The 576,716-nt window shown below is 32.3% G+C and overlaps 9 protein-coding genes across 13 annotated transcripts in view; 5 read left to right on the top strand and 4 right to left on the bottom strand.

Moving 5' to 3' along the window:
• Window positions 1-625, top strand: part of LOC124369081 (facilitated trehalose transporter Tret1-like) — a 14,727-nt gene extending 14,102 nt beyond the window's left edge. Inside the window, exon 3 of the mRNA XM_046826800.1 lies at window positions 1-625. This exon is cut by the window's left edge and continues 4,437 nt beyond it. The gene's annotated coding sequence lies outside the window, so the exon portion shown is untranslated.
• A 40,707-nt stretch (window positions 626-41,332) lies between these two features.
• Window positions 41,333-42,046, bottom strand: LOC124369466. Its single transcript, XM_046827476.1, has one exon. It carries the CDS (start codon window positions 42,044-42,046, stop codon window positions 41,333-41,335), a length of 714 nt encoding a protein of 237 aa, XP_046683432.1.
• A 571-nt stretch (window positions 42,047-42,617) lies between these two features.
• On the top strand, window positions 42,618-102,369 carry LOC124369080. The gene is made up of 10 exons (XM_046826799.1): window positions 42,618-42,899; window positions 47,452-47,517; window positions 59,863-60,036; window positions 61,733-61,882; window positions 81,145-81,297; window positions 84,197-84,385; window positions 87,548-87,618; window positions 97,993-98,165; window positions 100,639-100,822; window positions 101,918-102,369. Exons 1-10 carry the CDS (start codon window positions 42,780-42,782, stop codon window positions 102,066-102,068), a joined length of 1,431 nt encoding a protein of 476 aa, XP_046682755.1. The 5' UTR covers window positions 42,618-42,779; the 3' UTR covers window positions 102,069-102,369.
• Window positions 102,370-152,388: 50,019 nt separating this feature from the next.
• LOC124369079 (RYamide neuropeptides-like) lies at window positions 152,389-294,986 on the top strand. 3 transcript variants are annotated; one of them, XM_046826796.1, is made up of 7 exons: window positions 152,392-152,424; window positions 228,134-228,216; window positions 251,893-251,917; window positions 280,822-280,957; window positions 282,975-283,124; window positions 290,296-290,380; window positions 294,748-294,986. In XM_046826796.1, the coding sequence occupies exons 4-7, from the start codon at window positions 280,822-280,824 to the stop codon at window positions 294,788-294,790; spliced, it is 414 nt and encodes a 137-aa protein (XP_046682752.1). In that variant the 5' UTR covers window positions 152,392-152,424; window positions 228,134-228,216; window positions 251,893-251,917; the 3' UTR covers window positions 294,791-294,986. The 3 variants fall into 3 exon arrangements, with proteins under 3 accessions (XP_046682754.1, XP_046682752.1, XP_046682753.1); XM_046826798.1 differs by lacking the exon at window positions 290,296-290,380 and having other exon boundaries at window positions 152,389-152,424; XM_046826797.1 differs by lacking the exon at window positions 251,893-251,917 and having other exon boundaries at window positions 152,400-152,424.
• Window positions 294,987-298,566: 3,580 nt separating this feature from the next.
• LOC124369078 (protein lap1-like) lies at window positions 298,567-350,460 on the bottom strand. Of its 2 annotated transcripts, XM_046826794.1 has the most exons (14): window positions 350,365-350,460; window positions 347,776-347,932; window positions 345,466-345,601; window positions 343,617-343,906; window positions 341,497-341,571; window positions 336,772-336,897; window positions 335,599-335,818; window positions 331,598-331,882; window positions 325,592-325,803; window positions 324,090-324,182; window positions 319,899-320,040; window positions 318,640-319,340; window positions 312,350-312,412; window positions 298,567-305,353 (listed from the first exon to the last, which is right to left on the bottom strand). In XM_046826794.1, exons 2-14 carry the CDS (start codon window positions 347,923-347,925, stop codon window positions 305,189-305,191), a joined length of 2,658 nt encoding a protein of 885 aa, XP_046682750.1. In that variant the 5' UTR covers window positions 347,926-347,932; window positions 350,365-350,460; the 3' UTR covers window positions 298,567-305,188. The 2 variants fall into 2 exon arrangements, with proteins under 2 accessions (XP_046682750.1, XP_046682751.1); XM_046826795.1 differs by lacking the exons at window positions 347,776-347,932; window positions 350,365-350,460 and adding an exon at window positions 346,619-346,835.
• A 1,962-nt stretch (window positions 350,461-352,422) lies between these two features.
• Window positions 352,423-386,046, top strand: LOC124369077. The gene is made up of 6 exons (XM_046826792.1): window positions 352,423-352,540; window positions 355,078-355,310; window positions 369,148-369,366; window positions 370,618-370,806; window positions 373,964-374,168; window positions 378,948-386,046. The coding sequence occupies exons 1-6, from the start codon at window positions 352,512-352,514 to the stop codon at window positions 379,039-379,041; spliced, it is 969 nt and encodes a 322-aa protein (XP_046682748.1). The 5' UTR covers window positions 352,423-352,511; the 3' UTR covers window positions 379,042-386,046.
• Window positions 386,047-397,499: 11,453 nt separating this feature from the next.
• LOC124369076 (rho GTPase-activating protein 190-like) lies at window positions 397,500-414,539 on the bottom strand. The gene is made up of 6 exons (XM_046826791.1): window positions 414,223-414,539; window positions 412,929-413,093; window positions 407,333-407,696; window positions 401,880-402,011; window positions 399,834-399,939; window positions 397,500-398,667 (listed from the first exon to the last, which is right to left on the bottom strand). Exons 1-6 carry the CDS (start codon window positions 414,412-414,414, stop codon window positions 398,469-398,471), a joined length of 1,158 nt encoding a protein of 385 aa, XP_046682747.1. The 5' UTR covers window positions 414,415-414,539; the 3' UTR covers window positions 397,500-398,468.
• An 879-nt stretch (window positions 414,540-415,418) lies between these two features.
• On the top strand, window positions 415,419-423,536 carry LOC124369464. Its single transcript, XM_046827472.1, has 3 exons — window positions 415,419-415,638; window positions 419,878-420,802; window positions 423,299-423,536. The coding sequence occupies exons 1-3, from the start codon at window positions 415,419-415,421 to the stop codon at window positions 423,534-423,536; spliced, it is 1,383 nt and encodes a 460-aa protein (XP_046683428.1).
• Window positions 423,537-461,802: 38,266 nt separating this feature from the next.
• LOC124369075 (rho GTPase-activating protein 190) lies at window positions 461,803-576,511 on the bottom strand. Of its 2 annotated transcripts, none has more exons than XM_046826789.1 (31): window positions 576,337-576,511; window positions 560,215-560,463; window positions 558,665-558,812; window positions 557,540-557,629; window positions 553,534-553,706; window positions 549,133-549,402; window positions 547,430-547,659; window positions 544,581-544,802; window positions 539,392-539,590; window positions 529,853-529,968; window positions 528,728-528,880; window positions 526,719-526,833; window positions 525,430-525,553; window positions 522,440-522,641; window positions 520,584-520,754; window positions 517,056-517,307; window positions 515,862-516,040; window positions 513,530-513,692; window positions 511,557-511,705; window positions 502,102-502,215; window positions 494,032-494,076; window positions 490,877-491,019; window positions 489,544-489,708; window positions 487,726-487,852; window positions 486,813-487,079; window positions 479,439-479,594; window positions 474,779-474,870; window positions 471,622-471,985; window positions 467,195-467,326; window positions 464,417-464,522; window positions 461,803-463,665 (listed from the first exon to the last, which is right to left on the bottom strand). In XM_046826789.1, the coding sequence occupies exons 2-31, from the start codon at window positions 560,383-560,385 to the stop codon at window positions 463,467-463,469; spliced, it is 5,037 nt and encodes a 1,678-aa protein (XP_046682745.1). In that variant the 5' UTR covers window positions 560,386-560,463; window positions 576,337-576,511; the 3' UTR covers window positions 461,803-463,466. The 2 variants fall into 2 exon arrangements, with proteins under 2 accessions (XP_046682745.1, XP_046682746.1); XM_046826790.1 differs by having other exon boundaries at window positions 539,392-539,578.
• Window positions 576,512-576,716: the final 205 nt, after the last annotated feature.

The following is a 576,716-nucleotide window of genomic DNA, read 5'->3' as shown; positions in this document are numbered from 1 at the left end:
CATGTGGTACCTACGTGATTATTTAAAGACATATATTTATTTATATCTTTATGCACCCTTTTCGGCCCCCTCCATTTAAATACGAGTAGTCTAAAAATGCCATAAATGACGACGATGATGAAACCTGAATCTTTAGTCAAACTCCATAGGACGGAAACACATTCTGTAGCTATCTTACGGAAATATGCGGACTCGGATTTATATACATTCAGTCTAACCTTAAATCTGAATCTTCCTACAGAATAAGGTCTGTTATTTTGAGCAATCAGCCCATCCATTTCAAAAGGTTTGGATCAAATAGTTTATAGTCAGCTGCATATTCGTTTTCAGTAATACCAGTCATTACAAGATATTAGTGTATATTGGTGTGCCTGGGATTGTATAGAATCACCATATAAATATGTATTTATATTAAATGTCTATTTGTTATTTGTAAAACTACAAATGTTCTTAGTTGTTAAGTTATTGCTGAGTAATACTAGTTTGTTACTAGTCCTATATTACATAGATCATTCAAGAGTACTTAATTTATTTATATAGTATGATCGATATTTGTTTTGAACTTAATTAAATATGTGCTATGTAAACTATTTATTGAATAAATGTTTTTTCGTTATATGTTAATGTTTATGCCTTATTATTGCTAGTATCATACCTTCACCAAATAGTTTTAATTAATACTCTATGTTTACAGCAGAATGTTAATAATTTGAGTGAATCTATAAAATTATCAATGTTAGGAGGAAGTAAAGGTTTCAAGTTTATAGATTGTACAGTCTGTAAATCATTTCCATAGTATTTCCTTTACGAAAAAATCGTACACATTTTAAAATTTTACTAGTTTGCAGTTTTACTCAATCAAAAAAATCAATCACAAAACGTTAAAAAAGGGTATTTTTACAGTTATCTATTCTACTAGCTGGATTTATTCAGCAAAGTGGTTCACAGGAATATACTGTACTTACTGGTACTTGATTTTGAAAGCACAATATTAGTAATTATTAGTTCCGCATTTAGTAGTGGCAACGCTTACATACAAACATAGACTGACTTTTGAGAATGTTCATAATTATTATATTGTATTGTTATTATTGTATTGTATACTTATTTATATTATTCTTAAAAAGATTAGCTCCATTTGCTTAAATTTATTAAAAACTAGTTATTTTTTTGGTGTTACAAAGTAATTGTGTAGGAAACGTTATTTTAGATTACTATAGTCACAAATTAAAACAAACATTTTTAGAAAGTGTTGTTAACTATCGTAGTTCATGTCCTAAACTTTTTGGGTATAGGCCTATTATATTAATAGAGCGTAATAATTTATAGTAAGTAAATCTTATGATTTATCTTAAGTACTTTTCCAGAGACAATTGCTGATGGACAAATTCTTTGGAGTAGTTTGATTGTTTAATATTTATTTATTGAACCACTGAGCGTTGGCAGAATTTTTACTAGATAATCGCTCCAGTTTATATTAGACATCTTTAATACAACCTAATTATCATAAATATTACAACCATCGTTCTTTAAAATAGATGCAACTTTTAGTCATTGAGTTTTATCAAAAATGTGCAGTCTCTTTCTACGCCTATGTAAATGTTTTTAGATATAAAGCACAACTTATTCTACAACAACAGGATTGATTTATTGCTGCACCTAACAAGAATTATTGAAATGTAGCGACATTTTACATCCTTGGGCATTCTTAGGTGTAAAATATCTTTTGCTTTCAAAGGAACATCTATGACTATACTTTTTTGGAGTGGATGGAAGGTTAGATTTTAACACACTCAGTTTTTCGCTCTCCATGGCAATTTCCGTGCTCACCTGCTCAAGATGAGCAAATTTCTAAACTTGGAATACCATAAGGGACTTAAAATATGATAGCTCTCACATTATCATACAAAATGTAAGATTAACAAAGAAGAGAGCTTGAGGTAGATCTACAATCTACATTCTCCCTAAAATGGTCTCTCGTCGGAAAGTTAATGCATGCTCAGCATTATCAAGCGTGGAGTACAGAACCTTTATGACAACTTACAAAGAAAAACTTACTAGTCTTCTGAAGTAATGCAATGTTTAAAGCTATCTTGAGAGAGAACGATGCCTGGGCCGGTAGGTTTTTAATTGAGTGAGAGTCCCACCAAAGTACAACAAGTATGTTTGCTAACGGAGCATTAGCGTTATGATGTGTTTTATTTACATTACATAAAATGGATTTATCTAGCTAGCACGAGCTCTCTCCCCCCCTCGTCAATACGAGTGAACTGTTTGAGTGCGGCTAAATCATAACTTTAAAGTATTTCCCGGCATTTGCTGTGCCCTTTACTTTAAAACATGTTTTCCTTAATTTACTCTTTATGTAAAAGCTTTATGTAAAAAACCAAAGGATCATTTTATACCAAGAAAGGTTATTACTATACCTGGAAAGGTTAAATTCAAGCCGTGGAAAGGTAGTATAATATTTTTGTATAGTAGGCAAAATAATCTTTATAATCTTGTGGACAGGTACATGTTAATATCTTTAATAGCAGCAAAGAAAACATTAGATTATGTTTGTTTATTACATTAAAACCAACGTCATGCAAAAATCCGTTCTGTTAAAAATATACCCTGCAGAACAATATATTCTAAACCTGCGAGTTTTAAATGCCATATATTAGAAATATTCCCGGAGGAGGTCTTCGTTCGAACTGCTATGTGTATATTACTCTAAGTTACTTCAGTTAAGCGATATTTGGGAGGTGTTGGTGATTATACTTGGCCAGTGATTTGTTAATAGTTTGCTGCAAGAGTTTTATCTTCAGTTCTGATAAATTTGTGGTAAGGGCCGTATAAAACTGATTTTGTGAAATGGAATCTACAATAAAATACCATTTTTCATAGGTTTGCTTTTTTTATAAATATATTTGAATATAAATAGTGCTTCCTTTTATAACTGATTACTAATAATTTGATAAACATCAGAAATGGAGTTTCAAAAAATGAACGTCATACGTACGTCGTCGTACTACTGTACTTGCTCAATATTCTAGAAATACTGGTACGTTATCGTGAAAACCTGAAATAATAAGCTACACATTTGTACTACCGGTTGGATCTAATTTTGGGTATAAGATGAAATCATTTAATTTTATCGGCAAAGCTGGTGTGTTACTGAAGGTATTATGGAGCTACTAAAATCTGGTAGATATGGTTAATAAAGAAGCCGGTATATTGCCAGTTTGAGGATACCAGTGATGTAAATGTTTTGCAAATACATTTTGAGACTGGCAAATAAGGGTTGCCGGCAAAGCCTGGTTTTGTTTAACAAGGTTTACCAACGTTTTTGTGGCAAAGTTGTGTATTCTCATGAATGTTTTGAAACTGGCAGGGGAAGAAGAGACTTCGGCTAAAAATACATTATAATTTAGTTTGACGTTTGCTGAATTCAAGTGGAACGATTATTAGAGATTAGCCAATTGGACTCGCTATTTTAATCCATGGCTCCTTTCAAGCACTTCCACGATGACAAGAGTAAACTGTGGTTAGACTGAGGGCACCGTGTGTGGTAGCAAAGGACTGCGAGGTCCAAGTAATCCTATTTTAACAAAAAATATCAGAAGAAATGTGGAAGAGTATTATTTATTATAATTCCTAGTTTTAAATTCTGTCAGTTGGCTACTATTGGTAACTTTCTTGTATATATGTATTTACTCCTACACCGGTTATCATCAGGGAGATCAGCAAAAGAGATTTCCGTGGCAGTTTTTTTTTTTAATTAGGAAGGTATGTTCAGTTCTATATAATACAATTTATGTTAATATGATATTTTCTTCATTCACATTAATAAATTAAACTATACAGATCATAATCATATAATGTATTTAGGAGTTGTTGGTGAGCTTAGTATTTTTTTACCCTTTTCCTAAATACACTTTTAACAAATCGCTTATACTAGTTTTAGGAAAATTCTATTATGAAATTATCTTGTTTTTATTTAACAATGCTGTTGGCATTGCCAAAATAAGTGCACTCATCTTTCCATTACCCATGAATGAAAAAACATAGAATTATCTCATTGTTGTTCATTACTTTTACTGGAATAACTGTCACAAGTAGTGATGCCAGTCTTTGATCATTGTATTTTTATCAGCTGACTGGGTGTAAACAAAAAGTTGTATATACTGATACAACATTTTTGAGTTAAGATCCATTCACCACCGCTTAGAGCATCATCTGAAGTCTATGACAGCGTCAGATTACACTTGATTTTGTAACCTAGGTGCATCTAATGTCGAAACGATGCAAGGAGTTTGTTTTGAGCTTCGTCGTTGCTGACTTTTTTCAGGTCAGTCTCAAAACGTCAAGTTTTTTAATGTAATGTATTATTAAAAATAAATGGCAGTTCAAAACGTAAATGTTCATAATGTCAATTTAGTTTGGTTCAAATTAAGAAAAAGAGTTTTCTAAAACTCCAGTTTTCAAATCGTACAGTTGATATTTGAAGCAAATTAAAAATGTAGCTGATTCAAAACTCAAAGTTTCAAAACGTCAGGAATCAATTTCTGATGATTATTTCAGTCATATCCAAACGAGAATTTACCATCACAATAATCGTATTAGCAAAGTGACTGAGATTACTTGCTGGCATGTTTCAAAACGTAAAGTACAGTCAACCTTAAAACAGGCGTGACTGTGTGGTGCATTGTACATATTTGCAGGCACTATTAAACTGTATAATGCTGCACATCAGGGCGATGCACTCTTATTCCTTGTGTTTGAGGTACTTTAGAAAATTAATAAGTAATATAAACATAACTAATTGAAGTATTTAAATGATTTTTTAGTTCAAATCTTTCTAAATAGTTTTCTGGAAGTAATACTCAAATGTTAATTGCAATAAAAGTTTCCATACAAAATTCCGAGATATATTATTGGATAGATCCAATGATGTCAACAACTAATACTTAAACTAGTATTTTAGGCCAGTGAGGAATCCTAAAATCGGTGTAGTTGCTAACTTAGTGAAAGCACTTATGGTGTAATATTATGGAGCACTATTATAATTTTCAACGGATCTATACATATTTAAAGTAAGTATTATTTCACTGGCCATGCAAAATTTTAACACAATTCTAAATAACTTCTAGTTAGTTTTAAGATATTTTATTTCATATCAAACATTGCATGTTCTGCACGCTTTTAGTTTGTTACATGTATAAACTTCCAAGTATAACAAGTATTACATGTATAAACTTCTAAGTATAACAAGTATTACATGTATTAGAGTATTCCAATCGATACGGCTCTTTCGCACCACAAGGCCTGCAAGAAGTCAATGGACAATCTATTGGCGAAGTCAGGAATGAATGTAATCTATGTCATTATCCATGTTTTAGATATAATGTATCCACCATAAAAAACAAATATAATTGGACAATGCCGAACAAAATTATTGGAAATTATATAACCAAAATTATATAGGTAGCTATATCTAATTTAGACTTGCCTAATAATAATCGCTCACTTCTATTAAAGTATGATTTATAGTCGGCAATTGGAAATAAAACTAATCTGACCAGTATCTCATGTTTATATACTACAATGCTATAAATACAAACAAACTTAACTATTACACCAGCCTTAGCGTATTTTTAGAAAGGTCTGAAAAGAAGTTAATCCCATTTAAATGTTTGTGTTCACAAAATCTTAGTACCACTCTAATAAAAATAAAAACAAATAGTTTTAGTATAGGTACTATATGTCATATTTTATTTAAATATATGGATTACTTGATCTATTTAAGGTTTGAAAATGCTCAACTTTTATGGGAAGAAAGAGTCTTAGTAAGTTAAATTATCAATCCTCGATAAAGCCACTCAAATATTATGACATTTTTTTGGTAAATTGTTATTACCAAAATACACATTTGTAGATCAGGTATAGATTTGAAGTACGATGTGTACAATAAGTACTTCTGATATATATATATATATATATATATATATATATATATATATATATATATATGACTTGCTTTAAGCGTTTCTCAGTGCATTATAACTGGTTTGCAGAACAACTCACGTCAAACTTCACACACAAAAATAATCAAATAAAATTACTAATTCCAAACCAAAATACGAGTACTTAAAATTATAAATTAAGTTAGTAATTAATTTGCAAAAATTCTACTATAATTTACTGAATAGCTAGATTCAATAGGCCTTTTCAGCTTGTTCATAAAGTCTGAACAGAGACATCCATGAGGAATTCGGTAAGATTATTATACATGTTTGGTGCATAGTATCAGCAACTTCTCCTGCCCACACCGGCCTTACTCTGCGGAATTGAGCGATTGTAAGGCGGATGCTACATTAAAAGACCTCATCCCGGTACAACAGCCTGTCACATAGTTCTCTACAAGAAGACACACGGCCAAGAAAACAAAGCGTATTGCAGAGTTCTGAATCTTTTTTAGTATTTATGGGCATCCATCCTTGAGATACTATTCCCGTAAATCACTTAACAGTAAAAAAAATGCTTTACAGAAGACAGCATATTTCTAAATCAAAACAGATACCCTCAGTCTAACATTTAACCAGACTACTATCCCAAACAAACTGCGATTTATGCTAAAAATTATAATTACACCATAATTAGCCTTTTAATTAGAAGATATATAGAAAAGCACGCGTATTTCATATTTGTAATTAATTTACACTCATGAACGTAATATTCTCCTACAACCCGGTAAAGTGACATTTTATGAATCTCTCTGTATTGTATCCAAGCCGGTGAGTAGTCACATAGCTGGAACGCTGTAGAATATGGCAACAAGGCTCGACACTATAGTACCTATATTGTTATTTTAAAATGCCACTCAGGCCACCTCAAAGAGCCCTATGCCACCTCATTTGTAACTTGGTTTATTCCCTTTACGTGTAATCTTTAGGAAAATTGCTATTGTTTCTTAGATAAAATATAATGCAGTAATTATCCTGTATTATATTGTTTTTCATCACTCTGTATGGTAATGGGCTACTTTCCAATACAGCTGAGATCTGCGAAAGTCATCGCTCCCTTGTAGCTGAGCCATCTCATTTCCCTCTCCCAAACTTCACTTTCACTATGCAAAGTATTCTTCCTTCCCCTGTGAAAACACAGTGTGATTACGGTACTTATTTTGAAAGTCCTGTGCTCAATCAGCTGATTTTAACATCAAAATGAATTTTATTATAAAACAATGCTACGTTTTCTTATGGAAGAATAATTACTGGACTATAAAATGTAAAATGTCAGATAATCTTTAAAAAACTGTCGTGTGCTTGTTTGCATCCTAATGAAAAGTATAGTTCAATACTCATTTTGGAAGTTATATTGCGGGATCAACCTCTTTTCACAATAGGTCACTCGAATAGGATACTAGTAATGAAATTTAGTTTAATCTATATCGTATCATTTTTCTCCTAAGAGTTATTGTTTATGTGTATTTTAAATACTTATCCATCAAAATATATGCTGTTTATGCATAAAACATGTAAATAAACTGTAGAAACTTTTAATTTGTTTTAGTTCGTCATTTACTTGTGATTGTGGCATTTGAATTATTCCCTTATCGTGACAACATGGGTCAAAGTGCCCATTTGTGACCTCCTCTGCGAAATGAAATGTGACACAGTGCATGCAAGTGTTGTTACAAAAGACCTATATTATAAAAAAACACTTAAAACAAAAACTACACTTTACCAATGATCGTGGGTATTCTGTTTAAACCAATATCTTTGGGAACTTTAATTATGGTCTGTAATTAGTCTGTCAAACGAATTTCGAACACTCTCCCACGTTATTTACATTATTTCACATTTAGTCTATAATGAACCAAATTTAAAATTATTTCATACTATCTACAAAAATTAATACAAAGCGAACTCCTGTATTTTTTTAGTAGATCACACACATTCTTTCAGAAACAATTGCACTGACTTCAGATCTACCTCTCATAAACCCCTCAGCGGCTCATCATGAAATCATAAACATAGTGAAATTTATTATAAACCATAAGAAGAGATAACAGTGCAACCGTTGCATTAAGGATTTCCCTCATTTAGTATTACTTATATAGTATAAAAATGGTCAAGACACAACCATGGCTTATCTTACCAACTCATCTACAACAGTCGAACAAGGCGTGCAGTGTAGGTCTCATAATAATAGCTTGTTAAGACAAATATTAGAATCAAGTATTAAGAATGGAGTTAAGTGTTTTGATTAACAAAAATTAAATTTGTATCTAACGCTATGGGTAGTATCGTTGATTGTAATTGAAAGGATAATAAGAATTCGAACATTTGCCATCGTTATAATAAAGTAGACGTTTTATAACATAGATAACTATGACAAATGTTCAAAATTCTATTATCCTTCTAAGTCTTCCCTCGTCAATAACAAGCTTTAAACAAAGAATTGATCTTATTAGTGTTATTAAAATCAAAGGTAGTAGTAATTCACAAATTAGCTATCAAGCACAATGCAACGGAACTCGCCACGGAAGCCCCCGCTAGGTATACTGTCGAATTACATCTCCTTCCAATTGATCAGGTCCCGATTGGCATGGTTGGGTTATTTACGATTAGAATCTATCAATTAACTAGCAAAAGAGTTACCTATTTATTACTATTATTGAGTTGTACTTTTTCAAATTTTTAAGTTGACTTTTACAACTATTAAAACTTTTTACCAAAATTTCGGAGGGGGGAGGTGATACATCTCGATATTCCTCTCTGTACCCTTGAACCCAAATGGTTGATTAATGAACCAGAATTTAGATTTTGAAGAAATCTGAAATCTGAGGGAAATGGGATATTTTTCGTTATATGTCGAGTGCAAGACTGCAATACATGCAGTCAACTACAGAAACAATCAGATAAACAGACAAATTGTGTCATCACTTTTCAATTTTTCCGCCTCATTATTTTGAGCACCTCGTTATATTAACCAGTTTCAACTAATCACAAATTACATTAATTCTATTTTGAGAACATTTAATGCCATTCAAAACTGTCAACTTGACAATGTTAGAACTTACAATACCGCTTATACCGCAATACCGCAATGTGTAATAAGAAAAGTCCTCGTAGTTTATTTATTGATATAAAAAGGTAATGCACCATTTTACAAAAACAATATATATAGTTAGGGTAATGTTTTAGCCTAAATAACAAATGCTTTAGCCTTAAATGTTATTTACAGATAAATCCTAAGAGATACAATAGTAATGCAAGCCCACATTGAATACACTGTCTAACTATAAATCCCATATATACAGAGTGATTCACGAATATTCAGAAACTATAGGAGCTCGTTCTACAAGTGAGCATAATGAAAAAAGTTAATATTGACATGGATGGGTCCGAGAATACTTCGTTAGCGAGTTACGGCTAGCGAAAGATTTCGCCCGGATTTCAGCTAACCACGTAAAACGAGATCTTACTAAAATTCTGGTAAGTTAGATTAAGGGGCGAATTCAATAGTTTCTTATGGTTTTAAACTGATAAAGTGAATAAAACAGGTCCCAGAACTGTGTTAAACAACTTGTTTTATAAAACCAGTGCTAAACGAAAAATGGAGTGAAAAACACATTTGTTCATCTGTGGGCAACAATAAATTTGTTATTTCACCAAGAAAAAGATCGAAATTTTTAATAAACCTTGTTGCATTTTTTCTGAACAAAACTGTATTAATAATGTAAGTTTTTGAGTATCTTCGGAATTTGAATTGCTAGAAATGAACATAGGCATATTTTTATTCTCTATTTTAATTCCGATTCCACTTATAAATACATTTAAAATAATTTAAAGAAGATTTATTTACCGTAAATATAGGCAATATTTCGACAGTTGATAATGTCACAGCACGCAATTTCACATTACTTTGTATTTGCATGAATATCAGCTGCAGTTATGCGATGCATATAGTAATGCCAAATATTATTATATAACTTGTGTTTCGCTGAGGACAGCGACGGCGAATTCCAACCAATTAGTTTATTCTGAATTATACTTCATGAACAAAATTGTGAATTTGTGCATGAAAAGTACTTGGATTTGGTTTTCTTGGACATTATGGAACAGTATATTCACAGTAATGCAAGAAACAAACATGGAGGGTCTGGGAATAACAATGATTTAACAAACCATTCGCTCCGTAACTAAAATTTGAGGAAACAAACGGCCGTAATGTGTACGAGACTATAGCAAGTGGAATATCCGAGAAATATACCAGGCACTAAATGCAATTTTTCATGAAAAAAATATTGTCGACGGGACATCGCGTCCATTTGTCACTGATGTGGGATATGATCCTGATTAGGTATATAAATATTTATATAATTACTAAACTGAAGTAAGGAAATAGACTAATATAGCGAACATGGACTGGGAAAGAAGAACATATCTATATATGTACTTACTGTACTTTATCAGGTCACACAATTTCATTCTTACAAAATACAAATACCGAATGTACAAACAAGAGCGGCGGGTGGATTGCTAATTTCCTCTTTCTGAATTAAACTAGTCGTAATTATTATTAGTATACCGCGACAGTTTAAAATTTGTATGTCCACGTAGGTTTGTTCACACACATTATCTCAAAAATCGTTTGACGTTCAGTGAAGAGATTTTAGCACCAATATATGTCTATTGAAGAGTAAGGGACAGACGTAAATAATTAAGGGTTTTCAATCTACCCGTTATAGCCGAAGTACAATGCAAGCGCAGAAGTACACACTTTTTAACTGATTGGAAAAAACAATAACTATTTTAAGAGTAAGAATAACTAATCATTGGTTTAATATTGCTCACCGAAATGCTGGGAGACCCTTTTATGCACATGCAATTCAATATAACCAAAATAATTTCTAAATTGCTTGTAACTAAAAGGACGTTTTCATCTATAGCCTAATTGAAATAAATGTAAGAAGTGTTAAAATCATACAACAGCTCATTTTAAAATCTAAGGAATCAGACAGTCTAAATAAAAGATCACTTTGTATCCTTCCTTTATAAATTTGGTTGTATTTAAATATTTGCCGGGTATTTATTTATTACCAGTATTATTTTATTTCATTGGTCCATTTATTGAACAGTAACAATATTTGCTCAAGATCTCATACAATACAAATATCATATTATTTTTTTTTTATTTAAAACATTCTTCTTTAAGCTGTGCTAAAATGATTGTTGAATAAAACGCCTGCAGTTTGCTAGAGGTGAGATCCATGCCAATTCTGGAACGGACTGTACTTATACGTTTTAAACCTTACGTTTTGAAACTGATAGTTGTTGAATATAAACTCTTAGGCAAACTTTAAGTTTGGAACCTTTACATTATGAAACTCGCTCTTTTTAAAACATTATAAGTTAAAACCTGAGCGTTTTGAATCTGTACGATTTGAAATCACAAATTTACCTAATTGAAATAAAATAGAAAGAAACGTTACGTGTTGAACCTGGATGTTTTGTAAACGTCCTCCTGTTTTCGAACTCTACGGATGAACGGATTACTCCAGGGGCATAATCTGTGAACGCGTCAGATTTCAGACGCTGCACTAAGAGGAAAGTGAAATGGAGCTTAATTCAACAGACCTCTTGTCGAATATAGTGTATAGTTTTTAATATACCAGTGTATTTTGTGTTATCTGCTTACTTATCAGGACGATGTATGAATAATTTATTGAGCTGAACTTAAAATCTAGGTGTGTTTTACCCTAAAAGCAGTGAGGATCCATAGACACATGAGGGGTTAGTAACCGCCCACCTTCAGAATACACATCGTATCAGAAAATTAAATAATAATAGTAGTAAAAAGACAAACGAATAAAAACAAATATTAAACAAGTGCACTCAACGAGTCCCTCCATATCAAGAATAGTTTATCCGTTTATATAAGAAGATAATCTAACCGAATATTTATTGAGAAACAGCAGAAGTAATATCGGTTTCATACCAACAGATCCGTTTTCAATAAATCTCGCACCGAAACATAGGATCTCGCCCCGGCCTCGTCATCAAGAAGAACCTGTACCATATTGTAAGAATCTGTACCAATAAATTAATTAAAATTAATTACGTTTAATGGATCAAAATCTAGTAAAATTCCATATAAGAAAATCTGTATAACGTTGGTTAGAAACCAACATCGTATAAGCCCAGTTTTGTGAGTCTCAATTACTGTCCGACAGGATACGATACTTTGATATTTCCGATAGGATACGATGTAATAAACCGGGTGATTTATATTTGCCAATAATAGTTTCCAATATATAAAAACTACACTGATAAAACAACTATAGTTAAGTATAACGACTTGGATTATAGGTATTACTATTCCAGAATATTATGAAGAAAATTATCAATCAGACATCCAAGACAATATAAACTATTTTGTGATTAGTAAGCTCTGAGTGAATATTCAGTAAAATTTATTACTAAATTTTTAACTATTAAATATTATCTGGTTTGTCTAAAATAAAAATCACAGTTCTAAATAAAAATAATGGACTTATTAAAAATGGCAAATTAAATAGTTCAGTGCTTCAGAATTTCATCACTCTCTATTTTCACAAAAGAATTGACAAACGTTTAATAATATTAAAAAGGTCCTTTGGCAAGAAATATAAATTTCAGTCAGATATATCAAACTAAAAATCAGAGCTCTCTTCTGAAATAAAATAATTAAGTTTTCAAGTAAAACTCAAATACCACTTGGAAATAACTTAAATAAAAATGTTCACTTTTAACTAAGTTCAATCAAAATTCAAAAATAAAAAATCAAACTTCTCTTTGCACTAGTTGTACCTTAACTTTCAAGTGTTTGCAATTCAGATACAACTCTATCAAACAATTATCAATGTTCAATTAATTTTCAATAAAAAGTTCACAATAAAACAGTACAAATTGCATATTAATAAATTACTAAATTTCCAAAATTCAATCAAAATTATTACCAAAGTTCAATTTTAATTCACTTTTCTTGCAAGTTTAAACCAAATGTAACTTGTTTGATTCTATAATTGTGCTTTATTGTTCATCAAGAATCAGTTATGCAGATTGCTCTGAAGTTTCTATAAATTTAATTTTGCCTATAAAAAAGACAACAAAATTAATTTAATATCAGATCTAGAAGACTATTTCAATATAACGTACAATAAATTTGGTGCTTACTTCAAAATCCCTCGCGGAAAAAAAATTAGAAATACGGCGCGCACCGTCATCAACTTAATCACGATCAATTACCAAAAAGGGCCGAAAATTATAAGCTGGCAATTTTATAGTTCCCCTTCCTCCCCCTTCTGATGGACATTCGCGGCTTTCTCTCATTGGCCCAGCCGTGTCCAACTTGAGAAACAATAGCCCTCTCAGATCTTACGTAACTGCAGTACACAAGACAAGTTCTCATCAATTCAAGTCAGTGAATCGCCTTCCTAATAATTTAAAGCTACCAGCACTAACTTGCCAAAGGATTACATATTCGTATTTATCTTAACTTTTCACAACCTAATTAAAATTAAATCCCCATATTTCTTTCCCAAAAGATTTCATTTAATTTGTTTTAATAAAAGTCATCCAATGAAGCTTTTAAAACGCTACATTAAGTTTTGTAATAATTTTACAATGAAGATATTTACTACGTATTAAGTTTCTAAAAGATATCCTTGGATAAGCTGTGACGGTTAGGTGTTAAAAACGACTGTTTTGGGAGTGTAAATATATAAGGTGGTGGAAAAATGTTTTGTTAAGAATTTTTTTTATTAATTAGGATAACTTCTCTGAAGACAGAAATAGAAAAGCGGATTTCTCACTCTACAAGGAATTACAGGCATTTACTGAGGGGCATGAAGAAAACTTGGAATGAGGCCCGAATTGAAAGATGTTAAAATGTGGAACTTTTGTAGTATGTATATGAGTTATGTGTTCTTTGGAGTACCTTGAATTTTTTGTTAATTTATGACTAAAGAATTTATAGTTGTTAATTAGATATAATTCTAGAAAATTACGTGCTTTTAATAATTGTATCCTTAGGTTAATAATGTTTTTATAAATAATAACATCTTACTACCCCCTCTTATATGTTTTGTTAACATATAATGTAAACATTGTATGTTCTTATCTTCAATAGTGTCTATTTTGGTTTTATTATAAGATATCCCAAAATTCTACTTCATACTCTTACCAATCGTGGCGTAATATGTTTTCCTGCTTTTATAAATGGTATCTTAAAAGGCTGCGGTAAAAAGTTATAGCAACAGAAAACCGATTTTACCACCTTAAAAATATGAAAGGAAGAAACCTAACTACCCGAGCATGTTGCTGTGGCTATGTGACATTTCAACTATCTGTGGTATATATATACTAAACATATATATATATATATATATATATATAATAATATATATATATAAAATATATATAATATATATATATATATATATATATATATATATATATATATATATATATATATATATGGGATTTAAAATTAATATGAAATATTATTACATGGTATTTATTAAAACAAAAGTGAGATTGCGGTTAAGCGAAATAATAAATAATTTTATTTGGCACTATTTATTAAAACACAGTCTCTATTTATTTGGTGTGGTTTAGAACACTCTCCACAATTGTAACTCCGTAGACAGTACTTAAAACAAAAGCTAAATGCTTTAATTCATGTTTAAAACTTCGATTTGCAGCTACACACAGATAAATAGGGCATTAAGCGAATGAGCAATAGAGGTCCTGTAATAGCTTCAGAGTTAAAGTAAATATTTATAAATTAATATAAGTGTATTTCTCTTACAATATTTTAAAAATACAAACGGTTATTATTGATAATATTTATTTCAGGTTAATGTATATTGATGTTAATTTTAAAATGACAAAACATTATTATAAACATTTAAATATTTTATTAGAATCCCCAAAATAATTATCAGCATCATTACTATAATAAAGTCCCTATTAACCTCGGTGGTTTTTCTTATCGCTCGACCCAAATTCCCAAGCACATTGTAAGCATTATTCTCGTGATTAACAGGAAAGAAACATAACAATTAAAGCTTGTTATTATTTATTTTGCTTTCGTGTATGCATGGTGTGTTCCAAAATAGTCTTAAGTCATTTGTGGAATATGCCCCGCTGAATTGTAGTGGTGCTTGCCTCTATAAATTGTAAAACCACTAATTATACAGGATGATTCGGGTAGTGTTACCAGCACTTTCTGAGCTTATTGTACTGTAAAAAATAATGAAAAAGTTCATATAAACATAGGTCCGTAAATGCTTTGTTACTGAGTAATGGCCAACAAAATATTTCACATTTGCTGGGAATATGAGAAGAGGGATTTAGAGACGAATGCAGTTTTTTCTAATGGTTTTTGACATGATAAATTGGATAAAGTTTGTTCTATAACTGGTATCTATCTTTTTGTTTAAGATGTACTATGTAAAACACAAAAAAGAGCATTCGAAAAACGATGTTTTATGTTTAACGTATAACTAATTTGTTAAATAGGTAATACAAACATAAATATTTAAAGAGAAACTTGTAGAAAACTTAATACTGAAGAAAATTATGTAGAATAAGGCAATTACAATGAAATAATAATTTTTAAAATTAAATATTATTACCAACACTTTACTGTGCAAGAAATACATATTTTGCAGTGGAATAAACGTTCAGTTCATTCCTCAATAACACAATCTAGTGGTAAATTAAATGAGGTTTGGAAATGAACTACATTTTAACACTTTAAACACAATAGCACTGCTGCTGTTTAAGATTATCCAAACACTTACATCATGTACCTACACATCTCTGTCACTTAATCTTTAAACAATACAACAACAAACATTATGATTTGGTAATTTGGTATCATAAATCAGTTAAAATAGTCCCTCCAGTTCTTGGGTCGAATGAAACTAGTTATTTGATGGAGGTAATCATCATACTGGCAAATTCATATACATTGTTAAAGTTTGCAAAAATCACACTTTTTAAGCATTTAACTATAAAATCGAGGCCAAATAAACAGATTAAATGAGATATAACTGCTTTAGGGCATAACAACATATCGTATACATATAGGATTATAAAGGTTTAGGTAATTTAACATACATTTGTAACTTAGATTAATGAATAGATTTAATTAGATTGGCTACTATTTAAGTGCCTAGTTTCAGTAATGCTCCCACAAAACTAACCTTAAACTCGCCTTTGCTTCCCGATTAACCAAGAATTATGGTTCCCTTATTCAGTGTTCGGACAGCCCATATTGCAGAACTGTAAAAAGCTTTTACTCTATATTCAGCTGGTTGGATGAAGACCCCAATGGAGTCACTGTCCGACCTCCTACATTTTAACTAATGTCTGACGAGTAGAATCGTTACAACCCATCCTTAAATAGTTAACCAAAAGGTGTGAAAAGATATGAAAAAGGCTCATATAGGTTCTTTCCTATAACCAATGAAATTATTCGCTGAGCATTAGGGAAGCCTATCACTCGTGGAGCTGGAAAACTTTCATTCCTGCATGTCTATCTGATTTTCTGTCTGTCTATCTGTCTGTTTGTCTATCTGTATGTCTGACCGCACGGTACGGTTTTCTTATATATAGAAAACTATCTGACCCATAGCCTTGATGTTTTGCATGCAGTTTCATTTCTGTTTGATCAAAACTGAGAGTTCGTTTATGGGATTTGGCTGAGCGTTAGCTAATATTTTTACATTGGTCTATTGATAACCATGTTGACAACGAGAAAAAAAAATCTTTAAATAAATTTGTAAACAGGCTGAGTTGTGGCACATTAACACACGTAGCTTATGTGCATAGTAACAAGGGGGAAAATATTAGAATGAAATTATTTAATGTTAAAAGTTGGTGACAAAATCTGATTGCGCTTTTGCGTTGTAGTATCCTTTCTTCCTCACTGTGACTGTTATTATTCAAATACAGCTATGAAACCTAACTTAATGAACAAAAGTGTGAATGGATAATGTGGTAAGATATCTCGATAAAATCATCTGCAGACTTTAAATGTTGTTTGAAACTTCATTTATACATAAAAAAGAACGAATTCTATGATGATGCATGTCCAACCATGTAATTTAACTGAGCATCATTTGAGCCAATCACTTCGTAGGCTGACACATTTTTTGTTTGACGCGGGGATGTAAACATTTCTTTTCTATATTATGTCTGTCTATCTTACCACAGGACGTCTCGAGAAATAAATTACATACACAGGCTTGGAATTGTGCATACAACCCTAACGAACGCTGGTATGCGATATGTGGCGTAACTTGTTTATGACTAGTGCATTAAGATCGAAGAAAATGGAGTTGGAGGTGAAGGTTGTCCAAATTTTAAATGGAAAGGTTTCATTACGGGCATTCAAAAACCAGTTAAGTGGTAATTCCAATCCAATCCCAGCATAACAATCAAGCTTAAATTTAACAGAAATAAAAATGTGATTTATATCTCTGAGGAGAGAAATTACACAACAGACCCCATAATTTTTCACCAAGTTTTGAAATGTAGCAAATCTTACCTAAGCACTAGGTCCTACAGTTATTGAAACTGGAAATGTTGGAAACCGAGATAAATTAGCAGATTTAAAAAAATTGACTGCACATTTTGGAGATGGTTGGAAGCAAAGTCGGCATTGGCCTTTCCACATAGACCTAGTCGAAGCAAGAGAATGTATTGACGATGATAGAAAAAAATATTTTTGCTGATACTCATGTAGATGTCAAAAATATTTTGCACAAATATACGCACGTAGAAGACCAATTGCAACTGACATGTATTTAAAAATGTATAAAAGTAACAACTGTTTGTAACTACTATACTATTAATGTGATGTATTTTATTCAATTTAATAATATATTTTGTAGTTTTAATAAAGTAATTTAAAAAATACTTCTTCCAAGCATGTTTTATCCTGCATCGTCACAAAAGTAGACTTATCCATAATATCATTTCAAAACGTGTTTAAAATAGCTGTTAAATGCTTTTTGTTAGTTTCTAAGATTTAACGAGACGACTCCTGGTCTCCTTGCATCCCGGCAAATTGAAGGCTCTAACGACATCTCTACAGACTTTAACTGTAATTGTTATTATAAGGATAAAGATAACACAAAACATTTGTTCTGGTTTTGCATGCATATATTACTAAAGTAGTAAAAATGCATTCAAAGTAAGAATAGATTTAAATTTTTATCTGTGTGATTCTTCTTGCTGTCGTTCATGTGCTCAATGCCACGTCATTTGTGTTAAGAGCGTAAATAATTAAGATAGATTATGTGGTTTCGTAATTTGAATTGATAATTTAAACTAGGCAACACAACGATTAAATTGGATTTTTTTCTTCGTTGTCGGCGTCAAGTTTTGATGCTTGGCTAATCTCGTAGTTTTCAAGTGTGGGCATTAAATTGTAATTATTTTCATTTTCATGAGACTTCCTCAACACTTTAGAATTTGTTCATACCATGTATACAGGTATGGATTACCCATTTCGCTAATTTTATGTGACCACAACCACAGTGACTTTTTTTTTTTTTTTTTTTTTTTTTTTTTTTTTGAGTGAGCAAAAGGACACCCAAGTTAATTAACGGGCATTACAGCTACATAGGTTTAGTTAAATTAACCAATCTTTTATGACAAACGCAAAGGACAAATCTCGAGATTGGGGCAGCTCATTTCTAGGCGGTACTTTGTTAACAGGTATTTGTAATCCTACATTACATTTACGTTTTTAATTAATAACGTCTATCTTTATATGGTGTTGGATGAATTATTCAATTTTGATTACTGATATTTACTTCAGTAAATTTAATACTTCCTATATTAATAGTTTTTGTTACGATGGGAAAAGTGCTAATGCGCCGTCAGCGTATTTTGCTGGTCAATGGGATTAGCATTCACAAAAAACTCCACCAGTTCAGGCATCACTCCCTCTCGGGAATGCTTAACTCCATTACAAACTAAAAACACGATGTAGATAGCAGATATTAATTCTTGTAAACGTTACAAAATATTGTAATGTTTTGTCCAGTGTGTTTGAACCATGCTATTTAAATTGGTCTGTCCCTAAAAATCATTAATCCTTAGCCTTTGGAAAATTACACTTTCACAGTACAAAGTTTTCCCGAGTTTGATTGGTCTTCGCAAAATTCAAAACAAATAGATAATGGTTTTTAAAAAGGTTAAGAGGTTGATAGAATCTCTGACCATGTATATTTATTACACATACCGAATGTAAGCAATATCAAGCCCTCTGCGTGGTTTGTAAATTCAAATTAAATTTACTATAAAATAAAGTTGTATTTGTATGTCTAGATCCTAATTTTTTTACGTAAGCATATTGGATGCATAGTATTTTTTACAATAGGTAATTAATTATTTGTTTTTGTAATATTAAGGTCAAATCATAACAATTAACAAATCGCAATATGATTAGTGTTTTATTGTTTTATTCAGTAGGGGATGCTTATTCTTCACATCAACGAGGTATAAGCGCTGATTCAAGGGGGGTGCTAAATAAGCACATGGACACGGTCAAGGCGCTGAATTAAGACCCCCCTACTCGAAAGGGATGCTTATTTAGGGCATGGACACGGCCACTGCGCTGATTTAGCACCCCCTTCCGTGACGTCAAAATGACGTCACTAGCAAGGGGGTGCTATGTCCAGGGGGTGCTAATTCAGGCGCACCCTTTCCGCATCACTTCAAGAGGGTGCCTACTTAAGCCGGGGACGCTGCTTTAGCACCCCCTGGAATAAGCACCCCCTCGGGCTCTGACGTCACGGCAGGGGGGTGCTAATTCAGCGCACGGACACGGGACCAGGCACGGAATTAGCACCCCCCGGCTACCAAGGGGGTGCTAAATCAGCGCATGAACATGGTCGAGGCCCTGAATTAACACCCCCCTGTTCCAAGGGGGTGCTTATTCAGCGCATGGACATGGCTCAGTCACTGAATTAGCACCCCCTAGCATTCAACCAGCAAAAAGGGTATTTATCTTTTACATATTCAATTCAATCATTAAATATAATAGTTGTTATGTGGATTTTTGTGACGCTGCCTCTTATAAGCTACTATCTACGATTGTTTTTTGCAATTTCCGATGAACGATTAAATAATATAATTAATCAAATATGGCTACTTTCTCTTAAAAATTACCATAGACTTAATATTACATAATAATGCTCCGACTAACAAGGCTAATAGACCTTAGAACTCCTCCCTCTCATACGCATTGTCATATTTGTGTAATAATTTTCACTCATGACTTTGCTTTCTTAATTTGTTCTATATATCACCTATTAAAATAATAAATTAAATCATATCCTTCATTTATTCTATTTCAGTTTATTCTTTCAGTTAATATGTTTGTAAATTTAATTAACGCACTGCTAAATATATATTTAAAAAAACATAAAATTCTCGTCGATTCTGAGTCGATTTTTGGAATATTACGGAAGGTAAAATGTAATTATGGTTTTTATACACAATTAGTCTAGTATCTTTGCTGTGTCATTTTTTATTGTACAGGTATTGAGTACTGGGCGTCCAACCAATGAAAGATCTAGTCTACTCATAGTCTAGTTAAGGGTATTCACTGAGCATTAACAGTTCAAACTTAACCCAATCGTGAAAACTCAATGAAACATGTTTCTACATATATTTAAAACTATGTTATTTTGTATATGAATCCATAATTAAAGTATTATTTCATTTAATAGCTTCACGGAAGTGGAATCTTCTGTTTTTAGTTTAATTAACTCAAATGTAAAAAACAATTACAACAAATAATTTTGTAAACAATTTAGGCTCGTATTTTAGGCAAAATAGTTCACTGTCACACAGTATAGAATTTTTCTCTGCGGCATTTTTGTTTCATATTTAATTTTAATTAAATTTCAAAATTAGGTTTATAGAATGGAAACAGATGAAGTATGAAAATTACAGTTTTTGACTTGTTATTTATTACAGAAATAATTCTTCAGTACCTGCCCTTAAATAATTACTCGTAACCATCTGCAGTAAGAAACTAGATTATAATTTTTTATCTTATGCACTATTAGGCGTATAGTGAATCATCTGCACAATGGAACAGCTACATAGACTTAACACTACACAAAAAATCCGTAGAATGGTACTCACAAAAAATATCTCAAGGTTACGCCCATAAGTATTAACTATTGCTTACGTGTAAAATATCCTCTATAGAATCATGCCTAACTATTTTTCATGATTAAAGGAATATATTATAGAAACATCAAATACATTTCACATGAGGCTACAACTGGAAGATACATTATTAGTTTATGAACTTAACACTGTGATAAAAAACTTATGTGATGAGGCATTGGTAGCTAAGGATGAAGTATATTAATCCGCAAAGGTTTCTTCCTAACTAGTTAATGTAAAAAAATGTTTGGTCGACTTCTGTCCATCTTACTTCTAGCAGATATATCCCTCTGGTAAAGGATTATACCCTCGATTATATTACTTTTTCTAGGCGGTATCGATGATAATTAGTGTAATATTACGAGAATGAATAATAGAATTCATATTGGGACTTTCATATTAAGTGATATCAACTATTACATGTAAAGTATTCCACATATATGTTTTGTTGCTCCTTTTATGAGTAACCCTATTTTCAAATGTGGATCATAAATCTTTTATTACCTACAGTACTTTAGGAAAGGAGGGATCGTGATTTTTAATTACTTTAGAACATCAGTTTCAAAAAATCATAGAATGTCGCATTGACATTAAAATTGGAATATTTTCCAATGACCATAATTTATTTCATCAGTAGTATGCCATTTTTTTTAAAGACATGAAGGAGATGTCTATGACGTACCAGTTATTCTAGAAAAATTCCGTACGAAGGGGCGGGTATCAGCTAGTAAAGATTTAAAAACTTGAAACTCGTTATTTTTGCCTTAACATCGTTGCTCGTTATATATTGGCCGTCTACCAAATATGAAATATACAGAGTGAAATCAACCTGCAAATATCGATTGTAGGACTGTAGGTCCACACATAATTTTGACGAAGCTGACGAAACCCGTGCGTGCACTACCGACCCTACTTTTCAAACTGATGTGGCCGTATCGAGTGGTTCAGTAATAATATCGATGTTATTCTCAGTTGTTATTCCTATATTAATACATAACTTATTATGTATAGTGAATTTGTTTGATGAAATTTTCCTAAAAAATATAAGAAGAAATCAAACAATGTTTGAGTGTACAGGCCCAAAGGTGTAGCATATTATACGCTCTAGGTAACGGATACTTTTACACGAGTAAAGAGAAAAGATAAACTAGAACACGGTAATGATGTATGGACAAAAACTGAAAATCATCGCCCTTTTGTATGCAGTTAAAGAATATTTAAACTATTGTGTGTTACATTAGTCAGACGTGCACTTCTAACCCCATGTATCTGGAAGTGTCAAACTTAAGAATGAACAATCTTACAATATTGTAAAAAGAAAGAGTGAAATCTCAGTGAAGTCTTTAATAAAGCGTCTATAAAAAGGTAAAATTTAAAATTACACTTCAGCTTAGCTGTACTTTTATTTTAAGGCTATTTATATCGGAAAGTGTAGAGAATTTTGTTACACTCTAATTTTCAATTCGTTGTAATTTTTATAACTGATTTGTAAACTAGGTAGTAAACAGATGTATAGAAGCATAAATATTACTTCATTAATAATAAAAAAATACTACACAAATATACATAATATTTCATTTTGTATACAGTAAACTTTTATATTTTTTAATGTTTTATTTTCCGGGTAGAACAAAATCTTCAAACCTCGGTTAGAACAAACGTAACAACTGCAACAAATAGCAATCTTTACTGGTACATTTAAGCATCTACGTTTAACACCGTAATCAATAGCATATCTACAAACTCCGTATAAATTTACAAGCCAAAAGTAGGTCTGAGGTCTTCCATTTAAAAACAAAATATTAAATAGACATATAATAACTACAAAAGAACATTTTTTAATTTTTGGTCTAGGTAATCAACATGTATTAGAGTGTTTTTTTCTGACGTCTCAATCAAAAGAAACTTTGTTTAGAAATAATTAAGAATATTATGACCACAGTTCAGCAATGTAATGTTAAAATCACTTGATTAGAGCAGCTAAAATCAAAACAGCTGATTGTTGCAGCCCACATTCAGTCATATAATAAAGGCGGATATTGTTTGGTAATTGGTTTTAAAAAACAGTAATTGGTTTTAAAAAACAAACTATCTCCCTTATTTCACAACCAATTTTTAAAACTTGGTATCGTTAGATTTTTTTATTAAATTGTGTAATAATTTAGATATTTTTTACCATATATCGCTTTTAAGATATTTACGCTTAAAGATCTTTTAGAAATCACTATTTGAAAATAAAGCTTGTAAGAAATTTAAATTTTTGATTTTCCTTAAGGTTATAAAGGTATATACAAAATATTAACCTAAACAATCCATCAAATATAAATAGTAAAGTAAAAAAGACAAAAACAAAACAAAATTGTGGCTATTAGAGTAATTATTGAGTTTTAGAAAGGTGAATATGATTGTTTTTGCATTTGGTCCATGAATAATGTCTGAAAATATTTGGTAGAGATTGTGGAACACTCTATATAATAATTTTATGTACAGAGTGTCCTGTAATTCTTAGGACAAGTCTATATACCGCAACTGATCAGGTCATGGCAAACGCATTCCAGAATATGGAAAATAGATCTTTGGTGCTTAGTTTCCTATCCGTTAGTCTGTATGTGTTTTTTATATACAAATTCGCTTTTAATATCTTAAAACGAATAAACAAAATCCTACCTAATTTGGGATCAAATATTTGTGGTAATAAGGCCAGTTATAAACAATATTCATTAATACTTTCGAAATGGCGGCCATTAAATCTGATTAACTTTGAATGTCTTAAAATCCAGCAGGTATACAAGAATAAATCTGATCGTGGATTGTATCACAAATCTAATTACTCAAATACTATTTCAAACTAATAATAAATAACTCATTAAGAGCATCTTTACTGTAAAAAAAACATGGTTCGTGAAAATAAATTAATATCAACTTTAGAGTATCTTATCCCTATTTCTTTTATTTTTGTGATATATTATGCAAAACATTTGAAATACATGTTTCAGGCCTATCTAAGGATAGAATACAAATCATAATATTTCATGTTTAATGAATTTATTTTAATATCTGTTGTTTTAGGACATATTTATTTACGAAAATTTAGTCAAGCGACAATCAGATGTATTTCCAATAAAACCGCTTATCTTGATTTTGTCATCTATAAAAGCATTATTGTCTGAATATTACTGTACGAATTTTCTTGTTCTTTATTATTCTTAATATATAACAGATAACCTAGTCACTTTATTTAGTTTTTTCACATATATTGTGAATAAATTGAAGCTTTATGATTAAATACAACAGTTTATTATTGTTAATTAAGACATTTGTTTTTGTCCTTCATTGTTCATAAAGGCGTTCATTGTTGATTACATTTGCAATATCTCTAGTAGTTTTTAATTTATTAGAAAAAAAGTTGCTTGGCAACAGATATTAATGTATTTCCTGTACTTTAAATGAAGGGACTAAGATTTTTTCCGGACATTTGCCATCGTTCAGTGAAACAAGAAAACAAGAAAACAAGAAAATGAACGATGGCAAATGTCCGGAAAAATCCTGTTTCCTTCACAATCCTTCCATCGTCAAAAATAACCTTTAAACAAAGAAGGGACTAAGATGTGAGCACGATTTGGCATAAGATATTCTGGAGCTGCCGTTTTACTCGATTTTTGTATTGTGACCTACTCGTTGAGAGATTTTCCAAGATATTCCATTTTTAACAACAAAAAAAACGCACACTAACCGACAGAGGGGAAATTAAACAATGTATTATCCATAATACTCAGTATATAAATGTATGTTTTGACAGCAATAACGCTTTTGAAAATACGGTAGTATATTTATTGCTACGTGTTTTAACATTGTTTTCAACTTTTTTCTAAAATTATAGTTGAACTAACTGATATGGATATAACTGAATGATATTTATTCTTATAGATATAAAATAATATTTAAATTGTTTGTCAAGTGTGTTTGAATTATACTATTCAGTTTTAAATAGTATAATTCAATTTATGATGCGTCCTTAAAAAATAATTGGCTCTTAGCCGTCGCAAAATTACAATTTCACGGTTTTCTAATTTTTCCCGCTTTTGATTGGTATTCGAAAAATTAAAATAAATAAATAATTGTTTTTTAAAGTGGTTAATAGGTTGATATAATCTCTGACCATGTATATTTTATTACACATGCCGGATTTACGCAATATCAGTTCCTCTGCGTTGTTCGTACCACGATTTCAAATTAATTTTACTTTAAAAATAAACCTGTATTTTGAATGCCTAGAACCTAGTTTTTTTACTTAAGTATATTTGATGCATAGAATTTTTTTATAATTAGTAATGAACTGTTTTGTTTTTGAAATTTTAAGTAAACCACAGCAATGCAGTAAATATACTCATTGCAATATATATAATATAAATAATTATATATATATATATATATATATATATATATATATATATTATTTTATTTTATTGAAAAATTAATCGCAATATGGTTAAAACGTTTTATTACTATATTCCGTTGGAGTAATTATTCATCTCATCAATACGCTGATTTAGCACCCCCCAGATTCAAGGGGGTGCTAAATCAGCACATGAGCACGGTCAAGGCGCTGAATTAGGACCCCGTATTCCAAGGGGGTGTTTACTCAGGGCCTGGACACGGCCACTGTGCTGATTTAGCACCCCCTTTCGTGACGTCAAAATGACGTCAGTAGCGAGGGGGTGCTATGTCCAGGGGGTGCTAATTCAGGCGCACCCTTAAGCCAACAGAGGGCTCCTATAGTAAGAGGCCATCGGCTGAGCAACACCAGGGCTGTATTACCTTTCTTATAATTCCTTCGTTTTAAGCACTCTCTCTACATAGGCAGATACACTATTGTAGAGTCTGTCAAAGGCCATATTCCGAACTATGGTGTCCGGTAATAGTTGGCCCATGGCAATCTCGAGCCCTTTTCTTTTCCCACCGTCTGGAGAAGAATATCGTAGGGTTGATGTTGTCGTGCTCAGTATCCCCATAAGGAAATTCCGAGCTTACAAACTTACCCATCTTAAACAGGTACGCTCAAAAGTTGCCATGGTCGGTGAAGATGTGGGTCAGATAGAAATTTACCTGTCCGTGCTTTCCTTCCAGCCATTTATCAGATCTAATCAGCCTGGCCATCTAACGTCCTCTGCTCTCTAGCAGTCATCGTTCTTATCAGTTCCTCACTGGTGTGTACTCGAGTCTCGGAGTTACCACAGCGTTCCCCTCGTATACCCGCTTCCTTTCGAAAGCGATCAGGCCGATTGGGATGGCTCCGGGCCACCACGACGACAGTAGATTCTGAGTGCCCGTTTTGTCTGTTCTGCCGCCATCTTTTGTCTGCAGCACCCCAACGTTGAGCTTATATCTCGCACTCGTACAGGGGCACTGAGTGCGTGACCCACATGAACAGCCGCCGCTTACTCGCCACAGGTCCGCCGATATTGTTCATAAGTCGGCTCAAAGAAACGGGTAAAACCAACGCCTTGTTTGCCACACCAGAGACCTGGTCCCAGAATGTAAGCTTGGTACATATTACGTGTCACACACCAAAACGTCTCTCCCGGTAATCTCCCGATCCATCCGGCCCTGGACGGCTGACTCAATTCTCCATCTTCAAAATCAGGCCATGCTCACCTATCCAGGCAGAAACTCGTAGCATGACTCGGTCGAGCAATCATTGTGGCAATTTCGCTCGCGTATCCCACGTTTCCTCGTTCCTCTCAGGCATTTCCGTTTGAAGGATCCCGCCCTAGCAGTGTCAATAAGATTTTACCACCGCTTCTTACCACAAGGGGAAGGCCGGAGTAACCAACAATGGGTATACCCTCGGAAAAATATCTTATCCAAGTCCGGATCTCTGCGTCCATGTCGCCATTCTGGAGATTAACCCCCCTCCCCTCATTCATACAAATATTTAAGGGATATTTTAACTTGCGTTAAACTGGAAAGATGATCGCAGTAGAACCATGTCTCATACTTCGGAATCGTTTTTGTATGCTTTAATGTGTTAACTAAAACAGCTGACAAAAATCAGAACACAAGTTACACGCTTAGTAATTTTCCGTAATGACGAGTCCATCTGCAGCCTGCATGGGGTGACGATCACAAATATAGCCAGCCCGCGCTTCAAGCGAAATAGACAGCGAGTAGTGGCAATGCACGCCTACTGATCATCTCTTAGACGGCTAATTTGTCTTAAGATCGCTTTCGTTGTTGATGATAGTCGTATATTCATGACTTTTGTTAATAATGTGTGTCAATAGTTGTAGCAGTAACGAGAACATAACATGTATAACACAATTAGTTTTATGATTGTATTTCTTGCGACTATCTGTATTGTTTCTATCAAAAATTGTATTACACGTAAAAGATTTTAGTTTCATAAAAGCGGGTTTTTATAGTTGACCAGCCTATGAAAATAAAATAATTACTTATATATACCTTCTGACATTCGAAAGTTATGCAGTAACCAGTATAGTTGAATTTATAAAATCAAATGTTCACAAAAAATGTATATACACAATCAAAGTAAAGATATGTTGTATTTGATTTGAAGTTCGTATTCTTTTAAACAATTTTCCAACACTTTTTTGTGTGGATCCTCGCAAAGGCTAGTGGCCCACGTGGACGAGCAGAATAAGGCCTAAAAGGGATTTGGCCTCTCCTTAAAAACATATTTTACACAATAGAGCATTGCATTTCTTAATTACAGGAATAAAATTTAAATAAGTAATAAAAATATCAAAATAATTATTAGCAAGTAAATGTTAAGTTCATAATCAAATAACCTCAAAAACTCCATGCAAACTGTAAAATGCCTATCTTGTTTAAATTATATCACATTTGAAGTGGTTTTTATTTGAAGAGGCAAATAATTAAATAATTTAAAACCGTTTAACTTACATTTCTGTGCTATCAACTGATTATTATAGTTAACTGTTTTTTCTATCATTGTAAATGCGAATTGGAAGTTTAAAAAATCTGTGGTTATAACATTTTGACACTCTCTCACTGTCCGAGGCCCCAGATGATCCGGAATGCCATTTAAAATAAAGGTTCTATTAAAATTCTGAAGAGAACAAAATTCCCAGAAAACTGTGACATATTTTAGCCTTGACTCAAATATGCCATCAAAGCAACCCTTAGAGTCTAGCGGTTTACTACATAAAAAGCCTTAATTAAATCGAGACAAATAGTTAGTGCTCATTTGTCTCAACGGACTCCACTAGTATTATAAAAAATAAAGAAACAACAGAAATTATGAAGATATTATGATGAAACCCAAATTATTAACATACATTATTGGTTTCAGAAAGTAATATAGTACAGTAATGGGATTAAGTAATGTGCTGTATTAAAATACAGTAGGCCTAATGCACAGTAGATTGTACGTAATACAGGAATGTGCAATATCTAAAAGTGTTTTTGTAATAACTGAGAAATCGATATTAGGTTGAAGCTATTACGGTTAAAGTTTATATTATTTAGAACAAGGATAGCCTTACTAATCTTCAAATCAGGTGTCTTCCAAACTAAGTAATAACAATAAAGGAGTTGAACAAGAAAGTCAAGATATGGGAAAAAAATATTTGTTGACGATTTAAAAAAAACATGTAGTAAAACTCTTTTGAGAGATCTGAATGCATCCGGAGATTCATTTAAATGACTTTTGTGGAAATAAATAGAATTTAATATATTAATATTGAGAAAGATTGCAGATTTAGATTGCACATTGGTAAGATGGCCTGTTTGCTGGAAGAAGACAATTTAGATTTTAATGTAACAATGTTTCTGATATAGTTTAAATTTTTAAACTTTAAACTTTCTGGAAATCGTGTATGACGTTCCTGTTTGACAGAGATGATAATTTAAAATCTATAATTTTCTAGGTTGCCCGGAAGAAGTTCCTACCGGCAACAATCGAGTCCCTGGTATTGTCGGATTTACTCTAGCAAAAAGTACTTATGTTCAAACTTATTTAGTTTGTAATCAGTCTTTAATTTGGGCCATAAATCTGTAAAATATAAGAATCATGAAGTTATTGTCTGCTATTTCTGTTTTTATGGATTAAAACATTTGGCTTATTATACACTAATACTGTTTTGTGTATTAAAGGGAACGATTATAAGATGAAATAATATGCCCTCGGAGGCTGTAAAACTTGCAATGTTCAATGTCATCAGCATTTAAACATATTCCGTAGGAATGCTCCCGGACCCCAGCTTGACTGGAAGGTACGGAAAACTTCCTTGGTATTGGTCATCCTAGATACGCCTATGCATGTCGCACTACCTGAGCAAGGACCGAAGTGGCTGGCTCCTGACCTCCGCTGACGCGACCCATCGGCAGAACGAAGTCACACAACCCTCCGCCAAGAAATGTCCGGTGTTTCCCCGGACGATGAGCAAAGTCATTCCTGACGGTGTTGATCAATCTTCAGACAACCTCAATTGAGTAGAAGAAGATAGGTAGAGATTGGGTAAAGAGGAGACGATAATTGGAGAGAAATGGAAAAAAGGAAGTGCAAAGACCACTGGAATTTTTAGTATCGGAAATAAAAAAAGGTAGGCAAAGGAAAAAAAATAAGATACTATGGCAGGAGCATGTCACAATGACTCCTGTTCAGGTAACCCCGAGATCGCTGTCCATGTACTCATAAGTTTTATGAGCCCCTGGGGTACACTAATTATCACAAGCTATATCGTTTGTAGTACTACATTTTATGTAATTCCCTGATTAATGACCTAACCTAACCTAAGATGCTACAACAACGAACATTACCTCGAGCATTAAGAGTAACGAATTAGTGCCAATTTGTAAAAAAGAAGATAGGATTTGCTACCAACCATTTTATTACGAGTAGTTCCAATTCTTAGTAAAATAGAATCATGATCATTAAAAAAATGTATTTGTAGTTTAAATATTTAAAAAAAACTTATATTTATTTAACTAAAAATGAGCGAAAATTCCTATTATCTAGCACATGTAATGGTATGTTTTCCTTAATAATGTCATACTTGTTGTATATGTTTTGGTGTTGTCTTACTTTCTATATCTAAAGTTTTGTGGAAGACAGATAGTTCCCAATTAATTTTAGGTGTTTACATATTTGTTCATTTCCTGACTTACACTGTATACTGTACATTTTTCATCTTGAGATATTAGTAAAGAAATATCAGTGATAAATTTAATAGTGATGAAGTATCTCAAATGTATCTGAGAAATCATTTGAACGGGGCGGATTTAGGGATGGTTTAGACCTTTCAACCACTCAACCTCAAACTGGAGTCGGCTTACCCCAGTTTAAGAGATCTTTACTGCTTAGATTTTTAATAATTTGTGGTCGAATAATCTTGTATACTTTCTTAAATGAGACTGAGAACATAAATCGTTAATGAAGACAATCCTAAAATATATGAAAGTCTTAGTCTTCTTCAAAATTACGTTGAAACTAAAAGTAAAAGAGAAAGTATTCTGTAAGATTAAATACGTTATTTGTGTAACTGAGAACAGTTGTAGCATTAGTTAATTGGGTGCACAGTAAGCCAGGTGTGTTATCAACGTGGCCGCGTTGATACCTACATTGTTTCCGAGAAAACTCATAAGAATATAATGGCTTGTGAGTTCTTATCAGCACCGGATGCGTTAAGTAAACTGTGTTCTCGGTATTCGTGATGTATAGAAACTGCTGAGTTTATAGTCTTTCTCCAGTACAAGAGATAGAGTTTCCTGTCTAATCTGTCCTGACATGGGACAACAAACGCTCTTCTCTTCCGTCCAGACAGGTTATACTGGACATTACATGTACGAGTATATTACATTAACAAGACAAAAACATATTAAAATTATATTTACTACAAAAACATATATCCTATATGCTGTATCATATTAAGAAAAATCATGGTATACGGTTTGTTAAAGGAACATATAAAATAGTATATGTTATTAATTCAAATCAAGTTATTAATTTAATTTGTTTCACAAATTCTAATCCTTCAATAACCTACATGATTTACTCGATTTTATAATAATCCAACAATGTCATAAGTTTACAGGAAAAAGTACAATTAATAGTAATATTACGAATGCTTTACAGCCATATTAAAAGTCAAATCAGGCGATACATTTTGAATAAATTACATAAAGTATTCACTAAAGGAAACGAACAGATCTAACATGGTACTAATTAGCAGTTACTTATAGATGTTCTATCGAATGGAAAGCATCCAACTGCGTTTATAAATGGCTATCTTTAAATTTTAACACTGCATTTAAACTTATAAATTGAATTTTCTACTACAATATTTTAATCAAAAAGATAAAAAAGACTATTGTAGCCTTGCTCTAATTTTAACCGACCTAGTACCTTATAATAAATGATTATACGATCATCAAACAACAGAATAAAAATATCCCTAAATTCTGTGTAACTTGTAAAGCAAATTGTTTTTAAATCACAATATGTTGATTGAGTATACTCAAAAAAGGGAAATACAAGAGTTTTAAAAACAGTTTATTGAACTGGTTGATACATTGATTACTTTTCTTGATATATACTCAACTTGATCCGTCAAAAAAACGTATTAATTATTCTTGGGCTTGAATTTTTAAACATCTATATGATTTAATACCGTTATATTAATTGATATTGGTAAATTGTTTTCCACAGTATAACTTTCACAACATTCAGGAAGTTCCTAATATCGCAGATTTGTATTTGGACGTAGACCTACCTACTGAGGTTTAAACAATGACTTTTACTCTGTTTGAAAACACAAGATAAATTGTCATTGGTTAAAGCAATTATCTCATTAATATGATTTACAATAAAATCTTAAATATGACTGCATGTTAACTGCATAAAACATTATATTACTAAAAATAATTGTTTTAAATCTATTTTATTTATATAAAGACATATGGATCTCTAAGTTAGAACAACTAGGCTACCCAGCTAGCCAATCAGTGAGAAAAAAATCCATTGCTATTTTTATTGTACTAAGCTTTTACTTCCTAATTTTATTAACCAGACATAACCACGACCATTGAATAACACTATCACTAAAGCACCAATACTGCAATACAAAAACTAAGAGTTCATTATGTACGCAATCAAATGCACCGTGACATTAAATACACGAATAAAATTTTAAATCTCAAAATGACTAGGTCTAGTTACTTATATTTTATTTATTAAAGATTTCACCAGTGAGCTTTATCATTGCTGTTTGAGTACTGTAACAATATTTATATCTATACTCAGATAATTAAAAAGGCATTATAATCATTTACATGATAGTTGATAAAATTACTTATCCATTATTGTTTCCTAGAAATCACGTTATGTATGCAATCCTGTAATTTTTAGTCTTAAGAAGTCTTCCTTTTTGACAATGGTAGAAGAGTGCATTTTCATAACGACTAGGATAAAAGTTCAACTAATTTGGACGTAATAAAACATTCTTTGGCCTGAAATAAATAAAATAAAACTAATAATAACAATAGTCTAACAATTTTATATGAATTCCATCAAAAAAAACTAGTTTTATTCTACAATATGCCAGTCATTGTTTTATAAATAATACTGCCCCAAAGAAGGAAAAATAATTCTTTCTCTGAGATAATAACAATACTGACTTATTTAAATTTGAAATATTTTAATCTTAAGGATCACGTAATTCTGCAAGCAATACTCAGTTAAAATTTGGTCTATAGTATAATATTCTTTGAAAGCAATAAATAAAGACTAATTAATTTGAACACCGTATGAAACAATTGCTTGATTATTTTTTAGCTCCCTAATATTAATTACTGTATCCTTACAAAATTTATACTAATTTAAAGTACCGTGCGTTCAAAAAATTTCCCTAGCATTTCAGGGATATTTTTATTTAGGTTATCTACTTACAATATATTATATCCCTTATAACGTTTTATTTTTATTTAAATACAAATGAGTTTCCAAATTTAACTCGTCATATGAAATTAATTATAATAGGACAAGTCAGTTATGTGTCAATATTATTATAATATTATAATGTCAATAATTATTTCATCTGCTTAAATACTTTGTTACATTAATGCCCATTCAACATCCAGAACCTGGTCGATGGTTGGCCTCAACGGCTAAATTGAGAGATTATTATTCTTAACGGTATTTAACAGATATAGTTTTTTCTTAAAAACTACAGAATAAAAACTGAAAAGATTGAAGTCTTCCACAAAATATTAAATACGACAAAAATTCAGCTATTATTTTAAAATCATGCAAAATATATTACAATTTTAATTAAAGTGAATAATCCAATTTAACAGTATGACATTTACCTTACAGACATTAAATATAATCATAACTATGTTTCCAGCATACATATGTCGTTATATACTTGTGTGTTACTTCCTATTAGTTTATTTGAATAAAGACACTAAACCACTAGCATCCATTCACCAAAGAATTATCAAAACTAGTGAAATAATTTCTGTACGATTGTTTATCTATTTTTGGCAAAACAATCCAACAAACTATTATATATGTAATTAAAATATATCAGTTTAGTAATTCATCTACAGTCAAAATCAGTGCAAGGTAATGGTAAACAGATTCGTAAGTGGTGGTGGAAGATTATTTATATCTATCTATTTTCCAGAAAGAGAATAGTTGGTACATTTTAGGCGGTAGTAGCTACCCCGCATAAAGAACAGTATCATTATTGTTTGTGTAAATGATAAGTTCAAGTAGAGATCAGCCATTTCATTTGTGTGAATTATTACGAATCCTAATTAGTATTCACATCCAGTACGTATAGTATTATGCAGTATTTTCACAAACCCAAAATAATTGCTAATAACTAATTTCGTCGGAGGTTACAAACATTAAATACGCCTTTAATTACTCACTTAATATTCTAAATTTTTAGTATGTCGTTCTTCAAGAGACATACCACAATTGCTGAAAAATAATGTGTTTGCTGTCATTATTGTTTGCATAATGATGAATTAAAGTGGAGATAGTTTAAAGTTTAAACAGAAATTTTTTCTCCATTTTTTTATTATTATTATTCACAAAAATCGTTAAATAATTTTCTTTTACTCGAATACATTGCTGAATACTATCCAAACAGTAAAAAAATATTTCTGTGGTAATATAGGTGTACATTTTAGTATGTTTTAATCTGATAAACGTTCGATGAGATGTTTAGCGTGTGAGGTCGCTGCGATCTTCTTTATACAAAGTAAGCTTGTGGACAACTAAGTCTTCATGACTTTTACCTGCGAATGCTGAACTGTAGAATTGTAGGTCCACGAAGGTGGCTGACGTCACGTTTCTAGCAGGTGAGGCAGTGAGTCCTCGCCAACAACGGTGGTCTACCAGGGGCGTAGCGAAGGGGGGGGTCCAGGGGGTCCGGACCCCCCCCCGAAATTTTAAGACATATTAAAAAATAAAGCATGGAGCAGGAGAAAAAAGGAGAGTTATCATTATTCTTGTCTACAAACATTAAATTGATTGATGTAATTGATTAAAGTGACTGTTGTTAAAAATATAATTGTCCTTTCGTTTAAATCATAAAGTAGCAAACGATACTTTTGGGCTCGGCCTTTCGGATAGTGTAGTGTAATCATGGTATTTCTATAGGGCGCGGTCACGTGACGTCGCAAAGTAACCTGAACCGTAACACGGCGAACAGTTTAAATTAGCGACCACTTCGTTCAAATTCGTCTTGGGGACGTAAAATGGCTGCTTAGAATTAAGTTACGACGTTGATTTTAGGTGTCATTAAACTGTAGACGTGTATATAATTATCGAAAAAAATATATAAAATCACTTTCGGTCGGAAAATACACTTGAAAAACACTATTGATTAGAACTTAACTAATTTGGACTTCAGTGATAGAGGTAAACGTGGTGTTTTCCATTGAGTTAGGACGACGATTTTTACTATCATTAAACTGCACACTGTACCTATATAATTATCGAGAGAAAAAAATCACTTCCGGTCGGTAAATACCAAAGAAAAGCTCTCTACAGATTCATGTTTTGACGATTTTGGATTGCACTGGTTGAGTGGTTGAGGTAAAAGTGGTACTTAGAATTATGTTAGGAGGTTGATTTTAGGTATTAATTCAACGCCGACTAATACATATATAATTGTCGAAAACAAAACAATAAAATCACTTCCGGTCGGAAATACCGAGGAAAGTTCAACTGATTCCAGTTTTGACGATTTCGGATTTCACTGGTTGAGTCGTTGAGATAAAAAAGGTAGCCTACTTAAATTTATGTTAGAACAGCGAGTTTAGGTATCAATTGAACGCCGACCAATTCCTATATAATTATCGAAGAAAAATTGAAAAAAATCACTTCCGGTCGGATAATACACCGGGAAAAACTCTACTGAAGAAGTTCCGACTACTTTGGATTTCACTGGCTGAGGTATTATTTCATTTTCCTTAGTATATTCCGATCGGAAATGATTATTTTTGTTTTTTTTTCTCGATAATTATATATTTATTAGTCGGCATTGAATTGAAACCTAATACCAATGTCCTAACATAATTATAAGTACCACTTTTACCTCAACCACTCAACGAGTAAAATCTAAAATCGTCAAAACTGGAATCTGTAGAGCTTTTCTTCAGTATTTACCGACCGGAAGTGATTTTTTTCTCGATAATTATATAGGTAGTAGTGTTCAGTTTAATGATAACAAAAAAATCGTCGTCCTAACTCAACCAAAAATACCACGTTTATCTCAATAACTGAAGTCCGAAGTAGTTGAAGTTCTAATCATTAGAGTTTTTCAGGTGTATTTTATTTCCGACCGAAAGTGATTTTTTTCCCAATAATTATATACTCGTCTACAGTGTAATGATACAAAAAATCGTCATTATAACTCATTCATAAATGCCTCAATCAGTGAAATCCAAAGTAGCCGAACTTCTAATCTGTAGAGTTTTTCGGTGCATTTTCCGACCGTTAGTTTGATCTGTACCCGAGCAACGCTCGAAAATTGCCCTCCTTTTCTAAAGGGTATTCGGCCGCCAGTGGCCCAATGTCCCCGAAGGGGTATTTCATTTTCTCCACAGAATATAGTTGTGTCAATTATAAGCTTGAGTGAAGCTCTGTTTTGTTCTTTTTCTTTCTTATCCGTTGAATCCAACATCACTTTGGTGCCTTCTACTCGGCCAGAATCGAACTTCGTAAGGTTTCTGTAGCTATACAAGAAAATTTGTAATACTAGAGATGGTGTGAGAGTTGAATTTGCCTATTACATCTTTCCACTTTCTATAAGGCGTAGTTACTAAAGCTCCATATTTTTGGTATTTACCTTTTACCAGTGAACTCATTGGCAAATAACACAGAAAACGTCCCCCGGATCCCCCGATTTCGGACCCCCCCCCCGAACGAAATTTCTGGCTACGCCACTGGGTCTACCGATCCTACTTTCCACCTGGCAGTACATTAATGTTTATACTTTAACACTCTTCACTCTAGTGATGCTTCCACTTTATTCGTATAGCGCATTGCTAAGTTGGTAAACATTAACAACAGTTTACTCAAACAAACATTTGAGCAATATATGAAATGGAATTCTAATCAATTGTGATTACTTTAAAAAAGAAACTTAACAATAATATGTTACTACCTGAGTAATAAAGCATAATATTAATTAATTATTAAGTAAACAATATACAATATTTTTGCGCTATAATGATATGTCTTAATGCAGTAATTTAGAATAAATTATCCGTTTTTCTATTTGTCGAGTTTATATAGTTGTCCTAATAACAAAGAAGGTAGGAGTGCGCCACACCAAGTATCGCGTTACAGGCATCGCTGACGTTTTATGCATATTTTTCCATTCTTGAGAATTACGAGTATTATGGACGGACATACGTGTAGACAGGTGGTCATATAGGGTAGGCGGTGATGAGTATTTTACATCTACCCATCAGACAAAAGGGGAAATTGTGCCAGGCTACTAAGTGATAGACTTCAATGACGCTCAACCAAAGCTCATGGATGGACATGCACCATCATAGAATTTATTCTTGTCTGTATAGCAATGAAGTTTCATACAAATGATCCCACATTAGTAATTCCTTTGTTTGACTGACGCCATTAGACATTTGTTATTATATTTAATAATATATAACATGTAATGTAATATACTGAAAGACAGGCGATTGATTATTTTAACTCACAGCTGTAGTTTAGGTATCAAAACACCCATTCCAGTATTACAGTGTGAGCACAATCCCTTGTCAACAAAAGAAACCCGTGAGTTGGACAAAACAACCCAGGCAGTGACCATGGACCCAGTGTCCGACTCTTGAAGAAGGAAGCAATGGGGCGATAGTTTTACGGCATGAACCTACAATTCGTTTACCGACTTCTAGTGAAAACAGTTATCATTATCGTTAAACTTTAGACCTGCAAGAGCTGAATATTTGCAAATTATATTCAAGAAGTCTTATTTTTTATCGGATAGAATGCTTAATATGCCACATAAGCCATGGATACTTATTCATTCAGAACACATTTATAGACTACATTTTAACTTATTATTCATTTCAAGATGGAAACGTGTCATTTCATTCATTAAACCTATTACCGATGTCTCTCGGTTTTATCTTATCGAGAACTAAAGCACGGCGCCCACTGCGACCGGCTCGGCCCAGCCCAGCTCGGCCCGGCCTTTTTGTGAAGTCGAAATACACGCAATCAAATGGACACCCGCCCCCTGCGACCGGCCCGGTCTTTTTGTAAAGTCGAAATAAACGCAATCACATGGACACCCGCCAACTGCGACCGGCCCGGCCCGGTCCGGGCGGACTCGGCCCACACGGCACCGGCACAGTCGCCCCAAGAGCCGAGCAAGGCCGGGCCGGCCTAGCCCGGGCCGGTCGCAGTGGGCGGGTGTCCATATGATTGCATGCATTTCGATAAGGCCGGAAGGGAGGTGATGGTATGGTGGGTTGGGGATACCCCTTCTACATGGTCTCCTTTATCTGTCGAGAGTTTTTCCATTCTCCGAACGTACCCTCAGCAGTGCAGGTCGTTTTATTGATCCCTTTTATAAAAAATGGCTAATTTTGTCTATTCAGAAGAAATCTTGTAAGAAATCTGGGAATAAATGAGCAAATTCACTACATCCTCCCCTTTATATATATATATATATATATATATATATATATATATATATATATATATATATATATATATATCGTGAATCCAGTACGGTTCTCTTTGGATTAGCTCATAGCAAACTACACCTATCATAATGTCTTCTTCGTCAGAACTTGTATCTTCGCAACTTAACATGTTTAGTACACCACGAGTAGAAGTAGTTACAGTGATTTCGCAACGGTATATCAACGTAGTGTGAAGTTGGAGAGAGACTACTGACTGCGCTGGTGCAGATGGAGTAGATATCACCGCGTTGACGTAGGTGACCGGGCCAGGCCGGTCGCAGTGGGCGCCGTGCTTAATCCGAGCTCCGTTTCGCCTGACCCCTTTGCACCTGTCATATCAGATAAGACACAACCATGACTATAACTTTGCATATTCTTCTTAGAAGTTGAAGAACAATATAACTGCTTCATTGGTCTATAACATACATGTATAGGTCTTCTTGTGGAGCTAGGACTAAGAAGACGGCTTATATCTGACTCAGTTTCTCATTAATTTGTTTTCAAGATCACTGTAGATTTATCATATATTTAATTCACTGGACTATTATCCTTTCAAAACACCTTTTTACTTTTGACACATACACATAGCACTTCTGGTTGAAGCAATAGACAACATTTACTGACAACTCATCACCCTCAATATTATTCCTACTAATAAAATCCCCCACATATAACTCGAATAAACCGTTTACTATAAAATAAACAAAATGGTACATTTAAAACACCCCATTGTGATGTATGAGAAAGAGGGATAGGGAGACGTATGGTTTATTCACACCTTCATCCCCAGCACAAGTTGGACACTTATTTGCCAAACTTATTTTTATAAAAATTTGTGTCCCTTCCAATATATTTATTTGCGCACTCTTGTACATAAACACCTCACATATCTCTGCATAAACTCACCAATAAATTTCACTATAAGAATTTCATTTTCTGCCTTTATGCTACCCGGTTCATATGAGCTTTCAGCAGAATGCTCCGATGCCTTTCTCAGGCATTGACCCAATCGACACCGGTATACATACCTTGATACTATAACCCACCTGTGAACGTAGAGGTTTAAAAATTTTAAACTTAAAATTGGTTGAGATTTAAAAGAAATACCTATGGTTACAGATTTACCCAGAGAAGAGAAGGGGTTGTCTTTGTTTAATGCTGCCTCTTACACCGCGCAAAGAATCCGTCGTGTCGGAAATATCATGAAGGCGCTCACGCCTCCCCCCCATTCAGGAGGGCGTTTTGTAAAATCTGCTCACTATAACGCCAAAGCATTACACTGCTAAGGAAGAAGTATAGGTATGTCATATCTGATGCCTTTGGTTTCTAATTCACTGGCCAAATTCTTCGTCAAAGTAGTCTCGTGCTGAGATGTTACAAAGAAGTGGAGTCGTACTACACAAACAAATAAAAACAGCCAAGAGTTTGGATCGTGGCCATAACAGCAAAGATGGCATGCTTGTCTAAGCTTCTTGGTCGCGAATGGCTGCGCAATTGGTTTGCAATCTACCGGCATTATTTATTAGTAAAAACGGTTTCTATCTCAGAAACTATGTCCTGAGCAGATTTACTTAAACGTGTAAATTCAACTGTCTGTCGATTATGAACTTTTCAGTCGATGAAACTAACTGATGAATGAATTACGCCATGAATCAATCGGACACAGTAAACTCGATTGATTAATTCGGTGCAACGCTGTCAGTTCCACTGTCGATGCAATCTACATAATTCGGTTCTACACCATCGATATTTGTTATTCGTTGTCAGCGATTAGTGATGCGCGATTTCGAGATGTTGAAATTTCAAATTGTCAGTTTTCGAGATACTCCAATTACAATTTTCAAATGAATCCATTTGAATGAATTCATCGTTTTGCTGGACGAGCTGCTGCTGCTGCAAAAGTCGTAATTAAATATCCGTTGTTTGATATCAGATTAAGACTTGCCACTTTAATTTTGTAAAGAAAATTACTGTACCGTCAAAGATGTATACACATGATATTGTAAAAAAACCTTTCATTTCAACCTACTGTGCCTGCGTTCCAGCAAATTAAATATTTTTATTGATTAGTTTAATTACAAAAGACAAACGAAATACGCTAAGATAAAAAATAGATCAAATACTTTCTTTGAATCGAATGGAAGTCTTTAAAAAATTGAGAGTTTAGTTTTAAAACTATAGGTTTTTTTTGTTTTAGTAAAACATTATTTGTTTTATAAGTATCGTGGCTTAATCCAGGTTAAATAAGCCATACAATGTCACATTAATTAATCATTATATTAGTAGTGGTTTTATAATTATATTAGGTATGTTTTTACTTTAGAAATATTCCACTTTAATACGGAGGCTACTAGTATACATAATGCCACTTACTTTATGATACACTATCAAGAGTTCTTGAATTGAGAACAAGTATTTATGGAACTGTTTAGTATTATATTTCTTACTTTTATATTCAAAATACTGTGTTTCATTTGTATCTAAATATATTTATTTATTTATTATCAACGGTCAGTGCCATTTACAGAAATGTACAAACAAGCAACTAGTACATACTACAAAAGTACAAAGTACAACATAAAGTTAACAGCAATATTTACTAGATAGCTTCAAGATGGATATAAATAATTTCCAACAAATAATTATTTCAAATACATAAATAGTAACAACAAAGAATATAAACTAAGCAACAATCAATAAATTAACTCTAACAACAATTGACTTCAACCAACCCAACAACAATACTGATATGTAGGTATATAAATGCTATTAACTACAATGGGACCAACTAGCATTTGATCTAAATACATTTTAAATGCTATGCCTAAGAACAAAAAGAAGAGAAGAGTAGAAAAAGAACAAGTAGAAAATTTCTTGAATAATCACGAGTGTAATATGTTTTCCTTGAAGGTAGTGGGTGAAGAGCCAAAGAAGTCGGCCTGTGCTGAAACAGAGTTCCCATGTCTCAGTAAACGAGGGATGATACTGTGGTAGCCGTAGCTGGTTAGCTGATGTGTCTCTCCAAAGAGGTCTCTTGACCTGGTGCCTCCGACTGGAACACGCAGATCCACCATGCCGAGGAGATCGGGGCAGTCGATACTACCATTTAGAAGTCTGTGCAGAAACATCAGGTCCAGATACCTTCTTCTTGACTCCAGCAGGGGCAGTCCAAGAGCATCCCTTAGCGTTGTCACCGGAACCTCCCTATAGTTAAATCCCAGCCGGACTCCAACTGCCTTCAAAAATCTGATCTGAATTCTTTCCAGTAGGTCACAATGGTTTTTCTGGAAAGGAGCCCACACCACGGACGTATACTCCAGATGTGATCTGACCAGCGAGATGAAGATATGTCTCAATGAGGGAACAGAAAGACCATCACGTGAGGCTCTTATGACAAATCCAAGGGAAGCGTTGGCTTTTTTAGAAATATGTTGCAAGTGCTCCCGAGGGTCAAGATTAGGTACCATTATTATTCCAAGGTCCTTTGCACTCTCCACTCGCTTCAGATGGGCACCTCCAACAGCATAACCATACTCAAGAGCTGACCGAGAACGTGCAAATGTCATCACAAAACATTTGTCGGGATTCAAGTCCATGTCATTCAACACACACCATTCTACAAGACCATCCAAGTTATTTTGCAATCTACGGCAATCATCAGGACCAGTTATCTCAACAAAGACTTTAGCATCATCTGCAAACAACAAGAAATTAGTTGAAAGCCTATCGCCCACATCATTAATAAACAGGCTGAACAAAAAAGGTCCCAGGAGTGAGCCCTGAGGTACGCCTGACAGAACGGGTATCGGTTCAGAAACTGCTCCCCCAAACCGCACTTGTAGATGTCTATTTCTAAGGTAGGACTCAAACCAGTCAAGCAAAACACCATGGATCCCAAAGGCCTCAAGTTTTCTGATCAGGTGGACGTGGCTAATACGATCAAAAGCCTTAGAGAAATCCAGGCTATATTAATTAATTGACTGCATGAAACAATTTAAATGATACTAGATCTCGTGCGTTCGTTTCAATATTTCGAATGCAAACTGATCATTCGAGCTGCGTTAAATGCTCTGACAATCGAAATGTTTCGATTGCAATCTCTCGCAATCGTGCATCAGTACCAGGGACAGACGGAGCTTTATATACCAGGTAGTTAGGGTGGGGGAAGTCGGTAAAAGTCAGTCTGGAGCGTTTAGTGTGAAGAAAATGGTTAGTCGTCGTCAGAGGAGTTGGGTCGAAAGTCTGAGTTGTTGACGTCTGTTGATTATGTGATATATTTTCTAGTTAAGTAGTTTTACTATTAATAGAAATTTTAATACAGATTTTAAAATGGGAAATAATCATAGTCGAGAAGGATCTCCGAAACACGGAATTTCAAGAAACAATTCGGGATCTGACCTACAAGAAAAGATACCTTCCCAGCTTTTGCCTATAGACAAATTAGCGAAGGTAAGGATAATTCATTACTAAAAATTTTGTACTTCACATTCATCATTGGTAGATTAAGAGTTATCTCATTGGAACAAAAGAATAAATTAACTAATTGCACTTAACCCGAGCTCTGGCAGTCAGGAAGCCTATGTTAGCAGGACCATTATTGCCGCTTTGCAAACTAAATTTTAAAAAATCAATACAAAATACAGTTTTTATACTACCCTACCATGGTGTATACTTTTATCTTCAAAAGGAGTTGATCTCTGGTAATTTAGCCCACCAATCATTCAAAGTTTTTGCCAGACTTGATCAAGGAAAGAAATAAAAATTGAATCAATGAAATTAACATTTTTTACACTTTGTAAAATATACAACAATTTTTTCCCACAAAGTTCACTACATGCCAGTATTTCAGGAAATCATGTTTTTAAAGAATCTTCAAACAAAATTCATGCATTTATGAAATACATTTATTTATGTAAATGTTTTTTAACAGTAAATTACAACAAATTCTTTAACAACCCACTTTGAACATTTCTAGTAATATCAGCATTTAATATAGTTAGTTATTATAGATATATTACGTATGAAGAGAATCTATTAGTGCATGATATAAAGTAATATTTAGGCCTATTGAAGTTATTCATATGACATATTTTTGTATTGTCTTTGTTAATGCCAGTAAGTCGCATCATGTTTTAATTAACTTGAATATATCTTGTTCACTTTTATTTTTTGCACGTATAAAATAAGTATATAGGTCTAGTCATATATATATTTTCTTTATTGACTAGACATTGCTGTTTGTTAAAATAAATAAATATAGTTCACTCCAACAATTTCACATCTTTTTGTGTTTTAATTTTATACTAGAATTTGTATGAATAAAACATATAAAAATTAATGTTTTTTGGGCAGTCATATATAATTTTATTGTTACTTTTAAATAATTCCATAACAGGATACTTGGAGTGCATTGTAAATATGAAAATATATATCATTTACGGAAAATGTGTCAGTTTCATTCTATTTGAGTATAAACTTTCACAAATGAATTTTTTACTATGAAGTAATAACTTAACATTAAGTGAGAAACTTTAATTGCACATATATAACTAAGTTCAGCTGGCACAGTATTACCAACAAAATGGAGATACTCTTTTAAACAAATTGTCTTAAAATTGAATAAAATTTACCAATATAGTTATAACTTTGTAAAACTGTTCATTATTAGTATTTTAATAAGTATTAGGTGTATTTAAATTGTTAAAAAATATATATATATATTTTGTGAGTGTCCTAAAAATATAGAATGTTGGGATCATATTAAACTCTTACTTTTCTGAGGATTACATTTTATTATTAGGACTTTCTACATCAATTGTTTCCTGATGCTTTCTTATTCACTTTCTAAGCATTTCCTGTTTGAAGAATCAACAAATAATGTAAAAGAAAAAATTTAAGCAAACCTACTTTTTATGGATTTGCGACATTTTGCTGTAGCTTATACGTTGTTCTCTCTCTAAAATCTTTCTTTGCAACATATTGAGGGGTACTGATGTTGTTGTAGTAGTCTAATTGTAAAGAATGACTGAATATTCCACAAGTTCTGATCACTAATGTCTCTGGCCAATAGTGAAGGCTGCAGCAGTTGGTTGCAGTCCTTCATATGTTAGCTGGTAAGATTTCGAGGGATGTTTTTCATCTGCAGTAGTAGAGGCAGTAAGTATTATAGTACGAAAATGAATAACATTCCTCGAGATCTATCAGCTAACATGAATATTCCAGAAGGTTCGATTATGAATGCCTCATGCAGATAGGCAGTGTGGACCATTAATAATGATTGACTCACAACTAAAAGCAGACTCACATTATGTACGTATGACCTTGACATTGCAGATAAGTGTAAAATGCACCTGTACCTGCTTGAATGGTTCTGTAAATTGACTTACCAATATTCCACATGTCAGTATGAAAATATTTAAAGTGACAGCGGAATAGTATAAGCGTATTAACATTTTTTATACATGATTCTTTATTTTTAAAAATAGGCTACACACAAGAATTTCAAATGAAGAAATTAGCCTAATTTAAAAACTATTTTTAATACCGTGCAACTTAAATAATTCTAACCTCAAGAGTAAAGTAAAAATTGTGATTATCTACAAGTATGAATTACATAATACACAAGTGTTTAAAAAGATGTTGAAAAAATAATTTATTTCCATGTAAGCTGATATTTGTAGACTACAAAAAAAAATTAGTAATATAATGTCAAATCTTAAAATCCAAACTTTTGAAGGGCTGAATAGCTGTGTACAATATTTTAACATGTACAATCTGAATAGTAACAACTATTTTAAAACCAATTATATATTTTTTTGGAACCGAACACCTGTTAAAACTTTGTTCAAGACAGATCTTGATGACGGCTTACTACAGGGTTTTATTTTCTCATCTGTCCTATGGTATTACATTATGGGGCAGTTGTGGAAATGCAGTTTTTCTGAAACTTTTCAGAGTACAGAAAAGAGCGGTCAGAGCGATCCTGAAATTGAAAATTGGGGAATCGTGCAGGAATAAATTTAGGGAACTTGAGTTTTTGTCACTGCCCTGCTATACATATTTCAGGCAATAATATATTGCCGTTCAAAGTGTGTGCTAATGCAGGGTAGACACCTTCATAACTACAATACTCGAGGCCGGGAAAATTTCAGAGTTGCCCAACACGGACTAAAATCTTATGAGCGCTATTTAATATTAAATGAGTTTATGAACATGAAATATGATCGGGCATCTCTCACTGAGTGTTGACATGTCTATTTCTGGTGTTGAAATTATTTATGGTGAAATTTTAGATAAACATTATTTAGTTTTCTTTTATAACTTTCTAGGTATAACAGTTGTTTAAATAAAACAATTTAAATATTAATATAATTAACTGGTAAGTCTATAGAGTTACTTATTTATGACGATTGCTATACAGATTTAGTATTTGTTCTCTGAAAATAAAAAATTGTAAATTGTTAATAATGTTAATGTAAAAGTAGGTAGTTAAACATTTATATTGAATAAAACTGGGATGATCATTTTATTCATTTAAGCTACAATATTTATCAGTAAAAATTCACTAAAGAGTCTTTAGTTACTACCAGGTAAATGATAACCAAAGTATTTTCCCATTAAAAAGCGATTTAGTTAATTATTAGCTGTTATAACGAGATCTGTAAACTAAATAACTCTTATCGTCTTTAGAGTTCATTCTTTTCTACAATTGCACAGTATGATATCACTGAAAGAGGTTAGACAAGGATAATACTATGTAGGCCACCAATTACATTGTCCTTTTAATTTTTTTTATTTATGTTAGAAAAGCATTAATATCTCCTTCTATAAAATTGAACTTTAAAAATTGTTCGAGCTGGGTACAAAAGATTTAAATTATTGTTATTACAACAAATTGCCCCACTAAATGCCTCATTTAAGATTGATGCATAAGTAATCACATCATAAAATTAAACAAGTAATAAGGCCTTGAGGGCTAGTAAATCCTACAGTCTTGTCACAAGGTTGTTTAACTGAATTAAAAGTCCTCAAAGTTTACAAATGTTCAAAAGTTAGTTGGGTTTATGGAAAGTTTTAATCACCTTATTTATCATTATATACCATAGCGTGTTTTGTTTTAAATAATTTTTAATCCTGCATGGATCAAGCTGGGGTTGAAACATCACAGAAACAATGGAAAAAATACTTTACATGTAAAACTTTAATGACACAGTGCCTTAACCGTTTCCTACTGACATGTAAAAAATAAGAATCCTTTACCACAGTCCAGCATGAAATATAGTTGACATGCCCAACTCTCCATAGAGCGACGACAACTATTTAAGTGACACTCAGGCTGAATGAACTGGGCCAATGTAAACTATTGTTGATACAAACACAATTTTGTCTTATGGTCTCTTACAATAATTAGGTCTATGTTATCGGACCTTTTTGACGATCTAGAAAACATTTCTAGAAAACAGGATTTAAAAGAGCATCCAAATAGTGTGTAGTTATCTGTTCCGTGTTGTATAAATTCCGAATGAAATTGGTAGTCAAAAACACGACTATAAAAATTTGTTTACTTTGTCAACTATAGTTGACATCGGTTTATGAGAAAAGTAACATACTTATAAACATTGCAAGGTATAAACATAGCGTAGACCAACGTCACCTATAATTGTTGTAAATTAAATTATAATTGAATAATTATACAAACAAAGCAAACATTCTTTTAAATTAAATCAGTTAAAAAAGAAATAATTAGGAAATATAAACATAGTATGCTTTAGAAAAACCTTATAGAACACAATTATAACTAGTCTATTGACTGCATGATTAATTAAAACATTATTTTAACCTATTTTTCTAACAATCGGTTAGATAAAAGGATTGTACAGACATGTAACTCTTAAAAATGTTATGTCATATTTTTACAGTTATGGAATCAAGACCAAGAGTAACAGATTAGCAACCATATAATTTTTTCAGGTTTTTAATGATTTTTTCATTTTTGTTTCAGTTACTTACACAAAAGACATTAGAAGAAGACTCCATTGAAAATGGGATCTCTGTTTCAACTTTTACGGTAAGTTTCTGTATTATTATGATCTTAAAAGCATGTTGAAATATAAAAATAATGGAAAATGATTTATGGTTTTTTTGTGTGTGAATAGACAGCCAATTAACCCTTCTACTGTTACTGGATAACCTTTATTGAGAGGCCGTTTTCCTGGTTATGCAAGTGCATTTTATAAAAATAATACAAAGAATACTTTACAGTTTTCTATCAATTATAAATTATTGTTATAATGATGTAGTTTTTATGGGAAAAATATGTAGGCTAAGGTTATTTAGTAAAGTGTATTTCATAAAAAAAAATTTGTTTCAAATTTGTATTTTGTGAACAATATTAGGTTTAACCCTTCCCACGCGGAATTTATCTTTCAATTTTGACTCATAACGCGTAATTAACTTTAAATGTTTTTTTTTTACATTTTACCAACTCTAATTTTTTTCATTAGTGGTGGCTTTTAGGAATAAAAAAATAATACAGTATCACAAAATAATCAGACCCCTATATTTCTTAATAAATTTTCAAATTTTACAAAAAGTCGTCAGGATTCGCCATTGCATAGAACAATATGGGCCTATAACGACACAACAAATAAAGTAATAACAAAATAAAAAGATAATATAATGCTAAATACAACAGCAACACGAACAGTAAATAAGGAAATATGGCAAAACAGCGTTAAACACTAAAATATGCCGTGCCGGGATATATCCGTTTACCGCGTAATGGTTCGCCGCAGACTGAGGCTAAATCATGCCACGAGGACAAAGCCACGCCCCCCCACCACTGCGACGCGCCAATGAGGTTCAAACTGTAACATCTGCTTTTCGGAACAAGTATTCAACACTCCCTTGAACTCTAGCGGATTCCACGGCAACTACAATTTATTAAATAACACAAAATAGACTTTGAAGGATATATCCGTTTACCGTGTTTCGGTCAAAATCAGTCCTAACGGATATATCCGTTTGCCGCGTGGGAAGGGTTAAATTTTTTTTGTTAAAAATATTTCAATGTATACAAATTGATCAGTATGTTTTATAGTTTAAAAATATATAATATGTTGGGTTTGCATAATCAAACCCAGAAATTTTGGAGGTTGGTTTATATAAAATTTAATTTTTGCTCTGCATATGATGTAAGCATTTTTTCAATGTAATAAGTCTTTTATTACTGAGTCCCTAGTGCCTGCAGGTGGGATACAGATTCTACTACAGTAGGATCCAGAACATCTTTATAAATACATGTTTATTTCACAACTTTACTCTACCAGTTTGGTGAAAGCGATTTATAAAAAATAAATATTAATAATTATAATTCAAAAAATAATATATAAAATAACAGAAATTGTTTGAATATTCTAGGTAAGATTTAAATCTACTATATTTGGTAAACATTTGAACTACTATATAAGATAACGGGTCATTAACCTATGTGAAATTACATTGTGGGTATAGGGACTTTATAATAGTAATAAATCTTTATTGTCACGAACGTTTCATAATAATATAGGACAGCTATAAAACAGATGAAATTGTCAGATATAACCTATACTACTCTTGTTTAACTAAATCCAAACAACCAAACACACAATACAATAAAACACGCAAAAAAGTAATAAAATACACAATAAAACACAGAAAATTAAACAGAGTATTAATTAACTTATCATAGGAAAGCAATATGCCAACTTGTAGACCTACTTAAAAATATAAAAATCAACATTTACAAACAGTAATAGAGTGCTTAAAATTTAAAAAATGTCTTTGAAAAACTCACTTACATTATAATATGTTTTTCAAGTAAAAACTCCATAATGTTATCTTGGAATGCACCTGAATATATTAATTCCTTAAACCTTAAAGGTAATTTATTGAACCATTTTTTCCCCATGTAGGATGGTGTCTTTTCCACCACTTTCAGATGATGTTTGGGATATTGAAAATTAGTTTTATACCTAGTATTATGACTGTGTTTATGGTTATCATTAAAAAGGTTGTCGTAATTAGACTGCACTGAATAACGTTTTGAAAATTATTAGGCTTGGCACAGTTAAAATTTTATGTTCATTAAAGATAGGCTTTACAAGAAGCCTTCCAAGGTGAAAATGTCATTATTCTTAAAAATTTCTTCTGAATTAAAAAAATGTTATCTATATCTGTTGAAAACTCCCAGAACTCGATTCCGTACTGAAGGATTGAATAAAAATAAGCATAATCTATGATTAAACATGTTTTTAAATCTATGGTATGTCTCAAAATAAGCATTTGAAAGCATGCTGAGTTTAACTTTCTTAAAATAGTTTCAATGCACTTAGTCCAATTTAAATACAAATCCAGTTCTAGCCTCAAAAATTTGGTGTTTTTACAAATAGAAGATCCCTGATATTCAAATTCTAAATCACTAAAATGATGATTTCTTGATTGAGGAGTATACAATTTTACCAATTTAGTTTTTTCTTGGTTTAGTTTGAGTCCATTTGCTTCAAACCATTCCTTTAATCGCCTTAAGATTTTGAAATGGTAATTGCATTTTAACTTGTATTTACAAAATTTATGATGTCACCAAATGAATTTTAAAAATTAAATCAAATAGAATGTTGTGTTATTTTTACCTACATTATTTTTCTATCACATGATCCAGACTAGAAAGGAACTATAATATTTCTCAATAATATTTTTAATTCACAAAATTTACAAGTAACTACCCTTTTTATGTCGGCTTTGATAGTTATTTGAGATCATTTATTTATAAATATCCAATTTAGTGTATTTTATTATGTAGATAAAAATAACCCAGAACTGGTAACAGTTGAGATATATGGTCAGACTTTCATTGTTTGTATTTTTGAGTACCCTGGGGCTGGCTCACTGGATCTTTATTTGTGTAAATGCTATACAAAGATGCCAATTATTCACTTTTATTGTTATATGCTGTAACGAAAATACATAATCTTTAGTAAGTTAACCTCAACAGCAATACAATCTGATTTTGATCCGGAGCCAACCTGTTGGTAATGAAACAGCTGCATGAAAGTACTGTTACAGTAATAGTTCATATTGGTCTTCTGGCTCTAGTCTTGAGTGAAGTTGATAAACTATAAGTCTATTTATTACTTATCAGTAAATAATCATTAAGTAAAGTTCACTGTAAGTTTAATCATTTGTTGGTGAATAATCTTTTGCTCATAAGGAATTACTGTTGGATGTGAGTAAATGCATGCAGTTAACTATTGAAAAAAGTATTTAATTCACTTAAAATTAAATAAACACTGATAAGGTACACAATTTTTTTGTTTGTTTTATGCTAGGACACAAGTCTCAATAACATGTTTTATGCTAGGACACAAGTCTCAATAACAGTTATAGCTCTCAAGATTTGATCTGTAGTTATGCAGATTCACTTGATTCCATATATAAGCCTGTACCACGTATTAATGTGAAAAATATTTAAATCATGCCTTTTTTAAAGCTGAATCATTCATTTAAATCATAAATACTATGTCTCAAAATGTGCTTATATCATTTGGTATGTAATTGCAAAAATAATTGCAATCTTTAATGAGTATTTCTTTTTAGTAGATTTTTAGATGAAAAGGAATGAATTTAAAATGAAAAGATAGCCACTTTGCTAAAGTATAAGGTGTTCTTGAAAGCTTTAAGTTTAAGCACTGTTAACACCAAATACTGCGTATGTGCTTCCCGCATCCAGTGAGGATTTTCGCTACTCTAGTACGTAACGGCAATTGTGCCTGTTTACACTTCCATTCAGCATAAATGAACAATACGCAGTATTCACTAAAGGTGAATGTCTGGCTTGGTGTGATAGGTACCCAGTTGGTAGGTCCTTTCTTTATTGAAGGAAATTTAAGTGCAATATCATATTAACGTTTGCTAGAAAATGAAATTACACCAGCACTTCGAAACATGTTTGGAGAACATTACCAGAATATCTGGTTTCAACAGGACGGAGCACCCCCACACTACGGCATTGACGTAAGAGCCTATTTAAACACTGTTACCAATATATTAGGACCAAATTTGTAACCCTTGAGGATAACCTACGTCATAATTCACTTCTGTACAACTGACAATCATAATGTAGTATTTATCTGCAGTATTCGTTTGGTTGCAGTTTTGCTTTACCGGGGTTATGGCTACTAATGAAATGTAACCAAGTAAAACCTTTGAACAGCCGCCATTTTGTACTGGATCAATCTTTTTGAGTGCGGTTTGCGGCATTAAACTCTGCTAGATAAGCCCTTTAAAATGATGTGCATATTGACCTATGCTCCTATTTAAGATTTCCTTCCGACTCCTTGCGGGACGTCCCCATGATATTACAGAAAACTGATAGTTCCTTCAAAAAGTAGATTTTTAGGTGTAGTATTGATGTACCAAATCTTGTTCATTTATCTGTTATCGTTTAGAAAATATTATACCAGTGCAGGACTTTATGTACACCCTGTATAATTCTCATTGTAGCTGTTTATTATATTTTGGCAATAACAAACACCAAGAAGACAATCCATTTTTAAAAACTAGAGTGAGGTACAGCAGTAGCTTTTTAGAACAATCTACTTCAGTCAGCGTTTCCAGTATTTCTTTCATTATCGTCAACTGAACACACTATAGACTACAAAACTCAGGCATTTTCTTGCGTATTTAGTCTGGGCAGACTTCATTCATCTGGAGTGATCATGTTGTCGTCGTTGTTGCTATAGGGAAGGAACATGTTTATAGAGTGATCCATAAAATTCATGTTTGCCTTAAAAATCAAAGGAAGTTGTATTAATTCGCTAATATTAGTAAGAAAGCCCATTTGGTCTATAATTAACAAACGCTAAATTTGTTTAAAACACACAATGTTCAAAAAAAGAAACAAATAATTATAAATGGTTATTCAAACTCATTGTGTACATGGCTTTTAGAAGTACATGCATAGCATACACACTGGATATACTAATAATATAATATGAGTTCTAAGATTTATGAGATAATTACTTTTGGTGAGAAATATTACAGATTTAAAAGAAGAAATACAATTTCTAAAAAAAAAAAAAAACAGTAACGAAAGTAATTAGGCTCTTAATTTATAAATGAGTATAATTAATTATGCAGACTATATGATAATTTTAATTTGTATTATATTTTTGTTTGCATGCGTCAGTTCCAATATCGGTTGATGGAAACTTATTCCATTTACTTGCTTTCCCATTAATTTGATCTAATACAAATTCAAAAGTATTTCAGAACTTCTGTTCACTTTCAGATGAATATTATAACACAGTTTAAAGCTTTTTCACAATGATAAGGCATTGATCTTATTCTATTCATTAAGTCTTTTAGATGTAAAAGTTAGAAACACAATTTAATTAATTGGATCTCACTAAAATTTAAATAATTACTTTCATCATGCTGATAATTTACCTCTGTTCCTAATGTTTAGCTTCAAAACTCTAAGCATGTCAAAATATGATATAAAGTCTTTCACAAAGTACCTAAAAAATGAATCAGTATTTCCTCTTAGGAATACAAATATACATGGTGATAGCTTCACAAAAGACCACTTTTAGGCACATATTAATAAGTATACAATTATGTATGCTTTTAAGTAGTTTCTTCTAAGGAAATTATAAGATTTAAGCTCATTAAATATTTAAATTTTATTAAACTAATTCTAAGTTTGCATAAGGATAATATAATTAGAATCTATTCACATCATTGATTAAGCTGCAGGTTGGTGTAGTTTGATTGGGTTAAAGCAATTGACATTTTGATTATATTTTGACTTTGATTATTTTCTTTGTCTTTAGCTATAGAAAAATGAGGGATTTATTTATTTAAAGTAGGCAGCCTATCTGTATTTTTAGTATTTTTTAAACAAATAAAATACAACTAGAACACAAAAGGAGGAGGTGAATTACTGGTTCAGGTTTTGGTAAAAAGATGACATCTTTCTTATTTGTAAGTCATAGTCATAATCATAAATCTTTATTCACCAATTCATTGAGAACAGAGATGAGTCAGCTTAAAATAAGTGTTTTTTACCTAGTCATGATGTAATAAAATGTTGAAAATATCTCATATCTATACAATTAATTCAAAGTATCAAAGTTTAAAACTCATAGTAGCCATGTATAAACTCCTCCAGACTATGTTTCCAGGCTGTGGCCAGTTCAACAACCATAGGTGGATGCTCTTCCTTAATTGTTGGTAGGAGCGATGAGCTTTGATTTCATCAGGAAGGATGTTCCAGTATTTGGCACCATTGTATGATGGTTGTTTCTCAAATATAGTTAGGCGGTGGGTGGGAAGTCCGTAATTGTTGGCTCTCCTTGTCTGATAATTGTGGATGTCTGCTCCTCTTCTCAGATTTTCCTTGTTTGCAAAAGTAACTATCACCAGGATTAAGAGTCCAATAACAGTTAAGATGTTTAAATTAATCCCTACAAGAGTCCATTGGGCCTAGATCAGAGAGAATGGATATTTCCTTTTTCTGGAGTATCAAGACTATGGAGGTTTACTTTAGATGAGCTTAATGATTTTGAAAAAATGGTTAGATCAAAATGTTCTCTCACTGAATATATCAAAGACAAAATTTCTACCCATTTCTTTGAAGAATAGTTTAGGTTACAATTTTTTTTATTGGTTTGAGAATTCATCAATTGTGGCAATTCCACAAATTTAACACGTAGATGTAAAAGTATAGAATGTGTTACAAGTTACAGATATCTGGGTGTAATTTTTGATTATCGCCTTAAATGGTCTGATCACATAGCCTATATTCAAGCAAAAGTAAGACAATATATTTTCACTTTCAGAAGATTAAGTAATGTTTTAGATGAAAAGGAAATTAAAATAACGTATTGCGCTTATGTCCAATCTCTTCTTACATTTTGAAACATTGCTTGGAGAGGCGCACTAAAATCATTTTTGGAAACCCTTTACATAACGAAAAAATGCATCTTAAAAACAGGATTAAGGAAAAATAAGTGTTATCCTACTGACACTCTTTTTCATGAATCTTCACTCCTTTACTTGCGACAATTGTACATAAAGCATCTTTTAGTTCATGTTTATAAATTTACAACAAAATTTTCCCAGAAACTTCACATTCTTATAATACCAGGCACGCAAGTAATGTTCGAATACCTGTTACAAGGTTAGTTAAATCATTTTGAATAACAAATTCCTTTTATATTTCGCATGTATTATTCAGAAACATTTACAAAAATTTCAGTCACTTCAAAATATTCAAATCAACTTCAATTTAAATTGTTAAGAAAAACTTTAACTTCTTCCTTCTGCAAATTGGCCTTGAGGAAGCCAAGGCCCTAATCTTACCTAATCTTATCTGAATAAGGCGGGCTTGACCTTAGTCCTTTCTCTCACCCCTCCCCCCATCCAACACCACTTGTCTTTCATCTTCATTTTCAAGTTAATAATTAGTTCAAGTAAATTAAATATATTTTTCGTGCCGGATAGTTTAATTTTAATTGTTAATTTAATTGTTATTTTTTCTTTTGTCTGTGTATCTTACCTGGCAAAACAAACTCAAATTAATTTCTGTAAAGGATAGCGTCTCTAGCCTACGCACAGGCTGCTTGCCCATATAGGCTAATTTCCAATAAAATATATATTCAAAAATTACAATGTTTTAATATCTCTGCTAACTATTGCATTCTTTGCAGACATGTTTGTAATATCTGTATCAATATGAATATTGTGGAAATAAACTTATATTTTATTTCATTTCCCCAAATAGTGAAACCATATCTTAAATGGGTTTTGAAAAAAGCATGATACACTATTTTAACTGTGTTGGAACTGCTCACCTGCTTAAGCCTTCTCAAGATATGTAGAGAGGAGCTTAATTTTTTACAAAGCTGATCTACATGAGGGTTCTAGGATGTTGGTTATCTCAGTGCTCCAAGATATTTTGTCTGGTACATCGTCAGTTCAGCTATTTCAGCTGCCTCGTTCTTTCTTCTTCTAAAGAAAATCTGTTGAATTTTGCTTTAACCCTAGAACTGGCAATGGTGTCATTCTGTACTGGCGGCTCTATTTTAACAGCCTCGCAGACGTTTCTTATAATGTATCACATTTCATAACTGTTAGACCAAATATAAACTATTATATGTCAATGTATTCAAAACTATATTGAGAGCATTATAATAACAATATCTTATTGTTTCCATGGAAACATATTTTTGTTCTTTTTTACAAAATGTAAGAAAACCTTTTTTTGGACATTATTTTTGTAAATATTCTGTTGTGTAACTGCTTAGCAATAAGCTTTACATCAAAACTGTAAATGTATAACTTATTCAGAATTTTGTCCTGATTCCAAAAATATATAATCATTGTAACTTTTACCTCAAAACGTATGTGTTACAGGGCTTTGTGTGAAAAATCACGCGTATTTACTTATTTTCAAAAATGCGTAGGTTTCTAAATAAATATTATTTTCGGGGGTAAACATAATCCCATGACTGCGTTTTTACTTATTTAAGTATGACAGATAAAACAAAAATAAAACAAAATAATAAATTTTAATCTTACCTTATTTACATATGTACAATATATACAAAGTTTCATTTTTCACTCAGATTTATCGGTCTTTAAATTTTTTACCCATACTAAAACTATAACCTAAGAAAGCTAAAAAAACAATAATAACAACACTAAAACACTATAAAATACAATTTCCACAATACAATTGGATTCGTAACCTCAAACACAAAACCCGGCACTTGTTTACAGTTTCACAACAATGTGGTTGACCCGTACTACGTTCACGTCAGCTGTCATAGAGAACAATGTTTTACGGTAAACAAAGAAGACAATAATCGAAGTAAGAACAGTAAATCGGTACTATAGTTATTGCTGTTTCAGAATATATCAAATACAAATCATTTATATGACCTTAATTGCCTAAAATTTCAATAACTGTACATGTCTACTTTGGCGACGAATATTTGTCGTTGCCAAATCGGACGGGCCTTTGGCAATGAAAATTTGTTTCATACCAGCTGGAGGGTTAAATAAGAACTAGATCATTTGCACTACAATACTGTTGAGTCATACTAACTGCAATGTATTCCAGGTAGTAGTTCGTAGTTAGTTTAGTTTTATTAATAGAAACATGCTCTGTGGAAGAATCTGAATTCGCAGTTATGGCTGTACGTGCTTAATGGCTCGTTATTTTCATAATCAATCATTTATAGTCTATTCTAGTTCTTAGAAACACTGAAAATGTTTCTTTTGTTCAATTGAAATTTCTGACACAATTGGTTAATTATAATTGTTATCAGTAAGCTTTCATCGTAATAATAGCACACAAAAGGTAGTTGGGTTAGTAACGGTTTGATATGGTAAATTGACATGCATATCTTGTTATTACATGGACTTCATTATCACAGTGCCTTTGTTACTATGAAATCACGTACAGTCGATAGTAATTGATTTACAATCAGTGGTGACAAATTTCACAGGAATGTTTTTCCACTTAGTGAGTCATGCGGACATGATGAAGAATGCAATTTTCTGTAGCTAATGATAAAATAGTTTTTTTTTCAATGACAGTGAAGTTGATTTTCTCTTGTTTAATATTTTTTATGCTAAGGTGAAACATAATGCAGTCGGTCTCACCTCTGTTACTATTAACAAATATAGTTTAGTTATATAATGCTTATAAACAAGTGGCTCCTACGTAGATTGTATCAATTAATGATAATCCAAATAACAATCACTACTTATGATAATCTCAGTCAAAAATGTGGATTATGTAGCATTTAACTTATATCCGTTGGTAAATAATTTTATATAATAATTGATAAACTATATCTTCATTTTATGATTCCCAACAGACATATTCTAATGAATGAGCACAACAAGAACAATATCAGCAAATTACATTGTAAAATGTAATTGATACAGTTGGGACAATGGTTTGGTGGAATCTGTTTTGTAATTGTAACAGTGTCAAATGTTTAGATAATAACATATACAAAAAAACCCTAGATTAGACAGTATTGGAGATATATTCACATGATGGCTAGGATAATTTCTCATCCATCAAGTAATTTAAGACAGATTTGCGAGTCAGAGTCTCTAACCTACATTACCTCATAATCGAAGCCTCTGATTGGTATCCGACCACCCATTCATAAGGCTGAAGAAATTAATTGTCAACTGTTATACCCTATTGTAATTAGTTCTTGTATTTGACTTCCATACCGACTTCCAACTGCTGTCTTTCTGTACCATGAACTACCTTCACGCATCCTTTCTCGAGAAAATACATTTTTTTTTTACCTATGCATTAATAATCCTACTTATAATCTAAAGTATTTTTAAACAACCTTACTCTAATAATTATTTATTTATTACATTTATAAAATAAAATGTAGCATATGCTACATATACAACACTAAATACTCTAAAAACATAGGAAATGCCTCTATTTTACTAACTGAATCATTCTTAATAACTAATGCATTTTATATTCCTTATGCCCTGTACACTAATCTCTGTTCTCGTTGTGTTAATTCTTTATTTGATTCTCCATCGATTTAAATACTTAAAACTCGGATCACTGATTTGCTGCCCCACACTAATATTGACCCCGAGACTTTGACCTACCCTGGTCGGAGGTGGACCAAAATATTGATTTTTTGAAATCCTGACAAATAAACATGTCAAGAATCACTGCCAAAAAAACTGAAACATTAAAAAAATCTTGGAACAATACATAATTCTCAAAACCCTAATCGATCCTTCGTGTTTTCATGTTGACCGCCTCCTCTAGACTTTTGAAACTTAGATATTTTATCCATTTATTCAATAAATATTGGTAGTATAACTAGAAAAGACAACAATTTATTCAAAATGATTATATGAAGCTTATGCAAAATGTTTTTATGTTAAACACTGATAAAGACATTTAAAAGTTTTTTTTTTCAGAACAGGATGTATTTTGTCCTTGTGGTAATTTGGTATTTGGGGATGTTTTGAAATACACATCTTGTTTGTTACAGAGTTACACAGGTTTGATGTAAAAAACATTAAAAAGACAAAAATAGGATTAAAACTTTTCTCCCTTTACGTAAAATCTGAAGTAACATCTGGTGGTATCTCATACAAATTCCTTACACCTAGCTTTAAGTCCTTTGTTTGAAGGTTATTTCTAGCTTTAAGTTTTGATCTAAACAAAACCAAATTCGGATAATTTGTTGGTTTATTCTGCTCATAAATGTATTATTTTCAATGGGGTTTCAATATTTTACATCACATATAACAGTATATACTGTATTGAAAATTTCTGTGTAGGCTAAAAATATAAATTGACAACAGTTCGAAGAATCCGTTCTTCCACAAATTTGTAGTACCACAATTTTCCTTACTCCACACTATCTTCAGTCAACATGTGAACAAATGTTAAAACATATGATGTAATATTTGGCTCAAGATGGCTCTAGACAGCAAGGTCGAGGTTTCTCAATCTCTTTAATTGTGTTAGCACTTTTTTGACACACTTAAATAGTAGTACTACGTATGATTTGGTGTGTACTGATCGGTATTACACTTTCATTTAAATTGTAAAAATACTTCAAAATAAAAGTTATGTAATAGTTGGTGTATGATACATTTTGTATAATATGTTTTGTAAATAAAAGCAATAATAACAAGGGAAAATAATCATTTGTTAAGTTGTCAATCACATAGGTAATGGCAACATCTAGTGAGACAGTTAAAGTGTTACATTAACTAATGTAAGTCTAGGGAAAAACAAACTAGACTACTGTGATTAAAAGCATGGCAATACTAAGTTTTACATAAAATTATAGTATCTCTCTTGAACTAAATCTAATTTTTCTAAAATAATTGTAGCATAAAACTTACCATAAATAGTTATATTGCAGTTAAATCATTACATAAAAATATAGACAAATTACAAAACGTAATCAGATATAAATAAAGTATTTAATAGTTTCCATGGTAAAAGATAAATGTAATTTAAAAATTGGTCAATCTTCTCGGGTAACTAACTGAAATCCAATGAACTTTTATCATAATTGTAGTATTAAGCACTGCAGCACCATAACAAGGACCATTACTCATTTTCCCAGTTGTTACTATGAACATTTAAAATGTTTTTTTTATATACTGTGCTTCTCTTTCAATTTTCTAATTTTCTAATGTAAAATGAAATGCAATAACCATTAATGTTTATGACTTTAATATTTGTTAATGCAGAGTGCAGTTACTTCAACTATGGATTAATTAGACTTTCAGTGTAACGTTTAATGGAGTTTAAATGCCAAAATTGATTGTATTTTATGTTTGGTTACAGCGTTACCTGTTCCCCAAATACCCAGAGTTGGGTCAACGGCTGTTCCACCACTGGCAGATTGGAGCTGGAGTGGTGAATGACACTGGTATGATGTCTCCTGCCAACTTCAGAGCCCAAGCGGACAAACTCATGGGTGTCATGGTCGACGACCAACAAATCCAGATGTACGTCACGGTGAGCAGTTCCCTGAGCACATTAGTAAATAGTGACTGTTGCCCTTCCTAGATAAAACTATAATCCAAAAATTATCAATTGTGAGTTTATCTTGTTCTTTACAATAGATGTAATTTTTTAAGTAATGAAGTTTTACTGTTTTTATAAAAATTAAAAAAATTTAACTTTATCAGATTTATCTAGGTTGTAGGTTTTTAGACAGGCTTGAACCAATTACTTCTAAAAATATGAGGTTCCATCCATATCATCAGAGAATATAGTCAACATATTGCTATAGAAAAATTCAAGTTGAAATAAATACAACTGTGTTTATCTAAACAATATTTTTTACTAAATATTTTTCTCATAGTACTTGTATTCCTCTAGATAATTATTAAAATATAAATACTCTTTTGTTCTTGTGAATATCAGAAAAATAAGCCGTACAATTATTGAGTTTCCATTAAAAACTGATTTTGAAGACATCTGAAGTTTAATTAATAAAAAATGTCTATAAGATTTATTTGAAAGAAGTATTATTAATATGTGCTTTAGTTAGATGTGTCCCAAGTAACGATTAAACGTAGGTCATCCGAAGTTAAAAGATTTCTTAGATAAATGTAGGAACTAGAAAAATAAATATGAGTTTTGAATTAAATACGGAGTACTTACATATTTAATAATTTTGCGTATTTAAAAAGTAGATTATGACTTATTCTTAATCTAACCTGAATATTATAATTTAATGAAGGTCACAAATAATATTTTTAGCCATACTTTTACTTTTTAAACACCAGCTGCTTCATGCCGCTTTCTGCTTTAAAGTGCTAAGGTAAAATTAAGTGGTTTGGTAGCTTTTTTCAACTTCAATATATATATATATATATATATATATATATTTTGATTTATTTTGTTGCGAACTAAATATTCTAAAAGGATATTCAATAAAAAGTATAATAAAATATTTATTACATTTTGTCTTTATAAAAAATGTAAGCAATTTGGAAATTTAATTTTGATTTATTTAGTTTTTAGAGTTAATTGTTAAATTAGGTACGGTAAATAAAAACAATTTCATATGTGTGAAGGTAATTGTGGGTGCACAAAAACATTGCTATGGCAACAGCTCAGTCTAGCTTCTAGCAGCAGTCACTTGTGACTTGTTAACTGCTGTAGCAATAACAAATTACAGTTTTGTAGAAAGTATAATTTTAATGCTCTAGTAATGTATAAAACAATTAATAAAAAGTTTTAGTTGAATGTCTTTCAGTTTTAAAAAGGATTTATACAAATAACTACTGGATAAGCTTAATTCTTATAATATACTTTAGATATCCTGGAACTTCGGATAACCACATTCCGGATAATTGTGTTTCTTGTGTATTTTTACAAGTGAAAACTATATGTCAAATGTTATTGAAATCATACCATCTATTTGACCTCATTTAAGGTTATAACGTTGTTGGTTAAAGATTATAATAGCATTTCTACCTTAAATAAAATTCAGTGTATTATATATTTTCAGGAAAAATCATTATGGAGATGTTGTTTGCCATTTTGTTAAGCATCTGTTGGGATTCAGATAGAGAAAATTTGATTAGAACTCTATGATCCGTAACGAAGGAAATTTTGGTGTAGGCGTCCACACTCCAATTCAAGTCTAAACTGTAATGTAACCCTAAACTGAGAGTGTTTAGTGATGCAGTTCTGTTGTCAGATGTATGCTGAACACTCAGATACTATGCAGACTGAACAGTTTCATAACTTGCTGTTGACCGTGTACAAGATCGCCATGGAACACTATCCTGATGGACCCCAGAGTTGTCGACAACTGTTCAAGACTGTACAGGCTGTTGTTGACTCTGCAGTAAGTTCTTTTATATACTCTCCCTTTAACGGTTTGAAACATGAAATTATATACACTTTCAACAATTTAGATTTTTTCTTTGGCAATTCTTATGGAGTGTGAATAAGGCTTTACCTTTTGACTATTACAAGTTTTCAGGCTTTTCCGTTTGAAGTGAAAAATCTCCCAACTCAAAACCTCAAATCGTATCTTCCCACCCCTATTATGATAACATCTTTTGAAAATTAATATATGAAGAGGGAAAAATATCAAAACTACACGATTAAATCAATTCAGATGATTTTTTTTCATCATAATTTTGACACATTTTTAAAATTAACTATGAACGTTTTAGATTTGAAGGAACAATTTTAAGATTAAATAAAAAGATTTTGCTGCTGTTTTTTTGTGAGAAATTTAACTTGTTACAAGGGAATATACAGAGTCTTAATTTTTGACATATATTAACAAAAATCTCCCTCTTGGGGGTGTTGTGAGTTTATTCTACATTTTCCATGGAAAGTGTTTACAAAGATGAGTCTTTTGTAGTAATATGCATTATGGGTTAATGAATTTTTGTAAACGATTCAATTTCAACTTTAAAGATTTAAAATTTCTTTGGAAAAGAAGATAAAAACTTTTGTTTTGTATAACATTTTAAAAATTATTTTTTCAAAAAATGTAACAAAAGGTGATCTACAATTTGAAATTGTTAAGTTGGTAGTTGTACCTCTATTGAGAGACAACACCTGAAAAGCTTTAACATGTCAAGAATTATTATTTTTAATATGGTAGGCACTATATTTTTCTCTCTGCAACTGTTCAAACACAAGGAGGCATGGAAACTTAATGATCACTCAGTATATCATCTTAGTAAGTAAAATTCTGACTATAAAAAATAATATTTTGTTATAAAAGTATAAATACTAAGGTTAGTTTACAATAAAAATGTGTACATTGAGTAAATTTTTTTTATACTCCTATCTTAAAAAAACACAAATAAAAACATATTAAAACTATTTTCATCTCATGCACAAAATATAGGGTTTACAGTACATGTAAATTGTTACAGCGTGTTTAAAGGTATTTGGAAAAAAAATATATATATAAAATAATGTAATAATATATATATATATATATATATATATATATATATATAATTATAATATTATATAATATATATTCTTAATAATAAAAAAAATAATAAAAATACATTTTACCTAAATTCTCAAATTATTCCTTCCTTAATTGTACTTATAAAAAAATAGGTCCAGCTTAGAGGAGATGAACCACAGCAGTGTAGTTTGTTAGTCTCAGTGTTTTCTTTAAGCTGTGTTTTCTTCTAATTTAGACTGAAAATCCACCTAATGGTGACAAATTAAATTTTAGAAGTCTTGTAGGAAATAAAAATAGTAGAATCAGAAGCTTCAAAGTTGATCCTGTTTTAAATATTGTTGAGAATAATCATTTAAATACTTTAATACTGGATAATTTTAAGTTAATTTGAATATTTGTATATGTGTGCATGCTATAAAATGTTTCATTATAATTGAGTGCAGAGTTCATAATAAGTGTAAACAGAATTTAATATTCTCTTTACACTTCTAAAGAAACAAGGAACAGTCAGATAATACCATCCTTGCTGAGATTTTAAGTATCATTGTAATTTTATATAAATGCTTCATTTTGAAAAATGTAATTTGTTTGTTTTTTTTTTTCAAATATAAACATAAGTTTGTCTTTTAAAGCCATGCCCTAACTGCACTCACACTCTTTGTCTAATGACCATAGTTGTTTACTATATTTATTAGGAAAAATAGGTTGGATTATGTTCTCAAACTTGTTTTTTCTTGCAAGGTTGGAGGCTCACACTTTAAAATGGGGAAAAAAAACATTTGGCAGTATTTTTAATTAGACAACTAAGTCTTGTTATTTGTATTAGGTTGTTCTATGTGAGGGATCTGGGATTTTTACATAGCGTGTACAGGAAATCTTATAGATATAAACAATAAATTAATAACCAAAAAGAAACACATGGCATTTGATTATCCAATAATTTTGAAGCAAACAATGCATATGTTTGCCGTAGATTTTCTTGTACTCAATCCCAGAAGTTCGTTTGGTGTGACTATGTAAGCTAATTAACATAAACTTGGTAAGAACTTAGCAAACTGTAACAATACACATTGAAATGGTGTTTTCCTTTGGCAATTCTCTTATTGAGTTATTGTTTTAACTTATCTGACAGTAATGTATTCTGAGACTTCTATTTCAACCATGATTTACGGGTATTTTACAAATAAAAACTCAAACATCACTGAGTAAACATATTGGTGTTAATTATTCAACTTGCATCTTGTCTTATCAAGAATGCATCTTTACTCTTTGATAGTATTAGTTTGAGAAATAAAACATACAACTTAAATTCAACTACAAACCATAAAAAAATAACAGGTAAAAATGTAAAACCAAATCATGTTGATCCAGTTTTTGATAACATAAAACATTAAAGTTAAATTTGCTCAGCTGTAGTGGATAAAATTAATAGTTTAAAACTTGATATTAAAATACCTTTAATACCATTAAGTTCATATTCATTGTGTACCGTGTACACTTCAATCTCAAAGACACTATCATCAGGTAGAATTGGTTATGGTAAATATACAGAAAAATAAATGACTGAAATAAATTAACTCAAAATCTACATTTGTGGCTAATTTTACATTTAATTTGTGTTTGGTAAATTTGTGCCAGTTAAAAGTCTATTGAGTAAAGTATGTTTTATTTTTATAAAAAGATTTGTATTAAAGTGGCAAAATTAATCCCAACATATTAAATAACAAAGTTTATTTGACTGGAAAACTTTATTTGATTGACTTAAAACAATACAAATGAATACAGAAATTAAATGTGTAATTTGACCATAAAAAGGGTTTAAGCTGCAATCGTATTTGTCCCATTTTGTGAAACCAGCAGAGAAAATGCAACACTGTTGAGAAAAGCTCTTGCAAAATTGTGACGAAAGCGAGAAAGAGCAACTAACCGTGAAAAGTATATAGAATTTTGAAAATCAGTTTACAGCGATACAAATATCGTTTTTCAATGATACTAAGATTATATACTTTCTCATCACATTTAATTATATATATATATATATAATTAATATATATAAAATATATATTAATACATTAGATAGACACTGTGCCGTGTAGTCGGATGACAAATTATCTGGTTGGAAGACGCCTGACTACTCTTGGATCAAAAAGAATAGATACCCGAGTGTGAACGTTAACCACAAACTAACTTAATAGAGTTAAAATTATGGGAGTTACATTAAACTTAAGCCTGTTTATTTCAGCGTCTAGACGTATAAAGCAAATTATTTACAAACAATAACCAAGTTTATGTCTATAACAATAAATAAAGGTACCGGTTTTGGCGCTTTACCACTAAACTGTAATTTTGAAAGTTAAATTATTTATTGTTAAACCTGCCATTCGAGGCCCAAAGCTCATATGAAAAAGATGATGGTAAATGGTCCAATATATTTAAACAATATTTGGTGGACCTACGGCTTCCTCTTGCACTTAAGGGCACGAGTGGACCGCGCACGATCGTTGCAACATCGCACTCGAAAGTCTGACGGATTGCACGTTCTGAGCAGGCACCAGCCGCTGCAAATGAACAAAATCTGTTAAATTAAGTTAAAGTGGTGTTAAAAACTATAGTTTTGAATTGTGTATACAAAAATAAATTGCCTTTAACACATTGGAGTCTGGCTCGCTATTTGCTGTTTTTATAGCCTGGTCTGCATAAATTAATGGGTTTTCAGATTTTTTTTTTAGAAAACTGTTAAATATTATGTATATGATATTATATTTTCTTGAAAGTTCTATCTTTCCTCTTTAAATTGATATGTAAAAACTTTATTCCTATAAAATCTAATTAATTTTTAAAAAAATTTTAAAACTCACATTTTTTGAAGAAAAATAAAAACTCCTGCATGTCTTGTGTTACTTGAAAACTAACTTTTGAATAAATAAAACAAGTAATTAAAATTTTTTTAATGCATTTAATATATACATATTTACAAATAATTTTAATTGCCAAAAAATTTCAAATGCTAAAAAAATCACACAAAATCCTGTTTAGTGTTATACTCTTCAAAACAGTCAGGTACGCAGAGTGCCACATTACAGTCCTTGCAGTAAGTAGAACCTGCTGAAATCCGGATAATCATCGGTGTCATTAACAATATTAGAGTCCGTATCTAACTATAATTCAGCTAATATACTGCAATCTTCCATTGTTTTTTGAAATGCGCGCCTCTCCATGACTGTTGTCGTAGACAGACTGACGACGCACAAGGCCACGTCAGTCGATAAACAAAAGCCTCAAGCGGGTATGACGTAGTAGCGCCTAGCGGAATTTTTCTGAACTAACCAACAAAGCTGGCTTTTTAATGCAGCAGACGGCACTCGAATATCACTCCTCGGGCAACTCCGTATATCAATCGGCAAAGCAAAGCTGTGCTCGAGTCACGCTCGAGCGCCGGCCCAGTGATTAAACAACGGCGCTCGAGTCTGGCTTGAGCGTAGACTCGAATGTGTTAATATAAAAAATCATGACTATGAGCTCAATAAGGTGACCAATGCCGACTTTTTTAACTGAACCTGGTTGAAATTAAAAGTTAAAATGATCTACAAACAACTGGTTCGACAACAACTTTTATCCATATAATTCAAAAATTAAAAATAATCTTTAAGTTAGTACTATTGTACATATCTTGTATAAAACTTTGGTCTTAATAGGATTACAAGTTTTCCTGGTTATGAATGTTCAAAATTGTAGTTTGGTTGAACAGCACTAAATCAGGTACCATTTTTCATTCTTACCAACATAAAACTTAAATTTAATGATTGTAAACAATTTGATTTATTTCTAGACGCAGAAATAAACAAGCTACATTTTAATTTAACTCCCGTGATTTTTGCTCAACTAGTTAGTTTGTTGTTAACGTTCAAAATAGGTTATCTTTACTTTTTGGTGCGAGAGTAGTATCCAATGAACGCCCATGCTCATTGCTATAACCGTGGTTCAGATACTGATACTACAGCACCGGCTGATACAAACAAAAACAGACATTGTACACTTCTAAAAGTCTTGTCATGGCGTCTGTAACTAGTACTGAAGATACTGGTTGTGGTTGTGATATAGTCAGATTATTTTGAAATGTCAAAAATTTGTGAAAGATAAAGCATAACCAATCTAATCAATTTGTTGATGTCTGTTGAAGATACGAGTAGAAAGGTCCATTTCAATGAGGATTAAACATTGGTGTTTACAAAACAAAGAGGGCTACAGATTGAATGATGTTGGCAAGGCTTAATTAGTTTTTTTAAAGATAAACTGATGTTACAAGTAACTTGTTTTATAAAAAAATAATCATACTATTTAAATTAATTTTGCTATTTTAAACTGAGAGAAGACTACGTTTTTTGTATATTTTTACAATAAATTAAACATTTTATTTTCAAACTAAACTGCTTTTAAAACATCTTTACAAAAATCATTTAACTATTGAGGTTTTAAATATTTTAACAACAGTATATTTATTAATGTAAATATTGGTTCTGCTGGCTATAGTATTATAGAACTGCGGACTGTTTTTGGTAAATATTATTGTAATCTTCGCAGAATACCAATGCTATTAATAAGTGCTACAAGATAAACATTTTTGCTAAAAAGTCTTAAGGGTTTGTAGCATTTTTTAGAAGAAAATTTTCACCTCAGCTGAAACCCTGGCCATAAAGGTTTTAACATGTATGTTATATTGTTTAAATTATTTGCTTTTGTTTATGTTTACCATAATCTATGAAATTTACTGTATCTGATGATGGTGTCTTTGAGATTGAAATTTATATAGTACACAATATCAGTTTGAGTTATTGCATTACTATAAAAAATAGAAGAAATCCTTAAATGCATTTGCGTGAAAAAATAAAATACATAATATATATTTTTGTTTGCTTCTGTCCTGCATTATTAAACACCGGTATAATACAAGATCATATCACGTGTTTTATTACAAGTGAGAGACGCTAGTATTTCTTTCATCATGTGTACAATTTGAAATGTATAGTGAAATTTTGCATAAATGCGCCAAAGTTTATTATCAAATTAACCTAAATTGTTAAAAGTGTTTACATTGCCAGAACTTTTAATTACCAGATTATATAGTGCAATATAGGGACAGAGGTCTCTCATAGAGTAGAACTCTTAGACATATATTTTGCTGATGTAATGTGACCATAGTATGACCAGCTGAATTAGCTTAAAGTCAGAGTTTTTTCTCACATTTACTCCGATTAGTTCTGTGAACTTCCTGACCATCTACTAAAGGAAGTTTGTCAGCACAGCCTTCATTACCACATTCGGGGTTGTGTAACCCCTGTTCCAATTCCAGATGCCAGTGGTATAAACAGGGTGGCTTTGGATCATGGATCTGTAAAATATTTTCTGTAAACTATATAGGAAACTGTACTGTTTCATAATGCCAATATTTTATAACCATAAAATTAAAATTGTCTGATCAGCCTATTTCAAAATAAAAAAAATCATTTATAAGTTCTTTATTGGGTTTGTACACTATGGTCTGTAAATAAACAAAGAATTGTGTAGTTTTAAAGTTGATGCTTCTAGACTATTAAATCATATCTTGATACTTATGTTTTTCAGGCATTAGTTTTGAAAAACCAGTTTTTATTACTGGTAAATATTACACTAGAGATAAATGTATACACTTTTGTATGTTTATCTTTGGTTGTATACATGTTGTATTATGCATTTAGTTGAGTAAACATTTTGGGACAGTAAATATATGCTATTATATCAATCCTGCTGCAATTAACATGTTTTTATCTTAGAACTGTCTTTTTATTTTGTTACTTTTTTCTTTAAAAAAAAAAGGAAAGGCCGATGCCCTTTTCAAGCCTATTTTGTTTTTTCTTTACTCACAGCCTAGTAAGAAAAACTTGCTATGTGCATCATACTTGTTTTCCCAAAATAATAACCTGTACTTTAGCACACCATAAAAGTAAGTTATTTCTTTTTTCAGAATTAACGTTCATTGAGTAAGATATAATTCTATTGGTTTTAGGCATGATTAATATTTTTCTTTAAAAAGCTAATTTTAGTCTTGAGAATACAACTCAACAGTCTTTTAATATATTTGTATGTGAGTTGCTTTTTGTATTAACAACTCGTGTGTTTATATATATATATATATATATATATATATATATATATATATAAATATTTTTCTTATTTTTCTTGCTTCACTTTTTCCCAAATATGAAATTATTTTCATCTAAGATTATTCTTCTGACTTGACAGATTTTTTACCTTACCAGTTTTATTTTGAAAACTTACAAGTAATGTTTGTTCTAAATTGTCAAATGTAGTCCCAATCACCTCATCATGTAGACAATATTTTCTGTATTAGTTATGGAATGATCAATGCAGGTCTGAGTCAAACTAACTCTGGATGGAACATTCTCAAGTAAGTTACACTTGTGACATGTTAATAACCTGACCTTTTTTAAAATATTAAAACAAGTTAATATCTGTACTACGTCTTGTTACAATTATTATAGCTTCTTTCAAGTTTGTAAAAAAATAATACCTACTAGTTTAGTCAATAACAATATTTTCATATTAAGTTATTAAACACAGTCAAATTAAATAGGCCATAGTTGTATGAAAATTTTAGAATATGAAATAGAATTTTAGTTTGATGAAGTATGTTATTTCAAATGGCTTGGTCTCCTAAGCTTTAAATACAGGTTTGGTTTTCACTGTATTTAAAGTATTTTTATAAAGTACAATATGTCTGTATTTAAAGTCCCAAAATTGAAGTCCATTTTGTTTGTTTTTTGTCTTAATTTATAATATTATCAACTAAAGAAAACTAGGACCAGTAAATTGTATATTAAAAAAAACTGTGGTTAATTTTTTTTTATCTCACTTATTGCTGATTCCTCAAAAGATCTGTATTTATTTACTTTATCTGAGAAATTTGCTTAGAGTCAAACTTTAAAATTGTTGAATTTTAGTTTCTGTATCAACCTTGTTAGTATTCACTTGTAAATAATAAGAGTTATATTTTATTTTCCTGTAAGGAACATTTAATTTAATATTTTAAATTAAATTTTACTTTTGATTTTTTTTAGAACAAAAATGTAAAGATAGTTCTGTAATGTTAGACCTTTTGTGTTGCATTGAACGACTCAGGTTATTGCATATAAATGCTCAGATAACTAAATTAGCACTCAACAAAAGTGTGATTACTTGGATTTAAGACGCTTCATTGCCATTGCGACAGATCACGTCATTCAACCAATATACCTTGTTTTATTTTTGGTCACAGCATAATATCAAGTGTCTTAAACTAGACATATATTTATCATAATCCGACACAAAACTAAAATTCATTTATTAATAACTTTTGCAGAAAAATTTTCAAGGAGAAGCATTTTGCAGTGTTTTGTTAAACATATAATGACTATAAACAATTAAAAAAAGGATAAATACAATTTTTCAACCATTTTGGGATAGTTTTAATTTGTTACAAAGAGTAGATTTAAAAAAGTTTAATATATACCTAAGTATTTTAAAAATAAAATAGGTAGCCTATAACAGTAATTGCGGACTTTAGAAAACCCTTGTGCAGTGGTGAAACTAGTAGGACTACATCATATAAATGTATGTATGTATATTGTACATACTTATGTATAATATACATACATTCACATTTACACACAAACATCAAATGTATTTTAACACTACTTGTGTATGGTATCTGGGACCCTAAAAAAATATGTCTTATAGGCTATAAAACAATTTCATTGTATATATATATTTATATATATATATATATATATATATATATATATATATATATATAGGTATAGTTGTATATTATATACAAAAAATATATAATTTTGACACCAAAAGTAAAAACATAATTTAACACATATAAAAACTTGTTAAAAATTAAGTATTACAACATAAATTTAAATCATAGACTAAAGGTACTTAATTCTCACTATCAAAATGTATTAGGCATAGAGGTGTGTTTGCTACTGAAATACCATTGTATGGGTTTGATATAACGTATGCTTGTATACACACACACACACACACACACACACACACACACACACACACACGCACGCACGCACGCACACACGCACACACGCACGCACACGCATATATATTTTCATGGCCAATAATGATCTATTAGTTAAAATTAATTAATATTTTATGTTTACTTAAAATTTACCTGATTTGTTTAACTAAACAGTCTATGCTTCTTGATGAAGTGTACCAAATAATTTTGCCCTCATATAATATGTTTATATTTTATTTCTTCATCTTAACCAACACTGGCATATTGAATAATCATCCATTGTATCAAGAATACATGCAATTTGTTAAAATGTTCCTTAACATGTACAAATAGTTTAACATATACAAACTGGAAAATATAATATTAAACTATTTACAGTAGGTATGTCTGAAATTAATGAAAGTTATTGTAATTGTGAAAATGTCCTTTTGGGCCGATTGGCTCAGTTGTAATATTTAAACACTATTTAGAAAGCTGCTGCTATCCCAAAGTTCAATTTCATACTAACAGATTAGAATTAATAAAAATGTATGAGCTGTGATCACATGTACAGATAAACTGAACTCATTAATTTTGTAAACGCTACATAACATTAGGTAGCTTATTGCAATCACTATTCAATATATTTATGAGTCCCAACTTAATCCACATTCTTTAATTTAAAATGACAAGTTTATCTCACTGTATTGTGGAAATTACATGTCAAGAAGCAAGATTGCATATGATTATTCTATCTTGCTATGCAATGAGTAATATATTAATTCCATTTTGACATCTAAAAACATTAACCACGAGGAGTCTGTCAAACCTCGTTATAAAAAAAAACAGTTTTCCATTTTGACATTTAAAAACATTAACCACGAGGAATCTGTCAAACCTCGTTATAAAAAAACAGTTTTCCATTTTGACATTAATGTAATTTTTCTTTTAATCCTACGGTTTTGTGAAGTTAATAGCATAATTATTATTATTACTTGACAGACATGTTTAGTAGTTTATTGATAGGGTTTAACTTGGTATCATGGTGATGAATTGAGTAGTTGCTAATGATTTCAAGTTTAAAAATTAACAATAGGAAGCAGACAAAACCTGGCCTAAAAAAACTGTATTTCAATCTATATAAATTAAGGCTAAAAAAAAGGCTTAATAAACTGTATTTAAACTCTACAAATTGAAATAGGAAATCAAACAATTACTGGCATAAAAAACTGTATTTTAAACTGGAATCAAGCAGTGCCTTGAAGTTGTGGACGCACGCAACAACAGCACATGTGCTCACTGCTAGTAGCACACCAATTACTGAAGGACCTTAATACCTTTATTTATTGGAATTTAATCAATCTGCCCCCACCTCTAATCAAGATGGGCAACAAACAATAATTCTATATATCATGTTGGCACTTTAGTCTTTGCCAAAATTAAAGGTTACCCCTACTGGCCAGCACAAATAAAAGAAATTACAGAAAACAACAAAACTATGAAATACACAGTTACATTTTTTGGGGAAGACCACCACCGCCATTATCAGACAAAATGACATTATGCCTATACACAGAATACAAGCACATACATGGGAAAACAAAAAAACCAACAAATTTTAAAAACAAAAAATTATAATGAAGCCCTAGTAATGGCGGGAATCTGTCTCACAGGACCTCCCTCAAACTAAAACCCCATATAAACAACAACTCTGAACTTAACCCCTTAAGCAACTCACTCCAAGAACTCGAAAAAAGTCTGACAGAATGTGTGACACACAGAGTAGCGAGGAAAGCTTGATAGTAGCCGCCAAAATCGGATCCGCTTTACTCCAGGAAAACAAACTACTTAAAAAATGAAAAATCGTAGACTCCAAGACAAACTGAATAGTCTAGAAGCCAAAGTAGAGGAGTTAGAAAAACTGCGAAAGAAAGTATGTCGCACATATGGAATAAGGCTCCAAGAAAAGATATCCGAGCTCGAGCACAGTTGACCAAGGAAAAACTGTATGTGGTTGAAGCACAAACTATTTTTGAGGACCATGACGGAAAACAGATCGAACTTATTAAAGACTATGAAAATAAGATTGAAGAATTAGAGAGTAAAATTATGACACTGCAGCAACATACACCTGAAAAACAACTGACAGGAGGCTCAGGACTACAGGAACTCAAACATTGGCCCCTGACTATCAAACAAATAATACCTTCCCCTCAGTTCTCTTGGAAATCGGACTCTTAAAAAACAGCCATAATGCCATGGAAGAAAAGTTTAAAAGTCTGGAAGCAATAATAAAGAACCTAACACTTACGAAAAATGCAGAGGAATGCACGTATCGTTCAAAAAACCCCCTCACACAAACATAAAAGATACCACAATAATGCAAAGAAAACCAGTTGTCAATAAGAAAGAAGAGAAACAAAATTCAGTGTCTCCCTTCAAGTGCAAAAGATGAAAGCCGCCACTTCCCATGCAGAAAACCTTACTGAAGGCCAAACCCCCAAGACAATCACAACTCCCCCCCCAATAAAAATAAAAGAACCATAGTGTCAACATGTCCTTCAAGAACCGGGAAAGAACCCCCAATAACTGCACGAATACGGACCCGTTGACGAAGACCTGGAGGATTTTTTCAGGAAACACATTGAGATTTCTACACAAAAATAAACCACTCCTTTTAATAAACCAACTAGCCTGCATTCCAATACCAATAAAGACTTCATGTCTACTGGACACAATGTCAACTATCCCAGCACATCCACCTATTTTTTAGAGACAAGCCAGCCTCAAAAACAAACCAGATTAAGTATCCTTCACCAAAATATCCAGGGTGTCTCTAATAAAATAGACAGACTCCTCCATCTAATAGAAGATACCAATCCTGAAATTATAATCTTGACAGAACATGGCCTAAAGCAAGAACAAATCGAAGGATGTTGCCACATTCCCAACTACAGTTTTAAAGGCTCATTTCAGCAGGGAAAACACACAAACAAGGCGGTGTTGTAGCTATCTATGTTAATCAAACCTTACAAGAATATTCAGAATCCATTGACATACACCAGTACTGTGAAGAAATCGCATGTGAACTTGCGCTGATAAAGATCAAGGTAGACAGAAGAATTATTCATGTAATGGGAGTGTACAGATCACCAGCGGGGGGGGAACTTGGATGATGGGTTAAACATACTCTCACAAGTAATTGAGGAAACAAAAACTGAGAAACTTACCATTAGTCCTTATGGGTGACATCAACATTGACAGCATCAACCCTGACATAAAGACAATTAAACTGAATGAAGTTTTAGCTCTCCATAATTTGACAAGGGTGGACTTACCTCCTACTAGAATAACAGCTCACTCTGAAACATCCATAGACTGTATTTGTACTAACCTTGACTCGACAGATGTTGATGCAAGTGTAATAAATGCTGGCCTCTCAGGACCACACAGCCCAAAATGTGCAATATAACTTACCCGGAGAAACCACAAAGACCACAAATACTTTACCGATGCCTAAAACGACGAAATCTTGACACGTTGAAAGCTTTACTTCAAGAAGAGGACTGGCAACCTGTCATCTATGCCCCGACAGCAGAAGAAGCATATAATATTTTTAGCGCTAAACTGTCCCTATCCTTCAACACGGCTGCCCTAAAATAAAAGAAAAGGCAAAAACACAGACTTTAAACCCAAACACTTCGCAGATGCAGATGCTTTTTAAAACTAAAAAAACAGTTACCTAAAAGCTCTAAATCATTATGAAGTAACAGGAGACCCTAACGACAAGAGACAAGCCGCTGAAGTGAAAAATACATATTACTTGAGGCTTAAGTCATTAAGAAAGGAGGCATCTAAAAATTACATTAATGATTCTGACAACAAGTCCAAGGCTGTTTGGGATGTTATAAACAATGTAAGAGTCAAGAAAAAAACAGTCACATGAAATAAATCTCCAAATAGAAGGTGAAATAGTCCGAGATGCAGGAAAAATTGCAGACCAACCTAAACAAATTCTTCACCAGCATCGCGGAGGAAACCTTAAAAAGTAATAAAAAGAGATCAAATGCAATAGCCCATTCACAAAAAAACATTAAATCACACATTCTCAACCCTGCCTCACACTACTGACCAAGAAAATTAAAGAAATAGTAAAACATCTCAAACCAAAAAGTTCTTCCGGCAATGATGAAATATCACCAAAACTTTTTAAAGCACTGTATCAATGAACTTAGCACACCACTGGTAGTTATATTCAATAAATCGTTTGATCAAGGACTTTTTCCATCAGGAATGAAAATCTCCAAGGTGTATCCAAAACACAAAAAGGGTTGCCCAGCCACTGCTAGCAACTATCGACCGATCTCCCTAATATCAACATTTTCAAAGCTATGTGAAAGAATAGTCCTTAAAAGACTCCTGACATACTGCAACGAAAACTGTTCCTCATCCCAAACGCACAGCATGGCTTTATTAAGGGCAAGTCAACAACAACAGCCATGATTAAACTCATAGAATCTGTTATTGACGACCCTCGAACAGCGAAAACTTTCTACTGCACTTTTTTTAGATTTTTCAAAGGCATTCGACTGCTTGAGCCATGACCTCATTATAACAAAACTGGAAGCCTTAGGCATATCAGGGAAAGCCAAAGACTGGTTCAAAAGCTTACCTAACTGGACGACACCAACTGGTGGAGCTCAAGCACACAGAAAAATGGCATTACCAAACATGTGCAATCAAATGCATTGCCAGTAACCTGTGGCGTACCTCAAGGCTCTGTGCTGGGCCCAGTCCTCTTCGTTTTATTCACTAATGACATGCCCCAACTTCTTCAGGACCACTGTTTTACCATCATGTATGCGGATGATACAGACACTGCTACTAAATGACAAAAACAACTGATAAATTAGCCGTTACCGCATACTTAGCTTTTAACATGGCTTATCAGTACTGCCATAACAATGACCTGGTCGTCAACCCTACAAAAACTAACCAAGTTGGATTTGGGCACCGAAACGAAGATGTACCACAGATTACCAGGCGTCACCTTGGAAAGCCAAGTGAAATTTCTAGGCATAACTCTAGACAACATGTTATGCTGGACCCCACACATAGAAAATCTTTGTAAAAAATTAAACACTAGTGTCTATGCAATTAAACAAATTAAGGCCATTAGTGACCTAGCAACAGCAAGAACTGCATATTTTGCACTCTTCGAAACACACTTAAGGTATGGCCTTGCCGTCTGGGGTGCAGCTTCTGCAGAAAAACATCGAGAAAATCCTGGTCATTCAAAAAAAAAGGCAGTCAGAACTTTAGCAGGACTGCAACGACTTGACAGCTGCAGGGAAGCATTTAAATCATTAAATATCTTATACGATTGTTGGGACTCTACATCAAAGAAGTTGTGATGTACGTGGATGGAGAAGATCTCTTGAGAGGATCGGATCTACACACCTACTGACACACGTAATGCCAAACCTCTACAACCTCCCAGCACATCGCCTCACTCAATATGAGAAAAAAACCACATATAAAGGTGCTAAATTCTTCAACCGTCTACCAAGGGACATAAGAACAGGAAGTGGAAGCAAGCTGAATATCAAGACTTCACAGCTGGTTGGCCGAACGTCCATTTTACTCCATCAACGAGTTCCTTCAACATGACTAAAACGATTCCAAAGAACGCTTTATCTGTTAAAACATTTCACTGACTCATTTACAAATGTATAATTTGTATCTCTATGTGATTTGAATTATGACTATGTATAATTGACACCATTCTGTTCTCAATGAACATGTTATTAAAGGATGTTTTGATTTGATTTGATTTGAATTCCCTATGATAATAGTTTTAAAAGTAATTTTGAAGTTAATAACAATTTTATTTGGACATGCAGGGTTCTTTAAGTTTTTGTTTGAAAATAAAGTAAAATAAATAAGCATAGTGAATTAAAAAATATATCTTAAATAAATAATTCTTTGATATCTTAAATTATTTTATACACAATTCACCAATGTGTTTATAAAATAAACACTAGCAGTGTCCTTATACAGATATAAAATTTCTTGCATTAAAGTTGTGTGTTTAGCACAGGTACAAGTGTACTAAATTAAGGAAAAGTCATAGCTATTGTTCAAAAATACAATCAACTATCTTAAATCTTAGGGTTTTGATAATTAAAGAGGGCAAAGTCCAGGTTTTAAGATATTAATTTTTAATAAGGTATGAAGAGTAGAATACCTTTACCATATTGGAAGGTTATATGTACCCTCTGTTAATATGTACGTTTAAAAATTAATACAGTGTGCTATGTTAGTTGCCACTACCGGTTATTAGACATTGCTAATTGTTTCATGTACTTGTTTTTGGAGGTGTATAAATTGTTATAACAATTTCACTGAAATTTTCATTTTAGACAATTCCTAGATGGAATCCATTAAAAACCCAATATTGTTTATGTATATGGGTTAAAACATTTGATCACAGTTTTAGATTTCTTTCACACAGATTGTCTTATAGTTTCAAAATTTTGGGATTAAAATTTGGGTCCCAGTAGACCCCTTTTGGCACTATTTAGGATTATTTACTACATATTTATGCTTATGTAATTAAAAGTCAAATTTGTGACAATATATGCTAATTCTTTGTTTCACTGAAAATATTATTGAAGTGAAAACTTCTTTAGGCGCGTTGAGCGTTTTGGTAGAGGGTAAAATCCTCGGTTCGCGTCACCGACATGCTAATGATACTAACCTGCATGAAAAAGTCAGTCTCGCTGTGTTTTTTAACCGTAGACTTGGCCGCGGACTACTAACCTGAATGAAAAAGTCAGTCTCGCTGTGTTAAAACTGTCCCGGCGGAGTATGAAAACAGACTGCGAAAATCAGTGACCTTTACGGCTTCCTCTCGCGATTTAAAAGTGAAGCCAATGTCGTACAATTCTGTAAGATGCGTCAAATTAAAGCTTTTAATATTGGCAATCTATTGGTTACATTTTTAAATATTAACAAAATTTCGAAATAATTTTGATTATTGTTTACATTTTACATAGCGTTTACAATGACAAGAAAAAAGTAGTAAGCGAGGATTTTTTTTATTTTTTGGTCAGACAAAATTTGTCAGCGAGAAAGTTGTGTGAAAATAGATGAATATTTTTTTTGTAATTTATCATTTTTTTATTGGAAGTTTAGTTTAGCCTGTAGTAGCGTATGAAGTGATGAGTGAACGTTTCTGCCGGAACTGTAGTTGGCGCATTGGCTCACTGATACCGTTTTTAACTCAATAAATTAGTTTATTGTGCAATAAAAATACCTTTACGAAAGAACCAAGTTAATTTAACTAATTTATTAGTTTTAAAAATATTGTGGGTTTAATTGTTATTGCAATTATATACTTTATCCGTAGCAATAACTGTATTATTTACAACGGTGTTCAACTCACTGTTTTTCACTCGGTGTTTACTCACTTGTATTCTATGTTTAACTAACTATTAATATTGAGCAATTACAACATATTTTTATACAGATAAATGAATAATGAAAAACAACGAATATATTTTTAAACATTTTTAATATTTGTACGAATATTTGTATTTAAAATTTAGCATTATTCATTTTAATTATGTTTTTAATATTTAACCTCTTCATCATGAAATGAGTATTATTACGGTATAAGATTTATCTTACTAGCGTGGTAAAATAGATTTCTAGTTATTTGATAATATTTTTTCGTGGATTTTAAAATTGGAAAATTAAAAACGCGTCACATTTACAATTACAGATGTACTGCTACTATTACGTATTGTTAATTACTCTCAACTTAATAGTTCCGTTTTCACTTCTATCGGCAGTCCCCACGACTGCTATTGTTTTTTTTTATCCTACATTGGTCTGTAGATATTTCTCAGAATTTGACATTGATGTTTTTGGCTTATTTTTATAAGAATTTGTCCGTCTAAAAAAAGAAAATTTATGATACTATATGCCGCCTTGATCTTCAAACACCTCATGTCCCATAATTCAAAATATTTATCCTTGGATTTGTTTTACTTTTGTTTGACATTTTTTTACTACAAAGATGTGCTTAGAGCGACTAGACAAGCCACTGTGAACTTTGATTTTGTTACTGAAAAGATCCTTTGTCCAAAGTCCCCATATGCCACAGGTTGAAGTAAGAACAATGGATACACATAGAATATTCCTTTTATAGATGGTCTGCATGATTCCTGATGATATCAGGAATGGATGGTTGTGTGAAATGAGATTTGAAAATTGATTTCTAATTTATTTCGTTGAATTGGGTCACTTGATTTACTGTAGAGTTCTGTGTGGTCACGGTGTGTAATTAGGGCCTCCACGGCAATCCTGGGGCTGTGCAGAATGCACTAGAGACCTGTTTTTTTAACCCTTTTTGGAATACGTGGCCTGAATAATAACATGAACTGGCATTGCAAACTCTTTTGTCAATGTAGATTTATTTGTAATAATAAGTTTGGCAAGTTTTTACAAAATGTAAAAATTATGTTTGAGTGATTGATTATGTGATTTTAATATTGATTTGCTCATAGCTTGTTTGAATTAAGACATAGTTTTTTTCATGCTCGGGCCCTGGGGCTGTTTTGGACACCTGTTATTTTAAGAGTTTTACTAGTTAGTGTTATTGGCCAGTGGGAGGAATAGTGAGGTATGGGGTTAAGTAGCCCCACTAAGGGAATGGATTATTATCAGGTACTTGACAAGGGTAGTAGCCCCATAAAGGATGTCAATGTCTGTAATATTGTACATTAGACACTAAATTATATACTGAGTTTCGGGGGTATCTCAACTATCTTTTGTCACCTTGGCTACCTATTATTCAGTTGACTCATGTCTTTGCTGTTAAGTGCATACTTTGATTCATATTTAGGTGTTTTTATGTTTGTTAATCTCCATGAGTCTAATGATGTGCTGTTATTCATTTAGTTGTTTGAGTATTCAATTTAAATTTCTACATCATTGTCTGTAGAGATTCTTCAAATCAGATCCGTATGGAAGCACATAGAGAATAAAATAAGCAGTCTGACAGAAACAAATGTGCTAATTTATTAGTTATATTCATTTCGGTGTGAGATCCTATAATTCAGGATGAGAACGTCCCTCCCCATAGTTTATCATTGCAAAATTGTGTAAAAACGTTTGCAACTGCTGTCACATTCAGCTTTAAAAGTACATACTGTCTGTAAATACTGGTTATTTCTCTCCTAATTTTTCTATTTTTTCTAGTTCTTCAACAAACATTATAAAACCCTTTTCTTGGTTATTATATATTTTTTTAACTACAACAGCTCTTGAAATATTAGTTATTTTACAGATCATTGCGTAATCCATCTATGATAGTGTAAACAAACAACTTAAAAAACAATATTCTATCAATATTATTATCATGTTAAATTGCTGTTTCATTTGTTTAGTTTATTATAATTTATTTCAAATATTTGCTTCACAATCCAGATTCCATATTCTTGTTAAATGTTCAATAGCTATGTATGTTTTCCTTTTATTTTTTGGAAATTCACAGATAGATGATGATGCCACCAGCCATCTCGTTTCACAGATTAATGTTGATGCCACCAGCCACCTCATTTCACAGATGGATGTTGATGCCACCAGCTATTTTGTTTCATAGATGGCTATTGATGCCACCAGTCATCTCGTTTCACAGATAGATGTTGATGCCACCAACTATCTCGTTTCACAGATGGGTGTTGATTCCACCATCCATCTCAGTAAACAGATGACCATTGATGCCACCAGTCATTTCATTTCCTTGGTAGCCTAACAATTCCTAGTGGAATTTCTTCAAAATGTGGCATTTTAACTCCTTGAGCTCATCATTGGGTTTTGTTTGGATATGTTTAGATTAAGTATTTCTCCTTATGATATAATTTGTGTATTATCAAGTGTTTTTCATTTCAATACTATTATTATTTGCTATAAGCATGACAGTCTGATGAGCTATTTTTAATGTCCCTCTACCTTTTAAGGGATGGATGGTAAGTGTAAAAATACACTTGATAAATATAACATTAATATTGTTTATTACAAATAAATATGAAAATATTTGTTACAGTTTCATAAAAAAGAATCGTTACCTGCTGTATACCTGGCACATTGGATTGAGGAACATTGTAAACGTCTGATCACGGTGCTACATCGCTATATTGTACATATACTTACCACAGGCTTTCATAGTGTTACTGAGCGAATCAACGATAAGAACCAGGTCAGTTGTATATACCTGTTACTAATAAGTTCAATGACAATTGTACCCATTTAATAATATACTGTTTAATTTTTATGCATTTTTATCTAAACAAAAAATGTTTGCATAAGAAAAACTCACTAGGGATTCAAAAACACTACTTCTAATTAAATATAAAGAAGAAGTTCCTTTTCTCATTATAAATATGTTCAAAATTTAAATATTTGTTGTTTGATTACATTTACTGATATTTTAAAATCCTTTGAAAGCCACATTAAAACTGATGTGACTTCTCTACAGGGCTGCATCTTTTAATAATAAAAAAGTATTCCAGGTCTGTAAAGCTAAATTTCTATCAAGTTTCTAACTAATTAAAAACATGTACAGCCATAGGTGTTCAATGTTCTCATTAACTCGCTGAGTTAAAAGCGAAAAAATAACATTAAAAAACACACCTTTAAATAAATTATGAAATGCTTGAGCAGTAAACCTGTTTGTTGAGAGATATTTTATTTTTTATTATTCCATAACCTTATTGTAAATAGAATAAAATATTCTATAAAATAATGTAAAACCAGTACAAATACAGTATGCCTACTGTATATAAATGTAGAAAGTGTTAATACTTGAATGGAAAAAGCATCATTTATAAGGCTTTATACATTATGCATTAAAAGTTACTATTATCAAAATCACGTATAACTGTATATATATATAATTGTTTTGTTTATTCTAAAGGAATTGAAATATTATAGGTTTTCTGAATTTGCACTTAATTGGGCCATCAATTACATACTATTGTTGTAATTTCTTCAGTGTACAGCTTTGAAATAAAATTGATTGGTAACCATGTTTAGTTACAGTTAAAATAATTCTGGATTCTTGGTTGAAAAGCAAGTGTACAAATTTGAATTTTCACAGAGTAATTTAAATGATTTGTATTTGTTTTGTGTTATTATTTACATTTGTATTTTTGCATTTCTGACCAAATGTGGTTTAATCTTTTACAGTAGAATAGGAAATATAATTGTTCATGTAGTATTACAGTAAATTAAGTATTATCAACATTATAAAACGGATTTTTCAAAACCCATTTATGCATGACCTTTTTAAATTTACTTTTATTCTCAATATGGACGTAGAAAGAAAGTCTATCAAAATATTTTAAATAAAAATGGATCACTGTGTTGCTAAGCGCTAATATAGAAAATGGCTGTACCAATTAGGCTAATTCTTTTTTTAATTATTTGTTAAAGTATAAAGAAGGTTTTTATGAAGAGTAAAATTGGAATGGTTTCCCAAAATATTTTAGAATTGAGAAAAATAATAATAATTACAAAACATAATCCAAATGCTAATGTAAAAAGTTGTCGACGACTTTATGCTGAAGTCGTCAGAGGAGCAAAAACGTTTATTTGCACTAAAATTTTTGGGAAATGTATACATACAGATTGCAAAGTTGAAATTACTATCTAAATTTTATTATAGATTGCAAAAGTGACGAATTTAAACCATCTAACGCATTAGAAATACTATTTAAACTCTGCTATAAAACCCACTTTAATGAACCTTATATAAATGTTTGCACATAAGGTACCCAAAACTGGTTGGCTGCCTTGATATTGTGTATGACATTTTTAATTTACTTTAAGGAAAAACAGAGGGATGGACACAAACATGTCTCAATGACCCATTCATTCCCAGACTACAGATATAAAAACAACAAGACCTTTCTTACGCAAAACTTATTATAAAAGATTATTTTGAAATATTGAATGAAATTAGTTTCAGCATTTTCCACTCTTCCCTTATACGAGAAAAAGAACACAAGTGATGGAAGCAGATGCTTTTTGACCAAAGTAGTCTTTTTAAATTTACATATACATATATTTTTTTTGAAAGGAGTAAACGATCAAAATAAATTATGGCACCAGAAATATTGTAGACCAGATGTAAACGCTTTTTAATGCAAGTTGGTTTCTGATACCTACATATGTATATGTTTTCTTGGTTGGAACAGCAACACAATCTTGACTCTGAAACTGCAAATAAATTATATAAGAAAAGAATTTAAACAGTCGGAATAAACACTTTTTGATCGCTGTAACTTTTTAGTTGGACGTTGGTATTTATATTTTTTCATCGTTGTAAAAAAGGCACACTCAACTATTGCACTTATCTTAGACCGGAAGTAGATTGATTACAAGGGCTGCAGGTAGACACTTTTTGATCGGAGTAGGTTTCCCTGACTTTTATATGTATATATTTTCTTGATCGAGACATTGGGGCAGACAGACGCAACTGTGACATTGGAAATGTAATTGGTTAGAACCATAAATGTATGCTCCTACACTTACAAAACAAATATGAACTAGTAAAAATTGTATTTAACTCATTAATCTCTTGACCATGGACATTGGCCTTGGAAATATTTGAGTTAAGCACTTAATATAGAATATATTTTAAATATTCATCTTAAAAATTTATTCAATAAGATGTTTGCAGAAAGACCAAATGTCATGTTCTCATTTTGAAATATCATAAATTAACAGAATAAAGTTAAGAAAGAAAATGAAAGTAAATATTAACGGCTATTGCAAGATATTTGTCATGCAACAAAAGTTAAGCTGTTTCTGGGATGAGTTATTCCTGAGTGATGTTCTCTTGTTCATTCGTGATTCAGGTATATATAACCTTTAAGCCATTTGTTGACTGAACTTGCAAAACAAAAATGGATTCAGCTCTGAAGAAAAATGTACTATCCTTTAAGATGCACTGGAGACCTTTAACTTTAAAATCAATATAATATATTTTTGTCATGCTAAAACTAGAAAAAATTAGAATATCTCTTACATTTAACATCAAGATTAACCAAATCCACCTTTTTCTTACTTATTCAACATTTGATTGTATTGACTAGGGGCTAGAACTGACAACTCCAGTGCTGGAGAAAGCCCCTACACCATGGGATAAGACTCAACCCTTGCTACCAGTGTCTCAGGTGTGGATATTGGCCGCTACACTCCCACCGCTTTACACCAAACCCAGTCATCTTTCTCCCACTTCTTCTACCAATGGCTTCTCAATGCAAAACTACCTAGCAAAAATTGTAAGTTAAATACTTTTCTGATTTATTTTTTACTATGCTTAACTTAAAATATGTTCAATTATCTTCCTGTTAGTGTGGGACGATTCAGCTTTCCTTTTGCTCCAACTTTGTGTCCATTTATTCTTTTCAATTTTTTATTACAATATTGGATTAGTAATAAATAGTGCATAATCTGCTATTTGAGTACTATCTATACATGATTTATTTATTCAGGGTTTTTACAATGCAGACACATTTAAATAACATGTTTCTTTATTAAATAATTTTAACTGTTAGAGTGACTTTTTATTTTCAATTAAAAAAAAATACAAATTATCATTACAAAAAAAAAATTTATTTAGTATTAATTTTTAATCTTTATTATTTATTTATTATATTTTAAAATAAAAAAAAATATTTTTATAAGTATTATCCACATATTGAGTAGTAGGTACCGGATTTTAACACAAAAATGATGTTCTATTTTTAATGCTAACTTTCTTCACCAATGAACAAAGTAATGATTCCCTAGTAATTATCTATACGTTTCATTTATAACTTGCTTGCAGTTCAACAAATAGAATAAACAGGTTTGTTTGTTTAGATGAATTTGAATATCAACACTTAAAAAGTGAAATATTGATCTAAAGTGATCAATCTATTCATATACAGTTGTTGAGCCTTAAGTAGTTAAAATTGTAATAATTTACCGGTGTATTATAACTATAGGTCTAAAAACGAACTGAATGGCCATGGCTTCACATTTTCCTTGTATGTATGAAGTATGAATAAAAGAAATTTGAATTCCAGGTTTGGAGAACTGCATTGAATTGAAACAGCTGTTTTTCAAGTTTTGCAAGTATCTACTCTGTTTTGGATAACCATTGTTGCTATTTAGTAATGAGACGAAGCCTTTTTTGTCTGTCCAATCAATGTGATTTGTGGCTAACGAACTCTTTAATTTTCCTCTATGTTAATTTTACTGTTTCCATCAAGTTCCTCCTCAAAAGTATATTTATTTCTATTTCTTTATTTATGAAACTGTAATAACTCACTCATTAAAAATATAGTTTACTAAATGTGTAAGCTCCTCCTCTATTTTCTTCTCCTTTTCACTGGAGATTAGACATAAAATGAGTTCCAACAGTAAAACTTAGCAGCTGTCTGTAGTCATTCTTATTCCTTTGAATACATTAAGTTTGTTTCCCTTTTATTCACAAGAACCTAGAAATGAGGTGAAAGAGAAGAGTGCTAAACAAAGTATTACTAGTCAGAAGAATTAACAACTACTGTATATTCACAAGTTTATGTTATATGTAGTCTGTTCAGAGAATTTAACCCTTTGACTAGTGGGATGTTTTCTTTGTAAAAGTACCCTAAAAAGTGATTTTATCCATCTATTTTCATCAATGTCAGAGTTATTTTTCTTGTTCATAAAAGTCTCTGCTAACAATTTGTCTGAAATTCTTTCTCTTGTCATTTTACTTACCATCATTAACTGCACAAACAATTGAACTAACTACATTCATATATTTACAGTATCAGTAATTACACAAATACCCATGTTTATTTACTCATTGTAAACACAACAAAATGTTTACAATCTATCAGGTCAACCACAACATAAAAACTAGGTTACAACATAATTATAGCAGATATAACAACATAATTGTACACAAACAGAAATAGAATCAGCTGATTACTAGGAACAACTGATTGAACACCATCATATGGCACTTAATTAGAAACTGGAAAGAAATAAACAAGAGAGTAACTGTGATCTAGTGGTAACCACGGATACTACTAGAAAGTATTTCTGATCCATTCCGCTAGATTGCATACGTAATTCAGGCGAGAGATTATTATTCACAAAATGTTACTGTAAAAATTGTTTAGTGCTTCCTGCATGGCTATCGGGATTACCGCAGGTGGCACTTAGTGCGCTGCCGAATTAATTGTGGAAGTACTAGTCAAAGGGTTAAACTTCAACTGGAGGGATAGTTGTTATTATAGTTGTTAACACAAGTTAATACAGAAGTTTTTAAATATTTTACAAATCAACGACAAATGCTTTACGTTTTGTGTTCACTTCATCTAATATTTATATGTGGAGATGTGAAATTGTCATGTTTGTAAATAACTTAAGGGGTTCTCCAAAGATAAAGTATACAGTCCAACTGAACAGAACAGCTAATTTATAGTAGATGGAGCTGAATTCAGGAATAGAAAACAAACTAAAGACTAATTTATAAAAATCTTAGAAATCTAAATAAGAATGTTCAGTCATAACTGATACATATTGTTAAATAGTAAGAAATAGTGCTGCATAAATAATACTTATACCTGACACATGGATGGTGGCTGTGTATCATGTGCCTGAAGGTATTAATTACTGACCATGTAAGTGTCTGGTATGCTATAAAAACAGTTATTTTTGGATACATTGCACTGCAATAATAATTCTCCAACCAAGCTCAGCCAAAATAACTTAACTTGCCTACTTTTTAAGTTGCACCTCAGATGTTCAGATGTGGCCTAGTCTTATCACGAAGTAACGTAGAACAAGTTCTTGTGTGAAAAATTGAATAGTTAATAAGTTTTGGTCATCAAGACAGGTACCAAGCTAACGTTTACAAACACATGATATTGTTGCAGTTGTTGTGTTTTGTTGTCTATATAACAAACATAAGAAGTAGATCTCAATCCACCAATACAGGTACAAAGACATAAATCAACATAACAAAAGAACCTATATCTAATTTTACTTCGAATGCCATACATTTTTCATGTCTTCACTTAGACAAATACCAGAATATTCAAAGAATTGATCATTTTTAATGTTAAAACTTGAAATAGCTAAAAGAGATATCTTTTTACTTACAGAGATTGAAAATGTAAGAATACTTACTTGTAAAGCAATTTACATAAAAATCGTAAATTTTAGCAGTTTATTGGTGCTAATATTTTTATGATCTTGAAAATACAATTATATTGTCAACCATAATAGATAGCCGTTTGTCATTCTTCTTAACGTAAAGTTGTAAATTATTGAAGCACAGACGTGATATTGAAGACAGATCACTGAGGACATAGTTATTGGGTACTTGACTGAGATATGGGTCGCAGGTATACAAGTGGGATGGTGTTACTGAATAGCTGTAATAGGAAATGTTGATGTTACAGCTGGATCTGTCATGTCCCTCACACTGGACTCTTCTCTACAACAGCCTTCAGCATGGCCTGGGGGCCAACAGGTCAGTCAATCTAACAGGGCCAATCACTGGGATATTCAGCACAATGCTTTTGCTTACATTCATTTAACACCTTTCTCCATTTAGGTCAGATTAAAAAACAGTGCTCAAGACAAGCCTTTTGTGTCAGGATGACAATGGTTATTTTTATGAATCACTGACACAGTGACTAATGTGTCCTGTCCATGCCAGTGACTACTGCAGAACATTTATAAATAATCATGTGCAGACCATTTTTGAGATACTGTAATTACATTTTACTGTGTAAATGTTAGTTTTGTCATATTTTCTCAGACCCAGTTGTACTTGGGTAAAATACGAGGGCTATTAAAGTAAGGAACGTTTTGAAATAAAAAACAAACACAAGTACAAAAAAACATTTTATTATATACATGTGAAAGAGGGACTAAAATACTACTTTTCTTCATAATCACCATACAAATACAGGCACTTATCATAGCGGTCGACAAACTTTGAAATTCCTGTATTATAGAATTCTGCCGCTTGTGATCTCAGCTACTCAGTGAGTGGCGCATACCTGAAGCTCTCCATCGTTGTAAAAATGCTGTGCTAGGCAGGTCTTTATTTTCAGGAAGTGACATCACTTGTGGACCAAGATCAGGACTGTAGGGGAGATGAGGAAAAACTTCCCAGTTGAGCGAGTTCAGAGTTCTTGCGTACAGTTTGCCATGTGAGGTCAGGCATTGTCATGCAAAAGCAAAATTTTGGATAGCAATTTTCCTAGATGCTTGTTTAGATAGGTCTCATTAAATTTTGCAATGTTTGGGAGTACTGTTCAGAGTTTATTCTTGCACTACGCTCGAGAAAATCAATAAGAAAAACGCCTTGCCTGTCCCAGAATACTGTTGCGATGGTCTTCCTTGCTGGCAAAGTTTGCAGACAATTCCTTGGTTTTTAGGGGAACTGGTGTGCCCGTATCTCCATGGACTGTAATTTTGTCTCATAATTCACATGATTCACCCATGTTTTGTCTCCTGTTTCGATTCGATCCAGTAGTGCTTCACCATGACTGTGGTAGGCCAGGCCTCCTAAAACGTCAAAGCTGCTTCCATCTGTTGTTCTTTATGGTGATCTGTAAGCATTTTTGGCATCCATCTTGCACAACATTTTTGGTAGCCTAGCTTCCAAATAATTTAAAACAATAAAGTCTGTGTGAAAAACATAGAAAAAGCTCATATATTGCAAAACGGCTGATTACATTGTTCCTGTACACTTTACACAGTTCTGGATGAATTTCTATTAGTTTTAAGTTTTTTGCAAACAAAAAACAAATCACAGACCGCACTTCACAACTGGCAGGATTTATGAATGCAGTACACATTTCAGATTTGAATATAAAAAAAGGGGGCAGCGCAGAGATGATCCAGTTGTCACGGCTGGTCGCTGACTGAGTTGCTGAGCACGAGCACACCAATACATACATGATTGGTGTGTACATGGTGGCGTCAGGTGAAAACTTTCTTACTAACTGAATGAATAACCCTTCTATTCCAGAAGTTTGGAGATGGGAGTTGCGATGGGTAAGCAGCTTAAGAGCAGACTCTACCTAAGTTGAGTCAATACATACGCTCAGTTAATCATCACAGTGCAGACAAAAAGTAGAAGTATGCTGGATTTCTCTAGTGGTAGGGGAGAGGGAAACAAAAGTGGTTGGATTATTCTAGCAAAAAGGACAAAGATTTCGATTGGATTTCTCCAGCGGTGGGAATGAAAGAGGTGCCTGGATATCTCTAGCTGAGGAAGTTAAAGAGCTCTTCGATTACTTTAGCGTAAGACAAAAGGTTATGCTTTAATTTCTCTAGTGGAGAAGGTAGAATATATGCTAGGATTTCTCTTGCGGGAGGGATAGGAAGTTTTTACTCGGATTACTCTAGTGTCAGGCGAATGGTTCCATTTGAATTTTTTTAGTGGAGTAAGTGGAGTATATGCTTGGATTCTTCAAGGCTTAGGACACGAGTTCCGCTTAGATTTTTATCTAGCTGGGGAATAAAAAAAAGTGCTTGGGTACTCTTGCGCAAGGCAAAAAGTTTCGCTTGGATTTCTTTAGCGAAGATATCAAAAGAGGTGCTTGTATTGCTCTAGGGAAGGATGAAAGGTTCCTCTTAGATTTCTCTAACTGAGGAAGTGAATGAGGTGCTCGTGTTCCTCTAGCGCAGAATGAAAGGTTCCTCTTGGATTTCCTAGCGGGAGAACAGAAGAGGCGTATGAAAACTGATTGAATTGCTCTTGCAGTAGATTTTCTTACCTGTAGTCTGTAAGCTTGGTGTCTTTGGGATCTCAGGAACATATAAGAGGCACTACCTGTGGTTGTCTCCCTTATAAAACCACTAGATTGGCACATGCACAGAACCCTCAATATTGCCAGTTGGCCGGAACCCATGCCGGAATCGTCTCTCCCTAGGAACGTATGGAGATGTTCTTGGGGGGATGTCTACATTTTTCTACATCTGCCTGCTCATATCTGTTAGAAAGTCTTACGCTGCAGCTCCGGGAGACCAGTCGATAAACGTAAATGCTTGGACAGGTTCGTTAGGGTCCGTAGACATAATGAAAATGTGTCTATGTTTCAAAGGTGGTGCTGCAGTTAGGTGAACACGAAGGGTTATATAGGAGAGACTTAAAGAAATGCAATGTGTTAGAGTAATAGGAAATTATAAAGATCTCATTGGGTTGGGTAGAGGAATATGTCAGGTGAAACGGACTGTGGGAGGGGGTGCTAGAATAAGATAGGCTACGAACATAGAAATGTTGGTAATAGTGTAAAGTGGAAAATATCTAGGTCATAGGGAAAAGGGAAATCCAAGCTTAGGAAAACTATAACTATGGGTTTAAATAGGGGAAGGAAGGAATTAAGGATTGATATAATTAAGAGTTGTTATATATGCCTTTTCATATTGAGTTTTTCACTAAAATGGTGCTTGCCAATCAATTTCACATCATACAGATACTCTTCCTCCCCATTTATCAGTGGCCTCCTATCAGTAGCACTTTTAAAAGTCAAGTGTCCAGAATAACTTTGAGGCTTCTCAATGTTCCAAGCAATTGTGGCATATATTTAAGAAGATTACAGATCAAAAATCTGTAAACAACTAGACACTAACCACTGTTAGTTAAAAAACTGCCAATTCAATAATAATACCTAGGGTTCTTTTAATTCTAAATACAGCAGTGCTTGCATGTTTATAGAACATTTTTTGGAGTCTATAAGCAAATCAAATTTATGGATGATACACTTTCTCCCTATGTCAAAGATTCAAATAAAACAAAACAAAGCTGAATAAGTTATAAGAGCATAAATAATTTTAATTTTTTTATGTTCTTATAAGGCCATCTTGTTGCAGAATCAATGGCTGATAAAGAGTTAGATGGAGTGATACTCGAGAAATCAGCAGAGAGACTTGAGATAAATAATGTATCAACCTAGATTTGGACATTAAATTTCAAGTAGACCAACTTATTGAAACAATAGTAAAATTGGAATTCTTTAACAGTATTCCTAATTAAAGCCTGAATTGGTGGCATAACTCTTAGTATACATTTAAGCATGAAACCAAGCTTTTTTGTGAATGTGTGGGACATTCAAGAACTATTTACACTTTTGTTACCATATTAGTCAGTACAAATTCCAAATTCCCTATAATTACTCTATTCGACTGAACTATGAATTATAGAAAATATTCTTATCCTTCCTGGTTCTTGGACTGGGAAGTTAGTAGTTTGTACTGACTCCCTCAACAGCTTGTAAACCATCAGTGGTATTCAAAAGAGATCATGGTTCACAGTTTATGGAACTTCTCTCACTTCCCTAAGTGTGAAAGTGTTGTTATTTTTGTCTGGGTATAGTTTATACCTGGTTCAGGAAACAAACTGAAAATAAAGTAACAAAAGAAACATCAGAACTCTTATCCTTTCACTAGAAGGATGGTGGCATCAAAAACTGTCTCTCTGGTGAAAGCTTAATTAAAAGTAAAATAAAACTGTGATTAGCAAAACTAAGAAGCCAATAACATTTAAAGATAATTTTAGACTCTGGGACATGGCCTTATGCTCAAGATGTTGTGGGAAGATGTGTTGCCTGCTTTATACCATACACTACTGGCTCATAACTTCCTTATGAGTTGAGACAACCTGTAGAGCTCGTCTGCACTACACATAATATTATCACAGTAAAACACATGCTTGTCAACTATCCTTGTGCGGTGGTACAGTTGCGCACTGAATCTGTAAGCTATACAGAAGGTTATTCTGTGTGATGACGAATTAGTAAGTATGACACTTACTTCCCTAAAAGAAACGTTTTGGTTAGTTACAATCTAGTTACTGTTATAGTTAGTTTATGACATATTGCTGCTAGTTGTTTAATTTTATGACATTTTGCTGCTAGTTGTTATCACTTAATTGATTAATTTACATTCATCTTGATACAAAAGTAAAGTGGACCAAACATCGTGCATAATATAATGTTAAGAGTCAACAACATGCATAGACATAAAATTACAAAAAATATATTTTTGAACACCTTGTACGTGCTATAAGTTAATCAATTTAAAAATTATATCTTACAACAACCTCAATATTAAGTGTGAATTGTATTAAATTAAAGTACTCATGTTATTCTGACGCTATAAATACTTTAAATTAATTCATACATGGTATAGTGGTGAATCAGGTTTTGCAGTCTATAGTCGGAATATGATGTCTTTTACTAAGATGTATCTTAATAGACAATGAGTGTCAGAAAAATAGATGTCTCTTCCTCTAGGGATATTTGTCTTGTGAGTATACAGTAAGATCTCTTCTATAGATGACCACTACAATCATTGTTTCTAGAGTCTCAAATGCTTTTTGACAGAACTCTTTAGTTCAATACCTACTAGAGCTCTAATTGCCTGTTTTTGAAAGACAAGGATTCAGTTGTTGCCTATGTGGTGGTTTCAGGAACTCTTTGTTTAGTGCCAGCCCAAGTAATTTTCTTTCATTCTCTGTAATGTGACTGTAGATACTGGAATTCTTCTTTATTTCTGGTGAAATTAACTAAGATGTCTTGGAAGGTTGTTTATTTTGCAGTACTCTATCTTTTGTTCAGAGCAATTGTGTTTATGTAAGTGGGTGGTGTTTTTGATCAGTATTTTGTCATCCACATAGAATAGTTACAGTATACTGTGTTTGTTTTAAATAATTTGTTATTAGTATGAATAACACTTGTCGTAATACAGATCTCTGAGGTACACCAAATGTTATTGGTACTGGAGTGGAATGTGTGTGCTTAATGTGCAGTTAAAGATTTTTGGCAATCGTGCAACATGCCTGTGTCTGCCGTATAGAGAGATACCTCATGAACTAGTCTTTTGACAAGTGTCTCACTTCTAGGACCTCAAGTTTTTTGAAAATATTAATTCCTTTAGCTGTCAAAAGCCTTGCTAGATGAAATACAGCTGTGACAAAATTGTATTTGTTAATTTAGTTTGTGATTCGACTAGGCTTATAGTCATAGTCATAGTCATAGATCTTTATTGAAAGCTGTAATATTATAAATACAGTCAGAATAGTGTCACAAATACAGATAGACTAATATCATCACAGTTACAGGTTAACCTATCTAAAATCTTATGTTAACTTAACATAAATATTGTTAATTTTAGCAACTAAAATCAACTCAATTTTTATTTTTGTTTAATGGCCCAAGCCCTCAAAAAATTCTTCAAAAGAATAAAATGATTGTGATATGAGATAATTTTTTAATTTATTTCTAAACGGATTGATTCCTTCAATTTTTTTTATGTCAATAGGAATGTATTGAATAAATCGTGTACCAGCGTATTCAGTTTTCTTTTTAAACAGCTCTAATTTATGATTTTCAAAAATTATACCACTCCTAGTATTATATCTATGAGTGGTATAGTTAGGTATATTTTTAAATTTTGTTTAAGTTATTGTATCGTATATGTATTGACTGTAAACAGTTAAAATTCTTAATTGTGCAAATAAATGTTTAACGGTTGCTTGCCATGGTAAATTTAGAATTAACCGTATTGATTTTTTTTGTAGTATAAGAATTTTTTCAAGGTTTTTATTTGAAGTAGCTCCATATACACTGATCCTGTAGCTTATATGGGAATGTATTAAAGAAAAATAAATTTGTTTTAAAGTATCCTGGTTACAAAGGTTTGCCACTTGCCTAAGGGCGTACAGGCCAGATGATGCTTTTTTTATTATGGTTTGTACATGTTGATTCCAGCTTAAATTTTGATCTATTATTAGACCTAGGAAACAAGTTTCCTCTACCTCCATTATATTTTGGTTATTTATCTTAATGTCATATTGAAAATTAAACTTCGATTGGTGTGTTTTAAAAGGTATAAAATGTGTTTTGCCGGGGTTAAGTAACAAATTTTTTTTAGTTAAAGAAGAGTTAATTTTATTCAAACAATTAAGAGATGATGTTTCAATTACCTTAGACAATTACGCTTGCATCATCAGCGTATAAACACATTTTGTTTTCCTCTGCTACTGTAGAAAGTCCTGTTATATAGCAAATAAATAGTAAGGGACCCAAAATTGAACCTTGTGGTACGCCATACTTTATGAGCTTTTTTTCGGATACAAAATTGATTTTGTCTTTATTTATTAAGTATGATAATTCAACGTATTGATTACAGTTACTGATGAAAGAGTGAAACCAATTTATTTCTTTATTTTTTAAGCCTAAATCTTCCATCCAGAACATTTATAAGTTCGTCATGAATTACGCTGTCAAACGCTCTAGTCAAATCCATAAAAATTCCTAAAGGTCTATTACCTTTATCTAATTCCTCTATTAAATTTTGCACAAATTCTACTGATGCAGTATAATGTTAGGGGTTGTTAAATTGTCTTTTAACATCAGTGTTGGGTATTTCTTATAAAGTGTTGTAAGTTGAGGCAAGTTTTATTAGTGGTTTATTTTCTTTAATTTTGGTGAAAGTGTTGTCTCAAACATGTGAACTGTGTTTCAACATTTTTTATAAAACTTTTTCAACACCACATGAGGATTTTGGTATTAGAGAATTAATTATCTATTCTGCTTCTTTAGTTTCTGTCAACAGAGGCTCTTAATAATTGTATCATATTGTTTGAGGATTGATAATTTCGTTGTCATTTTCTGCAATATGTCAGTTTTACAAAAGGATGGTTTTATGCTCTTAGAGCATAAAATTTGTTTTTATATTAAGTGGCTTTTATAGGATCACTGGTTATTTAATTCTTAATATGTAGCTCTAACTGAATCTTTCTTTCTTTTTCTCCTTCCTTTCAGAAATTAAGATCTGCCATAGATTTCCGGATTTGATATGTATTTGTTCAATACAATTACATACCTAAATCTGCCTTAGGTTTCTTTGTTTCACATTGTTCTATTCTATTTGGTGATTATGTCAGCACTATCCCGTGTTGCCTGCTGTTTCATATGTTCATATGCTGTTTAATGCATCAATGAGTTCTCTTTTAAGGGCTTTCTTGATCATAACACGATGTTTGTTTAATTTTTGTTTATGTTATTTGATTTTTTCATGGGCATGTGTGATTAAGAGTTACTTGTAAGATTCCCATAAAGATGTATGCTGCCACAACTCCAGTATTGAATGTACTATGATTTGACTGTTAAAATTAAATAAACGAGACTATTCAAAACCTAAGAATGAGTTATGCAATTAATAAGTGGTCAGAATTAGGTTAGATAACCATTAGCTATGATTTATAACAATTATATTATCCAAAGAAAATTAGTCTAAAAAGTTTAGCTTTAATTAGCTTAATAAAATTATTTGTATGTTGGTATTATAGCCTAATTACATGTTTTAACAATCAATTAATATAGGTTTGTTTAAAGTATTTTATTATTTGCTAGCTTTTATACAATACAAATTGATTACACAATAATTGAATTTAGCCATATACTTTGTTATTATTGTTAATTTGTTTCAATTATTTGTTTTTTACGTTTACTGTTATCATTCTGTTGTGCCTAAAGATGGTCTTGAAATTGAAATGTACATAGTACACAATAAAAATTAACTCAAAGTTTTAGTGGTATTTTATTGCTATTGTGATTGTTATTATTAGTTGTATTCTGAGTTTTTTGGAGAATCAAGCAGACTATATTCTTTACTTCTTTGCCTCCGTTATGGTATGTGTGCCAATACACATACTTTAACGTCATTAGTTTATAATCCAATATTTTAAATTTTTGTGCTAATTTAATAATTTATACAACTTTACAATGGGACTTATCATTTTGTTTTAGTGTGTCTGCAGAGGAACAACAGAATTACAAAATCAGTTAAAATATATGTGTGTAACATTTCTTTGTGCACACAATTAATTTTATATCATAAATGTAACATTAAATGAATGAAAAAACATGAATTTAAAAGAGAGGTGAGCATTTGGAAAAATGATATTATTTAACATTTGAAAATGCATTGAGAAATACTAATTTCATTTAATTGTTAGTACTAAAAGCAATGTCACATCATTCATGTTTTGTCTGAATTAAACTGTCATTGCAAATTTAATCTCAATTACAAATTAATTGGTACTTTAATTTTTGTCATAGTTTTATGTAATATATATATATATATATATATATATATATATATATATATATATATATATTGAATCACAAAAAGTACTTGCTCCGCCGGGACTCGAACCCGGATCTCTCACTTGCCGGGTGAATGTGCTACCATTACACCACAGAGCCCTTACTTTTTACGATTAAATTATTTTGTATTTGGCCGTATTTGTCATATATGCGTTTAAATAACCAAACTAACAAATGATCGGAAGACCAAATACCTGTCAAATGACTTTTATTTACATTAAATTTGTATAAATGGAATAGTCTTATTTAATTACAATAAACATTGAATCATATGTTAGTTTGGTTATTTAAACGCATATATGACAGATATGGCCAAATACAAAATAATTGAATCGTAAAAAGTAAGGGCTCTGTGGTGTAATGGTAGCACATTCACCCGGCAAATGAGAGAGATCCGGGTTCGAGTCCCGGCGGACCAAGTACTTTTTGTAATTTAATATTTATTGAAATTAAATAAGGCTATTGCCATTTATACAAATTTAATGTATATATATATATATATATATATATATATATATATATTTATTTGTATATGTAAAGTATGTTAAAAAGTTATTAAAATTAACATAGAAATTGAAAACCTTCATTGTTTTGTTCAGAAATCCACATCAGCTAATTATTCAACATAGGTAATAGACAATAGATAAATTCTTTATTTACAAATTGTTTGAGAATTGTGACTCCTTGAATTGAAAAAAACTAAAATTGAAATAAATTTTCAGAAAACAATTACAACTGTAATAATTGTAATTCACAAAAGGTGTGAGTCCAGTTAATTGTCAGTTTTCTCTCTTCCAAACTACTCTTCAATTGTATAAAAAGGATTCTGCAGTAACCACAGGTTCACTTTAGTCTTGACTGTCCTCACATATAGTCCTCTTTGAAGCCTTTAGGCAGGTAGTTCCATAGTTTAACTAATTTATATTACATAGCATTGTGTATTGTTTTGTAACAAAAGGAATCTGGGTTAATAGCTTTTGATATGATTCTGGGAGACTGGATGTTTGAGAAGTCAAAAAGCTGTTAATAGAATTTTGAATACAATCAACATAGTTACAGTTATAAGAATTTATGAGAAGTTTGATGTGCGTGGAACTATGCCATATATGAAGCATCAATGTGGATGAAGAAATATATCTCTTCAGAATGTACTTGTGGAGATACAGACTTTAATATGATTCCTATAGAAATCTGTCAAACAATAAGTTCATGAAACTAGTTAAACAGAGATAGTGCTCATAGAATTTTATAAGGTAAATCCATATATCCCAAGATTTCTACATGCTTTGAGTGAAGATAATTGAGTCAAGCTTCTTTAACATGTAAAATAAAGTATTTTTAACATTTAAAAATAACATTATTACACATGAAATACTTACTAATATTTCATAATGTACTAATTTAAATTATCTGAAATATAACTATGTCAATAGAAAAGAATTAGAGTTGGGTTACATTACACTGCTGTATCTTATTTATAAAATATCATATACACTTAAACTTCAAAACAACATAAGTATTACATATCTCAATACACACATTGTTTTCTATAAAATACAGTTGTTCAAAATGTGCATATGGATGGACACTGTATTTCTGGATGGCCTTTATTGTGACAATTGTTATCAAAGGTTGAAATAATAAGTGGTACGTTTTAATGCACTGCAGTAATATTGTATAGTATATTCGTAATTGATCACAATTCTTTGTTCCAGATTTTTGCACCATGTACTGAGTTACCGTGGGCCCACACTGACATTTCTTCGAGGTGAACAGGACACTGAGTTCTGTATAGGTGCTACTCAAGAATGGCAGGAGTCCCACCTTTATTGGGGAGGGGAGGAGAGTATCATCGTTCAGATACTCCCCTTGTATCATGTTGTGCAGCGTAAGTTCACATTATATTCATACAACACGCAATTTCACTGAAGATATTGCACTTAATTAATGTTTATTGTAATTTTTAATTAGCATTGCTAATGGTAAATATTCACAGGTTTTTTATGAATGATGACGTAAACAAATTCTGTGAGATCTATTTGGAAAATTACTTCCATTTTAGTCTTTTGCAGTAGCATATTTTTTCTGTGACATACACAGTACTTCAATTCAAAACATACTGTGCCAGATATAAAGGATGAAATTTAACATGTTCACTGGTAATAATGCTATTTGACACCATGATTATATATGAGATGCTCATCGGTGTAGAAGACAGTGTTTGACACCCTGTTTTTTTTTCTGGTATCTTGCTGTACATCTGTTTGGATATTGAGGAAGGTTAAAGTTTTGCTTGTACCACTTCATTTGTTAATTTTATGTACTGTAAAAATTTGTAATGAAATAGAACTTTCGAAATCGTGATAAATTGGCAATAAAATAGATCTGAACATTACTTCTGATCTGCAATGAGAGAAATGCTTTAGTAGTGACAACTGATAATTAGTAATAGGGAATCTTATAATGTATTTGATTATTTATATATATATATAAATAAATATGTATATATAGGTTAGGTATATATATGTATATCACATAACTATTTAATAAAATATGTACCATACCATATATGTAAATATAAGACAATTATTTCACTTACAAGTTTATAACAGTCATGATTTCTTCAACAAATAAACAATTAATTTATAATACAACATTGTTTTTCACTTTATGTCCAATCTCTTGCGGAGATTTTATCATGCACTTATGTTAAAGTGGTTGCAAAATTGAGTATTTATCACCAATATTTTATTAATCAGTCATAGCAAAAACTGTTTTAAAAGCTATTCATTGTTGCAGTATTCTTTGGTTTTCTTGTATCTATTTAGCAGATTGTATCTAAATAGCAACAATTTTAAGTGATGGAATACTTTGCTTTGCTCTTGTATCTATTTAGCGGATTGTATCTAAATAGCAACATTTTAAGTGATGGAATACTTTGCTTTGCTCATTAATTTTCTCAAATACTAATCATAATTATGATCCAATTTTATTAACCAATCAGTTCTCAATAGTGATTTTTTCTAGTCTGTATTGGTATCAATGACATTAGTTTAAAGATTGACACTTTCACTTATAGTTATAGCATTAACACACCCTTAGTTTGCTTAACACCTTCACTGCAGCTCTGTACTGAGTATCTTAACCATCCAGTATGTACTGGTGCGTCTGCCTCAGTCAACATGTTATTAAGCGATTCAATTTTTTTGTTTTGTTATTTACTCACATTTTTTTCCAATTATCATGGCCTCAGGATCAAACTGCGTTGTTTTTTTTTTAATCATTTGTTAGTTGACATTGCTTTCTTTGCAACAGTAAAATGAACAAGATTGAAGAACATTTTTAAATATTTATTTTTATAAAAGGATTAAATTTTATGTTTCAGGAGAATTTGAAGAATATTGATGTTAATAGTCATAAGTCATAAACTATACACTCTTTGATGTTATTTTGGAGTAAACTGTCCAATACTAACATATTTTGGTCTATTTAATCTGTTATGGTGAAAATTAAAGGAGTAAAAGAGTTCCCATATTTGCCTTAACTCAAAACTGGCCATAAATTTCCAATAAGCTTGTCAAAAATCATTTTAAATCCAAATTACACAAAAATAATAAAACTTGTATATTTTTCCTTTTTTAGGTAGAATAGCATAGGAAGTTTTTTAAGGTGGAGCAGTGTAAAATATCTATCTAGTGTTTTAGCCAGTGATTGCCAAGTAGCAATCCCTTTGAAATAAAAAAAGGGAAATTAGTTTATTTTGTTTCATAAATTAGAAGTATTTTTTTATCTGTTTGTATGTAAAAATAATATTTTTTATATTTTGTGACAGTAATATCATTATTGGAAAAAGTTAAAAAGAATATCTTGTTAATTTAATGTTCAATGGGGTAGTAATATCTTAAATCAAAAGTTTTGTGTATATTGAGTGTTATGTCAGTTGAATCACATAATTATTTTGGTTTTTAAATAACTATTAGTATATTACACCTAGGGTAAAAATCCTTTTGTTTTAAATGTAATAATGATAAAAATTACATAAATTAGGTATCTTTTTTATGAAAAGACTTAACTGAGATTTGTTTTATGCAAGTTTTATATATATATATACTATACTAGTTGTATTTTATAAGTACAATTAATTTCTACATAACTGTCTTACTCCACTTTTTTTCATTCAAAATTCAGTTTTACAAAAGATGTGAATAGTTAACATTCTTAATTTAGTTTATTCTTGTTTCTAACAAAGTAAAAGGAAGGAAGCATTGATGTAAACTCACACTGTTAAAAACTTGGTGTTAAAATGTGTCTAACCTCAATTATTTGTTAGTTTAAAATTATTTGTTTTGGACCAATTTCAGGTGGCCCAAAGCTATTGTACTTAAATATGAAAATTCGTGGCTACCCTAAAGGCATTCGTGCAGGACTGGATCCTAGGAAACCTAGTTTGGACATCAATGAATCATTCACAGTGATGACTTATAAAGGCATTCCATACCAGCTTCAAACTGTGGAAGTGTGGGGTTGCGGAACTCCTCAGTCCAGGTAACCTGATTATTCATCCAATTAGAATAATAATCATACTTTTCTTTACTAAAATGGACAGTTATAGTAATTTGTTTTCTTAGTTTGCTTTATTTATCTCTGCAACTGAATCAAAACTAAGCAGAGGATACACCCAGAGTGAGTCTACAAAGTACAAAAGAGGTTGCACTTGCTGTGGCAGCATGTATTATTTTGGCTAAACATAGAAGATTGAATAAGTACTGACTGGGTTAGACCTACATTGTAGGCTAGAGCAAGGTGACCAATCTCTTAAATCAATTATATCTCTTAAATCCATTCATTGTTCTTAGCTACCCACAATTGATCTTTAACTGGATGTTTTAGCAACTGGGTGTCAAATAAAAAAAAAAAAAACAACCTTATTCCTCACGATTAGTTCAACCACGTTAGTATATTACTTAATCATTCTTTTCTGGCTATATTCTTTGCATGCTTTTTTGAGTGAACCTTTATTGCGTGTGATGTTTAGCTTTTGTATTTCATACTACAGAAATGAGAAATTTTACAAGACAACCAGTGAATAATAATTTTTTCAAAACATTCTGGTTAAAGCAATAGAGTGGTGGCTCTGTATCGACTATGAGCTCAAACGTAATACTCCCTAGCTTATTTGACTAATAGAGAAAATCTTCTTGCATTTGTTTACTCAGTATAAATTTGTCCTCCATATGATTAGCTGTATGAACATATTTGGGCTTCGAAGAACCTTAATGTGTTTATTTCACCAGTCGAAGTTTCGGCTAAAAGCCCCATACTTGTGTTTTTTGTCTCATTTAAGTTATGTCAGTTTAATGTGTTAAACACAACTGAATTTTTCTTTTTTGTGAATTTTATCAACCAACTTTCTTACTTAAATTAATAAAAAGGAATGAAACCTGGAATAGAATAGTAAAAACCGAAGTATAATTCATACTCTTAGCAACAATGTCTTACAAATGGCAATAAAATGCTAAAAATGGCATATTTTAAGTTTCACTTTAACTCTAGAGTACATTTAATGTTGTATTTAAATAATTTATGATGATTGAAATAAATATAAGATTTTTTATCTTGGGTATGATTGCGTACTTGTAGAGAGATGCAGTTGGATATAAAGAAGTGGGAAGTAAAACAAGCAGAGCGACAGCGTGTGGTGAAGTTGTCAGCCAATGAGTGGACCGACCACCCAGACCGATACCTGCTGGAGTTGGCCGGCCGTCCTAACTATTCTCAGTCCAACAACTAGATTAAGTCACAAATTGTACTGTACTTAAATGCTAACTAGTACTGTACTTAAACGGCATAGTATATTCAAATTTCTATAATATTTTACTACAATAATTTTTTATTGTTATTTCATTTTTTTATTATGAATTTTTTTATTGTATTCAGCATAACTTACCATAATATACAAACCAATTATCTTAATTTTTTATTTAAAATCCAATTTGGTCAAAATAAACATCTGAAATTGGTACAAATGTTATATAGCAAATTGTACATAATGAACTGTAAACATAATAGTAAATACACGTTTTTTTAACTGATATGTTGATCTCTGAATTTACCTTTTTTCTAAGGTTATTTCTGTTTGTGCACTTTATAAACATATTATTTTTATTTTTGATTAGGGCTGAGTGTAATATTGTAAGATAGAGTTGGGTATTTAATAGGAATTTTAAATTTAATCTGAATTTTATGGGTATCCAAAAATAGGGTAAAATAAATAAATATTTGTCAAAATTTCATATATAGTTTCTTTAGAGGGACACAATCAACTGTTGACTAACTCTAATGTGGCAAGTAATGTAGAAATTAATACGTAACACTCATAGAGTGAGTAAAATTTTGCTTCAATAAGTGCTGTCAAAATCATCAACCAAAACCAAATAATCGTCTTTAATCCTTTGTCTGTCAGATCATTGTTGATCAGGTGTTACCAAATTAACTTGGCAGCCTACCAAAATGAATCAGCTTTTGAATATTTTATTTTTTCCAGTCAAGCTGGGTGTTAAATCATTTCACAACTGTTGTGTATACCACAACACTCACCATACGTTAAGAATATTAAAATAACTCCCAAGATTTAATATAATCTTTTCTGAAAATCATGTTCAACGCCACCATAGATTTTCTGTGAGTGGTTGCATGGAGTGTAAGGCCGTTCTAACATGGACTAATTTTAAAGCAGAGAAGTTTTTTTGAAAAACCATATTTTGTTGCAATTACAAATTTCTTAACTTTCTGTTAACTACAATTTTGTTTTTACTTTTTATCTTTACAATTATAAGTGTTTAAAAGTCTTTTAGATTTTAATAAGTAATGGAATAAAATTTGAAGGTTTTATGACAAAATAAGTAAATTTGTGTGAATTACAAGCTTTGTTTGTAGTTAATTACAAACGCTTTTTTACTGCATACACTTGTTAGATGATTTTTACAGTCATGTAGTGTTTCTTGTGCTAATATATTTTCATAGATAATTTCAGTTTATCTCATGCAATATCAAAATTTCATGTCTTTTTCATTTATTTCAGATCTAATAAGAAAACTGGATTAAAAAAGTAATAACTCAACATTGAAGTTATTTCATAAAGTTTTATTTTTTGACAAACAACATACATATGGAACAATTAAATTTGGAATGGAATTGAATCAAAGGGTTAAAAAAAATTGAGTCCCAAGAATTATTATGCAAGATTAGTGGGTAAACCATAACCCCTCACTGGAGTCATTGGCCATGTCTCTCCATGCACTGCTCTGTGTATATGACTTAGAAATATGAATATAGGCCTAAAGAAACGTAGAGTGGTATGATGTTCCCAGGTTTAACATAGGGGCCGTTCAAGTATTACGTAAGCACTATGGGGGGGCGGGGGGTTCTTTGCTTTGCTTATTTTGGATGACATGGGGGGTAGGGGAGTCTAGATGATGATTACGTCATCGGTAGTTATTTTCTTTTTTACACGAATGGCAACCCACACATTGTCTTTGCTTGAAAACGAAACGCATTTTCGGGGATTCCCGCAAGTAATACATACGTTTAGTGAACAGTGCGCGGTAATTCCCCTACTCGCGTTAGAACCGAGTAAGGGAATTACCGCACGCTGTTCACTTGTCTAAATTTCCTCTATCAGTGTATTGTTTCGTTTGGATGCTATAGCGAGTAGACGTATTGTAAGCATAGTAAAGCAAGTTAACATTTGTGTTACCATTCATTCCATTAGCCAAAGTTTAATGTTTAAATAAGATGTCGTTTCAAATAGACAAATCCAAGTTATACCAAAAATTGTTTGAAAGTTTTAAAAAATCTCATACAAGTACGAAAGTACAAAATGTACAAAAGTTAGTTAACGAAGTGTGGCGAAATTACAAATTACAAGCAAAATCCGACAAGGAACTAGATATTGTATCTAAGAGAATCGAAGAAGAATTGCAAGCGGCGACTAAGAATAAATCCAATCTACTGCATTTTTTTTTCTAAGGTGAGTGACGAAATCATTTTAGGTACCTATGAATACCTACTAGAAATATTAGAAATCGCCAAAAAGTTTCTCTTTGCTAATTAGAAAATATTATGGCCTATCTTAAAGTATAGAGGTAATATTCATTATATAGATTTATTTCTTATAATTGATTCCGTCAATTGGTCACAAAATACAGGATGTTAGTTTTATATATATATATATATATATATATATATATATATATATATATATATATATATATATATATATATACCTACAGAAAACTATACTCTATTCAAATAGGTATTTAACAGAATGTAAACAATCTTTATATGTCTTTTTATTGAAATATGTGGTTTAAAATTGTAAACTGTGTAAAATCTGTTGTAATTAATTTAAAAACTCAACAAATATTAAAATTGCTTTTCTGTAAGTACATAAAGGTGCGTACAGACATCGCGAGGCGTGCGCCGCGAATGGTTCGCACGTATACATGTGCCGTAGCATGCCTCAGGTTGATGTATGCGAGACGAACCATTCGCGGCGCAAGCCTCACGATGTCTGTACGCACCTTTACAAATATCTGATTTTATAATTGCATATTTAAAAAAAAAGACATATCAAGATTGTTTACATTCTTTTAAATACCTACTTGAATAGAGTATAACACCCTGTATTTTGTGACCGGAACGAATTGCTCGTTTAAAGATATTAGATTTAAAGCCATAGGGTTTTGTATTTACCATATATATTGCCATATGTTGTATTTATGTAGCTTAATAAGAGAATCTTTAGCAGAACCCATAGAAAGTTTTTATTTTTAGGCAACCTGTAAACCTGCAGAAAAAACACAAATTACACAGCCAGCTTCAAATATTAAAAAACAGGAAGAAGATAAAATAAAAACCGGTAATGAATCACAACAGCAATGCGAAATTAATAAAAATACAGATAAACAGAGACCAATACCTTCTCAGGAAGCTATGAAAAATAAGATTGCTCTACTCGAAAAAAATCTGAATGCTTTGTATTCTGCCAGAGATACTATGCCAAGCCGTGCTGAAGTTGATAAACAGATCATTAAGTTGCGCGAGGAAATAAAAACAGCAAAACAGTCTTTAAACAGGAAGGTTCAAAACGCAGTTGCCCAGAAGAAACACAGGGATGGTATGAAAAGAAAGTTAGAAGATATTTGTCATGAAAATCCAGAAATGAAAAAAAGATTATCTCTGAGGGATTCAGTGGGACGTCCTAATCTTGAAAGCAATCAACCTTTACTATTGAAAACAATCGCGGATATAGCTTTATTTGGGAGTGCAGCAGATGATAGAAGACGAACGGAATCAATTCGCAGCGTAAAAACTCTTGATGAACTCACACAAGAATGACGTAAAATGGGATTTGACATTAGTCGCAGTGGGACATATCTTCGTTTGATTCCCAGAAAATCTAATTCTGCAGAGGGACGAAGACATGTATCGACAGTCCCTGTTAAGCTCATTCGGGCTCAAACTGATCACCACAAGAGCCACTTAGATAGCAAGTTCGCTGAAACATCAATCCATTATTTAGAGAACATAGCATCCATACTAGGACCAGATCAAGTATTTTTCATATCTCAAGATGATAAAGCTCGAGTCCCTATTGGCGTAACTGCGGCAAATAAGCAAGCACCTCTTCTAATGCACATGGAATATAGAATCAAATTGCCTGATCACGATTGGGTAATCGCTGAGCGTCATAAATTAATACCATCTGTTTATGCTGGTATCAAAATCACTTCCAATATGCTAGGACAACCGCAAGCCGTTGGATATTTTGGACCAACATACATCGCTATTCGAAGTGGAAAGCATAGTTCATCTACTGCTAATACTCATGCTCAGGATTTCGAGACGCTTCTCGAACTTGAAGAGTTTCGACCATTAGCTAAAACTGACCATGGACTAGTAAAACCAGTGGTAATCATGACGGTTGATGGAGGGCCAGATGAAAATCCGCGTTATCAAAAAGTCCTATAGGGTTTGCTATACAACACTTTAAGCGACATGATCTCGATGCATTTGTACCGTTATTACAGCACATATTTTGTAATTTTATATGGAGCTAATACTTATAAATTAAACAACTTTTCGGAAATACTTGGTTTATTCCGAAATTCAAGTTCACCCAAAAGTTTACAAAGTTTACAAACTTTTGATTCAATTTTATTCAAAAATCACTCAATCGAACAAATCTAATTAAGAGTCTGATTAAAAAACATTTAAAATTAAAATTAAACTAAAAATGTATACTTCTCCAAAAATGGTTTAAATTAACAAAACAAAATAAAAAGTTCTCTTCTCAAAATACTCAAAATTAATATAACACAAAACTTGATATTTTACTTTATGACCAAAATTTAATTCACAATACTTCAAAAAATTGAATTAAATTTTCAGACTCTGAAAGATGGGAAACTTTAGAAATTTTAATTACAGTATTATAAAATAAAAGATATTAAACTATACCCTGGTACGGGAACTTACTACTTTGAAGATTACGGAGGCAAGATTCGGATCTTAAAACGCACTAAAAATTTTAAATACTTCAAATTGACTTTACCCACGAAAAATAAATTACTCTAAATCCCAACTATTGGGTTAGAGAAAGAACTTCAGCTACTAACTCGACCGCTACACGTACTCCTCAATCGCCAAGGACTCGACTGAACACTTCTCTCCCTCTTCAGGCTTGCCGGGTCGGAAACGTATCACCCGATACGTCACTGACCGATCAGCTGATTGCCGGTCCAACTGAACAAACAATGTCCCCGCACCGCGTCTAGTTAATAAGAGCCTACTTCCTACCGCGATTCAGCATAAATGAATTTGAACTATGGTACATTATTTCCCTAGCCCGAAGCTGCAATCACGGTAGGAACCTAAACCTTTAAACACTCATCCCGGACTAAGTACAATAATATCCCCTCCACATGCACACTTTTAAATAACAATTCTTTTGTACTTATCACTACGTGGAGGCTGTGATGTGTAGTCCGAGGGGTGATGTGGTAGAAAGGTGTCCGACGTCCAGTGTGGGTCCCCAGGTAGCCATCGCAGAGGGATGTGGTAGGTGAGGAGTAGAGGCAGGTAGCTTCTCCAATGATTGTGCGGCCGGTGCAGTGCGGCGGCCTCGTTGATCTCGTGGTTGGCTGGCTCTGGTTCGCTAATAGCACTGCTACCTGCTCCTCCAATCTAATAACAATTTCAGCCAGCGAGGCATTGAGCTCTTGGAGGACATTCCTTTTTACAAAATATTCCCTCCGTATAATTGTATGGCTGTCAGTCTTTCACGGTGTTCTTATTGTACGCCTGCGCCAGTGTCACGAATGTAAACCATTACCAGATGTTGTTAATTACAATACAATCAATTTACAGGGATTACAATGGCACAATAATCAATTGTTTACACACAATAAACCTCATATAGTGATAAAAAAAACAATATTACCCTGTCCTTCTACATTTGAAGGAACAGGGAAGAAATATCACTATCAATACAACTCATTGTATACCAAAAAAAAAAAAATATATATATTATTATTACCCTGTCCTACTCTATTGGAAGGAACAGGGAACAACAACACCACAACATTACCAAAATCACCCTGTCCTTCTGCATTTGAAGGAACAGGGAAGAAATATATCTCATGATATATCACAATACATCAGAATACATCTGTGTAATTTACTTTATCCACCATTAATGCCATTCATTGTCCCTGAAAATTACATGGTTTACAACCACACTCCTATCACACACTTACACTGGCATTTTTTATTATGACTTCTCATCTTAGCCATACAATTGCTGAAATAAAAACGTCGTCACATCACCCTTTTATATTCAATATTTATTTGTATTATTATAATAAACTACTGACTCTCATACTTAACTTGTTTTGTGTTTTGGGCCAAAATTAATACATAATTATATAATCAATTCTTGAAGTTAATTTAGAAATAAATTATATTGCCAATTTTATTGTTTTAGACCCATCTTCAATTCCTTTTCGACAATATAATTGTCCTGAAAATAAAACATACTGACCTTTGCGCGGGGGGTTAATGTTTATTGAGTTCTAAAAGTTCACATTTCGTATTTAAATTTTAATTTAGAAATATGCATCTTAAAAAAAAAAGAAAAACAAACTATCGTTATTTTAAAACAAAAAAACACATTTTACCAGGATCAATAATTCATTGTTACCTGCCGACAAAACATTTAACATGAAAATATTCAATTATATTGCCCAGTCCTATCTTTACCATCATGTCATAAATGCTATCACTTATCGGGCTCACTTACTTTTCACTTATCAGGTTCACTTCGCTTTCACTTATCAGGTCACTTGTAATAAAAACTTTACGATACGGACTCTTCAAACAAATCCTTTTTACAAGGGGCTGGGCTATTGTGGCTTGGGCACATCCGGACCTTTTTTTTAAAATGTACACAGGAAACTCTCAACAATATTCCTATCTCCTGCTCTCATTGTTATTGACCTTTCATAACCATAATTATTTTTTATAACCCCCTTTCAGATTACAAGCCCTGTCCCTATATTAAATTTCAAAGTGGACCCTTCACATTTTTCCTAAGATTCTAACAGCGTCGTATTTAAAAAGCATTTCCGTCCCTAAATTTATTTTCAAATATAATTCCTTTTGAGCAACAGATCCACATGCGCTAGCTCCATTTTTATTTTAAAATAATTTTCTTAAAAATAAATCAAATATTCCAAACTCACTATATTATTCTAAGTCCTAAGTCTTACTCACTACACAAAAATTATGCAGGTTTATACACACTTTTCAAGTTTATACAAGTCTTACACAAGTCTTATACAAGTTACACACACTTTCATGAATTATACAAGTTTATACCAGTTTACAAGTTCTTTCCTGTAAATAACCTGTTGTACAAGTTTATGCTCAAAAAGAAATAGCAGATTAGCGCAATTTATGTACCGTTATTACAGCACATATTTTGTAATTTATATGGAGCTAATACTTTATAAATTAAACAACTTTTCGGAAATACTTGGTTTATTCCGAAATTCAAGTTCACCCAAAAGTTTACAAAGTTTACAAACTTTTGATTCAATTTTATTCAAAAATCACTCAATCGAACAAATCTAATTAAGAGTCTGATTAAAAAACATTTAAAATTAAAATTAAAACTAAAAATGTATACTTCTCCAAAAATGGTTTAAATTAACAAAACAAAATAAAAAGTTCTCTTCTCAAAATACTCAAAATTAATATAACACAAAACTTGATATTTACTTTATGACCAAAATTTAATTCACAATACTTCAAAAAATTGAATTAAATTTTCAGACTCTGAAAGATGGGAAAACTTTAGAAATTTTAATTACAGTATTATAAAATAAAAGATATTAACTATACGCTGGTACGGGACTTACTACTTTGAAGATTACGGAGGCAGATCGGATCTTTAAAACGCACTAAAAATTTTAAATACTTCAAATTGACTTTACCCACGAAAAAATAAATTACTCTAAATCCCAACTATTGGGTTAGAGAAAGAACTTCAGCTACTAACTCGACCGCTTACACGTACTCCTCAATCGCCAAGACTCGACTGAAACACTTCTCTCCCTCTTCAGGCTTGCCGGGTCGGAACGTATCACCCGATACGTCACTGACCGATCAGCTGATTGCCGGTCCAACTGAGAACAAACACAATGTCCCCGCACCGCGTCTAGTTAATAAGAGCCTACTTCCTTACCGCGATTCAGCATAAATGAATTTGAACTATGGTACACATTGTTTTTAGCTACCAATGCTCCCGGAAGAAGTGCGTATAACAGAGTAGAGCGCAGAATGGCTCCTCTTAGTCGGGAACTGGCTGGTTTAATATTGCCTCATGACCATTTTGGGTCTCATTTGGATGAACGTGGCGTTACAATTTATGAACATTTAGAAAGATCTAATTTCGAATTTGCAGGAAATGTATTAGCTGAAGTATGGAGTTCAATGGAGATTGATGGCTATAATGTTAATGCAAAATATGTTGGGGCAGGTGAACAAGATCTTCCTGATTTTCCAGACATTAAATGGTATTCAGAACATGTGCGTGAAAGCCAATACTTGCTCCAAATTGTAAAATGTAGAAATACAGAATGCTGTCGTCCAAGAAGTGGCCTATTTAGATTACTAGACAACAGGTTTCTTCCACCACCTGTAAAAGTAAAACAAACAGTTGATGACTTGGTTTTAGATGAAGGAGGGCAATTTCTTAATCTTCCAGTCAATTTAGCTCTACGCTTAAGTGCTTCACTCAAAGATTTCCTGCAAATGCCATATGATTATTTTTGTCTGACGGTACAATTGAGGCTATCAAGTCGAACATGCAAAACGTGTGGTCTTTATCATGCTTCCGTCAAGTCACTAAATCGTCACATCGATAAGATCCATAAGAAAGTAAACACGCACACTGATAGGAAAGTTAGACCTGTAAGAGTCGCTGCTCGTCGTGCTAATGAACTGATGTGCATTATTCAAAATTTAGAGCATCATGATGTTGAATGGCTCGATGAGAATGACGTAGACATTCCAAAATCGGATGAAAGCGAGCAGACTCACAACACTGAGCAGCAATCGAAGCAATCCAATGTCATCGAAAACTTAGAATCATGGATTCGGGTTTCATGGACTGAAGACTGTTAATTTGAATTTAATATATGTACCAAAAATTTAAAATAAAGTTTGTTATGTTAGTAAGATATAATATTTTTGTCCTTTACTCTATGTTGAATACCGTTTCAGTAAAATATAATCTCTATCCTAAATCTGTTTTCTTATTTTTCAAATTATAATTATAACGTTATAAAATTAAAAAAACAATACATTAATTGACAAATGTTTACATAAGCATGGGGGGAGGGGGTAAGAGCTTTGCTTACTTTTGCTGACAAGGGGGATGGGGGGGTAAATAATTGCAATAAATCTGCTTACGTAATACTTGAACGGCCCTATATATTCCCCTCTTTGTTTTTCAGCCATGATCTCCCTTGCACACTCACTGTGTCTAATCTTCATCATCTTGGTATCAAGCTTGCAACAAACCAGTTCAGATTGAACAAACGTGATAATAACTATACCAAACTAATGGTTATTAGTTTTTTAATGTTTAAATTCAGGCTAATACTATGAAACTATTCAGTGTATAACATTTTTACTAATTGTATAAAGGAGTACTGAATTGAATAATTAACAGTTTTAAACGCCTTGTGTGTAATATTTAATCTTAATGAAGGTCTCAATTTTATTCATATTCTTAAAAATATAAATAATTCTTAGCCTGTGAATACTATTCAAAAAAGATAATCCTGACAACATTTTAAACAATGGTAAAGTAACTGAGTCTAATTGACAAATTATAAATAACATTATATTTTGTTGAAAAGTGATACTTGCCTTTATTATTGTAAATTTACTTTCGATCTGTATCTGTATTGTCCGTTCAGTTTCAATTAAAATAGTTGCCTGTAAGGCTAATGTAGGCATTAGCACAACTAGAATTCAAACTATGAACTGCCAACTCGATGATGAATTTTGGTCCATTTAAAGAAGGCCATTGACCCACCACTGTGATGTGTCTGTTTATACTTTGATTCTTATAACTGACACATATTTTAAAATAAGAACAGGTGTCATATTAGCGTTTTGTAAATATTTGTTTTGTTGCAACATAGTAAAGTACAGGATTAAAAGTAATACACTATTAAGGTAGTTTAAAAACAAAATTTAAAGTGCCAAAAATAACACAGATAAAAGGAAAAATCTTAAGAACCCCTCATTTCTTAGGATTATATTTATTGAACTGTTTCTTTTACACAACTTTCAAGTGAATTCACTGAAATACCACCATCAACTTGAACAGTAAGTATATAATGCTCAGTTATTTTTCATCATAACAAAACAAATTAATGTATAACAAAACCAGAATTTAAGTGTATGAATCATATATTATATAAATCTTATATTGAAAATTGATTTATAAGAAGAATGTTTTGATGCAAAAAGCGCTTCCTAATTTGTTGCTGTTTTTTGAGGCCAACCCTCAAACTACACTTGAGTGAATGACCCTTACAGTCACCTCATGGACACCTGTCCTACCACCTCCTACTTAAATTTCTTGGCAAGATTGTAATGGAATTACTAAGTTCTATCCATTCTAAGGCTAGACTTAGTACAAGAAGCAGGGGAGAAACAATAGTTTATTCCAAAATCAATTTATCTGTATCTTTTATCCAGGATTAGTAACAAACATGATATATAAAGTTTATGGTCAACTTGTAGTACATTACATTTTAGTTTTAAATTGAAGTTTCATTATTTTATACATTATTTAGTACAATGGTGTATACTAATAATGTTAAGGATTCTTCATGTTGCCAAAAAAATTTTTATTTCAACAGTTTCAAACTATAGTTTGATGATTTGTGAGTATTTTACCTTATTAAACAAACCGAAGGTAAGAAAGTGAATAATTAATTCCAAGTACAAAATATATTTTAAAATTCAATAAAGCTATAAAAGATTTGGTTCATAAACTTTGCTGTCATAAATTGTTTAATAGTTTTTATTATGATAGGTATGACATACCTATCAGTACAGAAGTTTTGGTGTTCAGCAAGATTTTATATATTTAGAATAGAATGATTAAAAATATTGTTGATAAATTATCAAAAATTATATTTCTAAAGTTTTTCAACCATAGAGCCTTCGTCTGGCATTAATACAATCCTGTATCGAAAATGAGCACTTTCAGTAATTGTTATAAAGTACAATAATTTAAAGTTACACTTGAAACACTTTGTTCAGTATATTGAAGTGAGCTGCATTTCTTGTGTTTCACAATGAAAAAATGACCTGTATTGGTAGATGTGAAAGTGAATAGTAAAAGGTAAATTAATTTTTAATAACACAAATGAAAATTATTAAATTTTAGTATTGTTTTGTTATATATTTATTCACATTATTTATATATTTTTTGTCACAATTAATTGTTTGTGGTGTATAATTGCGTTAACAATTGTATTATACTGTTAACTGTAAAGTGTACTGTAATAATAGTGATATTTGGTTAGTAATAACATACAAATAACAGTTATTTCAGAAGTAAATTTAAAACATTAAATATTGTGCTCTTTTCTTGCCAATGATGTTAAAAACAGAGAAACATAGTTACATTAGTATAATATCGTTACTATAAATTAAAATTGAATACAATAGATTTTTTCACAACAAAATACATTTCCTTTATAGAAGTTATGAATTTCCTGAGGTTAAATTATATACCTAATCTTAAAAAAGATGTCCTTAAAAACCATTCAAGTATTAGGAAAAGTGATCTTGTTATTTACGAGAATTTACATTGTTGGATCTGGTGTTAAAAGTATCCTTACAGTAACCTATAACCATACAGAAAGAATCCTAATTATAACTAATCATGCTGTGAAATTTCACAGTCCAAGCTAATTAGGTACACTCTTTATGAACATTTGTTGGGGTATTCACCAATACATTAAAGCAGACCAATGTAATTAAACAGTTATATTTAATTCTGATTTTATAACCTCTTCTGAAGAAATGACTATTTTATTACAAAGTTTAAAAATCCTTGAAATGAATAATTAACATTATACTAATTCTGCCACTGCAAGAAGCTATGACTCTACCCGCCAGGTTCAATTAAGCCAGTGTTTGTTTTCACTTAAAATTTTTCACTCTTTGATATTTAATATTAAGAAGTTGCATTCATTTCAGAAATCACAGGATCCACATGTCAGGATTGTTTTTATAATTCACGAAAACTCATAAATGTTCACTACGAAACTTATTTGGCCTCTGACTTTACTGCTTTGCCCCACTGGCTTTAAAATTTAAAGTGTTAACTTAAGTATTTCTGACTGTAATCCAAGCTATCAGGGGTTTTGATTATGTCCCACTAGAAGCACATTGTTTTGGCCCTACTACAGTTGGAAGGACTAGGGTGCGAGGTTTTTCTTCCATTAACAACAGGCACCGTGAAGACATCTCGCTATATATTGTAAATGTCCAATTAACTGGACCTAAAGGAGACCGGGATATTTTGTTGACCAATATCCTCTTCTGTCATCTGGTAATTTAAATACTAAGCCATTCTTCGATTGAATGTGACCTACTGCCCAGCTACGTCCAATAGGTTTGTTCTGACTAATCCCCTTTTGTGACGGTGGGGAAAATGCTAATGCACCATCAAATTCCACTTTTGAGTTGGTCTCGCACCCACTAAAATTCCCACTAGCCCAGTCATAACTTGCTCTCGTGACTGTTTTCTACATTACTTCAAGGGGGTGGCTGCTTAGGCCGACAGAGGTTCCTACAGTATCAGGCCATAAATTAGTCAATGTTGAGGCTGTATTACATGTCATCATCATGTCTTAGGTTTCATCAACCCCTCTACATATGAAGAAATAATGTCTCAAGTATGTCTGATTGAGACCAGCGTCTGAACAAATAACAATGGTATTCAGTGAAATTTGGCCTGTGGTAATCTTGAGCCTCTTTCTTTTATTTTCCCAATCACCCAATGTCTTCAATAGAATATGTGGTTGGCTTTGTCGTACTTGGCATTTCCATGGGGACACTCCAAGCTTTCAAACTTACCCACCTTGAAGAGATACCCTCAAAAGCTGTAATGGTCGATGAGGAACTGAGTTAGGTAGACATTCACTTTCCTGTGTGTTTTCGCTGCACCCCTTCTCTTAGGTTACCGATCAGCCTAGCAGCCACCAGAATACTCAGGCTTCGGTGCGTGTTACCACCCCTTTTTCCCCTCGTAAACCCGATTCCTTATGAAGCGAACAAGTCGATTTGGAATGGTCCCCGCTATCATAAGGACGGCCGGTAGAAACACTCGCAACCCGTAGTGCCCTCTTTATCTGTACTGCCGCCATATTTTTCCTGTAGCGCTCTTGACGTTGAGCGTTTATATGGATTTGTCTCGCACAAAAGCCACTTACTCGCCAAAGGTCCGCCGATATTGTTCATGTGTCGTCTTAAAGAGGCGGTAACAACCAAAGCCTTGGTTGCCACACCAGAGACCTGGTCCCAGGTTGGTATCGAGCGTCAAGCTAATACACAACTCTCTTGATGATCTCCCGGTTCACTCAGATCTTGACATCTGTGTCGATCGTCCGTGTGTTTAGAATTACGTCCTCGGTATTTTCCGTCACCAGTTCAGGCCATCTCGGCATTCTCAAAATGACTCGGTCGTGCAGTTACTGTGCCTCGTCGAAGTTCCTCGCATTAATGACCGCGATAATTCCATCGGTTTATAACACGAGGGAGATCCCTCCAGGAATTTCCATTAGGAGATCGTCCGGAGATGGTGTTTCACAGATCAAGTCCAAGGATCGATCCGTACGCAACTCTTGCCGTAATCTCCCTCTAGCGCGGCCCGTCGCCTATCTCTGAGATAGATGTTAAGTATCCTGAGGATGTAGGTACGAACGTGGAAGTCATCCACAAGGTGGTCAGCGAATTCTCCCACTTAACTGAGTTGAATGCGTTTCGCATGTTCAGCGTGGCCACAAGCCCCGCCGGCGTGCGCTGTGGATCGAACCCACGTTTCGAAGGCGTCAAAAACCTGCGCCACCGGAACGGCTTGCTACAGATCGGTCTGGCCAAAAACCCGTGTTGACGGTCGGAGAGGCCACTGCCTTCCTCAATCACGTTAATGAGCCTCGGCTACAACAGCCACTCGAAAAGCTTTTCTGCCATGTCGAGCATACCTAGAGGTCTGTAAGCTGACAGGGTTTCGGGGTCTCCTTTGCCTTTACTCATGAAGGCCAGGCGTTAGATCTTCCATCGAGGATCGAAGGAGCATTGTTGCAATGAAGGTGTTACATATTTTTTGATTCCATATAGATGTTGACATCAGTTGGCGTACTCATATAAAGCAGGTGTGCCAGTCTGTCTCTTCATCTGTATTACTGATGTACCAACTTGCTAAGTACCGCACCAAGTTTCTTCTTAAACTTGTTTACTGCTCTTTTTGTTGAGTCGCGCCTAAGATACGGTTTATTGATCTGGGGCGCGGCTACCCTAAAACAAATTAATAGAGTTTTTGTATTACAAAAAGAGAGCCGTTCGTGTTCTTCCGAGCGTAAGTAAACGAGACTGTTGTAAAATTGCATTCAAAGAATTATATATGTCAACACTTCCATCACTATAGATTTTGAAATATCACTATAGTTCTGTTTGCAAAATATAATAGTGTATCAGTCGTCGATGGATCCGCGGTACACGGACACAACACCCGATCACGTGAGAACCTCGGACAGACACCCAACCAGTCGGTTTTAGCTGCAGGTCTGCCACTTAGTGTCGACGCCAGGTGTTTTGGAAATTTCTGATTGCCTAAAGTGCAACCACAACAAATTGGGTTTCAAACCGAAATTGAGGGGGCACTTGGTAGCGGGGTGCCTTTTCTCAGTGGGAACGTTTTTAGCATGAATGTATTATACTTACGCTTTAAACTGTTTGTTGTAATTGGATTCTTCTTAAACAGAAGAAATCAAACGGCTGATTTCTTTATCTTTAAATCAATGAAATTATTTGAATTTTAACCATCGGAGCCAGACGCCTTACGGCACCGCATTTGTCTGACCCCGACGGTCCAGGACAACTCCGCTTCAATGAAGAAGGGAATCTGCCTGTGGCCGACAGGAAAGTCCCCGTATTCCCTGACCGGGTAGGTCGAAAACAGGGCCTCCATTGTCCATAAGAGAGGAACTCATAATCGGGTCGGCTGACTGAGTACAGAGTCTGCGTCGACCGACCCCAAGAGTCGTTGTTCATGTTCTCCCTAACTTTGTTACACTTATCGCACTTGCTCCTAGTGATCGTTCGCTTCAAAGCCTCTCTCACTGTACATGGCTCCTCGCTGCGACCTCAGAAACTAAAAACTCCTTACATTGTGGCCAATGTAGTACACAAAAGGAATATTACACGGGTTTCAAATCTGTGTGGTGGTTATTTTACTTGTTTTATTTCAAATTTCACTATAAACAAGGCACATTGTTCCTAATAATTTCTTTATTAGCTATTTCTTAAAAACCAAGCAAACATGTTATAAATGACATAAAATATTTGTTGGGAAACATTAATATCGAAGAATATTCCATAACTGTAATTTAAAAATCCTCATTTACTGTAAGATTTCACTGAGTGAAATTTCAACTACTATTTACTTTTACTGTATTTAAACATTATTGTAGTATAAGTATGACCATTAAAATTTGGTTAAAGTGACAAAATCCTGTAGTTTGATAAAATAACACATCTGAAAAAGTAACAGTTTTCAGTTGAACTATTATAAAGTTCAAGTATGTCAGTTTTTAATTTAAACTTAATTTAAAACGTTTTGTTAACAATATCAGTTTTTTAAATTTTTGTTTTGCAATCAATTTATTAAGAGCAGTTGCAAGTCCTAATTTTAGTAAATTTTTAAGCCTTAACATAAGTTTCTATTATTACAAGGAAATAATTGTTTCTTAAAAGGAATACATATGAGTATTATCAGTTTTAAAACCATATGATGGTTTCGGTGTAGGTTCTGTATATAAAATGTATTATAAAACTATTTGTACGGTATAAAACCAAAACACCTGCCAAAACCTTAAAATCTCTTACTTGGGGATGTAATCATATACTATATGCGCATGACAGATATGATGGCATGGCAGTGGATTTTGTATGTGTTGAAGACATTTAATTCCCCAAAACAAATTTAAAGTAAATTACTGCAGTTTGTTATTAAAGGGAAGCCAGCCTATTAAGTATAACCGTGAGTATTCTGATAATAATTTTTATTGAAATAGATTTAAATTATTTAATTATAAATTATGTATGTAGGAAAAATTAAAATAAATCAGAAACGTCAGTATCGACCATATTTTTGTGGATTTATTTAATTTTTTTAAATTTTCTACGGCAGATGCGTGATAGCAAAGAAACGAAGTATCACTTGTAAATGTTGTCTGTTTACATTTGGAAAAAATACAGCACAGTATATTTTCCTTTGTTTATGGCTGAATTTTGGAACTAGAAAAAGAAAGGTGGAAAACCACGATTTCTATCAAATTGTACTGTAATAAATGTAAACAATATGTTGATAACAATTAATTACTCTGCCAAAACATAAAACATTCGTAAATAATGTTGCTTCTACCTTCCATATCGAGTAGGCAATTATAAAAAAGTAAATGCATACGGTTTGTTTCCACTCCAGTTTTTATCATTTGCAGAATCTCTAATTATGGCTACTTGCTCTGGTTTGGGAAGCATATTATGCAATACAGTTTTCGCATTTAAGTAATGTAGCAACAGACGGATGACACTCGCATATTTCAAGAATGGGCAAAGGACTTTTCACATTTAATTTGTATGCCGTTTATTTCAATGCGGTTGCAAAAAAACGAAAGTTAGCAAACTAATTATAAAAATTACAATAACTTCTTGATCAAAGTATGTTGACAATTACTATAAAAAGGTCATTTCCTCTTTCCTTTCGGGTTTTATTGATTAATCAATGTATCATAGGAATAGGACATGCGCAAATTAATTGCATACACATAGCAGCAATTTCGACAGAGAAATGAGATTGCTTCCACCTCTGTTTCACTTCCGTGCCTCCAGGGTACACAACCAGTGTTTTACAACGTTGTTTATTTAATTATTGTTTCTACGAGTGTATGGTATTAATAATAAAACTTATTGTATTTTTAACAGTACAAACGTTGTATCGCAACTGTCGCAATTGTTAAACACCCACCTACGCATTCACATACAGCCTGACTTGTATATGTACTCATTCACTTTGAACAAATTAAATTAAAAAAGTATGTAAGTATTCACCATTGTTTGACATTCATCACGAACCTAATGGCAAAGTAGAACGCATTGGAAATAAAGCGGTGTTTAAACGAGCTACTTAATACTTTCAGCAGACTGAATGATTTGTTTTATATCACCTTGTTTATGTTGAGATGGGTTTCGTCTGTGATGCCCAGTTCAAACTTTGTCTCTTACTCTCGTTTCATATTAGGAAACGTTCCTTATTTGAATCAAGGTAATACTTAAAATGCAGTACCGTACCTGATCATCTCAAAAATATAGAGACTAGGCAGTAATCCTAATTCCTTTAAAGAATCATTACTTACTTGAATACTAGATCGATGACTGGCTTTCATCAGACAGATTGCGTCATTTGATCTCAACTAATTTTACAACACAAACATAATGAAAACAAGATGGCGATTAAAAACTTAATAGGTGGCTCCTCCTCCAGTTCTTTTATAGAATACAAAGACCTAATTTTCGGATAACTTTTGAGTGCTAGTTTGAAATGTTCCTGATTCAGCATTTTTATTCTACCTGGTAGGCTGTTGTACAGCTTTATGGATCGGGCTAGGAAACATTGCTGAGATATTGACATTCTGTAGCGTGGTAGATCCAGATGATATGCTCGGTGGGTGTTATGGATGTGATCCCCGTCTTACGTATCCATCCAGATTTCTCTTCAAAAGGAGCAGAGAATTTGGTGTATATTACCCAGAGATCGTAAGTATCATGGGGTTGGTACAGATAGGTGTTCATTAACGGCCAACACTGGCAATAACTCGAAGAGTCTTCTTTTGTAAAAGGAGAACCTTGCTACAGGCTGACGCGTGGCACCATAATATAAGCCCATAAGCAATGTGTAAATGCAGCAAACCTGTGTTTGGCATATTCAAGCAGGTAATTAACTTCATTGAGTGTTTAATGGCAGTCCTTCCCTTGATTTATAAGCGTGGTGTCATCTGGAAAAAGTAGAGTTCTGCTTCTTGGAACAAGGTCGTCGATGAGCACCAAGAAAAGCAACAATGGACTCAGCACCGAGCCCCGTGGAACACCATGCGGTATAAGCCTTTCCTTAGACTTGGCTCCTCCCAGCGAAACCACCTGTTTCCTGTTACTTAAGTAGCTGGTTAGAGTCCTGAGGTCCACCCCTCCAATACCATAACATACCATCTTTTTGATGAGGTTGTCGTGGAGCACGCAGTCATAGACCTTACTCAGGTCGCAAAGTGTGACTGCCAATGAACATCAGCCTCATAAGCCCTGATGATTCCATGAAACAGCGAGAGTAGGGCAATGTAGTTGAAGAAAGGCCTCGTCTAAATTCGTGCTGGGAATTATTGAACATAGCATTTTTTCCAAGAATTCAGCAGGCTATGTTTTCATGACAGTCTCAACCATCCTCGAGAACACAGGCAGAATTGAAATAGGCGTAAAATTGGTGAGAAGATTAGTGACTCCTTTCTTATAAACCTGTATTTTTTACGAGTTTCAAAATATCTGGGAATATATTCACTTTGAGACAGTGATTTATTGCCTCATAGAGGTAAGACAATTTTTTCTAAAATATATTTCAAGACTGAGGAAGAAAGACCATTTATGTCAAGATTTTTTGAGCTTTTGAAACCCTTAGCTATGGAGATCATTTGATTAGAGCTTACCTCTCTCCAGATCTCTAGTCTAGGAACTACCTGCATTTGAGCTTTCAGTTCCTCCAAGTCCAAGTTGGACCGCTTAGTGACAATTACTTAAACTGAATCAATAAAGAAATGATTTAAATCATCAGGATTAGCTGAGGCTGAGTTTTTTGGTCTATGCTGGTTTATTAGTCCAAAGCTGCTTTGCAAATGATTGGGGAGGATTGTGTGATCCATATGAGCCCATTTAGTCTCTATGACTTGTTACATTTTCAACAACGAATCACGAAGAAACTCCTGGCCTTTAGTGTTAAGAATGGCTTGAATGGTCATTGAACAGCACCCCGAAAGACTTAATTCATACAGCTCTGGTGTATACCATGATTTATCCGAGCTCTTAGATCAAGTTATATCTGAAACTTCTAAGTTGGAGGGCTTGGCCACCTTTTCAGGAAAAAACATGTTAAATTTGTGGAGAAAGACAGAAAGTAGTGAGTCTAAATTAACTTCCGGTCCATCTAGAACACTACATTCTGCACTCCAATCCAAGCTTTCAATCTCTCGATTAAAAGAGGCAGGTGGTCATCATTTACATATCTTTTTAGAAAATTATGATCGTCACGCCAAGACATAGGAGAAGGGTCACTAACCGAGCGGGTCTTCAGCTCCATGACAACGCTGTGGTCTGCTATCATCGGGTTCACAACTAGCGTCCTGTAGTCCCAGGAGCCGATGTTAGTCAATCAATCAATCATACTTTTATTGCTTTCAAACAATTTTACATTGTATTTTCAAACGTCAATAAATAAAGCTAAAAATCCTGCAGTTTGCTATTCTAAGATTCATTCACCGCTCACATACATACATTAAATTACATTCTCCCTCTCATTCATACATGGCTTCAGTATCGGTACTAAGTTACGAAAAATTAGTGGTCCCAGCGGCGTAACATGAACTCATCTACAAAGTAAAACACTTCAGACACTAAAAGGTCCTTTAATCGAGCTTTAAACAGGGTTTGGTTGTTGACATTTTTTATATTCTCAGGGAGATTATTAATTTATTAATCTGACACCAGCTTGTGAAGGAAGTTGTTCAGATGCCAGTGTTCTATGATGTTGCATCCTGTAGCTGTCCCCACCTCTAGTATCATACCTGTTGACGTCCCTGCCACGCACTAACTCACATCGGAATCGGCAATACAGAGCTACATCCAAGATATAGAGGCAGGGTAAAGTCAGAAAACAATGCTCCCTGAAAGCATCGCGGCACGACTCTCTAGGATTCAATTTGCACATTATTCTGATGACTTGTTTCTGAAGCCTGAACACTCTGTTGAATCTGATCCTGGCACATCCACCCCAAAGGCGTATGCCGTAGGTCAAATGGGGATATAAAAGGCCAAAATAGGCTATCCTTAGAACGTCAAAAGAGCAAACCTGTGCCAAATTCCTCAGGGCAAAAACGCCTGAAGCAACCCTTGCACATACATGCTCAACATGATCGGTCTAAGTTAATCCTCTATCGAGATATATTCCTAGAAATCGAGTAGATTCCACTTCCTCTAAAAGGGTGTCCTCTACCATGACAATAGGTCGAATTTCGTTAACTTTTTGTCGGAGACAAAAACTTATATAATTCGTTTTTGTATTATTTGTTTTAAGATTTAAGTCCGAGAAATACTGAATACAAGAATTCAGTTCAACAAAAGTTTCTATTACCAGAGCGGTATTTGATTTTGCTCTGACGCAGAGAGTCGTGTCATCCGCATATTGGACTATCTTTCCATTCTGAATTGATAGTCCAAGATCGTTCACATAAACTAAGAACAGTACAGGTCCAAGGATAGATCCCTGGGGGACCCCTTGTTTCAAAGGAACTCTCTGTGACTGAACATTGGAAATTTCTACAAACTGATATCTGTCACTGAGATACGATTTCAACCACTTCAGTGGCAGACCACGTACCCCATACGATTCCAGTGTTAGCAAAAGATTAGCATGGTGAACACAATCAAAGGCCTTCGAAAGATCGAGAAATACACCAATTGTGTGCTCTCGACCCTCAAAACCCTCCACGATCGCGTCCACAAGGCTTGTTATAGCATCAATTGTTTACATGTTTTTTCGAAATCCAAATTGGCTTGAAGACAAAATCTCAAACCTATTGAGGAAATCCATGAGTCTTGCAAGAAAAAGTTTTTCAAATACTTTACTTAAAACTGGCAGAATTGAAATGGGACGATAATTGCTTGCGAGGCAAGGATCGTCCTTCTTGAAAACTGGAATCACTTTGGCTGTTATTAGCTGGGCTGGAAACACTCCTATTTCAAAGGGCATGTTAACCAGTCTTGTCAGTGGTTTCAAAATGTGCTTTAGGCAACGTCTGAGTAGCCACACTGAAACGTTAGTGGTGGCTGTATCGACACTGGCAGATTTCTTGGCCGGAAGACATTCTGCTATAAGCATTTCATGATATGTGAGTAGGTTTGAGAAAGTTTCTTCTATCTCTACGACGGACTTCCGAAGTGAATATTAAAAACCCCAAATATAACGTGTTTTTGATCCCTTTTGAGGATAGAGCGCAGTAAATCTTCAAAATAGTTCAAGTAAAATGTCAATGTCAACACTTGGAGGTCGGTACACAGATACCAGCTCAATAGAAGAGTGTTTAAGTTCAACCGCAGCGAGCTCTAGCGCAATTTTAAAACAAAGTTTAGACACATCAATTTTACAGTAGTTTATATTGTGTTTTGGATAAATGGCCACTCCACCACAAAACCACTAACCAAGTGAATCTATAGAAACCACTAACCAAGTTTAAGTCTTCTATACTAGAATAATAATCACATTCATCTTCGCACAGCCAGTGTTGAGACCCACAAAGTAGGTTAGACTGGATATCATCCATAAAAAAGGAAAGCACATATATTTTATTTCTTAGGCATTGCACATTAACGGTTGCTATTTTCAGTCTAGGATAGGCCGAGACTTGAGATGTTGAATAGGCCTAGACGATAGTGGCTGATAGGTTGAGCTATCCCGTATTGGTTTTCGCTGACTTGAGTAAAACAACGCCTAAGCGTAACATTCTGAGGCTATAGAGCAAGATCCATGACTTGATCTTTGTATTGATAGTCCACAACTAGTTTAAAACTACTTACTGGACAGTACTACTATACAGTCCTTTACTGTCCAACTTGGTTACAGTAAGCCACAGAGGCTTTCAGACTCGGAGTTTAATTTAGCCGTACCGATCAGACACTCTTCATTTGTTTTGTTTTTTGTTTTTTTTTTTACTCTGTTCTCAATGTATTACTGCATACGCTAAATGAGGATTGATTATGATGTAGTATTTTTTGTACTTTAGGTAACTAAAACTTTGCAGGTAGCATAAAGTGATTGTGTCATATTTTTTTCAATTTCATTATCCGTGCAAACGCTACCTCCTACCTCACAAGAGCCTTCCATGAATTCACCTTGTTCCCTAAAACTTGTTCATAGTGATGCTTTATTTAAAGTTAATTTCAGCTACAGAGAAATAGTATTTATTCTTCCGAATTTAATCTGAAACCTGTAATTGTGATATAACGATATAATTTCTAGTTATTCGAATTCTTTGCAAACATATTTTGGAAGGGATTGTTTGTAGTTTTTTCAAGTAGTTTTGGAACCACATTGACCACTACGCAATCAAGCTTTAGGAACCCTTGTGATTTTCCTACAAATCATTCGGTACACTCTAAAAAGATTCTTCGTAGTCACGGTTCTGGGAAGACCTCTTTCGTTAATAAACTTGTAAAAGTGTTTTGTCGTAAGCACACATGCACTTGCGCATATGTTTGGTGTCTAGCATTGAATTAAATGAAACATTCTACCTAGTAGTTTGTACCGTTTGTAAAGTTAAAGTAATTGTGAGGCTTAGTTTTGTTTTGTGTTTTACTGCAATTACCCTCGGAAATTAGGCTCTCAGAGGTAATATGCAAATTAAATAAGTTTTAGTTGTTCACTGGCCGTCTCGTGACCGCGGCGTGTGGAGGGCAAGTGGAGGAGCGGTCAACTGTTTATACATCTGATTGTTGGTTTTTGTAGCTTGGTTCCCTATTAAAGGTTGCTCGGTATGTAAAGGCGCGTCGAGACAGTCAGCCTGAGTCTCAGTGTATCTGTTGCTTAATCATGTTTCTTATATGACTGGCATCTTGATCGTGCTAAACAGCACCGAGTAAGTAATTTGCTGAATAGTATTATTGATTTTTATATTGCGTCTCTCTTATTTATTTATTTATTTCAACGGCAAACGCTAATTTTATACAAAAGTAACAAAAAAATAATTATGGACAAGATGTACTAAAGTTTTATTAGGAGCTAATAAGACAGAGAGTAAATAGTAACATACAACAAGGAGGCATGACCAGCAAACAACACAGGTAACAACTGTACAAGACTGGAAATTGTAAGGCTAGTAATCACTGCATAGCAATAGGACATAGAACATAGAGCCTAATGAGAGCTACTTATGAATATTGGTAGATACCTCAGTCTTTAATGTAAATTTATAAAATCTGCTCTATTTCACGAAGCTTGGTAGTAAGTTGTTGTTTTGGCCTTAGTTACTTTTACGAAATAATTCACTCAAAACAATTCAGGAGTAGGATTTAGTAAAATAATCACTATACATTGTAAACAAAACGTATTGAAGTACCGATCTGTTAAGTTGAGGAGAGCAGAACTTACTAGAAGCCATAAGAACTGTGTGAAAGAGATTTTTTTAAATTAATTTATATTAAATGTAATAAATGTTAGAATAAACTTTTTATTTTCGTTAATTTAATTCAATAAAGTCCAAATTGACAAGTGTTAAATTTTAGTTTCATTTTGTTTAATAAACTCCTTTGTTATCAAGAAGTATATTTTTTATTTAAATTAACTAGCAAGTAATAAGTTCCACGATTCCTGAAATATCATTTTGTACCCGAGCTTTGGGTATAGGTTAATTTCTAGAATTAAGTTCATAAGGAATTAGATCGAGGAAGATGTTCCTGGTAAGAGTATATTCCTCACGCGTTGGGAGGAAATAAGTGTTGGCCACGTAACTCAGGGAGATTCAGTAACTATTTGTCCAATAAGTCTAACCGTTCGCACAGGACAATACATCTCAATGAAGCTGTCAATCTGCCCTTTACTTCTTGCCAATGATTTTATCAATGGTAATGAAATTGAAGTACCTACGGTTTTCCGTGTTACTACTACTATAGGGCAAGATTTTCACCATTACAAGAGTAGTGGCAGCGTCTGTCACACTAGAACTAATTATTGAATTGACACTGTCGCTGGTCTTCAGGTGTGATGAAATGGACATTATACTCTATTTTAATTCAAATTTGAAATCCAATTTTCCATTCCTATTTACCAATAATGCACGTCACGTGTTCTCTACCAACACCTTTTCTAAATCTTACAGCAAATTAAACTTCAGGACGAACACTTTACCCAGATAACGGTGTTTTTGTACGCAAACTCTAAAAACAAGGTCTTAGTACTAATAAAGTCATTAGTACCAAGTAATTTCTCGAAGACAAAATTTTCTAGAACTGTATTAGTTACCATATACGTTCTTTTTTAAAAAGCCTCTCCAAGCGCTCAATCCTTTTATAACTCATAAATAATAAACTTACATCGAAACTTAACTAACCTTAGTTTTTATGATCTTTTTCTGAATACTAATTAAACCACCAATTTACTTTTGTCCTTGTCTTGCAATTGGAAACTATTAAATTCATTTTTATAATTACCCTCTATTTTTAAATATCTTAAGAGCATTTGCATCCGCAATTAAAACTAAGCCGTTCTTTAATTTATTAAAGACATATTCTATTTTATTAGTTGTTAGCAAAGAATAAGTTAGTAACCGGCTGAACCCATTATAACAATATTAAACCTCAAAATATAATGAGCCCTTATTTTGATTAACCGTAGTATTATGAGATACGTCTCATGTTAAAGATATGAGTAAGACGTATTCAAACGCTTTTTTGTCATTCTTATAAAGTGTATACTTTTTGTGCATTTAAGCAATCAAGTTGAAAATATTGAATTTTTCTATAGCTAATAAAAATATAAACAATCTTAAAAGCGTTTAGATACGTATATCTACATCTTATGCGTTTATGGGTTTACATCTTTAAACGGCCATAATTAAGGGCGTAAAAAGTTTGAGATTTAACGTTTGTTCTTATGGGGCTAAAATCAAGATGGCCTTTAGTACAGCCGGTTCTTAAGGAGATTGATTAGAGACGCCATTAATCAAAATAATGTGATTGAAATAGTCTGGAAGCAAAGAGCCAATTTGCATAGTGTAAGAAAAAACCTACTTTTCGTTAAATCGATGCATGGTCCCCTAAGAAATCAAACGATCTTTTGTGGCACTAGTTTTGGTATGGTCTAAGCGAGAGGTTAACAAAAGGGTTGATAATATGAAATAATATGTTTTACATGAAGGGTGAATAAAACGTATGGATACCCCATAATAACCTTTTTCAAACTCAGTATACATATGTATGGTAGAAAACTGCATTTTTTGGTTAGTTATAAGATTGTACCTGCTCCTATAATAGGGAATTTTGGGCACAACTTGTAGGAAAATTTGTAACTAAGGCACGTCAACTTACAGATAACACGTTTATTTAATCATGCAGGGTGTTCACAAACTCTTCATGACTTTGAAATATGATTTCTTATACTAAAACTAAGTAAAAAGTGCCTGTGAAGTCTTCATGTCTTACAGCGCGTAGTTGTCCGTTTATGTAAACTGTATGTGTTTTTATTTTTATTTAAAAACCATATCTAAAAAAGTTAATGCATACAACTTTAAAACCTGGCAGTGGTTTTAAGTTAATCAAGCGAACTTTAACAAAACGTCATGTTGTGTTGAAAAAAATCTAACGATATACTATTTGTTTGAATTGGTTTAAAAAGAAAAGAGTCGTGGCTATTTTAATGGGTGTTTATTCTTTCTTACTGATAGAAAGGGTATTCTTAAGTAATTAGCAAGAGAATACGAGACAGTCCCACTGAAACTAACATATATTACTTATATGTTATAATAGTAAGTCCACTAACATATATACATCATTTAACTTTTAATCGATGCAACTTACAATTATTGAACCATACAAAAGACGGAATTCTCAGCTTTTATTAGATATGACTAAATGCTTGGCTCTTCTTTGATTTGTAGATCTCGTGATGATCGCGTTAACAGTCACAATATGGTAAGTGACGTAATGGTTCTAATTAACTGACCCATATCCCGTGCAGGCACCCCTCCCCCAATAAATAATAAAATGTTTATACTTACTGATCAAAGGTACTACATTTAAATAGTACCAAAACAGAGTTTAAACGCCAATTACGGTTACAATGTGGATTTGAATAATCTTCTCGCCCTTCATGCCCTTTTCCTTTTCGTCGTAAAGGATCGAGAAGGGATGATGGTATGTTCGCAGATGTCATGTACATCACAAACCCTTGTTTCAATTTGGGCTAATCCTCATTTGCACCCGAAAATGCGTTAAAAATATGTTGTTTTCACGCAGAACTTATATATGAATAATTAAGGTTATATGATTTTCTTTTTAAGGTTTAAAGTTTCTTTCTGACGATGGAAGGATTGTGAAGGAAACAGGGTTTGGCAGGGTTGGCAGGATGATGGTAAATGACAGGACAAATTTCTGTTTGTATGACTTTAATGTGTTGTTAGTTTTGTTTTCATTGTGTTAGTTCTTGAGTTTTTAATATCTTAATATGTTGTTGTTATAACAGTTCCTGGATAATGAGAGTATTTAGTTACATTATTTGTATTACATCCCTTGCCTACTGTATAGAATAATCCTAATTACCTGACAGCTCTTAATGTGAAAATCTAGAGTTCTTTATTGTAAGATAAATTTATTACACATCAAATAATTTAATCAATGAAATATAAATATTTCAGGCTGCTGGTGCAAATTTATTAATTCCATTTATTCTGTCTCCACTATTTCCTGTAATATAATCAAACATCCATTTTATAGCTTCACCGAATCCAACCGCACTTTGCCTAAGCCTCGTCCACACTCGTAGACTGTCTGCCAACACAATTTCCGATACTTGTATGGTACTTGCTTTGCGTCCACGCTAGCCAGTCCGTATTTATCGAAACGGTGACTGAAGAGGACTTAGCTCGTGGTTGCTTTATACCGGACCACGTAGCTATTATAAAGAGGAAGAGACTATGGTGGACCCACAAAAGTCTTGAAAAAAGTGTTTACTATTATCGAAACTTATAATAGGGCCTCAGATTAGAAATAGTGCAGGTTTCAGAAATTTTACTAGAATGACTCCTTCAGATTTAGAGATAATAAGCTTTGTTGGGCCAAATATAATAAAGAACTGTACATGCTACAGAGATTCCATTTCAGTCAGTGTTCGACTTGCTGTCACTTTGATGTACTTGGTAAGTGGTGATTCTTGTACCAGATTGCAAGTTTTGTAATACACCATCAAAATATCCAAACAGATAATTTCATACTTCATTCCAGAAGTTGTGAAGCTAATACTGATACATTTCGAAATTTGATGAGTTGTAAAACGAATATTTGTAAAGCATCAGGGCCAGCCTTAGGCAGCGATCGACGCGACGCGGCCTCACTCTCGGGAATAACAGTATTTAAGTTTGCCAGATGAATTATATAAAAGATTAATAAAGGGTTTAATAAACACAACTAATACTATAACAGCATGTTGTCTTGTGTGATAGTGTTGTTAGTTTGCATATCAGCGTAGCCTTTTAGCGTATAATTTTGTTTTATATTAAGTCAGTAATAATCCGTCTTAATATAAGACAAAATTTTGTATAAAGTAATTTTAACCTAGATAGAAACATGTGTTGTTGTTAATTTGTATGTCAAGAAGATTTGTAAATAGTGCATACCTATGCAGGGCGGGTTGAATTCCCTCTCTTGTTAAAAGAGACGTTCACATATGTATACTTGAGACAAAACCAGTCATATCCGTCATATATTGTCTCCGTGTATCCCACTTGGTTGGAAAACAGAAAATATTGTATCTTATCTCCAGAAACACGTAGACTTGTTGTATAATAGCAGTCGGCAGACGAGCTGGACACATGCAAGAGAATACATCTTGGAGACAGTCAGTAGACAATGTTTCCAGAGAAAATGTGCAAGTGTGACGAGGATTAATGTCCATAGTGTACACACTGTAAACGCGAATATCGTGATTAGTTTAAAGCAGAATATAAATATATGTGCGTGTAATATATATATTACAGGGTGTTCTGAAAAAAGGTGCCCATAAGTCAGGGCGTGATTCCTCACATCAAAATAAGAAAAAAAGGTCTAAATTAACATAGGTCCGAAAAATGCTTAGTTACCAAGTTATACAGGGTGAAAGATTTCGTCTGAATTTCAGTTCCCCTGCTGCAACGAAGCCCTACGGCTATTTGTTGGCTGTTAATTAAGATGTACAATTTAGCGTACTTTATGTAAAATGAACTGAAAAATTGAATAAAACCGTTTCCAGACCTGTAGCTACAGTAATTTTTAAGATATGTGACGAAATACGCGAAACTTGGTCCCGAAAAACAAGTTACATTTAGGTTTGAAGCAGATTTACTATGTTAAATGTACAATAAACACAAAATATTTTTTTTCACGGTACTTGTAGAAAATTTAATTTCGAAGAGAAAGATGTAAAATAAGTCTATAATAGACAAACGCAAACTTTAAAAAATAATCCTTAAATTACATACAAAACGCATGAAAAATAGACAAAATCTGTTAAGCTCTCTACAAATGTAATATTGAAATTAAAAACAGCTGTTTTATTAAAATATTTTATTTGAGAAACAATATAATTTCTATTTAAAACATATTTTTTTAACAATGTAACATTGTTTATAATAATTTAAATAAACATTACAAGCAGCTATTTTTCCATTGCTCATTAAGTGCGTGTGTTGATCTGTACTTTAATACAAGTTAGTGCGAGTGCCGTTGAAGTTAATTTTTGATAGCTAATATTATCTTATTCATCATGGCAGGTAATATGAATATTATGTACACTAATGGTGAAATGGCAGACATGCATTTAATGTACGGTCCTTGCACATTGCAACAGTCGTCAGGCTAGACGACTCTATCAGGAACATTCTCCTCATAGACAGTTACCGACTCATAAAATGATTTCTTCCATTCATAGAAGGCTAAGCGAGACGGGAACCTTTAAATCTGGAAAAGTTGGTAGATTCAGGACGGCCACGTACAACGTGTACAGCTGAATTGGAGGAGGGCGTGTTGGACGAAATAGAGAATCATCCTGGAAGAAGTACTAGAGAACTAGCCTTGGATTTCGGTGTTAGTAATTCAATTGTCTGGAAAGATTTTACACGAGCAGCAGTTGCATTCTTATCACTATCAAAGGGTCCAGGCTCTTTTGCCTCGAGATTACTTTCCTCGTGTTCAGCTATGCCAATGGCTTATCCAAAGGTGCAGAAATCCACATTTTTTTAAATTACATTATCTTTACTGATGAAGCAAAATTTTCAAGAATGGCTTATTCTTAACACCCACAATACTCACATGTGGGCAATTGAAAATCCACGTGCTATTTCAGAGAACCGTCACCAATATCAGTTTTCTATAAACGTATGGGCTGCTATTCTGGTGTGATAAAATTTTTATTAGTTTTTTACCTGATACGCTCTCAATGGTGAAAATTATTTACATTTCTTGACGACTAATCTGAATGAGTTACTCGAGGATGTGCCACTATACACACGCAACAACATGTGGTTCATGCAGGATGGAGCTCCAGCTCATTACACATTATAAGTAAGAGAATTTTTAAATGAAGCATATCCCAAACAGATGGATTGGTCGAGGAGCCCCAGTAGCATGGCCTGCAAGGTCACCTGACCTCAATCCTCTAGACTTTTTCTTATGGGGACATTTAAAGACGCTTGTCTACGGGACTCGCCTGTGGATACCATAGAAGAGTTGCGAATAAGGATTGTTAACGGGATTCAAAGGATACGTGAGACAACTGGGATCTTCGAAAGAGTTCGGCAGTCTATGAGAAGACGGCTGGATGCTTGTATTTTGAATGAGGGGAAACAATTTTGAACATCTACTGTGACGTGGTTAGTTTTTTAGGACAAGTGTAACTTTTTTGTTGAATGATAATTCAGATAACTTTTTTATGTATGATAATGTATGATTGTTAAAAATATTTACTTGATAAAAAATAATAGTAACTCATTAATTTGTTTTTAATAAAACAGCTGTTTTAATTTCAATATTACATTTGTAGAGAGCTTAACAGATTTTGTCTATTTTTCATGCGTTTTGAATGTAATTAAGGATTATTTTTTAAAGTTTGCGTTGTGTCTATTATAGACTTATTTTACATCTTTCTCTTCGAAATTAAATTTTCTACAAGTACCCGTGAAAAAATATTTTGTGTTTATTGTACATTTAACATAGTAAAATCTGCTTCAAACCTAAATGTAACTTGTTTTTCGGGACCAAGTTTCGCGTATTTCGTCACATGTCTTAAAAATTACTGTAGTAAGCTACAGGTCTGGAAACGGTTTTATATTCAATTTTTCAGTTCATTTTACATAAAGTACGCTAAATTGTACATCTTAATTAACAGCCAACAAATAGCCGTAGGGCTTCGTTGCAGCAGGGGAACTGAAATTCAGACGAAATCTTTCACCCTGTACAACTTGGTAACTAAGCATTTTCGGACCTATGTTAATTAGACCTTTTTTTTCTTATTTTTGATGTGAGGAATCACGCCCTGACTTATGGGCACCTTTTTTTTTAGAACACCCTGTATATATACACACATATAATTACCGGGGTCTACTTTAAAATTGCAGCTAAATAATTATAGATATAATAAAGCAAAGTTGATCTGGCTAAACGAACTGATGTGGGTTAAAGGTCACGTTAAAGAGAAAATTAGTACATCTAATACAGTTCAACACGAATTGACTTGCTTGAAACCAAACCGTAAAGCAAGTAGGTGACGTCATCTGCCTGCAAGTTTCTTTCTACTTGAACTGTAAGATCCCAGCGACAAGTATGTGGTAATATATGTCTGAGCGATAAAAACGTACAGCCAAAATATGCTTTGCGTGCAATCCTCTGGGCCAAATCGTTAATAATTGTTATCATCAGAGTTTTATAATATTTTTTTTAATTTATGGAAAGGGTTGAAGGCCTAGAATATGGGTGACTGAGATAGAAGGTTACAAGTATACCTTGTAAAAAGAAACTTAAAAGATGACCTGGTATTACGATTAGTTTAACTTTGTAAATTATTCAATAACAAAACAATATTTATTCCTAATAATAAATTCATATTTTCATTACATTATTTCACTTGTGCTTTTAAAAGTTTCAGAACATCTAAAGCCAGTTTGAATTGAGTATAAATATTCTAATACTTTATTGAGCTCCATCATGTTCAAATGTATGATTGGTTTGTTTTTAAATCATTGAATAAGAATCAAGATTCAAGAAACTAGAGCTTAATTGACAACTGGTTTATATTTGATGAAGAATTTAAAATTAAATACCGTATCTCTAGAATCACAAACTTAAAGAAACTTGAACTTTTCACAAATTCCATAACCCCGCAATCTTGTGCGTGATGCCACAATCAACAAATTTAATATAATTTGTACCAATTTTACTTATAAAAAAAATAACACGTTCAAAAATATGTAGGCCTAATCATACTAAACATATTCCTTTCTAGTTTCAAATACAAATGCTCTAAAACCAATCTTAAATCTCTCACATTTTACACAAAAGTGGGTACTTACTATAACACTCATAATAATAACGAATGGTCTATGATTGTGGGAAAATGTCTCGATCTCTCAATTTATGTGCACTTACACATTAAAATTACGATTATATTTGTAGTGTCAGCTGGTCAGCTGATTTAAAAATATAATTTATTTTAGTATTGTAAAAGATATAGACCACCTGTTTTGTTTTGGTCATTATTATAAAGTTAGTTATCATCTTCTCTCTGTAAATACAATACTATTATTTTGACTAATTACATATCTTTAATTTCTTAATTAGGGAATTATTTAGTAACATATCATTCCCTATATTGGTCATTATTATAAAGTTAGTTATCATCTTCTCTCTGTAAATACAATACTATTATTTTGACTAATTACATATCTTTAATTTCTTAATTAGGGAATTATTTAGTAACATATCATTCCCTATATTGGTGACCCCGAAAAAGAGGACAAATTATTCAAGACCCGCTTTTATTCACATTCAATGGAAGATTTGCAAAGGCAAAAACGGACATTTTGCGGACTCAAGTTGAAGATCTGCAACGTCATCTTTCAAGGTCAGCAAGAAAACAATGCTGAAGAGATTCACCATCCCTGCTAACCAGGACAATGAACATGCGGAAACTGATATACAAACTGCAGACTCTCCCCAACGTGTCGTCAACCGGGTAAGTGTCAAACTTCCACCCTTTTGGCCCGAAGATGTGGAACTATGGTTTGCACAAGTCGAAGCTCAGTTTACCATCGCCCATGTTACACAGGAGAATACAAGATTTGCATACGCTGTTAAGTCAGCTAGAAGGTCGCTACGCTCATGAGGTAAGGGATATAATTAAAGCTCCCTCCTGTAGCCAACCCTTACACGCGTCTCAAAACCGAACTTATCCAAAGGCTCTCTCTGAGTACCAATCAACGACTAAAACAAATTCTGACGGAGGAAGAAATGGGATCTCGTAAACCATCTCAATTCCTTCGTCATCTACTATCACTTTCCGGTAACACTCCAGTACATGAGGATCTTATTCGTCAACTATGGATCACTCGCCTACCATGCCAAGTCCAAGCAATACTGCAGGCACAACCTCAAGAACAGTCACTAGAGCAACTAGCTCATGTTGCTGACAAGATATTTGAGGTAAGCCCATCAATCCCTTTGAGTACAGTTCAAAGCACCGCAAATCCGAATGTAAGTGTATTTACTTTGCCATCTACAGTGTGTTCTCTCAACCGTAAAACTGTAAATATTGACTCAGAACTCACCTTGGTCATAAAGGAATTGACGGATAGGATTTCTCAGATCGAGACAGCACTCTCAGCTCATCATCCTGGAATCTCGCTCAGACTTTACACGGCCAGGATGGTTCTAAATCATTATCTAGCTCCTCTGATATATGTTGGTATCATTTTAAATATGGTAAAAAAGCTAATAAATGTATCAAGCCATGTAAGTTTTCTTTAAAACTCCAACAGCAGTCAATAATGGCGTCTACTGGCTGCTCAACTGGAGGACGACGCCTTCTCATCAGTGACCGGGTTACTGGTACTAAATTTCTCATAGACACTGGTTCTGATCTCTGCTGATACCCACGTCACCTACTACAAAACAGACCACAACGCGTGGGACTACGACTTGGTTGCAGCGAACTCATCACAAATTCACACCTACGGTTTTAGAAATTTTGGTCTAAATCTAGGTTTGCGACGCATCTTTGCATGGATAATTCATCATCGCTGATGTCACCATGCCCATCATTGGATCTGATTTTCTTGCTCACTACGGACTTCTTCCTGACTGTCGCAATCAACGCTTGATTGACTCAACAACTAATTTAACAGTAAGATGTCAAACTTCTGATGCCTCTGTTCCTAGTGTGAAGACCCTCACCGAGTCCTCTCTATTCCACGCTGTGCTTGCTGAGTTTCCTACGCTCACTCGTTCCGGCTGGAACACCTCGTGAGGTGAAGCATAATACGTTACACTTCATCAAGACGACGCCCTGGCCCTCCAATCTCTTGCCGACCTCGGCCGTCTTGCACCTGATCGCCTTAAAATCGCCAAAGCCGAATTCGATAGTATGGTCCAAGAAGGGACTGCCCGACGCTCTGATGGACCTTGGTCGTCTCCTCTGCACTTAGTTCCTAAGAAGACTGATGGTTGGCGACCGTGTGGTGACTACCGTGCTCTAAACGCTAGAACCATTCCTGACAGCTATCCGGTACGTCACATTCATGACTTCAATCATCAAATTCGTGGGTGCACAACATTTTCGGTCCATTGATCTAGTAAAAGCTTACACCCAAATACCAGTAAACCCTGACGACATCCCTAAGACGGCCATAACCACACTTCGGTTTGTTTGAATTGAATTTCCCTTCATGGGGTTTTGGGACTCAGAAATGCTGGACAGACATTTCAGAGATTTATCGACGAAGTGGTTTCAGGACTTGATTTTTGTTTCCCATACATTGATGACATACTTATTTTCTCACAAAACATCCGAACAACATCAAGATCACCTCCGTATCCTTTTTCAAAGACTCACAGACTATGGGAATCCTTGTCAACGCTAACAAATGTGTCCTTGGATTTCCAATAGTTACCTTTCTAGGCTACGAAGTATCTGCCAGTGGTACTAGACCTCTTCCCGATCGTAATCACCGCTCTTCAGAACTTCGCTCGCCCGGAAACTGCCAAAGGACTACGTCGTTTTCTGGGCATGATTAATTTTTATAGAAGATTCATTCCTTCTGCATCTCAACACCAAGCACCACTTCACTCTGCTCTTGCAGGCCTCAAAGGAAATCAGAAGATAACCTGGACCACCGAGTTAGAAACAGGCCTTCATCAATTGCAAGGAGAATCTCTCTCAAGCAACTCTGCTCGAATCACCCTGGACCCAAATGCTCCACTCGGACTTTTCACTGACGCCAGCACCTCATCTGTTGGGGCATGCCTTCAACAACTCGTCAAGAATGAATGGCAAACCACTTGCTTTCTTTTCTCAAAAGCTTACTGCAAGACAAATAGAGTGGCCCGCCTACTACCGTGAACTCTATGCCGTCTACTCATCAGTACATCATTTTAGACACATTTTAGAAGCTCAACGTTGTACTATATTCACTGATCCATAAAACCATTGACATTTGCTTTCCAACAGAGAAAGGATAAACTTCCTCCTGTTCAAGTCAATCAAACTATCATTTATTGCCCAATTCACTACTGACATTCAGCACATATCTGGATCTGCAAACATCGTTGCCGATACTTTCTCACGTGTCGATGCCATTTCAGGAATCACAACTGTCGACCACTGTACTCTTTCACAGGCTCAACGAGAGGACACTGAACTTCAAGATCTTTTGAACCGTGACACAGCATTGAAGCTCAAGAGAATCACAGTCCCTGGTTCAAAACGTTGACCTCTTCTGTGACACTTCTAATCCTTCACTCCGACCATTTGTACCTGCTCCTCTCAGATGACTGGTTTTTGACTCTCTACACAACTTAAGTCATCCCGGCATCAAAGCTTCAGCTCGCCTCATATCTCAACGTTTTGTTTGGCCTAATATTCAGCGAGATTGCCGCACTTGGGCCCAAACTTGTCAGCTCTGCCAACGTGCCAAAGTTTCACGCCACGTTCACAGTCCACTTGGAACAGTCAATCCTCCAACCATCTGCTCGTTTTTCGTCACATTCATGTAGACATAATTGGATCACTCCCACCAGCTGGCCCGTACCGATACTGTTTGGACGTTATTGACAGGTTTACCAGATGGCCAGAAGTTCACCCACTTCAGCAAATCACTGCTGAGGAAGTCGCCGAAGCTTTGGTGAACTGTTGGATATCCCGTTTTGGATGCCCAGAACGTATCACAACGGATCAAGGTCGTCAATTCGAATCTGGACTTTTCAAACGTCTCACCTCTACATTTGGGATTGAACGTCTACGGACCACCAGTTATCACCCACAAGCCAATGGTATGGTCGAACGTTTTCACCGTCATCTAAAAGCGGCCATCATCTGCCACCCGGAATCAAGCTGGCTCCAAGCCCTCCCTCTAGTTCTGCTTGGTATCCGAAACGTATACAGAGAAGATTTAAACAACGTCCTCTGCTGAACTAGTATACGGAGAAAACCCTTACGTCTACCTGGATCACTCCTTGCCAGCCCCTCCGGGGTTGGGACGCAGTGAAGACATCTCTGACCTTGTTGTCAGGCTGCAACGTCAAACATCTCGCCTTCAACCTGTCTCTCTGGCTCAGCTCACAGCAAACCTCAGACATTTGTCTTCCAGGAATTATCAACATGCACTCATGTTTTCTTACGTGACGATACTGTGCGTCGAGCCTGCAACCTCCCTACAGCGGACCTCACAAAGTGCTCAGCCGTGACGACCAAAACTATGACCATCCAGATCGCAGATAGAAGCTCTAAAGTAAGCATTGACAGAGTGAAGCCTGCTTACATTCTACCTGACCCTTCCCCACAGCCTCAACCAAGAAGCGCCCACACACCGGCACCCAGCATCGGTACACCTGCTGCAGACCCGGACAAACGCAACACCAGAGTGCGCTACCAGATTTGGTCGCAATGTGCGTTTACGGTTTGCTCCCTGACTTCCAGTCTCCCTAGGGGGCTCATGTAGTGTCAGCTGGTCAGCTGATTTAAAAAATATAATTTATTTTAGTATTGTAAAAGATATAGACCACCTGTTTTGTTTTGGTCATTATTATAAAGTTAGTTATCATCTTCTCTCTGTAAATACAATACTATTATTTTGACTAATTACATATCTTTAATTTCTTAATTAGGGAATTATTTAGTAAACATATCATTCCCTATATATTATTCAAAACGTTTATTAATTTTAGAAAAAAATAATATCGTTATTGGACATTGGCCTGAAAGAACCTTCAAAAATATGTTTCATTTGGCTTTGTTGAAATGATACGCTGCAAAACAACACTAAAGCATTATTTGTTTAAAGTTTATTATTGACGATAGATGATTTGACAGGATACCAGGTGTTTGGCCATTCGCTATCGCTAATGTTACAAAAATAGAAAACTATATTTCGAGGATTGGATTCTATCCTGTTCATCAGGTGCCAAAAAACGTAAATGTATAAATTTAACAATATACAAAAATTGATTAAATATATTAAATATGTGGTGATGAACTCACTGAAGTTACCGTAACGGTTGCAGACGTGTGTTACGGTTACGGATGTGTTATTCAGAGCATTTGTTCTGTGTAATGACATGGTTGTTACATACTCCAATCACCATGGACCCTCATGTACATGCATGAGTTTTTTTACATATGCAACTTTTTTAGTTGTTATCCATGCCTTCGATGAGTTCATCGCCACATATTTACTAACACATGTTAAGTAAATGTAACATAAAAACATAAATAACTGTTTTCATGTAGGCCTCAACACAACAATAATAATAGTGAACATTTCAAAATTTGTGAAAATGAACATATGTTCATATTTTGATAGCATAAATTAGTAAAATCTGTACAGTCTCCTCAAGATTGTGGCGTTAATGTACAATGCAGAGTTTTATACAGTTTTTTTAATCCTATAAACGTGAAACGTAATTTTTACGTACCTAAAAACAGCACTTAAATGCGTCACTTCAGATAACCGATTTTAAACATCCAGCAGAAAATATACATTTTAAAAAGGTGGCTCAAAGCACATTTCGAAGTTAAATGGCTTGCAAATAGACATGGGCGTCAGTATTGGGTCGCTCACACTACTGAGTAGTAGATCTGCCTCGGTCTGTCATCTCATAATGATACTTAATAGGTTTTCTGGCACTAAAGAACACGTATACTCAGATCACAAGTCATAAAATCCCAGCCAAGGACAGCCATTTTGTGTTATTGCTAATATAAGATACATAACGACACCTAGACTGGCAGACTGGAGCCGGCCTCACTTTTATACTTTGTATCACACAGACAAGACATATATAAATGCGTCATAATGGGCAGTAAAATACGTTTCTGGATAGACCGGCGTTCAGTTCTTTAGTCATGAGGAATTTATGAGTGAACTGTTATTCAGCAAAATCACGTTTAGTGAGAGGATGGAAATTTATAATAGTTTCAATAGTAGCTAAGTATAATTTGTTTTCTAGATTTCACAAATATTTATAGTTTCGCAGATGTTTATGGTTTTGATGGCTTGACCGGGAGACAATTCTCACAAACCGAGTTTTTCGTGAAATTAATAGAGACATTTCCACTGTAAAAGAAATTGATCATCATCCACCATATCAAACGTTAATGATAAATGTATTCGTAGGACATATATCTATTAGCTTTAAACACTTAATGAATTATTAAACATCTGAAAATAGTTATATCATTGGCAGGTATATAAGATACTGAAAGTTTAACCACGTCTTTTGTATCTATCTCGTTTACTGACGCTAATTTAACGTTTATTTAAGTTTTTAAAGGTTGGTTATATGAGTGTCAAGCTAAATGATGAAATGAAAAATGTATAACGATACAAACGTGACACTTGTAACTCTTTCGATACCCTCCTACCCTTCCAAAATTAACGTGACTGACGATCGATTTTGTTTCTTAAGGGAAATCTTTCGACCGATTTCACGAAATACTAGGTTGAGTACGTATAAAATGCAAATTAGCCTTCAGCTCTCGGGCCAATTACTCTGATACTCCATATAGAACCACCATGCATGAATTAATTGCTTATATGTATTGTAAACGTACTTATGAGTTGAATTTATATACACAGTTACTAACTCAGGGCTGTATCGATCCTTGGAAAAGATGATACAGTAAAAATATTAACATCTGACAAAGGACACGCTACATTCGTACTAGACACAGTAAAGTACAAAGAAACAATTGCTGAAACTGGCTAAATAAAGATCCAACAGATGCATTTGAGCGCAAAATAGCCAAAACCCTTCATAAACATAAAGAATATTTTTCAGATAAATTCATCTAAACTAACTCTTCATCATTCCGAAGTCCCACACATGTATGGCCTTCCTAATATCCGCAGATCTGGCATCCCTCATCGACCAATAATTAGTTCCAAGAATTCAACGTGTAGGGAAATTTTAAAAGTCCTCTTGGGCATTCTGACACCACTTGTAGGAAAAACTTACTCTTTTATTAAAAATTCCAAAGACTTCGTTGAGAAGTCAAAAACTTTGAAACTTGCTGAAACCGATAGCTTTGACGTTGGCAGCCTGTTCACTAATGTACCAGTTCCAGAAACACTCAAAATCATTGAATTTCGGCTAAAAGAAGACCAAATATTAAAGGAGAGAACAAAACTTACCATCAACGTAATTATGAAACTGGTAGAGCTATGCACTCTGTACCGTTATTATAGTACATATATTAAATTTATATGGAGCTAATACTTCGTAAATCAAAACAACTTTTCGGAAATACTTGATTTATTCCGAGATTAAAGTTCACTCAAAATTTGACAAAGTTTACAAACTTTAGATTCGATTTTCTTCAAAACTTCACACAATCGAACAAATCTAATTAAGAGTCTGATCAAAAATGAATTAAAATTAAAATGAAACTAAAAATGTATACTTCTTCAAAAATGGTTTAAATTAACAAAATAAAATAAAAAGTTCTCATCTCAAAATATTCAAAAAATCAATATAACACAAAACTTGATACTAACTTTACGACCAAAATTTAATTCACAATACTTTAAAAAATTGAATTAATTCTCAGACTCTGTAAGATGGGAAACTTTAGAAATTTTAATTACAACAGTATAAAAATAAAAGATATTAACTAAACGCTGGTACGGGACTTACTACTTTGAAGATTACGGAGGCTGATAGGGATTTAATACGCACTGAAGAAAAATTAAATACTTGAATTAAATTTACACGCGATAAAAGAATTACTCTAAATCCCAAACTATAGGGTTAGAGGAAGAGCTGCCGCTTCTCAACAGGACGTGTGCACCTTCTCGTGGAAACTCCAAGACTGCGCTCCCTCTCTCCACCCAACAGGTTCGGAACGTATCACCTTAGATAACACGATCAGCTGATTGACCGGTCTCGAACCAACAAACAATGTCCACGCACCGCGTCTAGTTAACAAAGAGCCTACTTCCTACCGCGATTCAGCATAAATAATTACGACTACGGTACAACTCAATGCAACTATATGAGTTAGAGGGTAAAATTTACCGCCAAGATAAGGGAATGGCGATGGGATCTCCTCTATCGCCCATTTTCGCCAATATCTTTATGGAAGAATTTAAGCAAAAAAACTATGTGAAGCTTCAACTCAGTTCAAACCGAGGATCTGGTGGAGATACGTGGATGGCACTTTTGTGAAATTAATGGAGACACTGAACTTAACCAGTTTTTTTCACATTTACAGCACTCCTCCCTCTATTCACCTTACCATGGCGATAGAAGTCAGAAACAAACTACTCTTTCTGAATGTGTGTGTAGTAAGAGATAGGGACGTCCTTAAGACAACAGTGACTTGTGCTCGGGACTTTGGACGCCTGGACTGGATTCCAAGCAGCTTTTGGGTATGCTTGAACATTTTTTTCTTCTTTCTATTCTTTATTTTTTTATGTACTAATACCTCCCCCACCTGACGAAGAGGATAGATTCCAATTCTCGAACCGTTGTGTTATACCTTTTGTAACCATAACGATGGCAAATGTCCGAAATCCTGTTATCCTGTCAACTCAGAACGATTTGGATTTCATATGCTCAGGGGAAATTTTGGAAGAATATTTATAAGTCCTATAATAAACGATGGGATCTTTAAAGCACGCTCGTTTGACTCGGAGACTCGCGTGATTTTGACTGAGCACGCGAGCGAATTCTCACATACCGAGAGTCCATAGTGTCCTCTCCCCACAACTGAATTAGTGCAGATATAAACTTTTATGTAAGTGAAAGTTTATAGGGCCTAAATAAACATTTTGATGGATGTAGCAATTTCCCCCCACAATAAACGAGAATAGGAGACAACAAGGATTAAATAATAAACCCTCAACGTGTGATTTTGTAAAAGAAAAATCATTGTAAAAACTAGACGTGTCTATGTCGACCCTACCCAAAATGACTATCGATACATTTTTACTTTAATCAAAATAATTGTAATTAAGTTATTGGTTTAATATATTTTGAGTGTGTTATATCTTATTTTATTCATTTACTAATTAAAATAGTAGAAATGCGTATATGTATTTGAATAATATTGGCTATACGAATTGCTTTCAATCAATTACTTTAGTGCCAGTCTGATATGAAAATTTGTTTTCGTCTTATAATAAAGACTTATATTAAAGATATTATATTAAAGACAGCTTGATAGCTGTCTTTTGGGTTTAAATTAAAAACTTGCTTTATGGTCTGTTTTGGGTATGAATTATAATTTTTTTCACTAACAACTATTTATGATAATGCAATTTTTTATTTTAACGAAAGAGATTTTTTCTTTTGTTTCAAAAATAGGCGTTGTTTGCTTAAAAACCTTACAAGTCTTCCGATAAATCCATTCAAATAAACTTCTAATATGTTTTCAAATCATAACACGTGTTCAGTATAAATTATATTGGTATTATTAATCATTGAGTGTAGATCTGTTGGTTTAAAACAGTTGAGTAATAACCTAAGAGGAAACGTAGTCCTTCGTGCAGAAGAAGATATAGGCTGTGTTACAAAAGGCCGAATAATTGTCCAATAAACATCCTAATGAGAACGACACTGAGAAAAAATATCCTTCAAACATAGTGATTTTGATTTCCTCTTCCGCAAGATCTAATACAAATGCACTCCCTTTGAAAGACTTTCGACTAAAAATTCAATTACACATATGCATTATTACGTATTTGTATTCGATAATCTTTTATCTTTCTTACTTCAGTCAGGGATACGTCAGTGATCTTGAATAAGAACCAAAATGTTTTCGCAACCAAGTGAATATTGTGTTAAAATGTAAAAAAATCCAACAAATATGAATGAGCATCTGAGGCAGTTAAACGACATAACATCGCTTTAAAGCTCAAGCTGAAAATAACATCATTCTGATCAGAAATATTCGAGGATTATTCGAAAAGTTCATTCCAATTTCTTATAAAAAAATCAATTCTCACAGATTTAAATTTGATGAAAACACTAATATTCGTACCTAATATTAAAGTGTTCATAGTATTAGTAAAATAATTTTACCTAAAAATGAGAGTATATGCCGTACTATATAAAGTAACTAATTGATGTACAATTTGGATATAATGGCTTCTACTGTACATAATTATCAAAGGATCTATAAATATGGCTACTAATATTATACGAGATCATTCAACATTTAACCAAGATCCCTAATGTGCTCAAAAATGTTCTGAAAATAAAGAAAAGGATTGAATTGAGATGGATTGTTTTCAAATTTTCAAGTTATTGTAATTGCAAAATTCCATTATTCAATGTCCAACAGGCAAGATAGTAGATATTTCACACAAGCAATAAAGCTATTCACAGGATTAAATGTTATATTAAGACTGACGTGATTTCTCCTTCTCATGACCAAAACCAATTATTGTTGGATCATTGTGGAACTTGTTTTCTACGAATGGGTTACTTCAACTTCCCTCAGATAATGACATAAAAATTAGAATTAGAAATTTCATATTCTACAGCACATCAAATGTAAATGTGTTTATGTGGAGCGATATTTTTGTTCGTTAGGTGAAATGATTAAATCATATTTAGTTGTAAGATTAAAAAAATAATACACATTATTAAATGTATAACATTAAAAATTAACCATCCGGTAAACACAATATATCTACTGAGTTTTGAAATGAAAAATGTATGTATATTATATCCAATTTTATGAGAGAAATTAACATTTTTGTATAGATCAAATTTATGTACTAACCATATTTGTTTTTATTTTATCAAATGAGTTTATATGCGGAATTAATTTTGTATTTGTAATACTATTATTTAACTTTCCACTTTGAGTAACGCGTTGTTATGACATGTAAGTTGTAAGCAAAAAGAAGGTGCAAGCAAATGGCCATTGAAAGTAAAGTTTCAATAAACACTGGGTTTCAATATACAATTTCAATATACAGGATTGATAAAAAAGTCTGTAGGCTACTTCGTTCACAAACCGAAAATGGGGGATTTTGGGGCAACTCAGAAATTTCAAATGACAAGCCTCATCGAGTGACCCCTCATTTTAAAGGTCCCGATAAAAGAAAACTAGAAGTCTCTATATTAACCCAGTACAAAATGGTAGGCAATTGAAAGTTATATAAGTCATAATTAACTACTTACAACCTAAGCATAAGTAACATTTTAGAGCAGCTAGATTTGTTATATATTTTAAGAACCACTCAGTGACTTCGTATTTGTATGGTATTAAAAGGAAAAAGATCATAACAAAGTATGAGTTAAAATATCAATCATAACAAAAAGTATGTTTACAGGACTACATTCCACAAGATAGGAACTGTTTCCAGTGTAATCAGTTGTTTTTACTAGCCTTATTAGATGCTTGTTATATTTAATACTATTTTATGAACATGAAGAAACTGTAAACATGACTCGTTTATTTACTAATCGTAACGACAGTATAATACTAAATCACATTACCGTTTAAAAATCAAATCAGCTGTTTAAAATTCAACAGCTGTGTATAATGGAACACCTGTTTTAATGACAATACATATCAAATATTATCATTGTCTTGAGTCTACAGACTCAAGTCACATTGTTCTTTACCTTCATAAGGGTTACAACAGGTTACAAAAATATCTCTATTTTCCCAAGTTTGTAACCTTTTATGAATACCTTAAAAATGAATAGTCACTGAGTGGTGCTTAAAATTTAAAAATTTTAGTTTCTCTAAAATTTTACTTAAGCTTAGGTTGTACGTAGGCCTAATTAATTCTGACTTCTCAAACCTTAAATTGGCCGCCATTTTTTCCGGGTTAAGATGGAGACCTCTAGTTAGCTTTGTTAGTTTTCTTTTATCGGGACCATTAAAATGAAGGTCCATCGATGGAGCTTATCGTTTGAAATTTTTCAGTTGCCCCCAAAATCCTACATTTTGAGTTTGTGTGACGAACTAGTAATTATGCCCAAAAAGTACTTCATAAAATGACATAAAGGTGTGCAGAGTTTAGTTTTTCTTGTGTGAGCCGTTACAATATTAACAGGGGGTCTCCAAAATTTGTACTAACCCTGTATTTAATTAAGCCATATTTGTAATTAATTTGCCAATTTAATATATTTTATATAGCATCCCTACTGTTACTATGCATTTTTTACTTAGTATGGTTCATAATATTCGTACTAATTCGTATTTTACAACCAGATTCATTTGATTTTAGATATAACATGGATAATTCAGCTGTATCTCTGCCTCAGCTAATCGATTTATTTAATTATACTAATCCTTAAGTGTTTTTACAAATTAATGTGATATATATATATATATATATATCATTAAGTAAATATATATATATATATAAAGAGAAGTCATTACGCAATACACCATCCAAATGTATTAGTGACGTTACTTTTTCACGTTGGTTCTCTAAGGAGAACTAATGCTTCTAAAAATGCGTCTAGATGTTATAAAGTAACACTGTATCATATTTATTATACAGTAATTGTTTTTCCCAGTCAAGGATTCAGTCTACCAGTTTTGCAGCACAATGTCATAAAATATATTCTGTGATACAAAAATTTGTAAAGTTGAAGGTACTGTTCCTATTGTTGCGTTTCTCCCTAAAAGGAACACATCATCCGCCTGAAATGATCGAGATGTTTGAAGACTACTTCACATATACTTTTAGTGATTACCTCCTATTTTGCCTTTGAAGTTAATCTCTCCTAATCTAAAATGTTGTTGTTTTTTCTATAGATAACGTTAAAATGAAGACAAAGCTTGATAAACTGGATGTAAATAAGTCCTATGGGTCTGAATTAATCCGAGCACTTGTTCTAAAGAATGTAAAATTTGTTTGCTGTAGCCATTGTCAATTTTGTTCAATAAACTACTAGAAGGCGTTATAATTCCGTAGTCTTCCAAATTTAGTTTACCTGCGTAAATACCAAATTCTGGCACACGTTTGAGATCGATAACTGTAGATCAAGTTTGATTCAGCAAGATTCGTTTAAGGACGTTGTATGGTTGGTCTTAATCAAGAGTTATTTCAGTTGGGTGATTGTTCTGACAGGGAATCGAATTTGATCTTGTGCATGGTTGTCTCATATTCCCTCAGTTGATTTCAGTAACAAATTAATCACCCACTTGGTTACTAAACTTGTTGTACTTTGGATAAGTAGATCAGAGTCGTAGCTAGAGGGGCTGCAGGAGGGGTCGTTTGCCCCGGCGGCAAAAATATAGGAGTTTCCTCAGTCCCAGCGCGAATCGCTTCTTTCACGTTTGACGTTTGAACGTTAACTGTAGACATATAAAGACCTCTGCGTTTAGACATACAAAGAAAATTATAAATTACACCAAACTGCAATTTGAAAATTCATAACTCGGAAACTTGAGATCCAATTAAGATAAAATTATTGTACAAGATTAGTATAGGTTTTACATGTAGGGCCGTACTCAGCTATGGAGAGCCCCGGATACGATATTCGGACGGGTCCTGTCATGTCCCGTCACATGTTAGTAGCCTTTCTATCTGTCGACACGGTCTCTTCAAATAGACGTGTGGTGGGACCCCGGTGAAATTGTTGATTGAAAAAACCGGTTTGATTACGCGCCTGGTTACAAGCTATAGACATTCAATTGTTATATGCCCGTCTTCAAATTCATAACGGCACAATCTTACTAGTAATTTTAATTGTTAACATATACATGTTGATGTTTCAACAAATTTATAATATTTTATACACATTTACAATAAAAGGGTAGAGTTATTAAAATAGTTTAGATTTAAAATTCTTTATGTTTCTTGAAATGTTTAACCTTAACTATAAACATTTCTAAAATATTTTTAAATTTGACAAAACATTAACATATTTTTGTTCTCTTAGGGCAAAAAGTAGAGAAACCTCTTATTGCACTTGGTTCAAAACGTACCTTTACGCTTGCTTCCGAAGTGATAGGATATTCAGGATGGGTACGTTTGGGAATAGGGGCCGCCTCCGTTTGAGAACCATGAGGATAGACAGCGGGGACACTATATCTCAGTCATGTCACCTTGAAATAAGGGGAGACAAGCTCTGCAGCAGCCCCTTGACTCAAAGCGGGGGTGTAGTTATGTTGAAGTTAGGCTGACTTTAACAATAGAGGTGGGCACATATCGGAGGAGCAAACTGTCAAAATTATTTCGATAAAATGACTCGCGATACTTGCTTCAGACGGTTTGCCCCTTTAGTGTGCGTCCAGTATAAGAGAGTGCCACCTTCTTTTTGGCCGTGATCGCGCCCCGCTCGGTGTTTTGTTGGGATATGTCACTCAAATAAACGAAATAGGTTTAAAGGGCTTAAAATCAGAGCAAAGAATTTGGATGACAGTTATCTAGAAGATTTTCAAAAAGGGACTTTGTCGCTTTGGTGGAGAGCAAGCTGAAATAAATTAAACATTATTAAAAAGTACTATGTAACAGATTAACACATTTTTAAAAGTAATGTATGAGTTTAACATTAAAGAGCGTAAAAATCTCATTTGACATAATCAATATAAGCATAGCTTAAATCTAGAAAAGTTAACAAATTTAAGTACTATATCAATTAAAGAGCATAACATTTTATTTGACATAACGAATATTTGCAGCCAAACTCTTAAAAAGTAAATCGTATTAAGTTAAAATATATTCATTCTTTTTTATCACGTGGAAATTTACTATAAAGTTTCCATGCTGAGTCTATTGTGCCTTTTATAAAAACATTGTGACCGTTTCGTTTATAAAAACATCTTTTGGAATGTATTGAATTTAAAGAATGTCAAATATTAGTTATGTTGGTTGTTGTATTGTGAAAATTTGAAAATAGTAAGTAGTAAATAATATTAATGTCCTAATATTTAATAATGGCAACATTAACATTTTGTGATTTTTTTAATGATGTAATTTAACTGCATATATAAAAAGTTACATATAAATAGTTTGGTGTGTCCTCATCCTTCTAATAAACAACTTATAAACTTCAGTTGTATCGTTGGTAAAGAACACCGCGACTATAATAATTATTATTTAATACTTCTGGATTATTCACAAGATAATTTAGAAGACGGATAAAAATAATTTTTAAATTGGCGGAATTGATCGGTGGGAAAGGCGGCAATTTTAGGACGGCCCCTGTGGATAAGGATGTAGCTGCGGCTCTGAAATATATATCATTAAAAGTGGTTTAATTACATCGACAACAGAACTATTCATTAAAAGCTGAACAATCATATGTCTAGAGGTTTCGCTTCTACAACAGGTGTTCCTCAAGGCCCCAATATGGATACTTCGTTAATTAACAATTTTCATTTATCATATAACCAAACTATTCTGTTCATACAGCTTAACCTACTTTTCGTTAATACCTGAAGTTGTGCTATCCAAGCAGAGGAAGATTGTTTTGTATCACCAAGCTGTAAAAAGGCAGCTTAAATATAGCTTATAACAGCAAACTGAGTTGAGAAAGGTCAAGCAGTATTATGGTGAAACCCTAATCAACGTTAAATACTGTTACATTCTTGGTTATCACGTTCATTCGATATAAAGGTTTACACCAAGAAGTAAGAAAACAGTTTGAATACAGCTTGCATCAGAAAACTAACCTGAGAGTGTCGAGAAAGTAGTGTGGTGAAAAATCAAATAAAATGAAATTCTTCTAAATGCTTTGTTATTATGTTCACTTGATCTTAATTCAGCATACACATCAAAATACCGTGTCCACCAAAGCAAGATATCTGTCAAGGATCATTTATCTCAGTGGTTACTCTCACCATTAATCTCCCACCTGAGATGTATCTCAAGACGTAATAACTTGCTCTAAAACTAATCAGATGCTCGGATTTTTATGTAGGTTGACCAAAACCGATTCTGAGATAGATATTTTATTTTTTCTGTACAAAAGGATTTGGAGAATTACTCAGTAGTTTGGAGCCCTAACTATGCCTCCCTCTGTCACATGGTACGGAGAGTGCAGAATATATTCTGTAAGAATGTTAGTTTGCAAAGAGAATTTTAATACAGCCAGCTATCTGCCAATGAGACGCAGCTAAGTTTTACATCTGTGGCTGAAAGAAGAAAACACACAATCTTATATTTCTCTTCATGATAATTGCTGAAAAAAATACGATACTCTTAATTCGAGAAATACTGTTAATTTAACAGTAAAATTACCTAATGGTATTAGTGATTGTCTGGGGCTGTTGAGCTTTATCATCTTCCAAGTATTTGTTGGAACCAGACTCAAGAACCTTTTCTAATTCAGGCATCATTCTGCCAACTAATGCATATCTGGGCACAGTGGCTCAATCTAAACGGAGAAAAATTAAGTTTCGACTGTGATCGTATTCTTTACTGATTATTTTGTTTCATCAGGAACCTGGAAACGCTTTAATATCACTGTATTTGTTGTTGTTATCATCGGTGCTCGGTGTGTGTTGATTGTGGGTCTGAAAGTAGAGTGTGGGGGATGCAGCGTAAATGAATACTGGTGTTTATGTACTGGGTGAGTTTGACATAGATCCACCTAATATAGTGTATTATCAATAATCTTGTTTAGCCTAAATAAAAGATAATTGTGTTAAGTTAAATTTAAATTCAAATTTACTGTTGTTATTTTATAATTCAAATGGTGAGATACTTTTACTGTTTTTTACGCTTCAAAACGTGTTCTGTGTTTGAGAGTCCTTCGTTATTAATACACTTGCTCTGAGTTTTATATACATACATACATACATATATATATATATATATATATATATATTTGTTAATATTTCATTGTATTATTTCTCCATACGGTTATTACATTGTATTGGGGGCTTCTTATTATAATGATATTGAGCTTGTTTAAGTTGGTAGAATTGAAGGACTTAAGTTATTTAAAATAACAGTACATAGTTTCTGGCTTATCCCTATGAAACTGTGTACTGTTATGGATGTAATACCTAAGATGTCATGTTCTCTTGTGATATTTTTATAATGTAGTTGTTAAACCATCACGTTGTTATTATTGTTTCAGGCTTAAGCGTTCATCATTGTTATTATTTACCACAAGTAACTAGTTAGTTTATGTATTCTTGTTAGTTTATTGACAAGATAATTTTACTGGTAATGGCAGAAGAAAATAATCTATTTATTACTATCATATGTGAAAAATGTTCAGTTGTAATTCAAACTGTAAATAGTTTTGTCATCATAAAAGAACATTTGCTGTATATAAACATTATTTGATATATATATATTTTGATAATTTCCGTCTTCAGGTTCATACATTGTATGAAATATATAATATAATGGAACACAAATAAAAGGAATTAAAGTAAACAAATAGTGAGTGTATATACTTTTTACAAATTACTTCTTAATCATGTACTTACATGAAAATGTCGACTTTTTTGCTAATTTATTTGTTGTTTAGTGAATGTGATATTTTCCTGTTTGGTGAGCTTGTTTAAGTTGGTAGAATTGAAGGACTTAAGTTATTTAAAATAAGTAATTTAAAATGAATCATTGTGACTTAGGCTATAAGTACCTGTACTTTTTTTAGGTACTTGCACTTAGAGTATATATTTCCTATTATTTTCCCCCTCAAAGTATTCGTACTTGAGGTCATATAATCTTATGAGAAATTTTTACATTTAATTATGCAAATAACATTTTTAGATTCATAAGGCGTGTTGGCCATGATAGGACACGTCTTATTTCAATTTGCTTTGCGAATTCAGTTAAATTTAATACCTTTAATAAAAATACATCGGGTTGTTTCTTTTTTTAAGTGATGTGATTTATAATTTAGTTTTACTAATATATGTGTATAAATAAAAATGTATTATTCTTTCAGGAAAATATTTTTTTCATTTGCTAAGTTTCAAAAATATTAATTAAGAAGACCGTTGTTTTTTATTAGTATCAGTACTTACACTTTATATTAATCATATATGATTGAACACTTGAACACTTAATACGTATAATAATAACTAAACTGAGAACCATAGTATCTCATCCAGCGTACAGTACTGTTCTGGTATTATTATGTAGTGTTATTATGAGACATTGTGCATGAAACAGGTTCTGTAGGTCAGATTAGCGCTAGGCCCTGGCAAGCTGAGCTTGGCTATTTTAAATCCTTATCAGCAATGTTAGAATCCATACTACATGCATATGGATAGTTTTATACGTTTGAATTCTGGGTGCTGTTTTCCGCTTTGAAATTGAAACTTAGGAGTAAAATAATAAGTGGTTTCGCAACAAGTGCAGATGTGAGTGCTCAGACACTCAACAGCGTCACATTTCTCGTACGACAACAGCGCATAATATGTAAGTCAGTGAAATAATATGATAGAGTATGTAGGTGTGCTGTGCGGGGCAGGCGGTAGGCCGGAGTACGCATGTGGGGTGGTATAAGAGGGAATGCGGGTGGAGGGCACACAGTCTACGCTGCGACCCCGCTCAGCACGTACCGTGAGTATTTTGCACCTTTCTAACACGTCGTGACAGCGGGGTACTCACAAGCGCTGCCCACCACTGTCAAAGTTCCTACATAACTTTTTTGGAAGTCGAATTTCTTTATTAAATAGTCTCTTTGAACAAACTGATTTTTTAAAACTTGGATCTCACGAGAGTTGTACGCGTGGCCATATCACGCAATAATATTCAAAAGAGTTCACAAGAAGATTTTAGTTTTTTAAACTGGGTTATATTTTACAACTTTTTACGTATGTAAAGTATTCCTTTACTTAGATAAAAGTGGTGATAGTTTGTTTCTAGTTTGTGTGAAACATACTATAAATTATCTATACCGTAGTAAAAATATGTCTAGCACAAAAATAAGTAACTAATCATTTAGTCAAATGTTGTAATGCACTTTTACAAAAGTCTATATAGATTACAGAGGATTGGTTTCTTGAAGAATGCTACAAAACCACAAATTGTGGATCGCAAAAGTGTCCAAACTTATTGTACGCTTGTAGCCTTACAGTTTAGTGTTACACTTTGCGTGCGAATTTCTTTAATTCACTATAAGTAAGGGATTATTGCAGCGAGTAATTTTTTTACTCTGTCAAACATATGGATCTTCAAGGAGCAATAGTTTCTAAGAACAAATCTCCCGTTCTAGTAATGCGTGTGAGGAAACAATGCAATGTAGCATGTGTGTGTCAAAATATAATTCACAAATCTATTATTTGACCAGTTTAGTGCGAAAATTAAACAAAACTAATGACATGGTCATTTGAGCCAGCTGTCATTTGAGAACGCGATCAAGCTTAATAAAAGCTAATCCTTTCATAATATAAAAACATAGCTTTTTTCTCAGTTTTAAATCCAAGGAAAAAAAATAAGTTGTGATTCTTTTTATAATTATTTGATACTTAATATCACTAAAATAGCATTTAAAACTAAATTTGATGTTTTCTAAGTTTAATTGAAATGTGTTTAATTACATAAGCTTTTTAAGGAAAGGCGATTTCTTTTCAAAATATACTACGTCAGGTGAAGGAGCTGGAGCTAAACTCAACATTCACATTAGTGAATTGCCCCAACCATAACCATACGGTGTCATGCCTGAAATAATGTGTAAATGATTGCACCGTTGAAAGATAGCCTTACCATATTGAAGCCATACACTAAAGACTTGCTGTTTTCCCCATATCAGAAGCAGGGCGTTTCATCTTTGGCTAATGTGTTTCGAATCAGTTGAGCTTTGACTTTGGTTACGGAAACAGGGACCATATTCCATCACTTTGTATGACTTTGTGCACCACTAATTGGGTTGGTTTCTTGCTTTTGGGTTTATGTTCACGACAAGTTTAAAGAAGTATAGCCATTCGTGTGAGAAATATGATAAAATAAAACACATATTCGTATTCTCAAATGATGAAGCTGTATAGTTTAGAGTCGGTATCATACCATAGACTTAGTCGAGTATCATAATGACTAAGCATTTAACCATTTTAAAAATATCAATAATATCTAACATGCTTAGTACTCGTAAATCTTAATTTATTTTTTGACTCCTGGCACCTCACCTGAAAACTAATACTCATGATGTGGTTCCACAAGATGGTTTAAGCCAATATAATTGTTTAAGAATACTGTGTCTGGACAAATGTCCAGGTGAAAACTGTAGCCTTTATTGTTTTTAATTATTTTAAATATTAAAATTAATAGTTTAGTAATAATACTATATTATGTCGATAATTTTATTAATTTAGTTTAGTATGGATAACCTGATTTACCTAAAAAAATAATTATATATTGTTTTTTAATTAACAATTGAATATTAAAAAGTCTTGAATCTATTATATTGTGTGTATTCTAGATTTTTTTAGTGTTTTGTGTGATCCCTTTTATATTATCAGATTTAATATAGTATGACATTTGAAGTGTTTTTAAGTATATAACATTTAAAATTTAGTGACACCAAATAACGTTTAATATTATTTTAAAACTATTTATGTCAATAGACATATTTGACAATTGTATATTGAACTAACCGAATATTAATTTTATACTTTATGTGAAATTCATTGTTTCTCTTGAGATGGTGTTATATTTTATAGTTTAATCTGTACTGCCAATTATTTTATGTTAAACAGATATGAATTTATGGCTGAGCTCATATCTATCACAATGTTTTCTTTTGTTTCTAGTTATTTTTGATAAAACAATTACCTGCAATAAGAGAACTTAAGATGTATAAAAACTCATGTAAATGTAGGCATTTATATTACAACTTATTTTCTTTCCAAGAAATGAAAATAGGTTACACAATGAAATCGGTTAAAAATTAAAGAATTCTATAAGTGTTCTTTAATTTACGAGATAATCTGTGAACTAATAGACTTTATTTCCTATAGTAATGTAAAAGGAGGTGTTTCGTGAAATTCCATAACTCAGTGTAGAAATTTGATTTCTATGTCGAAGTCAGAGTCTATTAATCTATTAAAATTAATATATTATTTTAAAATTTTTGAAATTTGAGAATATTTTGATAGTATTAAAAAAGCCACTGGTTTCTGTTATGACATCTCAGGAAAATAATGTGGAATTGCGCAATTATTTTGGAAATATTTTTATTATTTTACTGCCATGAATTACATTTATACAAATTTTGCTTATCGAGTAACACAAACATTAAATATAAATGTATGGCTATGATAGACTTACTAGTCATATGATTGTAAGTTTTATAATATAACGATGAGCTATATGATAAATAATTTTGTTAAAATAAAATTACAAATATAATTATTTTTATATTACATGTCAACATTCATTTACAGATATAGCAACAAGTCTATATTTTAAGGGTTGAACCTTATAGCTAAATATGTATAGGAGAAAATGTGAAAGCGTAATTTTAATACTCTTTATGACAGTATTACGAATTATGAACTAATTATATAATTTCGTATGATTTTATCAGTCTTTTTCTAATTAATTTAAATTTCCTCCTTTATTACTCTAATAAAATGTACATTTAAATCATAGTAAATGATCAAAAATATGATTGTTAGTAGGACCTAACACAATAATCCATTTCAGTTTTTCAGTGCACCAGGGATTTTTCATTATTAACCAATAAAATGTAAGTAACTGAAAGTAAACTATAAACCATAAGTAAAATATTTTTAACATGCCAGGTGTGTTAACGTGCTTTTTAGACTAAATAATTTCGTGAAAATTTACTAACGCTTAAACATTGTTGAATTAACTAACTGTTTCCCAGCGCAATGCAAAACATTACATATATTAAATTATATTAAAGTATCCACTGATAAATAAAGACCGAGTATAAATTTCTTTCCGCTCAGTTGTCATTTAATAAAGTGTTTAAGCTGAATTGATGGAGATAGTTCTGGTCGAAATATTAATAGGTTTGTAGGAAATTATGTGTTGATTTTATTTACAACATAGACAGATTTAAATCTTTATAAAGTTCATAAACATTTTAGTAGTTCATTAACTAACAGTAGTTTAAGTGATAAACGATTATTATATGGAATTAAGGTAATGAAAATAATGTGTAGAAGGTGAAAGAATTAAAAGAAGGTAAAGAAAAATAGGTCATTAAAGATATGGTAAAAAGACAATTATAATACAAATAAAAAACGATGTATTTTCAAAAGAGTAAGTATGGATGAAAAGTGACTTTCAAATGTATTACGTTGCTCTATCCTGCCTTCACAATTTCCTGTAAATATGCAATTCACAAATGATCGATATACATATACGGTACTCCTGAAACATGTACATATGTGCCAATTCAAAGAAAAAGAGAAAATAAGCAGTTTTAATTTGGAGTTTAATGGAACTTTTAAACTAAAGCGAAAATGGTGGTGTAGCGGCTATGAAATCCAATCAGCTAATTTGCATCAGATTTTCATACCACAGTATTTTACCCAGGAAATATTGGGTTGAAATGGTCATACAATGGGAACATCTATCTCAAAAGTAACTTTTTACGATACACCATCTATATGTTGAGCTAACTACACGATGTGGCTTTTAGATTGTTTATATTTACTTAATTTATTATTTTTTTCTTTCTTCTTGAATAACTAACAGAAAACATAAAATAGTTATAATATACAATCATTTTAAATTTAACGCTGCTCTGAAAATACTCCCTATGAAGTTTGCTAAATAATGCATAATTTACTATATTTATACCTTAATACATATATATTTATGTCCCAAACATAACATGGAAAACACAGATCATGCTCAAAACCAGATAACCTGCAGTTTTGATTTATACTAGATGGTATTTAGTGATCACTATAATCGGAGCTTCTCCTTCTTCTTGGAGCATATGTTAAACATTGCAACTTTTTATATTTAATGGTTGATTAGGAAAATACTATAATGCAAGATTTAGAAATAAACTGATATCGAACAAACTAAGCGTTTTACTAGGATATTCAAATATACGAATTATTACGTTATTTGAAGATTTTTAATGATTAAGTGAAATTTGGAGGCCTATTTTTGTAATCATCATGTCTATACAGGGTGTATTAGACTATCTAAACCACTACCTATAATATCGGCCTAACGAATTGAAACAATATTTTGTTTCCAACTGTAATCTCGCATTTCCGACCCCAAAGAACTCCGTGAAATTATTTTCAACTATCTTACATATCTTTAAACTTTTGACAAAATGACAAGGTATAAAAAACATTTTATTAAAGTGATGTATTAAGTCGGACAAGAAGATAGTTTAATAGCAGTTCTGGACCTAAAGATACATTAGCATTACCAATATCTCTTACAATATTTGTCATCTTAAATTTATTATTGGTAGATGTCATTTAAATCAAATTGAAGTCTAAATATGAGATTTATAATCTAAAGGAACGATAAGGTAATATTTTCCGAGTGAACAAATTTCAAACCGCTCATTCTTTCTATTGCCACTAGTGCTAATGGTACGTGACAACCGCAGAAAAGAAGTAAATACTGTAGTTTGTACTATGTGACATTGTAAAACTGCATGTGTAAGTCAATGACAATAACCTGCCGGCTAGCCTGTCTACAGCGATGTGCGCGTCTGTTCTCATCTGTCTCACAAGCTATCCTAACTCTACACTAACTTTGCTGATTGCCAACAGATGTCATTGTTCTCCTAATTGTTATTACTTCCACATTTACGTCAAAGTCAATACATTCCAGTTTAAATTTTGTCAGTAATCCCATCTTCAACCATAATGATAAAATTTTGTCAAGTGAATGATTACAAAATAAATAAAATAATCTTTATAGACAATTAACCTTAATTAAGTTTTGTAGAACTAAATATTTTTTATTCCATTCTTCGGAAGATTTCATTTTTTAAATAATCCAAACATAAAATAAATCGTGACACATTACGTTTTTGTTGAATAAGATTTACTTTGGGCATAACTGTTTTTGTATGTAAATCTGTTTTTGAGCCACTGATCACAGTACCAAACTGAGTAGCTTTTAAAAAATAACTAATTATTTGGGATATTTTAAGAAGTTGATATTGACCGTTAATATGCCCCAATCATTTTCGACACAACTAGAAAAACTAAATGTCTCCTAGTTGTAAAAAGGGACCACTTCTAATTTCTTACAAGTTGTCCCTTTAGATGTTAAAGGGAAAACGTAGGAGATCCTAAAGAACCTGACAAGAGTCCAAATGTGTCTTTTAATGTGTCCTAAACCTACAATACCACATATCGGCAGTGTGATAAACAAGACGAAAAGAGAAGAAAACCTCGATAGTCACAAGATGGAGAACATTACCATTTTTAAATTGATCAGCACTACACTTGTTGATTATCAGACCTTACAGTCTAGTGATAATATTTTCAATTTTTATAGGACCGATCAGTTATGGTGATAACTTCGTTATAAGAGTGGGAGAGAAAAATAAAACCACTTGGCAGTAATATGACATCTCTTGTCAAACTGCGTCTGATAATTACAATTTCCTCTGGTGACGAAACTTGGATTCGCCATGTTATTCCTTGGCGGGGGTAAGCGCTTCACATGCGATGATGACGAACACAACGAAGTTAAAATTCGGTTGACTTCACTGAGGGATGATTCCTTGCGGAAGATTATTGGATTATATAAGCAGGTCATCCGCTACGACAAGAGCCTGAACGACGGAAATTGTGTAAAAGAATACAAATATATAATGTAAAAAAGCCACCTTTAATTTATGTATTTACTTTAACTGTATTTGTTGATAAACAATAAATACTATTACATATGAAATAATACACAATCAAAATAAATGATCAATCAACTCACTCACTTTAGTGTGATGAACTGATACAATCGGTAAATTTAAGACCAAGGCAAAATATAAAAGATTAATTTTGTAAATCAATGTACTATACGACTTTATGCACTATAAATCAACTGAAATATGTAAAAAAAACAAGTACTTTTTATTGTAATAACATGTTTTACATTTTTAACCGGTTTAACCCGTTTCATCACACAGGGGTGAATTTATATGAAGTTATATTAGAAGTGGCTATTACAACAAAGCGGCAAGAGTATTTTCGTGTTGTAAGTTTATTAACTTTTTCAAAAACGTGGTCTTAGACGATAATAAATTATTTCGTACAATGATAAAAGCACCTAAAAACTAACACCTGTTTGTTGTTAAGTACTGAATTATACTTTAAATGATGGTATAAATGTAATACTAATTTATTTTTATAAGGAGTTCGGAATAACACTAGAAAAGTTTGAATATTTTCACTCACATTAAAAAGATGTCTAAAAATTCACTCAAATCGAAAATAGTGGCTGTCTGTGCTGAAAACTAACTTTGAAGGTGTTCGTAGACGAGGTGAAGAGGATTTTAGACAACTGCTGCAAACATTGGAGAAGCATATTCTTGAAATTGGATGTTCAGCTGACATAAGTCCTTGATACAGTACAAACAGTGTGTGGCACTCCTCTCTGTAGTTGATATTGTGACTATTTTTTATAAAATAATAAAAATGTGTTACCTTTATCAATAAAAGGGGTTTCTACATGTGTTGGAATAGAATCCATTAGTAAAAGTTTCACAACAGCAAGGGATTTGAAAAAAAAAATAAAAAAACCTCTTAAAGGAATTTTGAACGACGAAAGAAAAGGTACAGGATTTGTATACTCAAACCCGATTTACGAAACTTGCAAACTAATTGATTTTATGCAAGTCTAGTTTTCACTTGCAGACAAATCCTTATGATATGCTTCTAAAAAATCGCTTGTTCAGACATTGAAAGGATAAATACTTTTTGGCCGTTAACAGCATAGTGGCCGATTCCTTTAATAAGTGCAATCCCTTCTGTACATTAATTATACTTATATTATAACAGGAAATCCTTACTAATCATCCTCACTACTTCTTACTCATATTATTATATATGGACATTATTATTCCTAAAATACATAATGCAATATTTATTAAAAATTAACATTATTGATTTCATAATAATATTAATCTAAACATATGTTCTTCACAATTCATAAATTTGCATCAGGGTAATTTCCATCACATAGTGTGAATATTTAATAAATAAATTGTATGTACTTTATTTTTTATTAATTTGTGAATTTATAGTGCTCCTTTCTTTTATAGTTAACTCTGTATTTTTATAAATAAGCACGGTACCTAATAAATCATCTTTGTAAACATTAAAATAATTATCAAATTATATGTTATATTTATATATTATTCTAATTGTCTCAAAATTTGAATTAGTAAGTAGTATGTTTAACTTCATTATGTTAAACATAACCTGTATTGATATGATTGTCTTTGGAAACATATATTCTATTTTTCTGTTCTAGAAAAACTAAAAATTACTCAATAAAACAAAGAAGACAAAATCAAGGAGAGACCGATACACAGTGCAAGACGAAATTAATGATTATGATTCATAGTTTTTCCACCGGTGGCATGACTATTCTTCAAGTTATCCGGTCGCACAGAATCAAACCATTGCTACCGGTTACTATTGCTATCACAATTAAAGTCCGATATATCGACCACACTGTGGAGAGGCCCCATATTGGACAGTTAAACTGTATTTCCAACAAAATTTTAAATGTAAAATGTTTAAAAACTTTATGATGATTTTTTAATAAAATGCACAGTATTAAATCTTGAAAGAAGTGTCATCCCGTCCAAATGCGTCAATAATGTTCGAGATTAGAATAAGACATTAATAGAAACCTCCTCCATTCCCATATCCTATTTATCCCTCCCACGCATAGGTATGTTACAATATCGTACAATCGACTTTCTATCTTCTTCCTCGTTCGCGGTGACAGGATGAACCCTCGGTCTTCCGTCCCGCGCCTCAGAGACAATGTTTAGCCCTCAACATCTAGCAGTTTAGTTGTACTGTTGTGGTTAGCTGTCCTGTACGACCTGCTGTCCAGCATCGCGGAAGCATGCAACATTCCCTTTATATCTCAGCATTGATCGCAAATTCAAGCTGAGCTCTTGACCTTATGTCCCGTAACTTAGCTAAATAGTCTTTAACTATTGCAACAATTTTTTATATCTGCATTGATTTGATAAAATCTACATTAATCCTGACAATTAAATATTTATTTACAAGCATTATTTCCTTGAAATACCATTTAAATTTGTACTATACTAAATTCAATTTCCACAATTGGATTTAGATTTTTTCACAATTAGCCCAATTTTGATGGTGAATTCTTCTTTTATATTTGTCTTAAGTTAGTTTTTGACGGTGGGAGAGAGAATTTCGAGAACTTTCCATCGTTCAGTGATAAAAAAATCAATAACACTACGTCTTGAGATCTGCAGTCTGATTTCTTCAGTAAGTAGACAACTGTCCTAACACATAACTGCAATGTAATGTAAAAAAAATTCTACTACGACGTTGTGATACGCATATATTGTGTTTCAACTCCATGCCCACTATATCTTCTGAATCTTGAATTTAACAAAACTAACACTAATTATTAAGTACTGCAGTTATGTTAGTTTTCGGCCTGAGGGAGAGCTCTGTTTGCAGAACTAAAAATGTTGTGTTATTGATGACTTGGTAGCATTGAACCATGGCAAATGTCCTAAAATTCATTTTACCTCCACATTTATGTCTTATTTGAAACATATTCCTTATTTTTGAATTCCTTAAATGATACACTCAAGATATCGCATAGTATAATGCAGTAGTACAGTACTGATAAACCAAATTCAAGGCTTATTTAATTGACTTCCTTTCTTAGTAATTTTTCAGTACAATTCTAAAAGCTAATTTGACATAAACAACATTTTCGGACGCAGGTTGTCTCCGTAAATGATTAAAACGTTACGCTCAACCTAACACATAATCTAGGAATGTTTAAGTTAGTTGAGTAGTTTATAAAATTTATATTTATCGTAATATATTATTATCATATTTTTTTTCTCTTTGGTTATTGCATAAGTATTGCTATGTTATCTATGGCCAAGTACTTTGGTACTATATTGTTCTTTTTTATTGTTCTTGTAGCACAGTCACCTTACTTACTGACTGTAAATATAGCGTAAACCGTGTATAATAAATAAATAAAAATCAAATAATTGTTTTGTTTTTTAATTTATTATTTACACTTAACTTAGTTTTATTTTTTAATTTTCTTATAATAACTGCATAAATTTGCATTCATAATGTACTGTATCAGACATCAATTTTATTTCAGTACATAAATGAGAACCCAACCTTATGCTCAGGCTGTGAGCCCAAGCAGGCTTATATCAACAGAACGCTGTCGAAGAACTTTTTTACTTTAACGGCATTCTCAGAATTAACGGATTTCCCATGCGTGTTTATGGGTAATCCATATTTTAAATACCAAAATATAACTTGTTAAAAAAATGTCTTTCCATAATTGTAATTGTGTTTGCATAGTTTATCTTTCAAATGTTAGGTGATGATCTTTCATAGATTAGTCTAAAGGTTTAGTTGAATTGTAAAATGGACATCTGACAGCCAAATTTTTTATTCTTTTTTACATATCAACGGACATATCTCCATTTTTACAAACATTAGACAAAGAATTAGATAATTCTACTCAAGATGCTAAACTAAAATAATGAAAAAGTTAGACCATGTAAACCATTGCCATCTGTATTCTAGTTATAAACAAGAAATTTGCAAGTACACCCTGACTAATGGTAGCCAAAGATTGATTTAAGTGAAACACACCATTATGTGGCAATTGAGAAGTAATAGTGCAAAATGAATAATGATTTATATAAATGTAACATGCAAGTATAAGAATAAAAATTTAAAGATACATCTAGCAATAACATGTATAACAATATAAATATAAAAATGAGATAGGCATACAAAAAGATACAATATATATTAATACAACTGCAACCGTTAAAAAGCAGCAGACATATGGAGTCCATTCAACCAAAAGAAAAAGATAAGTCATTCATCCTAATGAATTAAATGGTCGAAAACTAGACTAAACTAAGTATGAAAAAGCCAAAACAGAAACTGATGAAAATAACTTAAGACATGCAGGTACCTACCCTAATCTTTGATAGCAAGGGAAAGATTTATGAAATACCGTACCTTAGACTACTTATTAGCAATTAGAGGTAGTGAAAAAGATATAAATAAATTTCAAATAAAAGTAACATTCAAATATAAAAAGATAAATATAAATAACTATACACATATAACTATATATATATATATATATATATATATATATATATATATATATATATATATGCAACATACAATAACAATATAATGTAACAAAGTAAGTGTAGAAAAAATTCACCACTTGTTGTACCACTTTCATCTGTCACTGTTAATGAAAATAAAAAACATGTGTTTCATTCATTCTTTTTTTCATTCAATATAATGTGATTACTTTCTTCTTAAATTCTATATTCATGACCATCTAGTTTATTATTTTTAGGGGAAAAAACATGCCAATGATGTAACAAATTTGATTTTCAAACATTTTCTTAAAGAGAGTGGTTCAGGATATGGCCAACTACAACTTCATCCTGTACAATATGATCTCCAATCTCCAATCGCAAATACGCAACGGATAATATAAACACTCTGTTTGCGAAATTGGTTTCCCAGACATTTCTCATATGAATACATGAATATTGAACGTAAAATCACTTTCGTTAGTTTCTTCGTTAGATACAAATAATGTAATATAAATGTCCCTATGGTAATGATTTGGTGATCACGGCAACATCTTATGATGGAATGTATGCTATAGTAGTGGAAATGAGAAAAGAAATCGTATGTTAGACCGAGTAAACGTTCATTTACCACGTTTATGCAGAAAATAAAGAGGTTTTACTTCCTCTAAATCGCGTAGTGACCGCGACACCTACAGTGATGTCTCTTTAAACGATAGAATGGCAACGCGACTTGTAACATTCATCATGTTACATATAAGTCTGTTGTCGGCATGTGCAGACATCTTTATCCAACATAATGGAATCTTTACTGGGCAATAATAATCATAATATCCAGTGCCAATTATAATAGAAATATTAGTTGTAAAAGCATAAAATATAAAAAGAAATTGAACCAGTAATGTATTTAATACTGACAATGCTACTTAATTATTACAATGTAATTAATTAACATTATAAATAATGTTATTATTTATAACATTATAATAATAATTTGTATTGGTAACTTTAAAAATAACCTTTTTTGTACCAACGGGAAAAGCTTTTCCTTTGTAACGTAATTCATTTTATCAAATATCTTACTATATTAATCTTATGAAGACACAATAAAAGAGGAAATCCCAAATATATTTTAAATAAAGATTATAGAAACACAAAAATAATTAAAATACCAACTAATCATTAAAGAGCTCAACAACTGTTTGATAAGTTCGGGTAATATGTATGGTCTCAAATCAACGACTGGAGTGTATACAATATTAAGTCGAAAGCAGATTACCGTGCGTCTCTTCCTGACGGCCGCGTCTACATTATTGGAGCTTAGTTGTTCCTAGCAGTCTTCCGTATAAACTACATTAGTTTGAATAGTAAACTACTAAAGATTCACGTACATATCACGACAAAATCATGTAAAAAGACGAAAACTCCTGTAATTAATAGCCCTACTTTTTGTTACGTGTTTAAAATTACATTTTCAGGAAAAAGAGCAGCATCCTTATAATAAACCTAAAAATATCTCAAATAAAGATTATAAAGGCTTTTCAGCTGATTTAAAAAAACACTAGGAATAATCAGTTGCTGTTGTTTTGCTAAATAAAATAACAACTGCTTTGTTGTGCATTTGTTAAAGGATGGAAAACTAAAGAATAATGGATTACTTTTATATCTTTATTAATGCTTTGTTATTTTGAAATGTTTTCACTCTATATGTTGCGGTAAGAATGAAACTGTAAATATAGTACAATTTTATAACTAACATTATTAAAGTAGACCAATCAGATTTATTAAAAGTATAAACCATGAGTGGGAATACAAATTTTAGGTGCCTTTGATGAAACTTGCTAGAAAAAATTTGTTTTCATTTTATTATAAACATACTCAAGAAATTTTTATTTTGATTTCAAAAAGAGGTACTATACGAAATAATGTTTAAGAAGTAGATGGAAGATATATACGGGCTTTAGGTATTTACTTAAATGATTCTTCGACATTTACGTAGAAACTGATAGGGGAGTTTAATTTTTAACTTCTAATTCTGGATCTTCCAACCCTTGGATGTTTGGATGTACTTTGTGCCTGTTGTCTTTCTTGGTTATATAAGACCAATTGTTCTAGAAATAGTTAGTAGTAGCCAATTATACATGTTTATCTAAGCACGAGAATAAGTGGCGCTGCAGTGATAATTTATTTTTAATTAATTTAGTTTTATGTGCTTACTGTTCGAGTGAAAGTATTTTTAAAGCATAAAAATATCATTTCTTTAAATTTTAAAATTATAGAATCTGACATGTAGTAATTATTTTGCATGATATATATGTAATAAATATTGTTATGACTTTCCTTTTATCGTTAAATAAATGTGTTGTATTATTTAACATATAAGTTTTTTAAGGCGTTAAATGTAGTTGTGTACTATGGTATGAAAATGTTTTTATTTTTATTATAGTTTGTTAAATTTCAGTACTTTAAGGGAATACTTGTTATTCCGGCCGTCTTTTTGGACGTTGCTGCAGTGTGAATTTGTCACGGTTTATTGCATGGAACCATTTTATTTACATACGTGGGGCTTTGTTAATAAACCCACTATTTTATTCATTCATTCACGTGAAAGTATATCAATTAATACTTAATACTATCGAAGGTCTCATTCAGTGATTCATAATGATAACAATTCGTTTAACCTTGTACATGATAACATATTTTTATTAATAAATCCATACATTCAAAGTCTGGATTCAGTGCTCAGTTAACATGCATAAACAAATAGAATTCTAAGGATTACTTTTAATTATTAATTTGCCGACATCAAGAATGTACAGCATTTTAGCATACAAATAAAATGGAAAGGAAAATATACCTGTTCACTAATAATTTCGTTTTAGTATATTCATTGATTAAAGACCTACACAAGTATATTGTAATTTGGGTGTTCTTACATCCACCGGGGTCCTATATTATTTAAATTAAAAAAGAACTATTATATTATACATTAAAATTCTCATATTTAGGTGTATCTTAAGGCCTTATAATACCTTAATAGAATAATTGTTATTTTAATAAATTGTTTTCATATTTACAAACCATTTCCGGCTTGCGGACTTGTTGTTTACAATACGTATTTACCAAATGTAGTTTAAGTGGTTTTTTAAAAAAAAGGAACTATATCCCGTTATCAGTTTTTGAATATATCGAATGTATTTATGGTTTACTCAACCTAAATACCCATCATCACAATAAATATTTGGCTTTTTGTTTTTAAACTGCATTTGTATATCGGATGCGGGCGTTTCTTTATATTGATATTGAACTCTACAGATAGAGCGAACCAATTGTGATAATTTAAACATTTTTAGTGTACTCAAATGTTTGCCCGGAAATGTGTATATTTCAAACATTGTTCAAACTACAAAATAAATTATTAACTTTCGTTATGAATATCAATTGTTCATTACAAACTAATTTACTGTCCATAATATTATTTCTCCATAATAATTTTAAAATAAAACAAGTTATCGGCTATTTAAACTTAAACCACATATCAGCAATTTTTCCCATCTGTTCTTATAAACAAACAAGGAGCTTAGCGTCAATAACGAGCAAACGCTATTTGTCACGAGGCAAACGTGACAAGGAATCTCAGACGGAATTATCGTTGTAAGCACTGAACAAATTATCAAGAAAATTACGTCCCTGATCAATTACTTGGTATGCTTAAACGTTAGCAGATGAAGCAGCAGATACAACTGCAAGACTCTAAAATATCCAACAAAATAAAACTAACTGTATCTTGCATTTCAATTTCATAATGTGTGAATTTCGGAATTTTAGTCTGCAAAGATGATGGCTTTGGAATACTGTAGTTATTTCAATATAAGATTTGCTCTTTTATCACTTTTTGTACACGATGTGATTTGAGGATATATGCGCTACCATCTCGTGACCTCAACTTGATACGAAAAAAATAAAAGAACTGAATATCGTTGTGGGGCCATGAATAGTTCTATACAAATTTAACAAACGATTTCGGTATGTAGAACAAAGTACCACATACACAATTGCCGACTTTTTGTTTATTTTTACGTATGTTTTGACGCGTATATTATAGATTTGTATATGTTTACAAACTGAGAATTCTTCCATTACTAGTACTCGCCGTTATATTATTATTCTTATATTTAAACATTTTAAATTTTACTTTAAGTAAATATATAACGACATATTTTAGATCAGTTTATGTAGGATAAAGTTTGCGTATGTATGCATTTTTGCATTATAACGTTTTAACTTTCGTAAGGACAAATGTTTGAAAAAAACAACACAAAATGTGTTTTATTGGTTTTAACGTAGTTGTTAAACCTCATGAAAACTGCCTATGTAAAAAATGTTTATCATTTAATATTACATTTATTGTATGTATTTTATTTTGGTTAATATCAGACCAAAATATTTGTATTTTAAATTTAAGTGTCTTATTTGTATATGTATTTTAAAGGCATTTTAAAATAGCTAATCAAAATATCTTCTTAGTTAAAAAAAACTCATTGTGAATTTATTTAACTGTTCTCAGAACAAAATGCATACTTGAACTGATTGTATGTGGTCATATAAAATGAATAATCAAAATTATTGTTCTTCTTTTGGAAATAGTTATGATTTAAAACATTGGCAGACGATCTGTTTGCGTACCAGATGTAATATTGTGTTATTTATATCCGATTACGTAATTAACATTTATATCTGATTTATGTTGAAATAAAAAGATATATGTGCAAATTATGCATATGTTGGTATTGAAAATAAATATATTTTTAATTTGTGAGATGAAGATATTTTTAACCAAGATATGTTATAAAATGTAGCCAAACTCTATAGTGAAATATCATTAAAAGTAGTCACTTAAAATCTTTTTAAAGTCGAACATAGAATCTTATATGTAAAAATTCATGTATTCCAAGCATTATTGACATTTCTTTATAAGAAAGAAACAAACTTATCTTATGTGATTTGGTTTAAAGTACACAACCACATGGAAGCTATAAATCAATCTGGAAGCGCTATCATAAATTAATGTTTAAATACATTTAAATACTCAATTGAAAAATTGTTGATTTCTTAGCAAACATTCATATAACAAGCTTAAGTCAAAAGTGACTTTAAAATAAGTGGATGAGAAGAATAATGTGCGCAATGAGCAGGAACAAGAGTGGGGGCGGTATCCCTAGGGTTGTGCTTACTACTTAACCGTCTTTACCTTTCATTGCTTTTCTGTCGCGTCATTCCAGTCTCTTGTTAAGACTAAACTTTACCCCAGTTATTTTATGCTCTCCAGCAGATTATCTTACGACAACCTCCCAAGTGTATTTCAATTTACAAACAATTATGTTCAGCACCTAAAACTGAAACTTTATAACAGCGCATTTTTATAAAGTATAAGTACGAAATATTCCATTATGATAGTCGACATTATTTAAGGGGATTCAGCACCCTTGCAACATTTTTTTTAATATTTAATTTTGCATGGAATTTTTTTATTGTTGTTTGGTCATAGAGCCCTAACATACATAAAAAAGTTTAAAAAAAATTTTTTATTTAACGTTACCAAAAATAACGTTTTTTCAGAAAAATGTTAATTTAATAGAAATGTTATTCTGAAAAAACTACTTGGTCAAAATTAGATGATTTTGGTGTTAAATGAAAGGTATTTTTATGCTCAAAAAATTTATGTATTTTCATTATTGTATCTACAGAAACACTATTTTTTTTTTTTTAATTATTTTTTGAACTCTTAAAAAAACTGTTACAACATTTTAAAAAACATTTTTTTTACAAAACACCAATGGTCCAATATTGATCAAAATACATAAAAAGGTAGCTTGTAGTACTATATTGTTTCACACCAAAAAATCATGGATCTATCTTTAACGTTTTTTTCAAGTAATATCCAATTTTCCTCCTGAAAACAAAGAAAAATATAAACTTTCGGAATAATCGCAATTAAAGTTAGACAATATAATTGATATCTAAATACTGTGTATTTTGGTACAGTTAAATATTTTTATGCAATTATATATTGATTTATAGATAGTAAAGACCATTTATACATCAATATAATGAATATTCATGGGTTATAAAATTTCTCATAGGCTAATTTACTGGTAAGCTACAAAATTTTATTTAGCCCTAGGCCTATTTAAAAAATATGACTTACTCTTTAAAACTGTCCTGCACCATATGATGTCCCTTCTCCTTCCAATCTCTTTCTTCTTCCCCTCATTACTGCTAATCTTTTCTTCCTTTTGTAGTCTTGGTATTTAGCATATTTCCTTTTTGTTGCTATGCTAAGCCTCGAGGCGTCCAAAAGATTTGGCGATTTTCGCAGTGTTTCGTACCAGGACTGGTTCCAAAGGCCAGATGTTTGTTGGATATCAGTTACTGTTTTCAGATACCCTGTGTTGTAAGTACAGATGCCTTCAATGAGTCTCATAAGTAGGGTACTTTTAAAAAACAAATATAGTTTTTGGCATTTTAGACCATAAAACACCGTGAAGAGCTTCATTTGCGTTTTGAGTTTTCCCATCAACACATCTAGATAGTAATGTTGTAGAACCTAGTCTTTGATAAATTGGCATAATCTTTGCCATCACATCTTGCCTTAGTGGAGTCTTTATTTTATTTTTATGGGATGGCGGGTTTTCTCCTTTCGCAAGGGCTCTCTGGTAGAAACACCATGATTCATCTCCAACTGACAATTCATGTGCTGTGGTTTATCGTCGGTGGGACATGCAGTGATGTAAAGTAGCAAATACTGCTTTTTTCATATTTTCAACACTGCCAATGTTGTTTTGAATGGCATATTACGGTAGTATGCGGTGAGCTTTGTAATTGTTGTGTCTTTTAGGCTACCAAGAGATTTACCGCCTAATGTGCATCCGGTCTTTTTTATTGTCTTGGACAACATTCCTCAGAGCCGTACCTAGTCTTTTGGAAACATGATTGACACATTCAATCTTTTAAATTTCCAGGTCACCATAAGGTTTCAGTGAATTCAAGTGGACAAGTTTCTTTGAATCACCATCAGATATTAGAGTTTTATACCGAAACCCATGAGCAATGAACAGGGACCAAAATCCTCTCAGCTGCAACGACCTCCATCATAGAGATGATCCATCGTAGTTTTTTTCACCAATTCGGCTTGTGAGAAGCCATCCAAGTTTCTAGTTCTGCAGGCTTTTCTTTTAGTTTGTTTGAACATTATGTCACAGCTTCGACAGTATTTTGATAAAACTTCAAAATCAATGACAAGACCTGTGTTCATTTCAATGCAACAGCCAACCCATATTTACTGGTAAAAACCTCTCTTGTGCCAACTGCCATCATAACTCACTGTCAATTCCAAAGGTTGATCAGTATCAATACCTCCCAATAAAGTATTAGCTTTACGAACCTCGCAGCGCGCAAGTTCAAGATTTTTTTCAATATTTTTGAGTTGCTGATAGAAGTAAGGCTTTCTTGTGGGCATTATAAAGATTTATTCTGAATGGATTTCATGTTTCATGTACATCGAAAGTTTGAATGCCCCTTAGTCCTTTGCCCATAGAAGAGAAAGCTTGAACCATGCGTCTGTTTACATCAAACGATGGGTGTTTTGGCTTTTTGCTGTATTCTAGCCGAAGTATCAAACCGAGAGCTATAGGCACATTCACTGCAATTATATTTTAAAAGTAATGGCAAACCCATTTACATTTAGTGTCTCCAAAACTACACTACCAACAGATAAACAATCAGGACAGGGAAATGTGCATATAAATGCTGTTAGCTGATCTTTATCAACTAATAAAGTATGTAGTTGCATTTTCATCAACATCAATATTATCATTATAGCTATGATATAGAGCAAATCCAGTTTTTTTTCCTGCTTGTTCCTCATCAACACTAGTTTTACCTTGATTTGATGTAATGTTTCAGAAACAGTTTCTGTGGTTGTTTGGCCTAAAGCTGGGTTTAGGTTAGGTTTCCTGTTCATTTGTAGATTTCCACCGTTCCATAATACTCTTCCTATTTTTCTGGCTCATCAAAAGCCTTTTCTTACTTTTCCTACCCATTGTAACACAAGTAGATAATGATTTTCACTAATAAAAACTATTATAAAAAACCTCTCAAACACATCTGATTACATTGACATCTACTGAAGAACTACTGACATCATTTGTTTACACTTTAGTTATTATAGGCTATTTTTGAAACAGGTGACTCATAGACCTCAAGTAAACAAAGCCAAGTATATATAATATAATAAAAATGGAATACTATAAACAAGATGCAACTGCATAGGAGGAATGAAGTAAACACTGCACTAGCCTACCTTTTTGCATCCGCGCGGTGGAGGCTTGTAATTGCTTTAGAATAACGCGCCAATTACACATGAAATAAACAAGTATTTCGACTTTTTTATTATATTTTTCTTGTTTATAACTAAATAAAGTAACATTTTATAAAAAAAAATTTGTAAAAAAATATTTTTTTACCATTTCAAGGGTGCTGAATCCCCTTAATATCTTCCAACGGAAAATATTTTCTTGGCAGACATCATATTATTTTTGGACGGTACATTCGTTAACCCCTTTTATCTGTAATAATTACAATTTTGAAATTACAATATGAGTTTTACTTCTAAAAACTAAAACAACAGATTGGGTTAATTCATTTCGACAAAAACAAGGTAATATAAGGTTTCTGTAATTTTAATTCTCAGCGTGTTTTAAATTTGATATACAGATGAGTCTTTGGACAACCCAAAATGACAAACCCGCTTTGCGTTGTGTAGCGGATTGAGCGGAAATGTTCTTCCTGTACGTGAGTGGCCTGATGCTTCACTTCAATTGTCTCTCAGAGGAAACAGCGAAAATATTGTACTTTTAATTGGGTGTGTAAACAAACCTACTCAATTGTTTACCGCACGTATACCCATACAAATTGATACGTATGATATTGAAAATCTATGTGAAAATCAGAAAGATTACTTTATATTCTGTTCGACTCCACTTGATGGTAAACTGAAATTAAAAAGTAATAGCACTTCTGAGAGAGCATATTTCTCATCCCCTGATAATTAGCACTAGTTTTTACGATTAGCATATATGTTAAGAATTTATACTAAAATAAGTTGAGGAAAATTTATAGTCCCATTTCCTACATTTCTATATTTCCTTATGTATGCGTGGTGCAAAGGTCAAGCTGGGTTTCAATCTTATTTTACAGAAGTGGACAATCTTGTTTTTGTGAACATTCCTTCTCGTGTGTAGATTCAGGATTGTGATTACCACTGATTATTTTATGAGTTTTGAGTGTAAAGTGTTTCTGTTAATGATGCTGAAGAGTCCCATGCAAGGTCTTTAGTGCAACAAGGTAGGTCATAGGGATGTTGCAGAAATGTTATATGTGAATCATACCACGATTCTTAGAACTGTAAGGCGGATCCAGGAAACTGGATCCGATGAGAGAAGGCCAAAACAAGGCTGGCCTATGGTGACAAACCAACGAGATGACCGTAGACAGATTAACGACCAGCAAATATCTACAGGTACTGTTTACACGGTTTTTGAAGTGTAAGATATGTCCACACATTTCGATCAGTGCTGTGAGGAGACCTCTTGACTCAGCTAGGTTAGTCAGCAGAAGGCCAGCTACAGGTCCTCATTTGACCTGGTAGCACCGTGTTGCTCGTCCTGCATTTGCTTGTGGTCACGTTAATTGGACTCTTGAGCAACGGAAACAAGTTTTATACTCCGATGAAACCAGAGTGAGCTTGTGAGGTCAAGATGGACGTATTTAAGTGTGGAGAAGAAGTAGTGAGAGATATTCTCAAGTATTCTTTGCTCAAAGGGGGCCTTTTGGAGATGCCTCTGTAACGTTTTGAGGAGGCATAAGTTTTGAAGTCCACACAGCAATAGTAACTGTTCGTCGCCCTGCACTTAATGCAGAAATGAACATACAGGACATTTTAAAAAAACCATGTTACATAATTGTTACATAATTACTGCAAACTTTTCTTCTAATGCAAGATAACGTCCGCCTACACAATGCGAGAGAAGTTAAACGATACCTAAGAGAAACTGGTGTGAACAAATTGGATTGGCCTCCAAGAAGTCTTGACATGAAACCTTTAGACCTTCTGTGGGATACTATTAAAAGACTGATCCTGGTTCGGGATCACGCACCACAAATTTTACGTGAGATCGATTCCAGGAGGAGTGGGAACACATCCCCAAGAATCTATACACAATCTCATTCGAGGGTTGCATAGAAGGCTTCAGGTTGTGATTTGTGTAGCTTGTAACACTCTTATATTTAATCATTGTTTACATCATTTGTATTAATAAAACTTGTTTAGTTACAAACTAAATTCATTTTTCATATGTTTTTCCACACCAAAAAATCTATACAAGCTAAATTTAAATAAATATAAACCCTTTTCCTCTGAAGTAAATATAACATTTGAGTTAATGACAATAATAAAGTGGTGCAACAATGTTGTACAGCAGTGTAGACAGGTCAACAAACAACTGATATCTCTCAACTGTGACATGGCGCTCCCGGCTTGTGCAAGCGTATCTTTAAAGTGGTCGTGCTCGCTTATGTGTTGACGGATTTCGTTGCAAAAAGTACCGTTGGAATTGTCAAAACATTTCAAATAGTTGGTATTTTGTAAAGTTTTTATGTCCTTCGTAAAACAGTTGATACCTATAAAAACACAAAATGTTTGATACTCCAGGCTTGTGCAAGCGTATCTTTAAAGTGATCGTGCTCGCTTATGCGTTGACGGATTTCGTTAAAGCAAGTACGATTTGAAATTTAATAAGACTATTCATATAGTTGCTATCTAGTATTAAATTTTCAAACTATACTGGGTTTTGTGTTATTTTACTTTTAAAATTTCCAAAAATCGCCAATTTGTTAATATTAAGGAAATTAACACATTTATTTTTATAGTTTTGGAGATCATAATTTTTTATAAAAATACTAAATGGCGGCTAGCGGCTTAACGTGACATTTCTTGACCTATAATAACACGACATCTTTGTTTGAAATGATGAATACTATCGCCCACAGAAGTTTGTGACTCCCTTGTGAACACGCTTGTATACACAATATTGTATCAACTAGTATAGTAAACTTCCCTTGATACTCTATAACCATAATAAAAAGACTGATAATCAAGGACTTAACTCGTATTCTATATTTTCAAGTGGCCGTTTCGAAAATATTTTGATTAAGGCCAATATCGACATTGGAACAGTAGTGTTTACCTTTACTACAGGTTTTAAAACTATTCTAACTGAAAATATTTAAAATAAATAACTTTCTTTTGCAATCTCAAATTCAACGTTTGAGCTTATCAAGAATTCAAACAACAGAAAAATATAACAAGTTGCATTTACCGGATTTATTTTTATGTTTACAAAAGTATGTTGATTCGTGTTAGAACACCTTTTACATTACCTAAACATCTCTGGTCTATACATCAAACTTTCCGGTCAATACGTAAATTATCGATAGTTTATATAGTGAATTTATATAACTTACAATATAGGAAATATAAACGTTTAAACACTGTCTGTACCCTGTTTCATTGATTGTATGTAATTTATTTAAATAATTATACTTTTCCTTTTTCTTAACTAAACGTGTAACTTATCTTGACCACTCTTTAATAATATCAGAAATAAAGTGTATAGTCAATACATTAAAAACATTACGTGTTATCTATTTGTAGGAGTTCATAATTTTCTATCCACTCTGTCTCATATTAGAGTTTTTTCGGCTTTACTTGTGAATTAACTTTTGTTTCCTTTTGAAATAACTCTTGTAGAGGTTTAAGCTCTTTTACAGCTGACCGGAAGTGATCTTCTTCTGTGTTGACGCTCAGTGTGACTTACCTAATTAAAAATTAGTAAACACTGCGTAAGATACGAGATATTAGATATTAATCTATCATGTACATACTACCTTGAGCCCAGACATCACTGCAATTGTAACAGGCCGAGGCGACCCCAACCCCGACATCACCCGCTGAACTTTATTGTCTTGTCTTCTTTGTAGGGTTCAAGTGGACTCCACTAGACCGCTTTGTTCACGGAGCCACGCACGTCTCTATTCATTAATTCAGCCCGTAAACGGTGCAGTAATTAGAGAAAGGAGTTGAAAGTATTTTTCAAAAATACAACATCAGTCCAAGTTCAAGCAGATATAAATCTGGGATTGTTGCTGTTTCTTTGGTACAGCAGGAATGTGACTCACTCAAGTTATTTTATTTCGGCTTATTATAGTACCCTCCATTGGAAGATAAATTGTAATTCCCCTAATTCTATTTCCTCTTACATACTCAGCACTTTAACAAAGCAATATGGTTCTAAAGAGGTTTAGCCAACTCCCATAATTAACTAAATATAAATAGCATTGTTAATATTTAACAAAACATTGTCAGTGTAAACTATTATGAAGTAAAACTGTTTTTATAAATTGAATAAGTGTTATATGCCTTTCAAAAGTACTAAAAGAGTGGTATTCAGAAAGTTATTTGTATGCGTTTATATGTACTGAGAGGTGGATTCTATTTATTTACGAGAGAGTGTGACAACTCATTAACGAAGTTTTACATAATTATGTATGTGACGAACATGTCTGATGCAACTTTAAAATATTAACAAGTGAATATTATACATCGATTCCATACATTTCGAGCCAGTATTAACACATCGTGTACAATTGGAGTGAGTGAAGTGCCTAGAATTTCTTTCACGGCTTTCGCGCAGGCTGCTATTGTTTGCTCTTGGGGACAAATCGACCAGTCTATTAGTCAGATTTTTCAGACTAATATTTTTCAGATTTTTCATGGTTTTTCAGGAGCGTAAAGCCCCATATATTTATATAATTTATTTGGTACTGATGACAGAAAACCTAAGTAGGTAGAAAATAACCTTCAATAGGACATTAGCGTATTGTTCTCTTATCTATTTTTTTTCTTTTGTGAAAAATGCACCGATTTAAAGACTATTCCGATTCCCTATGTAAAATGAAACTATCATACATAGATCTTTTTTTTAATTTATCCCTCTATTGTTTATTACTCATTAGTCAATAACTAATATGTTAATAGGACGTTAGTAACTATACATAAAGTTTTGGTCATTCAAATGTCAGAAAATAATTAAAACACAAACGAGTAATGAAGACAGTATATTTGCATTTTATTTTTTTCCCATGTAAAATAATCGAAAGAAAAAACTTACATGGTTTTTTAGCACATGAAGTGTTCTTGTATTAGTTTGGAAAATGTCACATAAGAATATTTCATGTTAGTTATATCATCCACTGATATGCGGTAACATTTTTTAAATTTAATTGCAATGAAATATTAATAAAACATTGAAAAACAGCAGCCTTTCCAATATACCCTTTTAGTAATTACTAAAACACACATTCAACCATTGAGTCTTCTTCCATTTTTGTAATTATCATAAATTAAAATTTATTGTGATGATGATTTCTGTTCAAAATTTTAATCTGAAACAGCGTACATACTTATACGCTCAGCAATAATCAAGGATTCTGTGATCATTTCCTACGAGTTCAGACATAATCGATTAAATAATAATAATTTTTTGGACTATTCAGAACATTCGATATTTTTGCTGGCAAATTCTTATCACTCTCGCGATTTCCTCTTTTGTAACTGAAACCAATGATAAAGATGTTATGTATTCCCTAGCTTTCGCATCGGTAATTGCCCATTACGCCATTAATATAAGAACGGGATTATAAGAAGGAGCAGGTTGCTTTCTAAAGTAACACAATTTTAATTTCAATTCTGAGCACTCCTTTTGAGAACAAATCAATAAACTAATATGGATAAACTATTACGTTTATAAATGCACGTTTTTAGTGTATTCATAAAGGTTATGCAGTGATATATTAATGTAAATTATACCATAAAAGGAAATAGGAATGTGTTAATAAAGCAACTTACAAATTATTTCAATAAAGTGAGATTTGAATACATTTTAGGCTCGTATTAATAACAAATATATTTTTAGTTTTTGAATTGTGTATAGTGAGTTTCCCTTAACAAAAATGCGTAGATTACAGCTTTGGAAAGAACTTGGTTTTACAAGTTTTGCAGAATCTCTTGAAGATATAAATAAATACCAAACTTTTTTACCTTCTGCGATGAAAATAACTCTGAACTTCGTTTCAAAATAAATTTAGAAGAGGCATGAAGCTGCAAATAACCGCTGCTGTTTGCAATGTTTTATCCCTTCATCCTTTAGATCATCCTTAAGACTATAAAAGGTATATTTCTAAGATAAAATATTTTTGTTTACTATTCAATTTAAAACAAAGACCACTATATATAGATAACTGTGTTTAATAGAGAAAATGGTGTTTTAAAAACCAGATTTTGTAGAATTACTCAAAACTGTAATTGTATAACTCAACTTATTTTTTAAATAATTGGCTTCTTTTGGAACAAAGGACAGTTATATCAAGCATGTGTTGCATATTTGTTTACAACAGTCGATTCCGTAAAGAAAAACTAGTATGTTAAAAGATTTGAGCGGCAGTGGATGTTTGCTGATAACATCTGCACTGTTATTTTTAATAAATTAAGCATACTGCTTTGACATAAAATTTGCTTTAACGATAACATTTATACACATTCGTAACATTATCTTGGTTATGAAGACGTTGGCATGGCCTCATTTCTGTTATCATAATATTTATGACATTGGACAAATTTGCAGCTTTAAATGGCGTATAATGTGATACAGGATGGTCGTGAATATATATAAAAATCAGATCGAAAAGTAAGCTTTGTTTTATTTTATCTTTCACTTCTTGAAAGTAAAACAGACTCAATTTAATTACGTGAGTGGGTGACTGAGCTAATTGTGGGAGCCTGCTTTGTTTCCATGTGATACACAACAATCGATTGTCTCGGCAGATAAAGTGATACAAAAATAATCATAATGTTCTAATGTAAAGCAATAGTAATATATTTATTTACTAGATCACAATACACTCCTAATATCGCTATATAAACGACAACAATCGATTTTCTTACTAGATAACCTCATCAAGATCGATTTAGTGCATACAAACATATTCAAAATCCTATTGCATATGCATATGCTTTGCTGACCCTTAAACAAATAGCTCTAAAAACATTTAAGGCATAATACTTGATTAAATCTAATTATTTATTAAGATGGTCAATTGCTTCTTCAGAGTACAATTTTTATCCACGTCGCCTTTTCTTGTCTGAGAATTAATTGAAAAGTTATCTCGAGAAGTAAAAGAATAAGTATTATAAATATAATTCAACATTTCAAAACTTCTGTTCAGTATGGACAGTACATCAAATCATCAAATGTGATTATTTTAACAACTGTAAAACATGAGAACAGAATTTCTTGTCAAAAAATACAAAGTTTATTACCTCTTACGAGCACACAGGTGGTTGAATAGGAATTGTCCTCTTATACAAACTCATACATAATTAATGAAATGAGCTTTGTATATTTGAATAAATGTTGTCGCTAAGACAATTCTTTGATTCCTGGCATGTTACTGTTGATATTTAAACAATTAGAAGGCTCACGTTAATGCAATCTCACAAGACAGTTCTCTAATTTAAGAACATAATGTAAATATGTAGAGTTCTCTAAACACTTAGTCCTATGCAGGGTGAACCAGACCACCTGGACCACTGACTGTAGCGGTGTAACAAGTGAAGATAGAAACTCTGTTTCGACTGTAGCCCCTCCCCCATATTTTATGTCCAAAAAATTCGATACAATTATTTAAACCCCTCCCCCCTCATATTACTCCTTACAGACTATCCCTGAAAGGACTTATTTAACTGTGCTATTACAAAACATAATCTTTTGATTTTTACTCCCTTTAATTTGGTTTGATGTAAACCATACGGTTGTATTTATACTGTTTAGTTATTCATTTTTTAGTTTTCTAAATGTAAGTCATTTTAAACGTCGAAATGTTTTTGAACTGAACTTTCTTAGTCATATTTTGGAAGGATAAGTCCTCAACTATTTTGGGTAACATTTAGAGTGTCATAAATGATTCAATAAAGTAACAATAAAAACCTGTTAAAAGGTGTTTCTGTAGAGTTTTTAACACCCTGCTAAGTTGCAGCAAGATAAATTAAATTCTTTATTGTCTGCGTCAAGAGACCTTTAAAATGAGTTACCACAAGCCCCACATTTATATAAAAAATGTCTAGAAAACAACCTGCAAAGAATCTGTATGTATTTTATGGGGGTTCAAAATAGTTTTATCGAATTCTTTATCACTAGAGGGTTGTACAGTTGAAACTCACTTTTTACACCGCTAATATAAGTGGCCTATGTGGTTTGGTCATCCTATATAATGTTAACCTAAATGTCATGCTATATCAATGAAAAATACTATACTTTTTAAATAATTTAATAGTTTTTACTATGAAATAACTAGGAAACATATTTGATAAATTGTTGTATGAGCTATATTGAAGCTTTTAATCGTATGTATATATTTTACAAACTTGTTCAGTACATATTCAAAATAATACTTGGGGTTTCATTACAGCCAGTGTATTACGATTTTTATACGTTATAGAATGGAGAGATTTCACTAGTACTGCTGCTATGTTACCGTATACTTCTCACTATTTTATAAAATCGTAATCTTGAAACGTCATGTAATATCTAAAATATTTGTTTATTGGCGTATTAAAAACATGTACCTAAACATATTTTTCAAGCCGCTTACTCCTAAATGAAACTACATTAAAATGCCATATGTGTTTTTCGATCAAATGTAACATTGTCTGTAGCATGTTTCGGAACCCGTTAATTTAAAAATATTTTAAGTTTTTACCTAAAAATGCGGAACCAAAACGTTTACACTAGTAAACCACTAATAAAAGTGTCAAAATCTACAAATTAAAAGAAATTATTTGATAAAAAATATACATTTCTTTTTACTGTTCTTTGGAAAAATTATTTAACATTTTTTCAGTTTTTATTTAATCAAAAATTAAGGATGGCCCTTACACTCCAATCAAAAAAGTGAAAAATAATTCATTTGCATTTTCTAAACACCACATGAGTTACTACATAAATTTTGGCCGTTGCTTTAAAAGATGTCAAATATTTTTATACTAACTAGTAGGAAATTTGATTCCCATTTCAGGCACATAATATTCCTACAAGGAAAATTTTGCAAAATTTGAACCCTTGTTTACACACAGTATCTACTTGCTTTTTATATTACTTTAAAATCTCTTTCTCTTTTAATGTAAGTTACACCTGTATAATTGAATTTCTCCCGTTATTTAATAATTGGATTTTAACACCTTTATAATATTGTTTGAAGTTATAAGTGTCAAACAATAAATGTTTTACATGTCTTTCTAAATGGGTATTGAACATGTACATTATCTTTTTGCTAAACATACTATTCTTATCTATGTAGTTCCTTACATGTATAAATATTGTAATTAATTATACTCGTCCACTGTCATTTCACAAGTTATTCCCGCCTATAAACTGAAACTAAACCACACATGTACTGAAATATAATCAGGATATTTTGGACAATACTGTTATCGTTATATGACACATAAACTTTAATGTATTACCTTTACCATTTCATCAAGTAGAATATTATATATGACACTAAGTTAAACTTATTTTTAAGTAAGCGTGGATTGTCAATTTTGTTTTTATTTATTTTTCTGTTTATTTAGTTAAATCAATACATTTTAATGTCAAAAAAGCCAAAATATAATACGAGTAAATTATAAATAAAAATGAATATATCTAATAATTATTAATAAAAGTAGTACATTAAAACACACTTATTGTCCATAGTACTGGTTATTCGAGGGTTGTCCATAAATAGCTATTAGGCTGGTTACCTTGAAAAGCGAATAACCGCACAGCGTTCAAATTACACGAAGAATAGGGTTATGGTTTACTGTTTATAAAACTATAACTCTGAGCTTGAAAATTGTTCTGGAAAGTCAAGAAAGTGGTTTAAAAATTTGTGAGAAATTTAGCTAATAGTTTTAGACAATTTTTTCGAATCTCAATACAAAAATGTGTAGAGTTTCATGGTTAAAAATTAAATAAATAAACACCATACGTTTTTGCCGAAGTACAATACTTCACAAAAGTTACAGTCAGTATAATATTAAGCTTTTAGGATGTGTGATGATTGGTCATCATATCACAAATGATTGATAGACGGAGTTCTCATTTACAATCCACATAAATCTGAGCAGCTACTTCTTGCAACTTTACTCAATATATTTATAAAAATATTATCCAATATAGTTTTTTATACAACTTTCATTTATAGGAACACATATAATATAATTTTATATGTAATATAGAACAATATATATTCAAATTATGTATAAGCAAACTATATCACATACCATATATTCGTAACAATGTCAGGCCTCTGTTTATTTGTCTCCCGTAAAACTGTTTAATTTTATCTGTACACATATGGTAGTTCGATTTTTTTGTTTGATATGGCGCTTTTCTGCTTCCGATCCGTTAATTAACAGAAGCATACACAGCAGCAAATATAGTAGGTAAAACTCTACTTGATCAGATGCATTGACTTAAAAACCAGATTTAAGCTCAGAGGATACGAATAATTACGTAAACCACTAATTATAAGATTTGTCATAGTCTATATCACGTAAGTGTAAAGAAGACGTTTCAGATGTCTAATGACTTTTACCTAGGACATATTTTACTAATATATTATTTAATCCGAAATACATTTTCTCGAAACAGTTTTCATTGATGGGAAGTTCTTCGCGTAAAACTGGTCTTCGTGACCACGGTATTGTGCTTCGCAACGGTAACTGGCAGCGGCGTGTCGCTGATAAAGATGATGACGTCATGCGCAAGTCGTTCTAGTTTTCGTCTGTTGGATGAACACACCCACGTTCCTTTACCACGATGCTTTATGGTGTGCACCTTAGTTAAGAAGCAGATGACCTGCCCCCACCGGAACTCGTGATTCCATCACCGATCCGCGCCTATAAGAGTTTATTATTGTATCAGGTCCATTTATTACTAATTTGTTAAAAAATATTACTACTTACGTTTACTACATTACATGGATGACGTATCTTCTTCTTATCACTGAGCTTGCAATTTTGTGTTACTATCATAATGACATGTTCTATTGTATTCAACGTCAAGTCTTACATTAACTTATATTTTTATTTTTATTTTGTTATTGTTGGCCTTGGTTGATATTGTGATGTAAATGTGGTATAAACCAGAGTAGAATATACGACATCAGTTAGGGACTTTTAAGTCCTTACCTAAGTGTATCTAAAAACTTTTTCTTACATGTCCTTGTCAAAAAACAACAACAAGGAACTTATTGAACTCTTTAACATGTTTGTAGATAGTAGCTGGGAACCTATTGACAGTTTGTTGTATTTTCTGCATTATTATTTTGAATATTCTCCATAGTAAAATTAAAGTTATAGCTAAAAGTTCTAGTTGAAACATACTTTTCTTTAACAATGCTGATTATAAAGTCACTATTTTCATCTCAGAAGAATAGTACATGAAGAGAAGAACAGACCTTCATGCATCTGGGAATAGTAGAACAATGCACGCGTTTACGAGTGATGACAACAACATTAACTACAACCCAGGGAAAAGATATAACCATTAAAAGTACAAATTTTGTTCATTCATTGTATTTTTATCGTTGAAATCGATATAAAAAAATATGCAGTAAGAAATAATGGCAAAAATATGATTTTCATCGCAATAGAATTTTCGTATAATCTAGACAAAGTACAGTAATTGAAATTGCATTATTACATAAATTCGATAAAATACCATAAATTATTTTGATTTTTCGCAAAATCGAACTTGGCTTTAGAAACTAATCATGATAGCCTATCACATGAAGGCAATTCGCAGGATTGATCCACGAAACTAAAACAAGCGTCACGCCTAACTTTACATTTTAAGGTGGGACAACTGACTGAAAACAGTCACATGTACTTCGCGATGTTGTCTGATTTTAATTTTAGAATACAGGATTTTGGACTTTACACCGTTCGAAAAATCCAACATTGCAAATTATTTAATCTTAAGGTTTATTTTGTAGGTTCGAAGTCCTCCTGAAAAAGAAAAACCGGGTAGGTTAGGTTTGTTGTGCTGTACACAACGTAGTAAAGCAGTCATTGAAGGTTTCCCTCAGCGATTTACCAGTTACTAAAGCGTATCCTCCAGATCCCCACAGGTGTTATGGCAGGGTTATATTATCTCTGGCTCCCAGAGGGTAGTACCTATGCATACTTATAAATATGTATATTGTATATTGATTTCTCAACTGATACAATATTATAGAATCAAACATAATAGATGTGCTATATTTTATCTAAAAGTTTAACAGAATCATGTTTACTTCCGGTACGTACGGTGTTTTTTATGCTTTTGTAGATACATTTGAGTGTAGAAAGGCTCAGAAACAAAAGTAGTATGACAATTGCCTTTTTATTATAAACGTTTATAGTGTATGAAGAAAAATCTACACCAATATCAGCATTACGCCCAGTCTTTTTTGCGTTAAAAAATCAAACAAAACACAGATTGTGTACTAATAAATGATTCATCCGTAATTTTATAAATAGGTAGTGGTTTATTTATTATAGACTCATTCAATAACCTTGCCTTTATCTTTATTTCAAAATCCACCATTTTTTTTATTTATTTATCATATTATTTTACTTTATGAAACTCAAATGCTAAAATACGTAGTTTTTTGGTCATCAATTTACTTATCTTGAGACATTGAGCCAAACTTACGTATAAATATTCATACGTCATAATGGTCCTAAGTCAAAGTTGGGCTTATGATTTTAATCTCTAGCTTACCGTACAAGAAAACCGGTAATGAGTACAAAGTTGTTGTTTTATACTATTATATAAATCCGGAAAAAAGTGTAATGTAAAGGTTATTCAGTTTACGCTATCAAAGTCAAGGGTTTTCAACTAACACAAAGTTTAACCTTTAGCCTTCCTTCTCGTATTGTGTTCATGATAATCCTGCCGAACATTGAAAAGTTAAAGATAAGATTTTGAGTGTAATATGTATAAATTGGCAACTGTTCATATTTTAAGGAAAATAAACCGCGGTTGGTAGTGATCCAAGGGTCAGCCCCGGCCATGATTCTAACAATATTAAAAAAAATAATTTCATATAGTGGGATGAATGTCCTCATAAAATTAATCTATATGGAGTATGAGATTGGAACAGGTCAAAATATGACATTATTAGATAATTATCATGTACTAATAATTTTAACTTCCAAATGTTATTCTCTTTATTTTTACTGCCATTAATAATATGATCTTTCAAATTAACTTTTGAATAAATGTGATTTCCTAATAACTTCAGGATAAATTTTCATTATCCTGATTTAGACTTAGTCAAATTTTGAGTTTTAATAGGATTACGATAGTTACATTGCACTTAATTAATTGCTAGAAAACCTCTTCAATATTAGTTCATTTGCCTCTTTCAATGTATTTTTGGCATCATTAAGATTGGTTCAAAAATAGCAGTGTCATCAGCGTATATATATATATATATATATATACCGGGTGAGTTTTTTAAAGTGATCCAATAGCTAACTTTTTAATTACACGACTTAGCACCACACTTTAAATTTGGAACTTGCTCAATTTTAAGTTTCACTCACGGATACACTTTCACATTTTTTGAAGATGGCCGCCATTTTCCAATATGGCGGTCAACTTTAAAATCTCTTATGGAACACCCTGTATTTTATGTTTTTTTTAGATTCTACTCTACAAAATAATACATTTTTGCTTTTGAGAGTTTTTCAATATCTCTAATGGTTCAGGAGGTACGTGGACTGGAAGTTTTCATAATTTTTTCCAATATGGCGGCCAACTTTAAAATATTTTATGGAACACCCTGTATTTTATGTTGTTTTTATATTCTACACTACAAAATAAGACATTTTTGCTTTTTAGAGTTTTTCTATATCTCTAATGGTTCAGGAGCTACGTGAACTGGAAGTTTTTATCATCAGTCCGAAAAAATCCGAAAGTAGTTATAGCTATTTGAATTTTAAAACAATTGAACAATGTAAATTATTAAGTATTACAAGTAAACACCAATTTTTAAGTACCTGTGATCAAAGTAAGTGTTCAAAATGTTCCCCTCCCATCATCTGACAATGTAGTAATCGAAGCCAGGAATCAATAATTATTACCAATAACACAACTACTGTTAGAATGTGAAAGTGGCAGATAGAGTCATACACACAGCATCCACAGAAACTTAACGTTTGGGCAGGTATTACAGGAAATCAAATTATGGGCCCATTATTTATCAATGGTAATTTAAATGGTGACTTGTATCTAGCAATGCTCCAAAATGAGATAATTCCTGCACTACAAGCTGCTCTTGGTCGACAATTTCAAAGAATTTATTTCCAACAAGATGGCGCGCCACCACACTTTGCTCTCCTTGTTAGAGAATACTTGGATACAATATTCCTTCGCAGATGGATTGGAAGACATGGTGCAGTAGAGTGGCCTGCTCGTTCCCCTGATTTATCTCCGCTGGATTTTTTTTCTTTGGGGATACCTCAAAGATAAAGTTTATCGTACTAAGCCTCGAGATTTGGCGCACCTAAGAAATCTCATAGTCCAAGAAGCTCAAGATATTCCTCGTGAATACCTTCAAAATGCAGTGGATGGCTTTTACAACCGCCTAGGACATTGCCAGACGATGGGAGGGGAACATTTTGAACACTTACTTTGATCACAGGTACTTAAAAATTGGTGTTTACTTGTAATACTTAATAATTTACATTGTTCAATTGTTTTAAAATTCAAATAGCTATAACTACTGAATAAATCCACCTTTTGAAGTCCGGTTTGTGACATTGTACTCTGCTAAGTAAGACCTTTAATTTGATACCAAACTTGACCTATGCTGCTATTTAAGAATTTTGTCTGACTCCTTGTGGACCGTCCCCCAAAGGGATTATCCGGTCGGTAATTGGGCAGATGTATGCGTTACTATATATATATATATATATATATATATATATATATATATATATATATATATATATATATGTGTGTGTGTCTTTTTATTGCGTTATTTATTGAAGGGATGTAATTAATTGTTAGTATAAACAAAACAAACAAAAAACCCAATAACTGAGCCCTGATGCACGCCGACTCCGACTAACCTCATTACATAAGTTCTACGTTTTACTGCTGCATACATATTGAAGTCAATTGTTAGGATACGAGTATGATTGATATGTTTGATGACTTTCGGCTAGTTCCATAATGTTAAATTTTTTTCTCTAAAATATCATATGCTATACAATCAAAAGCTTTTGTTTAATCATAAGACAATTGAAACACGTCTTATTTTCAGATGCTTTTACACTGAATCTGCTATTATATGGCAGTATTGATAAATCTTCCATTCCGAAACACGAAGTTTGTTTTTCACTCTGCCAACGAATTAGAATGGAAAGCCCCTTAGAAATATTTTCAGTTATAATCTTCTTTGTTTGAGACATGCACCTAAAACAATGGATGGATTATGGTCAGCGAAATCAATCGGTAAATGTATTACTATGTTCTCAATGAATGCTTTATTCCTAGTTGGAGATTGCTTGGTGCAGACTAAGTTTACTGCTCTAAGTAAACTGTAATTATGAAAAGTCAATGAAACCCAAATATTAAAATCACTACAAATAATAACCGATCAGTCAATCAACTCAACCCTAACATTAACATCTTTTTAATTAATAGATGAAAATTCTCTAAAAATTGTAATATTTCCATTAGGAGACCTATAAACACTAACGATATTCACATTAAAGTAAAGTATTTTTATACCGTTGTGCACTGTGGGCATGTCTACACAGTAAGGTTGAAAATTAAATGCCGTGCAACTAAACGTTTTCCTTACAAAGATACCCTAGCCTCAATTTTAAAATTCATTTCTTGCATATTATGTCAGCAACTATAAAATTATTTGGTACGTACAGATCGGCTAGGTTCTGGGATAACCAATGTTCAGAGTTGAAAAACACACCAATTTGCTCTACACAAAATAAGTGATATTCTAATCTCATATTTATAGGCACTGATTATAACGTTGTATACTTAATGCTCTACCGTTTCCTTCAATTGACTCTTCAGAACTACTGAATTCATCATATGTGACATTATTTTTACTCCGCTCTTTGTTGCACACACCAAATGCTCCAAAATATGTAATCTATCTTCATATGGAACTACCGAATCAGAATGATACTTATGTAATATCGTTATTTATTACACTAAGAAACGAAGAAATCTCAGAGCATACAATTAAATCGTGGATCGATTGCAGCACATTATAAAAGGATTAGACAAAGTGTTATTGTATATTATACAAATTAGACTACACAAAATAATATTAGCTATCTTTATTTACGTTTCAGTTTTACAAAGAATGCATTACAAAAAAACAATCATTTTAAGAGATGGTTCCGAATATATATAAAATAAAGTTTAAAGAGATAGTTGAAGCGCTTGCCTCACTTCCTTCATCTTACGTCATTCATGTCATCTAATCAAATACCAACCAGGGATGTGCAGAGAGGGATGGGGAGTAAAATTGAATCGAAGGCTTTTAAGAACCTATGCATGTTTAGCGTTAAAAGCGGAGCGAGGATGTATTAGTGGCGGCGCGGCGTCACACAATATCAACCGTTGTGTGGTGTGATCAATTTAATGTGACTATCAGAGGTGATGTCAAATATTTAAGATATCTGATAATTGTAAAGATTGTAATAAAGACTTTGTAGCTTTGGGAAAGTATAAATTAAGGTTTTTTTACTACAGATAATGGAATTACATTATAATCAATCTGGAATATATTAAAACTGTATTGCTACTCTTCAGTATTAATTGTACTTCCAAAAACCAAGAACCAACCTATGTTTTTCTCAGTGTTTATTATCTGATAGTTAATTGACTAGCAGGTTATGTCTAGCCTGCTAGTTAAATAACTATCTCAATCACCAAGTCTCACTAACCTTTACCTTCTATGAAATCTTGCTCGACAACCTCCTAGATGTATCTACACCACCAGAAAACAAAAATTCAATTGCATCTACAATTGACTTCACAAAACAAACCTTTTTAAAGGAAAAGCCAATCCTCTTTTACGACTTATTCTGGCCGTCCTTGTAGGCCATTGGCCAATGCAAGGATCTTATCAAACAGAGTAAGTCGGTACAGTTCAAAGTCGCTAGTCCGACGCCTTTGACTGCTTGGCCATTGATTCTCCCTGACCCCCAATTAATGATTTTAATTAATGATTAATGATAGGTAGTCCCAACAGAGTTAACTAGTTACATGGGCATATTATAAAGTAAAGTAAAGTAGTCTTATTTTACCAGGCGAACTTAGGGCTAAGAAGCCTCTCTAACACTAAACCTGGGGATCAACGGCTTAAAGGTGACTTCCAAACCACCACCAATGGCCGGGCAAGCGGGCTGCTTGCAAGGACAGGATGGCTCGGCGGTCACCCATCCAAGCAGCAGCCACGCTCGGCGTTGCTTGATCCGGTTATATTATACTACGACAGTAGCTCAGTGTATCTTCATAGAATACAAAATTTATGTAATCCGCTAACCACTCGTCAACTAATCCAACAGGCAACCTGTTGTAAAATACCGTCGGTATAAACAGGACAAGTTATTCGTTATTGTAAATTGAAAGATTATTTTTAAATATGAAAATAAAAACTTTTCGCTTAATTCTAGTACGCCCACCAATATTTATGCACCCGCGCTTGTTTTCTGGCCCTCCATATGAACTAAAACGCGATCGAACATATTCATATAGTTTCACACTAACATAGTTATAACAACTAAGCATCGGTGATAAAGTTCCCCTACAACAGTATGTTTTTAAAGTCTCAAATTTTCTATTAGTGACTTGGTTTCTACTATCTTCCATCAGATAAATTGTAAATTTTATTATTTTTTATCATAAACAACTGTTAAAAATAAGTAATCAGTAACACTTAGTGGGTATTAAACTTGGGTTAGCCATTTACAATTCATTTAGAAGACAATAAAGATATATTATAGGTAAATTTTATAATATTAATTTAAAATTAGATCGAGTACTAATCCCGTTCGAAATTGTAGCAAATAGACACATTTAATACTTAAAAGCAAATACATAAATTTATAACGAACAACCGCACAAACGCTGATCTATCTCAATCTGTTAAGGAACAGAGAACAACATTTCAATAAACGTAATACTGTGCGGTACATACAATTAGTGTATTAAGTGCACTATAACTCCTTGCTAGAACATACACATATCCGAAACGTTTTATCTCGTTTACTACAGCAATCTGTTTAACCTAATTTCCATAATGGTAGTTAATATAACACTTCCAAATGTTACATTGAATATAGGTTTGTAACGGTTCAAATGTTAATGTTTCGAGATTTTACCAGGATATACATTATTTGGCATCCTGTCATTTTTACAACTAAAACTAGTAATTTAAAACTCAAATGTTTGGGCTCAAGATAATAGCGTGCGGGATTTTGATACGTAAACTAGGTTATGTTGCTGAGGTACGAGTATGTGATGATTTGATTGTACATACGAGTATTTCGGTTGTCTAGACCAAAAGTAAGATTTTCTGGTGTTATTTATTTATTTAACGGCATTGCCATTTTTACAGTGCTTACAAAGTGAGGTGCACAACAATACTATATGGTATTACAATACTGTTTACATGCCTAAAACAATATCAGATAATAAATAATAAATGCTCTAGTATCCATACTTACATACACACATATATATATATATATATATATATATATATATATATATATATATATATATATATATATATATATATATATAACCAAATATTAATAATAATAATAATAGATAATAATATATAAATATAAATAATAATATATAGATGGATATACCCATGATATATAGATAATAAATGAATACAACATGTACATGTATATACTTACATACGTAACTAAACAACCAACAATAATCAATATTGAATAGATAATGCGCATAACAACAACAACTACTACTACTAGAACAATAACAAGAACAACAACAACAACAATAAGAAATAGTAATAAATAACAATAAATTAAACTCTACAATGCAATACCTAAAAACAGAAACACTTTAACCTAGACATAATAAACTAAACAACAAAATAACAACAACAATGTTGTAATAACAATAATGTTTGTTGTTGTTGTGGTGTTGCAAACATTTTCGAACGGGTTTTTAAATAAGTGATTGTCTTGAAAATTAAGCGTCGTTTGACCACATTTTGTTTACCACAAGAATTATACAGAGGTTTAATAATAAACCTATGACACAGATATAATACATCACTTTTAAGAGAATATTTTATTTTAACTCCAAATACATCAGTACGGTATAATTATTATTTTAATATTATTAAAAAAAAATTCTAACTTTAGAATAAAAATAATTTGAATGTATTTAATAATGATTCATTTTGCCTACGTAATACTTAACAAATAAGTTATTTTTCCATTACAAAAGTTACAGTTTAAAATATTTGAAGACGTAAGGATGGTGCTATATTGTAGGTTTTTCCGCTCTCATACCATCAAAATTAATTAAACTATTCTCTATTTGTCATAACACATTTCGGTTTCCCTAAGAAACCACAACTGCCAATAATAAACATTCGTCTGGAAAGGTGAATAGAAAGTGACCGAGCTTTATAGTGATTGATCGAAGCTTAACCAACGAACGACCGACTATGATCAATATGTCTTCTTTATCACAGACTTTGTTTCTTTTCTGATTATTTCTAAGTTTTTCTTACTATCGTTAAAAGAAAGAAAATGATAGATTGTTACATTTTAACCGAGATTGTATTGTAAGACTTTAGGTTGATAATAAAACGATGACTGAATAATTTTTGAAGGATTTAGTTCAGTTTTTATTTTTCTTCCTATACAAGTGGAAAATGTGGATACGGCCACCCACCTCTAACTGTTATCTGAAACAATGACCTATGTCAAATTGAAATGAATATTTAATTATATTCTATTTGTTTGGAACTCGTATAATCGACTATAATACCAGTTATAAAATGCCAAGTACGGCTTGCGATTGCACTTAAAGTACCAAAATATTAGCAAAGTACCTCAGGGTCAAACTACATCCAATTGGTACAAGGTACACATTTACGTTAAATTTCATAATCATTGAAGTCTGTGTTAACTGAGGCGTGTAGATCCTACGTTGTTATTCGTTTTGTTTTAGTCATCATATAATATTGTAGATTACATCTATACATTGTCTATCCGTGTGGCGAAGACGGTGAATTTAAAAACTAAGGTTATTTTATTAAAACTGCAAACGTTACAGTATAAATACAATACAAATAAGTACAATAACAGTACTACAGTACAGTACAATACAAATAACAATCCCGTTATTTAAATTAAAAATAAATACATTAATTTCTTAATTCAAAGACACACATAAAGAGATATATAACTTGTACAAATTCTCAATTGAGTTATTATATACAAGCTATGTATAGTTTTAGGTTTCTCAATGATAGCGTAGTATGGACAAAGATCCCAAATCTGGAAAAATTTCATCGTGTGTTGAACTATGCAACTATAATATTTAAAGGCAGTCAACTTTATATTATATTAAGGAAACATCAATATTAGATAGCGTGTACGTTATTTTCAATACAAATCAAATACGTAATTTTCTATCGTGTATTTGATTCCAACAAACGAAAGAAACCCAATTTGGCGTAGGATACATGAAATCACCAATTTACATTCTAGCGTGTCCTAACGGATTTATAAACTAAACAAAGCTACTGAAGATTGGAAGTAAACACACGTTGCAAAATATACCAATAACAGAATATGCCTTCACGTATTATTACCGAAACAAATTATTATTGTTGAGTTGGTACAACAAAGCAATTAAAATTGATAGCAGTGATCCATCCTTTAATCTTATGGAATGAGCAAAACTCGTATGTGAATATTTTCTGAATACACTCGTATTGTGGACGATATTATTAATTATTATCCATATACAGTTTCACTTTAGTTCAGACATCACATGTGTGCGTGATTATTTATTAATAACATAGTTCACATGGTATAATATTCTATAAAGTATGTAAGATATGTAAACAATATTGATTTATTGCTGACTAAATTCCACTTTGCACATCCAAGGTAATGAAATGAATTTTCTCAAATGTTTATCAAACATTTTACAAACTTTTAAAACAGCTTGTACTATTATTATTTGATTTAATTTTAAACTTGGTATGTGTATAATAATACAATGTATGTAACGTAAAAAAAGCATTTATGTGCTCGTAGGCCTTTGCAGGCATAGAAAAAGAAATATTTATAATAAATATGAAATACGAAGTTCAGCTTCTACTTCACATTTCATTGCAATATAAAACCAAACTTTATATAAAAATATACCATATAAAACATTTAAAATTTCGTAAGTAAAATTTAAATTTTGTAGTATTATTTTTATATGTATTTAAAATAATACTGCTATTACTTACTTACTTACTTCTATTACCTCTATATTTCAAGAACGGTGGAACATTTAAAATGATTTAATGTATAGTTCTTCTTGATAGTTGTATAACTATTGTATTAGATAAATGCCAAAGAATAAAATAAGTATATATCTTGATTTGGTGCGTTTTTTTAAGTCTACATTCGGTTTTAACAACTTCATGTCTAAATATCTATGATCAACTGTTACGTTTAAACGTCATTCATGTTCTTGGAATACCAAATGAAATGTTTACATTAACTAATCACTTTCTACAAGGTTGGTGAGATATCTATATCATTAATGCCTTTTTAATATTATATTTTCGATATAGTTTTTAAAAGTTGAATGATCATCAAATATGAGTTTCTTGAACACTTTTTAAAGCAGTATTACCGATATTTTAAAATTTACTTAGATTTTATTATTCACAATACGAATAAACCATACAAATTATTACTATATAGTTTTGTTGGAGTTAGTTATTATTGTCAAAGTAAAATAAAATGTACAGTTCGAAGAGGTAAACTAGGTGAGATGAGACATTTAATAGAAGTTATTACATGCACTACTTTGGCTCTAATGTACTACTAATTTCATGTTAATGTTAATTCTTAAATTCTTATATTAACGCGTAGTTGTAGCAATTACTACTAATATTATTTAACTAATGCGAAACTTATGCTCATATTTTTGCTAACACAGTCTAACAGAAACAGTTACGTTAATTTGAAATGACAAATAAATTCTCGAAGTACGTATCCACGTAAAGTACACTTTACCTAATTATTAATTTCTCTGTCATCTCCAGTAGCCATTCTGAATTCTAAGAACAATAAATGTATGTTTTTATTAATGTCTTAACAAAACTAGTGCTAGATATAGTACTACACTATACCTAATTATTAATTTCTCTGTCATCTCCAGTAGCCATTCTGAATTCTAAGAACAATAAATGTATGTTTTTATTAATGTCTGTTAGTCGGTTGCGACCGCCTAAGGTTTTTCCATCAATTTGTTTTGCCTTACCTTCTTTTAGTTTTAATGTCCTTAGGCGTGTGCCCATACGCTTTTGGACATGTCCAATGCACTCTAATTTTGTAACTGGACAGTCATTACCATAAGGCATGCTTTCTAATACACTAGCAAACCCTTTAGAGTCGCCGTCTCCAAGATATTCAATATAGCGAACATCATAAGTTGGAACGGACCGTTGAAATATTTTACAGGCTCCTACCACTTCCATACCCCCACTTACTCCTTGGTAATTAGCACTGCAATTATCATCATGATGGCCAGTAAACTTGCCTCTACAACGACAGTACTTAGACAGTATGACGGCATCTACAACTTTACCAGTATCAACACTTGTAGCAGTTACAACGCCATTTTGAGATGTATGTCTACGCTTTTGCCAAGTGCCGTCGATGGCAACACACAAATCCCTATTTCCATCATTTATTTTCACTGCTTCTTCTACAGCCTCTTTCATAAATGAAAAACATATATCCTCAGCTGTAGACCCTAGAACTCTAATGTATTCACTAAACTTTGTAGGAGGTTTAGGCAAGTTTAGCATGCCGCAAAGAGTTTCACAAGCGACCTGGCCCCTTCCAATAGTACGCATACCGTACACTAACCTAACATTTAGGTCATACATTTTATTGTGTGATGGGTTTATCAGGTAAAGTACAGCAATTTTCATATGAAGCTAATGTCTTTGTACTACAACCTGAACATGTAAAATCACCTGAAAAGAAAAGTCCAACACGCCTACCGACTTTGAAATCAATTGCTTCATGGCAATGTTTACAAACTGCTATATTAGAAATTATTTTCAACAAACTATTCAAATCAACTATTTCATAGGCTAGACTAGGCTCACCATCAACAATAGATTGGTAGTTATTGGAAATATTTCCTAGTTTTGCTTTTGAAGCACTAACTGGTTCATCTAGACTAGTCATATCTTCCAAAACATCAGCATTAGGACTATGCCTAATTTCAGTTTCTACTGTCTTCTTACAAAATACTCGTTTCCTTTTCTTGAAAACACTAGTACTCCTAGGCATTTTGAATAATATATTCTTCTAAAACACTAGACACAACACTTTAGAAAAATAATTGTAATGTGTATTTACTTTTGAGTTTTCACAATAAAGAATAAACTCATGAATGTAAACAAACAATGTTTTCTTACTTCTCTTGTCTGCTGTTTATTGGCACAATACTTCAGGTTAGCCAACCATTGAAAGAAAAACAACTGTTTCTGGATGCTAGTTATTATAACAAATAAATAATAGTATTGTCGTTACCATAGATACAATTCTGGTAAAAATTGCAGCTGTGCAGACAATATTTTGTATAGTTTTTTTTTAAATACTTCCCATTGTCAGAATTAAATAATTTTTATGTCAAAATGTTCAGAAAACAACACAGAAAAATAAATTGAAATAAAAAAAATGTATAATTTTTTAATCTTTAACCTACCGAACCCCCTTAACAAAACTAGTGCTAGATATAGTTATAGCACTTTGGAAAAGTGGACTATTTATTGTAAGTCATGTTCTTCAGAGCAAAATATGCTAAATTAAATTAATTTCCATATAAATAGTTAAATGTATCTCTTGGGACAGACAAAAAGGTAAAGAGTACAAACTAACAAACGCCTTCACATTACACACTGCAAAGTAAGTACTACAATGTTATTGCTGAATAAGTTAAAGAAGGCTTCACACGCTAATCCCATCCTACGAAATCTACATTGAACGTTAAGTTAATAATTGTTCTTGTAAAATTATGCCGCAAACCAAAGACTTGTTATTTCATAACATTTAGTCTTGGTTGTGTGGGATAAGCAGTTCTGAATAAAAAGTATAAATTATAAACAACATGTGAATTTATGTATCGTCTGATAAGCTGTATTCTTTTCCTGTTTCTGCCGTTACAATTGTATCTTATTACAATTTTGTTACGTGTATTTCTATTTGAACAGTAGATTAAATGTGTTATATTCTTGAACTTTAACTTCTTAACTTGGGTTATGGTATCTTTATGCAAGCTTGAGTTAGCAGACATTCGTCTTTAGAACTTCTAGATTTGGAAACAGCCTGTCTCGAGGATAAACATATACCTAACAGAAAAACGCTACATATATAGAAACAAACACTCAGGAAATAATTGACATTATAGGGAAATTAAAAAATAAAAAGTCGTCAGGCTATGACCAATTTAATGTTATTTTGTTCAAATATATCGCGGTTAATATTGCGCTAATACTAGCTTATATAGAAAATTTAACTTTTAACAGTGGAATATTTCCGGGTGCATTAAAATTAAGTGTCATAGTGCCATTGTAAAAAAAAAAAAAAAAAAAAAAAAAAAAAAAACTGAATTCTTATAGGCTACAAAATATAAGGCGTATTAGTCTGTTGTGAATATTTTCTAAAATAATGGAAAAGGTTATAAAATCTAGACTGATATCGTATCCAAACAAAAAAGCTTTTTTCAGTAACGCGCAGTATGGCTTTAGGAAGGGTAGATCTACTGAGAATGCGTTAACAGTTTTCGTAGAAAACATTTATTCTAGTCTTAACAGTGGTAACAAAACTACAGGGCTATTTATAGATTTTAGAAAGGCATTTGACCTAGTGAATCATGAATTATTATTTGAGAAATTGGAGGCGGCTGGTGTGAGAGGTAGATTGGTTTATTAGTTGGTTTATTGGTTTTATTGGTTTATTATTGGAGCCCTAGATTGGTTTATTAGTTTTTTCTCTAACAGAACACAGAGGGTTCGGATTGGTGATCACCTGGGTTCGCCCTTGCATGTGATGGCCGGGGTGCCTCAGGGGTCGGTGTTGTCCGATGCACTCTTCTTAATTTTTATTAATGGTCTGTTAAAGCTTAACTTTCATGGAAGCGTGTGTGCGTTTGCTGATGATGTTGCTTTTCTTTACTCACAGCAGGACAAGCAACTGATACAGGCGCATGCAGGTAATGATTTGTTCTTACTGAGGAGATGGTGTTTGCAGAATAAAATGATAGTCAATACTAATAAAACTAAGTATATAAATTGGCTTTGGGCGGAAAGACCATTATAATGCAGATTATCGACAGATTTTCTTCTATATGTGCCCTATAATGTAACACGTTACGTACTTTTCGTATGGGAATATCTCAACGAATCTAATATGTAATATCACATCTAAGTGAAGAGTTTCAACAATTTGGTCCAGCCATGTGGTGGCTCTTCGTTTAAGACTTTCTAATGTATATATTGCAAGTAAAACTTTTCATTGTGCGTCTTTAGAGAAAAGTTAATTCGTGTTAATTTCGTTTTAGATTTGTTTCCACAAAACGTAATGATGGGCTGCTGTAACGGAACTCCACCAAATCTACGAATATTTGATGAAAAGGTTGATGTGAGCGGTACTCAGTCCGCTTCCAGTCCTATTTAGCTCTCGTACTCTAGGAAGCGCGTCGACTCCAATGAGGGCGTTATAGGACACCTAATCTGTACATCGGTAATTCTTCAAGCGTCCTTAAGAGCCGGCTCTAGTAAATTGACCTTGATTTTTTCTCCATATGAGGGATTTTAAACCTCGTGCAGTTTTACGCCCTTGAGTCGTAAAACTATGGGAGGTGTCTCATTTTAATGATATAATTAATACCCATCAAAACGCTTTTAAACTTTTTAAACAGTTTTTATGGGTTATTCAGAAAAAGATTTCAAAATTTGTTGTATTTCATTGTTTAAACATTCACAAAAACATTCACATTGTCTGGATGTGTATTAACTATGTTTTTAAAACAGCATCTCCCATAATGCTGCGATCAAAAATAGGTTAAAAACTGTTCATGACGGGGAAGACGCTAGCTGCAATTTGTTTTCGGTAGAAACATTTGTTTGTACTTTTATTAAAAAATTATGGTCACAGACCTTAAATAAAACATTTTTGCAGACAGGCATTTCAAGTAGTATCTAGATTTGTCGTGTAATCGGAATTATAGAAGAAGGATGAAGGTAATGTTTTGCAATTCGTACACTTTACAGAAGACATAAGAGTGGAGAGAATTATATGGGGTATATATTAATTAATAAATTAACGTCCTACAGTGATAGTTATTAAAATACCTGTCATTTTGAGCCGGTACAGTTCCTCGTGCCGCCCTTCGGATGTCCCCGACTCACGTGTTTACTCGTATATAGTATATACGTAAACTCATCACTCCTGGGTTGTCTCACTAGGTTTCTGGTGGCATTGACGACTCCCAACGCCCATATGTCATGTTTTGTGAACTCAATCCACGATTTTTTTTAACTTGCTTATTCAGCAGTAGTCAGCCGGTTCCTACTCCGTGCTTATGGTAGCGCGCATCCACTTTGGTCTATTGAAGTGAGGTGCGCGGATAGAAGCGTTACTTTGGAAGCTCAATTTTCTTAAATTATATTTAATTAATAAAAGCAATTTTCTTATGCCACAAATTATTAAAAACAAGTCATCCTTTTAAGGCATAACTCATGTTAATACATTAAAAAAATTCACATCTTCAAATTCACACGTTTCCTAATTTTGTGTAATGGCATTTGGTAGCACAGATTAACACTAAAACATACACACACAAGAGGAAATTTTAATACAATTTGAAATAGTTTTAATTTTACTGAATAAGTTTTCGGAATTTCACAGGAAATGCTTTGACATGCCAGTCCTCTATTATTTTTTTTTATCTTAGAGTTTGTTTCTTACATTGTGAAAATCACACGATTTTGTATTTCATAAAGTTCGATATATCTTTATTATTGTAAATGTGTATGTTTAATTTATTTTACGGGATACACAACTATTTATGGATAAAGAGCACAACTATAACTACATCATTAGTTAGGACTGTATGGTTTATTATACTATATAAAAATAAAACATATAAGTCATCGAAGTTTAAAATGTATTACATTTGTGAAGTTTATCCTTAAGAACACATTGAAAAATGTGTTAGAGACCTCCAAAGTCTATAAAATTTGAAATTAAAAAGACATAGTATAATCACTAGCGTTTATAATTTAAGCTAAATATACAAGTACGTGTCTATCAGCGTTTGGATATATTCAAAAAGTGCTCCTCAAAAATAAAGCCTAATGTCGATTTTGTTGCCTGAACGTTAAATGTAAATAAAGTGCGGTTAAAGGCTGTAGAGGCCGTGTGATTGGCTGAGGTTGGCTAGTGTATTACTATACAAACCGGAAGTCACAGCTAAATTGATACAAACGACGCCACGACATCCGGTTGCTTGAACAAAGGTGGCTATAAATTCACCAAGGCGCTTTCATGTTATTTCACTGGCCCAACTTGTACCTGGTGGGTAACGGAGGTGCAGCCGAGAGACGTCACGGTCTTATCCTGTTGTTACATTATATCCTGAATATAAACCTTTAGGCAGCGGTTTCTATTATCTTTCATTGTTTCAATATGTTTTGTTTATAATTAACTCATTATGAATATAAAACATATTACACATCAACATTTTAAATCCGAATTATAAGAGCTGCTTAATTCTTAATACTTTGATTACATCAGGATTTTTATTTCTATAATATTGTATCTGTTTACTTTCTTTATTAGTTTAAGCGTATTTATATAATGGTCTCATCTAACAAGCAGTACAACAAATAACGTTTAGTTAACAACTTTATCTTAATTTTATTAACATCATTTAGTGTTAACTTTTTAATTTGTGTAAAAGAATTAATTCTATTTTTAATAACTGGTAGTTGATGACAGTATATATGAAACCTAATTTAAGAAGGAATTTGGCACAAAAACATGAAATGCATCCTAACAAAGTGCTTAGCATATATTCAAAATTAGAAAATGCGCATGCACTTTAAGTTGTTAAACATAAATCGCCTTTAAACAATTAACAATTAAACAACATTAATAACTCGATTGGTGTATATTGAGTGAGGAATGGGGCTCAGTGAATCTTTTACTATTCCGTTATTATTTGCCGAAGCAAAGTAGCCTGGTAACAGAATGTCAATATAAAAGTAATCTATATTTTTATACATTTTCCATGCATACTATAACCTCTAAACGCACTTACAATATTAATAGTAAACACAATATATGACTTCTACTATGAACACACAACAACTATGAACACATACTATGACTTCTTTTAATAATTTCTTTATGGAATTTTAAGTTTGTCTTAATCCCGATGGTAGCTTGATAATAAAATACCAATTTGAACAAAAGTGTTGGTTCAAATATATCGACAATCAAATAAAGTAGGGAGATACCCAGAGGCCGTATAGGGATATAATTTTTTTCCAAAATCGCTCCCTTACGTTAATGTTTTTATAAACATATAAAGTTCCATAATAATTGAAAAATAATACTTTACTTAGGTAATTGGATTCTTGTAAATATTCCTATATATTTTAGGTTAACAACAAAAATAGGGAATAGTTTATAGTAGATAATCATAGGGAAAGGTACAAAGAAAGATAGTGACGATAGGAATAGAGGAATATGAAGGGACTATTCATTACAATCTCGACCACTTTACTCGTAATTCATCTGACTCATATGTTGCATAGGACGACGGAATACTTGCTGAAGTGCAGTATCTACTGTTTTGGGAGTCGTACTAATCCGCATACTTAATTCAAATTGATTAACTTCAGAGTATGGATAGATTCATGATTCTTCTGAACCGAGATATCAGGGCCAATATTATTTACAATTGTATTTTGTTCAGAGAGCCGTGGCTTATGTATGAATTCGGATCTTCATTGAACGCACGCGTTTTCGTAAGCTCGTTCACAGCGATAATGAATCGAGAGAGCGTTGGCTCTCTGAATCACTGCGTCTCTGATCATTACTTAAACATACTTTAAATTCAGCTCCTTCTCTCGTCCACTGAGAAACACAGCTTTTTTCAATAAATCGAAAAAATAAAAATAATAATTACTTTTTTTACGTTGATGCCAGTGGACGAATCAAAGTAGTCAAGTAGTAAGTTTACAATGGCCAGCTATAGAAAATTGTATGTTGTGCTAAGGGTTTATAATTATCTTTCAGGACCCATGACTCTTCGGTCATACTGTTGCTTGAAGATTGTCCGTTTCCTTGTTAGGTAATCGATAAAAAGGTACTGTAGTCGAAAAATTTTTCACCCTCTCTGCAGACCATTTTGTATTTTAAACGTCCTTTACCGGTACAAATCATTAGGGGTCTTGGAAACGCCCCACAACCCAGCCAGTAGCCAGGCTAAATAACAAAGCCATCAAAGCTATATATATATATATATATATATATATATATATATATATATATATAAATATATATATAATGATGTTCAATGTGCCGATGATTTCTGTGATACTTGGGTTTAAATAAACGTCCGGCTCCAATATACGGCACATAGCTCTGTCTTGGAAATATCTACAAATGCTAAATTCATGTTATGAGTATTCATTTTATACACTGATAATAGTAACATGTATAATCTAAACCGAAATTTAAAGGGAAGCCATCAACGACAATTATGAACATATACAAAAGAAGGTAGCATGTTAAAAGTGGTGGAGTTAAAAAAAATATAAAATCCATATCTTAAAGGACTTTGAGCTTAGCATCATAACAGTGATTGTTACGCCTCCACTTTGGCTCAATATAGATAGTTAAGCTTCGTAAGGCGACCTTAACCGATTAGAATTAATGATATTATGAGGGCAGTTTCACTAGCAGTATTACGGTTCTTATTTTTCACGCTTCAATAATGATATTAACTTCACATCATTTACACATACAACTTGATTTAATAAAAAATAGCCATTGCAAATGTTTTAGCAGAGGTAGGAGTGTCAAATGCATTTCAACTGTACAAGACTGGTATGCATGATTAGAATAATTTGACGATAATGTTGACTATATGTGACAAGTTCAAAATGTAGATCTTATCGCGAAGTTGGGCAATCCATTGTCATCGGTTTTGTTTTAATTTGTTGTGCATATTTTTTTAGGGTCGTGTTGAGGGATGGGAGGGATAACCACTTTGATCAATTGCTTGTCTGAAGATTTTTTTATCAGGTTGCGGTGGTCTGGCATAACAGGATGGAGAAGGCAGTATGTTTAGCGAAATACTTTGTTTCTAATTTTTTGTTTTAATGTAATGGTTTGATTAAGAGTCGTGATCCAAGATTTGTCTAGACATTCTCCGTTTTCATTAATGGATAATGAATATGTCACTAGACCCCAATAACATTTAAATATGGCACTCATTCATCTTCCTTATTTTTATTAATTTTTTTATTGGTTGAAATTGCTTGTTGTAATCAGTTGGGTACAACTGTTTAAGGATGGCTACGGGGTTTTCCATGCCCCTAATTTATAAAGGTTAACTAATCAAATTTATTTCACCATCTATGATGTTGAAGAACAGCATTAGTGTTGATAAAGGCCAAAGAGAATCGAGTAACATATTTCTTGTGCTTATAATGCCATGACTCTAGGCGGTGGGAAATAGATATTTTCAAAGTAAATGAAAGATAACTTATGGACTAGTACATTTCATAGGGGTTGATAGGCGGTTTTAACTCAGTGCAAATGTTACCTTTTCTAAATCCTAAATGGGAGCAAAACTAACTTTGAGTTTTTAACTTAAACACTGTAACATTTAACAGAATAAAATACAAGCTTCTGGTTTGACTCTGTTCATTCTATCTACTCAGAGTTGCTCTCTTTGCCTCCACAAACAAGAGGATAACATTGTTAAAAAGGCAAAGGACTAACCCTTAGGCTCTCAGTCTTAAAATATACATGTCAAGCTCAGCTTTCTAAAGAGGTAAAACAATTGAGTACTATGGATAATACTGCCCCACTCCATGTCTACAAAACAAATGTATAACTAATATAGATTACTGCTTTTCCCATTTTTGGTCTCCGCTTAAAGATGATGATAAGTCAATATTTATTTAAGCAAGTTTCAGGTATGGCTTAACCGAGAGAGATTATATAAGAAGCCATCGGGCGGTGAAGATTTATGCATATTATAGTTTTTTGTGTTTATTGTGTTACTCAAAAACCGCCATCCAATCTAACTCAATGATGTGGTGGCTCTATAATGATCAGTATCCTGAGTAAGCATGACAAACTCTGGAAAGGTCTCATTAATTTGCCCATTAAATAAGTGAACACTTTATTGAACATTACTACTTCCTTTCTCGCCATTAACCCCAATTTTTAAGTCCATTCAATTTAGTCTCATTCATCCAAGTGTGTTTTTTACCAATTGACACTTATACTCAATTCACTGCTGATTGTACATATATACTTTGGTGTGTCAAACTGTCAAGCACTCATCAAGAATTACAAAGAGATGATGGTATCGTATAAGAGTAAATTTAGAGAAGGGATAAGTTGCTGAGACATCGTATGAATCTGTAACACTTAGACAGATCTATTTTGTTCGGCTGTTATTTATTTTAGGATTGAATATTAGTCTTAGCAAGCTAAAAGAACTCATTTATTTGGAAAACTAAATAAATTAACACGTTCAACTGAAAACCAAAGATTACTTCAATCAATAGACCACAATATTTTAAGTATAATTTTCAAGGTTATAAATGTTAGATACTTAGCATAATTTATTAAACTTAATTTTTCAGTTAATTTTGTAATCTCGGCAGCTTCACGCTCCCAAAGTCTCAAACGGTTGAATGAGAAAGAATACTGTATTGAGTAATAAGAAAGCAGATAGGGTGAAGAAATGGGGGATAAAATATAGTAATTAATTTAATTTAATATATTTTATGGACGACCAGAAACATAAAAACATTTATGAAAACAGAACATGTAACCCATTCACCACAAATATCACATCACATTATTTGGGTTTTAATATCTTGGTACACCCCTATTGTATAACGACAAATTGTAAAACTATGGAATAATCCATGGAATTACTACCCTTTTAAAAAGTGAAAATAGATCTCAAGGGTTCATAACATTAATTGAGAATTTGAAAACTGGTAATTTATGTAGTCAGGTCCACTTTAACGTTAGTTCAAGTTCTTCAGTTCAATTTTAAATTGTGAAATGTTCAGTGCTATTAAATTAAGATAGGAAATAAATTTTCCTGGCCGTGAGAACTTTATGTTTATTTTAACCATCGCTTATACCTAAAAATGCAAAATAATAATTGTAAGACTAACATAATTTATTCTAATTCTACGAGAAACTGGCGCGTAATTAGTTGTGGTCTAATTCTCTAGGATATGGAGGCAACCATACATGATAACGAGAACTACATGCTTCTAATCATACCCGAGGAAATTCTAGATCAAAATTATTTAACTGTCATCAAATTTTTACAAAAATACATGAAGATTTAACGAATTAGCTATAGGAATTGGGGGTTGCTATATACCTGAATAAGTGATTCTGATGATCTGTTAGGGAAACAGGATTTTTTCCGGACATTTGCCATCGTTCATTGAAACAAAAAATCAGTAACACTACGTTTCGAAATCTGCAATCTGATATCTTCTTCAGGTAAATAACTAACCTAATACATAATTACAAACTAGGTTAAAATAAACAAATCATACGAAAGCGTTGTGACACGCAAGTCAGGAATCACAACCACCATGTTGTGTGTCAAATTCGCTAACTCTAAAACATACATTTTATAAAAAAGACTATACACAACACTAATAATTATAACTGAACTACAGAATACAGGTCACAATACGGCTGCATTCGTCTACCAACCACCTACGACTCAGGAAAATCCTGTTTCCTTCTTAATCCTTCAATCGTAAAAAATATACTTCAAACAAAGAATCTGATGATCTGATAAGTAAAATTACAACAAAATAATTAGTGCCGGTTACGCCAAGGGAATGGGTTTTGGAGCTGTTTGAATGAATGAAAAAGGTAAGAGCAAAATAATTTGGGATTCAGTGGTGTCTATCGATATAATATTGAAAATCAGATCGAAGTGTTTACTGGAAGAGAACAATTCCACTTATAAAGCAAAGGTAGTTCGCAGAAGGCGCTTGTAGGACGGTACGGTAGCTGTTATCACAATACCGATACTATTATAAATCAAAATTAAGTGGTTATTAGAGCATAATTATAAAAACTCCACTTACTAAGCAAAGGTAGTTCGCAAAAGGTGCTTGTAGGACGGTACAGTAGCTGTTATCACAATACCGATACTATTATAAATCAAAATTAAGTGGTTATTAGAGCATAATTATAAAAACTCCACTTACTAAGCAAAGGTAGTTCGCAAAAGGTGCTTGTAGGACGGTACAGTAGCTGTTATCACAATACCGATACTATTATAAATCAAAATTAAGTGGTTATTAGAGCATAATTATAAAAACTCCACTTACTAAGCAAAGGTAGTTCGCAAAAGGTGCTTGTAGGACGGTACAGTAGCTGTTAACACAAAAGAACGGATCGTTTTTGCATTAGCCTGATGAGAGTAAGACAAACACATTAAACTGTTTATGCAGTAAAGAATACTTTCTTTGTAATGGAGAGGGACAGTAAAACAAAATATTAGAGCGCTACTAGGAGAAATAAAAGAGTGAACACATTTTTACTAAATGCTCGATGGATGTTTTGTCTGTATATCTCATCTTATGCTCCATTCAGTCTCAGCGTCACTCTCGATCCAAAACGTGCTTTTGTCTCAACGATATATTCAAACATCCAATCATATGCCAAATATGCAAGGTGTTTTCTTGCATCACATTTTACTTATTCTGTCACCGAATTAATAATATGGAACGATTACTTCTTGGGAAAAATTAACAAGTCTACATTAATTTTCGTAAACACTGATATAACTCCTTAGTTGATAAATTAGGGTGGTTAGTTTTAGAGTATTTGGTGTTCAAATTATTTCAAAATTTTATATCTGATTACTTCATGGATGGTAGCTAATACGATGATTTATAGAAAATAATAGCCTTTGTATTAACATTTACTCTTGTGCACGACACTCGCATAGCATGTGTAATAAAACTCTTGGAAGGAGTTTAAATACAATTAAAGGATTGAAAATTACCCAGCAAAGAAATTTTTAATCTTATAAAGTAAGTTTAATTTTGACTGCATATGTAAGTACAGCACAAATCTTGACTGAATACGACTCTGTTACTTTCCTCTTTTGCAAAAAGGTAAATCATATCAAAGAAAATTTTAAATAATGAATATTTAATAATGCTAATACAAGAAGTATTATCTATTAAACCCTGAGAGAAATTAAACAAGAACAAAACATTTTAAGCTAATTTTATATGAATTTGTTCATTATAATCAAGGCGGAGAGTTCATATGATTTCTTTTTTGAATCGTTTTGTGTGAAAAAAATCGGCACACAATCTTTTGTACTGCCTCAAAAATGTTTTGTGGAAGTTTGTTGTATGATATGATGAAGCTTGCATTTTACTAAAATTTTATTTTGTTATAGACGATCCAGAGCTTTTTAAATCAAAACAATTATTATTATGAGCTTTAGGTATACTCCCAGCTTTAGGCATTCGTTTCAATGTAAATGTGAGAATCATCCTGACGTTCATTTGCGCTCTTATTTTAGTTCAATAATAAATCTGTAAATACATAATTTTTAATGATATTCTTCTACATATTCTTTAATATACATTCTTCTACTTAAACAATTAAGTAAAGCTAGAATCATTTTATTTATTAAATTAAATGTTCTAGAATTTAAACACTATTATAAGAGTCCTTCATCAATAAAATGTTGTAATTGTGTTGTACTATCATATTAGTCATGTTACATTGACTATTAAATCAGACTTATAAGAGCCGCTTGATAAATAATAGATAAATAGATTACCAAAACAACATTTTAAACGAATTATCTCATGATTGCATACTAAAATCAATAAAACTTCCGATATCCATACAATTACATCAAGCATTATATTGAATGTGTTTTCATATTTTTAGATGAAAAACATACTGGTCACATACTTAACTGACAACTTACATAACAGTCATTAAAATATAAACTACAACTGTTGGCATTTCGGCTGAAAAATATTGTATTTACACTTCAATATTAGCACGTCGTTTAGTAATGTATCCACAAAACCATGTGCATGACAGTTTTGTTATATCCAAACACTTACTGTGAGAACATGAACTAGGCCTTTTGTTTCTACACGATTGCTAAACACCTTTTCATTGTTTAGCGTTGGAATCATATCTGTAATTAATTTATACGATACACCCATTCACTTGTGGTAATGTGTGTAAATCACAAACGTAACAGTGAGATGCTCCGTGTACGAGTCACTAGTGTTCCAATTCTTTGTGTAATTTGCACTTGTATTGATATTTGTTGAAATTTAAGACCAAACAGGGGTTTTTCTGATTTGCCTCAGTATGAGTTGCTTCATGTTTTTCTGAGGCTCTGTGATTTTAGAAATCCTAAACTATATTACTCTATTCTTGCTTGTTTCTTTTTTTAATATTATTACGACGGGTTTTTATGATCTATCAGATTCAATACAATGAAAGTGAGCGCATGATGGAGTAGAATCATGATATCAAAACAATCTCATGGAGTGTCAATTTTATATTAGGTTTTCAAAGTGTATAAAATATACACTTTCGAATAGTCTCATGTGTGATACCTCGTTTTGGAAAGATACTAACTCCATTATCGTTAGACGAAATCCAACAAAACTATTTTTTTTTTTAGTTGAAATTCCTACATGTGCTTTATTGCAAGTCCCTTAAGAGCCACGAAATCTCCTCCTCGTCTGTGTCCACGCAATACACTTAAGCGTAGATTAATGATATATTCATTTACGCAAGTGCCAATAAAAATACGATAATCATAAAAAGTAATCACTAGAGCAGATATTAATTACTAGCTGTATTACTCGTAGTAAAATATGATCATATGTTGACGCTTCCATAAAATCTTTAGAGCTGTTTTCATCACATACTTTTCCTAATACAAAACTTTTAGTTTAACAAATTCTACCTAATTATCGTTATACATAGTAAAAATGTGCTTTTACTAAAATTAAAATTGAAAAAAGTGTTAAAGGTCTTTCTTTTAAAATGCTATGAAATAAAACTTGAGCTATTGTTTAGCATAGTACTTATGGCGCAGCCAAACGAAATCATACCGGAACTAAAATGTGTATTCGCTGTGTTCTATGTTTTTAAAATGTTATGGTTTTATTACTTAAAGATATCGTATAGATTTTTTACTTTTCATTGGTATTTTAATTTCGAAACTTATTGAAGTGGATTCATGTCGTTAGTAACAACATCAGTATTAACTTTTTCCAGTTATTTCTTTTTTTGTCCAAAATGTCAGCACATTAAAACCTCAAATGAGAATTCAGAATATAGTTCGCCTAAGTTAAAATATAAGTTTCATTTACAACCTCATTTATTTAAATAAGGAATCAATATAATCTTCCAATATTTTTACTGAGAATGATAACTAGTTTACCAAGAATAATGTTTGAGAAACACTTGGTTACCATGGAAATTTAGATATTTCCACAGTTAAAGACTCGGCTGCACTGGCGATCACCTTGATTCTTGCCCCATAGAAATAATATTTAACCTCACTTTACGACCTTACGTTTTTCATAGAATTTATGGGAGGTGTCTCATTTTAAATATATAGTAATTAATACACATCCAAATGGTGATTAAGACAAAGATGTCAAACATTCTGTACTTCATATACTGTAAATACTCATCAAGTATAACACTGTATAAGGACATCGAAAAACTCAATTCAACCATACGAGCTACAACAAAGCGTAACATTTTAATATTTTCTTATGGGACAAAACTTAACGTAGTTTCAGTACAACCGACTCTTAAATAAAATCAATAAGATAGTAATCTGCATTAATTTCGGCAAAATCAATACTATATTTAGCGAATGGATTTTATTTGTGTTTTTTGGACAGTTAGCTTTTATAAACACATTGTTGGTAAACTAATTATGTTATTATGTTGTTTGAAAAACATGCATATTGACCGTTGTTTAAGGTTGCTAATGTTAATTACTAATAACATGAGTGTTAATGGATGTTGCATTGGTTATCCTGTTTACTCGTATGCTTTCAGAGGAGTGCAATATCTGCTTGGATAAATTATTAAACAATATCTTCCACTAGTTATTTCTAGAAGAATCCGATTATTATTAGTATGTGTTATTAAGGAATGTAAATAAAATAAAATAACCCTTTAACATAATAAAGGATATTCTATGTACATAGCATAAATAACACGGACTGAAAGTCGTTAGGCCGTAGAAATACATGGCGTATGTTGTTTACAATTATCTTCCCAGTGCCCTAAGGGGCCCTCATACAGTCACTGTACACACTAGCAGAGAGTGGATACGTGAACTCCGTGTTCTCGACGCCTGAATTCCTGAATTCCTAATACTTGTGCAACGTAACTTTATCTGAAGCGTACATTCAAAGCAAGATGTTCTCGTGTAAATATATTTTCATAACTATTTATTATATTAGATTGCTTTTCACTCTAGTTGTTCATTATATCATATTTGTGTGTCATTTGATGTATTGTTTCGTTATTTATTTATGGTTCATTATTAATACATTTTATTCTCTGTCAGTATTCAAATTTAATGTGTTATGTATTTCATGCGTAATTAGTTTGTTGCTTTAGTTGCCTGAATTTAATTGACATTTTAAAGTTATTCAGTTGTAAACGTTTTGCAGCAGCACGGAAGTCTTATCTTATTCTACAAGGGTTACTTAATTCTAAAACTATTGTTCCTGTTGTTATTTTTCATATTTTTCTGCTAGCAATCGTGGACAGTATTTATAGAACCTCATCTCTATCGCATGAATATTAGTTTATGTTGAAACACGTTATATTTATCTCATTATAAAAATCTCATATTTATCTACATGTCATATTATATAAATACCATTTGAGATTTAACCATTATTATTATTATCATCATCATTATATCCTGAATTGGTAATATTTAAAATTTTAAGAGTCATACTGAAAGACTATATCAAATGACTAACCAATCATGATTGGTTAAGCTATGTTGTGAACACAAACAAGAAAATAGCACTGAAAATAAAACCTTGTGGAGCAGATGCGTCTTACCTTTTAATTATATTATTAAGCATATTGCCGGCGTTATATTGAACACACACGTTATGAGAGTGATGTTATAACACCGCGCTATTGTCGCTGCCTTGCAAGTACTACATCATCAATAAAACCTCGTCTTGCGGAAAACACCAGTTGTGATCTGGGAGCACTACAACATTTTCTCTCGTGCATTTTCTGAAATAGTGCAAAATAATATCTTACATTTAATGCTATGACGAAAATACATGTAAATTTATCAGGTCCCACATCCTGCTTGCCCAGCGCTGTCAGGTAGCACTTTTTCTAAATTATACTCAAATTTGTGTTGAAAACATTTCAGTCCTGAAAGCATTTGAATACAATAAAACTTAGATAAGACTTCTTTGAAGGGCAACTCCTATTACCAGGAAATCGGCACGACATTCTTTATGACCAAGCACGTAAAAAGAGTTAACTTTTTTAATTTTTTTTACAAAAAATGTAAACATGTAGATAATTGGTATTCTTAATCTTAATCCAATCTTTATCTTGGTAGAACATGTCATGATAAACAAACTATTTTCAAATCACATTAATGGCTAGAAAATATTTATGCTAGGACATATATTTCAAATTTGTAAGATATATATAAAAAATTAAATAAGATACAACATAAATAGTAGGCAAATATTTGGACAGAAAATTAATTTCATAAAGAATTTTCTACAAACAGGCTTAAAGTTGCTTATAGTTATAGCTGAATATATTGTTGCCTAATTACCAGGTTTATTTTTGTCCAAATTAGTAGTTTGTCAACTAAATTGTAACAAAATGAAATTTACAAAGTATTTCCTTAACGAAAATGCAAATTAAGAATATTAATGATTCAATATTCTAAGAATATTCCGAATTTAAATGGAAGAAAGAATTTCAGTTCTGCATGAATACAACCACAAAACGCAGTGTTCGTCTGATTACAAAAGCAGAAACATATATATATATATATATATATTTGCTAAAAATCTGAAAATAATAATCCCCACCACATTGTTTGTGTTTCACTAGTGACGCAAAAGTTTATCTAAGGTAAAAGACGATGACCCAGATTTCACAAATTTAGAATGATAAACTCTAAAACTTAATGAACGTGTAATGAATTTGGCTTTCTTAAAAACTGTATGAATATTTTTCTCTTGAAATTCGTATCTAGACAAAATAACAAGATAGCTCATGTTTCGTATAGAACCGTTATAGTATCGCAGTAGATGCGCTATTTGAAATTCCTCAATTACCTACGAAACTTTTGGCACTAAAAAGAATTCGACCGGAAGCGACTACCACGTTCGCTGAATATATGTATTGGAGTCTGTGTATGGAGTTATGCTAAAGATGGAATTGGCTAGCCCCAGCTGACCCTAATCTATCCAGGAAACTTACCACTTCTAGTATCAGACGAAGAACCATATAATATCCATAATTGTTTTTCTGACGTACGTGTTTTTGCAAAACTTTTTAATCAAACGGAGATTACGGTTTTGAGACTCTCAATTCCACGTCGACTAGTGTACAGATTAGGGCGCGTGGGACTCAATCGCGATGGCGCATTTTCAGAAATATTTGTTTAAGATAGACGTAATTAATAATTTTTAAACGAATTTAGAGGCAGTATGAAGAATGAAACTTGTTTCATTAACTTTATTAGTGATCTACATAAAGTATCTTCATCTGGTCACCGTGTCACATCTTAAATGTTATCTCGTTAGTGGATAGGAAACATGTTCGTAGAGATTGGAAATATCAATCGTCCAAAAGTATTTATAGTACCACAACTAGGAACCAAAACATTTCCAGTATTTTAGTCCAGTATTAGGAATCCATTCAGTATTTTAAGTGATAATTAAATCGCCATTTTACAATCCGATTTTTACAGATGTTTGAAAAACACATTGCCTACATTTAATACATTGTGCAAACGGGTTCTCACTATGAAAGTGGTTCTTTATTATTACGGCTATGACATCTGCCGCTGCCATGAAATCCTTAAACATTCTTTAATGCTTACAAGATTAATTGTTTTCCTGAATAAATTATAAAGTTACACGTTATATAGTTTACCCTGTGATATTGCTATTGTTCAGTAGGAGTTTAATGACGGGAGGTTTGCATAACTTCACCTATATTATATACACGAAAGAAAGTAAAACTGAGGAATTCGGATAAATATAACTTTGCTAACGATATTATAATTTGTTTTGACTGTAAAACAAATTATAATACGAGAATCTACGAAAATCTGTAATCTATTTATATTTTACCAAACCTATGAATACGATTGTATATTTATTTATGCTTAACCCTGTACATAAATGTGTTTAACACTTAATCTTGATATTAGAACACACACACACACACACGCACACACACACACACACACACACACACACACACACACACACACACACACACACACACACACACACACACACACACACACACACACACACACACACACACACACACACACACACACATATATATATATATATATATATATATATATCTAGTTCATAGTGTTATAGTATTCTGAGTTAACACCAACACGAAATGCGTATAGCTAACCATTACAGCTAGAGTACTAAAAATTCAAACGTCACATAAGTGATCAAATATGTTTAACTCACAATTTTTCAACACAATCCAGCGTCAAAGGAGCAAGGTAAAGCTGCCTCGCGGATGCAGTGGATGGTTCATGAAGGTTTTATAGATATTTCAGATCCTTTTTTATACGTAAAGGTAAGTTCTCATAATATGACGAACTGAGCGGAAATCCAGCTGTTCCGACGTGATACGATACATGAATTCGTAAATTTGCTCTAAGAAAATACGTATTGAACAGCCGTATTGTTTTTGGGTAGAAATTCTTCCAATATTACAAAAGCTAATCATAGCGGCAAGGAGTTCAAACAATTATTAGGCAATTTACATAAAGTAAACTAATTGAGGGTTATTTAAAGTTGTTTGCATCAAATTAAGTTAAATTGAGGTATTCAATTTAATTAACCAGGAAAACAAAAAAACTTGTGAAAATTGAGAATTTACATTAACAAAAGTATGATTGATCAGTTTCCATAATTATGTTGACATCACGTATTACGGGTTTACACAAACACATCCATACGTTGATATCTTCTGTATAATTTAAAATATAAGTAAATATCAAAACTAATCAAGAACTATTCTAAAATTGAAATAAAACTTGGCTTTGGGACTTATAAAACAGTTTCAGTATAAAGAAAGTTATATTGTTGTGAGCTAGGTCGTAATATTCACCCGAATCCCACAACTTTACTTTCATTCGTATGGATAATATTGGAGAAATCATGTAAACTATTCCTTCCATAATCGCCTCTCGAACAAGGGCAAAATGGTAGTATTAAACTATGTAAGTTATCATTTATTCAAGAATGCCATCAATTACTCAAGCTTTAATGGATTTTTAACATTGTTATGGCAGACTGAACAGTGTCTACCAATAAGAGAGGAATGTTAAAAGTTCAATTTAAATACGTTAATACCTCTCAACTTCTCTTCAGTCAGGACCTATTAAAAGTAAAAAAAGACTGAAACATGGTCCAGAGATAGACATATCCAAGTCAGTTTACAAAGTAACAAACCTCAAAGCCAGTGTCTGTTAAATACTAAAAAGTTCATTGGAATTTCTTCGTAAACCTAGAACATGTGCTCCAGGACGGAGATTTCCATCATATTTACAACTTTTCAGACCCCCTTGTAATAATTTTTCTCCATAAAAATGCTCTTAAATTTAATTATGGTTTCCTATAAAATACATCATCAATCCAGCTAGTACATTCATCATCCAATCTTATTGTAAAAATGGGCTGTACCGTTTGAATAAATAAATAGAAATATAGAACACGATCCAAACAATGCTTTAATTTAAACTTTCCTTGACTTTCTGGGCATGAAAAACTGTACAAGTATTAATGTACCATGTATACAAAGATAGGATATAAGTATCCTAGTATTATATTTCCTATGAAGAATAAACTTAACAAATCTTAATATATCTCTTATGTAGTAGTGACACATTACGTTCCGGGTAAATGAGGTGTTAAAAACTTCCGAAAACTGTAAGACGAAAATTAAATTTTTAAGGACATTCATTAAGCGGATAAAAATAAATGTGTTTCTTGTTTTGCAATCACATGTATTAGTTGATTAAGATTCTGCGTTCCCTCACTCGAAGATACCGACCAGTCGTGTGGGCCAGATAAGGCGACAAGGACAGTCCCGGTAGCAAAGGCAGAATTCACAGAAGTTCACTCCATTTAACTTGTTTACTCGGCATATACACCCCATCACACTTACGTATATTAACCAAAGAGTATTGTTACGAACGTTATCACACGAATTTAACATTAATGAACTCGTGAAGTTTTATCGTGTTACTTATTAGTTAAAGTTTAGACTTTCTGTTTTTATTTCTGTTTATAGTTTTTATTTCTGTTTATAGTTTTGTAAATGGTTCAGATTATTTTGATTAAAGCCAGCATTGTGGCTCACAAGGATAGAAAATAATATCGGATTTCACTGAAGGAATGTGTTGCGTATCTCATCTGAAACAAGCGCTGGAGAAATAAAATCTGATTAGTTGTGTTGATGTAAGTTAAGGGGGTTGAAACAATCAATCAATCCATCACTGTATGATTGAGCGAGCAACAAGCTGTCAACCCGCACATAACTCGCGATACCCTCGCCCACCTTGCTGTTCACTTTAAATTCTACCGATTGTTGTATTTTATTTCTCAGCATTAAAAATTTGAACTCGAGATAACATCACCAACCTTTTTAAATTTATAAATACGTTCTTAAATAGTTCGTTGTGTATAATATCATTAATTAAAATCCTGGAATCATCATAGCATTATGCATTTTAGAGCATAATAATTTTGACTTAAAAATTTGTAAATCCAACTATGATTGTTTGTAAAAATTACAATTTTTTCAGCCTAAACTTAATAGCGAAAATTAATATAACAACTCTACAATGCGAATGTTGAATTTAGCTTTATTTCAAAATATTCAGGGAGTATTATTTGAAAATTCCGATCTAAAATATAAATTAACAGAAATGTTTTCTGTTGTCAGTTATAAAACATGTGTTTTATTTAATAAACTATTCAAAACGCGATTTGCCTAGTACACATGGTACTTTGATATTATCCGGAAGCCACTGTTTTTAAACATTTCGTCATACCGGGGACCTAAAAAACTACATTATTAAAAAAATGACTTTATTTGGCTTGCCATGAAATTAAGTTTTTTAATGACATTTAACTCTCACAATAAGTCAATCAACGCCAGTTCTTTCTAATAATTCAGATCCCCGGTATGAGAAACTGTTTCATAAATAGTGGCCTCCTGATAATACAAAAGTACCATAAACTTTAATGAATTTTATATTAAACTATGTTAACTGGTTTGTACATAAAGCCTTTTTAAACATACAAGCTAAATCTTAGTTTCTTATAAAGTAATAGAAATAATAATACTTTAACGTTAAAGGAAAAAGAGAATGAGAGATTTACTTAAATTGCCTTATCTAGTAACATCTAATAATTAATATTTTCTAGTAACAAATTCAACTTAAGTAACGTTATAAGAATAACGTTTCCATATTAAGGTGTATACAGCAGTGTGATAGTCTGAACACATCGGTATTAGTAAACGGCGTTATTGTAAAATATTTAGATTACTTGAATTAGTTCAAAGTTGTTTGAAAATATTAGAAGTATTGTACACTAGCTCGCCTTTTATAGCCTACTTATTTGCCATTGTATTAATTGAGGGAAAATTTTTGTATTAACATACGTTTTAACATAAATGTATTTATTTATTTTAAATAAATTAATAAATGCAAAGAGAATTGACGTGCCGACAAGATTCATGATATTGGAAACAAATTCAACTGGCTATCAAAGCTAGAAAGACACTAAACCACTAATTATCATCCCTCATCGGCCACTTATAAACGTCCACCTGCACCTTCACGTGTGTATGTTACCTGTAAGTCTATCATTAACATCCTATAATCACAATACATTTAATAAATCACATATTTAGTTATCCGTGTTCATGCGATGGCATCAACTTCAATACTTGTGTCACAATGTTATGACACAATTGTGTGTTACATCATGGTGATTTTAACTTCGTTTCAAATTCGTTGCATAGTATCGATGATAATTTCTTGACCTAATTTAAAGAGCCAAGTCTGTGCTTCACCTTTCAGACTATACTGCAATGTTTGTCGGAAAATCTAGTCACATATTCATATGAAACAGGTTTTATCAACTTTCAATTTATATTCAATCTGTCAGAGCACGACTAGGCTTCAGACATCAGAGTTGCAAATGCACGCAATGTTTAGGCCTTTCCTACACTTTTTACCAGTGTGCCTTCTATAAAAACTTAAATGTTTTACTCAGATCGCGAATCAGAATATTCAGTATCGTAAAATGGACGAACGTATTTAACAGCTCTAGGGTCCGGGTTTTAATTCTCAGGGAAATGTATTCAACCATCTAATGATTTTGAGCTACGAATCAATGAAGTTATTTAGATGACAAAATGAGTTAATTACCATTTGCATTGGATCATCACTGGTAAAACGAGTAAACCTCGATTTTTAATCTATCTACATAAATAGGTAGTAATTCTAAAAAAATACAACTTGTTACTGGTGTAAAGCAAGAACATAATTTTTACAATGTATGCTAAGGTCAAATTGATTTTTTGGATTCTATCTTACTATCGATCTAGGCTACATCTGGAATACACAGCCATTGGAAGAAAGTATCTTACTTATTTCTCGATTTACATTCACTTTTGTACAAATTTTTATATTGTAGAGTTTCAGTATCCATAAGTAGTTATTTTTACAATGATATAGTTTAAATTGTGTGTGCTTTAAATAAAATATAATAGTAAAAGAACTACAAATACATACATTCAAATTAGCCTATCCCTACAAATATAGTTTAGAAACCATTCAGATATTTATTAGTGTAAGTTAAAAGTATTTTAAGAAATAAATTAAATTTATAAGGCACTATTGAATCCGACAGCATAGCCTGAGTGAAGATTTAATACATGTAGCTTGACCAAAATTCAAGTTTTACCGATGATCATTGTATAAGCTGTAATAAAGAGCTAGTTTGATTTTTAAGACAATTTTACTCTCTCAGGGATAGTAATTTACGCTTTTACAACACAAGATGTCTCTACCATATACAAGTAATTTTGTGGTTACATCTATTGTGAACACAACACGTAAACGGAAATGTTCATTTACCTTTTATATGAATTTCTTCATCATAATCCTCACTGAAACCATAGGAAGTTAGTAAAATAGCTTGACCCATGTTTCACGAATGTGGAAGCAACAGAATAATCCAATGCCACGAGAACCTGGTGTTTCTGTCATATTCAATTTTCATTGGTTAGAACAAAGCAGTGAAAAAATACGGTTGGAGCTACGGAAAATTAATTGGGTTTGAATGAAAAAGTACAGAGGTCAGTTTTAAGCATACTCCAATGCTGCAACTGTATTCCCAACTGGGTGGGTTTTATTAAGAAATGAATTATATAACAATAAACCTGTAATACTTTGAAATTCATATATTGGAAACCTATTTGATTAAAAGTTACATTGATATTTCCAATGTATCTCTAACCATTCATACTAGAGTGGCTGAAATCTTCTGTTTCAATATCGTCTGTGTTTTATTTTTTGTGAATTACAAAATACGTAAAGGAAGAGAACAGTTTCGCCGGCCCTCCACCAATATTACATTCTGTAAGGTTGCCAAAGCCCTCAAAAAAAGTACATATTTGCGTAACAGATTTACAAATTACTTACATTACACTTGATTCCATATTTCTTTGTGCATTGTGTTTTTCATATTAACTGTGTAGTATAAAGTTACTAAATATAATGTTTTAAATGCTACATAGATCAGGTAGTACAAACTATTATGCCTTTAATAATGTCTACTTGATAGACTAATAATGTATGTAATATATTACGCCGGAACCTTCATATTTTCATACTTTCATTAATATTAATTTTAGTATACAGTATGTTATTTAATGTAAAAAAATATATGTGTAATTAGCTACAGTTTCAGAAATGTCCCTATCACAGGATGAACAAAAACGTGTGTTTCACAGATATAAGGTTCTATTCCTCAACTGAACAGTTAACGTTATTTGCTGGCATCGACGTCGTATACATAGATGTTCTGGTCACTTTACTCCTTATTTTCTTCATTTTTCAATGTCAATAATCTTTTTTGAACGATTTAAATTATTACTCATATACAAATACTATATTTTAGTGTTTTCCAAAAGATTAGAATTTACTTGATATCCAAAGAGCCTTGTTATGAGGTTAATATGATTATAATAATGTCTTTTTTTTTTTGAAGAAAATTTCAATAACAACTAAAAATGCTTGACATTTTTGTCAAATCAACAAGTTGAAGATTTAAATCGATACTTGAACGCCATACACAAAATCAGTCATATGACATATCGTTTGTTATTAATTCTAAAATCAATGGTACTTTTTTAGAATTTACTTTCATTTTATTATTAACAAAATAAATTTCAACTGTAAAAGATCCCAGGAATACCAAGTTTGTCTTCTATTCTAATCCGTAGTTTCAATACAGAAATTATGTATGTCTATAAATATATCAATACTAATATACATTTTTAACTGCTATTAGCTGATTATGATTGATTTTTTTGTTTTGTGACAAATAGTTTCAAAATTATTACAGCTGGTTTATATATAAATAATTTATTTATTAATATATATTATATATTTATACATTTTTAATCCATACGCAAATCAAGAAATAAAACTTTTTAAAGTATTCTCTAGTACTCACAAAGTCAAATAAAGTTGTTTATCGAATTAGTGGCGCAAATATCATACTTCTTTCATTTTTTATTTTATCTTGTATGACTCAAAAATCACAGAGTAACTATATTTCTTAAAAACTAAATACTTTTATTTCAAATTATTTTTTCCTTCATATTATATTCCGCACTTTTAATTTAATAAAGAAGCTTGTGTATTTGTTTTAACTGTAAAATATCTAGTTGTTTCTGCTAATAGAGTAACTAATGTATCGAAACCTTAAACCTGAAATAAAGTGAAAATATTTTTAATAAGTAGTACCGTAAGTGAAAGTTAAAGAATTGCCAGCTGAAATTTTAAGACTTATTTAATGACAACGATTAAATAAGACTCTATCGTGCACGATGGTAAAATCAAAATGGACAGCTAAAGAATGAAACTCAAACATAAAAAACGACCGGCAATGCGAATACAACAACGTAAAGTTCATGGCGTGAGAAGTTCACGTTGCGCGTCTAGTGGTGAAAGTTAAAACTAACAACCTCGTACGCTTGAACTGCATTGTTCATGGCTCGCTTGCCAATTGCATGTAGTGGAAAGCCCGTTAAAATTTGTATACCTCATCTGTTGTGCGTTGCCACTAGCAAGGCATGCCTTGAGAGTTTTCTATTTTCTAGGAAGACTTGCTGAACAATAGCCTAGCACAATCCCTGTAACGAAGTAACGATGCATAATCGTGTTGAAAGGACCCATATTATCTCAGTGGGGGCATAGACCAAATAGCGTGAAAACCAACTGGTTGATTCTAATTCTGATTGAGTAACATTGATTACATTTTGATTGAGTAACGTATTTTACGACAAAGCAGGACGTGATCATAAATAACGTCTATATGTTTATAAGTATAGTTGAGTAATATCTATATAACGTTTATATTTTTAAATTTATTATGCCTAGCGAGATAATAAGTATTTAGTTTCAAGTGTCCTTATATTTACAAACTTTTTTAATAAATGCTCAAATTGTAGCTACTGTATTTCATATGACTAAGACTGTCATCCGATTGGACATCAACTACCTATTCTGTCATTTTATAAAACAATTGTTTCGAGGAAATGAACTACAAAATAAAAAAAAATTGTTCCGCCTGAAGGGACGTAGATGAACCAAGAGATGAATTAAAACAATTTATTTCGTGAGTATTTAGTTTGCCTTTTTAAATGTATTGCTTACACCACCTATGTTATACTGACGTGACAAGAGGATAAAGTCCCTGTTAACAGCTAGTATGATGTAATTTCATCATCTAACACTAAAATCTTCGGGTACACATCGCGTTGAAACATTACTTACACCACCTATGTTATACTGACGTGACAAGAGGATAAAGTCACTGTTAACAGCTAGTATGATGTAATTTCATCGTCTAACACTAAAATCTTCGGGTACACATCGCGTTGAAACATTACTTACACCACCTATGTTATACTGACGTGACAAGAGGATAAAGTCACTGTTAACAGCTAGTATGATGTAATTTCATCATCTAACACTAAAATCTTCGGGTACACATCGCGTTGAAACATTACTTACACCACCTATGTTATACTGACGTGACAAGAGGATAAAGTCCCTGTTAACAGCTAGTATGATGTAATTTCATCATCTAACACTAAAATCTTCGGGTACACATCGCGTTGAAACATTACTTACACCACCTATGTTATACTGACGTGACAAGAGGATAAAGTCACTGTTAACAGCTAGTATGATGTAATTTCATCATCTAACACTAAAATCTTCGGGTACACATCGCGTTGAAACATTACTTACACCACCTATGTTATACTGACGTGACAAGAGGATAAAGTCACTGTTAACAGCTAGTATGATGTAATTTCATCGTCTAACACTAAAATCTTCGGGTACACATCGCGTTGAAACATTACTTACACCACCTATTTTATACTGACGTGACAAGAGGATAAAGTCACGATTACCAGCTAGTATGATGTAATTTCACCTGTCTAACTCCAAGATTGGATGATGAATGTACTAGCTGGATTGATGATGTATTTTATAGGAAACCATAATTAAATTTAAGAGCATTTTTATGGAGAAAAATTATTACAAGGGGGTCTGAAAAGTTGTAAATATGATGGAAATCTCCGTCCTGGAGCACATGTTCTAGGTTTACGAAGAAATTCCAATGAACTTTTTAGTATTTAACAGACACTGGCTTTGAGGTTTGTTACTTTGTAAACTGACTTGGATATGTCTATCTCTGGACCATGTTTCAGTCTTTTTTACTTTTAATAGGTCCTGACTGAAGAGAAGTTGAGAGGTATTAACGTATTTAAATTGAACTTTTAACATTCCTCTCTTATTGGTAGACACTGTTCAGTCTGCCATAACAATGTTAAAAATCCATTAAAGCTTGAGTAATTGATGGCATTCTTGAATAAATGATAACTTACATAGTTTAATACTACCATTTTGCCCTTGTTCGAGAGGCGATTATGGAAGGAATAGTTTACATGATTTCTCCAATATTATCCATACGAATGAAAGTAAAGTTGTGGGATTCGGGTGAATATTACGACCTAGCTCACAACAATATAACTTTCTTTATACTGAAACTGTTTTATAAGTCCCAAAGCCAAGTTTTATTTCAATTTTAGAATAGTTCTTGATTAGTTTTGATATTTACTTATATTTTAAATTATACAGAAGATATCAACGTATGGATGTGTTTGTGTAAACCCGTAATACGTGATGTCAACATAATTATGGAAACTGATCAATCATACTTTTGTTAATGTAAATTCTCAATTTTCACAAGTTTTTTTGTTTTCCTGGTTAATTAAATTGAATACCTCAATTTAACTTAATTTGATGCAAACAACTTTAAATAACCCTCAATTAGTTAACTTTATGTAAATTGCCCAATAATTGTTTGAACTCCTTGCCGCTATGATTAGCTTTTGTAATATTGGAAGAATTTCTACCCAAAAACAATACGGCTGTTCAATAGGTATTTTCTTAGAGCAAATTTACGAATTCATGTATCGTATCACGTCGGAACAGCTGGGTTTCCGCTCAGTTCGTCATATTATGAGAACTTACCTTTACGTATAAAAAAGGATCTGAAATATCTATAAAACCTTCATGAACCATCCACTGCATCCGCGAGGCAGCTTTATCTTGCTCCTTTGACGCTGGATTGTGTTGAAAAATTGTGAGTTAAACATATTTGATCACTTATGTGACGTTTGAATTTTTAGTACTCTAGCTGTAATGGTTAGCTATACGCATTTCGTGTTGGTGTTAACTCAGAATACTATAACACGATGAACTATATATATATATATATATATATATATATATATATATATGTGTGTGTGTGTGTGTGTGTGTGTGTGTGTTCTAAAATCAAGATTAAGTGTTAAACACATTTATGTACAGGGTTAAGCATAAATAAATATACAGTCGTATTCATAGGTTTGGTAAAATATAAATAGATTACAGATTTTCGTAGATTCTCGTATTATAATTTGTTTTACAGTCAAAACAAATTATAATATCGTTAGCAAAGTTATATTTATCCGAATTCCTCAGTTTTACTTTCTTTCGTGTATATAATATAGGTGAAGTTATGCAAACCTCCCGTCATTAAACTCCTACTGAACAATAGCAATATCACAGGGTAAACTATATAAGGTGTAACTTTATAATTTATTCAGTGTGTGTGTGTGTGTGTGTGTGTGTGTGTGTGTGTGTGTGTGTGTGTGTGTGTGTGTGTGTGTGTGTGTGTGTGTGTGTGTGTGTGTGTGTGTGTGTGCGTGTGTGTGTGTGTGTGTTCTAATATCAAGATTAAGTGTTAAACACATTTATGTACAGGGTTAAGCATAAATAAATATACAATCGTATTCATAGGTTTGGTAAAATATAAATAGATTACAGATTTTCGTAGATTCTCGTATTATAATTTGTTTTACAGTCAAAACAAATTATAATATCGTTAGCAAAGTTATATTTATCCGAATTCCTCAGTTTTACTTTCTTTCGTGTATATAATATAGGTGAAGTTATGCAAACCTCCCGTCATTAAACTCCTACTGAACAATAGCAATATCACAGGGTAAACTATATAAGGTGTAACTTTATAATTTATTCAGTGTGTGTGTGTGTGTGTGTGTGTGTGTGTGTGTGTGTGTGTGTGTGTGTGTGTGTGTGTGTGTGTGTGTGTGTGTGTGTGTGTGTGTGTGTGTGTGTGTGTGTGTGTGTGTGTGTGTGTGTGTGGTGTGTGTGTGTGTGTGTGTGTGTGTGTGTGTGTGTGTGTGTGTGTGTGTGTGTGTGTGTGTGTGTGTGTGTGTGTGTGTGTGTGTGTGTGTGTGTGTGGTGTGTGTGTGTGTGTGTGTGTGTGTGTGTGTGTGTGTGTGTGTGTGTGTGTGTGTGTGTGTGTGTGTGTGTGTGTGTGTGTGTGTGTGTGTGTGTGTGTGTGTGTGTGTGAAACTTTGTATACAATTTATATTAAAGCACTATTATAGAACTTGTTACAAATCTATAATCATGGGTGTACCGCACCACTTCGGTAGTTAAATAGTAGTAGCTTCAAAATTATTAACTTTATAGTCATCTCGCGTGGATTAATTACCTTGTTGAATTTCTCATATTGTTGGAGCGATAACATAAAATTAGTGTTCTGATTTTAATGATTATACGTTTATTGTGACTCTTCCATTTATCATTATGATTTTAAACTAATGAGTCATCTCTACCTCTCAGATTCCAAGACTCCATAGCATAAAAGATTTGGGAGTTCATTTCGGCAGCGATATAGATTTTCGCCCATATCTAAAATATTTGAAAAAATGCTAATAAGTTGCTCGGCTTTACAAGGATATTCTCTAGAGTTATTAACAATTTTATTGCTCTACGTGCTCTCTACTGCCCCCTGGTGAGACAGATTGTGTACTATGCCAGCCCAGTATAGCCCCCTTACTAAATTGGTTGCGAAGTCGAGACTAGAGGTTTTGCAGCAGCGCTTCATCCGTCTAGTTGGGGTCAGGCTTAGCTACGGATTTATTGGGATTCATGTGAAAATCCTTTCAGAAGAAATCTTCCACCTCTTGCCTTACGACGTGACGTGGCTAATGTAGTCTTACTTTAAAAGATTATGAATGGCCTCATGCACTGTTCGGATCTCCTGGCTGAATTAGGCTTCAGAGTCCCACCAGATTTCGTGATCATCTAAGTCATAAGCAATACTCTACAAACTGACTTAAATTGTCCCTTAGCGAGATTTGTCAGTCTGGGAACCAGCTTGCCCCAGAGTGTGATTTCTTCTGCGACAGCCTCCAACAGCTCTGAATACGAGCGCTTGAAGTCTTCTCAGAGTAGGATTATTGAATTTTATGATTCAGATTTAGTATTATCTATTACTAAATGTTTATTGCTATCTTTTATTATTTATTTTAGGCTGTTTGATGTTACTTCTTAATATTTATCATGTTAGACATATTATTCATTATTGATTGTTAATTGTCGTAACTCTAATTATTTATTATTACTCGTAGTTTTCTATACCCCAACATGTATGATATATATATATATATATATTTATTTATATATATATATATATATATATATATTTAATTATATATATATATATATATATACCTTGTTACTTATAAGCCTATATAAAATACATGTTTGCTTTCTGGACTAGTACTCATTGTTTATACTCGTTATTCACTACTAAATATTACTGTTTCTTAATGTCTTAAATTAGTTGATTAATAATATTTTTAGTAAGTTAGTCACTAAATGGTGGATTTATGGTTTTTGGATTGTGAGAATATTTATTCTCTATATTGACTGACTGTGATATTACGCTACCGTTAAATTGCTTTTACTATTATTTTTGTCAATATCGTTTTAGCTTTAGGTACATTTATCTTATGAGTATTGTTCATTCGTTCTTAATCTGTACCTTGCATTGTCAACTGCATGTGTTCTTATTGTCATCTATTCTATTAAGAATAAATTTGCTACTGTCATTGATAATAATTGTGTACTATATCAGCTGGGATTTTCTTATTACCTGACTTCGGATTGGGAAATTCCATGGCAACTTCGCATGATGTAAAAGACCAAAATTTTGTTTAATTTACTAGACGCATATAATGCTGCAGTGGTAACATATGTGTTATTCAAGTTTTGAAGTGATGATGTTATAGCAGAATAATAGATTGAAAATCGGAGGATGCGTCCACCGAGTCATATAAGGGTAAAAACCTTCAACCAGTATTGTGGATTAAAAAGTGTTTTTATCTTGTTTGGGAATTATCTTATTTTAGTTTGTTGAATCTTGGTCAAAGACATTAGGGTTTCTAGATTAGTTTTTGGACCTTTTCTGGCATAGTGGACAGAGCTAATATTAATATTAGAGTATAAAGTTTTGGGAATGGAAGGTATATTTTGTAGCAACATCTCATAATGAGGAATTCCATATTGAATATTAAGTTATCTAGAATAGTAATTATTAGATCATCGTAGTCCTGTAATCTTTTTGGTATTTGCATACAAAGAAATGTTAATTAATTGTTTACTATAATTGAATAAAAATTAAAACGTTATTCTAATTTAATTTGAATATTTTATACTTTTAATCAATTCCTTAATCAAAAGTCTCTTGATGGTTATGTGCTGCTCATAACATACCTACAAATCTTAATGTAAGTGTAATACACGTCATAAAAAAACTTATAACAAATATTGAAAATGCATTTGTTATTGTTGGTGGATAGTATTAAAGATGTTCAATGAAGTTCAACCCTCATGGTGCATTGATTGGATTACAATGCTGACTTTTCTACATGTCGGAAACACCGAGTTATACTGTACAAAAAAATATAAGAATTCAATTGAAACGTAGCGTGAAGGAGAAAAATACAAATCCCAGGAAACCTTAAGGTAGCGGAAACCAGATTGGTATGAATACTTGTAAGAGCAGCTGGATTCAACGGAGATTTCAATAATGCCACTCCTAGCATATTTCAATAAGATTGGAAATAAAATCTCGTATATATGTTATATTTATTTTTACATTTACTTGTATTTTCGACAATTCCATTTATTTGGGTAGCACCATCTAATAAAACACAACTATAAAAATGTACAAACAAGCCAAAATTTCTATCTAGAACTAACCAGTTTATTTTAACTAAGGTTAGTTTAGCCTAATGAAAGAGATTTTTATCAGAAAAACAGAATTTTATGAGTAAGAATTTACGGATTCGTTTACGTGGCCACCCTGGCATAGGCCGTTTTGATTTAAATGTTTGAACGAAATAGTCATTTATAATTACAGTTATTTTACTCTTTTTTCGTTAATGTTTATATTTTATAGCTTTTCACACAGAAATGATAATAAATCGCTAACTATTAAACTATAGCTATTTGGCCTATTGCATGGATGTTAAATATATGTAATGTATAGTCATGCATAAAATAATTACGTCACCGATTATGAAATACTACCCTAAGTTTTTTGACTATTTAATTATTTTTAAGACTCGTTTTTGCAAATTCGTAAGAAAACATTTAACTTCAGTTTTTGTTTCCAAGACAAAATATTTTTGTATTGTAATAATAGACAATAACTACCAATATAAAGTGGACACATTAGCAACCTACGTTTGATTGGGTTGTACTCACTTTCTGTAAATGTTAAAAGTATATTCATATGCCCTTAAATACAATAAAACCATACAAAGTATCCTTAAAAATCCCATCGAGGAAGTTGGAGGAGCTCAGGTATTAACCAATTTACATGATTTTAGACATATTTCCGTACTAACTGCTTAGTATTGGCCAAAAACAACAAGAATTCATCATCTCTCAATTTGGAGCAGCAAATTAATTCAACTTTCAAGGCGGCTTCTCACAACTGCAATTATAAAACGGAAAGAATGAAGGTGTAAAATTCGAAGTTGATGAGGGCTCCATACCTCTCTGCAATATTCTAGAAGAGGTCTAAAGAACGCAGTAATGGGTCTTAATGCGACCACATCAGTGAAGGTATTGGAGAGTCTAAATAATATGATATATATAAAATTATTTTCAGTAAATTCATGTAAAAGTCATTCACGTATTGCTGTGACTATATGTGAAAAGAAAAATAAATCATACGTCCAAGTTTAAAATAACTGGAATATACATTAAACTATAGGAGCTGATGATGGTCTGGTGAGTTTTGCTCATCATAGCTATTGACAGTAATTGATAGACCTTTTCATTTTGTTTGTTGTCACGTTCACGGGTGGGAATGAGGCGAACCTTATTCAGAAAAATGTATATGGAATAAAATGTGAGCTACAGAAACCACAACTCGGGTATACTATTATACAAAGTGCATATAGTTCTAGTATGTATGCAAAAATTACAAATCGACTGTGAAGAAAAAGGCTGGACGAGATTTTGATAGATTTTTCACTAATAAACTATTATATGCCCATAAATATGGGATATAATCTTGATAATATAGTATATATCTTGATAATCTTGATAATATAATCTTCATAATATGGGATAATATTAACTGTCGTATTGATGAATGTTATCATGAATGTATTAAAATGTGTATGATTGAAAATTAAACTATATCTCAATAGAAAGCGTCCTTCAAAGCATACACAACTTCGTTTGAAGAGGTAATGTTTACATACTTAAATAACAAAACACACAAACTAACCAAATGTTCCTTTACTACAGAGCTATAAAACGAAGAAAATCCTAAGATTTCGTCTGTTTAAAAAACTAAAACTTTTAGACTTTAGAATAGTTAGCTGTACATTAAATGTTGAGTCTAGATTATGAATTTGTGACTGTTAGTTGCTGATTATGAATATAGTCTAATGAAAATGACAATTTTTTAACCGTAGAGAATATGGAATTCACAATGGCATTGAACACTTATATAATGTAAGTGATATAGTCTTTTTTGAGATCATATTTTCTAATTAACCTGGCTTAGCTTAAGAATTTAGTTTAATTTGAAGAACTTAAACTAAACATTTGAAGAATAAGGCGAAATATAATAGAGGTGGTAATTTTGTTTCAGAAGACCGCTCTTACGTAAGGAACCATAAGGCAGTCGGCGGGCATATAGCTCTGCAGATATAGCGGCGTACCTTCGGGCCAAATGTAAGTAATAATTAGTACATTATTTTATGCATTACATTAATATGCAATTTAGGGTATAATATGAATAAAACTCTGTTAATATTACGACGCAAGATAAAGCAACATTAACTTTTTTTAAATGTTGTAAGTAAAAAGAAAACAAATGAATGTATTTTTCCTAAAATAATAATTTACTCTGATTTTATGAAGACTAAACCAAACTATACGGAAGGCTATAAATTCTATTAAGTTCTTCTCATGACACAGTCTCTAAATTAACAATTAATTTCTAATCTGTTATTTATTAAAGTTTAAAAAGGATTTACGAATTGTACAACATCTTGTAGTAAGGTTTCATTATGATCAGTGAAGAAATAATATACGGTGTTTACTAGCACCCATAAATTCTTATAAATACATTAAATTTCAAGCATTTCAGTTAATAAATACGAGAAGGTACCATATCCGTACAAGGTAATCAAACCATCACATACATTCTCAAAAATACATACCTGATAAAGAGATCATAATTATGGATATACGGTATTATAAAAAAGAGAAAGTCCGTATGCATCATACATTCGAAACAACCAAGGAATATCTGTCAGAAATAAAAAAATTCCTGTACTTGACAAAAAACTCAAATCTTTGGTTCAACAGGTGTTTAAAAATCAGAAGAAAGGTGGTACATTCTGTGCCATCTGAAATGTTTATTATAAAAAGTATAATTAGGAAATAAATAACAACAACATTCTTTAATCATTTCGGAAATGGCTACAAGCTCACACATAACGATTAAAAATAGTGGGACTCAAGAGAGAATACTAACTGAACAATATCAATCCACAAATCACAATGAGATATCAATCAACAAATGAGATTTATATTCTAACAAATATTATTATGTGATAAATAATCAAGTTTAAATGGTACATCTTGCCACAAGTTTGATGTGTATTCTTCTGTGCTGAATTACTGAATACTAAATTGTTAAACATCGCTATACAACAATTTGAATAACTATTCTAAATACATCACACGGACATTCACACAAACGTAAAAGACACAAAATACACAAGACATGAGAATTGTATAAGCACCAAAATTTGTGAAGGTGCTCTCAGTTAACGAAGATTTCTGCAATACATTTTTGAAGGAAAAAGCATGGCCACGTGCAAAACAAGTGCTAGAGCAGCCCGCGTCCGGTGGTGAGCGTTGCATTTAAATCCCCCCACCAGTCTCTGCGACTAACATTGTTGCCAGTTTTCGGCGTAGGTAAAATTCATTATACATCTCAACTTCATGAAACAACCGTTGGTCAGCTGCGGTATGGCAAAACCGCATTAAATGTCATCAAGCTATTTTGGTGCGGAGTGCCCTAGTGATCTTTAAGGATAATAAATTCTAAATTGCTCGACATTGACTTGAACGTAAAGGGGAAAATATTATTTTTTTATTCGAATAAGTATAACCATGTCATGAATAATTTAAAAGGTTCCTAAAAATCACATATACTCAAGTTGAAGCTTTCCAAATGTTGGGGCCTGATGTTTCCTAGATCTCTAAACAGTTGATTCCATTCCTTATCTAGTCAGTACGTAATATAGCTTTTTTAACATGAGATTAAAGAGTATTTAATGTACTTATTAACATAATTGTAATTGTATATTGTTTCCGTACAACACAAAAACATAAATGGAGTGCTCACTAAGCATAGTGAAACACGAGCGGGACAATGAGTAGTCCTCATTACTCTACTTTTGTCTACTCGGTATGTATTGTCTTTTCCTCACTTTATATTATACTTGTGTCCATTCCCTATACTTAGTTATACTTGTATATTCTGTTATATTCTCCTCTCCATATGAGTTGTCCTCATTGTGTATATTTGTTAATCCTTTATACGGGGTAGGATAAAGTGAGTTGTGTTGGTTTCTTTTACACCGTAAACGAGGGACCATTCTTAGTTTTTTGTGTGTTTTTAAACATCAATTTTGGAAACTTCGAGAACATTTTTTAACTTTAGGTTTGTAATTGAAAATCCTGTATTTTATGATGAATTTTGATTTAAATTGCAAATTTAAGACGTTATATTATGTAACTAAGAGACATCATCGGTTTTTGTGATACACAGGGTAGGTTCTACTGCCATGTACGATCCAACCAAGTGGATCCTCATAGTGGTAATTGGTACAATTTTTATTTGTGATTACACGATACTAGAATTAAAAACGTTACAAATTCATTTTATATTTCTTCCAAAGTAGAGTTTAATTAAAACTAAACTATTTTTAGGTTATCGTTCGTTATGAAAGTTTTATGACATAAACTATTTACCTTGATCTACAATAACATAAATAGAAACAGATTGGATGCAATAATTACAAAAACATTAATTACATTAGTTTCGTCACGATTGAAACTAATTTGTTGAATTAACCATTTTACATATTTTAAAAGTACAATAACAAATAACTCATCTGTGTTTCCGTTGCTTCACAGGTTCTTGAATATTCACATTTATTTGGTGTTACAAGTAAGAAACCGAAATATGGTACACTAGATGTCAGGCAAAGTCTAACAAAATTGGAATTTAAATCTTTTTAACCAGACATTTAATGAAGTTGAAATTATTTCTAATACTCTGCCCGAAAAGTTCAGCATGTGTTCGCTTAAAAGCATGGGTGGTAAAGATACATAAACTTGTAATATCAAAACTCATTTTACCATATCTACCATCTCATAAATTTTACATGACATATCGAATGTCTTGAGAAATACAATTTTAAAACCCATACAAAAACAATATTTAAAAAATATTCTATCATTAGTTTCTTAATTATACACAAAGCTATATATTTTCTTTCACGTTGTAATTGTTTTGTTTTTTGCATAACAAATCTTCAATTATACTTCTTTTGAATTGGTTGTTCAGTTTTGAGTTTTAACTATAGTTAATCTTACTAATAGTTCATCTTACAAAACTGTTAGTTTTAACTACGAAACAAAGTATTTATTTGTGTCTAGTTCGTATTTGAGCATAAGTTTAGAATGTCTTGCGACTCAACCTACTAAAAAACAAGGGCCATTTAACACAATTTTAATGTCTTTCTTACAAGAAAAAAATACAATACGTTTGACGTATATATTTTATAACATACTAGATTGTACAATATTGGACATTACTATACATCCCTTTTCAGGGTAAATGGTTCAGAAATACGATAAAATTTGTGTATTAAGATATTGCGTTAAAGAAGTGTAACCCATTACAAATACATGTAACTTCATATAAAATATAGATGCACTATAGTAACAAATGATATTCTGAAATAATAATAAATATATTGCTTTAAAATACTTACATAATAACTTGATGATTTTTTTACTTCACTTGTTTCAAAGTTCAGTTCTGAACCTTTGGTGTTACTTCATTTTATAATTATTACGCACTGAATTTCGTGAATTTGTATTGTACCTCTAACTTTTCTAATAACTGACTATTGTTTAAAAAAAATAGTTAGCTTTATTTAGAGTGTTTTTCAGACCACCCGGTCGCAATCTCCTGTGGTTGGATCGTTGTATATAAAGAGATGTAATACACCGTAATACAACAAAATTTTATACAGTGAACGTCGCAAAATGGTTTTTGTCACATTTATCAAATAAAAGGTAAACACGAAATTAGGGTAAAATGTTCAAAGGTCTTTGAACGCTGAATAATTTGCTATAACAATTTTTAAAATATCTTAAGGCTTCTCTAAATGCCACGGATATTTTTCCAATTTTTCGAGTTTTATTTTTTTTACTGTGGTACTTTTGTATTTAAATTTGCGAGTACCAATTTTATATGTTGGAAAAATCACAAGATAGGCTTTCTATCGGTATATTGTTTTACAAGTTTTTCTTACAGCACCAGAATTTTAAAAGCCACAAAACTTTTCCGCTCGTACCCAAAAACCTTTAAATGAGAACATATCATATTAAAGATTATTACATAAGAAATTTTTTTTATTTTAAACTTTATTTATATATATTCTAGTTTAAACGTTATTTGAAAACCCCCGTAATTTAATACGATTCAACATTCTGCTTATTAATTAGAAATAGCAATTGATCAAACTTAGTAAAATATGTATTATCACCTCGTAATGTATTATAAAATACAATTTATAAAAAATCACTACACTGTCCTATGATCCTGATCCTATAAAAACCTGAGAAGTCCTATAATTGGGATAAAGAGGTTGGTAATCACACGAGATCCATTAAAGCGTTTTTAAATGTCTGTACAAACCTTAAAATAGGTGATCCGCAATGATACTTATATTATGATAACAAATGTTTTTACGTATGCAATCGTATTATTAAGTGATAACTAACTGTAACTATTGGGTCAGCTGCTTTGTTGTTTGTCTTAACATCAATATTATTTTCTATCTTTTTCAATTTCTGATAATCATCACTAAATAAGTCACTCATAACAAAATCTTTCTACCAAACTGTTCAGCTTTTAAATGCCTCTAAAATGATGTGCCATCATACCTATCTTGCTATTTGAAATTTGATACATTCGAACCCGTGATCCGCATTTTTGGGTACACCCTGTATTTTAAACGTGATAAATAGTTTTGCAAAGTGGTCCGAATGATGTTTATTTTTATTATAGTTTATTGCATCTCTCTATGTCAAACGGTTGAACCATAGGAGATAGCCGCCGCCCGGTTGATCTGAAATGATCTGTATCTTTACAAAATACTAGAAATTCCTAAAATTTGTAAGAGGATTTCAAACATGAACAAATGTTATTCTCAAACCTAAAATATTTTATTCTAAAATAAATAAGTAGCTGTATAAAACAAATGAGGATAACAATACATCAACGAACTGACAAAATTATACAGGGTGATTCAAAACTAAACGGCAATCTCTCGAGAGCTTATTCTATAGCTAAAAACAAGTAAAAAAGTTCATATAACCATAACGCCCGGAAACGCTTCGTTAGCGAGTTACGCCTAGCGCAAGATTTCGCCCGGATTTCAGAACCCTTGGTGAAGTCAGGCCGTATAAAAATGGTAAAGGTAGTTACAAAGATACAAATACGATTGTTTTTTATGTTTTTATATCTGACAAATTTATTAAAATTCGTCCCAGAGCTGTAAATGCAATACTTTTAGAGATATCTTACGTAAAACACAAGAATTGGTGCAAAGAAATAACACATTTTTGTGTTTAACGTAAGATTACTTCCATAAATGTTAAATAAAGGTCATTTTTTTCTTAAACAGATTTGTAGAACATTTAATTCTGAAAAGATTCATGTGAATTACTTAGGAAAAAAATTAATAATAGGTATTGAAATTTAGCTTTATTTAAAAATAAAACAGACGCACAAAAATGCATATTCTTATCTGCATAAAATATTAACTAATGTTTAGGTTGTGAGTAACAACTGATCATTTATTCTAGACTGAACATTAACATAAAATGTATTTACCTTTATAAAACTGTAATAATCACCTATAATAGTTGCTCAAAGTGTCCTCCGTTGTTAGCAATGCACGTTTTCGCACGACGAATCCACTCTTTTCTAGCGCGTTTCATAACGTTTTGGAGCATTCTTGATATTTTCTGCCGCCTCTGTAATGCGATTACGTAACTCCTCTATGGTGTACGAAGCGTTTCCGGGCATATGGTTATATGAACTTTTTTACTTGTTTTTAGCCATAGAATAAGCTCCCGAGAGATTGCCGTTTAGTTTTGAATCACCCTGTATAATAAATATATCTCTGGAAAAAGCAACTAAACGATCAATCAGGAGCTGTTCACTAAAACTATGAGTAACAGATTTCTTGTTGTGCCGTTATCTTTTTAAAGAATTTTGAGATTGGATAGTGTGGTGAAGAGTGAAAATTATGTTTTAGTTTAATTAGTTTATTTTGGCTTTAAAAACTTATTACTTGCAAATAATGAAGCACTAAAAGAATTTACATTCATTTACCACACAAACGTAAAATCTGTAATATTTAATATCCAATTTTGGCGGTGTTCCTAATCGATTACTCAGTTATTTTTAGACTTACTGACAGAATAAACATGTAAGACAACATTATGTTGTGAAAACTCAGGAGGAGTTTCGTGATAAAATAACATTAAGTGATGATTACAAAAGTATTGTAGCTTATGAAAAAGGTAGGAGGGGACAACGGAGTGCCTGCTATTGTTTCATTGTGTAGTAGACATTATTCCTGGGCTCTGCTTGCATGTTATGCAGATTACGTGAAACGTAAAAGATTCAGACGAAGCATACATTTTTAATGTGAGTTTAATGATTCGTGCTTTATAATTATAGCAAGGAAAATCTATTGTTAGATTTACATATTTTAGACTGATGATTTTCTCTCCATTATACAATTACGAATGTTATTTGGTTTAATCTAATAAAAATGTATCTATATTAGTTTGATATTTATAAGAATTTTAAATACTAATTAGAACTTATTGTTCATGATACATTTTAAGATAAAATAATATTTATTTTGTTTAAACGTGAATAAAGCTTCTATACGTGATACGTAATGCTAATGGTTATTGGACGACTTGCGAAAAATATTTCCTACGTCTAATTTAGAATTAAACATAGTAATGGATGTCCATTGTTAGAGAGAATTGCCTAACCCAAACTGTGTCATGAAATATCTCTATTTTTGATGTTATTAAATTTATTTGTTTATTAAAAGTTAAAGTTTCAAAACTCTTTTTAAGGTAAAATCTTAGATAATCCCAACGGAGGGCCATATCCGTTTGCAATAATTACATCTTCAAGGAATCTATCAAGTCACAGATCGGATAAAAACCTATTTTGTAAGGCAATAACAAAAACTAAGACTTTACTATTCAAAATTCATATTCAATACCTACGTTCTTATCTGTGACTCAAAGTCCAAATTTTGGGAAGTGTTGTTTCAGTAAATGTGAGCTATTTATAAAGAAAACGTATAAGCTTTAAATCCTTTAAAAAGTACTTTAAAAGTGTAACAATATATGCACAATGCAATGAGAGGCTAATGTGCATGTTTTTAATAATAAATTGTGTGACAATGAATGTGGAGATACATATATTATGTATGTATGTGCATGTGTGTGCGCGTGTGCGTGTTTGGTCTCATGTACAAGTAAGATATTACTATGGCAACCTGGAACAAACGTGTACTAAGGATACCCGTGTCTGGAACAGTTCACCGAGTATCGAGATTGGCTTGACCTGTTTAGCATACTGTCTTTGATGTCCCTTGAAAAACTGACAACTATTAATTGAGAAAGTTAATTTTCCGAACTTCTTCAAACTTTTTATGAATTTATTACGAAACCGCGGGATTTCATTTTATCAAACCATTCAATAGAGAGAACAAAATGCGAACAAAATTCAGTATTGATAGATATTTCGAAATTAACAGTGTTTAAATATTAATAACACAATTATTTAAATCTCGTCTACCTTTTTTATATTATAAGACCCAACAAGTGCGAATGATTACAATGCTCTAATTGGAATAAATGTTACCCGAACTATGTATTCCTATAATATAAAGAATATTAATAATCCTAATCCACAATTTTAATGACGATTCGGGTTGGTAATATTTGAATAAGTAAGATTTTTTCTTTTTTTAAAAGTAAAAGTCAGGAAAAAGTTCCCTTTCTGCTTTTTCCTAACCATCTATAGCTTAGTGATGTGCTCTAACTATCCTCAACTACAGAAACTCTAGAGTGGATTCTTTAACGGACTAACATTTTCTGAGTTTTCCTTGCCTCCAAATCTGTACTGCAAATGAAAATATGTTGGTTTGGAACACCCTGATATTTGATTATTAAAAATAGACAATATAAGTATCTTATTACGTATAAAATCTCAACGGATTACCATTAAAGATAATAAAAAAATCACTAAGGTCTCTGAAGCAATAAAAGAACGCTTCAAGATATGTTATACTTCAGAATATATAGAATATACTTTTGTACTTTTTGGCCTGCATATCCATATATACTATATATGGTATATACTGTATATATACTAAATTATATATATACAATATATATATATATATATATATATATATATATATATATATATATATATATATATTCAATGAATATGTGAAATAATTATGCATTGAATTTACTACCCACAAAACTATTTAGTTTGTTATTACTTTTAGAATGGAATTCGAGAATGGAATAATCTGTTATTCCAGTATACCAAAGGTGATTTCTTTGTAAAGAGTCTCTTGCTACTTGTGCGGCTCCAAATTTAATTCCTTACACTTCAGCAACTTAACACAACAGTACATACTGAACAGTGTACACTTATTTAATAATGACAATAATTTGGTAAAATGTTTGAAGTACACAACGTGTCGTGAGTTCTCGGTAAAGTTAGACTAAACTACTGTTTGAGTGGTGAAGAGTGGGGACAATACTGGAGGGAGACGGAAGGGAACTGAATCGAAAGCCGGTAACTATATTTCCAGACACTTACTTCAGAGCTAAAAGTGTTCATCTTCTGTCTCATCTCGAGTATTTACATCTTAGGGTTACAGATATGCTATTTTGAACATTTATATCAAGCCGATAACACTGCATGAACTCTGAAAGGAGTAATATTACACACGTTTTATACTCATATACCTGTAAACGTTTATTTGCTAAAACATATAGATAGCAATTTGGATTCATATACATAAATATATGATAACGCATTCACACTTTCCAGGAATGTGTTCGAAATATCAAGTTAACGTTAGAAACATTGAAAACAAAATAGTATACCATTTTCATTCCAAATTAACCTCAACATAAACAATCTATTTTTATTTTAACTTGGCAGCTATATATAATTTACTATTTAGTGACTTTTAATGGTTATAACCCTCATTCATTATACATTCATGGCCCTTTCAAATACCTTCCCTAAATACAGAAAAAGTAGAAATATTTGTAATCACTCCCCCTAATTAAGAGAATTTAAAGTTGGAAGTTTTGTTGAGTTTGTAAATAGGCCCAAAATAAGTATCAGAATATGCAAAAGTTTTACAATATGTACATGAGTTAAGCTTGAGGACGTTACATGGTTTCATTATGTACGTTATTTTATTTATGTATGATATAAGGAAATAATATTTTCTTATTAATAATAATTTAAGAAAACTAAATTTTAATTAAATTAATGTATTAAAACAAACTAAAAATGTCGCTTCCGGAAGTCATGACTCATGTGCATCGTGTGTACTTGGAAACGTTTAAATTTGTATCTTTATATACTTTTTGGGCTGATAGGAAAATGACTAAATTTTCTACATTAAGTGTCTGTAATTACGTCAAATTTAACGATGAGGAATTTTTAACTCTTTCTGACTTCAGGGAAATTATTGTAAAGGGCTATGAATTTAACATAAAATTTATTTTCTAAACATAAAACCTATTGCACCATCTTATAGTGGCTCATACAGTGTCAAAATAAGACGTAGGTTAAAAGTAAAGTATATGTAAGTTAAGTGTTTATATTCTAATATAAAAATCTAATATATGATTAGTTTTTTTATACCCTGTTTCTTGTTTTATGAAATGTTCAACCATACATGAGATGAAATATGTGTAGCCTAATTAATTATTCTCCATAGTCTTGCTTAGTTTTACTAATACCTAAACCGGCTGACTTTACACCAGTAACCAGGCGTTAAAAATCTTTCAGTTCCTAAAATGTATCTAGTGTTAGCATACTTTACTAACAATAGCATATTACTAAAAAGTGACATTCTAAAATGTTAATATTTTCGTGTATACAGAGTGTTTCAGATGACCTGTCTGAAATTTCTAGCGGTCAAACTACTAACTGTAGATATTTAGTTACATCGGATTCTCCATTAAATCGACGCAAAAAATTATTTTAAATAATTTTAACTCTGTAAAAATATAGATTGTCTTAAAATCTGAGGGTCCGGTATTTGAATCTCAAAAATTTTAAATTCAAACGCACGTCATGTTGTACATTATTATAGGCCTTTGCATCCGGAATATTTGAGTGAAGAAAAAATATTAAACTATCACTATTCGTTTCGAAATAGCGAAATACAAGTGGCTATATGATACAAACCAGACAAATCTACACCAAAATATGTTTTAATACTTCATGATAAGAGCTTTCAAGTAATACTATGCATGACCGTGTTTTTCAAAAGTTTTTTACCACTGTAATATCAGATTTATTGGAGATATAAAAATGCCCATAACACAAAAATGTAAATAGTAAGGAAGGGCCCACATCAAATTATAAGCCGTACTGAACTGAACAAGGTTCACATTTACAGTTAATACAGTTCACATACAGTTAATCCCTAATCATTAAAAAACTGAGGAAAATAAATTTAATTAGAATACAGCTTTTTTAAGTAAAGTTAATATTTACAGAATCTCTGTTAATAAGGTTGCTTTCAAATCCCAATAGCACTATGAGTTTTGCGCTCCTCCCTTATTCTTCCTTTTTAATCACAGGTTTCTCCTTTGGATGTTGGAATAGTTAAGCTTACCACATCGAATTATTCGTGCTTTAATTCTATACCGGCTGACGACGTCTTAGGACTTTTCTACCAGCTGTTTCTGTTATCGTGATAGAAAGTCAGGTAACATAAAATGGCTTTGGTGTATGTTGCTGAAACTTTAAAGTACTTTTTATGAATCAATATGTTTTTGTCTGATTATACTATAATTCAAGGCAAGGCTAAACTATAAAATGTTGAAATGGGTTCAAATAGATGATTGTTTTAATGCAAACACGGAAGATAAGTATATGACTCTTTTCGCGCCCTTTTCTTTTCGTGTGTGTGTGTGTGTGTGTGTGTGTGTGTGTGTGTGTGTGTGTGTGTGTGTGTGTGTGTGTGTGTGTGTGTGTGTGTGTGTGTGTGTGTGTGTGTGTGTGTGTGTGTGTGTGTGTTTGTAACAATGAGAAAACTGTTTTGATAATTATAAAAATTATAAGTCCTTAAGTCACTTCCTAAGAATTGTAAGAATTGTTCTCAAGCCTACTAAGAATAAAACATTTTGGTGAAAACTAAACGCAATTTGCGGCTAATTCAAGTGTTTCTATAGCGTATCATTGGCTGTATAACTATAACTGCATTATATTAGTTCAGGAATTACATATGAAATCTACTTTCGATCAAAATTGACTATAAAGAATAATTTAGCGTTCCAAAAACAATATTGAAAAAAAACTGCTAAAGAGGAATGTAACCCTTATTCCTAGCATCCTGTATATTTATACTCTTAATATTTGGTACATTACATTTATACAATAAATTCTCATTTCAAATCGTTGTTATAACTTTCGCAGTTTAAAAGTATTAATGATATAATTTTGATACGATTTATTTAAATTTTCTGTATGCAAGTGAAGCTTTCCCACTCTATAACAATATTCATCATACGATACGAGATAACATATCTATGTAAAGTAGGAACGTTCACATACTTGTACTGTATATTTCTCATTTAAACTTTCTTTATGAGTAATCTGATGGCTACCTTGGAAATTGTTTCATAGCAGATCACTATTGCCTTAAGTTACATACATACATAATTCTAAGTAATTCTCTTAATATACCACGAAAAAATACTTCTAATTCTTGTTTGTAAAACATCCCTCGGATGCGCTATAATACACATTGTCATATAATACAATGGAACACAATAGAATTCTGGATCAAGCATTGAAATAATGATAATTCTCTGAGTTTGCACTGGAAAATATTAATCTTTTTCTGGACAGATCTTACTCCTGAAGTGTAATACAGTGTTGAAGTACACAATATCTGATACAGTGTGTTTTAAAATTATAGAGAAGTGTTTCATGTTTATCAATTTTAGTATCTGAGGTGAATGCTGATATGAAAACGATAGAAAGTTTGTGCCATTTGAAGTACATGAATTTACATAGTATTCCATTTATTAATACATGTATAAGCCATATTATTCACAATATAAAATACAACTATGATGAAAACATCTCTTTTTTAAATTATAATATGAGGAAGTGGGAAGTAGGGCGTGTACAGTAGTAAATATAACTTTATTGCTCAATTTTTCATTATAAATTCATCATATGAAATCACTTTGCCTAAATTTCTGAAAACTTTAATTAATTTTATTTTATTCAGTTTTTACTCCCTTAAATTTTTTAAGCGTCCCACTCACCCCTGCAATCCACAAAACATGACATTGACCAATTCAATTACATTTGAAAAATATCAACTTTTCAAAATTCAAGTACCCAAAATATTCCTGAACCAAAGCACGTATTATCTTAAAAACGCATACTAAAACGAACTGAAAGTGAGTAATAATTGGTACCACAATCATAGATCATAAGTCGTTTTCACGGTATTTTATAACTTGTGAAGTATTATCTTAAAAACGCATACTAAAACGAACTGAAAGTGAGTAATAATTGGTAACACAATCACAGATCATAAGTTGTTTTCACGGTATTTTATAAACTTGTGAAGTATTATCAAACGCATACTAAAACGAACTGAAAGTGAGTAATAATTGGTAACACAATCACAGATCATAAGTTGTTTTCACGGTATTTTATAAACTTGTGAAGTATTATCTTAAAAACGCATACTAAAACGATCTGAAAGTGAATAATAATTGGTAACACAATCACAATCATAAGTTGTTTTCACGGTATTTTATAAACTTGTGAAGTACAACAAACAAATTAAGCGTTTGTGATGCCAGTGCACCTATTTACTGCACCAGTTCAATCGTGTTCGACTGTTTAAAATCTCAACATACGGAAGCCTGTTTGCTCATGCTTTGATGGTTACCAAAACAATTTAGCCATTTATGTAACACAGTTGTTTGACAATCTATTGTTTGAGTAAGTCGATGTGATTGGTTTTTGTGGAAGCGGACAAATTGAGTAGTAAGCTGTTATAAATGTTTGTTTTGTAAAAACAATTACGTCTACACAATTTAAAGACGAGTTGGACGCTGTGTGTAGTAACTCTCTCCATATATTACCACTTACCGTACTTATTTAAATTTTAACTCAGAGTAGCTACTTTTTTTATTAACTTGTAGTGTGAACTAATTCCTAAAGGTACACTCATCCTTCTCACCCCCACCAGCTGTTAATCAAATGGACTTTACATTTTTTTGAAAACATGTTATTTAGGATGGCTGTTCTAGAAATACTCTTTTAAAAACGTCTTAGTAATAATCGCCAGTTTTTAGTGAGTTAACCTCCTAGTTTCCTTTGATACCTTCATGGCCTGGTTTATGGCATGCGATATCAGCTCGTTACAGGCCTCAACCCTAAACCTCAAAACAACCCAAATCAATACTAAGATTCATACTCACCATAATTATTATTGAATGGGTTCATAAGACAAGCAGGTGTGAGTTATCTGCTTGTTTTAATCTGTTTGGCAGTCGTAATAATATTGTAATTTTCATTAAAGTTGCTTAAATTCTGTTATAAAACGTTATAATAGTGTTTTATAACTAATCAAAGAATAATTTATTAACATTCACCCATACTTAATAATACAACATTTAAGTGTTCACTATCTCTAGATATATTGGCACTGTAATGTCAGTTATATTAACTGTTAAAAGTGTTCACTTAAACAAAAAACATTGGAATGAAACGCTGGTACAAAATAAATTTCACAGCAGTTGAGTATTGTACGTATTTAAATACTTTTAATACTTTTACCTTCAACAATATTTTCAATAAAATACAAATAAACAGGACTTTTTAATAATACTGTAGCGATATGAAGAGTTCACATTACTCATTTCACATTGCCACTAAGACACTGAGCTGTATTAAGACTAGGTTACTACATAGACTCTTTTAAGCCTACCAATTATTTAAAACTTATCACATCTTTCACTTTGCCGTCTTTACCATAATGTTTTGATTGGTATACAAAGGATTTGGGAATAGTTTTCCATAGTATCCTATGTAACAGAGGAGTAGAAGTCGACCATCACTCATTTGCACCACACCCCATTAGGTACATGACATGCTGAATTTGTTTTGCACTCTGTCCCAAAACAACATCAGATTGATGTCAACATCATCATCTTATACTGCACAACGGACGCAAGATCTGGTCGTCTCAAAGCTCTCGAGGTTTGGTAGGTTCAAGAATCTTACTGTTTCTTAGTGTTATCAGTCTAGAGTTTACACAGGTAGCTTTATAAGTATAAGATGAATTGTATAAGATGAAAAGCGCAGCTGCATAAAATCTGTTGTGTTTAATATACTATTAGGAAAACAGTAATATCCTTATCTTCCATAATGATTGTATTAGTATAATCAGACAAAAACATATTGATTCATAAAACGTATTTTAGATTATCATCAAAGCCATTTTATGTCACCTGACTTTCTATCATGATGACAGAAAAAGCTGGTACGAAAAGTCCAAAGACGTCCTCAGCCGGTACAGAATTAATGAATTTTATGTTTTTTCAGGTGAGTTAAAATTATACTAACAAATAGTACAGTATTTGAATCCATTGACAAAACTTCAAGTTAGAAATTTCCCAATCGGCCTAAATTTGACCTGATGAAATAAACAACTTGTTCACGGTTCATTTAGAGCCATTTCATGAAATGCTACATCGGATGCTAGGAGTAATTTCTACTGCTGTCAAAATCCATGTGAAATGAAATGAAATTAAATGAAAAATGTCTTTATTAGAGGCGAAGTTAGGACTATAAAGTCCTCTCTACCACTTAACCTCGTAAAAAATTAAACTAACATACATATACATGTATAACTAAAAATAAATCTATTTATTTACCTTATACATTAAAAGAATCTTAGCTTTAAAATAATAAAAAACAACATCTATAATTAATGTAACTTTATAAATATTTACAAAACTATAATAAGACATACACGCATGCATTCATTCAACTTGCATTCAGTTGCCCTAAGTAACACATTCCAAAGCCGCCAACCGCTATACCCCCTGAGCCCCCAGCATCAAGGCCCTGACCTCCATGTGCATAAGAAAATGAAAAATTAGCAGCGTAAGCCTCCTCAAAATTCTGAAAAATCCCAAAAGAAGTAAAAATGGCATGGAACAAACCATTTAAAGCAAACCTGCCAAGGCAGAGTGTAATGATTGACCACCAAGCGGTCCCCAATCCACCATCACAGTAACAGAGGGAATATATTTGCCAAGGAGTTACTTTGCAAGTCTGCTCGCCAGAACACGTGTGTCTTTTATGTAAAACATATTTGGCAATTCTGCCACTTATTACAAATCACAGGAACACGATATATGTCATATAAGGATGAATTTTATAAAGAAGAGTATTGCTTCCCTTAGACGATGGATCACTAACAGGGCCGACTGATAATCTTGATAATCTTGGAAGGATGATATAAACATACAGTGGCTCAACTCAGCTTTCCTATGCTAAGATAATCTACAGTTAAGCTCGATTTACGTACCAACAAACAACTTTGTTATTACGAGGGCTGAGAAGATATCTTACAGAAGCACAAAGAGATCCACAGATCCAAATGTTGTATAGTAAACTGAAAAAGTAAAGATTTTTTATTGTTTACATTTATAATTTAAGTGTGCTAGATAATGATCCTTCAGAAATAGTTGGCCTTTATTAAAATTCAAAACCTCGTTTCTTGTGACCGATGACCACATCAATCCGACTGCACCAAATCATCCTACTTTAAACACCCACTCTATAAATAATACTATAAAAGTTGAATTTTTTACCATCATTATAGCGTATTTTTAACATAGTTTAGCATTGAAAACCCCTTTTAAGATTCCTTTTTAGAGGGTTCTTGTAAGAAAGTATTTTACATGATAATGCTACTTTCCGAAAACTATAAATGCAAAGTTAAGCTTTTAGTTAGGTTCTCAGTACCTCCCTCATTAACCCTTCTGTGTATCAAGTTTGTTTTTGACGATGGAAGGATTGTGATAAAAACAGGAATTTTTCGGACATACGCCATAGTTCAGTGATACAAAAACATCAGTAACACTACTTTTCGAGATCTGCAGTCTGATCTTCCTTCTTTAATCTTGTAAAACTCTTCATCCTAATATATTAATACAAGCTAATTCTTTTTAATACTCTGAAAGAGTATATTAGAATTGCTCTCTTGTTTAAAGACATTCTATTTTCACAAACACCTTAGTCATATTTAATTAAGTGTAGCAATAATACTATAGCTACTTATTGGTTTGTAGCTATTTTTACTGCCGCAAAAAATAGACAAAAAATTATAACCATTTCAAATTTCTAAAATTTCAATTTAAATAGTTCATATTTTACATACGAGGCCAATCAAAATTCGGTTTGAAAAAATAAATTTATCAATAAGAGGTGAAAACCGTATGTTACAAATCAAATGAGGAATGCTTTTGTGTGCCCGCGCCGCACCGCACCGATTCAGTTATGTATAACCCTCAACGAACTATGTATGAATTGTACGTATGTATTGTTTAGTTATGTATTCAAAACTATGTCCCGCTCAACCCTGTCATTTGCTTGCCTGCCCACGAAGCCAGGGATAACTATCAATATTATTTCGGTTTTTTTTTTGAGGAGGTCTTCACTTTTAAGAGAATTGCCATGGGTACTTTAACTGGCCTTGATAACCACGTCCGAATAGTTCCATGTTTTTATTTACGATTCCCTTATACCGTACTAAACGTAAGTTGCGATCGAACGCCTTCTTATTCTGTGCAAAAAATCCCCGTAATCCCTTAGGAACTGTGAATTAGTTCAGGTCTTGAAGTTGTCGTAATACCTAATGATCTATCAACTTAGATTGCAGATAATCTAATAGTAAAGCACTTGTTTAGGCAAGATTGGATATGGATAGACGGTTTCAAAACTGCAGGGATAAGAACCAACTTGTCCTGAGGCTCATGAATCCTTTGATGGTCCAAATGTCCGAAATAAATAATGTGAGATTATCAACACTTAATCAAATATTTTATCCTTTAATAGCTAGATACTATAAAATTTGTTATTTTGTGAGATAATTCAATATCAAATGGCCTAAGATAGTTTCAATATTTTAATGCATTTCGTTCGTTTTAGTCGACTATTATAGCTACTATATAAGATAAATAGTTTATTTTTAAACAACTATTAACCATGTGCAATTTTTCTACTCAGTCGACTGAATGATAACATTAAAATTAATCGAGACTTTTAAATGTATGTGTAATGTATGTATGTATGTGTGAATTGTGACTCGTCACCACCTAGAAGCACGTATAGAGAACACGTGAATGAACTTAAAGCAAAACGTTATTGTAATCAGTGAAAATTAAAATCTCTATATAATTACAGAACGTGCTTGCCATATGAACAGTTGGCTGACACGGAAGCAGACCCACACACACACACATTGGTGATCCATACCAGTCTGCTTATTCCTCTCCTCTTGCTGTTTTATCTCGATATTTTAATTAATATCCAAACCTTCTACATATAATAAATATACTTATTTTTTCTAAAATACATTTGAAATCTTGAAATATAATTTTCTAAATTCACATCTAAACCCTACAAAGAAAAAGTGTAATGTGGGTTATACGTTGTTATACATAAAGAGTTATAATGTTGGTGGAGGAACTTCAATAGCATTTCCAAAATTCTGCACTTAAATTATTTGTTTGACGGTAGATGGTTTTCAAGGATAACAGGATTTCGGAAATTTTCCCTCGCTATATGTTACATAAATACAACTCTACAATTCGAGGATTAAAATATATTCCCTTCCTGGAGTGTAAAAACTTAATATTAAACATGTACTTAAAACCTACAACGTGTAACAATGGACTTCCGGTATAATGGTGACGGGACATCAACGGCTTTCAAGTCCAGACAGAGGAAAATTAACCCAGAAAATGAATTGTAACTGCACATAATTAAAGAGCACAAATAATGCGTCACATCGGCAAAAACGTAAGTAGAACACTAACGAGATTGCTCATCCCATATTTAATATTGAATTTTTTTAATAAACGTTCAGTACTTCTTCAACCACCGCATTATGCATGCACAAATGCAAGGGAAATATGGGAGACCGTTCTAAAACTATTATAGCTTCTATAACCGTTTAGAAGCGTGATACTTAATGCTCATCTTTAATGTGATTCATAATGTGATATATATATATATATATATATATATATATATATATATATATACAAGGTGGTTGAAAAGTCTGGGTACGGCTTAATATTTTACAAACCATAGCAGATAACATCATTCTATAAAATTTGCACAGTGTCATACGGCTATGTAAACAATTTTTCCTTGCTATTACCATGACATGCCAGCCATGGGGGGACGGCCCACAGAGGAAAACATGGAAATCTTAAATTAAAGAAGCATGGGTCGAGTGATACCTCATTTGAAAGAGCTCACTTAGTAGAGTTGAATGCCACAAATCGCATCTCAAAAGGTTTATCCAATCAGAAGTGGCGGGTTGTTTTAATTACACATTGTGAAGTACATTATGCGCTGCCATTTCTGACTGGATCATCGTATTCTAATGCGGTAGGCGACGTTTCACTCTACTAACCGGTGTGTTTTCACTGACTTTTTTTAATTAGCGTGTTATGTCATAAATTTATAACACAATAAATAAAACTAAAATGAATTCGTCGTCTTTATGTTTATGAATTAACATAGTTACACACTAGCAATGCTATTTTATTCACTATGTGAAAATACATTAGAAAGTGACATCATCCATGAATGGAAACTTTTACAATAGTAAACATCCAAGTTCCTCTTAAATAAATTAGTTTAAACATTTAAAAATGTTAAAGTGGATAATATCAATACTTAAGTTTTACCATTGTACTTTGTTGGTGAAATAGTTAACTTACCACTTAATTTGAATTAAATGTTTTTGTTATTTTTTATAAATACTAATCAGTGAAACCATTGGTTAGTAGAGTGAAACGTCGCCTACCGCATTAGAATACGATGATCCAGTCAGAAATGGCAGCGCATAATGTACTTCACAATGTGTAACTAAAACAACCCGCCATTTCTGATTGGATAAACCTTTTGAGATGCGGTTTGTGGCATTCAACTCTACTAAGTGAGCTCTTTCAAATGAGGTATCACTCGACCCATGCTTTAATTTAAGATTTCTATGTTTTCCTCTGTGGGCCGTCCCCCCATGGTTGGTGTGTCATGGTAACAGCAAGGAAAAATAGTTTACAAGGCCATATGACACTGTGCAAAGTTTATAGATGTTATCTGCTATGGTTTGTAAAATATTAAGCCGTACCCAGACTTTTCAAACACCTTGTGTAAATGATACGTGGTGGGATTTGTATTTTGCCAAACCATTACACTGGAACTTTATATTTTTTTATTACTATGTGTATTGTTTATCTGAAGAGCTGTACCATACTGGGATCATCGTTTGTTAGATAAAAAAACCCACATGTTTGTAGTTGTGTGTTATAAAAAACAGGCTTTCTTTGTATCACATTTCAGACGGATTTTACAACACGCTGACTAAACATCTACTGCACATGTACAGATGTACAGGTGATTATCATAACACGCTGGCCAAAAATTTCTGTACATGTTTCAAATGATTTTGTATACTGGTGTGTATACCGAATAAAACTAGTTTATTCAGATCTCAGATGATTTTAGCAATACGCTAGATAAAACATGTATACAAATTTCAAATTATTTTCCCAATACGCTACTTAAATCATCTATACAGACCTCAGGTAATTTTCATAACAGGCTGGCCAAGACATATATTTATATCTTAGTTGATTAAAAATACGCTTACAAAACCTGTATTAGATTTCAGGTCATTTCCTCCCTCATGTTATAGTAATGATCTTTGCATAACTTGTGACAAATATTTGTAAATAACTCACCAACTGTCTAAAATTATGGAATATCTGAATCTAGACTTAAAAATCAGTTATTAACGAAAGGGTAGACCTCATAACACAGTAAAGTGGAGGAATCCACAATAATAGAGGATAATTTGGCAAGTAGTGTTTTTCATTTTTTTGTGGTGAAAGAGTGCAAAAAACCACTAACGTAAAAGGTTGGTGGTGGTGAGAGTACTAAAATAAATTGTATTATACTATTTAAAAACAATAAAATATTGCTTTCTCTGATTGATAACTGGGCAGACTCGAAACCACAGTGACCAATAGAAACGGGCGAAAACCTTGACGGTAATTTCTCATACATAGCTTAGATATAATCAAACACATTAAAGTTTCATTAACTGGTAATAACAATATCTGTATAAATGTGAAACTGGACGTATAAGAGCAGCAACTGTTACAAGTTTTCGGATCAGTATATCAAATAAGCTATTAGTATATTAGTAGCACCTTAACCATTAATGTTATTAGTTATTAAGTGTGTTTAAAATGCAATTTACACTGTGTATTAAATAGTAGACAGTTGATCTATCTTCATACGTAAATTTAAACAGAAACTACGATTAAGTGTATGTATAACTTGTGTTCATTGAAATATAAAATTGTGGACTTAATTGATACGTACGGGAGGGCACTAAAGTAATGTAAAATTACTAATTTTATCTTTGACTCAAGGTGCAAACTGAAATATAACAGACATTTGTACACGTATTTGGCTCTTTGACAAAGTAGATACATCTGCTACAAGAAGGAGTAGACTGGCACGTTTGTCAATAAAATCAAGTTAATTAAAGTGTTAAAACTGGCAAACGTAAGAAATATGTAACATGCTACACAGTCGTTGCTACTACTCAACACTTTCTCGTTACCTTCGCTACCGTGCGTCCGTTTGTCATATTAAACCTTTTATTTCTAAGAATAGATTTTTATAATATCTGGTAACCATTGTTAGCTTGAATTAACTGTAGATAAAATCATGGAACTCTTTACAACTTATTGTAAATTATAAAATACATTTTTATTTTCTTTTCTGACATTTTTACTAGAGGTCATTTTGAGCTTTCTTTATCAAAAGTAAGCTCGCAAAAGGGATTTAATAAGAGGCACATGCAAGATATTGCGGAGGATTAAATTATAATAATCTTTATTCATTTGATAATCACAACAAAACTATAGGAATATAATAACGTAAATAAATCTATTTAGATTTAGTTTTGTAAAATTTATATTGTTATCGTCACTTAAATCAAAAGTTGCATAGCAGCATGTATTTACTTCTTATATAAAAGAAGCCGTGGTGAGGCACGAATATTCAAGAAAAATTTCAACCGAATAATTATTCGGTTGAACTTTTTCTTTTATATTGTTTTAGGCAATATAAAATATAGAAAAAAGAATAATACTATTGGAATATCAGGGTAAAAAGCAAATAAAATTCGATATATGTTCATATATCAAAGCTGGATTAACAATTGATAAACTTCCATATTATATACATACTTTACGTGCATCAGATCAAATGTCCAAAGGACGAACGCTGTCAGCCCCCAAAACGAGCCGTTGGAGTTTTTAAAGCTAGCAATTAGGAAGCATCTAAATATCCTTCAAACAACTGTGTCTGGCTAGACAATTGCAGATACATAACAATGACAATCAGCCGCATCTGGTAAAACACTAAATAAACTCTTTATAATTGTGTTTAAAGAGGGCAGTAACATTTTCAAACGTGTTATTAGTTCTTGTTCAAAAGTGTTATCTTATTCAGTGTTGTGTACTATAAATTGTAATAATTTTATGAAAAGGAAAATACATTTAAATTTCCAGGAAACTATCTGTATTCATAAGTCAAGCTTGGTATTCATACACCCCTTTCTGTCCCCCTTTGCTTACCTAACACTGCCTGTAAATTCAGTTATTTACACAGCCAAGTAAATAACTGATATATATATATATATATATATATATATATATATATATATATATATATATATATGTATGTATATATATATATGTATATATATATATGTGTATATATATGTATATATATATATTCAGTTACATGTATATGTATATATATGCACATTATTATCAGTCGAAAAGCATCAGCTATTTTGACGTGTTTCTTGCTCCCGGTTTGTGCAAGCGTACATTTATAGTTGTGCTCGCTTATACGTTGCCGGATTTCTTAGAAAAATTACATACGGAATTGTTAAATAATTAATTTTTTATAACTATACTGGGTTTCTGTAATTTCACTTTTTAAACGTTTTAACAGGAGCCATTTTGGTTGTATTTAATATAGCGTAATTATTTTTTTGCCTTTCCCTCTTATTTATCATAACCTATGAGCAAAAGTTTGGTAACTAGTAAAGCTTTACTAGTTCTAGGGATAATATTGTGTATAACAATCACAAACTGGCGCCAAGCGGCCAAACATTTCTCAACCTACGTTTATATGACATTGTTTGTTTGAAATCATGATTACTATCAGGTACAGAAGTTCGTGATACCTTTTTATGGACATCCAGTATACATATTTATGTGTGTGTTTTAATATTTTAAAAGTGTTACTAAACATTACATATATCATTTGATTATTTTCAATAACAAAAACAAATGAACGTGTTTACTATGTACTCGGTTTGCTAAGCGATAATGATAGACGTGAAGTAGACGGTCGACCTGTGTTAACTACGCTTTTGCATCTGGCAAGAAATTGCGCAAATTTTGTGTCTGACTGAGAAAAATTGCTAGTCTAAACTGACCCGCGAAATCCGCGAGCGGTTACGCGACTATTGTCGGACAGCTGTACGCAGAACTGAAGATCAATTTCAGCGAATTAAACTTCTATGAAACATTTTAGAGATTACTGTTGTGTGTACACAGTTATAAAAACTTATAATATACAGGTACATTCACAAGTAACAATCCAAAGATAAGTATAGCGTGGCTGAAATGTTTGCCTTAAAAAAGTTCTACTAGATAAGATACTTACTGTATACATATGATAATTTTGCTATTGTTCTTGATGAATAGTGGGGAATCCTTTCTAGAAATTAGTACTGATTTATGAGGGAAAACTAATAGAAATGTCAAATAACCAATCAACTTACAAACGTTACTTTACATTTAATTTTATTCCTCTGTAGTGATTTATTTTTAATATTACTCCAAGCAGACATGTTCTTTATATTTTCTGTTTACTGTAAACTTTCTGGGAACAATAAACTACATGAACCAAGCAATATGCATCGCTTATGTCAACACCTGCTAACACTGTATTGATACAAACATTGTCTCTTTTAAAAAGATCAAACATTTTTAGCACAGAGATCGCGACCTAACACTTATTGCAATGCACAATAAATTGCAATACTCATACATTCGTTCATTGGCCGGTCAATAAATAATTTAATTGGCAGCTTCTATATGTAAACGTACCTTCCACACGAAAAGAGACCTAACTTTAACCTAACTGAATTTTTAAAACGATTGCCTAATCAGAAAATTCAACCGTTTCGTTATCAGTTCCTTAATATTACATGGTAATATATATGTTATTATATTGTGTTCGAATGCTTCTCTGCTATATTTACCTTGGACAATAATCATTTGTTAGAATGTTAGCTGTGGATTTTTAAAGTGATGTTATAATAGTAAATGTTCTAATTATTTATGTGTTAGTTTCAGATCCGTGATCTCATAGGGGGTGAGTGTTTGAAAATATTACAAAATTATTAAAATACAATTAAATGTAATGTGTTAATATGGTTACTATTAAAATTAACGGTTAAGCTTATTTATATTAATGTACTATTTTAAATAAACACAATGGTTATATTATTAAAAATATAAAAAAGCCTACAACAGCAAACTAAATAAAACACCAATCTTCACTTAATTTAATTTACTGAACTGGGAGTATAATTTATGCTGTGGTACTCCCGACTATGATTTTAATTTTTATTCACTTCAAGAACAATAAAGTATTTTCTCACTTAATCCGTATACACCCCATAGCTTTTGGAACGCTATACTTCATTTTGTAGCTATGAAACATCCTTTTCAACAACTAATAAAGTCTAATATTATATTCACTTATTCAAGTTATATCCCCTATCCTTCCCCTCGTGGGTTCTCATTTTGTTCCTAATTGCATATCATGGTAAAAATCACATGCTACATTTATTCACATTTTGTGAATTTATTCACCTCAGAGACGAATAAGGTTTTTCGAGGTATGCACATGAACAATGATGATGGAACACAGTATTTACCCTAATTTGTTATATTCACCTAACTCTCACAACGTGGAATATGTGGACGAACTATCTAGCCCCGTACAGCCCTGCAGCTCTGGTGGTTTCACTTCGCCTACTGGTTTCACTATGCGTTACTTCCTTGTAGGCGAAGTGAAACCACCAGAGCTGCAGGGGCTGTACGAGGCTAGATAATTCGTCCACATATTCCACATTGTGAGAGTTAGGTGAATATAACAAATTAGGGTAAATACTATGTTCCAGCATCATACATTTCCGCCTCTCGTGTTCGTTTATGTTGCTGGCAATGTAAAACAGTTACAATAGTATTAATTAGTAATTTATAGTTAAAATAATAATTATAAATTAATCATATTAAGTAGGATATATCGTTTCAGTAAGAAAAGAAATATTTCAGTATCCATGGTTTGTGTACAAATAAGTCTTTTTATCCCGTAAATATGTTCCCAGCCACATTATACACCGTATGGTCAGGAATGCTGATAAATCGAAAGTAAGCATTTTATGTCATCCTTATTTACCGGCAACGATTTAAACATTGCAGATAGATGTAAACTGGATATGTCTACATCATGAAACTTTTTTTGTAAATCCGGATCAAAAATATGAAACAAGACTAAATAATTCTGAAACGTACGTTATAACGTTTTAAACATATCAAGTAACAAGATATTATAGATAATTAAAAATATTTTTTCCGTTCTTAGGATCATAGGTACTCGATCACAGGATAAAGTTGACTAGATTTGATAAGTTCACATAGTTGTAGTCCATTGAAGAGTTTAGTTGACCAGAGGATGAAGTAAATCATAGAATTAATTAGAATTTGGACGTTCAAATTTTGAGTTGGCTAACTGCAAGCTCCAAAAATTCAAATGACCATTTAAGAAGCGTAAGTTTTAAAGACAATAAATCAAGGATGTGCTCTAGTACTAAGTGAAGTAATAAAGGCATCGCCCACTAAATTATCTTTAGGATCATCACACCCTATTTCAATATTTAAATAATTAACATTATTATTATGCACTTCTTTGTTCCAAATGCCATTGAGCCATAAACACAATTATTCTTGCCATCGTACTTGTGAATACACAATCCAATGACAATTACCTCGCATATCTCTATTCCGCTAATGACACTACTTTCTACACCATTTTATTAAATTTTAATATTTTCCTTTATAATGTACGAAATGGTGGTACAAGGAGAACCATTAGATAGTACTTTTTTATCATTTCTAATAATTGATGCTTAAATCCGCATCTCAATGAATTGTGTTTGTCAAGCTATCAAAACACCGAGCGGTAAATTTGGCATATCAGTTAATTAATTATGACCCTCTTACATGTTGTAAATCCTTAAACTTTACAACTTTGGCCTAACATTTAAAAGTATTTACTTCGGTGTGAATCCCTAATTCACCATTATAAAGCTTCCATTAATTCCGTTTTTTAACTCTCCTAGTTTATATTCCCTGTATACACTAGTTTTAAAAATCCGCAGTAAAAGTAGAGGAGTTTACTTTCTATGTTGAAAAAATTCCAAACTGTTCGTTTTAGTGTGATTTGGGTTTTTTGCAGTCAGAACTTGTGCGGCGATAGATATTTAAACCGTAAGTGACAATCATTTGAGATAAAATACACAAGATATAGTGGAACACATGTGTAGGTAAGCCTGTTACATGTCGTATCGCAGCTGTCAGCTTCTCGCGAGTCGGAATCAGACCTACCGACTACTCTGGCAAAACATAAATAGTAAACCCGTTATAGGCTATCACCCCATAGTATCACCGTTATATTCGTCGAGTTTTATTGAACCTGACTGCCTTCAAGGGCAAAGTGACAATCTATACCAATTTTCTAAAATGTAATAAAACTTACTCCACGCACAGAAAATAAATGTAAGCCCAATTAATTAATTACCTATTAAAAATTGTTAGCATTTATAACGTCATTGTTGTTGGTAATTTTAAGTAAACGCATAATTATTGGGGACATCGAGAATAAAAAAAATTAAATAATAATACGAAATACTAAATAAACTTGTGGACATCACATAAAAAGCACTGAAACATTATTTTGTTACTATTCAAACGCCTTATCGTTATAAATAGCAAAAACTGTTGAAGGCAGTTTAAAAAGCGTTTTCTTTACCAGAGATTGATCAATTACCCCGGAACACCACATTCTTCCAATATGCTGAATTAAATTGCGTGATGACCCTACAACGCTAGTACTATTGAAAAACACGCGCATGCGTTTGTGTATGTCGAACAAAATTTCCAACTCAGAAAAGTAGAATACTTTACATACTTTTTCCATCGAAAAAGCATCGTACTTGGAATAATTTTCTGTTTAATAATTGGTCCTAGGAAGTATCCTGAACCATGGAATGTATTTAAATCATTTTAATGGATTAATACATTTAATCAATTTCCAAATTTGGACGTATCTTTCGTCTTACCTCCCAACCTCTCAGTATGAAATGGATATAAAAATATAACAATCTAATCCACGATAAAATCTTTTATAATTTTCATCTTATTGAGAAATGTTAAAACATAATCCACAAAATCCGAAAGGGCATATACTGTCATGGTGTTTGTTTGTTTGTTTTTACTTTCATAATCAATGGCTTGCTTCTTGGACTCGAGTAAAAATGTGATATCATGCACGTATCGACTCATCACGAAATTTCCGTAAGTATTGGATGAAGTTTTTTTGTGAAAAACTTAACATTTTCTAGAAAATAACGAAATTCTGAATTCAGAACAGTAATATTTTCTGAAAAAAATGACGCGTCTTTGGACGATGTTGTCGATGGGTTGGAAAGACTCTCTATTTCAAAATCAAACCATCAAAAGATATGGAAATCACAGAATTTGTGGAACTGAACTCGTGCGTTCAGTATTTCACTGAACTCAATTTGATAACAAATCAGTCAAGTGTCATAAACGTTTTCCTTCAACAAAATTAATATACAGGGGAACCAGCTGTTATTCTGGATTATTTCATTCTGGAGGAAAACAACTCACAAAGTTCATACAAATGTTACTTGTTAGAGGATTGACCTGAAACGATCATGTTGACAACATGTGTGCTAGAGATTCCTCAGGTATACTCAAAGTTTTCTCAAGTAGAGTTTTTGCTACGTGGCGCAAGGCCAGATAGCAAAACTTTTTTTCCCAAAAATAAGTTAAATTTCCTAAAGCAAAATAAATTCTGTCCAGACCAAAAAAGAAACAGTAAGAACTACAGATGAATTACAGAGAGTCGTTTTGGGGACCTTTGGGATTGCTGACTTTACCTTTCCTGTATACCATGTATGAGGTGAACATGTACTGCAGATCAGGGTACGCCCTGATACAATGGGGCATATGTTGATCAATATGACATTAAAGACAGGGACAACCTTAGAATTTAATAGTTAAGATTGAAGTTGTTTCAAAATATTTAAAACAACAACTTTGGTGTCAGATTAATCAACAAGCTCCTTGAAAATATCAAAAACTGCAATAATCCAAATCAATTTAAAACTCGTTTCAATACGTATGATATACGGAAATGTTGAATATGAGGACAGTGCAAATGTGTTAGAGCGAATTTAAGACATTGCAATTATGACTGTCATGTAATATTCATGTTTGGGTTAACAAATTGACGATTGCGATACATTAGTCTTTAGGATAATTTTATTAAGAGTTATCTCATGGTTACGAACATACAGACTGCCCTTTGATCTTTTGACTCAAAAATCAATAGCGATCTGTCGTAGACTAAGAGGTACTCCTACTTACGCACAGACGGACAGACAACGATACGATTTCCATAAGGCCATGTCGGGTCCTTAATAATAATTGTCAAAAGTTAACAAGTGAAGCACAAAATTAGATCAAACTTATGAGACTTTTAATAAACTATGATTAAGGTAGTATGTAACTTTTTGCATGTTAGTCGTGAATATAATTTTCTTTATTGGAATAGGTTTATATTAAAAAAAGAATTGCAATTAATGAAAAACCTATTATGCATCAAATTATTAGAAGGTACTGTAATTACAACCTCTTTGAAGCTATTGTAATTAAAACATTACAGCTAAAATAAAATATTTTAAATATGTTTTTGGCAAATCTGTTTATAGCAAAAGCAACGTATGGTAAAAAGACAAATTACAAATTTTTTCCATAACTTACAGATTATCAAAGTGCAATCCATTGTTTTCCGGAAAGAGTTGAATTCATTAACATGCCATAGTAAAGTTTCTTCGACACTGAATCTAACAGTTGCATTATGTATTCTCATTATTCATATATTCTCATGGTCAGTTTCATTGTGGATTTGTCTATAGCCCAGGTTCTCGTGTTGTTTGCATCTATTTACTTCTCCATTACTTCGAAACTTTACTTCATTACGCCAGAGAAAGTAATTAATAAAAGCAAATTATCATATTAGAGAATAATAATTAGGGTTAGATTTATACTTTATTGTGAAAGTTGATCAGTGTTTCACGGTCCTGAAATGTATTTGCCGAAAGGTCTAATCTTTACCATTTTAGATTTTTTGTGTTATGAGAATTTTTATATTTTTAACAATTTCTTGTTGACTGATCAAATTTGTTGTGATATATTTAGTGAAGAAAACGACTCTGCAGTAAGCGTTTGACCGCTAAACATTTGATATGGAGGGGTCTGAAAAAGTCATGTGAATATACGAATCTTAAAACGCTAACACTTTTAAACACCCTGTTACGTAAATGACTGAAATCTTTACCCACAATGCGAAGTAAGATAAAATAAAATAACTACGATGAATGGGGCAACATTTATGCCGTCATATTTGTAACTTACAAGTAAGTATAACGCATTGTTAATTGCTTGGTCACTGATTTAAACTTAAAGACACCAACTACGAATAGAACATCTTTTCTACAATGCGCTGTAGTTATTACGAATTTTCATTGCGCAAAAAAGTTCTAAACATTATTTCCTACACTATCATGGACCTACTTTGTATACTATACTGACGGACTTAATATTATAAGCTGAAAGTGTAATTTTGGGTAACTTTGTAGGGATTATACAGAGTTTTTAAAGGATTTAAAGGTGTGAGTCATTTTATTACTGTGTAAAGGAATTTTTAAAATACTCTATATGAAGAGGAACCTTACCAATTAAATTTTGGTTTTACTCAAAGTATTATTAAATTGTCACCAAATGTGTTAATATTAGGCCAATACAGAATCTTATCATACCGTAATTGCAATAATTGTAATAATATTTATTAAATCTGTAGATTACGTTTAGCTGTATTTCCTTCCTGTTCAAATTAACTTGGTAGAGGTTAAAAGGTTAATGGACCCTGGTACATTAGTACGCTTTACATGTGATTACATCAATAGCAATTACTCGGGAACTCTGCGTAGCATAGTGATGGTACTTGAGTTCGCGTGACAGAGTCTAAAACGACAATTATATGCGTCCAAATGCATTGGTCTCATTATCACACCAGTTGCTGGATCAATATGTTTTTGTAATAAATTAAATTTAGGAACATAATCCTCAGCTTAATTGCTGACAAAAAAGGTCTGATAAAAACAATTGTTCATTCTCACAGACTTATGTTTTGTGTCAAATTTCAATTTCATCACTGATTTAAATTTTAATAATAATTTATTTACTCTAATAGAATGTTGTACACAAGTTAATTGAGTCTTTTGTCGTTAATGATTTATTAGTTGTCCAGTGACTTAATTTTAAAACTATATGACTGTTTCAAGTTCGGTTAAATTAAAATAGTTACAAATAACATCGTCTAATGGCTCTCGTTTGGTGTTCAATTTCAAGGGTCAAGATGGCCTTCGGTTTCACTCGACGGTTTTAAAAGTCGCTTCTAGTTATTATCATAGGTAAAGTGGCATATTATTTTCAAGCTCTTAATGATAAGAGACCAAAAATATAAAAGACAGTAAACGTTACAGTAATTTTTTTTAACGTGACAAAAAAGGTATGAGGTTAACAAACAATGGTCTATTAAGCATTCAACCTAATTTCATATTATAGGTTGGAATGATTCTAAAAAGAATCATTCCAATCTCTTTTATGTGTTTTCTTTCTATTTACTCAAAGATCAAAGAAATTACATGCTATTTTAATTATTTTTAAATTTTTTACAAAGTTTGGACGTTTATTTCGGATAGTGGCCGAAAAGCAATGCACTCGCCATGTCGTGGGAACTTTCTTTAACCTACATTGCGTTGTGAGGAACACCTTTTGTCAATTACCGAATCCCGTTTCGAGAGTTATACGTTAGGCAGACTTATATACTAGACATATTCCATTTACCTAACTCAAAGGAATTCAAGTTCTAAAAGTTTACCATTAGTATTATAACTAACAATCTTTTTCTGGTTCATACCATCGAAACGTTGCTTACAAAAATAATTTCTTGAAATATTTCGGCTTCGCTATGGTAAACCATCTCCAGTCAACAGATTTACAGATGTCTGTTAAAGATTACGTTCCACAATATTGCCGATATATAAGAATACAAGTGATTTATATTCTCTCTCAATAATATACAATATATACAAAAGTTCAGATCCAGAAGTGTAGATACTTTCACATCCAGAATAAAATAAAATAAAAATATATTAATATATAAAAAGTAATAAAGGTACGAACATAAGTCAGAAACAGAACTACATAGATTAAAATGTACAAAGCAATGTCGTGCAGGCTTTAATGAGTTTTTAACTTAGATTAATTGAAAAACAAAACAAAATAGTTGATGTGCCATTATAACTTAAGCTAATATTTAGGACATCAAAGGCTATGCCTTTTTTTGGCTCTTTTCATTTTTTTAATGTGTTATATTCCACACATGACGCGGTGTGAAAAGGAAAAATTAGATGTCGGTTATGGCACCGGCCGCGTAACCCTAAGAACTAATAATAGTATCATATTTAACCATAATTTATAATTTCACTCGTTAAGAAGAAGTTAGTACCTAATAAATGTACAAGCGATACATGAATCATAAAATGTTTATGAGTTTTTATTTGAATATATCAGTGTGTCAGTTATATCATGAACTCTTCACCCTTGCCAGACATTCCTATTCTCCTTGCATGGACACAATCTGATTACATAAAATGTATAATATATACAAAATTAACTAATTCAGTATGATCACATGACCAATACACGTTATGTCATTTAATAGGTGACCAACAAGCAAAACTTGAAACCTGTATTACGTTTAGATTAATAAATAAAACATTACAGATTGTTAGCAGTACAGTAGTCATTGTAGTCATTATTTAGAAACTGTTTCTGTTGCGTGGACAAGTATGAACTGCAACATGGATCAAATACATTTTATCACTTAAGAGAAAAGTGTACAACCGAGGGAGGGGGAAGTATACTACATCAAGAGTTAGAGATGTACAGTGATCACGATAATGGAGGCTTAACTGCTGTAATACTTTAGGTAATACATTCAGACATAACGAGGCACATTCTCACCGCGGTCTGCTACACTATTCGTTCCGAACCATAATTGAAGCGTATCGGCTGAATTTGCAAAGTTTTTAATATACAAAATAAATTAATTAAAAATATAAAATGAATGAATGAAAATCTATATAAAATGTAACATAACTTTATTTGAAAAATCAAACAGAAAAGTTTCAGAATCTCTCAAATATCTATAAAATTGATTCTTTCCAGGTTTTCAAAAATCTCTTCTTCATATTTTCTTAAACTCCAAAAATATACGATAATGTGTTTTTTTATTTTAACAATGAATTTTTTAAAACCTTGAATAATAGCTTGATGAATAACCGTTCAAAGTCAACAAAATTTATTTTACAAGCTTACGAACCTTAAAAGATTTATCAAACTTTTATGAAGTAACTACTCTTACGCCAGAGTTTATTTATTTCAATAGTTAAATTAAGTTTATTAATTTAGGTAAACTTAGCAGTTGTGAACTAAATGACCAAAACAAACTGAACAATCTGGGACTCACTATGAACACAAATCTCAAATGGACTGACCACGTTATGAGCTATCGTAGTTGAAGAAGAAAGACTCTTTGCTGACATCCACGGTCTGAAGCGGTTTGCCTTGTACCTGCCATTCAATGTTAATGTGGTATTCATTAGGACACTTTTACCACTGTGACGTCGTGATGAGTTACATGACTATCAACCAATCGCTCAGGCTCCAGCATGCTCAGAACTTTTATGTTACATTTATTTTTATCTAAATCATGAGCACGTTACCATAAAATTACGTTGTAGGAAAATTTAAAGATTAATTGAGTAGTGAAATTTTATAATAATTTTATGGATCGAGATCGAAAATGTATTAATTGCAATATAAAAATCCAAATTCAGTTAGATGTAAAGGAATTATGAAAAGTGTTGTAAATAAAAATGATAAATATAAGTAATTTTAAGAGATGTTTATTCTAATATCATGAGTAATTTCGGGAATAACATGCATTAGAAGCTATTATCATATACTATATACAGTAACTATAATCATATTTACATTGTATTTAAAATATGATAAAAATTGTATTAGATAATAAAGTTGAAACAGTTCCATATAGATATAAAAATTAAGTAATGCATGATATTTTAGAAGATTTAAATAAAATAAGTATCCCTAAATATAAAATATTTAAATGGAATATGAACTGATACACTGTCACAAATGTCGAATAAAAACTAAAAATATGTATTCTAAAATTTTCCAAGTTCAAAATGAATTATCGCAGCAAAATGTTCAAAATGTAAAACTAATAAAAGTTAATTTATAACAAATAATAATTAATAACAAGTAATTATTAAAAAAATATTGGAGAATGAAGAAGATATTGAAACTAGAGAAATTCATGCTCCTGTAAAATAGAAAGTCAAAGAGACAAAATATTATAACTCGTTATAACTTATTACAACCAATTGTTTGTAGGCTTCAGATTTAGTAATAATTTTAAAAGGTTTAGTTCATAATTAAGGATTTAAGTATATGTTAAATGTTATAAATGCATACTCAAAATATGTTTGGTCGAGAGCAATTAAAAGAAAAAACGGAAATGACGTTTCAAACGCGTTGGAGGATATCATAAAAGATGCAGTAAAAGTCAACCATAAAGTTCCCAATCTTTTACATACAGGTAAAATTTTAGAGTAAAAAATAAAAACATTAATTAAGTTTTGAGAAAATATTACATACAAATGTAATATTTTCAGTATTACATACAAATGTAATATTTTCAGTATTACATACAAATATAATACTGAAAATTAAGAACAATCTAGCATTGTAGAAATATATGGCAGAATACAAAATGAGAAGATAAAAGTTCTTTATAAGGTTAATAAAAACTTAAAATAGATTAATGAAAAAGAAAGCCGCAATACCCAATGTGCTAAAAACTCGTTTGAAACGCTTTTTAGCGTCGCAAGCATTTTATAATGTTGCAGAGTTTTTGGCATTTGAATGGGAAATAACCCAATCAGCGGATTTACCTCGGTGCTGTATGTGAAAATTGGCAAATGGCTGAAGGATACATCAATGTTGAATTGTACGTATGAGTATGATCCAAATGTGATAATATTGTAAAAGATTTTAGCTCTGAACTCTAAATGTTGATTTTGCTACACATATAAAAAGGTAAATATTGTGCTATACATGTATGCACGCACGCGTATGTCTATACATTGCTTTTCTAAGATTTTTTCAGACTTCAGAAAAAATATAATAAAGGGCCATGCTGAAAATTACTTTTTAGATATCAAGGAAATTACCTAAATAAAAAGACCGATTGCAACGTAGTATCCATAAACTGAGGCTAAAGTAGCCATGAAAAATCAGCCAACTAGAAAAAAACTTCTCTAGTTTGAATGAAACTGAGATTCCTTAAAGCTCCTACATTTTTAAACTGTGTTACAAACCGTGTAGAACATTTGTGGGATATTTAAACACGTCCAAGTTAAAACCTAAACCTGTTTAAAACGATTAAAATCGCTTACTGATTACTGTTTAATAGTGTGTGTGATTATTTTTTCAACAAATAAACTCTGTAACAGCATGTAGAGTAACTCTCTTTCTCTCTTTTCTAATATAAGGCATTCCCTCGTCACCATTCTTAATACGTTTTCCGGCAAACAAGCAACTTTAAAAGCTTCGTCGAAGTCCTTTCTTTCAACATTTCGTCATTCCTTTTAGAATCCTTGGGGACTCAATATACTTCTCTTCTGAAGATAAATGACAAAATGTTTGTTAAATCATTCTGAAAGCAAAAAATACAATTCACTTTTATTAGTATCAAAGTTTTATGATTTGCAAGTCTTGTAAATAAAGCTCATATCAGAAATAAGACATATCTTACACTAAAATGAATATTGAATTATAAATATGCAACAAATTCAGTATTTGACTTACAAATCTTGTTACTACTGGGGTTCGTAATTTAGGAATTTTTAATATTTATTGAAGGAACTTTTAGATTAAAAACTAAATCCAATGTTACTATATAAGAGTCGGCTGTAGTGAATGAGTCATTCCCCATAAGAACAAGGTTAAACCTCATCCACATTTAAGTTCTTATTTTTCATCGTAGTGTTATAAATGACAAAGGAACGACGTTCCTTTTTAAAAGTACTTATAATACATACTCGTTCAAATGCTGTTTTCTTATTTTGTAAAGTTTATACTTTTAATATTGAATCGAATTACAACAAAAAATATATATTTTTCTGGATAACAATAAAAATATCGCTAAAACTAAAAATCGTTTAGATACGTATATAATTTGTATCTTTAAAAATATACCCTTCCTTATTCTACGATTAAAATTAATATTGTAAAAGTTTTTCAGGTTTACCGTGTTGTTATGGGGCTACAATCGAAGGCCATGATCTTTACAGCCAGTTTTTAAGTCACAAAGAATATCTTTATTTAAGAATTTTGATAATAACTACTGAGAAACGGGTACTGGCATTATTACAGGACTATATAGTAATGCGTCGCGAATATAATGAGCATCTATGTATAAACAAAACATTTATGTAGACTATTATGTTTGTAATTTTATTTCATTACATTTTCTAGTAATGATAAATTGAAAATTTCAGTTTTATCTAGTGACGACCAAACAACATATACAGGTCTTTTATTAAAACCTTATATTCACTGTTGAACTATAGTTCCAACAAACACTGCCCATTTGTTACAATTGATTTTTAATTGCCTTTTTGTAAATCACCATCTAATATGGAAATAAAATTACAGACTCTTCTATACGTTACAGCTAAAACGCAATTAAGTCCATTGTGGTCCATTGTTTCAACGATCTAACATTCAGGATGAATCTAGGTTTTTATATTACATATATGGAATTATATTATATATATGGAATACGCTGTAATGTCTACATAAGTCATAAACAATGCCACACACATCAAAGGTGTTAAGCTGGTAGTGCTACGAGGGTTCTGGAAATGCACTAATCATTGCTGACTATCAAATTCCGATCTGTCTCTGGGCATTTTCATCGTGTTTGGGAAACGCTCTAATATCTTGGAACACTTTTCGGCGTTAATGAATCTGCAAGAGGAATAGTCTACTTTATTAATTCCGTGATATCTCCATAGTGACTAATAATAAGGCTTGAAATGTGTCGATAATAATACAATATTTAACAGCTTTAATATTTAATTTGTTGGTATTATGTTACCTACATAAATTAGCTAGTACATAAAATATTTTTTCGTAATTGAGTTATTCATAAGTTTCTCAAAACCCTGGAGGCTTCATAACAAAATATTCTTTTCCGAAACTTGCACCTTGCGGTCATGGATAAATAAAAGAGCCTGTCATGTCGCCCTCCTTCAATTTATGTCCTCCCGTTATCTGATGTATGTCTTGTAAATATGTATCCATTTTACCTTATGTTTTATAAGGGAAGATTTGCTTAAGGCACCAAATAAGCAAGCACATCCCATAAACAAATGCTTCTATAAAATGAATTATTTGACATTCAGCTAAGCTGTGGTGTTAATTTTCACTTAGCCTATCGTAAATAGTAAAATGACACATACTGCTTAAAACTTTATATCCCTTAATGTTGGTTACGAAATTCAATTTTCTATTTACTTTTACAAGTTGAAATTATTTTTGTATGCTTTCAAATGCAATGCTTTTCCCTGCAGTCTTATATTACATTTCTATTTAAGTACATTATTACATCGATAGCTAGAAGACCTATACATTTTTATAAGTGTTTCTCTCAAAGTAGTTTCTGCAAAGTAGCAATGTTCTAGTCTTCCTAAGATTTTCAGACAAAAGATAATTTTCGACAAATGGAAACAAATACTACTACGCATAATCGAGAAAAATTCTAATGATTGTAGTTTTCTAGTTTAAAGTAGGAGTATCTTCTAAACATTTTGCTGTTGGCAGAACAGTAATTTGGTGAGGTAAACGTTACGTACGAGGGCAAATCAAATATAAACGGTAATTTTGCTGTTGACTGTACCAAACATGTTTGGACGTGATGCGGCTGTGGGTGATTGTCGTTTTGCTTAATAGGAGTGGGGGGAACTGCTTGCTTCACACTAGCGTTGTTTTCTACCTTCAGTACAGCCATGACCAAGCGAGAGGTACATCCATCTGTTGCGCAACGCATCGTCATAACATTTTTAACAAATGAAGGTGTTAAGCCTTCGGAAATTTTTACTCGTTTGCAGGCACAGTTTGGGGACACTACTCTGTCTCAAAATCGAGTGTGTACGTGGGCCAGAGAATTTAGGGATGGCCGAGAACGTGTTTGAAAACGAAAGTCACGGTCGACGCCCAAGGTCAAGTCTTACAGATGACAACATTAGTGCGGTTCGACAGCTTATTGAAGGTGATCGCCGGTTAACTGTTCAAGAAATCTCGTCGGATATTGGTATCAGCTACGGGAGTGTTCAGTCTGCAATCACAGACCACCTTGGCTTCAGAAAAATTAGTGCTCGCTGGGTTCTGAGGTTGTTGACCGGAAATCAAAAACAGGTCAGGTCGGAGATTGCTGGGAGACTTCTGCAACGATTTCAAGAAGAAGGTGAAGATTTTTTGAGGCGCATCGTCACATGTGATGAGACGTGGGTCCACCATTACACTCCCAAATCGAAAATGGCAAGTAAGGAGTGACGAAGGAAGGATGAAGGCTGCCCAGTGAAAGCCAAAACTCGTCTCTCAGCCGGAAAAGTTCTTGCAACAATTTTTGTTGACTCACGGGGAGTTCTACTCATTGATTTTCTTCACGATCAATGAACAGTGAATGCGGCTTACTACTGCCAGGTGCTACAGTCAGCAAAAACCAGTTACCGGAACAAAAGACGAGGTGTGCCCATTAGAGATGTCATCCTTCTCCATGACAACGCAAGGCCTCACACCGCATTGTTGACAAGGGATAAATTGGAAGAAATGGGCTGGGAAACTCTCGAACACCCTCCTTACGGTCCAGACCTGTCCCCTTGTGACTATTTTTTGTTTGCGCCCCTGAAAGAATCACGTGGAGGAAAACGATTTGAAAACAATGAAGACGTCGAAAAGCACGTGCGCGATTGGTTAACAACTCGCCCTCAATCTTTTTATGAACAGGGAATATTCAAGCTTCCAAATCAGTGGCAGAAGGGTGTAGATAATGCAGGAGACTACATTGAAAAATGTTGAAGGTATAGTTTTCTGTATAATATTATTCAATAAATATAATTTTGAAAATTACTGTTTATATTTGATTTGCCCTCGTATAAATGCACGACAAAAATGTTGCCTCTTAAATAGGTGCACTCTATACCTTGTGTTTTAAATTGGTAAATACTCATAACGAAGTATTAATTTCTCATTACCTATGAAACGTTGAAGAAGAAAACCTAATTATATTTTGCAATACCTATATGCATTATTTCAGAGAAGTATCCTAGCAATCTTTCAAAATCATGGACACGTCCGAATTAACTGAAATTGTAACTCTTCAGCTATAAATTAAATCGGTCCTTATATTCAGTAGAACTAAAGGACTTTTTAATACTGTCATAATAATGTCATAAAATAAAGACCGTGTGTCTGAAAGCTACTTATCGCATCGAACAACCCGTGGCGGTTGAACGAAGGAGATATTCCACAGACCCACTTTAAAAAAACCAATTGGATTATTTCTCAATTTCGTTTCAAAAAATATCTCAAATATATAATTCTTGTCGAATTAGAGTAGATAAAAACAGGCTTCATTGTGAAAATCAAAATATGTGAAATCAAAATATGGTATCGTCGAAAAAAATATACAAGATCGTTTAATGAAGAAAAGTAAGACGAAACATCATTTACCTCTCATAAATGCCCAGATACCGAGGGAGTGACTCGGATACATAGCGTCATGGCTAATACCATAGCCACAGTATATTTTTCAATGTCTCCCAGTGTTTCAGATCGAAGCGTGTTCTATACCCTCTAGATATTTACTGCTAGCGTACATTTTACTGGATTTTTATGAAGTAAAATCCAGTAAAATAGATTATCATAAATAAATAAATTGGCTGTTATAATAAATTTGAACCGCAGGATTGGCCCCGAATTAGTTAATGAATCGAACGAAGCAACAGGTGTTTTTAATTCTTGAATCTAATGAACGAACAATGTCATACAAAATGTTTCGAGTTAAACTTCCGACATTCATTAGACTCGATAGATACAAATTCTGTGATTGTTGTTACATAATTATTGCTACCTTTTCATAGTAACAAGTTGATACACGAAGATTTGAGAACTGTTATGTGTTTTTATATCAGAAATACGTCAATACGTAATATGAAAACTGAACAGTTATAAAAGCAAGAAACTCAGATCTGGGTACTCCCAAGTGAAGTGAAACAACGAAGAAATTGTGTTCCCATCACCGAAAAACCAAACTCCAAGATTACAATGAAATGGAACACAAACAGACTCAGCCCGACACAACCACGCACCTGCTGCCTGTAGTAATTATACGTTTCGGTTTTTTGTAACACAACGATGACAAATGTTCATAATAGTTCCTATATTATTTAGAATTATTTTCTAGACATAAGTACCTACTAATAACTTGGCATTTTAAATTGTTTTACTTCAATATATACCGTTTCAGATCAAACTAGCACAGCCCTCCTCCTCTAGCATTACTTCCCTCTTAAAGGATTAGTAATGAAAGAGTATGTTAACCTGTAAGTTCTTTATTAACGACGGATAATTTGAAAGTATAACAAATTTAAGGACATCTGCCACCGATATATGTTATAAAACCGTTGGTATCTGCTCGTGCTGTCTTTTTCAGGTCTAAAGCTCGAACACAATCGTGAAAAGATTTGTGAAACTAAAACTGTTTATAACATTCGCGAAATCAAGCGTCTACTCGTATTGATGGCGTAATAATTTGGTTTCTAATGTTAAATAAATGTTAATTGTGAAACTTAATCAGATTATATAAATTAAAGAAAACATAGCAATACAAGACTGACTCACGTGATTCCTTGGAACTCAGAATAGATTTGTGAAAAAATAGGGCCCAAGGCGTTTGTCTACTTCCCCATCCCTTCCACTCATTCCTTTCTTTTGAATGTTTTACAGTAGACAAGCCTCGGCACTCAGCTGTGCCGTTAGGCTGTGCCGTTAGGCTGTGCAGTAATGAAATTTAAATTTTCTGCTCAATCTCCACTAACCTGCAGTGTATGTGCAGTTGTAGTGGAGCATCTTTGTTGTTGTGGTACATTTGTAAATTGTGCCTTGTGTTTCCTCTGTCTCTGTGTTGCGTCTCAGGTAAATTTTTATTTTATTATCATACAAACTTATGTTGCCTACGAAATAATAACAGACTTCAAATTAACGAATTCATTTCCATGTATCATTTGTTAAATTACTTTGTGTTATGGTTTGACAACAGAAGAGAGCATATATCAGTCTTTAAAGTATAAAAGTTAAAATTCATGTAAAATATAACCTAAACAATGGTAAATATCCGTTATCCTTTCCAATAAATATCATCTTGTCTATCCTAATGTATGTCATGTTACCTCACTCAAATAAATAAACAGGAATAGCCAAATATTTGTTTTATTAATTATCTTTTAGGGTTCGTTTAATACTGCGGCAAACCTTAAATGTCATAAAATCACAGTTTAATTTCTATCGCATAAAGAAACCCAGTTATCCTGATAATAATTATAAATTGATTGTCTTAATGTTAAAACAAAGTAAGAAACTAGATTATGGGGATTTCTGTAAATATGGGGATTATGGGAATGAAATTGGTTTAATTCTAAAATGTTTTACACCTAATTAATTAACAAAGATTTATCAAATTCCATATTTCGTTAACATTTTCACTGTAATACTATAATTATACATTCGTTGCTAAACACAAATATAATTATAATAGTATAACATATAATGTTGATGATAACCCTGTGGATAAAATATTTATTTTATAATATTTTATTTTAAGCGTTAATATCTGTTACAGAATATGTATAAACTAAGAAAATTATCAAAATCTTCTACCAGAAAAATAGAATACCACATAAAATACGCATACGTTTTATATAGTTATTAACAGTAACAAAATACCATGGACCTATTCAATAGTATATTCGGAACGTAATACGTAGTAAACCTGTTGATTATTATTATTGTTTTTTTTTTTTTTTTTTTTATTATAAAACACTTCCTATCTGAAACAGTGCGGTACACTTTCCGTACAATATAATAATATTGACAACAGGGCGAAGTGTTGTGCTAAAAATTTTCACATTCAAAAGATCCTTTAATATCTAACAGGTACAACAGAAGTCACATCAATTGTCAACCATGTATCAATGTTCATTCGATTCCAATACAAATTTCCCAAGTGTGGCATACAAACGGCTCTCTTCATAATTTTTAAAAAGTTTTTTGAAAATTTAACTAAAATGGCAGCTGTTAAAAATTGAATAAAGGACATACTATATGGGTTCAACGCATGATTGGATATTTTGTACATAAACTTAACTTATATTCTTTTATATCGGCATACAGTTTTAATTTTAAACGTATATATTCACGTGTAAAACAATATGCCTACTCACATATGTTTTTGTTATCTAATAATCACGAAACAAATTTTTTTTAATTTTTTAAATAGTATTTAATAATAAAGATCTTACGATTTTGCATAACTTTTTATATAAACCTTAGCATCGGAAAATTGCTACAAAAGAAACATATAGAATTCTTGCTAGAAATAGAAAAGATGCACAGCTACCTGCAATATTCTAATAGCCAATGACGTATATGAAGTGCTTTTTGTTGTTTCTGTCACATTTAACAAGTGACTAAATTTTGTTATTTTGCACAAAGACTCTTATATTGAAATAGATATACCTCTGCTCTCTCCCGTGCAGATGCTCAATATGATAACATTAAGATATTTGCTTGTATATAAATTTCAGATTTAGAAAAAAAGTGCAGGTGGAAAACGTTCCAAACACAGACGAACGAAATAAATTTGTTTTCTTTAAAATCTTGCTGAGATAAAATATATTAATTATAAATTGTATTGTTATATTTTACTGAAAAGAATCCATTATAAATACAATTTTAAAATCTAGAGGCACTGTCTGGAAACAACAAAAGTACGTCATTGTTTTTCCTTTAGAAATTCATATCGATTACCTTATTTGTTTATATTCGTTTTGCTCGTTCTGAAATCCAACCGGCCCACAATGCCTACACGTCCCTTCAGCTTTCGGTGGTGCTATTACATTTTTATGATTAGAATAGTTTTATGTTTAAACTAAAGTTTATTCAAAACACCGTAAAATACTTTTTCTTAATACAGGCAAAATATAAACAAAATGTATTGTTATTCAACGAAATGTTACAGGCACATGAAGCAGATTTAGGTAATTTCTTGTAATTTGGCTCAAAGAAAAACTGATGAAGATAATAAATTAATATTTTACAGTATGCATATGAAACATAGGTTTAGGGATTGAGATGTTTTATTTAATATATAACAAATGTAATTTGCATAACAAAATTTCTATTAAACCCCATGTCCATTTTGTTAAAAAAATTAAATTTCTTTCAATACAAATCAAGAAAAATATGTCAATCCCTCACAACTTATGTACAAATAATAAAACATTAATTCAGTATTTATCTTTTACTATTTCATTTTACCTGGTTTAGAATACATAGTGGATTGATCAAACAATTTTTTTACTTCTCTTTTTACTTTATCTCTTTTTTTATCTTAATGTTTTATGTCTGTTGTACACAGAAACTATCACAGCCGAAAATCGTTGCACTTCTGTAGCAGCCTGTCGACACACCCAGTATGTAAATCAATGGTAGTTATTTTAATAAATTCCCATACTCTTAACTATTCCAAAAGCACGTTTTATGTCAATTTTATATTTCAACTTAATATTATGGTCAAAATTGGCATTGTATGATATTTTATTTATATCAAAATTTTAACTCCCTCCGATTACCTTCCTTACTCACAATTACTATCTTTAAGAAAAGACCATTCTTTCCTCTTGATTAATGAATCAGGTACATTTAATATTTTTCTATCGTATTAAATTAAGTACTAGTACGTGCAGGAATACCATAAGTTCCATCGGATTTATCAGTTTGTATTGCAGTTGTACTCAATAATGTACTAAAGATGTACTCAATGAATTTCTTATGGTATCTCTTAGACAATTAAAACCACTAAAGATGCAAAAAATAAAAAGTTTAAATGTTTTATGTGGTTTATGCTAACATCATTTAAAAATGTTAATGTTACCTTACTTGTCTTCTATTTATCTTGTTCGTCTAATTAAAATGTTAAAACTAATGTATTACTTTACTTTAAGTAAGACGTCGGAACTTCACATAAATGAACGCAGGGTAGATCGTATTTTCAACCTATGTAGCCTATTCGCTCATTAGATTAGTTGACTATTCAACCAAGAGCTCGCGCATCCCCTCGGGACCAAAACACTCCTCAAGACTTTTCAACAAGTACTTTTCCGAAATTTAGTTTATCACTTTTTCATTTAACTTTCTTTTTTCTTATGAACTGTAATAAAAGATTGTATAATATTAACATTCTAAAATATTCATACAAACTTCTGGAATTTTGCGGTCATATTTTAACACCTCCTACTTTGATCGTGTTTCATTATTTGAAGACATGCAATTTAAAACCTACGTGGAGTATAACATGTATGATTTGTCCCGAAAATATGTCCCGAATATGAATATTCTTCAGGCTATTCACACACTTTAAACATTTGTTACAGAGAACCATGATTTATCCAATGACTAATATTTCTTCCAGGTGAAAAAATTGTACAGGAAAACTTGTTGACCAAACATATGTTTACGTGTTCACACACGTAATTACATTTTAAGCAGTATTACGCTGTTATTAGAGAGAAACCCCTTGTAAAAATGCTGAACTGCAATCCGTTGACAACTTCAAATTATTTAAAGAAAAATAAATTGTGAAACATTTCCTATTGCGTATTGTAAGAATAAGAGGCAAATTATATAATTCATCTTTTAAATATTATTTTACATAATTTGTAATACAAATAACAGTACAGTATAGCATCATTTACTTCAAAGTCTCCTAACAGGTATGTAATTAACTGTCATCAACTGTTCACGGCGGTTATCAAGAGATCACCGAATCAAGCAACTTTGAGCGTGGCTACTGCTTGGATGGGTGACCGCTGAGCGATCCTGTCCCTTCCTGGGCGCGGCTTACACCTTTACGTGGTTCGGAAGTCACCTTCAAGCCGTTGGTTCACAGTTTGTGTTGGAGAGAGCGTCTTAGCCCTAACTTTGCCTAGTAAAATAAGATAATCTGTACTTTAATTTTACTTTTGTATCCGCACGATATGGGACGTTGAACTTTAAGTTTGGGTTTATAGAAAGCGTAGGATCATGCTCAGAGACTGCATGTCTTTTCAGTACTGTCCTGATACTTATTTTGCTTCTTATGAATCCAGCTGTTTTGAAGATATGCTCCTTGAAGATATGTCTCATGAAAACAAAATTAAACTCTAAACTAATTTGTGTATTTCATTATGATTTCTTTAAAGTCATGCAAGATGGCACATGTTTGTTTTTGGGTTATCGAGTAGTATGTGTAATAAAAAGGTTAAACTGACCTGACTTCGTAAAAATGGTCACTAATTTTATAAAATGTATTACGGTGGTTACGGCGTCACGACGTCATTGTCAAATATACAACACTTAAACATCAATAAAACTGTCACGAATTTATAATATATTATTTAAAAAGTTAAATTTAAAAATATTGACATAAACATTTAAAAATTATCCGATGCCGCCCGATGGATCTACGATGCATTACATAACGCTTTATTGGTATTTTAGTATTTTAAAACCACGATACGACCAATTCAACTTTACGAATGTTATTATTATTTCAAGTTGATATAGTTCATCACATTCGCTTAATGCGGGTTGTATTTAGATTTTGACAAAATACTCGGTAATTTAAAACCTTTTCATGAAACACAGTTTTTGAAGTTAAAAAGAAATAAATAGTTGGTGCACTTTCGAAACTAATTAAAAACAAGTTAATTTAATGATGACAACTCCATTATTTGTTTTTGAACACAAAATCGTCAACATTTAGATTACTCCGATGGATAAAACCAAAGTTGCTCTAGATTGATTAATTACCATATGTAAATGTTTACTTCAGTAATTTATATTTCCTGGCACGCTTTTGTTCCTTACATGTACTATGAATGCTATTGTGAATATCTTTAAACAAGGGATTCACAAAAATTTTCAGACTGCATAGAAAAATAAAAAAATTTAATTTTAAAATTACGCTGCTCTGTTTCTAACTATTTTATTCAAGTCAAGAAGCTTAGAAAACGCTCTAATTTCACTTAGTTCTAAAAGGGCCTTTATGATTGCTTCCAAAGTGACAGGATTTTCAGGATGAGGAGAGTTACTAGTAGGGGCCGTCTTCCGTGGAGATTCCATGAGGAGGTGTCACTTTGGAAGAAGGGGAGGCTCTGTACCAGTCTCTTTCAGTCAAAGTGAGCAGATAAAAGTACTCCCGTTTAAGATCTCACTTTAACGGGATATCGAATGTTTCACATAAGAGAAGGTGGTGATAATGTTTCACGTAAGAGGGAGTGGTATGAGAATGTTTCAGATAAGACGAGGTGTTATGAGAATGCTTCACATAAGAGGAGATGGTATGAGAATGTTTCACTTACTAAAAGGTGGTATGAGAATGTTTCACATAAGAGGAGTTGATAGAATGTTTTACGTAAGGGAATTTGGATGAAAATACTTGACATAAGAGGAAGTAGTTTGAGAATATGAGTAAACAAGACGAAATATTTGAGTGAGTGCAAGATGAAAGACTGAGTGAGATTTTAGTCTCCAGTCAGTGAAAATAAGACGATTAAATTTAAAGTTTATAAATTACGTTTACAAATGCAAATTTCAATTATTTCATCCAAATTTCAATTGTTATGAAATAGATTAATTACATCCCCGATATCTCCAAAGGCTAAAACTACATAATCGAGGGATATTGTGCCAGTAACTTACAGTAAATTGGCTAAATAACGCCCCCTGGGTTGTGGTTCCAGGACTTGGACATGTCCTGATGCCGGCAATATGTCCACCTCCAGGCTCCTTTCTATAACAATATGCCTATTGTTATAGAACCTATTGAGTATTAAGTTTTAGTATTTAAGTTGTTTTTAGTGTTATTATGTAGTTTACAAAGGATATCGCATACTATAATATATACTTGTAGGAGTCCTAATTATAAAGTACTAAGGTTTTGCAATGTATACATCTACTCTTAGTATTTACTTCGCCTTAATATTGAAAGGCATTTTACAGAATTTCATTTTTGCCGGTCATTTTTTCAAACTCAACAATTTTTGAAAACCATTGACTTTAATTACTTGTTTTGTAAAATGCTAATTTATAAAGTATTAAAATTTACAACCCAGGCAGAGCAACGATTTTAAGAACAGGCATTATTCTATAAAGGATTCGTGGTACCACCTAACTCAATCTGTAACTTCAAACCAACAGCAATTCGTGCAGAAGTTACTCAACTACAAGATGCATAAACTTTTCAAAAATCTAAGTTAATAAAAAAGTTGTATATATAAGAATAAGCTAATTCATATTTCTGATCATGTGAACGATTTCTTTTTAAAAATTTTGTTCTGACTTTAAAATTAACATGCGTTGATTATTAAAGATACGCACATTGTATATTAAAGATACTCAAACCATTAAATCTAACTATAATCAAACTATTAGTACTATGGTAGTACAAGAACAGGAATTGTATAGGAAATAACCGTATTGCGTGTTACTTCTAGAAATGTCCACTACAGACTAGACTAGTTCGAGTTAATGGAGATCTAGGGCGTTTGTGGAGGAATAAATAAAGTCACAAAAAAACTAAAACCATAATTTACTTAGGCAAACCTAATAATAAATTAATCAACCCTTATATACCTTTAAGATCACAAGCAAATAACTATTGAATTCTCTGCTTTCTTAGACGATTGTTAAATTTAAAATTCTGTAAATAAAAATTTAACTTTTGATCCACATAAAATTATAATATGTATTGGATTGCCTAGGGGTTTTTACAATATTACGATGTATACTACGCTTTCCATCAATGAAGGTTGTCTATCTCTAAATTATATTTCCCATTTAAATCATCAAAAACGCACATAGAAACATTATTTACTAATTATCACAGATTAAATTCAAGATACTTTACCATTCTTGAATAGTTTAACAATTTATCTCGCATCCGATTTTCGGTATGGGACACCATGTTGAATGTTGGACGTATAAATATGTCTGAAAAGTTAAAAATACTTGTATTTTAGATAACAATAGGTAATGTAAATCTGCATTGATTTTAAAAAGGCTGATATGGGGAGTATGTACAATATTTTTATAGGTACTATGCAGTAACGATGCCCAAAAACTTTTTCCAAATGTTTTTTATTTGCGCCCTTTTTTCTTGATCTCTTTAGTTTTTATTAGGTGCCAAAATTATATTAATAGAAGCAGGAATATTGATTTTCTAACAACTTTTAAATAAGTATGTTAGCGATTTTTGCCCTACAATGGGAACTGAAATTTGGTGCAAGTACCGAAAAGCCGTTGCAAATAATGAAAAATATAATTATTGTAAACATACATATTTTCCTCAAATTTTAATGTCTAAAATGTAGCCAATATTTATATTTATTTCTATTTGTGTCTGAATAATAATTGACTTCTCAAAAAATGCTTACACGGTGGCGCTCAAAACCAAATTAAGGTAGTAAATAATATCATTTTGTCACGAATCCCAAAGCTCAATTTTCTTTTGAAAGAAACTGTAGAATTTGGAGTCCATGAGGCTATTGCTTCTTTCAGTAGTCGGAATAGTGAAATTTCGGATTTTGAATGGCTTAGGTATAAATCCACGTCTATGAAAATCCGGTTAGGCGTATAAAAAGTATATTAAGATGGATAAAATTCGATTTAAAGAGGCCAAAAAATCAATTATGGAAATCCAAAAAAGTGCGGTCAAGAACGAAATCTGGCAAAAAAAGGTTCAATAATGTATATCTAGAGCCAGTGGACTTAGATCATTCTTTGTATGGATCAGGGATGATCTAAGTTAAAATAAATATGTTATATTACATTTGTTTAGTTTTATTTATTATTTATTTAAAAAATATGTTTTTGTAGGTAAATGTACTTTTTTCTTAAGAACCAAAAAATATAATTGAATTATTTTTGTTTTGTTTTGTTCCTCTTTCTAAACTGGAAATTTAGCGAGGTGTTTTTCAAAATATGCCTCTCTAATTTTCTATACTAAATCCTAAACAATTATTTCACTTAAACGTTGTCACATTTACAAAACACCACAAATATGCGGTATATTACTCTTTTAAACCCACTCGTTGAAAATTCACAAAATTTATTATATTTAAAATCTCAATTATTTTTGTAGGAAAATGTACATGAATATGCCGAAATTAACATGATAAAGATAGGATAATTATAGTCCCCTGAACGAGTGCTTAAACAAACTCTTCCAATAAAATATGTAAATGTCACGAATGTTAGCGGAGCGTTTTACTTTCTAGTATGCGAATATGTAGTATAAGAGAAAGTATTATGACGGTGTAAGAAATCGACAATAATGAAAATACTCATATTTCTATACCCTGAAAAATAAATGGACCCGTCAAAATATTGTGTGCCTTGGTGTTTATAGTCCGTCGTCAACATATGTTTATAGTCAGTCACTGAAAAAAACTATATAGATGGTCCGACGTTGACGAAAGAAGTAACTTTTAGAATGTCCAGAGCATTTTTAACTGGTTTATTTTCGTATTTTCTATATAGTAGCCTACTAGTAAATATTTTATTTCTTATTTTAGAGAAGCAAACTTTTCTCAGACCCTTTACATATAATTTTCATTGTCATCTGTACATATTCCTGTACTTTAAGTACCAGTTGAACTACTGCATACTAAACGTCTAAAAAGGAGGAAATGTTCATTATGATTGATGGTTAAAACCTGAATCAGTCACGAAACCACAACGAACAAATATCATAATGGCATGCGAATGCGTATTATGCGTGCCTTTAATATACGACCTAATTCCAAATCAACGATTTAAAGTAAGAGAGAAAATTATACCTTAAGTACGAACTACAGAACTTCCGCCCCTCCCCGATGGCAATGATAGAAAAACATCATTCCAGACAGTGCCTATGGCGTAGCATGATAAATGTTAGAGAGTCTGATAACAAATATATGACAGACCAATCAAATATTAGAATATATGCAAACTTCTATAGGTTCTATAACTAAAAGTTCTATAACAGTTGAAGTGTTTTAAGGTGGGCTGACAATAAAGACCTGTGGTTTTTTTATGTGGTTTATAGTTGCACATAAAATCCAACTGTGTCAGAAAGGAAATTTTACATCGAGTTGGATTTTAAACAATCTCTATGAGCACTAGCCGTGAACAACAGCCTGAAGCGGCATCATATAAAGTGCGACATTGCCTGTTATGCTTGATCAACCAGGACTTGATTTTTTCCTCTTAGTGGGTCGTTTGAAAGCTACGAGTATAAGTGCCAATTAATATACTTTCTACACTGGTGTGTGTACATTTTGATATTGCTTATCATATTATTATCCCAAATTTCCATTTCCTACCAAAGTTATCAGAGGGGTTTCGAACCGCAAATTTCTTTATCACAGAATGATAGCTTAGATTTTGTACAACTTATGAATGTGTAATTGATTCTGACAATGAGCATTTTTCAAGTTTTATATGTTTGAGTTCAAGTCTGTTTGAAAACTTTATTTTTAAGTTCTACTACTGTCAGTAAATTAAATAAATTCTTATTTTCAGTGAAATAAAGTAATTTAACAGTTTTTATCAATAATCTAATTAATAGAATTTAAAGATAATCTATGTATCCTCACTGGATGTTTATGTAAATCATCGGTACAATTAACATTTATAATGCTCGAAAAAATTATTTTAATTAACTGTGTGTTTTAAGAAACTTTTTAGTTGTTTTGAATAATTATTTTATTTCAGTGATTGTAAATAAGTTTCAAATAAGAAAAATTATTATGCTACAGATGAAAATTTCAAGCAGTCATAAAAACACTGGTAATTTACAGGGTGTACCCTTTTAGCCATAAAAGTGGTATCCTTAAATTTACAAATATGGGGCTTTAAAGATTTTTAGTTTATATGCCCAGGAAAGTTTAGTGCATGATAAAGTTAAGTTATTATGCTATTTTTTAGTACTTGGAAAGGGTTTTCTTTAAAAACAATAACTCTTGACGCAGAATAAATATGCATTTGCAAAGTACGACTATTTGAAAGATTAGGAAGGCAAGGCTCGTTCATACTTTTACTCCAAACATCCTGAAACTTCCAGACCATCCACGAAATGACTCTCCTCTGCACAGCCTCAACTGTTGCAACCATGTGGGATAGTCTGGGATAAATAAATAAAATCACGTTAAAATACTCACGGCCACTTTGTGATTTACATAATAATACCCACATTCTTCCTGTATTTGAAGTACTACTGTTTACGTTTTTTTACAAGATCAAATTGTCATTAAAACATATAAGGCCTGTAAATACTGTATACTTGTTCTTGATCCTACTGTTGCAAAATAGAAAACAGACAGAAATAGACTGTATTTGTTTTTTTATCACTAAAATTGAGATACAAAAATTAAAATAATATAAACTTACAATATATTTTTAACGCAAGTTAGGTAAACACAAGTCTAACAAGGTAACAGCAGTGAATAAATCGAAATTGGCTTCGTAGTGTACCTTAATAAATACGTATAATGTAAGGAATTTCTTTATTTTAACAAAACTATGACGAGTTTTAAGTACTCTAGATAGCTTCAAATAACAAATAAACTAATTCAATCGTACTAATGCTTGTGTTATAGAAACTAATGGTTGGATATTAACCCATCAATAGTTATGATATTTATATGAAATATATATATATATATATATATATATATATATATATATATATATATATATATAATTTTAACCAGATCGAAATTTTGATACTAGGCAAACCTTGTTGTTTAGGTTATATATATATATATATAGATATATTTTATATCGACGACGTTTAATAAATGTATAAAAAAACGTGATAAAACTTAAAGCAAAACTGTTGATATAACAATGTATATTTAAATTAAACCATTGATATTTAGTCACAAATCCTGAACAGTTTATGACCCCATTAAGGAGTGATAAGGAAACAGAAGTAGATAAGTAGCGCAAACACTATCATTTTATACTCCTGAACGTGCCTCGTTGACGTTTACAACACTTACCAAGCAAGGCTCGTGCTTCATTTCAATGACAGGCAATAGAGCACTTTAATGTGAAGTATGTACTATTACTACTACGATAGATTTGGATTATTCAAATTTAATACATAAAATCTGCCAAAGGCGAGTTCAATGTGTTTTATTTTACTAAACCGCGTATGGAAACGTAGTTATTATTATTTTTAAATATAAACTATTCTAGACTTTCAAAGTAAATTTTGTCCTTATAGTGTTTGTTTGTACAAGTAAAATTAAAAACACAACCCCATACATTTTAAATTGAAAGTAGTATTTTTATTTGCACATTGTGCGTTGGTAACGAGGTTTTCAAAATAGTAATTGCCTCTTATTATAGGCAATAAAGTTGTTAGTTTTAGCTCTTAACGTTTTTAAATTAGTAAATTGTACGGAGTGCAATACTGTACAGTGTAAATAAAATCTGATCAAGGCCGGGAGAAGATAGCTTATTTCCTTCACTTTTTTCATTTTTTAAAATTGATAAATATGACTAAACTGTTTATTGGAGTATACAGTCAGGACCAAAAGATAAATAAGCTAAGTATAAGAAAGGATATAATGGCCAAAACCTCTTATGGTAATGAAGAACTAGTGTGGTGTGTGTGTGTGTGTGTGTGTGTGTGTGTGTGTGTGTGTGTGTGTGTGTGTGTGTGTGTGTGTGTGTGTGTGTGTGTGTGTGTGTGTGTGTGTGTGTGTGTGTGTGTGTGTGTGTGTGTGTGTGTGTGTGTGTGTGTGTGTTCATTGAAAAGTAGAAAGGAATAAATAACATATAATGGAATTACGATGTTATTTTTAGTTAATTATGAATTAACAAACCACATTTACCATTTGACTTGAACGACACTGACATCAGTAATATTTATTAACTGGTTAATCTTTAGATTTTAATAAATGTATTGTGTTTCGTGCTTCAATATTCAGACTGATATTACATTACCCTATCTGAAACATACAGTGGAATATTTCTAGTATTCACCAATCATATACAGGTCTAATCTTAAGACCTGTGAAGTTTTCAAATTCCCTGGCAATATTTGGAATGCACATTTTTTTTTTTTTAAGAACAATCAAACGTCATAAAGAACACAGACTAAAGAACAAAAAATCTTTTTTTATACGAAAGTGTACCAATCCCCGCATAGAACCCGTGGTCCTGATTGAATCGTGTTTCCAATTCTACATCACAAGTGTAGTTGAGTTTAACCGGTTTTTACAATGCATATTGAATATACATTTCAACTTTCTCCTTTCAGATATCCCTGAAGTTCAGAAGATGCAATAATCAGAGGTTGTGTGTATGTTACAGATGGTGGCCAACAGATGCGCTGTGTGCCTGATCTGTCTTGCGTCACTTGTCGCCATGTCTGCACAAGACTTGTACACAAACCAAAAGAGAGACGAAGTAATGCAAGAAACTTATTTACCAGATCATCAGTTTTCAAGTAAGTACAAATTGCGTTTAGAATATGACGTTAACAGAATTTCTCATTTACAGTATCTTGTGTTTGTATCTTTTTTTAGGCACGCTGAGAAAGCACAGAATCCATTAGCTAGTTCTAGTGATCATTAGAAAACTAGTGTTTTGAAAGAGAATGGTGAGGAAAACGAACTATAAAACCGCAATCCACCTATTTTTGCAAATCAATGAAGCACGTTGATCTAACAAACAATTATTTAGTTCTCGTAATTATAGTGCAGAAATTCGTGACCTCGGATAATTTCAATCATTATCATCTTATTTATCTGAAAACAGTTCATTTTTAATTTGTAACTTCTAATCTTATTGATATACTTAACAACCTGCATTGGTGACCCATATTACTTAAAGTGATTTCCTCACGAACAATGTTTTAAAATGTTAAAAATGAATCTATTCTGTTTAATATTGACAACATAAATACCGTTCAACCGTCACATTATATCTTACTTATCTCAGCTACATGCCAGCACCTCAGTCTTAACGTGTAGAGACAAAGATCATGCTCTCAAGAAAGTCTGTAAGAATGGTGAAGATAGCTTTTGGCAACACGAGTATGGTGAGGATGGTAAGGCGATATTCCACTACTTATTGCCTTATTCTACTTATTCCACTACAATCCATACTCGGATTGTGAGACCTCTCCCTCCACTTCTCCTCCATTCTATGCCTTTAACAGCCAACTATAAATTCGTGTAACCCTTGTAATACATGATTGAATTGATATTAGTAAGGTTCCAACAATGAGAGCGCCTTCTTAGAGAAGCGCCCCGATTCCCTTTAATTATAAAAATTAATTAAGCCTCTGACATACTATATGTATGAGTAGCACTTTTTCACAAATTCACATATATTATCTTCATTTTTAACCATTATTAGTATCACACACCATAACTGGCTCCATAAACAATGATTAATTTACTTATGACCATAACTGTCCTGGTTACCGGGTAAGGGATTAATGGAAACTGAGAAGATGCTGTGAAAAATTTAGTGTGAGTCGAACTCAAACTCACGCTTGGGTACTAATTTTATAAATGTCTCTTACTTTTATTAGAATTATAATTCCTTTATAGCCTGTAAATAATATATATTCTTAATTTTGGTTTCAGTTACTTCTTAAGCAGTTAAATAGATAATTAATACATTTTATTTACTTATTTATTTGTAGATTTATACAAGCACACTCTTGAAGCAATTCAGTAAGAGGTACCAATATAAGGTAATGATTGGGTCGGTTGATGTAGTCGGCTAGAGCTTCCATATACCTTTTTGAGAATACAACTAGGAGCGAAACATTGACGGTGCATAAAATAGAATTTTATAAATCCTGTGGCGAGTGGTATTTGGCTCATGCCTTTTTTATCTAGAGTATTAAAACTAGAACTGCTAAGTGGAAAATCGAGCTCTAATTATCAGTAGAGTACCCAACCCAAGTAGGACATGTGGTATAAACCAGTTTCAACTCAGCCATGAACAACCCACTGCTCAGGATTTGAAGAAATCGAAATTACACTCTAGATTTCTTCAGCTGTAGTTACCCTCTAAAAGAACTTACGAGTATTAATCGCCTACAATCACAAATCCGAGGCCTTTATTCACAATATTGTTCCCATTTCCACCATTTTTTTTATTTATTGTTACATATACAATCAGAATTTTATTTCTCACAAATTATGTTAGCATAGTCTTGTATTATATATACTGTTACTGTTTTCATTTGGACTTGTTATTGATATATTCACAATTGTCACCGTTACATTTGTATTTTTATTATTTTAACATTAATTTTGATATCGATATGTTCCAGAAATGTTTTGTTGTAAATGATTTAAGAACAGAATACGTTTTTAATAGAACTTAAATATACTGACAAAATTTTAATTGATTGATGTCCGATTTTTTTAGTTTTTATAATTCTTTTTTAAACATTGTGGTTTTATAGAAATAAAGGTTGCTGACTGTGTGGTATGGTGTTGCAGACCGAGACGCGAGGCAGAGCAAGTTCTGGAGTGGCAGTCGGTACGGGCGTGCGGGTCAGGACGTGCCGCAACCGCGACTAGAGGTCGAGCCTCGGGGCGACCGCTTCTTCATGGGTAGTCGCTACGGCAAGCGGAGCGGCGCTTGGTCTGGTTAGACATCCTCTATATCCTGACTCTCCTCATTTCCACATTAGATTCTCAGTTTCTCTCACATTAGTAACCCTATAAGTAGTAGCTGAGAGCTCCTTTTATTTTATGAGAATACAATCTAGTCTTGCCTGAAATCAATAGAGGAATCCTCCTTAAGAAAAATATTGCTGGTGTTGCTTTAACTTTGATAGGGGTCGAAATGGCAGGTTAGAAAAGGGTTAAAAATACAAATGATAATTTTTCACAAGTATTTTCTAGCATGACACACACATTACCAATTATTGAAGTAATATTTTCTCTCTTATTCGTTGACACCTATATTTTACGTGTATAACGATTGGTTTTAAGTGCGATAAACAAAAAAGGTATGACATAAAAAATGTCTTATTTAGTATTATTTACCGTTTTCCTACCCTCCCATTTCGACCCCTCACTACTACTATTCCAGTTAAAGATCTATTTCATTAGAGAAAATTCATCTACTAATTTTACGATAAACTAGGTGGTGTTTTATATAATTCAATTTGGCTCGCTTCCCAAATTATAACGTGTGACCCAAAAATACCAATCCCTCACTATAACTATTAACATGTTAAGAATTTTCAAATCTTCTTTGAAAATATAGTATAGCGTCATCTGAGGACGATTTTAATGGTTTACAAAATTAGCCCCTCACCACGAAATTGGTGGGGAGGAGAGTTAATGTTAAATGAAATGGCCCATCAACCAATACCTGAAATTGAGACTAAATTAACAGTACCAAGAAAGATTATTTCTAACCTCTCTACCCCAACTGGATAACGTATAAATCAAAGCAAAATTATAAATTCGGTTTAACGCTATGTTGGTCTTTTTTCTTTAGCAAGAACTTCAAAATGAGGTGTCACACGATAGAGGGCGTGTCAACCTTAAACTGACCCCATTAAATACGTCTTTACAAACACCCATTTTTGAGAAGTGGTGACCGTTTTTAAAGTAACCCATCATATGACTTACACTTCATTTCTTAATAAATGAAGATTGGTGAAAATTATAGGCCTCTAAATAAACTCTGTCCAATATAGCGTCCAATTGAAGTTAAAAATGTACCTTTGTTCAAATGGTATCCATTTTGGATTGAGCAGTCCAAAAGTTGTCTTTTTATGTTCTTGGTTTTGTCCAATCAAACTCTTCAATTTTAATTATTACCGCAAACATAATCCGGTTCAACAATTTTGAGTTACCCCCAGACAGCATTTTTGTGGAGATAGTTTACAAATCCATCTAAAGATTATCTAAAGCGTCCTCATGTGATTTTATTCCCATGTTCAAATAGTTTTTAAATGCTCAACCACAGACAAGTAATAAAAACTCGTCCGTGTGGTTAATTGTTCAAAAATTAAAATGGGAGAGCTGGGACTTTTGTGACACTCGGTATAGAGCTCTTGCTTACCTTTCCTACACGTATCATTCAGTCCTCTCTATAAGTAACCGAAGCCTTAGTATTATTGATATTAATTACTACTAGTTAATAAGTTGAAATGAAATATATCTCTATTAAGGAGGGGGAGTTAAAATTATCAAGTCCTTTCTACCACTCAACCTTACTCGTTCTATAGTTAATGTTGTATTCTTACGTAGAAAGTTAAAATAAAACCTATTCTCATGTTATTGTCATATCCTATAACTTATTTGTAGCAATTGTAACTCTCTAAAGACTTCAATTTTGGGAAATTCCTTTTAAGTTTTGAATTTGTAGCAATTACAATCTTATATACCATAACCACCATTGATATTTTGCAGATATTTAAACCTAAACGAATTATTTTGATATTTTTTATCTCATTCTAACCTTCCACACTTGTCCAAATTGGGAAAAAAGTAAAAATTCATTACTTATAAGCAAAATTCTATCCAGTACTATTTACACAGGATTGTTGAGATACTACTTCAGTTTTTACCCAAGGGGACAAATTAGGCTGTTACAAAATCCCCCTCTAAACGAATCCCTCCAACGCAGACGGTTTTGTACACTGCATTAAAAACGTACTGTAGCGGTATTATGTTGCTGGCAATGTAAAAAAACACCTTGCTCATGTGTACTCATAATAAATTAGTTTTATTTTGCAAAGCAAAACACCACTCACATACACAAACTTGTACTTTTTTCAGATACGGTAAAAATCAAAACTTTGAACATGGGTGAGTCTGGACTGAAAACAACAGAAAGTATTAAACCTAGCCATACAAGCATTAAATAATTAAGCACTGTATAATGGTGAAAATTCCTAACTGGAAAATATATAGGGATAAAACTTGGTGCTTGGTGCTTCTACGTGTTCAAAATTGTCTTGCATACATTAATTGATTTTGAAGTATTTAAGATCATTTAAGTTCTGCAATGTTCACAAAAACGGGTTTTTATTATTATGATTATAACACGTATTTCTTAGTAGGCTCATTTACCCCTGAGTTGTATGCAAATCCCAGACTCAGGCTTTACAGGTTTAAAACGTATTAATAGTATATTTTATAACATGCCTGCTAACTTGGTTTATAGTGAAGGTGCATATACTATAGTTTGAACTCTTATAAACTCTTTGAAAACATATATGTTAGAACTAAAAGTGCGCTAATAAGGGGTTTAATCACACGAAGGATTAGTATATTTAATAGGTGGCCATGACTGCTTGATAGTTATGAGTACTGTTCCCAAATAAGCCTAATAGGTTTAGTATTATCAGTGATGTGCCAAAACTACAGCCATCTTCCATAGAACATGACTATGTTTGTATAATAGTTTACAATATTATTGAAGCATTGTTAAAATAGATCTGAGAAACTATGTAGTGCATATCGGATATTGATGAATACTCCTAAATCAGTTGTGTTTTGTCATAGACTGATAATTTAGACTGATCAAAGCATATTAAAAACTATGAATAGAATGCAATTCATATTTTGATGAAAGCCAACATGACGTTAGTATACCCACAAGTATGATCTAGATCCTCTAATCCTAGTAAACATCTGTGAAATGAACAATAAAACCAATGTTACACAATCCGTAGATATATAAGAATAAGATTTACTCCTACATTATAAATAATTAGGTTTATTTAAAATTGTTATGAAAAGTATAATATAATATGAATCCATTAATATACAAACACAAACCAAATGAAGATCTACTATTGTTTTATTGAATCAGTGTGAAAAGAAGCTTCCAATTGCAATACCAACCAATCAGTCTTCCTAGAACACGACCAGCATTAGTCACCCTCCAATGCCTTACTACACTAATGCGTCCTGCACCGCTTTGATCAACGGTCAAGGGTATCACGTGGTTCATCCTACCCAATTAGAAGCAGATTGCGACTTAATGCACTCGATTGTCAGCTCCGCATTTTTCGTCAAAATTCCAAAAACTAATGAAATTTTGTGTTAATTGCTAGTCCTCTAACTATCATAACGAGAGAATGAGATCACAAACTCACTATTCCTAGCTGGAATAAACAATTTAGGGTTATCTGTGAGAAATAACAAGCAGGAGAATAAGGCGGTTCTCACTCTCGTTCTTTAAATAGCTCTTCTGAAATTTATGTTTTATTGTAGTCAAAGTAGATTATTACTCTATGGTAAAAGCTCATATTAAGTACAACGGGCTTGGTCAGCAAAATGTGGTACTGAACCATCCTGACCATAGAACTAAAAATTAAATCGCTCAACCTAAAGGGAACGAAAATGGGCCCCTGAACCACACAGCTAATTCCCATTTACGAGGTTATACCAACGTTTTGATATCTCGCAGATGGCGACGCCACGTCACAACTGCTCCCTCTTCTCAAACACCGCTTACGGGAAAATTTGACGAGCAGTGTAACTTCTGACGTTGTTAATACTGAGAGATCTTCGTGAGGAGTTTATCTCATTTATCTTGTAAATTTAATAGTTTGCAGGATAATTGTTTTTAATGAAGTATTTAAGTTTGTCGAAGTTGAAGTAAATAAGAATTTTTAGTCGTAAAACGAAAAGACTCAAGTGATAAAAGACAGGATAGTAGGCTAAGTATCGAAATTCGTACTCGAACCGTAGTAGTTAACAGAGGTTACAAAATAATACTAAGACCCGTTCCACGGTCACGTTCATAATGAATAATCCAGGCGCTGGCGACACTCTCTCCAGTGTCTCCGCCGAAACGATGCTGCTGCATGTTACCAAACGAAATCGGAATCGAGCAGTCTGTAGCATTTCCAAACTCGAACGTAACATTTGGAACGTTTTCTTGTTCAGGAAAGTTCGCCAAACTTATATTTCTTGCTATAAAATGCGATATTGCAAATACAAATCATTGGCAACTTGTATTACAACTTTATCTCTGTTAACAGGCTTCGCTGAGGTTGCATGCAAAATTTAATTTTAAATCCATAGCTCATTTCATTCTTGAGATGTCCTTCGGGCAGATAGATGGGCATACAGTCAAACAGCAATTGGCACAACAATTACGATCAGCCAAAATTCATGGTTGGGCACGCATTCTTGTTCTTGTACAGATGTAATTTCATACAACATTTACGAATTAACGAGTGAAATGTTTCTCTGTATATCTCAGCCAAAACTTATGGAGTGACATGCACTATCACTAAATATAGTTTCCCTCATCCTTAACTAAAGCTTCATGCAAAATTTCAAGTCTATTGATCATTTAGTTTTCAAGATATCTTGCGAGAGAAAGACAGAAATGACATTTTTCCAGCCTCTCTTTGCTAAAGCTCAGCTAGCGCTGCACAATTCACTGTCATTTATGTCAGGCACAGAGAAACCAGTGAAATTCACTGAAACTCGGTGTTACTAGAAATAGAAAATAACATCCATTACTATATATAAGCAAATGGATGAAACCTGTTCACATCTTAATTGCTTAGGTGCGTACTCTGTATTTATTCTAATTACAATAAAATCTCAACACTCATCTGCAATAATCTTGAAACAGAATATAATGATACCATTTTTTTTACAGAAAAAAAATCACAGAAATACATTCGATTACGTAGATTTACTGGGCATAATATTTAAAATGGATGGTTAAATTACCTATGCATTGTTTAGTCAATATACAAGTTAATTCTGTTTCATGTTATTTGGCTAACGATCATATGTTTTAATACATTCTTGGTAATAATTCAAAACTTGCTATCATGGAAAATAAAATTATATTTTGACTCCTTTCGTTAACAAAATTAAATTAAAACTATGTATTTTAGTGAGGATTTCACCATGTCAAATAAACGGAGAGAAATGAAAATTTGGAGAGGCATACAGACATAACGATTTACATTGTTAAATTGTAACATATTATATTTAAATAAGGATCAACCGATAAATCATCAATATTATCTTTGGACTGTTTTGTCCTTGTTTTGGTTAGACATTTGTAAGAATACTGACACCCAAGCTCACAGGTAGAGCTCAGGGCTCTATATTGATATATTATATTTGTTACAACACAAAATTTATTACACTTTGTATAGTGTCGAACAGCTCGCTCCGATCACCCATCTCTATTCTTGAATAAGATTGATCGCAATCAACCTCAATTGCTAATCTGAGATTTTTTAAGCCCACAGTTAAAAGAAATTGCTTTATATCATTAAAAGAAAATTTTTTAAAGTAACTAAGCACATATATTCAACGCATTATAGTAACTAATTTTAAGAGTACATTGTACTTATAGCCGTTTTAAGACGATAGAGAAGTTAAATTATAAGACCATTGGTCTCCAAAGTATTTAACTCATGGAATTCAACATTCAATGTTCGGTTGATGATGCCATAAACATGTCAGCAATTAAAAATTTTTTGCGCATTACAACAGACAAACGATTACACCTTTCTTGGCCGATTTGTATGTTTTAGGTTTCAAAATGTTTATAATTAGATTTATCAACTTTTATTAACCTTTAAAAAGTGTGATAATTTTATTAGTTTTTATTGGACTCAGCTATAAAAACGTTAACAATCTGCCATTTTTAATTGTAAAATAACAATATAATATAAATTTTTCCGTTGATTTGAGGCTGCAAAATGAACTATTGTATTAAATGTGAGTTTTGTATCTCATCTGGTTTATGAAATAAAAACTAATAGCTAAAAACATACAGACAGACAAACGAAAAGAGATAGACCATTGGTTACATTTAGTTTTTAGTTCCTCTTCATCTGTGGAACAACAACCTAAAGTGTATGTAAGAGTTCTTCAAGGAATTAAGGACAGTTTTCTCTGGAATGCCTTCAAATCAGGTTCTAGTTGTAACAAAAAATCGTAATATTAATCCAATGCAAATTCCTTGAATTTAATAATGTGCCAGGCTTTGAATTACAGTTTAATCTTATTTCCACTAATCTCTATCATAATAGTATGTTTATAGCAAAAATGGGACATTGACCAGATAATGAAATGTACGAGACTAAAAAATTACACCTATTCTAATATTCCTTACAAATATTGCAATTCAATGCATGGACCATCTCGTCTCACCACGATCGACGAGAAACCAATGTGTAACTGTCTTGTCCCAGTCAGAGTTGAATGGAAAAACAAATGCACATCTATATGAAGAGGAATCAAATGCAAAAATCAAATGAAAGAACACTGGTTACAGGAATTGTGAAAAATTGGTTAATTTAATAATTGTCTTAATATTGCGGCCTTCTTAATGGCAACCGGGCAAACTAATACTCACTCTCACAATGTTACTGTCACTTTTGTTGTGTCAGTTATTTGATTACTGACAAATCAAAGAGTCAAATGCTCTCCGAAAACAATATTTTAGTTTATATTCGAGTGATTGATGAATTCAACGATTTGATTTAGTATTTAGGTTATTACTAAAGTTAGAGGATTTGTATTATTTTTCTCAGATGGTTCGGAGGGAGGGGGCACATCACTCTCAATACACCACTCACTCCATACAAATATATAAATACAAGTATTGAAAACTAAAGGAATTACAGACACTTCACTATATTGACCTAGTGTACTGGTATTGATTAGTTCATTTTACAGGCCATATCATTATATCAATTCAAATATTTCTTCAAATCTAACAGTATAAATGTCATATAAAATATTGTGACTGTCGTATAAATTATATAAGCTCTATCAATATATTGAAAGCCTGTAATTGTTATAGAGATGGCAGACATGTCAGAGCCAGATTCAGTCAACTGTCTCTACACAGGCATAGTGAACCTCTTTCGCTGCACACACCTCAACAGGTAATAGATTGCCATTCACATCATGCTTTCTCAGCTCTCATCTTAGCATTTCTCCTCCCATCACTTCCGGCAAACTTTTCTCACAATCTCTGCCAGTGCAAAACTTTCTTTCTTTATCTTATTATTTATTGGCCACTATATTAAAGTAGTTTTATCGTTCTAGTTAGTCAGTTCCTTAACCGAGGCAAGCCGATGGCCAAGTGGTCTATGGCGTCACACTTTGGGTCTGAGTTAGAGATAGGGCAGGTTCAAGTCCTGTCTGCTACCACTGCACTTTATATCAGTACTTTCCTGAATTAAGGAACCTTTTTAAGGTTAATTTATATATTAAATATTAAATAAAAATGTATAAAAATAAAAAAGTTTATGTCCCTGAATATAGGAGAAAAATATAAAAGTTTATCACTACATAAAAAATTATGGGAATTTGGGCAAAAGTGCAGACAGCCCCAAAGAAAACCGACTAAAGTAAAGGGTGTGAATTTATGACCAGAGAATGACGTACTTAACATAATTTTACTTAAGAAAATTATAGATATATTTTATATACGAATGTTGAAATGTCATTCCATTCTAACATCTATCATACAGTAAAAATGTCTACTGAAGAAATTTTTTTAGTACCATAAATAATCGAACCAATCATTAAAAATGTTTAAGCCTGTGAGCATTAATCCATAAATTAATTCGTCTGCACCACCTTACTAGATACCACATCTAGTACTTCTGTCTCCCGTCATTCATTATTGAAGCTTAATGTTTGAAGTAATGTACACACACTGTTGATTCTAACCAACAAATAAACATTAAAAATGAAATTTATTTTCATTTTATTTCTGTTTTAATAATTTATTTTGTATCTGTTTCAATACATTGCCAGCAACACCAATAGAACGTAATGAGAAAGAAAAAAGGAGAAACAAGATTTTAATACATCAGGAAATATATACAAAGGGCAGTGGTGCTCACAAATTTGACACTCTTTCGGAGGATAAGATAGCTGGACTAATACCAGCAGCATTGCATTTTACTGATCACATTTCATACCAATACCACAGAAAGCCCCATTTCTGTGTTCCCTAAGCTACCGTAAAAACTGGGTTACTTTGCCCCACTTTTACCAGATTTTCTGTTTTGATATTGTACTGGAACATAACAATTGACAAGTACTCAAGTTTGAAGGCTAATTTTTTAATAGTTCAAAACCTTCTCTAAAAGATTGTTATATTAAAAAATACATTTTTTATAGTTGATTTATTAAATTTATTTATTTTTATCTTGGGCCAAAGTAAGACACTGGTTAGGGTAACTTTGTCCCACTTCATATATCCCTATCTCACAATACTGTAAATCATAGTTTGGAGCAATGTAACACCCTGGTTTGGATAAAAAAAGTTCTCTCATGTCATTGTAAATAATCAGACTTTATTTATTTTTATTTTTCACTAGCTTTTCACATGTTTTACAAAAAGCAAAGTAAAAATTGCCTTAAGCTTGACTTAAAAAATGGTTTTAAAAAACATTAAAGGAAAAAGAAAGTGAAAACAATATCAGTCTTAATATAAGTAGGTAACATTAAGTATATGGTATATCATGTAATGTAAGTCTGTTATTTATGGCATATTTACAGAAAAAAGTCCTCTTTTCAGCAATTTTGGAGGATTAATCAGTTGTACAACGTCAGACCATTTATAGAAAAGCAAGTCTTTTTCATTGGGCCACTTCCAATACCTTGGTGTAGGCTGCATACAATCCACAATAGCACCAGTGTCTAGTACACTCCATAACGAGTCCCTGGAAATTGTTTTCCATTCCAGGTAACCACTACAAATTTTCCTTCTTCTACAGCGTCCTTTACAGAGTGAGTTTCCAGAGTTGTTTGTAAAGTTGATTCCATTGGCTCATTTTCTACAACAGAAACTGTTGTGAGTTTTACTGCCTAAGCCAGAGGATTGGGGTATTAGTTCACCACTTTTCTCGTTTGCGAGTCTTTGTGGGTTGTGATACATACACTTCCTCATCCGAACTAAAATATCAAATCACTGTGCCCAGATGAAACAATTACTATAAGTGTCACATTCTTCATCAGATGACAAAAAATCCCCACATTTATTCTTCTTTGTATTTCTTTTTTTCTTTTGTTTTGGTTTTTCTTTTAGAATTTTTTCTTCTTGTTGTTGGATCAAGTCTTGTTCAGTGATGCTTTGGCCAGCTGGTACATTTAGTTTCTTTTTTATAGAGCTTCGGGGGTGTCACAATTTCACTCCTTTTCTTTTCTAGATGAGATAGAAAAGATTCTCCAACAAGTTCTAAGTCAGCTGATGCAATTTTTGATGGGAGGCGTTTTTAATATCTCATCTTTGTTAAGTGGATAAATTCCTGACTTTCTAAACCCAGATATTATGTTTGTTGAAGTGTTTTCCTCAAGTGAATCCAATGTCTTTTTTAAAAGCCTAGGAAATAAGTCTTTAGGCAGAGATGCAACATTTTTTCCACTTTCGGTTTGTTTCCATTGTTCCATTGTTTGCTTCCATTTAATTTTTTAATGGTCTGAAATATGCCACATCTAGAGGCTGAGTTAAGTGGCTTGAATTTGGTGGTAAGCAAACAAAAGATATGTTATTCTCCTGACATAGTTGAAGTACATTGATGCTTAAATGAGAGCTTAAATTGTCCCCTATTACTACCTTTTTCCCCTCTTTTTTCTTTTAATTCTGGAAGGAGGTGTGATGTAAACCATTCTTCAAACGTTGGTAAGTCAATCCATCCATGTCGAGAGTCCTGTTGTATCTAGCTCCAACAGGGCCACCTTCTGTCCATGTGTTCCATAAATGTTCAGCCTTGTATATAACATAAGGTGGTATTGGCTCTCCAGCAGCATTAGCACAGAACATTATGTTGTTGTGCTTGATTTTGTGGAGTTCATAACACGTTCGGGGTACTTACAACCCCTACGACAAATGATCTTCTTACGTCCAGGGTCATCAGTCATGTTAGTTTCATCGTAATTATATATATTGCTGGGTGGTACCGGTTCATCATCTGTCAAAACTTGTTCTAGATTCTCAATAAATTCAGTTATTGAATCCTCAGTCACTGCGGCCGTACTCTTTTAATGTTTGAAGCGAACCGCTTTGTTAATAAAGGGTGTCTTGCTAAGAAAGATTTAGCCCGAGTCTCGTCCAGGTAAATTGTCTTTAAATTGTCTAACAACCTTTCCTTGCCTACAGAGATAAGCTTTAACAACAAAACGTAAAATCAACTTCATCCATGGGAAAGCCATATTCAGAAAGCTTATCTACGTGGCTTGCAAATGCTTGTTCCTCTTCTTTACTAAAGATATTTGGATGACCAGGTGAAGAGGTGTGCCGTTTTTTCAGCTTATTTTTGATGGTGCTTCGGCCAGATCTTGAAATGTGACTCAGCCTGTCGTTGACCTCATTTGTCCTGATCTAATAGCTTCTAAGCAGTCGTTAAGTTTGGCTTCCGTGTAATTCATGATATTTTCTACTCCCTGGTTGCCTCTTGTACTTTGATGGCATCTTTTTGTATCTGAAATAAATAACATAGTGTTGGTAACTCAAACAATAAATAATTAGCATTATAAAAATGGATAGAACGCCATTTACAAACAGTTTAGTCAATTTTATATCATTAGTACGGGCTACTTTTGGCCCACTTTTTTTACTGGGACAAAGTTACCCGTTTTTCTTCAGTTACCAACACACTTTCTTTATCTATTCTAGCATCATAATATCTTAAAAGTTAATCCAGAAACCTGATATATATTGTTTATTAGGATAATATTGGCTTTGAATTGTAGCACTTACCTTAACTAAAGTATGTTAAAACAATCCCGGTAACTGATGAAAGTTTGACAACCACAAAACACGACTCTTCGACAAGGTTATGCAATAAGAACTGTTTCAACCTAGCGGCCAATTTATGAACTATTTTGAAGGTAGCCATCCTTGACTAGTGCTGTGACCTTGCGGATTCGCCTATTACTACTCGAACCGTATGCGATCGGACTGTTACAGACTAGGCTATGTTTCTTTTTCCATTATGGGACCAAGTAACACCCCAGGGCCAAAGTAACCCGGAATTACGGTACTGAGATGATTGTTTTTAAACATGTTTAGTGGATTCACCGATCAAATAAAATATCAAAATAAATATCTTCATGAGACAAAACCTCTGTGAATTATGGCAGATAAACCCGCAAATAACTACTAACATTTTTTAATACAAACTATTTTACTGTATTTGTAAAAAATAAATGTAAGATAGAAAACTAACTTTAAGTGTTGGTAAACATTTGTTCCCTTAATAGTTACCTTGTTAACTAATAATGTGTGGGTTTCTAGGAAGGTTTCAAATGAGGAGCAGTCAGAAGAAGATATCAACTAATCCCTGCCATTCCCAACCAAAGACAGTGCATTTTTGAGTTTGGTGATCTCTTTATGTTTATTCCAGATTGTAAATGTGTCAAAAATATGTTATTTTAACATGTAAATTGTGGAATTTATTTTGTCAAATGACTGGTTGTTGAATATGTATTGTATTTATAAATAAATATTTTGATTGCTCATCATAAACAAATCAGTGCAAATAAGGTGTTTAATTTAATTTCCTAGAAAGTCATTGCTTAAAAATTAATATAAATTAATTTTATGGCTGAGGTTTTATATATAAAAATATTACAAATCAGCTGTTACTATTTATGAATAACCATTCAAAATATAGTTGTGCAAAATTTGGTACACTTGGCACTGTGTAATAATGCATTAAAGGAACGTTTTTTCTATGTTAAATCATTTTATCAATTTTGGTTTAAGGAAAAGTCTTCTAGACATTAAGAAACAATTTTGTGAGAACTCTTGAATTGTTCATAACATTAAATGTTAAGTAAAGTGTACACAACACACAAGTGTAACAAATTGCCTTAAATTGAAATCAACATAATTAGTGTTTATCACAATAATGTTATTATTCCAACTGAACATTACATTCCTATGACAGTAATGATACATCCTCAAGGCCTGGATCACACTGCCATTAACAGCTTTGAATGCTAAAATCAAAATCAATAAAACTTCATGAGAGTAATCATTAGTTAAATGTAATACCAGATTATTATGAACTATAAGTCATCACTAAATTGCAGCACGCAGATCAAACATAAACTCTGCCAGTTGCAAGTGTCATGAAGGTGCAACTAACTGTACATATATTGGAACTTATATTGTTTCCAATAATTTTTCTTAAGGGACTGATTACCGGTTCACCGAATACAATCAAATGCTACAGGAGCTGATAATATTTCAATTATTCTGGTGAAAAAAAATTCTCTTTAATATTATTCCTGCATTTATTAATCTTTGGTTGAGGTCTGGTATTTTCTCCGACAAACGGAAGTTAGCCCTTGTCCGACCTTTAAACAATATCTTTTCCCCTTCACTCCCACAGGACTACAGACCAATAAGTGGACTAAAGAGGAGGGTCTCTCTCTAAACGACTAAAGAGGATAGTGCACTGTCAAATACGTGAATTCCTACTGTCCTACAATATCCTCAATATGTATCAATCTGGCTTCCGTTGTTATCACAGTACATAGACTGCGCTGTTGCAGATAACTGACGATATTCAGCTTGCCATGGATCAAAGACAGTGCACTGATTTGGTTTTGTTCGATTATTAAAAGGCTTTTGATTCAGTTGACAATAACCTATTATTAGCCAAATTAAAACATATGGGTATTTCTGAGTCGGTTACTTCTTGGATGAGATCTTATCTTGTTGGTAGACGGCAGTGTGTCCATACTGAGGGTGCTATACCTGATTGGAAAACTCAGTGTAAGACAAGAAATTGAAAGTAATAGATGATGGCATCAATGAAGACATTAAACAAGTAATAAAATGGACAGAAATTCATGGACTACTTAACTCTGCCAAAACAAAACCTATAATCTGCAGTAGTGTTAGAAGTTTGGGACTTACCATTAACTCTATGATAGACTAGTCTGAGCATGTAGCAGGCATTTGTAAAAAGTTTTTCGCTACGCACTTATTGGAGAAAATGCATTTACTGTGGATATTTTACTGTTCCATTCTTCCATATTAAACTGTTACTTGTGAAAACACTTGTATTTCCATACTTTAACTACTGCAACTCTATAATTAATGGCAATTGTTTTGAGCAACAAACTCCAGAGAATCCAAAATAATTGCATTCGATTTTTGTTTGATTTATGAAAGTATGACCATATTACATCTTACTACATTCACTTATCAATATTAAAATTAAATAATTTAAGAAGCATTCAAATTTTGAATGTGTTATATTCTATTCTTAAAAGTGGGTTTCCACAAGTCAACAATTTCAAATTTATTTGTATTTATTTATCATAGAACAGCAATATTTAATAAATCCTTCAATGTTATTGCATGCAGAGCTTGGAATTCCCTTCCAGATAGCATTAAAGAACTGGAAAGCCAGTTGCGATTCAATTCAGCTTTGGAAAAATTCTTGGATCGGATGACTGTGGCTGTTGAGACTGATTGTGTGGGCATAAGCAGGAGGAATGAATGGGTTGGAAAACATATTTTATTTGTAATGTAATATATGTTATTCTGCAGAGTAATATTTGTTTTTATTTATACTCATTTAAAAAGATTATAAACCGATTTAAGTTTATAAATTTTTCTACTGGAGTTATCTATTTGTTTAGTGGTTGAATTTCGTTGAGGTTAAATGTAAGAAAGAGCAATGTGACCCTAATTTTGTCTCTGTACTTATGTACTAATAAAGAAATGATGACTATGACTTGAAGTCAATAAGTAACACATAGGAAAATCGCATTGACAGTAGAATAAAATTTCATACTTGCAGAATCATTGTTACATACAGAATCATAAGTCATGTATTGTAGGCATAAAAATTTACTACATAAAGAAATAAACAATATTGTGAGTGAACTTTGATCTCTGGTATAGATTAAAATTAATACTCACTGTACCATGCAGAGATTTTAGGCAATGTGCTTTTGGGAAGAAGAATTTGTTCTATTATAATAACCTTTCGTTATCAATAGAAGATATTGATATAATTTCATAAATCTGCAAAAAATATCCTATAACAGCTCTACATATAATTTTTCGATAATTTCTTTTTAATTTCTGTTTGTTTTTTAACTAGTTTGTAATTTAATATCATTAAATGAGCATTTTCTGGACAGTGAACATACACTTGCTCATGGATAAATACAAGTTCTGACACATACAATTCTACATGGTCTAAAGTTTGTCTGTGTCTGTAAGCTTTTGACAGAGAAATGAACAGTCCAACTGCCGTCTCTAAAACAAAAATAGAAGACTAGTATCAGACAGCCAAAAATTAATCCTTGGCAGAAGAAAATTCTACTGTTTGTTAGTTGTTACTCCCAGTTATGATATCTAAATTAAACATGGACTGGAGCTTCATCCCATATAGTCAGCACAGCTTCTTGTATCAGTACAGCTTCCTTGCTGTTCATCTTTAGAGCAGACTCAGTGTATTGGTCAGCCAGCAATAGTGGTAATTTGAAACGGTCATACACTGTACTACCGTGGGATAACAAAATTGCTGTTATGACCAAATCCAAGCTACAGACTATGTCAAAGTTATTACTTTTGCAATAACAAATCAAGAAATATACTTCAACCATTCAAATATGTGTTTTACTTGCCAGGCTCTTTCACAACAAATGCATTTCATTTATTACGAGAATTTTTTTCCATTGTCTTAACTACTTCTTCAATAACATTTAACTGATCAACACTTGTTTTATGTATGATATCATAATAAATATTACTCAGGATAGTCTCCAAACAATCTGTTTCATGGACATTAGTTGTATAAACAGTTGATAAATTAAATTCAGACAGAGAATGACTTGTGAGAAACTATTTCGTGAGAAACTTCAAATAGTGGTTTTATTTATTTTGAACAAATGTAAGTGTGATACATTAAAAAAAATGATATGTAGATCTAAAATTAACTTCTTTACATCACTCTACTTGAGTTAATGTTAACATTTCCTTTGAGGTACCTTCTCTCATTCTATGGCAAAAATAATATCACCTTACTTATAGTATTTCTGTTTTGATCGTTCTTATTGAAAGGATTTAAAATTAAATACTACACAATGCATGCTTAAGTGTTTTAATTCATTTATAACAATATGTTTTATATTAACACACACATTTATCACTAGCCTTAAAAACATATCTTCAAAGAATAAAAAATTAATCTTATACAATTTTAATTACAGGTTCTGTAAATGCTAAAACAACAATTATAACCGGTATCAGAAAGTGTAATTACTAAGACTAGTCTTAATTTTATAATACTCAACTTTTTTATAAATACTTATTAGTTAAAATGTATGACTTTTTTTTTAGTTCCTAAAAGTGGGCAGTTAATTGACCATTTTTCAACACAACTACAAAATTAAACTTAAATTTTCTGATCAGTTTATTAACCATCTTTTGACAATAATGTTTAGAGGAAAAATCAGGAATTACTTGTTAGTGCTCAGTGGATCTACTGGATCCATACAAGAAGAAATGTTAAAGCATTTTTCTATGAAATTTTAACCTATCCTACTCAGAGAAAACTTTATTCCTTGATAAATTAACCACCATGTTATAAATGGCATCAAGTAAAGCCCATCCATTGTTGTTCATATGTCAGATTTATGCAACCAGAATTCAAGTGCTGACTTCACAATCGCTCTGTATTGTGTATTTGTGCAGTTGATTATAATTACCAATATTCAAGTTAATTTCAATTAGTTTCTTGTTATTGATTAAAGCATTGTGTTACATTGCTATTAAATTTGCATAGTTCTAACACAATGTGTATTACAACATGTATAATATGTATAACATGTCATGTTATAAATTAAAACAACTAATTCACCATGGTTATTTGTGTCATCTCCTTCTTGTTGTTCAGAATTGGGGGCTATAGAATCAAAATATATCATGCATAATCTTTTAGTGTTCTTATGGATTCTAATCAGACGTGAATAAATTAACGATGTTGTTTTGAAAGCTATTAGGAACCAAAGAGTTTTATGTGGATCACTCTGTGTCTCAATTTTTCAATATCTTGTCTGATACTTAGACATCCTTGGTGAGAAGCCATCTTTAGAATGTCATGACTGTAGTTTGGAAGAAGGACTGGAGTTACACAAATACAACAATGAAGGCTTAGCAGAGAAAATTCTTTTTTCTGGAACAGATTGAATATAAGATGCATGAATACTAGTAGATGCATGACTGTAGTTTCATCTTCCTTCTTGTTCATATTATAATACTAAAGCTGGTTTTTTTTTCTATAAAGTTACAATGTATTCATAGAAAACGGAGAGCTAAGAGTTTTGGGATGTAAAGTTTGCATGAGATATATGTTTGTTGGTCATACTTGGGACATTTAACCTGGTAATTAGACATATTTCCACTGAAAACTTTTTGTGTCATATGGCATTTTTTAACAATGACCTTGGAAAGTTTTTACACAATATCAAAGTGGTGTTAATGTTGAGTTTAGCTCCAGTTCACCTTCCTCTTAGTGCAGTGTCTGGAATCTGACACTGTCACAGCCTTGACTCCTGGAATCTGAAGTCGGCAATAGAAATTTCAAAATAAACTATTTACATTGTTTCGACGTCAGAGTCACCATAGCTATGTGTGAAAGTGATATTTGAGTTTTGATTGAGAAACTGATTATCCCATCAAACTGTTTTTAGCAAGTTCTAAAAAGTTCTATTTGGGTCTTATTGCTATTTTAGACACGAACTCTTTCTAGTTTTTCTGCTTAGGTGTCACTGACCTGAAAGAAAATTTCTGGGGTGTTGGTATGAGTGGATTCCCAAATAAAAATATACACAAAAGCCGTTTTGCTAGAATAATTTTGTGAAGCAAAGCTAACCGACAGATCATATATGTATCTAGAATTATAAGATAATAAGATGATTTATACATAAAATGTTCCGTTCTATAGCACTAAAAGTTGCTCAGTCTTAGTTTAACCTTCTTTGATGCTTACATCAATCTTGAACAAGTTGGTTTCAAAGCAATAATTTTTGTTCCTAGATTTGGACCAATGCCATGACTATCCTCTAACTTTTCTGGTCTATACCAAAAACGTAAGAAAAAGTTTTCTAAGAGCACTAAAAATGGAAACCATGATTTGCTACAATGAAATTAAACAAGACACACTGCTAAATAATAAAGGAGACAGTCAACATCTCATTTCATTTACAATGCTAACAACGGACAGAGAGCTATTTGAGGTGTGAAAAATTATAAAAGATGCAAAAACAGTAAGAAGTACAAAATCCTTACACACTCCATGTACAGCACTTCTAGCAATGACCAGAAAGCTTTAAAAATAAATTCCTTCGCCCTTCATATGACAAAGCAACATTGCCAATATTATTAACAATCTAATCCTTAATTAAAACAAAAAACCCACTGGTAATTTGGGTTATACCAGCAGGAGAACCAAGGAATTTCAAGATTGGCTAAAGATAATCCAAAACAATGACACAAAGTACTTAGACAAGAAGCAATCTTGGAATCCATATTGCTGCATTCTACAAAAAAACAGTTTTAGCCTGTATGTTTTCAAAAGAATAAAAAACACCTGTAACAATGATGCAAACATGACTGCGTACTTCTCACTGATAGAAATTCACATAAGATATGGAATAATGATGTGGTACAACTCATCATGAAAAAACTTGAAGCAGGTGTAAAAAATGTAATATATTTACTACTGTTATATTTACAAAACACAGAAACCAAATCGGCTAAGTGAAAGTTACGACTACAATATCAGAGATGTTACTGTCTATACCATTACAACACACCACCTTTAATAAATAAACCAACCTACATATGAAGGAAACGTTTCAATCTTTTCCCAGAATACTTAAAAAGATGTAAAGACATCAAGAACTTAAAAAAACTGAAGACCTAATTGCTGCAAAGAACTCTACATTATCAAATAATTCTGTAATACCTGACTCAATGAACTAAATATTTATTCACTTGCATATTCTTATTAGCAGTTCTGTTCTCAAAATATATGAATAAAGAATTTAGAATCTGTATCTTCATTATAGAGTCTTATAAGATTTTGTCAACTCCCAATCTTTCCATTTTACAAGATCTTTCAGTCCAGGTAAGCCGGCTCCAGTTCCTTAACATAATCCTTTGATCAGTCTACCTACATATTGGTAGCTTTTCTATTAATTCCAACTGTGAGATAATTTGTCATTCATTGACAGATGATTAAACAAAAGAAGTTATAGAATGAGCCTGGTCAGGAAGGGACAATGTTTGATTAACCTCTTCCATACCAGAGTTGGTTAATGCAACTATAAAGGACTGGAATGGAGACAAACAAAGATCAGTCCATTTGGGGAGAGGTCTGCCAAACAATGACACATTGCAAATAAAGTCTGTTGCAATCCTTTTCACGACGAATAACATAACTGAATTTAATAAGTCTTAAAGCTTTTTAATGATTTATGGAATCAGACTCAGCTTTATGATATTAGATCTATTTTTCTAATTAGACTTGATGCTATATATCAAACTTAAACTTTTAAATCTTACTTCAATATATTGTAGCTTTTTTATGTAGATGATATTATAGCATACAATAGAGATTGGTACAATATCAAGCTATTCTTTATCTAATTTTATAAAGCTAAAACCCTTTTAAAATTCTTTTATTTCAGACACGTGTTTCGGTATAAACTATCTTCAGTGTGAACATTAACCTATATTGGTCACTAACTGACTGACTCACTCACTGATATAAAACATTGGATATTTCTATATGTGTTACATACTGGACTTCCAGTTTAATGATGATGATATTAAGATTTCTCAATCAACCTCAGAGGTTACAGACTGTCTAGCCCTTCCACGAGTCATTTATTCAAATAGAAAGTGAGTTGATTCGAACACATGCTCCAAAATCTCACTAAACAGATGTAAGCTTATGCATGATCTTGATTTTCTCTGAATAGTAATAAGCAGTGTCTCAAAAATCATGTCTTTGTTCTTGTTAGGTGGATTACCAGATTTTAAACATTAAAATTATTTTATTTAATTCATTATCTGATCTTTTATGATGTTTTCTTTCTAAAATTGCCTTAACCATGCCACCTTGTCTGAAATAGAAACCAGGATTACATAAGAGTGGACATGCTCAGAAACTTTGTCTACTGCACCTTCTCTTTAAGCCATTCTTTTCTTTAAGCACTCTTGCTTACTCGAAATTTCTTTATTATTATTCTGTATACTAACAGGATTTTAACAGAAAACATAGATTCAGGGCATATCTTTTATTCTAGAGGCCCATTTGTTTATTTCTTTTATGAATATGTGAAACAATAATAAAATGTGCTGTCATCACAAAACTTTTATAATAAATTACTTTGGCAAGTCTATATGTGCCATATGAGTTATGACTGAGGAATTTAATATTAAAATTCAGCTTGTTGCCACTCCATTTTGTAATGTGGGATGTTTGAGACCTTAGAGCTAGCTGCTTTGAACACCTTGACTTCAGAATTGAGCCTTTGGCTAGTAGGAGAAGCGGTGGGTAAAAGAGGGAGTGTGAGTCCCAGTAAACATCACACAAAATTAGTAATAATTTGTTACCAGTCAAGTGACACAATATTCCTAAATAATATATAAATTATTAAATAACCTAAGTTAAAACTATGAAATGACTATTCCATTTTAACCCATTGGCCTAGCTGATACTTGAAACACGTGGTAGACTTGCACTAGCAGTTAATATTGATGAGATTATAATATTACATTCAAACCATTTTAACTTTTTTCACAAATGTTGTTGCTTATTCCATTTTTCATTTACGTTTTCAAAATTAAATTTTCTAAACATATAGTAATATTTATTACAATTTCTCATTTTCTATACATTAAGAAAACACACACACACATGCACACATACATCTACATATAATCCGATATATAGGAAATTTTTTAAAGAAAAAAAGAAAAACTTTTCAATTTATGGGCTTATTGAAAAACAAATATTTTGTTAACAATTAGATTCATGTAAAATCAAACTAATAAATAGGCCTAAAATACAACACAATTAGTTGATGTAAATGTTTGATTGTTACTAAATTTTAGTTCTTTTATAATGCATAGGGTCTTTAGTTCACCATAAACCACGCATAAAACACCAAGAAACATTACAAAAATATACAGCAACTGAACAGAACAGTGTTACGCACGTGTCCTAGACCAATGGGTTAAGTTATTGTAAAATGTTACATCTGGTATTCAGTTCATTAACATGTTATTTTTGGCAGTAACTATAAAGAAAAGTATTACAAACTAATTCGACAGTTATAAATTTTTATAAAACCTTGCCATAAATTTGATTAGTGGAAACTATATGAAATGCGATGTACTTGATTTAATTCATTACAAAATTATTAAATTATTGTCTTATATAATTAAATAGTTAGATAATATAATACCTAAGATTGTTTAATATTTAATAAAAAAACCACTTCTATTTCAATCTACTTTCAGTCTATTGATATTTATTGAAATTTAAGGATTTACATATACAGATTTATAAAATGTAATAAATTTGATAACTAAACCATATCCATTGAAGACATTTTATCATAAGTCTACTTATAGGCAGTCCCCATTTACAATTGGTTTTTCCCTGATTACTTGATTAAATCTAGTAATAAAATGTTTTGCTAAATCGAGTTAAAAAAAATTATTATGTTTTCAGTCCTGTGCATGGAAAGACTAATTTATGCAACTCTGAAGTATTCATCGTATGGTAATAATTAGCCTGTCCAAAATATAAGTTCTCTATCTTTTATGTACATATTCATGAGATCTTTTACCAATATGTTTCTTTCATTTGGTTCTGACACATTTTCTGGAGGCAATTACTATTTAGTTAATATATGCCAATACCTATTAGTTTTACTGCCGTATTGTCCCTATTTTTATGCCTGACGTCACCCGCCATAACAGCTACTAATTTAGGTCCGTAATGGAACATAATTTCTATTATAATATAAAGCTTGCTGAGCTAAATAGATCCTTAAATTATAGGTACTATTTTCTAGTTGTACTTTTCATAAAATAAATAAACCTAACAAACACATACTTCAGGCACAAAAGTATCTTATTATAACTTGAAACATATTCTACCACGACAACTTAAAATTTCCAGGTCTAAGAAGTTGTTTTAAATGTCATAGTCAACAATGAAAAGTATTATATTCAATTTTAAACAGAACATGGTTTTGCAATTATAAACTATTTAAATTTAAGAATAATACATACCTATTATTTAAAAATTAGCATTCCTCCTTTCTCTTAGAGGTTTCTCTTTGTTAATCGTGGACAATGGTTAAAACTAATTACAATTAAAATAAATTAGATATTACTATTCAAAGTTACACAAGTTGCACACATATATGAGTTATATCACAATCTTAATAAAAAGTTATAAAACAATTCACACCATAAGTCATACTCTTAGCACACATTTAAAATAATACTTAAAATAATACTTTATCAGCAGAAAATTTCTTGATTAGTTAATTTAAATAACAATCAAGTATAGTTAGAATAATTAGTTGTACACTTTGACAAATTAACTGTTCTCCAGTTAAAAACATTAATAAATAAGTAAATAATAAATAATACTGTACAGAAATATCAAACAAGATAACAATTATGTCTGACGAGAGATCATCATTGAAAAAGAGCCAACAGCATTGTTGAGAGTGGATAAAATGGAGGCCAAACTTGATTGGTCTTCTACTTGCAGTATTTTGTCTCCTTCCCTCAATCCTCCATTAGCTGCCAGGGTATTAGATACACTCTTCACATACACGCCCTGTTATTGAATAGGTACAGATTAATTTGGCACTTCAATGAAATAAGATTCGAGTAAATGAGGTGAAAACCGCTAACTTGAACTGTAGACAGCCAAGAACTTTTCTATATTGTGTTGCTGAACAGTAAGGTTGCATATTTATTTGTTTACATAAGCATTATGCACACAGTATCTGCCACCACATTAGATACAAAACAGCACCAGGACATTGTACAATGAAATACATAGTAGGTAATATATGACATTCATGTATATGTATAGTAACAAATACCAAAGGATTGCACAAAACATTGCAATAAGATTTATGTGTGTGGCGAGGGGTGAGAGAGATTCTAATCAAATGTAAGTTTTTACATCACAGTTATTGGCTTGTTTACTAGCATAATTGCTAAATTTCCAGTTATAGAGGTGAATTGGTTGATATTTCGACTTAGAAATCTGAATTAAAACTTTTAGAGTTATAGAGGGCTATTGTAATGTTCCAGACAATTCTAACGCTAATGGAAAATTCTAATTATCAAAGTGTTGACACACTATTCAAATTTTAGGGGTGACATTAACAATGACTATTAAGAGAAACCCAAGGGAATTTGAAATGATTCAACTTATCAAAAATTTAGAATTATTAAGGGTTGAGAGTTATCAAGTTTTGACTAAAAAACATTTTTAGCAGTAAAAAACTGTTCGTATTTACTAGTTAAACCATGGCAGATCAAGTTGTTTAAGCATGCGTGCCTCAGCAGGTACAAATTGTTTGTAATGGTACAATGGCTTTACTGTTAACCACATATCTTCACACATACCTTTAAAATTAAGTACATTTTTTGTTTTAAATATATTACTTGCTCATTTTTGTTGAAAACAATATAAATGTTATTCATATATTTTCATACATCCAGTAAAAATAACAAGTGGTAGAGTTACTAAATGGATAAATTATATGCTTAACTAAATGTTGTTCAACTTGAACATAGCAGTGCAGTCTGTTGGGTAATTTGTGGAAGTTTAAGGATAAACATACTGGAAAATATTACAAAATTTATCCGATGGATGGCAGCACCTCTGTGGCTAATTTATTTTTCTGTCTTTCCCTCAATTTTCAACCGATTTTAATTTAGTACACTAGATAATCGCAAAATTGCATACAGGATAGAAGCAAAATTATTATTTTACTTATAATAACAAACATTATTGTATACAATTCCAATTTTACATGAGGAAATGGAAATTTACATGTAATAGTTTTTTGGACGATAATTCTTAAGAATTTTGAAATTTTTATTTTTAAAATCGATTGAATAGTTTGATCTTGCCATCTCTTGCCAGCTATGTGTCACTGCTGCATTTGAGCAATTGTTAAGTACTGTGCTACGGGAGAATCAATAATTGCAGGGGGGCATGGCACAGCAGTGACGCATAGCTGGCAAAAGATAAATGCTTGCAATTATGGCAAAAACAGTTCTCATCAAACCATTCTACTGATTTTAAAAGTAAAACTTTCATAATCCTTAAGAAACTATTGCCTAAAAACCTATTGCCTGCAAACTTCCATTTTCAAATTTTATACAATAATTTTTGTTACTATAAATAAAACAATTTTTTATTCAATACATGACATTTTATGATTATCTAGTTAACAAATTTAAAATCGGTTGAAAATTAAAGGAAAAAGCAGAAAAATAAATTTAGCCATCCATCAGATAAATTTTGTAACATTTTCAAAATTAAAATTAGTTGAAAACTAAGCAAGAAGACAGAAAACGTGTTTGAGTGCATGATAAAGAAAGTCTTCCTTGCAAATCCATATCTAATTACCAAAGAAAATGGAGATAAATGAAGCACAAAGGAGGCCTACCTACTAAAGGTGTTCTGAAGTTCTACACTTAAGTCTCACTCTTGCACTTTAGGGCAGAGTTCAGAGTATATGGGCAAAAAACAAAATTGGCAGAGCTCTTAAGGGAAAAAACCATGGTCTTGGCCAAGTAGAGGTCATGGCAATTGAAACATGATACCACAACCAGAAACACCAGAAGGCTCAAACAAACAATGCCTAAAGGTGCAGAATATTTAATACTTTCAGACAGTCAGGCAGCATTAAAAGCATTTGACACCTGCTCCTTTGACTCAAAAGCAGTATGGGAATACAAGAATGCACTAAGGGAACTGGTAAATAGGAATAAAGTTGTCCTTGGCTGGGTTCTGGGCCATAAAGGCCTTCATGGGAATGAAACAGCAGACACCCTTCCCAAGGCTCTGAAACCCTTTTGGTAGGGCCAGATCGAGGCCATGAGTGGAGCCTTCTCCGACAATAAAGCACTAGTAAATTATTGAGAAAAGAGGATAAAATTGGAAACTTGAAGAAAGGACTCAGGCACTCAAAAATGTTTACCTCTTCATATATAAAATGGTTGAGACTCCTAGATCTAAGCAAGGAGGATATACGACAAGTACTAGGGATGCTGACAGGACATGCCTGTCTTAGGAAATATCTGATGAAGGTGGGTCTAAGCCAGACTTAGACTTACAACAATTGTATGTAACTATACAAAACCTGAAACGTACCAGTAGCGAGAAACCTGATTTAAATAAACAAAGCAAAACCTCTAAACACTCTGAAACACAAACTGAAAACATAAAATCACCTGTCCACTTTTTCAAGCAAAGCCAAGCCCTCTCTTAATACACAGCTTGGAAAACTTGAAAACCCGTCAAAACCAAGTTGAGGATACCGTGAAAGCACTCAAGTGCCAAATTCAAAATTACACTGAAAAAACTCAACACAGGCCACCATCCCGCACATATTCTAATAGAAATAATAACAGACCAAACAGCCAAATTAGCGTATCCCTCCAAATGGCCAAAAGTAGAGTACTCAGCCAAAAACAAAATGAAACTCCTGACTTTTATCCATCTAAAGCTCAGGAAAAAATGCTCACCAATATTCTTCCAGTATCTGCACTTCCTGGAGAACAAAAAGAAAATGGTAAGATGCAAAAAACACAAACATTACAGCCTACTATGCCACGAGAACCACCAGTCAACGCAAAACCTTCAGGCAAGGATGTGAGTATAGAGGACTCCTATACCAATAATATAGATTTCTACATGGAGCTCATGACAAAGAACCACAGTGATCGACTGAACACTGACAACATTGATACTGATGCATCATCCACTCCTGTGGTGCTAGACCATCTTCCCATATCCAGGCAGCAAATCCTAGTTCAGGCAGATGTTCACCACCATGAATCTTTTTTGGACGACCTTCAAACAAACCAACCTCTCAGCTCTTCTAAATCTATAAATTTTTTAGGCTTTCCTCTGAAAAAATCAGAAAGGGTGAAACCAATAAACTAACCATCTTACATCAAAATATGGATTCACTAGCTTCAAAAATAAACAGACTTGACCATCTTCTTCAAAAAATTAAACCTGATTTAGTTATCTTGAGTGAACATGGATTAAAAGAAGACCAGCTCCTGAACACTAGACTACCTGGATATCTGCTGGCTGGGGGCTTCTCCAGAAAAAACTTCAAGAAAGGAGGAGTAGCCATATATACTAATGAAGAGCTAGGGAACTCAACACAAAATGTACAAACCGGTATTAACTCCACTGAACTCATATATGAACAACATATAATAAAAGTTAATTTAAAAAATAAAGACATCTATATCCTCGGCCTCTACCGACCTCCAAGTGGAAATGTGGACTATGCTTTGGATGCTCTTTCTGACACCCTTGATCTTCTACCAATCTGGAAACATTCCATTATAATTATAGGAGATATTAATATTGACAGACTCCCTCAGGTTTCTAACAACTCAAAACAAGAAGAAAAGAAGAAACTTGAAGAAATGTTAACCAGTCATAACATTGTAAGACTAGAAATTCCAGCAACAAGAGTTGTGCACACCTCCGCATCTTCAATTGATGTAGTATGCACAAATCTTAACAAAGAGGACATTGGTGTTGAAGTCATCAAAACAGGTCTGTCAGACCATACAGAACAATTATGCACTGTAAACCTGCAAACACAGAAAAAAAAACTATCCTAGTTCAACTTGTAGACATTTTACTAAAGTCAATTTGCATCACCTTAAAAACTTACTCAGCTTTGAATCTTTTGACTATGTATACAATACACATGACGCTGACAAAGCCTATGAGTTCTTTAGTAATGTGTTGTGTAGAACACTCAATGCAGCTTGTCCATATAAAAAAACAAGGGCAAAGAAGAAACAAAAGCATAGAAAGGTGTTTAACGAAGAATCTCGTAGGTTAAAAACTGACTATCTGAAGGCCATGGACAAACAAAATTTACATGGAAGAGACATAGACAAAGTTGAAACTGTTGCAATAAAAAGGGTGTATGATCTACAGCTTAAGGAACTCAGAAAACAGGCTACATCACATTTCATTGAGCAATCTAGTAACAAGCAAAAAGCCCTATGGCAAGTGATAAATTATGAAAGATGCCGGGACAACAAAACTTCAGACTCCATAGAACTAGAAATTGATGGAAAACTCCAATCAGACCCACTACCTGTTGCAAACCACCTTAATCTATATTTTACAACAGTAGCTGACAAAACCTTAACAGAAATGGGACTCATACAAACAAGCAAACAACTCAACCAGCTACAGAATCATATACCTGATATATCGTTATGGCCTTGTACCCTGAAATAAACAGAAGAAGCCATTTCTAACCTCAAACAAAAGCCTTCGGCTGGGGTGGATGACATCTCATCAATCCTTTTGAAAGGCTGTTCAGAGGAACTTGTACCACCTCTGACATCTATTATCAACAAAACTTTCTCCCAAGGCATTTTCTCTAGAGCTCTAAAGTTGGCAAAAGTGTTTCCAAAACTAAAAAAAGGATCTCCAACTGACATCAACAACTACAGACCTATATCCCTTCTCTCTACAGTTTCAAAAGTGATTGAAAAAGTAATATTAAACCGGCTTATAACACATTTGACCGACCACAATGTCCTAACCACCCAACAACATGGGTTTCTGAAAGGAAGATCAACAATTTCAGCATTGATAGAACTCACTGAATTCATTATAGATCAGATGGAAGATAGAGCTGCTGTGACTGGCCTTTTTCTGAATTTTACTAAAGCATTTGACTGCCTGGACCATGATATCCTCCTTCAAAAGATGAATAATATGGGAGTCAGAGGAAATGCAGCCAATTGGTTTACAAGCTACCTGGAGGGAAGGACACAAATGGTAGAAATATCATATACCAAAAACAACACCTCATATTGTGTAACATCAACACCACTCCCTCTAAGTAGAAGCGTTCCTCGAGGATCTGTCTTGGGGCCGGTACTTTTTATTCTGCTCACCAACGATCTCCCAAACTATCTCCAAGAGCTTAGCCAGGTACTCATGTATGCTGATGATACTGTCCTCCTCATAGCAAATAAACAAGTAAAAGAACTAGAAATAGCATCCTTTATCGCTCTAAATACAGCAAAACAATATTGTAATCAGAATGACTTAGTATTAAACGACCATAAGACTCAACAACTAAACTTTGGAAGAAGAACAGTTGAATTGACAGGACTCCCAGAAGCTCACCTTGATAATAAAGCTAAATACTTGGGAGTAACTATTGATGACAAACTCACCTGGACACCACATATTGATCAACTTTGTTCAAAACTTAACTCCTGCATCTATGTCCTTAAAAGACTACAGGCTACCAACACTCAGGAGATAACTAAAATTGCCTATTTCGCACTTTTTGAGGCTCATCTCTGATATGGCATAACAGTCTGGGGCAACTCCTCAGCAAAAAATGTGCAACGTATCCTGGTAATTAATAAAAAAGCGATTAGGATCTTAGCCAACCTCAATCCACTTGACTCCTGCAGAAGTACATTTAAAGAACTAAAGATACTCACATCAGTATCCCTCTACATCCAGGAAGTTATCCTTTACACTACTAATCAAAATCTAACAAGAACAGGACAGCTCCATTATTACAACACCAGACATGGAAACAATTTCATTTTACCGAACCACCGTCTCAGCCTATATGAAGAGAAGCCAAGCTAAATGGGACCAAAATTGTTTAACTGCCTTCCTGACTACTTGAAGAAGATCTCCAGACAAAAACATTTTAAGAGGAAACTTCAAGAATGGCTCCTGGAGTGGTCCTTTTACTCGATCAAAGAATTCACTGACTTAAAACAACAACATCAAAATTTGTAAAATTAAAAACCACTTTTGTATATTTATATAAAATATGACTTTACTACCCTGACGCCATTGTATTTCTCCATGAAATTACAAATAAAGAATTTTTGATTTGATTTGAGACTGATAAATGCAGACTGTTTGAAGAGGCAGAAAAATCAACAGAGCATATATGGCTAAACTGTCCTGCCATTCGCAAAACCAGAAAATCATTCCTAGGAGTTTATCTCTTCAGGCCAAAGGATATCAGAGAACAAGAGTCCTTTCAGGACTACGTACTGAGATTCTGGTTCCATCCCCCCATAAAAATAAGACAATAAATAAAATTTGCTTCATTTTGGTGCTGCTTCGTGGTGGCTGAGTTTGGAACTAGTTCTGGCATATTTAACCTTGCCAAGGTAAAGCTCAATGTAGATCTTTATAAAAATACTAAATTGCTTAGCAAATACACTACCACATTGTATGAAACATTATAATTATTAGGAGGCATAATAATGCCTTGTGTTTTTTAATAAAAAACAGTGTGCTGTGGCCAACTAAGCTTCTCAATGTGCCATAAGGTCCGGCCATTGCATTCAACAAGATATCTCTTGTCAGTGATCTACAAGAGACAAGTAAAAAATGGGAATAGGTATTTCTTATGTATCAATAAGAAAGTATCATTGGTCAACATAATACTAATGGATATTAAATTGAATTATTACAGCTAATGGTAACACTATTGGAAATAAATAAAAGAATTTCATAATCTCAATTGAACTTTTCATATAAAATACTTACAGAATTTATGACTGCTATATCAAATCCTAATTCAGTCTCAGATTTATTGACCGTTACCTCAACCTGAAATAAAAATAATATTTAGATGAAACTGAATTATAAAATAGATTCAAGTACATTAAAAAGTATTATTAACTAAAGTACATAGCTACAATCATTTATCATTTTATAGGTTCTCTATTTTTAGAGGCTTATATACAGAGCGCTGTACTTTTGAACTCCAGATGGCAAAACATGTCTTCTCAAGTGCAATTTATATTTAATTCTTTAGTTTAGAAGTTACCAATCGATATAAATTTATCTTCCAGAAAAAATGTTGTATTGAAAAAATATTTGTATCCACTTCTGCACGATATTCCTAATATAACTTTCATAACTTACTTGTCCAAAATGTGTTCACATTGTGCTTGGATGCAATGTGCCAACAAAGAATATCTAATATCTAATTGTTAAAGCTAACAGCTAAAATCTTATGGAGAAATTAATGTTAACCCTTAGTATGCTAAATAATAAAATTTTAAAACTTTACTATTGTTTTTAATTTTAATATTTTTTTAAAAATTATTTTTCAAAGTTTATTTTTTATTCAATATATTGGTCAGATAATAATATAAATTACACTTTATGTTTTAAAAAAAGGTTAATAAACAAACAATACATGCTCAGCTGTAATCTTTCATGAGAGAGTTTACTCAACTTGAGTATAGACAGCCACTTGCAGTTTAGCATGCCACTTATAGGGGATCAAGTTTTGTAGAGTTAATCTTAATTTTTTACATAAACCCCAGTTATGGATATACGTGAAATTTCACACGGTGGTTTCTCTCATGCTCTAGATGTGCAATAAAGCAGGTTTTTATAAAATTCATATTTTAAAGGTTGTCCACTTCTCAAAGAGAAATTTTTGACCTTCATGAAACAAATTCCAATTATTACCTATTTTTAACTACTAGAAGGTCTCAAGATAACTTCAACCATTATCTAATATCAGTACATAACATCAGAGTATTATACGAAAAAGATCAGAGAAAACATGTATAAAATTATTGTAGAATTTAAGTAGTTTTATCAAAACATACGTAAAATTAATAATGTAATTTCTCAAGAAGGGTCTGTGAATTTAGTACAGTAAGACAGAAGTTTATCTGCAAGTTGACTTTGATAATGGGATACAATAGGGGTTGTTCAGTTGACAATTAATTTCTCTAGTCTTGTGATTGGATAGTCGGAGGCCAATCAAGCGAAACTGTGATGAGGTAGTTTGGTTAGGAAGGGATCGGTATAACAATTTCTAACATGCGCATCTCAGCATCTTTATGAGTGTTTAAGGAGTTAATTTTTGTGTGTTTTTCCGATTTTTATTATTCTACAAATCTGAGTGGGATTTTGTGTAAGTAACAATTTTATAGTCAAATTACGATTTTCAAATGGGAAACTAGTTGTCGACTAATGTTAGCTCTCTTTTACAGCGATTATTGTATTATTTTTATACCAAAGGGGAATTAAAAAGATGTAGAGATCACTAAATAATTAATGCAAGTTTTCAAGAGAATACATGTTGTTGCAAGTATTGAACAAACAAGTAAGTTTCCAATTTTAATAGTAGTTAAAGGTTACTTCCAATAGAAATTTAGTATGCAACAGTCAGAATAAATTGAATACATCGAGATATCAAGTTTGTAATAAATATTTTTGGGTGAAATATAGTTAAATTAAAATTTTAACTTTGAATCTGTACCTACAGTAACAGGCAGTGACACACAAGGTAAAAAGTTTTTTTTAGTGATTATTTTAGTTCACTTTTATTTAGCTACGCTTATAATAAAGAAAAGTACAGGTTCAAAAGGTTCAATAGCAACTACTGAACTCTCAAAATATAAATATATTATTTGGTTTCAAGGTGTTTCATACTAAAGTTAACTTATTCTCAAGCATAATGTTTTAACTTTTTCCACAGTATTTTATAAACTGCTTACTGGCTCAAATTTTACATTAAATACAATAAAAGTAAATAACATGTGTTATTTCTTCTCCCCTATAATTTGATATACTGATCGCTAAGGAGCAATAAATTACACTTTTCCACCAATTTTATAAAACTCTTTAAGATGGCTGGGACAGCATGTGTAAACATTATTAAGTGCCTGGAGGTCAAGTGTTAATACTGAATACATTTTAATATTATCAACATTGCAGATTTGATTCATTTTTGAATCATTACTAACAAGGCTTGTTCTATGCGTAGGCACTATGAAATCGTCTGCAGAGATATTATCCTTACGGGACAAGTGTGAACAGCCTGTGTACATGATTTGACGTGGTTCATGTATGTGCCACCAGAGTTGCAATCATCGCTTTCCCCATCTAACCCTCCCTCCCTGAAACCCCTTACCATCTCGCAAAATTTACAAGTATCCTAGAGTGTCAAGTAGTTGTTCGGGTTTTGTTAGTGGTAGTCTGAACTGCTCATCACTGCCTCTCCACACTTTGTTCTGAGTATGTTTATCCAGGCCTCTAACCACACCCTGAGATGCTCAATCAAAATTCAATCGCTAACAATAGCTAAACAAACCTTAATAAGCGCTAAAAACACAATTCTACTAAATTTGTTTTAAAGTTGTTACTAACATAAGTTTAAACGGTTTGACAACTTGTATTTTATAGCTGGCATTATATTACATAGATATTTAGTAATAGATAGTATTATTTTTTTTAAATCATGGTTCCTCTGAATAATATCACAATTTACAAATACGTTGCTGGTTAGGAAAAATATTTCTAACTCAAACATTCAGAATATGCTTATAGAAAAATTACTACATTTTCCTGAAACATTACCATAAGTTTCGTCTTTAACATAAAGGCCCAAAGGGACATCCAAAACATATTTCATTTATTTTTGTATATATCTAAGGGCACCCACTTTGTTTTTTTTAATAGTTCACCCTTGAATGTAAAATAAGTACTGAAAATTGGTATATAAACCAAAAGAAACGATTGCACTATATTTAAAAGTATTTTTTAAATGGGTGCTGCCAGTTTCACACGGCTAATTTCCCATTAATATTTGCTTTGCAATTACAATCGTTAAAAGTAGTAGGTTAGGAGAGGTTTTGGATCGATTTTGGTTGTTACATTTATAGCGTTTGAAGATAACTTGATTTGTTTATCACTTCATGTGAAATTTCAGGCATGTAAAGTACAATATTTAGCACTTTTGTATCAGACCAAAATAAAAAGCCAGCCGAAGATTATAATACGTAATTTTACATGATTTTTATTCACCTATGACTTAAGAAAACTAAATTTGTATAAAATATAAATTAACAAAATGACTTGCTATTAAATATTTTTTCCCTGAAAATCCCCAAGAATACAGTAATATTTGAAGCAATTTTGCTATAACATAAACCTATTTTAAAATTGCAACGATTTAGCTATTTAAAAATGTCCATCCATTTTTAATAAACTTCATGTTATAAATAGATAAATTGACCCATGAATATGTTTGTATCCCCCTTATGAAGGACAAAGCTTGCAGACCTTTAAACATTTCCTTTGATTATATTGATATGGCTTATATAGAAATGTTATAAGGTTATTAGGATTCATAGACATATTAAAAAATATAAAAGACTAGAACAATAATTTAGAATATATATATCCTAGAATATATATATATATATATATATATATATATATATATATATATATATATATATATATATATTCAGATGGACATTAAATATGGTTATGATATTTTTTAATTAAAAATGGTATTTTTATTGTTGATGGGGTATTATTTCAAGAAATTTAGTTTATTTTTCTTATAGTTTTGCAATTTAGAAAACAATTTATGACTTTCTCAGTTATAAAACTAAAAGAAAAATACACAAAATTTTAACATTCATTGTTTTATTGTTAGTAAGCATACTCCTTACATAAAAACAAGACCATAACCACATTTAAGATGCAACTGAATACACACATAATAAATATTGTCCTGGTTTCCTCAATGTGTCTAAGGATCCTAAGAACCATATAAGATTTCTTCTATACATGTTATATTGGCATATTCCAAGAAATTTGTGATGGATAAACGCTTTATTTTTATTAAAAAAATTAATTTCCTCAATGAGTTACTATATTTCAATGAAACATTTTCTTTATAATAACTGTTAGACCTAGCTTGAATGTAAAAAAAAATGACAGTCGGGAATGAAGGGAACTACAAAAATGTTCCGGTGACAATTTGCTGTATATCTATCGGTTTGGCCACAAAACGCGATTTTGTACAAAATGTTAGTATTTTTTTTAGGTGAAAGATTTGTTTCTGGGGTTGATAGCAGCCAAACTGTTGGTTGTATAGGTAGCTTAAAACAAATTTTCCATGAGATTTAGGAAACAACGTAATCTACAAAAAAGGTCTAGTAACCTTTTGCCCTATCTTCAATGGATTGACCGCAAAACGCGATTATAATAATTTTAAATTTAATACTTTTGTAATTTTTAAGTGGAAATTTTGATTCTGGACTCGATTGCAGCCAAACCATTTATTGTAACTTTATTTAAACACAAAATAATATGAAATACAAAAAGGTCCAGTGACTTTTTGATCTATCTCCATTGGTTTGCCTGCAAAACACGATTACGTGCCAAATTCTCGTAGTTTTCACGGGAGAATTTAGATTCTGGGGCCGATAGCGGCCAAACCATTGGTCGTACCTCAAAAACTCCAGGAACGTCTCTGGTCTTGAAATAAACCCCCTAATCAACTTATTCTGCTGATAAAGATTACTTCCTATTTATTCTCATAGCACAAACAAACCTCTCCAAAAAAACATGTATTATTTTTAACCCCAGTTGTTACTAAACTTGTATTGTTATAAACCCCCTTTCCGAGAACTTCCTGGTATGGCCAAAAATCTACAGCATAAATTAAAAGCCCTGATCACCTTATTCTACTGATAAATTATACTGCCGTAGATGAAGTACTCTAAAGGTAATAAAACAGTTTGTCATAACACTCTGTGGCACTCAGTACACAGAGTCTAATACATTTCCTGGTATGCTGGAAACTTTAAATATGACATACAGCTTAGCCCATGTATCCCTTATAAAACACCTACTAGTAGCAACTTTTACATTGAAATTATTCTAAACAATTCGCAATGTCTGACAAGTGCAGTTTTTTTTTCTCCCAAGCTCTGTATTGACAAAACCAGCGGTCACAGCCCACATCCAATGGCAAAATTGAAAGACAGAATTAAATTTCCAACAAGAAAGGTCCAGTCACTTTTTCTCGTATGTCTAATGGTTACGCTACAAAACTTTAGTTAGATCTAGGCAATTTTCCGTGTTTATTTGTATTCAAAGTTTTTTCAGCTAAATATAATTTTCTCTTTCTCAGTTTTTAGATTTTTGTATTAGTTAACACATTTTTTTCAAAAATATGTTCTTCTGTTACTAGTAATTTTTATACACCTAAATGTGAATTCAGAATCACCAAACAAACTTAGCTACTTTACAAAGTAACACAATTCTTTTATTTTTGCAATATTTACATTTTAAGTAGCATATTATGTATTTTATACTTTTTACATTTTAAGTACTATATGATCTATTTTATGCCTATATTTTACCTGTGAATAAACAGATTACTATCAAAACCAAACCAAAGTAAAAAGGTAACAGATTAATATCAATCAATTACAAATGAGGATATAGTTCTGGTTTTAAAGGCCTACACTAAGAACTTTGTGCATAAATATAAAAATTTGTTATTCAATAATTACAGAAAGGCCACTCTATGAAAATGTTTATTGTATAAAACTTTCAATTAGTAAGTAAAATGTAAGCACATGGTTTATAGTTAAACTACAATCTCGTTAAGTTGGACCCGGATCAATTCATGAAAAATTTAAAATTAGTTCATTGTCATCCGCCCACACTACCGAGCATGAACATAATAAAATATATTTAATCAGAGTGTTTCTTATAGATTGTACAACTGGTTAAAACTTCATATTAATAGTAGTACAGGTATTCTTTCAGAAAATGTTGCACAGCTTTAAGGTAATTGTGAAAACTGCCTTGCAAGGATCATTTTAAACATTATTTTAAATATTAAGGACTTTTCAAAAATATATAAATGATACTTTTATTATTCATAAAATGTTTTATTTTAATTAAAATGCAAAAATAATATATTTTCCTTTACATCCTCCCCATGTAAGTCTACAATCATACTATATTATGTATTTAAGATAGAATAATTAAAGTATACTTACAACTTTGGGGTTTTTATGCACACCAAACAGCCAAGGCAATTTTGATGGCTTGGTGATCTTGGAAGAAGTAATTAACTCTTCTTGTTTTTTACCAATTATGGCAACTGATGAACTAGAGGCTTGAATATTCTGATTATTATCACTGTTGTATATGTCACTGTTCTCACAAGGGTACATGTTGATGAGTTCACAACCACTTTCTGTCACAGGACCTTTTATCTTGGAACAAAGCCAGTTATTGACTTTAGAGATAGGGTAACTGCTCGAGTCAAAAGGTAAGCAGTCATTGCTGTCAAATGGGAGTGCCTCTTCAGAAGAATTGTCAATGGTAATGATTCCCGGATAGGCTGAGTATGTTCCATCATTACCATTTTGAGATGGAGTGGTAACTTTGTTGACAATTTCTGATCGATGTGGCTCAACAGTTCTGTACGTAGAATCAATATTATCAACAAAAGCACTGTCGACATCACTCATAGCCACTGAGTAGGTGAGAGGAAGACTGTTGAGGCGACAGCCTGCTGTATCATTCTGTGTTTCGTGGTCATGGCACTGGGCAGTTGTCACCGGATATATTAGCTCAACACTGCCTGACTGCTCCGATTGTGACAGCTGGCACTCGTTAGGTGGTAAGTGGTGAAGCAACTCATCCTTAAGGGTCGAAAGAGCTTCTGTGTCAATATCCGTTCGCCTTTCCTCTTCTAGAACAAATCATGTAATCAACAAAACTAAAACTTATATAGCTTTAAGTGCATGATTTATTTTTACTGAGGTATTATGATTCATGTAATAATTGAGACTGAACTTGATGTTAGTTATTTTTCAAGAAACAAAGTTGGCAATAATTTGAAAACTATTTAAAGTATTCTCTTAATGGCCCAATGCAATATTATTAAACACTTCTAAAATTTAGAGGGTACCAATATTTAAAAAAAGTAATTTCTTAAAAATAATAGTCTATCGAGGAAACAATATGTAAATACCATGAAAACTTTGAAACAATTCTTGCAAAGAAACCTGAGAAGCCATACATATTTACAATTGTTTAATGCACACTACTAAGACATATTCCCTACTTTACCAACTGTATATTGTAATTTCAAACAGGTCATATTTATTATTTAGATGTTTAATAGTCTGTGTTTTGACAACACATAGATCCTGTTTACTGACTTAAAACTGTTCTCTATAAAAAAAACCAATATCTTATGTGAAACAACCCAAAAATTAAGAATATAAGTTACAAGCTGTGAACTTACTATGAATATATGTTTCTTTCTGAAAAAATGGTGCCTGTTTGGAAAAGGCAGCTGCTATGTGGTAAGGTGGGGGTTGCTGTAGCCTCTGCACAGGAGTTTCTGTTTCTTTGGGCATCTGTCCGTTCAAACAGTTTCCATTTACCTATGAAGGAAGAATTTATCACTTTACTATAAAGGATACATACTGTATAAAAATAGGCATTTAAAATTAACATTTTCATCTCTTGCTTAAAAACTATAACAATAGTTTTCTATCAAACTTAAAGTTGTAATCAACTTTAAGTTTTAATTGCTCCAAAACCAAGGAAAATGCAGAAAAATGTAATAGCCTAAGTATTGTTTATTGTTTTAAAATTCTTTGTTAATTTACATTATTACATTATTGAAATAAAACTTATAAGTAAAAAAATCATTTAGTTGAAAAGATACAAACTAGAAGAGTTAAAGCACAACTACAAAATGGTGTTGCAGTACATTCACATTAATCCTTACTTTCAGTATCCGATATTCCAATTTATCTACCATGGTACAGTGAAAACACAGAGCCATTTTAATGATTAAGGCCAAAACATCAATCGATTAGAGCAATATTCATCTACACTGTAATTAGACAGTACTGTACTGTATATATTTTACAGCACCATACACCACTTTCAATATGCAAAAGTATAAACATCATACATGTTACTTATATGTTATTTTATATGGGAGGTATAAAATAGTTGGTATGATTGTCAGTCAACTCATTGAGGTATTTGGTACTATTTTGCCTGTTTTTTAATTTACAAAATTATGTTGGCCGTACTAATATCATTATTACAACCCATCAATATGCCGTTTCAGCTACACTATTAGTCAGTAAAGTCACTTAAGTATCATGCATGGCTACAAGGTACCTGTCCCATTCAGTATTGTGTTTTGTTTCTACCTTACATTAAGTTAAATTAACCCTTTAAGAGCTGAGTTTCCCAACTACCATGATCAACTTTAGCAATATCTTCATTTACAACACTGCTGTCAGAATCTACTGATTAGTCACGTCAGGTCTTGGTTGATAAATTAAGTCCGCACCCTGATCGCCATCAGAAAACTTACACTTCTGAATGACTAACTCACAACAACGCATATGGACAAATCTAAAATTGATAAAACATCTTATTACAATTAATTCCTGTCATACCGACTGAGGTAACATCTGTTTCTAACATCCAGGTAAAACTTCACCATGTGCTTTCATGATAGTTCCTTAGTTGACCGTCAGAGTGTAGTAGTAATTAAACAGTGCTATTGTGGATTTATAGTTGTTCAAATAAACACTACTAGAGTCCAATGTCTATCATCTTACAGCTGTCAGGCATCATGTAGCAAAGCAGCTAGCCATTTGGAACATAATAACACGGATGTGGCAGTTATCTTGTATCAAAACATGATACAGTTGGCAGGTGAACACCCATGTTAACATGAGCATGGCAGTCAAGGGGTTAATAATATTCTTATGTATATTATATTCTAATACCTTACAAGATTTCGTGATAGTGTTTTTACCATGGTGTATTTCTGAATCATGGCTAACTTAAAACTAAAACAGCATTTAAAGTTTTTTTTCTTATTAAATATCAAAAAATATTATTTTAGGTCTTATACTACACAAATCAGCAAGTACAGATTCTATATGCTTTAATGATATGTTCTTGCTCTTCCACAAAATTTTAAACCTTTGACTTGTCATTGTAATTTTAATTGTCCTTATTATTTATTTTCCAACATAAGCTACCAATTCAGATACAATATATAAAACTTATTGTATATTATTAATATATACACAGAGCATGACATAAATATATTATAAAGAGATTTTGTACAATGATATTAATTACTACAAAACTCTTTTTCTAAATAAACAGCAATACAAAATATACAAAATAGATAGAGATCACTATGAAATATATTATGCTATTATTCAATGTTCAACTTTTCATGGCATAAAAATGCACAAAAACTGAAAAACAAAGATTCACATTTCTATAAATTATTTCTTTGTTTTAGTGCATCAACACAAAATAAAACATTTTTTAATCAATCAACTTAGTAGTACTTCAAATATTAGCATTAAAATAGCAGCACTGTGTAAATTATTACATTGGACTCTACTGCTTGGTTTATGATTGCTTGGATAGGATTCATTCTGTGAAGTTTAACACAAGCTTCTGCGACTTAATTTCCATTAGTGCATGTCTACTCTTGAGAGATTATTGATGATTTGCCTATTGTAAAGATTATTTTTCTACATCATTAATTAATTTTTTTACAAAATTAGAGTAAAATATCACTGTTTAATTTAAACCAGTATTTAAAACAAAAATTAAAATGAATATGTTGAGTCATGTCATGAACACCACCCTCACACAAGCTTATTTTCAATCCCAATAGTGAATAAGGTCTTAATCTAAGAGACATTATTTGGCTGAAAATGAAGACTTTCAGTCACTTTATCTTGTCAGCTGACACTGATACAACTAATATTTAGGTGCTTGATAGTTGGTAATATGCGTGTAAAGCTAAAAAATAGTACCTATGAGAAAATTTGGCATTTTTTAACCCTTTTGACACACTCCATTTTGAATTCCACCACAACTAATGTGGTTACGAACAATTTATTTTTAGGGCAAATTTCTCGACCTATTACACAAAAACTACAATGTAAGCATATACCATCCAAATAGTCTTACAACTCTCGTACTATTATAGTTATAATATTATAGTATTTACTTTAATTTAAATTATTTCTCCAAAACAGGTTTTGAAGCCACAAAAGAATTGCATGTTTAAATTTAGCTATTTTATATTTTAAGATTATTAATCAGTACATTTCATTCCATATGAATCTTTAGTTTAGCTCCATTTCACCTCCTGCTTAGCACAGTATCTCAAATCTAATACTGTCACAAACTTGGAATTATGGAATCTGGAGTCCATGTCAGTCTGAAGAGATCCAAAAAAGTCAGCAACAAAGATGTTCTAATCAAACTCTTTGCACCATGTGCAACTGATGAGACAATGAGAATACCTCTTCATCTACATTACACGGGATGGCTGCAGAAGAAACCAGACAAAGCTCTCTTGTGGTCAAGTTGTCTCCAATGTTGAAACAATGCAAAGAATTTGTTTTGAACATCTTAGTCACCAACTTTTCGTCCACGAAACAAAAAAAATTGGCTAAAAGTTAGTGATTAAACTAATCTCCTCCAATTTTAGTTCTTACCGGGCAAGTAACATACTGTTAGCAGCTATAAAACTATGTGAAAAACCTCACAAAACAGTAATACAACTATGAGATCTGTCCAATAAATATGCGAACTAAGACCATAAAAATTGTATGTTGAAAAATTTATGCTACATCAATTTTGTCCCCTTCAGAGCCCCTAAAATTCCTCAAACAATCAATATTAAATGTACCACCATTCTTCAACTGAGTATTTCCTGTCAGCAACACATCCAACACTCACCAACTTTTGATCTGGCGTCAACAACATGGCACGAGTTTTCCACACAGCTTTTTAAAGCCCAAATGTTAGGATTGTACACCATTAATCAATCATTCGCACAGTTTTTCAACAATCGGTAAGGACAAGAGATCACACACACTCAATCTTTTTATCAACTCAAGAGGTTGAAGGTCATTCCAGCATCACATCATTCTTTACATCTCGCTCATATTTAAAACTCTTAATCCACTTAAAATAAATGTTTTCATTAGAGCAGTATTGTTGTAAACAGCTCTCAACATATCAGTAATTTCATGAGAACCTTAATTACTCACATCAATCAAACTAGTTGAAGTAAAGTTCAAATGTATTCACAAGGCAGCTAACAACAAAATTCATGCATTCTGTCTTTATAAGTAATAACTCAAAATATAAACAAATGTAACATTTTGATACAATTGCTAAATTCTAATATACCACTGAAAAGGGCCTAAAACAAGCTTTATTTGGAGTAATAAAATCGCAAAATTAAAACTGCTATTTACTTCAAACAAAGAATCACCTACAAGGTACATAAGTCACAACAACACTAAATATTCTGTTTTTTGCATGATTACAAGAGACAGTTAATCCACATTTTAGATCTAAAACTTATAACAGCTTAATGGAATATTTATTTATAGTCTATATGTATATATATTATTACCATGGAAGGGGTGTGTTTCTTGACAATCGCCGTCCGTACTTGGTCCACCAGTACATTGGTACCGCTAACATTCACTACGGACAGTTCACCATTCTACCAACATAAAAATACAGAAGAGAATAAGTAATCTTAAATACATTATCACAATATAATTCCCATATTTAAAAATACCATTAAAATGTGGACAATATTTTATAACAGGTTTTATTTTGCCATGTATAAACAATTTTTATTGTATATCTTGAAAAATTAAGTCCATTTGTGAGACATCTAACCATTTACACTATGAAAAAGAGATTCCTTTCTTATTTAACTGTTTAAAACTTTAACTCCAACTCTATCCTTCTTTTACCTTTATAGCAACATAAATTGGGATAAAAGGGGAAAAGAATGGCAGTAGGAGATGAGAGGAACAGTAAAAAAAAAGTGTATGTGTAAGAAATTGTATGGGGCATTTTAAAATTCTATCAAGAAATCTAATGGCCTTAGAGAGCATATGTAAATATGGCTCCATTTTGAGTACCAATTATGGAATATAGACTTTTATCCTGAATGAAAATACTTATATTTATTGAATTTATTTTATTATCATGTTTAATAATATATAAAATTGTTACTTACTTGATAGTTGAAAAAAGGTTTCATTTTTTACATTTAATATTATTCATATTTAAGTTTATTGAATCTGATCAGAAATATATTGTCATATATTCACATGAACTTTTGAATTATGGACAAATAAGAAAGGAATTCCATTAAATGGTAATTCCAAGTAACTTTGTAAAACATTCATGTCAACTAGAGGTGTTCTCATTCGGTGGAGACCTGGGAGACCACCACAGGTAGAGTTCTCATTTGTTCCTGAGAGACCGACCACACTTTGCAACTATCAGGTAAGAACCTTTCGACCTGCGCTACAGGAATTAGAGCACCTCTTTCTCTTTCCCCGCTAGAGAAATCCAACCGGAACCTTTCGCCCTGCGCTAGAGAAATCCAAGTGCCTCTATCCTGTAGCCCCCTAGAGCAATCCAAGCAGAACCTTTCACCCTGCGCTAGAGCAATCCGAGAGCTTCTTTCTCTTTCCCCGCTAGAGAAATCCACGCGGAACCTTTCGATCTGCACTAGAGAAATCCGATTACATCACTACTATCTCTTCTATTGCTGATGATCAAGAAACAATAACAATAACAAGAATTTTTTGTTTAATTCAACACTTTAAAATTAATCTGATATGAGAGAGGAGTTTTTTACAAATATCATTATTTAAAACAGCCATCTGTCTATTTCTACCTTTGGTGAATTAGCTGGCATGCAGCCATGTTCCCATTACAATTAAATCACATTGAGTACACATTTGTTTGATGTACACAGAAGTAATAGTTCTCCTTAGTACCTAAAAACTAGATACTCCATTATTTTTTGTTTAAAATGAGATAAGTTTCTATTATAAGTGGTTAGTTTCCAAACCACAATAAAGAAATTTCAAATGATCTAATAGTAACCTGTTCTGGTATTGCGTAGTTGCACTGTGAAGCTATTGCTCTTGCACATTTCGCTAATTCTCTCAGTTTCTTCGGATAAGGTGTAGGAGCACGAAACAGAACACTCTGTCTCTCCAGTACAGGGTTGATAGAAAACCTTATTTTAGGCTTTTCATTTGGCTTTTGTTTATAATTAATGGCATTTACATCATCTTCAACATTGTAAGATGAATCTGAAACAAACAGATATTCAAAAACCTTAAAACATTTTACTTGTCCACAGCACAATAAATTGAACAAAAATATAAACAATATGTAAATGTACGTGTTTAGTATTTAATATGTTAACTATTACAGACACCCTAGTGCACTTGTTGTCTTATTAAAATACTTATCATCATTCAAGATAGAGCCTTAGTGAAGGTGTTAAAAACCTTCTGTGTAAGTAAATATAAGTATGAATCTTAATTCTGAGTTTAAATTGCCATATGAACAAAATCTTAATCAAAACTCATTCCTGAACTGATGCACTAAAATAAATTTAACTGTAATACAATAAGATGATGCAAACATCAGTAGTCAATTTCAAACACTGCATATTTAAAATGTTTTGTTCTATTGCAAGGCTATAAAGTGGGTGATTGTGAAGTTAATCAGATAACTTTTTGCATTTAACTATCTGTAGATAAGAACATACCTACCCACTGGAACACATAATACAAACCAAACTCCTGGATAGGAAGGGAGCACTTTTATTCCAACTCTGATAACACAATGCTTAGCAGTCTCAATAATCCTGAGTTATTATTTTTTAATGTAAATTATTTTTAGTTATTTTGAATTAACCCTTTGAGTGCCACAGCGTTTTGCTAGATGGTATGCATAAAATGCCGAGCGAAAATGCCTGGTTCTGCAAGGGTCTGGTTAAAAATTCATAACAAATTTATTTATTGGTATAATGTCTTGGGTTTTTGTTTTTTTTAGATAAATATATTTTCTTTATACATATAATATATTGATCACTTATTTAACGTTTTTACACAAATAAAAAAATCATTAACAAAAACTGTATGAGCAAAAACATTTAGTTTTTTATTTTGACACAACTTATTATTATTGAAATATTTTATTTTTTCACTTTTAGTTATTCTATTTTATACTCCATTTAATTATTTACAAAAAGACATATAAATATTTTTTCTATACTTATAAATAAAGTTTGGAAAATAAATATGAAAATATGAACGACTACAAAACTAGAAATTTTCTAACTTAACCTAACACTCTGTGTATTGTCTACATTGATAATGCTTAAATCTAATGCCTGCAATACTAGGTCTTCATTGTCAGCAATGTTTTTACAACTCATTGTTTATAAATATAACTGAACAAACATAAAAACTATACAAACGTATTTAGTAAAGTACTAGATGCTTACGATCGCCGTAACTCGCGGCCGTCATTGTTCTACTTACACACAGACTAGAACAACATACACAAAAGAAATAATTTGAAGATACTAACACTACAAACCCATTTACACTTAAAAACTTTCATTTGTGAAATAAACAGAAGCGCAAACAAAACACGTGACGGCTCGTCCGCGTACAGGCCGATTCTAAACGCGACTGACGCGCTCACTTTACAACCGCCGTAAAAATCAGAATCTAACCAAAATGTAACAAAACTTACATCAAAAGTTACGTTGAAGCCTTTGGAATGCGTATGTATAGTCATTGAGCCAATTTAGATAAATACTATATAAAATATAAGCGTTACTGCAGAAGTCGCTAACAGCGATTCTGGCATTTCTTGCATATAATGTGGGATCGCTGACAGCGATGCTCCGGCACTCAAAGGGTTAAAGACTAAAAAGTAATGCAGAAGTAATTCATCTTTTATATGTGTCTTCTTAAGTGTTGAAAATACGGTTTTAATGTCTTTAAGGTCTGTTTAAACTTTTATTATTAAATATAAAACTTAATTAAATTTAATTCGTAAATCTCTTATATTAACTAGCTAGTTTAAGCTATTGTTATTGTAACTAGTTGTAATAGCCCAGATTTTAAAGCGAGAGCAGCAAGTACTGTACATACTACGAGGGCTGTTTTTTTTTCAAGTTCCGATAGGCCATAAATAATAAACACATTGAGATAAAAAGATGATTTTATTACCAAAAGATTCGTAATTTCTTACTTATTTTTCTACGTAGTCACCAAAAATGTTGAGGCACTTGTCGTAGCGAGAGACAAGCTTTCCTATACCCTCCTCGAAGAAGTCTGCCGCCAGTGAGCTCAGGTAGACCCTTACAGTTGCTTGAAGCTCTTCGTTGTCAGCGAAGCGTCGTCCACCTAACCACGCCTTCATTTCTCGAAAGAGGTGATAGTCACTGGGCGCCAAGTCAGGACTATACGGCGGATGGTCGAAAACTTCCCATTTGAACTTTTGCAGAAGTTGTTTTGTGACATTGGCACTATGCGGTCGTGCATTATCGTGGATCAGGACCACGCCGGATGACAGCATTCCTCTCCGTTTGTTTTGTATTGCTCTCCGGAGGCGATGTAGAGTCTCACAGTATGATTCCTTTGTTATCGTTGTTCCCTGTTGCATGAACTCAACCAGAAGCACACCTTTTTAGTCCCAAAACACTGTAGCCATTGTTTTCCTTTTGGTCAAAGTCTGCTTGAATTTTTTGGGCTTGCTAGGGGAGTGAGTGTGCATCCATTGCTTTGATTGTTCCTTGGTTTCTGGATTTTCATACAGGACCCAAGTTTCATCCCCAGTAACAATAGACTTTAAAAAACTGTCTTTCTCGTTGTCATATCGCGTCAGAAAAGTTAGGGCTGACGCCATTTCGCTTCGTTTTGTGATCCTCACTCAACATTTTGGGTACCCAACGGGCACACAATTTTCGGTACCCTAGCTCGGTGGTCACAATCTTGTACAAGGAAGACCTTGAAATGGCTGGAAATTCGGTAGAAAGTTCATCAATTGTAAACCTCCGTTTCTCCTGGATCGCTTGGTCAACTCGTTCAACCAAACTTGCAGTCCTTGACCGCCTTCGTCATGGACGTCTGTTCGACCTTCAGCAAATAGCCTACACCATTTTCTTATCGCGCTATCACTCATACAGTGTTCACCATACACAACACTCATTCTGCGATGGATTTCAGCAGCACTACATCCTTCAGCTTGAAGGAAACGAATCACACTTCGCAACTCACAACTGGCGGGAGAATTGATCGTAGCGGCCATCTTTACTCGCCCGTAGCTCGGCTACGACTGATGGATTGGAGCCGGCAACGGCGTTGGTTGTAGTGGGGGAGCGGCGCAATTGCACAACACGCAGCCCCGCCTCCCGCCACTACGCTGGTTATTTGGAGAAACAAACGGAACTTGAAAAAAAAACAGCCCTCGTACTATCTACATATGGCTCCACTAAGCTGTTACATGTTAACACAATTCTCAATTATAATCCTTAACAGCCACTATATCAAGATACAATACCTAAAATAATACTACAAAAATACATTCCATCTTTATGTGAACTGATACTGGTGTAATTCCAAACGCATTCTAACCATCTAAGCCATATGACTAATCATTCATTGTTTTTCTCTAACACAACTGTGTCATCCAATAAATTACAATGCTAATCTTATAGAAAACTCAAATAACAAGTGTAAAGCAGCCTGGTCCATTGTTAATGATATTAACAATACAGTTAAATATAAGTCGAACTGGGACTTAAACCCTGATAGTTTTAATAATTATTTTATTGGTTCCATAACTGAAATAAGGTCTAATATAAAAAAGGTTAGCTCAGTATTGGCTACTGAAATGTGCCCAATGTTTGCAAACCCAGATAGTTTTAAGTGGAATCAAGTGTCAGTTTCTGAAATACGGTCTGTTATAAGTTAAATGAAAAAAAAAAACAGATAGTAAGGATTTCTATGGCCTATCTAGCAATATGTTGAAGGAAATAGTGGATCATGTTGCAGAACCACTTACCATTAGTATTAATTTATGCCTGGAGCAGGGTGTATTTCCTGATAGTCTGAAAATTTCCAAAGTAATGCCGGTATTTAAAAAAGGGCCTAAAACAAGTCCAGCAAGTTTCCGTCCTATCTCGCTTATTCCACTCTTTGGTAAAGTAATTGAGCACATTGTCTATAAGCAGGTAAGCCTGTACTTGGAATTGCATGGATTTTTGTCTGATCAACAATTTGGCTTTAGGCAAGGTAGATCAACAATATCTGCTATTGATACTGTAGTAAGAGAGATTCTCAATGCTTTTGAGTTCAAAGAGTATGCCTGGGCCACTTTTATTGACCTAAGCCGTGCTTTTGACTGTGTTGATCATAGCTTGTTGCTTAAAAAGATGGAACAGTATGGCATCAGTGGGTCTGCAAAACAATTTTTTAGATCTTATCTGTCTAAGAGAAGTCAAACTGTTTATCTTGATGGCTGGTGGTCTTCAGCTAGGGAGCTTAGATGTGGTGTTTCACAGGGGTCTATATTGGGCCCTCTTTTGTTCTTAATAGTAATAAATGATTTACCTATTAATATTCAACAGTCTAAAACTTGTATGTATGCTGATGACACCAATTTTCTTTCTATTGATAAAAACTTCATTGATTTACAATTACAAGTCAATAATACTTTAGAACTAGCTTCAAATTGGTTTTCAGCTAATAACTTACTTTTAAATAATGACAAAACTAAATCAGTTCTGTTTAGTCTTAGGCCTGTTACAGATGATATCGAGTTTGATAATTCTGTTAAGTTTTTAGGTGTGTACATTTATTATAAGCTGTCATGGGCAAAACACATTGAACAAATATCAACTAGGCTATCTCGTGTGATTTATCTATTAAGACGTCTTGTGAGTTGTGTTCCTAAACATTATATTGTTACTGTTTACTATGGTCTATTTCAGTCAATAATTAGCTATGCTTTGATTTTCTGGGGCAATTCCAGCAACCTTAAAGATATCCTTTTGATACAGAAGAAGGCTGTTCGAATAATTACCAAGTCTCACTACCTGGCTAATTGTAAACCACTTTTTATTAATTTAGGTATTTTAACTGTTTTTAATCTCTATATATTTTATTTATTGTTATATATTCATAAAGATATTTTATCATATAATGTAAGGAATGAAATCCATGAAAAATCTACAAGGCATAGTAATCGTCTTGATGTACCCTTCATAAGACTGTAAAAAATTAGATCTAGCCATACTATAATGTGTATTAGACTATATAATAAGTTACCACTCTCAAAGATTTATCTTTTAGCCTCTTTAAATGTAAGTTACATAGATGGCTGGCTGCTCATCCCTTCTATAGTATTGATGAATTTTTAAACATGCCAAATTCAGAAATAAATGTTTTGTAAGTTTGTTACATATTTAAGATTTATTTATTTTATTTATTGACTATTTATTTTAGTTTATTTATTTAGTTTAAATTTTATTTGATATTTATCAATGTTATTTTAATTCAAGAATTAGGTATAGCAAAAATGATGTTTTATATTATCAATTTACACTAGTAAGTCCTACCTAAGTAGTATAAACATTAACTATAACAAGTTATGATTTGTACCATAAAATGATAACCATGTCGATTGCTATATGCCTAAAGACAATACAGATTTTGATTTGATTTGATCCTGAAGACCAAGATCTTCCCATATCCAGAAACTCATATATGAGTTCCAGGCTTATAATAAAACTAAGGATTTAATAATTTTAACACTATTCCATATACAGTGTCAGCATATTTGTAAGTAAAGAACATTTAAATTTAAATTTAAATGCTAGGTAAACGTGTGCAGCAGTATAAACTTCCCGTTTACTTTATAAAATATAAGGAGTGTAACTCATATTACAAGAACATGATATAATTTTTTAAGGTAAAAATAAAATTTTCCTACCATTATACATCAATGTTTATATAAACTTACTATAACAGAAAACATGATTAGTTGAGACAAAATTATTCTACACTAAGAGTTACTTACCTGAGAGAGAATGAGTCTGGGGCAACAAATAGCAGGTTAAGACCATGGAACCTGTATGAGGGTCCCAGTCCTTGACCAGGGGAGTGAGTGGTTTGCTCTGGTTATACACCAACCACAAAGCCTTCAGACTACTCAGCTTTAGCACTGACATCGGCAAGTTCTTTAGCTGGTTGTTGGTCAGACTTAATACTGTCAGGTTTTGTAAGTTGCCAATCTCTGCAGGAATATTTCTCAGCAAGTTGTTCTGAACCGTGAGAACTCTTAAACTTGTACAGCTTCCAATTTCTGTAGATAAATTGATTTTATTTTGTTTTCAAACCACTTAAAACAGATTGTATAGTAAGCTAATAAGCCATCAGCAATATAAATCGTTTGTCACAGGTTATGAAACCCAAGGGAAATTACCAGAGTGGTGATAGGAGGAAACATGGCAGTCACACAATCTGAAGTTGCTTCACAACTTTTGAAATTCATTGTAATAATTGGTGATTGCCGTGGAATGAGACCTTTCTTGTTTGCAGTAACAAATTGATTCAAATGTTCTACAATTTTAAATTTAACTACATTTTTTATTTCTTTATTTTAACTGAACGATACATTACACATTAAAACAAATAAATAATGAATTACCAAATTTATAATGAGAATAAACTTCAAAAGTAACAGAAAATGGAAAATTAGGTAATGTAAATAAAACTAGTTAATTAAGATGATAATTGTGATTCATTAGATAATTATGTGGTGATCAAACCTGTGAAACATGTTGAGTTTTGAATATTACACTGATTGCAGCAAAATTCTGTGAGAATGGGCATGGCATGACCTAGTGATAGGACTAAAATGGATACAGAACTAACAAATGTAGCATATATAAAACTAATAATCTGAGAGGAAGGCACCAATTCACCTTCTATATAAACACATTAATTATTCTTTTTTTTTTTTTGTTTCCCCTATATTAGATTGCGTCTTATTTTTTTTGTCATGGCAATTTGAATACTTCATTTATTTCTTCTATACTGTCTAAATGGGATAGTGAGATGAAAATTGCGCTAACAATGTACCATTCTGCTAACTTTTAACAATAATGCCACAAACAGTAATACAATAAGCATCTGGTAGAATGAACTCAGATGTTTTGTTACATTAGGTTTTATTTGTAATAACCATAAGTTGTGTTTTTTTTTCACTTCTAAGCTTCAAATAAATATCTGTAAAATATCTGATTTAATATATGTACGCGCCGTGGACAGTCCGCTGCCACCGCACTTTCTACCCCTGCAATTAACTCCATCCAACATTTCCTATTTATTTGTTCAGATTTAATTATCTAAGAAATGGATAATCAATATACACAAATATGTTTTAGAATGTCAATTAGTGCAATAAAGAACAGCAGCGAGTACACTGTATATGTGCTTTGGACTGTCAGTTGCGGCAGCATCATCTGTCACTGTAGATACTCGTAACTTTTGCCACCAGGTGTCAAGCACCGAGGTTTTTCACCTCCCACAGTGGATTTATACATATATCAGTTAATAACATAAATTTAATATTTTTAGGTTAGTTGTAGATTAAGATAAGCATTTTGTAAAAATAACTTATTAAAACAAATACAGTAAAGTATATTGTAAGATGGAATAACTATTATTTTAATTTTTCATGATAAAATTATATATACTCGTTATTACATCCAACATTGTTAGAAGATACCTAATGTGCTCTACTTGACAGAGAAAAACTATGCTTACATATATCTACTACTTATTGCCAGGCCCATAATTAGGTACATGTTATTCTACTTTCATGCACAGAGTGGCAAGATTTGGGTGGCAGCAAAATTTTTAATTTTATTTTTATTTCAAAGCATTAAAATCATTATAATACGTTATGTTACATTACTCATCAGGCATACCATTATGATGTTGTCTTAATGAGGGTAGTGCATTATAACATACATAGATTTGTGCATTTTGTTGTAGATTTGTAACATACGAGGTGTGTCCAAAAAGTATCCGACCTTGACGTCTGGCATGAACTGACGTTACTCGGCGGCAACGACAATCTGGTCCCCTTCAAAGTACTCCCCTCCACAAGCCACTACCTTATTCCAACGCTCCTCCCACTTCCAGAAACACTCCTTAAATTTATTTTGCAGAATGGCTAACAGGTCCTTCGTCGCATTTTGTTTTATTTGTTCAACATCGTCAAATCTTATTCCTTTCAAAGGAATTTTTAATTTCGGAAATAGCCAGAAGTCACAAGGAGCTATGTCAGGACTGTAGGGAGGCTGTCGTAGTTGGTTGATGTCGTGTTTGACCAAAAAATCGCTGAATAAGATTTGAGGAATGAGCTGGCGCGTTGTCGTGGTGCAGGATCCAGTCACGGCTTGTCCACAGTTCAGGTTGTTTCCTTCGCACTGCGTCTCGTAGCCACCTTAGGACCTCAAGATAATACTCCTTATTCACTGTCTGGCCTCTTGGAGCATATTCGTGATGAACAACGCCCTCCTGGTAAAAAGAAACAGCATTGACATTGCTTCGACTTTGTCTTGCTTTTTTCGGCCGTTGCTCTTCGCGAGTTTTCCACTGTGAAGATTGAGCCATTGTTTCAGGGTCGTAGCCATAAACCCATGACTCATCACCAGAAATAACTTTTTTAAATAGCCCTGTGTCACTTTTTATCAAATCCAGATTGTCCTGTGCGATTTCAAGTCGACAGTTCTTTTGGTCTTCTGTCAGCAGCCAAAGAACAAATTTTGCAGAAACAAGGTTCATTTTTAAATCTTCGTGTAAAATGTTACAAACTGACAATTTTTGGTATTCCTAAATCTTCTTCCAGCTCTCGGACAGTCAATCGACGGTTTTCATTAATTGCTGCATGAACACGTTCAACATTTTCAGCGTTTCTTCAGCGTTTCTGGCCGTTGAAGGCCTGCCAGATCGGTCATCTCTCTCCACTGATATGCAGCCATTTTTAAATCGCCTAAACCACTCTTTTATTTGTGTATCGCCCATAGACACGTCACCATAAACTTTCAGTATCATAGTAATTGTCTTTGATGCTGAATGGCCAAGTTTTTGGCAAAATTTAATGCAAATGCGCTGCTCAACACGTTCAGTCATATTGAAATGCGACGCACACACGTGGCAGTACTGTACAGAACAGAGCGCTGTGACTTACTGAGTGACCGGATCGTATTCAATGCCTAATATGGGAAGGAGTAGGCTCGCCCCTCCCCTCCAATAACCGGTTCGAGCCGGTCGGTTACGCCGCGGCCGCCTACTGGTCGGCGGTCGGATACTTTTTGGACAGACCTCGTATATTGTCCTAGAGGGAATCGAAATAGTATAGAAAACCGAGTTTGAACCACAAACTAACTGGTAAAGTTACAATTAAATCATTAACATTTTGCTTGCTTATTTCTTTGTTTAGACACATAAGGAAAATAATTTACAAACAATAACTTCTACTTTTTGTTTTGATTAGAACGAAAAAGGTATTGGTTTTTGGCACTTCTCAACCAAACTTATTGTGTTGTTGACAATGGATAATTTACCAGTTGTGTTGTTGATAAAAAATACCAGGATTAAAGATATTTGTCATCATGTTACAACAAGAACAAAGTAAAACAAGAATTGATCACCCAGAATTAATGAATTATCCTGCAGTTCTAATTATACCATATTATGTTTCCTTTCCTTATAATTTAAGTTACTTATGCATATTACCCTATACTTAATCATCTTTTTTCTATTCAAAATTTTATTTCTGCATGTGGTTTGGCTATCTCATAGAGTGATTCTGAGTTCAATGTTACAATTATGAGATACCACGATCCAAGGTCCCCCGAATTGAAATGTAAAAATTTCTTTAGAATCAGTGATCTAGTTTGCTTGCAATCAGTTGGATTGGAGTACACATTATCACAACGTTAGCACTGTATAATTCACACTGGCCCCGTCATCCATTAGTAATTGATTGACTGTCTTGAGACTCACCAGGAGGCAGGTACTGAAGCTGATTCGAGTCAAGGCCTAAACTAACTAGTTTTCGAAGTAGACCAATTGATGAGGGGAGAGTTTCAAGTTTGTTGGATGCCACATAGAGTTCTTCCAAGTTAAAAAGTTCTCCGATGGACATTGGTAGACTAGACAGATCATTTAAATCCAGCTTTAAGGTTACCAAGTTAGTTATTCCTCCAATCATTGAAGGCAGACTCTGTAACCAATTCAGAAGATTAGAATCATAAGCCTTATATGACAGTATTTTACTGTAATTAATATCAAAAAATGTTGTAAAGAGCATTAATAAAGTCACAACATATTAACATACAAAGAATAATTGTACACATTCTTCTTCACAAAATATACTATAAATCAAGCTTACTGTAATTAGAATCAAACAACTTTGTCAAGTGTTTTAATTAAGTTGCAAAACACAAATAAACAAACAATAACTGCACATATTCTCCTTTACTTAATCACATGTAGTAATCAGTTTTATTTCCATAGAATCATGTATCAAGGAAATAGAGGCACATATGTTTTAAAAATTATCTTCAGTAAGTACGTCAACAATGAAATCCATTGTACAAACAATACCACATTGGCTAGAAAGTAATAATGAGCTATAACACTTTTTAAAAATATGTATGTTGTGCATGGATGGTTCTAAATTTAAAAAATTATAAGGTTTAGAATAGATTATACCTATTTTTTATTGTAGTCTCTTATTAATTATGTATGCATTCTGTAATTTCATTTTAGTTTGAACAAAATCTTTTAACATGTTTACACTATTAGCTGAGCAATATAAATATATATATACATTGAAAAGATCAAGGCATTTTAGTACATAATATGCACTCTGAGTGATTTTTTCAACAATATTAAAAAACATAATGAAATTTTTAGATGATAACTTATGGTCTTATTTACTTTACTTAATTCACAGCTTATTCCAATGAGTTGCATTTCCAATTTGCACAAACACAAAGGTACTCCTATCAGGTGGCCTCCCTTGAGATTCAGATTCAGTTTTGCTGGAACTAAAAACAGCTCTGAAGCTAGTCCACGTTTTAGTGTATACAACTAAAACAAGATGTTATTTGCCCATTTGTTTAATTCCAGTTCATACACTTACAGATATTTGATTTTGATTTGGAGACTTACCCTTAAATCATTTGATGAGAGACTTAACTCTGTCAAAAGTCGACATTCTCCAACCTCCTGAGGTACCTCTTCCAGTCTATTCTCACTGATATCTAGATGTGACAGCCTCTTGAGATTTCCCAGAAACTGCAACATTTGCATTGATAATATGTACTACAAAATAACAAAATTTACAATAATGGTAATTCAAATTTAGAAGGATTTGAAATGGAAAATATATTTACATTTAGCTAATAATGTTTATGTTTTATTTCATATCCAGAAACTATACACCAATAACTTTTTATATTTGACATCAAAACATAAAGTTGATTAGTAATAAATTGATCCAACTTGATTGATCCTACTGCAAACTAAAGTTAATTTTAAACCAACAAACCACCTACAATACCTTCACTTCAGCAGTTGCCACCCTAACAACACCAAAAGATCTATCACATTTAGCCAAGCCATAAGATGACAGCGCATATGCTCCAATGAGTATGAATTAAACACTTTCAACAACGCCATCATAGAAGCGTTTGCACAACTGGGATACCCACAAAACTTAGTCCGGAACCAAATCCTGGTTTGCCCAATCTAACAATAAACCCCCACCAAAAACCAAATCTTGTCCCTCACAACAACATTCAGCCATGGCCTACAACTGAATTCCATATTAAAAGATGGCTTCAAAATCTTTACAAACCTATTCTCACACAAAGGATTTCTTAACATCTGCTCCTACTGCCACTTTCAAATAACCCCCTAATCTGAAAAGTCTGCTTGCTAAACTCCTGATTTCAACACACCTAATTATAAAAACTATTCTAACACAACCTAAGATTCATTCCCATACAAAAACAAACCGTTCAAAACATGTCCCATAAACCAACCTACTGACACCTTCACAATCCCATCAACAGATGAGGTATTTAAGATATAAAAGGACAACACTTGCTCTACAGAAAATCTCAATGCCAGCATAATATATAGGCCTCACAACCGATAGCCTAAGAACAAGAATTAATGGGCACAGACAAGATGTAGGCTATAAAGAGAAACCAGTCCCCAACATGCTACAAGCCACATCACAGACTTCAACAAATGTTTTAAATCCACCATAGTAAAATCATTACCAAAATACTGTAATCCCTCACATTTAAGAAGAGAAAAGGTTTAAAAGAGAGGTTGAGAAAATTGCAGTGCAATCAAAAATTCCTAATTATGTGTATAATATATGTACTTTTATGTGTTCTTTCAATCAGTGGACTCTTGAAGATAGTTTTCAAGGTAAGTCTGCTGATTTTTCTATCAAGTAGTAATAATCCCTGGCTTTCAGCTCTATTAATTCAAACCTATCCCTTTCAAAATATAGTGCCAAAAGATTTTATTGTTTATCATTTTAACAGTTCTTGATGAACTTGATAATAAAGAATATTGACTATTAACATGATAAAACTAATTACATAAAGAAAACAAATAACACACAATATCATTAATGTCAGCCATTAAACTCTCAGCAAAAACAGTGGTTGAAGATCAACTCTAAACTTTTTCCCAACCTGCATATACTGATGTAAAAGTTGTTTAGACAATTCCAATGTAGACCAGAGATTCTTCCATGATTTTTGCATTGCACCTCTATTGGTATTATCCCACCAATAGACTTCAGCTACCCAGTAAGTCACATATTTTACTATAATTTCCTTGAGTTTTTGAAGGATTGTGAATTCATTTTAATCCTCTTCAAGTAAGGTACGAAGCAGCATTTTTCTGTATTTTTGTTTAACTGCCTGCAACACACCCTGGTCCATAGGCTTAAGAATTTAAGTAACATTTGATGGCAGAAAAATCGCTTTAATGTCTCCACAAACAAGTTTCATTTCTTCTGGGTGGGACAGTGCATTGTCTGTAAACAGCAGAGCATGATTAGGCAATCCATTTTCTCCATTGAACGCAGACATTGTAGGGACAAATTGATGATCAAACCATTCCTTGAACAAGTCGCATTCCATCCAAGCTTTTCTTTAATTCTTATAATACACAGGAAGTGAGTTAATGTTAATGATGTTGAACGCTCGTGGTTTCAAAGATTTGCCTATTATCTTGAACCCTGGGGCAGATTTCTCTTCTTGAGAATTAAGACTTGGTAGGCAGAGCCTTAAAATTCAGTCCTGTTTCATCCGTGTTATAAACTTACTGTGGCGAGCGATTTTGAGAAGAAATAAGCTCTTAAAATTCCTTTAGATAAGTGGAAGCTGCTTTGTTACCAGCTGACATTCTCCCCATCAGCTGTCTAATTCCGTGCCTTTTCTTCCAACAATCCAAAAAACCACAGCTAGCTGTAAAAGAAAGATCACTATCCATAATGTTGTTTAGCTGAAGCACCTTTTCTTTTACCAAAGGACCAGAAATAGGGATTACTTTCTGTCTCTGTTGAGTGAACCACAAGAATAAGGCCTAATCAAGTTTCCTATATGAAGAAATAGTCGTATTTTGCCGTTTTTCAAAAGTTTTTTAACTCAAAGCAGAAAAAACTGCACAATTTTAACACAATTCTTTTTCCAGTTGATAATCGTTGCTTTTCCAACACCATATTCAACTGATAATTTTGTAGCACTTTCTCCTTTGTCCAATCTTTTTAACACTTCAAGTTTTAGTTGTAAACTACACGAAGAACAACTTTGTTTGCTTGCCATATTTAATATTTAACAATTGACGTCAAGGACTAAAAACATAAATAAAAAACACAGTCACTCGGTAAAGTAACTCAACAGTCATGGAACAAATCTTTACAATCAATTTGCTATAAGTGCACACAGTTCATCAAACAACCCTAGAGTGGATACTAACATAAATATGACTAATGAGTCATGTGTTTGGAACGTTAGAGGGGGAGGGATAGGTGGGTATCGACGAATGGGTATTAGTCACCGAGGTCACTGCCCCTTTTTCAATTTTCACTAGTTCAAAAGCAAATAAACACTGATATGTTGGTATTATTCATAAAAACCGCCTATTCCGAATTCCTGCGAATCCGAACAGTATTCGGTCCCAATTAGTTCGGATTAACGGGACTCTACTGTAAGTGGATATAACAATGATAGTAAAATTCTTCATTGGTTACATATACATTTGTACAAATAATTAATGTTATAATAACTAAAACAAAGTAACAATGTCATTTATATACAAAGTGTTCTTTGTTTTAAGTCTGTTTTTGACGACGGAATGTTTGTGAAGGAAACAGGATTTTTTCTAACATGTTATCATTCAGTGATATACGGAATTATTAATACTTATAAACAATGTTACTGATTTCTTGTATGACTGAGCGATGGTAAATATCCAGGAAAATTCTCTTTCCTTCATATAGCGTGTGTTGTAAAATGAACTTTATAATTAATTTAAGAAGTATAATATTACTTATAATAATGTTTAAAGTTTCCCATTTAAATTCATCTAATTCTCAGAAGGAAATAATTTACCATTAGTTGACTATAAACAAGTTGTTTTAATTTTGAAAAAGGGTAAGATATTCAATGATACAAAAGTGCTTAAATAAAAGGTAAATTAATAGTTAAGCAACTAAAGCAGTTCAGAGTTTTGGTATGTGAGCTCTGGCAACATGAGGAGACAGCAATGGTGGAAATCGAAGGCTGAGAAGAAGGAGACAGTTCAGTAGTCTTCTTCTTGGACACCTAAGATACCCTCATACTAAAAAAACTCCATACACAAGTTCCTATTCATAAGTTCCTATTCATAAGTTCCTCATTAAACCTGCAAGTAGTATGTTAAATTCGGGCTTTCTGATGGAGAGTGGAGACCACACCAAACCTGAAACCAGACTCAGTAACAGACATCCGAGTGATCCAGCAAACACCAACCAAGAACACAAGGTAAAGGAATGGGACGTCTTCAGTATTGCATTGAAAGCAATTGATAACACACTGATAATTTTACCACTCTTGTAATATATACTGCATATTGAGACCACTTCTGGCTGGTTTATACCTCCCAGTTGAACCTACCACGGGGCACAGCAAAAACCGATGTTTCACTTAAATCTGGGCAACCTTATGGATGTCTAGGAGCGGCACATCACTAACTGCAAATTTCAAGATTCTGGGGTTCAAGGACAATTCAATAGGTCTAGTCAACTGAAGGAGATGACTGTTGGAGTTGGTGGGGTTTGTTCCCTAACCTCATAGGTTCTTGCTAGCCTCAACAAGGGTGTGCCACCCCATGCCCACTTTGACTGGAGAGGCTGGTTAAGCGCTGGCCTCCCCTCCTTCCGGGAGACGTGACTTTGAGATTTAGTGCCTTAATCCTTCCTCATGAATCTCAATAGGAGGTAGTCCCTACTCCCTAACCTTACCCATCCTGAATATCCTGTCACTCTGGAAGCAACGCTAAGGTTCTTATAGGACTAAGTGCAATTTATAAGCTTCTTGTCCTAAGAGAACAAAAAAAATATACTGCAATAGACAATTAATATAAATACAAAACAAGCACGATGACAAGACAGCTGACCATGATCATTTATTTTGCTTTTAATCACTAGGCTTATTGCTTTAAATTGATGCGTGACCAAAATTACAACTATTGACAGTAATATTTTGAGAGTAAAAGAAGCAACTTAAGAGGTTACAATAACCGATTAGACGTAAAAGAAAACAACCAACACGAGAATAGAATTTCAGCTTGCTTCTAAAGTGTTAACAACTATTTACATATACTTACCAAGGGGACTTCAAGCATCCCATTGAGATCCAGCCATAGCTCCTGAAGTTCATGGAGCTCACCCACCACCTCTGGCTGAAATTATTACTCTTATCAGAAAAGAGCAAATATTATTTTTAGAGCAAATACTGTGCTAAAATATTCACCAAAAGCTATACTAAATATAATATGATATTATTATTAAAACAAACCTATTAGTGAAGATTGGTAGATAATCTGTCAATCAGCATATGCTTTTATATGTGAATATAAACAACGCATTATGCAATATAATATACTAACTTAGAAAGTTGTGTATTTGGCTTCTACTGTAGTATAAAAGGCAAAATGTGCTATAAGACAAAGAGATCAATCCCTAGTTGAATTGTCATCTCAGGCTATGAATCCTGTTTAATTCAAGATTTCTTACTATGGCCATCCTTGCAATGGACAATCAGTTCATCTATACGCTAAGTAATTAGTATAACTTAATAAATAAGTTTTTGAGTGATTCCATCCCAATGAGCATACAGTACATATAAATATTTTATTTAGCTTCCAAATACTAAAAAAAATTAATATGTAGTGAAAATTATATAAAACCAACTTTGACATAACACTATAAAAATCAAGATAAAGGAAATTTACAATTTTTTTTCCAGATATGAAGCTTTATTTAAAATTTGAACTCAGACACAAAGAAAATGTTGCGCTACTTTTATGTTGAATCTTAAATATTTTAATTTTGTTAATAATAATTAACATGGCACAAACTAGAGAAGATAGGGTTGTATTTTCATTTTTTGCTGTTGGCAACAGGTTGGGGGATTATTTTGTTGGCAAAAAGGTTGTTAAAGTTTTATTTGTGGAAAATGCTATGCGTATACAACAATGATTCAAGTAGACATGTGACCTCTATTTGTATTCCCAAATCTTCCATGTTTAAAGTAGTACCTCTCCTAGCATTTTATAACAAGTGGCTTGTATTCTTTATTCAATTGTTTGCTTGCTCTTTTTGAAACTCAGTAGATTTATTCTTAAAGCATCTTACATTATATTAGACTTTTATATCTAATAGCAGGAACTACAAACCCATATTTAATATCCTAATGCTTTTCACTCATTAACTCATTTCCTCCTATAATTTAAATTTGTTTAACTAGCTAATAATATATCATCAATTGTATGAATCTAGGATTAATGGCTCAAATTTTATGTTAGTTCTGTGACATAGGTATGTATTATGAATCCAATGATTGGACCTTTATTGCAAAACACTAGTTTGTTTAAATTATGATTTGATTTGGATCCCCTATTTTTATGTGAGGTTGCACATATAATATGGAAATGCCAAAAGAAATACAAAATTCAACTTTTGCTAGTTAAATCCCTAATTCTAAACACTGTCCACTGCTGTTATGAAACCCAATTTACAGTATTACGGTAGTTGGCTGTGTGAAAAAGATCATTTGAAGTAATCGATGATACATATCAATTGGAAATGTGATAAGGCTTATGGAGTACAGTTTTGACATATTGGTCCATAAACGTTCAACGGAATTCAAAAGGAATAGCTGTGTGTTTTGAAAGTTTGTTCATAATCTTGGCAAAAATTTGAGTATGTATGTTCCTAGTTGAATATCAATTTGGATACCCAATACTTTTTGTTCAATTTGCATGAAATGTTTTTAACTTGTACAAAATTCTTGGAGTTTTAAAATTTAAATGTTATCTCAGTAAAAAAATTTATTTTTCAGTAAAATTTATTGAAAAAACATTTTTAATACAAAATAAACTCTAAACAATTTCTTTTTATACACATTACATAATAAGCTACTGTTCATCCCAAAATATAAGTATATTATAGATTGTTAATACAATTTTAACAAAGAAACTACTAATATGTATGTTGTGGATATTGAGTTGGTTTTTTTACCAAAAGTTTTGATTCTTAGACTGGATGTTTTTGTCACATTCATTTAACAAATGTGTTTTTTTTTTTATTTTATTTTGATCTTGAAAGGATCAATACGTAAAAAATCAGATACAACTTGACAAAGTACCTATGCATTATACTTATTAAATAACATCACATGAAAATTTAGACAATAGACTATTAATTAATTGAAAGCATTGATTACAAGATAAGTAAAGTCATTCTGTCCGATATCGAGACGTAGAAGACGAGAGAAACGTGCAACAGCCTTGGGTAAGGAAGAGAGCTTGTTGTCCCTCAATTCAAGAATACGCAGATGCACCAACCGCCCCACATTGGCAGGCAGATAGTCTAGGCTGGTGTCATTGAGGTAAAGTTCCTCCAGAGAGATCAGCTGTGTGACTGGCTCAGGGAACTGCCTCAGAGGGTTCATGCTTAAATTCAACACACTCAGCTTCCTGCATCCCTTGATACACTCATTCACTTCCTCTACACCTAAACCAAAACACAGCCTTTATTTAATATGACAACACACTTAATTCACATTTACTGCTATTTCAAATATAAAATAAAATGCTACATAATTAACAGATATTCTGAATTTAAACTTACAAATTAGATAGTTCAATAAAATTAATTTAGATATTTAAAACAATAATTTTACCAAATTGAACACAGAAAAGAATACGATGATATACTTTTACCTCCAGGTGTTAAGATATCCAAAATTTCCCTTGTGTAAGCATTAAAAAAAGTACATTTTATGAAAACATTATAAACATTTTTTCCACATCACATGCACATGCTTGAATAGTTTAAAAAAATGTATTTAATACAATATCTTCTGAAATAGCTATCTTGCATTCTCAAGGTTATTATGAGTGCAAAAAATCTTATAAACACGTGCAAAGTCATTAACTATTATAATGCTTAAAATACTGACAATTTAATAATCTTTTATAGTGTATTTTGTATAGTTTTAGCGTGCATCATATTATCCTACAAATTATGATAAACCTATCTTAATCAACATTTGTCTAATACAAGGGTAAATCACATATAAACGGTAATTTATATTTTTACTTTTATTTGACAACCTTATACACTTATTATTCTTTTAACATTTTTCAATATACTCTCCTGCGTGATCTACACACTTTTGCTACTGAAGTTTCAGTATTCCCTGGTCACAGAAGGTTTGAGGGCAAGTTGTAAGCCAACTGCGAACGTGCTCCTCGACTTCTTCATCGCTCTCCCATCGTTTTTCTCCCAGTGATTCTTTCATAGGCACAAACGAAAAATGGTCACAGGGGGACAGTGTGAATTGGAGAAGAATGCCGTCTCTGATGGGCATATCTCTTCTTTTGTTTTGATAGGCGAATTTCACCGACCATAACAACTGACTACTGCATTCACTGTACGTTGATCATGCAGAAAATCGAGAAACGTATTGTTTATATTTTATTTACCCTTGTATTACCAACTAACCTCCAAAATGACAATAAATGGCAAGAAAAGGTTCAGAAAGCAGTTTTGAACAAGTTGGACTTTATGTACAATATTGAATGTGGGAAACAACAGAAACACTGTGTTAACAATATATTTGAGTCCTGCTAATCTGAATTATATGCAATGAACTAACTTCAGCATAATTTTATGAACTCTTCTTAATTTAAAAAATTAAAAACTGCTTTAGCTTACCCGGTGGCTGGGATAATCGGACTGGAACTCTAAAAATATAATTTAATAAACAACATAATTTCTTTTACATTTCTAATTTTTCCCAGTCTAAGATTTCAACAAAAGTCTGCCAAAGAAACAGAATTTTAAGAAATAAAAAAGAAAGAGGAAATCTCACCCATTTTTATTTATGAATATTTGTAAGAAAATATAATTCCCTCTCTATGGCATCAAAACATCACTACTATCCTCTGCTAATGTCTATATTAGAACTGAATGACAACTGTCTTGTAAAACTGGAATTTAATAACTCAGGTAAAATAAGAGTTTAAGAACTCTTCCTCAGTATCTCAATATATTTTTAAAAAACTTACAATTGCGGTTAAGATCTAACGTTCTCAAGTGCACCAGAGAACCGATGGCGGCAGGAAGTGAAGCAATTTCATTGTCACTCAGATTCAGGAACTGCAGATTCTGGCAGTAGAACAGTGGTAGAGGCAGGTCTTGAATCTATACAACAAATCATAAAAACATCACAGTTCATAAAGGAAATAGTACATTTTAGCTATATACTGTTTTTATTATGTGTATTGTAACTTCCACAATCCACTAATTAAGGCTTGGAAACCATAAAACTCTTTGAACTTTCAAACTCAGTATTTTTGTTCAAATTCACATTTGAAAGTTGTGGAAGACAATTTACTAAGATGGTGCATTCTTACAACATAAGAACTTTAAATTAACTAAAAAGCAATGAATAAACATAGAACTTGTGATCTGCTGTTATATGTCTTGATTTAAAATACACATATTCTGTTCCTCAATTATATATATATATATATATATATATATATATATATATATATATATATATATATACTAAAAGAGTATAACAAATTTAGATATTGTTTTGTTTGACTTGTTTAGTGATTTTATAGTGTTTATAAATTTGCAATTATAAACATTGCAATAATGTAAAACATTATAACTCCAATAATTTACTTTTGCAAAATTTGTGATTATCATTCCTTTCTTGTAACAATAAACTTGTTAGATATTTCTTTTCAAACAGTGATTTGCTTCAGTTCTGATTTTTACCATATAAATTATAAGTTTCATTTTACATTTACTGGGAGTGAATACCGCAGTATTTTTAGCACTGATAAATGAAAAAATTAAAATTTGTATTTTTAATTTTTTCTATTCACAGCTTCATAGTGGGATATCAAGTTCCAATAAAATCTGTGTATGCCGTTGTAATAAGAGTACTCAAGAGTACTTTGAACACATAACGTAGCTATGGTAGAAAGGGTTGATTCAATTTTAATGTTGAGTTTAGCTCCAGTTCACCTTCCTTTTATTGTAACATATTTATTCCTTTTATAATCAAAACAATAATCTAAAAATAAAATGAAAGAAAATATTTAAGTTTTTTTTTACATTTACACAAACTTCTTTTTTCTTAGGAAATTCTGATTTTTGTTTTTTCATTATACACAAAATTACTTTACCATTAATTATACTTACTGTACAATGGGGATATTAATCCAGATAACCTTCATTTTGGCATTTAAGTTTTTCATACTCGCACAAACCATGACTCGGCAAACTGTTTTTGAGCACTGGAAATAATTACGTCTTCCACATTTCCATTACTATCACTGATATCAGAATTGCACTCATAATCACTATCTACTAACAAGGCAACCTTATTATTGCACAGTCTTTTGCTCCCCATTATGATCAATATCACAACTAAACAAAAACAAACACACTTAACCTCGCATGTGGGCTAAGAAATAAAAACAATGACAAAACATATGAACAAACAGGTGGTTTGTTCATAACAAAATTGCTGGCAGTAACAAAACAAAAAAGATAGCAATAAAGTGTGGCTAAACAAAGACCACAGTGTGTGACTTGTAATTCAGTTACCCAGTGTGTGACTTGTAATTCAGTTACTCAGTGTGTGACTTGTAATTCAGTTACCCAGTATGTGACTTGTAATTCAGTTACCCAGTGTGTGACTTGTAATTCAGTCTCAGCCCGCTCTGCACATAACCAGCGAGTGTGACTTCCCCAATGGGTTAAACTGGTTTATACTGTAATACAGTCTAATTCAACTTAATATCTTACAAATATTAGAATGTATTAAAAAATGTAAACAATAAGGTTTTTTTTCATTTAGTTATCTTATTAAAATATTTAAACTGTTTCTATCGCTGTAATGAACGGAGATAACCCAATAAAGCACTGAATGGTAAACTGGATAACAGATGGTTTATTGTCCTATTATTCTGTTCACTGCTATTTTCGGACAGCACTCAGTAATTCAGCATTTTCAGTGATCAGCATACTCATTACTAAAATCCTAAAGGTACCAGATTAGAGAGCTTCTGCTGTACAATGTTCATGTGTATCTACTACAACATATAACAATTTAAAATGGGAATACAAAATAAAAACTCCCTGTCTAAATATACTGATTTATTTCACACTGTGTAAAATCCAGCTTAACTAAGTACTCTACTGTATTGCCTATATATCATATGTTAAAATATGGATAGTAAAAGCAGCATTTGAATTGTCTATTTGGAAATTAAAGACAAAAATACTCCCTAATAGGAAAATTAAACTTGTGACAGTTATCAGTTAAAACTTGAAAAATAAATACATCTACTCACTCTATTTGAGTTCAGAAAAAGGGTGTCTAAAGTGCGCTCATGAAGAAATATTGAATGAGGGACATCATGGAGAGCAGAATTAGATAAATCAATTTCTCTAACTGCATTTTCTTCTGTTGACTGACACCAGGAAAAACATGACAGCGACATACTGAAACTAAAATTGAAAGATGCAGTGAAAACTCAAAATATAGTAGTTATATAGTGATTATAAAAATAACTGACATACTATTACTACTACTAGCATGCACCTTTCAAATTAAAAAAAGAGTAGTTCCAGCAATTTATATAATTTGGGTGTTTTGCTCCTTCCCTTTAGACAAAGAAAAGAGATGAGAAAACCCAAAACACTAGCATTCAAAAATCTCACAGGTATTATTATAATAGGTATTAATGAAAGATATGATAGGGAACCTATCCCATGAATTGAAATAGAGGTCTGGCAGATTAAGAAATACAAAGCTAAAGAATTTTAAGAACAGATAATTTGTTTAAATCATCCTCAATCTTTATCATTTTTACATGAATAAAGCATAGGGAAGTTGTGCTCTAGACAATCACGGAGTGGAAGCGTTATAGTCTTTAAACATAAGCTAAAATAATGCAGAAAAAATCTAAATTTCCATAATGCTGTTAGGCAAAGAAAGTATATAACAAAAATTGATTGCACCGTCTTTTTGATTTATGTCAAAGAAGCCTGTACTCACATAATATGTCAAAATTATAGTATAATTGAATATGAATAATGAAAATCTTTCAACCACCCCATAGACATTGCATCGTCAGCTATCACAATAACAGAAAGGTTAATTGCTGATGCATCGGCAATTCAATATTGATATAAACCAATAACAAGCTGTAGCTGTATCCATACTTCACTGTATGCATAATATTCAGTACCGATAGAAAATTCATATTCATCTCCTCTTTCAGTAACTGCGTTATATTGAATAACAGCTGTAGCAACTAAATAGAACTACTCAAACAGCTGTAGCTCTTTCCCATACAAACATTTTCTGCATTTTCAGAAATATTAATTTATTTTTTTTAATATAATTTTGTCATACAGTAAATATTGTTCTGAAACCTATACATATTGTTTCAAAACACTTGAAAAGTGGCTATTTCATCACTTTTCTTCAGAAAAGTATGTAGTTTTTATTTAGTGATTATGGAAACAAGGATTAAAATTGTAACATAAAACATTTTTTTCATTTTCTACTTAGTAAAAACAATGTTAAGCCATGTGGTTAGTAATTTTCAATATCATATTTGAATTGTACGGATTTTCAGAATAAAATAATGTATAGTGGTGCATATGTTCTATCTAATTTAGTATTTTTAGATATTTTTACAAATAACACTGCAAATCTTACAAAATTGGCTGAACTTTGTGCAATTGTATAGTGAACCTTACTGAAAGGTTAAATTATAATTTTAATTCAAATAAGTAATAAATGCCTAGTAAGTTGCCAATATGTTATAAGAGAATTAGCCAATTAATAAGCCAAAATAATAATGTTAAAATATATCAAAATAAAAGAACAGAAATATTTATTACAGCACCTTAATCATTATAATTACAAACCTTAAATAACAACACAATCAGGACCAAATTTTCAGCGAGTTGTTTTAATTATTAGATACAGCTTAGATAGTTACACAACAATTACAGAATAAAGTATTTGCACTATGAATTAGTACCTATTTTACCCTTAACATTCAAATGACATAAGAGGATACTGTTGAACCCACCTGAGGGCTAACCACCCTATTCAAGAGCTAACCGCCTTACCCAGAATATGACTGGTTTACCTGAGAGTTAACCGGCCAGAAAAAGGAACATTAAGAGTGAGGAAATATGAAGGAAGGTAATTACTGAATGGCAGAAAATGACAAAGTTACGGCAGTTGGCTCTTGGATAGACCGGTCAGCCCTCCGATAGGTCTAAAAGTCAGGTTGTTAGGTTAAGTGAGTTTTCATTCCAGTTTACCTCAATTTACAACAGTTAAACTATAAGTAATGCCCTCGAGTACGTCCAACAGTCAGATAGTTATATTAAACAAGTTTGACCTCTATTGCTTCCTGTGGAATTAATTCATGGTTTTTTGTGTTTTGTTTTGGAGAAGCTAAATGTTGCAGCTTCAAATACATCTGCTACAAACTCCGGCCTACAGCTATGCATCTACATAGTGTAAACATAGCTTCACAGATCTACCTTGATTTTTCATTATATTTGATAAATTGGGGTTATTAACATATAAAAAATTAAATTGTAATATTTTATCAATATTTATAGATCTAAATTAGATATAAAATGAAAAACCTACTTATAGCCTTAGGCCTAGTAGGTTTTGTAAAATCTGCTGACCCTCATCATTTTGTATTCAGTACTTCATTTTACAAAAGAAATATAAGAAGATTCACTCAAATTGAAAATTATAAAACTAATAATACATGGACCAAAAGATGTCCTACTTTGGTTATAATTGTACTACATTAAGTACTTTTATTATTCTATAGAGTTATAATATATTCCTGTCACATTAAGAAACAAAGAAATTTGTTTATTTTCACAGGAACACTTACCCGTATTCATTCGTAATTAATACAATTAATCAATTTCAATTGCAAGTAGGAAAAGTCTGTCTTTCACTATAGCCATCATTATTATCAACAAACCAAAGAAGAAGATTCACAACACACTTCCAAGCAGACAAGAAACGCATAGAATTAATAAATAGGGCTGCGTCTGGGCGCAGACTTAAACGAATTTAACACACTTCATAGCCATTTATTACATTATGACTATGTAAAATAAATTTTATAGTAAATTGGATGTTTTGGCTCAAAAGGAAATAAGACTTAATGATATTTTAAAATTAATTTACGTTTCCTTGAGAGCACTTTTGTGCAAAAAAACATAACTCTAAGTCATTAGGGGAAAAAATCATTGAAAATATTTCTGCATAAAACACCACGGCTCAATTTTCTCTTGAAGTTTGACGGTAGTTGGTGCAATTGCCAAAGATCAGTGGCTATGACTTTATTTAATTACAATAAATCATTTTCACTAACACGGGGTAATAAACTGCTACAAATGAGTACCATCGAAGAATCCGACAGATAACATACATACAATCCAACATGTCCATGTACGATAACCAATGTTATCCTTAATACATATAAATGCCATCAAAGTTACTGTCCGTGACTTTCCTGCCTTTGCACTATATCACTAAACAACATCATTAACCAAAATAATCGTAGTTGAGCTAAAAGAAGGTAATATTGCCAAATTTAAAGTGTTGTCGCGTTTGGTTACTAAACATGAAAGAAAATATGTTTCGGAAAAGAAAGAATTGGAATTGATTCAAATTTAAAAAAGTGTCAGAGATGCTTCTCAGTTCCAAAAGAATGCTAAGCATAGTAAAAGACTACTGAAAAGGAAGTTGGAGGATAGAGATAACACAGTGGGGCCATTTTATGCAACAGACACGTACTAAAGAAGTAAATTAAAATGTAAGCGTATTCCTGGACAGTTATATACATTTTCTCGTGAACCATAGTATACGGCTTCCAAATTGTTACCAAATATAGCGGACCTAATTGTTAGCATTAGTATTCATTATTCATTTCAGTAAGTTTTGATAATGGTTGAATATTGTTTTAATATTTATTGAGATTGACAAAGTATTGTAGGATATGTTCTGGACTATACAGAGTGTCTCAGAGCTACAAATATTTTCAGGTATTATCTTGGACAAAATACAACCAAAAATATATTAAAACTTTCGACAACACAATAATTATCCCAGCAGCCGAAATTTTGTAATTTTTACTTAACTAGTCACTTAATTTGAGAAGAGATTTTTAGTAATAAGTTGAAATTTTATATGTAACATTATAACCTAAAATTCAAGCCAAAAATCAATTTTTAGAACCTTTATTTTCAAAATGGCGGATTCTAGAGATTTTTAACTACCTATATATGTTACAATTCTTTTCTAAAATTGCATCTTTCCTTTTCAAATCAGAATCTGAATTCATCCCAAATAAAATACTGTTACGTCCAATAATTTGATTCATATTTGAACGATGATACTTTCGTCAATAGTGTATGAGAGACAAATTTTTCATGAAACTTATAGTCTCCCTGCAAGATTTTCCACCAGTAATAAATATTGATAATAGTTAACAATTTATATTGATATATTACCTCTATTTTTTTTAAAGAAATTCGTTGGTTTAGTATGAAATGTTATTATTTGAATACAAATTTATGTTAGCTATATTACATAAATGGGCATGTTTCATAAAATAATTTTGTCCAGCTAAATACTCCTACTGAAACACTGTGAGACCCCTCAAACTTGAAATTAAATGCTGCCACTTTCAGATCTGCTATCAGTAAGCATTACGTCAAGTACAGTATGATTATAGCAAACACAATTCACAGCAATTTTGACGTTTTTATTCTAAAAGATGGGATTTAACCACATTTCTCTTAATTACGCTATACTTTTACTATAAAAATGGGGTAACAGTTGGTTTTTACCCTTCGGTATGGCTGCATAGATTATACCAAAGCCTAACCCATTAATGGGAAAAAGTAAAAAAGAATTTTATTATTATTATTGTTTTGTAGTTAGGACAAGAAATTAGAACACAAGTGAGGAAGTGTGGTTCAACACATTTGTCAGTAATTTATTTTGTTTTTATTAAATTTGTGCATCATGAGAAAAGCTTCTAAAGCACTTCGAAGGTACCTAATATTTCGATTTCATTTTTTTACATTTAAAACTAATATTATTTTATAACATGAAGTTATTAGTTGCTTTGCTGCTTAATTTAAGTAATCCACATTGTGGTCATGAACTGTTTAAAATTTGATGGGACCAGGGCATAATTTATAAATAATGTAAATCTGATCTAAATAATTTTGTACCAGATAACTCAAACTGTGTAAAAATTAACTTTTTATCACAAGACTTTTCATCTTTGAATATACCTTTGTAGGTTATCACTAATGGTTCCTTTCTTCTGGCACTTTAATATGCTTACTCATTTGAGTAAGATATTTATTTTATGATTTTTATATTAATTAAAGGATTTACTCATTTATCAAAACCAATTTTGTGTTTGGTATTGACAGACACTTGGAAGCCTTCTCTTTTCAACTACTCAGACTAAGATGTCACATATTATGTCTTATACAGGATTAAAAAAAAGACCACCCCGTTCACCCTGAAATATACTTACAACAGTTTTCTTCAGGGTATCTACTAGAATAAAACCAAGACCGATAAAAATTGTATGAATAGCTACTCTATATATGTTGGTTTCCTTCGTCGTGCCAATCAGGTTTTATCTTTAGTATAAAAAGAAATTTGTTAACCCTGGAACTGGCATGGATTTTACCCTTGACATGCAAAGTTTTATAACCCAGAGAAACAAGAGTTAAACAAGAAATTAACTGCAAATTCAGTTAATGCGCAAAACATGAAGTGGGTATCAGTGGGGTTAATGGCCGGAATAGTCAAACAAATTTTCAACGTTTTTAACATATTCTGCTCATCCTCCTCCTTAAGTTATAGCTCATCCGAATGTTCTGTGGTCGGAACAGTTAAGTTATACACTATATACTGTCCCATGCAGTCTCTTCAACAATGGTATCTATTACTCAGTCACAGCGCGTTAACTCTAATACAGTTAATTAGTTTTGAAAGTGTTGTACGTGTTTGATTGTGAATTACATAAGCAGTTAAAATATTAGGAAATTTATTGATTCCTTTTTATTTGATCATCGTATTAATTCAGAGTGAGAGTATAAGTTTTTTGTGTAATCGTGTGTTATTTTTAAATCAAGAATTGCTTTTTTTATGGTTACATTTATTTAGATATAGTTTTGCTGGTTTGTTGAAAATTTGATTCAATTTTAATGCATTATTTTCAAATTTATTTTTATCCACACCGGAAACGAGCATCGCATTATTAACCTATTGCTACCATCTTTCTGAACAAAAGAATATAAGGTTTTAGGGTTTGAAAATGACAAATAATGAATTTTTGAACATTCAAATGGACCTACTTTCTGTGTATTATGGGTAAATTTCTTCTTTAGGGGTAAATTTCAGCATTATTGTTATTTGATTTATCCGAAGATGGCGTAATAGCTGACATCAGCAGTAACCAATAGGAGTTTGATTTACGATCATAACAAGACCCTGTGACGCCCAGAACAATAAAATATTACTTCACGCGAGAAAAGTAGTTCCACTTATAATGTTGTATAACTTCAATATATGTCATTTCCACCCATTGAAACCTTATAGGCTATTGTTTTGTTCAGGAGAATGATAGTAATAGGTTAATAACGCGAAAGTTGTATTTTGCCGCTCTGATCGTTAAGTTCACAATTACCATAAAGTATTGAATATTATTTCGTTAAGAATAAAATGCAGTATTCTGTAAAAGAAACAATTATGGGATTTACATTTAGATTTATGGATGTATTGTGCTCTGAAGTTTAAACTTTTATTTTTAAAAACAAATTTTTATTTTCAACAGCTCATAGAAATTATTAAGTACCTTCAATTAAAGTATACAAAATATCCAAGATTTTATGCTGATCAAGAAAATTTCTGCTTATTATACAATACAAAAACAATGTAAAACTAAACACAACAGTATGCAGCCGACCCTTAACAGCAATGGCTGTCAAGATAGCATAGCACGTCAGACATCTTTAGTGGCCAGTAACAATATAAAGAAACATTATATTTATAAAAGTTTGTACTTAAAAAGAATGTATGGAATCTGCCAATTAAAATGGTATAACTTTTTTATGATTTGAACAAAGATTGTTTGAAAGATAACATATCTACCAGTTGATATTTAATGCTTCTTAAATTACAACTTTGCCAGTTCCTAGGTTAATCTCTGTCTCATCAATAATCCTCTTGTGTCTCTACATTCCTTATTTAATGTTGTTTATCGTTGTTCATTTATTTAATTGATGGATATTTATTTGCTTACTATAATTGTTTCTTATACATTGTTGTTAAAAATTATTTGTTTTTTATAAATTATTGTTTACATGTAGACTTTAAAATATTTCTAATTAGGCTACATGTATTTAATTGCTTTTTTCTAGTAGCTATCATTTAAACTATAACTGTTATTGGAGATTAAGTAAATAAATAAAAGAAATGTATATAATATACTGTATGATGTATATCCAAAGTATAAAGGTAATTTGTAAATGTCTGAACAGTAACCATTTAGAATTACACGTTTCAGGAGCAGTATACGCTTGAAATCCTTCAGTTGTGGACACAGTGAACTAAATCTTATAGTGCTAGATATGAAAGAAGTGCGGTCAGCGGCTAAACAATTTACTGACGCACAGGAAACAGTATGGAAGGATTTGTTCAAGTGGGCAAGTAAGGAGAGAAATGAGGCAATTCGTGAATCTTTTTCTTACCTTGTTGAACTTAGCCGACTATGGACAGAAGTACAGAACGAATTTATTGGTATGTATTAATTTTAATTAACTTAATGTCTCTCATAATATTCTTTTAAAAGAATCATCTTTTTTAATATGGCTCCCATTATTCATCCCTGTATATTGTAACATATTGATTTTCCTAACGGCAAAACATACCTTAATACCTTAATATAGTGAAAAGTGTCAAACAGCTCTAAGACTGTAAAGTATTATTGCATGTCTATTCCACATCAAATCAACATACTGGCTTGTATGGATGTTAGTAAACAGTACTTACTTTATGTGTTAGTGAATATAATAAAGAGCAAAGTTTAAGTGCTAAGTATAGCAATAGATTGTTGAATGAGCCCCTGCATGGAACTTTTTCATGTACTAAAATTTAGCAGACCTACCTGTAGTAAAATTATATTGCATGTGTTATCGTAGTTTAAACATTATTTTGCTTGAGTATAAGCATAAAGCCTTGTCTGTATCTTAAGCCATTCACCTTACTTGTCGCCTGTCTCTGTACAGTCACAAAGTTGTATACCACAAAGTTTATGTCTACCTCATTATAATACTTAGACCTCTCCCAACTATGAAGGTAGCTGCTTGAAATTCACTATATTAAACGATATAGCAGCTACTCATTTCTTACACAAAATCAACCAGAATTGAAACCCTAGGTGAGTTGTACTAGGCTTGATTTTTACCTCAGTGAAATATCTACAGATAGATTGAGCAAAATATATTTTAGCTCCTGAAGACTCTCTTTAACCTCCTTTGAATGTCCTGCCACATCATTAAGTATCAAGAGTCTACACCTGGAAATCACTACATACCAAATTTATTAAAGAGTGATTTGAAAATGGATTCTTTGCATGAAGTTCATTTTTGACGATGGAAGGATTTTGAAGGAAAAAGGATTTTTTCCGGAAATTAGCCATCGTTCAGTGAAACAAAAAAATCAGTAACACTACGTTTTGAGATCTGCAATCTGATCTCTTCTTCAGGTAAATAAGTAACCTAATACATAATTACAGAATAGGTTAAAATAAACAAATCATACCAAAGCGTTGAGCTAAAATTGATACTTCCTATGTACCAATTTTAGCTCAACTTTTGAAAGCTATTGTCAATTAATCATTGCTTAATGATAAGTTCCTGGAGGTGCTCAAATTAGGATTTTTAGTTCCTGTTCAAAAAAAGTTGCTGTTGTGATGTGAAGAACTCCATTACTATTCTATCTAAGTCATGAATCACAACCACCATGTTGTGTGTCAACTTCACTAACTCTAAAACATGCTCTTAATAAAAAACTATACACAACACTAATCATTAATCATTGGAAATAGAGTTCCAGGCGGTTTACAAAATTGATTTTAGATTTGTCTATCAGCCATAGTTTAAATGAGAAGTTTGATGTAGTATGGAGGAACAGCAAAGGAATTCATCCCTTTGAAGTGCTTTGGTCAGCTTAGATTTCCCAGATAGCTATACAGGATATACAAACAAACTTTAAACTCTGCAGTATACAATGAGTAATGGAAATAGTGCAGGAAGTTGTCAGAAGAGTGTGACAGCAACACAGGTCTTGAAGCTTCTACTGCTCATAATCTTGGTTAATTTTATAGCTTTATCAAGAGTGGTACAAACTCCAGCCTCCATTCGAAATTAAGTATGGATGGTCAAAAGTTTACAAATGAGGATGTTTTCGCCATATATTTTGCATCTGTGTACCACACCGAAGTCTTCTCTTCCTACCCACAATAACTGTAAGAACGACAACAATCATCCAGTATACAAATGACGGAAGTAATTATGAAACTAGAACTCCTTTAATATCTTGAAAGGGCGAGGACCACACAACATATTTTTCACCATCAACTTCCTATGTACCAATTTTAGCTCAACTTTTGAAAGCTATTGTAAATTAATCATTGCTTAATGATAAGTTTCTGGAGGTGCTCAAATTAGGATTTCTAGTTCCTGTTCAAAAAAAGTTGCTGTTGTGATGTGAAGAACTCCATTACTATTCTATCTACCATTAGTAAAGTCTTCTAAAGCATGGTATTTGATGAACTAAAATCCTGCATGTGTGATCTTAGTAATCCTCAGCAGCATGGATTTATAATTTGTAAATCCACCTTGTCGATACTCTTATTTTTCCATGAAATCATCCTTAAAGCATTTAGAGAAGGCAAGCAAGTAGGATGCAGTATACCTTGATTTTATTAAGGCCTGTAACAGGGGTAATCTTGACATACATATTTCAAAAGTATTTGAATATAGAATTGCTGTCCTCTTAAGTTGACTTCAGGGTTATCTTGTTGGGGGTTGTTTGTAAATAAGACTGCCCTTCTCCTACTCTAGGGACTTTATCCAAACCTTGTGTGTCTGGGGGGAGGGAGTGAAAAATTGGTCGGTATTCCATTAATTTCTAATTTAGTGAAAGATGTACAAACTGCTGTCAAAATATTTGTAAAAACAGCATCACCTGAAGATCAAGTCTGACTTTAGTTAAACCTACACTTCATAAGGGAATAGTGTGATATGAACAAAATTTGTCTCAACATCAGCAAGTGTTTAGTGATTACTTTCTACCAATTAAGATTTTGGATCTACTCTCAGTACAACTCGGGTGAACAGCTTCTCCAACAAGTTTCCTTTATCAGGGACTTAGGAAATACATTTGACAACCACCTCAATTTTGAAAACAATTTTAACTTAGTTTACAGAAAGGCTAATTAACTACTGGGGTTTATTTTAAGATCCATTTGATGGCTGAGTAATATGGATACCATGAAATCACTATTCTACTCTCTTATCAGACAAGTTTTAGAGTACGCTAGCTCTGCTTGGTCACACTACCTGATGGGCCACATCTAGACTGGAAGTCATACTCAGATTTGTTGGAATTTGGCTAGGACATTTATAGCAGAAATCACACATCAACAAGCAGCAAAACTCACATCATCCACTTGATGTGCAATTGAGAAGATCTATGATTTTGTACTCTTGCACAACATTTTAGATTGGTAGTTGGCAATAAAATTAAATATAAAATAAGCGTGTGAACATCATCACCTCAGAATTTGATTAAATTTTGTATATAGGTTGGCATGTAGGTTTTGTGTATACATATTTTACAGGTCTATTCAATAGAAACACAATGACATGAAGAAAACTTCTCTACGACTTTCTTAAAAATATTGTGGGAAAATAATCCCTTATATAATAATAATATTTATTGTCATATTAAGTTTTTGCACTCATCGACAAAGTCACTTTACAGCCAGTAGCCAAGTCAATAAATAAATACGTGTTTACATACTAAAATATAAGTCATATGTAAACACATCCATGAAATATAAACAATTATCCTTAGTTAGCTTCAGATATAATTATAAATTAATATGGGATACAGCAAAAAATTCATCTACAGAATAAAAAGGATTGTTTAGAAGCCAATTATAAAATTTATTGCAAAACACTTTTTTAGGGTACATATTTATTAAATTATGTAATTTGTTGTAAATTTTTAGTGAAACAACCTGGTGACTATTAATGGTTTTATTTAGTCTTGCAGAAATTGATTGTAGTAAGCCTACTTGCCTTACTCCTAGTATTGTAGCTATGATCAGCATACTTAATATTGTTAGGGTATTGAAAAGTATACAAAACTAAGTCATATATGTATAAGTTGAAACTAACACCACATATGATCCTGATTGCTTTTTTTTGTAAAATTAAAATATTCTAATTCTATATTCTAATACCAACTAGAAAAAGAAACCTCTTATCAAAACCATGTACACCAAAAAATTGGATTCTACTTAAAGGGATAAGCTGATTACCTCAAAATCCTTTTGAAAGATATCACCCATGTATTGATTTGATATGCGCAAGACATTGGCATTGTCTCTACAGATTTATTTTTTGTGTTATTTGCCTATAACTTTAGCTAAAACCGTTGTAGAGGTGTTTTTTTTAGTGTCATTGTGTTTCTTTTTTATTGGCCTTTAAAGGACCTTTCACAAGATAGGGGTTACAGTTTGAACATTTAAATTTATCCCCTTGTACTCTTCTTTTAAAAGGGAGGAGGAATGTTTTTATTCTCCAAAAAATCTAAAAAAGTATTTTAATAAGTATGGTGAAGATTTTACAATGATATCTCAATCCATTTGGAATATATCCAGGAGGATCAGGACTTAATTTATACCCTGTATTTATATTAAAAAATTAAGAAAAATGTATTTTTTTCAAATATTTCAAACATAAGAATCAAATATCCTAAATCAAAAAATAAAGACTATATAAAGTTTGCATAAACATAAAAACATCAATCATATGGCATATTTTAAAATCACTATATCTACTCTCCTAATTAAGCTAAAGGAAGTAGTGTTGTTTTAATCAGTTTTTCAAGCAGTTTTCAATTATATACAGCATAACATACCTTTCTATATAATTATGTTTGGAAAAATAATAAAAGGTTAAACTTAATTTGATCAAAAACCGTATTTATTAAAAAAAATCCTTCAATAAATAGTTTGACCTTTTGATTTATGTACGGTCTTATTAAAAAATGTATTAATTACCATTTCTGTCACAGTCAAAAGAAAGACTGTAGATTTCATATATGACAATTATCTTGAAAATTAATTAATACTTTGACTAATTTGTAGTTTTTAAATTAGTCTAATTTGTATAATGCAATGGTACAAAAAACCACCATTGCACTCTCTGGGGGTTATTGAGTGATGATTCAATAAATCTTAGTTAGTTGTATTTTCAAAAATTTAAAAGCTCCACTTCATTGAAACCTTACAAAATATAGTAAAAGTTTAAAAACCTTTTCAATACTTAAAAAAAACCTTAAACACTATATGGGATTTTAACCTAGATCAAAATGTACGAGTCTACAATTTTACATAATTTAAATTGATAGTCCATATTGAGAAATGACCAAGAGTAAATTATACATAAATTAACTCGCCTTCGGCTCGCTGGGGGCTACGCCCCCAGGCCCCCAAAGTAAACGCTTGCAAATTCGGGGATAAGCGGAATTCGGTGACTGGTTAAGTCCGGACATTAAGGTAAATGACAAGGGATTTAAAAATTGACCTTTTTCATAGATTTTTTTTCCGGATTCGTAAAAACTTTTGACTTTGAGGGCATTTTGCGGTTAAAAAACCGTTAGAGATACGACAAAAAGTGACTGGACCTTTCTTGTTGGAAAATTTAATTTTGTCTTTCGATTGTGCCCTCAGATCTGATCTACGACCTATGGTTTAGCCAGAAATGAGCTCGGGAGAAAAGTCTGCACACGGGTCAGCTATCTTGAATTGTTTAGTATAAAACATAATAAAAAACCGACCTCAAGGCAGTATTTTAAAGTCGAACAGGGGGTTTTAATATCACCAGGAGACTATCTAGTCAAGGCGAGAAATTTCCCTGGGTGGGTGATTAATGTTAAGGAGGTTAAGACAAGAGGGGGTTTAATTTCGTCAGGATATTGTCTGGTCATATGAACAAATTCCCAGGGGGGGTTAACGTTACCGGGGGATAAGTCTCCAGGGGTTATCTGGTCATACCAGGATCTTCCCAGGGGGGGGGGTTAAGAGATTTGGTGACTGGTAAAATTCGGACATGAGGTCATGGCAGGAAATTCCCTGGGGGGGTTTAATGTTACCAGGGGGGTTAACACATCAGGGGGTTGAATGTACAGGAGGTTATCAGGTCATACCAGGAAAATCCCGGGGGGGGGGGGGGGGTTAATATTACCGGGGGGTTAATGACACACTTGGGCCTTTTTTAGAGGGTATTGTGTCTGTGAACATAATAAATATTCCTCTGTCCCTATCTACTATTGACGCTTAGCTAACGCTCAGCCAACTCCCGAAGTCACTGAACCTTTTCTGTAGATCACGTGATTTCCTAAATCCCGTTTAAAATTTGTTTTGAGTTACGACCAACCGTTTAGCCGCTATCAAGCCGGAATGTAAATTTTTAGGCGAAAATGTCCCAATATTTTCACTTAATCGCGTTTTGCGGTCAAACTAAGGGAAATATAGTAAAAAGTCACTGGACCTTTTTTGTAGTTCATCTTATTTCCTAAATAAAACGTTTGTCTTATTTGACCTCCGACCAATGGTTTTGCCGCTATCGACCCCAAAAACAAAAGTTTCGCGTAAAAGTTACAACACAATTGTACATAATCACGTTTTTCGGCCAAACCAATCGAGATAGGGCAAAAGATTACTGGACCTTTTCTGTAGATCGCGCAATTTGCTAATTTGATGGGTCAATCAGATTTGAGCTACGACCAACGGTTTCGGACCGCTATCGGGCTTGAAACATTATTTTTATCGAAAAAATCTCTGGAATTTCAAATGTTCGAGCGTTTTGTCGCTTAACCATGGAAGATAGAGCAAAAAAGTCATTAGACCTTTTTTGTAGTTCACTTCATTCCTGACCATGAATTTTCCATCAGATCCGAGCTAGCTCCAACGGTTCGCCCAGCTATCGGGCTTACAAAAAAATGCCTGCAGGGGTGAAGAATGCGCGATTTTTTGGGAATTTTTTTGAGGGGTTGAAAATGAAAAATTCTCACTTTTCGGGATTTTCCTGGTGGTTACACGTGGAAAGCTATCTGTGTACCAAATTTCAAGTCTCTAACTCATCTGGAAGTAGGTTAGAATTAGTATACGTGAGTGAGTGAGTCAGTCAGTCAGTCAGTTACACATGCGGTTGTATATATATTTAGACTCGCCTTCGGCTCGCTGGGGGCTACGCCCCCAGGGCCCCATTTGGGTGTTGGGCTAAATTCGGGGATAAGCGTAGTTCGGTGATTGGTTAAATTCAGACGTGAAGTTTTCCAAATTTTATGTATCCCGTTCTCGAGAATCTTACGGGTCGTAATGCTTCGCAAACGCTCAGCCAAAAGATGTGTGTGGTGTATAATATTAATCAATTGATGTGGTAGAAGAGTTAAGTTATGTGTTCGTGAAATTTGGAGACAAGAAGAATTTGGTTTTAAACCAAAGTCAGAGGACGTATGTATACCATAGTTTAATTTTCCGGATTTACCCAAACTTTTGACTTTGAGGGCGTTTTGCGGCTTAAAACCGTTAGAGATACGACAAAAAGTGACTGAACCTTTCTTGTCGGAAATTTAATTTTGTCTTTGATTGTGCCCTCAGATTTGATCTACGACCTATGGTTTAGTCGGTACAAACGCTTGGAATAAATGTCTGCACTGGTGGGGAAAAGAGCGATTTGGTGATTGGTAAAATTCGGACATGAGGTCATGCCAGGAAATTCCCTGGGGGGGTTTAATGTTACCGGGGGGTTAAACATTTCAGGAGGTTTAATGTACTCAGGAGCTTATCTGGTCATACCAGGAAATCCCGGGGGGGGGGGGTTAATGTTACCGGGGGTTAAGACACCAGGGGGTTTAATTTACTCAGGAGGTTATCTGATCATACTGGGAAATTCCAGAGGGGGGGTTTATTGTTTACTGGGTGTTAACACACACGTGGTTCTATTTTAGAGGTTGTTGTGTGTGTTAAAATAAATACATTCTCTATGTCACTACCTACTATTGGCGTTTAGCTAACGCTCAGCCAATTCCCTGGGGGGGTTGTAATCACTCGGTAACGTAGTAATAATTGTTAAATCCGGAACCAGAATGAATTGAACAAATCATAGTAGCAAAAAAATCTAAAACAACCAAAATGTGCATTTTGTAAAAAAAACACGATAAATATTTTACCATTGAAAGCGATTTACAGGCTTACTAAAGGATATAAGACAAAAGGCTAGTGGACCCTTTTTTTATAGATCTCATAGTTTTCTAGTTACTGAATGATAAAGATTTAAACTCCAATCAACGGATCGGCTGATACCGACTCCAGAAACAAGATTTATACGTATCAATCACAAAATAATTGCATTTAAACGCGTTTTGCGGTCGAACCATTGTAGATAGGTCAAAAAGTCACTGGACCTCTTTTGTAGATCACTTCATTTTGCTAAATCAAACCTTTGTTTTATTTTGACTTCCGACCAATGGTTTTGCCGCTATCGACACCAAAAACAAAATGTTTCACGTGAAAAATTACATAAATTTTTGCACATAATCACGTATTGCGGTCATACCGATAGAGATAGGGCAAAAAGTCACTAGACCTTTTTCTGTAGATCACGTAATTTGCTAATTTAATGGGTCAATCAGATTTGAGCTACGACCTACCGTTCGGCCGCTATCGGGCTCGAAACATTATTTTTATCGAAAAAAAAATCTCTGGAATTTCAAATGTTCGAGCGTTTGTCGCTTAACCATGGAAGATAGAGCAAAAAGTCACTGAACCCTTTTTGTAGATCACGTCATTCCTGACTAACGATTTTCCGTCAGATCCGAGCTAGCTACAACGGTTTTCCCGCTATCGGGCTTACAAAAAATACCTGCAAGGGTAAAAAATGCGCGTTTTTTTGTGAATTTTTTTGAGGGGTTTAAAATGAAAAATTCCCGGTTTTCAGACTTTTCCTGTTGGTTATACGGCAAAAGGTACCTGCGTGCAAAATTTCAAGTTTCCAGCACTTCTAGAAGTAGGTTAGAATTTGTATACATATATCAGTCAGTCAGTCAGTTTCACATGCGGCTGTATAGTATATTAGATAACCGTTAAAGATATGACAAAAAGTGACTGCACATTTCTTGTCGGAAATTTAATTTTGTCTTTCGATTATGCCATCAGATTTAAGCTACGACCTATAATTTAGGCAGTACAGAGCTTAGGACAAAAGACTGCACTGGGCAGTTTAAAAATATCACGTAAAACATAAAAATCAATACTTTAAAACGCGTTATGCGGCCAAACCATTGAGGGTAGGGCAAAAAGTTACATGACCTTTTTTTGTAGATCACGCCATTTACTAAATTCCCATTGAAAATTTGTTTTGAGCTACGGCCAAAACCGTTTAGCCGCTATGAAGCCCGAAAGGTAAATTTTTTAGGCGAAAATTTCAAAATATTTTTAATGTAATCGCGTTTTGCGGCCAAACCGATGGAGATATAGCAAAAAGTCACTAGACCTTTTTTGTAGTTCACTTCATTCCTGACCATGAAATTTTTCGTCAGATCGAAGCTAGCTCCAACGGTTCGCCCGCTATAGGGCTTGAAAGGAAAGCCTGAGGGGGCAAAAACAGGGGTCCGTTCGGGAATTTTTTTGAGGGGTTCAAAAGTAAAAAAAATCCGGTTTTTCAGACTTTTCCCGGAGGTTTGAAGATACGTGCGACGGTGCGTGCAAAATTTCACGTTTCCAGCACTTCTAGAACTATGTTAGAATTTGTATCACCTATATGTCAGTCAGTCAGTCAGTTACACATGCGGCTGTATATATATAGGACTCGCCTTCGGCTCGCTGGGGGCTACGCCCCCAGGCCCCCCATTTGAGTGTTGGCCAAATTCGGGAATAAGAATGATTTGGTGATAGGTCAAATTCGGACATTATGTAATGCCAGGAAATTCCCAGGGGGGGGGTTTAGCGTTACGGGGGGTTAAGACATCAGGGGGTGAGCTTGTCATACCAGGAACTTCCCAAGGGGGGGTTAAGAGATTTAGTGATTGGTAAAATTTGGACATGAGGTCATGCCAGAAAATTCCCTGGGGGGGGGTTAATGTTACCGGGGGTTAATTCAGACATAGGTTTCCAAATTTCATGTATCCGTTTTTGAGAATCGTACGGCTCGTAATGCTTCGCTAACGCTCAGCCAATTGATGTGCAGTGTATAATATTAATATATAGATATCGTAGAACAGTTAAGTATTGTGTTCGCGAAATTAGAAGACGAGAAGAATTTGATGGTAACTAAAGTCAGAGATTATGTTTGTATATCATAGTGTAATTTTTTTGATTTACCCAAACTTTTGACTTTGAGAGCGTTTTAACGGCTTAACCGTTAGAGATACGACAAAAAGTGACTGGACCTTTCTTGTCGGAAATTTAATTTTATCTTTCGATTCTGGTGTCCGATTTTAGCTACGACGTCTGGTTTAGCCAGTACGGAGCTGTGGGAGAAAGGACTTCACTGGTGGCCTATTGTGATTTGTTTAGTGTAAATATAACAAAAACCCCAACCCTGAGTCATTATTTTTAAGTTGTTTAGGGGGTTTAATTTGCTCAGAGGTTTATCTTGTCATGCCAGGAAATTCCCGGGAGGGGGGGAGATTAATGTTAAAGGGGGTTAAGACCATCAGGGGGTTTAATTTAGTCAGGATATTTTCTGGTCATATGAATAAATTCCCGGGGGGGGGGGTTAATGTTACAAGTGGTTAATGACACACGTGGGGCCTATTTTAGAGGGTGTTGTGTCTTTGAACATAATAAAAAACACTCTGTCCCTATCTACTATTGAAACTTCACTAACGCTCAGCCAACTCCCGACGTGGAGGGGGGTTTTAGTCACTCGTTAACGTAGTAATACAAGGTCAAGCTGGAACCAACATGAAGCGCACTAATTATAATTGAAAAATTTAAAACACCTAAAAGTAACGACGAAGAATTTGTCATTTAGAGCATTTATCAGGCTTACGGAAAGATAAACGATAGAAAGCTGCTGAACCTTTTTTTTAGATCCTATGAATAGCTAGTTACAAAAAATTTTACATTTAAGCTAGGGCTAACGGTTCGGCCGAATATCGAGCCCAGAAGGTAAGTTTTTGAGTGGAATTTTCAACATAAATCACGTTTTACGGCTAAACCATGAAAGATAGAGTAAAAATGTCACTGGACCTTTTTTGTAGACCACATTGTTTCGTATTAAAATGCGATTTTTATTCTACACTAACCTCAAAGGTTCCGCTAACACAGAGCCCAGAAAACAATATCTCACGTAAAACGTAAAAAATCTATACTTTAAAACGCGTAATGCGGCCAAACCGTTGAGGATAGGGCAAAATATTACTTGACCTTTTTTGTAGATAACGCAATTTGCTAAATCCCATTGAAAAATTTGTTTTGAGCTACGACCAACCGTTTAGCCGCTATCGAGCCCGAAAGGTAAATTTTTTGGCGAAAATTTCAAAATATTTTAATGTAATAGCGTTTTGCGGCCGAACCGATGGAGTTAGAGCAAAAAGTCACTGGAACTTTTTTCTAGTTCACTTCATTCCTGACCATGAATTTTTCGTCAGATCGAAGCTAGCTCCAACGGTTCGCCCGCTATCGGGCTCCAAAGGAAACCCTGGCAAGGGCAAAAAAGGGGTATGTTCGCGAATTTTTTTGAGGGGTTCAAAAGTAAAAATTTCCGGTTTTCAGACTTTTCCCGGTGGTTTGAAGACACAAGTGACGCGTGTGCAAAATTTCACGTTTCCAGCACTTCTAGAACTATGTTAGAATTAGTATGATTATATGTCAGTGAGTTACACATGCGGCTGTATATATATAAGGATACATACAAGTATAAAAATGAAACTTTAATTGGAATGGAAAATTGTAGTTGCTTCTGGATCAGTAGACTTGTCTTTATTCTGATTCTACTTCATCATTTGGCAACAAAAAGTAAGTTTCACCAAGGTTATGTGTAGTGTGCAGTTTCATTGGTTTTTGTATCTACAGGTGTAAGTATTGTTAGTATGACAACTAGAACTTTTCTTATGGCTTTTCTGATTGAGTATAATTAAAAACTTGTAGACTGTGTGATTTATTACAAGGAAAAATCATTTGTGATTATTTTTTCAGTGCCTACCTGTTTGTGACAGTAATTAATTACACTGCTTATATAGCTAACTTGAAACGTGATTTCACAGAGTTATTCTTTACAGACCTTTTCTGTAGTTTTAGGAATGCCAAATTCTATAATAATTATATAGAATTAATTATTTTAGTTTTTAATTACTCTTTTAAAGTTTAAATTAAATTCTCTACATTATACTGTTAACTTCATATTTTTTCAGCTTAGATTGTATATATTGTGTGAGTGAAATTTCTAGCATTAATATGTTAAAAATACAGTAGAACCTGTCACTGAATAACGTTAAAGCCGGATATGGAATTGTAATATAATTTATAATAGAATTCATAATTTGTTCTAAAAACTGCTATAGAATATAGTATTACAACTACTAATACCTGTTGTTTTACTGTTAACTACTTTTGTTTCTTTCCCTGGTATTTACTGAGGCAAATTTATTACTGATGTTGCGGTTTACTTTTTGAAGGCACTATGGAAACGCTGGATACTGTGGATGAAATTTAAAAACTGTATGATACAACAAACGTTCATCCCATGTAAAATTTAAGGCCAAAGAAACACAAGTGTTATTAATGCATGTTAGGGAAAGTATGATAACAGATTTTTAAAATTGATGGCCCCCATTTCAACATCTGTTGTGATTATTGATATACTGATGCAGGGATGATATATGCCAATGCAAGACAGATGTCAATTTTAGGGTGTGCATAGTTATATAGGTGACAGTTGTAAGCTGCAGTGTCTGTCAGACAAAATCATATGTGCTGATGTCCGTTCTAGAATAATCTGCATTGCCTACTTATGTAAAATGCTCAACGTACATAGCTAGTGATGGGTATTGCTCAAGTATCTAGTTACGAGTACATTACATTTCAATGTAACCTGTGACTGACATCATCAAGGAATGTAGACTAAAATGCGTTAACAATACTCTAGTGCCCAGGCCTAAAACTAAACTACTGTACAAGATATTTTTCATTAAGTGTTTTTGTGGTTATGTAAGTACAATAAAACAGAATTCAGCCTAAATATGCATGAGAAGGTGATCGAGCTTGCCTGAGTGGCATTTCTTTGCCTGCAAAGCTTAACAGTTACAAAACATTTTATTGTTAAGGTGCTGGGCATCGCAGAGGATATGACTGAGTTTGTACTGTATATGTAAATACGTTTTTATTCCTTGACGTACAGACAGAAGGAACTCTTAAAATGTAATATAAAAAATAAAACTATACACTTATTTTGTTCTAGGATAGTAAATAGTAAAAAGCAAAAATCAAGTACATTATTACAAATTTGGCTTAGTAAGTTATTTAGAAACAATTTTCGCTTTCACACTTATATAAGATAAGTCATAGTACAGAAAATTTATACAGCAAGATACTAATATAAAAACAAAAAAGTTTAAAATATTACAAGTTACAATAATTATTTGTAGGAATTCTGAACAAACTACTATTTTATGCTAGAAGTGTTTGTTAAAAGTCGACTGTACGGTGACAACCTTGAATTTAGCCCTATAAAAGCAATGGAACAACTATTTTAGTCGTAGGTTTATGGAATGTCTCATTTTTAAGACATGATTAATATTTTTAATGGTCATTTAGAACAAATCTAAAATTCCATTACTTCATTATTTAAATATTCAGAAAGTATATAATTGGAAGAAAAACTAAAAAGCGTTGGACGCGTATTAATAATAATATCTTTAAATGAAACATCTGTATGATCAAAAAAGGATGTAATAATATGTTTGATGTTTATCATGTTTCTTGTGGTGTAAAATATAAAGTTGTTTCATTTCACTGGCTCTTCATAAAACTATCTTATCTGACAACCACAGTTTGTAATTGTAATTTAAATGTATTATATAACCATAATGAGCCGGTTGTTCTAAAAGTCTCCTTTGAATGAACATGGTTTAATTGAAGTGCATAATAAAATGACCCCCATAAATAAATTGACCAGGAAGTTAATAATAATCAAATATAAACTGTTACAGTGTTTGGATTATGTAAAAACAGTGTAAGTAGACTTCATATCTTGTCAATATTTCATAATGCTTTGCCATTTCTATAAATAAATATATTACATAATTACTAATATGATAAATTCTATTGTTTTAGAACAATTGAACAAGTTTAGATATACTTTTGAAATGATCCTTGAGGGTGAAATGGAAATTGACAGACTAAGGGAGCAACATGCTGCCTGTGAAGCTAAAGAAAATAAACTGAAGAAAGATTTGCAGAAAGCCATAGGTCATAATCTTAACCATCAAGCAAGACAAATAGAGCAAAAAATTGTTGAGACGAAGTCAACAATAAAATCAACTCAAATAGAAAGTAAGTATCACTATCTTAACTTTTTTTATACTATATTTCCTATTTGTTTCTATTTTACTCTAAAGCATACAACATTTATGTGATAGTTCAATTGCAATTGCTATGCCTAAATTCTGCATGTGACTAATTTTCATGAGAAAATTCAACCACATGATTTTTGTGTTGGTTGATTGTTGCTACAAGTTATTCGTGACTATTTATTTTCATGTTATTTTATATTACTTTATACAGTTTACCATATATTAATTACATTTAATAGTAATTATTCTCCTAGTTTTCTTATATTTTATCACCTTTATTCTCCAAAAATCCTCCTTTAGGCCAACAGCACTAATTGACAGAAATATCACATGAACATTCAGAGTAAATCGTATGGGAACTAATAATAAACTGGTTTAGGATTACTAAGTCTTATTTGAACATATACACATACAAGATATCTTAACGATAATACGTTGGAGCTGAAATACACTAGCTAATAAATGACTAGATTTAGAGTTGGCCAATGTTCTATCCTGAGATCTCTTCTTTTAATTTTTTATAAAAAGGATCCTCCGAAAGATTATTATTGGACCAAATAAATCAACCTGTTTCTTTGCAGATGACACTAATCCTGTAGTGACTAATACAAATCAGAGTTAAAGAAAACATTTTACTATTGTTTTTGTAAAATCAATTGTTAATTGATTTCAAGAAAATACTTTTGAACGAAGTTTGACATATTCCTACTTTTTTAAAGTCATACCATTTCGCACCATGGACAAGGTGTAATTTCAGAGATAACAGGATTATTTAATCAGAGGAAATAATTATTTTTTATACAAATCTTGAATGGAGTTTTCATATAAATAATATCATTAAAACAAGTGTAATTGTGGCAATTGCATTTAGAGAATGGTTTTTAATTATAGTGTTCACAATAATATGAAAAAATAATAAAAACTGATACAAAGAATATACAAGCCTGATATTCAAGATCAGATGTGAAATACCAAAAGTCTTTTTGGAAATTCTACTAAACCAAGGTAATTTTACTGTTTTTTATTTATATGTTTCACACCAACAGTTGTGTAAACGATCTTATACAGCAATGATTATATAAACAATCATTAAGATAAATGGTTGTGCAATAATAAAAATAGTAATAAAGGAAAATTTTCTAGTAATCTAATTTTACATATCATACTACAATGTCTGGTCTGTAACTTTGTTTGTTAAAAAAATATTTTAAGGTTTATGTGTGTGACATAGTTTCAGAGAGAACTCATGAAAATGAAGGTGTTAAAGTAATTAAGTTGAAAGAAGGTTTATTGAAATTGTCAGATTCATACATAGAGTTAGCTCAAAAATCAAGTATGATATTTGATGGAAAAAGAAATATAGCTGGAGGCTTGCCAGAGTTGGAACAAACACGAGGGATGCAGGATGTTCGGTATCGAGGTGAGTTAACCTATTTATAGTTTTTATGTAATCATTTCTCCAATACGATAATTTAATTTGCAATCTTTATGGTAGTACTCTTAACTTTTTATTTGCCATAATATATCAGTGAGAAACCTTTTTCAGATTTTACGAAGGTTATATAATGGATGTTGGCCCACTTTCATTTTCCTATGTATACACACATATTAGGGAAGTTAGTTTTTGTCATGATGTAGGTACACAGTATACTTCTGACTAGATTACAGCTCCTTCATGAGCACTCGCTAATAGTGTAGTATTTAATTGTAATGCCATATTTTTCATATTGTATTTTCCATTAAATCTAGTCTGACAATATACTTACAACATTTATTTTTGATCATCCTATCATCTATTGAAAGGATAATAGGATTTAGGATATTTGCCATCATTATTATTACAAACACTTTTAAATATTAATAAATGTAAAGTATACATAATAAGTATACATTTCCAATTTATTTATTTTTCGTGCGAGGCCTTTCGAAACCAAAGGTTTCCTCAACAGGCAACTCCACAAATAAATATTTACATAATTTTTATTACAATTAAAATACCATATGGTGTAAATATGTAAATACAAATATTTTGGAAATATTTCAGCTAGTATGAAAATTATATTTGGCTACGGTGTAATTTTTGAATAAATTGAGAAGAAAGAAGATTGGAATTTTTAATAGGGCCCTCTTCATTGTTTATGAGTTTTTCATTATTTATGTTTATTGTGTAGTGTTTCCCAAGCATTTAAGTTCATTGGTTTTGTTACTTCTTTTATTAATTTTAGATTTTGAATTGATATTCTGTGTCCTGATTCGATGCAGTGCTTGGCTACAGCAGATTTTTCAACTTTTCTATATTTTGTGTGCGATAAATGCTCTTTAAATCGTGTTTTTATTGTTCTTTTTGTTTGTCCAATATAACTTTGTTTTGAGGGCTGAAATATATCCTTTATATGAGCTGTTAAAAAAATTGTAAAGTGTAAGATTAATCATACACAAAAATAAAGTGACCAAACTCATGGATTACAAATGAAAAAGTTACAACGTCAAAAAACTAAAGCATACATCTGACGATCTAAGGTGGCTGGATCAGGCACCAACCATGTCACTGCATATAACAATCGCATTTAATATCATATCCATAGAATAAACTGTCTGTAACTCACCAACAATGGTGAAAGACAGGAAAAATCAAAATGGGTATATTCTCTGGCAGCGCAACAGTTTCCTAGTTAATTCTTTTTTTAACATTGTTAAACAAAGTGGTCTAACTTCCACTGATCTGCTAATTTTATGTACAAAGCCTCAATTAGTTTATGTTTTAAAAATATTCTCTTCACAGTGTATCATGTAGACTTCTCTTCTTACCTTTATGTTTTTTGACTCCCACAATTTAGTGCTCTTTTTGTCTCGCGTATTAATGCTAAAAGTGTATGATGTATCATAAGAGAATGTTATACTGAAAACATTTTTTTGAGTCCTGTGTGCCAGGTTTTGTTTTGGTTTTTATGAGACTTTGTCTAAGAGTGTTTTAAAAGCGGTTCTAATATTGTATATTCTGCCTACTCTTTTAATTTTTCCCGAAAATCCTGGCATATAATGTATTTATATTTTTCTTTGTTTCAAATTTCTGACTCAGGGTGTTCCTATTATCTTTTACACTTATTTATGATATACTGAGGGTACCCATTTTGTATAAGATCTAATTCAACATTTTTTCTTTCTTATTTAAATCCATCTTTGCTGAGCACAAGCTCTTTGCTCTGTCAAACAAAGAGTGTGAACAATTAACACAATATCCAGTTAATTTGGAACCTAAATAGGTGTGAGAATAGTAAATTAACATTGAACCGAGTTCCATATTTACAGGGTTACGCAATAAACCTCCTACGTTTTAATCAGCTGTAATGCAAATGCTTTCAGTAGAAGGGTAAGAGAGGTAGGGATGGTTGTTCACAACATCCCTACATTTTCAGTGCCATTATTTTCCATTCATTGCGCTTATGCGTATCAAAATGTTTTCAAAAAGAACAATTCTGTGATTTTTGTGAAAAGAGGGTTTTGCTAACAGTTATTTGAAAATTTCCTAAAAATATTGAGGCTGTGAAGTAGTCTTTTTTGCACTCCTCACATCATTCTGGAAGAAAATATACATACTCTTCGTAAGGGAGAGTATAAGAAGAGTTTAAACAAGACCTGTAAATTTATCCTTGTACATTTATGATTGTTTAATAACGCAAACCAATGTATTTTTTAAGATGTCAAGGGACATAGAAAATAATTTTGCAGTGTCCTAGAAGAACTGTGATTCGTTTTAATGAATGAAGCATTTTGATTGGAACCATTATGTAAACAACAAAAAATGTTTGCTATTGATCTAATCATAACTCAAATGCTGCACAAGAGGCTATTGTGCTATGTGAAAAAATGCACTTGGATTTTTAAAGACTATTTTGTACGTAAGAAAATTCAGATTGTGGTTGTGTGATTTCTTAGTTTCAATTACTTATTTAAATTAGCAGGATAAATTTGTTCTTGTAGATATTAACACAATAAAATACAATATTATTTTTGTTGTAATTTAAAGAAGTCTTTATTCTTTTGATATAGCTGTGTTGAGCTTAAGAACTAAATTTGTTGTAATAATATTAACTATCTCTAAACTGTATCTCTTGTATTACAAAATGTGGTAATTTTCCCTCCAATTTGGTTCTTTATATGATTTTAAAAATGTTATAAGGTATATTTTAAATTACTTACTACTAAATGGATGGACTTAATCAAATATGTTAATATTCTCTATTCCCCTTAATGTTAATCACTTCCTCTCCACAAATTTGGATTTCATCTAACAAAGGTTGACAGTACGAGTAGTTTAACAAGTTGAGTCAACAATTTCTTTGGAAATTTAAAATAATAATTGTCATGCTCATGCTCAGCCAAATAAGATTCAAACTTGTAGTTTTATGTTTTACCTTCTGATTTGAAATGTCTATATATATGTGTAATTTGTCATACATATGACAAGAAAAGTCCTTAGTTCTTGATTTACTTTTATAGTTGTTAGAAATGAGTTAACTCACCTATAACTAGAAGAATGAGCCTACACATAGTTAATAAATAGGAATTTGTTTCAGGATCCCAATTAGCAAAACAAACTGTGACTCGAGTGAAGGAATCTGTAAAAACCTACAAGTCAACCACATCGTCTCATTTACAACCTGAAGCCCCGCCAGGCCCGTTGGACTGTCCCCCTCCCTACACCACCATCCCTGGCCCAGCATATCCTCCTAGCTACCAAAACACTGTGGGTTGTGTGACATATCCCAATGGATGGTCAAGGTAAACTAACTTACTGGCAACTAACATTTACATTCTGACTAGTAACTGCATTATTCAGAATTAAAGTTAAAACTTTATGTTAGTAGTTGGTTTTAAGCACCAGCGTGTTCCTAGAAATGAATTACAACTTGTGGAAAATTCAGAGTTATTTGACATTGATGATACCTATCATAAGAATTTGATCTTAACCCTTCGCACACCACTAATAAATTCATTAACTGTCGTATAACACCAAGACAAGTACAAAATTATTTTTCTTTAAGTTCGATCCTAATTTGTACTATAGCTAATTTCTAAAAATTAAAAGCGTAAAACAGGGCATTTTACTCAAAATTAGCAATTTTATTGATAAAAATAAAAAAAAACTATTTACAACACTGTTTATTTCAAATAACTTTAAATTAAATTGAATACACCTCGTTGCACTATAAAACTAGATAAATATTTTAAACTAACCACATCATTACCACACGATGAAGAATAATAAAGAGATATGTAGTAGATGCGCACTCGTGACAACTGAGAAAACAGTAATACACACCACGGATATGTTTGGTTATGGCTCTTTAGGAGACGCAGAGCTGAGGAGCAGGTGGTTGGAGTGGTGGAGAGACAAAGGGCGCTCCCCTCGGGGTTAATTCTTAGTCTTATATGGCTGGGGTGTCATGTCATGACACAATCGTATAAGTTTCATGGTTCACAAACCGTTTAAAAAGTTAACACAAAATCTTGAAATATTCCAGTCACATATGTTTTTGTTTAGCATTTGTTGACTGAAAATGGCTCTCCACAGCAAGGTAGAGATATCTCAAGATTTTATTGTGTCAGCAATTTTTTACAATGTGTGTACCAGAACAATTTTAGATAAAAGTCTTTTTGCATTTGTGTATTTTGCTGACCCAGATGACATTTGGGGTGGTGTTGTCATATTGCTGCTGACCATCAGCTGTTCTCTTATGTAGAGATGGATAGTTATTTTTAATATATGTAAAACTGACAACAGTGGTAGGCTCAAGGTGTAGAGGGGAGATTAAAACATAACGACCATCATCGCACTATTTTGGCACAGGCTGATCTAAAAGAAAAGTGTTTGGCGTTTTAAAAATGACAACAGTGACAAACCATTGAAATGTGCCTAAATTGATTCCAGTACATTTTGGGAAAGGATTTAATAGATGTGGTATTTAAAATACTAAAGTTATTTTAAAATGATCGTACCAAGCTTCATAATTCTTGTACAAAAAAATGCAATAGACGGATGAAAATGAATTTAAGTAAAAAAGGAAGACAGTACATGTTTTGTTTAATACAGTTAATGATGTTTCTGAATGTGACTTTTCACTTAAGGAAGAGTGTAAAAAACCAACTACAAATGATGAATTGTATACTTATTGTTGTTTGGTAAACAATGCAGAAGTATATATCCAGACTTTAAAATCCAGAAGCTTGTGTAAGACTAAGAAGTCAATTTTAATATTTTGATATGAAGTAATAACTGATAAAATCTACTTTAGTAATGGATTTTCTATCCATAACATTGTAATTGCTGACAGTTTTATTTATATAGATTTCTTTTCCAATAGACTAATTATTTGTTTCTGCCCAATGTTTGTAACATTTTAAAGCTTATAGGGCGTTATAATAATTCATAGAATTTTGTTTATAAATCCCACCCCCCCCCCCCAAATACGGTAATTATTTCTTGTAGAATATATGAAGGAAAAAAGTGTTCCAACAAAAATGTTGGGCAAAAATTATTATACTGATTTAAGGGTTATCTAAAAGTACCAGGTGTACCAAAAGTCTGACCTCCTCCTATATCAGGGTGTCCAGCAGCCTTTAAAATCGGGAAGAGCGGGAATTATGCTTGAATTTTACCTGCCTTGAATAGGGTGGGAATTATGCTTGTATTTTGTAGAAAATCGGGAGTTTTGATTTTTTTAGACAACATGTTTTTATAAATATCTTGAGCAAAAACAGTTTACTCCATTTGACCTTTGTTTCGTTTTCGTGCGATTCACGACAATAGGCACAGATGTGGACGTGACTCAGTGACGAGAGAAAGTTGATGTCGTCATGGGTTGTAGGGCTGTACAATTGAAATTGTTGTGTTGCGTTCGGAACGGTTGGATTGTTTAAATGGTTCGAACTCAAGGTTCGATATATCGAGTTGAATTGCCATAGTCTGCCGCTGCCGTTACTAATGCACGGCGCCCACTGCGACCAGCCCGGCCTTTTTGTAAAGTCGGAATACACGCAACCAAATGGACACCCACCAACTGCAACCGGCCCGGTCCAGCCCAGCCCGAACCGGTCGCAGTGGGCGGGTTTCCATTTTGATCGTATGCATTTTTATAGAGTATAAAAGTCTGAGCTGGGCTGGGCCGGGCCGGTCTCAGTGGGCGCCGTGCTTAACGCGAATGAAGATATTGAAGCAACAGTTCGATTATGTTCACATCGATGTGAAATTGACAGAATACAAAGGAAATTTGGAAGTAACTCGCTCTCATTGCAGTCGCCAAAAATGGCGTCAGTGTAGTAGGTTTGACGAGAAATGGTATTTATATATGCTTGATGTTAAAGTAATTTTGTTTTCAGTGCCGGTCAGTTGTGGGTTAGTAGTTAGTTATTGTGGACATTTGTCATCAAGTTTCGAACAAATGTAAAGTAAGTTATATGCAATTTTACGTATTATAAAACTAATTTTATTCTTGCCTTTGGAAATAAATGTTTATTAAAATTTTCTTCCGTTCTCAACCCAAGAGTGGCCAAATAACCTACGCGACTGTATGTTGTATTTATAATATTCGCCTGTTGAAGAGGTTGCCCAATTCTTTGAAACATAGTGATGTATATTAAATGTTTCAATTTAAGGTAATTGTTTACATTAACATGCCCATCGAAAAACGTGATCATGTGATCAATTATGGTGTACAATTGGATGCCTATAGGATTTATTTTAAATTTATTTGAGATACATAATTAATACAACACTTTTTTAGTAATCTAGGTGTTTATTTACTCTTGATATACTATTAATGGTTGTTATCATTTAACTTATTGTCAATAGCCTTCTTATTTGTTTAAATTAACTTGTACAATGAGTAAAGGTGCAATACATCGTTAGTAATTCAAATGTTAAGAGTTTTATGACTTTCACATGTTTTCTAAAGAGAGTAGTACTTTTTCTGTGACAAATTAATTTTTTAACACAAAATAAATTGTAAAAAGAGTTCAACATTTGAATAGCCCATGTTTTCGACTTTTTGAGTTTAATCCTTTTTTACAAAATGAATATTAATATATTTTTATTTATTTTAACAGTTATTTTGTTTTTATGAAACTTAATTCACCTAAAACTAACCTAACCCTCAATTGGTTTAGAATAGTATTAGGTTTGATGTTGAAAGTGTAAGTAAAACTTCTTTAACTTGAAAGTAAAACTGTTTCTTTACTATCCTGTGTTTTTGAGGGTTTGTTTTCAGACTTCAAATACAAAATCTAAATCATTTACCTGTTTGGATATTAAAATGTATGTGTAACAAACTGTTACAATATAAACATTAAATTAGGCTTTGGTACTTTATCATAATTTTTTATAGACCTACAACGTTACTGTATTTTACTATTTGTTTAGTAGTAACATTATACTGAAATTAATTTTAAACTAAATTAAATGCCACATTAAGCATAGTATTGTTTAAATAATTAAATTAACATATTTTATAGGTACGATTAACAGTTCAAAGGTTTTGAACACAAGGAAGTTCAATTATAAGTTATAGGTTATGAAAAAACCTCATTTACTGTAGATTTTTCAACAACGAATTATAAAATGTTGTTAATAATGTATAAGGACATTAATAATTTAAACAGAGGGCCTACTATCTTTGAGCATCGTCTAAAATAAACATATGTATTCTTTTAAGCAGTTATTTAAAAATATCACAATGCTGTTATTAGGCCTTAAATATTTGAGAAATCTTTATTTTTACATGGAAAGTAAACACTATTTCGCGACTTGATTTTGCCTTGTAAAATTGTTGGTTACCGATAAAGAGCCAAAAGTAAACCGCGACTATAGCCTTGAATTTTATAATTTTGAGCCTTGAAAACCTTGAAATGTACTTGAATTTTAGATTTGGTCATCACTGGACACCCTGTATATTAACTTTTGAATGGTATATCCAGATATCCTTTAGAAATTTTTAATAACATAACCTGAGGTTGTATTTGATGGATTTAAAATTATCCTACTCTTCCCTAAAATAGAGAATATGAAAAAAATAAGTAGGATGATCCATTGACATTACTTACAATAAAAATGTTTTATGTGAAAAAACCCATTTCTGGCAATTCTGCACAAAACTTTGAACTGTTTCAACAAAGATAAAGTTCTAACTTCAATTGGACGCTATGTTTGATGGAGTCAACTTAAAGTTAATTTTCACCTTACTTGTTATATCAAGACCTTCAAATGGTCGCACAATGGAGTTGTTACCTCCATCAAGAGACAGGGTGGTCTTTGAAAGAAAAAAAAAATATCAGAGTAATTTTATAATACAATGGACAGTGCCATGGACAGATATAATACATTATATCAGTTAATGATACGATTAAGATTACAAAAGTAATATGATTTCTATAAGTACAATCAATATCACCTCCAAAATTAAGGAATTCATAATATTGAAATTGTTGGTTGATTATTTTATTGTAACTTTATTTATAAACTAGAATTGTTGTATGTTGTAATTAAACAATTGAAATGGGTTTCAGGCCACCACCAAATGGGGGCCCGGGTTATTATGATGTTCCAGAAGAAGATTACGAACAGGACATTGCTGGAGCTATTGGTGGAGCCAGAATATAGCATTCGCTTCCTACATACTCAGCCATGAAAATACTGACATCCTGCCAAGCTTACTCATTTTATAATTTCGCTTCTTAAGAATAGATGTTTAGGGTCTGCCATGTTTTGTACCAAACTGTGTATAACACTTTGACTTAGTAATATATTTTGATACATACAAACAAAATATTTGTGCCAAATTTGGCATAAAGTGATGAAATGTTATCTATTACAACATTTTAATCTCAACAGGCTGTATATAAAGAACTTCAGCTCAACCAAAAAGATTGAAAACACCATATGGTTCATTCCTCATCTGTAAGGAGGGTCTAGTCCTTAATTTAATAGTGTTACCAAGCCTCTTTTCTAATTTACAAATCATAATAAATAAAATAGCAGTTCAATTATAATCAAGGAATTTCATGTATATATATATATATATATATATATATATATATATATATATATATATATATATGGCAAGCCAAGTGCAGTATTGTATCTGGACTTTGGCTTGGTAAATGATTGAACCTTACTTCATAACTGATTTTGACCAGTAACAAATTTAAAACAATTATTTTGAATTTTAATAATTTAGATTAGCTTATAGTTTTACTCATATAGTTATGTCTGTTTATGGTTCATACACCTATCCTAAATAGTCACTATTATGAATGTTAAGTATTTAAATTTTGGTTTACTATAAATGTACAAAAAGCGTGAGTTATATATAATATTCGCTTTGTAGAAAACATTGATACTCTAATTGACTTGACCTAGGTAATGTTTTTTAGAAGTCCCATTGGTGACATCAGTTTTTAGATATCTTCATCCAAAATTTATTTATCCTAAATTCAATTTGCTTGCTTTTTTATGAAGCTTGTACTTACAGTGATATAGACAATTTAATACACCATTTCCTGAAACTTTGTACGGCCTGTAATCTGTACACAGTTATTAAAATTTCAATTTTGTACCTTTTCACATTATTGTTTTTCTGTATTTCCTGTATTATCCTTTAAAATTGAATGCAACATATCATTGCATGCTTCACTTAACACTTTGAGGTCACTAATTATCATTTTGTATTTTTGTCAAAATTTATTTCTTTGTAGGCTGCATTACTTAAAATTGAATGAACAAAAATGTAATAACAGTTATAAAACTTAGACGTATTGTACCTAAATTTTGAATTTGTACACACTTTTAGGGAGCAAACTCAATTATTCAACAGAAATTTTCAGTACAATCCAGAAAAGTACACTTAATTTAGGGGCTTATTTAAAGATTACTAGTTATAAAAAACTGTTTCACCCACTTGTTCCAATTTAAAGATAGTCCAGGTATATTAATTGTTAGTTATATCTGAATCCTTATTACAAGTATATGGACAAAGGTAATACTTGTATGTCATAACTGACTAAATACGTGTTTTTAGATGAACTTATTAAAAATATTAGAAATAAAAACAAAGATAAACTGCTTCATTTTTTAGTCATGGTTATAAATTAACTGGACCAAACTGTAAAATGCTCAAAAATCCAAGATTCTAAATTAGCTTGTAAACTAATTCTGGATTGATTAGTTGATTTGGTTGTGTTATAAAGTATCATGTTATTTGGCCAGAGAATACAGTATGATTTTGAACATTGTATTAAGGTAGGAAAAAAACATTGACCATTTTTAAGTAGTACAAAATATATATTTTATATCTAAAGTCATGTTACTTTAGGTCATCCAGTTTTTTTTAAATTTAGTATAGGTTTTTATGTTTATATACATATAATTTTTATACATTTTCAATTATGTATTTTATTGATCAGTGATTATGTTATTAGATTTAGATGTTATAGTTTGCTTGAAATATTATCCCTTGTCAGGTTTTAACTTTTTTACAGTACAGTGTATGGATTTTGTTGTTATTTTTTAATGCATGTGGATCTATAGTTTATTAGCTGGTTAGAACTTTTTCATTGCTGATTCAAGGAGCTGTTCATTCATGCTTACTGAGAATTTCATCCACCTTAAGATTTGTTTGAGCGATTTCTCTCCAACTTCTCGAAAAGAATTTTAGTATATTGTCTGGTTCCCATAGTGCATGGAAAATCATTAGAATAACAGTAGTAGGTAAGAAGTCACAAAAAAAATTAAAGTAATTTTTTAATCAAAGTAAAAAAGTTTTAGATAATGAAGCCTAATGTGGTCCTTTCCTGGGAGTAGTTTGGTGATTTACTGCCACATATTTTGAAGTAGGTTTTTAATAGCATACAAAATATTAAATATAGTATATTACCTGATTTTACTCAAAGAGGTTTTGTTAGTTTAGTTAATTATTACAAAATAGAAAAAAAATCCAAGATAAAAATAATGTGGGCGCTGGATTTTTAATTATCATACATAAATTTGTATTTTTTGTGTATGAACTGGTGCTTACATGTTTCTTCAACTATATTATGTTAAGACACTGATGTGCCTCTAGTATTAATTTAAAAATGGATGCGGTAATGCTGTATGAAGAAAGGTCTCCTTAATGTATGTTTTTATCCTACAATTTATTTAATAAATGCTGTAATAAATCATGTTCAATTTTGTATGGCTGTGTTCTTTTAGTAGAAATAGATTTATTGCATCACTTAAGACAATAATGTAAGTAGCTAGATTTTATATTACAATTGTATCATTAATTGAAATAATAGTGTTTAATCTTCTTACAGCGTTATACAATTTTATATTTATTTCATGACAAATTTAATTTAAAAATAAAGTATAATTGTTCATGATTCTTTAACAAATATTTACATAAACTTATATTAGTTTGTTTGTACATAATGTAAGTTAAGTTTACAAATTCTTGTTATATAACACAATTATTATACATAATATTTTTGTGAAAGAATTATCATGATGAAGTAAAGTTCAGAAGTAAGATAATGACATGTCAGTATATCTTCTATTTTGTTATTGACAGTAGAGAGACAGCAGTAAGATTTACTTAGACTTATGTTGTAGTTAGTACTAACACGCATACAGTATATTCTGTTTAGAACATTGATTGAAAATCATGTACCCATTAATAATACACCATACATTGTAGAAGAAGTGATGTCTGTTGCCACTTTCATTAGAATACTTGTGTAAAATACCTCACCTCTGTTATATAAAAGAAACATGGCTTTAGAGTAAAAAAACAAATGTAAATCAAGGAGTCAGTGCTTGAAATACATGTTTTATTATTACTTTTAATGGGTGATTTCTAAAAATAAAAATATTTTATGTAGTCTGTAACGTATACTGTATAGCTTTAGTTTTTTTTACTAAACATATATCAAGGAATAGTCTTATTCCCTGGTGTGTGAATCATCATAATCTTTGAAAATTAAGTGATTAAAAATATTAAGTGATAAGAATAAATCCTGTCCTATGGCCTTTTAGACAGTGGTGTCACCAGGATATTTGTCCGGTGCCTGTTGACCTTTTGACAGCTATTCCTTTTGCTACTTTTTATCTCCACTTCAACATAACATAATGAGAGGCATAGGATCTAAATATAATGAATAAAGTGAGACATGGCAGAGAATCTGAAAAACTGTATTCTGTAATAAATTCTAAACATTTTAAACCATTCAACTGTTTTATTAGTTTTTTCAACCAGTGCCGCTCTAAAGGTGCCAATGGTGCAGTGTAGCGGTTACAGTGTTTATCACAAGATAACCAAATCAAGTAAAATCAACCTAGGCTGCTTCTGGGATGTCTGACCACTGATAATTCCTGTCCTTGCAAGCAGCTTGCCTGCCCGGCCATTGATTGGTGGTTCGGAGGTTACTTTTAAGGTGTTAGTCCCCAGGTTAAATTTTAGAATATATTTTAGAACATACCTTTGCCTGCTAAAATAAGACATTCTTTACATTTTCATGGTATCTTCTAAATCTTACGATTTTTTTGGTAGGTTCATATAAAACTTGCAGGTTGACTGAAGAAAACCCCATTTTTTAAGTTTGTGTTCTGGTGCTTCCAGTAAATTTTGAATTTGCAGAAAATAGAAAATGTTGTATTACTTTGCATTAATCCCAAGGAACAAGTTGATATTTCTTGGAAAAACCTGTTTATCCACTCTAACATTGCTCTACTTAATTATTCTGATAAACAAAGGGTTTTAGGGTTTTTGTCTTTAGCTTTTTCTCGTGATAGGATCTTTTTAATTCTTGTTTTTCTTTTTTATTAGTATTTCTTACTCTTTACAAGTAGCTTTTGCATACATACATATATTGCTCATAAGTTTATCTCTGTTTTCCTTTGAGATCATTTTCAAACTACTCATTTGAATAGAGATAACTATACAAGTAAGAGTTATAATGAAATGGAAAGGGGAAGTGGGTGTGAGTTATAATTGTATAAAACAGTTAAATCTATTTGGAATGTTTGAGTTTGTCATTTTCGTACTAGCTTTCTAGTTTTCTCTCTGTTTGGTACTCATTTACGTGTGCCAAAAGAAGCTTTACTTTAATAATAATTAGAATTAAATTTAATATACATGATAGACACATACTTACATAAAACATTCAGGGGAGCAATTGTAAGAACAAAATAAAAATACAACTACAACATATAACAAAATGTTGAACTATCACTGACTGAAATCATGAAACGACAAGCAGGGTGGGCTGGTGTTCATGTTCATGTTTTACCTATGCATATGTGTATTAATTAAAATTCATTTAAATAACAATTATTGTATTATAGTATAAAAGTTGCTTATTAGTTGCTCTAGTGATAGTGCCTTATTGAGTAAAAATTTGAGTTTGCATTTTTTTTTTTAAGTTGTGGAAAGACGTAAGTTTCATTTGTTTGTATATTTATTTTACTGGAACAGTACTTTTTTCTAAGATTAGACTTGGCCATGGAGTATTAACCTACATGAAAATCCAGTTACATTTGAATACGCTATACTCAGTGCAGCCAAATAAAAGTAACAAAATCAGTTACCTCTTTGTTCACTCTCACAATGTTAATGTGAAGATGAAACATAAACTTAGTGTTATCAATTAACCTTTGCCTTTAGAGCACTAAATAACTATTATTGTTTGACTTGAGAGAATCAGAATGGTAAACGTAGTCTGCTTAATTATCTTGTACTATCCAGAGTATCAAATGTATTGTATATTTTACATTGTTTATGACAAACAAAGCACTATTGACGAGGACTTTAATAAAGTAGCAAACAAGATTTTTATATATGTATGTATATATGTTTTATATATATATATATATATATATATATATATATATATATATATATATATATATATGTGCTCAAAGCAATCTGGAAGTTTTATAAAAGAGACAAAGTTAATTTTTCTTATATTACTTTATGTGCAGGTTTACAGTTCAGGCTATGAGAGCTGTAGTAGCGTACACAAATGTTATAGCACTGTCATAGTGCAGCGGCACAATTTACTGTTACATGCGTACCTAGTGTTAAATCTTACTTTATGTTGACATATATATATATATTACAAGCTCTGTTGAAATTGAATTAAAATTTCCAAAATAGATGCAGTTTAATTTAAAACTAACAAAACTTGTTTGTAGCTTAAACTAAAATAATCCGTCTTTAACTTGATAAAATGAAGGACAGAAATGATTATATGTATGCTAGAATAAAGTAAGGTATTAAATTTGACAACTAGATTATACTAAACTATAGCAGAAATGCTATGAAATAAAAGTAGCAACAACGTATTTCAGATGTTTTACTTTAGATTATTTTGATTGCATTGAGATTCTAGTGATATGACAGTAGTCGAAGCTAATAAAGTCTGAATTGGTTGATTAGGTTGTCAAAACAAACACTTTTTGAGTCTTCTTATATGGTTTTTTATTGAATTCAATTAAGGCTTTTTAATGTTACGGATTTAATATTAATGTTCACGTTCATAGAGCTATTTATTTGGTTGTCATGTCTTAGAATTTGAGTTTAGGGGTCTTTATTGATTTGATCATGTTACGATTTTTACAGTAATAACGATTGGTGGGAGAATAAACATTAACTGATTTATGGTCCAAGTAATGAAATTAGCATTGTTCATTTGGTTATGATAATCATGTTCAACAAATGATCAATGAACAAGTGTGTTGACTTCAAACACTTATTGAGAATAAAACCCATAAAGTTTTTATTACACCAATCTTGCTGGTGGCGTGCGTTGATATAACATACAACTTGACCATATATACAATTGGTTTTTTTGTAATTTCTGAATCCCCTGATGCCATTCTTTTATAAAAATATGTTATTTTAAACCTCAATATTTGAATTATTATTGTTTAAACAAATTTTGTTATTACACTGAATTGAACAATACACAATATAATACTAATTAAAAATGTTGATAGAACTTAACTATATTGAGGCAAAGCAAATCAAATATTCAAAACAAACAAAAAATTGGGAATAAGAAAACAGAACAGTTGTATATGGACAAGTTATGTTTGCTCAACAGTTGCTGACCTAAAACTAATATTAGCACAGGTTAACAGGCAAGTATAAATATCAGCTGATATATGTTTTATTCCCAGTATATGCTTAATATCGAAGCTGGAACTATAGGAGTTGATTACTACAGCCAGATGTGCTAATTTCATTAGTGGAACCTACCTACTGCAAAACTCAGTAATTGTTATTATATCCATCCTCATCCGTCAATTAATTGCTCAAGCCAATAAAGCCTCAAACTTGACTGACGACTTGTTTCATTCTTGTATTTACTGTACTAGCTTTTTTTACAAGTATTTTTATAATAAAATAATTCAGTAAACACACAGCTCTCTGTTATTAGTTTAGTAGTTAATGTAAGCATATGAATACTACATAATATTTTATTACTAATTTTTTACATAATTTTTCAAACCTATGTGGAGTTTTGTATTTTTTTTATCTATTTCTTTTGTATTATAATTACTATATATTTATATGTGATATACGGTCTTTTTACATGTTTGCATTGAGAAATACATATATTCATTATACTGTTATTCTTTTTTTTACCTTGCATGAACTTATACTAAACTTAGTAAAAGAAAACGTGAAAGATCTCCAACCAGTGAAAACACACTAATAAGGAATGTTATTTGAGTGGAACATGATTTGTGGATAGTGATGATGACATCAATAATGAATTATTTGGCCATGTACATAATGAGTTTTAGTAATTCAGGTATTGTTGATGATACAGAGAGCCCAGATTTTGGAATATCAAATATAGACAACATCTCTTCTGAAGATGTGCCAGATACTCGACCCTCCATATTGACAGGTAGGCCTAGAGGTAGACCACCCAATCCTTTGCCTAACTATGAACGGAGGAGGAGATGGTGGCCTAAATGTACATGGAATTGAAAAATTACGTGGGAAACTGGAGAAGAACAGTGCTGTATGTGTAGTCCTATCAGCACAGCTACTAGTGACTCCAGAAAGAGTAGAAGATATAGTTGCAAAAGAGGTTTAAACCCTCTATGTCATGCGAACATCTTTGTTTATTTTAAATATAGCATGTAAGTGTAAGTAGTGTAACTAATTTTTTTTTATTCAGTTTTTAAGTGTTAATTTAAATTTCTATTGTAAATTTGATAAATCCAGTGATGTGAGACTCGGTACATTATCATTCAGAACACAGCTCAAAAATAAATAAATACAAAACGTATATTAAAAATATTTTTACAGTGCTAAAATTTTTTCTTAAAAGATCAGAACAGAATAAAAAAATTGTTACTTTTTAATAAAAAAATAACAATTTTATAATTTTTTTCTGTGAAACTCTACTCCGAGGTTGAAAATGCCTTAGCCTTTTTCAGTAGAGCACCATGTAGGAGGATGCCTTAAAAGAGTTAAAGACATCTAAGACTACCAAACTAACTTTGATTTGTGTAATTTTGGTCTGAAAATATAGTAGGTTGTTTTTTATTATTTCTCACTTGGAGTTTCAGCCAAAACAGATGTTCTGATCAGCTGACTCAGATTTCCACCGTCTTTTCAGTCGTTTCACACATTTTTTGAGTGGGAGATTTTTGTGCTAGTGCATTTATTTATCTGTAAAGTATGGTACAGCTAAATCATTAAACACTAGCATGACATCATCTTCATCGACATGCTGTGCATCTATATTTCTTAAATTGATTCATTGATATAAGAGCATTTAAACAGATCAAATATAAACATGACTTCTCTTGTTACATACAATATGAAGGATTCTTAGGAATAATTTGAAATGATTGATCATATTTTATTTAAAACATTATGTATTTTCAGTGGAAGACTGTTATGCAGTAATATGAATCTCAAAGAAGCGGTAACTTATTCATGAACAAAGAATTTAGAGAATATAAGGATAGTGGCATTTTCTACTTTTAAAAAGTTACAAACTAAGCAATCAAAATGGCTGCATCCATACTGCTGGTAATAAGTTTTTTGTCTGTAAAATAATAACTTCAAAACATTCTCATTGTTCCTTGGCTTGGACTAAGTTGTGTTGCTTTTTTAATTGCATGGTCAAAATTAATTTAATGTAAAGAAAGATCAATCATTTTAAGTTTGTGTTTCTACGCTTTGTTGTTAACTCAGCTGTTTTATCCTGAAACATCAGCTTTAGATGTTAACACAATATATTTTTTATTGATAATTGTAGTTTTCATTAAAATATCTTTTAATTCTTAAGTAATTATAAGTAAGTAAAAATGTGTTTTACGGTCTTGTGTTTTTCCATAAATTTGTAAAGGTCTGATAAACAAATGAAAAATGAACAAGTAATGCTTTTTGCATGTTCTGCCACATTACTTCATTATGTTTGTTTTTGCCATAATATCTCAAACTCAGTACCAAATAATAGCTAAATAAATGTCTGTTTTGAAAGAAGAAAATACATATATTGGATTTATTTTTAAACCAACATATAGAGTATATTTGCCAAAAATCACCTACTGTAGCGTTTTTAAAGCTACATTGGTTGTTTTTTTTTTATTAAAACTTAAATGAAACTTTTGGGAAAGAAATATTGGGATTTAATTTTAATTAGATTGTGAGAAGTTAGGACAAATATGAATATGTAATCCTTTGGCAAGTTAGTTCTAGTAACTTTAAATTATTAGGAAGGCAGGTCACTGTCTTGAATTGATCAGAACTTGTCATGTGTACTGTAGTTACGTCAGATCTGAGAGGGCTATTGTTTCTCAAGTTGGATACAGCTGGGCCAATGAAATAACACCGCGGATGTCCACCAAAAGGGGGTGGAAGGGGAGCTATAAAAACCGCCAGCTCATAATTTTTGCCCCTTTTTTGGTTATAATCGTGAGTTAGTTAATGACAGTGTGCGCCGTGTTTATAAATTTTTTTCCACGAGGGATTTTGAGGTAAGCATCAAATTTATTGTACTTTATATTGAAATAGTTTTCCAGACCTGATATTAAATTAATTTTGTTGTCTTTTTTATAGGAAAAATTAAACTTATAGAAACTACAGTGCAATCTGCATTGCTGATTCTTGATGAACAATAAAACACAATAGAATCAAACAAGTTACATTTGGTTCAAACTTGCAAGAAAGGTGAATTAAAAGTGAACTTTGTTAATAACTTTGATTGAATTTTGGAAATGTAGTAATTTATTAATATTTAATTTGAACTGTTTTATTATGAATTTTTATTGGAAATTAATTGAACTTTAATAATTGTTTGAGAGAGTTGTATCTGAATTGCAAAGACTTGAAAGTTAAGGTACAACTAGTGGAAAGAGAAGTTTGATTTTTTATTTTTTTATTTTGATTGAACTTAGTTAGAAGTGAACATTTGTATTTTAGTTATTTCCAAGTGGTATTTGATTTTTATTTGAATACTTTATTATTTTATTTCAGAAGAGAGCTCTGATTTTTAGTTTGATATATTTGACTGAAATTTTTATTTATTGCCAAAGGACCTTTTTAATATTTCTAAGCGGTTTGTCAATTTTTTGTGGAAAATAGAGAGTGATGAAATTCTGAACCATTGAAATATTTAATTTGACATTTTAAAATAAATCCATTATTTTTATTTAGAACTGTGATTTTTTTTAGTTTAGACAAACCAGATAATATTTAATAGTTAAAAATGTAGTAATAAATTTTACTGAATATTCACTCGGAACTTACTAATTAGACAATATTTTATATCGTCTTGGATGTCTGATTGATAATTTTATTCATAATATCCTGGAATATTAATACCTATAATCCAAGTCGTTATACCTACCAATCATGTAGGTTGCTCTTTATTATCAGATGATGAAAATACTAGAATCATCTACTGGTGGTTATCAGTTTGGGAAACATTTTTTGTAAATCACTTAAAATTTTCAGGATCTGCTGAATACAATATTTACTTCCACAGACATGTCTATTTTGTTCCCCACGACAAAGGGGAACAATTTCGTTTAATATGTTGTGTTCGTTTTTAAAAAAACTATAATTATTAATTTAACGGTCTAAACATGACATCTGCTCTAAATTTTATATTAAATGTTTCCTGATAAAAGATTTCATGGGTTAAGGAATCTCAACTGCAACCCTTAAGTTTTCTTTTCTTGTTAATGCCAATCATTTTAGTAAAAGGCTACAAAGTTGTTAGTTAGAACCTCCACTTTTGATGCAGAAACATCTTAGAAACTGAGTACTTTTGCAGAAGAGTCTTTTTTATGTTGAGCACCCAAAGGGTTGAGATAAAAAATGTCTTGAAAAAATGAGATTGGAATATCAGTTCAATATTTGAATATGAACGTTATAATGTCACTTACTACAAAAGGAAACTGTGCCTTCATTTCAACCTAGTATTTATCCTCCTTCATTTATCCTCTTGTATTTCTGCAATATTTAAGCAAATTAATTTGATTTATTTCTGAAACAATTGGTGTTTTACACTTCTAAATTTATTGCCATGTTTTCACACTGTATTTTATGTCAGATCTAAAAATAAAATTAGAATGATTAATAAAATTAAGTATGAGCAGTTTTTAACCTGGCATACATAATAAAGCTATTTTTTTTTTTTAATATTAGTCTACCGAAATATGTCTTTCTAACTTATATTCTAGTGTTTACTAGTTGAAGTTTAGTTTTGATAACATAGACATAGCCACAAAACAATGCTACTGTACAAGGGTGGTTTGATAAGTCTGGTAAATTTGTATGAAAGAGCGGAAATTTTCAGAACCTGCACTCTTGTTAATAAGCCTGATATTTTCACGGATATTACAGCAAGTTTCGAATGGCAGCTGTTATTAGTTGATTAAAAGCAGCCAGCTGAAGTGGTAATTACGTAATTAGTTTCGTAGGATGGAGAAAAACAAATTTCTTGCGTCATTAAACATTTTCATTTGAAGGGTTGGATAGCTGCACAGAACAAATCCGAGTTGGATGAAGTCCAGCACCAACATTGAAGACCATTTACCTTTGGATCAATGAGTTTAAACATGGTCGGAAAAGCACGCTCCAGTCGGCCTGTTGAAGTCACTAAGCAGGAAACTATTGATACAGAGCATGATATGATTTTTTTTATAAAAAGAAAGACAATGGAAGATTGAAGATTAAAAGTTCGCAAGATAGCTGACATTGTAGGCATCTCAACTAAACAAGTGCATTGCATGAAAAGCTCTGCGCACAATGGGTGCGCCATACCTGTTCACTTTGGACCAAAATCAGAAATAAAAGAACATTTCTAGTCAGAATCTCACACTTTTCAGGTGAAATCCACAGGACTTTTTGCGCAGATTTATAACTATGGATGAAACTTTGGTACAACCAACGAAGAGTGGGGAGAGTGCACCAAAGAAGGCGAGGACTGTTTTGTCAGCTGGGAAGGTGATGGCCACTGTATTTTGGAGTATAATCCTGATAGATTATTTGGAAAAAGGCATATCCATAACTGGGCGCTAATATGCCGCTCTGCTGGATCGTTTGAAAGAGGAACTCATTGAAAAACATCCAAGATTTGCACGGAAGAAGGTGCTGTTTCACCAGGACAATGCCCCAGCCCACACAGCAGCTATCGCAATGTCAAAAGTGCTCGACTTGGGATTCGAATTGGTACCTCACCCACCTATGCACCAGACTTGGCTCCAAGTGACTTCTTCTTATTCCCAAACTTGAATATTTTGGCTTGGTGGGTGGGAAGATCATTTCATCGAATGAGGAAGTGTCTGCCACTGTGACAAATGTTTTGCAGTTTCAAAAGCCTACCTTGATGACAGGTTGAAAAACTGGAAACTCGCTTGACCCAAGTGTAGAGCCTTGCAAGGAGACTATGTTGAGAAATACAGTGAGTTTTTGCCATTAAAACAATATTTTATTCTATTTTTACCAGACTTATCAAACCACCCTCATAAAATGCTTCTTTATTTTGAACAAATTATTCTCAATTTGTGAAAACCATAAAGAAATAAAACTGATATTCAATCTGTCAGTAATAAATTATTGATTTAAAACTACATCCAGGATTGAATTGCTCTTATACAATTTCACTCTGTTACATCTAAATTTGATTAGTGGAAGAATCTTTAATAGTTATGTACTTACAAATTTATTGTAAAAAAAAACATACAATACAAATAGGATAGCATAAGTGATCAAATAATAGTAACTAATCCATAGAGTGTACAGGAAATGCTGGATAAGGTCACATTCATAACTTTCAGAGTTTTCAATTTTAAATGGATTAATTCTAATGGATTTCTCATAATATATTTATGTATATATACATACATATATTTGTTGAGAGAGTTTGTTCCAAGAATATTTAAATTAGAAATGAACAGGATAGACTAACGACTAGTTGTGATGAATAACTCAGCAACATATTCCATATAGGCCTATGTTAGGTTAAAGTTTTTTTTACTTACTTACTCTTACTCCTGTGGCCACTCGAAACCCAGATGATTTTTGACCTCGCCAACAATGTCTCTCCAACTTCCTCTATCTTGAGGCACTTCCAGTGTAGCGCCAATCGTTCTTAAATCCTTCTCCACCTGATCTCTCCATCGCATCCTAGGTCTGCCCAATGGCCTCACTCCCTCTGGTTCCCCTCGCCACACCTTCTTTATCATTTTATCTTCTCCCCTACGGGCAACATGGCCCATCCATCTCATTCTTTTACTCCTGATCAGTGCAATCACATCGGGATCTTGGTATATTTCTCTTAATTCTCTGTTCTTCCTGATCCGCCATATGTCTCCTTCTTGAACTGGTCCAAAAATTCTTCTTAGTATTTTGTTTTCAAAGGTTATTAACTTTTTTTGGGATTTCTTTGTGAGTGCCCATACTTCAGACCCGTACATCAAAACTGGCAAGATCATGGTTTTGTAAATTCTTAATTTAACTTTCCTCATTAATAGTTTGCTTTTGAGAAGTTTTGCAAGGCTCCAGTATGTTCTATCTGCTGCTGCTAATCTACATTGGACTTCAACTTCTTCTCCATTGTCATGTGTTATCGTCACTCCTAAATACTTAAATTGATTTGTAGCCTTGAAATCATGGTTGAGTACTTCTAGCTTTTCTCCTTCCTGTACCATTCTTCTGCTCATTTTCATGTAGTGCGTCTTGTCTTCGTTTACTTGTAATCCTACTTTTGCAGCCTCAACTAAAAAGGCTTCTACTAGTCTGTTTAAGTCCCTCTTTCTCTCAGCTAGAATGGCTACATCATCTGCAAATGCCAGGATATTGAACTTATCTCCCAATTTTACTCCTTCAGGCATCCCCTTTATCTTTTTTAGTGCTTCTTCCAGAGCAAAGTTGAATAGAATTGGTGATATTCCATCACCTTGCCTCACTCCTGTATTTATATTAAACAAGTTTGTGTACTCCTTTCCCACCTGTACTTTTCCTTTGGAGCTGCTTACACAGAGTCTTGCTAGACTTATCAGTTTATTTGGGATACTAAACCTTTTCAAAATGTTCCGTAGACTACTTCTAGAGATACTATCGTATACTTTTTTAAAGTCTATAAATATTATATACAGATCCTTATTGTATTCATAGTATTTAGAAGCTAGCTCTTTCATTATAAATATCTGGTCTATTGTAGATCTTTCTTTCATGAAGCCTGCTTGATGATCTTCAATGTTTCTATCCGCATACTCTTTGAGTCTATTCAATATTAGCTTGGATAATATTTTGTAGGTTGTGTTGAGTAGAGATATACCTCTATAGTTTTTACAGTCCAGTTTGTCGCCTTTTTTGTGAATAGGTACAATAACTGCCTCTTTCCATTCTTTCGGGGTTAATTCCGTTCTCCATATTTTTATTATCATTTTGTGGAGGTATTCTAAAAGTGAGTCACTTCCATGTCTTATTAACTCTATTGGTATTGCATCATGTCCTGGTGCTTTTCCCTGTTTTAAGCTTTTTAGCAAATCCTTTACTTCTTCTAATGTAGGTTCTGATATCTGTTTGTCATAACCTGGTGGTCTTTCTTGTTGTTCTTCTGTTTCCGCTTTCTCTTGCTCTTCTTCTGTTTCTGATATTACTTGTTCTTCCGAATTTAAAAGATCTTTGAAATAGTTTTCCCAGACCTTGAGTACTTCTCTAGGTTCATGTATTATTCTTCCTCTTTCATTTTTAACACCCTGGGGTTTTGGTTTAAAACCTTTTTGGAAGAATCTTATTCTTCTATAGAAATCTTTTGTATTGTTGTTAGTGAGGTCTTCTTCCGCTTTCTGGAGGGTGTTATTTATATATTTTCTTTTCTCTGTTCTTAATGTACGGTTAACACATCTGTTGATCTCCTGATACTCTTCTTTGTTTTCGATTGTTGGATTTGTCAGCATTTGTCAGTTTTTTTTACTAATGTTTCTAAAATTGAAGCAAATACTTAAAACTATTACAGCTCGGTTAAAATATACTATACAATCTTTCAACACATTCGTATCACTGAAACCTTCACTAATATAAATAAATTAATGACTATATTTGTTACCACTTCCGTGGTTTTGCGTGGAAGAAGTAAATAATTAGCTGCTTAATATCATAGGTGTTTAATATAAATAATAGTAATATAGTAAGTAGTTCTACAAACCTAAATAACTAATCATCCAAAAAGTATTAATCTTTTGTTCTTAAATATACAGGGATTCCAAAATAAAGTGCATATTCTAGAAAGCTTTCTCCCAGATAATGAAAAAAATAAAATATCAATTATTGGTCTATCTGAGCATTGGCTAGATGAAGGTGCTCCCTCTTTATTCTGCCCGAAAAACTTTTATTGTCCAGCTGACTTTTGCAGAAAAAGATTAATATCAGGGGAGGAACTCTTGTGTTTATTAATAAGGCTTTTGGTTCAAAAAGATTGATGTTAGTAAATTTTGCTCTGAATTTAAACTTTGAGGTGTCTGCAGTGGTTATTGATTCTCTTAAAGTTGTTACAGCATCAATCTATCATTCTCCATGCAGGAAAATCCATATATTTTCTTAGAACTGTTAGAAGAATTTTTTATCTTTCATCTCATCATATCACGGCCATTCAATAGTAATTGGGGGGGACATTAATGCTAGCTTTGATGTAACATCAAACAATAAAACTACAAGAATTTTTCTTAATGTTTTGAGACAATTCAACTACTTTTACATCAACAATGCTCCTACGAGAGGTGACGTTGTCTTGACAATATATTTGTTAACTGTCCAGGGCAAGTTTTGGAATCCAAAATATTTGATTTTCCTTTCTCAGATCATAACGGGGTTATTTTGAACCATGACATGCAATATGAATCCTAACTGTAATGAATATGAATATCATGACAAAACACTGGAGCACATGAACTCTTTTACAATTAGTTTCCAAAAATCAGCAACAAACAATTTAGCTGAAAGTTTGATATCACATGACTGGAGTGCTTTAATGAACTCTGAAAATGTAGCAAGTACCAAGATTGGTTTCAACACTTTTTAAGTGTTTCTTGTTAATAAAATTGCTTATTTCTCAACTTTGAAAAAATGTAAGACATGAAAAAACATAACATTTAATAAAAAATGGTATACAAAAGAATTGGTTCACATGAAAGAAAGGCTTCTGTTTCTAAACAAACTTGTAAAAAATTCAAGCAGTGATAGGTTATATGCAAAACTATACTGACCTCAAAAGATGCTACATAAAATCTATTGAAAATGCCAAGTTTATACTACAATACAACAAAAATTGAAAATAGCAAAATAAATGTAAAGCTGCTTGGAATCTTATAAAAAGATAATACTAACTAACACATCAACTCAAACTAAATTAGATATCACACCAGACTGTTTTAATAAATTTTTTCATTGACTCGGTTGAGCAGACCGTAAATAACATTAACCATCCCAAACACAGACAGTTTGACCCTAATTTGTAAACTATCAAATAGAAAGTAATAACTTTTACTTTACACAAGTTTCTGTTGATGACACTTCTAAAGCTATCAAGAGACTAAAAAAAATCTGACAGTAAAGACATTTTCAATATGTCCAACAATATGATAAAAAATATCTATCATTACAATACTAACTCCTTTAACTTTAGGCATTAATAAATGCCTGAATGATGGTTATTTTCCAGAAGAGCTCAAACTTTCCAGAATTTGTCCAATATACAAGAAAGGCCCCTAAAAATCTACCGGAGAGTTATCGACCAATATCAGTTGTACCCACATTATCAAAAATCATAGAAATATTAGTTCACGATCAATTATTAGGATATTTAGAAAAAAAAATTATTACCTTGATGTATCACAATTTGGTTTTAGAAAGGGTAAATGCACCATAGATGCAATAGATGCACTAATTAGAGAAGTTGTGAGTGCCTTTGAGGACAAGGCCTTTGCTCAGGCCACCTTGTGCGACCTGAGCAGGGCTTTTGACTGTGTGGACCACAACAAACTAGTCCTTAAAATAAATTATTATGGTGTAACAGGAACTCCCTCTAAGTTTTTCAGTCATATCTATCAAACCGAAGGCAAAAGGTATGTGTTGATGGAAACTGGTCAGATGAGGGCTAAAGTTTCTACTGGAGTGCCCCAAGGATCGGTTTTGGGTCTCTGTTGTTCTTATTACAAATAAATGATTTACCAAAAAATATCAAGGCCAAATCTTTATTTATATGCAGATGACACAACTTTTATTAACATAAACTCTAATCTCCGATGAATTACAAGATCTTGTTAGAGAGACTGTACAAGAGGCATCATTGTGGTTTAGTCCAATGGATTAGTGCTCAATGAAGCCAAGACTCAGAATATTATATTCAGCTTAAAACAAACACCATCAGATGATACAATAAATGCTTTTTTTACTACTGTAAAATTTTTGGGTATCTATATCGATAGTACTTTTGACTTGGAATTCCCATATTGAGTACATATCCAAAAGGTTGTCTAGGGTAATTTTTCTACTCAGGCGATTATTGTCGTGTGTGCCTAAAAAAACTATGTAAAATCAGCTTATTACGCATTTTTTCAATCAGTTTTAAGATACGGATTTAATAATCTGGGGAAACAGCAGTAAGATTGAAGGACATTCTAATTCTGCAAAGAAAGCTGTGCGAGTGATAGCGAGGGCCCATTCTCTGGACCACTGCAAGCCTCTGTTCATTGAACTTAAATTACAAAACTGTGATAAATCTCTACATCTTTGATTTAGTTACCTATTTACTCAAAAATTTTCAAACTCTCACTCTAAGAAGTGATATACTCAGCTACTATACTAGAAATAGAACTAATATTGCCATAGATCATGTTAGATTAGCGAAATCTCAAAACAGCCACATTATAATTTCTCAAAGAATCTTCAACAAAGTAAAACATTTGGCAGATAAGTATCCCACAAAAATTATTTCAAAACAAACTGTACCATTGGCTTTTGAACAATCCTTTCTATACCCTATCAGAGTTTTTTAACTACAAGGATATTAAATTTTAGTTTGTTAATAATGTATACAGGATCCACTGTACAGCTCGCTAAATCTGTTATACTACAATTGAAAACATATATTTGTAAACAACAATGAGATTTCAGTAAATTGTTCAATTTTAATCTAGAAAACTGTCCTTTTTTTATTCAGTACTGTAAATTTCATCTGTAGAATTTTATATTGTAACCTGTTATCCTAAGATTTCAAATTGTTGTGCTAGTATTGTAGTAATTCACGTGCAATCAGTTAAAAATATTTTTTAATTTAATATCTGTTAAACTTTTATAAATTCTTTTGTTGTTCAATTATTTTAAAATCTCCTTTTGTTAAACTATTGTCTTTCATTATGATATTGATATTCGAAGAATAATAATTTTAAACTGTAATGATATTTTAAAAACTGAATAGTTTGGTTTTATTGCTTGTTTCTGACATGTCATCTAGACAATATTACTGACTTTGTCAATGCATGTCATATGTAAAAAGGCAAATAAAGATTGATTGATTGATTGATTGATTGATTAAACTAAGTTTTGTATCAAATGACTAATTTTGCTGAGTGTCACAATGTGCAATGGCAGAGATTACAACTGTATAACAAATAAATTATGCATCCTCGTGTTTATAGAATCTCTTTCATGCATTTTTTAAAAGCTCTTAATTTCAAAACATTACAGATTAATAAAAGTTTGTGGTTTTGAATGACATTGACAACACTAAAATTTCAAATGTTATTAAGCATTTCCAGTGACTTTAAAATTGTAATTAAAAATACAGTTTAGTTACAAATAAAGTTAAAATATTATTAACAACTATTAAAATAAAATCATAACAAATATAATGCTTTCAACATAAATAGAAATTATATATGTGTAACAAAACTATGAATCCTAAATAAGCACCGCATAAAGACGGTTTTGTGCATTATCCAGACCAGTAAGCATACTCATTTTCAAAGCCAGTTCTGTTTGATACTGTAATTGAGTAGACAAATGTTACGACTTGAGTTCAACCATCATACCAAAACCAAAGTGCCATCATTTAGTAGAAAATATAAAGCTTTTACAACTCTAATTCCGATCCTGCAGCATCGATCCTAATACAAAAGATTTACATTATTTTTATTACAAATTCAAGTAAATAACTTCCGATCAACAAAATAAATAGGTAAAAACATAACTTAACAATAAATTAATCGAACTATACATATACTACAATGTTAATTCTATAAAAATTACATAGCCATCATCAAAACATCTTTGGCTCCTTATCGAATATGATATAATATGAATATGTGTTTGTCCTTATGAATAGCTTATGTTCAGAAGAGTCTTATGCTAATACACAGTACACAACGATACACAGATCTGTAGTGGAATGGACGTAACATGCCTAGTGAGAAGCGAGTAACTGGATCTTATTCACATCTTAATATCAAATACAGTTTTTATACTAAATTGTCCTGTCGATAAAAAAGGATGTGTATACAAATATGAGCATTCAAACCATGACAAAAGCCTCTTTCCCACAGAAAAGAAAAGGGTACTGGTCTATCATGGTCTGAACAACGTTCTCGAGATGGGGTCTCATCTGTTCAAAACGCCCCATATCACTGAACTCAATCGGCAGAAGGGTTGGCCACCAACAAATGGCAAGATTCTTGGAGTCCATGCTGTTTAGTTTGCAATTTTCTGATACTCTGAAAAATTTAAAACAATTACTTACTCATTTTGTATTAATACTAATATAAGGTATAAACATATACAAAACGTATTTGATTAATTTCACTATGACAAAAAGCAATCCGTGTGGCAATAAAACACATGGACAGTTCTAAAATACAGCATAAACCTCCTTCAATGGGAAATAAGGACATTACTATATATATGTTATATATATATATATATATATATATATATATATATATATATATATATATATATATATATTAATGTCCTTATTTCCCATTGAAGGAGGTTTATGCTGTATTTTAGAACTGTCCATGTGTTTTATTGCCACACGGATTGTTTTTTGTCATAGTGAAATTAATCAAATACGTTTTGTAAAAAATACATTTCTTGTAGCTATTGCATAAATCCGTTGCAGTAAGGTTATCAACAGAAGAATAAAACAAAAGACTTCACAAGAAAGCCTGGAATCAGACGAACATAGCGATAGCTATAGTTCTTTCCAAAAAAATTTCTCTACGTGCCAAAATTCAATAACATGTAATACTCAAGTATATAGCTTGGCAGATACCTCACATGTATATCAAAGCGAGGGACTCAGAGGGTTAAGGCATTCACTTAATCTGGAGACAGCCATTTTACTGTAGGTTACATAATCCTAATTTAAGAATGTGAGGCTATAAACTATGCAGTTATGAGGCATAGCCTTTTGTTCAGTAGTAAGCAGTTGTCACTGTGCAAGTGAGCATGAATAATGGTGTGAAAAGAGGTAAGAGTACATGCCACAGTTATAGTCAGTAAAACCACTCCATGTGTAGCTCTCTCGTCAGTTGTTATTTTTATGTTCCTCATGTTGGTTGTATTATAGAGGTATCCTACTATCATTACTTTTGAAATTGTGATTGTTTATTTAATGAACTTTTAGTGTATATTACATTAAGTTAAAGTTTGTATTGTTCTTTATTTTAACATTTTAAATACATGTTTTTTCCATACAGGATGTTTAATTACTGTATGTAACTTTCTCATGTTAAAATTATTTTATTTTATTTAGACTTTTATTTATCCAGACTACACAGAGCCTCAATTCATCACGGTTAATGAGATTCTATAATTGTACTTTATGCATGCTTAAACCTTAAGAATTGCACAATTTAAAATATATACATCTGCTTACCTTACAAAGTGGTGAAAAACAAACTTCAAAACCTCAAAGTTGACAGGTGGTAATTTCTTCAGAAGGCTCCTTAATTCTAAAGGCCTGCAGCTCTTGTCACTTTTTACTGTAAATAATGGAAATTAAATCATTCTTAATGAGAAATTAAGAACTCCTTAAATTCTCATATGTCCAAATTATGAATTAACCAATTCGTAAATTGTTTATAAAACATAATGCTAACTATAAAGATATTCTTCATCCAGGAAAAACACAAGATACTTGACACTCACATTCAATTGTGTATAATCACTCATATAACTTTACCAATAAACCTTTCTTTGAATTAAAACCAATTATTAATTAGAGATAAACTCCTAAAAAAATATGTAATGATTTTTATTACCTCAGAAGAACAAAGTTTTGTATCCATTCACAAAGTTGGGTACAAACCACAATTGTAACTTAAGAGGAAAATATCAGCCAGCACTTGGGATAAGTCAACTCTGTACAAAAAAACCTTCCTGTGCAAGATTAAGATATTTTAATAGTTTATCAACAGATATACTTAATATTAATGGCTTAATTAATCTATATAACTAATTTAACATTTGGTAATGATCACGGTTTATATTTATTGTATGCTACTCATTTAGTTACATTTTTTACACTAAAATTAAAATAAAGTGGCCATGAGAAGTCAGCCTGTCTGTACTCTCAAGTTGCTTTCATGAAAATTGTGGACGGACAGTATTTAGGTGATTATTATATAACGATCATCCAAGATTTAGCATGCGCACTCTTTAGCAAAGTCATATTTTTCATTTGGCAGAATTAAGAATCACAAATGGTTTTTTGTAATATTTTATTTCTAATAAACTAGAGAAAAATTCACTAAAAAGATCTTAAATGTATTTTCGTAGAAACCTATTATCAACAGTTTTAAAATTTTTCAAATTTGTATAGGTGAAAAAAATTACTGAAGTCAATTATTGAACAGTACATTTTATTTGTTTTAACAGGCCACATTTGAGAGTCATACATAGTTATTTCTTTTACATACACTACATTTTGAAACATAACCCTTTAATGAAGCTTCAAGTACTTTTTAAATGTTCAACTTCCCAAACCAAAATATGGGATTCAACTTAAAATCACGCAGGAAATACATGGAGACACCTATAATATACTTTCAAACAATAGGCTAAAACTACTGTCACACTCACAGGTTAACATTGTTAACTTCATTCTATAATCCAAAACTTGTGTACATAACACTCCTTATAGAAGACTCAGAGCAATTGGAAAAATGTACGTTGAAAATTTGTGCACTTATTATTAGTTACATCAAACACTTCTTATTTTGTTTACTCAAGAATGATTTTGAACAATTTTTATTATATTGTAATAAAATGAAGCACAATGTAATAATCATTGACAAACTACTTAAGAATAAATAAATAAATGTTAGTCTCAAAACAGTTGACTTTGTCATCGGTGAAGTCATGACCAACATGATTACAGCTTTGACATTAATTCTTTAAACTATACTGTCACGTGTCAAATGATAAAAAAATAAAAACAATGTCCTGTTTCATTATGAACAAAAAATTGGAATATGCATTAGAATTCATATCTTCCCATTATCAAATGTCTGATGCAAGGGACATTGGTACTTTTCACACACTTTTCAACATCTAGTAAAACTGATGCAGGTAATGAAAGGTTTAATATTGTTGAATGGGTTGATATTACTAACTTAAAGGGTGCAGGGAAGATCCTGGTTTACATTGTTTATCTACATAGTGCTCCGTTTAAACATTACTCCATTGTAAGTGTAAATGTAGTCCACAAAGCCATAAAACTAAATTCCTGAATTCTTGTAGCAAAAAAGAACTGTAAAGATTGGTTTTTAGCAAAACAAAATTATATCATTCAACTACTGTTTCTCCATTTTGAATCCCAGGATTCTGAGCCATATCAATATGCCGTACTGGGAGTAACTTTTTGTTGTTCCTCAATGTTTACGGTAAAGTAATTAAAACAAAAAGTAATGGGCTATCATACCTGATAAAGCTTCCAGGTCACTCATTAGGTCTTCAGTGAAAAGTGGAGGCAGACGCTTGGAGAAGAAATCTTTAAGTGCAGTAGCAACAGCATTAACAGGAATGTCAAGGCTGGTTATGTCTACATTTTGATCTGAAACATCAGTAAAATAATATTAATAATTCTTAATTCCCAAAGTTTGTGGACACTTAGATTCCACATAATACGATCACACTATATAATTTGAGATTCAAACTTAATAATTAAAATACACGATTAATCCATTTACTGCCAACGTCCGGTTTTCCAGATGATAATATGACACAAAGTCAGACATAAAATATATTAAATTTCTCATTAAAAATTATTTAAATTGAGCATCATGTTTAGAATTAGTTTGTATGAAAATCATTCTTTTGCAGAAATAAATCCAAATATATGTGTGCAAATAAAGAAATTAAATTTACACTTTTCACTTTTTCACACCTCTACATTCCTGCTAAATATGTAGAATTTTAACTTAATAATTTTAAATAAACTGTAATGTTTTATAAGTTCAATTTTTTGTTTCTAAATGCCCAAGAATAAATTATCTTTAAAACTGATTTATCGTAAATGTTTTATTTATATGAATTCCATATTTTAATTTATGAATTATAAAGGTATGACATTAAAATTGTTTATAATTTTTAAATAAATTTTAATGATTTACTGTTTTCTTTAAGTATGGACAAGTGCTTTTTTAGTTTGTAAGTACCTAAGACCGAATTATGTTTTAAAAATGATTTGTTATGTTAATGTGAATTGCTTATTTGTATTTACAAATGAAATGATTTGCCATACTCCATTAAACTGCCCACAATTATGCTCTTTATTTGTAATCACAATTACCTATTTTTTATTGTTTCAGAACAATATTGTTTATCAACAAATGGTTGGAGAATAAATATAGAGTTGGATTTCAATATTCTTTTCAGTTAAACTAAAATAGTTTTAATCCCTTTTAAACATTTTGTAGTTATAGTTTTTTTAAATTTTTTAAGGAGATGTCTCCTTTTAAAGCTAATTTTACCCATCTTATGTGCCTGTGTGATGATCTTACCATACAAAAATAAGGAGAAGAGTCATTACAGTATAAGGTTGACAGGGTTGATAAAAAGTGATTCGGTCACAAACAGGATTTGAACATGTACTATCTCCAACTCAATCCAGAGTCCAAAGTGTTAGACTATGTGGCCATTGGCTCCCCTAACAGATCATTTTATATTGTTTGTAATACTAAGGTTCATTAGTAAAACAGCAATGCAAATTCTAGCTATATATCATCATTAATAATAATTATGCGAATCTTTATGTAAAACGCTGCAAAACTTGATAGTTTTTAAATAGGCTATGAGTATCACCTGGTAGCAAAAGAGTAAAAATATAATTTACAAATACTTAAAACAATCCAAACAGCATATTTCAAAATATTTTAATAATTCAAAATGAGAATTACCAGTTCCACAACTGAATTTTAGTAGAATAAAGAAAAGAAACCAATACATAGACAGCTTAACATTTCATACATATTTTTTAAATTGCCAACACTATTGTGATGTATATAAACATAACTATAGGCAGGTGGTGTTATTACTATATTGTTGAATAACAATAAAAATATGTAGTTTGTTACACATTGTCTTTTTTACTGAAAAGATCTCAAATATACAAAGGGTATCTTGTAGCTTTCTGTCACATAGTTCTAGGGTTATTTCTAAAAGTGATCATGAAATGTAAGAAAAATATATAAATATTGCATTTTCTTAAATTTTTTTGTTACAAAACTTGTAAATACTGTGGTGAATTAAAAGATTCATTCATTCAAATGTTACACATCTAAGTTACATTTTTCTAAAATTTCAATAAAAATTCAGCTATTGATACAATTTACAAAATGTTATTACGCTTAAAAATAAATCCAACTTTGGTGTTTGAAGTACTAGGTTAAATCTGCAAATTCCTGTGATTTTTACACATCTTGAATTTAGATTTGCTCTACCTCTTGAACTTGACAGTTTGTCAATCTATCTAGCAGTTACTGTTGACAAAATGTGTTCGTTGTTTCTGGTAAAGGACTTTTGTATTCATCAGATTTTTTTATCTCCTAAGTATAATGACAGACTTGAACAATAAGTACCAAAGCAAGTTAATAATGAAATTCTATTTAAAATACCAGTAAATGTATTTGCAATATTCATCTGGTATTATGTTAACCTCAAATTAACATGAAGTTGCAAAACAGTCTAGCAGATCACACGAGCTCCTCCCGTTTGTGTTCAATGGGGTGATCGTGACAGGCGGAGAGAAAGAGTGGGGGCAGAGCCGAGCAGTACCGATAAATCCCGAACATTCCTGACAAACCCTGTACATGCGGCTGATAGCGACCTCAGTTCGGAACGGTTCTGATTTCTATTATCTTACGAATTAATGAGTCGTTTTATATCCGAATTAATGAGTCGTTTTATATCCGAACATATCTGCAAAACATAGAAATTATATCGAATTAATTATATTAATATTGAACTTTCTTTATAACTCCAAAGATACTTTAAAAAATGTGAGATGGTGCACAACGAATAAAATGTCATAATCTAGAATAGAATAGAAAAATTATTTATTTTCTTGAAAATATGTACAATAGTAAAATTATATAAACATCATTTATACCTTAAGCACAAACACAAACATTGCTCCTTAGTTGTAGACACAATTGACATGAGAATAAAAATAAAACAATGTTACTTTTTATTAAAGAAATATGAACATGTCTTTTTTTATTTTAATACAGCTAGGGTACATCAATAAACAAAATTCAAGAAAACAAAATAGGACCTCAAAAGGCAAGTAACTGCCTGTGTAGAGGCTCCAACTTTCTTAGAAAAACAAAAGAAAACAACACTCAAGCAAATTAAATTAACAAATAAATTCAAATACGATAAATCTACCCATTTAAACTAAGCTTTAATAAAACAAATTTGAATAAAAAACACATTATATAATTTTCAAAGTCTAAAGCTAATTCAGTATACATAAAATGCCATAAATATAAATTATAACCATATCCAGTTATCTTTTTGTGATATTGGAATATATTCAAATTAATAGGACAAAAGCAACATATTATAATGTGGAGTCCTTAATTTGTAGTAAATAAATTAATAATTACTTAACCAAAAACATAATTATAGAAATATGACAAAATCAATGACAACTACCTGACTTAAATACCTAACATAGCACGTGACATAATTAATAAATACAAAATTATCCTAATTATATTATATTACTGTACAGATTTATGATACAATTATACAAATTTATACAATTTATTGAATTTATTGTGTTGTCTGTCTGTCAGCTGCTGTAGATAAAATATAAAATCAAATAAACACGAAATTGAACTAAGAGCTTGCGTCGACAACGAATATGATTTCAGCTTAACACATTCAAGTTGAAATTTGCCCCGAATGTTTTTACCACTGTGGGTGTTACAAGCCCCAACACCCCTCTATTTGGACTAAATTTAAGATGATTTTGTTAGTAATTTTTGTAGATTCAAAATTTGTCTATAGATTATTAATATCATTCCATAATTTACTAAAATCAACTATTCCACAAACATGATATACATTTCTCTGTAAAATGTTTTCGCTCCCTGAAATTTGCTGAAATTGGCTATAGCCATTTAAGCCTATATGTCCATCCAGCTATATGCCTAAACTACAAAATAAACCAGCTAAATGAAAATGTGGTTCCTGTTATTGTAACTCTAGTGGTTACTCTGTGGTTATTTAAAACTCTGGTATTTATACGTTTTAATCTGAAAGCAATTTCATCTTTACAGTACCCATTACAAAATCAATTTCTCCAACTTACCTTTGGAAGTTATTGGCCGTAGATTAACATTACATTTAATGAGAAACACTTCAAATTATTTAGTTTAAATATATATATATATATATATATATATATATATATATATATATATATATATATATATATTATATATATATATATATATATGATAAACTAGTGATAAGTCAAGCCAGCGTTTCTACGCCAGGTGCAGGGTTGCAGTATTGGTTGACTCATATCTCCTTTCTGTGGCATGTCCTTTGATATCTTATTGTATTTTCTTTTGAGAACTTTAGTATTTGAAACACTTTGTTAAGTATTCATATTTTAATAACCTCAAATTATTACGATCAAGTTTTAACTTATAGCAATAGCAATATATTTCTCTGTCTGTTTGTTGGATATATAGAGAATGAGAAATAAGCTATAGACTTGAAATTGTGCATGCAACTTCGACCAAGCCTGATAAGTGTCATTTTGTGTCGTCTGGCGTACGCGATTATAATGCTGATCTGATCTATAGTACATGGAAATTATCGAATAATTTCTAACTAATAGTAATGTAACCTACAAATTATATTTATTTGATTAAGGCAGTTGGAAAATGCAATGAACCAAATATAATGTTACGAAACAATTTTATTGGTTTACATTTTAATACGAAAGATGCAATTAAAAAACTCAACATAATTGTTGATTTTGTGTTTGGAGACCCTGAAGATAAATTCTTTAACTACTATGCTAAGTAGGGCTCTTTTTAATCCTCCTGGATGTTTAATCCACCCTCGAATGTTTTATAGCTACGCCACTGAATGTAACGAAGTTACTTTGTTACATTAGACTTCCTTACATCTTTTTTGGTATTTCGATACTCCGTTGTATTGGTTTATTTGTATGTAGACAAGAGTAATTGCCTGCCATTAATTACGTTGTAAAATCACGGTTCAATGAAATAACTTTAATTGCGCTGCATCCTGCAGCATCCAGCTTTGAAAGTGTAATATATATATTACATTTATACATATACATACATATACATATTACACCACCAGGCTCTATTAAATTCAGAGGAGTACAGAGCGAGAACGCGCGGACTGCTTATTCCACTATTCTAATATGCGGGCTATCTCTAGTTGGCAGGAGGGGCCCCTCCATCCCCACTTTTTCTCTCCGCCTGTCACGATCACCCCATTGAACACAAACGGGAGGAGCTCGTGCAGATCACAGGTAGCTCAGTTTGTTGCTGAAAAAAACCACATTCTGTCTATTTACAGCGTCTGAAATCTGACTGACGCTCTCATAGATTTGACAGCTGGAATCTGGAATCAAGTTTGTCTGAAGATATCCAAAAAATTTGGTAATGAAGAAGTTTAAAATGAACTCTTTACATCATTTCAACAGTTTGTTGTTAATTTCTTCGTGCTTTTGTACTTTTCGTAACATACAGGCCTAAGAATACCTCAAGAACTATCTTTGTATTTTATGTATGAAATTTTTAGAGAACTGAGTGTCAAAAGTGGGAGTTTGTGACATACTTTTGAGACAAGGTTTTTCAGACACCTCTTGAAAATACATACCTTCATCAAATTTTTGAAATAGGAGTTCAACATGAGCTCTATTGCCAGGAACACGGTAAATACCCTCTGAGTCTAAGCCCTCTTCCTCCACAAATTGAACACACTTCTCCAGGATTATTGGAACTGCGTTACTGTCTGATTGAGCCAGTTGCTCCAGAGTTGACTGATGAGATTTCCCACCACCTTTAACCCCTCCACTTGTTGATTTTGTCTTTTGTTTTTTCTTCTCCCGCTCTTCTGCCAGTTTCTTTAGTTTTTCTTCTTTCTGATGTTGCTCTTCCAGTTTTTTTTCTTCTTTTGCTCGTTGTTTCTCTTTCCTTCGTAATGTCTTGTTGCCATCCTTTGATTTGGGTACAACTGCAAACTGAAAAATAATACTTGTTGAAAATAAAGTTCCATTAATTAGGTTTTTATTGTTAAACATATAACCTTGATCAAAGTTTTAGACAAAAACACATTATTAAAAATTGCCTCCAAACCCTATTTAGAAAACAGACAATATAAGTAATTGAATGTAAAAAGTAAAATATAAAATACAGGAGACATACAAAACATATCACATGAAATATATATTTAAGAAAAACACACCTTCAGGGACAGGTAGGAAAAACTTTTGAATCTGTGAGACATGAGGTACTACAAAGGAAAATACAAATTATATTAACATGCACACTAAAAATTATAATGTGTGCTGTATCATAAGAGTAGTCAAGATAACTCAATACAGACCCATAGTGAAGGTTTAATTAAACTAAATATATAATAGCTAGGCAGTTATTGTACAGTAAATGAACAGTGTAATAAATAATCAAAAACGTTCACTACAAATAAAATGAAGCTACAGAATACAAAATATTATAAATTTTGGGATGTCTGATACAAAATAATGTTAAAATTTGTGCACTCATGTGACTTATAAGCTGAAAGAAGGATTCAATCTACATATCTAAGCAACTATTGGTTAAATGTTACAAAATGTATAACACTACATTTCAAGATCTGCTATCTGATCTTGTCCTCAGTTGAATAAACTAACCTAACACATAACTAAAATCTAGGTTAAAATAAGCAAATCATACCAGAACGCCACGGAGTCCACTGTTGTACCTGCACAGGATGTAAGTCTCAAGCACGAGAACTCTAGATTGTATGCTTGAATTCTCATTCTTGTGTCTTGTGCTTGCGACTTGCCTCCGGTGCAGTGACAACCCCTGGACCCCTAGGAGTATTAAAGTTCAGATTTAGAGGTACATTATACAAATAAATTAAATCATGATTTTTATGGCTTTTAACTTTGTAAATGTATTTACGACATCAGAAAAGTCTGTGCCAAGAATCAAGTCTTTGTCACAGAAAAAACATCACAAAATTTATTTTACTGTCTGAAAGAAATGTTTTTTAACATTCTTTAGTCGAGTCAAAATAGAAAATCCTCATTTCTCTTTTCATTTAAATAGTTCGGCTAGGTTTGAAACGGTTTTGCACCTACCACAAGATTAAGAGTTTTATTTTGTAGATTGTTGCTGACTTATCGAATCTTTCCAAATTATTATTACATAAAATAGTAAGGAAGACTATTTCAGTTTTAAAACTTCTCTTCTAGTTATAAAACTACTACTTGGACTGCAGGCTTCTCAGATATTTGCTTCAGTGATCTCCTTGTACCAGAGCCTTTACAGCATCAGCTCTTGCTGACCATATAGTTTGAGACGGGTGTTATAACTGGAGTTTTACTATTATCTAAACATGTTTTCAAAATTCCCCATCTATGGATAGATTTAAGGAAAAAAAGTTAAAAGGTCATGGATGAATCCAAAAAACACAATATCTTCAGTGTCGCATTCTGCAGCAGAATAACGAACAAGGTTGAGTGAATGCAATGCACAAGGGACTAACTCTGCAAAAGGAAAGTGTTTTTTCATTTAACCTTGAAGACCAGAGTAACCTCCAGACATATTAGCCACATTATCATATCTCTAGGCTTGGAATAACTCAATATCTAAGCCCAATTCTGCCATTGAAGTGTTCCGTGAGATCCATCACTGTTCATGCACTCATTCCTAAAAACCCGCTTGAAGGTTTTGTTCTGCAGGATTGTTTGCAACAGATCCTTTAGTTGAAGGTAAAGTGACACCCCATGTTGCAGGATCATTAACGTTACATGTATAAGTACCACAACATAAAATTTTGGCTCAGAAACAATCTGATCACCTAAATTCTCATAATTATTGGAAATAATCGTATCCGTGGTACATTAATTATGAGGGAGATCGTTTGGAGCTAGAGATTTCTTGCTAGAGGTGGAGTAGACATGATAGATGTAGCTCTTTTTGTGAAGAACTATGTGGTGTCTTTAAAAGTTCTAGTTTCTTATATTCCTTCTTGGCAGTATGTTCCCCAAATTCTAATCCAATTAAATTCTTGTTCATTTTAAAATACCCAAAGTAGACACATTTGCACAAACCACAGTTGATATAAAACACAAGTAGTATAAACAAACAAAGTTTGAGGTTAGGAAGTTGACAATGGCAATTAGGACAACTGGACTGGAGGAAGGAAATGCCTGAATCTACTGTTCTGGAACCGGAATCCTGTTTCAATTCATTCTTCACCTCATTCATGTTTGAATTTGACAATCTCTTGCCAGCTAAAACACTTAGTGGAGTTAAGAGTAAAAGAACTAGGCCTACTGCCAAAATTGTGGACAAAACATGGTACACGCCGAAATTGCGTCACCTTAAGTCTCTTGTGGTTGCAGTTCATGATCGCTACAAATCTGCCAAGTCAGTGGAAGAACAAATCAAACTCTACTCGACCTATCTTAGAACAAACAGACTATACAGGTCGAAGGTTACTGACGCAAAAAGGGCCCACAATGTACAGTTCATTGAAAATTCCCCAAACCCCTGCAAGGCTGCTTGGGAAGTGGTTAACGACTCTAGATCTAAAAAGCCTAAAGTTGTCAGTTCTTCGAGTCCAGACTCCTTTAACAACTTTTTTGTCGACACTGTAGAAGAAATTGTGTCAAGCATACCAGCTGGAGTACAGGACCCGTTAAATTTTAGAACTATACATGCCGAGCATGGCCAGGGCCCCTGCCTGAGCCAATGGAAAGAGGTGACCCCATCAGAGGTGGTCAAAATTGTTAAAAACTTCAAAGCATCAAGTAGCCCTGACATCTACGGAGTGTCATGCAAGGTATTAAAGGCGGTGATTGATACTGTGGCGTTTCCTCTGTGTACAGCTATAAACAGCTGCCTTAGACAGGGTGTTTTTCCTGCCAAATTGAAAGTTGCACGTACTGTGCCTATCTTTAAAAAGGGAAATGCAGAAGACATTGCAAACTACAGGCCTATATCTGTCCTCCCGATAATGTCTAAGGTGCTAGAAACAATTCTAAAAACTCAATTGACAAATTTCTTTGAATCTCACCTTCTGTTGGGAGATCACCAACATGGCTTCAGAAGAGACCGCTCCACCACCACTGCTCTTCTGTCTTTGTCTGCGGAAATTATCAGGGCCTTTGAGGATGGGGATTCGCTGGCCTTAACGCTATGCGATCTGAGTAAGGCTTTCGACTGTGTGCCTCATAGAATCCTACTTGATAAGATGAAGAAGTATGGAATAAGGGAAATTGCTCTACAGACCCTGGAAAACTACTTGGAAAACAGACGCCAGATAGTCTCCATCGGTGGCGCAACATCTAGCAGCAGGGAAATTATGCACGGCGTCCCACAGGGCTCCGTACTGGGACCATTGCTGTTCATCATCCTGGTCAACGACCTCAGACTAAACGGCCAGGCATTACTTTTTGCTGATGATACCACACTGGTCTCAAGAGGAGGGTGCATGGATGAAGTTCTCAGAGATGCCGAAGATCTGCTGTCTGTGGCAAAAATGTGGTTTGCAGCAAACAAGCTAAAATTAAACGAAGATAAAACCCAGCAGATCTTGTGCACTTTGAAGCGGACAAATCCGGAAGATAATGTGGAGGCTGTTAAGCTGCTTGGTTTTTGGCTTGATCCTAAGCTGGATTGGAATCAGCATATAACGCAAATCTGCACAAAGCTCTCCAGGGTAGTTTTCCTTCTCTGGAAACTCAAACATGTAATTACGGAGAAATACCTTGAAATTGTGTACCATGCACTGTTTCACAGCCACCTGTCCTACGGATTACTTCTCTGGGGACATGCCCCTATGTGTGGTGAGGTATTGCTGCTCCAGAAGAAGGCTATGCGCACCCTAACATCTGCCAAACACCTGGACCACTGTCGTCCGATCTTCAGACGACTGGGAATTTCGACAGTATATGGGCAGTACGTTTTAAACTCGTTGTTGTACGTAAAAAATAACCAGCAAAATTTTACCCAAAGACAAGACGTTCACAACTACAACACCAGAGGAGCAAAAGCGTTGAACATCCCGAAATGTAGACTGTCAAAGTCCCAAAAGTGTTTCCCCGTAGCAGCATTGAAACTCTTTAACAGCCTACCTGAAGAGAAAAAAGCGTTGAACAGTTTAAAGTTCAGAAGTGAAATCTACAACAAATTAATAGAAAGGCCTCTCTATTCACTCACTGAGCTGGATGCGACGCCACTCTTCTAGTCCCACCTTCCGGGATCAACCAAACTGACGCAATCTATCTGGAATTCCAGTCATCGATGAAGACTTCAAGTATCAAGTAAGACATGATCATGTGGCTACATACCCCAGTTGTAAATTTACAAGTATTCTAACTATGCATCACTATGTACTGCCTACAATGTTGCCAACACTAGTATTACTTACGAGTAATAAATACTATGAAAGTACGTGACATTTATAATAAATTTATTATTTTATATATTGCATAAATTATACATATTTTATACTATATATTTAAATTATGTGATACTTATATTTAATGTTGGATAGTTAATTCTTTTCTCTGCGTTCAGCTTTTCCTACATTTCATCACCACCTAAAATTTTAGAGCCCTGGGCAAATGCCCAGTCTGGCCGTTTATAGCCCAGGACCTGATTGCACCATGTATGTACCATTACTTTAGAAACTGTTAGGCCAACTGACTCCATACTTAGGTATATTTTCAATACAAATATCACTTAAAATCATGCTATTTAAATAAAATAATTTTAATTAGATAAAAATAAATAATTAAATAATTTGTGTACATAAAAGTTCAATTTAAAATGATATATTCATATTTGTCAGACTAATTGAATAAATATTTCGAAACATTCCAAAGTTTCAACAGTGAGTTTCAAGGTTTACAGTAATGCTATGAAACTAAATCTCAATTTCACTTCTCATCACACTAAAAAGGAACTGTTAAAATAGAAACAGTTTAAAGTACCTTAAAGTACGGTTAAAATAATTCATTGCATCTTAAATAGTTTTTTGCCTCAAGGCAATAACACATTAGCCTACATTATTCTATTGGTACCTATATAAGACACCAAGGTATGCTGTGTTAATTGTCTTTAGTCATTATGGTAGCAATACTCTAGAGTAGATATTTAAACTTACAAATTTTATCAGCCTTCCAAAATTATAGATTTAATATATTACATTTTTGTATTAACACTGATGAACCAACCTGTGCATATTCAGATCCAAGGTCTACATTCTCTGGAGTTGCTAATGGAGCAAATGTTGATTTTGTCATTTTATTTAATCGAAGAGAATCTTTTGATCCTACATTCATTCGTGCTATGGCATCAGTAACCAATGTATAATCTTTCATGTTCAGTTTGCCTGGTTGCTACAAAAATGAAAATCACATTATATTTGTATATATATATTTAATTTAATATAAAAGATACACTAAATGTCTATTGCATTTTTTAACTATCATTACTAATAATTATGGAGCATTCTTAAGATAGACCAGTAATTTAACAAGTTCTGCTTAATTCTATTCTACAATGTCTAAATTTCTCGTAGATTTCTAAAAAGTCTAGTAACAATAAGTCACATATTATTGCAACATGTATTAAAAATTTTTTGCATATATACAGTAAGAGGCCCATTATTAACAATTCTTAAAATGACAGGGGTAACAAATTCAAAATTAGAATAATTATAATAATACCAATTTTCTTGTATTATCATTTGGCTACAATAGCTATGCAAACTTTAACAAGTGTTTTAACTTTTCAAGATTAGACTCAGATGATTGCACTCAGTAAATGATAGTCTTCTGTGCAACAAAGCTTATTCAAAGTAGGTAGATACAATTTTATTCCAGATAACATACATCTAATATGATTGCATTAGTTGTCACTAATAATAGAGATATTTGAAATTACAATTGTCTTTGAATAACTAGAAAAAATTAAAGTAAAACTGAGTGGTCATAAAAGTTCAAATGGGGCTTATAAATTTTCACTGTTATATTAAACAGAAGAAAGGGTATCTGAAATTCACTATTATTTGATACATCAATAATATTCAGTAACATTAAACTGATGAGTTTCATACTTTGAGACCAATATATTCAAGGATTAAATACAGATATATGTACAAAATGCAAATTTGCATGTATACTTGTATACTTGTACACATTTCAAAACTTCAATACTCATACTTATATTGAAACCACCCAAAAATAAACATTAAATTAATAAAGAGGGCAATGTTTGGATTGTGCTGATGGATCGACTACAACCCAGCCTGTTCCAAATTTCATGTCTCAAGCATGTACAGAAGTGTCATATAACACTTGTATCTGAGAGTGAACACACACACACACACACACACACACACACACACACACACACACACACACACACACACACACACACACACACACACACTGTATATATATAAAATGCAATACTTAAATTAATATATTATTTAATACAGCTATTCATAAGATGGTGTAATTTCACCTTTTTCCATGAAGGCCTTAAATCTTGTTTCTTCCTTCTGTTCAAATAAACGTTTAAAACAACTCGTCTCGGAGGTTGTGACTTTATTACATTTTTTACAACTATACTGTTTTCTTCAGTCTTTTCTTCCCAAAACTGTTTCAATTTAGAACATTTTCTACCAACACTTAAATTACCTTCGAATTTTGTCATTTTTTTCTTTGACACACAAATAAATTAGCTTTACATACTCTCATAAAAGTAATACAGAATCTCCAAAAGATAGTACAATATTTCCAAAAGATAAACTTATTAACAAATTGTATTGGCAACTTTTGTTCAAACTAAATTTTGTTTTATTTTAATATAAACATTTAAAATTCAAGAAAGTTTGCTGGACACACTTTTTATCAATTTTTGAAACTAATTTATTTAACAATTTTCACTGATTGTACAAAAATGTACTATAGTACTAGTTTAACTTTACTTTACTGCTTTACTTAACTTGTCCACTGTATGTCCAAGAGAAAAATATTGGAATAATTTTTAACAAAACGGAACATTCTGAATGATAAGAAAGTTCACTTCCACTGTTGACCACAGACCACAAACAATGGCTCTGACGATAACATCACCACAAGATAACTAGTCAACTGTTATCTCCCATCTGTCAAACTTGATTTTATATAAATAGAGACTCCAAACTAATAATAATTGCATTGATTGACTAATATTTGAACATTTTAATTTTAATTATTTATTTTTTATAGCTGTGACTGTTTGTACTATTTATTTTACTAAATAAGTTGTTTCTATACAAGTGTTATCAAACATACAACATCAAAGGCAAAAAATCCTCATACCCAGATTTGACTTTTAACTACATGGCAGGTAGTAAACATAAATGTGGTTATTGTGATAAAAATGTTACCAAAACTTCTGGTGGCATTAAATATAGTGGAAATTGTCAAATATGGTTTCATTTTAACTGTGCGGGTGTATCTAACAAAGTATTTGAAAAGCAAGGTGATGAATTATGGTTATGCAGACGTTGCTCTCAGTCAAACTTAGAAACATCTGACACTCACTTGGGAAGTTTAACAGCCAATAGTGAGGTTACAAATAATAGAACTACTGGTTGTGACTGTGCTCAATGTTTTGATCATATAAAAATCCTAACGGATCAAATCTTTGAACTGACCAAGAACCAAAATGAAATGAGAAAACAACTCAGTGAACTCCAAACTGACAATATCAGACTAACCTCTGCTCTCAACAGTCATGAAGAAGCTATTGGTGATATTTTAATTAACGATGCTACCTATGCAGGGAAGTTAAAACACAGATACAAGGAGACACTGAGTAAATTGGATGCTTGCAGCGATGTATCTGGAGTGAATCCCACATATATAAATCCCATAACACAGAACCCTATAGGTAGGTCTAGGACTAGGACTGATTTTAGCCCAACTACTAGTAAGCAAAGGACAGCTGTGACTGAAGTTACAAGGGAACATAATTTACAGCCTACTCTCCCACAAATGAAAAATTGTGTGAGTATCAATCCAACTTCAGAAACACAACCGAATATTAGAAATATTAGTAGTCCTAGGGCTACAGAAGAAATAAATGACAATGAAGGATTTCATCTTGTTGTGTCTCGGAAGACTAAAAATTACTCCCTAAAGAGAAATAATACTACTAATGACATAATGAAGCGCAGAAGACCAGAACAGCATAGCTCTATAACTGGAAAAGCCATAGGTGGCCATAACTTGACTGTGACGGATCGTTTAAAGTTCCTGTTTATTTCAAGATTAAGTATCGAAACTAAGTGTGAGGATCTAAAAAGCTTTCTGACAGAGAGAAAGAGTGGTAAATACTTTGTTGAAAAGTTAAATTCAAGATTTCCAAACTACTACTTGTCATTCAAGGTGGGCGTTCCAGCTACGCATTATAAAGACATTTTTTCTCCTGAATTTTGGCCAGAAAATGTATATGTTTCAAGGTTTTTCAACAAACCGAAGAAATCTGATAAGCCTTTAAACTCTCAAATCCCAACTTCACAAACTGTAACTTAGACCCTCTTGAGTCGAACGTGAACTTGGAAGAAGATAAGAATCGTATAGTATTAACTAGACGAACTGAATAGTATTAAGCCCTACTTAGGGATTTTAAACTCACAAAACCTCCAATCAAGAGTGATGACCAAACGTCGAATAGGACTACCTATAAAATCTTGACTGCCAACGTTCAGTCTCTCTTAGATAAGCTCCCTGAACTTGATATTATAATCGCCAACAATAACTTTTATGTTATATGCTTAAGTGAGCACTGGTGTACCTATGACTCTAAGGACCTAGCTCTTATAAGTGGTTTTTACTGTGCTGCCATATTCTGTAGATCTTTAAGATCGCGAGGTGGAGTCGCTATCTATGTACATGAAACATTAAAGTTCTCTGAAATTAATGTAAATGATTTCTGTGAAGAAAATATTTTTGAAGTTGTTGCTGCAGTCATGGAATTTAATAATTTTAAAGTAATCTTTGTATCTATATACAGAGTTCCTAATAGCTCAAATAGTTCAAAGATATATTTTTAAACAACATGGAAAAACTGTGGTTGTTTTTGTGTAATTTCAACCTCCCTATCATTGCCTCTGGGGACATCTATACAGGGTGAATTTAAGTTAGTGCCGAAAAATTTTTTGGGTGATACTACTCAGTATTATAGACCAAAATATGAAAATAAAAAATCCCTATCTCATCTATCTTTTAACTACGACCAATTTCGCTATTTTGTTAAAAAATCATGTTTTGTAGCTATAAAACTCAATTTCCTCCATTATTTTTAATGTTTTTTTTAATCCTGAATCCATTTTTGAAATCTACACAAAATTTTACATGGGGATAATGGAGAAAAACTGTCTTGAAAATAAGTTTGATACAAACAAATTGCTAATAAATCAAATTCTTAAGTTTTCGTCAAAAACATCAAAAAGATATTAGACCCGAGGAATTAAATGAAGTTAATTCTGAAAAGAGGCCAATACCACAAAAAACTTGCCCATTTTGTGGGCTTTAAAATGACATAATGCAACGTTACTTTTATTTTCATCTTATACTGGTTGTTAAAGAATCAGTATTGGAAAACAAGGTCTACTTAAAATATCACGGTGCCAAATAACCAGTCAAAACTGTGTTTGATTCAATAATAAATCAAACATAGGATAAACACATAAAGAACAGTTACAAAAAAGAATAATCATAAAAGTAAGTAATCTACAAATTGCTTACAAATTGCCTGCCTCCGTTTCTAATGCAGGCTCTCGCACGCTTCCTCATTGCCCTAACCGTCACGTTCAAAGATAACTTGTTACGCACTATTTGGGCAGCTAACTCAATCCGGTTTCTTAAGTCTTCCTCAGAGTTTACAGTGGTCGAGTAAACTTCCTGTTTCATAGTCCCCCAAACAAAGAAGTCCATAGGAGATAGGTCAGGAGATCTGGCCGGCCAAGCTACAGTTACAGCGCGACCTATCCATGTCGGGTAATTGTCTGTTAACCACTGACGCACTTCATTGCTGAAATGAGGAGGAGCACCGTCCTGTTGGAAAACTATGTTGTCCCTCTGATTGTGGTCCATATCAAGTCCATCCAGAAGTGTGGGCAAGGTATGCTGTAAAAAGTCCAAGTAAACTTCACTATTTAAGGTTCCTTGAAAAATGTGGGGACCCACAAGTTGGTTTCCGATGACTCCTGCCCATACGTTGAGATGAAAACGTCTTTGAAAGGAACTTTCTCTTGAAGCCCTGGGATTTTGTTCGGCCCAATGGTGCATGTTATGCGTGTTAAAAACACCAGCCCTAGTGAAGGTAGACTCATCGGTGTACAAAATGTTTCTCAAAAAATGATATTGTTCAATATCACTACTGAGCAGCCAGCGACAGAACTCTACTCTTGGACCAAAGTCATTTGTTTCTAACGCTTGAACCTTTGTAAAGTGATAGGGGTGGAAGTTATTTTCGTGTAAGATTCCTAACACTTTACTCTGAGAAACACCAACTTCTCTGGCAAGTTGTCGGCTGCTGACCTCAGGATTTTCTTGAACTAAATCTAGAACTCGTTCATCTAAGCCAACATCTCGAAGAACAGGACCTACCTCATTACGCTGCCTGTGAACTGTTCCTCTCTCCAACAAACGCTGATGTAGCCTCGTAAAAACTTTATCACTAGGAACTCTACGATCTGGGTACCGAGCGTGGTATTCTCTCTGAGCAGCCAGAGCATTCCCGCCACAAAAACCATATACAAAATGCATCTCTGCATACTCTCTCGATGTGAAATCCATGATAGCTACGACTCAAATAACTATTTTTAAGTGGATAGAGGTAAAGTCAGCTGAAAACAAAATAAAACCTGAAACATTGGGTATTCCTTCATACTTGTGATTGTAGAGATAAGATAGTCAGGAGTAAAAACTGATAAGATATGACAATCGGAGGCAGGCAATTTGAAAGCAATTTGTAGATTACTTACTTTTTATGATTATTCTTTTTTGTAACTGTTCTTTATGTGTTTATCCTATATTTGATTTATTATTGAATTAAACACGATTTTGACTGGTTATTTGGCACCGTGATATTTTAAGTAGACCTTGTTTTCCAATACTGATTCTTTAATAACCAGTATAAGATGAAAATAAAAGTAACGCTGCATTATGTCATTTTAAAGCCCACAAAATGGGCAAGTTTTTGTGGTATTGACCTCTCTTCAGAATTAACTTCATTTAATTCCTCGGGTCTAATATCTTTTTAATGTTTTTGCCGAAAACTTAAGAATTTGATTTATTAGCAATTTGTTTGTATAAAACTTATTTTCAAGACAGTTTTTCTCCATTATTCCCATGTAAAATTTTGTGTAGATTTCAAAAATGGATTCAGAATTAAAAAAGCATTAAAAATAATGGAGGAAATTGAGTTTTATTGCAACAAAACATGATTTTTTAACAAAATAGCGAAATTGGTCGTAGTTAAAAGATAGATGGGATAGGGATTTTTTATTTTCATATTTTCGTCTATAATACTGAGTAGTATCACCCAAAAAATTTTTCGACACTAACTTAAATTCACCCTGTATACATATCAATAAAGTAAATGAAGAATTTCCAAATGAGTTTCTCAACCTTCTAAGATCGCTCGACTGCTGTTGTTTCAACTACAAGCCAACGAGGGGAAAATCCTGTTTGGACAATGTTGTAAGTGGCCTACCGAGGGATTCTCTCTCTGTCGATGTACTACAGCCTTCTTTGTCAGATCACAGTGCTTTGATAACTACCTTGACATCTCAGTCCAGTATTGAACATAACCTGAGTGGCATTCCCGTAGAAGAGGAAAAGGTAATAAGATCTTTTAGTATGTCTAACAAAGTTAAATTTTATTCTTATTTTGGTCAAACGGACTGGAATCATGTTTTAAACAGTAATCCAAATCTCACACTTTTTGAAAACTTTTTAAACTATTTTCATGAAGGCATGAACTTGTGCTATCCAAAGAAAATTGTGAAAACTAGACATAAAATAAATCTGTGTTCTAATAGTAGGCCCAAATGGTTTTCGGAAGAACTTCTCCGTCTAAAAGAGAAAGTTAGTAGTCTGCATCATATTCATCTGTGGGCAGTAAGGTACAATCTGTTTGTCGAACAAACCAAGTCAAACTATGTTGAAGCTCGGAAAACCTACAAGAAAGCTATTATCCATGCCAGATTAAATTTCAATGCTGAATATATATCCTCTGCATCTAATAGCTGTAAGGCAGCATGGGAAATTATTAACAGATATAAAGGTAGCTCAAATGCCTGTAAGATCAGCCACAACCTAACCCCTGATGACTTCAATTACACCTTCATTGCAACAGTGAAAGAAGCATGTAGTCAGGCTCCGCCTTCTTTGGCGGTTTCCGGTCAACTTGTGAGCGGCTACCAGGTTCCACCCCTACGTTTTGTGTGGAAACTAGTTTCAAGTGAGGAAGTATTGAAGTGTGTCCAAAGCATCAAAAGCAGTTCCAGTAAAGACATCTTCGATATCAGTGTTGATCTGGTGAAATTTGTTTTGCCTGTGATACTAGAGCCCCTTATGGCTAGCATCAATCATTGTCTTTCTACAGGCCTGTTTCCTGACTTGCTTAAGTTGTCAAAAGTTGTACCTATTTTTAAAAAGGGTGACCCCTCCCTGGCTGAGAACTATCGACCTATATCTGTGGTGCCCACCTTTTCCAAAATCATTGAAAAAGCTGTGATATACCAGGTTAGTGAAGTTTTTGAATCTAATTCTCTATTTTCTAAAAATCAATTTGGCTTTCGCAAGGGTTTGTCCACTGTGGGCACAGTCGAGCTTCTAGTCTCAGGAGTAATAGGTGGTTTTGAACACTGCTCTAGCACACTTGCCAGCTTGTGTGATTTGACAAAGGCTTTTGACTGTGCTCCACATGACATCCTCCTTAACAAATTACAACATTATGGCCTAAATGGTGTTGAGCTAAACTTCTTTCGAACTTACCTGTCTGATCGCACTCAGAGGGTGTACTTCAACAACACACTCTCTGAGTTAGCTTCAGTTAAGGGTGGTGTACCACAGGGATCGGTCCTTGGCCCATTCTTATTCTTAGTTCTTATAAATGATTTGCCTACCAATGTGGATTGCGGCTCAGTAATTTTTGCAGATGACTCCACGTTTTATTGTATAAATAACGATATAGATACCTTGTTTAATGTTTATAGAGAGAACTCATGTCCTCCACCAAGCTAACCACTGGTTTTCATCTAATGGTCTGTTACTAAATGATAATAAATCACAAAATATTTTATTTTCTCTTTGTAAAAATCTTACGCTAACGAAGTATAATTTAAATTTAAAGTCCTGTGTAAGACTGTTGGGTATAACTTTAGATTCTAAGTTGACTTGGCAACCCCATGTTCAGAGTGTCTGTTATAGGCTGTCAAGAGTAATTTTTTTGCTGTGCCACCTAAAGAAACTTGTTCCCAAAGATTATCTTAAATCCGCATATTATGCATTTTTTCATAGCACCATATCGTATGGAATCACCATATGGGGTAACAGTCATGATATTCATAAAGTATTACTCTTACAGAAAAAGGCTGTTAGAATTTTAGCAGGAGTCTCCTCTTTAACTACATGTAAACCTATTTTTGCAGAGGAAGGTATTCTAACTGTTATCAACATTTATATTCATTCATGTCTGATTAAATTAAAACAGAATCTTGGCGACTTTTCTCTTGGAAATGACATTCATCCCTATCCTACTAGAGGCAGCTTATATTTAGATCAGCCCTACTGCAGATTAAGTAAAACACAATCTATGTATTCTTTTATTGGTATCCGTTTGTTTAATAAACTACCTCTTACCAGTCATAACATTAGTCTTAGTAAATTCAAATCAGTGATGTATAGATGGCTGTTAACTAGACCTTTTTATAGTATAGATGAATACCTGACACTGTCTGTGATAGATGTTTCTTTTTAATTTTTAAACCTATCTGTATTGTAGCCCACATAAATGTTTTAAATGTTACTGTTTTAAATTGTCTGTTATTGTACTATTTATTTATTTATTATTGAATGTTTACCATTTTATTACAATGTTATTAATTTATTTTCTCTAAAATCTATTAATACATGGATTTATTGTTGATTGTCCATGCTTAGTTATACATAGTATACTGTTATTTCATCTGGCCAGTCAGGTTTTTCACTGGAATTAACATTTAATGTAATGTATCTAGATTTAATATTTTATTGAAGCTCTGGTGACGATGTCAATGCATTTTAATAATGTTATTATGAATAATAAAGATTCTTGATTCTTGATTCTTGCAGGGTCGGCTTAAGCGCTCAAACAACCCACGAAACCATACTGTGTGGAGCACTTATCAAAGGTGATGGAGGATATTTATCCTATGAATACCATGTATTGAGTAAATTATTCATTCCTTCTTATAAAAATTACACAAACAAGTATGTGATTTTACCTCAATATGTGATAAACCTCAACACTTGTGTGAAATTTCTTGAATAACATATTGTTACCAGCTTTACACAACAGTAGCACAAGAAGGGAGGAAGGAGTATTATTAAAAGAGACGAGTATGCTGTTAATTTCAGAAAAAAGTATTGGATTGTATTTGTGGAATGGTTTGAGCGAAGTTTAATGATTGAAAGAAAGTGTTTAAATATTTTGTTTGATGCATTTCTTGCAATCTCAAATAAAATTTCTGCTAAATAACATAAGATTTGATGAGAATTAAATGACCTTTACACCACTAATGGTTTGAGACATGTTTAAGATGTGGTTAGTGATTAAGATAAAACCCTTTTTAAAGTAATAAGTAATTAAGAATATTTAAGAAGTTACAATTAATTATTGCTTAAGAATTTTAACTACCCAGCTTTACAAAATTGTAAAATATGTGATTTATGTTGACAGTAAATAAAAAATATTTTACTACTTACTATTATTTGTGAAATTTGTTCATTAAACCTGTAAATTTGTTTATAGTTTTGTCAGGTAGTTCATCAGATACCTATTACGTGATTTTAGTGCCAACATCCTGTTGTTGTTATTGAATCGTGCTCAAAGTACCAATAGCCTGTTTTCAGAATAGGTAAAAAAAATAAATCATACAAATTTAATACTTTTTTTTTATCAAATGAGAAACTTAAACACTATTGAAATACGCATTAATTTTTATACACCACTGCCAGTATAAGAACTTTCAAAGCATTCTTCTTCCTCTACGGGGGTCTATTGCCATGCACTTAAGCCTCGAGGGCATTTTGCACATCCCAGAAGCACACCATGAGGCCTACCTGTCTTCAGTTTCAGCAGGTCCACAAACCGCCAAAAACAACCTATCAGGTCCTTCTGAGGAAATTCACCACCCTTGTCCAAACTACCAAAGATGGCATACCGCTCCCTTGCTACGGTTGAAGGCCGAACATATTAGACGCGTAGACATATTAGACCAGCTCCCTACATGGTCTCACCCCCATAATTCCACCACCTGTGCCACTTTTTGTTTCAGAGCCGCCTGTAAACCATTCAAGCTCCGCTGGTGGAAGAGGTTTTCTTCCCTCCGACCAATCGTCCCTAGGAGGTATAACAATACTGAAGGGTTTGTCAAAGGAAAATCTTTGTGGCATCTGATCAGAGATGATGTGCAGAGCATTCTCCTGAATAAGGATGCTAATTCTGCAGTCTCAATGCTGCAGGCTGAGGTCAGACCACGGAGACATAAAGCCAATACAAAAGCCTCGGTTTAAGTCCCCAAGACCCACCTATCATGCGTCTGCATTGCATTAAAGACCATTTCCTTCTGGCAATAACCCTTTCTAGATGAGGTTCCCAGTTTAAGACCCTATCAGGGATCACACCCAGGTACTTAACCTCGAACATTAACTCAATGGAAGAGCCTCTAAGTAGAAATGGACAAATACCCTCCAATTGATGCCTCCTGGTCAAGGCAACCACAACAGTCTTGGTGGGGTTGACAGTAAGGTCCCATCACACCAGTTCCCCACTATGTTCAGAGCAGCATCAGTCCGTTCCGTGACTGTTGTGTTGAATTTGCCACTCACAAGAATAACAATGTCATCTGCGTACTCCTGTGCAAAGATACCACTACTGTTCAAAGACATGAACAGGTCATCCACAACTAGGATCCACAGGAGAGGAGAAAGGACGCCCTAGTGTTCTCCTTGCACTGACACTTGCTCCCATAACTTGTCTTTGAGTAAGGCCCTTATGCAGTACCAAAATACGTCATATGTCTGGAGACCGTATTGACAATCACCTGAGTGCCTGTATTTTCAAAGGTTCCTTCAATGTCCACAAAACCACCTATTGCTATTTCTTTTGCTGCCAGCGTCTTCTCAATTCTGCATACCAGTAGATGCAGGGCATCTAGTCGCATGATCTTCCTGGAGTGTAGGCATGCTAATTTGGATGTACAGGTCACTCCAAAAGAGATCCTTCCCAAACAAACCTAGCAACCATCTTTTCCGTGGTTTTGAGAAGAAAGGAGGACAGACATATCGGCCTAAAGGACTTAGGTCGAGCCAGGCTAGCCCTCCCCTGCTTCGGTATAAATAATACACACTAGATACCCTCCAGGACAGTGGAATGTACCAGAGAGCCACGGAGGCCCGCAACAGTCTGCACAACAGGGGATGGAGAATATCCAGCCCCCGCTGCAAGCAAACCGGTCTCACTCCGTTTCCCCTAGACAATAGACAATTATATTTATTTCCGTTAGGCATATTAACAATGCAATAGGACACGTCATTTCTATGTTATAATATAAAACTGTTATGGTAACATCATAACTTTATACTCAAAAAGTATTTAAAAATTGTACATTGTATGAGTAAAATTAGTTAAAAGCTTAGGATTAAGGTGCCTTAATATAGGAAGTTGTTTTAAGCAGTTTTGTGAAACAGAAGAAAATGCAAAATGAAAGAGACAAACAGGCCTAACTCAAGTGCAAACTGAGATATCTGGTTGACAGTGATGGATAAAAGTGGTACTTGACAGAAATTACTTAATTAAAATACAGATTAATATGAAAAAGACACAAGAAGTATTTAAGAGACAAAGGTGGTACTTAACAGAAATATTGACAAAGGAGGTACCTACTTAACAGAAATAACTTAATCAAAATACAGATTTACATGTGGGACTTAGAAGCTAAGACTAAAGTAAAAAAAGTAAAAAAAAAGTAAAGAATGTCTTATTTTACCAGGCGAAGTTAGGGCTAAGAAGCCCTCTCTAACACTTAACCTGGGGACCAACGGCTTAAAGGTGACTTCCGAACCACCACCAATGGCCGGGCAGGCGGGCCGCTTGCAAGGACAGGATCGCTCAGCGGTCACCTGTCCAAGCAGCAGCCACGCTCGGCGTTGCTTGATCTGGTTATCTTGCGATAACCGCCGTACCCACTACACTGCGCCATTGGCTAAAGTATTCATCAGTTGTGTAAAATGCTTGACTTTTTAACAGTTTAGTAATGATATTTTTAAAATTTTGGTATGTCATGTTTCTAATAGCTAATGGTAATTTGTTAAACAATTTAAGTTGTTGATATACAAGGCTGTTGATTGTTTTAGAAAGTCATACCGAAGGTGTCGTCAGATTGTTTCTTTGCCTAGTTAGATGATCATGAAAGGAGCTTTGGCAAGAAAATGAGTCTATGCTTTCTTTGACATAAATTAAATTGCTTAAAATATACAAGGACGGCATTGTCAAAATTTCTAACCTTTGAAAACTTGTCTGACAGGATTGTCTGTTGGTAAGGTTATCTAAGATTCTAATGGCTTTTTTCTGCTAAATGAAAACTTTTGAAGCGTGACATGAATTGCCCCAAAAGCGTATTCCATATGTCATTAGTGAATGGAAAAGACCATAATAGGATAGTATAAGAGTGTCTAAGCTAACTGATTGTTTAAGTTTTCTGAGTAGAAACACAACACTTGACAAGTCTTTTGCACAGATTTAGTATATGAGGCTCCCAGCTTAGCTGATTGTCCAGGGTAAAACCCAACAACTTTACACACTCACTTGTGTTGTCCTCAGCAGGAATATCTCTTAGAGAGAAGTAGATTAACTCAGTCTTGTTATCATTTATAACTAGATTATTTAATTGAAACCACATTTTTGCTGAATCAAATGCATTCTTAATTTTTGGTTTAACATTTTCAAAGTTATCATCAGAGCAGATAAGTGTGGTGTCATCTGCGTAAAGTCCCCTAGGAGCTTTATATGGACTAAATAGTTAATCGCCCACTCGGTCCTTCTGAAGGTTATTACACGACACGCCAAACTCCATTGTAAATTAGTGGAGTGCCCCATAGGTCTCCTTCCACAGCCGAGTGGTTGATCCTAGACATAGACAATTAGACAATAGACAATTTTCTTTATTTCACATATTCATAGAGAACAGTACAATGCGTCAATACATGAGATAGTTAAAGAATGTTAATAGTTGAGAGTTACAGGATTTAAAAATTCTTGAATAGAGTAGAAAGGTCTATTCTACAACACGGTCCAAAAGTGTGTTCCCATCATAACTTTTAGAACTTTCTCCGGTTAAATAATATATATATACCTTAATTGTCCCTGAGACTACTAAGAGGTAAGGTGGGATATTTTGCTAGTAGCTTCTGAAACCTTGCACAACCCTGCACACTGTCAAAGTCAGTGCAAAGTTTTTTCCAGGCTATTCTCTTAGCCGTACAGCCCTTGCGGTTGTACAGTGCAAGAGCCTCGCAGCTGTTTGTGTTGGTGCTACACCACACCTCATTGAGCGAATTGACATCGCATCCAACCACCAACTCCAAGCTGCTTCTCCCAACATAATCCACCAGGGCAACCATCTTTCTGGAGGGCCTAGAATCCATATCATCATACCTCACGTATGACGATACAATCAACAAGGTTCGTCCAGTCCCAGCCCCCATCAGCCTGACTGTGGTGAAATCCCTACAACAAAACTCCAGAACAGGAATGTTGTTCACCTTGTTGCTTAGAACAATACAACCCTCTGGCATTGTTAACCTGGGCGCTAATTATTTTGACCCCTGTCATGCAAAGCTCTGATATTTTACCCTTACAAATCCAGGGTTCCTATATCAGGGCAACGTGAAAATCGCTAAAAAGTGTCTGCAGAACAAAAAAAGACTGAGGAATCAAAGAGAGTCAGCACCCGGTGGAATCATAGGAGCTGACTCTACTCCAAGTTGGAAGAGAGGTTGCTCGGGTGGTTCTTCAGCGGAAAAGTCCCTGGTGAAGTCCCGCTTCCTCAACGGAGGGGGGAGTGGGAAATACATGTAGGGAAGTTCTGACGGGACACAAACTTGCTTCAGTTCCCGAGAACTTCTCCGAAAGGCGTTTCTCAGAGCTGCGGGTGTGCATCCTTGACGAGGTTCTCTCAGAAGAGGGTGTGTGTCTGTAGTTCAAGAGGTGCTTTCCTGAAAGGGGAGCTCTCACGATGTTGTGTGGCAATGATGAGACTAGGGGCTGGCTGCGGGACTGGGGGTCATTGGCCCTGTGGTGGGGGGGGGGGGTCTTTGGGGACTATAGAGACCTCATAAGATCTATCAAGGTCTTCCTCAGGGTCGATGGTCCTATGGCCGGGAAGGGACATTGGCAAACAGAATGCTGAAATTTCCGTGTCGGACTGGAAGGTTGTTGGAGATGTCCACATGGGAGGTTCAAGGACAATGTTGATGTTGGTTGATGAGCAGTCTGCAGCGATTCTTAAAGTGAGGAACTGGAGGGTGTTCATTTGTGTAGAGAAGGTCCAGCTGACACAGGTACAAGCTGTGTTCCAGCTGAATTAATTTGGAAACATTGGCTGTCACTTAAGAGTAATTAAAAATAACTCTAGCAATGAGAGGGTTAACTCCTAAAATGTATGAGAAGAATGTGTAGCATATGATTTGGTATAGTGTGGTATATATTATAATAGTCATTCTCTCATCCTATAAAGGTTAAGAGGATGCACAAGAATAATAATGAGATTATGTATGATAATTAAGGAAAATGAGCTTATTGTATATTTTTTAGCCCTCGACCCAGTGTTTTGTTTACTAAGAAAAACTCAGGCTTTTCATAATAGTCCCATTTATATTATTGAACTACACATGGATTCCTTTTTTCATGAGGTTAAAATCAAAGTAGAATGCAGGACCATATACAAGGTGTTCAGTAAAAGTGTTCCAATAGCCAATAACCAACTGATACCTCTCAATTGTGACATGTTTTGTGCTCCCTGCTTGTGCAAGTGTATCTTTAAAGTGGTCATGCTTGCTTATGCGTTGACGGATTTTTTTGAAAAATATAAAGGTGGAATTGGTATAAAAATGACTAAGCAAACCATTAAAGCAAAGTGATAAACATTAAAACGCTCACCTTATAATTTTGATGGAAAATCTCTCATGAAATATCAAAACTTATCACTAGTACTGAAATATTTACTATTAATGGAATATAATTTACTTCCAAAAATATACATATTTTCAGAACTACTGCATACAGATAATAGGACATAGGATTCGATACACCTATTTTACTACATAATTGTGTGTTGAAATAAAATTAATCTGTGAATACTTTCACACCAATAAGATTTTTTTATTTCAAATTTTTTAATTTGTTCAGCATAGTACTGAATTATACGGAAAAAGGAAGACTGCTTAAAATAGCATTAATACTTTTTATTACATTGTCATACTTTTAGCTCGCTACATATTTAAAAAAAGTATACCATTATACTATGCATCAATGAATTTAAACAATACAATAAACATTTAAACAATACTGCTTGACAAAAAAGGTAGATGTTTATAATTTTAAATTATATTAACTTATTATTCAAAACCTGCTTGAGTAAATAACTGGTTGTATATTTGAAAAGTAATTAGAATTGAAAATCCATATGGATTATAATATAAGCAAGTTGTATCAAAGATGGTTTAGGTTGCTTAAATAATCACTGCCAAACTCACTAACAGCTTTCAGGTTGCGAACATTTAAAAAATCAATATATGAAGATATATTATCCCTTGACCACAAGATCAAGTTACAACAAATTGTAATTAAAATTAAAAGCTGATAATTCCATTTTATTACTTCTGTACTTTTGAGAAATTAGCTTAAACTTTAGCCCAAATTAATGATAACTGGTTAAAAATAAATAAAATGACATATTACAACCAAGAGTGATTAAAATTATCTTGACTACCCAATAACTTAAAACTAGAAGTATATCTTTCAAATGTTTTTTTTTTTTTTTTTTTGATGAAACTGTTCTTGTAAAATAGTATTCTGTATACTGTTCTTGTCATGTAATTTTGCCACCATAATACATGACAAGAAACCATACAGCATAATCTGTTACTCCTCACAACACAATGACTGGAAATCAAAGCTCTTCAAATTCATGGAAACGGTAAATGACTGCATAAAATTTCCAATACTTTTCACCATCAGCATAAACGAACTGTGGCACCCAATAATGCCAAATAAAGCCAGCACAGAAGAAATACTACAAGTTGTACTTCAATTCAATAGTAATGCCTACCTGCACAGATATAGATTCTATACAAGTGACAAAAAATAAAGAAAACCATTGACTCCATACTAGATACCTGCTTTAAACACCAACTCAGCCTTTCAAGAATAGCCAGCGAAAATGACCCAACCATATACAGCACATGGAGAAGAAGAGGCGCAAACTTCAACAATGACAAATTGCCTGCGACTACAAATACTACAGCTAAAGATCAAAATCTAGAAATTACTGAATCACAATTCCTTCATTAAAGCAGCAATGGAGGAACAAAAAAATGCCTGGAGACAAGCAGAAGGGGTCTTACTAAAATCCTTTGCTGAATTCTATAAGGCCGACTCCTTGAACAAAGGCCCCCTCTCTCTCTCTCAATACAAGCGCTAGAAACAAAGATCGCAGCGTCAAAAATAGCTTATGACGTAATTGACCTCAGTACCAGTCAACCTCTGCTGCGCCTAAACCCAACAAAACAGTACTGCTACGGCTTTGACAGCACTCGATTTATTAAACTAACTTACAACAACTCAAAATACACAGTCGATGCCAACACAAGGCCAGCAAACAAAATAATTCTGGTATCAGGAGAAACCGAGGTGATGAATCAGTTGGCGCTCTATGGTGGCATAAAAAATGTTGACATAGACAAGAACACTGACATAAAACTCCAACTTGTCCAAGGCGTGCCCGGATGTGGCAAAACAACGTTTATTATAAACAACCACTCAAAAAATGACCTGGTCCTTTTCCCAACCAGGGAAGGAGCAAATGACTTTAGAAATCGGCTAAAATTAAAACAAAATACCCAACCACACAATAATAAGCATATCAAAGACTCATGCAGAACAGTGCACTCCTTCATAATAAATCTAACAGACCACATAAAAAAGGAGGAAGATACAACAGGGTAATTATAGATGAAGCCTTAATGCTCCATGCTGGAGAAATCCTCTTTGCTTGTGCGATTGCCGGAGTAAAAGAGGCACTACTGGTGGGAGATAAACAACAAATACCTTTCATAAACAGGACAAACTACAACATGACATACTATGACATCACAAGAGTGGCTGAGGTGACACAAGTCCTAAGTTTCTCATATAGATGTACTAACAGTGTCACCACCCTCTTAGCATCTTATTATGAACAAGGAATGGTAACTTGCAACCCTGTGAAAAACGAGACAAGCCTAAAGTACCTGGAAGACATAAAAGAGCTGCAATTGGACAAAGACCTTTATAAAGTCCTTGTATTCAAACAGGCTGAAAAACGAGCACTTAATAACCTAGGCTTTAGTGTGTCAACAGTGCATGAATTTCAAGGCAAACTAGCAGGGCATGTAGCAGTCATACGAACATCAAGGAAAAAAGAAGACATATATGACTCCCTACCACACTGTATTGTTGCCATCTCCAGACACACTCAATCTTTCACCTATTTCACCCCCACTGGAGATGACACACTGAGCAAGTGGATAAGACTGATGAACTCGCACGCAAGCCGGGACCTAGCTGACCATTTTCAACCTCCACACACGGAAAACACCTCAAAACCGCAACAAGCAGAATTGAAAAACTCACCCCCAAACCTTGTTGATACAGAACCCTCTCAGACTCCCCTCACCCCCTTTGACATAGAGAAAGGAAAACACCTCACCAACCATGAACCTGAAGGAACCAGAAGAGTCCCACTCAAAAGTCTGCAACACCACCCTTCCGCCACATCCGACATCGCCATTCCAAACAAACAGCTCAAACAACATAATAGTATTACCTGAAATACACAAATACGATGATGGAAGCGAACCAGAGCTTCCAGTCTTCTTGAAAAGGAAGTTTCCTGTAAGGGAGATGAAAACCCAAGTAGAGGATCCCAATGAAATAGAAATACCTGAATATCACAATCAAGCCTCCCCAGAACCAGATCATTTATTAGAACTTAAAGACCACTCGGATAAATCCTCAGAGACTGGAAATATTACAAATGATAAGGACACTAAACAGAGACACGCAACCCTGCAAATTAACCCAAACAAAACCTCTTTATTAGATTGCACTCGAAGGACAAGGGACAAAGAAAAAACCATTTTTGTAACAAGGACGTTCATAAACTCCGAAAGGAAAAGAAAATAGCAACATGTACAGAACTAACAACCCACAAAGACACAGAACTCAACATCAAGGAAAATTTAGCACCTTATACAAAACACAAAATTAAAATCATGCACCAAAATGTAAATTGGCTATCCAACAAAATTGACAGACTTACTCATTTCATAAGCGAGGAAAACCCGGACCTTATAATAGTGACAGAACACGGCTTGACCAAAGAAAACCTGGAAAACACCCGCATTGATGGCTATACACTTATAGGTGGCTTTGCCAGGAAAAACCATATCAAAGGAGGGGTGGCAGGATACATAAAAGATGACCTCAAACAGCACACTAATCTCATATGCACAATTGGGATGAGAGCGAGCTTATTTGCGAGACAGCTCTCTTCGAGATAAAAACAAAGAAAACAAGCCTACGAATACTCGGAGTCTACAGACCTCCCAACGCAAACTTAGACCAAGGTATTGACATACTTACAGAACAACTCGACAGATCTCTAGACTCACACAAAAAGATCGTGCTTGTAGGAGACATCAATGTGGACAGCCTGACTGAAAGCAATGACAAATCCAAACTCGAAGAGCTCCTAACATCTTATCAGATAACAAGAATGAACCTACCACCCACACGTATCACCAGAGATACCTCTAAATCAATAGACTGGATATGCACTAACATTGACCAACAATTGATAAACACATCGGTTATCTCATCTGGACTTTCTGACCATACAGCCCAATCAGCCACAATAATCACATCAAAAATAAAAGAAAACTTCAAAGAAAGAAAAAGAATTTTCAGCAAGAAAACAATAGAACTTTTCAAATCCAGACTGCAAACCCAAAACTGGGTCATTCTCCATGCTCAAGAGGACATAAATGACTTGTATGACACCTTCCACACTATCACAAAATCTATTCTAAATGAAACCTGCCCATTAAAAACCTGCACAACCAGACATAACAAAGGCTTAAGGCAGTGCTGGAACACGGAATGTGCCAAATTAAAAAGTGAATACATAAAAGCTTTGGAAAAGGAACAATGCACAGGAAGAGCCGAAGACAAAATGGAGACGGCTGCAAGGAAAAAGAGTTACGACACTAAACTAAAATCGCTATGTAAAGAACATACAGCAGAATATATAAACAAAGCTGACAACAGGTCCAGAGCGTTATGGCAAGTGGTAAATAACCAGCGTAAGGCTAAAACTGACAACAACACAGAATTGCTCCTCCTCATGGACAACACCATTATAACACAACCAGCAGAAGTGGCAAACTGTTTCAACACATTTTTCTCAACTGTGGCACACAGAACACTCCAAAACTCTGATCTTAATCCGAACCCAGACCCAGATGACTATGAACTACCTCCACCTATAAAGCACAACTTACACTTCAAACCAGCAACAACTAATGAAATCTTAAAAATCATAGACTCCCTAAAACCAAAAACCTCATCTGGAGCAGATCACATATCAGCTAAACTTGTAAAAACGAACTGTGCTGAAACAATCATTGCTCCTCTTGTTGATGTTAACTAATAAATCTCTTTCACAAGGAATTTTCCCCAACCAATTAAAAATAGCTAAAGTCTACCCAAAGTACAAAACCGGACCACATAATGACACAAACAGCTATCGACCTATTTCACTCATTTCTACTTTTTCAAACATTTTAGAAAAAGTGGTCTTACACAGACTCCTAAACTACCTTGAGGAAAACAAACTTCTTACTTACCAACAACATGGATTCCTAAAGGGCAGATCAACATCCACAGCCTTAATACAATTCATAGAATACATTATAGATCAACTGGAAGAAGGCTGCACAGCAACCTGCCTCTTCCTAGACTTCAGTAAGGCTTTTGATTGCCTAAATCACGAACAACTACTCCAAAAACTAGGAAACCTTGGTATAAGAGGAAAAGCTCAAAGCTGGTTCCGTAGCTACCTGACTGATAGAAAGATGTTTGTGGAAGTAAATTACACTGAAAACAACATACTACAGAAATGTCAATCAAAAACCACTGACACACAAAGGGGCGTACCACAAGGATCGGTTCTGGGGCCAGTCTTGTTCCTCCTACTCACAAATGACATGCCCAACTGGCTAGGAGACATCTGTCATACCGGTCATGTATGCAGACGACACAGCACTAACAATAGCAAAATAAATCAATAGCAATACTCCAGAGAAACACAACTGCCACTTTCAATAAAAACTAACTATTCTGTACCAGAAATGACCTTGTCTTAAATAATAAAAAAACAGTTCAGATGACCTTCAGCAATCTACGCAGAGACCTTAACTTGACGCTCCCAGACCTAGAAATAAAAAACACCACCAGACACCTTGGTATCATAATTGATGATCATGGAAGCCACAAATAGATCAACTGTGCAAAAAAACTATCTGCAGGAAACTATGTTATACGTAGAATAAAACAAATAAGTGGCACAGACACGGCCAAGGTAGCTTACTTTGCTCTCTTCGAATCACACCTGAGATATGGCATTGCCACTTGGGGAGGAACATCCAAAACCAACCTTGAGAGAGTTCTGATCAACCAGAAGAGGGCAATTAGATGCCTCGCAGGCCTTAACTACCGTGACAGCTGCCGAGAACACTTCAAAAATTTTTAAATATTGACAGTCGTATCACTCTACATAAGAGAAGTAATCTTCCACACTGTAAAAACATCACAGCCAAGACACTCAGATCTGCACCAGCACAACACTAGACATGCCTCGGACTTCGCATTGCTCCCACACCATCTGAGCCTATACAAGAAGAAACCATCCTATAAAGGAGCCGCCTACTTCAACCACCTTCCAGAGCACTTAAAGAACCAACCACCTCACCGCTTCAAGAAACAACTGACTCTGTGGCTCCAAGAGAGACCTTTTTACACAGAAGAAGAATTTACAAACAGCTAAAAATTGTTACCTTATATAACTGACGCTATGTACTGTTCTCAAAGAACATGTCAATAAAGTATATTGTCTATTGTCTATTTTCTATAGTAAAATGACAAATGTTAGCAATAATCCTGTTAACTCTACAATAGAACTAATAAAACAGCTAATTTACGTTAGGCAGAACAACACTGAATATGGACTTAAAACCAAATAAATAACTAACCCTGTTGTCTGGTTATATAATGTTCTATTATTATACTGCTTTTATATACAGTAAAAGAGAAAGTTAAAAATGAATTCAAAACTATTATGCTTACATGGATTTTTTGAGGTTAGGATAAAATTAAAATGTGAAGCTATTCGTAAAAAATAAGAACTTGTAATATTACTTCTAAGATAATTAATTTACTTTAGGTAGTTGCCACCAAATGATTGAGTTATATTTTTAAACAATACTGATGAAAATGTATTATGTAGTTTACACTTCACAAAGTTCAAACCCACTGTAGGTGTTGTTTCTAGGAAGTAGCAGTACAACCTTAACTTATTTAATCAAGAAATTTTCTAAAAGGCCCACAAGTATTTACAGGAAGCTACGATACAACAGGCTTAAAGTGAGTATTGTTCCATAGTAAACTGACAAATAATGTTTCATCTGAATCAACAGCTACTTTTTTCTGACAATACTTACTATATATGTACAAATTAATATATTACAAATTTTAAAATCAGCTCTCATTTTATGGTGTAGTAGATATTGATGGAAGATGTTTTGGGTTCTAATTCCTAGGAGCACCTAACAAATGTCAGCACATAATATACAAAATCTTAATATAAAGATTTTAAAACAGTTTTAATAATTTCTTGATTCCGGTAATGCAACAGTAAAACAATTTAGACATACGTTATTTAAGACTGTTATGAAACTTATAATTTAGGAAAAGTACATATGAAATCTATACTAATACAATAAATAAAATGTTTGAGGTTTATATTTTTTAACCTTCCAATCACACGCCTTGATGGTCACTTGTGGCAGGCCCGGGGTTTGTGCATAAAACGATTTCCCATTTTCCCCGCTACAATATTAGTTACCAAAGAGTTCAAGTAGTCAGTTTGGGCTGAGCTGCAGTCGCATAAACATGGCCACCTCTATTGATTCTCCTGCCAAGTGTAAATTGAGGAGTTTTATTCGATCTCTGTAAGCAGTAGGGAACAGTGCAGCAGATATCCATTGAAGAATGTGCCGTGTTAATGAGGTAAACATTACGAGTGATGGTGTTTATTGTAAGTTGCATATAAAGTTTAAAGACAACACCTATAGTTTTCTACACCACTCACTTACAACACCATATTCCATAACTTTTTGTTTTGTATAGTATGTGTGTTGTACTACACTTAAGTACAATACTGTAATCCATAATTTTTGTCTCTGTAATCACACCACATTCTCCAATGGAATCTGTTGCACTATTCCCTACTGCTTGCAGAGATAGAATAAAACTCCTCAATTTACACTTGGTGGGAGAATCAACAGAGGTGGCCATATTTATGCAACTGCAGCTCAGCCCAAAATAGCTACTTAGACTCGGCAGTGACAAATGATGTAGCGGGGAATATGCGGGATCAACTACTGCCTACAAAGCGTACCTACCATTTGTCTGGCCTGGGAAAACTACAGTATTGTTCACTAATCAAAACCTAATAGTCCAAATAGACCTCACAAATAAAAAATTGTAAAAAAATCATGCAACAGCTTTAAAACTTAATGTAATACTATATTTATGTACCATTTTTAAGTCTTGTAGATAAACTAAGGCTACTACAGTGTATAGAGTACAATATGAAACATGTCTGTATGAAAATGTAATTTTTTGGAAGAAGAGTTCACTTGTTTCTCTATAATGGTTGGCTATCTATAGTATGAGAAATAATTGTAGATAATATTATCTTTCTTACCTGCTTTCTAAAAAGTTAATTGTTCTACTGCACAAATAATTGCTGGATGTGTTTTTCATTTGAAGAAGCAGTTGTTTACAACTCTGTTTTTATTTAGTTTGCTTACCATTTTAAGCTTTAAAAATCCTATATTGAGTTTGAAAAAGTTATTTTTGTGGTGAAAACATAAATGAAATGAAATTGGACTGTTTCCTGATCAGCAAAACTCTATTGTACTACAATAGTTTTGATACAAGTGTCTGTATATGTGATATACCTGAATCATGAATGGCAAGGGATTCTCTGGATCCACTTATGTCATTTCAACATTTTTACTAGAAAACTTTCTGTGTATCTTAGTTAAAGTGTTGCATGTTGCCTTTTTTTATTACATATTTCAATTGATTAAAGTTGCGCATCATGATCGGAGAGCTCAGTGATTATACCTTCTATTATCAATGACTTCCCTGGTATATTAGTAACATTATCAATTGCACTTTCACAATTCTGAGTAACTCTAGTCGGAACATTCACTAGATATTGCATGTTGTGTTGCCTTAAAATATTACATAATCTATCGTGACTTTTACAACATTGCAATACATTTATGTTAACATCACCTGCCAAAATAACATGGTCATAAGTTTCAGTTAAATCGTTAAAACAGTATCAAGTTTATCTAAGAAGAGACCATCATAAAATAATCCTGGTGTTCTATACAACCCAACCAGTACAAAAGAAAAATCAAAAACTCAGCAGGAAACAATACAGCAAACTCTTTATCTACACATAGGCTATTAATTCTAAGTATAACAACTCTCTTAATTTGGTAAGAATTACTCCCCAAAATCATAACTCCACCACCACCACATGTTTGACGTCAATAGTTATTTATAACAGAGTAGTTATTCATTTTAACAAATTTAATTTCATCAAGTTTTAGTTTATGTTCACTAAGTACTAGTATGTCTGGTTTCAACTCTTCAAGGCCTATTTCCAAAGGTAATTTCCTAGATAAAAAATGTTGAATATTTTGATGTAGAATTTGTATTTTAGGATTTGTATTTATGTTTCTTTTATGTAGTGTGGAGGAGCCATTTACAGTATTTATTTTATCTTTTTGGTATACCTTCTTGAATGGTGGAGATTGATCTAGGACTGCTAAAAAAGATAAGTCTTTGTTTTGATGGTGTGGATTATGTGGTGTTATTGAGTGTATTGATTGTGCTAATGATGTTTGTGTAGACCTGTTGAGTTGTGAAGATGCAACAAGTAAAGAACCTTGACATCCAGGAGCCAATACCCCACTCACCCCCTCACTTATCATGGTTATCATGAAATTGACCTTTTTACTTTCATCCACACACACTTGTTTTGGGTGTTGCTAGAAGTGAAGTTACATCTTGGGTTGAAGTATGCAAGAAGAATACACGTCCACTCCTCGAGGCCTGCGGAGTCGACCAACCCCTTCACATTGGGGAGGGTGGATCCTGAGAGCTTGCTTCCACTTTACTACTTAAAGTTTTGGACAAAAAGTGTGATAAAGTTCAATGTAGATAGTCTGTAGCACCTCGAAAACGCTTCAGAAATTCTCCATGTGTCAGTCCTCTCCTGAGCCTTCTCTGGGATTTTTGCTCATACAATACTATTGTAACCGCAGTTCCAGTAGCCAATTGAAACTTTGAAAGATTGGAAAGAAGTGTTTCATCTCGAACAGCTCCCATTGGTGAACAAATGAGATGTTTAAATCCTCTACTCTCAAAATCCAAAGTCAACTGATGAAATGCTGAGTCATAATCAATATTCCTAGGTTTGCTTTAATACTTAGGTTTAGTGATGAGGCTGTAAACTCCAGCACCACGTTTGTGTTTCTGGTAAGTTAGATGTGAACCGACACAGTTTTTATCAGAAGGCTTTCCACACTCTTGTTTGAATATCACTGCCACCCCTACTGTCATGTGACGGTCATCGGCTGAGATGGAGTGAGCAAAAGTCACTGTTGGGTCCTCTTTATGCTTTATAATAATTTCTTTCATATTTGCTTCAATTATTTGGAAAGGTTTTTCCTCCTTTGATATTTGACAATTTATTGATGGTTGATTTATTTACATTGTGAACTTTATACTGCAAGTAATTGTCATAAGTTTTGAAACCAGTTTGTTTGGTAATGTCATACGAATTTATTTCTTTATATATTCTGTTAACTATCAGTTGCTTTCCTAAGAAGTTTATGTGGATGCCATCTCTATTAAAACATTTGTCAGATAAAGCTGTCATATCCACAAATGAAACATTTTTCATTATTCTGGATCGTTCAAAGTAGTGCAAATTCAAATTCATGATTTCCTCGTTTATTTTATGGGATAGAGGTAGATCTCGTCTAAAGGGTCCACCACAACACATTATCACTTAACAATGCTTGAAAGAGAGCAAGATTGATTTTAAATTTGCATAAATAACTTGAATGCTTTCACTGTAAGCATCATTTGCACCTCCCATAATAACCACAAATTTTTCTGGTGCAAAATTCATATTTCTCGTATGATCCATTATGTACATGAATTTAGCCCCAGGTTTTACTAACTCCTGTACTTTAAAGTTTATTCCCAAATTATCTTGAATGTTTTCTACCAAATACCTATCATGGCTATCATTAACTATAGTAACGCGATGAGATGGAGTTTGTGAAATGTTCTGTCCAAGATTGGTCTGTTCAGTCTGAATAGCTTTTTCACAAAACATTTCAGAATTTGATTGGCTCTGAGAGGTTTTTATATACAATTCATCTTCTCCAGAATTTAATATTGTCATCATTATTATTATAAATTGACTGGTGAACAAATGACAGCATAATATTTTTAAGGGTTAAAATTCCACTTTTTATTATGTAAGCAACTTAGGATCGTTTTATGGCACAGTCACTTTCAGAAAATGTTGTGAAAATGTCACTAGGACCGTTAACTGTGATTAAGTCTGTTGTTAATGATATTTTAAAATAATAAGCAAGTTTCTGAGACACCAGCTTAGCAATTTCAGCGCTACCACTGCTTCTCATAGAGTCATAGTAGTAATATTAGTGTGCCACTTTTTCATATACAAGTAGACTCCAGTGTGAGCCAGATACTGACATAACTATCGTGCTCCTTACTGTCATATTTGGCATTATTTATAGGGATGAATAGTATATCCCTTTCTTGTAAGACTAGGGGATCCAGTAGAAAAGATATGTCCTTCTGTTCTTTTATTGCCTCAACTACCGTTGGATTCATCAATAAAACTCTTTATTCCCTATAACTTTAATGGTTAGTAAGTTACCTGGAAATAAGTATTTATAGTGTTATCTGTTAACTAGTTAGGGCCTAAAATATCAAGCTTTAAATCTGCTGACTTTACCTGATCTTTAAACAATCATTTTCTTTTTGCAAAGCATCATATTTTAACTGTAAGTCTGAGAAGGTAGTTTCAGATTTACTATTGACATTTTCTACAATCCCATCTTGGATTCTGTTATTTTTTAATAACAGTAGGGGTGATGTAGCCTGTTGGACTATATTTTTTCTGTTTTTTTACTAGCAGATTTCAAGTTCCTAACTTTATCCTGAAATGAGGAATTTTTTGAAGATTCTACTTGAATTTTAGTTTTTAACTGCGCCCTTGTTTTAATGAATGGGCTATTTCCTATACTGTCCGTGATTAAAGGATTCTTTCGAAAAACAGTTGTCTTAAGGACATTCCTATCTCTTAATACACACACATCCAAAAAGGGAAGCTTGTTTTGGACTTCCACTTCCATTATGGTGCGGATGGAAGGAGAAATACTATTAATGTGATTCAAAAAATTATTTAATTCAATGTCCCCATGAGAGAAAATAACAAAGGTATCATCCACATATCTCCACCAAATCTTCGGTTTGAACTGAGCTGAAGCCAAAGCTTTTTGCTCAAATTCCTCCATAAAGATATTGGCGAAAATAGGAGACAGTGGAGAACCTATTGCCATCCCCTCATCTTGACGGTAAATTTTACCCTCTGACTCAAAATAATTGCATTGAGTGCATAGTTCTAAAAGTTCCATAATTACTGGCATGGGAAGTTTAGTTCTATCCTTTAATGTTTGGTCTTATTTGAGACATGATTTAATAATTCCGAGAGTTTCTGAAACTGGTACGTTTGTAAATAGACTTTCATTGTCAAAACTTACTGGTTTTTCAGTTTCAATTAACTTCAGGGATTTTTGATAAAAGAGCAAGTTTTTCCTACCAATGGCGTTATGATGTCCAAGAGGACTTTAGACCATTCCCTGCAAGGTGAATCACAAGAACTAATGATGGGCCGGAGAGGGATAGTAGGTTTGTGGATTTTGGGAAGGCTCGGCCATTGCCATTGGCTAGAGCCCTCTGGTCAGTCGTAGGTGGTTAGTAGACGAATGTAGACGTATTGTGACCTGTATTCTGTAGTTCAGTTTCAATGATTAGTGTTGGGTATAGTTTTTTTATTAAGTGCATGTTTTTAGAGTTAGTGAAGTTGACAAAAAACATGGTGGTTGTGATTCCTGACTTAAGCGTGACACAACGCTTTGGTATGATTTGTTTATTTTAACCTAGTTTGTAAGTATGTATTAGGTTAGTTCTTTACCTGAAGAAGAGATCAGATTGCAGATCTCGAAACGTAGTGTTACTGATTTGTTTCACTGAACAATGGCAAATGTCCGGAAAAATCCTGTTTTTACTTATTTATTTATTATTATTATTTTACTATCAAAATATAATTTGAAATATTAGAACTAAAAATGAAAAATAGATAAAAAAATCAAGAGTAGCAAAAAGAAAAGACTCATATATGGAATTAAGCTTGATACATCTGGCACACCAGTCTTAAACTTGATACATCTGAAACGCTACATACAGAGTAAAAAGCATGGAGTGCATTTTACTACATTTCATAAGTCTCCTCTCAAAGATAATTACCGATAGAATGATTGTAATATTTAATATATCAAGCACCCCACGCTTTTTACTCTGAATTAATTTATTCTGTTAATAACTTAAGTTTTATTATAATTTTATTTTGAGGTGATTGACTATGAATGATTGTTTTGCCTTCTACTACCATAATATAAACTCTTTGTAATTAAAAATTATTTTCTATTTTTTAGTTTGGTTAGCTATAAAAGTGTGTGTTTTTTTAGTTTTTTAACCTATTATTTATATTTAATAAATGCTGTAATAAATAATGTTCAGTTTTGTATGCCTGTGTTTTTTTATAGACATAGATTTATTGCATCACTTAAGACAATAATGTAAGTAGCAAGATTTTATACTACAATGCTATCATTAATTGGAATAATAGGGTTTAATCTTCTTACAGCATTATACAGAAATCAGAAACTCTTTATAACAATATCTTTGAGAAATGTATAGCATCAATTTACAATAATTTCATGTCTCTAATATTTGCAACAATATGTATGCACAAGAGTACATATAGTTTTTTATAAAGTTAAAATGCAAGGTTTCTTTTTTTTTAATCTTCCCAATGCAGGTATTCTTCCAGTGTGTAGAAGGGTTTTGAAATCAGCCATTCAGTCAGTGATTTTTTTAGTTCCTTTCCTGTGCGAACCTTCATTTCTGCCGGTAGTAGGTTGAACAGATTTTGGCCTGCATGTGGTGGTTTCTTTTGGTACAGCGTGAGATGGTGTGGTGGTAGATGGTAGTCTGCAGCATGTATGGTGTGGTAGTCATAGAGGTTGGCTGCTTGAGTTAAGTTTTTTCCCATGAACATGTAACATAACTTCCTGGATATAGAGGGATATCACGGTCATAATTCTGAAGTCTGTAAAAGATCCTCTGCAGGTGTCTCTTGGTCCCAGACAATTTAGGATCCTCATCGCTTGCTTCTGAAGACGCAGAATTCTTTGTAGGTACCCTTGAGATGTTCCTACCCAGATAGCTATGCCATATTGTATGTGTGTTTCAAATACGGCAAAGTATGTTGTTGATTTTGTTGTTGCAGTGTTGCTGATGGCTGTTATTCATTTTAAGATGTAAAGGCTTGTATTCAATTTCTTACACAGGACGTCAACATGATATGTCCATGACATATTTTCATCAACAGTCACTCCTAGAAATTTGGCCTGTGGTTTCACTTCAACTTCTGAAAGAGTTGGGGCTTGGTTTCGTCTTCTGCCAAATCCTAACTATTTTGTCTTTGATGTATTAACTACTAGGTCATTTGTGTGGCAGTATTGGTAAGCCATATTCAGTGATATATATGAGCTCACTGCCAGTTGATCAGCAGAATTCCCTGAAGACAGGAGGATGGTGTCATCTGCATACATAAGCGTATGACAGATAAACATGAACAAGATAAACATCACAGAGCCAAGGACAGACCCTTGAGGGACACCTCTGGTTATGGCAAGTGGCTTGGACCTTATAGTATAAGTTAGTCCCCTTTCTGTATGTTTGACTTTGATCAATTGGCTGCGTTCTTCAGGGTAGCTCCTAAACCAGTTTAGAGCAGGCCTTCTGATATCCAGGTTGTCAAGATTGTTTAAAATTAAATTATGGCCAAGGCAATCAAATGCCTTACTAAAATCAAGCATAATACTTGTAACTAGTTCTCCTTTCTCAAGGTGGTCAATTACATACTCGGCAAGTTCAATTATTGCAGTAGTAGTTGATCGTCCCTTTAAGAAGCCATGTTGTCTTGTCGTCAGTAACTTATGTAGTTCACAATGGTCCATCAATCTCTTAAGTACAACTCGTTTAATTACTTTGGAGAACATTGAGATGAGTGAGATTGGTCTATAGTCACTGGCTTACTTTGGACTTACAATATACTTTGGCTAGTTTTAAGGCCATTGGGCCATTTTCCTGATCTTAGCGACATGTTGGTTATGAAAATTAGAGGTGATATAAGAGTTTTACAGCATTGTTGTAATAACTTGGATGAGACTCCATCCACTCCTGACGAGGTTTTGGGCTCAAAATTAGCTCTTGATTATACTTTGAATTTCTTCTGTGTCAGTGTCTGGCAGATGTGTGAGATGGCTTTTCATAGGCTGTACTTGTATGTTGTTGGCTATTTTTATGTGATGTGTGTTGTTGGCAAGTGTCTTATCTGCTATGTTAGTGAAGAAATGGTTGAAGTTTTCTGCCACTTCCCTTGGGTTGCTTATTTCCCTGTTATTCACTTCCAGATTTAGCTGAGTTTTCTGGTGTATATTATTTTGTCTTCCAGAATTTATTATATGCCACACAGCCTTATATTTATTATTAGATTTGTTGATGTAATCTGCTGACGCCTGCTGTCTTAGCATTTTCAGTCGGAGATCATAGTCCTTTTTAGCTTTGACTGTTTTTGCCTAATCCTGATCAGTGCCTATGAGCTGATGTTTATTCAGACATTTGAGATATTCTGCCTTAAGATCAAGGCCTTTGTCTATAAAAGTCTTTTGTTTTGACTTAGGCTTTGGTTTTGTCCTCACCATGGGGCAAGCAGCATCCGTGCCCATTGTCAGTGTTGCTAAGAAGGTATTATACCCATATGTATCATCAACATTTTGGGATTCATATAAGTCATTCCAATCTTTATTTTCATACTTGAATGCCTTAAATGTATTAGTGTTTTCTTTATTGAATTGTCGTTGAATAGAACTCGTAGAGGGAATGTCATGCATTTTAAATTGTACTGTGCTCAATTGGGCTGTGTGATCTGATATGCCTCCTTCAATTACTGATGTTTTTAATTTGTAATTTTTTTAATTTGTGCATACACAGTCAATGGAAGTACTGGACTGGGGAGTTACCCTTGTGGGAGAAAGAGTCAGTCTAAGCAGGTTGTGTCTCCTTAATGTTTCATCTTGAATACGGTTGTCCCGGTCATGTTGTTTTAAAATATCCACATTTACATCGTCCATCATAAATTAGGGGATGATTTTCTGCTCTTGTATCTTCCAGTACATTCGATATTATATCCAGAGCATCAATAAAATTTCCACTAAGTGGTCTGTAGATGCCTACAACATAAAGGTGTTCTTTACCTTGAGAAATTTTTACCATTGCCATTTCGCAGGTTAGTTCCATGCAGTGGTGTGCGATGTCCATTTTCTCAATTTTCCCTCCATATTCTTCTGTCACATAAATGGCCACTCCTCCTTTTCTATGTACCGTCCAGCTAAAATCAGTCTTAAATACATATTAATACTTTGTTCGGTTTTTGCCCCAATTTATTGCTGTGCTTTGGAATATTCTTGATTTGTAGCGCTTCTTTGTGTACTGGCTTCGCTCTAAAAAATTAGTGCTTGCTAAAAAATTATACTTATTGAAGACTGCCCTTTGCAGTTGTAGTTTCCCTGTACAATTTTGTATGTATTTTTTTATTATTTTAATATACTTATAATAATTATCCAAAACTGTATTTAATGACGAATTTAGTTTGAAAATAAAGTATAATTGTTTATGATTCTTTAACAAATATTTACCTAAACTTATGTTAGTTTCTTTGTACATAATGTAAGTTACGTTTACAAATTCTCGTTATATAACACAATTATTATACATAATATTTTTGAGAAAGAATTATCATGATGAAGTAAAGTTCAGAAGTAAGATAATGACATGTCAGTATATATTATATTTTGTTATTGACAATAGAAAGACTGGCGTATGAGTTGCTCAGACTTATGTTGTAGTTAGTACTAACACGCATACAGTATATTCTGTTTAGAACATTGATTGAGAAATCATGTACCCATTAATAATACATCATACATTGTAGAATAAGTGATGTCTGTTGCCACTTTCATTAGAATAGTGTAAAATACCTCACATCTGTTATGTAAAAGAAAGATGGCCTTAGGGTAAAATAAATGTAAATCAAGGAATCAGTGCTTGAAATACATGTTGTTTTACTGTTATTTTTAATGGATGGTTTCTAACAATAAAAAGATTTTTTGCAGTTTGTAAAGTATATAGCTTTGGTTTGTTTTAGTAAATATATATCAAGGAATAATTTTATTTCCTGGTGTGTGAATCATCATAATCTTTGAAAATTAAGTGATTAAAAAAATTAAGTGATAAGAATAAATCCTGCCCTATGGCCTTTTAGACAGTGGTGTGACCAGGATATTTGTCCGGTGCCTGTTGACCTTTTGACAGCTATTCATTTTGTTACTTTTTATCTCCCCTTCAACGTAACATAATGAGAGGCATGGGATCTGAATATAATGAATAAAGAGCATAAAGTGAGACATGGCAGAGAGATATCTGAAAAACTGTATTCTGTAATGAATTCTAAACATTTTAAACCATTCAACTGTTTCATTAGTTTTTTCAACCAGTGCTACTCTAAAGGTGCCAATGGCGCAGTGTAGCGGTTACGGCGTTTATCACAAGATAACCAAATCAAGTAAAATCAACCGGGGCAGCTTCTGCGATGGCTGACCGCTGATAATTCCTGTCCTTGCAAGCAGCTCGCCTGCCCGGCCGTTGATTGGTGGTTCGGAGTTCACTTTTAAGCCGTTGGTCCCCAGGTTAAATTTTAGGGGGGCTTCCCTACCTTTGCCTGCTAAAATGACATTATTTACATTTTCATGGCATCTTCTAAATCTTGTGATTTTTTTGTAGGCCCATATCTTCTATGAAAAACTTGCAGTTTGATTGAAGAAAAAGAATTTTTTAAAGTTCATTTCTGGTGCTTCCAGTAAATTGTGAATTTGCAGAAAATAAAAAAATGTTGTATTACTTTGCTTCATTTCCGAGGACCAAGTTTATATTTCTTGGAAAATCCCACTCTAGCATTGCTCTATTTAATTCTTCTGATAAAGAAATGGCTTCGTCTTTAGCTTTATCTCCTGATAGGCTCTTTTTAATTCTTGTTTTTCTTCTCTTCTCTAAGAGTACCTCTAACTTTTTACAAGTAGCTTTTTTATAAGTACAAGGACTTTAATAAAGTAGCAAACAAGATTTTTTTATATGTGCTCAAGGAAATCTGGAAGTTTTATAAAAAGAGACAAAGTTAATCTTTGTAATACTACTTTTGTGCAGGTTTACAGTTCAGGCTATGAGAGTTGTAGTAGCATACACAAATTTTATAACAATGACATAAGACAGCGGCACAATTTACTGTTACATGCGTACCTAGTGTTAAATTTTACTTTATGTTGATATATATATATTACAAGCTTTGTTGAAATTGAACTAAAATTTTCCAAAATAGATACAGTTTAATTTAAAACTAACAAAACTTGTTTTTTGCTTAAACTAAAATAATTTGTCTTTAACTTGATAAAATGAAGGGACAGAAATGATTATATGTATGCTAGAATAAAGTAAGGTATTAAATTTGACAACTAGATTATACTAAACTATAGCAGAAATGCTATGAATCAAAAGTAGCAATAACGTATTTCAGATGTTTTACTTTAGATTATTTCGATTGCATGAGATCCTAGTGATATGACAGTAGTCGAAGCAAATAAAGTCTGAATTGGTTGTCAAAACAAACACTTTATGAGTCTTCTTATCTGGTTTTATTATTGAATTCAATTAAGGTTTTCTAATGTTAAGGATTCATATTTACGTTCATAGAGCCATTTATTTGGTTGTCATGTCTTATATAATTTGAGTTTGGGGGTCTTTATTGATGTGATAATGGTACGAGTTTTACAGTAATAACGATTGGTGGGAGAATAAACATTAACTGATTTATGGTCCAAGTAATGAAATTAGCATTGTTCATTTGGTTATGATAATCATGTTCAACAAATGATCAATGAACAAGTGTGTTGACTTCAAACACTTATTGAGATAAAACCCATAAAGTTTTTATTACACCAATCTTGCTGGTGGCGTGCGTTGATATAACATACAACTTGACCATATATACAATTGGTTTTTTTGTAATTTCTGAATCCCCTGATGCCATTCTTTTATAAAAATATGTTATTTTAAACCTCAATATTTGAATTATTATTGTTTAAACAAATTTTGTTATTACACTGAATTGAACAATACACAATATAATACAAATTAAAAATGTTGATAGAACTTAACTATATTGAGGCAAAGCAAATCAAATATTCAAAACAAACAAAAAATTGGGAATAAGAAAACAGAACAGTTGTATATGGACAAGTTATGTTTGCTCAACAGTTGCTGACCTAAAACTAATATTAGCACAGGTTAACAGGCAAGTATAAATATCAGCTGATATATGTTTTATTCCCAGTATATGCTTAATATCGAAGCTGGAACTATAGGAGTTGATTACTACAGCCAGATGTGCTAATTTCATTAGTGGAACCTACCTACTGCAAAACTCAGTAATTGTTATTATATCCATCCTCATCTGTCAATTAATTGCTTAAGCCAATAAAGCCTCAAACTTAACAACTTGTTTCATTCTTGTATTTACTCGCATACGTGTAAGCATAAGTTAATGTAAGCATATGAACACTTTATTTACTAACTTTTTACATAATTTTGTAAAACTATGTAGAGTTTGACCAATGTTTTTTGTATTATAAGTACTATATATTTATATGTGATATGTTGCCTTTTTACATGTTTGCATAATGGAACACACACACAGTCAAGTGTGTTTAAAATGAATAATTTTAAAACAATTGTTATTAGGTTTTAAAAAGTAGCTAGTAATTTAAATATGTATTGTTAAAATAGTGAGATTTATGTAATTGCTATAAAGTTGCAGCAGCACTTGTACTCATCTTTAACATTGTCTTCAGCAGATGCACATCACTACTACTCTGGCTGTACATGATTCATGTTGCAGTGAAGGTGTTAATGGACAGATCATCAGGTGATGGTATGAACAATTAAAAAAAACACAGGCTGTTTATATAAAGAGAAATCCATTGGTACCTGTAAATAAAAAAAGATTGGGAATGCATCTGGCAGAATTGTGTGCATAGGTCCCAGAATTCCACTTGTGCTAACAGAGATCTAAAAGTGGTGACATCATTCTGGTTATGTAACTTTTACTGTCAATTTGATCAATGCGATGATGTGACTCACTAAAAAAGACAGGACATCTCAGAACGCTTTACTGCAAATCAGGCGCAGTGTTAACTTTCAAAAGATCGGCTACATCTTCACATCTAATAAATCTAAGCACTTCAAAATTGGTACATAGACTATGAACTAAATGTATTTTATGAATACATGTATGAATATAATGTGACATACAGTTTAGTATTTATTGTGTAGTATAAAACTTAAAAAAAATAAAAAATTTAAAACAGATGTTAAAAGTTGTTTACAGTGGTAAAATGTTTTTCTTAAAAGATCAATTTTTAGTGAACAGAATAAAAAATTGTTAATTTTCAATCAGAAATAACAATGTTATGATTTTTTTTCTGCGAAACTCTACCCTGAGGCTAAAAATGCCTTGGCCTTTTTCAGTAGAGCACCATGTAGGAGGATGCCTTAAAAGAGTTAGAGACATCTAAGACTACCAAACTAACTTTGATTTGTGTAATTTTGGTCTGAAAATATAGTAGGTTGTTTTTTTTTGTTATTTTTCACTTGGAGTTTCAGCCAAAACAGATGTTCTGATCAGCTGACTCAGATTTCCACCGTCTTCTCTGACGTTTCACACATTTTTTGTGTGGAAGATCTTTGTGCTAGTGCATTTATTTATCCCAAATGTAAAGTATGGTACAGCTAAATCATCAACACTAGAATGACATCATCTTCATCGACACCATTAGTATAGATTGGTGTCATAAGACTTTTTATGTAAAATCAATATTTCATACACAATAATATCACACATCACCCATATTGACAGTGTGAGATAAGACATCACTTGACAACAACATTTGTACCAATGATAGCACATTAGTAGTACAGCATCATAGTACTTTTATAATATTAAAAAATCATCATATCATTGATATTTAGTAATTATGGGGTTACATAAATACAGTTCAAAATTATTTATTTTTATGATAAGAGGTGTGCCATCCCTATATTGGGTTGTGTTTCGTGTTATACCGACACCGAAACAGTAACGAAATTATGGAGAGATACTTCTTTACTGGAAGATGGCAGTCAAGAGAATCTTTGGATGGTAAAATTATTTTTAAATCGATGACATGGAACCTGATGGCAACCTTGCATCATTGACCTTAAAGTGCTGGACCTGACATGTGAATTTTTCTTGAGAGAGCTGCCATTGAAGCAGAAGTCTAAATACCTAAAGAGTAGAATGAGTTTGAGTACTGATTGGACAGTAGCATCCATTTTTCTTAAGAGGGCGCAATACCCCTCGAGGATTGTTAGTTTAGGCCCAAATGTCCAATGTTAATTTCAAAACGTCGTCCTAACCTTAATTTTTAGCGGATTCGTATGATTTTTTTATCATTTTACTCGCTAAAGCACTGTCTAGTAAAGATTTCATGTCCAATGACTTCATAAAATCCGTTGCTGATGTAATTGTCTTTCCCTTGACCGAGTGTATAAATAGGTGTTTGCTTGAAGGCACTTTTCCTGAACAGCTGAAAATTTCTTAAGTTATACCTATTTTTAAGAAAGGAAACAGGGAGGATACAGCTAGTTATAGGCCCATATCTTTAGTTCCTGTCATAGTTAAGATTGTAGAAGCAGTCATCAAGAACCAAATCAGCAGTTACTTTGAGTCTCACCAGTTACTTGCTCCTACCCAGTTTGGTTTTAGGCCTGGTATGTCTACGGTTGACGCTGTCGGTGACCTTGTGGATTCAATTATTGAAGGTTATGAGAAAGGCGAGTTGTCACAAGCTCTAATGTGCGACTTAAGCAAGGCCTTCGACTGTGTCGACCGTGGCGTCCTTTTGCAAAATTTAGAGCATTTGGGATTACTGGTACTGAATTGAAACTTTTTGAATCTTATTTAAATAACCGCTATCAACAAATTTGTGTCAATGGTTCTCTATCTGATGCTGCCCAAGTTCTGTATGGTGTCCCACAGGGTTCGGTTTTGGGCCCTTTTCTTTTTTTGATAATGGTTAATGACCTTCCTGATAATGTATCGGCTAGTACACTTATGTTTGCTGATGATGTTACTTTTTTTAAGTCCAATAGCTGTTATCTCAATTTGTGTGATTACATGCCAAATACAGTTCTAAGTGAAGCAGTTGAGTGGTATGCAGCAAATAAATTTTTACTGAATGTGGAAAAAACTCAAATAATAAACTTTTCTGTAAACAATAGTTTTCTAAATAGTAATAATGTAGACTTTGTACAACCTGTTAAATTGTTAGGTTTTTATATTGACCCAAAATTATCTTGGCATTCACATATAGAACATGTTTGTAGTAAACTTTGTAAAGTAGTATACCTGATTAGAAGATTAAGAGATATTGTACCCACCAACTTTTTAAAACAATGTTATTATGCTTTTTTTCACTCTGTGTTATTGTACGGTATTTTGTACTGGGGTAATGGTATAGGTGTATTAAATGTTTTATTGTTACAAGAGAAGATATTAAGGATATTTACTTTCTCAGGTTCAACTGACCATTGTAGACCACTTTTTGTTAGAGAATTTTGACTGTGATCAACTTGTATATCTTTGTATGTTCATGTCATGTGAACAATAATTTATTTCAACACTCCCTTGCTACTGATGTACATAACTATTTTACCAGGTCTAGTCACACTATTCGTTTTCCTCACTATAGGCTAAGCAAAACTATGTCTTCCTACAATGTTATGAGTATAAAGCTTTTTAACAGGCTCCCACCAATTGTTCATCACATCAGCAGTGCTAGATTTAAGAATGTTATGTATAACTGGTTAATAGATAACCCATTTTATGATGTAAAAGAGTTTTTAAATTTCACTTTTAACGAGACAACTTTTAAATTTTAAGCTAAGTTACCATTTTAATTTAGTTTTAAGGATCTTTTAACTGTTGACGCTTTGTATGTGCCTTAAACTCATATTTTTATATATTTGCAATGTAAAACTGACTCTTAATTAATTTTCTAACTTGTAACCTGCAATTGAAGATTCTATTGTAATTTGGTTATAAATCATGTTGTAATTTGACTCTGCCTATTGCATATCATATTTAATGGCAATAAGGAATGTCTATGTCTATGTCTAGAGGATCTAGTGATTACCTTCCAAAAAACAACACTGAAAATGTATTAAATGCAATTTTGTTATTGTATTATAATTAATTTTATTAAAAATTTTCTAGTTTAAAAATTAAAATTTTGATCACTGGATGCACTTATTACATACACGAGCTTCAATATCCTTTTTGTTTCGTCAAATTATCTCGTTTAGGTACGTCAGGAGGACGTTATGAAATTTTAATTGATTGTCACTGATCGGAGCGGTGCCCCGTTTGAAACTACTTGATAAACTCACCAGATAATTTATGGCACCAAAATTAAAATGTCTTAATATTATCTTTTTCAAAGAATATTGCATTAACTGTGTTTCACTATATATATATATATATATATATATATATATATATATATATATATAATAATAATAATAATAATCATAAATACGTTGTGAGGACTTTGAAAATATTCAAGACATTATAATTGTATTAAAGTTTAACAAAACATGAAGTGAAGAGCTTGAGATCATTATTGTTGATTTATGAACGATAAGAGATTAAAGTCTGGTAATCCCCACTCAGTTCCTTTATACATAAGAGAAGCATGGGAGATATGCTCACATGCTGAGGTTGACAACCATGGGGCGTGGAGCGGTGGCGGTTGGGGTTCTCGCAAAATGACACCCGCCCGCTATCGCCTCACTTGAGAACTCATTCTGAATTCTAGGAAGGTTTAGCACAAGGTCCGTGCTATCACGACAGTCCTAGAGTAGTATTCAAGGACTAATGGTTGCCAGTAGTGCTCTCTGAAAATTACACTATGGAGAGTGTGTCCTGTGTACTCATGTGTTGTCTTAGTATAAAGTGTGACAGAGAAGGTGTGTTATAATGTGATACATAGCATTGAAATTTCATTGTGTTATTTTGTAGTGCTTACTATTATTGATATTGTCAACAACCATGTGCGACTTTTACAAACTGTAAAATTTGGTTTACTATTTAAATATGAGAAACAAAAGAAATCAATCACGGTGCAAATTAAATAGACAAGGACAATATCTTGTAGAATGGAATATTCTTAATAAATTTGCACTAGCGCAAGCAAAAAAAATGACAATAATACTGTTGAAGAAACACCAGTTTATGAAAGCTGTGGGTCAGTAGATAAAAACTCAAATAGGTGTACAGTAAAAGGTCGCAGAATTATAGATGTACAATATTTTTTAAGTGAATTGAAAGAACTATCGGAACATGGAATAAACTTTGGATGTACTTTATTGAACCTGACTTTGAAAAAAGAAGTAGTACCTAGTCTCAAATCAGGATTTATTTTTAAATGTGATACCTGTAATTTAGAAAATACTTTCTGGAGTGAATCCAAAGACAATGGATTTAAATACATTAGCAGTCGCAGGTGTGATGAACTCGGGCGGTGGGTTCACTAATTTGTGGAAGTTAGCTGGTGCAATGGACATTCATTGCATGAATGAAACCTACATAAATTACAAGCAGAAGATTTCTAGAGGATAGGAGGAAACAGCTCTTGCAGAAATGAAGGTAAATATGGTTTTAGTATGTATTGCAAATAATTCTTTTTAAAATATGTGTCTATTTTATAGTGCATGATTCAGTACAGATGCAGAACTTCAATGTAACTGAAGTGAGGTCTATAAATAATTATAAAGCAATTTTTAATTTGTTTTGTCTTATAACCAAATTTAAATCGTTGATCAAACATGAGAGATTCAGAAAACCATAGCCAATGTTTCTAAAATTGATAAAAAGCATTAAAACTTGTAAACCTTATTGCATGTTTTTAAATGAATCCTTCCGCTTATCAGGTTTGATATCCTAATAGTTGATCATGTTGGACACTGCATTGCTAAATGTACGTGTATGTTTTTCAATGTAGCAAAATAATTAGAGTTACATAATAACAAATATGGCCAAAATTTGAAACACATATAGGTAAACAAAGGATTTTCAATGGACAACTTAAAATCAGTTTTGTATTAGATTTTCAGCAAATTAATAAACATGGTTAACTATGTTTAGTGAAGATCTGACAGACTTATTACCACTACCAGCAAGTGCCACCCTTAACTGAGTGAGTTGTACAATTAAAAAAAAGGATGTGTTCAGCAAGATGTATTCACCTTAAAAAATGGAGTCCATTTATTTTTAGACTGCAGCAGAAGAAGAGATCAAACTTGCATGAGAACGAAGTGATGTGGACCGCGACAAAGTGCTCTTGCTAACTGCAGTTCATGATGGCTGCTGGTCTAAGAGATCATACCGCACTAACTACAACGCCTTATCTGGAGTGGCAAGTATTATAATTATCTTTAATAATTAGTTAACTTTATTATAGTTCATACTTATTACGTGATGAATGAAAACATTTTTAGGAGTATGGTGACACAGTTTCTGGGTGGCTATTATTTAAATAATTTTTTTTAGTTATAGCCGGAAGTGGCTTCCCTGGAGACATAAGAAACCTAAAACCTTTCTATCACTTAATGAGTGGTAACCACGTATACAGTATAACATTAATTACAAACAAATTTTTAGTCTTGTTTTATTTTATCAAACAAATTTCCAGTTTAAGTTATGCTCACCATCTCATTGAAGACGTTGACAGCAATATGGTAGAACACTATAATTTGTGTGTCGCTATGTTTACTGGTGAAAAAAAGAACAAATCTTATTCAAAAGAATGCATATAAAATAAGATGTGCCGCAACTGTAGTTAGCCACAAAACTGGTACTCCATTCTACAAACTCCATAGTCATGATGAGCTCAAGTCCTGGTAAGTATGCAAAAAAATACGAGTAGTCTGTGAAAAGGAAAGCTGAACGTGATTGTAATAGACAGACCAAACGATAGAAAGTACAAAGGTCACTGCAGCTATCTGCGCCCACGTCATCAAATGACAAGGATTACGGGCCAAATGCTCAAAAGCCGGATATTGATCATGAAGTGTACATGATAAATGTTAAAGAATTTATTTCAAAACTAAGAAAAAAAGAAGATGTAAAATGCATAATGAGTGGTTAGAAGAAAAAAGAGCCAGGCTCATCGCTTCAAACTTTGGACTCGTGTGCAGAAGGAAAGCTCACTCAAGCTGTACACCAGTAGTGAAGCAACTTTTGTACACTAATGTTAACTGTGCGTCAACAAAGTATGGTCAAAGGCACGAGCCTAAAGCAATTGCTGACCTTAAAAAGATTGCTGCAGTGACGCTTAGCCAGATGGACTGATTGGAGATGAAGGTATTGTGGAGGTAAAGTGTCCAGCCTCAGCAAGCCACCTCTCACCAGATGGTTATTGTACACAAAAAGGGCATAATCGAGTCTTTCGAGAAACAAACAGATAATGGTCCTACCATAAGGACATCTCACCCGTATTACTACCAAGTTCAAGGACAACTTCATATTACGAGAAGGAAATTTCCTATGTTTGTTCTGTGGACTCCTCTGGGCATCAAAGTGGACAAAATCGAGAGAGACAATATATTCTGGGAGGAAGAAATTGTCCATAAACTATCAAACTTTTATTTTTATTGTTTACTTCCTGAAATAATAGATCCACGACGCAGGCAAAATATGCCAATAAGAGAATCTGCTCAAACTATTAAAGCTCAACAGGCACATCTAAATGTGTAATGCAATGGCCGAGCATGCACCATATAAATAAAATATTTTGTAACTGTTTTCATGATTTATGTACATATATATTATATATAACATAATTTATCATAATGTAAAACATTTAGTCTTCTGCTGTAGAGTTGTTATTAAAAGGGTGCTTAAGATAACATTATGTTGAATGTTGATAATGTTATTCATTATTGAATAATGTTTGTTCCTGGATAACTGTCCTGGCATATCGGTAGCTGTTTTGTTTCTTTGTAATTTCTTTTTATATTTATTTTTCATAATTTTGTAAATAGTAGGAATTTAAAATTAGATTATATGTTGAATGTTGATGTTATTCTGTTCATTCATATATTATTATGTTATTATAATAGAGTTTGGTAGTAGATGCTTGTAATGAATTGTGCATTTATTGAATAATGTTTTTATTCTGGGTAACTGTTTTCTTTCTTTGTAGTTTCTTTTAATATTTATTTTATATAATTTTGTAAATAGTAGGAATTTAAAATTAATTATACTTAAATGTTGGTAATGTTATTCTATCATTTCATGTTGTTTTATATTAAATAAATATAATACTGTCCACTAGTTGATATTTGTAATGGATTATTTTATATTTATTGAATAATGTTATTTTTATTTATCTTACCATATGGGTAACTGTTTTGTTAGTTTTTTCATTTTATTATATCATATATAATTTTGACATTAAATTATAATTATTATTTTTCATTAATATATAGTATATTTATATTTTTATATTATTTTATTATACACATTTATACTTTATTCTGAGTTTTATTGGAAATGTAAATGCAGATTTATAGTTAAATATTTTGTAATTCTTCTCCAGTTATTTAATTGTAGAACTCTTTGAAAACCGTTAGGTAATAGTGTAATTGTATTGAGGTGGCTAGTATTATGTATTAGAATTAAGATGCTTAAAATAAACACTCAATAAATTATAATATTTTATGAAATTATATATTTATTTTTTCCTAAAAGCCAATTTGAAAGAAATTACACCGTGTAGACACAATCTGATTTTACTGGAGCGATGCCTTCTGATAGAAACTCAACGAGCAAGTCGGATTCCATTCTCAAGCCTGGCCGGGCCCAATGAGGGTATTTTTTGTTGATATTGCTGCCTCATCACATTTGGGACAACGGGACATTGACAGGTGCAAAACTACCTTCCATATCCTGTTCTAAAAATACAATATACTACCTTTAGCTTTTGTCTCTTGTACATAGTTCCAATACTCGCTGCACCTATGAAGTGGGTCAGTCAACAACGAAATCTTTGGTGGATGGAGCGCCCCCTTAACTCGATTTATTGATACAAGAGCATTTAAACATTTAAACATTTCTTCAAGAAAAGAAATTTCAGTCAGCTGATTTGTTCGCCCATGGGATGTGTGCGAGATGGTATCAATCCAGAACATTTTTGTGCTCAAATAGTTGATTTTCAGCGTGTCACGGGAACCTCTGTAACTATTGTAACGTATGACGAAAAGGCCAGAAGAGTGTTAAGGAATGGTTTAACACATGCCGAGTTTGTTCAACATCTACGACATACCATCTCTGCGCTGCTGCAGAATCAAGAAAATCCTGATGTGTCAAACCCAAATATAATATTAGAGACATCTACATCATTTGTCGATGGTGACTCCTGTGAAGTGTTGAACACAACAAAGTCTACGGATACCAAGCGCCTCAACAATGAATCGGTGGCCACTAACTTTTCAGGATGGTCTACTCCTCACAGTGCAATTAAGAAGAAAAATCTTTTCAGTGATTTTCTTTCTACTAGGGAGCATTCAGTATCTTGTTCAAGTGACACTTTAAATAGTTTTAATGTAACCTATAATAATAGAGTAAATTTTGAATTAGATCAGACAAAAAACTTGCAAGTATTACAGGCAGAGACAAATGTATAACAGACTTTAAGATTTTCCATCAGAATGCAAGGAGCTTACAACCAAAATTGAACCATTTTGAAATTTTAATTGACCAGCTAAATCCTGATATTTTACTGGTAACTGAACATTGGACGAGCGATAACATTCTTGAATGCATCAAATTTAATAATGGGATGTATACATTGGCTAATTCTTTCTCTAGAACCTCAATTAAAGGTGGTGGAGCTGCAATTTTCACAAAACGTTCTGTTTCATTTGAAAAACTTGATATAACTTCATGTGAAGGATTACTGGAAGCTACAGGAATTAAAACTAAAATAAACAATGAGAATTACATAATTATTTGTATCTACAGGCCGCCCAATTCTGATATTGATAGTTTTATATGTAAATTAACCAAAATAGTTGACTCACTTGATTCTAGTTCTAACTGTATTCTGATGGGAGATTTTAATATTGATATTTTAGTGCACTCTAACAATAAATTTAAACTAATGACTTTTCTTAATGAATTCAATTTTAGATATCTGATAAACCAACCAACCAGAGTAACTCAGAATACACAGTCAGTTTTGGATAATATAGTAATCAATAAAAAGTTGGGCTTAAAAAAAGTAACTTCAAAAGTCATAATTACAGGATTATCAGATCACTTTGGTATCACACTTAATATTCCTATTAACGATGCAACAGAATATTTCTTAAAGCGAATACCAACAAAAGCAAGGTCTTTCAATGCAGAAAATGTACGCATACTAAATTATTTTCTTCAAAAAGAAAACTGGGATATATTGACATCAAGTTGTGATGTCAATAAGCAATATTCTAATTTTGTTGAAATATTAAATTATAATATTGATATTTGTTGCCCAATAAAAAATAAAAATATTAAGAAACAGATTAAAGATAAAACTCCATGGATAACTAAAGAAATTACGGAGACAAAAAATGTTTTAATTTTCCTTGAATCACTCTGGGTTCAAAATCGTAATAAATTTGGAATTAAGAATCTTTTAAAAATGCAAAAGCAAAAATATGAAAGTCTGCTAAGAAAAACAAAACAAGAATATATGACAAATAAAATTTTGAATTCAAAAAACATAAATGCTGATACATGGAAAATCATAAACAGAGATTTAGGAAGAAATACAAAAAATAGAGCTAACATCTCACTAAGAAGCAATGCTAATTTGATAACTGATCCTAATGTTATTGCCAATCAGTTTAATGAATATTTTAAGGGCATCCCTGAACAATTGGCTATTAATTTTAATAATCTGAATTACTCTTTTAAGGGTAAAAGAATTGAAAGCAGCATGTTTCTTCACCCAACCTCTGAAAAAGAGATTCTTAAAATAATAAAGAACTTGAAGAATAGTTTTGCAGTTGGTTGGGACTGCATAAGTACTGATTTATTAAAGAATATTTCAGATGTTATAGCAGGACCTTTATCATCTATAATTAATACAAGTTTTGAAACAGGAATTTTCCCAGACAGTTTAAAAATTTCTAAAATTGTGCCTATTTTTAAAAACAAGGGAAACTGCTCAGAAATTATTAACTATAGACCAGTTGCACTTCTGCCTGTTATTTCTAAAGTTTTTGAGAAAGCTATTTGTAATAGGTTAATTGATTTTTTAGAAGCTAAGAGCATACTTTTTGTAAATCAGCATGGATTCATGAGGGGGAAGTCCACTTTGTCAGCCATAATCAAATTTCTTAATGAAATAATGGAAGGAATGATAAATGGTGATTTTATTTGTGGTGTGTTTCTGGATTTGCAAAAAGCTTTTGACTGTGTAAATATAAATATTTTGCTTGATAAATTAGAAAACTACGGAATAAGAGGGACACCTCATGATTTACTGAAATCTTACTTGGTCTGTCGGAAACAGTTTGTCACCATAAAAAATGATCAGGGTGAAGTCACATCTAAAAGATCAGACATTAAGTGGGGTGTGCCTCAGGGTTCCGTTCTTGGTCCATTGCTATTTTTAATATATATTAATGACATTGGAAATGTAAGTAATCCTAACCAGACAATTTTATATGCAGATGACACATCTATACTATATAAACACAAAAATTTGGAGGATTTAGAAATCATAGCAAATATACAAATTAATAATATAGTGCAATACTTTAATGAAAACTTTTTAACAGTAAATGCAAATAAATCAACAGCTCTCAATTTTACTTCAAATAAAAAATCTTCCTTTGAAATTCAAATAGCAGTTGACAATTTAGTAATACCAAAGTTTGATTCTACAAAATTTCTCGGATTGATTATCGACAAAAATTTAAATTGGAATGACCATATAACTACTCTTTGTTTAAAGTTATCTAAAGCAATATTTATGATGAGAAAACTGTCTGAATTTTGCAACGAAAAAGCTCTTAAAATGGTATATTATGCATTTTTTTACTCTCAGTTAGTTTATGGTATTGAAATATGGGGAAATACATTTAAGAAGAACATTAATAAAATTTTATTAATACAAAAAAAAGCAGTACGTTATATTTCTGGTATTGGCTATAAGGATTCATGTAAACAAAAATTTCAAGAACTTCATATTATGACAGTCCCTTGTTTAATTGTGTATAAACTTTTGCTTTATATGGCTACGTCAAACAAGCTAACATATAAAAACATTCACCAATATAACACAAGGGGTGCAAACAATATTGTAACCAAAAAACTGATTTCCAAACAATATTCATTAGCAACATTGTCTCTTGGACCAAGATTATGGAACACACTGCCAAATGGGTTAAGATCACTGCCATTTAGTATTTTCAAAAGACAAATTGGATTTTTCCTTTTGGAACACCCACTTTATGAAGTGGATGAGTTTTTTGGGATTAGTTATAAATTAGATAATTGTTGTTGATTTTGGGAAATTCTTTATCTGTATTGTAATTAGTTTTAAATAATTAATTGATTTGTTTTAATTGATATATTTATTTAATATATCACTTCTTTTAAAGATATGGACGAACTGGAGGATTACATTGCTTTTAAAACTGAAATGTACAATATTGTGTTTTTCAATGTGACAATGTATGTAATCTTTACCGGTAATAAATGAGTATCATTGAGTATCATTGAGTATCATTAAACAGGTCCAATCTAAACGAGACTTAACTTGTTACATATGATTGTTAATATGAAGGCCTCTTAATAATAGTTTGAAATGATTAATCACCTTTTATTAAAAAAATAATACATTTTCAATAGGAGACTAGAATGAAATAATAAGAATCTCAAAGAAGCGGTAACTTATTCATGGTCATAAAATTTAGGGAATATAAGGATAGTGGCATTTTCTACTTTTAAAAAGTTATAAACTAAGCAATCAAAATGGCTGCATCCATATTGCTGGCAATATGCTTTTTTTGTCAAGTAATAATTTCAAAACATTCTCATCGTTTCTTGGCTTGGACTAGACTTGTTTTGCTTTTTAATTTTTGGTCAAATTTAATTTGATCTAAAGAAAGATCAAAGTGATTTTTAGTCTGTGTCTCTACGCTTTGTTGTAAATCAAGCTTTTTCATTCTGCAACCATATTTGGATGATACATGATGCACACAATTTTTTTAATTCATTGCAAACTGTAGTTTTAATTAAAATATCTTTTACCCTTAATTAATTATAAGTTAGTAAAAACTTGTTTTATGGTCTTGAGCATTTTTAGAAATTTATAAATGTCTGATAAACAAATGCAAAATGAACAAGTAATGCTTTTTGAGTATTCTGCCACAATACTTCATTCTGTGTGTTTTTGCCATAATATCTAATACTCTGTACCAAATAATAGCTCAAATAAATAGACTGGATTTATTTTTATACTAACATATCAAGCATATTTGACAAACTTGGTCACCTACCAATCATGTCGCTCTTTATTATCAGATAATGAAAATACTAGAAGCATCTACTGGTGGTTATCAGTTCGGGAAAACATTTTGTGTAAATCACTTAAAATCTTCAGGATCTGCTGAATACAATATTTACTTTCACAGACATGTTTCAATAGAAGGGGAACAATTTCGTTTAATATGTTGTTTTAGTAAAAAAAAAAAAAAAACTATAATTATTAATTTTACGGTTAAAACATGGAACAAAAGCAAACAACAAGGAATGAAACCCCAATTTTAAAGGCTAACTGTTGTAGTAAAAAAAGGCTACAAAGTCGCTAGTTAGAATCTCCACTTTTGATGCAGAAACATCTTAGATACTCAGTACTTTTGCAGAAGAATCTTTTTATGTTGAGCACCCAAAGGGTTGAAATAAAAGATTTATGCCAGTTCAAAATTTAAATGTTACAATTATAATGTCACTTACTACAAAAGGAAACGGTATCATCATTTATCCAATTTTATTATTTCTGCAATGTTTAAGCAAATTAAATTTATTTATATCTGACACAATTGGTGTTTTACACTTGTCAATTAATTGCTGTGTTTTTCACACTGTATATTACATCAGTTCTAAAAATAAATTAACTATCGGCACTTTATAATTTGGCATATATAATGAAGCAATTTTAAAAATACCAGTCTGCCAAAATGTGTCTCTAACTTGTATTCTAGTGTTCACTAATTGAAATTTGGTTTTGTTAACATGGACATAGCCACAAAACAATGCTACTGTATAAAGCTTTTTTATTTTGAACATATTATTTTCAATTTGTGAAAGCCATAAACAAATAAAACTGATATTCAAGCTGTCAGTAATAAATTATTTATTTAAAACTACATCCAGGATTTAATTGCTCTTATACAATTCACTCTGGTATATCTAAATTTGATTAGTGAAAGAATCTCTGATAGTTATGTACTTAAAAATTTATTGTAAAAAAACATACAATACAAATAGGATAACATAACTGATCAAATAATAGTAACTAATCCATAAAGTGTACAGGAAATGCTGGATAAGGTCACTACGTTCATAACTTTCGGAGTTTTCAATTTCAAATGGATTAATCCCAGTTGATTTCTCGTAATATATTTATGTATATATACATACATATATTTGTTGAGAGAGTTTGTTCCAAGGACATTTAAATTAGAAAATGAACAGGATAGACTAACGACTAGTTGTGATGAGTAACTCAGCAACATACTCAACATAGGCCTATGTTAGGTTAAGGTTTTTTTTTTACTAAAGTATGATTCTAAAATTGAAGCAAAAACTTAAAACTATCACAGCTCGGTTAAAATCTACTATACAATCTTTCAACACATTCGTACCACTGAAACCTTCACTAATATAAATAAATTAATGACTATATTTGTTACCAGTTCCATGGATTTGCGTGGAAGTAGTAAATAATTAGCTGCTTAATATCATTGGTGTTTAAACTAAGTTTTGTATCACAATGACTAATTTTGCTGAGTGTCATAATGTGCAATGGCAGAGATTACAACTGTATAACAAATAAATTATGCTTTCTCGTTTTTTAGAGAATCTCTCATGCATTTTTTTAAAAGCTCTTAATTTCAAAACATTACAGATCAATAAAAGTGTGTGGTAGTGAATGACATTGACAACTATTACAATTTCAAATGTTATTAAGCATTTCCAGTGACTTTAAAATTGTAATTAAAAATACAGTTTAGTTACAAATAAAGTTAAAATATTATTAACAACTATTAAAATAAAATCATAACAAATATAATGCTTTCAACATAAATAGAAATTATATATGTGTAACAAAACTATGAATCCTAAATAAGCACCGCATAAAGACGGTTTTGTGCATTATCCAGACCAGTAAGCATACTCATTTTCAAAGCCAGTTCTGTTTGATACTGTAATTGAGTTAGACAAATGTTACGACTTGAGTTCAACCGTCATACCAGCCAATATATAGCGTTCAGCTGAGGTTTCTGTCAGTTTGAAATGCATTATTTATTAACTAAATTTAAAAAAGAACATACGATTACGAGTACTGCGCGAGAAAAGCACAATGTATTACAGAGACAACTAACTGCAGCAACAGAATATGTTCAACTTACGCAGAAACCATCCCCAGACACAAACCAAAGTGCCATCATTTAGTAGAAAATATAAAGCTTTACAACTCTAATTCCGATCCTGCAGCATCGATCCTAATACAAAAGATTTACATTATTTTTATTACAAGTTCAAGTAAATAACTTCCGATCAACAAAATAAATAGGTAAAAACATAACTTAACAATAAATTAATCGAACTATACATATACTACGATGTTAATTCTATAAAAATTACATAGCCATCATCAAAACATCTTTGGCTCCTCATCGAATATGATGTTGAATAGCTTATGTTCAGAAGAGTCTTATGCTAATACACAGTACACACCGATACACAGATCTGTAGTGGAATGGACGTAACATGCCTAGTGAGAAGCGAGTAACTGGATCTTATTCACATCTTAATATCAAATACAGTTTTTATACTAAATTGTCCTGTTGATAAAAAAGGATGTGTATACAAATATGAGCATTCAAACCATGACAAAAGCCTCTTTCCCACAGAAAAGAAAAGGGTACTGGTCTATCATGGTCTGAACAACGTCCTCGAGATGGGGTCTCATCTGTTCAAAACGCCCCATATCACTGAACTCAATCGGCAGAAGGGTTGGCCACCAACAAATGGCAAGATTCTTGGAGTCCATGCTGTTTAGTTTGCAATTTTCTGATACTCTGAAAAATTTAAAACAAACTATTACTTACTCATTTTGTATTAATACTAATATAAGGTATAAAAATATACAAAACATATTTGATTAATTTCACTATGACAAAAAGCAATCCGTGTGCCTATAAAACACATCATACTGATATAATATTCAGTTTTGAAGTGTAGATGAACCCAAGTAATTAATTTAGGCCTAACTATGTTACTTTGCTCAAAAGAACACACCAACTAATCTACTTCTACAGTTTACCCATGTAATTAGTACTACATACTTTCATAAGCTAAAATGTTGGTATTTTACTGAATCAAATATGTTGTGTGTGTATATATAGTACAATAAACATTTTTATTTTCAAATGACATGTTTGCCTAAGCCAGGAACTTAATTATGTAGGTATTTAGATCATGACTAATACTGCTGATGGTACTTCCTTCCAGTTTTGACTCAGTCAAAATTAAGTAGGTAAAATCTTAACAAACATGTATAAAAAGAGTTTATTACAATTTATTGGTTTATATGTACATAAGGAATATTTAAATATATGTATTTTCACTTGGAATTAATCGGATCTGGTAAGAAAACCCGGTGAGGAACAAATGGATCTCAAAAGGTTAAGATTATTTCACTTGATTTAGACTTTTATTTATCTAGACTACACACAGCCTCAAATACTCTGAGTTAATGAGATACTATTGTACTTTATGCATGCTTTCACTTTATGAATTGAAAAGATTAAAATATATACATCTGCTTACCTTACAAAGTGATGAAAAACAAACTTCAAAACCTCAAAGTTGACAGGTGGTAACTTCTTCAGAAGGCTCCTTAATGCTAAAAGCCTGCAGCTCTTGTCACCTTTTACTGTAAATAATGGAAATTAAATCAAATTAATGAGTAATTAAGAACTCATTAAAAATTCATACTTCTAAATTCTAAATTACCCAACACATCACTGCTAACTAAAAATATATTCTTCATCCAAAAAAAAGCAAGATACTTGATACTCACATTCAATTGTGTATAATCACTCATATAACTTTACCAATAAACCTTTCTTTGGATTAAAACCAATTATTAATTACAAATAAATTCCTAACAAATAATGTAATGATTTTTAATACCTCAGAAGAACGAAGTTTTGTATTCATTCACAAAATTCGGTACAAACCACAACACTGTAACGTAAGAGGAAAATATCAGCAAACACTTGTAAATGATAAGTTGACTCTGTACAACAAAAACCTTCCTATGCAAGATTAAGATATTTTAATAGTTTATCAACAGGTATACTTAATATTAATGACTTCAAGAAAATAAAAGCAAAGTTAAAACAGTTTCTTTAACAAACATTATTTTATAATACTGATAAATATTTTGTTTATGTACATCAATAAAAATCATTTAAATAAAGTACATAAGTTTATGACTCCATTCAATGTACAATACTTTATACAAAATAATGAATAAAGAAGATTCTCGTTCTGTTTATAACCATTACTATTTGTTTTTTGTTGCAAAATTTAATTTAATATAATTCAATTTTCAAATAAGACCGCTACTAAATGTAGATAGCAGAAGTATAAACTGTTACTAAAAAAATCAAATGACTTAATAAACTTGCAATGAAGACTAAATTATTGTTAAGGTAGGTATTGCATATTGAATTAGTCTTAAGCTAATTAGGTTTTCAATTATCTTAAGCCTAACCACATTTGGTCTATATATTTAACCAATATTAAGACAAACTGTGCCTTTAATTCAAACAATATTGTGTTTTAGCATTCATTATGACTGACCCATCATGAACTAAGCCTGAACACATGGCAACCAAGTACAATACTTAAAAACAGGGACCCTAAATCTAACCCCATTCACTAACATAGATTTTGTTTGCATTGAATAAGAGATTTAGACTGGGCAGCGAGGAATGTCCATGGAACTAAATTACATTTAGGGAATTTTAAAGAATCTTATATATTTTAGAATGTAGTTACTACACAGTTAATGGAATTAATATATATAACTAATTTAACATTTGGTAATGATCACGGTTTATATTTATTGTATGCCACTCATTTAGTTAAATTTTTTACATTAAAATTAAAATAAAGTGGCCATGAGAAGTCAGCCTGTCTTTACTCTCAAGTTACTTTCATAAAAATTGTGGACGGATAGTATTTAGGTGATTTTATATACAGGGTGTCCCGTAACTCTCTGGACAAAGGTATACTACACTATTGCTCAGGTCAAGACAAACATATATCACCATATGAACATGGGTCTCCGATGCTAAGTTTCTCATCTGTCTGTCTGTATGTGTTTTTTAAAATTAATATTTAAAAAACCAATAAACTAAATTATACCAAATATGGCTCAAATCTTTATGATAACAAGGCCAGTTACTGAAAAAATATCATGAAATTATCTTTAGTATTTTCAAAATGACAGTCATTAGAACTTTTAAACTCTTAAAAACCAGCAGTTTTTCTCAAAAACTACAAGAGCTGCCGTTTATTTAGTTTTTGTATGGTTGACCATTCACTGAGAAGCTCAATGTGGGCCATGTCTTTTCACAATAAATTTGGTCTAAATTAGTTATTTACTATTTGATTTAAATAATGTTGGTATCATTAGATTTGCGATAATATCCTCTAAAAAATGTTATTTTTGAGAAAAACTGCTAGTTTTTAAGATATTCAAAAAATTTTAATGGAAGTTATTTTGAACATAATAAAGATAATTTCATGATAATTTTTTTGGTAATTGGCCTTATTATCATATACATTTGAACCAAATTTGGTATAATTAAACTTATCAGTTTTTAAGATATTAAGTTATTTCTAAAAAACACATACAGACAGACAGAATGAAAAATAAGTATCAGAGACCCATTTTCATAAGGTGAAATATGTTTGTCTTTACCTGTGTGATAACATAGTATACCTTTGTTGATCACCCAAGCTTTAGCATGCACACAGTTTAGCAAATTTATATTTTTTTATTTGGAAAACATTTACATTTTACATTTTTTTAAAGGGATTAAAAAATGTATTCCTAATAAACTAGATAAAGATTGACTAAAAAGAAATCTTAAATGTAATCTCATACAAAAATATAAAGTACTTTAAAAAATTGGAATATGCACTACAATTCATATCTTCCCATTATCAAATGTCTGATCCAAGGGACATTGGTACTTTTCACATACTTTTCAACATCTAGTAAAAATGGTGCAGGGAAGATCCTGGTTTACATTGTTTATCTACATAGTGCTCAGTTTAAACATTACTCCGTTGTAAGTGTAAATGTAGTCCACAAAGCAAAAAAAAACTAAATTCCTGGATTCTAGTAGCGATAAAGAACTGTAAAGATAGGTTTTCAGCAAAATAAAATTATATCATTCAACTACTGTTAGTCCATTTTGAATCCCAGGGTTCTGAGCCATATCAACATGCCGTACTAGGAGTAATTTTTTCTTGTTCCTCAATGTTTACAGTAAAGTAATTAAAGCAAAAAGTAATGGGCTAACATACCTGATAAATCTTCCAGTTCACTCATTAGGTCTTCAGTGAAAAGTGGAGGCAGACGCTTGGAGAAGAAATCTTTAAGTGCAGTAGCAACAGCATTAACAGGAATGTCAAGGCTGGTTATGTCTACATTTTGATCTGAAACATCAGTAAAATAATATTAATAATTCTTAATTCCCAAAGTTTGTGGACACTTAGATTCCACATAATACGATTACACTATATAATTTGAGATTCAAACTTAATAATTAAAATACACGATTAATCCATTTACTGCCAACGTCCGGTTTTCCAGATGATAATATGACACAAAGTCAGATATAAAATATATTAAATTTCTCATTAAAAATTATTTAAAGTGAGTATCATGTTTAGAATTAGTGTATATGAAAATCATTTTGTGGAAAGAAATCTAAATATAGGTGTGCAAATACAGAAAGGAAATTTACACTTTTCATTCTTTTACACCTCTTCACTCTTGCTAAACATTTAGAATTCTGACTTAAAAATTTTAAATAAACTGTAATTTTTATTGTATTATAAGTTTAATGTTGTTTGATTGTAAGTGCTCAAGAAGAAGTTATCTTTAAAAACTGATTTATCGTAAATGTTTTATTTATATGAATTCCATATTTTAATTTATGACTTAAAAAAGTCTGAAATGTAAAATGGTTTATAATTTTTAAATAAATTTTCATTATTTAGTGTTTTTATTTTAGTATGATAAGTGCTTTGTTTAGTTTGTAAATACCTAAGACCGAATTATAAAAAAAATTATTTGCTATGTTAATGTGAATTGTGTATTTGTATTTACAAATTAAATGATTTGCAATACTCCATTAAACTGCCCACAATTATGTTTTTTATTTGTAATCACCATTACCTATTTTTTATTGTTTCAGAACAATATTGTTTATCAACAAATGGTTGGAGAATAAATATAGAGTTGGACTTCAATATTCTTTTCAGTCAAACTAAAATAATTTTATACCCTTTTAATCATATTGTAGTTATAGTTTTAAAATTTTTTTAATGAGAGGTTGATCTCTTTAAAGCTTATTTTACCCATCCTATAAGGTTAACAGTAATGATAAATTGTATACTGTTTATAATACTAAGGTTCATTAGTAAAACAGCAAAGCAAATTGTAGCTATATATCATCATTAATAATGATTATGTGAATCTTTATGTAAAACGTTGCAAAATGTCTAAAACTGAACTGCCAATTTTAAGACATGCCTTTAGTGAATGACTTGACAGTTTTTAAATAGGCTATAAGTATTGACTGGTAGCAAAAGAGTTAAAATATAATTTACAAATACTTAAAACAATCCAAACAGTATATTTCAAAATATTTTAATATTTCAAAATGAGAATTACCAATTCCACAACTGAATTTTAGTAGAATAAAGAAAAGAAACCAATACATAGACAGCTTAACATTTCATACATATTTTTAAATTGCCAACACTATTGTGATGTATATAAACATAACTATAGGCAGGTGGTGTTATTACTATATTGTTGAATAACAACAAAATATGTAGTTTGTTACACATTGTCTTTTTTATTGAAAGGATCTCAAATATACAAAGGGTATCTTGTAGCTTTCTGTCACATAGTTCTAGGGTTATTTCTACAAGTGATCATGAAATGTAAGAAAAATATATAAATATTGCATTTTCTTAAATTTTTTTGTTACAAAACTTGTAAATACTGTGGTGAATAAAAAGATTCATTCATTCAAATGCCACATCTAAGTTACAGTATTTTAAATTTAAAAAAAAATTCAGCTATTGATACAATTTACAAAATGTTATTGCGCTTAAAGATGAATCCAACTTTGGTGTTTAAAGTACTAGGTTAAATCTACAAATTCCTATGATTTTTACATATCTTGAATTTAGATTTGCTCTACCTCTTGAACTTGACAGTTTGTCAATCTATCTAACAGTTACTGCTGACAAAATGTGTTCGTTGTTTGGACTTCTGTATTAATCAGATCTTTTTATCTTCTTTTGGTTTCCATTTAAATAAGTTTTCTTTAAGAATTGAAGAAAAAGCAACATTTCTCATTACCTGTCAGCAGCCAAGTCAATCATGTCCTTGAACATGTTTGCTATTATTTCTCTGTGCTGTTTAATTTATTATCTACAAGATAAGTTGTACATATTACATTATTATTCTACGTAAGTTATACATCAGCTTTTAAGTTACAAAATAGTTGAGTTATCTAACTACTGGGTATTCCACTCTGAGTGTTGAGCCATATCAATATGGCCTGCTGGTGATAATGTTATCTCATGCCTCTATTACAAAAAATAACATCAAAATTCTTTCAATTCGCTAAATGATTTGCAGAGATACTTTCAGAACACTGAAAGTTACGATAGTAGTCTCCACGTTCATACAGGAATTAGTTTTGCAAAAGAATGGAAAGGATTTGGAAAGACACAAAGACACTCAACAACATAACATCCGAAATGGTGATCAATACATACTCCCAGTACACCACCTGAAGATGTAAGAAACTAAATAAAAACAAATTATATTGGCAGAAACTCTACAACTCTACGTCAATAACTGTGGAACAAAAGAGGAAATCACCTAAAATAAGATCTGAAAGAATAGCTACCAGACTGACCCTTCTAAACACTCAATAATTTCCTTCACAGGATCTTCTAGTTTTAACTGACCTGTATAAATGTTGTCCATTACCTTTTGCTATGTATAGAATCTTGACACTATTTGAAATATTAACCCTTTGAGTGCCGCAGCGTCTACATAGTAGATGTTGTGAAATGTGCAAAAATTGCCGGCATCTACCCAGTAGACGATTTTTATTTAATTAATATCACATATAATTCATTTTTGTTTTGACAAATAACTTATTTCACGGCAATCTACAAGTTTCGAACTATCAATTGTGATTGATTTTTATTGTTCACCGCCCCCTTGTAGTTATTTGTCATCAGAAAAAAACAGATGACGCAATAGTTGGTCAGCTGCTACTTGTTGCCATTAACTACACAGTTTCGTTCGTTGTGTGTTTACATTGTGCTAGTTTCGTGTGTTTATGCTGAAAACTGTTGTTATTACTATTCTGCAATTGTGTTCAGTAAAACTTACAATGCATTTATAAACTTCTTTTTCCATGTTTAGTGACGTATATTTTATTGTTGGATTGGTGATGAAGTAAAACGCAAGTTCCAATCAAACTATTGATTTTAGGTGAAGTAAGGTTATATTGTAGGCCTGTGTATATTTTTATATAATTAGTAGTTTACAGTCGTCTTACTTCATTGAGTGAAATAGGGTAGTTATAATATTGTTTCTAAACTTTTGACAAACTTGAACAAAAATTGCTTTTTGTTGTATTTTGTATATATTGCAGTATCTGGTTAAATATTACTGTAACACACCATATTATGCATGATTTTTGTTCAGTTTTTCATGCTCTTTCATATGGTATAGCTAAAAAAAATTTAAAAAAAATTGTATAAATAAAATTTTAGTTCAAACTTGAAATTTATTTTTTTTAATTTTTTAGTTTTTTGTTATAACCTATATTCTTTTTGTGTAAATGAAAATAAAATTATAATATTATATGGAAAAAATACCTTGTTTTATAACACACAAACCAAAAAAATAATTATTCAAATCGGTTGAATAGTTTTTTTAATATAGTTTTTTCCCCACACGCTTGCAAAACAGAAGGAAATGCTCCGGCAATTTATGCGTATGACTTGGGAAAATATGCTGTGGCACTCAAAGGGTTAAAGATTATAATTAAAGCTGACTCTGATGCTGATATTGAAAAATAATTGTTTATAGGTCCAAGCGTAACATTTTGTTGGTGTGATGAGGTTCAACAAAACGATGACTAGAGAATTTCTAATTACTAAGTTTATGAGTTTTAAAGAATAATAGGATCTAAGTATAATGACAGACTTGAACAATAAAGTACCAAAGCAAGATAACAATTAAATTCTATTTAAAATACCAGTAGATGTATTTGCAATATTCATCTGGTATGATGTTAACCTCAAATTAACATGAAGTTGCAAAACAGACTAGCAGATCACAGGTAGCTCAGTTTGTTGCTGAAAAAACCACATTCTGTCTATTTACAGCGTCTGAAATCTGACGCTCTCATAGATTTGACAGCTGGAATCTGGAATCATGTTTGTCTGAAAAGATCCAAAAAATTTGGTAATGAAGAAGTTTAAAATGAACTCTTTACATCATTTCAACAGTTTGTTGTTAATTTCTTCGTGCTTTTGTACTTTTCGTAACATACAGGCCTAAGAATACCTCAAGTACTATCTTTGTATTTTATGTATGAAATTTTTAGAGAACTGAGTGTCAAAAGTGGGAGTTTGTGACATACTTTTGAGACAAGGTTTTTCAGACACCTCTTGAAAATACATACCTTCATCAAATTTTTGAAATAGGAGTTCAACATGAGCTCTATTGCCAGGAACACGGTAAATACCCTCTGAGTCTAAGCCCTCTTCCTCCACAAATTGAACACACTTCTCCAGGATTATTGGAACTGCGTTACTGTCTGATTGAGCCAGTTGCTCCAGAGTTGACTGATGAGATGTCCCACCACCTTTAACCCCTCCACTTGTTGATTTTGTCTTTTGTTTTTTCTTCTCCCGCTCTTCTGCCAGTTTCTTTAGTTTTTCTTCTTTCTGACGTCGCTTTTCCAGTTTTTCTTCTTCTTTCGCCCGTTGTTTCTCTTTCCTTCGTAATGTCTTGTTGCCATCCTTTGATTTGGGAACAACTCCAAACTGAAAAATAATACTTGTTGAAAATAAAGTTCTATTAATGAGGGTTTTATTATTAAAAGTATAACCTTGATCAAAGTTTTAGGCAAAAACATATTATTAAAAAGTGCCTCCAAACCATATTTAGAAAACAGACAATATAGGTAACTGAATGTAAAAAGTAGAATATACAATACAAGAGACATACAAAACGTGTCACATGAAATATATATTTAAAAAAATACATCTTCAGGCCCAAGTGGGAAAAACTTTTGAATCTGTGAGATATGAGGTACTTTTAACAAAGGAAAATACAAATTATATTAACATGCACACTACAATCATAATGCGTGCTGTATCACGAGAATAGTCAAGATAACTCAATATAGACCCATATTGAAGGTTTAAAATAAATATGTAATAGCTAGGCAGTTATTCTACAGTAAATGAACAGTATAATAAATAATCAAAAACATCCTTTACAAATACAAATAATGAAGCTACAGAAGATAAAATACTATTAATTTTGGGATACCTGATACAAAATAATGTCAAGATGTGTTACCTACTACCACAAATTTTATTTTGTTTGGACTGAATATAAACATAAACAAATAAATAATTTCCATTAAATTTCTAAAAGCAGTTCCTAAAGAAAGAAATAGGACATCATTTCTCAATTATAGAACACACAAGGTTTGTAAATCAAAAGATAAAACATATTGCTGCAAATATGATTTTCATTTAAGTTACTACAATTGTAATGTAAATAATAAAAAAAGTTTTCTTTACAATCCAAAAAATCATACTGATTTAGGAAAAAATATATATTTTGAACACAGGGCAGGAGGTAGCACATGACACAAGTGTCATATTTGTTTGGCTAAGCATAACCATGTAATAAATAATCTGAAAAAGTAATAACATAGGTCTACGGAACCACATGAGGCATAATTTCAAAATTTGTAATGTAAATCTCATAAAATCTAGGCTGTGTAATATACAAAATGAAAAATGGGTTCAAATTTGTGCACTCATGTGACTTATAAGCTGAAAGAAGGATTCAATCTACATATCTAAGCAACTATTGGTTAAATGTTACAAAATGTATAACACTACTTTTCAAGATCTGCTATCTGATCTTGTCCTCAGTTGAATAAACTAACCTAACACATAACTAAAATCTAGGTTAAAATAAGCAAATCATGCCAGAGCTGCATGGGGTACAGTCCAGGCATTGCCACTACAGGATGTAAGTCACGAGCCCAAGAAGTCAAGCTTACAATCTTGAGTTCTCGTGCTTATAACTTTGCATCCTGTGCAGTGACTATGTCTGAACTGGACTAGGAGTAGAGATGACATACGCGAATAGAACCAGCAATGTGCTGGCATTAACGAATACAGACAGAAAATATTAGCTTCAAGTAAAATATTATTTTAAAAACATGCTATTTTGTTATTGGTTTCTCAACGGTTTTTATATACAAAGAAGTAAAAACAGTTTTGCAATGTTATCTGTAAATAGATGCAACAGATTATGATGACGCATGATGCACAAAAGTAAATAAACAAGAAAATCATATTGTAACCAAAATATAATTCCAGTTGAACCTACCACTGGGTATAGCAAAAACCGATGTGTCACTTAAATCTGGGAAACCTTATGGATGTAAAATAATATAATTTGATAAATTACGGTGCTTTGTTAATTTGCTTATCTATCTACTTTTTCCCTACACACAATACATAAAAGCATGTGTTATCATTTGTTAATATGTGTACTGCCAATCAGCTGTCGTCCACGACTTATTTGGATTCTACATTCAGCTACGACACATCATTAGTTGTAATATTGTGAAATTGAGCCTTTCCAAGCATATTTTAAGCACTTCTATTGGTATTGTAATTAAGTGTAAAGAACCATGTATCCAGTAGGGGAATCTTCTCATTCCTAGTAAATATTCCAGGGACATTATCAAAATTCACACATAATCCACACTTTTCCATGTCTTCATTATAGATAACAGCCATGGTTACAGTCCACAACTCCTAAAAATATATCAAGAATGCATGAAAAAGTTATCTACTAAGGAAGTTACTAAATTTTAGTAAATTCGCGATCTGTAGAATAAGATTTAACTAATCAATTACTGGGTCTTGCATGTTTTGTATTCATCTTAAGATGATACCTTACACAAAAATATAATCACACAATCACAACACAATCTAAAGTAAGTAAATACAAGAAATGCTGTGGTTCAAATTATAATGTATTTGTTAGATTGTAATCCAGGACTATGACAAACGACATGAGGATCCTCATACATTTAACGATCGGTTAGACAATTTGATTTGAACAGTTTGAATTGTCCAACCAATTTATAAATATAAATTACTTATCAGCTTTTTGTTCACGTGTAAAGCTCATACACCCACATTTACAGATGTTAGAACTAAATTTGTAAACAAGTTTGACTAACTGCACTGTAATACCGTACGTCACAAATGTGTGGAAGCATCCTCTATAAGCATCCTGACTGGTAGAGTCCAGTCAGCATATTTCACAAAAATTCCTAATATTTGTTTCAGATTTTTTAAACATGGTGGGCGTGACTGTGTTAATAGTTCATTAGCATGGAGGCACTAACATCTAAATTTCTGAAAAGAAGCTTTTTGGATTTGAAATAAGTTTTTATGTTATTAGCCGAGCCTCACATGCGTGGCAGACAGCTAACTTGTGTGCTTCTTAACCAATAGTTTGAAAATAAAATTAACACTGAAGAGTTTTATTTCTATCACAGCCAAATATTGCATTACCAGTGGAGAGTTAACATCTCTAGGAGAAGATACATCAAGACTGGATTCTTCATCACCATGTCCCAAACCAAGACCCTCCATTTTGAACTTGGCTGTAAAACAAATATTCATATATGTTGTAATAAAAAATGTCGGTCACTTCGCTTACTAACAATAAAACTTACTTACATTTTCATGTAACACTTCAAAGTAACCATCATAAGAGTTCTTGCTTTAATCAGCCTCATTCGTAATTTTTTTTATGATTTCTTAAAGATTTTCTTTATTATGTCACTCCACTTTGACATTAACTATCAATAGTAAAAACTGAATGTCTTTTCCTTTCAGGTGTATTCATCCGGTTCTCAAAAATCACACCTTACAACTTCCTTGCATCATAATGAAAAACAATCTAAACATCTCTGGAAGGTTTGATAAAAACGTAAATGTAATCACACACATAAAACCAGCAATTAATTTCATACTTATTTTTAAGTTTTTAGATAAATTTTGTACCTTTATTAAAAAGTTCTAACCACTAAATTAATCTGGAAAATAAACAAAGTTAGTTTTAAACACTAACTCATCTTATAGCACTGCAACTGTCCACAATTTGAATGGTTAGTAATTTATCTGGGGCATGCTTTAACATCTTTGTGTAGGTTTTATAATTATATAAAATATGTGCAAATTACCCAACATGTGATGTGGTACATAAAGGAGTGTGTGCATGAAGCATAAAAAACCAGACCTGTTAAGCTTGCATTGAGATCCAGCCTTCTATACCTTTCTGATACCAATACCAATATTCCTCATTTAAATGTACTTTTAAGGAAACACTACAAAGAAAACTATGATTATGATTATTGAGGCAGTGGCATTCTTGAGAAGTTCACACTTAAATTATTGAAAAACAATCTTCTAACAATACAGTTTTTATCAGTATATTAAATAAACAATCAACAATTAATATTATTTGATCCATTCCCGCACAAAAACCTTAAATTTTATTCATATTTTTTCATAGTTTGTAACCACTTCTATTTTATATATCCCAATATCTATTTTATAAAACACAAGATATAACCAAATGTTCACCAACACACTATTGTATTGCCAATATAATTCTTTTTCATAGTGTGATAACATATAATTTATTATGAGCAATAGAGACCATACTACTAAGGTGTCACAGCAACTTGCTATGCTCGTCTATGTCAGTCTGCCAAGTTGTAATACAGGATGCGGCAAAAAGTCAGTAATAAAATAAAAACAACACAAAACTTAAATGTGAAACAAAATGATTTATTCCTTATTAAAATAGGGTGTTATTGTACATTAATGAAAATAACATCAGAACTACTGATATCATCTGTTTAAGATTTTCAGATAACGTCCATTACATTCTTTGACCAAGCATTCTTCTAATCTTGCACTGAAGCTGTCCAACACATTCTCTAACATTGCAGGAGACAGGTTTGGTGACAGGTTGTGTTGGGTTTGTTTGTGTAAACTCTTGCTTTAAGGAACCCCCATCAGAAAAAAATCACAAATGCTCAAGTCTGGGTAGTGAGTTGTCTATGGAATATCCCAAAAATGCAGGATGACTACGCCATGAAACTTATTTCTCTTGACCCAATCACCTCATTGGTTATATGATCAGACAGTGGAAACAGCAGTTTGTTTACGGGGCAAGGATTAATTTTCACAGCTTTTCTTCCTTGATCAATATTCTCTAGCACTTGAGATGACCTTAGGTAGCTTTTCGACTTCTGATTTAACATTGAACAGATAGCTCCGAAGTTACTAATCCATAGCTGAATTGTATTACAGGTTGGAACACTTTCTCTTAGACCCATATTAAAATACCTGCAGAACCGACCCTGAACAGCAACGTAGGAATCGTCACTTTATAAAAACACCTTTGCAACAAACTCACGGTGCTCAGCCGACTACTGTTCAATGGGTACTAAAAATTTCTCCTTGTGGGATCTGAAATCTCCATTACCCCTCACCACCTAATCGCTCAAAAGTAAGGTCAAGAACACCATCAGATCATTTGGCCGCACCCTGTATTTGCAACTAGTCTTTGATGATGTAAATCAAATTGAGAACCACAGATAAATTGAAATTGTATGTCTTCTGTATGTTTACTGAAACAAAATGATTAAATTTGGAAAGAACGTTTACTGTAAGTGTAATTTTATTAAATGGTGCTAGCATTATTTTATTATTGTAATAAAAACAAAATGAAAATGTATTAGTTATATAATAAGAATATATTTTTTAGTTTAGAAACTTTGTTGCTGGGATTTTTGAAATATATAAACAAATGTGAATGGGATCAAAAGGGTTTAATACCTCAACAATTTATAAAGTTATGTCTACCTACTCTTACAAACCTTTACAGAGATAGACTACTTGACACAACTCATATTTTGAAGTGTGGTGATCTTTTTTATAATTTTATGGTGGAAAAAAGAAAATTGATATAGCTATTAAAAGCTTTGTTCTTTAAACCTATAAAACCAAACACACTTAACAAATAATTATTCCTTTTAAAGCTCCATTTGTTTTGGAAAATCAATTGATGTTATATAAATAGATTTATAGAGTAGTGCAAACTCAAAAGTCGAGGCAAATTTGCTGATGGTTGCTTGGCAAAACATTAATAATCATTTTGCGTATTGATTATCCTGCTGATTACAACACAATTTGGCAAGGACAATCATGACATGGTATGAACAATAGGAATGTGACAAAATGCTATGTGGATGTGACAAGGGCAGACGCAGAATAAATACAAATGACACAAACAAAAGATGTGACTTGGTGTGGTGTGACAAGAATTGAGACAATCCAAATATTGCACAGCACAGCAGAACAAAAGATGTGGCCTGACACAGAACATACAAATTTGATGGTACGTAGTGGCAAGAACACATTTGGCACAAAGCAGTGCTACATGCCAAAACAGATATGGCTTGAACAAGGACTTGGAAAATACATGAAACATAGAAAACCACAGATTAATTAAAAACTGTTTTTGTTGCTTCAACCTTCTTTTAAGCTTATGGAAATCTGATGTAAATCTTCCTCAATGACAAATGTATATGTGTGTAGCAAATAATAACTATAAGCTGTATTAGATTTACCACACATTATTAATTCCACTATACAAAAAATCACTTAAGACATGAAATATCATTGAAGGAGGAGCTCTTATTATAAAAACTATTTTCTATTATTTGATAAAAGAAAACTAACAATTATCCAATAATTTTATTATTCTATTCTTGTTACTTAAATTCAAATACTTTCTATTCAAATTTGTTACCTTATTAGTATGATCATTTTTTCAATAAAAGAATGCTCAAAACTTCATATTGTATACATTATGTTATTTAAATTTAATGAAACGATATATTATTTTAAATAGATAAAATACTATTCTACAATTATCTATATCAAGTAACTAATATATGGGAAACAAACAACTGATTGAAAACCAATTTTTAAACTCTTTGCCCTCAAAACAGTATTTTAAAAATTGTTCTGTCAGGTCAGGTAATCAGTATTAGTGGCAATTGTGGTTTCTTTCTTGTGTTACTCCAGCAAGAATATAATAAAAACTTGTTTGAATTCTTTTTGAGCGCTGAACATCAGACCCAGGAGTTCTGGCCACCCCAACTTTGGGCTGGTACATAGCACTGCTGGCCATCCTACCGCAAAGGGTCAACCAGTTTAAGTTTAAATTGATACTGTTGGTTTAATTAAGATCTCAAAAAACAAATTGGACCAACTCAGTTGTAGTCTCATAGTGGTAAATAACATTAAAATCGTATCAATGACAATTTTAAGATATTATTCAAAACTTTACTCAAGAGCTCTATGCACACTGCAAAATGCCTTTACGGGCAGATAACGTAAAACATTTTATACTTGCTAATCACCAACTTTTTAGAATAATGAACATATAGCTCACTGAAACTGTTACAACAATTACACTGTTTTTAAATCAAAGCATTACAAAGTAGAGTATCACAAATAATTTATTAACCACATACTGTATCAAATGAATTACTTTTAAAGTAGAATAAATGGAAGAACATTTTATACTATTTATTATATGTAACAAATAAGACACAGGATTAACAGATGGAAACAAGAAGCAAATTTCAACACCACAATCCATATAAAAAAGGAAGTAAAAGACAATGAGACAGAGGAGAGATAGTGTCTGGCCATTTGTGATGTGGACAAAGTGTGCAGCAGCCCTCAATGTTTAGTGCTAATAAAAGATGTATTTAACTTTAATTGATAGTGTAACATATAATAAGTAGAAATAATGAACATTACACTTTCGGTGTATGAAAAATGTCTAAATTAAAATGCAATTTTTCCAGATCCAACTGGGATTGTAAGAATCAATACAGAGAACAGGTAAAATACGAAATGCTAACTAGTGTAATATAAAATTATAACAGATACCAAGGAGGAAAATTCAGTTTATGAAATGAAATACAAGCCTTCCTGCAAACAAGAAATTTAATTAAGAAAAGTTTTCCAACATACACAAAACAAATATATATAGTTGGCATGATTGAAAAGGGAACGGGAGATGAAACCATGTAAGAGAGTGCTGGACATGCAAGTGCTGTAGGGGAATGTCAAGACTTACACTCTTGAGTATGGGAGGGGGCAGGGGACTCATCTACTGAACAATAAGGACGACCCAGAGAGGGAGGTATAGGCAGGGGCGCCACCCAGCCAGTGGAAATGTCTGGCCCACTGTTGCCACTGTCCTCTGACCCGCAGTCACTTTTCCCTTTACTTGCTGCAAGATCCGTCCCGTAATTAATAAAACTCAATACGCTCATTCCCCTACTATTACACAATGATTATCAAAGGCTAAAATGCAACTGAGACTGAGATCCATGTCACTATAGTAAAAATGTTTAATAAATGTAAACATGGGATATTATGTTGAAGAATTACACTCAAATAGGAAGGTATGAGATATGTAGCCATTTGCCATCTTCTTTCACTATTACTGCCATTGTCTAAATAGGTCTTCAAAAACAAAGTAAAGAACAGATAATGTTACAGAAAATACTATGAAAACATTACTGTCAGTAGAATACTGATAACTCCATTGAGCTACAGAAAATCAATGCCAATGATGTCACATATTTGAATAAAGAAATCCTGTTGAGGAGCTATGGTGAATTATTTTAGCCACTTCATATCTAATTAACTTATACATAACCATAAACGAGTACAATTTGGTCAGGGGTGTGTGAGAATTGTGTGGTAAAAAAAAATTTTATTCACTTATCATGGAGCAATGGTAACTGAATCTCAAAGTGAATAACACCAATTTATTGAAATCTGAGTCTTAACATCGCTATTACAATACCTGTACTAACTAATAATTGGTACCTAACTAATCAATAAGTCAATGTTTGAATCATGAATGTAAAACCAAGTAATTGTACAACTAAACAAGTAGCATAAAAATGTACCGACCAAACAAGCAGAATAACTAAAACAAATTGAAAATATGGTCTTACCCTAATCGAATTAAAGTTCTAGGATACCAGCAAAAAAATAATCACACCAACAATGTCTTTTTAAAATTTTGAAAAGTGAACAGTTTGATAATTAATGAATAATTTTTAATCACAAATTAATTTCTACAATTAATCTTTTTATGCTATGTCTTTTTATATTTTGCTTTTATTTTAGTTCAATAACATTTTCTGAAATTCAATTTCACAATTTTTATTTCCTTTCATAGTTAAAATTTATTTTGTAAAAACCATTATCATAACTTAATTTCATATAATTATGAAATAATAATTTTGAAAATGTACGTATTTTGATTTTTTACCATAAGTACTGATTTAAATTAAAAATAAAGACAAGTTTATTTCTCCTGATTTTGTTTGATACCGATTATTACTTTATAACAACATTTATAGAATTATAGTTTATTTAATTTTGTATACTAACAGTTCTTTTTGGTTTTAGACCCTGAGGGGAAGTATTCTTATTTTATTTTATTTTACTGACTGATTGCTGCATAAAATTCCTACTGACCCAGGGGATTTTGCCCAATGAACACACATAGAAAGTCCAGTTTTTCACAAAATTTTGTAGTGATTAAAAAAAATACCATTTTTTGTACATTGAAATTAAACTTATAGCAAATGTTGTTAGATACTGAATATATTAAATCAGTAATTTTTAAGTAAATCAGGTATTAATTACATAAAGATTAATTGGCAATCAAACATAATCAATATTTTCTTATTAATTGTTTTAAATTACTATTTATAATCAGTGTAGGTCTAGTATTTTTGGAATAAATTTTTGGTCTAGTATGTATAAAAAGTCCATTTGTACATTGTTCTACGAAACTAATTCATTTACAAAAAAATTATTCAATTTACCCCTCATTAAGACTTAGATCTTAGTATAGCCATAACCAGCTTTTTTTTGTTTTGTTATTTTATTTCCAGTCAGACTAAATAAATTTTTGCACAAAAATGTAGCTCAATTAACAAAGAAAAGTAATTTATTTTATTCCACTAGTGCTAAAACCTAACAAAGGAACTGAAAGTACTTATGAGATGAAAGTATTCTCTGGCAAATACAAGGGGATACCCAAAAGTTCCCGGAATAGCTCTGCCGTAGGCGGAGCTTGCGTAGTAAAAATTCTCGCCGCTTGGCTCTTGTAGCGCTGCTCTTTGCCAGCTCAGTGCCGCCTGTTGCGTTGACCTGATGTGTTCTGTCCCTGTGCAGTAATAGTTTTTGCTAGTGCTGTTTTGTGACTGTGCCGTTTTTTACGATGGCAAGTTTGAGTGAACAGCGTGCAGCTGTGAAATTTTGATTTCTGCTTGTCAAAAACGCAGCTGAAACAGTTGAAATGTTGAAGACAGCCTACAAAAACAACGCTATGGGGAAAACCCAAGTGTACGAATGGTTTTCTAGGTTTAAAAATGGTGACACGTCAATTCAGGACAAACCTCGTTCTGGACGACCATCGACTTCCCGAACAGACGAAAATCTTGTGAAAGTGAAAGAAATTGTGCTTGCAGACTGACAAAAGACTATCGAGCAAATATCAGAGGCTAGTGGGTGGGAGCTCAGTTCAACGGATTTTAACCGAAGACTTGAACATGAAAAGGGTTGCCGCCAAGTTTGTGCCTTGTGCTCTCACTGACTTTCAAAAGGAGCGTCGAATTGAAGCCTGCCATGATTTGAAGCAGCAACTTGAAGCCGATCCAGATTTCTTGTCAAAAATAATTACAGGTGACGAATCTTGGTGTTATAGGTATGACCCAGAAACCAAACAACAATCCAGCCAATGTAAGACGGCATCATCACCTAGACCAAAAAAATGCAGTCAAGTCAGATCGAGTGTCAAGACAATGCTCATTTGTTTTTTTTGATGTGAATACTTTGAAGTTGATGAGTTTGTTTTGTAAAAAAATAAATATATGTATATTTAAAACAAAATTCCGGTTTTTTTTGGGTACCCCCTCGTATATCACTGTACGTTTTGCTGTATTTGAATTTAGGTTTATGAAATTATTGTTGGATAACAAATATAAAACCTACATTTATGAAAATATTTTTATATTTCTGTACATGTTTTACAATATCACTGACGAATTGATCAAAGCTTTCATCATCTGGATTAGTCATTTTTATAATTAGGTTAATATAAAACTAAAAAGAATTCACTGCAAACACAGATACAATCACTATTTCAAAGAACTAAAACTCCTATTAGTCGTAAAATTACACAGGAACAAAGCTTACATGCCGGTCTCAAGAGTTGCACTGGCACTCTTCCCATATGGACAAACCTGTCAAACGCGCCAGTGTACAGTCCAAAATGGCGGTCGGTAACTACAAAAACATTTTCAGATAGATAACAGGAAGCCAAGAACAATGAATGGAGTACAGCTATTGGCTGGCGTTCAGTCAAGATTCTATCACTTTACAAACTACAATAAAAAATAAAAAACAAAACTTAACTTACGAGATTTCCTGTAATACACATGGTAAGAGTTAAAGTAACAAATCAAAATACCAAAATATTTAATGAACTGTGGGTTTTCATTTAAATAAAATAAACTTTAAGTAAATTAGTGTTGGACATTGGTAACATATGTACTAGGAGAGACAAGTGTTTCCCTTGAAGCATCAAATTTTCTTATCATCATTTGCTATCTCATGCTTAACAATTTTATAACCTGCTCGTGTATACTCGAAGAGGAAGAAAAGTAACAGAGGTTTAACATTTATCATTTGTTGGTTGTAAGGCACTCAATTCACAGTGCAGAATCACCAAACTTTGGACAGTAAGAGGTGGTTCAGGAGCTCATGGCCAACACTAGACTTAGTCTTAAGAACTTGTTTTAAAGTTGGAGCTCTTAGTTTGATTTCATTAACTTGGGATTTTACTGAAACTGTGGTTTAAAGATAAGCTTGGTTTAAATGAGTAAGGAATTAATCCAAAAATTCACTTTGGGAGTCAGTATAAGAAAATTCGGGTTTAATAGATGTCACTTGTCAATTCATGAGCCCATTTTAAGGCCATGACTGAGATAGACATCATCTAAAATTGATGATCATGCTTAGCTCCTCTGAACTTAATGAAAACAGAACACATTTCTTTGTGTGATCTCAAGTCGGATGGTAACTTAACATAGTTTACTACTAAAAACATTACTGCTATAGAATTCATCATTATTATTGTTACCGATATAATTTTTAATGTATATTTGGTATTTATGTAACTTTATTGATTATACTATTATTGTAACTATAGTTTTTAATTTTTGTGTTATAAAGACTATTTTTGCTGATGCTCATAGATATCTTTTTGTAAATAGTTGTTATTTATAATGGCGGCCTGTTGTTAGCACAGCCATCTATTATTTATGGTGTAAAACTTAACAATAATGTTGAAAGGTATATATTTTTATTGTTATATGCATGTCATGAGCTTTTGTTACATAAATAAACACAGACTCACAGTCTTATCATTTACATTGAGGAAGTTAAACAGGTGATAATAGTATATGTTGGTAGTGGAATAAACAGATTATTTGGATTTTGTCATGGCCCGACCTCACATAAAGTCAGGTGGGTTTCACAAGCGTAATCAATTAAATGATTAGTGACATTAAATGACTGATTTGATGTATTTGAGTATGCTCCTTGTGGTATTGTTTATAAAGCTTTAACTATTTGTATGGAATTAAAAACCAAACATTTTAAATTTCTTAACTGGCATGTTAACTGCCACCAGAACAAACAATAACTTTTTCACATAGTATGGATTCCTTGGTGTTTTGAATTGGTTAGTTAGTACTCACATTTTGATTGTGTGACCTACAACTCCTGATAAGGAAGAGTACAGAATCAGATAAAGTAATTTTCTGATAATATAATATTATAGGAGCTTGTGGTACTAACCTAGAATTCATAGCAAGGCAGATAGGAAGTACCTATGATTCCAAAGACCTGAACATTTATTGTTATATGCAGCTTTCTAAGAACACGACAAGGATGCATTGTTGATTGGAGAAATTAGATACAAACTTAATAGCCAAGACATAATTTTACTTATTTTATTTTAAGATGATAACTACCATTCATTTTAGTAGTGTTGATTTTCATAAATTATACTTTTGAAATATTTATTAATTAAGACCACAAACAATTCAGTATATAGTTGAAAAGTTAAACAAGGGTGCAAACTGGCCTTAGTACAATAGTAATGTACATCCCCATTCCTTTGTACAACAGTTTTTTGTTGGCAAACAAAGGAGAACTGGTATTTCTTGTAGGTTTTTTTTTCAATCATACAAGAACTACTGCAGCCCGTAATTCCTGGCTCTAATGGCGTTGGACTACATTAACCCTCTAAGTGGCAAGCGCCGTCTGAGACGTATGATTCACGCCGCCGCGAAGTGGCAAGCGCCGTCACAGCCATCGCTTCACATTTAAGGCTGTTGCTCCGCAACCGTCCATTATTTTTAGACCTAGTTTGAACTATCGTATTCTCCATAAAATTTCCTATACATATCATATAGTATAGTGTGTATTCATGTTACTAATGTTTGCTGGCTTAAATGAATCCAACGGTTTTCGTTTGACCTGGCGGCAGACGAGAGAACAGCTGTCTACTCGTCTCGTCACTGTTTTGTTTGGCGACTTTGCGTACTGTTATTGTCAGTATATTATTGTTTATCGCGTTGTATGTGTTACCGGTAAATGTTTAGGTTATTCGTTCGTCATGGAAAATGTTGGGGTACATTGGGATTATATCGACCACACCAGTATGAGGAACACAAACATATAAATTTATAGAAAAAAAAAACATTATAGAACGAAAAAGCAACTCTTCAATTACAAACTTACAATGATTATCAATTGTTAATGGGTTTACTGTGACGCTCAGAAAGCAGCAATATCAAGGATGAGTGAGTCTAGTGGATTTCCGCCTTCAGCAGCAACTGCCGACCGCCACGCATATTTTAGATGTAGGCAACTAGTCATGATCTTGTAAAAAACGAATGGCCCCCTCTTCGCTCCTGGGTAATTCCAAAATTCTCATAGTGTCACCCATCACTAATCTATTACACAATAAAACACGGAAGTACAACAAAGCGACACACTCGACAGACACTTCGGCGCGGAAGTACAAGAATGCGGCGCACCAGCTGAACGGGCGGCGAGAATCTGTAGTCACGTTATTTATCTACTAGATCGCTCGACTTTGACCTCTGTCTGTGGATGGGGAGGGGTTTGCGATAAGACAATTCCTGTTTTATATTTACGAAATATACTGTGCTATGACAAACTAAGCCACTATTATAGGCCCTACACTACTGGGAGGAAAAGACAAGCCCCTTCTAGTGACTCGGGAGTAAAAAAACCAGTTTATACATAGATTTAGTTTTTCCCATCTAACTTTTTTGTTCTTGTAAATAGAAAAAAATGTATAAGAAGTAATTTTTTTAGAATAAAATTGTGTATATTCTGTGAATTTGAAATTATTTTGTAGCTCCAGTAGTTTCAAAGTGACGGACAGTAGAACTTAAAAATTATTTTTTCTAAAAAAACATTTTTACACATATACAATGATATTATTCTGAAAATAATGGTAAGGCACCAAATATTATATTTATTCTTATTCTATCGTTCATACCGAAAACAAAAATATATAATGTTGCTAGGTTATCACTTAGATAATATTTTATAAAAATAAGTTTAACGATCACGGCAATTTACCCAAAAACGGCCTGCCACTGAGACCACAAATGACCGCCACTTAGAGGGTTAAACTAGGTCTAAAATAAAAACGAGCTTATCAAGTTTAGGTTTACACTTCTGAAGTCATCTTTTAGACAGGGTTTAAAATAGACAAAGACTAACAATAAAACTAGGTAAACGCCGGATGCTGAGCACCCATAAATTGTAAATTGTGAAGGGAACAGTTTCAAATCCATCACGCTTCACTTAATTGAAAATACTCATGTATTTATTATATTTTGTTTGTGATTTGGTATCCTGATTCCAAACATCCTATTAGATTGCAGCGATTCACTAATGATATAACTTAAAGAAGTAAATTTATACCCCACACTATAACGCTAGAAATTCAGATTGCTTGAGACACACACACACACACACACACACACACACAAAACAGACTTATAGTATGTATTAGGTTAAAGAAAACCTTTTATATGTATAAAATCATGAAAAAAATACTGTTCATCCTACAACAGTCATGGCTGTCACTTGATGCCATAACTGATCTTTTATTCACTGATCCCTAATATTTACTAGACTTAAGTTCTAATATTCTAATATAATCATTGTTTATGTAGTTTTCTAATAATCAATTTTTTCATTTTAATTAAGTGTTTAGAAAAATGCAATAAATTTTTTTTTGTGAATCTTAAAAATACTTGCAATGAAAACATTAGTTAAAAACCATTAATAAAAATAGCAAAAAAGTACATACTTTTATCGAGGGTTTCACTTTTATTGTCTTGGACTTTGAAACGATAGTTGAAGTCAGTAGGAGGAAGCGGAGGGTTGGGGCCATTGCTGGAGATGGGAGGTGCACTGAATGGAGGCACTCGTGGAGTAGCGACAGGAATGGGAGTTCGTTTCTTGCGAACTCTCTTATGCGTTGTGGGCTTTCTGCTCACTTTGGAAAACACCTCTGAACTGCTAGTCTTTTGCCTCCTCTCCAATGAGCTCCACTCACTGTCAGAATCTGACAACACTGACACATTAAAAATTACTAGACATTATATCTGAATAAAAACATCTATCTGATTTTATAAATTGTTTAATACTAAAGGCACAATTATATAAATTTCAACAAGTCAGTTCCATTTAATTTTATGTTATTTATAAACATTTATGATTAATAAGGTCATTTCTAATTTTAAATCAATTATGCTCTTATTCGGTTAATCCTGAAAGTATTTTTCAATATATAATATAATATAAACCACAAAAAATGGATAAGGTAAATAAAATGAAGTATTATTTTGAGTACTCTTTGATATGAATTAAGACCTTTCTCTACATAATCACATTAATATTCTGGTTCAACCTGATTCTGGTATATGGAATATTGCATTTTAAAACAATCAACATTAAATTATATCAAAACCCAATTCAACAGAAGCTGATAGAGTAATTTAATAATCCCCTAACTGACGTAAGTTATTAATTAAAAATTGTAATTTTATCATACAATTTTAAATTTTTATTAGATACATTGAAAATACAAATTATTTTTTTAAAGTTTAAATAAGACTTTCAAAAATATAAATAATATCTATTTAATTGAAAACAGTACATTCAATTTTAAACAAAGATAAAGAACAATTAATAAACACTTAAAAAAAGATAAAACTTACTCTGTCTGCCTTTTTCACGTCTGTGTCTTATCTTGTGCTTTCCTGTTCCTGTAAGAGCATCTTGTACAGGTGTGTATGAGTATTCTCCATCGTACGAAGAGTACAAATTACCTACTGCATCTTTGACCTAAAATACACAATTGGTACAAGATTTATAGATGATAGTATCACATTTTTAGCACTTCTATAATAATTCACTAATATTTTAATCATTATTTTATAACAAAATACTTTTAAAAATTGGTATTGGAATCAAGTGAAAAGAGTTGTGAATCGGAAATAGTCAATACTGCCACTTAATTTCTTGTTCATTTTAAAATATCAAAAGTAGACACATTTGTGCAAACCACAGTTGATATATAACACAAGTAATATAAACAAACAAAGTTTGAGGTTAGGAAGTTGACTTGATCATGTGGCTACATACCCCAGTTGTAAATTTACAAATATTGCAAAATATGTATCACTATGTACTGCCTACATTGTTGCCATTTCATCACCCCCTAAATTTTAGAGCCCTGAGCAAATGGCCAGTCTGGCCGTTTATAGCCCAGGACCTGATTGCGCCATATACGTATCATTACTTTAGAAACTGTTAGGCCAACTGACTTCAAACTTAGGTTTATTCAATATAAATATCATTTTAAATCATGCTATTTAAAAAATATAATTTTTAATTAGAAACAAATAAATAATTAAATAATTGTGTACATAAAAGTCCAATTTTAAATGAGGTATTATATTAGTCCATCTTACTGTATAAATATTTTGAAACATTTCAAAAGTGAGTTTTAAGGTTTACAGTAATGCTATGAAACTAAATCTCAATTTCACTTCTCATCACACAAAAAAAGAACTGTTAAAATAGAAACAGTTCAAAGTACCTTAAACGGTACGGTTAAAATAATTCATTGCATTTTAAATAGTTTTTTGCCTCAAGGCAATAACACATTAGCCTACATTATCCTATTGGTACCTATATAAGACACCAAGGTATGCTGTATTAACCCTCCGGCTGGCAACGTCGTAAATTACGACTCATTTTTTCCCGCCGTGAACTGGCAGAGTCGTAATATACGACTCATTAAACATCGTCTACTAATTACGTCATAGTTCCGATAATTACCGCTCGAATCGCATAAAAGTTATATCACTTTAATCACAAGATCCCAAGCCTTCTAATAATGTATTCACTTTTATATATATATGAATATTTGTTATTTTACTGGCCGCTAAAAGCTCCCGACTACTTCCGCGTGACGCGACTCGGCAACTGTTAGTGCTTGTATATAGTCTTGTTTTTTTCAATTGTAATTTCATTTGTAAATAAAAGTGTTTATAACTATGTATTTTCTTTTTGTGCATAAGTAAGTGAACATTATGCATATTTTAGATTTTTAAATAAAATTAATTTTGAGTTTTTTTTTTAATGGCTTAATATAAAAAAGTGTTTTTTGAAAAAAAAAAAAAAACGTTTTGAGTTCTGACCATCAAACATCCACCATTATTTAGGCAAGTCAAATTATAATTATGTTTATATTGTACAACATATTCTGCAGAGTAATTTGATGTATAAAGATTTTTTGTTTTCTCCAATAATTAATTGTACAGGATAAAAAATTAAAAACTCTGCACGAAGCTTCAAAACAGGGTGCCAGTCAAGGCTCAAATGCGCGCCAGCCGGAGGGTTAATTGTCTTTAGTCATCATGGTAGCAATACTCTAGAGTATATAGGTACTTAAACTTACAAATTTTACCAGCCTTCCAAAATTATAGATTTCATATATTGCATTGTTGTATTAACACTAATGAACCAACCTGTGCATATTCAGATCCAAGGTCTACATTCTCTGGAGTTGCTAATGGAGCAAATGTTGATTTTGTCATTTTATTTACTCGAAGAGAATCTTTTGATCCTACATTCATTCGTGCTATGGCATCAGTAACCAATGTATAATCTTTCATGTTCAGTTTGCCTGGTTGCTACAAAAATGAAAATCACAACATATTTAATTTTTAAGTTTTAACATAAAAGATACACTAATTGTCTATTCAATTGTTAAACTATCTTTACTAATAATTATTGCATTGTTATTTTGATTATTGTTTTTATTTAACATCACTTTCTCAACACAGATGCAATTGATTTATAGAAAAATGTTCTAAAATGAGGAGCGACACTCCAGTCCATGATATGTGCTCAATGGCACTAAATTAACTTCATATAAATTAATTTCATATGGGTTTATAATGCAAGATTAATTATAATACATTACATATACCGAGTGTTTTAAAATTCCCACTACCTGTTAGTTATGTAAATGGATTTGCATATTCAAAGTTTGACATTATTATATCAACTATCTATCTATTCAATTGACTATTTACAATGTACACTCCCAATGTACACAGGAAGATATTCTAATATCAAGGTCATGTTGAGGATTTAATATTGGATAACTTTCTGGATACTGTCATGTAAGAAACACTGAGAGTATTCTGACTCCATGAACAATATTCAGTACTATTAGCACACTGGCTAAAATGCAGTTATGCATGAGTACAGTTATTCATATATATATAGAATAATGACAGTGGCAGGATTAGTGAGATTTTGAGTATGTTTGCATCTGATATAAAACAAAATATGATGTAAAACGATGTATGTTTATACATACATAACTGTTATTACAATGGCTTGTAGCATCATTCTGGTACAAGATGGAAAGATGACTTAGCTATCACTGATCACAGTATTTGGGTAAGAGCTTATTCACTTCTAACTTCAAATTACAGTGGGATTTTCCATGACCTTCATGGGGATAGCAGGTTTTTCTTGTTTTTAAAACACGATTGAAGTTTAACGTTAGTCAATATTTTTATTCTTTTAACTTTGTTGAGCTTATTTTTAAAAATACACATTTTCTTGTTCAAAATTGTAAGTTTAGTTTTTGAAATGGCGTATGCCACCATAAATTGTACATATCAAATATAAAGGACATAACTGATTGATTTAATGAGGCAAAATGTCATTTTTTAGCAGTAATGTGATTCAATTATATTCAACATATATTTTTGTCACTTAATTTTGACACAATATTTATCTAAAACTTCTAGTGTTAGGACGGCAATGGTAAGAAATTTCCTTTACCTTCATTGTGTGACTAGTGCCCTTATATCGAGATTTGGAGGTGTGTCTTCGGCCTGTGGTGAAAGCATGTTGGGAGAAATTAGTCACCCATATACCATCCTCGTGCTCTGGGTGCTGTATGAATACTGAGTCGTCTACCCATCCTAGGGACAAAAAAGCAAGGCATTATAATTAAACTTCAGCTATAATAGAAGCATGTTTAGAGAGATTATTGCTAAATACAGAATCCCATGCTTCTTGTGCTGTACGAACATTTTTGTCCACATATCCTAAACAAGTCTTACATTAAAAATTGTTTCTTTCATCGATGCAGTTTCAACGATATCTACAAAATAAAATCACACAATTTATCACCAGAGATTCAAGATTATTCTGTATATTCAGTACTAATATTCAAAACTAAACATTAAAAATAATAAATTTATGGTCAATAACAAAATATAATTTTACAACTGATTATATGAACCAAATTTTATAGATATATTTTTATTTTAGATTAAGCAGCAATTCTTTAAAATAAAATATCACAACAAAATGATAAACATTAAAACGCTCCACCTGAAAACTGTGATGGTAAATTAATCATGAAATATTTAATAATTTAAATTTATACAAACATACTTAGCAATATTTTATTTAGTATTACTTAAATTATTTTATGTACCCGATATACCAACAAGATTTTTTACACAAATAAAACAATTAAATAGGTAATTAATTACTGTAAGAATTCCATAATTTTAAAACAACACCTGTTAGTTAATTTATTTTGCAATTCAATGTCTAAGGAGTGTTAAAATATTATTTAGCTAAAAACTTCAGACTTTTAACATAAGCAAAACATATGTCTATATTAGAGTTATTGAGTTTTCAATATTTATCAACATGAGCTATAGTTAAAATCAAGTATTTTGTACAAAACTTAAGTAAGGCATTTTATTAAAAGTATTGTTTCCATCATTAAAAAACAACTTACTTTGTAGGCACGAAATTGCAAAACATCCCATTTTAAAGTTACAGACTGAATGGTTACATCTTACTGTTGCACTGTTATCAGTAAACAAGAAGTTCAACCAACCTGAACAAGCTCATTCTTATCTTTCAAGTTTAGACCAATGATGGATTTTGTGTTGCTATAGCCTGTTTACTTATTAGATATAGAGAAACTATATTAACTTTTCATAATTTATTCTTCTTTATACTATAATTTTCTCTTCTATGTTCAAATACATCAGAACAAAAATAAATTAATATGTTACCAACTTTATTATGAAAATAATAAACTTTGGCATGTATAAGAGGTTTGCATCATGAACAGAGGTTTATTATTAATTAACACAAATTTAACTCCAAATTACTGAGTTAATGAGACAAATTTAGACTCAATCTTTATATGCTCCAATTTAATTTTTCTGCATAAATAATATACACTGAATTTTGGTTTTCAAGGATTCAAAACTATTATGCTTACATTGATTCTTTAAGGTTTTAGGATAAAATTAAACTGTTAAACTATTTGTAAAAAATAGGAGCTTGTTATTATATTACTTCTAGGATAATTAATTTTATTCAGGGAGGTGCCACTAAATGATTGTGATATATTTCTAAACTATACTGATGTACACGTATTATGTATTTTACACTTCACAACGTTCTATCCCACAGTACTGTAGGTATTGTTTCTAGGAAGTATCAATCAACCTTAACTTATTTAATCAAGAAATTTCCTAAAAAGCCCATATGCATTTACAGGTAGCTATGATACAACAGGCTTAAGTGAGTACAGTTCAATGTTAAACTGACAAATAACGTTTCATTTGAATCAACATCTACTTTTTTTTGACAATACTTATTTATTATACATGAAAAAATTAATTTATTACAAAATTTTAAATGAGCTCTCATTTTATGGTGTAGTGGATAGTGATGCAAGAGGTTTGGGGTTCTAATTCCTAGGAGCACCTAGCAAATGTCAGCACATAATATACAAAATTTTAATATAAAGATTTTAAAACACTAAAATTGTGTTAATAATTTCTTGATTCCAGTAATGCAACAGTAAAACAATTTAGACATACATTATTTAAGACTGTTATACAACTTATAAATTAGGAAAAATAAAAACGAAATTCATCCGAAGACAGTAAATGTATAAGAGTGGGTTTTTTAAATCTCCAATCTCATACCTTGATGGCCACACATGACAGGTCCGCGGTTTGCGCATTAGTCAATTGCAAATCTTCTCCGTTACAACATTTGTCACCATCAAGTTCAAGTAGTCAGTTTGGACTGAGTCACATAAACATGGCCGGCTCTATTAATTCTCCTGCCAAGTGTAAATTGAGGAGTTTTATTCTATCTCTGCAAGCAGTAGGGAATAGTGCAACAGATTCCATTGGAGAATATGCCGTGTTAACAGAGTAAACATTACAAGTGATGGTGTTGTGCATAAATTGTATAAAAAAATTTAAGACAACACCTTTAGTTTTCTACACCACTCACAACACCATCAGCAATAGAGGTGGCCGCTCAGCCAAAAATAGCTACTTCGACTAAGCAGTGACGAATGATGTAGCAGGGAATATGCAGGATCGACTACTGCGTACAAAGTGTCTGGCCTGGGAATACTACAGTATTGTTCGAATCACAACCCAATAGTTTGAATGGACCTCACGGATAACAAATTGTAAAAAAAATCATGCAACAGTTTTAAAACTTAATGTAATACTATATTGATGTTCTATTTTTAAGACTTGTAGACAAACTAAGGCACAATGTATAGAGTACAATATGAAACATGTCTGTATGAAAATGTAATTTTTTGGAAGAAGAGTTCACTTGTTTCCCCCTATAATGGCTGGCTATCTATAATGTGAGAAATAATTGTAGATAGTATTATTTCTTATTTATACACAACCTGCTTTCTGAAAAGTCAATTGTTCTACTGTGCAAACTATTGCTTGAATGTGTTCTTCAGTTGAGGAGGCAATTGTTCACAACTGTGTTTTTATTTAGTTTACTTACCATTTTAAGGTTTAAAAACCTATATTGAGTATTGAGTTCAAATAAGTTATTGTGTTTGTGTAGTGTTCTGATCAGCAAAACTCTATTGTACTACAATATTTTTGATACAAGTGCCTGTATATGTGATATACCTGAATCATGAGTGGCAAGGGATTCTCTGGATCCACTTATGTCAGCTAAACAGAGTAAATATAAAAAAATTAGGATGTTATTGGAGAGAGGTCACTATGTGCATTCCCTTACAATCAACAACATTGACAGAGCATGCTGTGATGACAGAGCAGTGAAATATACAGAGCTTTGGTTAAGCATAATATCAAACTATGTTCACAGGGATACAAACAGAAAAACTTTATAGCTTTCACCATGGATGAAAGAAAAATAAATTATAAGCCGCTTTCCTCCAAATCAATAAAAATGAGATGAAAGTAAACTTGTACAAGTGTTAATATTCTTTTTAGGCCATATCTGTAGAACGTATATCCAAATTATTTTAGGAATTTAAGACATGCTCATTGTGAAACATAGAAAATAAGGTTGATTGTCAGTTCCTTATATAAGTTCTGTTACAATATTAAAAGTGAAAATTCAGGATCAGAGAAATTGACATTGTATGCCGTATAAGCCTAATCTGATTTTTGCAGAGGTTTTCCTTGCCCTTTAATTTTTATATATAATTGTTTTGTTCATTTACCATGGTCTCAGCATCTTACATCTGATCTTCTACATTAGGTAAGTTTCGTGTGGATTTGAGAATTCCAGAATGATTACAGGTAAAGTAATAAAACTTGGAACATCAATGCTGCACCTTTAAATCTACTTTTTGAAGTAACTAAATTAAAGGTCTTTATTAGTAGAGTACATTTGCCTCCAGTACTCATTATATAAAATTGAATAAGGAGTTTTTGACATTGAATCTCTTAAACATCGAGTCAGAGAATATGCAACTAACATATGGTTTAGTTAAACCGGGTTCAAAGTTTGGGGAAAGCGGCCCTTAACATGCTGCAATAGTGACATAAAACAAGTATCAAGCCAAATTTAGATATAGGAATAATACAAATTTGACACTGTATTACTAAACATTATACCAAATCAGTAGGTGATTAATTAAACCAAAACAAGTAATAGTTCCTGTAAACAAGTTTTCTAAATTATTTGGTTACCGTCTATTTGTCTGTGTCATTTTTACTGAATATTTATAACTCGTGAACGTTTAGATTTACATCATTGTTATTTTGTATACTTATTTTTCTTAATGAGACCAGACTCAGAATTAAAAAGTAATAAGATAGTATAACTAGAGTCAAAATGGTGGTTGTTCAAAACAGTTTACACTGAATTACATAAAAAATGAAGTAACAGCAAGAAACTCACAAGACACATACAAAGAGATCACAAAAGGATAAAAAATGTGTTAACTTATTTATTTAAATTAGACGTAACTGAGAAAATACATATTTACTATTTTATAGACATCTTATCATTCAATCACTATTTCGTTTATATAAACAGTCTGTTAAGAGAACATAAACTGATATTTAAATCGGTGCCTGAGTTTTTTATAAAAAAAAGGATTGTTTATATTGTTTGCAAGGCATCTGCTCACTGCATGGCCAGCGTGATCTGAATGGTAGTCTGTAGCCACATTTATTGTGCATCTGACAATGTCAACGTGAACCTTGCTATGCCATTATAAGGGCTCTATACTAGTGTTCAAAATGGCCACTACAATCAAACTATTTCACCAACTGTTAAGTATGTAGTGTCATTAGATTGATTTGGCAAAGAAAATACAACCTGTGGAAATTCAATTTTAAATGTATTCTATTTATGAAGTAGACGTTATGAGCTATACTGAAGGTAAAAAATGGTTCCAATTGTTTTGTGGACAAATTAATGCTCATGATGAATCTGAAGTTACCAATGGCCTCATCAAACAAATCAATCATAAGGTTAGAAAAAAACTAAAATTCACAATCACAGATCTTTCATGGCTTTTTCTGTGGATATCAAGAACTCTTGTATGAAATTGTGACTGAGAAACATGGATAGTGTAAATTTTGTGATTGATAGGTGCACCCAAACTCTTGACTAATTAACTCAAAATAAAGAGAATGGGATCAGCTATGAAGTTTTTACCTGATACCATTTGGATGACAAATTTCTTGACCACATAGTCACTGGTGATAAAAAAATGGGTTCTTTATATAATTGTCAACCAAAATAGACAACCAATGGATTGGGGTCACACCTTTTTCCCCATAAAAACCCATGAAAGGGAGCTAGATGTTTAAATTTAAATGGTATCTATACTGAAAAATAGTTAAGGAGTTGTCAAAGTTACATGTGTTTTAAAATTCCTTTATTCTTTGAGGATTGCCTATAAGCTACAATACAAGAAGGGACAAATGGGCAATCCCTCACCCACTTTTCTAGTACTTGTTCCTTTTTGTAATTTGCCATATATATATAATGCCCAATGTCATTCCTTGCCATTATTTTTTTATACCATATACCTTATGCCCTTCCACCATACTGACCTTTTTACGTCACACAATCTTGTACGATCACATTAAAATAATAATTCAATTATTACATTCACTTATGTTTACATTACAGTACACAGATATTAACACCTACCACAGATTGTATAGTACTATGAGTCCAAGTGGAAACTGTGTGAACCAAAGCAGTTATAACACTTGTGGATTAGACCGATCTTCAATACTTAACTTCAAATATAGAACAGATTAGAATGTTCTGCTAAGGAAGATTACCACTGTTACTGAGTGCACTGAGTACAATATTCATTTAATGATATTGTTTCTAGTTCTAGCCTAGCACTGGCGTATGGTCATAGATTATAAAAAGGTCAAGATGTATTTAAAGTATATTTTCATAAATTATATGTATTACTTTCAATCAAACAGGGTCTACGAATATAACAAATTGAAGCCAAAGAGTTTAAACAAAAAATGTTAATAGCAGTTCATAAAAGCAAATCGATTGGTAACATCGCATGTTTGTTAACAATTTCCTGTAATACATAAAACTTACAAAATTAATCAAGTATTTATAAAAAAACTTGTATGTGAGTTAAATTGTTATAACATAACTACTCACATGTTTGCTTGAAGAAATTTACTCAAAATAGCTAGTGGTTTTTCAATAATATTATCCTGATTTCTTTAATTGTTTAAAATTTAGTTTATGTCAGTGGTTATTACAGATTTTCATATCTATTAAAACTTATATTTATTTGAAAGCCTAGGGTTTATTCAAAGAAACAACCAATAGGTTCATTAAAATGTTATCAATATACATTTTTTATAGTGGGCGGTTATCACTGAATACTTTCATCTTAAACTTGTAATATAGAAAAGGTAATAAATGTAAAGGATTTCTATTTCTGCACAGGAAACATTCTCCACAGCCTAGCCACTCTTACACCTGCCTAAATATATCATGAAACATTCCCCACGATCAAGCCACACTTACACCTGCCTAAATATATCATGAAACATTCTCCACGATCAAGCCACTCTTACACCTGCCTAAATATATCATGAAACATTCACCACGATCAAGCCACACTTACACCTGCCTAAATATATCATGAAACATTCCCCACGATCAAGCCACACTTACACCTGCCTAAATATATTATGAAACATTCTCCACGATCAAGCCACTAGAGGTGTGCCTTTGGAGCTGGAGCTGTTTCAAATCCAGCGCTCCGCTGCTGGAGCGGAGCGGAGCAGCGCTCCGTGACTCTCGAAACAGCTCCAGCTCTAACCTTATATATTCATATAATTACTCTCTCGGAGCGTCTGTGGAGCTATCAGCTGTGGCCTACAACTTGTTGACAAACCAAAACAAACCAGTTTCAGTTTCAGTAGGAGTTTCTAACGTAGACATACAGTGAAAAGTGATATTTTTGTGCGGTTTACGAGTATGACTAGTATTGATTGGTTTTTTGTGCAGTTAATTAACATGGCATCAAAAGTACAAGAAATCTAAGACAAGTTCAATTTGGTCTCATTTTTACAGTGTTATTGATGCTAACCTTAAAAACTGTAGATGTGAACATTGTGGCTTGGTTATGTGCTACCGTACATCAACGTACAATTTGAAGAGGCATATTGAGAGAAAACAATGTCGGAATTACTTTGAGTGTTATAAAGTTCAAAATCAACAAGTGTAAGTGATCGTGATGTGAATGTTACAACCAACACTGGACCTACCGATTCAGCCCGCTTCATTTAGTAACTTTGCAACTGAAAATGAACTCAAACCTGGTGAGTTGCCTTCTAATCAATTAGATAAGCCAAAGGGAAGTGCTAAACAAACCACTCTATCGAGTTTTATACCAAAAAAAAATGAATAACAACCAAAAGAAAAAGGTAGAAGCTGCGTTTCTAAAGCTATTTTACAAAGATTTCCAACCGTTTTCTATTGTGGAGGACTCTGGTTTTCGGGAATCTCGTTACAGCTTTAAACCCTTCTTTTGAAATTCCATCAAGGAAAGTGGTTTCAAAAAACCTAATACCCACCACGTACGACAAATGTAAGCTTCAAGTAGCTGAGTTAATGAAAAATGTGGAAAACATCTGTTTAACGACAGATGCAATGGACATCTAACGATCAATGAATCGTATATAGCTGTTACAGGGCATTTCATTACCAATGATTTTGTGTTGAAATCAGTTCTCTTAGACTGTATTTTAATGGAGGGCTCACATACTTCTAGCCATTTAGCCGAAGAAATCAAGAAAATAACGAATTTTCTATAAAATCTCAGACAAAATCTTAGTTGTTGTAACAGACAATGCCTCCAATGTCGTTGAGCCATAAAAAAATGTTTTAATGTGGAGTCATTGGCCGTGCTATGCACATACTCTTAACCTAGTGGTTCAAGATGCCATATCAAAGGTAGATACAGTAATCACCAAATGCAAAAAGATTGTCTCATTTTTTAAGAGAAGCAACGCAGCCACTGAAAAACTATTAAAATACCAAATCAACAATGGCGTTAAAGACCCTAAACGCTTACTTCAAGATGTAAGTACGAGATGGAACAGCACATATTACATGCTTTGTAGATTTGTTCAGTTAAAAGAGGGCTGTAATAAGCACTTTGGCATTGCTGGACAAAGACTTGCCATCTTTAATTTCTAATGAATGGAAACTTTGCAGTGACCTTTGCAAAGTCCTAAAACCATTTGAAGAGGTCACAGCAAAGATGAGTGGGGAATCCTACTTCACTGGAAGTCAAAATAATTGTTTTGACGCTTGGGCTGCAAAATGTTTGCAGCAAACTATGTACACTAAATTTGAACCCTGATGCAATACAGGTAGTACAGGAACCTGCTCATGGGGTTTATCAGCCAGATACCATGACATTGAGTACAACAAGTTAGTAGTACTTAATACCTTTTTTGGACCCAAGGTTCAAATTGTATGCATTTTTCTGACGACAAATGTCAACAGTTTGCTAAGAATCATGTGATTACGGTCGTTGCAGCTATGATTTCCGCCACTTCTGCCACCGCAATGGAACAATCCCCTCCTGGTACACCATCTTTGACTTTTGACCAACCAATCTGGTCCATCACAATTTGAAGAAGAAGAATGTTCAGTATTTTCTATGTTTTGATTCTGTAATAAAATCTGTACAAAGGCAGACTCCCGGAACTCCCAACGATTGTGCTAACCGCCGAAATCGACAGGTACATCGCTGAACCACCACTTCCCAGAGAAGGCGATCCTCTGTCCTGGTGGAGGATTCACGAGGCAGTCTACCCAAATCTCAGCAGACTCGTTAAAATAAAACATGGGGTTTGTGGGTACGTCAGTACCTTGTGAAAGAATTTTTTCCCGAACGGGAATAATAATAAGTGACCGAAGATCGCGTATTCAAAATCCATGAAAGTGACTCAACTTGTGTATCTAAATGCAAATCATGAATACTTGTGTAAATAATTTGTATATTATTTTATATTTTCTGTTACCGTACTATTTTTTATGTTTTATTACTACAGTGTGAAAATAAATATAAATAAAATGTACGTGTAGTCTTCTTCTTACCCAAAAATTAGATTTTCATAATACGTTATTATAAAAAAGTAAGTAGTAATTAAAAACTGTCAGCACCCTTAGCATATTTGTTTACAGTAGTATTTGCTGTTTATATAACATCATAACCAAGCAATAAGCTCCAATCTACAAGGGAGCAGACAGATGCCGCACATCGCGCCGGAGCGGTTGCCGGAGCTGGAGCTGTTTAAAGAGCTAGCTCCGCAAACGGAGCCGGAGCTAGTTTGGCTTCTCCGCTCTCGGAGCTACTTGGCACACCTCTACAAGCCACTCTTACACCTGCCTAAATATATCATGAAACATTCACCACGATCAAGCCACTCTTACACCTGCCTAAATATATCATGAAACATTCTCCACGATCAAGCCACTCTTACACCTGCCTAAATATATCATGAAACATTCCCCATGGTCAAGCCACTCTTACACCTGCCTAAATATATCATGAACTTCTTTGTATGATTTCTGCAAAAACTAATATTATAAACCAAAATTAATCCTTCTCTAATTAGGCCACTTTCCTCAATTAATAAAACAGAACCGTGGCTGAGGGAAACTTATTTGACAGATCCTAAGATCTGAGAAAACTACTGTACAGTAAGCCCATGTCATATTCCCACATTGTTTCAATATTCTGTAAATATCAACATTCAGCCCCATCATTATAACATTTATCATGTTATATATTTCCATAAACTAGATAAAATTTCTAACCATTTGGCTATCTTGAATTTATTATTGAACAACCACAACACTGTTTGCTAGGGATGGTACCAATTGTTATTATTTTTTTGGTTATAAAAATACATCTGCAACACACTTAAAAGTAGTCCGCCAATAAAGAGTAATCTAACTGCCAGTTCTAGGGTTAAACAAGACGAGAATTGAGGGTTGATCTTGTCAATCAATTAACATTATTTAACCAATACGTAAGTAATTCAGAGCTAACATTAAACTACAGGGCCGTAGTTTACCTGGCCAATTGACTATATTTACCCTATATAATAGTCAGTCGGACACCTCATGCATTCTATACATCACTAACTGAATATTCTAACATGAGATGACATCGAGCAACTTAATAAATAACTATATTTGGTAATGACAATAACGCTTTTACATTTTATATTTTGTTGTTATAAAAAAAGAGAACTGATTTCAATTCTAAATCTTACCTAGGTTATATAATGAGGTTTTTGTGTGGCAGGGAATAAAATATTGGAATAATCAACAAACAGGTGGCTTTTGAAAGGGTCACTACTATCAGTCTATTGTATTGGTGTTGACAGAATTAGCAAACACAACCATAACAAAACTAATACTATCTGAGCTTGTTTCTATGACATTAGCTGTTATAAGTGATACAACAACTCATATCTAACTGACAGTCTCTCATAATGGTGCATCAGTTTCTGGTTGGCTTTATTTTAAATCTATTTAATAGGTCTTTAACACAGCTCTTTAAGATACTTTTGATAGACATTCAAAGAGGAATTGTAAGCATCTAAAGTAAAAATCTCAAAATCAGGCCAACCAGAAAACAAGTGAAGATAAGAAAGTGAATTATTACAGTATGTACTTTATATTAAATGTGAATGAGGGAAGTGAGATATGTTTTATTTAAGAAAACATATAATATCCAAAAGACACATTTCGTTTAAACATGTTAATTTGTTAAAGTTATATCTAATTTAATAATATTTGCTTTATTCATATTTAATTTAAAAAAACATACCATACCTGTAATTCATCATTTTTATACATACTGTAGAGATTATGTCCTTATTTTCAGCTGTTTAAATGCGTATTATTTATTTATTTATTTTTTTTTTAGTGATAAAGAAATGTTTTCAGCATATGTATCTAAAAGACTGTGACTATTATATTGGTAAAAATAACTCATTCGAAAACTGCTAGAGATGTATGTTCTTATGTGCATGCTTGAGTCCCATCAAATGCTAATACAAATCAGAAGCTGAATTGCCCACTGGGTAGCTTTTAAAAATCAACAAGGTTGTATTTCATCAATGGAACATGACAAATGCAGGTTGAGGAGTGAGGGAAACATGCTCTACAACAGTGCTAGAAGAATGTTACAATACATGTGATTTCATCCAAGCTGGTGTTGGAGCCAAGTTGAAGCGAAGAGATCTTCACCAAATGATCGGGAGGAGCTGGCTCAGGAGGAGTGGTGGGTGGGGGATACACCTGGAACCCTGGACACACACACACACAGGTGTTAGACCACTTACCTTTACGCTATGTGCCACCCCTACACACATAGAACACCTTGTAGACAAACACCCATACACACTCTCATACATCACGTTTAGTTGCAGTTTATCTTGAAAAGCGTTAGTGTTAAAGCTCAAGTAATATCACAGTACCTATATTTAATTTTACCAAAATTTCTCGGGATGCATTCCGGTATCAGATTAGGGAATCTCTATTTCTTGAAGTAAAAGAATAGATGCAATGGTGTAGAACAGCAACAGGACAATTAGCCAAGTGCTTGTTACATTGGCCAGCTATGACAATGCTATTGTGTTCAATGGCTGCCAGAAATTATATTATGGTATGTTTGTGACAATTATAATTGTGCTATTGTTTTAGATCTTCTCTTCCCAAACTTGAGAATCTAGGTTTTATATGTTGGAAAGTTTATACTTGATATTTTATATATATGTGTGTATATATATATATACATATATATATATATATATATATATATATATATATATATATATATAATATTACTACTACTTCAAATTATTATTTATTATTGTACAATATTAGAACTAGTAATATAAATTTAAAAAATTATTTTGATATTATGGGCTTTAAAGTATATTTACAGACAAAATTTGTTCGAGTATGCTATACTATTATGACGTAAAACTTATCGGCAGTGTACAGTATTTTCCTATTTTTTAAATATATATTTAATTCAGCCTAAAAAGTGTATAATGTAAAGGTTTTTAAAAATTTATTGGAGGGGTTTATGATCAGTTTTAATAATTAGTTCCCGAGATCCCCCCACACGTACTCATGAAACTTTGTACATGCCGAAGAAACAGCTACAGCTTATTTCTCCAATTGCCTTTGGTTTGCTTTATGATTTTGAAGAATACAAAGAGCAGGATCTTGGTTTAGGATTAAAACGCCACTCACAGAGTGTGAACTTGCATCAACAGATAAAGTTATGGAATGTTTAGGATCAAAGTATGCCTTAACTGAAAAAAGTAATTAGTTAGGCCACCAACTCTTTTTGTAGTGGTTAGTTTTATAAAAACTTCTTAAAACGTAAAAAAGTAGACTGACCTTAACAAAAACTAGTCCTTATTAATTCAATTTGTGAACGTGCCATACAGCAACTTTTGTAATAACTGAGACGCATAACTGCCGACAACTAGAGGTAAACAGTTCCACTAATAGAAGATTTAAAAGAAGAACAGTAAGTCAAGTACAAGTTCACTAAAAGAAAGCCAAATCAGAAGTTCACTAAAAGAAAGCCAAATCAGACTAAAGAGCCAGCTACTGGCAGCCATCTTGATTTTAGTCCCATGGGAGCAATGTTCAATCTCAAACACTTTTGCACCTTTATTTTTTGTCATAGAATTATTGTACTAACTAAACGTATTATCTCAAACACTTTTGCACCTTTATTTTTTGTCATAGAATTATTATACTAACTAAACGTATTATATCTTTTATTTTTCAGAATTCAAAAGTCAAGAAATTTTAGGTATACCTTTCAGTGGTAATTAGAGGATGGTAATAGCCTCAGTATTTAAGGTGTGATCAAAACATATCTGACTTTATGTTTTATATCCATGCTAATTATATAAAAAGCAAACAGCTTTGAGTTAAACTTTAATTCTATCTATTTTTAATTTTTATCTCGAATACCTCACAGAAAATTGAAATTATTCTCTTGAAATTCTGAAGTTAAAAACTGTATTAAAGAAAGGTAATGAACAGGATGTTTTCAACAAATAACCTATCAACTTTGCCTGCTCTAAATTTATCAACAAGTTATGTACTATTTTTAAAGTATTTGGAATCCAACAAAAAATTTGATAGAGGGCACTATGGATCTATATATAGTAAGAGCTGAAATAGATTTAATTAGTGATGCAATTGATAAAAGGGTGAAAATGATTCAAAATTTAAATATCTAACTTCAACTAGGTCAACTATTAAAACTTGTATTGTGTACATCAAGATTTAATTCTTAGCTCACTTAATTCCATGCTATCCAAAGGATTGCCTAATACAGTTATAAGAATCAATAATAAAATTTGCCTTTCATTTAAATAGAATTGTGCATAGTAAGTCCATACATGAAACTGAGTCTGCTATCCTTAATAACCTTAGTTTAATTCATTAGGTTTTTAACAATAATTTGCTTCTCAATCCATAAAAACTAATGTTGTCTCTCCAAAAAACATCAACAAAAAAAAACTCCAAATTTTACTTTCAACTGTAAATGATCTCTAGTATAAACTACATTTTTAGGTTTTATACTTGATGAGAACCTGAACTGGAATACCCACATTGACATTGTTACAAACACTATTTCATCATACTTGTATGTTTTGAAGTAAATCTCATTAAACTTCCCTAGTAAAACTCTAAAACTAAAACTAATAAATTTTGGAAATATTCATTCACATTTAATTGGAATCTCAATCTATGAGCCCAAAAAAGAAACTAATCTATTAATAACGAAAAAAGCTAATATTTTAAATATCCAGCAACATAAGTTGGTTAAGGGAATATTTCTCTAAACTGGGTATTTTTAGTCTTTGGCTTGTATGCTTAGTAAACTGTTTTCTTTGTTCGATTGGCAGGTTATTCGAATACACATAAAGTTAAGAGTATTTCATATGTTACACATGTTTCAAGAATTATGCAATCATTTTCACTGTAATTTGAAATTTTTTAAAATTAGATAAATACTCAACCATAAAATTATTTTTATAAATTTCATCTAAACTACTCAAGATAAATGATATTAACGTTTTCAAAAAACAATTAAAAGGTATTTAATACAAACATTGTTATATTCAATAGAACAATTTCCTGCTAGATTAATCTTATAGGTAAAAGATTAATCCTTCCCACGCCGTACATAGATATATGAGAACTGTAGAATTTGATCAAAACGTCAAATACAGTTATATCTGATATTATAGATTAAGTCTCTTGGAGAGTTTTTTAGTTCACAAAAGGCCTTCGAAATGTCTGTTGCACGGTGCTTGCTTGCCAAAGAAGCATATTTCCAAAACATCCATACTTAATTTTCACTTTATTAGAAACTTTAGAGAACAACTTGAAATAACTTTTTACCAAAGTAAACTTACTTCTACAAAAAATTGTAAATTTCTTGGTGTTACTTTAGATGACAATCTTAGATGGGAAAATCACATCAGTCAGTTAAATGGGAAACTAAATTCAGCATGTTATGCTATTCGTAAAATTAGAGACTTGACTGACTTAAGAACAGCAAAAACTATTTATTTTGGCTATTTCAAATCTGTGTTGAGATATGGAATTGTTTCCTGGGGAAGTTCACCATTTATTGAACAGTTTTTCAAAACTCAAAAGAGAGCAATCCGAATTCTAGGAAATTTGAAATTTAATCAATCATGTAGAGGACATTTTTTTAATCTTCAAATTTTAACAGTAAGAAGTATTTACATAATGGAAGTTTTAACTCAAACATATAAAAGAATACAGTCCAATCCCTTTATCTCCCATCATAACTACACAACACGTAATAGTTATTCTCTACCTGTTCCTATACACAGAACAACCCATTTTAAAACATCTTTCTCTTACAATAGTCAGCATTTTTTTAACAAATTACCTTTAGCATGGAGAGAGATTCCTACATTAAAGGCTTTCAAAAAAACTATTAAAGAATACATGCTTCAAACTGAAATTTATACTTTTGACGATTTTCTTCCGAATTCACCAGAAAATAATTAAGATGTGAAATATCATACCACCTAGTATTAGCTATATGTTACTTGTGTTGTAGTTAGTATTTTTTTTAAATTGTTATTTAGTATTTAGTGTTATTATTTCTTGACGAGCCTTATAACATTGTAATGTTCTATTGGGCTAATAAATCATTTCATAAATCATTTCATTTCATTTCATTTCGTATTTATAAACAACCTTCAGTGTTTCCTACCCATAACCAAACATATTCGTGGCGTGTATTACTGCTTTCTCGATTGTCACGAGTGTGCGTCTACTATGTATCTCGTTACTATTCTTCATTGTGTGGTAGTGTTTTGATTAGTTTGAAAGATTTATCTTGTTTTATAGTGTGATGAGGTGTATTTAATTTAATTTAAATTTATTTGAAATATACAGTTTTGTAATATTTCTTTTTAAAATTTTTATCAATAAATACACTAATTTTAAGTAAAATTCCCTGTTTTATAATTTTTTTGCTTTTACCATTTATAATTTAACTATAATAAAAATTAGCTTTGAACTGAAAGAAAATTTTTTCACTTGTCTTGACGTTTGTGCTACTTCATGATTATTGTTTTTTAACTGTTCCAGTATTATTTCACAAATAAAGAAAATTGTATTAGTATGACAAAATAAGCTGAAAAGAGAAACTTTAAAATGTCTTTGACGAAGAGGGCTACACTGATGAGAGAATTGTATAAGTTAAAATCCTTCAACAGATAGTGAACCTGATTCTAATCTGCCATACCAATGAAATAATGAGGCTAGTGAACAAGTTTGCATTCTGGAAATGGAGGATTAAGTATATACAGCCAACATTTAATTTGTTAACTATTATAGTTACAGAGGTCGAAATTAAGAAAAAAAATGTGGCAAATTATTACTATTTGTAAGATACTAAATATCTACATGATGCTAAACTACAGCAAAAGTAAAGATTTCAGAGACAAAAACTAGCAACTTTAACTTCTTAACCAAACAGAATAACTGTTATTCCAGGATTCATGTGCACCTGATAAAGCATCACGGCTTCTAGGTACAAGGCGCAAAGGTCCATTAAGTTTTCCTTTAAGGCCTTAGACCTATCTCTTAGAGAAAAACACATTTGTAGTATTGGGTAGTAGCTCATAGTTAGCATAGGCTTTGAAATAAAAATAAAGTTAAATGAGAATTATGCCTCCGTAGTAACATCAATAAAGAAAATTAACAAGAATTCAATACAAATTAAGTAAAATTATTAACACACCAAAACTTAAAATAAATATAAACTAATGACTTAATTAATGATAAAAATACACTAAATAACGCAAAAGAGAGAAAAAACAAAACCATATTCAACTGCTCTACATTTTGCCTAACCTCATTCATGTTGCATGAGTTGTATATTTGAGTCAAGTATTAATAATGAGTAAAGCACCAAAGAGTACATTAGAATTAACTACGAATGAAACGTCCCAACCAATATAAAAACTGTTTGGATTATAAATTAATTACATGGTGAATTGAAATACAAGATATATTGATCTTGTTAATAGAGCATAGAACAGTTAGTTACATACTGAAAATTGTCCTAATAATTTTAGAGGAAAGTTTTATTTAATAATGTATTTAAAAGAAGAATGGGCGATTTGCAAGACTACGTGTACAACAGATATATTAGTGAGCATGTAGTTGGGAGGTGAGGCATTTTATTATAAAACAAACTAGTTTCATGAAATTAATAGAAAAACAATATTTCCTAAGAAAGAAATCAATTTGCCAGCTTTGCTAGTTTTCGTGGGTGTCAATCTGGGAGGGTACCGAAAGGGGTAAACGTCAGATGATATATTTTTTCATAAGTAATACATTTTATTAATTTTTAACATTTAAAACAAAGTATCAGACACAATATTAGTTATATCAGTATTCGTCAATGAAGTAAAGAACTACTATTTTCTTGCTACCCTCCCATTTCAACCCTTTACCATTAAAAAGAGCGGCTGATAATCATTTCCTTTCTTAGCAAATATTTCTCTGCCAATTAAAAAAAAACTAGGTTGTGTCATTACAAAGTGCAAATTAGCTCTCACTTTTCTTACTATAGCATGAAATTCAACATGCGGCTGAAAAACAGAGAAAATAACCAAGGTGAGTAGTTTATATTATCAGAAGAAAATTAAACAGCCCTGAAAGCAAAAATCCAAAAGAAGACTTCTAAGAAGACCTAAAACTTAACTGCAAGACAAGATAAAGTAAAAAAAATATAGTCATAATTCCTAAAGATCATGCTCAAGATTAATACATTAAAATTTACTTAAGTGATGAATCGTGAATAGGCTAACTGTACCACATATAGCTTAGTGACATTTTATTACTGAACAAGACATAGTTTTTAAGAAGTTATGGTGTGACAAAACAAAATATTGATTACAATCCTCAAAAGAGTATATCTTATTAATCTTTACCTGTTAGAACACACCTACTTCAGATAATTATCTATTAATTTAAGACAGATTGTCATGTGCTTAAACTTGAAATAACTTTCAGTAATTGCCAAAATTTCTATTTTTGGCCATATTCAAGTATATAATTCTTTACTGATTTCATATTATTTGGATGGAACTCAATTATTAAAACAAATAACCACAATTCTACAGATCGTAATCCAGAGCCAGAGAACATTCTAGAATTGACAGTACAGTATAATCTGTCCATACTGGTAATTCAATTAGGCTTGACTGTAGTACTCTAGATCCTTTCTGAAGAAAGACTATCTCAAAGTTGTATGCTCTCTTGTGTGTAGTGTAACATTTGTGTAAACGTTAAACTTCTATGTATTCATATTGATAATAAACTAACCGGAAGATCAGGACTACGCCAAATGTACAGTATTTCGTCAAGTATGTTAATTTTGTTTATAGTGAATTTTGAGTAATGGAGCATGATAATGAAGACAAAGAGTTGGAGATTTTGTGATGACAAAGATTCGTGGCAGCTCTGACAGCTCCAATGACGACGGGTGAATCCTACTTGGCAGTCAACCCTTTCTACCATTGTCAAGCGGAAGGCCCACTTTACATACTCGTATAATCCCGGACTTCGGGTGCCAATTCCTGATAACGATAAAACAACTGATTGGTTTAATATATTATCAAATGTTGTATGTTTGGAGTCTTTGCTGACACTAAAAATTAAAGCAATGTAATTTTTCTATTGTCCAAGTATAATGCCCCAGTCATGTATTGGACATTGGAAAGATCTGACAACGGCAGGGTTCCAAACCTTTTTAGGCCTACTAATGCACACTAACACCATTAGGATAATTGGATTTTTTGGTTACTGGAGAACCCACCTAACTCTTCCATCAAGTAATTTTCATGAGTCATAACCGGTTTCAGCTGATATTAAGATTTTTACATTTATCAAGGATAGGGACAGCGCAGAATCTAGAACCTACTGATGATAAATCACACAAAATCAAAGTTGCTGTTGAGTATCTAAATAATAATATGAAGGACATCTATTTTCCAGGACATGAGTTTACAAATGATGATGAGATGGATCTGTGGTGCGCTCAGCTTGTCTTCCAATAGTACATAACGGGAAGCGCCATAAATATGGAATACACATTTATTCCCTAAATGAGCCAGAGAGGCTACAAACCCGATTTCACATTTATACTGTAAAAACTGACCCCAGCAGAAGTATAGGGCATACATTCTAGATCATGATGGAGCTAATGACTAATTTCCTGGAAAAAGGCCATACGTTATTCATGGACAATTTTTACAGTAGCTTAATTTGTCCTCAAAACTTCTTAAATGCCTGACTTACTACATTGGCATTCTGCAGAACGACCGGAAACTCACTTTGTTAGCTGTAAAGTCCACTCAGTTGTCAAAAGGGCAGACGGTTACTAATTACTGAAAGTACAGCGAGTGTTATGATTGCTAAGTGAAAAGATAAGCAGACTGTCACTTATATCACCACCCAATTTGATAAGGAAATGATTATCATTAAAACAAGAGAAAGCAGCTGATAGTAATGCTAAAACCTGTGATGTAAAATTAATGCTCACACGAAGAGGGTCGTCTGCATGGATGGCATATTATCTTTGCAAACGAAAAACTGTTTAATGACATAAAAAGATTTTTGTCCATTTTCTGCAAGCAATGATGATAAATGCATATTATTTATATAATATCTAAAACTCTAACAACTGCAAGGCACTTCTTGATTTTCGCTTGATGTACTTAAAGGACTGCTGCCACTTTAAGGGGCTCTCATGATGATCCCAACTCGGAACAGTGAATAAGAAGAGGAAAATTAAACAGAAAAAGTACAAACATTTTTCAGTACATAAATAAGAAAAAAGTGTCTGTAGTGTAAGAAACACAACCTTGTCAGTTTACCCATCGCAATTATGTTATGATATCGGTTACTAGATTTCAACAAACCTGGTTGAATAATGAAGACAGCCTCCACTGGTGCAATATGTTATTTAATGTACCAGAAATTACATCACTGGTTTTAACCCAAATTTTTGGTTAGTAATCAATAATCAGCTGTTAGCCATTAAACTGCACAATGTTTCAAATGTTCAGCATCAAACACGATAGAGAATAATTAATAGATACAAATTGCAATACATTTATGGCCTAGTAAACTTTCTGGACATAAAAACTGTACAACATAGGAATAAAATACAGGGTGATCATAAAATCCCACACTGGCTTAATATTTTGTGAATTATTACAGATAAGCAATAATGCTTGGTACATCATTACTATACCTAAAAATCCACTTTTTGAAGTAATTCTCAGTTTTCTGAAAAATCAGAGAAGCAGCTCACAAGGAGTCAGATCTTAAGATAATCTTAAATGAGAGCATAGGTCGAGGGTCAAGTAGTACATAAAATTAAAGGGTACATCGACATTCAGAGAACACAATGCCACGTACCAGAACCCAAAAAAATTACCCTTTAAAAATGGCGCATGTATACAGTTTCAAAAAGTTACAGTATACGTCCTGTTGTAGACCATTATTCTTTTCTTGGTTTAAGCTGGAAAAATTAAACTGTGTAAATGGACACTGGATTTAAAAAGTAGATTTTTAGGTGAAGTAATGATATATCAAGTTTTATTGCTTTATCTGTAATCATTAAAAAAATATTAAATCAGTGCGGAACTTTATGAACACCCTTTATATTGACTCTTAATGCAAATAACTTATATGTTAGGAATAATACAGCTCTTGGTTTCTATCAAGTAAGTAAAACAAAAAAAGTCATACAAATTAAATTCCAGAGCTGATAACAAACAAGCTCTTAGTCAAAATGAAATTAATTAAGATAAGATCTCCACAGTAGGGAGATATGAGCAATTTACTTCATATTTCCACAATAATGTGTATGTAACCTGATTAAATCCAGTCTAGTTTGCAACCAACACATAGTAAATTTATATGATGCCACTACATATTCATATAAATTCTCTAGATCTACATTTGAAAATTTCAAGTTGTCTGTCTTATTGGAAAATAGCAGAAACTTCTCTATGGTGAAAACAAACTAGATAAATAAGCTCACCTTGACTAAGTTTACTGGTAGACTTATTATCGGGTTTTGTGCAGTCTTCATTTTCCTGATTATAGATATCAATGAGGGAGTAGGTGTCACTGTCCTCGGTGCCGCTGGACATCTGGTCTCCACCATCCTCTCCCTCAAACAGTTCACATCTAGAACATTACCATATCTTCATTATAAATAACAAATAACACAGTCCAAAAGTCTAAACATGCTGAACTGGGTAGATCTTGTAAGCTACAAATTATCCTGTAATCCATACACTGTCTCTTGTTCAAAATAAATCTTGTTTTGGACGCTGTCTCATTCTCTTTTATTTTTTTACCATGATAGATTACCTTTCTCATAATGTCTGTTCTGATTCTCTTTTATACACAGGAACAAAAGGTAAGTACATTAAGTGAGGTAAAGTGAGCAAGAGGCAAGATATGAGTCTCACAATCTTTTTCAAACTGGCTCACTCATTTGGTTTTGTGGGCAGGTGCACTATCACAATGTAAAATTTTTCTCAATGAGAACCTTTTTCTCATTCCTACAATATACAAAAAATATGCTGAATGGACCTCCAAGTTATTTCAGATGATGTACTCATTTCTTTCATAGTCCATTATTGATCTTCAAGTACAATAAAATAAAATTTTTTTGCAACTATTTTTCAAAGTTGATGGACATATAAAACAAAATTTTAAATCAACCAAAATATCACCTTCTTTTAAGAAAACCTCATGTATGAAGAAGGCTTTTCATATTCTTGTTAATCGTTTTCAATATTGAACCTTCTGCACTGTAAATTTCTAAACAGAATGCAACATTTCATATAATCACATTGTTAACTTAAATGCACCATGACAAAAAAAATACAATTTAAAAGTGAAATTATTGCTACATAAGGTACAGAGTAAGAATAGCCAGTCACTGTGCGTACCTGATCCTATTACATATATTTTGCCATCATTAAAAAACCTTTTTTTGAATGTGATTTGTGTTTACTAGAAAAAAAACCATAAAATTCACATTACAAAATTAATTTTCATACAAAATGAATGGTATTTTGGTTGTAAGTTAAAACAAAGTATTAAAAGGCTGCAACAACTATAAAAAAATAATAAATACTACACATAGTAATATGACTTGCAAAAAAAAAATTATAATTTTCCTGATTATTTTAGAAGGTAAATTTTACTCAAGGTAAAAATTGTTGGTACATGAAACAGGGTTTTCTGTAGTTTCACTGCCATTTGTTAGAAAGAATAATATCATTATTATCCACAATTACTGCCTCTGAAATGTGGGAAATATGTAAGATTAAACTACTCATTTATTACAAACAAAAATATACCTTTGGGCAACATCTGATCAACCAAAATCATTTGATTGGTGGGACAGATGACAACTAAGAGTTATTACATGTTTGCAACAAAGGCAGAAAAATAGATACATAAGAACAATATGAAATATATAAATATTTAAAAAGCAATAATACACAACATTTAATACTAAATTACAAATTAAAATTAAACTCTCACTCCATTTTCAACACTTTCATCAATTGCAAAAGTACATATGTCTCTCTCCAATCTGACAAGGATGATAAGCAGGGAAGAAGAACTGACCAATCATTTAGCCATAGCCCTCTCCACGCTGCTATCGTGTTAGTGTTGACAGGCCTGATGTTATTTTATTAAATTATGTTTTGTGCCGATACACGTTTACTGACTGTGTCATGTATTTTTTGTTTATTTTTATGTTTTATGATATGTATTTTAGTTCACCTAATAATGCCTTCACATTAAACAATTTCACACAACAAACAAGCTGATGATGATACAATGGCATTGAAACATGTCCTGAACAAATGTATTTTAATTGAGCTGAACAACGGTATGAAGTGATCTAATATAAAGAATAATATTAAATTTCTAATGCCAAACTCAGCTAACAGTGTAGTGTAACTTAAATACGATGCAGATGCATACCCATCATTGGAGCCAAGTTTGATGAGATAGCTTTCATGGCGTGGTGGTGGAAGAGGGTGGATTCCTTCCCCTGGAGGATGGCCTGGCTCCTCCATATGAAAAGCTTGTTCAATTTCTGGCTTCTTTTCCCAAACTTCTTTGAAGAAAGGAGTGTAAAATGCAGCTAAAAATTGTTAACACAATTATAAACATGTACAAAAGCATTAAGAATATTTATCAGCTGTAAAATTTTGAATTGTAAAAAAAGACAGTAAATTGGATTAACATGAATGTTAAGTTTAGCTCCATTTCACTTTCCAGTTAATGCAGTGTCTGAAGTCTAACGCTGTGACAGACTTGACTCCCGGAATATGGAATCAACATCCGTCTGAAGAGATTCAAAACGTTCCGAGATCCGAATACTGTTTGTAGTGAATCAACCTTTCCCACCATTGCTCTACATTATGTGGAGAAAACTCGGTTGCTTCACCATGATTTGGAATCATATCAGAAACATTGCAATACCCCAAAAATTGTGCACCTGATAAGACAATGAGAACACCACTTCATCTGGACTACATTTGTTTGTAGTCTAGGTGCCTCTGATGTCAAAACGTTGTAAAGCATGTGTTTTGTGTTTCTTCATCACCGACAGTGTTCTCCTCAGACGGATGTTGATTCCAGGAGTCAAGTTTGTCACATCATTAGACTTCAGATGCTGCACTAAGTGGAAGGTGAAATGGAGCTGAATTTAACATTTGTATTGAGTCAAACCTTCCCACATTGCTCTACGTTATGTGTAAATTGGATTATTAACACATTCACTGCGGGTGACGAGCATGCTCGTCATGCGAAAATGGCGTGCCAGGCGGTGGACAAGCGAGCTCGGCAAACGGCAGCTGCTTTCATATTGCCTCAGTGTGAGCTGAGCAGATGCCCGGGAAGGCTGCAACACTCATAGCGAGGTGTGCTTGTTTCGGTGAGTCAGTTGGTGCGATTCGTTGCCGGTTGGCCATTTTCGTTTGTTGTGTATGCTTTGCGATATTGTGTGAGTGGATTATAGTGTCTGTTGACTGTGTAAGTGTATGTACTCATAATGGAGGAAGACGATAATGTTATTGACGATAATTTTTCATCTGATGAAGACAGTGAAGGCGGCGTCCCCCACCCCAACCCAATACGTGTACCGTCACCCGGTGCGGATAACGAGCAGACTCGGCACGGACATGACGTCACCCGTTCCGGCCAACGAAGCTTCCGGGATACCTTGGATAACCCTTTTGGCTATCCTGACTCTGTTTTGGGTAAGTAAAAAACAAAAACATTCCCGCATTTTCTGTCACCGGTAGTTTTGTCATCTGCAGTGAATGTGTTAAAGACTGTAACTAGAAGTAACTGAGGTATATCCGACTTTAATGAATCTGTTTATCTGTCCTGTGTAACATTGACCACAAGATCAATGTATACTTTAGCTGTTAATCTGACAAGAAAAGTTTAGAAGCAGAGGACAAAGGCTTATCTGACTGGAGTAAATAATAATAATATATTTTCTTGTCTACCATGACTATGAAAAACGGAGCGGAAAAAAATACATATACAGTATTAACAAATTTATATATATATATAAAATTTAATTATAGAAATTTACAATTGTTTTAATAAAATATAAATATAATTAACACAATTATATTATATAATAATAAATATAATTTTCTTAGTTCCTTATTCAAGTAATTTTGAATACAGTTATTACCATCACTTTGAACTAATGTTTAGGTTGTCTAGATAAGTTTCATTACATTATGTTCTATGGCAATGGCAAAATCAAATATAATCAAACGATACTCAATACTCAATTGTGTTACAATTTATTAACACAACTGAACTATACAGTTTTAAGTGTAATACAAGGTAATAACTACAAATCACATACTCATTTGCATACTCAATTCATTTCAAGAATTTTGAGATGAGGAGAGAAGATTTAATATCAAATATGAGCTAATTTCACTTTCCCAACTGCAAATAATAATATATTTTCGTTTCAAATTAAAATACTGTTCATTGTAACTTGATGTTTTATTCCTTTTTAATTACAAATATGTGTTAAATTAATAAATAAATTGTGAGTGAAACACGAGTGTAATGTTTTACGGTGTATGATAAGCTAAAAATATTTATAAATCCAAATCAATCAATAATTTACAAATTGAACTAATTTTGATAGGTTTTAGGAATGTGAAATTAAATCAAGGTTTGAGAGAATGCCACTGACAGAGTTTGTCTCAAACAAATTGTCTAGGAATTTTAACGTTAATGAGCTAAAAGCTATTCTAAAAGTTTCTGTACTCACTCTTTTGTTGAAAATTGGAAGTAGAAGTCATAAAATGTGCTTGAAGCCGATCAGCAGTTGCATTCCCTTCTGTAATCAGCTGGTGACTTAGATCATTGCTGAAGAAAGCATTGGCCCCTCCACTATCAGTCACAGCCATTATTTGAATTGGCAGGTTTGGGATATTCATTGAAAATGCACTGTAAAAGTTACACAAACCAAAATCTTATTACTACCAATGTGTACAAGCATTATGTTAGTCAGTTTATATCTATTAATATTATAAGGGTATCCAAAAAGTAAGTTTCACAAAAACTCTGTGTACTTGTGTGGAAGTATTTTTAGCGGTTAAACATTTATAACACAAATCTTAATAGTCTATCCCAACATACATCATGTTCATTTTAAGAAATTAAAGTACCTTATTCTAATATAACAAGGTGAATTTTTTCATTCATTTTTAAAAGCTTTTAAATTAAGTACTATATATTTCAAAATACACAATATTAAAATATTATTTACATATCATAATGAATTTAATTTTATTTATGTATGTTCTTTAGAGGGCACATAAGAGGAATTATTTTATCAATATTAAAATATCTTTTGAGTATCTAATTACCATTAGTCAATTTATTTTTACGAAACGTAGTGTACAGTTCAAAATTAAGGAAAACGTTTTTATTTTCTTTCATACATTTGAGCAAGCAAATTGTATGTAAATAAGGAGTACTAAAAAGGAGTCCTTTCGAGTAGCCAAAACATACTGATTTTTATTATATTATAGATGCAGTGTTTAATCAATAAATGGTTTTTTAGACTAATTGATTGAAATTCAACTATTTTACTCAAACTTCTCCTTATAAACATTCACTTTTACATTTTTAGACCAAACTCTCCTCATACCAATATAGTATGTTATATAGTCTTGTTCTACTTAAAGTATGAGACATATCATTGTAAGTCTGGGTTGTGTCAAAAAAACTGTTGTTTAATCCACTTAGGCCTGAGATTTATTATTTAAACTACACATGATTGTAAAAGATTAGATTCTTGTGATAACACTGGTACTAAAATTATTAATTGATATGTCTTTACGTTATTAATCATTAAATAATAAAGCCAAACAACCACGCTTGCAATGATATGTCTTGTACTATAGTCATGGGTAGGTTTAAGAAATGTATGTAGTTCAATTATATTTGAATTACTTACTTTAAAGTTGCTAAAGAGGCTTTTCTCTTGGTTGAATACACAAGAATAAAGCCATGGACTAGTTCTTCCCTAAATGCATTAGCACCATGAAATGAGGATATGATAACTTCAACTTTTCGCTTGGAAGAGCCAAGAAATGTTTCTAGAATGATGCTGCGTTCACCACTGAGGAAGCAGCACTGGTGGCTGAGCAGAGGACCGAGAACATTTTCTACCGAGTAAGGATCACCACAAAACATGCACATTATTATCCTGGAACATAGAAAGAGCAGAAAATGTAGCAAACATAACTTAAGTGGTCTGCTTGCATTTAGGCATTGAAGGAAGAAGTAACTAAAACTATTTTTCTGTTTATTTAGAAACATGAAACAACCAATTAATACAAATGTTGTAAAACTAACTTTTGATTATAGTCTATTAGTATCAATGTTATACCTTGTGATATTTAAAAAAAATATACACAATATAATTTATTCATTTTGATTTTTACCACAGGAACTAAGATAAATCTCTTGAATTACATTCTATAGAGTACTGAATTCTTCACTCCACAATTAACTACGGATTAAAATCAAACTAAAAATCTAAAATTTAGATAAAATTTTTAATTAGATTCAAATTTTTTGAACAAACCTATTGTAAATATTCTTAGTGAGGGATACAATTAAATATAAGCAGAATTGAGTTCAACTTAGTTATGTGTGAAGTGAAATCATAAATCCACAAAATTTTATGAAAAATATTCAAACTGAGAGTTGATTGACAAGATTTGACAATCAAATCTAACAAGATTCGCCATGTCACTAATTATTAAACAGTATTAAGATTCATGCTCCACCACTTCCAGAAAAATTTCTTGATTAAGTAAGTAGAAGATAACAAACATGTTGTCTGCCTGCAAACATAACATTGTTATAAAATTAAACATTCCTTCGGATCACTGGTCAAAGTGACTGTTCCTCTCCTCCCACATACTGTATGACACACACACCACACAACACACAAGCTGTGTATCATGCACCTCCAACATGATGATTCAATATCAATTCAACACAAACTTAAAAATAATTTAACACGCGAGAGATCGCACTCACTTCCTGGACGCGAGAGGTCGCGCGACGGCAAATTGCTCACGCTCGTCTTTTACTCAAATTGCAGCTTAAATTTGGTGAGAAAAGTTAAAAAAAACAACTGTGTGTTGTCTCTATTACTGTCTTTCAGTATATACTAATAAAAGTAATTGGGCACTTAAGTTCTAACAAAGAGAAATATTATTATGATACACTGTATATTTGGTTCGGAATTGGTGACTTTTTGGTACGAAAAAGGTCGCGTGTGAGCAATTTGCCGCAATTATATAAATTAGGCTTTTAAATGAAACATTTTATTACAGTAAAGTATTTTATTATGAGGAAGAAATAGATTATATAATATGTATATTTCCTTAAAACAAAACAAATTGCCTCAAAAATGTTATAACATAATAATAAATCAATATTTAGGCAAAAGATTACTAATTCAATAAAATATTATGTACAAATGAAGAAACCTATTTTATATAAAAGAAAAATTATAAATGTTAACGAAAAATTAAAACTTCTTTCTAAATTTCATAAAAAGTTAAAACATAAAAACCCCTAAATTAGTACAAGTTTACTAATTTAGTTTCAGTGGACATTATCGTCTAAGCTAACTGAAGAAGTGTGTATGTATTCAAAAACATTACAAAAAACACAAAAACATTAAAATATTCAAGATTTAGAAATATTTCCAATATTCGCAAATTTAACAGAATGCACTACGGGAGAGATCGCGCGAAGGCATATTGCCGCGTCAGGTGCAGAGCTACAACAAAAATTCCACCACTCGCAAACAAAGCCGGCGAAAGACTAACAGTTGTCAAGGTCAGGCGCAGGGATGTACTGGGAGGGATAAAACGAGACCCTGTTATCCTGGGGCATCAGTGTAAACGAAAATATAAAGAAATCAAAAAAGCGCGGCAAACTGCCGCGGGCGCGATCTCTCGCGTGTTAAGGTGCCAAGTATGCTGAGCTAATTTTAAATAAACGAAACAAAAATTAAGTTTGAAACAATTTTGTTGCCAATTGGTGAAATTAAATTTTTAATTGAGAATAGTGTAATATGAATCCATATTCGCTGTAAAGAAAAAACTTAGCTGATATTTCCAAACTTCTAACTTCTTCACTACACATTTATTCATTTCACATTATTTGTGAGCATAAAACTTTGTCAGATATATTATATTAAACTCCAAGAATACTAGAAATATAGAGTGAAGTGGAATTTGACACACTTGAAGTCTTCACAGAAAGGGTACTTGTCTCTGTATGCAGCAGTGAACATTGTAAAATTGTTATGGTGATTCAAAGAGATGGTGTCTTGCATATGATTACTGTCACAACCTCAGAAATGTCCCTTTGACGAATTCTTCAAGGTAGTAATACTTTCCAGAGAGTCTTGGTTTGAGGGGAAAAAACCTCTTCCACCAGTAGAGTTTGAATGATTAACTAATTATGGCTCTATGAAAATAATAGCACAAGTCCCTAGAATTACAGGAATGAGGCCATTCAGGAAGTTATAGCTAGGTAGTTAAGAGGGCACTGGGCTCATGTGTCTTTAACTCCAAATTTGTCTTTGATTGTTACCAGATCGTTTCTCCCCTTATTAAATCATCAATTTCAGTTTTTGTGGGGTTCCTAGTCATGAGAGGGTTGTGGGGAATAAAAGAACTAATACTCTGTCAAACGCAAGACTCAGCATCAACATAACAGGACCTGAATCATTATATGTGTTCCCTAAAGTTGTTTCGAGGTAGAGGAGGTAGAGGATGCAGCCAGGGTTTAAGGATGAGTAGACTGGTTCTTTAGTCACCTTCCCATAGTTTAGTATCTGATCTTCTCTCCTTATGTTGATTACTGTCTTCTCAAATTTGGGCCTGATTGCAGAGCATGGACATCTGCGAAAGTATCTACTTAGTCAGTACTTTTAGGGATGTTCTGCTCTGTAGGTTATGAAATGAGCATGAGAAAACTGCTACCACCTGCATTTTGACTGCCCTGAAAGGGAATGTCATTCCAACTTTGCTAATTTAGAAAAGAATGGTGAATTTTCTGAGGAAGACATGAGCAGTTAGTTTTTTTTTTTGCGTTTACGAGACCACTGAAATTTTAAACTGTTAGCCTTCACCGTACACTTAAAGGATGAGTAATAGGCCACCCCTTACGGAGATAAACAATACAAAATCTAGATATCAAATATATATTGGACATTGACAATAAAAGAATTGAAAATGGTAGTAATTCTTATCTGGTTATTTTATTCCATTCAATCTAATACTAATTCAATGTTTTAGAATATGAAATTCTAAAACAGAAAATACATTTTTATCTAAATTTGGAATTGGATTCGAGATTAAAAAATTATGAATTTGATCATAACTAGTACAATCTATACTTACAAAATAAAAAGTTGCAAATGTATAAATGATAGATAAATCATATAAATTACCTAATGTCAGGTTCAGAACACTCCATAACAGACTGATACACATTGATGAAGCCTGCTCTGTGTCGGATGCTTTGCACTAGCTGCCTTAGAGCATTAGCTACTAGAGAAGCGTTGAACCTGTGTTCCCCATCCACTTCTTCCAATGATACATCAATGAAAGGGCACTGTAAACTAAATACATACATTTAAGTTTAGTACAATGTAATGATGAATTTATAAGCAATAGCTTAAAAATGCCAAAGTCACAGCTACCTGGTGAAAAATAATCAAAGAAGATAAAGTATTTTTTTGACGCTTTCAATTATTAAGATACATTTTAAAATTTAACTTAATTTAATTTAAATTAATTTTTTTAATGTTAAATTCATATACACGTATATGTGGAGTGAAAAACAGGAACAGGGTGGGGTGGATGATCATTATTAAGTTAAGCTGTGAAATGGAGGCATTAATTTTGTCTCTGTCAGTTTCACTGCTGTATAGTGTGGGCAGATGTGCCAAAATTGTGTTGGGGTTTTTTAAGACCTGCCAATTAGTCAATCTGTGATATTCTGTACCTATAATGTTGTTTGTTAGAAAATTGTATTATTCGTTAATATATTATGAATTGCAAATGAGTCTTCGTTGCAGAATTGTACAATTTATAAGGCTCCGCTGAAAGACAACTTGAACTCTTTATTTGTTTATATGAATTAGTTTCACGTAAAATGTTATATCTCACTGTTTTACTGCTAAATAGTACATAGACGATATTATCTATACCTAATAAGTCAGTTGAGGCCTTACAGAACCAGCACAGAATTGGCATAGAAAATTAGGACCCGCACTAGGCCACAACTTTAACACTAGGCTACCCTAGTATTAGCTGGCAATTTTTTTTTAGTTCTCACTGTGAATCTAGATATAATTTGAAACTCTGAAATATTTAATGTCTATTTTAGCATCTTTTGATAGATCTAAATTTACACCTTTTCCAAGGCCAGAGGTCAAAGAACAAGTACAAAAGAGAATATACCACTGAATATACCAGGCTTAAAGTTACATACATTCTGAGAGCTGAGTAAACAATCAAGGCCACGTCCTTCCTAAACAAAATTTAGAGTATTTTATTAAACAAATTTCATATCCAGGAATCAGATTTTTTAATTTAACTACTGAAAAGATAAAAAATATAACCGATAATAAAAATTTTAGATTGGCCAAAAGAATATCTAATAAATGGAGCCTGTTCTTCACTAAATGAGTTTTATTTATGTTTATTTAAGAAGGGAATAATTATATCATATAATGTATTTAAGTTAATACCATAATTAATAACTAAACTGATACTATTCAATGTACAAATGTACATGAAATAAATAAAAAATACTTTGACTTTGGACTAATTTGTAATTTCATTGTGGTCTGTTAATCCTCTGAACAATTAGGAATATAGTACCTCAGTCACAATATATACACACACACAAAAATGGTAAGCTTCAACTTTCAAGCTACCATTCCACTATACAAGACTTTTCTGAAGAGAACCTTTATACAAAGAAAACCTGTACTACTACTCAAAAACCAATCAAATAATTCAATTCAATAAAACACTGACTAAATTACTGTATAAGTTTCTTTTACGAAGTGAAAATATAATACAATTACTAAACTCTCTTATTATGAAATGTACCAAATAAAATTAACAAATGCTTAACTTGTATTTTCTTGTGTTTCTCTCTAGACATAAAAATTGTTACATTTTACATTACTGATTTTTTCAAGGACATATAAAAAAGAGTTTATTTATTTATTGTCTTAAATGAAATAGTTTTAGTTTTCAGTGAGTTTCATGAATTACAAATGAAAATTCTTACCTGTCAGCAAGGCTTTGGCCTTCTTCCCTTAGCCTCAAAATATCATTTTCTTCGACTAGACTGTCCGCTACAAATAATATCACAATGGGAAGGCCTTGAAATGGCAAACGATCCTCTTGCTCTAGGTTTGAAAGCAAAGTCTTTTCCAAACTATCACGAATGTACTCAAAACTTTCTGGGTTCGAATATACACAAAAGCAACCTGAAACAAAACAACTGTTATATTTTTTGTAACATTTCAGTTTTTATTATTAATAATATGAAACTAATATAGTAATTGTAAATTGAATTGTAGTTATCTACCTAGTCTACATAAAATAGATCTCTGTTGTTTAAATATTATTCTGGTTTTGGTTAAAAATGTGTTCATCACCTCTTGTTTCAAAATAAATACTATTTTCAAGGTGTTTCGGACTGAAAAATATTCAAGTGTTTTTTCCGCCCATGAAAATTCATTCACAAGAACACATTAATAACTGGAGAGGTAGGTAGGTGGATGTAACTGGTACTGGTGGTAGGTTTACTGGCACATTTAACTCGCAAAAATAGGGACTGGAATACTGGACAATGAATTCAACTATAAATCTAAACTGAAAGTAAATTACTGGAAAAATATTTCTGAAAGAGTGTTTGCTGTAGTAAAAAACTGGTAATTTGAGGATTCCATCTCGAGGATCTGATAAGATATTTGAGTACAACATTGAGTACAAGATGTCCTTGGAACTAATAACTGAATTTGATTCTTTTTTTGCCAAACATATACTTAATAGAGGTTAAGATAATAGAGGTTCGGGGGAAACGTTGTATGTCTTAGGTTGTGTGCAATGAAACAATTGAAGTGTTAACTTCTGAAGTAAAAGATGTCATAATCAATGAAGTTAAGCAAAGTATTATTACACAATATTGGATTCAATGCATAAGTCACACTGATGAGCTGTCATTTTTATTTTATCTTATTCTTTTTTTAGGTATTAACGAAATTGGCAGTACTGTTGGACACTTTGTCTTGTTTTTACATACAATGGGCACAAATCTGAGGATGTAGCCAATGCCGTTATAACGAAACAGCACAATGATACAATGACTACTTTAAGTTTGCACTTTCTGATTTAGCCAACTATTGAGTGCTATAATACAATAACTCCAACAATATGTCAGTGTGTAAAGCGGCTTACAACTAGAATGAAGGATGAAAATACCAATGCATTGTTTGTTCCTTGTTCAGCAAATCCACTTGATCTTGAAGGCACATATGCTGCAAGTTGTTGCCCAAAAACATATACACTTTAATTTTTTAACCTTTTTTTATTCACAATGATGCACTTCTTTGATTCATCTAATAAGAGGTGGGAAACTCTACTTAGCTTTAGTCAACCTATAAGTAAAACGTTCAAGGGTTGATCTGAAACTAGGAGGAGGGCTCAGTTAAGTTCACGTAAAGGCTTCTATGAAAACTTTGAAGTGTGGAAAACTCCAAAATCTGACTTTGGAGAACTAAGGAGAAATTCATAAATCAAATCAGAAGATTTTATTCATGAGAATAGAACTCAACAGTCAGGAATAAACCTTAAAAATCAAATAGGCCTAATGCAATGTAAAATATTCAACTGCTGTATTTCAAACAAGTTAGATTGCTGTTATAACATATTTTTCAGGGCTTTTAGGGGTTTCTATCCCCCTCCCTTAGTTACGCCACTGGTGGTATTAGGAATAACCCAGTAACCATAATAAAGTATATTAGAGAAACATTGTGAAATCAACATTCTCCAATATTGAATAGCTCTTTGTATGTATTTGTGATCAGGTGTTCCTAACTACTCATCGGAACGTTCATTTGGTGTCTTAAATAGTCTTGTCTTAGATACAGGATGAATGAAAATAAACTTAACTCATTCGCTATTCTACATATACATTCATATTCTACATATTCTACATTCGACATTCTGAATACAGGTTAAATTAAATTGATGATTTAACATAAATTAAATTAGTAATGAAATGAAGGATAATACTAATGTAAAGTAAAATATCTCCATTACCCAATGTATTGAGTATTGATATGTACAATTTAAAATTATTGGAGTATAAGTTTACTTTCCTAACTTACCATTAAATTTACTTTTTTTTAATTGTTGAATTCATTTTAGGTTTCTTACATCATACATTATACCTTACTGTAGCTAATACTGATCAAGTATGTTCTTAATTTTTCATAAATTTCTCTTAATTATTTTGAAACAGTGTCAATGTTTAGTGCACACATTTAACATTTGTGTAATGGTTAGAAAGTAAAATTAGCTTACCATAAATCTGTAACTTGGAACAGTACATTTATAAAGTTATGTGATTAAAATTTTAAAAAGTAACTCTCAGTCTTTTTAACATCCACCATACAGATTAGATTCCATTTTTTAACTAGTCCGAAAATAACTCTGACATAGAAATTCCACACAAAATATTTCAAGGGCGCAGCTGTCATAATAGTGCCTTAATGTGGAAGATAAATAAATTCGGCCTTGTGTAGCTTGCAAAAGATCACTGTCTCTTCTATTGCTCTTTTGTGCTTCCATAGTGAAAGGATATTTAGTACAGGTAGGAGGGAGGGGCTTGAGACCACCTTGGATTGTGATTCCATAGAACTGAAACCACGAGAATCATGGGTTACTTTGCCTCAACTACTGCTTCGAAGAAGGCTACACTAAAACTCTTTTAAGACTTATTGGTTGACGTGTGCATAACTTATAGACAGTTAGTGACACATATCAAATCCATAAGTTAAAATAATTTTAATTTTATACTAGGCCTATTTTACTGTCTATATTATATATTTAACACCACTTGAACATCAAACATTTTTTAATACTTTTGTCATGAATCAAATAACACCTTGGTATTTGTATCTCATTCAAAATGTAAATTATCGCCTCAAGTTATGAATATTCTTTTGCAATATTCACTAAAAACAAACTTAAAAATACTCCAATACTGACCATGTGGTAGAAAATCTATGGACTGGAAGGAATTTTGGGGCAAGCTGACATCACCATCAATTATTCTATATTCTAAGCAATACAAATGGCAGTCAAGTTCGTATTCGTCATCATCACACTGGGCCTGGAACATTTTCACAAAAATTGGATTGTTACATATTTTAAATAATTCTCTTAATATTATGTAAACACTTTATGGAAACCTCTTTTCACTATGGTCATAAATGATTTATTATAGAATTGTAAAAATGTCTTAACTTTAGGAGCTCAAAAGGTTCAGCATGTAGACTATTAACTGTTTCCCTCATAGCCAGTCTTTAATCGTAATCAAGCAGGGTCACCACCCGGTGTGGACCATCTGTTGGTCCTCGGCTCTCTCAGTTTCTTCTTGAGAAGCTCAAAAACTTAACAGATCATTTTTCCACTACCAGTTGGAATTCAATAATATCTGTTGGGTTCTTATTAAATAATCTACATCTAAATTGTATCTACATTTTTAATAACAAAACAACTTTTATTATATTATATTTATTAATAAGTTTTAAATACTCTGATTAACCTCTCAGACCTATAACGATGTAATATCAGCTGGTGAAATATGGCAGGTAACAAAAGTTGCAGGGTATTATTTAATGCTCTTGAATGGAGTAGGTGGTTAGATTTAACCAAAACAAAATAAAAATTAATTTAACTACAAAAAAGTAAGACAAAACCTGGGCCCTTTCAAGCTTGTAGTGGTCAAATTGATGTGGTCCAGCATCTGGACTACACAAGTTGTAGAGGAAAACAGACATCAGTGTCATTGACTTGAACACTGCACATTGACGGCTGACCCACATATATATACGCTCCATATAAGTTGTGAGACCAAACAGTTTGGAGTAGCTGACTTCTAAAGATAGTTTCACCAATGGAGTTGAATCATCTATTATTAGTGCATGTTTAGCTTATAAAAAAATAAACTAAATATAGCTGAAACCATGCAATTATGCGTTTTGATACGGTTCAACATTAGCAAATATAATATCAAACATAGTTAAGAAGAAAAAATTGTTTGTTGACAAACATGTTTAGAATACAGATTGAAAACATAAAAAAGAAATACAAATGAGGGAAAGCCCTAACATCACTTAAAAAAATTAGGTATTGTGGTGCTGATATTCACATTTTATTAAAAACTCACTTGTGGGTAACATTGTTCTCATAAGATAATAAAAATGCATTAACTGCACAAGTTCATTTCAGAAAATGAAATAAATTAGTTCTTTTGAAGAATTGTTTTATCTTACACGAATCTCATTGGAAAGTTCTTTTGCTAAACCTTTGAAGCCCAGAATTACAAGGTTCAACTGGTTGCTGTCAGAATTGAGCAGCCACTGGTTGCTGTGGTTCCAAGAGGAAGGTCTGAAAACAAAACCAATCATGTTATAAGTGATTTCAATACAATATTAAAATAACAAGTAACATTTGTATTTATTATTAAAATAATGTAAAGTTCACAATACAATACAAAATAAAATGTTCAAGGATGAGTGGCAGCACAGCATATATTTTTCATTCTCTAAGGGCCTTAGGTAATTCTGTAGAGAATGAGTGAATGACTTCTATTTCTCCCTTTAATGAAACTACAATGCAAATAATAGCCTATGACTGGTGTTGTATCTTTTTAATACGTTAAATGTTACTAGGAGTTATACATATCCACAACATGTCAACAACACTCTTACATAGTGCATTTATCTCCACATATATTATCATATTACTGTAGTTAACAATGTTACAATGTAACTGAATGAAGAAATGCCCTTAGTAAGGAGACAAGAATCCTAATTTTCATTTTGTGAAAAGAAATATAAGGTGTTCAAGGTAAACAGTTTTCTTAAATTCTGCTGCAGCCTGATTCCTGCAAAGTTTTTCCCCATGTGTGTCAAGCTCACGTACGTGTGACGTTGTTTAAACCGTGTGAGCCACCCAGATGGTGCAGCAAATGAACCCTTTAAGCCTAAGGCATTCAAAAATAATTTTGCTTTTGTCTGTGCACATTGGTCCATTAATTGGATGACCAAGCGCATGTTGTTGGTTAAATCATTCTATCATGGCTTTGTCTATATCATCATATGTTGATTTCTTCATGGTTTTTCTTTTTTATTATGGCAGATAAATCAGATGAACATGCAAACAGTAAAAGATTATCTTTTTATGTCTCCAGTTTGTTTACAGGCTCTGTATTCTTGAGCTAGTATTTTCATAATTCTACCTTTTTCTACTTTCTTAACGATTACAAGTTTTTGTTGTATTTACAGACAACACGTTTCCTCTTTTTTCCACCATTACAATACTGTATAATTTATATGTCTGTACTAATAAAATTCCAAGAAAAACATAAAACGAAAAAATAATATGAACAGCACTCTTACAAACACCACTTGTGTCTGTATATGTGTTGTTATTACGACTGCCTTTCTCACTTAGTACACTGCCATGGCACCACTTGTTATTTTTAAACATTATCTTTCCTCATCTACAAATGCTGCATGGCTGTTCTTTATCTAATATTTACGATTAATATTATTAAAACTCAATTTAAATCAAAAGAAAGTACAATTTCCAAAAAATAGTGCACAACTGTTTTTAATCTGTATTGACATACAATTACATTTTTTTATTATCATCGAAATTTTTTACCCCAATTAATCAGCAACACGGTTGTTCCACCCCCATAAAATGATGAGTTGACTATAATTCAATTTACTTCGTACCTTTACATTGTACATCAGTACAATGTTTCATTGTATATTAAAATGAAGTATTCCTTTTATTTACATGGAAAAAGATTTCAACTATTCAGAAGCATTAAAAAATTATTGTTATCTTTAAAAAATATTATATAATTGTTATGTGTCACAACATTGGTAGAGTAGGTTAGGGCATTTATACAAAACGTATATAAATACATTCATAGCATTATTTATTAAACACTTTCATATTGCTTATATTTCACATTTCTAAAGCACTGCTTGATAAAAATACAACAAAATTATATAGCACTAGTTTTAGAGATCTGTAAGAATATACTTATTTTTATGGTACACACACACATTTTCACATATTAAAATTCTACAAAGTTAAAAAAAAAAATGTGTTTATATATTTTTTACAATACTGTGGTAGTATTAAAATGTGATAAAGTTTACCTTATAAAATAAAACAAACAAGATTTAAACAAATAGTGATATAACCCAATTTCCCTTAGCAATTTCGGTAGTGTTTAAAGGGTGAAATATGTTAAAATACTCACCTGTGCGCTTTGTTACTAAGGACCCTCTCTATCAGAGCATCCATACAATTAGGAAATGCTGGGCAGTGTTCTCTGATTGGGCAGTGGACAAAACCTAAATGTTGGAAGAGCATGAGCTTGCGATCCTGGTCCAGGCGATCCAGTGCTTTGTACCTACAATCACAGTTCACATACTAGAATCCTGACTTGTTTCAACTTACAACCTCAGTCTGTAATGGGTCATCAATTGGTTCAAAGCTTTAAAACTAACATATCGACAAGTGTGTATTTTATATGTTTAATTGTGATGTAGGCTAACATGTAAACTAAATATGTCAGTCAAGTCATAAATGTTACCTATATCTAAAATTATTTAAATGGTTTCAAACTTCCAATAGTTTGCTGGAAAGCTAATACAAACTCGACTAATCCATGCCAGACATGTTCAATATATATGTAAACTAACCTAAATGACTGCTATCACGTGATGTATAGCACTCCTATTTGCTCACAAGTAGTTTGACAGTCAGTGAAAAACAGAATTCGTCTGTCGTTGTAAGTTGTTAAAAGTCTTTGATCGTTTTCAACTTCCTGTGTTAATGAAAACATGAAATCCTGTATCCTTTCCAATTTTGAAAAATGATAGTGTGCATGATAGCTGATGAACTTATTTAAAGAAATAAATATGTACACACAATCTTAATCTAACATCTGGGGTAAAATACACTTTGCCAAGTTACATCTTTATTATTGTCATGAAAAAATTAAAATTTACTAAATGTATTACACATTATTTAGGTGAAAACTTGTACAGATTTCTTGAAATACTTCTTATTAGCCCTTAAAATGATAATAATTTCTTGAAAATTTGTCTCTTGTAGTCTCACAAAAATCTGACTTACATGTATACACAGAAATTTCATACATTTCCATGTCAATAACCAGAAAAAAGGTAGCAAAAACGATCACAGTTCTTAACACTCCACATGACTCGAATGTTTGATAATCAATGACAACTGGAGGATTATTGACTGTCGGGCTACATGCAAACCAATAATGGCTGTCTTAACACTTCACTTGACAACCTTCATACTGGGTTTATATTGGACATACGTAACAAAAATTAAAGTAGGACAAATATTATACCTTGAGTCCTCTTTAAGAGCATCTGTTATTTCTTTAATGTCGTCTTGAGTGATTGTGCCAGTAGGAGCAATGCTCTTGAAGTGGTAAAACAGGTCTGCATGTTCTAATAAGAGTTCCTAAAACAATACAACATAGACATAGACATAGACATAGACATTTTCTTTATTTGCAGTTTCGTCAAGAAATACAATGGCGTCAAACATTTTAAAAATGAAAAGAAGAAGAGAATGGACAGTTTTCAGTTCTTCCATTGCAGGAACTCTTCTAGCGTATAAAAGGGTTTGTCGATCAGCCATGCTGTCAGAGCAGTCTTCAGTCTTGTTCCCGTTAGGGTCCTGAGCTCATTTGGCAGGAGGTTGTGGAGTTTTCTTCCCATATACGCTGGTGTTTTCTCGTACAGTGTGAGGTGATGGCGAGGCATTGTGTAGTGTGTGGCATATCTGGTGTTGTAGCTGTGGATATTTGAGCCTTGTGGGAGGGTTCCTGCATCAACATACAACACTACTTCTTTTATATAAAGGGAGATGACAGTCATTATTTTTAATGTTGCAAAAACTTCTTTGCATGAGTCTGTAGAGTTTATACCGGCCAGTATTCTCACTGCTCTTTTCTGCAATACTAAGATGCGTTTTGTGTTTGTTGCTGTTGATGCTCCCCAAACAGCCAGCGCCATATTGCAGGTGTGACTGAAAGAGCGCATAATAGGCGATCATAGCAGTCTCTAGACTACCTGATTGTCTGATGCGCTTTAGGACATATATACAGGAGCTGAGTTTAGCTGTTAAGGCATCTATATGCCGAGACCAAGAGATTTGGTTGTCTATAATTACTCCAAGAAATGCAGAGTATTCTTCCAAAGACACACCAGGCACAGTTTGAACCAAGACCCCTCTTCTCCCGAAAGCCAGCTGCTTGGTTTTGGAAACATTCACGGCAAGATCGTTCTCATGGCAGTATTGGTAAGCCATTTCCAGTGCAATATACGACTGTACGGCGAGTTCATCTGGTGAGTGTTCAGCAAGTAACAGCGTTGTGTCATCCGCATACATTACAGCTTCACAGTGTTCTCCCAAGTACCGCGGCATATCGTTTGTAAGGAGTATGAACAACACTGGCCCCAGTACCGAGCCCTGCGGCACACCCCTTTTTATGGGAAGAGGGTTTGATCTTATAGCCTGTGAGAGCCCTCTATTTATTTCTGTCAGCTCTACCACCTGACTGCGGCCCTCCAGATAACTTTTGAACCACTTCATAGCAGTACCCCCGACACCCAAACTTCCAAGCTTGCCAAGGAGCAGACTGTGGCCCAGGCAGTCAAAAGCCTTACTAAAGTCCAACATAATGCCTGTAACTAACTTTCCTGATTCCAAGTTTTCAACAATGAATTCAGCTAGAGCAATGATGGCTGATGTTGTAGAGCGGCCTTTAAGAAATCCATGCTGTTTACCTGTCAAGAGGTGGTTAGTCTCACAGTGATTCATGAGTCTTCTGAGAACCACTTTCTCCATTACCTTGGAGAATGTTGGGAGCAAGGAGATAGGCCTGTAGTTACTGGCTTCCAGTGCACTTCCTTTCTTTAGCTTAGGGTAGACCTTAGCTTGCTTAAGTGCTGAGGGGAAAAGTCCTTGTGTCAGGGACATATTTACAACATGTGTCAGGGGTGGTATTAATTCAGTACTGCAGTGTTTTAACAGTTTCGCTGGTATATCATCAATACCAGAGGATGTTTTAGGTTTTAATTTGTTTATAATATCACTGATTTCTTTCTCATTTGTGAGAGGTAAATGTAGAAAATCATGATTGGTTTCTGCTATTGTAAGATTTTTCCTGTCAAAGGTAGGGTTGTTTCTAATTGTCTGATCAGCAATGTTAGTAAAAAACAGATTTAGATGGTCAGATATTTCTCTAATATTTTCTGTCGTTTTGCCATTAATACTAAGTTGAAATTGTTTGCTTGTAGGTGCTTGTATTTTACGTTGTCCGTTTATTACTTGCCAGATAGCCTTTGACTTATTGCCTGATTGTTCAATATAGTTTTTGGACGCTTGCTGTTTAAGAAATCTGAGTCTGAGGTCATATTCTTTTTTAATTTGATGTGCTTCAGTCTTATAGTGGTGCTGCCCTGTAGTTTCATAGTTTGTAAGACAGTTTAGGTAATCTTTTTTAAGTCTGGAAGCTTCCTCATCCGCAAAGATACAGCCTTTTTTCCCTTTCCGAATTCGGATTTTTTTTTTGGGCAGGCATAGTCCATTGATGTAGTGATGGTATTAATTAGAAAGGTGTATGCTTCGTTGGTTGTTTCAGCTCCATATACATTTTCCCAATTTTCATTATGTAGCAATGCCTTCAGTGTATTTAAGTTTTTTTCATTCATGATTCTGGTCATTTTGCTGAGAATAGTAGGCTTGGGTATTTTGATGTTAATTGTGCTCATTTGTGCAGTATGGTCTGAGATGCCTGTCATGATGATTGTTGTAGTCATGTCAGTTGCAGAGAGATTCGAGCATACACAGTCTATCGATGTTTGACTAGTAGGAGTAATTCTAGTTGGGGGGAGGTTCATTCTCGTGATATTATGAGTGTTTAGCATCTCACTTAGCATTCTACTATCTCTGTCCTGTATCATGCTGTTTACATTTATGTCTCCCAGTATGACTGTAGGGTACTTCTCTGCTTCCACCTCATCCAGTATCAATGAGAGTGTTTCCAGTCCTGTTTCCAAGTTTTCGCTGGGTGATCTGTAGACACCAATGATGTTGAGATGTCGTTTACCTAGGGTAGTTCTTATTACAGCTGCCTCACAAATGAGCTCTTTACAACATTGTGAGATGTCACAGGAATTTGTTGTGTCAGTCATTGTATTATCAACAAATATTGCCACACCTCCCTTCCTATGTTCTATTCTGCTAAAGTGAGCTGCAAGAGAGTATCCAGGGATTCTTGTATTTTCCAGTTGTTCAGTTTGAAGGCCATGTTCAGACAGGATGAGGATATGTGGATGTATTTCATCTAGTAGGTGAGATACTCTGTTTATCTTACTTCCCAGGCCATCCACATTTTGATGGAGGATGGATATATTCGTTACAGAGACTGTTTCTTTAATTTGACCTCTTTCATTTGTCTGAGCTCTAAAAAAGTATTTAGGGTAGATGTGGTATCTTCTGATGCAGTTCCAGATGTAAGATGCTGCTTGGTGGGGGGTGAAAAATAGTTCATGTTTATTTTCATGGCACTTTCTATGTTGTCCATAAAGAATTTCTCTAGAGATTCATCAGTACCAATTTCTTAGCTGTAATAGGTGGTCCTCTTTGCACTTTGAGGGCATTTGTATTTCCTGTTGTTTTTCCTTCCTGACTCGTCAATATAGACTCCAGAGATGGTTTCATTATGGTGTTCTTTTTAAGGAGGGCATTAGCTTTTGCCATCTGAAGGGAGACACTGTAGTGGTTTTCTTCCACTTCTTCAGGATTTCTCATCTTGGCTATGGCATTATGTTCAAGGTGTGTCTGTTCCACAGACGTGCATATGTTGAGGGATGCCGGTGGAGTAGTCCTAGCAAGTAGCTCAAGCTTAATGCTCAAACTCTCCATCAATTGCTCCATCCTGCCCTGGCCGGACCTCAGCTGCATCACTTCCAGAGACAGAGGTGCAAGATGTTCTTTAATAGTTGTTTCTATGGTTTGTGTTTCTGCATCTGGCACGAGTTTTGATTCCGGTGTCCTGTTGTTTTCTCTCAGTCTCAATTTATTTATCTCCCTCTGACATTCTGTCAAGGCGTACAGGTTTTCATTACGGGTTTGGCTGGTTCCTGAAGTCTGGTGGTGTGGGCTACATTCTGTCAAGGCGTACAGTTTTTCATTACAGGTTTGGCTGGTTCCTGAAGTCTGGTGATGTGGGCTACATTCTGTCAAGGCGTACAGTTTTTCATTACAGGTTTGGCTGGTTCCTGAAGTCAAGTGTGTTCTTATGTCTGTTAAAGAGTTCTCCAGTTTTTCTTGGCAGGTTTGATTGGTTCTTGAAGTCAGGTCTACCTCTGTCAAGGTGTTATTCAGTTTTTCATTGCAGGTTTGTCTGTCTCCTGAAGTTAAAGTATTTATAGCTAGGGTATTAATAGCTATCTCCATCCGATCAAGTTTTGTTTTGATACCGGACATTTCAAATAGGAGGGATGAGGGAGGACTATCTTTGATTATTTCGGATGAAGGGGAAGTTTGTGTCTCGGAATCATGAAAAGTCTTGGTTTCTTGATTTTCAATTTTCTTTTGCAGAGTTAAAACAGTTTTTTCAAGCTCTGCTATTCGTTTTACATAACTATCCATGTGTTGACTAAGTTGTAAATCATGTTCCTCATAGATAAATTGCGCTTCTTGGGAAAGTTTCTTCTCTTTAGTGAGCTGAGCTTCAACATCTGCATTCAGTTGTAGGAGGTTTTCAATTTTATGTAGATGTTTCTTTTCTTCATTTCCCATTTCTTCAAGTTTTTCTTCCATAATGCTCAGTTTGGTCTTTAGCTTGAGTGTTTCGTCTTTTAAGAGTTCATTTTCTTCTACTAATGCTGATCCAATTTTTGCTGCCATTTCTAATTTATCCTCCCGACTGTTTGAGTTTTCTAAAAAGTTATTTGCAATGAGACTGTTTTCTAGTTCCTGAATGGTATCAGAGCTATTTAGAGAGAGTGAGTCAGTGAGTACTTGGTTTAATAGCTGTGGCTGTTTGTCAGCACTGCAGTTTGTGCATTTCCATTTTCCAATTTCCTGGCGAGTTAATTTTTTCAGGACCTTATCTAAAATATTTTGACAGCCTGCATGGTACCAGTTATTGCATAAACCTGTACATTTTATTCCAGAAAATCTGACTCCGATGCCACAGTTACCACATGGATACTTTGTGGACATTTTGAATCAGTATCTCACTGTAGTTTGAATGGTAAGCAGCAAGAAAAATTTTATGTTTATATAAAGAGGTTTAGTGCGGCAATTGTAGGATTATAGGTCTCATTAGGAGTCAGCAGTGAGTAGCAAGCAGATGTCTGAGGTCAGTTATCACCAGCCGCACTGTCAGCAGGTGAGGTCAGTACACTCAGCCGCTTGACACACTTACTCTATCTGTCTGTCTGCCACCTGTTGGTGTATTGGTGTAGTGTTGGAGGTTTACGTGTTTAACAGCAGTGAGTTGGCTGTGAGCTATGACGTCACTTCCCATACATGTTTTGTTAATTAGTAGTGATGGTTTTTTTATAGATTAAATATATGAGCTTTACTATAATTTTTTTCTTGAAATGATCTTGTTAAGGATAAAATTAAATGTAGTTTATTACAGTGAAGTTGCTATAAGAAAAAGTTATTTTGTTCTTGAAAGTGAATTACTGACTACAAGATTGGCAGTGTCAGTTGCTTGTGTGATTTTTTTAAAGTTGTTTCTTGATAATAATATAATGTTGATTACTTACAAGTGTTCCAAGGTAAGATTTATGTGCAAGTAATAATAATTTGTTGGGGTATTACCACTTTAAAACACTACTTTCTTGGGAGACACTTCACTAGAGACTGTAGTCAGTCAGCCATTTTTTATAGATTTAGTCAACAGTGCTTATTTATAGATTTACTACAGCAAGTTTACAAAGAAATCAGATTTGTATTATAATCCTATACCTTTTTAGAAACTGTAAAATAAAAGATTCTTTGAATCTTAAGATAATAAGTTATTTTAGCATGGTGACAGAATTACTCTTTTACAATTGAATAAAATAAAGAATATTTATATCAATAATTAAAAATTACAACTTTAACAAACAAGCAACTTACCTAACCAAAACGACAATGAATAAAAAATTATAATGTTTTAGAATTATTCAATAATTTGTTTTCTATAATTTGATTAGAAACTCAAATAAATTAACATGGGTGTATTATCAACTAACAACACTGCTGTCTTGTATTAATGACATATTTTCATATACAAAATTGTTCTAATCTCATGTAACTTTGTTTCAGTCACCACAACATGAAATGGCAACCTGAGAAAATATCACATGCAAAAGTGGCTCAAATGTTGGTAGTAGAGCTATGAAATAAAGGTCACTTCAACCTAAATGTGGGTTACGTGTCAGGATGTATGCTATGTCTGCCAAACCAGACATGCATGTGTCAATTCACAAAGGCAAAATTGTTGCAATGACATATCAGTCACATTTTTACTGTCGGTATTCAAAAAGATATCAGCTCTGAAAGTTCCATGGTGTGAGGTTTAAAAGGTTTATGGATGGCTCTAAAACAAAATGTGGCAAAGGTGCTGGACTTTTGTGTGTACAACTCTATACTTTTCAGGGACTGTTATCAAATAGTTTCTTTCCTTGGTAGAATCAACAATGTGACTGTTTATTGGATTCCTAGTCATGAGGGGGCCTTTGGGAATGAAAGAGCTGATGCCTTGGCCGTTCTTTGGTAATCTTAGGTGTGACTCTTTTAGGGTTACCTCAAAAGTGTATTCACACTGAACAAGAGAGAAGGTGGAGACTGCATCCGGGTCTGAAAATGAGTAGGTTGATCCTGCAGTCACCTTCCCCCAGGGTGGCATCTGATCTTCTTTCTTTAAGTAGAACCTTCTCAGGTTGTGGGTCTGATAATGGGACATGGGCACCTGAGGAAGCATCTTTAGAGAGTCAGCATTTTCTGGGATGCTGGGACAAGGGTGATGAATTTCCCCAGAAGGACCTGATCAGTTGTTTATGGCAGTGTTTAGAACTGCTGAAACTGTAAACTGATTGGCTTTACGGTGTACCTCCTAGGTGCACAAAAGGGCCTTTTGAGGTTTAAATGCATGGCAATAGACCGCCTCTTAGAAAATGAAGATGTATGACTTTAGAAGAAGATGATGGAAGATTCAGTACTTGTTTTAGGCTAAATAATAAAAGTTTAGCAAGGTCCTGGCATAATTAATAGTGATATAAGGAAAAATAACACCACCTATGGAGAGACAATTTCTACCCAATTCATACATGTGAATTAAAACATTTCAAGAAGACTGCTTTATAAGCGACTAGTGGCCATAGCCCTGAAATATGAACGGTCTCATTAGATAAGCAAGAAAGCTATCTTTTGAAACATAGCTGGGGTACATCCAGACACACAGTGTACAGTGGTCTTAATACTTAATAATTCTGCAAAGTTTCATTAAAAGAGGTTGGTAGATTCCATTTTGGAGCAGTTAAAAAGACTTTTAAAACTAAATGTGTTTAATGTACTGGACTTAATAAAGGTTTTAATAATTAACATTCAACTTGATTTAAATGAGTTCATGACTTAGTTTCTCAAACCATGATCTACAACAAACTACATGAAGCGAAAGTGACTGATCTATGAAAGTGTAACATGAACTATTAAATTCAAATTCAAATTAAATTCAAAATTCAAATTCAAATTCAAATTATGTTTATTGCCGTAGACTTATACAAGCATTGACAATGTCTATTTGCCACCAGATGGCCAAGTCAAATGTACATGTAACAATATACTATTAACTAAACACTAAATAAAATAAAAATCATACAGAGGTCCAACAGTAGCCTTTACAGCAACATTGTATAAGCTTAGTGGTTTGAAGCAGTATTTCTAGTACTTTTTGTTTCTTTAAGCAGGCTGCATTAAAAATAGTTAGAACAAGCATTAACAATAAAATTGTTAAAAGCAACAAGATTGTAACCAAATGTGAACAATTTAACAAAAGTCCCCAACAAATATAGAAATCAACAACAAATATAAAACTTAATAATCAATATATAAAATTTAAAAATTAAAAATTAATATATAAAATTTAACAATTAGTATATCAACAATCAATCAACATTTTTTATTGCCATAAAATAAAGATCATTGACAAAGTCTTCTTACAGCTTTATATGAATATAGCAATGTCAGTTATAAAACTCAGATCAATTATATCTTAAGTTACGCAAACATAAACCACAATACTCAAGTACAGCCAGTGGCATTGGGGAATTTAAAATAAAACGTTTTTTAATTGGAAGAACTCGTCCAGTGCATAAAATGGGTTATGTAACAGCCATAAGTAATATTTATTCAAAAATATTTTTTTATTGTACTTTTGGACTAAGGGTAACAAATGGTTGTACACCCTCAGTGCAATAACAGAATGGCTTTCACGAGTTTTGCTCAATCTATTAAAATTAATAGATGCAGCATTTTTATTCCTGGTATTGTGGGAGTGTTTTATACTGTTAAGCTTTACTAATTGAGGAGTTTGAAAGATATATTTCATAAGATCAAAAAGATACAGTTTTATTATGGTCTGAATTTTACAGATAGTGAAAAGAGGTCTACAATGTTGAAGTGGCTGTGAGTTAGTAATAATTCTTATAGATTTTTTTTGAAGGATAAGAATGTTATTAATTTTACTTGCATTGCCCCACACTATCAGTCCATACCTTATAATGGATTGAAAAAAGGCAAAATAAGCCGTTCTCACATAATTTGTGTTAACATAGAGTGTAAGCCGTCTGAGAAGATAAATCACTCTAGATAACTTAGTTGAAATATAATTAATATGGGCATCCCAATTTAAATTTCTGTCAATAATGATTCCTAAGAATTTATGATTCGATAGATTGCTTTGAGAGTTTACAGATTTTCTTAAACTGAACAGAATATTTTGGGTTTTAGATACATTTAGATGGAAACCATTGTTTTTAAACCAGCTTGAAGCTTCCAATAGAGTATTTTGTGTTAGAGTGTTTAGTTCCTCAATGCTATTGCCTGTATTTAAAAATGTTGAGTCATCTGCATACAAGATTATTGTGGCAGAGACTGACAACGGCAAGTCATTAATACAGACCAAGAATAACAAAGGACCTAGTATGGATCCCTGGGGGACGCCATATGTGACATTTACTTCCTGAGACCAGTTACCATTGTTATAAACCTTTTGCTTTCTATTGCTTAAATAGGATTTTAAAAATGAGAGCGGTACACTGCCCAACCCATAGTATGATAATTTCATGGTAAGATCATTGATATCAACACAATCAAAAGCCCTGCTCAGGTCGCATAAAGTGGCCTGAGCAATTGCCTTTTCTTCAAAGGCTTGTGAGACATCTCTAACTAATTTGTCTAGGGCTTGAAAGGTTGATTTATTTTTCCTAAAACCGAATTGCATAGAATTTAGAAGGTTATTTGTTTCAAAATAATTAGAAATTTGTTTATAAACCAGGATTTCAAGTAGTTTACCAACAACCGGAACTATAGAAATGGGGCGGTAACTTTCAGGTTTATTTTTTGAACCCATCTTAAACACTGGACACACTCTTGAAATTTTAAGTTCTTCAGGGAAATAGCTCTCATTTAAACAGAGATTAAAACATATTGTAAGAGGGACAACAATACCTGGAATAATTTTCTTTAAGAGATTATTGGACATGTTGTATATGTCAAATTGTATTAAAGAGTATCTACAAGATAAGATTATGATCTCAAATTTGTATTGATAGCCCAGCTTTACAGTAACACATTTATTTTATATTTTACCTGAAAATTGTGCTTTGCTTTGTCAATTAACTCTTTTTGATGTCTGTCATAAATGTAGTGGCAGTCGTCCTCCGAAAGTGCTTCAAAACATTCTCGACCCATAAACAGTACACGGACTTCTGATAACTCCTTTCCAGGCGTAACATAGCCTGTGTCTTCCAATAACTGCTTGAACTGCTTCTTCCACCTGTCAACAGAACTGTCACCCCAATCAACAAATGAAGGCACTAAGTAATTCAGCAATTATTGTATGGCTCCCCTATAGGTCACATTATGAAATTCTTTAAGCTACATTCAATTTGATAACCACACATCAGCCCTCATGGGTTCTCCTTTAACAGAAAGAGCTAGTATTAGTTCTAAACTTCCAAGACACCCTAAATGATGATGATATATAAGGTTTGAAACAATCTGTATATTACAACATATAGCTACACACATACTACAATAAAACCTGTAATATCTGTTCTTCCAATATCCAGCTTGATGACAAATTGTAAAAGTTTAGTAATTTTAAGCTTTGCAAGGAAGGAATGCTATACTAACAATCTCAATCACTTTGTCTCACATGTCCACCAGTGGAGCAGTGGCAGTAGATAGGTGAGAGGGGAAAGTAGGCTTTATTTTCACTTACAATGATCTCGTCCACACTATTTTTTTGTAACTATGACCTGGGTGACTGTGTTATCAGTGCTGTTGTATCAGCGTTTGAATGGGCATTGGGACGTGTGATAGTGGTGGATATAAATATGATATGTCACTTCAAAACAATATGTAGCAATATTTATTTGTATTAGTTCCTGGACCTATTTCGTTTTTAACCTTTGTTTATGACTTTTACTCTGGACATTTCAATGGTAAGGTGACATTCACCTTAATTATGGTGGTTTCCTTCAATTTCAGGGTAGGTGGTGGCATTTTCCTATTGTGCATCAACAGTTGGTTAATTATATTCAAGGAAGCAGGATGATGTACATAAAATATCAATATGGTTTGCTTATAATAAATTATCTTTGAATGTATCAAACCCATTACCTATATATGATATTTTCTTTGCCCCAATTTAGTAATTTTGCCACATCCTTAATAATACATTTAATAAATTGCAGCAAAGATCATTGTAATTGTAGTGTAAACAATTACAATGATGTAGTCAGATAAATGTAGTCAACAATTACAATAAATGTAGTCAGATTAAGTATCTAGGTTTTACTCTAGATGAAAAATTATCATGGAAAAGTCATGTAACGTCTTAAAAAAAAAATCTCCAAGGTTATCACTTAGGGCACTTTTTCATTTCAAATCAGTTTGTCCTCCCTCAGTAACGAGACAGGCTTATTTTTCTTTGAAAAATTCTAGACTTGAGTATGGATTGCCATTGTGGGGTAGTTCATATGTTTCTAATTTATCTAGTTTAACCCTTTAAGGACCGGACCCTAAAATAGATGTTGCCCAATACTGTAATGCCTGCTGTGTGGACTAGCTCCCAAAACTGTTCAGTTGTCAGTCATGCTTTTTTTGAAGTGGTTCAAGAGAAAAATCATAAAAAATGTATTTATTGGCATATGATTATGTATTTGGTGTCAAAATGTACATTTTAAATGTATATAAAACCAAAAAGTATATAAAACTCCAAATTGTCTTATGTGACCCTCCTTTTTTGCATTTATAAAAAAATAAAAATAACATAACAAAATTATTTAATAATTTTTTAGTTTACAGTGTTTTACTGAAAAAACCAGAGTTTTTAACCGTGGGAAACCAATTTATTTTACAGAGAATATTGTTTTCTACATGTGTACCAAATTTTAACTTATTTGAAATACAAATAATACAATTAAACGAAATTTATCATGTTGCTACAAAAGCAATAAAAAAGTTGTTATTCGGAAATATCAGTACAGCATCGAAAATATAAAAATAATATAAGTTATACAAATTCTTATTTTATTTTACAATATAGTGAAGATCAAAATAGGCATAAGTCAATAAAATGTACTGTTTACAATGGCATAAAGTAAAAAAATATATACACTATGTACAAAACATTTTCTCGGTACTTTGGGATTATACCGACCACACCAGTATGAGGAACACAAAAATATAAATTTATAGAAACAAACATTATAGAACGAAAAAACAACTCTTTAATTACAAAATTACAAACTTACAATGATTATCAATTGTTAATGGGTTTTCTGTGACGCCCAGAATGCAGCAATATCAAGGATGAGTGAGTGTAGTGAATTTCCGCCTTCAGCCGCAACTGCCGACCGTCACATGTATTCAGCTAGGTATTAGTCAAGATGGTGTCGTGCTGTTCCTTTTGTTTTTTATTACGTCATTTAGCTGAACCCCACATTCGCTCAACCTGTTCAGTATTAGCACCGGTTTCCGGGTCGCGGCATATCACCTGAACGGGTGGCGAAACTCTGCAGTCACGTTATCTACTAGACCGCTCGACTTTGACCTCTGTCTGAGGATGGGGAGGGGTTTGCGATAAGACAATTCCTGTTTTATATTGACGAAATATTGTTCTACGCTAATCTAGTAATCAGTAGAAGCAAAATGTTAAATAACGATTCATGTCTGGGTGTGGTCGTTATAATCCCAAAGTTCCCAATTTTCACTCGGTGCACTATTTACACACGTTTGCCAAAGCAAAGAGAATGACAGCCCTCTTTGCACCAACTGCAAATCTAGATTTTTTCTTGATTGCTTGTACTTTTGACCAGATCTTGAAGGTTGTAGAATAGGGTTATAGGTGGGATCTGCATCCGAGTCGTCATCAAATGGAACTGAAGAATCAGACGAATCTAGCTCCCTATCTATTTCCCTATCAAGTTCACTTGTTCTCAAGTTCTCATAAGCCATTTTCATCACAATTCAATCAAAAATAATTCGTACGAAAGCAAACATTACTACATCGAAAACACAAAACAACAAACGGACAGAACGTAAACATCTAGACAGCTGGCGCCCAGCGGCGAGGCGAGCCACTACATAGTACGCAGTGATCAGCAGACAGCGCTATTGTATTGCTGCTGTGTAATATTTTGTAGTTCATTCAAAACAATATTTTTAATATCCTTAATCCTTTTAACAAAGTGTATATGGTTTAAAGAATATAATAACATTATATTTTAAATGCTAACATTATTATATTACTTATTAAAAATACCGAAATTCCGGTGTCCAGAAATCGACCGTTTGGTCTTTTGAGCATACTTATCAGACGTCCAAAAATCAACCGCTTGGGGTCCAAAGGGTTAATAGTCCTTCAGAAAAAATTCATAAGACTGATATGTAATGCTAATATTAGAGAACATTCATTTTCACTGTTTGTCAGAAATCATATTTTGTCACTAAGATTTTCATATGTTTTTAAAGTTTTACTAAATTTTTCAAATTAAGTGGTAACTCTACACTAACAACTCTAGTTATACTACTAGACTCAGTAATAAATTTGCGATTACCTAATCCAAACTGTTCTTTATTTATGTTTTGTGTTTTAAGTTATAAGTTTTTAAATTTAATTCCAAGTGAGATTAAAATTAATAGTTTGATATATATTTTTTAAAGGCTAAAGGTTTGTTTGTTGAGTAAAGTGTTGAAGATGTTGAAAATGTATATTTAGTTTTTCAGTAAAGATATTTTGTTCTTTCTTTATAAATGTATGTTTATATATTGAAGGTAGGGTGGATTTCTTTAATAGATATGTATTATTTTGATGGTATATTAAGTCATTTCAATTATTTTATAATTAAACTTGTGTATTTTCATATTGTCATTGTAAATATTTTGACTTGCTGCTTAGTTTTTTTTTTAATAAGAAGCTGATGATGACTCCCATGCAAGTACAAGATTTTTTTCTTTTTAGGCTAGTACATTTTTTCTCTTTAACCCATTGCGGATCGTATTGTTTTGGCGCGCGGGCACGAATTAATTTATGGTCAGCGGCCGCACGAACAGCAATGGTGCGCCACATCTTATCGCTCGCTATTGTATACTAGAAAATTCAGCTGTGAAGGTATTCGTTCAGATGGGACATGGGCCTGCTGGGGTATCCATGATGTAAGAACGATAACACGCGAGCAAGGTTCCGGGGTGGCAGGGATGATGTCTGAATCATAGTCTAAATAAAGCGCCTCGGGCGAAGAGATTACAACATCCGGGCCATTGTCTAGACTAACCCCGCCAACATGTACGTCTGCGTTGTTTAGTTCTGTGTCACTAACCTCAAAAGTATTATAATAACAACTGAGGAAAACACCCAATCAGAAGCGCTAAAAAGCAGAGCATAAACTCATATTAATGACTTTTCAACTTCGACATACAACTGCGATCTGTAGGATATTTATAAAAATTTTGAAAACTCTAAACGTAGCCCGTTGTTAAACACTCTTAGTTGATAAGTGAAGACGATCGCCCAATTTATCAGACATTAATAGAACTATTTGGAGGGAAACTTAAAAGCAGACCGCTTTTGCGACCTGAGCTCGTCATCGTGCCGTTAGGCCCGGCCGCTGCGTGACGAGCCCAGCTCGTCAGTGATCCGCAATGGGTTAAGATGTATGTTGCTGTATATTCTATTTACATGTTTTTGAATGAGGAAAATAAACACATTCACTTATTTTATATTATTTTTATTGCTATGTAAACGTACTAATTTATACTTAACCGACTACAACTGTGAGTGTTCCAGCAAAATAAAAACAAACATATTAGCTGGCTACGCAAAAAGAAATATATTATGCGGTTATGCCAATATTAATATGACGGATAAGGTAAGGAAGAGTTCACAGCCTTTTCAGCGCTGCTATCTAGCAGACATCAATACAACTACATAGTGACAGTTTCATGGTGAGATCCTCCTATCACGGGATGATTGTGGTAACGCTCTTCCTAGCGGTTAACAGTTATCATAGCATGCTAATGGTTATTAGTGTGACTTTATAGTGATTGTCATTTTCCCCACTTTGATCTAGTTTCATTAATAGAAAAATTAAGGAGGGAGGAGAGATGTTAAATATAGAACACCTACTATATAATCACAGCCAGACTGATATCTAGTTATTTTAGTAGATATTAATAAACAACATTTTACAAAGCCAAAATAATTGTTATCAATAGTCATCAGACAAGCAACATTTTTATTGCAATCAAAACAGTAATTTATAAATACTCACTCTAGTCTCTTGTGCTCTTGTTGGAGAGAGTTAGCATGATTGCGGAAAACAGTTTCTGCTTCGCCAGTATCCAACACATCATAAGGTATCCTGGTCTCCTTGGTGCCATCACCTTCCTCATCCCAATCTAACTCTGTCCACGGGATATCCTCCGGACACTTGTAGAAGTAGTGGTTGAAGTCAGGGTGATTCTTGATGTGCTGTTGCACAGTTGGCCAGTCCCTGCAATGGTATCAGTCACAAAAGTTATTTAATGATACTTCAATTCACTAGCATGCGCATCAGCACATAATTAATTCAATACAAGCCACTGCTGTGAACCAAAATGTAAATGAAGTAATAATACAATACTTTTACACAGATAAGTTTAACAATATTTCATTGACTGAACGAATTAGAAGAATCGACTTGAAAACATAATGTATTATGCAATTAAGTCTTTTTATGAAAAATAAATACTAATTATTGGCTATAGTAAAAATCGTCAAGAAAAAAGATTTTATAAAAACTAATGAGATACAAAATTGTATACAAAACAAAAACAAATAAAAACTGAAAATCAATGATAATTATTCTTTGATAGATACAAAGAAGACAGGTTCACAACTAACCCTGTGTTATTTGTGGTTGAAAATCTGGTGCTTTAAGTGAGTATAATAAAAAACAGTTGATCTTCCCCTGAATAATCCGTAATTGAGTACATAAATAAATTGTGCAAATAATGTTTTGTTTCTTATACATAACTTACTGAGAAAAAACATAGAGAAGGAACAAAGTCCAAGCCAATATTTCTTTATTCCATACAATTATAAGTAAGTTATGGAAGCATAAATTAATGATAAAAGTATACTGTACTACTTACCGAATATATAAGTATATTTATTACTAAATCTATTTCCAATCCTAATTGACTCCAAAACAGAATTAACAACTGAAATCAGGTTAAACTTACACGATTAAAAACACATTTTTAATTTGAAATATAAAGAAATTTATTGTATTTAAAGTGTAATTTAAATAATACTAGCTTATAAGGTCGAACACATACAGAATGCTGCCTTACTGCCTTATTAGGCATCATTCTTATATAAACAATTAAGAACGCTGTTGACTCTAAGCATGTTTTCATTGAACTGCAACTCTTTGCAGAATAATTATTAACAAGAATCATTATTGTCAAATACAATACATTTACTTTGACAACAACTGTTGCATGGATGACAAAAATTGAAAAATGAACTGAGTGAAAAAACAAGTGTTAGTATTACTTTAAACTGTATAAATGTTAAGTATTAAAGTAAGAGCTGTAATGGGTCACTAAACTGTGTGAGAATCTTATCAAACAGAATAAAGAGGAGAGATGGCAGAGCACAAAATCAACAGTACTGATAAAAGGTTATGGTCACAGACAGAATTTGAACCAGGTCTTTTCTTCTACTCAAACCCAAGATCTAACACCTCATACCATGAACCACCAGGTTTTCTAAAATGTATTATACGTAAAAATTAAAACGATATGACAGCTCATTTTAAGATGAAAACAGGATGCACATACATTTTGGAGATATTTTTGGAAATCTTGGAAACAGTACCAGAGACTACTTTTGAGATAAACAGAGTATATATTGTTGTTACATTATTTAAAAAGACAAATGTGGTTGATACTGAAGAGTACACATATTTTAAGGTTGTTGTATAAGCCATAGAAATGACTAAACCTTCTTCATTTAAAAAACATCCAAGATATGTTTGAAAAAATTGCAAAATTTCAAGGTTAATCCTATAAGTTATGACTATAATCACTAGTACTGCTGCATATGTAGAAATTAAACTAAATTAACAAAGTGCAACACATTATATTTATATTTTTTCAGTGAAAGTTACAGAATAAGAAAATAATAATTCCAATAACTTATTGTTGCATTTTTGTATGAATAAAGGATTTATTTCCTATAAACTTACAACATTGAATTAACTTAACAATGATATGAAAAATACACTAATTAATATATTAATAATAAATATTGCTAAGTTATTAACTGGTTCTTTTAGAAAAATGTTTTTAAAAACTTTTTTACTGTTAGCACAGCATAGCACTTTACTAAATTCATTCAAATAAAAACACAAAATAAAGACAAATTCATTACAATTAAATATATATATATATATATATATATATATATATATATATATACAACTTGCATATTTAGGTTGTAGAAAAGGGCACAGGAACAAAAACATTTGTTGTTTGTGCTCACTGAAAAGTCCTAAAAATTTGGCAGATTCAAACAATTACTTCAAAAAAAAGAGATTTATGGCAACCAAAAAAACCTTGTTGGTATTTTACATATTTCTGACCTGTACTACATGACTACAGAAGCTAAAACCTTTAGTTATCAAAAACAACAAAATAACTTATGTAAAATGTAACTCCCAAAAAATACATTTATTTCAGGTGATAATATGTAAAGCTAAAATCATTTGTAGTATAGCGACAGCATTTAAGAAAATATAACGATGGCGTGTGGATAAATTAATAGTGATGTTTTTTCTAGTTTATTACTGTTAAAAAATACATTGAGAAATTACAACAATTATGGATGATATGTCGTATGCAGTAAATGTCAACCTCACCTTGCGTAGCACGATGTTAGCACTACCAAGCAGCTCTTTGAGATTGCATGGCGCAATGTAACCACTTTTAAGGTTAATTGAAATAAAATGAATAATTTATATTTTATTTAATTTTAGAACATCAGGTGAAATATATATTTGATATAAAATTATAATCCCGAATAATTATAAGGAAATAATGAATCTAAATGAAGTTTAAATGTAATAATACTGACCCATCTCGAAGAGTTGATATCTCAGGGACCATCTCTTGTAAAATGTCTGGTAACATTTCCATATAACTCTGTACCCTCTTGGCCAAATGTTCATCTTTAAGCTTCTTGACATGGCGACGGAACAACCTTTGAGTGCTTTCAATGCCAAACAGACGTGTAAACTCAACAAATTCTTCATGTCTGGCAAACTTCTTGGCTGATTGACTCCAAAGAGCTCTGTAATCTGTCACCTAGCCACAACATTTGTTTAAATTCAGAATTTATAAAGTAAACAATTAATAAAATCACATATAAACAAAATAATATTACAATAATCTCAAAATAACCCACTAAACTAATATCCCAATATAGATACGATATATATTGTTATTAATAAACATTATGATGTACAAGTTTATTGGTTGTATTATTACTCATTCCAGTGCTAAGAAATACCTATGGAATTAGTAAGTGGGCTCTGATCTTTTCATAATTTTAAAGAGTAAAAACAACAATATTTCTCTTCTTATCCTTTTTTGTCAAGGATCAATTTAGAATACTACCCTATTTCTTCTTTATTCTACATTTATGGCCATTAAATTAAATAAGGTTAAGTATCTTTCTGTCATCAATCCTATTTCTATGTCAATTATGACTAGTTTCAAGAGCGTTGACCCATTATCAAATCATATTGTCAACACACGTGTGTTTGTTTGACTATTGGCACTTCTGTATGTACAAGACATTGGCACTTTTCGCAAAATCAGACCTACGCACTGAAAGTATTAGAATGTTATAAGATAAATATATAATAAAGATAATTTTGAATAAATAAACTTCACAGTCTGAGTATAAAAATTTACTGATTTGCATGAATTTATTGATAATTTTATTAAATTCATAGAAAATTAAATTGCAAGTTTCCAAAGGAGCCAAACCTCACCCCTTCACTTAACTTACAGGTGGTTTGCGCTACCATAATTGAAGTAGTGTAGTAATCAAGAATGAACAACCACCAGATATGTCTTTGAAAATCCCAAAGGAGAGTGCTTAACTAATTTGGATTGATGCAAGCAAAATAATAGTACTAGTATAACTGTTAATACTGGCACAGGTTATGAAAAATACAGTTCATTCAAAAAAACATCACAAACATGCACAGTGCAAGACATGTTTTATGAATTAAAAAACTACTTAAACATGAAACAAACTACGGATATAATTTTTATAACCTGATTCTGAAAACAAGAAATAGTACTTGGTTTGAAATCAGGATATATTTTAAATATGTAATATATAATTCAGAAAAGACTGCTTGATTCTAGAAAATAACAGACAGACAATGGACTTGAACACTTAGCAGTGTTCCAATTCATATCAAAATAGGGTATTCAGGTGGTGGCTTCAGTCGATTTGCAGAAATTTGATAGTTGGAATGGTCATTCATTATATGAAATAGGAGATATATACAAAGTATGAGCAGAAGAAAGCCATATGGTGGAAAAGACATCCCTTGCAGAAAAAAAATCAAAGGACTTTTTTCTAATAAATATACATTTGATGATGTATGATATGCAGTAATTCATATCAACATTCAGACGTGTTGATATTATACAAGTGAATTTCCTAAATGATTATGTAATACAAAAATGTTAAGTTGTTAACATCTATCATGAAGTAATAAAAGGTATTAAATGTGTATGGTTATTGGTTTTGATTCCTACCTGAGACCTGATGAGGGACATAAAAGCCTCTGTAGAAGCATCCAGTAATTCCTTGCGTGCTCGAGCAGCCTCTACAAAGGGAACTATCTTGGATCTACCTTTGCTTCTGTCTATTTGCTGAGCCAATGCAATGAATGCCAGATCTACATTGATATTCTCATGAGCTGAGGTTTCAACCATCATCAGACCTCCTTTATACTCTTTCTTTTGTGATAACTTTTCGGCTTCCTTCACATATGCTTCATTTGCATCATCATTTTTTGTTGTTACCTGTGGATTTACATTATTTTGTATACTTGTATAAAATTATTAGTTATTACATTATAATAAAACAACAAAATAATATAGTTTATTTGCATTTAAAGTAAAACAAAGGAGCTTTTTTAAATATAAAAATACACATTTTTGATTAGTTTATTAATAATCTACAAAATTAAACTTTCATACAACTGAGTACTGAATACTGCTATCTATTCTGTGCAATACTGTAGTGGTTTTTAAATGCACAATAAAAGCATGAAATAATGGTTTGAAGATCTAAAATTTAACAGTTTTTTTTGCAAAACTAATAATATTAATATTTTTATAGTAACTTTCTCAATGGCAAATTTTATCTGAAAATTTAATAAAAAACAAAATTCGACTACAGACTTATTTATCCCCTAAAGAGCAAAGTTAACAGATTAAGTATAGCAAAATTAATAATTAAAATAAAAGTGATTTAGGAAACATCAAGTATTTCAACAAAAGAATTATGGAAATTAGTATCAAAGTACATTCATTATATTACCTTTAATAAAATACTAAAGCAATATGCATGTCATTTGGAAATATATACCCATTTTACACCATATGTTTTTAACATTTTGTTTAAAATAAATCTTTTAGTATTAACTTTAAGTTTTATTTAATTAATCAACAACATAGTAGTGTGCGGTTTTAAAAGCTTTAAACTATTCAGGCTGTTAATTTTAAAACTTCCCGCATTTATTGGTAGACCAATGAACAACTTAGAGGACTTGTTCATGGGAATGTTTATTACAATGGGGTAACAAAACCCAAACTTTTTCAAATTGGAGCAGTTAATTCCAACTGTCCTTCACCCAAACTCAACATTTACAAGTGGCAACCTATACATTGTGAAACCTCTATTGAAAGCCCTAAACATGCAGTTTTTCATACCTAACAATTTTTTTTAGTTGTTGTGCTTAACCCTATAAGTGGCGGTCATTTGTGGTCTCAGTGGCAGGCCGGTTTTGGGCAAATTGCCGTGATCGTTAAACTTATTTTTAGAAAATATTATCTAAGTGATAACCTAGCAACATTATATATTTTTCTTTTCCTTATGAACTATAGAATAAGAATAAATATAATATTTGGTGCCTTACCATTATTTTCAGATTAATACCATTGTAGATGTGTAAACAAATTTTTTTAGAAAACAAAATTTTTAAGTTCTACTGTTCGTCACTTTGAAACTACTGGAGCTACAAAATAATGTCAAATTCACAGAATATACACAATTTTATTCTAAATAAATTACTTCTTATACATTTCTTTCTATTTACAAGAACAAAAAAGTTAGATGGGAAAAACTAAATCTATGTATAAACTGGTTTTTTTTACTCCCGAGTCACTAGAAGGGGCTTGTCTTTTCCTCCCAGTAGTGTAGGGCCTATAATAGTATAATAGTGGCTTAGTTTGTCAAAGCACAGTATATTTCGTAAATATAAAACAGGAATTGTCTTATCGCAAACCCCTCCCCATCCTCAGACGGAGGTCAAAGTCGAGCGATCTAGTATATAACGTGACTACAGATTCTCGCTGCCCGTTCAGCTGGTGCGCCGCATTCTTGTACTTTTCATGCCGAAGTGTCTGTTGAGTGCGTCGCTTTGTTGTACTTCCGTGTTTTACTGTGTGTGTAATAGATTAGTGATGGGTGACACAATGAGAATTTGGGATTTACCCAGGAGCGAAGAGGGGGCCATTCGTGTTTTACAAGATCATGACTAGTTGCCTACATCTAAAATATGCGTTGCGGTCGGCAGTTGCTGCTGAAGGCGGAAATCCACTAGACTCACTCATCCTTGATTTGCTGCTTTCTGGGCGTCACAGGAAACCCATTAACAATTAATAATCATTGTAAGTTTGTAATTGAAGAGTTGCTTTTTCGTTATATAATGTTTTTTTTTTTTCTATAAATTTATTTTTTTGTGTTCCTCATACTGGTGTAGTCGGTATAATCCCAAAGTACCCCAACATTTTCCATGACGAACGAATAACCTAAACATTTACCGGTAACACAAACGCGATAAACAATAATATACTGACTATAACAGTACGCAAAGTCGCCAAACAAAACAGTGACAAGACGAGTAGACAGCTGTTCTCTCGTCTGCCGCCAGGTCAAACGAAAACCGTCGGAATCATTTAAGCCAGCAAACATTAGTAACATGAATACACACTATACTATATGATATGTATAGGAAATTTCATGGAGAATACGATAGTTCAAACTAGACCTAAAAATAATAAGACGGTTGTGGAGCAACGGCCTTAAATGTGAAGCGATGGCTGTGACGGCGCTTGCCACTTCGCGGCGGCGTGATTCATACGTCTCAGACGCGCTTGCCACTTAGAAGGTTAAAAAAAGTTCTTAATTATTATTTATAAGGAAGCATTGCAACAAACTCCTATCAATGGGACACTAAAAATTATCAAACAGAAAATTTGTGTTACTAATAAATAATGGTGTGACCTGAATATCTTACATACGAGGGGGTACCCAAAAGTAACCGGAATTGTATTGCTGGCAGCCGGCAGCGTGTAGTACACATTCCTGCCGCTAGGCGTGTGTCGCACAACCCATTGCGAGCTCAGTGACCCCAGTTCCGTTGTCCTAGTGCATTCTGTTCGTTCGTAGTGACTGTTTTCGCTAACCCTGTTTTGTTCTTGTTTCGTTTTTTGTCATGGCAAGTTTAAGTGAACAACGTGCAGCTGTGAAATTTTGTTTTTTACTTGGTAAAAATGCTGCAGAAACTATTTTAATGTTGAATACAGCTTACAAAGATGATGCTATGGGGAAAACTCAGGTCTACGAGTGGTTCGCTCGATTTAAAAATGGCGACATGTCGATTGAAGACAAACCTCGCTCTGGACGTCCATCAACCTCTCGAACGGACGAAAATGTTGAGAAAATTCATGAACTTGTGCTTACCGACCGTCGACAGACAATTGAGGAACTATCAGAGAGTAGTGGGTTAACTTGGAGCTCGGTTCAGCGAATTTTAACAGGAGATTTAGCACTGAAAAGGGTTGCTGCCTAATTTGTTCCTCGACTTCTGACTGACCATCAAAAGGCACATCGAGTTGCCTTTTGAAAGAACATCTCGAAAATGATCCCGATTTTCTGGAAAAGGTAATTACTGGTGATGAGTCATGGTGCTATGGTTATGACCCAGAAACGAAGCAACAGTCAAGCCAATGGAAGTCGCCATCTTCACCTCGTCCAAAAAAATGTCGACAAGTCAAATCAAACATCAAATCCATGTTGATTTGCTTTTTTGATGCTAAAGGCATTGTTCATTCTGAGTTTGTTCCTCCAGGTCAGACTGTCAACCAAACATTTTATTTGGAGATTTTAAGAAGATTGCGCAACTGTGTTCGCCAGAAAAGACCTGATTTGTGGCAGACTGGAGTCTGGTTCTTCCACCACGACAACGCACCGGCACACACAGCCATCTCAGTTAGGCAGTTTTTAGCCAAAAACGGCATGGTTCCGCTGCCCCACGCACCTTACTCGCCTGACCTCGCTCCATGTGACTTTTTTTATTTCCACACATGAAAAGAGGCTTGAAAGGTCAATGATTTGACGGCGTTGAAGAGGTTAAGAAAAAAACGAAGCTCGAGCTTGCAGCCATTTCTAAAGATGACTACAAAAAATGTTTTGATCAATGGAAATACCGTTGGGACAAGTGTATTAGTTGTAATGGAGATTATTTTGAAGGAGATAAGGTCGTATTGTAAAAAATTTGATAATATCTAATTTTTATAAAATAATTCCGGTTTTTTTTGGGTACCCCCTCGTAAGTTTAAAGCTAGCAAATGTTTGTATAATTTATTTCGCATCATATAAAAAGATGTTAATAATTAAGTTTCTTGCTACCTTAAGTTAACAAAACAAAGTTCTATTTTGCATTATTTGCTGTTGTATGATGTATTTTAGAGTAGAATCAGAAACATTTCCTAAAAATGTATGTATGTACTTATGAACTAATTAAATATTTTGACACTGTTCATAACATCAAATTTTGAAGAATCGACTTAAGTTCTGAGACACCATCTAAGAAACCTCTGTTTAGCTTGTATCTAAATCTATCTTAATTAGCCTATAATACTCACCAAAATGACTGGTTTTTTTGTTTTGATTAAATTGTTGAGGATTGCTGATACTATCTCTACTTGTTTCTCCAAGCTTCGGCTAGGCACCACACTCACATCAAATACACATAAAAAACCATCTATATTTATCTTGCCATCTGGCAGCACCTTCTGTTCATATTCTTTCTCAATACCTATAAGAAATAACAAATGCCATCAGTACTCTCCTATAATATGTATTACTTATTATAATATAAGCTAAACATAAATTATGCATTAGTTTTTTATTTCAAATATAAGATATTGATTATGTGTGAAATTATCTAAATTTATCATTTAGATAATTTGCTTCTTAAAACCTTATAAGATTATTTAAAATGGCACTATACTTGAAATTAAATACTAACCATGTACAGCTCATTATTTGGTTACAATGAGCACAAACCGTGTCTTCTTCAAAAGATAATATATAAATAAATACAATAACTATCTACCCATGATTCCCAAAAGAGCTTTTATTCAAAAAGTAAATTTTATAAAAAAACTGCTTTTATAATTTTGATTGAAATTTGTATTTTATGCTTCTGAAAGTGTACTAAAAAAATTTAATATTTTAAAAGTTCCATCGACTTCTTTTTGAAATTTACCTAATGAATGAGCCACAATGAATGACTTTTACAACATGAATTCCATACATGAAGAAAAATACAATACCAGTTCCCAACTCACAGATTAACTACTATAGAAAAACTTCCTTATTACATTGGATTGCATTTATTGAGTTACCTGACAACCTAAAGATTCATAACTGTTTTGCAAAATTCAGTAGATAGGTTGAAAATATATAATTGTTTATATAAAGAGGATGATTTTAAACTTCAACTATTTCAATAGATAAGTGAAATCAATTCTACTATTATAAACATACAAACTGAATTTTTGTCCATAGTTATTTACATATGAATTTTAAAAATTGGCTTAATGATAATTATAATGGATTTTGACTAGTTGAATTGCTTCAATGAATGTATATTCAGTTCTGTTGTTATTTTAGTATGCATCACCTTGTTTTTTTTTATATATCTCTGTGACATGTCATACAAGACCTATCCAGAAAGTAGATTATGTTTCGCTCTGTAGCCGCAAGGAGCGGGAGTATAGCAGCCACTTTGATGTCAGTGCATTTCTTCGTCCAGTGGCAATCCAGCCATGCTAGTGAGAGTTTACTGTCGCTCCTTGTTGTTTTACAATAACAGTTTAAAATGCGTGACGTAATTGAAAATCCCATGAGTTGTGAAAAGTGGTCGGTCATACAGTGTTTGTTGGTTACGTACAATAAACCAATTGAAATTATCGCCAACTCCGTGAGGTTTATGAGAACTATGAGATTACTAAAGGTGGATTGTGTCAGTGGTGTATTGGGTTTAAAATTGGCCTAACTAATGTGCATGATGACAAATGAAGTGGATGGCCAAGCATAGTGACCGATGAAATTGTGTCTAGACTGCTGATTCACAATAACAGTTTGTAACACGAAATTGTTACGCAGAAGTTAGGTTACCATAAATGTTGTGCAAGATGGTACTGAAAATCTTAAGACCCAAAAAAATCAGTGTATGGCTGCTTCATTCACATTTTTGGACATTTACAAAAAATATGAAGACTTGCTGCTCGATCAAATCGTTACAGGAGAAGAGCCTTGGGTAAAACACGTGATTTGCTAAACCGAATTAGTCTCTGGAGTGGAGGCAGTTCTGCGAGGTATTGTGAAACCGTGCAAAAGTTAAGAAGAGCAATACAAAACAAGCAAGTTTGAAAATTTTGTTCTTGTATGACAACACCTGACCAAACACGACAAATCGGACTCAAGAAGTCCTGGATGCTAAGTGGGAGGTGTTTCCACACCCGCCTACAATTTGGACCTTGCACCTAGCGACTACCACCCGTTTCCAGCAATGAAGACTTGACTTGCAACACTGCGCTTTGATGCCGAATAGGCTACATCACTTATTCTGTATTGCATGTCAATTTAGTTACAGTATCGCAATAAGAGGTTGCATTTATTTATTCTTCCTTGTTCCATAAACTCGACTAACAATATTCCATGTCTATCCCAAAACACGGTAGCCATAACCTTGCTTGCTGAGATTGTTTGTTTGGCCTTGATCATAACTGGTGATGCCATGGGACACCATTCCATTAACTGGTGGTTCGTTTTTGGGCTTATGTGAGAAACTCATGCATCATCACCTGTGACAATGTTGTCTAAAACTGTATCGCCTTCCTCGTGATATTAGACCATAAACTCAAGAGCACAACCCATTCTTCTTATTTTGTGTTCCTCAGTAAGCAGCCTGGAAACCAAATGTAAGCACAATTTGGGAAATTTCAAATTTTCAGAAACAATTTTGTGCAATGTCGTTTAACTTACGGTTGGAAATTCCAATGCTAATTATGAAATGGTAAATCGAAAATCTTCATAAATCTTTTCATCAACGACATTGACCATATCTTCCGTGATCACTGATGACCGCCTAGATTATGGTTCATCAAAAACATTTTTCCGTCCATCTTTGAAAGCTTTCACCCACTTCTGAACTTTGTTGTCACTCATCAAATTAGGACCGTACACTTCACTTATCTGTCAATGAATATGCCAAATGAATGTGCCGCTGCGGGTACATTCTTTGCTATAAAAAGCCACATAACTGATTGTATTTCACAGTTGGCGAGTTGATCAATTGTTTTGAACATCTTAAATTCGCACAGTAAACAGCACTCTATAATGGTTTTACTGTTTTCAGAGCTTTGGTTTCATTTTGTAAGCAAGGCATGCTGGGAGTTGGCATGCATGCACATTAACTCGCCGCTCGAATAGTAACTGAAAAACAGACCGTACTTCCCAGATGACCCCTTTATCACATATTGTAAGAGCAGAGCTCCAATGAATGTAGCTTTTTCTGACAAATAAAAATGAATTTAATGAACTAAACTGTACCATTTATAACTCATTAAATATTAATTTAAAAAACCATAAATCTAATTTATATGGAGATATTGGTTAAAAAGTTATACAAGATTGAATTTTCATTTTGTGTTAAGGAGCTCAGTATGGTCGCTGATAAATATTTTACACTCCAAAATAAAATATCAGGACTTAAGACACGGCACAAAATGTTGATGTTTTCAGCTGAATTATATTGTGTATTCCATATTTTTACAGGTTCTGCTACTATGTCATCTATTAGGGTGTTAGACACATGATTCACCATTGAAATGTTTTTTTTAATAAAACACGTATTAACTATTTGTTATTCTTTAAAATATACCAAACATTTTTAAATAATGTGATTTTAACAAAATTGAGAATTCATAAATTAAAATCAAGGGAAATATAGGTATGTAAGAATTATTAAATATGTATAATAGCTTTTGACTAAAGATTTTTAAATCACTAAAACTGCCAAGCATTCTATAAAGGCATGTAATTTGGGGGCAGCATACATGTTAAAAATTTGTTTTTACCAGAACTGCAGTGATTGTAGTAAATATTGTTCTGTTTATTACAGAAACAAGAAAACTTGTTATGTGATCTTAATGTATATAAAACTGAACTCTTGTAAAGGAAGTATAAATATAAAAATAAACTCTTTTAATCAAACCGTTATATTTATACTTAGCTAATTTTTTAACGTACTATTCTGAAGATTTTGTAAGATTGGATTTTTGGATAGCAGAACATTTTTGTTCGTGGTGTAAAATACTTCTAAGTAATAGTGCCAGACCAACATGCAATTTATATTTTTACATAATTAGTTATGTAGGCACTTTGCTGATTGATTTTTACTTTTTAATCAAGTGTGAAATGACTCATGCCAATCTTGGAAAGAAATGATCCAAACCAGCTGAAAAATATTTTTTTTAAGTAAAAAACTAATTTCCTTATACATGTTTACTGTCAATTAACCTTTCCTGAGTTAAATTTTTACAGATACTCCACAATCTAAATGTTAATTTATATGCTTACCTAGTTGATTTTTACATATATACATAAGTTTTTCTGCAGATGTTAGTTTTGTGGCAGCACAACGTTTACTATAAGGCTCCATTTTCCCACCTGAAAGAAAGAACAATTAAGTATGCCATCTTGAATAAGACTTATTAACCCAGATAGAGGTATACATTTTTCCCTCTGCTTGTTATTATCATCAAACCTCGGACAATATTTTGTGCACTGAAATTCTATTTTGTTAACAGCACAATCGGACACATTCTTCATTATAAAAAAGTAGCTTAAGAGCAAGAAAAAATGTATACTATATAACAAAGTGAAATTATTAAATTTTTAATAGAAGCATACATTAAATCTATGAATCAAAAGTTCCTTGAAAATGATAATGGCACTACAATACATCACTATATTCATTCCCCGAAGAAAGTACAAAATGTGAAAGAAGACCAAAATGTAATTAGTATTAAAACTTTTTGTCTATAATACAATATCAGAAATAATAAAACATATTTTATTAAACTAGTACAATAATTTCCTTACTGATAATACACTTGAGTAGGGTTTTGGAGAATTGGGGATGGAATGGCAAAAATAAGTGAACAAGCAAGGCAGAGATGGAAACTTTCATAAATTAGTTATGAGGTTAGTGAGGTATAAAGATAAACCCTAAAAGAATAAATGAAGCATAAATAGAATACACTATGTAGCAATTTCAACATATTGAGCAGATACATGGATTAGGAAAGCAAAAGAAAATAGTCAAAGTACAGATAGTGAAATGGGACTTCTGAGGAGCAAAATAGGAATTATAAAGAAACAGAACAAGAAATGAAGAAATAATGCAACACTGAATGACAAATTACTGTACAATAAGGTAAAAATGATATTATAAAGTGGCTCAAAGATCCTAAAAAAGAGGATAAGATATTAGGATTCTGAAGTGCAGAAAGTGTAAATATCAAAAACAGAAAGGGTAGGTGAATGTTAAAGTTTTTTGTGAAAAGAAAAGAGAGGGAGGAAGAGGAAGATGAAGGGCAAAGCAACACAAGAAAAACATACAAGCAGATCCTATGAAAGGTTAGAAACTTGAAAGATGATTAATAAACTTGAACATTCTCTGGACACGAATGAAATTTCTACCTTTAAAAGGTTGAAAAGAAGCATCATCAATGAACTCAGTCTGCTCAATGACTTGAAATTGCATCTCTATTCCATCCTCGGAACATTTGGTCACCTCACCCCAATAGAGGAAATGGTCATTGTTGACCACTCTCCCACTGAAGTCAGTCTAAAGTAACAGAAGAAGCATATCAGTTATTATTTTTTGTTCATTGCATTATCACACAAGTTTTAAAAGTATACTTCTGTGAAAGAAAAATAAAGACTACAATAATTATTTAATAAATCACTGTGTATTGAGAGCTATAAACTATTAACCCTTTGACTGGTGGGGTTTTTTCTCAGTAAGAGTGCCCCAAAAAGTGAGTGGAATACATCAAAAAAGTGTGTATTTAAATGATTAAAAGTTATGATTATAAAAAAAATATTCAAGGGTAGTCATATTCTTTATCAATGGTTTAATTCCTTATCTAATCACTTTCCTCAGTATCTTACATTCATTCCTTATTTTGTTTTATAAACCAGTGTCCACATGAATTACCTATAACCCCAATCGACTATTTTTCTGCTCGAATTAGTCAAATGTAGGTTGCTTTGGAATTCATTACTCAAGAGTATGCTGATTTGCACTTCGTGTACGAATTTTGTAATGGAAATGCACCACCAAGAAGGAATATCAAGCTAGGATAATGCTTAATACCAATTCCATCCAAGAATTTGATTCACCCTTGCTAGATTTGAAATTTTTAGAAACTGATAAATGGCTAGCTTTCAAATCTATACGTTACTGGTGAGGTAGAAGTTGAGAGCCATTGCAAAAAGTTCATCTTTAACCCATTGAGGTAGACACATGCGCTGGTTACGTGGCGCTTGGCCTGGACCAAACGCTAAGTTATGTGCTGGTTACATGGTGGGCATTTGATATTACATTGTTCACAAAGTTCACCGCTAGATACCATTGGTATGTCTCTTACCAAGTGTTTAGATGAGAAAAGCAAATAAATAATTTTGTGTTCATACTGTCGCTAACCTAATTTAAAACATATTTTTTGTTTATTTCGCTGCTGATCAGCTGATATTAGTGCTCATCTTGTGCACTGTGTTCTCTGATTGCTTGTTTACATTATGTGTAATGATAGAGCGTGATTCTGAAGTTGATAAAGTGTTGTACAGTGATTGTGAGTATAATTCAAGTGACAGTGATATTGATGAAAGTATTCAAGATTGCATTATACCCCGATCTAGAACATTTCACTAATTTTGTTACAGACAACTCAGACCCTAGTTAAATGTAATTAATCATGAATATTGAAATTTTAAAATGTAGTTAATAATTATAAATATATACAGCAGCATTCCAGTACTACTAGATTTAAGATGACACCATTACTTGTTATCGTTTAATAAAAAATTCTATTTATTCATTGGATGAAAAGTTTGTACTAACAGCTAGTTTTAATATAAAAATATATTTTGCTATTAATATAATGCTTATTACGTTATGACTCCACTTTACATTTTGTGCAAATTAAATACTTAAGACTTTTACTGACACAGTACATGTTCCGTACCTGACTTAAAACTGAGATATGATCAACACTGTAATCGTCAGCTAGAGATCTCATGAATCGGTTGCATAAGCAGGACTTTCCGATTCCGATGGCTCCTTTTTCTTTTTCTGTCCCGGAAAGACCCACTACTGCCACATTGAACCATCGAGACGAATCACCCTTCCTTGCCATTCTGAATGTAGTTCTAGGCACTGCCGTCTCCCATTGGACTCAGGTCCCTCATCTACGTAAGCTATCCTTCATTACTGCCTGTAAAAAAAGAGACACTTCAACAAAATTTTATTAGGTCTACATTTGACAACACAAATTTTACAAAATAAATTAAGTTTTTAATTTGTATTAGTTTCATATAATTTCTTTAGTCTAGAATTGACTCTTGCAGTACTTAGATATACTTATTCACCATGAGAAATGCAAAACCAATATGGTTAAAGGATGAGGAACATCTCATAATTCAGGGTGAAAACCCACAAAAATAATTTATGTCTACAGCAAAAAAAGCTTGTCTGGACCATTAGGAACGTGAATAAACCATCTACTCATTCAGAGTATTTTCCTTGTCTATCTCAACATTTAATGTTTGAACACTATATAAGGAGAGATCAACCAAATAGTAATCAACCAATATCTGTTGTTCCTCTAATTTATAAATTAACATAATAGCATGTGTGGTATCAAAAAAAGTATTTTCTTTTAATAAAATTACTTCTTTAGTGAAGCACAGTTTTTCAGGAAGGGGAAATCTACAAATTATGCTTGGTTCATACTAACTTAACAAATTTATAGTGAGTTTAATGAACTTTACTCAATCACTTTTGGTGATCGTAGCTGAGCAAAAAAACATTTCTAGTTTATTATATTATTGTTCTCAAATTCCTTTCAAAATTTTATTTATTTTTTTCAAGCAACAAAATGGAATCTGTTCAGTGGTACTGTAGTGGAATGATGTATCTCAAGGCTCAGTTCTACAGGTCCTTTGTTTTTACTTTACATTAATGATCTATCATATTCAGTACAATCAGATTTAACGCGTTATGCAGAAGATATATTTTAAGCGTACAATCAAATAGACATATACTTCAGGAAAAATTGAAGAAACACTTAATGAAGCATTACATTGAATTTATTTTACTAGTTTTCTGTTTCTATTATGACATTTAAATAAATATGTTAGTATGATTTTTTCAAGCTAACAATTAGTGACATTTAGCTGTTGAGTATTCGACTTCCTCAATGATCATTGTGACCTGGCAACCAATAGGCCCACTAGGCCCAGTCTGCAAACGATTCAAACAAATTTTACTTTCTAACTAGTTTCAACATAAATGAAGAAATGCTATCTAACATGAACTTCGATGATGTTGTTAGAGAATTATTCTCAAAAAAAAAAAAAACAACAAAAATGAATGTGTCATGACATTGTTTAAATTTTTATACACTATTAATAGAAATCGAACATTTACATTTGTGATACGAAATTCTAAAACATTACTCTAATGCAATGTCAGATAATAATTGAATCACAAGTATTTCTAATGTTCCATGATCCCAATTCAAGAGTCAGAGGTCATACAGAAAACAGTCTCTGAGGAATATACGTACACATGGAAATTACCTAGAGGTTGACAAAAATTGCAAAGCGATCTTTAGAAGTTACACATCTTTAAATATTTAATCTATACTAAATAACTGAGTTTACTATTAGATTTAGACAATTATATCTCAAGTTCCATTGAACTGATGTTAATAACTTATATGCCACCAGAAGCTCTTTGTATCCACAGATTTGATTAAAACTAAGTAAAAATGACTCATTTTAAGATTTATGATGAAAGAGGTCAAAGATATTTTCTAAAAAAATACATTGCAATCTACTTGGATGCAATCTTGGACCTAAATATACCAGGGATGGCATTTGGGTTAGATTTCTTTGCATAGATGTTGACTGGGATACAACAAAGTCATGGTTATGGTCAATGTTATTCATAATATATACTAGTGGCATTAACCCAAAGTAGACCTATTCAACTACAGCCTAATTCGGAAAAGATGCATAACAAGCTGTGTGGGCATTTCGAATCTAAATACATGAAGATTTTTGCTGTCATTAGTATGGTAGTGAATAAGCACACTGCTGGATATTAAAAATAAGGGCCAATATTGTTTCGTCAGCAAATATTGAATGGGACTTTTGTAATACAAAATGATACAATGATAATTATTGCAAAAGAAATTCCTTCTCTTGGAGTGACCCAAGATGAACCTCTGGAATGACCGAGTTGCTAATTTCAACATTAGGAACAGATAGGCCTCAAAGTGCTGTAGATGGAGCTTATATTGGTTACTGCTAACTTACATTAAAACATAAAACCAATATTTAATACTTTTATTTTTTTTTTAGGCCTTTCGATAGCGATGCTATCTTCTTCAGTTTTGTGATGTGTCTGAAGAAGATAGCCTCGCTATCAAAAGGCCTCACAAAAAAATAAAAGTATTAAATATTGGTTTTATGTTTTAATGTAAGTTACTCAAGAATAAGGTTTTAAAAATGATTGTATGAGTTTTCCAGCCAATTCGTTGAACCTGGCCCAAGTTTGAAGCATGTTCCTAGTAATTATACCACTGGTCTGAAATATTACATTTATTCTTGGTTACTTGGTAGAACAATGGACAGGATATCCTGTTATCAGACATTTACCATCATTAGTGTTAAAAAAACTAATTTTTAACATAATTTATGTAATATTAACAATGACAACTATCCTAAAACCTGTTTTCCATTAAATCATTTCTCGTCAATAATCAACTTTAAACGGTCAAACCTGGCCCTTTTTCTTGAGATCATTTATTTATTTAACTAAAATAATCTGAATGATTACTTCCATTTTTATGAACATATCAAAGGCATAATTTTAATTTTTACCTGGAGGATTTAATTTAAAATTTCATTCACTCCAAATCAAATGGTATGATGTAAATTGGTTTCAATCATATGTAACAAAATGATTGCACATTTAGTTACAATGTTGTATTCAAATTTCTTTACTGCAAACTTTCCGTCTTACATGTATAGCAAAGATACACAACTGGTGACATTGCCAAACTATATTAACCTACATCTCAAAGACTAAGCAGTTTTAACAATTAAATAAATTTGTCAAAATTTCAAATATTAACATAATTTTACAATATAGTTTAAATACATGATTAAATATGAGATAATGAGATTTATTCCGAAAAAATATAGACTTTACAAACAAGATTATTAAGGAATATAATCTAACCACATTAACAGGTTGCATGGTTAGATAAAACTAAACAATAGACAAGGAAAGGTCTGGTAACAGTCCGGTTTTCTCTGAAAAGGACTTGATGTGCAGATCACTGCGGTATATTGAAAGTTTCTCACTACATTTAACTAAAATTAACCTTAAAATAAAAATACATTAACGTTGATAAGAGCACAACTTAATCAATTTAAACTCTAATCAATCTTATTTTTACATACATTGTTTGAATATACATAAAATTAGTAATACTAATTAAGTCTAATATAAAAGTCTAATATATTGAAGGGTTTAAATCATCTATTTTAAAAATACAATTTATATAATGACAATATTATCTTGACATTTTAGACTAATGGAAATAATATTAAGATTCTACAAAATATTTTGTTATATTGGTTACTAATTAAAAGAGAAATACAATAAAATAATTGTTTATAAGGGGACGAATTTTAGTTTGCAGATGAGAAAAAGAAAGAATTCAGTTTTAAAAGAATATTTTAGACTAATCTGTTGTGTATGATATCTATCTGTTCAGTTTGAATAAGTAACCAATTAGTTATAGCATTACAAAAAGAATTTAAGGTTTTATTTTTTTAAATTTTATTTGTAAATTTAATTAAACAGATGTGAACCCATGTAGGAAAACGAACGCCTGAAAGCTAGTTTATTAACTTTGGGTTTTTGGATAAGACCTCTTTGCAAACTTCTTGTGACATATTGTTTTTGTTGTTCAATATTATTTCTATTTCCACTTCTTATAAAAAATAATCTTAATACTTTATAAATAAAAATATATTGTATGGGAAAAGTTTGTAATTGTTGGTAAAGAGGATAAGAAGAGTCTCTCCTTTTTTTCCTTAAGTTTAAACGTATAAAAGTGTTTTGTGTTACTCTAATATCGTCTGTTTTTGTTTTTGGAGCTGCTCCCCAGCATACAATACCGTACTGTAATCTAGAGTAAATTAGTGCATAATACAGAGTACGTAACAGCATTCGTCACAAAAATTTATCAAAAAATAAAACCTCCTAACATTACTTCTAATTTGATTTTGGATGAAAGATATACGTTTTTTCCAATTAATTTTCTGGTCAAAATATACACCTAAATACTTTAAAAAATTCACCTCTACTAATTCAATACATTTAAATGTAATAAACGTTGTACAAGTTTCTTTGTGATACTTCACAGGCACATTAAAACTAAAGCCCATAAATAAAAAATTGACAAACTTAGTCTTATTTACATTTATTAACATTTTATTCACATTAGACCAGGCTCTTAACAGTCTCAGATCATTATTTATTTTTTTTCCCATAATTCGACTAGGTCGAATGCCTTTGTAAAAGAAGTTTTTTCGTTCCTATTCATTTTACTATAAATTGAGTCAGCGAATTGCACCAAAGCATCTTCCGTCCATATTCCTGCAGTAAAACCAAATTGGTTTTTGGACTGAAAATTTTTAATTAAAAAAACTATCAATCTTGATTTCATATATTTTTCTATTATTTTTGAAAAAACTGAGAGTAGGCTAATTGGACGAATTTGTTCTATACTGAAATTGTTTGCTTTTTTGAAAATAGGTACAATTATACTTTTTTTTTAAACTATCAGGAAAAATACCTGTCAAAAAGCTCAAATTAATTATATGTACAAGAATATGTGAAACATTTACAGTAATCTTCTTTACAAGCTTGACATTAATACCGTCATATCCAGTGTATTTTTTTGTTTTTTAGTTTCCTAATAAAATTCTCTAATTCTGTTTTGTCAATTGGAGAAATAAAAAATTATTGCATTTGGCTGGCAAAGCTTACATTCAAAGCAGGGTCGTTGCCGATAATGTTATCAGTAACACTAGAAACATTAGCCAGATAAGAATTGATTTAATTTGCAATCAACAGCGGGCCTTCAATGACTGAACTATCTTCCAGTACTACCTTATCAAACTTTGTGTCTCCTCTATCACCTGTTAACCTATTTACAACCCATTCTAACCAATTTCTATTTTATTACGTTGTACAATATTAGTTAGTATATTTATAAATTCATTGTAGCAATGATTTACATCAGTTGAAGTTAAAATGTCCTTCCAATCATAAAGTTCTATTTCAAGTTTAATTTTTTCGAGATCATAAACCCATTTATTAAATGATTCGGATTTCACATTTTTTATAACGGTAGGCAACAACTTAAGCCCAACAGTGCAGTGGTCTGTTAAAGCTATGTCAAAAATTTCACTATTGAATAAGTTTATATTTTTGAACCTTATAAAAATATGGTCCACACAAGTGGAGCTATGCAGAGTAATTCTTGTAGGATTATTTATCACCGATATGAAACCATTATTTGACATTAGGTTCATATACTTATGCACACAAGGAAGATCTTTTAGAAGATCTAAGTTTACATCGCCAATGAAAATTGTATTGTTAGTTATATTTAAAAGTTTGGTTTCCAATTCATTAATAAAATTATACTCAGAAAATTCGTGTAATCAATATATACAAAAAATGTTGAAATAATTGTTATCAAGTTTGACGTTAAGTAAAAGGCAATCCGCAGTTGTCATTGTACACTCCACTTCCCTAACATTAACATTTTTGTTACAAAAACACAACACTCCACCGGCCCTGTAAGTGTCATTACACTTCGCTTTGACATTATATCCCGGAATTTTGAAAAAATTTACTTCCTCACTTTGAATCCATATTTCCGATAGAATTATAAAATCTATTTTTGTTTTTAATTGGCTTAGCTCAACGAGTAGGGAATCAAAGTTTCTTCTTATACTTCTTATATTTACATGAATGAAAGTTATATTTTGAAGTTCATTGGGAGAATTTAAAAAAATTACAATTTAGGCTATCGTAATTTTGAGTAAATCCTTCAAAAATTACCATAGTACAATTTGTTTTACTCCGTTACAAACTAACAACTTAAAATACTTTAAAGAAAACATAAACAAACATGTTACTATGCATTCGCCTATAGCCTATTTAAATAGTATTTCAATGTCTTCAATGTTATTTACCTTGTGGCATTTTTCCCCCTCCTTTTTTCTCACGAAGAACTTCCCCTCCTTCACCCAAACAAACTTCACATTCTTTTCACTACATTTCTTCTTAAGTTGGCCTAGTAACTGTTTGTTTTCTGGTGACTGGTGTTTATTCACGTATACGGCTTGCTGTTTAGGGAAGATAGGGTTAATCTCCAATGCCGTCAGGGTTTTCTTCTTTTTGAAAGCTGTGATCCAGGCATCCCGCTGCATCCTTCCCGTAAATTGGACCACGATGGAGGGCGTCCTGTCGGCCTTGTAGGTTTGAATTCTGTGCACCGCTGACACTTGGGCTTCCACCAATTCCTGTCCCATAACTCTCTCTACGTCCTTTAGCAGATTAAGGCTGTTCTCGTTAGGTGTCTGGGGAATTCCAATGATCTCGATATTATTTTTTCGAGTGTACTGTTCAAGGTTTCTAACTCTGATTCTTAAATCAGTCACAGTTTCATTCCGTGTTTTATTTTGTTCTTGCAAATGCTCGTTTTCTTTCCTCATGGCAGCATATTCTTCTCTACTTTTAGATCATTTGACTTGTCAATATTGTCTGAGAGGAATTGTACAGATGTACGAAATTCTTCGAATTGCTCTGAATACTTTTAAAGCTCGCCTGAGACTTCCTGCTTAAACGATTTCAATACTGAGATTAGAAACTCTTTCGTTACTGCAGTAGTGAGACTTGACGAAGCATTGCTACTTACAGATGTAGGATTATCTCTTTTACAGTCATTACACTTGAAGTCCTTCAGGTTCGTTCTGGTAGTAACTCCATCCGTCTTAATGCATTGCACGTGGAACACAGCCGAACACAAACCACTACACTTTATAACATTTTTATCACCTGGGTGACAATCCTTCACACAAATAAAGCAGATCACTGGCATGCTAGCAAATTAAATGTAGTTTAACCGTAATTATATCAGGCTTTTACTCGTACCAAAGCAAACAGTCGCGTGACCTTGAACTTGATAGCGCAATACACGTCTTATCCACTTGACTGCTAGAGCCAAGAGAATTGTAGTCCCCCGTCTATGTATTTGTTCAATCTGTGCATTGGATATTGGAAATCAGTTGTATGTCTTGTGCACTACTGATGAACATGCTGGTTTTGATACATACAATTTAAGTTTTGTTTTATGTAAAGTATACAATTTAAAATATATAAAGAAGGAACAGTTAAAATCGATAGTTTCTTAAATAAGGACTTACATGAGACTCTTTCCAGAAAAGTTATGTGTCTTGTACACTTTTTTGGAATGTAAAAAATTACATCTGCTCTGCTGACATTGCCCCACAACAAAATTCCGTAATGAATGTTGAGTGGAAATCATAAATAAATCAATCATAACCATAACCATAATAAATCATTACTCTTGTGTTTGAATCAATTATAGATTTCTCAAAACTAACATCTGGAAACAAGCTTTATTGAGTTTACTACACACCAAATTTATGTAATTACTCCAGTTTAAATGGTTGTCTACTTCCAATCCTAAAGACTCTGTATTTTTTTACTATTGATAAGTCCGAGTCTTTATAAAAGGAGTCAAATTGGTCTGCTTGTTTATTTTAATAAGTTTTAAATTCTATGATTTGTGTTCTATTATTGTATAGTTTCAGGCCGTTTACTGAAAACCAATTTGATAATTCTGCAATTGTATCTTTAGTGTATTAAACAAGATTTACCAAATTCTTTGCTTGGATCACCACTATATGTCATTTTATGTCATCAGCATATAAAATGATATTGTGTGTTAAGTTTGATGACAAATCATTAATATATATAAATAAAAGTGGGCCCAGAATTGAATTTTGAGGAACACCGATCTTAACTACTTCTCACTCAGAGAGTTATTTTAAACACTTTTTTATTACAGTGGTTCTCTGTTTATGACATTCAAAAACAACCCAGTCAAAAAATCTTTAATGTTATCATAATTAGGATTTCTATACAAAAGAATTATAATTGTGCAAACATTTGAGAGCTCAATATAAGTTCCTTCAAAAAATCTTTATTATAGGAACTTAAATCATTTCTCTGTTGAAAACTTATGTTTGACTTCACTAAAATACATGACGCTCTTACAATTACATTTTCCCTGCAAAAAGCAGACGCAACAACAAAGTCAGGAATCTTGTTTAAAATTCTTAAGAGACGTGTTTTTTAAGTAAGATCCGTTTGAACAGTACACAATGAAAGGTTATTTCAAAAAAATTAAATTGATTTTCAGAAATTACATAATTCACCCTATTTTTTTATATTGTTGCCAAGTTCGTTCAAACACTTATAACTCTCAACCAATTTTAAAATACCCTCTTCATAAAAACTTGCCGCCTGCTCCGATAACCAGAGTTCATTGGCATTTTCACGTCGTCGTCATCATTGTAACTGTTACCACTGAGGTGTTGTTTGAGGTGGAGGAACAGATGGTAATCGCTAGGCATAAGATCAGAACTGTAGGGTGGGTGGTCAAAAACTTCCCAGCCAAAACTTTCCAATAAATCGTGGGTCTAACGTGCAGTGTGAGGTCTTGCATTGTTATGGAGAAGAACAATTCCCACTGTCAGCATACCACGTCTTTTGTTTTGAATCGCTCTGCGTAGCTTTCTCAGTGTTTGGCAGCATGCTTCCGCATTGATAGTGGTTCCTTATTGCATGATGCCAACCAATAAAACACCATGCCTATCCCAAAACACAGACGCCTTGATTTTGTGCTGGTAGAGGCAAATGTGTGTGTCTCCATTCCATGCTCGATTGCTTCAATTCCGGTGCGATATGCAAACCCATGTTTCATCTCCAGTTATGATCTTACTCAAGAAGCTGTCACCTCCTTCATGATAAAGAGTTAAGAACTTCATCGCACACTCAAATCTTTGGTTTTTGTTGTCCTCTGTTAGAAGTTTCGGGACCCAACAGGAGCAAGGTATGTGCACAAACTACTAAACTTAGTGTCGATAACAAACAGACCTTACTTAAAAAATACGCATCATATTAGCCATTGCTCATTAATTATTATTGATATATTTTCACCATGTAAAATTAATTCTAGCTTATCACATTATTCCACCAGACTTCCCTGTATATTTTAATGCATTCTCCAACAGTTTATATAATTTTCCTTATTGATATTTTCAGTTGTTGAAACCACATATAACACAAGAAAATTGTTCTAATAGATTCAAAAGCTTTGATTTAATAAAATTATCAGCCATACTACTTATTTTGTCCTTTGATCTTAGTTTAAATTATGATCTAATTCCTTATCAGAGAAAGAAAGTTGAGTTTGGGGAGTCATGAACATGTGATTTTATATATATATATATATACACACAAGACGTGATTTTAGAGCTAAAAATAAGAAAAAAATGTTATATAAAGGTAGATCCGGAAACGCTTCATTAGTGAGTAATGGCTGGCGAAAGATTCTGCTTTGTTTTCAGTTCACCTGGTGAAATTAAGTGATTCTGATATGTTTTGTTCTTACTTTTTAACTCAATCTGTGTTAGGAAAAACAATTTGTTTATTGGTCATTTAACATTGTTATTGGACATCAAACATTTAAGACAGTATTTTTGTTATTCGATTTTTGGCAAATTTCATTCTTTTTCTCAAAAACTGTTCGCACTACAACCTCTAGAGTGGTTTTATTTGATTTTTCAGGTGATTTTCCTTATAAATCCACCTTATTTGAGTTAAAAAGTAAGAACAAAACATTTCACAATCACTTAATTTCACCAGGTGAACTAAAAACAAAGCAGAATCTTTCACCAGCCATTACTCAGTAATGGAGCGTTTCCGGACCTACCTTTATATAACATTTTTTTCTATTTTTAGCTCTAAAATCACGTCTTAAAATATTTTACCATATTTCGGACTCACCCTGTGTATATATATATATATATATATATATATATATATATATATATATATATTGTGTATCTGATATGGACTGGTCACTAAAGCCATATAACACATCTGAGATCCTGCTTTCATATACAGAGGTTTATGATTTGGGGCTGTATAAATTCATAGCTAAAGATGTGTTGAGGGCTTTGGATGCAGCTAAAACCTTTTTATGTCTAACATTTTTTTTATGGATTCTGCTATTATAGAACCTAACTTATATTTACCATTCCTATTAGAGTGCGAACCTTACCTTGTATGATAATTTCTGTTAAATTTAGTCCTATTTGTTAGAAGTAACATATTGTTAGATGTCTTTGCTAAGCTAGATATATAATTATGTCTATTAATATTACATTCAACAATCTTTTCAGTAAGTCGAGAGTTATCAAATTGTAAAGGAATCGGTCAAATAATTACATTTGTATTCTTAAATAATTTTTCTGTAGTTTGAACATTAATATCAACAAAATCATTACTTGTCTCTACATCATTGATATTGTTTGTCCCCCCTACAATTATCAAATAGTCCTTATCGGTAAAGTTCTGTACTTGTTTGTCTACTTCATTCATTACTGCACCAAGCTAAGCATTCGGCTTGAGTATCATCTGCAAATTGAACTGTTTCCTAAGGGCATCTTGCAACAGAAATCCGCACTGACGACCATGGCTGTCTGCTATCAGAAGGACGCAATGTAATTTATTGGATATTTCTGAGACAGCTTCCTTGTCTCTGGGGAGAAACAGACTCACGACTGTGTAAGGACACCATAAGAGACACTAGTAACTCCTTACTTAAAATTAACCATTGAAGATTAAACTAGCAATGTGAAAACATTTCTTAATATATTCAAGATCACTTAAGTTGGGAATGAAAAGGTTTTTGAAATCAACAGTGTCTACCTGTTGATTTATTCACTCGGTAGACACAATTCTGTACAGTCCACATTCAATAGTCTTCCTCTGATTGGGTCCATTCATGACAATTAAGTCGCGAACATGTTCACACGTTCTTTCCCAACATACTTGGCTAGTTTTTCTGCTACGATTACAGCAGAGGACCAATTCAGGTTTTTAAATCAGTTGTAATGTTAAAACTTGTTCACTTTACTGCAATAAATTCAAGTGCTCCAGTGTATACCTTCATCAGAAACAAAGGTTTTGCATCATTTATTGGTATAACCAAGACTTCTTTGCCCTCCAAATAAAAACTCTTTAAGAACTCCTCAGTCAATTAAATTCATTATAGCATTAATGATTGTTGGGTCCACCAGATGTATTTTCCAATTATTTTCAATCACCTTTAACCATTACATTGTCACTGTATGAGCTAACGTGGTCATCTGTAAGTAAAATATTTCAAGACAATATATTCAGTTTATTTATGGCTGAGATCAAATTTTGTAACTTTTTTATTTCTTCAACAAAATCTTTGTTATCTTCTTGCAATGTTTGATTAATATTGTCTTCTTCAATATACTTTGTGGGTTTAGAACATTGTTTTTGACATGTCAATAATTTTTTGAGCAGTTATTTTCCTTTTAGTTGAAGCTCTGGTTTTAGGTGTTGCAACTTTCCCCATTCCTGCTTTTTTTAGTATATAATCATCTAAGTTTACTTCAATTAAAGCTTAAAATAAATATGATTGATTAAAATATTAATTTAATAATATTCTTACAATGTTCTTAATGTATTATTTAAGTATGTAATAGTATTAATGTTATGAAGATCTCAGATTATAATCTGAAAATAGTCATTATAGATAAGCAGTCTACGCTGGTCCCAAGCAGTAGCTATCCTTGGTAGGAGCACATAAAAAGCTTCTTCAAATAAATATTGCAGTGGAATTAATTATTTACACAAATCCCTGTTCTAGTAGGCTGATAAGATAAGGCTGGTTTACTTGCTAATAAAACCACAATCTACAATCCTGGCCAATAGATTTCTTTCTTTATTTCTCAGGATGGACAAACTTTGCATCCAATATAGTTCTACAAGTAGCCTATACGTCCCAAAGTAAAAAATACATTATTCAAAATTCACATACTTTAAACATATATTTAGTTTCTATAATTTTTTTTTATTTAATGTGCCATAGAAAACAATTGCCCACGGTTTCAGAAAATTGTATGAAAATTTGGTCTTCACAGTCTTTTGTAAGTAAGACTTATATTATTTAATTTAAACTTAAAATATCAAATAACAATTTATGTTTATGGTTTTTAATTTTAATACTTATCTCTGCATTTTACTCTTCCAACCATTCTCAACATCTTCAAAAAATGTTTTTAATTCTCCACGCATACAAAATTATATTCCATTTTCGGAGTCTATCTCTAGTAGCCTAATTTTCCTGTACTATCTGCTAGCAATTCCAAAGGTACATTGTGAAATTGGTGAATTAAACAAAATTTTATACAATTACGATCTTGGCCATGTCTGCTAAATCGGAAAAACTGTAGATTTTTCAAAACACTCATGTTAGGTAAATTCATTAAAAAACATATATTTTCCTCAACACAAAACAAAAACTCTCATTGAAACCAGTTATGTGTATTTTAATACAGTTAAAATTATACTGATAAATCCAACTATTAAACTGACCGTACTTTAAGATGAACAGTTGTAATAAGCATAATTACCTAAATTAATTTGAGCCTCTTAAAATAAAACAGAATAGCCTACATTTTCAATGTGCTAAATCACATTTTAAAGTAATATTATACTAATTTGCAATTAGTTATTGCCTATGGCATTATTTGTTTAAGGTGGCACCTCTACCATAAACCTGAAAAGAATCCTCTTAGTTAAAGGTAATTTTAAGTTTCAAAACTAATACAAATGAAAGATGATTCTTCTACTCTTTGAAAAGTTGTAACAGGGCATACATAGTTTGTATAAAACTGTTTTTATCATGATATCATTGCATCTGTCATTACAGTTTTAAAAGTTATTTAGAAAATTAATATTTTATAAGCCATTTCCATTAATCAAAACAAGTGCTATTTTGAAACAAAAAATACATTACAAAATAAATGTAATTAACATGTATTAGCCACTAACTTAAAGCATCTGTGCTAAGTTAGGTTTCAATCGAATGGATAGTTTTTGAAAAAAATGTAATTAAATAAAGGTAATATTTTACATACAGATGAACTGTTTTGTAAAGAATAAATAACTATTCTATATCACCAGGTACGTCTGTCTCGGTAGATAGCTATTGAACACTCTATATAACAGTACACTTTCTACATATACACAAAACCACTGTAGTACTATGATACACAGCTACTATAGTAAGAGCAGAGCCTAATTATTCTGCTACATCAGAACCTTGTAAGGTATAAGAAAAAGACTATTGTTTATATTAACAATTCTGAATTAATTTACCAGATTACATTAAAAAAGAAATAGAATATGCTTTATTTAGAAAATTGTTACAGCAAACAAATTTTAATATTTTTATGAATTTTCCATTCTTTGATCACATTAGGTTAAGTGAAATAACCACTTTGGTGATATTTAATAAGCAAAGCTGTATATATGAATATATTTGTCTATTGCTCCTAGAACATATTTTTATGGACCCTATCCGTTTTGAAGGAACATCTTCTTTAAAGCCACTATCATTAAGTTCTCTGACATTCAAAAAATTGAGCTTCTGTAACTAATCATACAAACACTGTTTATATTTATTCTCAGTGGTTATGCTTTGGAAATTGAATATATGTTATATCTATAACATATATTTATAATATATATATATATATATATATATATATATATATATATATATACCGGTATATATATATATATATATATATATATATAATTATATGTAATATATTTATAATACATATATATATAATTATATATATATATATAATTCTGTAATTTAAGAATTAGAATTATTTGGAAGGAATAACATTGGTTTAATATTGATTAAAATCAGGTTCCAATCAGTTTTTTTAATTATTGTATAATCCCCATTAGACAATTCTGAAAACGTCTTGAATGAAACGACTGATTGGCTGTAATCGGTTGATTTGTATAATGTTGAGCAGATTGTTTAGTTACAGTGGTTTTAATCCGGCTTATTTCTATGAATTAATTTGTATCAATTGTTGTATGATTAAAGCTAAAGAATTAGGCTTCAGAATATAATATTTATTTTTATATTTTATTCGTTTTATTTTTTATGCTGTATTTGCATTATGAACAATTATGATTAGATTACAATAAAACAGAAATGTTGAAACAAGAAACAAACATCAATCAACAGCTTTATATAACATGGGTGTTTCTATGGGGTAACAATATATTTAAATACATATTTATAAAATAGTATATTTTTTGGATTTGTTCATATGATTCAACATACCCTATGAGATATGGATGCCCTGTAACAAAATTAAACAAATATCCTGGCAATAACTTTCAGAACATACACTAATATTTAGGCCAATTACATTAAACAAATCATTTAATATATTATCTCCAATGCTAAGATTTCAAGTTTTAAGAAAATATTACAAGGTTTAATATGCTTTAGACCATACTGAATAAATTTCCAAGAGTAAGTCTACAGAACAGAATTAATGAATGTCTATTCATGTCTTAAAAATGTACACTATGCCTTTGTGAGAAAATTATATAAGTAGTTGCAAGTTTAAGTAATTAAAATTTAATGATAATTATGTTTCAAAATGTTCAAGGGCAATGTAAGTTCCAAACTGTTAAAAGTCCATCACTACCACAAATATATCTGAGCTAAAACACTATGGCTACACCTATTCCTAAATGATCACCAACATCGTAGTCTTCTATAAATTCTTGTTTTATATTGTCCATTCAAACGGACTTTAAGTTAACAATTTTATGAGTTGAACCGGTACATTTTCAACTCGCTCCATAAATTTCTTATAGCCTTATTATATTATTAATTAAATGTGGTGTGCAATTCATGTTGTGGGCTCACAAACAAGTAGCTTTTGAAACATGAACTTTGATTTTAGGAAATTTTCCTTACACAAGCTATTAAATAGGTTAGACGAAATATCAGAGATAACCTGGCCTAGCAATACAATGTATATGCAGCAGGTATAATATATTTGAATTTGTTATTAACCTAACAGATTCAGCCTGGACATATAACCATTGAATTGAATGAATACTACTAGAAGAAAGCTCAGATACCTTGGAAATATTAAGAGCTGAACTGAGACTACTAGAACAAAAAGTGACAATCCCATGCCTTTAGTGCCAACCTTGGTATTATTGTACTTGCAAACTACATTAGAAATGTGAAACCTATAGGCTGCATGAAAAATATCCCTCCTGCTACCTAATTTCATTTGTGTATTGGCTTTAGTAACTAGATAGTGAATGAGCAGAGAACCTAATTTTGTACCATATAACACAAACTTTGAACTTAAATAAAAAAGGATGTTAGGCCTTATTCCTTATGTTTCTTCAACTAGTTATGTGTTTAATCTTTCACAGTTATTAATGAGCCCATTTATGATATTTCATTTACAAGTATCTAAAATCCAAAATCTTATTAGGTTCTCACTAATTAGAATCAAACAAATTAAACAATGTGAGGTTGCATTAAATTAAATTAAAAAATACAATAAGTATCATAGCACCACATAAAATATTGATTACTGATCCATTATAACCTAACAGATGTAAAGCCTGTGTCAATTAGTTTCATAAAATGGCAACACAATTTTTTAGAAACAGAAATGATAGAGTCAGAATCATAAATCAATGTACATGTTACTATTTCTCTTATAGAGTAGATTTTAACTCAAATATAAACACTTTAAAACCAACATAGGCCTACTAGGTGACACCCATTGCTACTCACTTGAAAGATATGGAGTCACAATATCACAGTTTTATTGTATTACATAAAGAAACGTATAAATACACTTCTTAAAACAAAATTATTCTTTATATTAATCCACATTTCTTTATGAATTACAAGTGACATTTCAACACCAAATGCTTACTAACACCAGACGCCATAATAAGCAGGCGACGACGATAGCCTCAGAATATAAATACTCTATGAGTAACATAGAGCAACAAATTGCAGTAATTATATAGCAATTCACGTATTTTAGGATAAGCTAAATTCATTCATTAAACATTCCAGAAGACATGCTCAAGATTCGTGCGATTTTACGCCAAATATATCTGTTTTGAACATTTTCAAATGAGATTTGCTTAAAAATAATACGAGTT

The sequence above is a fragment of the Homalodisca vitripennis genome, chromosome X, assembly GCF_021130785.1.
Source record: "Homalodisca vitripennis isolate AUS2020 chromosome X, UT_GWSS_2.1, whole genome shotgun sequence".
Lineage (NCBI taxonomy): Eukaryota > Metazoa > Arthropoda > Insecta > Hemiptera > Cicadellidae > Homalodisca > Homalodisca vitripennis.
The sequence above is the reverse complement of the archived record's forward strand: the minus strand, read 5'-3'. Positions and strand labels throughout refer to the sequence as shown.

Coding starts and splice junctions, on each gene's coding strand:
- LOC124369466 (XM_046827476.1), bottom strand. CDS start 42,046: ATGGACTTGAATCCCGACAAATGTTTTGTGATGACATTTGCACGTTCT.
- LOC124369080 (XM_046826799.1), top strand. CDS start 42,780: ATGGGAAATAATCATAGTCGAGAAGGATCTCCGAAACACGGAATTTCA. Junction 42,900..47,451: donor CTATAGACAAATTAGCGAAG/GTAAGGATAATT, acceptor TTTTTGTTTCAG/TTACTTACACAAAAGACATT. Junction 61,883..81,144: donor AGGCTGTTGTTGACTCTGCA/GTAAGTTCTTTT, acceptor TATTTGTTACAG/TTTCATAAAAAAGAATCGTT.
- LOC124369079 (XM_046826796.1), top strand. CDS start 280,822: ATGGTGGCCAACAGATGCGCTGTGTGCCTGATCTGTCTTGCGTCACTT. Junction 283,125..290,295: donor GCGGAGCGGCGCTTGGTCTG/GTTAGACATCCT, acceptor TAATTGTTATAG/AGATGGCAGACATGTCAGAG. Junction 290,381..294,747: donor CGCTGCACACACCTCAACAG/GTAATAGATTGC, acceptor GTGGGTTTCTAG/GAAGGTTTCAAATGAGGAGC.
- LOC124369078 (XM_046826794.1), bottom strand. CDS start 347,925: ATGTCGCTGTCATGTTTTTCCTGGTGTCAGTCAACAGAAGAAAATGCA. Junction 345,602..347,775: donor TTTTTCTGAACTCAAATAGA/GTGAGTAGATGT, acceptor TTTGTTGTATAG/ATTCAAGACCTGCCTCTACC. Junction 343,907..345,465: donor GTTAGATCTTAACCGCAATT/GTAAGTTTTTTA, acceptor GTTTTGGTTTAG/GTGTAGAGGAAGTGAATGAG.
- LOC124369077 (XM_046826792.1), top strand. CDS start 352,512: ATGAGAAAAGCTTCTAAAGCACTTCGAAG. Junction 355,311..369,147: donor AGTACAGAACGAATTTATTG/GTATGTATTAAT, acceptor CTATTGTTTTAG/AACAATTGAACAAGTTTAGA. Junction 370,807..373,963: donor GCAGGATGTTCGGTATCGAG/GTGAGTTAACCT, acceptor AATTTGTTTCAG/GATCCCAATTAGCAAAACAA.
- LOC124369076 (XM_046826791.1), bottom strand. CDS start 414,414: ATGACAAAATTCGAAGGTAATTTAAGTGTTGGTAGAAAATGTTCTAAA. Junction 413,094..414,222: donor TAAGGCCTTCATGGAAAAAG/GTGAAATTACAC, acceptor TCATTTTTGTAG/CAACCAGGCAAACTGAACAT. Junction 402,012..407,332: donor ATTTCAAAAATTTGATGAAG/GTATGTATTTTC, acceptor CTGATGTTTCAG/ATCAAAATGTAGACATAACC.
- LOC124369464 (XM_046827472.1), top strand. CDS start 415,419: ATGAGAAAACAACTCAGTGAACTCCAAACTGACAATATCAGACTAACC. Junction 415,639..419,877: donor CATAACACAGAACCCTATAG/GTAGGTCTAGGA, acceptor ATCTGTGGGCAG/TAAGGTACAATCTGTTTGTC. Junction 420,803..423,298: donor TTCAACAACACACTCTCTGA/GTTAGCTTCAGT, acceptor TTTTTGTTTCAG/AGCCGCCTGTAAACCATTCA.
- LOC124369075 (XM_046826789.1), bottom strand. CDS start 560,385: ATGGCAAGGAAGGGTGATTCGTCTCGATGGTTCAATGTGGCAGTAGTG. Junction 544,803..547,429: donor ATATCAACTCTTCGAGATGG/GTCAGTATTATT, acceptor ATACCATTGCAG/GGACTGGCCAACTGTGCAAC. Junction 487,853..489,543: donor TTGGATCTGAATATGCACAG/GTTGGTTCATTA, acceptor TGTGTATTTTAG/GTCAAAGATGCAGTAGGTAA.